General features: G+C 40.9%; 1 protein-coding gene across 1 annotated transcript; it reads right to left on the reverse strand.

Annotated features, from left to right (window-relative positions):
• Positions 1-104,716: 104,716 nt before the first annotated feature.
• Gpc3 (glypican 3) lies at positions 104,717-443,905 on the reverse strand. The gene is made up of 8 exons (XM_059250245.1): positions 443,571-443,905; positions 412,289-412,450; positions 255,911-256,605; positions 224,395-224,528; positions 216,537-216,662; positions 195,872-195,992; positions 149,259-149,418; positions 104,717-105,241 (listed from the first exon to the last, which is right to left on the reverse strand). Exons 1-8 carry the CDS (start codon positions 443,740-443,742, stop codon positions 105,072-105,074), a joined length of 1,740 nt encoding a protein of 579 aa, XP_059106228.1. The 5' UTR covers positions 443,743-443,905; the 3' UTR covers positions 104,717-105,071.
• Between the last annotated feature and the right edge of the window lie 132,811 nt (positions 443,906-576,716).

Genomic DNA, 576,716 nt, shown 5'->3' on the forward strand with positions numbered 1-576,716 from the left:
GAAGAAAGTGGATTCCTTCCCCAGTTATGCTAAATTGTTTGTGTGAGCCAATAAGAGCATGTCCTTCTCTCTCCTGTCGTGAATTCATTGCGTCCTCACTAGATTCATCCTATGAATACACTGTTGCTCTTCTCCATTCCATGGACAGTTCTTTCAGATTTATCCTTCAAGTTTCAAGTGGGATAGCAATAGCACTCTTTTAGAAAGTGTGCCAGGGAACTCCAAGCAGAAGCAAAAGCAGCTCCTGTCTCTAGACTCTGAAAGCAAATAACTGCCAACCTTGTCCCTCCACAGTGTCTGAGAGTTTTTTCCTCTCAGCACTCCAGGAGCTATTCCAAGAACTGGGCATTTTCTCAGGGAAAGAAAAGACCTCTATTTGAAATCTTCTGGTTTTCAAAGTGTGCAACTAGTTTAGAACTGTTAAAGGTTTGTTTAGACAGGACTAGGGATATATCTCAGTCAGTAGAGTGAAGCCCTGGGTTCAATATTTAGTACCCCATAAACTTGGATTGGTAGGACATGTCTGTAATCCCTGAATTTGAGAAGTAAAGTTCAGGAGGATCAGAAGTTCAAGATCACCCTTGGCTACAAAATGATTTCCAGGCCCGTCTGTGCTGCATGAGACTCTGACTAAACTTCACCCAATAGTTCTCTCTGTCCCTTAGTTCTTCAACTTTTCGAGCAACCGAGCAAGCTATACTATGTGAGTACTTCTTTTATACAAAGGTTGATTCTAGGTCTTGGGATATAACTTAGTGATAGGGAATTTACCTAGAATATGACAGACTTTGCCTTCATCCTAAACACTATGAAATTTTTTTTTGAAAAAAAAAGTGATCTAGGAACTAGGGATGCAACTCAGTTGGTTAAGTGCTTGCCTGGTGTGCACAAAGCCCTGAATTCAGTCCCTGGTAGAACACACACACACACACACACACACACACACACACACGCACGCACGCACGCACACACGCACGCACGCGCGCACACACACACACACACACACACAGATGTCATAGTGTGTGCCTATAAGCCCAGGTAAAAGCAAGAAGAGCAAGAAGTTCAAGATCATCCTTGGCTACATAGCAAGTTCAAGGTCAGTCTTGATACTTGATGCTGAGATACTCAAACATTGTTTTGTCTTGTTTTGTTTTGGTTTTTTTGTTTGTTTCTTTGTTTTTTTGAGACAGGGTTTCTCTGTGTAGCTTTGGATCCTGTCCTGGAGCTCACTCTATAGACCAGGCTGGCCTCGAACTCACAGAGATCCGCCTGGCTCTGCCTCCCCGAGTGCTGGGATTAAAGGTGTGCGCCACCATTGCACAGCTCAAACACTGTTTTTAAACAAACAAATAAATAAAATAAAAAGTTGGTTCAGTAAAGACTTTGGACACTTGGGAGATCAGTGGTCTTAAGCTAGGGGTGAGAGTAGAGCCCACATCTACATGGAGACAGCCATCTCAGTTTGCTTGTTTTGCATATTGATGGCTGTGCTTAATCTTTGTACAGGAAACTGGTAAAGAAGTAGTGGTCCATGATACTATATGGGATTGCCCTCCTACAGCAAAGCAAATCATTTACCCTGTGACAGTTTCACTCTCCAGGGGCTTCAAGGCACTGAGGGGCACCCTCCCCCAACTGGACTTTAAGACACCTGCTTCTCTGCAGTGAAGATCAAGAAACTGGCAAAAACAAAGTGCACCTTCAAAGCAACAGAATGCCTTAAGTGGCCATAAGAAAGTTCTTAATGGAGGGCCAGTGCAACCCGCCAGGTTTTTGGACTTGAACTTCAAAACTGAGATATTGCAATGAATTCCTTCACTTCTTTTTCTCCCCCCCCCCCTTTTCCGCAGCCCCATCATCCTCAGCCCTCTATGTGAAGAGACAATATGCATTTTTTAAGAAGACCCAGCGGGGAGCAGGCATTTCTATTCCAAAGAGATAGCACAGATAAAAGAGTCAGAGAGCAGGTCAGACATAGTTTGACATTTGTCATTTTTTTGAACCACTGATGGGCAATGTCTGCGGAACTGCTGCTGTTCCTGCTGCTCTAACAATAACGCATTCAAATGAGCAGGAGCCTGAAACCTGCATACACATTCCTTCCTGGCAAAGAATGGAATCCAAGACACGCAGCACAGGGGGTGGCTTTCCCATGTCTCTCCATGCTAACAGATGCTAGCTTCCTTCAGTCAGCCTGGTTTTCTATAATCATTCTAACTGGCATTTTCTTAGTAGTTCTCAAAGGACCTGGAACCTCCTGGCAGAGATGAGGACTTTGAAAATGAGGTTCTTCTCTACCCCTCCATATCGACGACCTCCAAGAAAGCCCTGGTTTGCTTCCTTTGATTTCAGGGATTTTTTTCTTTCTTTCTTTTTTCTTTTGTTCTTACCTTTTTTTGTTTTGATTTGATTGTGTTTTTCGTGACGGGGTGTCTCTGTGTAGCTCTGGCTGGCTTTTAACTCAGAGATCCACCTGCCTCTGCCTCCCGAGTGCTGGGATGAAAGGTGTTCGCCATCACTGGCTGGCAATGTTAGGGATTATTTTAAAAGATATATTAACAAAAAAATCTTGAGAGCTGGGATGTAGCTCAATTGGTAGTACTTCTACAGCATGCACAAAGCCCTGGGCTCCGTCTCCAGTATCACATAAACCAGGTGTGGTGGCATGAGCCTACGATCTTGGCACTGTGGAGGTAGAGACAGGAGGACTACAAGTTCAGCATTATCTGTGGCTACATAGGAAGTTTGAGGCCAGCCTGGACTACATGAGACTCTTTCTCAAAATAAATAAATAGCTTGTCTTTTTTTTTTCTAGTATGCTGGGGAGCAAAATGTAAAGGGTTGTGGGTGTTCTAGGTAAGCACTCTACCAAATGAGCCACATCCTTACCTTTAAATAACCTAGTCTAATTTTCTACCTTTTATTTATTTAAAATGTGAATTCCTATGAATCTACTTGCCTCTTTTGTGGGGCTACATATATGTGGCTAGGCATAGAACCTTGGGACTTTGACATGCTAAATATTCTACCACTAAGCTACATCTCCTTCCAAACACACCACAGGCTTCTGAATTTTTACTTGGATTGGATCTTGCTAAGTTACCAAGATTGGATCTTGCTAAGTTACCCAGGCTGACCAAAAACTTGAACACTCTTGCCTCAGCCTTCTGAGTGGCTGTGATGACAGGCACGTGACACCATGCCTGGTAAACTACTTGACTTCCCTAAAAATTTGCAAGTGATATGATTTTGAAAATACACTGAGTTTACTCAATATTTTAGCTACTCTGAAGAAAGAAATGTGAGGAAACCTTCTGGGGTTCTAGAAATGTTCTACATTTTGATCCAAGTGGTAGTTTCATGGGTACATATATATGTAAAAATGTATCACTTCAGATTTGTGCATGTCACCATATGCATGTCATTCCTTAATAACAAATGGGAGAAATACAACAAAACATGACTACGATGTATGTGTACATATGTATATACATTATGTAACTTATCTTTAAATTATTGATTATATTGTATAGTTTGGAGATGGTTTATATGACTGCATATGAAATTTAATCATCTAAAGCTACATGTGTATATATGTGCATACATATTGCATATAGGTAAAAATATCTATGCTTATATGCAACCTAGTCACATGCTTGTGTGTACACATATATCTGTGTACATATATGTTTAAGCGACCATAACTGTCCTAGTAAAGAGAAGATCTTGTTTTTCTTCCTTGCTTTTTTCTCACCAGTCTAATGTTCCCTGTTTTTTTATTATTTATATCTCAATTATATCTTCTTACACTTAGCTTCAAATGTTTATCAATTATCTACCCTCTAAAATTCATGGTTTTGGAACCCCTTAGGTAGGTATAAGGATGAAGGGGATGAGTAGAAATCAGAGCTAAGTTACCAGGGTCTGCCCAGCATACCCAGGAGCTGGAAAATCTGGAAAAGTAACTATAACGATATCTGGGAAAGAGTTGAAAATAGAGACAAAAGCATCATAGCATCCAACTAGGGTCATTATCAGTTACAGAGCCAAGAGTAAAAAAGCAGGTAGAAACCAGGTAAGTGGAAGACTCCTTTAGAAACTGGTAGGAAAGAGGATCAGGAGTTCTAAGTCAGTTCAGGTAAATAGTGGATTCAAGGCCAGCGGGGGCTACATGAGACCCCATGTTAAAAAAATAACAAATTCTGTTGAGGGGGCAGTGCCTCTCTTCACTACAACCGACTGTTGTGCTGCTTAAAAGTAGTAAGCTGGGCTGAGCCTGGTGATGCATGCCTGCAATTGCAACTACTCAAGAGGCTGAGGCAGGAATATCTCGTTTGAGGCTAGCCTTAGCTGTATAGTAAGTTTTAGGCCAGTGTGGCCAGTTTAGAAAGACACATCTGTTCTGTGAGCAAACTTTCCCTGGGAAACACATCACACATACTACTCACCTCAGACAGGGAGCCCATGACAGACTAAACTATAGATACCACAAAGTCCATCTTGGTGATCCAATGATTATTATAGGGGTTACTTACAGGAATATGGGTGAGGGCTTACTTACAGGAGCAGAAAAGTCTCAAAGCTGCATCACCAAAGTCCACCTCAGCACAGGTGACAGCTCACAAAGCTGGGAGCCTGGAGCACACTGCACAGTCTTCCAACAGCTCAACAGGTTGCAGAGTCTCCTTTCCAGGAGCCTCAGCTGGTCTAAACCTCTTCCAGGCAGCTCTGCTGGCTTCTGCTTCTTCCAGGCAGTTTGGCTGGTATGAGAGGTTTTTTGCAGCTTGGCTTGTTTACTCTTGTAAAGAAGGGGGCCTAGTGAACCCGGTCAGTTTCAGGAACTTCCTGGGCCTATATTAAGTTGTTTACCTTCTGGCTTAAGGAGCTCCCCTACAGGATGGAATGCTTCAACCTCAGAGAAAACCAGTAAACATCATCTGTGAAGCTCTAAAGACAGTTGATGGACATTGGGAGTAGGGGACCACTTTAAATTTCAGTGATGTAGCCCCTGTGAATAACTCCCCACCCCTTCACCAGTAAGCAACCCTAATGAAACTCAGTAGATCATTAAAAATAGACATCAAAGTACAAGAAGGGCTAGTCGGGAAGAGAAAGAGAAAGTGCACTAGCCAGAGTGGGAGGAAGATAAAAGAGGGTAATGTCAGTTGAATATGATCAATATCCATTGTATACATGTATGAAAATATCGTGAAACCTATTATAATGAATAATTAATATATGCTAATAAAATATTGCTCAATGGTAGCCTATTTACCTAGCATATATAAATCCATAACCAGTGCTGCAAAAAATAAAATAAACAGTTTTAGTAAAATGCTGCGACAGTCATCTACTCTGACCTGAACACTATAAATTGAATTCTTTGTTGTTATATTTTTCAGAAAGGGTCGTGTGTAGCCCAGGTTGGCTTTGAATTCATTATTTAGCAGAAACTGACCTTGAACTCCTGATCCTCTAGCCTCCACTTCCGTAGTGCTAAAATGGCAGGCTTGCACCACACCTGGCTTAGCTGTTGGTTTTGACAGCCCAGGGCTGGTTCAGGAGAACCTGAGTGTCCCTTTGAGGCTGGTGGAAGCAGCTGCTATCTGACTGCAGACCACCTCTTCTCATCTGTGCACTTCTCCCAAATATTTTCCTGTCATCCTTTGAGTATTCCTCGTGGGTTATGCAATGTTTTCGGCAACTCCATGAATTGCTACTAGCATCATGTCCATTTCATACATAAGGAAATTGTGTTTGCTTGTCTACATCGCATGTCCAAGGGCACGCACTGGTAGAGCCAAAAGTGCTCAGTTCTGATCCTGAAGCCTATGCTTTGAACACTGTGCTTACTATATTTTTGTCTTTAGTTTTTTTGAGACAGGGTTTCTCTTTGTAACCCTGGCTACCTGTAGACCAGGCTGGCCTCGAATGGATTAAAGAAGTGCACCACCACTGCCCAGCATCTTACTATCTAATCTTAAAGTATAGTAGTGTCCTCTGGGGACACATTCCAAGATGCCTCCATATGCATATGTGGGAGTCTTTTTAAAATTGTGTTTTGAGAGCTTTGCTTATTTGGCTTGTTTTTGTTTCATGGTGTTAGGTTGGAACCTATGGCCTTATACATATTTGACAAGAGGTCTAACAATGAACTACACTCCTACTTCTATCCTATGTTATTTTCTATAAATGTCATGATATAGTTTCATTGACAAGCAACAATAAAATTAAATGAATTATGGCAATATACTATAATGAAATTTATATAAATGTAGTTGACCTTAATTTTTTTTTTCCGTAGCTGAGGACCGAACCCAGGGCCTTGCACTTGCTAGGCAAGCACTCTACCACTGAGCTAAATCTCTAACCCCTTGACCTTAAATTTTTAAATAAAAAAATTATTTTTATTTATTTCTATTAATATGTATGAGTGAGGGCTTCGTGTGGGAGGGTGTATATGTATCACAACACTTTTGGAGATCAGAGGGCAACTTCCAAGAGTCAGTCTTTTCCTTCCACTATGGGTTCTGGGGATTGAATTTAGGATGTCAGGCTTGGACAGAAAGTACTTGTGGTGATATTGTGTTCCCCAATATATCGTGCACCCTAATAAACTTATCTGGGGTCAGAGAACAGAACAGCCACTAGATATAGAGGCCAGAAAATGGTGGCACTCACGCCTTTAATCCTAGCATTCCAGAGGCAGAGATCCACTTGGATCTCTGTGAGTTCAAGGTCACACTGGAAACAGCCAGGTGAGGTAACAAGAGCCTTTAATCCCAGGAAGTGATGGCAGGAAGCAGAAAGGTATTTAAGGCGTAAGGACGAGGAACTAGAGCCTAGTTAAGCTTTTAGGCTTTTGAGCAACAGTTCAGCTGAGATTCATTCTGGATGAGGACTCAGAGGCTTCCAGTCTGAGGAAACAGGATCAGCTGAGGAAATGGCAAGGTGAGGTGGCTGTGGCTTGTTCTGCTTCTCTGATCTCACAGCATTCACCCCAATACCCGGCTCCAGGTTTGTTTTTATTAATAAGACCTTTTAAGATTCATGCTACAAGTACTTTTACCAACTGAGCCATCTCACTGGCCCAGAAAATGCCTTATTGTACTGTATTCATCCTTCTTGTAATGATGCTTGATGATACGATGCCTGTGTGTTGAGGTGAGTGATGCAGGCATGGTCATGTAATGTGGCCTTAGGTACCGTACAACTTCTCCATCTATCTATCCCTGGGGAGCTATTCTGAGTACTATAATAAAACCTCTCACTAGCCTGCTCCATCACAGCCTGGAAATGAATCAGTCCTTTGTCCTATATCCATGCTGTATTGGCTACCTACCCATTAGACACCTGATAGACATCTTAGTGATCAGATCAACTGTCATGGTATTACAGTGCTTATGTTCTGGTATCCCTTAGATCAGTGTACACATTGTTTATTTCTAGAATTTTCTATCTAACAATTTTGACTATGATTGCTATAGGAACTTGAAAACACAGAAAAAAAACTGGACCAGGAGGGACTACTGTATTTGTATTACAGTGAGATTTTTGTTTGGCTTGGTCATTCAGTGATCAATGGATAACACTGAACACTAAAGTGTGTTATTACAAATAATGCTGCTATGAGGTCTGGGTGGTGGTGGCGCACGCCTTTAATCCCAGTACTCCGGAGGCAGAGGAAGGTGGATCTCTGTGAGTTCAAGGCCAGCCTGGTCTACAGAGTGAGTCCAGGAAAGGCGCAAAGCTACACAGAGAAAACCCTGTCTTGAAAAAAAAATAAAAATTAAAATAAAATAAAATAAAATAATGCTGCTATGAACATGTCCTTGCATGCATTTGTGTGAGTACAATTTTTCAGTTCTTTTGAGTTTTGACATACATTATTTTGGAATGGTTCTAGACCATTCCCCTCCGGGGGAAGTAGTTTGAGTAGTCTATCTACAGCATGGTGAGCAGTCACTGGCCCCTGAATCCGGAGTGTTCTGATGGAGTTCTAATTTTGCAAATTACCAATTTCTTGTCTCACATCTCCAGATCTCCTTCCAGCTTTGCACAGACATAAACATGGTCTTCGGGAAACCTAGTTTTGCCGGGCAGTGGTGGCGCAATGCTTCTAATCCCAGCCCTTGAGAGGCAGAGGCAGGAGGATCTCTATGAGTTCAAGTCCGGCCTGGTCTACAGAGTAAGTTCCAGGACAGGCTCCAAAGTTACACAGAGAAACCCTGCCTCGGGGGGGAGGGGGGGACTGGTTTTATTAGGTGGAGAAGACATGCCTCCCCCAAGACACAATGGACAATCCATAGCAGCCATTATGTATGTAATAGGTCTTTTTTTTTCCTGATATAGGGTCTCATGTAGCTCAGGCTGGCCTGTAGCTTGCTATGTAGTTGAGGATGACTTTGATTCTGATCTTTCTGCCTCTACCACCTGAGTGCTTCTGCGATTACAGGTATGTACCACCACTCCCAGTTTAGATAGAGCTGAGGATGGAGCCCAGAAAGACCCCTGCAATGCTAATGAAACACTCTACTACCTGGGCCACATCTATAACCGAGTCATCAGCCTTATACATGGTTGTTTTTTTCTGACTTCATTTTGATGATTTTTCAATTGTTTTCCTGGAATAGCTGATGTCACCACCAATAATCTCAACATCTCAACCGTCATCACACTGGTGGTATTGACCATGGAAACTAAAGACAGTAGTGAAAGCACAAATGTCTTCAAAGTGAAAATGGCTCTGGGTGGTGGTGGCGCACATCTTCAATTCCAGCACTCCAGAGGCAGAGACAGGTGGATTCTCTGTGAGTTCAAGGCCAGCCTGGTCTACAGAGCAAGTTCTAAGACAGCCAGGGCTACACAAAGAAACCCTGTCTTCAAAAAAAAAAAAGTGACAATGGCCTGGATGTTGGGGCCCTGAGTTCAATTCACAGTACTGCAGGGGAGATAAAACAAGGGCAAGATTGCTGAGCTGTCAGCAATGCTCAGTTCCAGACTCACAGACTCTTTCCTAAGAAAGGAAGAGTAGTAGGTCTCTGTCCTCACGTATCTCCACCCCTTAGCTGCTTTCCCTAAACTCCAAGTGTGCCAGTACCAAGCCTGACTTCAGTCTGCACCCAGGAAGAAACAGTCCTCTCTCACGCCTGGCTCTGTTCATCTGGTGCCCAAAGACATACTGCGCCAAGATGAACTGTGACACAGCCTCTCTGTGCATCACGATGCCCTCTTTTTGAATTCCATTGAAACATTACTTGACAATTAGGAAAACTCACTGGACAACACCCAGCAGGGACCCATTAAAACCTTGCTTTGGTGGATACAAAAATATACTCATTTTCACAGATTTAAATACATCTCGGTTCTCTGCAAAGGGCTGCGTGGCAGATGGCTTCAAAGCGAGTCACATTTACAAACAGCACACAAAACTATTATTTAGCAGATTCTCGAAGAGCTCCTCAGAGCCATCCAGAGCCTGTCTTTTTCACTAGCTCTTTCGCTTGTAATATGCAGAGGCTCAAGAAATGTCTCTGGACTTCCTGGGCTTCCAGAATAGGAAAGTTCTAGATCCATGGAGTTGGCTCAAGCGTTATTTTAGAAAATGTTACCTTGGCATGAAAATTAGCAGCAGTCCTTTACTGCAACGTATCTCTAAACCCAAATCCAGGGGGTGGGAAAGAATACAGAGATTGTTATAGGAGTTATGAGTCATGTGTACAGCTATTGGATTCATTTCAAGTCCCCAAGCTAGCCAGAAGCCTGGTGCAGGATCTCATGCTGTAATCCCAGCATTTGAGGGGCAGGGCAAGAGGGCATCGTAAGTTAGAGGTTAGCTGGAGTTCTATTCCCAGGCGAACCTGAGATATAGAGTGAGAACCTGTTTCTAAAAGCCATGGCAGGGAATTAGATGTAGTCCAGTTGATGGAGTGCCTGCCCAGCACAAGTGAAGCTCTGGGTGCTATCCCCAGTACTTTGTAACTGGGCATGGTAGTGCTGGCCTACAATCCTAACACTCTAGTAGCAGAAGCAAAAGGAATAGATGTCCAAGGCCAGCCTCTACTATGTAGCAAGTTGTCGGCCAGCCTGGGTTATACGAAACATTATTTTAAAAAGGAAAACAAAACCAGTTCCACACAACACCCACAGAGAACAATGATAAAAGTCATAAAACAAGGAATGCCTCCTGGACAGCTCCTCTAAAATTGAAATTTAGAATAAAGTCACATATTGAGCCTACATACTGAACAAAGAATAAGTCACAGTATGGGCCTTCTCCTCTGAGAGCATCCAGCCTTGGAAACGACCTAAACATTAACTCACAAGGCAGGCAGTGTGTGTTCGATCGAGATAGGCAATGTGTGGTGGGGTCACTGTGGACAGGTCCAGACCAGAGAAGGTATTTATGACACAGGGGCCTCAAAGGGGCAGATGGAGGAGTGAGAGCATCCCAGAAAAACAAAATGTATTGAACCAGGTGGAGGCCCACAAGCCAGCCACTCACGGCCAAGGATAGCTATGAATACAACCCAACATGAAATCATAAACTTACTGAAAGCATTTTAAGGTTTGTGTGTTTGTGTGACAGGGTTTCTCTGTGTAGCCTTGTCTGCCCTGGCACTCACCCTGTCAACCAGGCTGGCCTCAAACTCACAGAGATCTGCCTGCCTCTGCCTCCCCAACTGCTGGGATTCAAGGTGTGCATCAGCACCACCTGGCTGAGATATGGGTTTTGTAATGTCCAAGGGTTTGATTCCTCTGAGAAAGGATGATGGTTGGAGACGGCCGAGGGATGAGCGTGTGAGACATTACAGCTTGAAGGGAGAGGAGAAGGAAGAGGCAAATGAACTCTGAGCTGAACCCTGGGGTCAACGGCATTGCTTTGTGTAGCTCAAAGGAAGGCTGCTTGGCCCAGTGGCCAAACCATCAGCACCCACCAGGTTACAGAGACTGCCTTCTTTCTCTTCCTGTCAGCCTTCTCCTAACTCCAAGAGGATTCATGGCATGTCTCCCACATGGATTGACAAGGAGAAGAGAAGCCCTGGGCAGAGCCCCGTTTCTGATCCATAGCACAACTGGGGCTTGTCAGCACTCTATACAGAGTTGGTGCAGTTTCAACTCTTCCACTGAAATTTTTCTGTTTTTTTCCTCCCACTCATGTTCTAGAATTTTATTTATAACACTTTTTGGCCTGCTCTTTAAAGTGTGTGTGCCTCTGTGTGTGAGAGACTGAGAAACTAAAGTACTCTATTAAGCTTAGAGCTTCTGGAAAGCAGGCCCCACATACATTCCAAGTATTATAGTTATGATCCATTATGCATAAGGAGCAGCAATATAGACAGTGCTCCCCCACCCTACCCCGTTCTGGTAGCACCATCTTGCATCTGCCTCCTAAGCAGAATGTGAGTCTAGCCACAGCTTCTGGTCCTGATCCCAGGAAGGCTGCCTGATCCCAGAGGCTTTCTGGAACACTGTCACCCAGGCACTGGAAGGGGTTTCAGAGAGTCCCTAGGCTCAGTTCTTCGCTGTCAGCTAGGTCTAGCACATGACACCCCATGTGTCAAAAGAGAAAGAGGTCACTAGTATCACCAGGCTTCAGGTGAATGACAGAAGGACAATCCTTTGGCCACATTGAGGCCGGAGGGATCCCAGCCATGTTCCCTGGGGCAAGGCTGTATTTTGGGCACCAACCCAAACCTGAACAATCCCATGCCTTTTCATGGAGTAAGACTCATGGTGGGACCGGTAGTCTTTCCTGGTACAGTGCAGGACTACCCGTCCACAGGCTCTTCCTCAGGTCCACAGGGAGGTAAAGAGCAGTTTAGACTGGCTTTGGACTGCAGAGGCAGCTGAGGGTAGAGAGCCTCCTGCTCAGAGTCTACTCAGTCACTGCTCCTATGAAATTCAATAGAGTACACCCGCAAGCTTGTCCTTCAACCACCGCTCTGACCTTTAGTTCCTAAGTGACCTTGGGGACGTTAATCGCTAAGCATCATTTTACTTGGGTAGAAAACGGGAGTAAAAATAGTCCCTTTCAGGGCTAGTGAGACGGCTCTGTGGGTAAAAGTGCTTGCAGCCAAACAAAACACACAAGAAGGAGCTGGTGTCTCCTCTCCTGTAATCCAGCTCTCAGGAGGCTGAAGCAGAACGACAGAGAGTTCAAGGCCAGCCTGAACTACATAGCCAATTAAACCAAGTCTGAGCTCAAGATTCTGTCTCACAACAGACAAAAAGCCATGATGGAGCTGTCTCAATATCTAGTAATGCAAACATTGGTTTAAATTCATGTCCCAACTGGGTAAACATTCTGCTATAGGAAGATGGGGTTGATCAGCAAATCTTACAAGATCTGACATGTACACTTAGAACTTCTCATGTTCTTGTTTGTCCCGAGTCCCTTTCAGATTCATTTTCACCAATCTGCAGAAGAAGAGCTCCCAGTTGGACAGAGAACTTTGGCAGTTTTCATTACTGCCAGCTTAAATGGAAAATGCCTTTTTAGTTTGGAAGATGAATGTTGCTAAACAAATAAAAACCAGAGAGTCTTTTTTGTTTTTGTTTTTGTTTTTTTGAGACAGGGTTTCTCTGTGTTTGACAGTCTTGGCTGTCCTGGAACTCACTTTAGACCATGCTGTCCTCGAACTCAGAGATCTGCCTGCCTCTGCCTCCCACGTGCGGGCACCACCACTGCCCGGCTAAACTAGAGTCTTAATTGTCTTCATGTACTTTGAAAGGCATCCTGTCCACTGGGATAGTCTATCTCAAATGTCAAGTGAATACTCACGGTAAAACGGCAGACGTTGAGCCCTATCCCTATATAGCAGCTGCAATAATGATTATCTCTGTTGCAGTTACAGACAGATGGTAAGAGGAAGCCGTCAGGGCTGGCAATGTGGCTCAGGGGGGAGAGTGCTTGCCTAGCTTGTATGTAACCCTGGGTTCGGTCCTCAGCACCACATAAAACAGGCTTAAAGGGTGTATGTTTATAATTCCAGCTTGGAAGCAAGAGGATAAGAAATTCAAGGAGAGTACAAGGGCTTCAAAAAAGGGGGAAAAGAGAAAGAAAAAAGAGGAGTCTTTACCATTTTTTTTTCCTGGTCCACAAAGCTCAACTCTGAGTAGACACTTTGCTTCCAAAGCCTATTCAGTCAGCTCAGGAAGGTGTGGAAATTTCCCCCATGGGAAGGCACTCCAATGCTGGTATTTGCCAACCTGATCCTTGAGCCCTCTAGGGAAAGAACAGGAGGCCAGGGAACCTAAGGTCTGTTGTAATTCTTCCTAGCCAAAAGTTAATGAGGCAGTGGAGAGGCCCTTCCTCCGGACACACAAAAGCAGGATTCTCCCCTCAAGGAACTTAGACTCTCTGCTGGGCTCTCGTACCCTCCCCATCACACCCACTTGTGTGTTGTTTTTTAAGTATCCTTGAGTCTTTTCTTGAGAGAATTGCTTGGCGGTCCCTAATTAGGCCTGTAAACTCACTGGAGACAAGGGCCCCTGGCTCCTTTGATTCCTTTGTCGCCTTCCCCTCTCACTGCCACCAGAGCAGTACTCAGCCATGGCAAGGCCTCTATAGACGTTGCTGACTAGCTGACCTTGGGGACTTGGTCAACAGCTGAATTTGTGTTAAGTGCCATTCACTGATGACTGCTCCTGGCTGGCTCACACAGAGCGACAGAGCCCACAATGTCTGAGTATGCCAAGGGCAGTTGAGTAGGGAGAGGCAAGCTGTGAGCAGATGGGGGTGGGGGAGGTGCCCGGGAGGGGGGTGCTCTGTCACCTCCCTCCATAGATTGGATGTAATTACCTCTCCAGCATGTGCCCAGATTACTGTCTGTTCAAACTGACAGGAGCCGAAGGAGTGGGGTGAGGCGGATGAGGCTATATTTTGAAAAGCCTGACCTTTTCAGATACAATTGAATATGGAAAACATCTTTGGGATGCTCCACCACCAGCACAGCAAAGACACAAACTCTATGAGTGGTTTTAGCTCACACTTGCTTCTGCAGGCTTAGGAATTGCTTTCCCACATTAGCTAAAGCACAGCATCCTGGCAATTCAGGGTAGGCTTTAAAAATATATATTACATTTATTTGTGTGTGCGTGGGGAGCAGGGTTTCTTGTGTGCCACAGCACTTGCGTTGAAGTTGGAGGAAAAACGTGTGGGAGTCTGGTTCTCTCCTTCCACCTTGTGGGTCTCAGGAACCAAACTCAGATCAAGATGGCTTGCTGCCAAGCACCTTCAATGGACAAGCCATCTCACCAGCCCCAAGGACAACTTTTTGATATGCAGGGAGCAGAGGAGAGCATACTTGGAGTCAGGAGGCCTTCCTAGTGGACCACTGGGAACTGTGAGCCTTAGAGACTGTCCTACCCCTAGGCAGCATCCATTTCCTCTGCTCACAGAACCATAGGAAGGAAGAGCATCTAACCACCTAAATCCCATCATAGCAAGCTGAATCTGACTTGGAAAACAATATTCCTCAGGCCTGTTGGGCAGGAGGGAGCAGCAGATTTATTTCACTTGGTTCTTTTTTTGTTTTGTTTTGTTTTTTTTGGTTTTTTTTTTTTTTTTTTTTTTTCGAGACAGGGTTTCTCTGTGTAGTTTTGCTGACTGTCCTGGATCTCGCTCTGTAGACCAGGCTGGCCTCGAACTCACAGAGATCCACCTGGCTCTGCCTCCCAAGTACTGGGATTAAAGGCGTGCGCCACCACCGCCCGGCTTCACTTGGTTCTTTTTTTTTTAATGGCTTTATTTCTTTTGTGTGTGTGGCAGGAAGTATGTATGCACGCACGTGCCGTGAGGCACAGGTGGAGGTCAGGAAACAATTTATGGGAGTCAGTTCTCTCCATGCATGTTCATGTGTGTCTCAGGGCTAGAACTCAGATCTTCAGGCTTGGTGACAAGCGTATTTACCTGCTGAGCCATCTTGCTGCCCTCCCCACCCGCACAGTTGGTGCTTAAAACAGGAGCTGAGAGAGGTTACAAGAAGGCAGCTTTTACCTCTGGACAAGGAAGAGCTTTTTGACCCCTGAGAGTTGCTGTAAAAATGTAAATAGGCTGCCTGCTAAAGGAATCAGTTCTGTTGGCAGAAAAGTGGTTATGTTTCAGACGCAGTACTCCTAGCCACACATCCTGCTTCCTTGCTCAAATTTGCAAAATCCAAAGCCCTAAGTGCGCATGATTCAATGTGACTGACTGTGAGATGCTGCTGGAACGAGGGGGAGGAGGCGGTTAGTTTGCTTGTTTTCGCCTATGTCTCATTATATAGCCCTGGCTGGCCTGGAACTCTCTACGTAGACCAGGCTAAATGCTGGGATTATAGGTGTGAGTCACCACCTCAGGCTGGATTTCTTCCCCTAGAAAGCAAAGTGCAGGCCTCAGAGTTGGGTCTCCTAGAGACTAGAGATTCAGCACTTTTCTGCAGTGAGTTGGAATGTTCTTGCTTTGACCCTGGCAGACTCACTCCAGGTGACAGCCCTTCCTTCTCCTGGAGGGCTGTCTTGTGTCAGGCAAGGCCTTCAGCCCACCTGTTTTAGCTACTCTGCAGAACCAATCCATTCCTCTGCCCCAAGGGAGAACAGCCACCAAGCAAGCTTGGCGAGGAAATACAAGATGTATGAACTCCAAACCATTTTTCACTAGTTTAGCAGTCCCCTAAAGGTACTTGATGAGCAAAAGACATGAAATTAGCATTCTTGACCTTTGCCCCCAACAAATCACCACTCCCCTGAAAGAGTGACTCGTCACAAAGCAGATTTCAGCCATTCCAGCCTCATAGACACAACCTGGAGCTGTGTGTTTTAAGAGACAGATTTCAAGCCATCTTGAATTCCACCCCAGCTTTAAATGAATTTGGCTTTCTAGTGTGCATTTCTCACAGAAAAAGCTTACCATCCCATACCCTACTTTCAGTAATACTTCACACTGGCGGGGAGGGGTGACCTATTGACATCTGCCAAGCAAAATTCCATGGACCTGTGCTTAAAGCGGTGGCTCAGTGCACTTCTGGAACATATGTAGTAGGTAAGTGTCAAAATTGGGGTTGGAGAGGTAACTCTGTTGGTAAAGTGCTTGCCTAGCATGCACAAAGCTCTGGATTCAATGCCCAACACCACATTAACTGGCTTTGTAGCACATGCCAGCCATTCCAACCATCTTACCACTGAGGAGGTGGGAGATGGAGGCAAGAGGCCAAGGAGTTCAAATTCATCCTTGACTATAGCAAGGCCAGCCTGGGCTACCTGAGATCCTGTCTCTAAAAAGATGTCAGGACTCCAACAGAAATCTCAGTTCCTGGTCGAAGGTGTTATTCAGTGTCTAGTAAATTGTGTGCCAAGTACACATAAGGCCCTGGGTTCCATCCACAGCACTGGAAAAATACAACTGTAAACTCAGGTGTTATAGCTCCACTGGGCAGAACAGGTATTTATAGGTAAGGAAGCTGGGACTTACAGTCTCCCTTCATCCAACCATCTTGAATCAAACAGAGGGTACCAAAGTCATAAAAACAATGTCACATAGGCATACAATGTTAGATGGCCAAGGGCAGCTTCACCCCAAAACCTCCTTTGGCTCCCATGCTCCCTGGTCATTAAGCCACACATATATGGCTGTTCAGGAAGCTCAAGGCCTGAGATGTTTTCTTCTACCTCTAGATCTTTTCCCAGGGCGGTAGGAACAGGTGATTTCTGTGGTAACTCAATAATTCAGATTTTCCTGAGTGTTGCCTATGTATGATTTCTGAAAGGTTTTGTGATAGTTGGATTCATTTGTTTGTTGTTTTAATTTTTGTTGTTTTGAGACAGGATTTTGATGTGCACCCCAGGCTGGCCTTGAACTCACTATGTAGCTTATATTAACCTCATACTTGTATCAATCCTTGTGCTAAGTTTACAGGCTGGACTGGGCCTAGTTTCAAAGGTTTCTCAATTTTCCTTCTTTTAAGGTTCCCTCCTCCTCTTCTCTGTCTTCTCCTTTAAAAGTAGAATACTTGTGGCTGGCAAGATAACTCATTGAGTAAAGAGTACTGCCGAGCCTGATGACCAGAGTTCAAGGCCCAGGACCCACATGACGGAAAGAGACAATTCACTCCCACAAGTTGTCTTCTGACCTCTACACATGGACTGTGATGCTTCCATCAGAATAAATAAATGTAGTTAAAAAAATAAAGACAGATATGTGGTTGTGTTTGTGCTCTCCAGTAATCCCAGCATTCAGGAAGTTGAGGAAGGAAGAATTCATTCAAGGCTACTTTGGGCTATAGAGTGAGACTGTGTCAGAGATATAGAGATGGAGAGAGAGAGGGAGGGAGAAGCAAGACAAAGAGACATGTACAGAGAGAGATAGAGACAGACAGACTCAGGAAAGATAGAACAAAATAGAAAAAAATCACACAGGAATACTCTAACATTGGGCATATCCTACCTTTTCTCTATCTTTTTAACTAAGCTTGTCACCTGGGTCCCTTGCTTCCTCTCTTGCTGGCCCAGGACCCATGTCAATGTACTTCCACAAGTGGGTGCAGAGCAGGAGTTGCTCTGTGGATTTCTCTTGGGCAACAAGCACCATCTTCCCTATGGCTCTTGAGGGCTTCTCCAGGAACCCTTAGACAGTAGCAGGACTCAGCTGGTCACTGAATTTATGACAGCCATGTTCCAGAGCTGAGCCCTTGGAAGGAGAGCTGGGGTGGGGAGTGGCTATAGCAATACCTACTGTGCCTCCTATAATAATGGATATGCTCGCGGTGGTGGCTCATGCCTTTAATCCCAGCACTCGGGAGGCAGAGCCAGGCGGATCTCTGTGAGTTCGAGGCCAGCCTGGGCTACCAAGTGAGTCCCAGGAAAGGCGCAAAGCTACACAGAGAAACCCTGTCTCGAAAAACAAAAAGAAAAATAATAATAATAATAATGGATATGCTCAAAATGACAAATCAAAGGTGATATCGAGCCAGGCGGTGGTGGCACACGCCTTTAATCCCAGCACTCAGGAGGTGGAGCCAGGCAGATATCTGTGAGTTTGAGGCCAACCTGGGCTACAGATTGAGTTCCAGGACAGGCTCCAAAGCCTGAAACACAGAGAAACCCTTTCTCAAAAAACCAAAAAGCCGGGCGGTGGTGGCTCACACCTTTAATCCCAGCACTCGGGAGGCAGAGCCAGGCGGATCTCTGTGAGTTCGAGGCCAGCCTGGGCTACCAAGTGAGTTCCAGGAAAAGGTGCAAAGCTACACAGAGAAACCCTGTCTCGAAAAACCAAAAAAAAAAAAAAAAAAAAAGCTACTGAGAGGCAGAGGAGATACATCACAGGTGGAGTCCTACTAGTTTAGTGTGCACAAGGCCTGGGTTCTATCCCCACACTACAACAAAACAAAAAGATGAGATTCAGTGCAGAATTGATCATCTTGTGAGTGGGGATGACAGAGGGGGATATTTGAGGGTGATAGCTACCATTTGTTGAGGGGCTGGCTGACTGGTACTTATTTGTGTCTGGGTGTTCCCTTACGTTATCTTGTGTACTCCTAGGAGCCTCCTGAGATACACGGTGCCTTATGGTAGTGATGAAAGAGAAGGCCACCGAAGTGAGATGTGTAGCTATCTGTCCAACATCATATAATTGCTTGTCCATGCCTCCTATGCCCATCACTTCAGCACCTGTGCCCGATGGGCTTCACCATAGCATGCTCACTGGCCAACACTGCCCCGTAGGGAAGAAGGAGGTGCCAATAGATGCTTCAGTTTTCTGTGCTCTGGTCTGTTGCCATGGGAAGGGCTTGAGCTGCTGTGCTCATCTGATTGGTGTTTTATCTGACTCTTCCTGTGTTTTCCCCCTCCCCCAACACACACACACATTCCCAGGAACACACAAAGTCCTTAGAAGGCATAGCTGCCCCCTTTGACTTCCCCCTCCCATCCAGGCTGGAACTCTTATCCTAGGATCCAACCCTCCCCGGAAGCAGGAATCTATGTGCTAATGTGTTAATCCTCCTATTCAAAAGGTCGTTACTTCCCTACTGTGGGGACCAGCAGCAGTCTATAACCCGCCCCCTTACAGTATTTCTGTCCTGGGGTGAGCCTTGTTCCAGCCTAATTATAGCACAAAGGGGAGTTTAGACCCACTCCGGCAGTTGTTTAAATTTACTGGGAGCAAAGGGGGCTGGGGATTAGGAAGGTAGCATGAGGGTTCCAACTTCCAAATGACTGAAGACCATGTGATGGCCTGGGCTTTTAGAGAAGCCAGGAGGGTACCGAGAGTCGAGTCCTGCAATGCGCTCTAGCCAGAGGGGTCACCCAGGAAACAGTGGGAGGAAGCCTCCTAGAGAATTGGTCCCTCCTGCGGACCCAGGGGTCCTTTGTTGTAGGAGGCTTTCCTGGCAGTGTCAGACAGGCTGGCTTCAGGTTTCCCACCTGAACCTTCGGAAAACACAGAAAGAATGGAATGGGGACCCAAGTGGGGAGGACAGATATGGACCGCCTCTGATAAGTGTAGCCGGGGCACTGACTCCTCCCTAGCTGAGCAAATAGAAGAGGGAGAACATGTGGGAGACAATAAGGCTTCACATCCTGCCCCTCTCTTGCCCTGCCACCTCTCAGGAACTGTGGCATGGAAGCATCCAGGGAAGAAGTGGACCCTGGCCACCAGATTCTGTGGAGGAGCAAAAGGAACACTGGCCTGGGAACAGGAGTCAGAATCTTATGTAGCTCAGGCTGGCTTTGAACTCATTATTACCTTGAAACTCCTAATCCTGCTGCTTCTACTTCCCAGGTGCTGGAATAAACCCCCACAACCAGTTTATGCAATGCTGGAGATCAAACCCAGAGCTTTGGGGCACTCCAACAACTTATTTCAGTCTCCGCCTCACCCTGTGTTTTTTGTTTTTGTTTGTTCGTTTGTTTTTCGAGACAGGGTTTCCCTGTGTAGCTTTGCGCCTTTCCTGGAACTCACTTGGTAGCCCAGGCTGGCCTCGAACTCACAGAGATCCTCCTGCCTCTGCCTCCCGAGTGCTGGGATTAAAGGCGTGCGCCACCACTGCCTGGCTCACCCTGTGTTTTATGGGTGCTCTGAATATGTTGAACAAACTCATCTCTAGTGAACTTTCAAGTATCCCTCCCTATTCTAGAATTCACCTCATGAGGAGAGTTTCTGGAAAGTAGAAGAAAGGGTGGGGCATGAGACTGAAACACAAAGAGGACCTTTGTGTCGTCCCCCACCCCTACCCCCGCCCCCGCCCCCGCCCCCGCCCCGGCAATGAAAAACTGGGAAGCAATGGTGGTTGCCCATTGCTCAGCCCCTTCTGAAGTACTCTATGAAGCCACAGATAACCAGCTCCAAGGGTCCCTGAAGCCCACCAAAGTGCTTGTCTACTATTGTCTTATGAAGATACTCTGACTGCCAAAAAGCCCAAGAGCCTACTGAGGAAGTGGGAAAGACAGGGCAAAACACACCAGTGCTTACAGTCTTGAGAGTGGGGGTCATCCCTGGTCCTATAGTTCACCAATGAGCAAGACCTAGTCCTTGCCCTCAAGGAATTCACATCATAGTATTGGCACATCTGTTTGTATAAACAATTTCTGTATTTTTCTCATTGCTGAGAATGGAACCCAGGACCTCAAATATGCTTTTTTTTTTTTTTCACCACTGAGCTCCACTTGCAACCCTATAAGAAAGTCATTTCAAGGCAATGTGGTCAGAAGACATATCCAGAGTAGAAGAGGGATAGTGCATTCTGGCTGCAGAAACACGGGGAAGGTTCCTGGGAGAGACATAAAGAGTAAAAAGGTAAAACAGAAAGCTGAGCATCATGACTCATGCCTGTAATTCCAGAACTTGGGGGAAGGCTGAGGCAGGAGGATCACTGTGAATTTGAGGCTAGTCTGTGACACATGGCGATTTTCAAGTCAGCATGGGCTTCTTAAGAGTAAAAACCTATCTCAAGAAAAAGAAAAAGAGGCAGGAGGACCTCTGAGTTCGAGGCCAGCCTGGACCACAGAGTGAGTTCCAGGACAACCAGCACTGCACAGAAGCCCTGTCTCAAACAACAACCAAACAAAAAAGTACCACCCCCAAAAGGAAACAAAAAAGAAAAGAGACAAAGAGAAGTTGAGAGGTCACTAACCAAGAAGGACTGAGAGCAGAGCAAGATGTTCCAAGAAGAGTCACAGGGTCATGCCACAGTGATCCATGATCTTCAGTGGGAGCAGCGTGGAGTTCAGGATTCCAAATCCAGCTTCAATAAACTATACTCCAGAATCTGGATGGTGGAGGCTCAGAGAGTTAATGTCATTCTTGGCTACACAGCAAGTTTGAGGGCAGCCTGGGCTATATAAGGCCCTATCAGTGCCCATGTACCAACAGATAATCTCCATACTCACACACATACTGGAAGTGTTAATTGGACTCAGTAGCTACTTTTAAAAAGTGGATATAAAGTTTGGAAGGAGTGTGTTTTGGGGACCCAGGAGTAGAGAGAAGTAAAAGGGCAAAGTAGAGGACTGATATGATCAAAATATATTGTATAGCTGTAAAAACGAAAAATAAATGGCACAAAAACTTAGAGGTTTTAAAACTCAAAAATTAGAAATAAATAATCATTCTAGAAGAATATTAGGGAGGGTTGATGCTAAGCTAAAGAGTACCTAATATGCTACTGAAGACACAAGACAACTAACATGCATGCCTTCCTGGGAAATAATATGTTTTAGGCAGAAATTGGTTCTACCAAGATTAAAATATGGTATTTATTTATTATCTATCCCCCTGGGCATAGAACTGGGCCCTGCAACATTAGGCAAGTTACTCTGCCATTGAGTTACACTCCCCAGACCTAAGGTGATCTTTCAGTCTAGCTGATCTTAAGAGGTGAGGAGGTAACCGGAAGTCCAAGCAAGCCAGTTCTTCTACGACCTTAGGCACATACATTGTCATATAAAACGAAACGAACAAATGGGAAACAGGGACAGATCTAAAGTGCTTCTATAATGGTCAAGATGGCAAGGCCATGCCAGAAAATTACTATGAAGTTCCACTAGCTGTTTCAATGGTTTTGGAGTGTTTTTATTTATGTGTTTGTTTAATTTTGCTCTTTACATTTTTCCCTGGTCTATTTTCAGGAGAATTTGTTTCTCTTCTCCTCTATGATTTTCAGAACATTTCAAAAGTCTTCACATGAAAATATAGGAGTCACGACTTGTGGGTAGCATGTTAGCATTTGTGGGGACAGTGAAAGGGCAGGTAAACCCTAAGATCCGTCAACAATTCCTTTTCCTCTTGATTGGAAGGAAGGAAAAGAACATGTTATTTCTGCAGCATAAGGTTCCAGATTTTCAGCATATTGAGTCTGGTCTGTCTTGGAGTCGTCTACAGTAGACGGATTCCTTTGTGCTGGGAAACATTAGGAAGGTCAATATTCTTTTCTCATTTTTTTCTCTTAAGAAAAGGGTTCATTGTCACACTCTAAAGTGGGGATATTAGATATCATCCAGATAATATGCTCAATGGTCGGGCAGACTTCAGTTTCAAACATAAAGCTCCAGGGCAAACAGCTTTTATGTATTCAGTTACATGGCCTTTATTTCAAAGATAATGTTTTTCAACAAATGCTTCTCAGCCTAGGAGGGAATACAGAAGTGAACAATCAAATGAACTAAAAATCATAATGAAACTAATAACGATAAATCCCCAAGGGCAAACAATCCCAAGAGGCATCGCTTTGGGCTTCCCAGTCAACCAGAACTGCCTCAGAAAGGCAAACTCTGGAATAGGTTAGGGAAAGGCCTCTTGCCAAAGATAGGTGCTTGGTGCCCAGGAGGAAGTGGGAAAAGCAGCCAGCTGAGTAATCAGAGGACTTCCCTACAAGTCCGGCCTGCCAGCTGATGAGCTATACAACAAGGTGTAATCACTTCCTGTCCCTGGCTTTCAGCTTCCTCAAATTCAAAAGCCAGGTCTAGGCCTTGACCTAGAGGAAAGTGCACAGGAACTGGAGTCAGATGCTGAGTCAAGTAAGGATGCTGCCTTCTGCTTCTGCCCCTAGCCAGCCGGTGTTGGTGGGGAGGTGTTCTCCAAGCCTCAGTTCCCTCCTGTAAGTCAATGGCAAGACTACTTTTCTGTCGGAGGCACCCTGAAGAGGAAAAGGGAGACTGCTTTAAAGTGTCTGCCACGTACTAGGTAACACTCTTTGGTTTCCAACTTCTTTTCTAGTCCTACAGCACAAGGGACTCAATCCAATTCCTTTCTGTTGGAAATCCAGTCCATGCTTTAAAGGAAACCCCTAATTCCTAATCACTGCAAAATAGACACACACACACACACACACACACACACACACACACACACACACACACACCTGAATCGCCTCCCCTAATTCCTAATCACTGCAAAATACACACACACACACACACACACACACACACACACACACACACCCCTGAATCGCCTCTTTCAGTTTTCTAAATTGCCACTAAAACTTTCTTTCTGGGAAGTATTTGGCCAATTCACCATCTCAGAAAGAGCCTATGCACAGGGCCTTTTCCTCCCTAGCACTGCTTGAACGTCTCTTCCCCCAAAGCAGTGCTGGAGTAAAGGGGAAAGGAGGCCTTTTCTTTCCCTTGCAAATCCCAAAAGGACACTGCCCAGAGGCAGAGCTCCCATTAGCCTCGGATTTCCTTCCTCCCAGGTGTTCCATAGCAAGCCTGTGATTTCACTAGGGCTTCCAGCGGCAGAGGTCCCACAAGAGCAGACTCTGCACCTTCCAGTCTCTGGCTTGAGGGACTAGTCTATGCAATAACAGGGCCCTGAAAAACAGAGCATCAGCAAAGATGTTGGGGGATCTGGATGGCTTTGCTAACACAACAGTTGAGGGCCACTGCTTAATGGCCAAAGGGAAAGGAATTCTTTGTTCAGAATGTCTTGCTTCCAAAGATGTGTGTTTGTAAAAGGAATATACATGGAACCCCTCCCCACACACATATTTGTAACATATATATGGAATATATATAATGTTCCATCTATAACTATATAAAAGTAGAATATAGCCACATTACAGAAACTTTGAAGAAAAAAAAAGGAGAAAACCCTATTCATTCATAATTACTGCTCTCAGACTGTAGTGATCGTTGTTGTTTTTAGACATTTCCCAATGTGCAGGGGTGAGTGCATGTACACTCGAACACACCCATACCTTGCTTTCCACAATTATAAGCTTTTCCATGTTAGACTTCATAGTAATTTTTTTAGTAGCTGCAGATCATGCCCAGTGAATTCAGTGTCACTAGTTTAACTAAAAATATTCTGGTTTTAGAGGCCAGTGATTCTGTTAAAAACTAAAACCACAATGACTATGCATGAGCATAAAGTCTTCTCACTAACACCACTTACTATTCCCTTGAAGTAATTCCTAGACATTGAACTATAGGATTAAATGGCAGTATAGATGTTTATAGCCCTATAAGTCCAGCCTAAATGCTTTGCAAAGGGTTGGATCTCTTTTTCACAGTAAGTAAGAGGGTCTTTTATTTGTTTGTTTTTGTTCTTACAATTTGGGGGAACAACAGGGTCATAGACTGCCTCAGTTTGTTGAAAGTATCTTTCTACACAGGCTAATATCTCCTTATAAATAGTCATTTAAGTGTTCAGAGTTAATATGCATGTATCCTATTTTCTTACAGTGTTGGGGGTGGGACCGAGGGTCTCACATATGCCAAGCACACACTTTGCTACTGATCTATAACTACAGACCAACTTCATTTTGAGATGGGAGTCTGGCTTTGTTGTTCAGACCAGACTTGCATTCTTCGATTCTAGGGATCCTCCAGTTTCGGCTTCCCAAGTGACTAAAACTACAGGTGTGTTCCATCACAGTGCTCTTCGGTTACAGAGAAAGTAGCAGTCGTCCCACCTTACCCCACACTTATTCATGAACTGGATTACTAGGTTTTTCCTGTTGTTGTTTGTTTATTATTTTCCCAGACAAGGTTTCTCTGTGTAGCCTGGCTGTCCCAGAACTCACTCTGTAGCCCAGGCTGGCCACCATCAACTCACAGAGATCCACCTGCCTCTGCCTTCTGAGTGCTGGGATTAACCTATTTTCTCTCTCTCTCTTTCTTTCTTTCTCTCTCTTTCTTTTTTCTTTCTTTTTTTCTGTTTTTTTTTTTTTGAGACAGGGTTTCTCTGTGTATTTTTGGCTGTCCTAGAACTCACTCTGTAGACCAGACTGGCCTTGAAACTCAGAGGGATCTGCCTGCCTCTGCCTCCTCAGTGTTGAGATCAAAGGCATGCTCCACCACACCCAGCTAAACTGTTGTTTTCTTAAGCCTCTTAAACTGGTAGGATTTGAACAAAGAAATTATGCTTAGTGAATGTAGTTTTGGTCCCAGAACGATGTTGAAGGAGAATGGCAACATGCAGGAAAGAAAAGCAAAGAGAAGGGTCAGAATAGACTATGACGTGGGAGAGAGGCATAATGGTTGAAAATGTGGTCCTAGCTTCAGGGGAGAGAAACAGCTAGTAGCTATTTGGACAAATTGAAAGCAAAGAACCTGGGGTTAAGACATGGAATTAGCATCAAGGATTTGTTAAGGATATAAAAACATAGTTTTGATTTGTTAAAGAAATAAGAATCTGAGGCAGGCATGGTACAAACTCCTGTCATGCCAGCAGCAAGAGACAGCCACTGGAGAATTGTAAGTTTGGGGCCATCTTGGGCAATATAATAAGACCTTGTCATTAAAACAAAGTAAATAAAGAACAAGTTGGTTTCAGGTACTGAAGGGTGAGGAGCATGCCACTGCCTCTGTCCCATTCTCTGTGTGCTGGAGATAGCAGTAGGATTTCTTGCATACCAAACACACACCCCACTGCTCAGTTACATCTCAGACACACTTCCTTTCAGTTATTGACCACCTAACTTATTTTACTTGTGTCCTAGCAGTTGTTGGGAACCATCTCAATGAATTCCCTCAATAATCCAAGAAGGGGACATTGTTTCATTATCCCCATTTTACAGACTTGGAAACCAAGGATCAGAGATGTTTCATGTCATAGCCAAGGTCACTTATATATTATAAATGGTAGAAGTGAGGATTTGGAACTAAGCCTTCATGCTTCAAACCCAAGATCATGTAGATCAAGACCAAGAATTGGATGAAGAAAGAGAAGTAATCTTTAACCAGACCATGATATTCTGGATTCAGATCTGGGAAGAGAAAGGCCAGAGAGACCAGAGGTTCACAGCTCTACATTCTTGTAGGACTAGAGTCAGGGCTCTGCCAGGATCTCAGCTTCAGCCTGAAATGGGACATCCTTGAGGGCTGCTGAGCAAGGCAATAAAGATCATGATTTTATTTACTTATCCCTCTTCCCCCATATACAAGACATCAAATTTAAGACTTGCTAAGCAAGCCTGTTACCCCTGAGTTATAGCCCCAGCCTTCTTTTTGTTATGTTTCAAGTTACAAGATAGGGTCTTGCCAAGGCCTTCAACACACTCTATGTAGTCCAGACTGGTTTTAACCTCCAGAGTGCAGGGATTACAGGTGTGTGCCACCATGCCCACCAATATTTTGATCAAGATCCTCAACAATGTCTTAAAGCTTTGCTACTGGCTCACTCAGGAGGCCGACTTCTGTGTGTGTGTGTTGTGTGCTGGAGATGAATCCCAGGGTCCTACACGTGCTAAGCATATGTTCTACCACTGAGCTCCCCATGAGCCTCCAACTCCTCCAAGGACCAGCATATTGGATAGAGGTTGTGAGGATCTTGTTTACTTAAACAAGCTCTACTCTGCCTTAGATCGACAAAAATATATTGCTTGTGTTCAATTTCAAATGCTTCCTGTCTCCCTGTTAAAGGGGGGAATACGGAGGGATAGACAGATGGCTCATCAGTTAAGAGCATGTGTTGCTCTTGAAGAGGACTCAGGTTTAGTTCCTAGTACTTGCATGGTAGCTCACAACTGTCTGTAGCCCCAGTTCCCAGGGATCTGATACCTTTTTCTGGTCTCCTTGGGTACCAGGCATATGTGTAGTACACATACATACATTTAGGCAAACACTAATACAACACAATATAATAAATAAATCTTTTTAAAAGTTTTTTTTAAGCAGGAAATTGAAGCCATTTGTGGTGACATACGCCTGTAATCTCCATCCTTGGAAAGTGGAGACAGGAGGAGAAGGAGTTCATGGGCATCCTCTACTCGGTGGGACTTAGAGACACTTAGTTTTCATACCAATTTTTCAGTGCCTCATTGTTTTTTTTCTGTTAAAAAGGCATTGGGTTTGAAATAGAGACAGTATTCAACTGTTTACCAATTAAAATGTGTGCTGATATTACCACCCTCTATTCTGCATAGTTGTTGGGGTTCAAAATCAAAACCCAAACCCAAACAACACTCCAACGTGAGGGGCTCTGAAGCAGCCTGAGAAAACAAGTGTTGCTCTGCTTTTCTTGGGCTCCCCTTTCTACCTCCCAAGGCAGGCCATAGAAACTAGAATTCTTCTTCCCTAACAGGACATAGCAACAGGACCTCTCTCCCCTAAAGCCAGCCATAAAACTTGAAAATATGACTCTAGACTTCCCCTGTCTTTTTGTCTTGGATGGAGCTAGCCATAAAGAAATGTCCTAACCTATCTTGTCTGATAGTAGATCAGAAGACCCAACACCCCCTCCCCATTACAGAATGGCTCTATACCCAGAAGGAATGCTGCAGAGAGGCCAAAAAGAATCTGAACAGACAGGCTGTGCTGGGTCTCCCCCTTTGGTCTATTAGCATTTGCTTCTAAGCTTTTTGTTCAATCTCATTTCTGTAAGACTGTCTGTGCTTCATAAAACCTCAGTATAAAAGTGGATAGTTCACATAAAACTATGATCAAATCAATCTGCTATGCTTTTCCCTTGTTAATCTGTCTTTTGTTATTAGGGGTGTCTGCTGGGGCCCTTTATGATGGGCAGGAAGAGGGATTACTCCCTTTTCCTCTCCTACACAGTTTTTGAAAGCACCCTTCTACAACCTGTATCACTGGCATCACAGAGGCTGCTCATGGAATGGGAAATAGCTCAGTTGGGCGGGTTTGAGACCTGGTGTTCAGAACCCCCACACTCAGCACCTGGAAAGCAAGGAAGCTCAGCCGACTCATTTTCTTTAGAGATCATTTGAGTAAAACAACAGTATAGTTATACTAGCTAATTATTGTGTGTATGAATACATACTTAAGCACTTATAATAGCTAATTATGTGTACACATGTATAATGTACACACACAAATATACAAGGAAATAAATATTCCGAAACATTACCATAAATATGTTATATGCCTTGGTAGTTGCATTAGAATGAAAAGAAATTGGGGGACAAAATCTCACTATGTAGTCCAGACTGGCCTTGAACTTTCAATCATCCTGTCTCAGCCTTCAAAGCACTGCCATTATAGACATATGCCACCATGTCTGGCTTTTGTAGCTTTAGGATATTTCACTGTACCTTCCTGGGCTTTCCAAAATGTTTCCATTAACAAGAAAGATTCCTTTGATATTTAGAAAAAAAGAGCAAGTCACTTATTAAAATGCATTGCATCTAGGACCATTAATTTGATCAATCACCTAATATACAGTCAATGAATTCCCAAGAAAAATGTGCTAGGCTGGAGGTAGGCGCTGGAGGAGGGGAGAGGTTCAAAGGGAAAGGGGGGCTCGTTTATTGAGTACTTAGTATTTTCTAGACATATTTTGAATGCTGACTTGTTTATCTTCAACAATCTTAAGAGGCTTTTTGTTTGTTTGTTTGTTTGTTTGTTGCCACGGTAACACGGATGAGGAAACGGAGGCTCAGAGAACTCACGTGGCCCAGCTAAGCCCAAATATTAAGTTAGTGGAAATACTGGGCCTAGAAGGCAAGCTTACCTACTTAAGACTTGTCTGTGCTCATTAATTACATGCCATTTTTTCTCCTTATACGTGCAGTTTGAGCCCTGGCCTTTAACCTTGAGGTCTCCAAGGGAAGATAGCAGGGAATACAAACACAGACAGTCACAGGTTTATGGATGCTTATCACAGAAGGCGGGGCTGCAAGAAACTTGCGTTTAGCCACACCAGTCTGGTCTTTTCCGCTCAGAGGTAAGCCTGCAATTACCATGGCTGTTGCATGACCTCGGATTGCAAATGGAGGATCATTCCCTTCTGCCTTTCACAAATGCTTCTCAGACTTCACTGCCTATACTAATCACCTGGGGAGCTTATTAAAATGCGGATTCTGAAAGACTGCCTATGGAGGAGGGGCTCAGTCGCGGCCTTTCCAACAAGTTCCCAAGTGATGCTGAAGCTGCTGGTTGGAGAATTGAAGACCGGCCACTAAGGAGTTAATGGAGTTATCCTCCATCCAAATCAGCCCTCTCTCCAGCCCCAGACTGGTGCAGAGCTGCTCCTCACCTCCCTGAGGGCCTGAGGAAGAGCCTTGTACTGCACCACTTAGGAACGCCAGTTACCCCATGAAAGGGCATGGGGTTGTCTAGGCCCCATCCCCAGGAATCTGCTCTGGATGGCCTCAGCCTCTGCGTGGGCGAGAGGCATTTTTCCTGTGGTTATCTGTGCAGCCCTCACCGTGGGAGCTGGGAAAACTCTTCTGCTTGGAAGGCTGGGTATTTCAGGTGTGTTGTCATGATGGGGATCCTAGACTCTACTGCCCGCCCAGAACCCAGAACTGCTGGGCCAGCCTCCTTTTATGTGAGAAATGGGTGGGAAGCATGCCTAGAGAATATTTTTAATTGTCCTTTATGTGTACAATATAGTTGAGATGCACTTCACATAAAACCGGTTACAGGTTTCATTTTTTTACACCCTTTTTTCACGCTAAAGAAGAACTCAAGGCCTAAACGTGCTAGGCAAACACTCTACCACTGAGCAACACCCCCACCTCATTCCCCACTTTTTTTGTAATTATACAGACACTTAAGGATTTCGTTGTCCTACGTTATTGGGGGCAGGGTGTCAAGTAGACATGGCTGGCCTGAAACTAACTCTGCAGCTGAGGATGCCCTGGAACTGCTGATCCTCCTGCCTTCTCCTCCAGAATGCTGAGGTTAGGTGTCCACCACAGCACTCTGTTCATGGCTTATGCAGTCCTGAGGATAGAACTCCCAGCTTTCTGCATGGCAGGCAAGCACTCTACCAATTGAACTAACTACATTCCCAGGGCCCTTATGAAAGAAACATTTAACGTAAGAAATGACCAACAGAGCTGGGCAGTGGTGGTGCACGCCTTTAATCCCAGCACTCGGGAGGCAGAGGCAGGCAGATCTCTGTGAGTTCGAGGCCAGCCTGGTCTACAGAGTGAGATCCAGGAAAGGCACAAAGCTACACAGAGAAACCCTGTCTCGAACCCCCCCCCCCAAAAAAAGAAATGACCAACAGGAGGCTGGGGGGGAGGGGGCAGGAAGGGGAGGGTATGAGGAAGGGGGAGATATGCTCAAAAATACATTATATACATGCATGAAAATGGCCTTATGTGACCAAACAAAAACTCCAAAATGCAAAAAGCACAAAAATATGGGGTGGTAGTGGTGGTGGTGGTGGTGGTCGTCATCGTTGTCACGCACACCTTTTATCCCAGCACTTGGGAGGCAGAGGCAGGCAGATCTCTGTGAGTTCAAGGCCAGTCTGGTCTACAGAGTGAGTTCCAGGACAACCAGGGTGGTTACACAGAGAAAACCTGTCTCAAAAATCAAACAAACAAACCAACCTGCCCTCTCTACGCTGGTACGAATGATTCTCGTCTTCATATTCTGTTTCCTTACTACCCACATATGTTTTACCCCCTCTGTTAACTCTTCATTGACTTCTTCAGCAGGCTCAGTGTTTCTTCTGCCTTTCAAAAACACTGTGTGTTCCAACATCGTGCAGTTTGCTTGCAAGACTGTCTTCCACATAGGCTTAACCTTCCTGAGTGTGTGCGGTCATATCTTCACCTCTATAACTTCTTTAATTAGCAAATCTGCTATGTAGGACATGCTCAGTATGTTTTCTCAAATCAGTTAGTATGTGTATCTTCATAGTCATGCCATGCTAAACATGTGATTTTGTAATTTACATCTGCTACTGAGCACCAGAATGAGCATGTCTGTAGTGTTACTTTTCACATAATATATTTCACTGGCTTTCTAATGTTCTATTGCATTCATGGAAAGTGATTTTCTTAATCATTTCCCTCTTATTGTAACGGTTGTTTTCAACCTTATAGTATTTAGAGTAACGCTGAATCAAATGCCCCAGTACACAGAGCTTCTGATTATTTTTTTTAGTTAATAAAATTTACAAGAGTAATATTAACATTTTTGTTTATTTCTTCATAAAGTGATACTTTTCAAGAAGGTTAAAGCATGGCCAGTCTTGGTGGTGTGTATCTTTAATCCCAACACTCAGGAGGTAGAAGCAGGCAGATCTCTGTGAGTTTGAAGTCAGTCTGATCTACATATAGAGTACTGGGACAGTCATGAATACTTAATGAGGCCCTGTCTCAAAAGAGAGGAGGAGGAGGAGGAGGAGGAGGAGGAGGAGGAGGAGGAGGAGGAGGAGGAAGAGGAGATTAACCCAAAAGCTGTTTGTGGTGATGTATACCTATAATCTGAGGACTGGGAGGCTGAGTCAGGATGATTGCTTATAAGTTCAAGGCTGGCCTAGACTATAGAGCAAGACACTATGTCAAAGAAAATAAACCAATTTATATTGATATTTTATAAACGCGACATTTTAACCACAATTCTATCAGCAGCATTGTGGCTTAAGTTCATTTTTGTAAGAAGTTGATGGTTTGCTCGGTGGTAACATGTTGGAATGTTAGCATGTTGGAGGCTCAGGGCTTAAGCCTCAGCAACACAAAAGACATTCTTATGGCTGGTGAGCCAGCTCAGGCAGTAAAGGTAAAGGCACTTGCCACACAAGCCTGATGACCTGAGTTTACCTTCCTCTGTAATCCTAGCACTCCTGCAGAGAGGTGGGAGACAGAGGCAGAAGAATTGCCTGGAAGCTGTCAAACTAGCTAGTCTGGAGTAGACAGTGTGGCAGAAACACCAAGAGAGACTCTCCAAAACCAAGGTGGAAGGCGAAAACGCTCCTTTTCCTTTTTTTGGATAGGGTCTTCCTGTATAGCCCTAGGTGACCTGAAACTTGCTATGAAAAACCTTGCTATGAAGACCAGACTAGCCTTGAACTCACAGGGATCTGTCAACCTCTGCATTTCCTGAGTATGCCAGCATGCCTATTCTTGAACGTTTTCCTCTGATATCAATATGTGCAAATACCAACACATGCATGAACATACACAGTAATCATTTTTTCCTCAAAGATACAGCTTTATTCTTAAAAATATGTTCCTTACACATTTATATTTATATTTATTTATTTATTTATTTATTTATTTATTTATTTATTTATTTTGGTTTATCAATGCAGGGTTTTTCTTCCTTTTTCTTTTATTTTGTTTTTTTCTTTTTTTATTAAGGAATTTTTAAATTCATTTTATATACCAATCACAGATCCCCCTCTCCTCCCTCCTCCTGCCCCTCTGAGGCAGGGCTTTTCTGTATAACATCTCTGGCTGTCCTGGAATTCATTTGTAGCCCAGGCTGGCCTCAAACTCACAGAGATCTGCCTGCCTCTGCCTCCCGAGTGCTGGGATTAAAGGCGTGTGCCACCACTGCCTGGCTCTTTCACATTTTTAAAGACAGGGCTTCATTCCATAGATTCTGCGGGCCTGAAAATCATGAAATCACAGAGATCTGTCTGCTTCTGCCCCAAGAGTCCTGGGATTGAAAGTGCACACCACCACATCTAGCTTTTAAAAAATTGTTTAAGAAGGAAATTATTCTTGTATCAACTTTCAACTATTATCTTATTATCTTTCTATCTCTTCCATTCAAATGTAACAAAATGTAATGAGTACATTTAATTTGAAATTTATTTTAATCCACACTGTAAAACTTTGATATGGGGGCTGGAGAGATGGCTCAGTAATTAAGATCACTGGCTGCTCTTCCAGAGGACCCAGGTTCAATTCCCAGCACCCACATGGCAGCTCACAACTGTCTGTAACTCCAGTTCCAGACAAACATGAAGACAGAACACCAACGCACATAAAGTAAGAATGACTAAGTCATGTTAAAAATCCTTGCTGTGGTTAGAGGCTTCTTGGTGCCAAGGGATGCACGTACACTCACTCTGTGTGGACAAGTGTAAGAACAACATTTGATATGTGGTAGAAACTGGCCTCGGGAGAGATGCAGGACATCCCAACACAGACCAGAAATCATGAGGTATGGCCTCCCTCAGGTACTTATGAAAGGATCAATCTGGGCAAGCACAAAGACTGTACTGGTTAAAGCCTCCATTTATTTACAGAGAATTTACAGAGAAGAAAGGGAGACTTTAGTCTTGTCTTCTACAATAGGAATTTGTTTGTCATTTTACTGGCACTCTGTGATTTCTGAATAGTAATACATTGTTCTATTCTCTAAGTCCTTGAAGCCACTTCCAACATTTTATATCTAGGTCGTTGATTAAATAAATCCTTTCCAACTACTGATTTTATATTTGGAAGTTCTTGCTGGTATCTTTTCTTCCTGAAAAATGCAACTATCCCCTTGATATTATTTGCCCTGTCTGAAGCTCTTAGTATTTATTACAGAGACAAAGTCACTGACTACTGATAAATTTTCCCTTCTTTTAAAAATTTTGAGCCGGGCAGTGGTGGCGTACGCCTTTAATCCCAGCACTTGGGAGGCAGAGGCAGGCAGATCTCTGTGAGTTTGAGGCCAGCCTGGTCTATAAAGTGAGTTCCAGGAAAGGCGCAAAGCTACACAGAGAAACCCTGTCTCGAAAAAAAAAATTGAGACAGCATCTCATGTAGCTCAGGCTAGCCTTGAACTCTTTTTCCTACTTTTTTGTGTGTGTAGCTCAGGCTGTCCTTGAACTTGTGATCCTCATTCTTCTGCCTCCTTTAGCAAATTCTACCAGCATTTACCACCATAACTGGCATAGCCTTGAACTCTTGATCCTGATCATGGCTGGTCCTGAAAATGTCTTTAGTAGGACAGATTTTCAATGGCCTTTGCATCAACCTAGTTCCCTGCCCCTCCTCCCCATATTTCTTTCTTGGAGTTCTCAGGAAGACTGCATAAGCCAAGTATGATGGCACACACCAATAATCCCAGCATTTGGTTGTACCAGGCTTTCTTTTGGGCCATCAACCAGCTCCCAGATCATGACACGGAGACATATTATTAGTTTTGAACGTGTGGCCTTATCTTAGCTCTTATTTTTTTTAAGATTCATTTATTTATTATGTACACAGTGTTCATGTATGCCTGCATGCTAGAAAAGGGCACCAGATCTCATCGTAGATGGTTATGAGCCACCATGTGGTTGCTAGGAATTGAACTCTGGACCTCTGGAAGAGCAACCAGTGTTCTTTACCTCTGAGCCATTTCTTCAGCCCCCTTAGCTCTTATTTTAACCTGTTTCTTTTTAATCTACATTTTGCCCTAGGGCTTTTTACCTTCTTTCTGTATATCTCCTGTATATCTGCTGTCTCCATGGCTGGCTGGTGGCTGGCTGGCTTCTGGCCCCAAGTGTCTCTCTCATTCTATCCTCTCTTCTTCTTCTCTTCTCGAGCCTAGATTTCTCCTCCTATTTATTCTCTCTGATCACTAGCTCCACCTATCCTTTCTCTGCCTAGCTATTGGTCGTTCAGCTTTCTTTTAGACCAATCAGGTACCTTAGGTAGGCAAGGTAAAACAGCAACACATCTTTTCATAATTAAACAAATGCAGCACAAACAAATCTTTACATTGTTAACAAAGGCAGTATAAACAAATGTAACACACCTTCACATAGTTAAAGTAATATTCTGCAGCATAAAAATTTATAACACATTTTTGTCTAGTTAAAATAATATTCCACAACACCTGAAAAGTAGAAGTAGTAGGATCAGGAGTTCAAGGTCAGCCATAGCTACATATGGATTTTGAGGCAAGCCTGAGACCTTATCTCAAAAAACAGAACCAAACAACAATCACAATACCAATAGATCCCCTAAATAATGGTAGAACTGGCTGAGGCTGTAACAATCTGATATCAGAAGAATCTAAAGGAACTAGCCCAGGCTCTCTTTCAGGGCCCCTGGAAACCAACTGGTCATCAAAACTTTAGCTCTGTTTCTCAGAGGAAATGGTAATAAGTATGAGCCTGCAATGAAACAACCTGTTTCCATTCTCTCCCTCTTGCCCTTTCATACATATATACAACACTCTTTTTGTTTTGTTTTGCTTTTTCAAGACAGTGCTGTGGGATGGTCTATATGTCAAATTGCTCTGATTGGTCAATAAATAAAACACTGATTGGCCAGTGGCCAGGCAGGAAGTATAGGCGAGACTAAAGGAGAGGAGAATTGAGAGAATGGGAAGACGAAGGGAGACATTGCCAGCCACTGCCATGACAAGCAGCATGTGAAGATGCCGGTAAGCCACAAGCCATGTGGCAAGGTATAGATTCATAGAAATGGATTAATTTAAGATGTAAGAACTAGATAGGTAGAAGCCTGAGCCATTAGGCCAAACAGTTTAAACAATATAAGTCTCTGTGTTTACTTGGTTGGGTCTGAGCGGCTGTGGGACTGGCGGGTGACAGAGACTTGTCCTGACTGTGGGCCAGGCAGGAAAACTCTAGCTACAAGACAGGGTTTCTCTGTGTAGCCATGACTGTCCTGGAACTCACTCTGTAGACTAGGCTGGCCTCGAACTCAGAGATCCACCTGCCTCTGTCTCCCAGAACTCAGAGATCCACCTGCCTCTGTCTCCCAAATGCTGGGATTAAAAGCATGCACCACCACTGCCCAGCTGTTTTTAGCTTTTTTAAATAACCTCTATATTGATTTCTGCAATGTCTGAACTAATTCACATTTCCACTAACAGTTTGTAAGGGGTTCCATTTCTCCACATCCTGCCCAGGATTTGTTGTGAGTCATTTTCTTTTTTTTTTCTTTTTTCTTTTATTTTGCAATAAAATTCAGTTCTACATATCAGCCACGGATTCCCTTGTTCTCCCCCCTCCCGCCCCCCTCACCTTCCCCCTAGCCCACCCCCCATTCCCACCTCCTCCAGGGCAAAGCCTCCCCCGAGGACTGAGATCAACCTGGTAGACTCAGTCCAGGCAGGTCTAGTCCCCTCCTCCCAGGCCGAGCCAAGTGATCCTGCATAGGCCCCAGGTTTCAAACAGCCAACTCATGCAATGAGCACAGGACCCGGTCCCACTGCCTGGATGCCTCCCAAACAGATCAAGCCAATCAACTGTCTCACCCATTCAGAGGGCCTGATCCAGTTGGGGACCCCTCAGCCATTGGTTCATAGTTCATGTGTTTCCATTGGTTTGGCTAGTGACTCATTTTCTTAAGGACAGTCATCCGTCATTCATTCTTACTGGGCAAGATAGAATGTCAATTTAGTTTGAATTGCATTACCTGATGGCTAAAGATGTTAAAAGATTAGAAGGTTTTCATTTGTTTGTCTTCATATTTACTGATTGCCTTATTATTTATTTATTGCATTCTGCTAAGTCCATTCGGTATCCCCTTTCATGATTTTTTTTTTTTTTTTTAGTTTGAGCATTTGGTTGACCTTTCACAGTTCCAATTTCTTCTCTTGAGAGTTCCTTTTTACCACTCATCAAAAGTATATTTTCGCCAGGCGGCAGTGGTGCATACCTTTAATCCCAGCACTCGGGAGGCTGAGCCAGGCGGATCTCTGTGAGTTCGAGGCCAGCCTCATCTACAAAGTGAGATCCAGGACAGGCACCAAAAAACTACACAGAGAAACCCTGTCTCAGAAAAAAAAGTGTATTTTCCTTTATCTCATTCATCATAGCTATACTAACGCCTTTAACTATCTTGTTTGGCAATTCTTTTATCTGGATCATCTCAAGGTTGAACTGGACTTTTTTTTTCTTTAAAGTGGTAGGTCATACATCTCTGCCTTTTAAAAATGTTTAAATAATTTTGTATTATATATTTATCATATAAATTGGTGGCTTGTGGAAACTCTTGATTATGATATACTCTTCCAAAAAGTGTTGCTATTGTTAGTTTTAAAGTAAGCTTAATCTTAGACTACAAATTTTGCTTCATTTACAGTGGACATAATGTACATATCAGTTAAGATCTTCAACCTTTAAGGTAACTGGAATGTACCCCGGGCATGCATGATTCATCATTCATGATTCATGATTCATGACACAGTTTAGGTGAAGGGTAACATCACTTCCTTGTTCTGCCTTTCTCCTTTCTGGATTCCCTCAGTATTGTTCCAATGGTTGTGGGTACCTGGACTTCTAATACCTTGTTCTTTAGGACAGAAGGATGGCAGGTTTCCTCTTAGAGTTTTAGGTTTCTTCTTGCACCAGTAGGCCTTATTTATATTAAAGCTGTAAAAAAAAAAAAAAAGAAAGAAAGAAAGAAAGAAAAGGAGACTCATGCCTCACTTTCCAGTTTCAAAGTTGACTTGTTCCTTTCCTTTCATTCTCCAGAGACTCCAGGGTTCTTTACTTTTTCCCTAGAATTTTTCGTTGTTATCTTTTTTTTTTTTTCCGAGACAGGGTTTCTCTATGTAGCTTTGCACCTTTCCTGGAACTCACTTGGTAGCCCAAGCTGGCCTCGAACTCACAGAGATCCGCCTGGCTCTGCCTCCCAAGTGCTGGGATTAAAGGCGTGCGCGACCACCGCCCGGCTCGTTGTTATCTTAAGGGAAGGGAATTTGTTAACAACTTATTATTCAATACTGGAAGTGGAAACTTATTTCCCTGTAATATTAATTAATTGATTAATTACTGTGTGGTGTATGTGGGGGTGTACATGCCACATTTTGAGTGCAGAGGTCAGAGGACAACTTTGGGAAGCCTGTTCTCTCCTACCTTTGCTTGAGAGCCAAGAATTGAACTCAGACTTCACCCTCTAAAGCTCTGTGAGGGTATGTCAAGTTTTTTTTTTTTTTAATAAAAAAGGAATTCAAGGGATTTACTGCCGGTATACTCATATACAGTTTTATGTAATAAAGAACACAAATCTACCTATAATGGTATAACTCACCTTTCTTCTTTACTTTTTTGAAACAGGACCTCATATGTCCTAGAGTGACCTGGAGCTCACTATGTAGTTTCAACTTCTAGTCCCCTTGCCTCTACCTCTAACTGCTGGAACTGCTGGAACTGCCTCTCTCTCTCTCTCTCTCTCTCTCTCTCTCTCTCTCTCTCTCTCTCTCTGTCTCTCTCTGTCTCTGTGTGTGTGTGTGTGTGTGTGTGCGCGCATGCCTGGTGCCACAAAGGTACTGGATCCCTTGGAACTGTAGTTACAGGTGACTGTGAGTCACCATGTGGGTGCTGGGAAGTGAAGAGCTGCCAGTGCTCTTCACCTCTGAGCCAAATCTCCAGCCCCTGAGAAATATTTCGTATACTAAAACAGGAGCATAGTGTTAATACTACGTTGTCACTGCCTTCAATAACGATAGACTGAAAAATGAGACCCTGCATCTAAAGAAAGATGCTCCAGAGACATGGTGCTTTTGAGTGTGAGGCTCACAGAAGGGCTTTAGTTTCCTGCCCTTGCCACATAGCATAATAGAATAGAAGTAACAGTGTCCTGTTTTTCTTGCTTCAGTAACTACATGGGGAGGAGCTCAGGGTGGAGACGTTTGTTTGTTTGTTTGTTCATTTGCTTGTTGTTGTTGTTTTTCCCCCATCTCCTGTCTTTTAAAAACCATGGTGGTAGGAATTCCCAGCACTAGAGTCCAAGGTGGACCAGACAGGTCAAACAGACAGCTCTCTGCAGGATGCTTTGAGTAACTATGATTCCTGGGTACCTTCTCAAGCTGCAGGTCCTGAGCAGTGCTAAATGTACATGTAGGAGAGAAGGCACAGCACATTGTGGAGCATAGCTGATAATTAAGACTTTTCACGTCCTACCCACCATAGATGGCATAACTTCCTTCAGAACCAGACTACCTGATGAGAACTCACCGGCCATTCTTTAGAGTCCATCTCCCTTCGGGGAGGTTTGAGATATTCACTCCTCATCTTTATCTATGTGTTTATTGGAAATGATGAACATCTGATTAGATGTTTTGCCTGGATCCTCCACCCAGTTTGGTAATCACCAACTCCAGACTGTGTATATTTGAGCTCCTTATTTTCCTCCTAAGCTTGCTTACATTTTCTTGCCCTTCAGACTTTCGTTGATGATATCACCACCCAACACTATTACCCAGTTACAAGAGTCCCTACTGTCCCAATTCTCAGACTTTATTTTCCAATCCATTGTGACTGTTGCTCTTTGAAGAAATACCACCAAAGTTTTCTGGGTGGTGGAGAAAGGTGTGGTCAGGTTTGGCTTTGATATGGCAAAGGAACTGAGTATTGAGGGAAAGAGGTAGATGTATTGCTGATCCAGTTTGGAGACCAGAGAGAGACCATGCAGGAATCGACAGTAATAATTGCAATAGAACAGAAGTGATGCACACACGCAACACAGATTTTCAAAACCATAAGGATCTAGTTCGGGACCTGAGCTTGGATTCTCAGTACCTACACAAAAAGCCAAGTGTGGTAGTGCATGCCTGTCACTGCAGCACTGGGGAGCACAAAAAGCTACATCTGGAACATCTGGATGGCTGGTTGGGCATCCAGTCTAGCTGAAATGATGAATTTCAGGGTTTATAAGAGACCTTATCTCAAAAATAAGGCCTAGAAGTGATTGACAAAAGATATTCTGATGTTGGCACAGATAAGCACCTCCATGACCACCATTCCACACACAGAGCAAACCAAGCTAGCTTCTAATTCACTAAGTAGCTCAGAGTGACCTTGAATTCAACATCCTCCTGCCTCAGCCTCTGAAATGTTGGAGTTAGAGGTGTAAGCTGTCATAACCAGCACAGGAGTCTTGAATTTGGTATGTGTATGTGGGGTCAAGATAGGGTTTCTATGTGTAACCCTGGCTGTCCTGGAACTCAGAGATCCCCCTGCCTCTGTCTCCCAAGAGCTGGGATTAAAAGCATGTGCCACCACTACCCACCACATCCCCAGCCTAGCAACGGAAATTCTGCTGAAATTTTTTTGTTGTGTTTTTTGAGACAGGCAGAGATCCCTGCCCCTTCCTCCCTGGGATCCACCACCCAGCAAGAGTCATATAATTTTGTGTTGATGAGTGTTTTTGCCAGAATGTATGTCTGTGTTACAGGCATGCAGTGCTCTTGGAAACAGAAAGAGGACATCATATTCACCGGTGCTTGAGTTACAGGCTCAAGTTTGTGAGGTGCTATGTAGGTGCCGGGTATCGCACTCTGGTCCTCTGGAAGAACAGCTGGTGCTCTTAACCACCAAGCATTGCTTTAGTCCCCAACAGAAGAAGTCTTGAAAGTTGAAAGGATGATTGATATTGTTCAAAGTACAGGTTTTTAAAGTCTTTAATGAGGCATAATAAAACATTGATGGATTCTCACATCTGAACACACCAATGCAACTATTATCCAGATCAAGAAACAGAACATAATGAGCTGAGACTGTATCTCAGCTGATAGAGTGTTTGCCTAGTATGTACAACACCCTGGTTTCTACCTCCAGCACTACAAAACTGGATATGGCTGCACACAGCTATAATCCCAGCACCCAAGTAGGAAGTGGAAGCAGAAGGATCAGAAGTTCAAAGCCATCCTTGGTACATTGAGGCCTGGGAGGCCTGCATGAAAAGCACAAGACCATCTCTTAAAGCAAGCAAGCAAACAACAAGAATCATCCTAGACATCTCTTTCCCTGGTCAGTTGCTCCCCTCCAAAGATGGTCACTAACATCAAAGTTAACACTACAGCTTAATATTGTCACTCTTTTAACCACATGAGTGGGCTCCTATGCTCTATAGTTTTTTTTTGTGTCTGGTTTCTATCACTCAACATTAGAATTGTGAGATTCATCCTTTTGTTGTTCTTGTTTTGTGGTTTTTCTCTGTGTAGAGACAGGGTTTCTCTGTGTAACAGCCCTGACTGTTCTGGAACTCACTCTGTAGACCAGGCTGGCCTTGAACTCACAGAGATTTGTCTGTCTCTTCCTCCTGAATGGTGAGACTAAAGGCATGTGCAACCATGCTCAGCTTTGTGTGTGTGTTGTGTGTTTTGTTCTTTACTAGAAATAATTCTTCCCTTCTAAATGCTTTGTGGTAGTCATTCTATTGTTAATAGACATTTGGATCATTTCCACTTGGGAACTGTTGTGAATAATGCTGCATGAATATTCTCATATATGTCTTTTTGGTTTACATGTGCATAGTTTATATTGAGAATATAAGGACAATTTTTGCTGGCTTACAGGAGAAGTATGTCTACATATCTCTATATATTGATGATAATGGTTTTTCAATGTGTGTCTATTTATTCTTTGTTTAGCATTGTAAGTAAATTCCAGTTGTTCCAACAATTGCTATTGTCTGCCTTTTTGAATTCTAGTCCGTAGGCAGGGTACTGTGCTTTTGCAGCCTTTCTGCATTCACTTACTCTAAGTGAAAGGGGGGTCAACTTTAAGGTGAGCAATATGGCTCACAGGTAGAGCACTTGTCCAGCATATGGAGTCAGGCCTTGAAGGCCCTGAATCTATTCTCAAAAGCAGCGCCACCATCACCACCACAAACAAACAAACAAACAAACAAACAAAAAAGAGTGCTTCTGTCCTCTAACAGCTCAAATTCCAATGGGAGACTCAGTGATATAGGAATGATAGTTATAATGCATAATACATATTAGAAGTATTGACTGATAGTAGAGGGAAGATAGACAGTGGTAGGCCAGTTCAGAGAAAGGAATAGCCTGCTTTGGATAAAGTATGGAACACAGATTAAAGGGTGAAGAAGAAGAAACAAGTAGAACATTTAGGTGATTTTCAAATAGTACCATTGGGAGGTAAGTAAGGATCAAACTGATAAAATGTGACAATTCAGAGAGATGTCAGAGATGACTGCCAGGTTTTGGATGCAAGTGCCTGGGTGGATGCTCATGAAGCAAAGAATTAGGTTGAGAACCAGAGGTGGGCAAGAATGCTTCTATTTAGACTTCCTGAGTTTGAAAGATATCTTAGTTTCTTTTTCTTTCTTTATTTTTTTGTTTGTTTTTTCGAGGCAGGGTTTCTCTGTGTAACTTCCTTGCCTGTCCTGGAACTCACTATGTAGACCAGGCTGGTCTCGAACTCAGAGATCTGCCTGACTCTGCCTCTGAAATGCTGGAATTAAAGGCGTGCGCCACCACCTTAGTTTCTTTTTCTACTGCTTTGATAAAAATACTCTGACAAAAGCAACTTAAGGGAGAAAGGGCTTATTCTGACTCACAGTTCAAGGTACAGTCCATCATGACAGAGAAGTGAAAGCAGCAGGAGGTTGAAGTTTCTGGTCATATTGCATGAATAGTCAAAAAGTAGAGAGAGATGCTTGTTAGTGCTTAGGTTGCTTTCTCCAGTTTTGAGAGTCCAGAATCCTGTCTAGGGAATGATCCCACCCATAATTAAGTGGATCTTCCTATATTCATTAGCATAATCAATATAATCCCTCATAGACATACCTAGAGAGCCATCTCCCAAGTGATTCTAGATTCTGTCAAGTTGACAGTTTACACTATCATAGTGGTAGATTACTTCCATAGCATGTGTGAGGCCCTGAGTTCCATCCCCAACACAACTAAGGAAATAAATCCACAAATGGCAAGTGGAAGAACAGGACATCCCCAAATTGACACATTGTAGTAAAGTCTCAGAAGAGGGAAAAACTTGACACTAAGAGCATGAAAATAAGGCAAGACATATTTCGCTGATGCTGGTGTGTGTGTGTGTGTGTGTGTGTGTGTGTGTGTGTGTGTGTGTGTGTGCCTGTGTCTACGCATGTGGGAGAGGGGGTAGGTGATGATAAGATATGTTTGGAAATAATTCATACCCTTAAGTTTGAGATGGAACAGGAAGTAAAAAGTTCATATGTATTTTCTTTGTAAGGACACTTGAAAAGCAACCTTCTAGGGTGAGGGCAAGCTGCCTGGTGATTTAAGAAGTGGTACACCTTGTATTGGTCACTGTGTCCAGCGTGAAGCACAGGTGACTGGTGAGACCTAAACAATCACAAAGTAGCCTGATTGTGTAGCTGAGGTTAGCTCTAAGTCAGCACTCCCAATGGGAGGGAGAACAATGCTAAAACCCGTCCTGTAATGTTGGTTTAACCAGGCAAAGACGTGCTACATTTCCCCATGCTGCATTTGTTAGCTACGTAAAGCTGTGTTGCATTTGCCTCAGTTAAATAAAATTAACCTGGGCTCAGAGACGGGGGTTAGCAACTGGTTGACAGGAAGTAGCAGGGAGGAGATTATTGTGGGGTTTTGTTTGTTTGTTTGTTTTTTGTTATTTTGGATGGGGCGGTGTGGAAGGGAGAGGCTTCTGGGATGCCAGCAAAGAGAATGTTAGCCTGGGCTGACTTGAAATTCCATATGTAGCCATGATGACCTTGAATGATCCTGCTGGCTCCACCTCCTGAGTACTGGGATTACCTGCATGCCCAGCAATGCTTAGTTTTTATGGTGCTGCAGATGCAGCCCAAGGTATTGTGCATGCTAGGTGTGGTAGTTTGAATGTAATTTGCCCCCATAATCTCACAGGAAGCAGCACTATTAGGAGGTGTGGCTTTGTTGGAGTAGGTATGGTCCGTTGGAGAAAGTGTGTCACTGTGGGGGCAGGCTTTGGGGTCTCTTTTGCTTACATTTTGCTCAGTGTCACAGTCCACTTCCTGTTGCCTTCTGATCAAGATGTAGCCAGCACCATATCTGCCTGTACGCTGCCATGCTCTCCACCATGATGATAATGGACTGAACCTCTGAAACTGTAAGTGAGCCACCCCAATTAAATGTTTTCCTTACAGAGTTGCCATGGTCATGGTGCCTCTTCACAACAACAGAAACCCTAACTAAGACACTAGACAAGTACTCTACAAACTGAACTACATCCCCAATCCTTATTTTATTTTTGTGAGGGGCAGCATGTCATGTAGTTCAGGCTGGATTCCCACTTGCTATGTAGCCAAGGATGACCTTGTATTCCGAATCTCTTGAGGCACCTCCTGAGTGCTGGGATTACAGGCATGTGTGCCATCATGCCCAGTCAGTGGCAAAGTGAATATACTTTATAAATCCTAGCCTGTGCTTGAGAAATATGCCGACATGCATCACCTTTCCAATTAGATGGAAAGGCAGGGGAGGTTGGGAGCCAATGGGGTCTCCAGTGGAGATCTTATTACAGTGTAAAATCTTGGACGTTAACCAAAAACTGTCCATCAATGTTCAACTCCAGCAATTACAGCTTCCGCATGGGAATGTTACTCTATCTGGGCTGACATTTCATCCAGGGAGAGCTAGCTGATGGCTGTGAGTCAGGATGCAGGTGTGTTGGAGATGTTAAGTAGTTAATTTTTGATGAAACGTGTGGGGCCCTTCCAGTGAAAGCTGCTTTGGAAAGAGCACATTGCTGTCAGCATCATCTTGCTTAGACACTCCAGACGCCCATTTACTTGTTTTCACACATGTTGCAGGAAAGAAAGGTAAGGGACCTACCATGGTACTCCTCTCCTGCAAATGCCCACAGAACCAGTGAGAATTAGGAAAGTAGCTTTCAAAAGAACATTTCTGAAGGGTCCAGGACCTTCCAGCACCAATTATTCAAAGAAATTCTGAACAAATTAGCACTTTGCCTAACTAAAAATAAACAAATAAATAAATAAAAAGAGGAGAGGTAAGTCAGTGAAAATGGCCAGTCACCTTGATAAATAGTCCACATGTCTGAGGAACATCTCCAGTGTTAATTGAGGACTGGATGACTCAGTACCCCAGAAGCCAAAAAACCAGTCCTGAGAAACAGCAAAGAGAAGGTGCTCCCCAGGCCCTGGAGCCTAGGGTTTTTCACATCTGCAAGCAGCCTCCAGGCCAACCCTTCCCAACACCAGATGTTTATGCTCTACTTCCTGGCCTCCCTTCCAAATGGCAGTTCTTGGAGTCCCACTGAAGGGCTTCACAGGCTGTTTATTTGTGGGGAATACTGTGGATTTGTGTGTGTGTGTGTGTGTGTGTGTGTGTGTGTGTGTGTGTGTGTGTGTTTGTGTGTGTGTGCCTGAAATGACTTCCGGACAGAATTGTTTCCCCAAATGACAACATTCACTAAGAAACAGTTTGAAAACAAGGACCAGAATGTGAACATGGCCTTTATTGTTTTGCACAGGGCTGAGACCCCAATGCTGCCATGGGTGTGTGGACAGGGGTAAAGGTAACAGTTCTTAGGGACTATAGACGATTTTCATTTGAAGACAGGGCGTATTTTAGAGCCCCTAGGGAGAAGCAAGCCCCAGAGACTTCTTTCTTCCCCAGGGTAGAAAGCATGCCAGGGGGAATGAGAGAAGCAAACAAAGTTGAGCCTGGCAGCGTGAGGATTGAGCAAACCGTAATTCGGTCATTTGCAAAGTGGCTGGAGAAATGGCATTCCTGCTGGCAGAGCTGTCCCCTGTAGGCGATGACATGTCAGTAATAAAGTGCCTGTCACTCCCACTTGCTCCAGGATGCCACAAAGAAGAAGAAACTGCTTGACTTAAGGGGACAAGCAGAGAAAATGACTGGACTGAGAGGCATGAGGGAAGGCTTTCAGCTCTCTGAACAGCAGCTCTGTCTGCTGTGGAAATGCTGTGAACAAAGGAGTTGTTTTCATACACCTCACAGCCTGTCCCATGAGGCCTTCTCTCCACAGGGCCTGCAGGCATAGGCCTCTAGTCCTAGCTACTCAAGAAGCTGAGGCAGGAGGATTGCAAGCTCAGGCCTACAAAGTGAATTCAAGACCCATCAAGGCAGCTTAACCCGACCCTATCCTGAAAGAAATAGTTAAGAGAAGTTGGGAATATAACTTAGTGATAAAGTACATGTGTGTGTGTGTGTGTGGGGGCTCTAGGTTCAACACTGAGTACTGCAAATAAATTCAAAATCTGGAAAGTTCTCCTGCGGACTGAGGAGTTGATTCAGTGGGTAGAGTGCTTGCTATGCAAACATTAGCACTTGAGTTTGGATCCCCAGCATCCATGTAGAAGGAGAAGTACGGTGTGGCTTGGTGACAGGAGGATCCCTGCAGGTTAATGGCTTGCTTTGGCAAAACCAGCTGGCCATCAAGCTCCAGATTCAGTGAGATATCTCGTCTCAAAAACAAAAAAACAAAAAAAAAACAAAAACAAAAAAAAAACTCCCCCAAAAACAAAGAGGTAATTGGGCCAGTGAGGAAGTGAGATGGCTCAGCCTGATGAGCTGACCTCAATCCCTGGAGCCCACGGTGGAAGGAGGAAAGGGACTCCTGGAAAACTGTGCTCTGATCTCCATATTCGACTATGGCACATGTATGGCTGCATTCACACACACTCATCACACATGGATAATAACAGCAATGATATTTTTTAAAATAAGAAAGAGCCGGGTGGTGAGTGGCACACGCCTTTCATCCCAGCACTCGGGAGGCAGAGGCAGGTGGATCTCAGTGAGTTCGAGGCCAGCCTGGTCTACAAAGTGAGTTCCAGGACAGCCAGGGCTGTTACACAGAGAAACCCTGTCTCAAGAAAACAAAAATAAACAGATAAATAAATAAATAAAATAAGAAAGCAATAGAAGAAAACACCTCATGTTGCCCTCTGACTTCGACCTGTACATCTGTATGCATGCACGAACATGTACAGAAACATACATCACACATCCCGCGCGCGCGCACACACACACACACACACACACACACACACACACACAGAGTAAGTGAGAGAGAGACAGAGACAGAGAGGAAGAGCTCTTAAGTATATTTCATTAGTCAGGTGCTACGTTTTGTATGCATATTTGTATGTTTGCTTGCTCATTTGAGGCAGGGCCTCAAATTTAGTAAGCCGCTGAGGATGACCTTCAATTCCCAATCCAATCTACTACTTTCGCCTCCCTTCTGAGTGCTGGGATTAGAGGTATATGTCACCATGCCCAATTTTATGTGGTGCTAAGAATTAAACCCAGGACTCCTGCATACTAGGCAAGCACTCTATCTAACTGAACTGCATTCCCGGGCTTAGCCAAGCACTTTATAGAGTCCAATAAAAACAGTCTTGGAGCTATTGTAAACTGGGACTGGTCCTCTTGTTCTCTTCCTGGGAAAGTGGTCTTGGTAATGGTGGTAGTGATGGTGGCGGTCAATGAAAGGTAGTATGTGCAAAGCCTATAGGAACCCCCATAACACGGTTGCTTCCGCTATTTGGACTCAATCAGAGAATCTTCTAGAAACAGAACCGACAGGGCTTAACCCTGGGTACAACTAGAATTGTGGGAGATGAGGGTGTCATGGGTGATTTCCAAGGTTCATGCTGGGAAAAACAGCAGCCCAACTGCTCGAGCCTAGGGCACAAACAGGGCCTGGGTGGAGCTGGGGACAAGCCAAGTTCTGTTGCAGATGGTGTTTTCCAGGACAGAAGGAATGGTGCCTCCTAGTCATTTGTTTTGTATGGATATTCATCCTTGCTGCGCTGAGGCTCCAAGAGGGCCTTGTTTAGAGAAACGGGCAGCAGTGCAGGCGAAGGTCTGTTGTCCAGTGACATGGCTAAAAATACTGCTTTCTCTCCTTGCCCTTTCACAGCTGCAGATTCCCAGCCCCGATCCTCACTGGGAGAAGTAATCAAATACATGTGTTTATAATAAAATTCATATTTCCCTCTTCCTGTGATGTCTCCCAGTTGTAGGTTCCCATCCGCTTGCTGTTTTACCTATCATTTAACAAATGTATTTTAAGAAAAGTAATCTTTTCCACTGACATGTCCCATAAACGTCACATCCTCAGCTTTGGTTCTCATTGAGAAGCAAAGAGGCATGCTTTGAATATTTCTGAAAATGCCTTTCACTCCATTCCCAGGCAAAGCTTTTCAAATGCTTCATCTGGGACAACATATACAGACCAGGAAGGACACAGAGACATGGGTCCCTTGGGAGTGACTATAGAGGGCAAGCTGAGAGTTTGGGTTCTGGGAAAATAAGCTACAGTGGGTGGCTCAATCTCAGTCTCCCTTCTTCATCACTCAGGTGTGCTCAGTGCAAAACACTCTGGGATGTCAAAGCTTGGGCCTGGCCCGGCCAGATGGCTCAGTGGGTAAAAGTACTTGCTGCGCAAACCTGACAATCTGAGTTTGATTCCAAGAACGCACATAGAGGTAGGAGACAGCCGACTCCACTAAACTGTCTTCTGACCTCCACAGGTATGCCATGGCATGTGTACCCACACATATCATACATACACATGCATGCATACATATGCAAACATTTATTATAATAAAGTAAATATAAAGAATCTTGGATCTTCCACTGAGTGGAAAAAATTTGACTTTAAAGAGTCTTTAATGAAGGCAGTGAGTGGGATTGTGGAAGGCAGGGGCAACACAACACTTTTTGTACAAAGAGCAGAGAAAGCACCCCATCTCTTAGGGACAGTTCCACTAGAATTTAGAGTATAGAATCTTCATTTTGGTCTCCTATGGGATGAAATAAAATGTCTACAGTACACCTAATATGGCATCTGGCTAATAGTGGGCTAGTAGCAAGAAAGAAATGTCCCACTCAGAGCAAGAAAAAGTATGTCAAGGCCCCTGCTAGCTCTGCTGGATGTCCAGGAGGGACTTGACTCCATGGCTTAGAGAACAGAAATGATGTAGTATGAGTTTGAGAGAACTGAGGGGGCCAAGGTTGGGAGAAACAACAGGGTAAGAAACCAGGGGCAGGAAGGGCTGAGAATACGAGGTATGCAGATGTCCACTTCACCTCAATATATTTTCATTCATTCATTTATTCACACACTTATTATCCAGTCAATAGATTCTTATTGAGCATCTACTATGTTCTGAACACTAACATAGGTATCAGGGATACGGTGATAAGCAAAACACAGGGATATTCTCTAAATTTACAGACTTGTGGTGACAGGTAACAGGAGATTTTGCCTGCTAGCCAGTAGTGTTTGTTTATCGTTGGCCTGTGCAACCACACAGACCACTGAATAGGGGAGGGCAATTTTTTTTATCCCAGTCTTTCTCAGATTTGATTTGTCCTGAACTGGCCGTAGTAAACCCTAGCAGTTCTCACAGGTCATAGAGAAATAGAGTTGGTAATGATCAGGAAGCTTCTTGCATGCTGGCTAGCATTCATAGCACCAGAAGATGCTATGTAAGCCATTTGGCCCAGCTGTGGACCTTGTGAACTGCAGTAATGACTGGTGTGGCAAAATTTGTCCATGGGCATATTAGTGGCCTGAAAGCTATGGAAGAAACGAGACATTTTCTGATTGGCTTTAAGGCCTACTCCACAAGAGGAAACATGCCTGCTGCAGTAAGTCTAGCCAATAACCCACAGCTGGGGCACTCATAGACCCCAGAATGACCCTACTACTACTATATAGCAAATGGACATAATATCAAACTGTCTTCTGAATTGATATCTTTGTATCTATAGATTAGTGCAGCTCTCAGACCTCATCAGAGAAGTTTCTTTGAACAGTGGATGGTGGTTAATACAGAAACTCACAATTGATCAAAGTATAGAGAATAAATGAGACATTTGATGTTTCTTCCCACAAGGCTCAAAAGTCATCAAGGAAGAGGGAGAAGAAAGACTGTAAGATTCAGATGTCAGGGAGGACTGGAGGAAAACAGTTCTAGACACGGGACTACTGTACTCAAGAACTCATAGCATCTGTGATTGCCTACAGAAGATAGAGCTAGTCAATATTTCAGCATGGAGGCAGGAAGGATTCATAAGCGATACCCCAACTGAGGAATTATTGACAGTTGGTCGTTTCTAGGGGAAGGAGAGGGAATTTTCTTCAAGGGTGTGGCCCATACTAGATCAATCATGAACCAGTAGATGGTCCTACACCCAGGAATATATGGACTGCACAAATTCTACTAAGTGGATTATAAAAAACAAAAAAGGAAATGAAGTTGGGAGGGCATGTTATGGTAGGAGGTAAATCTGAGAAGAGTTAGGAGAAGGGGTGGGGGGTGACTATGACCCAAATACATTGTATGCATGTATGAAATTCTCAAAGGATTAATGCAAATATTATATATTCATCTATTTTAAAGATTCATGTATTTTAATGTGTCTGAGTGTTCTACCTGCATGTGTATCTGTGTATCACATGTGTTCAGTGCCCATGGAGGACATTGTATCTCCTGAGGTTACATAGACCATTGTGAGCAGCCAGCCGTGTGCTGAGAATCAGACCCAGGTCCTCTGGAAGAGCAGCCAATGCTCTTAACCACTGAACCATCTCTCCAGCCCTGAAAAACTCTTGTATTTTTAGAAAATTCAAGAGAATTTCAACATGGGTTACTATAAAAATCACAGACATACATTTTTTTTAAAAAACTACAATGATTCAAGTTGAGATGTTTTATTTAATATAATCAAATTTCAGTTGATATTTTGTTATCAATTATTGTAAATAGTCATTAAGATGTCTCCAGAACAAAATTTTTACTCCTCCATTTAGTTTTAGGATTTTCTTTAAAAATTGCTTAATGACAAATTTTAAAGATACGTTTTTAGTTTACTAATTTTGAGGTTCATTTCTGACATCTATGTGGACAAGCTTAGTAGACGGTGTAGTGTGAGTGCAACGTTAATTGACCAAGAGCCCAGGCTGACCAGCTATGTGGCAGCAGGGCCTGAGAGCCTGTGAGCCTGCTCTCTTCCAAGCCTGCCCCTTGGCTCACCTGTGGACTTCATTCTTAGTGGGTAGAGCTAGGCTTCCTCTTCCCTTTGCTCTCTCCCTGGCTAGACTTCCTCAGATCCCAGGTCTCTGCATAACTTTGGCCAACTTTGGGTCCCTTTCCTTTTCTTTGTAGGAAGCTCTAGGCAATTAGCAGCAGAGACAAGAAACAGGCTGGATGCCTCTGCTGGGTGGAGGATGGTCACCCCAGAGCTCTCAGGGTCACCGTCTATTGGCATCAGCTTCAGAAACAATTTACAGGAATAAAGTGCTAGGGACATGGCAATTAGAGTGTTCTTTGAACCAATATGTACAATTAACATCATCTTTGGAGGTCACATTTCTCATGTTTGCAGAAAGGATTTTTCCCCTGTGATGCTGTAGCAACATGTAGAAGTCAAGTCAAATCGTGTGTAAATACTGGAGGCTTTCTTGGATGCTTGCCTGCCTCGTCCTTTCTGATCCTGTTTTCTATCACAGTGCTTTGAGGTCCCACACGGCACTGCCTGTTCTTAGCTCTTCCTGATGCAGAGTCCTTTGGTTTTTCCATACCCACAAACGTCTGAGTGACATAGGTTCATAATTTCACAGCAGCCCAATATGGTACCTATGGGTTGAAGAATGGACTGCTGTTTCCTAGGTATATGGTACCATCACAAGCACCCTCGTACCCAGGAGCCCATCACAGACAAAGTTAAATTTGGGTATCCTAGTGCATATGGAGATGCTCTAGCTGTTGGCCAGAATGAACTCTCTTCTTTCTTTGCCAACTAACACTATTCCTGGTCTACTCTTGGAGAGCACACATTCACGCACATGGATACACTTGTAGGAAGCATTGAGTTATTTATTTTCTCATCAATTTATTCTGACATAATTGCATAGAAACTTTATGGAGCTTTGGAAATCTTTTTATGAGTCACGAAATTAACTTTCTTTCTCTTCATTATCTCTCTCTCTCTCTCTCTCTCTCTCTCTCTCTCTCTCTCTCTCTCTCTCTCTCTCTCTCTCTCTGCCTGTTCTTTGAACTTATGTTGCTTTTCTGTGACTCGCAGAAACCTGAACCTGGATGTCTTTAGTCTTAGCCCTGTTATGACTCTGAATTTACTTTGTTTAGCTTCTACACCAAAGGAAAGCACATGTCTCAACCTGGACCTCACCCATTGCAGAACCCAGCTGCTTTCCTCCCTGTCCACATTTGTTTATGTAGACCCAAAGGGGTGCTTCGGGAATCCACAGGCCCCTACAACAAAACAGCCACTCAGGGTTTTATGAAAACCTGTTGAAGCTGTGTGGTGGCTCATTTCTGTAATTTCAGAACTCAGGTAGCTAAGGATCAGCAGTTCAAGGTCAGCTTTGGCTACATAGTGAGGCCTTGTTTCAAAAACAAAACAAAACAAAGCCAAAACAGAGATCCTGGGTAGGGAGGTGACTATGATGTTTTCTAACACTCTAAAAGTAAGATTAAATCCAGAACAAGTGAAACAGTATTAAACTGAAAATAAGTGTAAGGAAGCCCAACAAAGTTCTGGTTTCCCTGTAATGGCTGCTTCTATTGTATAGTACTAATACTAATATTTTTGCAAGGCAGCAGGAGTATAGTGTAAGGGCTAGAAATAAAACATGTGAAGTATTGGTTGTAGTATTAAGGCAACTCCACATAGTTAAAAGGGAGGTTTATTTTGTGGGGTAACTTACAAGTAAAGGGATAGGTTACAGGGTCCGGGAGAGGTGGAGCGCAGTCCAGTGGTGTTCTCTGGAGAACTCTGCTTGGTCTACCTCCAGCGTCCAGGGTCCAGGAACCAAGAGAGCTGGCATATCTGGATCTCCTCAGGTCTTTTTTTTTGGTTTGCTTGTTTGCTTGTTTTTGTTTTTCGAGACAGGGTTTCTCTGTGCAGCTTTGTGCCTTTCCTGGAACTTATTTGGTAGCCCAGGCTGGCCTTGAACTCACAGAGATCCGCCCGGCTCTGCCTCCCAAATGCTGGGATTAAAGGCATGCGCCACCACCACCGGGCTGGATCTCAGGTCTTAAGCGCTCTGATCTCGGCCCTGCCTCGTAGGCATGACAGTTACTGGAAGCCTCAATGGGGGTAGTACTTCCAGGTCAAAGCTGGAACAGCTACCCACTACAGTGAAACACACTATCACTGAGCTACTCTACCAGTCTCAGTTATAGTTTTTATTTCGAGATTTAAAATTTTTAATTATATGTAGATGTGTAAGTATATGTGCATATGTGCATTGTATGTGTGCGCTCATGTAAGTGCACATGCGTGCAGAGCCAGTGGAGGTCAGAAGAGGGCTCTGGATTTCCAGGAGCTGGAGTTACTGGTGAGTGAGCGTCTGATGTGGGTATTGGAAACCATACTCAGGTCCTCTGTAAGAGCAGTGTATATAGTCATAACCACTGAGCCATCTTTCCAGTCCCTCAGTTGTATTTTTGAAAAACTAAATTGCAAATGTTTTCAGCTACTTTTTGTGGTGCCCTTTTTTAGCAGGAGTCTTCTGCATATATTGAATCTGTCAATTAGGCAACCCATCATCTAGTGAATATTTTGTGATCTGTTTAGCTTGAAAAGTAACTGGAAGGAAAGATATTCTTGAGGGTGTTGGTCATCATTTTCATAATCTTCAGTTTTTTTGGAACAATGGTCAAGAATTCTCTTTTTCATTTAAGAAGAATAAGTTTGAATTTGATTTTTTAAGTGCTGCTAAAAATAAAAAGAGATCTGTTATCATAGCCAGGCTACAGATAACTGTTGATCGTGGGACGTGTTTGAAGAGATGAAACTTTCTGCTACATTGAGCTGTGATGCTGAGGTATAGTGAGAAAGAGGAAAGACACAGGGCGATGCATGTACATAAGGTACTGACTAGGGTGAAGCCCAACAGGCCTGCATCAGAATCCCAACAAACCATGATGTGGGAGGAGGCAAGCTGAGACTGAAAACGCATGAGCATAGGAAACCATTCCCCAAATATGAAAAGGATGAGGTAAGTGGAAAGTAACCTAACCCCCAACCCTGCTTCGACCACAGTGTGGAATAAGGCTAAGGATGCAGAAGCACTCGTGCATCTCAGCAAACACAGGACTCCAGATGACCTAGAAAGCTTAGATCAAGTAGCAGGTATATTATCTCCGAGTTTGCTATACTCCCTGGCACTGTAGGAACCAGGCACAGAAGTTGAAGTGGCCAGTACATGTGGATGTGAGTAGCTCTTCATTGGGATATGAATAAGAATGAGCAAACAGGGCTGGGATAGGAACAGAGAGCAGCTGGTTTCATGAGCCAAATGTAAGGCTGCACTTCCTCCAGGGGGCAAAAACAGATTAAAATGAAAAGTTGTAAGTAATTGTATTCAACTGTAACTCTTATTTGCCCAGAGCACTGAGATGGTCCAGAACCTGAGTGATAAACAGGTTACAAAATACCTCCTAGCTGTGGGGAATGGCACTGGCTTATCTAACCCATTCTTAGGGCATATGACTCGGAGATTCACCCAATTTTTTGTTTTATTTTGAAGCCTGGGTCTCATGAAGATAAGGCTGGCCTATTCACTATGTACTTGAGGATGACCTTGAACTTCTGATCTTCTTTCCTTTATCCCCCTACTCCCAACCTGAGTGCTGTATCATTATTCCTGTTTTTTCTTTTAAAAACAGTTATTTGTGTGTGTGTGTGTGTGTGTGTGTGTGTGTGTGTGTGTGTGTGTGTGTGTCTGGTATTGAACTTAGGTCATCAAGCTTGGTGGTAACCACCTTTACCCACTGAGACATCTCACTGGCCCCACACTCAATTGTATGTGATGCTGGCGATTGAACCTAGGGCTACATGTGTGCTAGACAAGCACTCTGCTATCTGGGATACAGCTCTAGCACACCTGACATTTGTTTTGAGAGGGTTTCCATATGTTGCCCAGGTTCTCCTGTACCCAAGCCTCCCAAGTCCCTGGGACTACAGGTATTCATCACTATCCCCAGCATTTCATGTAGCCCTTTGCCTGAAGTCCAAGCTCTGAGCTTCTCCCTTTCCCATAGGAGCCAGGTGGCTCCTGTTCCTCTCTGAAGATGATGGAGTCTGTATCCCTGGCAGAGCTGTTGTTTCACTGTATTTCCTGCCCAGTTTTTCTTGTACTGTCCCTGTGGTCACTTCCCTGGGCTGTGCTTGTTCTCAAGCCCATTGCTCTGGCCTTACAAATCTCATTTCAGTTTAGTGATGCTCTATCAGTTAAACATTGATGCTGTGGGATGTCTTTCTGTATGCTGTGAATATGTGTGGCTCCCATTGGATAATAAATAAAGCTGTTTTGGTCTATGGCAAGAAAGCTTACAGCCAGGTGGGAAATCCAAGATAGGTACAGAGAGAAGAAGGGCGGAATCGGGAGAGATGCGAGCTGCTGCCCAAGGAGCAACAAGATGTCAGCAGACCGGTAACGCCACGGCCACGTGGCAACATGTAGATTAATAGGAATGGGTTAATTTAAGATGGAAGAGCTAGCTAGCAAGAAGCTGAAGCCATAGGCCATACAGTTTGTAATTAATATAAGCCTCTGTGTAATTATTTTATAAGCGGCTGCAGGACCTCAGGTGGGCAAGGCAGGACCGGAGAAATTTCCAGCTATACATTGATCTTCCTCTCTGAAGTGAGAACACCTGAGGGACCCCTCACTGTCTTTGTTGTATCTCATCCAGACTGCTCAGCAAGAGTCTCAGACAAGCCAAGCAGAAATCTTTGGTTCTCTTCTTCTGTAGATGAAATTCTTGTTTTCCTAAAATATACTCATAATAAGCATCACCTCCCTCCCTATCATTTATTGGGATAAAAATGATGCCGTCTTAAATACAATTCTATGACATTAATTGAATTTACAGTTACATGTACAACAGTCATCAATATCCATTTCCAAAATATTTTCTTATCCCAGTCAGAAACTGTGTACCTGTTAAGCAATAGGTACATGCTCTCTTCAACACCTGGTAACCTCTAACCTACTTTCATTTTCCTTGAATTGGCCTATTATAAATATTTTGCATAAATGGCTTCATGTAATAGCCTTTGGCATCAGCCTAACTTGGTTTAGTGTAATATTTTGAAGGCTCAGCCCTCCTGTGGCATAATTCAAGTATCATTCTTTTTTTCAAGGCAATAGTATTCCATTGTATGGACATACCACATTCGTTTATTCACTCATCGGTTGACAAACTTTCACAGATAATGCTGTGTTATGGCACAGATTCCTCTGAGATTGAAACATTCCATTTTGCAGGGAAGCTCCTTAAACAGGAAGGTAAACAACACAAAATAGCTTCAGAAGTCCCTGAAACTTATCAGATCCCCTAGGCCTCTCCCTGCCAGAGTAAAGAAGCCAAGTAGCTGAGTCACTCTCTGAGACCAGACCAGCTCCGCCGGAGGATTTAGCCTTCCCATTAGCACTGTGGGAGGGTTCAATTTTCTTCCTTTTCTTTTCTTTTTTTCTGCCAATAATTCTTATCTTTTGCTAGTGGATATGCTATAATATTTCCTGGTTTGGGTTTGTATTTCTCTAATGGCTCATGATGTTGAACATCTTTTCATGTACTTGCCCCAGTCCTCACAAGAGCAGCAAGCATTATTAACTGCTGAGCCATCTCTCCAGCTTCCACAGTCATATTTTTTAAAAGAAAGGGTCACATATATCTCAGGCTGGCCTCCAAATCTGTCCAGGTTGGGCAGTTTAACTTCTTGCTGAGCTTCAGAAGTTCTTTGTCTATACTCGATACTGGATTTGTATTCCATATGTAATTGTGTGGTTTTTTGCAGTCTCAGGGGATGAACCCAGAGCTTTGGTAGGTTTGGCAAGTGCTCTACCACTGAAGTATATGCCCCAGTCCTCAAATACAGGATTGAGAAATATTGTCTCTCATCTGTTGAGTTTTCTTTCATTCTTTAATATATATTAAAGAATTTATTTACTTTATGTGCATTGGTGTTTCACCTGCATCTATGTCTGTGTGAAGGTGTCAGAGGCCCTGGAACTGGAGTTACAGACGGTTGTGAGCTGCCATGTAGGTGCTGGGAATTGAACCTGGGACCTCTGGAAGAACAGCCAGTGCGCTCAACTGCTGAGCCATCTCTCCAGCCCTTAATAAATAGATTTTCCTTTCTGTGGATGGGTGTTTCACCTGCATGTATGTCTGTATACTTCGTGTGTGCCTGGTGCTTGCGGATCAGAGATCGATCTTTCGGAATGGGAGTTACAGATGGTTATGAATCCTGATGTGGTTGCTTGGAATTGAACTCTAGTCCTCTAGCAGGGTGACCAGTGTTCCTAACTACTTAGCTGTCTCTTTCGGCTCCTCCTTTTGTTCTCTTGACAGTATCCACTGATAACAGAAAGGTTTATAAATTTCAACGTATCCGTCCCCTTTATTTGCTGCTTCTGCTTTTACTTTACATTTTTAAAGAAACATTGCCAAACCCAAGGTTATGCAGTTTCCCTCCAAGAGTAAAAGTGCCCTAAGACTTTTTAAACTTTATTTTTTTTTAAATACAGGGTCTAGCCTGAGTTGATCTCAGACTTACAAAGCCACCAAAGATGACCTTGAACTCTTGATCCTCTCATCCACTTCCGAGATGCTGGCATTTCAAGTGTGTACTACGGTGCCCCGTTTATGCATTCTTCTGGGTGGAACTCAGGGCTTTGTGTGCATGCTTGTAAAGTGGTCTATCAACTGAGCTCCATCCATCCCTAGTCTGATAGTTTCACATATGACAGAGTTTTGATCCACTTGAGTTCTTTTATGTATTTGGTATGTAAGGTTGCAAAACAACAACAAATATGTGTGTATGTATGTATGTATGTATGTATGTATGTATGTATGTATGTATATAACAACATCAAATATATATGTGTATATATAAAACAACATATATTTTTATATATCAAGGAAGTGGGAGTAACTGAAGGGAAAGCTAGCCTACTGTTTTGTTTGGTTTGGTTTTCTTTTTCTTTTTCTTTTCTTGGTTTTTGAAGACAGGTTTTCTCTGTGTGGCCTTGGCTTCCTAGAACTCACTCTGTAGGCCAGGCTGGCCTTGAACTCACAGAGATCCACCTGCCTCAGCCTCCTGAGTGCTGGGATTAAAGGTGTGGGCCCCCGCCACCCGGCTGCTACTGTTTTCTTTCTCATTGGGTCTCAGAGAGAACAGAAACTAAGTGGCTCCACGGATCTTCGGTGTGGGGACCCACAGACAGGCTTATCAACTGGTTCTGCCATAGTGAGTCAGTGCTAACTGTCCCTTTCTCTTTTTGTCACTTGAAGTTTGTTAGGCATTTATTTCTTTGGAGAGAGACTGGCTCACTTTAGCTCAGTTCACTTCAGACTTAGAGAAAGACGAGAAGTCTCCATGGACAGTCCCACCAAGACAGCATTAAATGGAGCAAAAATGACCACCTCCTCTCTGGAAAAAAAAATACAGATTTTCTTACCAGAAAGAGTTCCTAGGAAGGTAGAACGAAAGCTGTTAATTCAAACCACTAATTTTGTTTTCAACCGGCACTGAGTGAACTACAGCCTGTGAGTCAAATCTATCTAGTGGCTGGGTTTCGAGCACCTGTGCACTAAGGATGCTTTTTCCCCTTTTAAAGGATTTCTTTCTCTACTTTGACATGATGTACTGATGAGCTATTCAGGCTGCTTTCAAATTCCTGAGCTCAAGGGATTCTCTGGAGTAGTTGCAGCTACAGGGAAGTGCCACTATGCCTGGCTTCCAAAGGATTTGAAAAAAAAAATACAGTGGCACACAATATCTACAAAGCAAATATTTAGTAAGGAATTTTTACTGAGTATTTGAAAAACACAACTCAACAAACAACAGCAACAACAACAACAACAAAATACCCAACTTGGATTAGAGAGAGAGAGAATCAGTTGAGCTCTTGCCTAGTATGCCTGAAGCCCTAGGTTTGATCCTTAGTGCTACATAAACCAGGCATGGTGGTGCACACCTGTAATTCCAGCATTGGGGGCTTGAGGATCAGAAGTTCAAGGTCATCCTAATTTACGTAATGAATTGACACCAATCTGGGATACATGAGACCCTGTTTCAAACAAACAAAACCAAATTAAAAACAGCAGATTTTATGATTTCATCTATAAAATGAACACAACTAGCACACATAAGGCTGAGGCTGATAGCTATTGAGTGATCGCCAATGGCTACAGGCTTATTAGGGGTGGATGTTGACAGTTCTAAGAATAGTTGTACAACACAGTAAATACACAAACCAGTGAAATAGACACTGGTGGATTGTATGATATGCAAATCATAGCTTAATGAGATTTTGGTTTTTAAATGCGTAGAAGCTTGTTTGGACCAACAAGGTGGCTCAGCGGATAAAGGTGCCTGCCACCAAGCCTGACAACCTGAGTTCAAGCCCCTGGCCCTACCTGGTAGAAGGAGAGAACTGACTGCTTCTGGTTGTTCTCTGACCTCCACACAAGGACCTAGCACTGTGGCACTCGCGCGCGCACACACACACACACACACACACACACACACACACACACTCATGCACGCTAAACAAAAAAAGTAACAAAGGAATTACTTTAAAGATAGGAAGGAAAGTAAATATGCTGGAGAGCATTTGTGCGGCAGATCGCCCCTATTATTTCCTATCTGGCAACTCGTAACTCTGTCTGAGACCAATGGGAAGGGGCAGCGAGTGGAGCCCTGCATCTGTGTCCTAGGCCTCCCAAGTCATTCTCTAACCCCAGCCCAAGCAGAAAGGGGGGGACCGTTTTGTTCCCTAGAGGGTTTGGAGATGGCCAGAGGTTTCCAATTCCAAGAAGCAAACTTTTGGGGACATTGGAAGATTTGAGCAACTTTCTCTTCCTGGAAGATGTTTCCAGTGGTTGCTAACTGCCTGCTACTTGGAATTTAACAGCACAATTTATTTTCTTCACGAAGGCCGGTTCATCTAACACCCTGCAACATTTACAAATTGCTTTGGGAGAAGAAATCCTTAGAAAGTGCACTAAGTAAGACCCTGTATCCCTCATCATAAAACATTTAAAGTAAATTTAAAGCACGGATTTGGACAGACACCGAAGGCTGTTTCATCTTGCTTCTTCAGGATTAAAGGTGCAGCATGACCCTCTCAGAAAAACGCCATCCGCTGGCTCTAGGGAATGTTACGAGGGCTTCTTTGTCTGCGGCTCTATTCTTTATCTTGTGTTAGATGCTTCTGGCGTCCTGCCTTTCCCCAGGCCAAACTAATCTATGATCTCTTTCCGACATTTTTCATGGGGGTGAGGTGTTTATTGGAGATGTAACTCAGAGTTCACACATGTTAGGGAAGGGCTCTACTACTGACCTACACCCCAAGCCTTTCTAAATTTGTATTTTCAGAGAATTGCCTGTTTGTCCAGGCTGGCCTTGGACTTACAGTTCCCTTGTCTCAGCCTCTAAAGTAGCTGGAAATAATGAATGGGGCCACCTAGTATAACACTGTGGACAAGTGGAACCCTGAAGGCAGAGTTCAGAGGGTTTCTTCAGCTCGACTTCTCTCATGTAATCTGGCCTCTACTGGGACTTACAGTGGGAGCTTGGATCTACCCTCCATATTTGGCTAATTTTTTTTTGGTTCCCCTCTTTGTACCAGCTCCCACCTATTCCGTGTGCTCAATTTGGCTTTGCCTGAAAGGTCTAGATCCTGGGTCAATCCCCTGAGCATCTGGAGAATTTGGAGTATGGAATACTGGAGAATTTCCATACCGTTCTCACTTCTGTATCCTGGTAACTTCTTGCCTGGGAGCCCCTGTCTGCCCTGGAACTCACTCTGTAGACCAAACTGGCCTCGAACTCACAGAGATCCGCCTGCCTCTGCCTCCTGTGTGCTGGGATTAAAGGCGTGCGCCACCACCGCCTGCCATTGTGTACGTTTGAATCTCAGTCCTCCAGCACACAGAGGCAGAAGCAGATGGATCTCTGTGAGTTCCAGGATAGCCAGAGTGACCGTCTCTCAAAAGAAGAAAGGGTTGGGGGGGGGGAGGCTGGGGAGGTGCCTAAGTGGCTAATGAGCACTATTGCTCTTGCAAAGAACATGGATGGGTTCAGTCCCCAGCACCTACATGGTGGCTGGTATCCATCCATCCATAATTCCAGTTCCAGGTGGTCTGACACCTTCTGACTCTGAGGACACCAGGCATTCACGTATTGCACAGACATACAAGCAGGAAAAACACCTATACACATAAGATTAAAAACAAAGCTACTTTTAAGAAAGGAAGGACTTCTACAAGGAGAGGAGATGTGAAGGAAAGAGACAAGTGCAGCTGGGATGCCATTGGATTGAAGTTGCCCAAACTCAACAAGTGCCGGAAACTTGAGTCCTTGTTTCCCATCACTACTAAGAAACCTAGTGTCTAGGTGGAGTCCCAGGGTGAGAATTCCCCAGGGTGAAAATTTCACAGGAGATAGAATTGACAATGCTGTGGGAATTCTCTAGTAAACAGACCAGGACTGACCATGATCTAGACCTTCCAGGCCATAGTCCTGTCTGATGGCGCAATTCTTCAACTGAAGTTTCCTCTTCCCAGCTGACTCTAGTTTGTGTCAAGGCCACAAAACCTAACTAGACACTTCTCTTTAGACTGCCTCCTTCCTCTTCTTCACATAGTCTCTCTTCTACTTTCACATACATACACGTATTTTTTTTTTTTTTTTGGTTTTTCGAGGCAGGGTTTCTCTGTGTAGCTTTGCGCCTGTCCTGGAACTCACTTGGTAGCCCAGGCTGGCCTTGAACTCACAGAGATCCACCTGGCTCTGCCTCCCAAGTGCTGGAATTAAAGGTGTGTGCCACCACCGCCCGGCTTGTTTTGTTTTTTAATCCAGGTTCTACATACAAGAGAAATACGGGGCCAACTCTCTAGCCCATTTTAATTTTTATTCTTACTTTATGTGTCTGAGTATTTCGCTGCATGCATGTCTGTACTCCAGTGCATTCCATATCCACAGAGGCCAGAAGAGGGAATCAGATCCTATGGGACTGGAGTGAGCCACCATGTGGGTGCTGGGAATTGAATCTGGGTCACCTGCAAGAGCAGCCTGTGCTTTGAACTGCTGAGCCCTGTCTTTAGCCCCTAATTTGAGTTTTCAAAGCTTGCTCCACACTCATGCTGAAGTTGAACACTCCCACCAACAGAGAATGAAGTCCCTTTTAAAATCCTCCTCCCCGGCATTTGTTGTTATTTGTTTCCTTGGTGATAACCACTCTGCCGGGGATGAGATGGAATCACAATGGAGATTTCTTTTGCCTGTGCCTAGTAGATAGAGACGTTGAACTTTCTCATTTATTTATTGGCTATTTGCATTTCTCCTTGAGAGGACTATACAGTTCATTGGCCTGTTTTTTAATGGAAAGTTTGGAGTTTGGTTTTTGGATGTTATATGTTATAGGTCCCAGCCCCTTGTCTGATGTACAGTCATCGCTATGTTAATTACTAATTTCATAATGACTCATTTGTCAACTATTGCTGTTACATCCCGAGCTATTGCACTTGCGGGAACACTGGATATTCACATATAGAAGCATAATTTGTTGAAGTCCTTGCTCAGGCCTGTATCTAATAAAAATAGTTACTTTTCAATATTGTGTATGGCTAGTACCCACAGAGGGCAGAGGAGAGAATCCGATCCCTTGGAACTGGAGTTACAAACAGTTGTGAGCTGCCATGTGGGTGCTGGGAATCAAACCCAGGTCCTCTGCAAGAGCAGCCAGTGCTCTTAACCTCTGTGCCATCTCTCCAGCCCCAATTATGCCTGTATCTTGAAGTGTTTTCCATATATATATTTTTTTTCTCCAGTAGTTTGAAATATTCAGGTATTTTATTAAGGTATTTGACCCATTTTGAATTAATTTTTGAGCATGATGAGAGATATTGCTTTAGTTTCATTCTTCTATATGTGAATAGCCAGTGTTCCCAGCAATATTTGTTGAAGAGGCTACAACTTTAACCGTGTTTATTGTTGACACCTTTGTCAAAATCAGGTGACTCTAGTTGTGTGACTTTCTGGATTCTTTATTTTAGTCTATTGGTATATGCATACACATTTGTGTAAGTACCATGCCACTTTCAAAATTACATTTAGTGTATGCATGTGTGTGTGTGTGTGTGTCTGTGTGTGTGTGTGTGTGTGTGTGTGTGTGTAGGTCAGAGCACAACTTGGAAGAGTCCATTCTCTCTTCCGCCATGTTGTTCCTGGGTACAAACTTAAGATGCTCATGCTTTGCAGCAAGCATCTTCACCTGCTGAGCCATCTTACTAGCCTCCACGCTATTTTTTTTTTTTTGAGAGAGAGGGAACAGGGTCTCACTAGGTAGCCCTGGCTAGCTTCCAACTCAGGAGGACTTTCGTGCCTCAGCATTCTGAGTGTTGGCGTTAAAGGTATAGGATACCCTGCCTTGCCTGCCTTTTCGGGGTATGGTTTGGAAGTAGAGTTTGAGCTCAGGTGTTGTGACACCTTGAGCATCATTCTTTCTCCCTAGGATTGCTTTAGGTATTTAGGATCTTTTGTAATTCTGTATGAATTGTGGTAGTTTTTTTCTCATTCTGTAAGAATATTAGAATTTTAGCCGGGCAGTGGTGGCACACACCTTTGATTCCAGCACTCGGGAGGCAGAGACATGTGGATTTCTTTGAGTTTAAGGCCAGCCTGGTCTACAGAGTGAGTTCCAGGACAGGCTCCAAAGCTACAGAGAGAAACCCTGTCTCAACCTCCCACACACACACAAAAAAGAAGAATTTTGATAGATTTTGTTATCATTTACTTATTCATTTAATTTTAGCAGTAGTGAGGCTTCCATTATTTACTTTTGTTGTGTGTAGATCAGGAGAGTAGTTGCCATGGCAACTGTGAAAGTTGGACAGCTTTGTAGAGTTGGTTCTCTCTGGTCGCCTTCTGTGGCCTCTGGGGATTAAACTGAGGTTGCTAAGATTGAGTGGTAAGTGCCTTTACAGACTTAGCCATCCCATCAGCCTCTTACTTATTTTTTAAGTGTATGTGCGCATGTCTGTCGGTGGGTATGTGGCACAAGGGGCCAGAAGCATTGGATCCCTCTGGAGCTGGAGTTACAGGTAGGTGGAGGTGCTGGGAATCAAACTTGGCTTCTTTGCAATAGCCGTATGGACTCTTAAACACTTAGCAATCTCCAGCCCCCTATGTTGTTTTACTTTATTTAATTAATTAATTAATTTTGTTTTGTTTTGTGCCTTTAGACAGGGTTTCTCTTTGTAGCCCTAGCTGTCCTGGAACTCCCTCTGTAGACCAGGCTACCCTGGAACTCAGAGATCCACCTGCTGCTGCCACCTCCCAAATGGAGTGCTGGGGTGAAAGGCTTTGGCCGCCACGCCCAGCTCTTGTTTTACTTTTAAAGTGAAGATGTTCATACTCATTCTTAGACAACTGTGTAAAAATGCAGGTCCATATAGGGCTGGGGACAGCTGTCTTCCTCAGACAACAAATGCATGGTACTCCTGGAAATGTGAAGAGTAAGTGAACTATGCCTGAAACATCCCAAACCACATTAGAAAGCCACAGACATCAGACTTGAAATATTCATGTTGTAACTCGATGTCACATTTTCCAGCCCGGTTCCGAGGCTGGGAAACACGGAGACAGTTGGACTGTTTGTTTGGAGATTCTTCAGTGAAGTTGACGAGCTTCTCTCTTTCCAGGAGTGCTTGGGTGTGCCAAGAAACTTCATGGATCATTTTGCTGTTCTTGATTGGCTCTCGGGTCATTGTTGGCCTCCATCCCAGTCCTCTTCTGGTAGCCAATTCGCTCATTCCAGCAATCATTTCTTTGCAGGAGTTGCTTCTAACCTTTCAACGTGTGTCCCAAATATTTAGTGATGGACTCAATCCAGTAGAATGCTTTTTCCCCCTGAAACTCATTTAAATCATTTAAGATAAATGAAAGCTATAAGCTGAAAAAACATTGCATTTGCCTCAGCCCAGTTCTTCCTGGCTAGAGGCTCCTTGATCTAGCAGTTCCTGGGACCTCTTCCATTCTGCCTCTCACCTTCCTGAGTCACTCAAGGGCACTTGGACTTTAGCGATCCATCCGGTCCCATGGAGCATGCCAGTCAACAGAGCTCATTGATCAGTGAAACTAAGTTTTCTCTATGTTCTTGTTTCCTGCAGGTTTCATATGGGGTGTGATGTCTGCCACTGATGACCTGACCCTGTAGTCTGGCTTAGAAGTGAGGTCATAGAAAAAATCGGTTTCCTTCTAGAGGGGAGTACAGGGCAGAGCTGCAGCAGGCACCCTGGCTCTGGTTATTGCTTGCTATTTCGAGATTCTCTTTTCATGGAAATGCCGCATGGTTCCAGTGCTAGAAGAAGCATGAGATGAGTTCCACAGGAGGAAACACTTTGAGGATGTTCAGACATTACGTTGCTCTTCCAAGGTTCTCTTAGATGCTGTCTGTCCATGCCAAGTGTGGAGACTGCAGGTCTATGGGAGCTGGATGACCAGACTCACTCAGGGCCCAACAAAGAAAAGAAGAAGGAAGGAAACCATTTGGTCTCTTATTTCTTCCAGGGTCTAAGGGAACATGTATGTAATTGATGTGTTGGAATGGCCCGGGTAAACCCATATTGACTTAATGTTGAGGCTCGGAGAAAACTAAGAAAAGACAGACAGAATATATGGTTTCTAAGTGCTAGACTTACCTACTGCTTCTGAGAAGGGAAGCATAAATCTAGGATTTGCAGACGAATGAATATGCAGCAGCCTTGGAGGAAGGACAGGGAGTCATGGGTAATAAGCAAAAGTACTCAGAATGTCTCCCTTGCCCCCCTGCCTCTAGGAAAAATAGAAAGCATATTAAGAACAGGAAGAAACCATTTAGCCTAACTTTTCCATCTTTGTGGGATTTCCTTTAATCACATCTTTCAGCTCTTTCGCCATCCCTGACACTTCCTGACTTTTCCTTGAATGGATCTAGGTGTCTGTGTCCAGAGCCTGTGCTGTTCTCACGCCGGCACTGGCTCCGTGGCCCAGCCTCTGATAAGCTATTCCATATGGTTGGGGCTCTTTGTTCTCGCAGTACTAGGTTTTTACAACTTCCCATTGACTCGGAGTTACTGAGTTTTTTCATCGGGCTCTTTAGGGATTTGCACCTCCTGCTAAGACACAAATTATTTTCTCAGTTGTGTCATGTCTTTTCCTAATTTTTCAAATCTCTAATACGGAGCTTTTCCATATAAGGACCAGCTGGAAGAATACAGGAAGAAATGACCTGTGTGGAATCTCAGTTCTCCGGGCAAATTCTCAGAGACTATCTTATGCAGCGTGCTCAGAATGAACAACATCTCAAGGCTTTTGCTATAATGATTCAAAGGCACATGGGTCCGAATATTTCCAGTCCTCTTGTTATCTATTCACCCAGTGTAGAGTTCAGACCGATCCTTCTAAGGAAGCTAACCACAGGAAAGACCAGGGTTCAGGGACGTGACCTGTGGAAGCTTTCCTGGGGTGGTAATTGGAATGGAGTGGAGATGGCTGCTCTCCCTCCCCACAGAACAGGTAGCAGCATGTGGAAGCTGCTCCATCACCATTTGTTGGATGTTAGTGCTTTAAATAACTTTAGTGTTGCTTTTGAAAGCAACCAGTGCTAAAAATACAGAAAACCTAATAGCTGCACTCGCATCTGCCCAGACTAATGCACCTAGAAAATGGCATAGGATAAAACAGTGGTTTTACTGCCACAAATTAGAATCACCTGGGGAGCTTTTAAAACCTACTAGTCCCCAGGCTTTACCCCTAGGGACTCTGCTCTCACTGGCCTGGGGTGGATCCTCGCTGGTGGGAGATTTTAACAGTTCTCCAGGAGATTCTAATGTGCAGCCCAGGTTAAGAGCCACTAGTGAGAAGGGAAGAACACGGCCCTTGGGTTACTCAGAACTAGATTCAAATCTTTGCTTGGCCCCTTAATAACAGTGGAATCTCTTGAGGCTCTGTTTTGTTGTTCATAAACCATGGCTAACAATACTACCTCTATTGAAGGAATGAGCTAATGCATATAAAACTTAATGCCTGGCATACAAGCCCCTCAACATATGCATGCTATCTTAAACTGTAAAGCTCCAGCAGTTTATAGAACCAATCCTTCTTTAAATTTTTGTCCAGCTCAGAATACATAAGATGGCAGAAGAAATTTTCTTTGGGAAAGCTCACAAGGAAGAGCATTTCACTTAAGGTTCAACACATATATGTAGGCGTTTGGGGTCTGAAAGAGTTTGAAGATGTTGGATTTTGGTCATCAGAAGTTAGAAACTGAGACATACAAAGCTCAGATGAGGGAGACAGGGTTTGACTGCAGTTCCTACCAGAGACATTGGGAGCTTGAGCTGACCACAAGTTCAATGAGGGGGACATCGCCATGAGACTGCTAAAACATTCCAAGGAAGGAAAAGGAACTCTTGAAGGCCATGTGCGGCCAGGAGCAGGCCCCTGCTGAGTTCCCAGCTACCCTGAGCATATGCCAGAGGGGCTGTGATGGGTGCAAAGGCAGGAGGCAGCAAAGACAAAGTCTTTCACACAGAGATCTGAAGAGGGAACAACAGGGTTTTGGACAAGCTGTGTTCTCTGTCATTTAAGTCTTACCAAGAAGAAGGACTTGCCTGCTTTTGTGTGATACCAGGGAGAAATCAAAGCCAGAGAGCCGCAGTTACGAGCAGGTATGTTCCAGTTAATCATTGGGATCAGGTCCAGGAGCATTTGTTTGTTTGTTTGTTTATTATCTACTTACTTACTTTAGAGACAGGCTCTCACTCTTTTACTCAGGCTGACTTTGAACTCCTGAGAGCCATCCTCCTGCTTGGAGCTTGTGTTAGTTACTTCAAGGTCACTGTGACCAAATACTTGACAGGAACCAGGAAGGGAAACCTTCATTTTGGCAAGTTTCTGAGGCTTCAGGCCATGATTCTTGACCACCTCTGTGTCTGAGCACAACACCATGGGGGTGGGAGTGGGGGCCAGAGGTCACCTGTTCACATCCCATCAGAGAGGAAGCAGACAGCAACAGGAAGTAACCAAGGATGTGATGTTGCCACCTTCAAAGACCTGCCTGAAAGGTTACTTTCTACAGTTAGGCCCCACATGTCCAAGTTTCCAGAACCTCCCAAAGTAGTTCTAGCTAGAAACTAAGCATTTAAAACACAAGCCTATAGGGGTATCTCAAACTCAAAATGTACCAGCTCTTGGGTGGCTGGGAGTGCGGGTAGATACAGTGTGCCTGAAAAAGTCATTATAGCAATTCTAAGAGACTGTGATTCTGGAAAGAACTTGTTTTAAGATCATTTTTTATGTATATGAGTACTCTATCTGCATGCATGCCTTTATGCCAAAAGAGAGCATCAGATCCCACTGTAGATGGTTGTGAGCTGCCGTGTGGGTGCTGGGAACTGACCCCAGGTCCTCTGCAAGAGCGACAAGTACTGAGTCATCTCCCCATCCCCTGGAAATGTAGTTTAAAAACTACTTTTTATTTTTTGAAACTAAGATCGCAAGCAATAGAAGAAAACAGCTGATATTAACCTTTGATCTGAAAACACATACGTGCACACACCTGCGCGAACACTGCAGCACACATTAGGAAGCAGAGCAAGCGGCTGGAGAGATGGCTCAGAGGTTAAGAGCACATGGTGACTGACAGCTATCTGTAACTCCAGTTCCAGAGGAGCTGATGGCCTCTTCTAGCTTTCTGGACACTGCAACACACAGTGTACATACATACACCCATACACATAAAAGTAAAAATAAACAAATCTTTAGAAAACATTGTGTGCGTGTTTGTGCATTTGTGTAGAGGGCTTTGGCGTGTGTGGGGGGAGGGGGGCGTTGTTCCCTGGTGTACTTGTAGGGTCAGAGGAAAACTTGGTGGAGTGGATTTTCTCCTTCCATCATGGGGTCCTCGGCTTGACATGACAGAAAGCACCTTCATCCACTGAATCATTTTGCTAGCCCCTCACTGAACCCTAAGTCTCTCATTGAACCTGGAGTCCACTGATTCAGCAAGACTGGACAATGATCCACATGTACCTGTGCCCTTCACAACACTGGAGTTATAGATGTACCACACTGTGCTGTTTTTTTTTTTTTTAAACATGGATGCTGGGGATCAGAACTCAGGTCCTTGTGCTTGCATGCCAGGCACTTTACGAACTAAGCCATCTTTCTGGTCTGAACTTTTTTTTAAAAAAACTCTTTGTTTATGTATTTACTTATTTATTAGTTTTTCGACACTGGGTTTCTTTGTGCAGCCCTGACTGTCCTGGAACTTGCTCTGTAGACCAGGCTGGACTTGAACTCACAGAGATCTGCCTGCCTCTGCCTCCCAAGTGCTGAGATTATAGGCGTGAGCCACCACCGCCCGGCAAACTCCTGGTTTATATGAACAGCCCCTCCCCTAGTGGAGTCTCAGTCACTGGCCAGCTGAATGATCATAGACAAGTGACTTGTTCTTTCTGGGCTTCAAGCAGAATGCCATCAGGCTAATCCGTATCTAGGAGGTCTGACAGCTCACTGAACCAATACTGCACATTTCCTATGCATTGGTCTCTAGAGGAGACTTACAATGGGCTAGTTCTGATAGGATATTTCAGTCCTTTCTAAGGGCACTTTCTTCTTTGTCATGTGACCTTTCCGCACCTTTGCCACTGTCTACCTGGATCATTGGCCTTGAAGTCCAGGTGTAGGAACTGAACTAAAGGAAGCCCCAACAGGTTCTTACAATAGGACAATAGAGACGGAGAAAACTTGCATATATAGTTTGATGAGGCTGAGTGAGAATTAAATCCAGATTTATCATTGAAGAAGATAAATTTTCCTTAGAAGAGGGCTTTTAAAGAACCCCCTCCCCCCCCAAAGAAATTCCCCTTTAAGTAGCTTTTTTTTTGTATCAGCTTGGTGGATCAAAAGTATTTTCACCATGTGTGTTTGGCTATATGTGGAGGCATACGGCAGGCTCCTGGAACCTCAGGATGGTGCCTAATTATATCCAGCCTTGGCCAAGTTAAATCAGAAGGATTTTCAGTCAGCAGGAGGGGACAGGTTAGGCTGGAACTTTTAGTGAGCTGTCAAGTATTCTGAGCACAGAATAGTTTTACAGCCATCAGGTTGGGCAGCCCTGACAGAACGGCAAATCTCAGGTTGGCCTATCAGTGCTTCTCAGCCTTCCTAGTGCTGCGACCCTTTAATACGGTTCCTCATGTTGTCGTGACCCCAACCATAAAATTCTTTCTGTTGCTACTGTATAACTGTAACTTTGCTACTGTTATGAATCGTAACATAAATATATGATATACAAGGTATCTGATACGCACCACCCAAAGGGATTGTGACTCATGGGTTGAGAAGCACTGGCCTTTATCCCTGCTCAACCTGGAGTTGGCAGAGTGAGCTGCTGCACAACTTTCGACGAAGGAAACATATCCCACATTGCCTCTGGTTTCCCAGGACCCTTGCGGTATTCGGGGATGGACTTTGGTGATGCAGCTGTCTTTGACTCATTTCTGATCCTGTAAGTAACCTCAATAAAATGTGTTGGTTCACCGAGTTGGACCTTGGTGGTATCCCCTGTGGTCTGTCTTGGGCTCCCTCTCTGGGGTGAATAGACCTGTGTGTTTGTCTTCCCAGGAAAAGTTTTCTCACACAACAAATGGACATACTCCTGCCCTGGAGTCTGAAGACCCGAGTTAGAGCTTAGGTTTTCAGTGACGGCAAAAGTGTCAAATAACTACCCTCTCTGAGCCTCAGTTTCCCCTTCAACAAAATTAGGGTTTTAGTTCAGCTGACTCTTTTCCTTTCTTTCCTTCCTTCCTTGCTTTCTTGCTTTCATTCAGTATTTGAGACAGTTTCTCACGTATTTAGGCAGGCTTCCAACCTGCTCTGTAGTCAAGAACGACCTTAGACTTTTGATCTTCTTGCCTCCACCTCAGAGTACTGAGGTTAGAGGCACATGTCGCTATGATTAGCTTGTGGGGTGCTGGGGTTGGAAGCCAGAGCTTCACAAATGCTAGGTAAGTACTCTACTCAGTGAGCTACATCCCTAGCCCCGGCCTTACTCTCTCTCAATTGTATATATGTCTGTCTCCAGTTGCTCTGCAATCCCCATTCACCTTTTGGTGTTCCAGTTTTGTCTTCTTGCTTTTTCTTAGTTCCCCTTTGCTGACTACTTATTGTCTCTTTCCCCTTCGATTTCTCAGTCATCTTCCTTTTTTTTTTTTTTTTACGTTTTTTCCAAGCCGTGTTGCAGTCTCGACCCTTATTCCTGTGTTCTTCCTCTCTTACATAACCGTCTGAAGGAATGAAGCACGTCGATTGCTTCAAGGGTTAAGGTTCACCTTTCACACGACGGAGTGTGGGTTTCGGTGCGGGTCCAAGCAGGTTTCTGTCACCTTTCCTTTCTTAAGAAGCAGTGACTGCTAGTAGAAGTCACTTCTTATCACTGTGTGTGACCTACACAGGGCATTTGTTTTGTGGGTCAGTGGCCACACATAGGAGAGGTTCCCTGTCCTTGACTGTGGCATCTGACCCACTCGGTGAGCACAGTCTGCAAGCAAGGCTTTGCTAAAAATAGAGAGCCTGTGTTAGGGCATCTTAGTCTTGCTTAGGGCTTGGTTGGTGAGTCTGTGAGGAGAGCAGAGAGTGCCTCACTTGCTATATAAAGCACCGACCTTACATTTCTGCTTGAAGTTTTTTGTTTGTTTGTTTGTTTGTTTTTTTCTAAGAGAGTAACCCCGTGTAACATTCTAGCCAGCAGATCCTCCTTGAATCCATTTGACCTGTTGGGAAGAATATTTGGACTTGGTGAAAAAGTCATATGAGTCTCACTAGGAGCTTCTCAGAATCTAGCTAGACTCGGAGCAGTGAAGGTATCCTGGGGTGAGCAGCAGCAGAAAGCTGGGTAGCAAAGATTTACTACACAGTCTGGAGACCTGCATCCTCCAGGACCTACCCCATACTGACCCAGCCCTGTTTTACCCCTGGAGATGTCAAAGCTCAGCTGCTTTCCAGTGGGTATTTCAATCCTAGATTTAATGACAAAACTTGAGTCTCAGTCCGAATGCCCCCACCCTACCTCCCTTCCTGGTCCGCAGTTAAGATTTGCTCTAATCATTCAGCGTTCTCTCCCTCTGCTGCAAAGGAAATTATCATCGCTTTTCCATTTCAGATTCTTTTCTGTTCAGCGAGAGTCCTACTGCTTTCCTCCTCTTACAGTGTTCCTTTAGCACCCACTGGACATCCATTAGCTCCCCAGTCACGTGACCGAAGACTACAGTAAAGCAGATGAAGACCAGTGGTCTTTTTTTTTTTTTTTTTGGTGTTTTTTGAGACAGGGTTTCTCTGTGTAGCTTTGCGCCTTTCCTGGAACTCACTGTGTAGACCAGGCTGGCCTCAAACTCACAGAGATCTGCCTGACTCTGCCTCCCAAGTGCTGGGATTAAAGGTGTGTGCCACCACCGCCCGGCTAAACCAGTAGTCTTTAACCTTCCTGATGGTGCAGCCCTTTACTACAGTTCCTCACGCAGTGGTGACCCTCAACCATGAAATTATTTTTGTTGCTACTTCATAACTATAATTTTGCTACTGTTATGCATTGTAAATAACTGTGGTTTCCAATAATTTTAAGGACCCCCTGTGAAAGGGTCCTTCAAAACTCAAAGGGGTCATGACTCACAGGATGAGAACCACTGGTCTAAAGGAAGGAGAAGAAATGTACACAAACTACCATAACAAGAGTTTGTGTTATACAGGTTTGTATGCCCATCAAATGACCAGATCCTCAAATGATACAGTTAAGATTTGTGCATATCGGACTGGAGAGATGGCTCAGTGGTTAAGAGCACTAGCTGCTGTTGTAGAGGGCCCGGGTTCAGTCCCCCATATCCTCAAGGTGGCTCCCAACCATCCATTCCTCCAGTTCCATGGGTCTGACACCCTCTTACGGCCTCTGTAGGCTACAGGCATGCACATGGTGCACATATGTACACACAGGCAAAATACTTACGTCTAAAAACAATAAGAATAACATCTTTAAAAAATTGTGCATGTGAGCCAGGTGGTGGTGGCGGCACATGCCTTTAATCCCAGCACTTGAGGGGGGGAGCAGAGGTAGGCAAATCTCTGAGTTTGAGGCCAGTCTGGTCTACAGAGCAAGTTCCAGGATAGCCAGGGCTTCACAGAGAAACCCTATGTTGAAAAACCAAAAAATAATAAAAATAAAACGACATACAGGGGGCAGGGGAGAGAGAGAGGGCGAGAGAACACCAAGTTGGGAATGGTGTGGTGTGGATGGATCTGAGAGGAGTCAAGGGAAGAAATGAGCATGAACATGATCCAAATACATTGTGCAAAATTCTCAAAGATGAATAAAAACATATTAACATTTAAGGCTGACTCCATGAGATGGAATTCATGCTTGACATTGTTTGGGTGGCCAAGAACCTGAGCCTGGATAGGTCATGGGCCAAGGGGAAAAGCAAATACTATGATTTCACTATAGGGATGTAGTAAGATAATGACTCCTAGTGATATTCTGCTCTACTCACATCAGTGCCTTGCTCACCCATCCTCAGAGAAGCTTCCTCTTTCAGTAGATGGGAAATAACACAGAGACTCACAACTTGACAATGTGCAAAGAGTGAGAGGTTTTGGAACACTCAGTCCTAAGTTGGATGTCTTCATCAAATACCCATGTAGAAGAGGAGGCAGGAGGATTGTAAGAGCCAGAGGGCATGGAGAACACCAAGGCAAAAGGGCTCTCCAGATAAAGCAGAGCTGATGCACATAAGAACTCACAGAAACCGTGGCAGCATGAACAGGGCCTGCGCAGGTTCAAGCCAGCTGGGGTCCCCTCTACAGAGATGGGGAAGTGGACATTCACTCACATCCGTAACCAAGAAGTCATCTCCAACTGACAACTGCTCACAAAGGAAAAATCAGTTCTCTCCAATGGCGTCTCATGGGGTATACTAACCATGCTTTAGAGCAGGACCAATGCCTGGCAGTAGATGGCCAACACAAAAGGAACTCAATGCTATTTTTGTAGACATTCAGTCTCATATTGCTTTGTTTGGGCATTTTTGTCTTACTGCCCTTATGCTTGTTTATTATGGTTTCTGATATTTTGTTTTTATGGGTTTGGGTTTCTTGCATGTGTCTCTCCATGTGTGTTTATTATGATTTTTCTTTCCCTTTTTATTATGGTTTGTTTGCCTGTTTATTCATTTTCTAAAAATAGAGAGAAAGAACATGGAGGTGGGGAGGATCTAGGAGGAACTGAGGGAGGGGAAATTGTTCTCAGAACATACTGTATGAAATTTTTTTTTCAATAAAAATTGTACATGTCAGGCTGGGGGTGTTACTTAGCATGCACAAAACTCTGGGTTCTGTCCCCAACACTGCACATCTGTAATTCCAGCACTGGGGACCTGGAAGGAGGAGGATCAGAAGTTCAAGGTCATCCTTGGCTGCACAGGGAGTTTAAGGTACACACAACACTGAATCTCAAAATAAAAAGGATTTATGTGTGTCCACCATGCAAATCTTACCACAAAGAACGATCAGTTTCAAATACTGTGTTAATGATATGAATTTTAAAGTGTTTGGGAAGTAAAGTGTACCTGTGTTTGTAGTTTATGATGGGATGACTTTTAAAAAATGAAGTGGACTGATGGCTAGACTGAGGGATGGGTTAATAGATAAGGTTTGAAAGTAAGCAAACACTAACTGGAAAAACTCAGCTGCTCCTGGATGTGCCATACCACACAGGAAGATCCCAGTGCTGGGAGCAAGACAGACACTCTTTGCCCCAAGCCCTACTCTGTCACTCCTTCCCAGGTCCATCCTGGTCTACTCCTGATGTGTTTGCTGCCAGCACCGGTTCAGGGGGGAGCTGGGACAAAGTGCCAACCTCAGCTGCTAGCAAACCTATTGGATGGGCACTGTTGCTTCTCTCCTTCCAGCAGTTTCCTTAAAACCCATTCTGTGACTTCTTGAAGCACCAGAGAACCCAGACAGCACCTTTGGAAACAACCAGTACTGTGCCTGGCTTGTTTGTCTCAGGCCTCCTCTCCTACGGCTGAAGTCCCTGGATACGAACCCACACAGCTCAGTTCACCTCAGTGACAGTTACGCTATCACTTAAATAGATATTGAGCAGCTACTCTATGCAGCGATTTGCTCTAGGCAGCAAAGAGGGGGCTGAGGAGGATGGAGAAAGGAGAATGTGGGCAATATCAACCTTTGTCCTCAGTGTGTGTCCAACCTGGTAGCTGAGCTCTAGGAAGAGAGGCTGCAAGGTGAGGTTGTCTGGGTTGAGAAGACTGTGATGTTAGCATCCTCCCTCAGGGTGCTTTGCCAGGCCATCTCCCAGCCCTTTCCTGAGCTCCGGCTCCCAGTAGTGCCTCCTCAGCATCAGGTGGACTTCCCATAGGCCACTGGAGTGCTGAAAGCTGGACTTAGGATTTAGATTTGCTTTCCAAAGTTTGTCTTCTTTCACAACTGCCATGTTGTATCACCCATTTTCTTTTGACACACAGATTACATTTCATCCCTTCATTGAACATTACTTTTCCGATGCTTCTTGGTATAATTTTCATTTTCCTTCCCCCTTCCTCCTCTTCCTCCTCCTTTTCTTCTTCAATCTCATCCTTTTCTCCCCCTTCAATAGAATGTCATGTATCTGGTGGTAGCATGGAACTCATTATATAGCTGAAAACAAGCTGAACTTTTAGCCCTCTGCCTCTTCACCTATGTGCTGGCTTTCCAGCTATGCTAAGGACAGAAACCGGACTTTCTATAGACCAGGCAAGCGCTCTACCAACTTAGCTACATGCCCAGCCCCTCCAGACAAATTTGTTGATTGCCTTTTAAGCATGTCCATTGCATTTTGCACAAATCCTCAACACAGCCCTTCCTATACTATCTTGTCATCTGTTTACCTTAGGCTGTCCTTCCCGTGTGTCTTGTGAGCTCCTTCAGGGCGGGACTTGCACAGTCGATCATGGCCATAACAGTCTACATAATACTGCATGTCATTTCACAGGAGAAAAGTACATGCTGGCTGAACGAAATGCCTCCAAATGGCCACTCGACCCCATCAAGTTTCCCAGAGGCTATTATATTTATACAGGTGACTGGGGAAAGAAAAGCTTATTGGTTTGGGGGGTACAACAGGAAGAGAAGGGAAGGCTGCCTGGTCCCAGAGAGCATGGATGAAGGGCCAGAGCGTGATAAATTACAGTATGCTTTCAGCATGGCGTGGTGCAGCTGGAGGGGTGAGGGAGGAGCTAGGGGCTAAGGATGTGGCTCAGAGTGCTAAGTAGCATGTGTGAAGCCCTAGGTTCCATCCCTAACGCCTGCTGCCCCCCCCAAAAAAAAGAACAAAAGAGAGAAAGGACAAATAAAGAAGAATCACAGAAAAAGAAGAAAGGAGTTGGGAAGAATAGACATGGCCCAAATCATGAGGTGTCCTCAATATTCATCCAAGATTTTAGCACTTAACCTGTTGATATAGTCAGGAAGGAATCACTGTGTGTGTGTGTGGGGGGGGTGTTCATATGTCTATGAACACAGGTATCTTTATCACTCTCCACCTTTTCCCCTTGAGCTAGGGTATCTAGCTGAGCCAGGAGTTCACCGTTTTTTGGCTAGGCTGGCACTTGGCAAGTCTCAGCAACCCTCCTATCTACTGCTCCATCCACCCTATCCAGCACAGGGGTTACAGGCACGTGTGGATATGTCCAGCTTTTTACACGGGTGCTTGTTATCCCAACGCAGGTCCGTCTGCTTGGACAACAAGTACTCTTACCCATGGAGTCATCTCCTCGGTGCTGAAGGGTTTTTAAAGATGAGTAAACATAATGAGCTGTGCTTCTGGAAGGCGTCCCTATTGTCAAGAGAAAGATTTCAGAAGTAGGGGAAAGTGGAGATGGGGACCAATGAGGAGACTCTTGCTATAGTTTAGATGAAAGACAGTGAAGGCATGAAAGAGAGAAGATACATCAGGCATGAACAACAGTGAAACTGAACCCAGAAACTGAGTCCCCACCTTCCAAATTTAGGTACTAGATTTCAGGCAGGCTAAGTAGTTACGGAAATTGAAAATATTTTATAAGCGTGATGCACTTGCGGATTCTATTACCTGGGGTGCTAGGCCAGGGAACAATTCAGTGCTTTAAACCGTTGTTAGGTTTGTGGTCTCTTGGTCAACATCCAAAACAGAATCCACAGGCTGTTGTGACGGATTAGAAATTTGGAATGAAGAATCAAAGGAGACTTCAAGGTTTGGGGCCTTTGTGACTGAGTAGGTCTGGACATGTGGAAGTAGTGTTTGGGCATGTTGAGTATGTGAGGTGCTGGGAGACACCCAAGTGGAGCCATCTGCAAGGCAAGTGGGTATATGGGCCTGGAGCCCAGGACAGATGTGGGCTGAAGATGGTGATCTGGGAGTTGCCAGCTTGGAGACCGAGATGGAACCATCAGGCAGATGAGATCACCAGTGACAGTGTGTGAAGGAAGAATAAAAAAAACCACTGAGGACAGAATCCTAAGGAAGATCACATCAGAACAGTAGCACAGTGCAAAGAGCCCACATAAAGACGAAGGAGGAGAGGAGCCATAGGAGAACAAGGAAGAGAGACTATTCCAAAGAAGTTGTACAAACAGCCAACAAGTACCCCAAAAGATGTTCAACATCATTAGTCATTAAAGAAATGCAAATCAAACCCACAATGAGGCATTACTTCACACCCACTAGGATGGCTCTAATTAAAAAGATGGGAAACAACAAGTGTTGGCTGAGCGCTGGAGAAACTGGAACCTTCATACAATTGCTGGCGGGAATATCAAAACTGTGTTGTCACCTTAGCAAACAGCGTGGTGGTTCCTCAGTAAGTTAAACTCAATTACCAAATGACCCTGCAAGTTCTTTCTGGCATATACCCTAGAGAATTTAGACATGTCCAAACAAAAACATCTATACAAATATTCATAGCATCACTATTCACAACTGCCAGAAGGTGGAAACAATCCAATGCCCATCCATGGATGAACAGGTAAACAACATTTGTGTTTACACAATAAAATATTATTCAGTCATAAAAAGGAATGCATTATTTATGCATGTTATGACATGAGTGAATTTTGGAGACTTTAAGCTAAGTCACAGGAGCCAGACACAAAAGGCTGTGTTTATAAGGAATATTCAGAACACTCAAATTAATAGAGACAGAAATCAGATTAGTGCTCGTCAAGCATTCATGAAGCTCTAGATTCTATGCCCAGCACCACATAAGCTAGGTGTGGGGCCAAATGTCTGTAATTCTAGTACTTGGGAGGCTGAGACAGGAGGATCAGAAATTCAAGGTCAGCTTTAGCTACATAGCAAGTTTGGAACCAGCCTATCTCAAAATAACAAAAATAAAGAGAAAGGAGGGGAGAGAGGTAGAGAAAGGACACGTGGGTGGGGGGTTGTAATAGAAAAGAGGAGAGAGGAGAGAGAAGCAACAGAGAGAGAAAGAGAGGGGGCAGAAAATAGAGAGACAAGACAGAAAACAGAGAAAATTGAAAGAAGAGAAGAGTGAGGGGAAAAGAGAGAGGGGAGGAGAGGGGAAGGAAGAGAGAGACGGAGGGAGGTTGAGATTGATTTAGAAGTCTGGGCTGCAGAATGAGACTCTGTCTCAAAACACTCAAAAACTAAATCAAAGCAAATGCTCACATGAAACCAAAATATGGCCCAGAGACTTTTTATAGTAGCAGACCGTTGTAGCAAGCATCCAAGGACATGAACTCAAAATTTCCACCTATTCAAGAAGTCTTTCCACCTGCCCCATGCAATTATAATTCTTCCATTCCCCCAAATATGCCCCCTGGAGTTATATATAGAGATGGGGAATTCCCATTTATGGAGTAATTACTTCCTGCCCATACATAGCAGACTTCTCGTACTTTATCTTGTTGAACCCTCACAACAACACTATGAATTATATATCAGGATTGGTTTCATCAAAGAAGTGAAAAACTGAACTTTGGAAAGATGTGGAAATTTGCCCATGGTAACACGGAGCAGAAGCCAGGGCTGTAACTGTGGTGTATCTGGTTTCCAGGACCCTACTTGCTCCTTCCACCTTGTTCCATGTTGTTCCTCCCAGTTGAGTTCTGTGAATAACCTGAAAGTGAGAGGCTGTCCAGAGCCTGTGTGCAGCTTGCCTACTGTTCCCGGCCTCACCAGCACAGAGGCTGCCTTCAAACTAAAAGCAGTGGTCTCAGCCGAGAAATGATAAAGCTGGAGTCACCGATCATACCTGGCAAAGAAACTATAGCATGCTGACTCTTGCTCTGTGGTCTGATCCAATCCTTTCTTGGACTCCTTAAAGAGAGGGAAAAACAACACCAGGGAGAAAGTGAGAGTGAGAGTGAGAGAGAGAGAGAGAGATCCCCAACACATTTGCAACTGTCCATAGTCTACATTCATTCTCTCCCCGTCATCTGATGCTAACATCTCCCCATTACCCAATGGGAAAATAAACAGTGTATGGCCACACCAGTTAAACTGTTTAGTTACGTACATTGGGAAGAATGACATTTGTGTACATTCCCAGAAGACATGGATTAAAGAACTGACCTTTCCCTTGGTGTGAAACTAATTTGTTTTGTATTGGAATTCTGATGGCTTCAGTTGAGCCAGGCATTTTGTTGCCTTGGTGTTTATGTCTGAGACTAGAGATCAGGCTGAATGAAGCTCCATCTTCGCTTACATCGATTGTATATTAGTATTTTCTAAAATATTATCAAATGAAAACCATTTCTAAAAGGGTCTCCTCCTGGTTTTTTGTGTGTAAATTTATTTAAATGTGTATGTGAAAATATCTAAAGAATAAGAAAAGTGACTTTAAGCTAGGGGATGTTTCATCAGGTAAAGCAAAGGGAACCTGAGTTTGATCCCTGGAATCTGCTGTAAAAAGCTATAGTCTCAGAATCCCTATAGTGAAATGAAAGGCAGACCCAGAAACTCAAAAGCTGGAGTACCAGCTGGCCTGCTGTACACAGCACAGAAACAGAAACAAAAGAGATTCTGCCTCAAAAACAAGGTGGACGAAGAGCTGACTCCCCAAGCTCTTCTCTGATCTCCACCCATGCACGCACGAGCACACACACACACACACACACACACACACACACACACACATACACACACATTTAGGAAAAAGGTGATCTTCATTCTAATAGAGCAGGAAAAAGTCAGACATAGTAGCACATGCCTTTAGGCACTTAGGAGGCAGAGGGAGGTAGATTTCTTTGAGTTTGAGGCTATCCTGGTCTACATAGCAAGTTTCAGGGCAGCCAGGGCTACATAGAGAGACCCTGCCTCCAAAAAAAAAAAAAAAGCAAGCAAAAGAAGAATGAAGAAAAATACCCAGTGATCAATGATGACAATTTCAAAGACATAGGTGATCTCATTGATGGGTCTCGTGTTCTTTTTATAATTAAAATAGAGTCTGGAACCAGACAAAAAGCCATGAAAGTAAATGCCAGGTGGCTCATAGTGAAAGCTTTATTAATTACTAATCAGTACACTTCATTGATTCTTAATTAACTTCACTCTAATGTTCTTCTGGAGAAGCATCACACCATTCCTTTTCACGGTTATTTTGAAATGTATCACAAGTATTCCCATTGTAAAAGTGCATGTAATACTGTCCAGTCCGTGCCTAGCATGCACAAGGCTCCAGGTTCAATCCCAGGACTAAAATATGAAACTGGTCTTTATTTAGGTTCTGAGAATCTTCGTCTCTCTCTCTAATGCTTGAATTTATTTATTATTATTATTGTACACGTGTGGGTATGGAGTGTATGTGTGTGTGCAGGTGTGTACATGCCATGGTGGTGTGTATGTAGAGGTCAGAGCACAGCTTTAGGGAGTCAGTTCTGTCCTTCCACCTTGTCTTTGAGGCAGGGTCTCTCTTGTATCTGCATCTGCTGTGTTTTGTACTGAAAACTCGTAGGTGATTCTCCTGTGTGTCTCCCATCTACTACTGCTCCTGTTATGCCTTCAACTGTATCCAGTTTTTCACATGGGTTCAAGGGCTTGAACATTTTCCTGCTAAGCCATCATAGATCTTGATGCCTTGATCTCTTGTTCTCTCTTTGTCTCTGTCTCTCTCTCTATGTATGTGCCTTCCTCCCTCTGTCCTTCCTTTCATTATTTTTGACAGAGTCTGGAGTATCCTAGGCCAGCCTTGAACTTCTGATCTTCCTTCCTCTATCTTCCCAGCACTGGAATTCTAGGCATTTACCACTATACCTGATTTTATGTGGCCCTGGGGTTTGAACCCAGGGCTTCATATATGCTAGGCAAGTACTCTACCAACTGAGCTACCTGCTGCTACCGTGCACACTGTTGAGTTACAAGTTCCCCAGTTGCATTACAAGAAATGGTGACAGTCAAACATGAAGTGTCTTTGAAGTCCCAGTGAGCTCTCCTGGCCACCAAAGACAGTAATTGGCTTGGGGTTGTGGTTTTAATTCCTTTTTTTCTACATTGCTTTTTCAGAGATAAAATATTACCTTAAAAATCTATAAGAAGTATCATTTAATACATTCCCCATAGGCCATGACATTATATCAGATGTTTATTTTCAAAAGGCTCGAACTCCCAATAAAATACACTGATTCAACAAACAGAAACGTTCCTAGACGACAACATAGCTAGCTGAATAAACACGCCCAGAGCTACTCATCTGCTTCTAACAGGAAGGAGGCATCTTATCTCAGCAGAGGGGAATGCTGTGAAGCTGTAACTAAACCCCAGACACTTCCTGGGCTCTCTTCCTTGCCTCGCTTGCTTTCCCCAGCCCCTTCCACCTTTGCTACCTCCCAAGACACAGTGCTGGCCTAAGGTGACTCCACATGCCCAATGCCTAAGCAGTTGCTTTCTTCATCCTCAGAGTCCTGATGTCACCTCTCTGACAATGGGTCAGAGCCAACTTAAGGCCCTGTGGCCTGACTTCAGCTCCCTAGGAGAGTCTAGAAGCCACACTAAACCCTCTTCACTGCTTTGGCCCAGCTGTTCTTGGCTGGCTAAAGCAGACTCAAATCCACCTTCTCAGTATACTGGCTCCCACAGCTCTCTTGCAGTTACATTTTCTACTACCGGCCAGTACCACTGGTCTTGTGAATTAGGGAGCTTTGCAAGCACACAAGGAAGGTGCAAATTTTGTTGTGTCTTATTCAAATAAGTCTGCTTGAAATCTTGGGGTCCTCCCCTCTGGAGCTTCACTGATAGTTTTCAAAGTCATACATTTCTCGGTAGCTGAATTCTGCTTTAAGTGTCTTAGGTTGCTCAACAAACAACAGTTGTCATTCAAGGGAGCCAAGAACTAGGAAGTACTTTCCTGACAGTGTTCCGACTCGAGGCCTATGATGATACTTGGACGAAGCAGCCAGGAATTACTAAACAGTTTAGTGCTGGAATCAATCTTCACAACATAGTTCATCCGATTTCTTTGCACAGACTGGTTCCACCTAGCATGATAACCAAGCATATATAACGGATAGTTCATGTGAATGGTGGATATTAATTAGAATGCAAATGGCTACTGGTCAGTGCAGTTATTTTAGAGAAACTTCTGGAAGCAAGGGATGAAGGAAAGTTTGTTATCTTACATTGTTTACTTCTGAAGGTCAGTTATTCCTCTGATGACACGATGTACTTATTTTCTATCAGGATAAATTATGACAGAGCTGCCTCTGTCTGATCTATAGGACATATAGCTTAAATATCAAGTCATTCTGGGACTCTCAGGTCCTTTTAGCCTATGGGAGCCATTGATCCTAGCTGTAGATTTTTCTGTAATGTCTGCCTTTACTTAGGGTCTTCAGAGTGGGTCTCATAAGACTGTGTTTCATTTGTCTTTGTCCCATTTTTCCTCCTTCCAGGCAAGGGTGTCCAACCTCTTGACACTGTGATACGATGCATACAAATATGTCGGACTACATTCATAGCTATTCCAGGATGCACATGGCCCATGGATTGAAGGTTAGACATGCCTGAGAAGAAAGGACTGAGAGATGGAAGTGTGATTTCAGAAGATACTTCTGTGTCTTCATGCAGACTTCCTAGGGTCCTGAATTAGGCCAAGTACAGAGACTGAAGCAGCCATTTCTCCAACTTGGCTGCATATCAGAATAATTTGAGTGGGAGTCTTTAAAAAATACTATTATCTGGGTCTCATCTCCAGAGATTGGTCTAACTAATTCAGCTTGCAACTTGTATATCAGGAATTTGAAAAACTCCCCCAAGTAATAACAGTCAAGGCCGAGAGAGAGAGAGAGAGAGAGAGAGAGAGAGAGAGAGAGAGAGAGAGAGAGAGAGAGGGAGGGAGCAAGTTTGTAGGTAAGAATTTTGAGCTGAGGCTATGGTTCAGGAGCAGAATGCTTTCCTGTCTTGTGTGAGGTTCTGGGTTCCATCCCCAGCACTGCAGGGAGAATTGAAAGTTTCTGCAAAGCACTTTTTGTTTAGAACTCTCTGGAGCACCTGCCAAGAAGGTTTCAAAGGCCCCAGTGCCCAGGCCCATGTGGTTGTCCCTTGCCAGGGAGTCTTCTGGGAGGTCCCCGTCCTGTCACAGTTTTTCACTGCTCTGGTGTCTATGATTTGACATCAAGTAACCAACTCTCCTCTCTGGGCTCCCCGGGCTTCTTGGGCTCCAAAGCCTGGCCCTAAGGAAAGTGAGCTATGTGTTGGCCCTGTCATTCTTCCTTTTTGGGTATGTCATAATGGGACCAGACCTCACTGCAGGAGCCGGCTGATGTCCACCACCAGCGCAGGCCCTTGCCTGAACATGAGAAACAGCTCCCATGTATTTGATGCCTAAGGCTGCCGGAAACAAACAAACAAACAAACAAACAAACCCACCATTCTGGTGGATTACAAACCACAGAAATTCAAACTCAAGTTTGGTGACACATGCCTGCAATTCTGACACTTGGGAGGTAGAGACAGGTAGATCAGGAGTTCAAGGATAGCCTTGGCCACCTAGTGAGTTAGAGACCAGTTTATGCTACAAGAAACCTTGTCTTGAAGACAAACACTCTGAAAAAGCAAACTAACTACAAAACAAAGAATTTTCTTTTCTCGCTAGTCTGGAGGCAAGAAGTCCAGAATCTGCTACTGACCCAAAATCAAATGGTTGACCGCGCTGTGTTTCTGCAGGCAGTTGCTACCCTTCCTTGACCTGGGACCACATCAGTCTTCTCCTTCTATAGCCACAATGCCATCTATCTGTGCAACACTTCTCTTTATCTCCCCCTTATAAGAACATTTAGGATCCACCCAGATAATCCAAGATCATCTCTGCATCTCAAGACCCTGAGTCTGATCACATTTTCAAAGATACTATTTCCGTATATGGTAACAGGCATCCCCGGGCTCTTGAGATTATAATATGACTATTTTGAGTCTGATTTCAGCCTGCTGGGTCACAGTGATCTTTTGAGTTTGTGGCTGCTGGGAATCCCTATTCAAGCCCTTCCCTGATACATGTACAAGGGAGCTGAGTCCCACAGCCCAGGGATAGCATCTCCACAGATGCTGAGATCTGGCCTCAGCACAGAAGAGAGAGAGAGAGAGCAAGGACTTGGAGGTAGTGTTTAAACTGGGCTCTACCACTGAGCTTCTGGTATGAATTGCCTTCCTGGGTAAAACAGGACCAGAATCCAGGCTGAATGAAGGTGAGCCATGTGACTGCATCTGGCATGGGTGCTCACTATCTTCAATGGCCCTGCTATCCTTTCTCCATTTCGGCCTTTGCAGACAGCCCTGGAAAAGAATGGTTGCAATAAGATGCCAGAGAGATTGTCTCACCAGCTACCAGAGCTTCTCTTTAAAAAAATTTGAAATTTGTGTGTGTGTGTGTGTGTGTGTGTGTGTGCGCACGCATACATGGGCATGTGTGCTTGCAGGTGCCTGCAGAGCTCAGAGAGGACATTGGATCCCCTGGAGCTGGAATTATAGGAGCTTGTAAGCCCAATATAGATCTTGGGAATTGAACTAAGGTCCTCTGGAAAAGCAGAAAGCTGCTCCTCACTGTTGAGCTATATCTCCAGTCCCCAGGTTTTTCTTTTTACAGTTTTATAGAGATATCTTCCCTGTTTTATCTTACTTTTGAGGTTCTGGTGATAGAAATGCAGGCCATTTATTCACTAGGCAAGTGCATAGAGCAACACCCACATCTCCACATTAGTTACTAAAAGTGCTTAACTCAGACTGAGGAGGTGGCTCAGTGGGTAAGAAAGTTTGCTATGCAAGCATGAGGACCTGAGTGCGAAACCCCAGCACTCATATCAAAAAGAAAACAAAACTGTGGTGATATATTGTGCACCCCAGTATAGCTTACCTCAGGATCAGAGGACAGAGCCAGCCACTAGATTAGACATAGAGGTCAGGTAGTGGTGGCACACACCTTTAAATCATATCACTCGGGAGGCAGAGATTCATCTGGATCTCTCTGTGTGAGTTCAAGGCCACACTGGGCTACATGAGAGAAACAGAGCCAGGCAGTGGTGACACATGCCTCTAATCCCAGGAAGTAATATGGCAGGACACAGAAAGGTATATAAGGTGTGAGGAAACAGGAATTCACACTCTTGAGGCTGAGGATTTTGTAGAGGTAAGCTAGTGGTTGGCTGTTCTGCTTCTCTGATCTTTCAGCTTTCACCCCAATATCTGGCTCTGGTCTTTTTATTATAAGACCTCTTAAGATTCGGGTTACACAAAACAACAACAACAAAAGGCATGGGTGCACGCCTGTAAACCTGGCAGAGACAGACAGATCTAGAAAGTTCACTGGCCTGCTGACCTAGCCAAAATGAGGAGCTTCTCATCCAACGAGAGGCCCTGTCTCAGTGCAATAAGGTACAGAGGGACAGAAGAAGATGCTGATGTCTTGCTCCTGCCTCTACATCATGCACCACACAGTTCACATGCATGCACCACACACAACACACACACACACACACACACACACACACACACACACACACACAAAAGTATCTAACTCAATGGTATAATGCATTGCTATCTTTTAAAAATTTAAATTATAGCACAATATATAGAATATAAAACTTGCTATCTTAACCGGTTTTACATAGAAAATTCAGTGTCATTAATTAGAAAATGTTATATAACCATTGCTACTACCTATTTCTAAAATTGTTTCATCACTGTGTAAGGATTAAGCAATAATTCTCCATTTTCCCTTCCCCCAGCCTCTGGTAACCTCTAATCCACTTTCTGTCTTTGTTAATTTGCTTGTTGATATTTCATAAAAGTGGAGCATACAGTATTTGTGCCTGGCTTCTTTCAGTTAGTATCATGTTACACGTCTTATCCACATGGAAGAATAAAGCTGTGCTTTCTTTCTTAATGCCTAAATGATATGCCATGGTATGTATATTTTGTTTATTCATTCATCTATTTGGGTAACTTGAGTTGTTTCCACCTTTTGGGGTGTGTGTTTGTGTGTGTGTGTGTGTGTGTGTGTCTGTGTGTGTGCGCGCACGCGTGTGTGCCCTGTGTATGCTCATGTGTATGTGCATGCATATAGAGGCCAAGGTTGATGTTAGGTGTCTTCCTCAATTATTCCCCAGCTTTTTTGTGAGACGGGATTTCCCTGTGTAGCCCTGGCTGCCCTGTAACTCATTCAGCAGACCAGGCTAGTCTCAAACTCAGAAATGCTCCTGCCTTTGCCTCCTGAGTGCTGAGATTAAAGGAGTGCTACCACACCTGGCTCCCCACCTTAGTTTTTGAGACAAGGTTTCTCACTGAACCCAGGGCTCAGCAAGTACCAGAGGTCTGCCTCTCTCTGTCTTTCCAGCTCTGAGATTATAGACATGTGCCACCATATTTGGTTTTTTAACATGGGAGCTAGGTATCCAAACTCAGGTAGGTCCTCATGCTTGTATAGACAGCATTTTTTTCCACCGAGCTATCTCTTCAGCTCATGGGTATTGTGACTAGCCTTACAATGTACATTGGCGTGTAAGTATATACGCAGCTGAGCCCCTGTGTTCAGTTCTTTGGGGGCATGTAGCTAGGAGTTGAATTGCCATGTCATACGATACCTCTGTATTTACCATTCTGAAAAACTGCTAGGCTATTTTCCAAGCAGCTGTGCAGTTTTCCATGCTCACCAGCAATTGGGGAGAATTATGATTTCTCCATTCTCTTATAATCACGTAGTATTTTCTGGTATTTTTGTTACAGCTGTCTGAGTGGGTGTGAAATAGTACCTCATTGTGGCTTTGATTTATATTTCGCAAATGATGATACAGAGCATCTTTGCACATGCTTATTGGTAATTTGCATTTTAATTTTCTTTTTTGAGACAAGTTCTTACTCTGTAAGCTCAAGTAGTTCTGGAGTCTCTGACCCTCCTGCCTCAGTTTAATGACTAACTGGGATTATACATGCTGCCATATCTGCTTCCATTCTCTCTGTTTTTTTTAAGTGGGGCTTGAACCCAGAGTCTCTTGCATCAAGCAAATCTCTACCTCAAAGACACATCCATAGCTCCTCTTTTCCCCATTCTTAATTGGTTGACTATTTTATTATTGAATTACAAGGATTTTAAAAATCTTTTTTAATGATTTATTTATTTTAATTTTATATGTATTGGTGTTTTATCTGCATGTATGTCTGTGTGAGGGTGTCAAATCTTCTGGAGTTGGAGTTACAGACAGTTGTGAGCTGCCATGTGGATCCTGGGTCCTTTGGAAGAGCAGCCAGTGCTCTTAACTGCTGAGCCATCTCTCCAGCCCCAGGATTCTTTATGATAGATCCAAGTCTCTTATCATATGATTTTAAATGTATTTTGCCACTCTGTGGGTCATCTTTCCCACAATACTACATTAAACCATTATTTAAAGAAATTTAAATGTATGCATATGTGTATATCTATGGGAGTATATGCCATGTGTGTGTAGGTGTTCAAAGATGCCAGAAGAGGGTGTTGGATTCCCTGGAGTTAGAGTTCCAGGTAGTTGTGAACGGCCTGACATGGGTTTGGAGAACCAAATTCAGGTCCTCTGGTAGAGCAGTAAGTTCTCTTAACCACTGAGCCATCTCTCAGCCCTAATGCTACCTTTTGAAACATAAACTTCTATTCGTATCGTGTGACTTGTCAGTTTGATGTTATGTCTAAGTAAATAAGATAAAAAAAAACAATATTATAAAAATTTACCCATAAGGATATTATAGTTATAGTTCTCACATTCTAGTGTTTGACCCATTTGAGTTCATTTTTGTGTATTATGGGAGATAGAGGGGTTCAACATAGAATCTGCTTGTCTCTGCACCCTTTGAGAGAGATTACTTTCCTCTCCTTGAATGATGTTGGGTCTTTTGTCAGAAACCAATTGACCATAAATACGCAGGCTTGACTTTAGACTCTCGATTTTGTTTCATTGATCTGTTTTTCAATTTGATACCACTATGCTACTATCTTGAATCTCTTCGCTGCTGCTTTGGTGTATGTTTTGGAACAAATAAAGATGATTTCTTTCTCTTTGCTCTTCTTTTTCAGTATTGTTTGAGCTATTGTGTGTTCCTTGTGTTAGGCAATTGCTAGGTCCTGTAAATTGTAGAGTCATGATGTCAATTTCTGCAAAAGCCAAAACAAACAACAACAAAAGCTGAGATTTTGATAGAGATTTGAGGAGTATGATATCTGTACCCCCTTGAGATTGTTCAGTCACCGTAGGCCAGGCTAGCTTCTGCATGACTACTAGGAATCTAGGGTGGCCAAAGAATTCAGTCACTTGAGTTTTGTATTAGTCCTGGACTATACCGTCTATTTCAGATGATACTGTTCATGTACGGTAAATGAATACTTCAAATACGGCTAGTCCAAATTGAGATGAGCTATTCATTAACTTACAGGCCTGATTTCAAATGTTTGGTACAAAGTCCTAACTGGAAAGTGTCCAATTAATGTTTATATCCATTACATGTTAAAATAATATTTTAGATATGTTTATACAAAGTATATTTATTAAATGTATTTTCATTTCTTTTTTAAAATATAATTTATTTATTTTTATTTCATGCACATTGCATATATGTCTGTATGAGGGTGTCAGGTCACCTGAAACTGGAGTTACAGGCAGTTATGAGCTGCCATGTGGGTGCTGGGAATTGAACCCCAGGTCCTCTAGGAAGAGAAGCAAGTGCTCTTAACCTCTGAGCTATCTTTCCAGCCTCCATACTTTCACTTTCTTCCCTCTCCTCCTCCTCCTCCTCCTCCTCCTCCTCCTCCTCCTCCTCCTCCTCCTCTTCCTCTTCCTCCTCCACCTCCTCCTCCTCCTCTTCTCCCTCCTCCTCTTTCTCCTTTTCCTCTTTCCTTTCTATTTTGGGGACAGGGTCTCACTACATAGTCCAGGCTGGCCTTGGATTTACAACAGTCTTCCTGCCAGTCTCCCAAATGCTGGTATTAAAGGCACAGGCTACCATGCCTGGCACTGTTTCCTGTTAATGTTTCTTCTTAAAATGTGGTTACTAGAACATTTCAAATGGCCTCTGACATGCACCGTGTTTCTGTTGGCCAGCATGAGCCTAGGGATTTTTAACATAGAATTAACTTAGAAACACTGTGGCATGAGATTGAAGATGTTCACAGAGTTCCCTGAACATCTAGCAAAATCTTGTGTGTATGTTATCCCTTGTAGTATAACAAATTACTGCAACATATAGCAACCTTAAAAACCATTTAGTACCACTTGGTTCCTTTGGGGAGGAATCTGAGTATGGCTTAACTAGTGCCTCAGGCTTAGGGTCATTCCATGACTGTAATCAAATATTGGCCAAGTCTGTATTTATCTCAGGGTTTGACTGAAGATGGATCTGTTCCAATATTCACTCACGTGGCTGTTGACAAGCCTCATTCCCTGAGAGCTAATGGACAGAGGCAATACTATTTTGCCACGTATGGCAGTGAGGAGATGTGAAAGCAAAAGAGAGCAACGAAGATAGAAGGCAGTCTTTCTAAAAATTATGTGCAAATATTTGTGTGGAAGCCACATGTATAAATTTAAGCTAATCTCATCCCATTTGCTGCAACCTACTTATAAAAACAAGCCATCAGATCCACATTATATTCAAGGGGAAGAGATTATACAAAGGGATAAATACCAAAATACCATTATGAGTGGTCAAAGATGCTTCCTGTTACAGAGTATTTGTGATTGTTTTGTTTGATACAGAGCCTTGACATGTAGCCCAGGAAGGCTTGGGACTCGTTATGTAGCTAAGGCTGACTGATAAACCCACAATGATCATTTGTCTTATGTAGCAGACTTTCTTAGACTGCCAGCTCCTAAATCATGACACAGAGACTTATTATTATGAATGCTCAGTCTTAGCTTAGGCTTGTTTCTATCTAGCTTATTTTTTTTAACTTAAACTAACCCTTTTCTATTGATCTATGTGCTGCCCTGAGGCTCATTCATTTACCTCATGTATGTACTCTCTATCCTACTTTCCAGCTTCCTCCGTGTCTGGCTGGCTGGCCCCAGCTGGATGACCTCCTGATGGCTGGCTGGCTCCCCTCTTCTCTCTGCCTGCCAGCCCTCCTTATCTCTCCTCTACCTAGCTATTGGCTGTTCAGCATTTTATTAGACTGACCAGGAGCCTTAGGTAGGCAAGGTAAAACAGCAATATATCTTTACATAGTTAAATAAATGCAGCATAAACAAATGAAACACATCTTTACATAATTATTCTGTAACACAAATGCAACACATCTTTACATAATAGTTAGACAAATATTCTATTCCACAACCGTCTTAGCCTCACTAGTGCTGGTTATAAGTGGCTACACTGTTTCTATAGAGCACAAAGGTCCCATCTGATTTTCAAAGATATCTTTGTACAACTCTTGAGAGAGAGAGAGAGAGAGAGAGAGAGAGAGAGAGAGAGAGAGAGAGAGAGAGAGAGCCAAAAGCAAACCCTGAACATTTAAGAATTAACTTGATGGGGCTGAACAGATGGCTCAGTGGTTAAGAACACTGGCTGCTCTTGCGTCAGATTCCTGGGTTCAATTCTTAGCACCTAAAGGGCAGCTCCAAACCATCTGTAACTCCAATTCCAAGGGATCCGAAACTTCTTCTGACCTCCAAGATCACCAGGCACACAAGTGACACACATACATATATACAGGCAAAACACCCATACACATAAAATAACTAAATCTTTAAAAAAAAAAAAACTGACTTGGAAAGAATTAAAATAGAAGTTTTGATTAGGGAAGACATTTTCATTCAAAATCTCAATGCTAAACACAGTATATAACCATTTTCAGTGAGCTTTAAAATGTAAGGAATATATTTTATAAAGTATAAGACATGAAATGTATACATAAGTGAAATAGATAATGTTTTGTCACAGTTTGTATGGTTTTTCCACCAGGTCCATTGGCTTTTCTGAGCTGCTAATGTTCTGTGTTATCATCACGAATAACCTGTCAGAGAGGATTTTTGGTGACTAAATTTGAGATGCAGATAAGATTGCTCTAATCCAGATGGTTTTTTACAGGTTCTGGGGCCTCCTCTGTAGGATCTCAGAGCCATCCTATGAAGCAGAGACACAGAACCATCTCAGAGGAAATTACACAAATGCCTCAGGTTAGGTCAAGATTTTTAAAAATAATTAATTTTTTTCCATACAATATATTTTGATCATGTTTCCCCTCATCCCTCAATTCCTCCCAGATTCTCCCTACCTACCTGCCCACCCAACTATATGTTCTTTTTCTATCTTTCTCTTTAAAAAATCAAGAAATAAAAACAAGAAACAAGAAACACACACACACACACACACAGCCCCCCCACAAAACCACAAAAGCTAAAATTAAAACAAACAAGCAAAATAGGTACAGTTTTTGTGTCTCTACCATACAACATTACTGGAGCTACAGTTCAAAACTAATTCCTACTGTAGGGAGTGTATTAGTTTCTCCTCACTTGTACTTCTTACTTGTGTCAGCCTTTCTTTCTGGCTCTAAGAACCAAGTGTGTGAACCTTCCCTAGAGGTAAGAATTTTAGAAAAGGGCTTTGTCCAGAACTCAGTTGATGGGCGTGGATAAAACTTCCTTATTCTGCCAAGAAACAGAAGTGGAAAGCATAATACATTGGGCCAAATATGCTGTTGTTCTTGGAAAATGGTTTGTGAATTTAACAGCTCAATTCTGCTTCCTTATAATTAACGGCTAAGCATACATGTCAGAGGCAGGTCTCCAGATAAGTACATGGCTAAGTTAATTTCCAGGGTAAGGGGCAATAATCTGTGCATGAGTTAACTTCAGAAGAAAGGGACAATGTCAACCGAGTAAATGTATTTTTTTTCTTGGCGCTTTAAGTGAATCTCATTTCTCTCAGGAAAATCCAGTATTTTAGGACTTATTGGAAATGCCTGTCCAGTGGGCTCTCCATTAAGTGCACTAACATCTATCTTCCAGGCAATTTAAAGATCCCACAAAGGAATTTATTGGCCTAATACCGTCAGAAGGACTGGTGGCAAGAGGAGTTAGTGATAAGAATGCAGTGATACTGAAATCGATATAGATCTAAATTCTGGCCTGTCAGATGTCTATCTTGTTTCTGATAAGCTGGAAGGAAGCCAAGAGGGTTCTTCCTGGATCTAAAACCATCCCAACATTCCTCACTTGCCCTGAGGTCTTTCTTATCATGTCAACGGAGGAGTCAGGGCTAGTTGACCTCCAGGGCCTACCTGCTCTGCCCTTGCATAATTTCTGGCTTTTCTTGCACGCAGTTTGCAGAGCAGGACAGGCCAAGGAGGGAAGCCAACATCTGGGCCTTGGACCGACTGCAGCAGGAAGCTCTGCCCTCCCTCTTGTCAGTTTCCTGCTAGATCTCAGCACTGATTTGGGCATCCCCCTCGCCACTCCTGCCTCTGCTAACCCTAAATCTCAAAACTGTCCCACTCAAGGCAGCCACCTTGATTAATAATAGAGAAACTATGTGAGGCTCAGGCTGGAATCGGCACTGTCCATAAGAGGCTACATGGGCCCATTAATCTCATTTCCCCTGGAAATTCTGTCCCTGAGAGCCAATGTGCTCTTCATCATTGAGCTGATCCTTTTTTTTTTTTTCACTTTCTCTCCCAAATCTCAGTTGTTGTAAGAATGTTGAGTGGTTTTGGAATGCTTACAAATAAAAACTGCCAGAAGATTTGTTGAGAAGAAGCACTACGCTCGGCAGCTTCAGCAGAACTCTCAGGGCGGAAGAATGTGGAAGGCACTTGAAACTGCTCGTGGCTGCGTGCCTGTTCAGAAGCCCACAGTTTCATGTGGACTCACAGGAACCTTCTGGCTAGATGCATGGCCCTGACTTCTAGAGCTCCAGAACTCGGGAAGGTGGGACCAGCTGCTCTCATTAGCCTTTTGCCGCCGAAGGCCCATGGGCTCAGGACAGAGCTCAGTTGGTAGAGTGCTTGCCTAGCCTCCACCAAGTACTGGGTTCAGTCCTCAGCACTGCATAAAACTGGCCATGGTGATGCTCCCCTGCAATGCTAGTAGTACTTGGGAGGTGGAAGAAGGAGAGTCCCGAGATCATGGTCATCGTACTAGGTAAGATCAAGTGCAGAAACTCAAGGTCATCCTCAGCTACATAGTGAGCTTGAGGGCACACCACAGCTTCTCCGACAAAAACAACACATACAACACAAACTGAAGGCCTTGAACACAATGGGAGACTCAGAAGGCTTGAGCCAAATCGTGTGAACAGTCACTGTGCATGCTACTCACACCATGAGCATAAAGCAGACCTAAAGGTGTTTTCACAAGCAACAAGAGCAAGACCTACAGGCTGGCACACTAGATGGATGACCCACAGAGCAACACAGGGAAGCCCCAAGGCACAGAGCAAGCAAGGCCTGCAAAGCAAGTCTATGGGAGTCTTAGGCTCCTGCTGAGTCAAGGAAGGGGGTGACTGGCTGTGGGCATATGAGCAGGCAGACTTCTTGCTCATTGCTTAAAGAAAGTCTCTGCACACTGAAGCTTTCATCGGGATCAGTTGAGCGGAGGGGCCCGGCCATCTCTTGGAGGGCATGAGTCCCTCCTTCCTTAGGCCTGTGGCTGGCTCCGCTCAGGCTTTGGCTGTTCTGGTCAGCTCTTGGGCTACATATAACATGACCTCTTATTAGACACTGCTCCTTCTGCTCCCGGTGCACTGCTAGGCTATAACTGATACTCATCTCTAAACTGTTGATGACCTTGTGATGAGCATAAGCCCTCTGGAAAGCCCAGGTTATGACCATCAGTTGATGGCTGACTTAGTTGGTTTTGAATCTCTCCATGGAATGACTGGAACGGATGGCCATCCTACTGGCCTTACCTCCTGCCCTAGACAAGGGATGGAGCAAAAGTGACTAATAAAGGAGATGTTGGAAGGAATCCAAGGCAGCTACTCGAGCCCCAAATACAGAAGATGGGGCACTAAACCTTTTTTCTTCTTAGAATCAGACCACTGGTGAGGCTTTCAAAAGGCCATTTCAGGAAAGATCAATCAAGAGCTGAAGGAAGATAGCCTCCTAGCAGGTTTCTGCAAGGGTCAGGTAGGCTTTTGGCCTTGGCCACTTAGGAGGTTCCTGCAATGTTCCCTTCAAAAGGAACACTGATGATTCTCAGCACCAAATGTAACTGGAGTGCTCACTTCTAGCATCTGCCTGAGTATCATCTTTTTGAAGATGACGTCCTGTCCTTAAGAGTGAAATGCTTGGAAAGGGCAAGGCAGCAGACAGCACTGAAACTCTGATGCTTTTTCCTGTGAAGTGGAAGGACTGGAATTGCATTTTGCATCTGGGCTGCACAGACTGGCCTTCTTGGTGAACACACGTAAGAGTCTATGCTGCTGCTCGCTGGAGACAAATGGAGCGCTTTCAACCCTATCTGACATAGTTCTTTCTGGACACGCCTATTGATGCTTCCTCCATAAATATCTTATTTGTGATGCTGGTTGTAAGAGTGCCACATACTGTGAATGATCCCAGGTCAAATGTCCTCATTAACTATTAGCTTAAAAGATATCTTCTTATTTGGAATTTCCAATAGTCTAGAAGCATCTCTGATCATAGATGTGGTCTTGTGAAGGCTCTAGAGCATAACCTACCTATTCAGGCCTCCCAGAAGGCCAAAACTTAGTTTCTGTCCATCATAGGTCTTTAGAATAAAAGCAAATAGCATCAATCATGTCAATTATGAAACCCAAGTCACGATTCTTATATGATGATAGCACAAACCTGTGGGGTTTGAGCAAATGGGGCTGACAAGATTGCTCAGTGGGTGAAAGCACTTGCTTTGCCAGCCTAGCCATCTAAGTTTGTCCCTGAGACCCACAGGGAAAGGAGAGTACCGGCTCTTTATAGTTGTCCCCTGACTTACGCACGCACGCACGCACGCATGCACGCACGCTCACATGCCCCACAAAACCCCAAACCAAGTTGCATCAAGAGATCAGATGAGCCGGGAGGTGGTTGCGCACGCCTTTAATCCCAGCACTCGGGAGGCAGAGGCAGGCGGATTTCTGTGAGTTTGAGGCCAGCCTGGGCTACCAAGTGAGTCCCAGGAAAGGCGCAAAGCTACACAGAGAAACCCTATCTCGAAAAACCAAAAAAAAAAAAAAAAAAAAGAGATCAGATGACACTCACTGTAACTAAATTCAAATAGCCTGCGCCCTGTTGCATGCCCCATCCCCACCCCATTTCTTTTTGTCTTGCTCTACCCTTGCTTGTGCAGGCTGAAGAAAAATCGACAGCCCCTTGGTTGTGGAAAGAAGTATGAAAGCAGTTTCAATGGTACATGTGAAAAGATACTTTTCCTTTACTACCCTGGCTAAGACAAAAAGCATGGCCAACAATTTCATCTCAAGTGCCAAGCCCAGATGATGAGATGATGATGGGCCTGGAAGAAATTTCAGAGCCAGAACATGCCCTGCCTCCTGCAGGAAGTGATCCATCTCCTGATCTTCACCAAGGACAGTTTGGCGTGGGGACCAGGTGCAGGTTAGTGGTCTCTAAGCCTTTGCTGATAGGCAGCCCAGAATGGGTTACCTCATTCCACAGTGGGAGTTTGCTCTGCCTCCTGGAAGGTTCCGGGTAGGTCCATGTCTAGACTGATTACAAAAGCACCAACAAAACAAAACAAATACCTAACATCTTAGCGAAGAGGCAGGAAAGCAAACAGTGCAGGGGAGGAGAACAATGCTTCTGTTGTGACAAGGAGTCTTTGGGAGGAGGATGGAATTCCCGCACCCCAGGTTCTAATTTGGAAGGGCAACATTAAATGTCTTTAAGCAGGTCCTGGCTTGAATGCATTCATTTGGAAAGGCAATGTGTTTTGTTAGATAAGGGATTCAAAAAAAAAAAAAAAACCCTGCCACTAGGATCAAAATGAAGATCATTATTACCAAGGCTGTCTGCCTGGGTGCAGGTTTCAGGGAGCAGGCCTTTACCCCAGCTCACCAGTGGAGCCATTTGTTATTTCTGCTAGTACAAAGTGATGAGCTGTGGAATGCGGTTGCCAAGGCCCAAAGTCAGCCCCCACTTTGCATTCACCTTGCTGTGCCCCCTTAAGCAAGTCTCTTAATCTCTCTTGGCCTCACTTTCTACATCAGGGAAAGAGCATGGGCATTGGAAACCTGAGTTGAGACTTCCAACCAAGTAGGACACATATGACAATCTGACTGCCTTATGGTATTGAAAACTGGGGATTCTCACCCCAAAGGAAAGCAGCAATCATCATGCCTGAAGTAGCTCTTAAAAATGGTTTTATAAGCCGGGCAGTGGTGATCCATGCCTTTAATCCCTCAGGCAGAGGCAGGCTGATCTCTATGAGTTCGAGGCCAACCTGGGCTACAGAGTGAGCTCCAGGAAAGGCTCCAAAGCTAGACAGAGAAACCCTGTCCCAAAAAACCAAAAGAAAAGTTTTTATAGGGGTTAGACAGATTGCTCAGTGGCTACGAGCACTTGGTATTCTTGCAGAAGACCCAGGTTCGATCCCCAGCACCCACAGGATGACACAACCATCTGTAACTCCAGTTCCAGGGTATCTGACACCATTTTCTGGCCTCTGAGGACACCACACATGCACATGGTGAACAGATGTACATATAGGTAAAGCATCCATACAAATAAAATAAAAAATTAACAATTAACATGCTGTTATAGGGGCTGGCAAAGTAGTCCAGTTGATAGAGCACATGCCTAGCATGCACAGAGCTCTGAGTTTGGTCCCCAGCACCACATTAGTTTGCCTGCAATCTCATCACTTGGGAGGTGGAGGCAGGAGGATCTAGAACTCAAGGTCACCCTCACCTATATATAGAATTCAAGGCTAGTCTGAGTTATTCGAGACCTGTCTCAAAAAGAAAAGGAAACAAACCACCAAAAAAAAAAAAAAAAAAAAAAAAAAAAAAAAAAAAAAAAAAAAAAAAACTAAAGAATTTCCTCAACCAAACATTTGTTACAACACGGAGCTGCCATTTTGAGCAGTGGGACACATTTCATATTCTGAAGTCAGTGTAGAACCAGGTAGTAAGAAGGTCAGGCAGCTTAAAGGTACATTGATTTATTTAGTCTCACGTGAACTGCTCATTTATTCATTCTCTCAACATGCCTATTGAGCACTTACTATGTCTCAATCCCCAGAGATGAGATGCTTTTCCTGAACCCCATGCCTTCTTGTCTACCTCATCCTCTCTCTTTCTCCCTTTTCATTTTGGTTTTGTAAATTATGTTTTCAAACTTACTTATTTGTGTGAGAAGGGGCATGTGTCAGAGCATGCATTTGGAAATCAGAGGACAAGTTGCAGGAGCCCATTCTCTCCTTCCATCATCTGTGTTCTAGGGATTGGACTCGAGTCATTGGTCTGGACGGCAAGCGCCCTCCCCCACTGAGCCGTCTCACTGCCTCTGATTCTGCTTGGGTTCATGATCTGGGCTACAGAGGACTGAGTTGAAGTCACTTCTTAGTTCATGCTGTGTCATCATAGTTGATCTAGACAAAGTCCCTCCTTTGCTATCTGGAACCAGTTGTGATCTGTGTGAACACAACTGACTCTTTGGATGCTATGGTAATTTGAATGCAATTGGCCCCCATCATCTCATAGGGAGTGGCACCATTAGGAGCTGTGGCTTTGTTGGAATGGGTATGGCCTTGTTGGAGGAGGTGTGTTACTGTAGGGGTGGGCTTTGAGGTTTCCTATGTTCAGGATACTGCCAAATGTGTCAGTTGACCTCCTGTTGCCTGAAAGATGTAGGACTGTCAGCTCCAGCACCACATCTGCCTGCACACTGCCATGCTCCCCGCCATGATGATAATGGACTGAACCTCTGAAACTGTAAGTGAGCTACCCCAATTAAATGTTTTCTTTTATTAGAGTTTCCATGGTCATGGTGTCTCTTCACAGCAATAAAAACCCTAACCAAGACAGATGCCATGCCTTCCAGCAATGCTGTATCCTCAAGATTGATGCTGGACTTTGGTAGCAAGCTCTCTGTTGCTGGAACCCAGCTTGGAGATCCTTTCCAATCACCATCCTTGGGCTCACCAACATTGTCTTTTGGGATGAGGAAGGCCTCCAGCTGCTTCTGCTGCTGCTAGGTGACTCCTAGATTCTTGAGCTTCTGAAGGGCCATCCAGTCCAATTTTCTTTCCAGCTTCTCCTGCTGGCAGAAGTATCTCCTGAGCAGTAGCAAAGTCAGCTCGGAGTATAAAAACACTGGTTTATCTCTGGATCAGCAAGGTGGGCTGCACCAGCAGGTGGCAATGATGTTTCCAGCCGGGTACCACAGGAGAGAGCTGGTAGTGGGTTGTACCTTCTCAAGCCAGAGCTGTGCCTGTGGCCTAGGCCAGCACACCAGGGCATTGCTGCAGACCTAGAACTAAGACTGAAGAGCCTGTGCCACTGATGCCTGAGCAGAGCTGTTGCTATAACCAAAGCCTGGAAGTCACAGGAATTTTTGTATTGTTTTGGAGTGCCAGGGTTTGAACCCAGGACCTTAATTCATGATAGCTAAGTACCTCTGAGTTATATCTCCCACGGTATCGATTGTTTTATGGTGTTTTGAGGCAGGGTCTTACTATGCTATGCAGGCAGACCACCAATGATCCTTCAGCCTCAGTACTTAGAATACTGAGATTGTAGGCATGTGCCATCCCTTCTGGTCATATTATGGTTTTACATTTTTTCTTACATTTATTTTGTGTGCACACACACAGGCTCGCATATACACGTGCATGTACACGTGCGAACACTCAGAGATTAGAGGGTATGTGTTTCCTCTTTCCACCATGTGGGTCCTGTGGATCAAACTCCAATTGTCAGGCTTGACAACAAGCACTTTTCAGCATCCCATATTGTTTTTAACATCTCTTTATGCTTTGGGGTCTACACATGGTTCATTCCTCCTAATTGCTGCATAATACTTCATGTGTGCTCCACTGCACGTTGTAACTGCCTTGTCCTCGGAAGACACCTGGGTTCTGGCTTTGCCTCACCATGCCCAGGAATGCAGCCATGAACTACCTTGAGTATAGTTCCCTACCAACCTGTGACATACTGTTTTGTCTAACTTGTTCATCTCCCTCTGCAAAGGACATTTTCTCCACTTCCTTTGTATTTTATAATCTGTACAACTTCTGTCTTTTCTTTTATACTTTCTTTGAGGGTTGAACATTACATGTACTACATTCTGCTTTCCTTTGCATATCACAGACGTACTACATATAGTGTTTAGATTTTGTTGCAATTCCCTATTTGAATCAGACAGTAGATGTGAAATCTGAAGAAGGCAGGGATTAGGTCTGCCATAGTGTCTTTAGTATGTGATACAGCATATGCACAAAGCATTACTCAAAGTACTTGTAGCATGAATACTGGGGTCGTCAAATACTTATTAGGTAGCAACTTCATGCTAGTCCTTTGCTCTTTTAAAAAATTAAAATTACATTTATTTATTTATTGTATGCAGGGCATGCATGCCACAGTGTACAAGCAGAGATCACAGATTGACTGTCAGGAGTGGGTTTTCTCCTTCCACCGTGTGGGTCCTGGGACTTGAATTCAGGCTGTCAGGCTTGGTGGTAGGTCCCTTTACCCACTGAGCCACTGGCTGACCTCTTCTCTATTTTCAATGTGTATCTTTCAAAGTTGCTCTACATGTGCGAATAAAAAGCAGTAGGACTATTTTGTCGGCCCTTTGGCAAACCAAGCAGATTAATTATATCTTAAATAGTACCATTTTTTTAAGCAGCCCCCTTGGGAGGGAATGATTGTGTCAGGGAAAGTATCCTCCAATTTTTTGGAACTTTTCTTTGGGGGAAAAAACAGCCAAACTTCCTAATTCACAGCACATTCTTTGAATCTTCTGGGGGAGGGGTTGTTTCTTGAAGGCAGATTTGATTTTTGGAAATAACTAAAAGCCACTTGGCAGCAAAGCTAGTGAATGAGGTGTGTGATCAAGCTGAAGAATATCACTATTGGCTCCAAGCCAGGTGTGAGCTTCAAGACCCAAGACTGATTGCTTGTATGGCACACAAAGCAGCTCAGCAGTGCTTCCAGAAGAATTCCAAACATGCTGAGGCCTTGGCAAGAAAAAAGTTTCTCTACTACTACTTCTAACTACCATCACCAGCACTAACTCCAACACACACACACACACACACACACACACACACACACACACACACACACACGAGGGGTGAAGAAGGAAGGAGAATACTGTCTGGTATATCATGTAGACAAAATAAAATATTTAGATTTTGGTTTTTGGAAACCAGTGGTGGGTCTAGTATGGTGGTGCACACCACATTTCAGCACTAGGGAGGCGGAGGCAGGTGGATCTCTGTGAGTTCTATGTTGGGATAATCTTTTTGTACACTGTATGAAGATGTGTCTCTGTTTTACCTCGTCTGCCTAAAGTACCTTATGATTGGTTTAATAAAGAGCTGAATGGCCAATAGCTAGGCAGGAGAGGATAGGTAGGACTTCTGGGTAGAGATAGAAACTCTAAGAAAGAATCTGAGGTGGGAGATTCACCAGCCAGACACAGAGGAGTCAGATATACAGTACTGAGGAGAGGTAATGAGCCACGTGGCAGAATGTAGATTAGTACAAATGGGTTAATTTAAGTTATAAAAGCTTGTTGGGAGCAAGCCTGAGCCAAAGCCAAACTTTCATAATTAATAAAAAGTCTCTGTGTTGTTATTCAGGAAATGGCAGTTCAAAGACAGTCCTGATACAGTTCTAGTCTAGCCTGGTCTACATAGGCTCACCAAAGTTGCATAGGGAGACAAATTTTCTCTCCAAAACAAGCAAGCAAGGAAGCAAAGGAATGTGGTGATATTTTATTTGTACTTTAATAAATAAAGTGTGCCTGGAGATCAGAGGGAATAGCAAGCCATTTTAAGGAAACAAAGAAGTCAGGGAGCGTAGCACACACCCTTAATTCTATCACTTAGCAGGCAGGATCTCTGTGTGTTCAAGGCCACAGTAGGGAACAGAGCCAAGTGTGGTGACACACGCCTTTAATCCCAACCATAGAGTTCTGGAGAACTGTACAGACAGGAAGTGATATAGCTGGCCAGGAAGAGGAAGTGATGTAGCTCTAGACACAGAACAGCGAGGTATATAAGCCTGGGTAGATGGGAAGTTACTCTCTTCAGAACCTGCAGAGTTGGTGAGGTGAGGGTAGCTCATGGTTTGTCCTATTCCTCTGATCTTTCTCTCAGGCTTCAACCCCAATTTCTGGCTCTGTGTTTTTTTTATTTATTAAGACCATTTAGAAATTCATCTACAAGGGAACAAACAAACAAACTAAATACACACCACTCATACAAGTATGAGACAGAAGAGACTTAGTTGGTGGCTATTTCTACAAAGCTATCTTGGTAGTTCAGTTGGCCACAGGTCATCTGTCCAGGGTGGTGTGAAGGACTAGGGATATCACTGAGTGGATAGAGTACCTGGTATATATACACAAAGTAGGCATATGTCTGTAATCCCAGAACTCTGGAAGTGGGGGTAGTAGGAGAATTAGAAGTTTAAGGCTCTTGTCCTCTGAGTTTTAGGCTGACCTAAAAGAGATCTTGTCTTAAAATGAAAGTACATGGCTGCTAAGCAAGCCTCTGCATCCTGGAGCCCTGTGGAAACATAATGGCCTCTCTTCCATGCCCTTAGGCTATCCCTGCACCACTGGTACAGCCATTGGCCTAACAGTCCAATGGAACTACTGACCCATTTCCACATAGAACAGGAAGAAGTGCTTATGGGTTTTACAAGACATGCTTAGAAAAGCAAAGAACTAAGAAGAGGAACAATTTAGAATTCTTGTTGAAGGACAATTGTGAAAAGTCATCGTATTATCCCTACTCTTGTGTTGCTCTTTATGGAAGAGCCAGATCAGTGGGCTGACATAGTAGGAAGGGATATGTAGACTCTGCCTAATCAGGACTGGGTCACATTCTAGAGCTGTGTGTTAATACTATCTCAAGTGTATGGATATACATCTATTTCTAGAAAGGGGAGAGTGATTGACTGAAAAATCAAATGTTTAACACTAGGAGCTGAGGTTTACACTCAGTGGTACAACATTTGCCCCGGCATGTGCAAGGTGCTGCATTAATCTCCAGCATATGCCCCACCCCCAATAACAGTGAACATCAATAGGTGTTTCACTCAGCTTTCCATTATTGTAGCAAAATACCTGAGATAAAAATTATGAATAAAAAGACTCATTGCGTTCATAGTTCAAGCCTGAGCTCCTTTGGCCTTGTTGCTGAAATGGGCAACTTCCTTTGCCTGGCTCTCGGGGTGGAGACATGGAACTTAAAACCACATTTTTCTGTTTGTGGGAGCAAAATGTGGTTTCTCAGCCACCAATTATTATTATTATTTATTATTATTAGCCACATTAAGTAAAGCCTTTTCTGTGGAATGACAGGAAATTTTTAGAGGGTAACTGGGTTTAAGGCCTTCTTCTGGTCTGGTATTACTAGCAAATCAGGCTTTAAGTCTAAGGAATGAATCTTTCCAGTATTTGGTTTTCGTAAATCCAAGACCAAAGGGTCTTACAAACCTCATTCAAATTTAGAAACAAGAATGGCTTTATCTTCAAACTATCTTCAAAACAAAGACAGTTTCTTGCTTTTTGCATCTCACCAACCACTATGAATCATGTAAGTTATGTTAGGAAATAAAACTCAAAACAACAACAACAGAACAAAAAATAAAACTTGTTTAGAAAAAGCTAAGTCACAAATTTCCACTTTGTGTTTGTAGGCATTTCTGTAAGGGATCAAAAAAAGGGGGGGATATTGGAAAGTTATGCTCTTCAGGAGGCCGACAAAAGAGTGTTAGTGACGGCAGGGTTGAGGAGGTGGATGGGATGCTAAGGTGTGATAAGTTGTACCTTCTACTTCCCCTGTGGTGACCTCCTACTATTGGACTGAAGCGGGAGCTACTGCAGGGGACCATTTCCTAGACTCAAAGAGGATTGACCATCTCCTCCCTGCACCTCACCCTGGCTTCTCTGTAGGAAGGCCCGGTATACAGAACATTACACACATGATAAAAATGGCAAATTGGTTATTCCTGGAGTTCCTTGGCCGCAGGAAGACAATCTAAATAAATAGTAAGTGCCATAAATGCTTGAGATGCTGTATGTGCACAAAATGGACTCAAAATACTGGGTCTATGATTCACGGAAGGTCAGTGTTAGAATTAGCATGAGGGCAGGGATCAAGGGCTGTTTTACTTGCCATTCTCTCTAGAATCTGGTCACTCAATAGGTTCACAAAAATCAAGGTTTAAGTAAGTGCCTGTTCAAGGTTTAAGTAAGTGCCTGTTAGAGAAGCCAACTGAGGCAGAGGGTTAGAGAAGCTTCTAGTAAATCATAGGCTTGCTGATGACAACTTCAACAACAGGACTCAGGACATTTGTTCACCCTGCTATGCTGCAGTCCTTGAGGAGAGACATGACAGAGAACAAGCCTAAGATGACAGGAGAGAGCTGGGAGAATTCTTTGTTTGCACTACTTGGGTCCACCTCTCGAGCTTAGAGAAAAGGGGAATATCAATTTTATGACTTGTATATAACCTACACAGAAGCTTTTCTAGTTGAAATTTGTGTGTAGGTGTAGGTGTATATGCATGCTGATGTACATGTGTGTGCCAGTGCATGTGAAGGCCAGAGGTTAGCTTTAGACTCCTCAGATGCTTTCTGCCTTGCTTTTTGAGACAGAATCTCTCACTGGCCTGGAGCTCGTTGAGTAGGTTAGGCTGGCTGGCTTAGCAAGCTCAGGGTTCTGCCTCTGCTTCCACAGAGCTGGGCTTGCAAGCACAAGCCACCATGCCTTGCTCTCTGCATGAGGTTTCTGGGGATTGAACTCAAGTCCTCATACTTGTAAGGCCAGCACGTTATCAACGGAGGTATCTCTTCAGTTCAGAAGGGAAGTCTGGAGAGAGGTCACAGCAGAACTTTTGAGCCACCTTTGGTCTCCTAGACAGCAGAGTCCATGCTAAGGTTTCTCAGTGGAGACTGGGCATGGATGCACACTGAGCGGGGTGGTTTAATCAAGAGTGGTTGATGCTTGAGGTTAGCATTGCTCCTCGCCTCGAAGGCAGAGGTAAAGAAGTGCTGGCAAGGACCTTTTGGATCCTAGTTGGATTACACTGACTAGAAAGCCAGATGAGGGAGAAAATGGGGATGAAGGGAGAGGAAGCATATGACCGCTTTATAAAAAAGGACCCAGCATCATTTTATTTGAACTTTTATTTATTTTTTTTTTCAAAGAAATCCATGCAGAGAAAGAGAAAAGAGGGAAACTTGACAACCATGTTCTAGCAGTCAAATGTAAGAAAATAATTTGGCACAACTTGAAGGGTTTTTTTTTTGTTTTTTTTTTTCAAAAAGACAATCTACCTTACTACTAAAATTGACCTTCCTCATAAAAATGCCATTTGATTTTCAGAAAGACAGTTAGCCTTCTAATTAATGGCGGGAGGAGGCATAGAAGATAAAAAAAATAGAAAAAAAAAAAGAAGGTGGCCCCCTTTCTGTAGGAGGACCACAGGGTGCTGCAGGGCAGCACAGGCACTGGTCCACGAGCGAGTCAGTGCACCAGGAAAAAAAAGCACGCCACATAGATGGCCACAATGGTCAGGATCTTCAGTGGGGACGGCATGTTCCCCACGCTGTGAGAGGTGGTGATCTCGTTGTCCTTCTGGTTCACATGTTGCTTGTTCCCTGGAGCATCATCCACATCCAGATCATACGCCAGTTCTGTTAAAAGAGAAGGAGGATTTGAGTTGCAGGAGTATATACCCCATCAGGTCTACACCGTTCCCAGGCTCCAGCCCCTGGCTGGACGGGTGAGAAGCTCCCACTTGGATTTTTCTTTGGTTTGGGAAGGGAGGGATTCCAGAGGCAGGAAGGAGAGGGTGTGGTGTGCAAGGAGATGGCCAGAGGTGCTCTTGGGCAGAGAGCACAGCAGTGGGGAGTGAGTCAGTCAGTGCTTCCCTCTCTGCTCTGGCTCCACCAACACAGCAGGGTGTTTGTTGGTCCTTTGCAACATCTCCCAGGCAGATCTCTACCCTTGAAGGGAAGGTCATTTTCATCAGAACTTACATTAAAATGTGCTATGCGGGTGAACATATCTGTCCTTGTGTGTTGGCGAGGGAGGGAGGGAGAGTGGGAAATATGTAATGGACTTTCTCTTAGCCCCATACAGCATACTGACATTCTTATTCCAGGAAATTTGAGTTGATGTTGAAGGACAGGGTAATTTGCTGTTGAAAGTTTTATTTTTCCCCCCAATATTCCTCTTTTATATAATTTCCACTCCCATAAAAGCAATAAAACCTCACCAAATAGTCCCATCTTTTGAGCAAGCATGTCCACCTTTTGACATAGTGATACAGCATGGTCACCTACAAAGTTCACATTTGAGAACTACTCAATCAAGTTACCCCCTTCCAAAAAAGTCACCCCAAACTCTCCTAATGTTTTCAATAAGTTTATGATTTTGTGTTGGGCTACATTCCTAGCTATCTTCAGGTGTATGAGGCTTCTGGTTGGACGTGCCTGAAAACACAGGATATAATTTGATGCCAAGTGACTTAAGGTTAAGGAGAAGCCAATGGGTAAAAAAAAAGTCTTGCATTCTTTGCTTGTTATGTATGAGACATGTACATGATTCTGAAAATAAACAGGATGTCTTTGATTTGGCCTGATACAAAAGGCAAATCTAAGCAGACAGAGGTTCTATGTGAAATTCTAGATAACCAGCCCAGGGGTCAATTTCTTGCAAATTTGTGTCTCCAGATCCAATCCACTGCCTTGTTTTTTCCTTGACTCTATGTCAGTATTTTGTGAAGGTGATGCGTGAGTGACTCACCACCCAGCCAACTCTCTCACAGCCAGGGGCCAGAGAGATCCCTTTGGGGCACTGAGAGGCATACCAACAGGCTCAGAGGAAATGACTGGGATTCTACCGAAGGAAGGCAAGGAGAGGAAGGAAGAGCTCCTATTACAGGCCATGCAAATATTCAGGAAGTCCCAGGAAGCAAGTGTGTGGATTCAACTGGTCCCAAATACACGCAGAACTGGGTCCAAGACCAGGACAGCTCTGAGGCTGGCATGGGTTAGTACAGGAAGCAAAATCAAGGAGATCAAAGCCAGGGGCTCTGATTTCACAGGCTGTGACTCCACCTTCCAAAAAGGCTATTGCAATCTATAAAGCTACCAAGGATGATGGGAGAACCAATTTTAATGTGTCTCATCTGAAGAAACAAGACATTTTACCTCAAGGTTTCTTTAATTTGCATATATTTAATCACCAGTGTAGATCAAGTTTTTCTGTGCTTTGGCTTATTAATTATATTTCTCAATGGGTAATAGTTCACATTCTCTGCCTTTTAGTGTGATAGGTATTGATAGTTTTCCTATTAATTTGAATTCTACGTATTCTATTGGATTATCTGCTTATATTAACCAAAACAAGTATTATTTGATCTTGTAATTTTTTAAAATTCTGTCATTGCATCCCAATGAGATAATGACCTAGCTTTTAATATCTATAAATCAGATTCTATTTTACGCCTGTGAAATTGAAGCACATTTATTTTGCCTGAGTGCTGATAGTAATTCAAATTTGTTTTCTGGAGAACTCTGTTGCTCAGAAAAAGTAATTCAGCAGGCTGTAATCCAGATCCTCCTCAGTACATACATACATACATACATACAGACAGACATACAGACAGACATACAGACAGACAGACAAAATAAAAGGGGGAAAGAACAAAGAGCAACACTACTTGGAGACCAGACCTCTTTCTCTGAAAGGTGAACTATGTGGGGTGCACAAGAGGGCTGGGGTCAGCTGTCAGTTGGCAAGGCTAGCACAGGCTTAGGTCCTGATCGGCTTTCAGTAAGGCAGAGAACACATATGACTGATCTCTTGAAAGCCAAGCCTTGAGTCCCACGGCAGCTTCGCCACTTAAGCGAAGAGGGGTATTTTTAGGGTTGACCTGAATGAGAGGGCTCTGAGCATTGCTTTCGCATTTTTTCTGGGTGATACTCTTGCCCAACATCAAGATGAAACACTATCTATTAATGTTCCCACTTTGTTCCTCCTCTATTAGTTTGACTCTTCAAATAATCCGCTAACACCAAACAGTCCCGATGACTGTAGCAGCCAGAGCAGGTGCACACTTCTGCTCAATCCAGTCGTTTTCATCCTTGGAATGCAAGTTTTACTTTACATGTCTTTATTATGTACTTAGGCTGTGTGGCATGTGCGAGCTTAGATGCATAGGAGGAAGTCAGAAAGCAAGTCTCAGGAGTAGGTTCTTTTCTTTCTTCGGGTTCTCAGGATTCAACTCAATCTCGTGCAGCAAGCATGTCCTTGGCCCTCTAATCGTGTCCCTTGGACCTTATACTTGGAAATGATAACAATGATCTTGAATTAAATTACTGAATGTCCATGTTTCCTAGACAGTGTGCTACAGTATTCAGCTGTACCATCTCATTGACTTTAACCTTCCCCACCACCTTATGAAGTAGGTATTCCCGTTTTACAAGTGAGGAAGCTCAAGTTCAGGGTAGTGGGTTTGGTCTATATTTCCATGGTAACCAGTAGCTGTATTATCCGAATCCAGGCTCTGACTATAAACCTCTTATGAAGTCATGCTGCTTTTTTTTTAAAGGTTTTTTGTTCGTGTTCGTGTGTGTGTGTGTGTGTGTGTGTGTGTGTGCGCGCGCGTGTGTGTGTGTGTGTGTGTGTGTGTGGTTTTTGAGACAGGGTTTCCCCGTATAACAGCCTTGGCTGAACTCAGAGATCAACCTGCCTCTGCCTCTTGTTCCTTAAAAATAATTTATTTATTTATGTTTATTTTATAGGCATTGGTGTTTTGCCTCCATGTATGTCTGTGTGAGGATGTCAGATCTTGGAGTGGCAGACAGATGTCATGTGGGTTCTGGGAATTTAACTTGGGTCCTTCAGAAGAGCAGCCAGTGCTCTTAACTACTGAGTCATCTCTCCAGCCCCACCACACTGCTTCTTGAAGAATTCTGTATACCAAATATGCTGCAGGACTAAGTAGTAATAGATTCCCATTAAAACAAACAAACCTCAATTACTGAATGTTTTTCATAAAAGGAAACTTCCAAAGCATGAGAAAAAGGCATTGTTTCCACCTCAAGTTTATCACATACTCAGTTAAGAAACCTTGTTAAACTTTGTAGAATAGTGCAGAGTTCTTGATTTGGGAATCTGACATGGAAATTATCAGTTGTGTTTCCTAAGAAATGAGTGATGATGGCTAAGGCCATTATCCCAGGCATAAATCTAGGCCACCACATGGCCTCTCAGAATATTCCTCTCTAAGTTATGGCTAGAGATTGCCCGAGGCTCTCCATTCAGTAGAGAAGTCTTATCACTCAATCCCTGCCTGCGGTATACACTGACGGGAAGCCCAGCAAAGCCACGTTCTGGGCCAGGGCCACCACCATGAGGATTAGAGCTGAGAGAGGGAGCTGAGGACAATAAGAGAGTATTGCGGGAGAGAGGGAAAACAGGATTTTGGTCAAAGATAAATAGGGACATTCCTGGACAGAGGAAATAGAATCTAACTTCATTTAGCAAACAATGCTAGCCTATGGAAGATGTCCCAAGAGTAAGCAGAAGGCTGAGGAAAGATTTAACCACTACTTCAAGGGATTGCACACTGTGGTAAGGGTACCACATCAACAGACAAACCAAGCTGACATCCTTCTGAAAGCAGAGAGGACTCATATAAAGAAAGGCAAATTACCAAGAGGAGAGATAAAGCCCCAAAGAGAGCTATCTGGGAGGGTTACTTAGGCCAGTTGGGCTTTCTCCATCAGGAATCATGATGATGACTACAGCAGGGCTCACTGAAGTGGCTTTTAAGGAAATAGTTCAAGACCTGAACATTGAAATAAAAGCAATAAAGAAAACACAAACTGAGGGAATTCAGGAATAGGAAAATCTGAGTAAAAGAAAGATCACTAAGAACTGAGATTGTAGGTAGTGGATTTCCAATAGGAGCAAGGGATCTCTGTGTTGTAAGGGGACGGAGTACACACTCTCCAGGTGTGTGTGTGTGTGTGTGTGTGTGTGTGTGTGTGTGTGTGTGTATGTGTGATGGGAGGTAGTAGTGGTGAAAGGTAAGGCAAGAAGGACAAATTGGAGCCAAAATATGTGGGTTAGGAATGTTAAAATTATTGTAAAGACAGCAGGGGCGGGGCCGTCTGAAGGTTTCTGAGACATGCACAATCTGATCTCTGTATTATCTCTGTGAAGCACAACCCTAAGCCGAAGCCAGAGAGACTCAAGCATCTTGTCCTGAAGAAGCAAGAAGCCCGTGGGAACAGAAGCTGGGGACCAATGTGTAGCACATATGAAAAAAAAATTAAATAACTCGGTTTTGCTATAAACTAGACATATGAGAAACACCACACATGATTTGATTTGAAATCACTCATATTTTTTTAATGATTTCCATACTATATTTTCATCATGTTAGGTGGATATTTTGACAGGGACATACATTGCTTCTATCTTAGAGTGACTCTTCTGTGAGAACCTTTAGGGCCAGCGAGGAGATTTTTTTTTTCCAACCTACATCTAAAAGTCTGTTTCGATTTGTACTCAGTTTAACTATGCCCAGGGGGTAGACCCAACTATCTGTACTAATTACATACTCAGCCCTGACTCTCACTTCGCCTTCGTGCCCTTTGTGCTGTAGATCAGATGATCCATTTAAAGTAACAGTCAGTCATTAGGGGCTGCCTGTTGTTTGTGTTGGAAAGCTTTTCTGCACTGGGCAAAGCTCTGAGAGGAGAGCCCTCCATTCCTGGTTATTAAAAATCTTCTCCTGGAATCCCCAAGGAGTCTTTAGCATCCCCAGGGGCCTCGAACTCTAGATTCAAGGCCTGGCTTGGTCACAGCCTTCCTACTTCACCTCTGACAAGGCATTTCCTTCTGGGCTTCAGCTGCCCCATCTGGCAAGTCAGGGTGCTGAACTGATGACCCCTACACTTCCTTTGAGTTTTATTTCTCTCTGGTTTCAAGGCTCTTGGGACCTGGAAAAGGAGCACAGTCTGCTGCAAGCTGTAATCATTCCTCTACTCACAACAGCCAAGGTGGCCTTTTCCAACAGAGCCTCCCCATACATGCAGGGTCAATCAGTTGTTTCCCTCGGGATATTTCCCTAGTAATCGTCAGCTACTGAATTCTCTTGCTTCTTGACTTCCTAATCTTGGGTGAGAGATCCTGGCAATAATCAAATCCATGATACACTGCTCTGGTTTTGTTTCTAACCCATGGTTATTACCCCCACCGAAGCCACTGGCCACAAAACTTTGGGAGAGAAGTTGCTGTATCTGAGGGATGGTCCCTCGAGCAGGCCTGCACAGCAGGGGAGGAGAAAGATTTGGCAGCCAGTGAGATCAGTCTCGGGGCCCTTTCAAAGCCTCTGAGGGCCTGACTGTATGTATACTCATTTGACTGAAATGGGCATCGAGAAGTTGCTATAGGACCTTCACTTACACTGATGGCCTAGGGCATCTCTGGCTGCCCTCAAATGGCAAGGGAGGGAGGCTACTGATGAGGCTTAGTTGTAACAATGTTCACCTCAAATGTACAAGGCCTTGGGTTCAATTTCCAGCTCTGTGTAAACTGGGGGTGGTGGCAGATGCCTGCAATATCGGCACAGGAAGATCAGAAGTTCAAGGTCATCCTCGGCAGAAGACCGTGTCTTAAAATTAAAAATGGCAGGGAAGAGGATGCTACTGCTAAGCCAAGCACGGGGGTTTCTTCCTTGCCAAGCCTGTTCCAGCAGATGGCTTCAATCTGGCCCTAATATAGCAACAGAACAACACTGCCATCCATCCCTGTGTTTTCCATTTGCTGCGTACAGTTAAGACTTGGGTATGTGAAACCTCAGGCCATTGCCTGGCATACCCTAGAGGATAAAACTGGGGGCAATCTCCAAGGAAACGGCACTCATTGCAACACTGCTCATTTTGCTGCCCATTCACACGGACATCCTGGGGCTTTGCTATTGGTTTCTGATTCCCAAACAGATCTTGGTTTCCTTGTCTTCTGAACCACAACAAAAGCCCCCTTCCTGCCGCAGTAACCCCACCTCCTTTATGAACTTTCAGGAATGAAATGAGGACTTGGACTTGAAAGCAGAAGCCAGTGGCTCTGCAAACGAAGCTTTCGTCTTCACAGTTCACAGTTCCCCACAGATGTGGGTAAACAGGCATACTTCAGGCCTTTGGGTTTTAATTCTTTTAATGGGATCCCTTTGAGAATAGGCCCATTTCATAGTATGTCTTATTGACAAATCAGTGAGCTCTCGATTTTGCTGACTTGATAACTGACTGTAAAACCCGGGAGCGATCTCATGGCTCCTCCTGGAACAGGGCTAGGCAGTGAAATCGCCACATCATTTTTTTAATTGCTAATTCCAGCCTGCAAACATCCTCAGTTACAACTGAGGATTATTTCTATTAGAAGAATAGAGTGCTGAGAGAATACAGTAGATTGTCCCCATTCAGGAGGAATGATCTTTCTCATAATAGGCCTGTTTTTCAAGCTGGGATACAATATCTTTAGGTTATACTGCACTGGGCTATGGGTATAGAAACCATGGCATACTTCCCACAGATGTAGTAGAGGAAAAGTACAATGCTTTATAGAAAAATATTCAAGGCTGGGGCTGGAGAGATGGCTCAGTGGTTAAGAAACTTGCTGCTCTTGCAGAGGACCTGGGTTTGATTCCCAGCACCCACAGGGCAACTCAACAACATTCTCTAACTCTAGTTCCAGGGTGACACTGATGCCCTCTTGAGGCCTCTTTGGGTTTCCATATGCACACTGTGCACCTATATACATTACACACACACACACACACACACACACACACACACACACACACACACACACTAAAATACATTAATACATCTGAAAATGTCTTTAAAAACCATGTAAGGATGTATGGTGGAGTAAGAGTACACTGCAAACTCAATGAAAACTTCAGAAAACATTTCTGATTGAGCTAGTCCTTCAAATTAAGTTCCATATCCTTGGGGGAAAATTTTGATGGCACTCTTTTCTGTACATAGGGTGGAAAGGTCTTAAAAGTACTGTTGGGCAACTTGGATCACCTGCTACCATATGTGACATTCCAACTCTCAAATTCCAATTTGTGACTCAACATATTCTCTTCTATGATAACTTGCTTGTCAGGAGATAATACCATCAGCCCTCAGCTATGGCTCTGGCTGCTTAGCCTTCTAATATAAAATTGAAGAACTTGAAACACTAACTACGCTATATTGTTGTTTGGCAGTTAAGAATCAATCAAGAGCCAGGCGGTGGTGGCGCACGCCTTTAATCCCAGCACTCAGGAGGCAGAGGCAGGCGGATCTCTGTGAGTTCGAGGCCAGCCTGGGCTACCAAGTGAGTCCCAGGAAAGGCACAAAGCTACACAGAGAAACCCTGTCTTGAAAAACCAAAAAAAAAAGAATCAATCAAGAGATGACTTAATCTTTTAGAAAATAGCAAATGGTTTATTATATAATCCTATCATAACATGGGCCACTATTGTACTTATTTGGATGTGTCATGAGTCCGGTTATATGCCCAAAAAGAGAATGGCTCTGTCCTGGAAGCCTGGGGAGTAAGAGTGGATGCTGGCCCCCCCTCAGCTGTCTCAGAAGCACCACCACCTCCTTCCTCTGAGCCATCTTTCCAGCCCCCAATCAAGCATTCTTATATTAGAAAACAAGAGATAATGGCATTTGGGATACAGACTCCCTAATCCCCAATGCAAGGACATTGCTAGTCTGGTACCTTACTTAGCTGTAAATAAACCCAACACCAAGGCACACACATCAAATGGTTCTTTCCCAGTGTTTTGAAACTCAAGTCTAGTTGTGCACAGCAATAAAAATGAATGGCTCTTCAGTATTACCATGGAATGCATGTAAAACTCCTCAATAGTGAATGGGCAAGAGGGCTTTTTACAGGGGGCGGGGGGAGGCCTTAGGGATTTTAAATGGAGACTAATTATTAAAGAGCAAGTATATACACTCTCAGGGAACATACATTTTAATCCACCCAAATGATGCTAAGCTTGAATTACATTTTGAAAACAATAAATACAAGGAGACTCTCTCTTCATAAATTTAAATATTAATGGTTTAGATTCACGAAGTTCTTATTGTAACATCAATTGTGTGCATGACACAGTCACAAAGGTATGCATCACTGGGCTTTAAGAATGTAGAAAACACAAAATATCACTTATTGTAGCCAAATCCAATGACTGCTGAGGGCTCATGGGAATAAGGAAGTGGTCATGTACTTCCTCAGAGCCAACTATATTAGGATTTTATCAAATACACGAGGGCTTTACTTTGATGGGAAAACTCTGGTAAGCTTCCATTTTTTTTTATGAGCAGTAGAGGATGTGTGGGGGTAGGGGTGGGGGGATTACCCTAAGATCAAAATGCTTACAGAGTCCTGGGAATGTCCAATAGCATGAAAGATGGCTTGCATCCTAGCTGGGGGTGGGGGTGGTGGGGGGTGGTGAAAGCAAGCTTCTAAAAGCACTCAGCTGGTTGTGGGAGCGTCAGACTGGAAGTCAAGAGTAGGCAGGTGTCCTTATAAATGAAAGCTGAACACCTTCCCTAAGTTGTTCTGTCTCAGGTTTGTTCATTAAATGCTCACCAGCTGTACAGTTCTCTCCTCCTCATCAACAAGATTGGGGGAAACTGAGGCCATTTTTCTCCCAGCTCACTTGAATGCACACAGTGTCTTGGCTCCATCCCCTTCCCATCACACCTGTGGATCTGCATGGTCAGAGAGTGCTCACTGGCATCCTCACCCAGGCATCTCTTCCCTCTCTGTCTGGATGCTGGCCCTTCCCCTCTGCTTCAGCCCAGGCCCTTGACCTAGTCTTCACCGCCCCAGTTATAGAAGATACCTGTTTCTCTCCAATGCTCCACTTTGTGTGTGTGTGCAGGGGGGTTTCAGGACGGAATGTTCTATTTTGTGACAGCTAGAGACAAGACAGGATTCTGTTCCTAAAAACACACGTGGGAGCACGTTTCTCCCTGCCTCACAATTCTTTGATGGCTCACTACTGCCTATGGGAGAGAATCCTAAGTCCTTAGCAGCTTCTCTGCTTCTTGTTTCTCAGCTTCCTAACTGGAAAACTGCCCATATATTTTTTCCAGACATCATATACTGTAGTCCTAGCAATGTTGAAAATGCCAAGGACTTGAAGTTTTTCAAGCTGTTTCCCTAGATTAGGATGATGTCTGTATGTTCTTTCTCTCTGCTCTTTCCCTAGCTCTCCATCTTTTATTTTTCCCCCCAATCCATCTCTTCTACCCACAAATATATCTTCCAAGTTTCAACTTAAACACAACACATCTTTCAGGAAGCCTACTCCCCTTGCCTTGGCCAAAACCAATAGCTTTTCTGTAGTAACTGGATTGGATTTCTACTGTAGCACAAACTTTAATCTGCATCATAGCACAGTTAGTCATTTCCAGGGTCTCCTCCTCAACTAGACTGACTTTGGTGAAGTAAGAAATGATTTTTATTGTGCTCCATAGCTCTCACACAGGATTTGGTCAATATAGAACTTAAACATATGCTTGTTGCCTGAATGAACCAATGCCCAAACAAATACCTATTCCCAGCCTAGTGAGAGTATGTAGATGAGGAGAAATCTCCTTGCAAGAATGACCATCCTTAAGGGGCTGATGCTTCTGATTTCATCAAGGGATTCACCACTGACCCATGCTGAAGACAACGTAAATGTAGGGCCAATGACAGGAAGCTCAGGAAGCAAATGGCCAGGTTCAAAGCCTGGCCTTTAGATTCCCAGGCAGCAGTTTATGGTACTCAGTATGGATGGAATCCACGAAGATTATTTTCGTACTTGCTTTTGTTGCCTGGAACCTGATGCCTTGCTATGCAAGCAGCTGACACATGCCAGCATTGTGTGTGACATGCAGAGCAGGAAACAGGTTTTCTAGTGAGTAGCTTCCATTCATTTCTTACTTGCAACCTTGATGACTGTGTCCCGATACCTTTGGCCTCTGTCCCTGCCTCACAATCTACTGCTCCCCCACCCCCCACCCCACCCCTGCCACAGCCCATCCTTTCCCGCATCATTGATTCCCAAGTGTAGGGGCTGCTGTGATTGAAGTCTCAATGCCTGTCTCTGGAACATCAAAGTACAGCCTTGTTAATGAAGTCCACTGCTTAGCTGTGATCATACAAAGCAACAGGACTTCAATCCTCTCAGTAGCACCTGCCAGCCTCCTTTCTCATTGCAGAGGTCCATGGGATGAGTGCCAGTAAAATACATTTGCATGCTGGCACAAGAATGAGTGCAATACCTTAATCTGGAAGTTCTGTGTTTTCATCTCCACCTCACTTTTCCATTTCCCAATTCACTTCTTTTTCTTTTTCCATTGCTCTCTAAGCAACTTTCCTGTATCCAATTATTTTTTTTTCTTTCTGGTCTAATCATAGCTTTCTCTAACAAACATTTCTCTCCTGTTTCCACAGCGCTCTTTTCCATATCCTTAGGCAAAGGCAAGGTTGGAATCACTGGATAGATTTTGACTTTTAAAATGTTTTGGTAGTGAGACAGTGAGACTCTGTAGCTCAGGGCCAGCTCTGAATTTGTTTTGATTCACCTGCCTTATTCTTCTGACTTCTGGGGCTATATGTGTGAACTATCACACCCAGGTCTGGCTTTTAGAGAAACTGCAATCATCTTTTGTTTGTTTCCCCTTATTCCCTTTGAGTACTGAGGATTGAACCCGAGACCTCAAGAATGCTGTGTTAGAGTTCTACCAGTGAGCTACATCCCCAGTCCTTGGTTCTGAATAATAAACATGAATTTTTTTGGTTCTTCCTCACTTGATGTAAATGTCTAAGCCAGGTTCTGTTTCTTGTGGCAGAGGTTCCAGTATTTCTTGTTTTCCTCCTAAGAGGAAAATAACTTGGACTTAAGAGATCACTATTGTAATCTGAAAACTAGGATGAAGGAGCAAAGGCCTTTCTGACAGAACACTCTGAGAGGTGTGTAGAGCTCCTCTAGCTGATCGGATCTAGGGAGGTGCTCCACAGGAGTTTGGACAGCCATGAAGTAGGGTGTTGGTGAAGGAACTCAAACATGGATGGAATCGGGGAGGGGAAGGTAAAGTAACTTCTTCCAGCACTGAGATTCTAGAATCTCATTCAGATCTTGAAAGGTCTCATGATAGGGATAAAGGATGAAGGTATAAGGGTCAAAGTGACCTTCACACATTTCCCACTGACACAGACACTGTTTGGAGAACAGTCTCTCTCAAAATGACGAGTGGTTCACACGGAGAGGAAGATGTTCAGTCGGCTCCAGAGTCATTGACCAAGACATGATTTTAGGGGAACAAATGGTGATTGCTTAAGGTGGGGAGAAAGAAGTCTATGAGCTGTCAGTTTGCTGACTTAAATATCAAAAATAATGAAAACATGTATCAGGCAATATGAAATGTTGAGTGTGTGTAACTATATGGAGGCACTTGTGTGTAAGACTTGTTCACAGTGAATCCCCCAGAAGAACAGTTTGTAATTCCCAGGTGGTAGACTCTGCTCAGTGCAACTGCACACGGGTAGCTAGCTACCCCTCAGGACATGGAAGCAAAGAAGAGGCATTAGCTGGAGAAAAGTCCTTTGAGGACCACGCTTAGGACCGAAGTGGGAAGGACCCAATGGAAAAGCAGGCAAACTGAGCAGAAGAAGCCAGATGATCTGTCCACAGATAGCTCTGTGGGCTTTTGAACAAAGTAGGTGAGTGCAAAGTGAGGCTGGGAAAGGTAAAGAGGGTACCAAGTGGCCTGGACCCACAGCTCTAAACATGTGAGTGGGAGAAAGAAAAATTCTACCATCAAGAGTAACAGCTTACTGAGGAGTATTAAAAAAAAAAACAGCAGGAAGATAGCACACCAAAATTAAAAGAAGATGCAGTTGGCATGAACACTGATTAAATATGACCACTGGCAGTCTTGGTTCTTTATAAGTGAAAAGGGAGACATGTTTTCCACTATGTTTTTACCTAACTACAGAACACATCAAAGTGTCTGTCAGCTAGACAAATACACGTTGTGACTGGTTAATTAGAATTAAGAAAGACAACAGCTGAGACAAAGCACCATGCTGTAAGCACCACAGAGTGAGTGATGGTCATTTGGGGACAGTTTCAGTTACTGAAGGACCGACCACTAAGGAATCCATATTAAAGCACATTAAAACATGGAAAAAACAGAGGCCATGAATTTGAAAAAGAAGAAGGGATGTATGGGAGAGCCTGGAGAGAGGACAGGAAAGGGGCAAAATGATGTAATTATAAATCTCAAAAAAGATTCAGTCACCAGTAACTAAACCAGATAAAAATTGGGGCTTTGTAGTGGGCCACTCTAAAAAAAAAAATTCCCCTTGGAAACATGACTTTTCTCAAACTAAAGTTCAGTGTATTCTTTTTTTCTGGTTTATATTATTACTAATTTTAAAGTAAAAATTTCATATCATAAAATTCACCCATTTCAAGTCAATTTCAAATGTTCAGTGAGTTTTCATGAATTTACTGAGGTGTGCGACCGTCATCAGAGTGCAATTGTCGAACACCTTCATCTGCCCAGTAAATCCCTCAGACCAGTTACAGTTAATCCTTCAATGGATTCTCTTGAATTTTTCATCTTGAGCCTTTTGCAGCATTCAACACTGTTGGCTACTGCCTGTTTTCAACTTGGCACGGCCCCTGCTTCCTGACACTGCTTCCACCCTGTTCCTCTCCTATCTCTCTGATCATTCTAAGCTTCCTCCTTGGACTCTGTTCTTTCTTCCGCACTGTTCTTAAAGACGGGTATTCTCTTCCTCCACTCTTCGCCGTTTCTACTTCACACATCTTCCTCAATCTGTTCACTGGTCCCCCCCCCCCCCCGCCCCCCGTTATCTCTAACAGAGGATTTCCACATCTGGGTCGATCTCAGACATCTTTCTGGAGATGTTTAAGTTCACTGGCTGTTCCCAGCTGGATGTCTGTCAGGCAGTTCAGACTTAGCATATCTCCAGTGGAATGAGGCATTTCCCTTCCCTTAACTGCTCTCCTCCTCTTCCCCTGTCTCCCCTTTCAGTGAAGGTTTTTAGTCATCACCAGGTAGCCCAAGCCAGAAACCTACCAGTCTCCCTTTTTATCTTCCACACTGACTTAATCACCACTCTAAGTACTGTTTGTTCTCTTGATATTTGGAGAATCCATTTCCTTTCCATTGCCGTTGTTTGCTACTGGGCTATTGTAACAGCCCATTTTATCTGTCTATCTCTAAACCACTAGAGTCTTTTCATTTGATTGTTACCCACCCAACTACGAAACATGTAAATACATTCTTCCTCTCTTTCTCCCCCCACCCCCAACTTTTGAGACCGGGTTTTATGTAGACCACGGTAGTCTTGAATTATCTGTGTAGCCTTGAGGATGAAGTTGACCTCTAACATTTTTATTTTACTTTATGTATGTTGGTGTTTTGTCTGCCTGTATGTCCATGGACCACATGCATGTTCCTGGTACCCTCAGAGGCTAGAAGAGATCATTAGGTTCCCTGGGACTGGAAATAGAGATAGTTATGATTTGCCTTGTGGTTCCTCTGCAAGAGCAGCAAATGCTGTTAACCACTGAGTCTTTCTCTAGTCCCAGCCTTGAGCTCTTGATTCTCCTGCTTCCACCTCCCAAGCACAGGGATTACATTTGTACAATTCCTGTTTGCTGTAGATGGAACCCAGAGCTTTGCTACTGTTAGGAAAGTACTCTACCAACTAAGCTACACCATTAGCCCATAAATACATATTGTTTTATGATGTTATTATGATGGTTGGCATAAGGCATTTCTCATGGAAGTATATAATGTACTTTATGTCTCCTATATCCTGCTACCTTCCCGTCTTGACCTTCCTCACTCCATTAGTCTCCTCTGTTCCCCTAGATAGTCTCTCTACCTCTATGAAGACGCACTTTTCAAAAACATTAGGCTACCAATGAACAGGTTTCTTTGTACCATTTCCATCGGTATTTTGTGTTGATTGGTTGCTCCTTGACAACCCCCCGCCCATCTTCTGTACTCCCTTCTTGCTTGTACCTTTCCATCTCCAGTTTTTTTTCCTTTCGTGTCACATGTATTCTATTACCCTCCCCAGTTCCCTTCCTTAAAATGCCCTCTCCCCCTCTCCTGGTCCTCTTTTCTAGTTTTATGACCTACATCCACATTCACTCTCACATAACTCACACATACTAAAGTTATAAGCTAGAGTCCATGTGTAAGAGTGAAAATGAGATATTTGTCTTTCTGGGCCTGAGTTTCCTCACTTAATATAGTGTTTTTCAGTTTCAACCATTTTCCTGAAATTTTCATAATTTCATTTTTCTCCACAGCTAAATAATTGCCATTATATATGTATCACATTTCTATCCATTCATCTATTTTTGAACATCTAGGCTGGTTCTTTCTTTGCTGTTTTGAGCACAGCAACAATAAACATGGATATGCAAATATCTGTGGTAGGATATAGTTCCTTTAGGGTATATGTCTAGAAAGATTATAGCTGGGTCCTGGAGTTCTATTTTTAGCTCTTCAGTTTTTTAAAAATATTTCTATGTGTGTGACTGATGTGTATATGTGTGTACATATGTATATATGTTCACAGGTCGGAGTGCATGATTCACACTTGCTATGGTGCATATATGTTAGTCAAATGACAACCTTGGAGTCAGTTTACACTTCCTATTATTTTACTACTGTACACGCCAGGTTAGTTGGCCTGCCAGACTCCAGAGACTCTCCTGTCTCCACCTCCTACCTCTTCAGAGGAACACTGAGATCACACACTACTTAGTCTGGCTTCATGTGGGTTCTGGGGACACAAGTCTTCTTGCTTGTGCAACATGCGCTTTACCCAGTGAGCCATCTTCTCAGCCTCTCTTATTTTTTCAAAAAACCTCCACATGGGATTTCCATGAGTACATTCTTGAAATTAAAGATTCAAACAATACCAACATATATACGGTCTAGACACAGACACTCAGATACCGAGACACACACCCAGACACACACACACACACACACACACACACACACACACACACACACTTTCCATCTCACCATTTCCTCTGACAACTTCACAGTGATGATTACTGTGAATGTGTTTTATATGCATACATGGACTCAGATTCTACCATCTTGTAAATCTCTGTGTGTTAATGTTTGTAGAATGACCTCATTCTTTTGAACCATTGCAAGGAATTCCACAGAGTGAACATAAAAATGGGCTATTTCCCATGGCTAGGCATTTAGGTTGTTTCTGATTTCTCCTACATAAAAACAGCTTCAGGGAATATGCTTTGATATATGCCTTTGGCATGTGATGCATGCCTATGGGGTCCATTTCACCATAGCATGCAGGAATGACAGCCAAATATGGTCAAGCCGCAAGACAACAGGGCAGAAGGCAGGATGGACTGGTTGGAAAAAGGAATTTTGAGAAAAGGGGGGTTAATGTCTTTCTAAAAAAGATAATGTAACTAAACAGAGAAACTCTGTCTTGAAAGACAAACAAACAAAAAGATAATGTAGAATATGCTATCAAGCAAACATTACAATGTGAAGGAATTGGGATGAAAATCATCTTATAATAAGTACCATAATTCAACAAATATTTTTAAAAACCAGAGTCAGACATAGTGGTGTACTGCTGTACTCTCAGCTCCTTGGCAGGCTCAGACATGAAGGAGGGTTGTGAAACTAGCCTGGGTAATAGAGTTAGACTTGCCCCTCTCTCAAAGAACTGAACCACCCAACCAACCAAACTTCAATCATTTATTTAAAAACTGCAATTTCAAGATATGAAAACTCTATCCGTACAGAATTGTATGGAAGATAAACGGGGATTCACAGCCACACATTATTGAATACGGCTAGACAAAAGAACGCTTGCATTAAGCAAAACAGCATGACTCTAGGCTATATAAATTGGACAGTGGCTCAAATCTTAGCATGTAAACTACCTTCATGGCTGTTGGTTGGACCCACGTCCAGTATCTCTTCTATCTTCACAATTTTAAGATGTTGAAAATACTTCATAGAAAAGATAATTCAAATCATTAACAAGGTAGAAAATGGGTCTTCTGAGGAAGTGCTAAAGAAAATATATTTGCTGGACAGTGATGGAGCACGCCTTTAATCCCAGCACTCGGGAGGCAGAGGCAGGTGGATCTCTAGGAGTTCATGGCCAGCCTGGTCTACAGAATGAGTTCCAAGACAGCCAGGGCTACACAGAGAAACCCTGTCTCACCAACCCCCCCCCCCAAAAAAAAAGAAGCAAAAAAAAGAAAGAAAACCTATTTGTCTAGTGACCTTTGGTTTACTTCCAAAAATGGTGGCATTGCGGTCCTGAGACCTTCAGAGTTTTTGGTGATGAGGGTTTAATACTGGTACTTAGTTGTTGCTCAGCCTGAAGACCCACAGCTGCACAAACAGCAAGCAACATGGAAGGGGAAAATTAAAATGAGCATGCTGTAATTAGGTATGCAATGTCACCAGAAAAAGCAATTTACCAAAGGGATTACCGTGATTAAAGATGCAAGCCCCTTAAGTAAAGATTGTTCTCTTCAATTGATTTGTCCCAATTGGTTCTCCCTATGCCATGTAGAATTCCGGTTGGATAACAATTTCTGGTTGTCCTTTTAATTTCTCCACTAAGAGATTAGAGGAAGTAAATTGAGCCTCTTTTAGTCACTATAATTTCCTCACAAATGCAAGAAGTATTAACAGAGGGCTATAGAGACAGATTGTAGTTTAGGTCACCCAGGGGAGAAAGCTGTAGTCTCCCTTTGACTACCAACAAGGTAAGTAATCCTCAAGTCTTTTTTCCTTACAATTAAGGCTAAGACCAAGTTTAAGAGGCCCCTTTTCTATTTAGCTTTTTTTTTTGGGGGGGGGGTATTCATCTTTCTCATGCCCCAGCCAGGCAGACAACATAGGGGGTTCAGAGCCCTCAAAACAGACAGGTGGAGTCCTTCACCTACCAATCTTTCTCAGCCTGCCTTCGCTACCTTACTGCGTTTTCTCTTTCCTCTCATAGCTTTGTTCCCTAAAATCATTTCCAACCTTGGCCACATTTTTGCAGGGAGAATAGTGGTGAATATACATGGAGTATAGATGTGAAGATGTGATTTCTGTTACAGTTACCTGAGCCCATATAAACACCTGTTTACATGTGTGAACATTCGCCATCGCTTGAAGTGGATGAGTGGGGGTGTGTATAGCAGCCATAGGTGAACAGAAGGGTATATGATAAACATATTTAATTGTTAAACATTTCCTGAGTGGTAGGAACATTGATCGATGTACTAGGAACCAGACAGCCAGGCCCTGAGGACACTGGGTAGGCTATGGGATCTACTCTCAAGGAGCTCTCTATCCAGCAGGAGGTGAAGATGCATATGATTCGTTTTTTGGCATTAGTGCCTTGAGACAGGGTCTCCGGATACATAGGCCAGGCTGTCTTTGAGCAGGTGTGAGATGAGGCAGCAGTGAGCAGGAATCAGGCCCTTGTCATTTGCTGGGCACTCTGCCAGGTGCTATGGCAGAAGAAAACTCAGTCTGGGCCTCCTGGAATTCTCTATCTTATGAGGCAGATGATTTGAGTCCCAAAATAACTTGTCCTCCAAGCTAGAATGTGCTAAGTGCCACAAGAGAGGCATGAACAAAGAACCCTGGGAATCTGAGCAAGAGCAGAGAGTGCAGAGGGTCTAAGGAAAAAAAACCTGGCAAAAACTGATCAGTGGTCCCTACTGCTCTGCCTGTACGTAAGTGACAATGGCACAAGATATGGGAATGTTTGTCACCTTACCAGCCTATGATTCATTTTCTTGGCACTAGGGCTTTGAGACAGGTTCTCTGGATATGTAGTCTAGGCTGTACTCATCCTCCTGCTTCATCTTCCCCAAGGTTGGGATTAACAAGTGTTCCCCACCGTACCCAGCAAGATGTTACTTATCCGGGCTAACTATGGATATTTCTTGAGGAACATTCTGGAACCTAAGATCTAATGTTTTCCCATGCTCCTCTCCTCTCTTTTACATCCATCCTCTTTTGCTATTTCCCTCTGTTTTTAATCCTTATTGCTTAATGACCTGAAGCATTCAGACAAAGCCCTTGTGCTTTGGTTAGTCACTGACTGAGTAAGGAGAAAGCAAAGTTAATAACCTTGGGCCGGATGTGCAGAGGGCCTGGGTTGCTGACGTGCCTTGTCATCCAAGGCTCTTGCTATCACTGCACTTGGGGCCACTTCCAAGGTCTGCTTGGCTTGTTGGTGTTTGGTATATCTGACTACAAGCACAGTACAGTGCAGCTGTTCTTCAGATGAAACCCTAAACCCTTTCAAACACTCGGCCATCTTCCTACTTTTTTAGCTTGAGAGGCTCTGAATATTTCCCTTTGTACATTTTGCCAGCATGATGTGAGATGCCGGTTACCTGAAAGATTTAAGAGACTGTGTTTTAAATGTGGACTCCTTTAAAAAGAAGCTTCCTTTCCCCTGAGTTGTTGTTTTTCCCCATTAGCTGTCTGTAAAGGTTTTTTTGTACATCTTATAAAATGAAGAGCAAATATGCATCCATCATTAAAAAAAGATCCAGTCACTCCCCATTATAAACATACAGGAAAACATCACATTGTATCCTATAAACATATGCATTATCTGTTAATTCAAGATAAAATGAAAAGGAAACCTTGGAAGGGTTTCTTTGCTTTTCCCAATTATTGAAGGGAACCCAACTAAGAAGCCAGACAGAAATCCTCAAAGGGGTCAGAAGATGGAGCTGAGGGGGTGACAAATCTTGCCTGTCTCATACGCTCCTTCCTGGTTAGAGAAAGAAGAGTGAAGACAGACTGCCTGGCTGAGGACAGCAAGGCATGGATTCCGAAGAGCTGCCTAAGATGTCCTTGCGCTGGGTACAGTCCCCCTCGATCACATGCTTTAAAATGCCAGCTCACCTTAGCAGAGGAGCGCACTGCAACGGTACTGCAGTGATGGGCTGCTTTCAACCAAAAGCCCGGTAAAGAGAGACAGACTATCAGCTTGAATTACTGAAATTAGCAAGGCTAATGCCATGTCACTATTCAAAACCATGCCAATTTGGAATTTCTTAATGGCCTCAGGAGAGGGAGGCTTTATACATCCTACAATCTCTCTTCATTCTTACCTAAATTCCTTCTCCTGGATGTTGTGAATGGCCTGTTTTGTAGCCAACACAAACTTTGTCCTGGTAAAATAATGTAAGGAACTCAGAATGAAAAGAGATTAGCTGTTCCTGGCTCCTGTTATTTTAAAGCAGAAATAACTTTGGCTTCTACTGATTGATAGACAAAGCTTGAAATGCAAAGCATGCTCAAGTCTAGATTCAGCTTGAAAAGGACCTTAAAATATGCCCAAGTGCAAGTAATGGACTTATTAAAGGGAAGAAAAGAGGCACTTTTCACACACTCCCGAGCTCTTTAGTCCTGTCATATCAGTAATCTTGCTTAAGAATTTCATCCTATTTACATTGAGTCTCCCTTTAAATATCTTCAGGACTCATAGGGCTTCCAATATTTAGGCTCTTAAGACGTTAATTTCTTTATGTTAATTATGAGTGATAAAACTTGGAGCACTTGCAATGATTTCAATAGGAATTAAAAACAGGCTCTGTAGTTTTCATTGAACACCTGCTAACTTATCAGGACAGATATGTTAGGAACCAAGCTTCCAGTATCTTCTTTGGGCCATTTTTGGCCCAGTGCCAGAACAATTGCATTTTCCCCCTTGAGGACATTAGTTTATATTTGATGACAAAAGCATGAACTGCATCATTTGGGCGATTATGAAAATATTTATTAAATCAAAATAACATGGAAGGTTTTCAAGGCACAGCACATGAAGCACACAGTTCTAAAACACGTGCGTGTGTACACATACAGGCCTTCTATTCTAACTCGAAGAGGACTAAAAAGATGAAAATAGTGCCTTCCAAACGGTCGAGGAGCTTGGAATATTTATGTGGAATATAAAAGGTGAAGGAGTCACGAGTATTTTTCCAAGCAACATAAAAAAAAGGAGGCAGACTGGTCCTGTTTTCCTTAGAGGTACTAAGTTCTCCTAATTTTCCTGATGATGTTTGCCAAGATTAAGAATGAAAACCTGGGTGTGGTGGTATGTGCCTATAAGCCCAGTATTTAAGAATATTAGGAGTTCAAGGCCAGCCTCAGCTACACAAGGAATTTGAAGCCAAACTGGCTTACACTAGACACTATCAAAAACAAATAAAAACAGAAAAACAGCATTATCCTTGTATACATGAAGCCCTTGGTTTCATTCAAAGGACCAAAAAAAAAAAAAATGAATGAATGAATGAATGCCCACCTCTTAGTCAGACTCTAACCTTTGACATAGTTTTATTTTGGCAAGTTTTCTTCGGGCACAGTAAGACTCAGGTAGAATTCGACATGGGCATGTCCATGGTGATAAAATGCTAATCTGTTTCTATGGGGTTACTTAGAAACAGGAACCACTACCACAGAAGTACTAATAGAATCAGAGGGAACAACGGACACAAGGAGAAAGATTGTATATCCCGTGTCACCTACTACCTATGTGACCACAGCCCTACGAATGGTTTCTGCTTGCTAATCTGAAAACTAACAGCAATACAAAATTCCATGACAGGATTACAGAGGAAATGAAATCAGATACTATCTATATCCTACTTTATGGACCAAAGAGAAGGATAGGGTCATGAACAGGGAGAAAATAAAAGGCCAACTGAAATATGCTGCTGTCTCAGAATAGGGCTTAGGAGAGACTTATGCAAAATTTAATTCAGATGTATTTAAATGTGTTTAGGAACCAATAAATGAAACTGGGTTATAAGTCCACTTTGGGGACAAAGAGGCAAGCTAACTAATGTTATGTCTACAAGACAGAAAGAAGAATGTCTTGTTGAATTCAACTCTTCTCTGTGTGTGTGTGTGTGTGTGTGTGTGTGTGTGTGTGTGTGTGTTCACGAGTGCATGAGCAGTATGTGAACTCATGTGTGCACATGTAGAGACCAGAGGTCAATGCCGAGTGTCTTCTATCACTCTGTATCTTCTTTTTTTTCCCCTTTTTTTTCAGACAGGGTCTCATGATGTAGCCCTGGCTGGCCTGGAACCAGCTCTGAAGAGCAGGCTGGCCTTGAACTCTGAGACATTTCCCTGCTTCTGCCTCCTTAATGCTGGGATTAAAGGTATGTGTCACCATGCCCAGCTTAAATTTGGAGCTCACTAAAACCAGTATTTCTAGTCTGATGGGCAGGGCAAAACCCTGACACCCTCTTACCTTTGTCTGCGGCCACACATCTGGTCTCCGTGAATATACAACTCACTGAACTCTCTCCTCGTACCCTCATCTTTTTTTTAAAAAAGAAAACCAATCCAACTGGCTTGTATCTAGATGGTTATATTGAGTTAGAATCTAATGTAGCTGTGTTAGTATTTTAAAATGTTAAAATAATCACAATCACAATTCTTTCCAAAGGAGCCAAAAAGAGATGGTTATAGGTAACAGCTAAATCTGAAGCCATGAAATATGGCATTTCGTTAAGTTACAACAACTATTTTGAAGTGCTAAATCCTAGATTTGCAAGATAGAAAGAAAATTATTGCTGCTTGTAACCTTATGACTGATGGGCATGATGAAACTTTGAAGCCAGACTGTTCAAACACTGGCTCTTTCATTTTGAGACAGTTCAGTCTACTTGGCTCTTACTTCCTGACTTGTCTTCTGGAGAGAGATTTGTTGACTTTGTGCTGTTTTCTAGCTGGCCAGGGCAATCTTACTGGTTTGGCATTCCTGATTATCTGATTCTCTCAATATGTTGCCCTCCTACATCATTGCAGTCTGAGTCTCATTTCCACAGGGCCAGGTGTTTAGTTTAAGAGGCAATGGTGCTTATGAGCAAGCCAGAGACTCTGGTTCCTTCCTGGTGAGTCAGACAGCATATACCCTAGGAGTATGAGACACACCAGAGTGGGTGGTGTTGTGGTAGAATCCTAGACTTGGAGCCAAATAAATGCAGTTGTCAGTACTACATGCTCAATATTGACGTGAATATTCATATCATTTTTATGGATCATAGTTTCTTCACCTACAAACTGAAGATTGCTGTGAAGATATGTAAAGCATTTAGTATGTTGTTTGGCACATAATACATAAATAAATGTAAGCATTCCATGAAAAGTCAACAGGGATGTGAGAGCCTCAAGGTGGTCTTCAAGATGGATAGAACATTGTATGCTCTTAACTGTGCATGCCAGGGGCTTTAATTCCCTTGTAGATTTTAATCTTTCCAAAGTAACCATTTGCAGGGTCTTTTTGGAAGGATTCTTGTGGAATCAATACAAATATGTTAGTAACACAAATCATAAGAAGAATGGAAGATGAACAATTAATATAACCACTATGAGAGTATCAGGCAGATGCTCTCCTTTCAACTGGTTCAAAGTTGCTAAGTCTTCATGCTGGTGTTTCCTTTTTAAACAAATATGTTGCTGCAGATGGTTGGTTTATATCCTTTTCATTAAACTGTGGGAGTTCACATGTACAGAAGGTGCTAGGCAGAGATGCAGACATTCTCCCAGCTTTAATACCCCTGTATAACATAGTAAGGATTTTCAGTAATCCCTGTCCATGCTCCTCCTGATATCTCTTGACCCCCTCCCCAAGTAACAACTTGAAAATAAAGGCATACCTTGGGAGAAGTTGCCACAACTGTGCTCATAGGCAATGAGTGCCTCATCATTGTAAATACAGAGTGAAGTCCAACCACTTTGACCCTCTTGAGTTTACCTTCCTTTTACAGAGTAAGTACTGTCATAGTCTAACATTGTACCTAACAGAATTAGGCATAAATGAGATGTTCAGTAAATCTACAAGTTCAGCTCAATTGACTGACTGAACTGAATCAGTTCTCTTTGATAATTTCTTCCTTCCTTGTGCCTTCCAACTCAACAGTGATCCCTGTGTCATTAGTGAGGTCATTTTCACTATGTACATGCCATTTACTAGTGTAGAACTTAGTAAATGTTGAGTGTCTCCTTTAAAAATGGTTGCAGGGTATACTCCCCAAAGGATGTTTATAACCAAGAAGCCCTTAGAAGATCTATGTTATTTTGTAAATGTGAGCCATGAAATAATTTTGAATAATAAGGAAATAAGAATGACTACAATTTTTGACTATAATTAATTTTTTTTTTGGTTTTTTGAGACAGGGTTTCTCTGTGTAGCTTTGTGCCTTTTCCTGGATCTTGCTCTGTAGACCAGGCTGGCCTCGAACTCACAAAGATCCACCTGCTTCTGCCTCCCGAGTGCTGGGATTACAAGCGTGCGCCACCACCGCCTGGCGACTATAATTAATTTTTTAAGAGACAGGAACTCATGTAGCTCAAGCCTCAAACCACCTATGTATGCAAGAATGACTTTGAACTCCTGACCTTCCTGCCTCAACCTCCTGAATGCTGGGGTTACTAGTATGTACCACAGCATCTGTGCTAAGTCTTGTGCTAAGTGCTGGTATGAAACTCATGGCCTCATGCATGTTAGGCAAGGACTCTACTAGGTACATACACCGCCCATTTTTTGTGTGTATATGTAACTGTAATTTTCTTAAAAAGCAGTCTGTTCCAGAGCTTGATTGGCTAGACAATTTTGTTTTAAGTATAGTGGAGCTTTACACACAGATATTTTCATATTCTATCATACTCTGACACCCTTTCCACCACCAATGTGCAATGCCATATCACGTGTCTCTTCCAGAGACTACCATTTGTCTGGATGATGCTGTGTCTTCTAGCAAGATAGATAAACCATTTTCTGGGAGGTAGGAGGCATGGGGAGATAGTGAAGGATTTAGAAGTGCAGATCAGGAAATACCACTGAGGTTTCTGGAGTGCATGATGAAGCAGGAATGAAGCCCTGGGTTTCATACCCAGCACTTCATAAACCAGTATGATGTCTCATACTTGTAATTCCAGAATTCAGGATGTGGAGACAGAAGGATCAGAGAGAGGATATAACAAACCTGATTAATATAGTAGTGCTCTATAATGGGCTAGGCAGTAAAGACTTGTTTTGACTTTTCATATTTCATTTTGTGTTGCATCTCTTAGGAATTTCAGGAGCTACATTGTAAAGTCTCACCAACATGATGGCCTAAACAAGAGCTAAACAAGGACAACAATAAATATGCTAAAGTGGATGCGGTGGGGGAGAGACCACAGGGCCTCAACCTCACACAGAAATATAAGCAACTAAGGAATGCTGAGAATAGGAGAAACAAGTCTTCCCCAGGGAAGATCACACTGATTGATTAGCTAATACCAAATGGATGGCTCTGAAAACATATATACTAACATTATATAGACTGAGCAGGGCGGACTTATATATCTTGGAGTGTGTGTGCGTGTGCATGTGTGTGTGTGTGCGTGTGTGTGTGTGTGTGTGTGTGTGTGTGTGTGTGCCTCCAATGAAGGCTTTCTCATTGGGCATGAACTCTAACTTAGTGGTATGTTTCCCAGGTGAACCCTACCTTGGCTCAAGGTGAGAAAGATGTATATGTAAGTATACCACATTGCCACACATCCAGTCTGTCCCATCTCTATAGGCCCTTATTATGGGGTCTACAAAACCAGAAGCAACAGAACATGCTAAATATCCCATGCAATTAACAATTATGGCTAACTTTCTGAGGATAACTAGTCTTAATGCAATTAATAGCATTTTCCAATCCATGTTCCTGCAAAGGACCACACAATCAATCACATGATCCTTGGCAGACAAGATAATGGTCCATGGTATAGCTTCTCATTTTTTTTCCATTTGTGTTCTTTGATTTTTTTAGTTTATCCTTATCTCCTGAAAATGTGGCTGAGTCCTATTGGCCAATGCCTTACTTGTGAAGTCCCTTTCCCTCTATCCCTCTGCTTTCTCCTAGGAGTCTTTTTTAAAAAAGAAATGCAGAAACATTGTTTACTTGAAAGTCAATGTGGACTTCAAAATATTCCACATTTACCAAAAAAAAAAAAAAAAAAAGGATTATAGACAGGCTCAAATCCAACAAATAAAAACTATGGCTCATTACAATACATGATTTCCTATTTCCTTTACCAGAAGAAAACTTAAGAAGTAACCAAAGAATTTCTCACTTGTTTATACATAAAATATTTAATGATCTTTTGAGAGTACCAGAAACTTAAAGGAAACTTTCAAAGAAACACTGAGGAGGGAAAACCATATTTTGCCCTAATACCAGGGAAATAAGCTACCAAACAAGTTGAAAAAAAGCTTTATAATGCATTCTCTCTTTTGGATAGATTCTGTTCTTGACAAATGGTGAGCTCTCAGGCCTACACAGGAGAGCCAAATCATCAGTGCCAATTCCCAGAACTGTGATGGGGCACTAAACTCTCAACTCACACTGGGAAATCTCATTCCCAGAGAAGGAGGATCTGAAGCAATGTGCAAAGGGATGCTCCTTTTTGTAGGTTGACAAGAAAGCCACCGGAAGCCACTTCCAACTCTCCATACAATTTCTATCACTACAAATATTTCTTTCACTCCAGTATTCAACCCACAATGCTAAGTGATTGGAACACAAAGTTGGGCCACACTGTGTCTGTCTTTAAGGTGCAGTATGTATAGTGTCATCTCAGTTATCCTTACAAGTACACCTTGGGGTCTGAGATCAAAGATTATTGCCCAGAGCATTACAGTTCAGAACTGCTGTGTGTTCTCTTATCTATTGCTGTCTTGACTTAGTATAGAAAACCAGAAGAAGTGGTTTAAAGGAGTGGGGGTTCCCTTCCAGATTGGGTAGGAGTATTCAGCATCAAGGAAGACATGTATGGAGGAAGAAATTGTGACTTTGTGCTGGACAGTATGGTTAGGACTTGGATATGTGGAGACTGAGTCAAATGAAAGATGCAACTGTTCTGGACAGAGAAAGAATGTGATGGAGGCACTGTGGCCTGAAGAAATGAAAAAATGCTCAGGCAACAGTTGGGCTGGACTATGTGAGAAGAAGCCAAAGGTTACATTGAAAAGGTAGGCTAGGATGAAACTGTAGAGGGCCATGAATAAATGAATTACAAATGAAGATGTGAATAAATATGCTTTCTAGCAGTTGCTCAATACAGATGAACTGCCAATCTCAGAACTGAAATCTTAGCACCTGGTTTTCCCTGCCCCTATCTCTGTCCCCAGACAAGGACAAAGAAGATTTCAGAATGAACTATGGCATGGTAGGGGTGCGATAGAGTGGTGTATATGTGGGAGACTGATTCAGAAACCATGGGCCTGTGCTTAGAAGCTGGGGCCAAGAGCTGCCTTTTTTCAGAGAAGAGTTCACCACTGTGAACCTGCTTTTTCTTCTTTTCATGTATGTATGTATGTGCTTGTGGTATGCATGTGTGGGTATATACATGTTTGCATATGTATGGACACGTGTGTGGGGCTGCATATGCACATGTGTTCAAATGCACAAGGAAGCCCAAGATTGATGTCAGAAATCATCTTCAATCACTTTTCCACTTTGCTCTTTGAAGCTGGTTCTCTTGGTCAAATTCAGAACTTAACAGTATACTTACTCTCTGTAATGCTCTTGCTCTGGGGATCTCCTGTCTGTCTTCTGAGGCTGGAATTACAGGTGGGTGGTTGTGCCCACATGCCATTTTATGCAGATTCGGGGGATCTGAACTCTGCTTGTCAGACTTTTATGGCAAGTGCTTTAACCACTGAGCCATGTCTTCAACCCTGAACTCACTTTATCATCATTACTGTCCATGGGAACTTGAACTGAAGTAAAGATACAGCTTCACTTAACATTGTCTTAAAGCATCACTCCATGGCTTTTTGTTTTCCTCTAACCAGAAAAGCCATCTATTTTTGGGAGCAAAACTAACATTTGGCAATTAAATGTTGCATTTTAAATCTCTCCGTGCTGAATGGATGTTGGTATCTATTTTATGGTTAAATGTGAGACACATGTGGTAATAAACACCTATCCATGTAGTGTCCCTGTAGATATAAACAGCAAGCTTTTAAGAGCAATTTCCATATTGCATAATGAGCATCAGCAGATGGAATTCATTTCTAGATTATACAAATTTTGGTTACGCTAGAAACATCAGCCTTAACACATTTGTATTGGAAAAGAACATTTTAAAACAGAGGTATTAACAAATCGGAGATGAAATGGGCACATCTGGGGATGACTCATTCTGAGTTGAACAAAAGAATTTCCTTAAAAGCATCCACTCTCTAAACTCCCAGCAGAATCAGGGGCCTTTGACTTGGGGCTTCCTCTTCTCAGCATGAGATTCACTGCCTTCACTACCTTGATTTACTAAGTAGAATTAGATACACAATCCAGGTCTGAGAGCCTAGTGTTTAGTCCCATGACCAATTGCTTAAAGTGATTCACCAGTTCTTGTTGGTCCTTGGCCATCTCTATATTGCTATAGCCAGTATACCCAATTTTATTACTTAGAGGCAGGGTACATTGTGGTTGGATTTTAAAAGTGCTTATATAAGAACTTAAAAAAAATCATAGGAGATATAGTTCTCCTGTGTCTGAATCTTAAACCTACCTACTGCAAAAGTCTGTGATTTTATTGTTGCCTAGCTTTATAAACTTACACATATGTGTATGGCATAAGTATCATGAGAATTTTGAAGCATGAAAAGGGATCAGACTTTTCTTTTTGTCTTTAAACCAACATCTTGGTTGAGCATAATATTTTTATTTCTTTGATGTGTATTTGCATTACCTTATAAATCTACAAGTGAGAATGGTTTCTCTGACAAAAGGCAATACCAAATGCCATTTAAAATAGGAAATTAGTTCCAGAACTTATTTTTGAGGCACAGCTGGTTTAAAAAAAAATGCCATGAATGATACCAACAGAGTTTAAGCATCACAGTTGACTTTAGCAAAGCCACTCCCACTCAGCTTCTTTGCTCAGGTGTTCTAAGAGATGTTTTACAGAGCTAATTAGAATAGGTCACCAAGAAGCCTAGCATCACTAGCCAGATCTGACTTCTAAATGGTAATTTTAAATTGCATGTTCTTTTCTAAGAGCCATGGAAAAGGATTATGGAAGAAAGCTTGATTTTAAATATGAAGTTGATACTGAAGGAAAAAAGTCACTTTATACTTTTACATTAATCCTAAAGAAAGATGGGCTAGTACAAAGTAATTCATACATTCTTGTTAAATGCTTGTAGGATTTTCTCTAGAACCAACTGGATAGCCATAAAAAGCTACAATAAATTTAAAAACATGAATATCACACAAAGTATATTATCTAAGCACCATGGAACTTGGTAGCAACACACAGCTGCAATTTCGTTACTTGGGGAGCTGAGGGAAAAGGATCCCAAGTTCGAGTCCAGCCCAGAAAAGTTAGCGAGATTCTATTTCAAAGTTTAGAAAGGGTTGGGGTGCAGCTTAGTGGTAGTTGTGTTTGCCTAGTGTGCTCCAGGCCCTGGGTTTAGTCCTCAAAACAACAGCAACAACAAACCCAAAGCACTCCACAAAGCACCATGGAACAAAATTAGGAATCAGTAACAGAAAGCTGTTTGGCAAATTCACCAACAAAATTACCCAGCACAATCCTGAGTCAAAGAGGAAACCAGAGAGAGGACAGTGGAAAACATTTTGAGATCAATGAAAATGAAGATACAATGCAGAAAAATTGACTGGACCCAGGGAAAGCAGTGATGAGAGAGGGCAGTTTATAGCTATAGTCAACTACATCAGTCGGAAAGCTCCCACATCCATACATGATTCTTAGACCTGGCTTAGAGGCATGAAAACCCAGGTAGCTCAGCCCTTAGCACAAGCTCCGTGCTCAGGCAATAGGGCATACATGTTTGCTCCCTCCTGACTATGGCAGCTGACTTCCGCAAGTGTTTGCCACGGCAACACTAACACAGCCCAGCCAGTAAGAGGACCAGATAGATGTGAAGCCAAGAGGAAAATCCAACACGTCAACTAGCTACTAGAACAGCCAGATCTTGACAGACTGGGGCCCTGTAACATTCAAATGACCAAGAGAAAGTGCTTTAGAAAATATGAAGTTGTTTTACAAATAGAACAAGTATAAATATTTATGTACACAGACGCACATAGCATAATTATTGAAATGAGAAAAGATTAATCATTGGAAAAACCAGCACAGCTTCATGTGGTGTATTTTTAAATTCAATATCCTTCCTAACCTTGTGCTTTTCCTTTGTTTCTCGGGATGGAAGTGACTTCGTTATAACTTTGGTAACATAGGGTGCTGGGAGGCCATCTAGACCTCAATGTCTCCTCCTTTTAGTTTTAACAATAGGACATGTATTTTATATCTGAAGATTCATTTGGAAGTCATTTAGGTCATCATTTGGATAGGCTTGTTTTAATTCTATTCCTACTGGTGTTTGCCTTTGAAAGGAGAACAGATGTGGACATCAGGATGGATTCATGCACATTGAAACGGCCTTTTTCCAAGAACTGTAAATCCTCTGGTTTTTAAAACATTAGAGATGAACCGATAAACCCTTGCATGGGTGTCTGGTGACCTAGTTGGCTCCATCCATATTCATTGAAATGATGCAGTGATGCTTTTCAGCTTTTCTTTCTCTAAAGTGCTCTCTTTAGTGCCCCTCATTGTGCTTGGTCTTCAATAGTCTACACTTCATTGTATAGTTTCAGCTGTAAGACTGAAAGAATAATAACATCTACCCTATAGCATTTTTGAGAGACTAAAATGAGCTTATTTACATAAAATGCTTAAAATTGTGCAATAAGCTCCCAAAATGTGAGCTACTGGGCTGGCAAGATAGCTCAGCGTGTAAAGATGCTTGCCACCAAGCCTGATGACTTGAGTTCAATCCCCTTGACCAGCAGTTTTCATGATCCATTTGGCAAACCTCTATCTCCAAAAATACTTACATTGCTATTCATAACAGTGGCAAGCTTGCAGTTATGAAGTAGCAACAAAAATAATTTTATGGTTGGGGGTCATACAACGTGAGGAACCATATCAAAGGGTCACAGCATTAGGAAAGTTGAGAACCACTGCCCTAGACTATATATAGGAGAAGGAGAGAGAAATGACTTCTGCAAATTGTCCTCTGACCTCCACATGTACACACACACACACACACACACACACACACACTCACTCACACTCACACAATGAATGAATGAATGTATTAAAAAATTTAAAAACCCCTGTGAACTATTATTGCTATGCCTACCCTAGCATTACCTCCTTCACACTCTGCCTTCTGACTGACTTTTGTATCTGCTTCCCTGCCCAGATAGGAATACTGATTTCTTCTGGCCTGTTATTTCTTCCCCACTTTGCCATGTCTAAATAAGTAGACCCTGTTGGTACTTCCCACATCTTCATCTCTTCCCCAGAGTGGACTTTCCAATGTGGAATCCGGGCCACATCTTAGTTCTCTCATCACTTGGACTCTCTGCCCACCTTCTTATCCTCCAGGTATACTCATACCTCAGTATTTTTACCAGCAAACCACAGAAACCCATCCAGTCTCTTGGGAATGGTCCTCTGTAGTGTTATGCTGCGAAGGATTAGAAGGTCCCATTTGCCCTCAGTGGAATGAGGTGCTAATAGGTAGATGACACATCGACTGTAAATGTATAGGCCCTGCCAAAGGATCAAGACCAAATTCACTGACAAGCTGATGTACTACTCTCTAATCAATCTTCCGGCCTTAATTCTCACTTCCTTCTATTCCAGCTACACCAGAGAAAACCCCTAAATTCTTGCTCACCTCCACACCTTTACTTATTCTTGTCTGCCAGCTTTCTCTCTCTTTCACGTGATTCCTTATGTTCTTTCAAACTCAACTCAGTTTCTGATCACTCTAGTATGGGTTTGTAGCTTTTCCTTTGTGTTTATATAACTCCGTGTGCATACTACAATTAGTGCTTGAACAGCATTACAGTCTAATTTTCCAGCTAGATGTCTATGTCCTTTCTGTTGCCTCCTTTTCTTCCCTCAATCCCAACCATAGGAATACCAGCAGGTATTGTGCCCATTCGTTTTTGTATGGTCAGGGCCATGTAACAGACCCTAATTGAACACTAATTATGTACTGGGCACTGGGAGTTACCTGACCTCAAGTTGCCAGGCGGAATCCTAACAAAGCACCCTGCCTAGGGTGAAGCTTCACAGGAGGGGGAGGTACCTCTGAAGTGAATTTAAATGACAAAGAAAGGGAAATAATTATGGGCTCAGAGATCAGCATATGCAGAATATTAACTGCTTATTGAAACCTATCAAAGAAAAGGCACTGGACTAAGTGCTTCATGTGTAATACAGAGGACTTTACAAAGTCCCAGACAGGCCTCAAAGACGAGAATAGTAGTTTGTGAGAACTGTAAAGTAGCTGGAATATAGGGTGCAGTAGGGGTCAATGGGAGCCAGGATCAGAGAAGGTTGGAGCCAGATGAGGAAAGGCTAGGTTAAAGTATTTGGCTTCGCTGCCACTCATTCCTCCCCAGAATCTAGGGGCACTAAGGAGGACATCTTTCTGACTTTTGGCTGGATACTGAGAAGACTGTAACCTCTCCTTGAAGGAAGGCATACCACACTTCACTCCTTAAATTAAACCTGATTCCAAAATCCTTTTTAGCAATCTTAAGCTAAATTATAGCTTCTTTGTTTACATTTAGAAAGCCCTAGAATACAATATGCATGATTCCATAGGCGCTGCCCAAATCATCATCATTGCCTACCTCCCTGGTCTATCTTTCTTGCTCCAGTTGTCATTCCAGATGAAGTGGTATGTGGGGGATAAGTAAAGCCAGAATAGAAAAAAAAATAATGGAGAGAGAAATTCATGGATCCACATTCTAAAAATCCCTAACTTAGAAAGATGTCTCAGATGTCGAGTAAGAGTGATCCAGAACTTAAAAATTCACAGTCCTGAAATTCCTGTGCTTCTCTCATTATGGATTTAGTGTTTCAGTGTTGTGTGTCTCAGACAGGTTCAGAAATTGGCAGGAGCAGAGTGTGGCCATTCTCAATGTACTACTGCATGCATATGTGGAAAAGAGCCAGTGGTTTGACCACATTTGAGGAGACTCTCATTTCTTAGTTTTCCAGGAGTTGGTGGGGTATGTGAGTGTGAGTAATACATTGTCTTCCTGCACAAACAAAAAAGAAATGTTGAACAGGAGAGTGGGGGTGTGTTCCAAATTTAGCTTTCTTTCCAACCTCTGCCCATATGGTTGGTGGTTTAAAAAAAAATGATCACCAAGCCAACAAAGAGTAATCTGATATTAGGAGTTCCAGTCTCTGTGAAACCAGAGCTAATAGCAGCACACGGGATTCATTTGTCCCTAATGCCCTCTGATAGAGAAGCTGAACTCTCCAAGTGGTCCTCGCCTCTATGCCCCAGTGAGTTGGCCTATCAGACTCTCGTCCACATTTGGGATGGGATTGATGAGATCTCCATTGGTTAAGTGAGACTTCAGAAGGAGCCTGTCAAACTTAATAAGGAACAAAGAGCTTTGAGAAAGAAAAAGTTAATGGATCTGGTTAGTAGTCTTAGAGTCAAGGAAATTTCCGAGCCTAGGATTTTTAGAAATCACAGTGACTAAAACTGAGCTCTTTCATTTGTTAGCATAACTTTGGAAGACAGGAACTTCTCTCCGTGGTGGAAAGAGCTACTGCTTTAAGCTGAGAGCCCTGAAGGATGAAGGAAGGATGAAGGAAAGAAAACAAATCTTCCCAATGTACCTCCTCACTGCAGTGGTATGCTAGTAAATATTTAACAATGGGCTCTCAAAACAAGAAGTATGCATGTCCTTTCATTTTAAGTTTTATTAGAATAAAGGATGTGCAGCAACTGATTTATAGATAAAATATATGATATACTTTATAATAAATTTCATATATGAATTGGTTTTTACAGAATGCTTTCACTGACCTTTTCTTTGCCAGGCTTGTATCCATGACTAAACTACACCGCAACTGGTAAACAAGTACAATTCCTCCAGGAAGAGCAGTTGATCTATTGGTTTACATTAAGGAACCTCATGAAAGTGAAGAAACAAAAGCATTAGCTGGGACTTCACTCCATCAGTGACCAGAGTGAGATATTTACTACTAGATAACAGTTTTCAGATTTTGGAAGAATATTTCCTCAAATGGTGTGCTACTTGCAATGAGATGGCTATATAGCTACAGCACAATTACAAGTGCAAGCTATACTACTAACATTTCCCCCATCACTCCCTTAAGTCTGGATTCGAGGCAATCAACACAACAATAACTCGAGCCCCGACTTACTGTGTTTGCTGACTTCTAAGGGAGTAACTACTTCCATCGCGGGCAACATCAAGCTACAGACACGCTGGCACTTGATGCAGAGGGGGAAAGTATATAGTATTTCTGCCACCCAGATACAACAGACACAGTTACACCATGTGACACAGTAATTAGGATGGGATGAGCTTGGAGAATCATCCTTCTTTGAATAGAATTTATTCAATTACAAAATTTATGAAGTTTAATCGTTATTAATAAAGGCTATGTCTAACAACTGGCTCACAGAAATTCTGAAAATGTAACAACTGGCTTTTCTGACACAATGCCACTCAACTTAAGTAGACCACTGCCCTCCTCCCATTTACACTGCTTTGGGGAGGGTCCCACCAAAGTAAGGAGAGCTGCCAAGCAGACATACACGGAACAGGCTACTCCTCCCTGCCCCAAGTGTGCTCTGTTACTTTCTGCTTATTGCTGATCTGTAAGAAGATAACGGAAACTGAAAGGCAGCACTTAAACTTTTATAGCATCTCCACAGATACTTTGCTTTGTTGAATCTTGTGATTAAAAACTGTGGTTTATTTTGGAGGGCCTTTCTGCTAGCTGCTTTTTTTTCCCTAGTAATGTCTCTTATTATACTGTACAAAAGTATTAGTTCATGATAGCTTTGATGGAGGGAGTTCTGGATCATAGATTACTTGAGATACACTAGTCTTTTCTGTGTGACCAAAAGCAGATCCAAGAGGGTAGTGTAGCTAGAGATGAGTGTGAACCCGATAACCCTGATCTTGATAATTCAGCCACTTAGGCTAATCACTTGAGGCTGGAACAGAGGCTCTATCCCTAGTCTGCCTTTCTCACACAGGCGCAGAAAGGCTACAGCCTGGAGATAATTGGGGAGAACTAAGATCTATTGTCTCACAGAAGCAAGACAACCCCAGAGGCCGTGAGTGACAGAGGATGCTGAAAAGACTCGCTCTCTGGTAAAAAAAAAAAAAAATCTCTGCTGTTCTTAAGGATCCATTTGCTTAGAAAAAGTTACAGGAGATCATAGTTGATGATATGTGCTCAAATATAAATGACCAGAGAGAGTCTGCTCTCTCTTTTTCTTTCCTTCCTCTAGACTGAAAAGCTGCCATGGTTGTTTGTTCCCACCATCCTTATTTTCTTTTGCTCTACTTCCGGACAACCATGACACCCAGAGCTTTTCAAAATCTTGGAAATCCAGAGTCCTTGCCAGAGCTATTAATCCACACTCACCTGCGTCCATTGGATTAACCTTTCAAATATAGTTTCTTTAATGAATATCCACATTCTTCTATAGTCAGGGAGCTGTCTCCTAGGACAAGCCACTCATTCCACTGAGGAATTGCTCAAAAAGTAGGCAAGTTCACTCTTCTGTCAGTCAAAGTCTGAGTCCTTAGAAATTCCATGCATTGCTTCTAGTTCTCTCTTATTCCAAGCGCAAGATGTCTAAACAATGGACAACATCCATCTCTCTCATTCTTACCTTTTGTAGGCTGACACTGGTACTTACTTTCCCTGTCTCCCCACTGTCACTGTTTCAATTCTTCTGGATGCCCTTTAGCTATAGACGCTCACTCAGTGCCTGTCCTGACTCCCCTGCTTGACTGAGTCCTACTCCTTTGTGGACTAGAACAGGGATCTCCTACGCCAGTTCTTACAAGTTCAGCTGTGGCAAGCTGAAGGGGCTTGGAAAGAATCAGTTCGTAAGACAGTGAGAGTGGGATACTTTGCTCCCCTGTTAAATATGGGGTAAAAGCAAGCCAATATGAAAATCCAACACTGCACATGGGGTTGCAGATGTAGCTCAGTGGTAGAGTGCTTAGTTAGCACTCATGACGCCCTAGGCTCCATCGTCAGTACTGTGAAAACTAAACCAGCACTGCACATGGATAATCAGAATATCTATCTACTTACTTTGTGATACTGGGGATGGAACCCAGGGCTTCTCACATGGTAGGTAAGCATTCTACCACTGAGCTTTCTGCCTCAGTCCTGAAATGGGTGTTGAAATGACAGCTACTGAACAGATCGGGGAGAGGAAAGGTTGGTGACTGATAGCTGAGTCCTTAAGGGAAAACTGGGAGCAGAGGACCCAGAACAAATAGATCCTCCTCATTTGTAGCTCATTGATGGACATGATCAGCAATATAATTACCAAGTAAATAAATGTGGAGTAGAAAGAGGCTTTCCTCCAAATTCTGGTGTCTGGGATAGTCTGAGAGCAGGAGGAAATCTCATTAGCACCTTCAGGATAAAAAGTGTAGATATAGGATGAAAAAGACATGCGGGGAAACCCTCCCAGGAGCTCATGGGTACTTGGGCAAATCACTTTACTCTGAAAGCCATCCTGAAGGTGCTAATGAGATTTCCCCCTGCTTTCACACACAGACTGCCTGCAGATACCAGCATTTGTAGGGCAACCTCCACTCTGTTGTTATGTACTTGGTAATTATATCACTGCTTAAGTCCACCCACAAGTTACAAATTGAGAGTCTATGCTAGCATTCCTGTTCTTACCTTAAAGGCTTACTTGATATCAGCCATGTACATTAGGAGTTTTTAAAATAAAAAGATAAAAATGAGAAAGTATATTTGGAAATTATCAGAAGCATGAATTAAAAAAGCTGGACATGGTGGCTCTCATGTGTAATCCTAGCACTTGAGAGCCCGAGGCAGGGAGGATTGCCATGGGTTTGAGGTAAACCTAGGCTACTTAGTAAGTTCTAGACAAGCCTGGGCTACAGTATGGGATCCTGTCCCAAACAAAACAAAACAAAATAGCAACAAACAAAGCAAAGTAAAAATTTAAGTTAAGCAAAACCCATGGATCATTTTGCCAGATCACCATTTTTCCCCTAGGGAAACTTCCAATCACAGCATTGATTTAAGTAGAAATCCCCATCTTTCTTTCTGTTCTGATACCTTATCCAGCAGGAGAGACCATCCCATTTGATGGCACACAAACTCACTCTCCCAGACCCCCTGGGGATGTTAGTCCACAGGATTACCCCATTTCTGCTTGCTAGCATGGATAGAGGCTTTGACCTTGCTACTTTCGGGCTGGTTCTTCCTCTACTTATTTCTTAGCTGAGGACTGCCCTGGGCTGTCCCCTTCCTTTCTATCTATACTTACAAGGTTTAGTTGAGGCTGTCACTGAATTGGTCAGCATTGCTTCTTTCCAGAGAAAACCAACTGCAACCCAGGTAGCCAAATTCATAATTAATATATTCTTTTTACTCTAAGTATGATTACAAAATATAGTAATAAATAATATAAAAATATAATAATGTTAAAAAAGTTCACATTACCCATAATATTAACCTCATTCTTAGTTCTATGTGTAAAAAGAGCAGAAGGAAAACACATAAAGAATTACCCTAGATACAAAGGCATCATACTCCAAGGGTCCTATGGGGCAGTATCACAAGACCTGGAGAATCAAACCTGAGAATAATCTCATCCCAGATAACAAACTCCTCAAAACACCTCAAATTGTGGCAACTTTCTAAGACGATTTCTACTTTTCTTCCTCTCATCCATCACCAGCTTACCTAGGTTAACTCCCTAGTCAACACTAAGACGTTGGGAAGGCTCCTTTCTTGGTATCCGTCTCAATTGGCAGATAATATCACTGCTAAAGCTTACATCTAAGTCCTTCTTTGTAAGCCCAGGAGCTGTACAAAGCTCTAGGGGGAGTAGAGATTGGCTGTCTTGTCAATCTATTAGCAAGAAGCACCTGCTCTCTGTGTGAAGAGTGTTATTATAGTGAGCTTTGCTTCCTTTGGCTTCCCCGCGGTATTAACTCCCTGAAAGTAAAGACCTAGACATGAAAGCAGGCTGCTTGTAGAATGGAAAGCATCGAGGGCCCTTTCTTGACCCTCCTCAACAAGTTGTCTACCCCTGCCCTCACTGCCCCACTCCCACCAAAGAAAACAAAATGTAACTAGCTGTGATTCTTTCAAGATGTAGGTGCCTACTACTGTGGATACTCTGGTTATTTGCAGAACTTGGCAGACATAGTTGTCATTGTTCAAATACTTTCTCACTTTAGACCACCCTGGGCTAAAAACAAATTAATGAGTAACTGAATGCCCCCTTTTGAGGGGGATGGAGAAGAGAACACATGCATAATGAAAATTACTGGACAGAGCATTTGGACCACATTTTTTAAATTTATTTTAGTTAAAGGCTTTGGCAAATAAAAATAATTTAGATCCCAATAGTACTAAATGATAGTCATGATATTTAAAACTTGCATGTTGTTTTATAATTTTATAAATCTGTTCTATCCACCATTCATGTGCTTCAACATCCAGTGGGCTGGGCAGGCATTTTATCAACACTTTCAGAGTTGCAGATACTGAAGCTTAGGGGAGCTCAGGGATCTAAAAGTTACAACATTGCAAAGAGGCAGAGACAGAACTGGGATCTAGTTTCCTTGACTTTGTGGACTCCATGATTTTTTTTTTTAATATCTCAAGTTACAGTGCTCTACATAGTGAGAACATCCCAGTTGCTCATTAGACAGGATCCACTTCCTAGTAGATAGACTAGGTCCTTCTGCATTGAAGCTACGTATTCAAGGAACTGATATCCTAATAAATGTTTGGAAAGAGTCAGTACAAGATCTTGCCTGAGAGTTCCAAACATGGATTACTTAGCGAGAAGCAACCTACAACATAAGTGTCAAAAAGTACAGAGGAAGTAAAACTAGGTTGCTCAAACTGCAGAATCCATTTTGGGAAACTGTCACAGTTTTGACTGTATTTGTTGCCAACTGGTCAGTAGAGATAGATATATTACTGCTTCTGATGTATTTCAAGCTCTACATTGGATTCGACATGTCTCCCATTAAAACAACCCAGGATGTTCATTCCTCCATAAGCTGCTCTCTATCTGAAGATGTCACCTGGGATAAAAGGCCTATCATAAAGTTCCTCCGCTGGTTTTATCCCTTTCACTAGACCAACCCATCAATGAATTTCTTAATACACAGTGCTTACCAGCTCACATTTATTAGGATTTGACTTGACAGTTTAGAAGAATACACCATTGAAATATCCATCCCCTTTGTTATACCACAAGCTTGCTGGGAGGCTTGTACTTGATCATTTCAAAAATGTGGGGGAAAAGAGGTCAATTGTGGTGGCACATGCATATAACCTACTATAATCTACTTAGGAAGCAGATACAGAAAAAAAACATCAGCAATTCAAGGTGATTCTGGGCTACATAGTGTGTTGGGATACCAACCTGAGGTACGTGATACCCTATTCCAAGAAAAAAAAAACAGAAATAAAAAATAAAAGTACATGGTTTAAAATAGTTCTTAATCAGTATTTATTTGAAGTTGTTATTTTACCTGTCAAGTATAAACTAACTGAAGAGAAGGAAGATCTGATACAGAACTATTGGATCTGTGGTTGAGAAATCCTATAACCACTTCCACAAGACTGCTAGGAGGAGATGAGTGAACAGGAAAAGTCCAGTGCCTACCCCCCCCCCCCAGAGAAGAATGGTAAAAGGGACCTGGCACTGGCTAAGGTTTCGTCTTCAGACTTTTCTAGTTAATGAGCAAAGGACAGGTTTTCATTTGCAGTCCCCACACGCATGTCTGAGGGACTGAAAGTATCTTCAGAGCAAGCATTTTTAGAAGAGATATTTGTGGACACAAAATACTCCATTGGTTTTAATGCTGGTTTAGGCTTTGGACTCAAGTTGACTAGGAAGAGGTCAGGATATATAGCTGCAGGCTAGCTACTTGTTTTAAAAGCCCTGTCATGTGTTTTGAATAAACCAAAAAGGACAGGTCTTTATTTTGAGAAAAGATCTCATGTGGCCCAGGCTGGTCTCAAACTCCCTATGTAGCCATATATTAGAAGATAACCTTGAATTTCTGATCCTGTCTCCATCTCCCAAGTGATAGGATGCCATGCATTTATCACAACAGTGGTTTTTTGTTTGTTTTTGTTTTTGTTTTTGTTTTTTGAGACAGGGTTTCTCTGTGTTGTTTTGGTGCCTGTCCTGGATCTCGCTCTGTAGACCAGGCTGGCCTCGAACTCACAGAGATCCGCCTGGTTCTGCCTCCCGAGTGCTGGGATTAAAGGCGTGCACCGCCACCACCGCCCAGCGACAGTGAGTTTCTAAGATAGTGCTAGTTTACATCTATAGGCTCCTTGAGAGCCTATCAGCATCATCAGAAACAAGAGAATACCGCCCTTCATAGCAGGCATCTGGTTTTGAGTGTTGGGGTACTGGGGACTGAGCTCTATGCTTTACATGGATCTTTTGTTTTAAATGTCCACAATTCTCTAAAAGAAGAAAGAGTGTTGCTCCCATTCTTCACACGTGGAAAAAGGAGGTGATGAAGTACATGACTGCTGTGATGTGAATACTCATGTGCCCTCCAAAATTCACTTGGAAACTTAATTCCCAGCATAACACTACTGTGGTGGAGACAGTGGGGTGTTAGGGGGTGATAAGGAAGTGTGAGATTAGTCCCTTACAAAAGGACTAGAGAGTACCAGACGTGCTCACTTTTGTCCTTCCATCTCCTCTGCCAGGTGAGGAAACAGCATTTGCATCTTCTACCATCTGAGAGTACAACAAGGACTTTGACAGATTCCAGATGCTGCTGCTTTGATGTTGGACTTCCTAACTGCCAGAACTGTGAGAAATTAATTGCTTGTTCTTTATAAATAACCCAGTCTAAAGTATTTGTTAATAGCAGCACAAGTGGACTAAGACACTCATGATGAGGAAAATGCATTACTCTTGGTAAGCCATGGTATAACAGCCATCTTACCAAAGTATTAAAGTCAACAACTAGAAAGGAATAGAAACCCTGAAGAATTCTATTTTCAACCTAGAAATCAGAATTGCGGTTCACTGGGCTTGGTGGTACATGTCTATAATCCCAGTTGAGACAGGAGGATATGGGGTAGTTCAAGGCCACCCTGGGCTATACTGTAAAACTTTGTCTCAAAACATCCAAAAACCAAACAAGCGCTCAAAACATCAATAACAAGCCCATTCCTGAACAAAACAAAATCTACACAACACAAGCAAAGGAAAAAGATGGAAGAAAAGAAGGAGGGGATGGAAGCAGGACCATTAAAAAGAGAAGCACCTGGCAGATTTAGGACGAGTTTTAAAAGTGACTATACCCCAGAAAGCATGGACACATATAAAATCTTCTTGGTAATACCCTGCTGTACAAGTGTGCTGAGGGCTAGGTGCAGCAGTGCTTTGTAAGAAGGCTGAGTGGAAAAGTCAGAGTGGTTAGAATAGGGCAAATCAGGTCCATTCTAAGTGGAAGCATGTCTCAGAAGAGAACAGAGAACCTGCAAGGTTAGGTGGAAATGCATAAAAAGGTATCCCCCAAAGACTCTTTTAAATGTTTTGCCAGGAACCACAGCCAAAGAACTGAGCACACAGGCTGTTGGCAGTAGACAAGTCTGTAAGAGTTGTCTAGGCATTGTCTTTATGTTACAGATGGAGAAATTGACTCCTAAATAGTGGAAGGGACTTTGATTAGGACACAAGAGAGTTAGAAACAAAGCCCAAGAATAGAACCTGGTAGACTACATTACACACGGTGTATCAAAAGAAGGGAAGAAGTGAGCCAGGAAAGACAGCCAATAGCATCGCTCACTGGTTATGATGTAAAAGGTCTGTTCAGGGACAAAAGAAAGATACAAGAGAATTGAACAGACTCTAAGCCATGCTCTTTATTCCCAAGTTGTCTTCTGGGGGAGGCAATTTGCAGTTCTAAATGAAATGGTAAATGCACATCATGTTCCAAGTCAAGTTGACTAAATAAATGGATGATGATGAATCACCAGGACCACATGGCATCTACCCAGATTTTGGATGAAATTATATAACAGCTAACCAATGTGTATAGCCTGTCGTTCCAAATAGCTATTGTGCCATGAGTGTGACAGATTGGCAATGAGTTTCTTCTCTCCAAGAAGCTTTTTAAAGGAGACTCAATGAACCACAGGCTGGTAGAATCACTGATCATGGTAGGCACATGTAATACTTCAGAGGCAAGGCATAATTTCCCCTGTAAATTAAATGAACTGCTTTCTGCATAGTGTTTTACACTTTACAAAGCCCCTAAGGCTAATCATGCCTAACAAACTGACTAGAATTCTTTGAAAGGGAAACCAAGGGTGCAATAGAAGTACATTTTGACAAAGCCTTTGACAAGGACCCATGCCAAACACTGCTTACAAAAGTTAGGTCACCTTGGAACTATAGAAGTTAAAAAAATGGATAGGGACAAGTCTTAACAGGCAGGAAATCAAGAGTTGGAATAAGCAGAGAGACTTTTCTGGAGAAGTATAAATGGTGTTATGTCCTGAGGGCCAGTGTTGGGATGAGAACATTTTGGTGAATCATCTAGGCAACCTTTATAATTCAGATGGCTACAAAAGTTGCCATATATAGGTTGGGGGCATCCCTAACCAAAAATGCTTAGGACCAAAGTGCTTCAGGGTTTGAAGTTTTTCCGATTATAGGATATTTGTGTGGTCTTTACTGGTTGAACATCTCTTATCTAAATATCTGACACTGTTTGAGCACTGTGTTGGCACTCAAAGGGTTTGAATTTCATGGTATTTTGGATTTTAGGATCGTAGACAAAGCATGTTCAATCTGTAGAATCTGACTTTCATATTTTCATGGCTACATTGAGGAGCAAATAAAACATTTGTGTAGACTTGTTCAAGAGTAGCCTCTGAAACCAGACTGCCTGGGTCTCAGTCCTAATTCTGCCCCATGGAACTAGGAATTGCTCTAGAGTAGGTCTTGAAAGTACTGGCAGAACTTACTTCAATAATTCAGAGAATTCTTTTTTAAAAGCATAACCATTGGTTGTAAAAGATTTCAGGAGGGAAACAAAAATTATGGAGCACATAGTATATGCTAGTACATGCCAAATATGGTGGTAAATGCTTTGTCATAGAGTATGCCTTGAAAGCATTAGCAGAACTTATTGCAATAATTCAGAGACTTCCTTTTTTTTTATATATAAAATAACCATTGGTTTTAAAAGATTTGAGGAGGGAAACTAACAACCATGTAGCACCTAGTATATGCTAGTACATGCCAAATATGGTGGTATATGCTTTGTGAACCTTTCCCTTGACATATTCCTGCAATAGACCCACGAAGTTAGGTTATGATCCCCATTTGATGAAGAGTTGGAGAATTAGAAAGGAGGTAATAAAACTTGAGTAAATTTGTTTTAAGTCATACTAATATGTAGGAAGAAGAAGCCAAATATATGCTTGCTCTGTACCAAAACTGACTTTCTTAACCCTGAATCCTATGTGAAATGTATTGTGAGGGACAAGTATGATTTAAGAATGAAGAAAAGAGGCTTATCTTTCTAGACATAAACATGGACAATGGTCTAAAGATGGAAACCAGTAGAGCTATGGGAGAAACAGGAAATGAAGCATCTTAGAGACCTTGGACAACAGAGTTTCAGGTAGAAGCAATGCACGGAGGAGGAAAGACATGGTAGTAAAAGTCCGTCTCTCCCGTTTAGAGGCATTCCTTCTCTGAGCCCAGCTTTATTAGGAAAAACTTGATAATAGAAGAATACCTGTTGATATGAAAGGACTCAGAAACTCTGAGGCACACCAAATGTTTTTGCATTTCCCCATTGTCTCCAGCATCCCTGGTATTGCCTTTTCTACTGCTGTTGTTTTTACATAGCTGTACAGTGATGCCCTGTAGCCTATCTATATCAGACTGCTGGGAGAAAAGAAAATGACAGACATGCCATTTGAAGACAGAAAAGTCAACATATAACTCTGCCTTTAAAGTTATTCCATTGTTGATCTACTTCCTTGTTTGTGACGTTGGGGATTAAATCTAGTACCTCATACATGAGATACAAGTGCTCTACCCAACTACAGCCCCAGGCCTCACTGTAGGTTTGCACAAGACTCCCAAGGTAGAATTTCTTTATATAACCAAGAAGAACCAAGGACAACTCCAATGGGAAAACAGAGCCAATGGCTCAGCTCAATTTACTTTTCGACAATGAAAACAGGAGGACACCTTTCTGATCTACCCAGGGCCAGAGATGGGAAGCAACAACCACCTGAGAGCTTCACTCTTTGAGAGCAGCATTTTTCCTAAGAGTTTGTAGCACTGTGTGCTGCAGGAATCTTAGTGGAGGTCTAGAAAGCAATTGATTTTTGAATTCTGGGAGCATCACCATTTTCAGCCAGTTACCTGCAAGGAAGCGGAGTTGATTCTTCACTTTCATCATCCCGTCGCCAGAGCTTCCAATGCACTCATCTTCATCATCACCGCAGTCTCCACTTTCAAGTCCTTCCTCATCCAGGGTTTTATCCAGAACTTTACCCTTGGGCACAGACATGGTTCTCAGGAGCTGAAAGAAAAATAACAGGACTATAGAAGCTCTCCTTATTTTTTTTTCTTATAGGTTTAGAAGAATGTGTTACTAATAAGAGGTATTACAAAGTACACAGCTTTTAACAACTGTTTTCAACTGGGCATAGTAGCATACACTACTAGTTCCAGCTAAGAGGGAGGTTGAAGCCGGAAAATTGCCTGAGTCCAGTGTTCAACACTAGTTTGTGTAACATAGCAAGCCTGCATTTAAAAAAATCACTTTTCAAATTTAACTATGTGTAAATTGCTTATACATTCTAGAGCTTCATACAGCTTATAGACAATTCCACAGCATTTGACATGATTCTCCACCCTTCTACTCCACTTAAACCACATTGAAGCCAGAGGATACGTTGTATTTTACATTTCTATAATATTGTATCTAAGTTTCTGAGAGTCTCTATGGTAGGAGAATACATATAGAGAACTTAAGACTTGACAGATGAAGCACATGTTATCGTCTAAGAGGACACCAAGATTAGAAAAAAAAATTCCTACAAAAGTGTCCTAGAATAGCATTTACTTCCATTATATGAAAACAATAACTGTTCCTAATGGAGTGAAGACAGGATGGTCTCGTAAGTGAATAGCACTCAATTTTAATGATTACTTACAATTGTCACTTCCCATATTTTGATCAGTGGAAAAGACAAAACAAAGCTTATGAACAGTTCTCTCCTGCAGCTTCAGTGAGATGCTTTCAAATCAGTTTGCTTTATCATAGCTAATATGCTTAGCAAGAGACACATGTTGGTTTTGATGACTGGTGCAGAGTTTTTAGGCATGTAGCCTAGGTTTATGGGACTCCTAGCATTCCAAAGTCTCTCCACTGACAGACCCTCTCAGTCCCACTCTGTGTTTTTCAATGAGAGTTGGTGGTGGTTGATCTTGATTGTCAACCTGACAAGATTTGGAATGAGCATGGAGGAAAGCCTCTGGGCATGCCTGTGAAGGATTTTCTAGATTAGGTTACCAGAGATGAGAAGATCCACCTTAACTGTGGATACTACCATGCCATAGTTGGAGTCCCAGACTGTATGAAAAGGAGAGAGCAAGCTGAGAACTTCCATTGTACTTCAGGACTGTGGACACTGTGTGAGCAGCTGCCCCATGCTCTTGACAACTCTTAGTCTTCTCTTGAAAGCTAGAATCTTATCATTAGCAACAAATAGCAATTTTCCTCATGTTGACAGCCTTTCTTTGTTCCTTTTCAAGACAATAATGTGTAAATATTGAGTTCTTAAAATGTATATTGACGTATAGTTGAGGCATATATATGTTGTGTATTTCCTACTTCATAACCCAAAACATTAAGAAATTCAAAACACAAATGATGAAAAGGGACTAAGTTTGGTTCACAACACAAATAATCACACAAGAATCTTTCCTTGAGCTATATATTGATATATAGTTGAGGCATAAATACGTTGTGTACTTCTCACTTCATAGCCCAAAAATTAAGAAATTTTACTTAAGAGTTGAGGCTTAATAAAATCAGTAATTTTCGCAGCTTTAGCAACAGTATTCTTAGGTGACTGCCACTTACTTTCCTGCAAACATATGCAGTGACAATTATGATGACTACTATTGCATTGTAGTATCACTGCCTTGATTTATATAGTGGTGCTAACATTTGCCCTAGTCAGAGATTTGGCAAATACCAACACAGTAAAAACAACAAATAAATTTTTAGTATTGTGAAAGTAGTTTCGATCTTGTGGCTCTCTGGAGTTCATGGACTTCCAGAGTCCATAAACCATTCTTTGAGAACTGTGAGTCCATGCTATAATAAATATCACTATAGTTAAACTAAAACCTCCAATCCATCCTTAAAACCATATTCCTTTGGGAAAATTGCTTTTGACATAAGCATTTCATGTTAATTTCCAAGAATGCATCCTTTGTGTATAGAATGGACTGCTTGAATTAGAATTTTTTACATGACGAGATTTTGTGGTTAGGTATACATTAGTAAACTTGCTGTTTTTCAAGCACATCTCACATTTGAGCTTTTTTATTAATACCTTCAGTAAACATTAACTGAGAACATACTATGAGCTGTTGCTCATTTCTGTCTATTGAAAGGTTTCCAGATTTTCAAGCCAAGTTCAAGTGCCATGTCCTTTATAGAGTCTTCTTGGCAGATGATCATTACAATTCTCTCCCTCCATCTCCCACGAGTGTTTCTTTTATCTCTACCCCCTAAATGGCACTTTCTATATGTGATCTGTTATTACTTATGTGTATTTATGATTTCCCCCCACTACTAGCCTGTAAGCTGCTAGGGATTTCATCTTATGTGTTTTTGAACCCCATAGCATTTAACCAAGTATCTGGTATATAATAGACACTCAATAAATATGCTATTGAATTGAAGCAAAATGAAGTGACATGGTAGATCTTTAAAGTTACTTCCATAACTGGATAGAAAAGGAAAAAAAAACCCTCAAAACCAGGATTAATTGTAGAAGAACTTAGAAATGGACATCAAAACCCCCCTTTATTTTATTACATATATGCATGTGCATATGTGTGTCATGTGCATGCTTGGTGCCTGAAGAGGCCAGTAGATGGTTTCTGATACCCTAGAATTGGAGTTACGGTGGTTATAAGCCATTTTGTGCACACTGAGAACTGAATCTGTATCCTCTGGAAGAGTAGCCCAGCTGAAACCCTTTTGGATGACCCTGGCTAAGACCAGTAGCATATTTGAGAGGCTATTTTCTAACCCTTTGTACAATGTCCCCAATATTGTTGGGGATCTCTGTTTAAATAAGGTGAAATTAAAAAAAAAAAGGCTTTAAAATTTTGCCAAGGAGGATACTACTTCGGGTGTTCAGTTAAGTTAATTTTGGAGACAACTCCAACATGGAAGGGAGATTATGACATATTTTCTAATGATTTCACACAGATAGCTGCTGAAGAGTCTAGCCCTCACAAAGTAACAAAACAAATTCAAACCAAGAAAACTATTGTTGATACAAAATTCTTAAACAAGAGATGGAAGAAGAGTGTCGGAAGAAGGACAATGGGCCTGAGGACAATTGCCAATAAATGACTATGGATTTAGCTCAGAAATCCAATCAGCTAATTCCTTTTCACAATACTGACCTTTTTGTTCTCCTGCTATTTACAATGTCTTTCAGACTTAACATTCACTTTATAAAAAGATCGGGAGAGACCAGTGCATAAGCACAGGTAACACAAAGGGCTTAGTATTGTTGATGAACTGTTTGTCATTTGCAAAGGACAGTATCCTGTCAGCTTTTGAAAATAAGCCCTTGGCTCAACAGTGATTAGCAATGTCAAATATTATTAAAATACAAATCTGACTGTTGCATCCACTGTCAACACAGCCAGGCTCTAAATGTGAAGCATCTGCCACACATTGCTTCACATATAGCAAAATGAACAAGGCAATTTACAACCCAGCATTTTCTCTAGCTGCTACCCTCTGTTATAGTTGGCTAAGAATAATAAGTATATATTTATGCATTGTTTTTAAGATAAAGTTTTGCTATGTATCCCAGGTTTGGCCTCAAACTTTGGATTCTCTTATCTTAATTTTCAGAGTGCTGAGACAGTAAGCATATGCCACCATATCTAGGTCTTGATTTTATTTTAGAATCTATTTTTTAAACATGTAAGTATCATGTAATGGTTTTCGTCTCTTTTTTTCTTTGTGTTCTAAGGCAGAATCTTACTACACAGTCCAGGTTGGCCTTGATCTCATAATCTTCTTGCTTCAGTCTTGCAAGTGTTGGGACTACTGCCATTTTTCACACTACTGGCAGAGTTTGAGTCGGAAATGTGCCACACATGCTCATCTAGTAAAAATTTAACTCCCAAGAGATGGCCTTATTGGGAGGGGATAGAACCTTAAGGAAGTGAGTGGGGCCTAATTAAAAGAGTTAGGTCACTGGGCTTGTGCCTTTGAAGAGGATATGGGGTTCTTAGCTTGTCCATAACATCCTTCCTGGCTTCCAAGAAGCAGGTGAGGCAGTTCCTCTATAATGTACTCACTGCCATTGTGTTCTGCTTCTCCACAGACCCAAAAGCAATAGAGCCAATAGACCATGGACTGGAACCTGTGAAACCATGAGTGAAAAGAAACCCTTCATCCTTAAGTTGATTATCTCGGGTATTTTTGTCATAGTAACAGAAAGCTGATGAATACAACATATGTATGGAAAAGTAAAGGGAAAGAGAAACAAGGGGGAAAGCTCTTTGTGTGTAAAACTCTAATATATAATGTTCGTGGGTTTTTTAAAAAAGGTTTTAGATTGATGACTTTTATATAGTAAATCTTGAATTTTCTAATCGCACATACTTGGGTTGTAATCCTGGTTTTTCTAGTAATTAAAATTTTATTTTCAGACAAGCTGCCTAATATTCCTGAAACAAAATGTGAGAAGTAATGTTTGCCTCACAGAAGTTTTATAATAAATAAATGAAATAACTATAGCATTTTAACTATGGTAAAACATCTACCAATTAAGGAATTTATCAAAATTTCCTTAACCATTTTCTCAGCACTGACTGTTTGCATTATGGCTACTTCTGATTTTTCAACAAAGTCGTTCTCATCAGGTTGCTTCAAAAGTTGGAACATTTCTCTAGCAGGATTACTAGGTTAAAGAGTGTGTACACAGAGCCCTTCAACACCATGGCCGTGAGTGTCCAATTTCTATAAAAGTTATCAATTTCTATAAAAGATGCTAGCTGGAAGTGAAGTTCACTGGGCTGGGGATGGAGCTCAGTGGTAAGCGTGCATGCTTGGCAGATCTGATGTCCTGAGTTGGATTCCTAACATCTCAAAGAGAAACAGACAAATCAGGACAAAACCAAAACACCATAACCAAAAGTAACACCAGGCTCATTATCTCCCAAGTTCTGATCCCAGTGGAATGTACACATCTGCCAGACTCTTAATGTGGGTACAGCATAGAAAAGAGATTCTTGCTGTTTGTTGAGATGAAGTTTTATTTATGTTCCCAGGCTGCTCTAATACTTAGGGTTCAAAGATATTCTCCTGTCTCAGCTTCCTAAGTAACTGGGATTCCAGGTTTATGTCACGCTTTAAGAAAGGTTTCTGCACTGCTACTCTGCTTCGTAGAGACTCTCTGGAACTGGCTTTGAACATAAATTGTGTTAGCGTGATGGTACATGATTATGTATGTTGGAATCTTTGTTATTACTCTTCAAATCAATTTATGAAAAGAGGAAAACACAATGGCATTTTTCTTTTCCCTGAGGTACGGCCATCATGACCTTTCGCCCTCATAGTTAATAAAAACCCCCTTCTAAGGAGAGTGAAAACCCTCGTCTACAAAGGTGATTGACTTCATTTTATTATGAAGGGAAACACTGAAAAGTTAGCCTAGACACAGGTACTGAGGCTTATGCAATAGAGGGAAACAAAACCCTGACATAATTACCTAAGAAAATTAGAAATGCGGTGTAGGAGAGAATAGGCTTTCTAGAACATAACAATCTCACAGTCTTATATACATAACCAAGCTCACAAAAGGGCACTGCATCATGGGACAACCGAACGTGGTCAATGTTCTTTTCATGCTTGGTTGACAAGAGAACAAAGATCAGAATAATATACTTCTTGTTCTTATTGGGATCAAATATGCTGAAATGAGACCCATGGGAGCAACAAGTCTTCATCTGTCTATATGGTACAGACAATGTGCCTCTTGTTACTGTCCTTATTGTCAGGGCAAGGGTCTTATCAGCCTCACACTGTGCTGGGACTGAGCACATGTTCTCTCACATGGTCTTTGAATGCTGTGTGACGGGGAAGACTGCCCTTCCCATTTTCTGCATCAAGGGAACACTCTGAACCTCAGATAGTAGACTAAGTCACTGGATAGTTGATAAGGATCTTAGTAAAAAAACAATCCTTAAGTCCTCAAATCCAGACCTCTTCAAGAAAAATACTATTACGTAAAGACATGTATAACTTAGACTTTCAGTTTCCCTTTGTCAACTCGATTGCCTTAATTTCAGGTAACTTCCTATCCTATGGCATTTTTTCAGAGGCTATATGTTAACTATAACTTGATGGGAAAGACTTTTACTATTGGGTGGGAAAATGAAGAAAAGGCAATAAAATCATGTATGATGGTGCACGCCTTTAATTCCAGCAACTTAGGGCAGAGGTAGTCAGATCTCTATGAGTTCAAGGCTTGCCTGGTCTACATAGGAAGTTCCAGGGTACCCAAAGCTTCACAGTGAGACCTTTGCTTCAAAAACAAAAGAACAAAAAAGAAGGGGCAATTAGGTTGTATTCTTAACGACACTAGAGGCTTCAGCTTGCTTTCCATCCACTGTGTCTTAAATAACCTAGCGGTCCCATCATGAATGGGTTTGTTTTGAAAAGCTTTGGATAGCTTTTGGACAGCTGGATGGAATGAAAAATGCCATTCCTGCTGCTGCACAGCTAAGAGTTTTCTTGATTTGAAGCTTTTTAGCATTCACAAAATAATAAAGGATAAGTAACAAAATAGATACATAGTTTGGGGATTTAGCTGCTGTCTCTTTGAGTTACTCACAGTCCCTCTTCTAGGCATTTTTTATTGTGGGGAATCCAGGTTACATTTTAAAGCTATAAAGCTGGGCTTTCAAAACTGATTTGGAACTGTTTGGGTGCTTCGCTTTATACAACCTGCAAGGAATGTTTTGGGGGTCTGGCTTTCCATGTCCACAGTAATGTAAACACATGCTTTACTGTTTGTATTTGAGTAACATAAGCTAATGGGAAACAAATGTGGTGACTCCAATGAATCTTGGACTTTTTGGAATGCCAGTATGATTTACACATTGTGCACATCCACAAGGCCTAGCATGTGACCCCTGCTTTGCATGCACACTTTCTTTGAACAAATGCTCCAAACCACAGCCACAAGTAATTGGAAACAATTGCAATTCCACACTTTTGAGCTGAAGCCAGAACCCCAAATGCACAAGGTTAGAATTAATGGTTAGAATATATATGTGTGTGTGTGTGTGTGTGTGTGTGTGTGTGTGTGTGTGTGTGTGTGTATATACTTCCCACACTGAGAAGGCCATGCCACATAGCCGTTAAGAGTGCAAGCTTTGGAATACAACCAGCATGGATTTAAATCTCTACCCAGCCAATTTACTAGCTGTGAAACTCTAGAGAAGTCACTTAGCCTCACCGAGCTTTCTTCCCTGTAAAATGGGGCCCAATTGATTCTTCAATAAATAAAAAAATATCAGTATTTACATTTTAGAGTTCTGTGGATGCTTCTTCTCACGGAATTTTTTTTACAATTTGTTTTTCTATGTCCATTCATCCATTCAATGAACATTTATTGAATATTACCTTACTTCGTGACAAATGCCATGCTAGACACAGGTAATCGACAGACTATCAAGGCAGACTGTATTACTTCTTTAATTTATCAGAGATACAACAGGAAAATGTATAATTACAAACACATATATCATGCCTAGTAAATTTCCTGGCAAGGTATTAAGTTTTCTGACATCTGTACACTGCGGTTCAGGATGACAACGCTCTCAAGGAAGAAGAAAGTGAGGAGGGACAGCAGGCCCCACCACACCAGCAGATGTAAAAGGGCTTGTTGGATATGCCTTGTAAAGTAATGCCACATGAAGTGTTGTGGCCACACACCAAGGTACCAGAAAATCTTCTGGGTGGGATCTTTCCAAGTATGAGGAAACCCATCTGAATGTTCCCAGTAAGATAAGACAGGCCTGTGAACCAAGGAAGCACTCAAGGATGTTTAGAAAAGGGAGTAGCAGTGCGACTGCTGGGAGACGTGCTTCCACAGGGGCTCCTGGCTGAACGCTGCCGCATCCACCTCTCGGCCTTTGCACCTACTCTCTCCGCCCGCCACTCCGGGCTTCCGTGAGTCTCACTTTATCTTGGTAAGGAAACACTGAAATGTATGAGGATAAGTCTCTCCACTGAACAAATGTCTGCATTCTAAGACAAACTGGGATGTGACAAAAGCACCGTGGATGGAATTCATGGAATTCAAACCATTTGAGATGATGGTTCTCTATAGTTTTAGGAAGCAATTTACTACCTCTAGAATTTTTCCAATAATGGCCAATAATACAAGTTGAGTCTGCCTTAACTGAAATGTTTGGAACCAGGGGCTTTAGAATATTTCTAAATACACAAGGAGGTATGTTAGGGATACGACCCAAGTCTAAATACAAAATCCATTTATATGCAATAGTTACCTTATGCACACTGCCCAAATGGAGTTTTCACCACTTCCATGCACGAAACAAAGTATCATGCTGTAGAGTTTTGTACTTATGCTGTCATGTTGGGATTCAAAATGGTTTTGGGTTTTGGAGCATTTCAAGTTTCAAAAGACCAGATCAAGGGTGTTCAGTTGCTATCTTAGAACCGTACAGCCTTTTAGTCTTTTTTAGAGAGGAAGCATACCACAGGGGCTAAAGGCTTATACTCTGGAGTCAGAAAACTTGCCTTGAAATCTGGACACTATCACCCACCACCCCTAGTACTGTAAACAAATTATTTAACGTCTTTAAGCCTTATGTTTCTTGTCTATGAGACAGACACGGTAATACCTCCACTTGTCTTTCACACTGTGTAACTGTGGGGATTGAATAAAGCCCTAAGCTTAGTGTGTGGCACATAGATCACACAATAAATCTATTACTGTTACATATTAAAAACTACATATTTAAAACGCACAGAATCAATTCTGAGAATTTTAGGTACAGGTTGCTATTCAGGTAGAGCTAATTATGGGGATCATGACTCTCTTCATGTTAATTATTTTGTTATTGCTACTAGCATTATTTTAATAATTAAAACCACTTTCTTATCTGTCTTCTCAGTTGATCCTCTCCAGAATCCTATGAGGCAACAGCAGAGACATCATTAGCTTTGTTTTACAAAAGTAGTAAGCTGGACTAGGGAGAGAAATTAGGCAACATGTGTTTTTAGCCTAAATGCCTGTAAAAAGGCTGGACATGGTGGCACATACCCAGAATCCCAGTAATCAGGAGACTGAATCAGAAGAATGACAAGTTTGAGGCCAGGCTGGTATACATAGTGAGATTCTGTCTCTGAAAACAAAATAAAAACTTTATGAAGGGATATCTACAGTAAGGTTTAGCTAGGGTTTGGAATAGTGCTGAAAAAGAGGGACTTTACATTCCAGCACTGATTTGGGACAGGCACAGGATCTGGACGATAATGGAAAGGAAAGGATGAACTAATGGGCTCCCAAAATAACTGTATGCAGTGAATTTTATGTATTCCAGCCGCTATCTCTTCTACCGCTATTGCCCTGGTATATTAATAGCTCATTCTCACCGAGGAGCCTTGGATGGAGAGGCCAGACAGCTAGGCCAGATACATACATAGGCTGAGTGACTGAGGGCCTGCCACCATTCACTTTATTGAGTTATCCTCTGAGGCAGATACCATATTTCTCTCCAGATGCTGGATCCTCTCCCTCTGACAAAGTGAGGTAAAGTCGAAGAGGAGGGGAGACAATTGATATTCTTAAGTGAATGAGCCAAATAGCCCAAAAGGATATAATAGTTACCTTAAGACCTAAATGGCTTAATGAGGCTCCCATAGCCAACTAGTGAGCTTTTCCCAATCCATAGCCAAATACTTTCTTTGTTAGGTCAGTCTGCCAGTATGTTAATTATGGGCTCTGTGACTCCCTCCTCAAGGGTCTCCAGCTTTACTTGAGTAAGCCTCTGCTTTAGGAACCAAAAGCCCCACAGACTTGCAGTTATAAGAAAACTTGCACCAAGACGCTTATCACAGTTAGGCTGACTGGCTAGGTTTAGCAGCAAAATGCAAGCCTAGGAAGGTAATGGAAAGGCAGGCCAGCAAGTCCAGCTTTGCTTTGGAGGCCTTTGACCCTGAGCATCCCCTTTACTGAAGATTACAGGCATGCTTGTCCCTGTATCAGTTTGAAACCACCGTGAAAAGCTATAAGGATGAAATATCACTTTATTTTTGTGGAAGGAAAACCTGCTTCAAAGGCATCTTTGAAACGCCATGCCACTGCTTGCTTTCCAGAGGAATCACCTCAGTGAGATGAGTATCACTGACAGAAGGCAAAGGGTCCCATGGTGAGAGTGTACCGAGATATTCTGTATTTCCTTGGGGAGCTGAGGTTACACTAGCATGATCTGAACATTTACTACTGTCTGAGTGCATAAATGTGATCCATTCCAAATAGACATCTTGTGGTTATACTTTTGGGAAATGAGAACTCTTGCCTCTAAAAATAGCTTCTATGCATGAACCATGTCATCAGGCATTGGGCTTGAAGAGTCAACCTCAACGGCTGAGGGGATGAAGCTTCACTATTCTTCCTGAAGGCCTCTGGCCACTGACAGTTTCCCCACCAAAGACCCTTCCTTCCTTGCAAGACCAAATCTAGAATCAGGCTTTACAGATAGTTTTATTTTCCAGTAAAAACTAGTTTTTCTCCTTGGCATACCATCTGAAAAATAGAAATTTTACAATATTTCCAATAATTAAGGTAGCACTGTAGTATTCTGAAGGAAAATAAATGGCACAAGGCATCTGGTACAAGTAAATGAGCCGGGACCTGATGGGAAACCATACAGAGTTTTCAGTTTCCCTGGAGGTCAGAGAATTTCAGACATTTCTCTTTCTAACTTTGAGGCTATGGAATCCAGAGGGGAAGTGGGCTGTCACAGGAAGTGGGGAACAGGAGCAGAGTCATTACAATATTCACATCTCATCATACATTTTTAAAGGCTAAAAGAGGAGAAACCAAAGAGTAGTGCTCATACGTCTTTCACGCTTCCTTAAGTAAAAGCTAACTTAAGAGACACTTGAATAATCATTTTAAATAGAAAAAAAGTGCTTTGTCTGGTAAATGCAGCAATAAAGATACTGAATTCGCCACCACGGTTCCATAGACTGTGATCACAGAAAGACACTTAAGCACTGGACTCCTCAGTGTACCACTGGCAAGCTTAGCTGTGTACGGCATCTAGCAATGATTGACTACTGCCTTCTGGTGTAGTTTTTCTTCTGTACCTTAACTGATTTGAATGGCAAGGTCAACCAGTGGATGAAGGAATGTGAAATGGAACTTCTGGTATTTTCCAATAGAGAAGGAATTTGAACTCTGCATTTGGTGACTACTTAGGACAACCCTCCCCCCTTTTTTTCAGAGTTAGAGGTCGAATTTAGAGTCCTATGCATGTACTCCACCACTGAGCTGTACCACCAGTCCTTGCTTATAAAAGTACATTGTAAGCAAAACACTTCAAATAAAGCCCACCCAATAAGATATTGAATGTATTCATTGGCTTGCTGGAATCCCTTACTGAACAGTCTTTTAATAAAGTCTAGTCACTTTGCATCTATTATTTATTGACATTGGCAGTCATTGTCACTCTACTAAATTCCATATATACTTACAAAGGATTTTAAAGCAGTAATACTTTCTGCTTGGTTGATTGTAAGCCTATGAAATATTTTTGACTTAACATTTGCACAAACTAACTTTTACAAAAATATGCTATTTAGCACTTGCCTAAACCAACCTTCACATTCACCTTTGAGTCCCTAAGCTAAAAACTGGTTCATTTGGAGGATGTTGGCCTTGGGGTTAATTTTGCTCCTCTAAAGTATCTGGGTCTCTTTTATCATTTCTTCTTATTCTTTCATTCTAAACCACATCTACCATTTCTCCTACTGGCTGTGCCTAGGAGTCCATTCCTGAGATAGGCCTCTTGGTTTTCCTAAGAAGCTTATTAGAATTTAACCACAAGGTCTGGGAAAAGCATTATGTAGCCAAGGCCAGCCAATATATCCTCAGTGTTGGGGAGAGCTAGATCTTATGCTATTTGGCTATGTGTATGATAGTGGAGATGAGGGTAAATTCTTTGTTCCATTGGCTCTCTAGTGAATATGGCATGTACATTTTGCTTGTTTCTGAGACTTAAGTAATTGGCTGGCTATCTTAGCTGGGCTCTTTCCCCACCCCTCAAAATGATTTGGTGATGATGATGGTGGTGATAGAATGGCAGGAATAAGCGAATGTAAGTGTGGGAGAGAAAAAGGAAAACTCATAATGAATTACAGCCAACACACATCAATAGCTCCACCTTTCTTTGTTTCTCTTCACTGAGCTCAACATGGAGGAATGTGTTGACCAGTTCTGACATGGGTTTCTCCACCATACTCTGAGGTTCCTGGCAGCTATACTCAATTAACGTCTCTCCTTTCCCTCTCCTATAACATTTAACCTTATAATGGGTAGCATTCACACATTCCAAGCATTGTGTTCATTTAACGATTCTGGATACTGTGATAATTTTGATCTTTGAAGACATAAATTGAGTGCCCTAGCTAGATGCGACAGGAAAGGAGGTGGGTAAAAAACAGAAACCTTACCTCTCAGAGGATGATATTCAGTGTGGACAAAAAGGATTTCTTAGCTGTTTTGAACACACAGAAGTACTCAGTATTATATTCAGTACCTTACTAAGGGAATAAACAAGGAGCACTGACTTAGAAAGGATTTGAGTGATTACATAGTCCAAGTCCAATGCCCTGATTTTACAGATGAGGACAGCAAGTCCATACAGGCAACAGATAGAGCGTCTTCCAACCACACAACCAGATTTTTAGACTTAGATTCTGAGGGATGCTAGATGTCTGCCTAATCCTTGGAGATTGCACAGGAGATTCAGTTCAGGTTGGCGAAAAAGAGGCAAAGGGACTTGAGAGCTACAAAATGAGCTTCAATCTGCTTGCTAAGAGGGAAAAGAAGTTCTCCTTCCATTAAAAAACATATGGTTCCCAAGAAGGTTCTGCCTAGTATGTGTGGAAATGTAGTGGACTAAAACTAGCTAAAAAAATTCTTGTTGTGAATATAACCACTGAGTTCAAATTAGAAAGAGATCTGGGAGCTGAAGAAGGGAAATCAAGTGTGTATATGACCATATTTGATTATACACAGGTATAAAAGTCTCAAGAATAAAGACAAATCAATATAAAAATGAAATTCTTTTGTGTGTGTGCGCCTTTTCAAAAACACAACACATGCCAGTCTGGTCTACAGAGTGTATTCCAGGACTGTTAGGGCTGTTACACAGAGAAACCCTGTCTTGAAAAACCAAAACCAAACTAACAAAACAAAATAATAATTAAAAAAAACCCACAACACACAGTGTACTAAGAGGACTTGCGATTTTCATATATGAGTCATTAACTCCTATAACCTTCCAAAGTCTTCATATTTATCCATTCTTGATGAGCTGTCTAAACCAATCTGCCAACATATCTAGCCATTTCCTTTCCCCCTCCTATTCATCACTTCAAACACTTTAGCAAGTCTTAATCATAACGAATCCTTGCATGTGAATTTAACTGAACACAATTATATTTTGTTTCCTACTTTCCTTACTTTATTTAAGGACTATTCTAACATTTCAGATGGCTGCTATTTAGCATTTTTGTTTCTGAAAAGAGGCAGGAACATAGACAGTGCAACCAATGGCAAAACTGTCCATAGTGACTCCACGAGTTCAAACTACATTCTGACATCATCATCTGAAACAACAGTACAGAGACCTTATCCCACAAGCATACTCCCCATAACACCAGGGAGAGAATGGCCAGAAATTCATAAACAGAAATATTCATGCCTATACAGATAGCTTGATTAGTGGAAAGAAAGTACTAAATGCTGTAACAAGTAATGCCAACCCTGGAGGGCCACAAGGGTTTAGAGAAGGCAAATGTCACTAACGAAGTCCTTCATCATCCTAAACCATGTCCCTGCTTCCCCCTACCCCAGCTTGACATCGATTTCTTTTTCCTAGGCATTCAAGCCAGGAGTCAAATCTCGTTTTCATTAGTTCAACTGGGAAAACAGTTCCTTCACTTTAAGCATTTAGGCATTAGCACCTTTATATGGGTCAAACCTGTGTATTTAGAAACACTACCATACTTTTGGAGAGCCGCACCTAAACACTGTATGGTTCTGTGAATTTCCCTTCTGAACTCTATGGAAAAGAGTTATACATGTCCCTTATTCCTCATGTCCCTGCTTTACTACACCCCTGTAATTCACAGCACATTTGTACTACTTTGGTTAGCTGACTGGGAAATAATAAGGAAACAATGCTTACAACTGGACATGGTTAGTCTTCTCTCTAGAGGACCCAGGCTTTTCCAGTGGTTCCTTGAATATACACAGTCTGTCAATGCACTCATCTAACTGTGGTGCCACATCCATATATCAGGTCTTCCACTCTGCCAAAGCCTATCTTTAAATTCACTCAAGATCTTGTTCATGATTTAAAATTTTTAAGTACTAGCTGCTACATTTACCAAATGGAGAGCATATCAACTGCCTTACTTAGAAGTAATTCACAAAGAAATAATTTGGTATGGTACCTGGGAATACAGACAACAGTAAATGCTAGATTTCTTTGTTAACAGTGATTAATAACGACTTTACAGATGGCTCCTCTCTGGTAAACTATGCCCTTAACACATGGATTTGTGAGAATGGCTCACTGAAGACATGAAAGGAAACACAAGACGAAGAGATATTTTGGTGTGGGTGAAATATCTTTGGATGTCCCTGTATTTACTTCACATTGGCAGCTGTCTACTTCTGCTTTTAAATATTAATTTAAATTCTCCATGTGATAAGCAAAAAGCTTTGGCATTTTAAAAATAAAAACATAAAGAAATCAGCTACAGTTAAGGAAGATATAAAATAAACCTGACTACAAATGAAGATCATTTTAAGGGTTAGAAGTATATCTTAACATGTATAGCTTTTGGTGAATGTGGCTGCTGTCCTACTTAGTTTGCTTCACCAAAGAATTTAGTAAAAATGTGGCAAGAGATTTTACAAACACACACACACACACACACACACACACACACACACACACAATCACACAATCATGATGTGGAACAAGGTCAAGTACAAAGTATGAAAGAAAATGAAACTGAATTTGTACATAAAACAATAAAGGGGAATTTTGAATGGTATCAAGCTATGTGGAAGACAGGGAAACACATAAAACATGGTATCATGGAAAGAGCCACTGCAATAGGAACTGCAGTTTTCTCATCCATAAAATAGCAATAAAAATAGATTAGTTTGTCCTGGCAAAAGTATCAGGCTGTACATACGATTCAATGTAATAAACTTAGTAAGAGCTTTGGAAACTATAAGAGAGTGGGGTTTGTAAGTACAATAGTTCTACAAATATCAATTAATTAAAAAAATCTCTCATGTTTCTTCCTTATGGACAGAGAATTTAACTAAGGGGGCTGGAGAGATGACTAAGCAGTTAAGAGCACTTGATGCTCTTTCGGAAGACCAGAGTTCAGTTCCCCAGCACCTATGTATGATGGCTCACAATCACATGAGCTGGAGCTCAGGAAATCTGACACCCTCTTTGACGTCCTTGGGTACCTGTGTTTTTACACACAAACACAAATAAGATAAAATTAACTAAAAGTGATAAGTTGAAATTTGAATGTCTCATATTAAATATTAGAATACTTAGAAGATTGATGGGGAGGAAATGACTTGAATAACATTAGTCACCAACTCTACCTAATAGACATCTACGGAAGGCTTCCATCAACAATAGCAGAATACATATGTTCTCAAATGCACATGGACCATTCTTCAGGACAGAACATCTTCCAGGCCATAAAATTAGTCTCAACAATTAAGTATTTAGAACCATATTGGTTTGCTCTCAGATCATAATGAAACAACACACACACAAAGAGTAATAGAAGACAATTTGAGAAATTCACAATGACTTGAAAATTGTCATTACTGTCTAAAATGAACAAAAGGAGAAAAACAAGGGTGATTAGAAAATATTTGGATAGAATGAGATTATAAATACAATATACTACTTGTAGGATACAGCAAAAGCAATGTTGAAAAAAATTAGCTATTACAATAAAAGGAGAAAGATCTGAAAGAAATAACCTACCCTTCTACCTTAAGTAACTAAAAAAGAACCAAATAACCTAAAACAAGATGAAAGAAAGTAAATAAGGATTTGAAGGGGTTGGTGATGTAACTTAGTGGTATACAGTGTATGCTTAGAACATATGAAGCCCTGGGCTCAACCTCTAGCACAAGAAAGATTAAAGCTAACAAAATGAAAGACAACAAAACAAACAAAAAACCCAGAGGAAATTCTCAAGACCAAAGGTTGGTTCTTACACAGTATAGCACATTGTTACTGACTTTACAGAATTATGGAATGTATTGAGATTGGAATATGAACATCGTATGTCAACAGACTGAAAAGTTTATATGAATTGACAACTCTCTACTAGTAAAACTATTGACTCAAGGTGGGAACAAAGGAAATATCTGAATACTAATACAAAATAAAAGATTGATTTTGTAACTGAAAAAAGTCTTCCTGCAAAGGGAAACCTAGGAACATTTATTTCACTAGTCAATTATACCATTTGTTAAACAATAATTTATATTTAGTTCCATATCGATAGAAGAGTAATTCCCATCCTATTCTACAGAGTCAGTATTGCCCATACCAAAACCAGGTAACTTATTACAGAAACACAAAAGATCAATCTCTTATGAATAGAGGTACAAACATCTTCAAATATTTTTTAGATTTATTAATTTTATGTGTATATGTGTTTTGCCTGTATGTATACTTATGTGTACCATGTGTGTGCCAGCTGCCCAGGTAGGTCAGAAGAGAGTATCAGATCCCCTGGAACTGGAGTTATGGAGTTGTTAACCTCCATGGGGGTGCTAGGACTCAAACCTGGGTCTCTGGAAGAGCAATAAGTCCATTTTTTTGTTTTGTTTTGTTTTTCGAGACAGGGGGTTTCTCTGTATACTCTTGGCTGTCCTGGAACTCGCTCTATAGACCAGGCTGGCCTCGAACTCAGAGATCTGCCTGGTGGGATTAAAGGCATGCGCTACCACCTCCTGGCCAAGCAGCAAATCCTCTTAACCCCTGAGCCAGGGCTTCAGCCCCACAGTTGAAGTGTTGTCATGATAATTAAATTTGCTCTTTTTCTGCAGTGATTAATTTTTGTAACCTCTCCATATAGATACCATTGCTTAACTATCCTAAAAGTTATCTACTTACATCAGTGTTTGCACTTGCAAACCAGTAGTGTTGTTTACTTGGTTAGTGGCTTCTTCCAAGTGACTATCAAAACTAGTACACTGCAATTTAAGTATGTCCATATCGTGAGAACCTCTGAAGAGAACTATAAAATGAGACACTAGTTGGGTTCAGGTCTTTCACTCTAACTGATTGATTGCTAAAGGATTTGAAGCTGGTAAATGGCATGCACACCAAATATTAATCAGCCAGTAGACAGCATGACTGCAGAGCCTTCTTTCTTCTTAGGCACCATGAATTTTATTTCCATTATACTCTAGACAACCTTTCCTATCAAACCAGCTATTTTGTGATTTTCATTTAGCTTCATGGTGTTTATAACACTCACAAATAGGATGTATCATACATAGTAAAGCCAGATAATTCCTAATCAAAATTCCCTTCAGAATCTGCTGTACCACCAATGCAAATCAAAACTACCAAGTAATTTCAGTGGATACATGTGATCTAACTGTTATATGTTTGCACATAAAACAAAATGTTAGACTACAGTTTACTGTATATGCTTACATGCTGTGAGCACTGATTTATTTCAGGTTTTAAATTTCACGCTCAGCTTACAAATTGTATTACCTATGAGAAATCATATTCTGACATTCAAATAAAACCCCTGTTATTTGCTGGTCCAATAAACTATAAACGAATCTGACCTGGAGTCACAAATGTATCCAGCTCCTACTGATCATATTCTAATGAGGTAGCACAGTGTAGTAGCAGAGTGAGCGCTAGACAAGGGGTCATGTATTCTCATTCTCAACACTGTCAGCCTATGTGTTGGTCAGAGTCTTTTTTTTAAAAAACCTCTCTGGGCCTTTGCTTCCCCTAATGTCCAGAGAGGAAGTTGGGCCACATGAACCCTAAGTCTTTTTTCAGCTCTGATAGTGTATTGAGAGTCCTAAGGAAAGGAAAGGGGGAATAATTTTGGATTTTTTTTTCTTTTGAGACAGGGTTTGTCCATGTAGCCCTGGCTGTCCTAGAACTTGCTTTGTAGACCAGGCTGGTCCTGAACTCAGAGATCTGCCTGCCTCTGCCTTCATTCCCAAGTGATGGGATTAAAGGTGTGAGCTGCTGAATGATTTTTCCCCCATTGGAAGAAATAGAGTTATTGGAGGATTTATTTTGGGGAGGGACAATATCAGGAAATCAGATTCTAATTTTAGGGTCAACACAGTAAGAAGTAACTGCTAATCGAATGTTAATAAAACGCTTCCAAGCTGAGGTCTGGAAAAGCCATTTGAAGCCCTTAGAAAAACAATCGAGAATGTCAGCTGTTTTGTTCACCTGCTTACAGGGGACATTCTTGGCTTTTAACCATGCCATTGTCCTTTAAGTCAACTACAGCACATGTAAGGCTACAAGCAATCTTCCGTTTTGAATTACACATGAAGACATTCAACCCAAGTTTCTCCCCTTTTCTTGATCTGAATTCTGTCCATCCACATGTTTCTGCATAGCATTAAAGTTCATTCTTGGCAATGCAGGTTCTCTGTACTTAGAAGGGCTGAAAGGCTTAAGGAAGCCATGCAATTCTAGAATCACATACATAGTGAAGATGGGGTTCACTTAAAAGTAGCTACTAAATCTTATGGCCTACTCTCACCATTGCCAAAATGCCAGGCTGACTTTGCAAATAGGCAGAAGAGTTTGGCTGTTGGCAAGCATAGATCTAAAAGATGCTAGGTGGCTGGGTGTCCTAAACCTTAGGCATTTCCAAGGATTAACATTCTATCTTTAGACACACATTCCTCTTGCATAAGCATTAATTAGTGCAGATATCTCTTGAAATAAAATGTCTGGTAGATGGGTAAGACCTTAAATTACCACCAGTATATAGTAACATTTCATAAAGTGCTCTTATTGATTCATTGTGCTAGTTGCATAGAGCATTGGAAACAGATCCATGGCCATAGGTTGAGAAAATGTCCTATGCTATGTGTCTTCTTACAGAGTCATAGTGCACATTATGGTAAGGTTCTGAGAAGTCCCTCTATAAATGAATTAAGTTTGGCTTAGAGTACTGTTTTCTTATTTCAGAATATGGAACACATATAGAAGTTATCTGGGCTACATTGCACATAACATACAATTCATTATTCTTTAAAAACATGTTACAGCCGGGTGGTGGTGGCGCACACCTTTAATCCCAGCACTTGGGAGGCAGAGCCAGGCGGATCTCTGTGAGTTCAAGGCCAGCCTGGGCTACCAAGTGAGTTCCAGGAAAAGGCGCAAAGCTACACAGAGAAACCCTGTCTCGGAAAAAAAAAAATGTTACACTTAAATTGACTTGTGTTGGGGTGGGGCATGTGCCATGGAACATGAGAAGGGTTCAGAGGACAACTTTCAACAGTCAGTTCTCTACTTCCGTCATATGTATCCCAGGCATTAAACTTACTATCTTAATTGAATACTTCATTAGTGTTCATTATCTTCACATTTTTGTACAACCAAACTCAGGAACATTTTCATCTTGTAATCTCACTTCTATAGATTAAATGACAACTCAATATTTTCTTCTTCCTAAAGATCCTGCAAGTCACCATTTTCTTTTGTGTTTCTATTGCTTTGACCATATAGCTCATGTAAGTAGAGTAACAAAGTAGTTGACATTTTGTGATGGACTTAGTGTGATGTCTTCAAGGTTCATCCATGTTCTAGCAATGTGAAAGAACCGCCTTCTTTTTAAGTTGAGTGTGTAAAGTACATTGTTGTCATCCATTTGCTGTGGGGAATGATGCTCCTATGAACACAGGTGTGCAAATATCCCTAGCTTTTGATTCTTTTGGATGTAATAACCAGAAGCAAGATTCCTAGATCATATCAGAACTTCATTTTTCACATTATGAGGAACAACTGTCAGACTGGTTTCCATAATGGCTGTATCATTTTACCTTCCTACCAACAGTGCCCAAAGTTTATAGCCCCCACCCATTAACACTAAGACTTGCTATTTTGTGTATGTTGTTTTGATTTTTGTTTGTTTAGTTTTTTAAGTAGACATCCTAAGGGGTATGAGGACCTATTTCACGTGGTTTTCTGATTAGTGATATATTTTTAGTATTTCTTCCTTATGCTTTTTGGAGGAATAATTTTACAAGTCAAAGGAATAAAAAGTCTGTGGATCATATTTAATACATGGCTCCAGGGCAAATGAATGATTATAAATCCCTTTTCAGGATAGAGGAGTTTCTGTTTAGTTTATGAATAGTTAAGATTGACTATTTTAGGGCCAGCAAGATGGCTCTGCAAGTGAAGGGACAGTTGATCAGTTTCCAGTGGTGTCTTCTTTCTCACAATTTTGATTGTTTCTGTGTTTGATTTAGTTGGTGCTTAGGATCTCATTTTTTTCCTTTGGGTAATTCTGTACTGCTCCATAATATACAGAGTTTTAGGAGAAGGCAACGATGCCTCATATTTCTCTTGTATCTTCTAGTAATGATGGCCATACTTGCCAACCCTAAGCAAAGCATGCAGTATAATAGAGTGTGTGAGTGTGTGTGTGTGTGTGTGTGTGTGTGTGTGTGTGTGTGTGTGTGTGTGTTTATGCTGGGTTGAGTATGTAAGGTAATATGGAAGTTTCACATGGACATTAAATATTGAAACACATATGTTCTAATGATTTATGAAGTTAAACAGACAAAATGTTTTGAAATGTACCCTTGAATGACACAAAACTCCTCACCTATTCCCTCAGATGAAATTTACTTAAGACCTTAGGGGCAACTGAATACAATACATTTTAAATATATTAATATTCTCATTTATCCATTTAATTTTTAACAATATTTTGAACTATAACTTAGCACATTGTCAATTGAACATTGTTTTGTTGGTTTAAGTAAACTGTTTTGTTCCTAAAATAATCTCCAATCAGAATATGCCACCTCATCTATTAGATTTCCTTTTCTCAACAGATGTTCTGAGTCTGTATTGTTTCCAGATTACAATCAGGTTGTCTATATTACAGAGACCCAGACATCTGGGCCAAGGGAAAATGGGCCAATCCATTTAAATCAGGTTAGGGAGGAAATACTTCCTGAAAGCTTTCCTTAAAAATTCCCACTTTATATCCTAAAGTTGCTGGTCTGGGCTTGGTTGGAATTCTGAAGCATGACACCTTCAAATGGACCTTCAACTGTGACCACTTGCCACAGTATTGGAAGGAATGGGGGATTTGAAGACTAAGTTACAGGGGGCTGGATGTGTAGTTCAGCGGGAAAGCACTTAGATTTCACTCCTAGCACCCACATAAACAAAAACACTCGGGTGTACTATTTTGTCACCCAATTCCCTTTGAGCACATTATCTGATCAGACCTTCATGTGTAAAAAGCAGACAATGGGGTATGTACGTCATGGGACACCACTGACTGTAATATCTCACCTAAAGCAGTGTAGTCCTACCCCACCTAAATGATTATCATTGTTCCTGAAGACACTGGACAGTGTTACAATTCTCTAGTTCAAGACAAAGCAAAGTCAAATAAGTAAATAAATAAATAAACAAATAAATAAGCAAGCAAAAACAAATACAAAAAAAGAGCCATAAGCTGATGAGTGCTTCACAAGGGAGGGTAAAATATTTCCTGGCATACTCACATTCTTTCATTTCTCTCCCCTATTGAAGATCCAAGATAGCCATAAAAATGATTTGAATGGGCATCTCATCCAAGATATACATACAAATGGCCAGTTATGTATGAAGAGATGCTCAACATCATCACTCACCAGGATACAGGAATTAAAACCACAGTGAAATATCAATAAAAGCAGCTAGAAAGTCTAATCAATGAATGACAACACTAAATACAGAAAAGCATAGGGACAAATTAGACCTTGATAAATTGTTGGTGGGAAAGCGAGATGGTACAGCCATTTGGAAAACACTTGAGCAATACTTGAGTGTCTCAAGAAATTGAGTGTATATTTATCATATGGCCCTGTCATTACACTCCTAAGCAATCTACCCAAAAGAATTGAAAACATCTGTCTACACAAAGGTTTATATGTGAATGTTCTTAGCAGCATTATTCACACAAGTCCGAACTGGGAAATAATCCAAATGTCCATCAATTGGTGACTGAATAAACAAAATGTAGTAGAGCTATACAAAGAGTACCATTTAGTAATAAAAAAAGGAACAAAGGATGAATACATGTTACAGTACAGGTCAACACTCAAAACATTATGCTAAGTGAACGAAGCCAAATATATATATATATATATATACACACACACACACACACACAAACTCCCACATCTTTTCTAAGATCATTTATGTGAAATGCCCAGAAGAAGCAAATGTACAGGGACAGAAAGTAGATTAGTGGCTGCCCAAGACTGAGGTGGGAAAAGAGAATGTCTGAAAATAGGTATGGTGAACTTGTTAAGTTGATAGAAATATTTCAAAATATAGTGGGCTAATGATTGCCCAACTGTGCAGAATTTAGTCAAACTCTTTGGACTATACATTTATAATGGGTGAATTTATAACAAGTAAGTTATACTTCAACCAAGTAATTAAAATATCTTTGCTAAAAGGGAGAGCTTATGCTAGTCAACGTGACAAGTGAAGAGCTCAAGCTTGGATTAAAATACCTGCCCTTGGAATCCAACTCAATAGGAAGCTAGCTTTCTTTTAGCCAGTGATGTCTTCTTTCCTGCTCCAACATTCAACCACCTGTAATTATCCCATTAGCCTGGAGACACATTAGCTACATGGAGCTCAAGTTGACACTTTTAAATAAAACTCAATTACTACCCTTGTGAAATCTCTTTTCCATCTCTCTTCCATTTCCTAATATTTTTGTTATTTTCCCTTGTCCCTAAGAAAACATGCTTATATGGTTTTTTTTCCCCTCTAATAGCATGTTCCAGCTTTTTTCTCTCTTGCCTAATTCCACCCCATGGATCCCACAGACAATATTTAATAACAGTGTATCTGAGCCAGAGAGATGGTTCAGCAGGTAAAGCTTATCATCATCAACTTGACAACCTGAGTTTTATCCCTGGAACCCACATGGTGGAAGGAGAAAATCGACTCTCAAAAGTTATCCTCTGACCTCCAAAGGTGTGTCATGAAAGTGTGCACACATACATACACACCACACACACACACACACACATATGAAAAAGAAATAAAAATTTTTAAAAAGAACAAAGTATCTGTAGTGAAATAGACCTTATTTGATAAGTAAATTACTTGCTTTTGGGAATTAGTAATTTCCAGTATTTTAGTGGAACAAAATATTACTATTTGTCTAAGAGCACAGAATTGAAAATAGAGCACTTATCTGAGTTATGGCATGGTGCCTAGAGGTATCTGGGAAAAAGCCAGACAGCCGAAAATATCTAGAGAACAGTGCAGTTGTATGACAAGGTAAGAAGATGTGTATTTAAAAGCTTCCTAAATTTTAGAAATAGTAACCATTTTATAATTTTGGTCAACCTTTGGTGTTAAAACTAAAGACCTCTGGACTTTCCAGGATCCCCAAGAATTTTAGCTACTCAGTGTTTAGTATACACATCCACACTTCATTCATCAAAGCACAACCAACACACCACTCATCAGTTACAGTGTGCTCTAGAGTAAAGCAACTGGAGGCAACTGACCTGCTTCCAAATCTCCTTGTTTCTCACACTTGCTAGAAGTGAGACCTTAGGCAGATCCAGGAACCGAACTTGTTCTTATAGCATTAAGCTAACAGCTATGCCTACACCTCACAGAGTTGGGGAAATGAATTCGTATGTTTGGAAGCTGCAAAGCCATATAAAGAGTAGCTATCTCCCTTGTAGCAGACTCTAGAGTTCCTTGCATGCTATCCTGAAATTACAGGCTACCTTTCAGAATTACTACCAAAGAACCACTCTGTTTTCACTTCCCTATCTCTAATGGGTCTTGTTGATCCTTGGCATACCTGGCCTTGCATATGACTACTGTTTATACTCTGCTGCACACATTGATATTCAAACAGTGTTTGAATCTGTTTCATACATTTCTACTTCCTGGCTTACAAAAGAAAAAAATGCTGTCAACTCAACATTTCCATAGCTTGTTACTCCCAAAGGCTTTCCACATTCATTCCTGCGGGGTGCAACATGATTGCTGTTTCATAGCACATAGTAACACTATCCAACAGTCAAGACAGGATGCAAGACAGGCAATATTGTATGCAGCTGAAAGGACAGGGGAAGTCAGTGTCAACAGATGCAATTACCAGATGTGAACTTTGGCCAAGAAGGTCAGAGGAAACACTCTCTTAAGAAGTGTTACAGGATCTTTAATGCCCCCAAAGTCATTGCAATCTTGGCATTACCTCTTACTAGAAATGGAACCCTCTAGGGCCCTGATCATGTGTTGTGGTATGGATTCAGTTTTACTATGGGGGAGAGTGCTGTATATGGCCTCAATAGTAGATCTCCCTGCTATTCAAAATGCAGGCTTTCTCGCAAATTTATTTCTGTATAAGAGCTTGCCATTATTTGAGGGTGATTTAAATGAATGATAGCTGGAGTGGATATGTACACAAGGCACAGTTTAACACTTGTTTCCAGGGAGGCTGTCTTGCCCTTCCCTTTCACACAGTGGGAAGAGTGATTATTTTCCAGTCCCACAGAGACATGGAATGAGCCAATTGTTCTTATTCTGTTCTCACTTTGACACTTATTTCCTTTCCAATACAGGGCAGGTGCACTGGTCCTTGTGTTACAGCGTGATGGAAATGCAGTTGGGGGAAGGATGCTTTAAAAGGCAGCGGATGCCTCAGTCAACCAAATGCAAAGGGAGAACTGGAAGTTCACTTCTAATCCCCACCACCATTCCACCACCCCAATTCCCTTCCAAGACCACCTCTGGGATCTGCATAATGTTATCCAGAAGGGAACTTAATTTGGGGAAACACTGAGTCACTCAAGGATTATCATTTACATCTATGAAATTCTTAGAGGCAAAAATAATGGCATGTAACCACCTGGCATTGAAAATGAGCCACCACTAAACTTTGAATTGAATGTCTTTTTCCAAGCAGCGTAAAGTGTCAACTACCTTTGGGTGTTTTGTACGTGATGAGAAAGCTAGTCCCCTAGATTCCATGTGAGGGTAAGAAAAGCTTCCCTCTCTCACACCTTACAAAAGCAAAGAAAGAGAGAGGCGGTGGTGGCACACACCTTTAATCCCAGTACTTGGGAGGCAGAGGCAAGCAGATCTCTGTGAGTTCGAGGCCAGCCTGATTTACAGAGTTCCAGGACAGCCAGGACTACACAGAGAAACCCTGTCTCAAACAAACAAACAAACAAATGAAACGAAACAAAACAAATACAAAAAAGTAAAGAAGGAATGTGGCCTGTCTGCTTATTCCATTCTATATCACTAGATGTTGCTTGCAAAATATGAAGAGGTCCTATATTCACAATAAAAGAGGAAAAAGCCAATTACCTAGAATTTATGATCAGTTAATTTTCTTATATTCCAAACTGAAAATGAATTGTCCATCAATCCTTTCTGCTCTATCACCTACCTCCGCAGCCACTTGGTATTGACACGTGAAGTATGGTTGTGGTTTGGTAGCAGATTTTGTTTAGGAAGGCTGTGACATTTGAAGGGGAGGGGTGCCAGGGTTCCAAGTTGGCCTGAAAAGTGATAATTCACCAATATGTGCAACTCCTTGGTTGGTACCCATGTGCACTGCCATTCTGTATTCTAAAGTAGAGGAGTGCCTTGCCTCTAACTGAGTTGTGCAACTCCAAAGAACAGATACTAATTCCAATACCATCCCCCAAGTACTCTAGCTGAATTACTCTGCAGACATTTAAATAATGTTTCTACGTTGGAACTTTATACTTAGGCTCTTAACGAAAATGTTTGATGGCGCCTGGTGTGCTTGCCCTTGACCATCCCAACTTCACTTCCCACAACACTCCCCATGCACCTTCTCACATCAGTGCTCTCCACGTAAGTCATGCCATTTCACACCTGTACGCATGCTCCTGGCTGCTCTCTCGGCCTTGTGTGACTTTCCCTGTTGACATGCTATTTATTCTCAAGGAATCATCTCAAATAGCATTTCCTCCACAAATTCTTTGTTGATTCCAGCAGCTGAATCTAATTGTTTCATCTGCACTCTCACAGCACTTTGTTTGGACTTGTCTTCGACTCTCAGTCACCTTCTGCCTACTATCGTAATTATTTCTGTTGTCTGTCGCCCCTATGAAGTCAAAGGGGTTTTGAGGGTGGAACTGTGTCTGACTCGTCTTTGTTCTTCTCCAGATTTCCAGGGCCCAAAGAGTGCCTGGCACTCACTGGCCAAACAAACACTAAACAATGGAGACAGAGCTCAAGTATTATGTGTTGATTTACTGAACTGTTTGTATGCGCTCTAGCTGTTAGTCAAGGAGCCTGGCATAGACCACAAACTCAATACAGAATGTACCACATCTGTGTCGGAATAACTTCCATCATTTCTGAATGTCAAATTTTTTGGAGATTGGTTTGAATTCTTTTGCTTGCATGGAACCTTTGTAGGTCTAGCAGCTAGCAGGAAAATGCAATCCCAATCACTGACTTTCCTCCAAGAACTTCAGCCACAGAACATTTTGCAGACCATTAAGAATGAGGGCTTCTGTTGATTTCTAACATTGAAAGCCATTTCTGCTCATAGTTTCAGTAGACAGACTTGTGGCCCCTCCCTCTTTCTCAACATCATCGGAGAGTCTGCCTTTCTGGGAGTTCCGGCAATAGGAATTTCTACCACAGTGCAATCAGACAACCACCTCCTGCCATTCCAGCCAGTCTACCAACAAGCCAAATTTGGTGTTTCCCTGCCAGATGCCCTTGTGTCTGCCATCAGAAACTCTAAAAGAATTACCTGGAATCCTTTTTCCAGAAAAAATCCGAGAAAGTATCTTGGAACACTAAGACAATGTTTCTCCTGTCAGACACAGTAAGTCCACAGAATGCAAGGTGTTGATTTGTGGTGTGTGTGTGGGGGGGGCATTTTTCTGAGTCCTACGCATCTTGGAATCCATGCCATTGATATTACAACAGGCAAGTTATTATCATGACCAACATAGACACAGGTATCTGCTGCTACATTCCAGGTATGTTTATGTATTTCCCTGTCTAATCTGCTTCCCTCCAGCTGTCTTATGTGAGGGAAATGGGGATTTCTCTCCCCCCTCTCTGCATTTTCTCTAACAACTGTGATGTCAAATGCAATTATTTGTGGAGGAATCTGCTATATGCACGGATGAAAGGGACACATGCAAATCCTCAACAAGAAAGGGAAATACCAGCTATCTGGAACTATGTCCCCAAAGCATGCAGCTCTGGCAGCCTCTGCTTGAAGGCCCCCTGTGCAGATATTAACAAGCTGAACACAATATGACTTTAGGAATGCAAACGAAAAAAAAACTGTTTAACATTTGAAAAATCTCCTCCTCAATCTGAGGTCAAGTCAGCTAATAAAAAAGCTTCAAAAACTTCTTAAAAAAAAAAAACCATGAATAAGCCCCAGATGTTCCCGTTCTCAGCTGAACTTTCCACCAAGTTATTTCATACCCTCTATTTTTCACAAGTACAGCTATTTCAACCTCTTGTGCTGGCCTATCTCTTTCCAAAGAAAATTGCCTCCAGCCAAATTCCTTCTCCTACACACAGTAACTAATTGTCCATACTGTTATTCATCTCCTTTTTTGAAGAAGAATTAAATTGGCAAGGCCCCTTAGTATAAGGGTGGGGACCTTTTTTTCTTTCTAGGGCCACTGACCCACAGGGGAAAAAAATCAATTGGGGCCACACACAAGTAAAAAGCTGCTGGACTTAGTTTATTTTGTTTGTTTTGTGGAAGAAAAAAAAAGTGTCGTTTATTTTAGGGTTAAAAAAATGAAAAGAACAGAGAATGGGGAACTCTATTCACAAGACAGAAGAAATAATACCAAAAAAAAGACTCCTAGTGCTATACCGCATTTAGGAATGATATGTTTCAAAGAAAAGGCATGTGTGTGACACAGAGAGATTGAAAAAGCTAAAACAAAGAGGGAACAGAGAGAAAGAGGCCCAGAAGTAGTGAAAAGCAGTGAAAGGCAACAAGTGGGATATATACGTAGAAAGACTTGGTAAGCCTCCACATTCACGTGCTAGCTGCTGCAAACTGCTTGTCTCTAACCTGGGGTTCCCTGCTCTGTGCCCATTAGAATGTAAGTTAGTGCTGCCCTTGGAAATCCTTATTAACTCTCTCACAGTTTAGGAACAGTCCTTTCTACACTGAGAAACAGCTGCCTTGCTTTCATTTGCTTTGATTTTCAAACTTCAAAGCCATCTCTTTTTCTAAAAAAAAAATAATAATAAAGGTTATTTTCTCAAGACTGTCTGAAGGTTTTACACGTATGTAAACGAATGACTAAAGTCCCTGACGTTGTAGAGCTGTCAGCTGGTCTTCTCTTTAGCCTTGGAGAGATTAGCACTGTCTTATCCCTTAGAGCTTGCACATTATATTATGAAAGCATTTATTTCATTGATTTGAAGCTTTCCCCCGCCAAACCAAACTTACTTTGCATTCTTAGTTTGGATACTAGAATAGTAGATAATGTAAGTGGAGAGCACATACACACATATTTAAGAAAAGCAAGGTCCAACAAGCATAGCTCTTTGATTACTACTTTGTGGTTAGACACTGAATGTCTGGATGCCTGCACCTAGTAGCCCATTGACAGAGATGTTGCTTTCAGGCTGATGTACTGATCTGAGAGCTGAGCATATGTGCAACTGTACTTGGGTCCCAGAATATTCAGGGTTATATACTGCTGGGTGTACAATCATAGGACAATAATGGAATAGGACAATGTCAGGAGAAGGGGAAATAAAAGGAAGGATATAAAACAAGGTAACTCATGGAAGGATAGACCATTAGCCTGCTGAGTCTGAAAAGTTGACTGCTGAAGGGGAAAATGTGAATGAGAACCACAATCTGAGAATGGTGGTGCATGCTTGTGTTGGAAAACAAAGACTAGTCTTGGTATGGCACAAAGGAACACAGGAACAAAGTAAGTGTAGCTTGGCAAGGCATTTTTCTCTCCTTCTGTGAAAAAGATGCACCAGAACCCAAACCAGGCTAGCAAGTACACTTGGCCAAAATGGATTCCGCCTTATTCCTGCCATAGGTGGTTATTGTATCTCCTCCCTTTGGTGGGAGCTGAACTTCACAGTCTGAAGTGATTTGGTAAGCAGTGTAGAGAAGAAAGGGAAATTCAGGAAATAGAAACCTTTGCTGGGCTACCTTTGAGAGAAAAACAAAACCATTTCTCAAACCTGTAATTCTAGCTACTTGGGAGACTGTGACAGGAAGGTGGAAAGTTCAAGACTTGCCTGGGCTACACAGTGAATCAGAGGCCAGCCTGGGCAACTTAGAGATGCTTTGCCATAAAATGAAAAATTGGAAAGAATCAGGGCTATAGCTCCATAGAACAGTGCTGTCTATAGTTTTTGTCTAGCATGTGTAAGACATTGTCTTCAGTCTCCAATACCACCCCCCCAGAAGACCACACAATAATGACAAGTAGAATAATCACAAACATTAGTTCTAGAACACTAGAATTAAGAGGTTACTCCCTTTAATGTGAAAGAGATCATTTTAAGTTAAAAGAAAGGAAGTCCTACTTTTCATACCAAATACTAAACTTAAGGAATTCATTTCCTTATTGAGTGGTCCAGGCTAAAAAATAGAAATAGATTCCAAAATGTGTGGACTGATTTGGGAATGACAGGTAATTCTGGGAAACTCAGACACCTAGAGTCACCTCTAGTTGTGAACATGTCTGTAAGCACTGAGTCCTGTGTAGTGGGCATGAAGGGGCAGGCCCTTCGGATCATTTAAAGAATTGTGGTATTGAAATACAATTAAGTTCTACATACAGGCACAGATTCCCTTGTTCTCCCCCCTCCCGCCCCCCTCACCTTCCCCCCAGCCCGCCCCCCATTCCAATCTCCTCCAGGGCAAAGCCTTCCCCACAGACTGAGATCAACCTGGTGGACTCAGTCCAGGTAGGTCCAGTCCCCTCCTCCCAGGCCGAGCCAAGTGACCCTGCCTAGGCCCCAGGTTTCAAACAGCCGACTCATGCAATGAGCACAGGACCCAGTGCCACTGCCTGGATGCCTCCCAAACAGATCAGGCCAATCAACTGTCTCACCCACTCAGAGGGCCTGATCCAGTTGGTGACCCCTCAGCCATTGGTTCATATTAATTTAAAAAAAATAAATAAATAAATAAACCAAAAAAAATTTAATTGGGAAAAAAAATAAAATAAAATATCAAAGCTAGAATAATAAATAATACAATAAAGTTGTATAAATATAATAGTACCAGTGAATTAAAATCTATTCTACATAAAAAAAGAAAAAAAAAAGAATTGTGGTATTGAATTCCTGATTCCCCTGCCTCAGCCTCTCAAATTCTGAGACTACAAATGTGTACCACCAAACTTGATTATCATCTCCTTTTATACTTAGCAATATGTGTAATAGATATCTTTCTAAGGATGATAATGCTTTGAAAAAAATTTTGATGGCTGCATATTAGTCTATTGTATAGGACCAATATAGCTTACATAATGAGTCTCCATTTGATTTTGTTGAGTGACTTTTACTTTTGTTGTTTTGTTTGTTTGTTTGTTTGTTTGTTTGTTTTTTGCTATTCACCAACAATGCCAGTGACAGATCCTTATATAGCTTTGTGGGTAGTCATAGACTTTCTTCGGGAGGAGTTGCTAGAAATGGAGCTGCTAGCTGTAGGCTATTTCAATTGGCTTCTTAGGCAACAGCATTATCTTAAATGGTTCTTATTACTTCTTATCACCTTGGAAGGGTAAAAGAAAGATCATGGAATTCAGAGTAAAAAGACAGGGACTCAAGTCCAAATTTAATTTTTGAATCATTTACAATCTGAATATTAATTTTCTCATCTGTAAAAGAGAACAGTAATACATTAATGATAGCTAAATCATGGGATAGAAGTAAATATGGTATTGGAAGTAAACATTTAACCACAGCAGTACATATATTTATTAACATCTATACATTAAGATTTCACAAGCAGCTAAGGATGGTGGTGCATGCCTGGAATTCCAGCACTTGAGAGGCAAAGACAGGGGAACTGCTATGAGTTTAAGCTCAGCCTGAGCTATGTAGCACTCTCCATTACAATTTCCATAACAATAGGAACTACAAAGCAGCTTTAATGTGACTATAATCACCTAGATGTCCACCTTTCCAGAGAAGGCTCTCTAATAGCATCCATTGATTCAATAGTGCTGTTGCTACAAGTTGGGTTGGGTGGCTTTCAACCCAGTACATGTCTCTCTGTCACATACTTGGATGGTATTTGCCCCCCCCCCAAAGTTCTGTGCTACATAACATTCACCTGGTGATTATTTGTCATTGTTGCTGTGCTGCCGAGCAAAGCTGATCATGTTCTCTTCTTCCTCATTGGGCACTCTATAAATACACCCAGAGTGTGTGGGTCTGAATTGAACACTCTGGCGAGACACCAACTTTCTCAGGAAGAAAGAGATCAGTTGCATTATAACACAACTTGCAATTCCTTTCCAAACTTCTGGTGCTTTTGCTTTGAAAAAAAAAAAAAAAAAAACCTGCTGCTGCTCATCATTGCTAGCCAAAAGCATTTATAGATTATGGATTTTTAAAATAAAAAATGAAGCATTCAACAAGCATGGCATGCTTTATTAGAGGTTGTGAGGCATAAGCCAAATATACAGCATGTTTATAATACATACTATTAGGTTTTGACATCTGCCTTTCTCTAGGTTACTCGTTTACTTATTTTTTTATTTTTTACTATTTTCTATTAAATCTAGAGTCATTAAACACACACACACACACACACACACACACACACACACACACACACCCCTTAACCTTGGCCGGGCATGGTGATACATGCCTTTAATGCCAGCATTCAGGAAGCTGAGGCAGGTGGATCTCTGAGTTTGAGGCCAGGCCTACAAAAACAGTTCCAGGCTAGCCAGGATACTCTGTCTCAAAACAACAATGTTTTAACCTACATGAATAATTCCTTTATAGAAGATGAGAGTGGGTGGATATGAGGGGAAGAAAAAACAACTAAGGAGTTATGGGAAAGCACTGCCTCGCAGCTAGAAAATGTAGGGATCAAGGAAATGTAAGGCTTCTAAGTCTTTTTGTACCAAAAACCAAGTTACACACACACACACACACACACACACATGCGCGCGCGCGCGCGCGCACACACAAGCTGTTTTGGCATCCACAAAAGAAAATATATAAAGGAAACTAGGAATAGAAATCAGGTTGGCATTTATCACGCTATAAGTAAACAAAGGAAAAAGACTAAAGGTTCCTAGAAGCCAAAGTTAGGTACTGCCATGAATTTTTTTTTTCTAGTCTTTGTGCCCAACATGGGACTTTTGGTTAAAAAAAAAAAAAAAGGCAGGCCTGAATGAGCACAAATGGCACAGGACATAAAAGTATCTCAGAGAGACAATGTTGCAGAGAATAACCTTAAAGCATTTGGTGACTGGCTACAGAAAGCAGAGTATAGAAAAGTGATAATTGAATGTGGTTGGGACATGGTTGGTTCCAGGTTGCAGGACTCATTAGAGGAGAAGCTGTCCTTCTTCATGGATACTATAGCCTGCAGGCAAGTGTGAGAAATCTGTGCAATAAGGGCAGCTGTGGCCAAGATACAAGATACATGTGCAAATAAGGATGTGCTTCTCATCTTCTAGGTACCTACACATGAGGCATGAGTCACCATAGGACTTCAGGACCCAGGAAGACCAGAGTCCTAGAAATCAAATGGGTGCATGAATTGCTGTTTCATCTGAGCTGTTCAAGCCTCAACAAGCTAAGCTTGGAGTGAAAAGGAACCAAGAAAATGAAAGTGTCTATTACTCAGGCTTTGACAGTGATAGAATAGACGGGAGAAGAAGGTGTAGGACATGGCTTGCTGTCTCTGTCAAAAATAACCAACACCCATTCTCCAAGTGAGAGTCAGAAAAGGGAGAGAAGACGGAAAACTGTGGGTTTCCCAGTTCCTATCAAGCTAAGGAGATTCTGAACAACTAGAACAAGGAACTGACACAGAGAACATGGTACTATATTACAGTATTTCTCAAAAAGTGAACAAAGAACTACTCTAGACGACTTTATTATTGTTGCTGTTGATAGAGACAGGGTCTGTGTAGTCCAGGCTGGCCTTGATCTCCCTGTATAACCAAGAATGAACTTGAACTTCTGACCCCCCTGCTTTTATCTCCAAAGCGCTGGGATCTCAAGTGTGTGTTACCATACTTGTCTTTCTAGATGGCCTTTTGAAAAACCTAAAATATTCTATACATAAACTTTAAAGGCAAACCCCCAGTGTAACAGTTCCTCATTTTTAATGGTGAAAAGGATTCTCTATGTGCTTACTTCCTCTATGAACTTTTCTCTACATATTCTTCCTCAAATTTATTATTTTCCCCATGCACAAAGTATATTCACCTCAATCTCAATAGCCCTATTTTTTTTACTGCATCAACTCTAATCCCCCCCAACAAAATCTCAAGTATCATTAGCTCCCATCAGTCCCAAAGTATATCATCTAACTCAAATGAGATTAAATATATGACTTCTCATAGGGCTAAGTTCCCTTCTGTCTGTGCACTTATGAAAGTAGACAACATGGTCGGCTTTCAGAATGTGATGGCAGGGCAGGCATTTGACAGAAATAGTCTGTCCAAACAGGGAAATAGGTGGGTCAAAAACTGGAACAGAATCATTCGCTTATTCATACAAATATTGGTCACCCTACCATGTGCCAGGCTGTTTTAAGAGCACAAGGCACAGAGCTGAGTAGGATGGACAAAATTCAACATTTCTGGAAAGCTGCAAACTAGCTCCTGTGTTACCCATCCTAAACGGTCTATTGGCCTTTTAGCATCAGATCTGATCAGCAATGGCACAAGCGTGTGCTGAGGTGGAGAGAAGAAACGGCCAGAATGTCGGTGAAAGGTCAGGTCAGCTCACTGTCAGCATATGCTTGAATTAAACATATGGTGCTGTACATTAAGTGTATAATGTTCTTGTAGATTGTTCTTGGGAAACAGCAAACTACAAGTAGCTGCTATAATTAGAAAAGGCACAGGAGTTTTTCTCAAATAAGGAAATTTGTTCTAAAAAGGTATAGAGAAGGCAAACAGTCACTGCTTCCCTCTGGTCCCCCCACTCCTCTTTGTGAGGCTGTCACGAAACACAGTAGTCTCTCCAACACATCTAAGCTCCCACAGTGGCAGCTGAAGAAAAACACGATAATCTCTCTCGATCGTTCTCACAGTTTCAGTAATTTTTGAGACTTCAGTGAATGGATGGCACTCAACATTCAACATCCAAGGAGCCACTTTTAATTGGGATATTGACTAAAAAAAAGTGTGTAACAAATTGATTAAAGAGTAATAGTTAACACATTCATCAGGGAATCTAAATACCTCACTGTGAGAACTTCTTAAGGTTCAATGAGGGATAAATCTTTGCAGGTACTAGATTTTTCTTTGAACTTTGTATGGTGGGACCTGCAGCAGCTAGTGATCTGTTTTGAGTGGGTTATGACATATGACATTCTTCTGAGACTCAAAGCACTGCCTATTACTGTCCTTCTTATGTCCTGGCTAACAGGTAAAAGGTGACCGGGCCAACATGAGGGACAAAGCAGTTCCCATCCCCTATGCTGTTCCATCAGGCAGTAGAAAGGAAGCAGTTCCCGTCCCCTATGCTGTTCCATCAGGCAGTAGAAAGGAAGGTTTAATGAATTTTAATAGCAGGCTTCACTGCTTTTTGGAAACTCTTGCAAGATTAGCTGGATTGCTTGCCTCCAATTTCTGACCTCTAACCCCTGTCTCCTCAAGCTACCCTTGGAGTAAACATTATAAGACACTGATCTCTGACCATATCCCTCTCATGTTCTTATCCCTTCAGTGACTCTCACTGCCAAAGGAGTAAACCTTAGATTCCCAATTATGCTATCTACAGCCCTTGGCATTTTAACCACCGTGCAGTGTCATGTTTCACTCCCCAGCTCCTCTTCTTTTCCAGCCGTGGCCTCAGCTCTCCAGCCACATGTCTATTGATAGACTTTCATGGCTTTGAGCCCCTGCACACACCACATTCCTCTGCCGGGAAGATCCTTTTTTGAAGTCATTAGCTGCCAAAATTCTCCTCATCTTTCAAAGCCTGGCTTAAAGGCTGCCTATTTTTGAAGTCCTGTCTAATTCTCTCCGTAAGAATTAATCCTTCTTTCTCTGGGCTAGCAGGACTTCATTTATGCTTCATTATAACACTAATATAAGGCTAGAATAGTAGTAATGTAGGTATGTCTCATTAGGAATCATGTTCAAGTGTTATCCATGTGTACTTGTCCATAATGCTGGGTATATAGCTGCTCAGCATTGGATAAATGGATCCAAATGCTGATAATATAAACACATGTGACAACAGATGTGTAAGTAGAGTGGATTCTCTATCTCCTTATCAACATACATACTTAGCCAATCAAACTTAGCCACATATAAAACACAGATGCCTAATAAATTAAACAAGTCCTAATGTGAGGCCATATATGTATATATGACTATATTTTACTTGATGTTCTGCCTTGGGAGGTTGATTTTTAAAAGGTGTCACAGAAATGATTATTGCTTAAGTGACTTCCAAGAATGACAGACAAGAACAGAGGCCATGCACCCAAGGAGAAGCTCATTTCTGTGTTGAATCTCAACTTCTTAGAGTGAAAACCTGTAGGTTCAACAATCATTTGCACTAGAAGTTATCAGATCACAAGTATTGATGGATTTGCAACACAATAGTCCAGAAACCAACATAAATAAAAAAGAAATCAGCAATAAGAGAATTGCATCCCATACACTTATCCTCTCTCTACTTGTGTTTGGAGAACAAAAGCATTAACACCACTGAGTTCTGGGCTGGACATCTTTCAGCTCTCCACTGCCTTGAAGAATCCATATGCAGCTATAACAAACTGCCTCTAGCTTGGCTTAATCTTTTGTATTAGCTCATTAATGAGTCTGGATTCCTTCCCCATTTTCCATGGTATCCCAGGCAGGGACAAAGACTCAGGCAGCAGGGGGGCAGCTTTCCTTTTGCCTGACAACATGTGGTCACTAGTCTCTGTCTGTAGTTAACAAATTCCATAGTTCTTTGAAGGTAGAGCCCATGGAATGGGTCTGGCCTGCTCTAAGCTCTGCAATGCAAAACAGAGCATCTCTGCAATTCAAAATAGAGCTCTGGGAATTTAGGCCTCAAGCAGTGTTCCCAGGATCTGTGACATCGCCCCAACAGCTGAGAGTGATGGTGTCTTAAGAAAGCTCAGTAGCCCCAAGCCTTGTGAATTCTTTCTGCTCTGCTGGCATGTGAACTGCGCACATACTCATAGACACATTATATGCTTTTCCAAATCATTCTAAATACCTCCTGGAAGACATCTGCCAATAAGGATCCCATGGCAGCCTCATTTTAAATATAGGACCTTCTCAACATCTCCCACCAGAGAACAAAATGCAAAAGGAATGCAGATTAACTTGCCATGAACTTTCTAGCTCTGAAGTCTTTCTACTTGATACCACCATTCCATGAAAGGTCCTAATGGGCTGCAGGTCAAAATGAGACTTCTGGATTATGTGCTAAGATCCCTAAGTTGCACTTCAAGGGCAGTTTGCCTATTAATAGAGCATCTAATTTAGGGCAGAGTTCAAACTTGGGGAAAATCTAAAGAACTTGACCTGAACATACACACACACACACACACACACACACACACACACACACACACACAGCACCACACTATACCACACCACATATATTTAATTTATCATCCTCATTTTCTATTCAAGCACTTTGAGCCAAACTAAATTTTCAACAGTTAAAAAATCTGTTGAAGTTTGGTTAGATACATTTTCCCAAGAATCTTTAGAATTCAAATTATTGTGTTTAGAATTTTAAGATCACAGAAATATTCCAAATTAAAAAAGACGTAGGCCTCCAATCGTGCACAGAGATTCAAACACTTAGTGGTGATCCTTCACTTTCCCTTCTGCTAACACTTCATACTATAATAAGAGGAAAGGAAAGAATAGCTATAACTCATGATGCCTATGACATGTGTACATTTATCTCATGTTTATACATTGAGCATTCAGGACAGATGATAGTATACCCATTTCTCAGGTACTAGGAAACTCGAACAATGAGAAGTTAAATAATTTATCCAAGGACCTATCTGGTAATTGAGCACAGATCTATTTGGCTCCAAAGCCTGTATCTTTATTCCAAAGAACACTAGTGCTATATTCTCAATTTTCTCACAGCAATTCTAATCCTGTACTGATTAGGTTACAACGATGACAGGTACTGCTTTAATAAAAACTCAGGTAGAGCGGTGAACCTCATAGGCACCCAACAGTTCTTTTAAACCTTTAAACAGAGTGAAAAGAATTTCCTAGTCACCTCCATGTCTTTCCTTCTCCCATTCCAATATACCTGTGCACATAGAGACTTCTTCACTGCCACTATTGAGCACACGATCTAAAGTACTGGTAAGTGATTGTTCCTCGTTGCTGTTTCCATCATTGCCCAAAACAATTATGTGTGCACAGTCAGCTTCTCCTATCACTATTACACACTTGTGTTTGTGAATCTACATGTAATACTATACAGTTACCCATGTAACATTTCAGCTCTCCAGTTTTCCTATCATTTAGCCTGTTAATATATATTTGGATCCAATGACAATATCTATATACTAGTTAATCCCACCTTCCTACATGCTATAACTGAATATTGGCAACATGGCTTCTCGGTCTTCACTTAGGTCATTTCTAAAAAAAAAATACCCATCAGTCAAAGTTAAGTTCAAAGCAAAGCAGCAAAGACCTCTCTCCAGGCTGACATCAGTTTGCTAAGAAAATATTCTTTAGGTCTAATAATTAATTAGCTACACATCAACTAAAGTAGGTTATCTCTTTACCAACATTTCTTGTCATTTGTTTAAAAAGAAATCAGTTATCGCTGTTAAAAACCATGTTGACTTATGGTATCTATGTCTGACCTGCAGACCAGCAACACATGTTCAGTCACATAGCTGTAAGAGGAACTGTCTTGATGTACTGTGTGAGAGAGTGTGGCTCCTCGTCCACAAATATTACAGAGAACACATGCTATCCAAGATCCCAACCTAGAACTTTCTAAGATGTGACATTAGGATCTCTAGCTTGTGATTTCCACAATCTAATTTCTGCTTCTTAAAGTTGAGGTAAAACTTTGTACTGGATTCCAGATTTGTGGCCTTCACTCCCCTTGTGCTAGCTCTAAGTTTACTGACAGTGCTAGAATGCCCAAACCTCCTAGAGTCCTCAGTGCCCTGGGATGTAACTGACCTGAACTTAGGCCTCATTTTTATGATACGACACAAAAGTAAGTATTTTAGCTTTTGAATTTTTTTCATCTTGTCACAGACTCACCCATATTACACAATGTTTGGGGGGAAATAACAATTGAAAAATATAGGTTATGAGAAAGTATCTAGATCAATTTATTAAAAAGAAAAAGAGATTACACTTTAAAACTTAAGAAATTACCAACTGAAATCTAATGAATTAAACAATGCTATAATTTTCACTTTGGATATTAGGTGGGAGTCTGGTTGAGAAACTCCACTTCTCAGTTGCTATGCAAAATCACTGTGCTTGCTGCCTAAGAAGATCCTATAATTAGAGATACAGAGTTGACTTTATCATCACTTTACCTACGCTAAATACCAACAATGAGCCCATATAGAATGTAGCTCCATTTCTGGTCATGTGTCAAATGCATCTAAAACTGAAGGTTCAGACTCAAATAACCATGGGAAAGACCCTGACTCAAAAACTGAAAACAAAACAAATAACTGTGGGCATGCTGATTACCTGACCATCTGACTATCACCAGATATCCGGTTGGGACAATTAATATGGGACTGTCTCCAGGTTGAGATTGTGTGCTCTCTGTGGAAAAGACAGTCCAAGACAAGAGGGCTCAGCACTCTTTTTCCATTTGATTTTGTCAGAATTCTAATGGCATGGGCAAGGAAATGTTAGAAGTGTTGGTCATCAGGTTCAAAGAAGACTCTTTAGCTCATTAGCACTAGAACATGGACATTCAGTTGGCATTGCCACTCACATTCTCTTATGTGCTCTCCATTTTTACCAGCAGTTAAGTTTAGGTGGTTGCTGAAAAGGATTGGTACACATTCAGTGACTTCCTTGTGCACTGCACATATTCGGTATATTCAGGTAGTGTTCACATTGGATTAAACGTTCAAGAATTTCAAGAGCAGCCTGAGACTTTTTATTGTTCTATTCAGAAGACCAGTATCTAAGAAGAACTTTATAACTAGCATTTCTGTGGTTGAAATAACACCAAGAGGCTCCCACATTGACTAAGGACCAGAATCTGAATGCACTAGCCTAAAATAACTGAGTTATTTGATATTTAAACACACTGACTAATAGGATGTTAAGTTTGTCATTCTAGAAGGAGGAAAACCTTGAATTGTTAAAGTGTCCAGGAAGATAGAGGAGTTGAGAGCCAAGGCATGAGAGTGTCAGGAGGACTGATTCTGGATGTGGCCTTGCGTCAGCCTCTGGGAGAGAGCACAAGGCCTGAGCTATAGGTCCTGCTGGCTTTGCCTGGTTTTGGTTCAGTGATCTCCATAGAGACTGCCTCCACTCAGTGTGATAACTTTTCCATGGGTTTAATGAGTGAGGGTAATGGGTAATGAGGTGTACTTGCTATGAAGAAACCTAGTTAATGTCCATAAGAGATAATTAGCAAGTTCATACCTTGTGCCACATTGCTTTTTGTTTCAAAGATGAACTGCTTAAGTAGGACCTCCTGCCATGACATACTGCACAAAAAATCACGCTTGTTTATGTGCATCCATATTTATATTGAATAAGACTTTGGAGCAAACTACAGTATACATACACAACAACAATAAATAAAATAAATTATAACCTATAGAAAATGGAATACAGTAAAATATAGTTGATAGGAATTCTAACCACACTCCCATGACCATGCATGCCCTGGCCAGACACCTAGTCACTTCTGGGGCTGTAAGTCCTAAGTAATCCGTATGCTACCTGGTCACGTAATTTGCGCACAGTGTGATCACATAATCTATGTGCATGTGTGGCATAGCCATGTGGGCCCATATGCACATGCGCGGGGGTAGTCCATAAAAGGCAGATCGTATGTACCCTCCCCCCTCTCTGCACATGTCTTTCAAACAGGCCTGATCACATTCTTTTCTGTCCCTCCCTTCTCCTAATAAAACTCTCATAGTGGGTTTTGTTGTGCCTCATGACTTTTCCTCACAGGATAAAAGTGCTGCATAAAACCAACAATAGTAATGAAAAAAATGTATATCCCTCCATTGCTCAATCAGGATTATCATGATAGTGATACCAAAACTATGATGCACACCATTCATGCAAAGACTGAAATACATGACCCAATTTATGGTGTATATTCTAAATATAGAAAATAGTTCCTTTTCAAGAAATTCAATCGAAAATATTTGAGAATTATTCTTGGTGCAATGTTATTAAACTGTAAATAGTAATTAAGTTATTAAAAACACATGCTCCCCAAAAGCCACCAGACATTGTAATTATATTTCAAGCTATTAAGAAGAACGACAAAAGATTTTGTTAATGATAAATGTGCTTTGGAATGTATCAGCTAATTCCTCTTCCTTTGTGAAATAATGTTTAGCTCCACGGAGTCTAGGGGTTGATATTTAAAGACTAATTTACACTGTCCTTTTGTGGCTGAGAAGTCATTTCATTGGCTTTTGCAGATCTCTGTCTCTCCCCCTTCCCCCACCCACTCTGGCTCTGTGTGGAAATGGAAGCTACTATGGTTCTGAAACACTGTTTACAAGTAAAAAAGTATCCTAGACATTGGGATATAGCTCCATTTGGGGAAGGTCTTTTATTTAAATTTGATTTTCAAAAAACTTTTTCTTAAAAACCTAGAAACAATTAGTTTCAGAAAGGCTGGACCAGGTCAGTGTTTTATAGCATTCACTGGTTCTCATGAGAAGACTAAGAAAAAGTTACTTAGTGTGTGTGTTTCTACCATGACTAAGATCCAACTCAAAGATCTGAAAAAACTGCACGCTAATGAATGTACCATGTATCCTCTTTGTTACTCAACAACTTTACAGATTCACTTATTAAAATTTTAACATTCTATCTAGAAAACAAGTGTCTTCATTGTTCCATTGTCTGTTAAGCATCTTAAAAATAGTTTGCCACTGTTTTGAGAAAGAGATAGCAAGAGAGATATTTCATTGTCTGCTGTACATCTTTACATTTTTATTTGGACATTTAACATTGTCTATGAATTTGAGATAGCTCACAAAAACCTAACTCAAATCCATGGTACAAAGCACCTTTATTTGTACACCATGAATTTGGTAGGTAGTTTTCTAATGATTGTGACAATTAGGATTCTGAAAAAGATTCTTAGTCTGTCTTTGTTGAAGACTTTAAAGCCTTAGACTATAGAAATGACTATATTTGGTCCTTGAAAATTATTAAATCACAAATTAAGGGGCTTCAGATATCTGTATTCCTATACATCTTTTATATATGGATCCTAATAATACCTTGTTCTTCTTCTCTTCATAGGAGAAATAGAAGGAAAGAGCAGAGAATGAACCCTTGGAATTTGGGTCTCAGAACATTACAATTTCTTCTTCTGGTAAACATGAGTAACACTACCCATCTTGCTTTCCTCTCAGAGCCAATGTCATCCGTTTATCTAATGTTCATGAGAGAGTACCTACAAACTGATTTGTGCCATGCAAATGTATGGCTGAATTATCATTTAGATAGAGTTACATGGTTAGCTTGATTCAAAGACAGGTCAAATATCTAGCCCTGGGGAATGGATACATAGTAGGAGCGATAAATGCCAAAATGGTTTTTACCATTGAATGTTTTATAGCCGGATGAAAAGAAGGCAGAAGAACAGACAACTGGATAGGGGAGGGCAAGTTGAAGTTCCATCTGCCTGGGCTGGAAGGCTGGTGGGAAGGGGACAAGCGCTGAAAAGCTGAGAGGTTACAAAGTGGAAAGGGGTGACCTGGGAACAGGGTGTTATAAAAAGAGTGCAGAGCAGAGAATAAAGTCACAAGACTTGTTCACAAGAGGGTGCTGGGTTAAAGCCTGACCTTGAGTCACAAATCACAGAATCACACGGCTGGAAGGAATCTTAAGAGGCTATCTCGTCCACTCCCCCACCATTCAGCAGGACATTTCAGCCCTCCTAAACAGATGAGACTTTATCCTACTTTGAATGAGAAACTCTTGACACCAAATGGGCAGGTATTGACTGCTCTGGCCTCGACTCTTTACAACAGGCAGGAAAACAATTTCTGGAATTTCATTTGAACCTTTACTGAAATGGGGAACACGATAAATGGCTAGTTTCTCCTTGGGGACAATAACTTCTATGGTAGTTTACGAACAGCAAAATTAGCTGTAACTAATAAATACACTTAAACAGAGAAAATGCTACCAAGAAAACTAAGTTAGAGGATAAATGGCCCACAGCCTCATATAAGTAGGTAGGTATTATGATCATTCTTGGTATTTCTGGAGTCTTCTCTGCACACAAGAGCCTGGAGCAGATGAACACAAACAGAAACAAAAGTTGTTTTTTATTTTCTTTTTTAAAAAGCAATATGGTCTAGTAAATTCCAGAACTAACACTGAGAACCAAGAAGGGTTTAATTTCTCTCCTAACACAAGACAATAAATCCTCACACGAATTAGAAACTGAAGAGGAAATAAAAAGGACCTCATTTTCCATCGTGGGAATGTTACACATGAACTGTGGCTTAGAAGGAGGGAACATATTACACACCTGCACAGCTTCCCCGGAAACAGGCCCGGGACTGACCCTGGACCCATCCCAGGACTGTCAATGTAGAAATAATGTTACTTTATTCCCCTAGTGGGTATATTATTTCCAGTGCTATCAACAGAAACCTGAAAGGAGGCAGCTGAGAATTTCTGGGGAAGAAAGTTGAGTTATTTGGGGATATGCTCATAAATGGTGTAGTTCAAAGGACAGACACACAAGCACAGATAGGAAGATATGTCTGTATTTATAGACACATATTATGGAAAGTAACATTACCTGGATTCGCCGCTCACACGTGAACACAGGCAAGTTAACTTGATTCTACCTCCCCACTGCCAAAAGTTTAGGCCAATTTAGTCAGGCATTCAGTGAATCCAGATGTTTGGCAGTATATAAGAAACAACATCTGGATAATTGATTGAATTTTCAACTATACTCAATAGATGTTTTGGCAGCATGCCTTCACAGCCTCTAATGGCTCCCTGCCTCAGTTTCTCTAGCTATAAAAAAGGGATAAACATTTATCACTTGGTGAGGATGATAAAATGTTTAAGGGTAATAAATTCTTGAAAAGAATGGTTCTGTGAGAATATATCTCCTACAATTCCAGGTTGGATTTCCGCGCTAACCAACTAGTCTGGAGAATATGCAATGATTGAAATAAGGTTATGTGCTATAGAAATCTAACACATAATCAGTATTATCATCCTTATCATCATAATCAAAACTTTCTCCTTTGTCATTTCCCCAAAGAACCTCACTTTCACATGGAACAATGGCCACAAGGTGAGGCTTAGCTGTTGGAAAAGATGTGCTTTGTGCATGTAAAGCAACACGGGTGAGAGTAAAAGAAAGTTAGTGTGGGTGTCTGGAGCCATCCCAATGCTGCCAGGTAACCCTGGCCTACCAAGGACAGTGGATTGCTCAACGGCATTTGTCCAGAAACGGAAATGTTCACACACTAATTTATGCACAGAGGAAGAGGAAAGGAATGCTGATGGTGAATTTGCTCTTTCTGACTGGGTTTACCTCTACCTCCCTATGGATTAGTTTGTGTTTTTGTGGCTGAAAGTTAGATGAAAGGAAAAAAATATGAGAGAGACAAGAAGGGAAGTAATAAAGGAATCTGCCCTCACATAAAACTCAGTGGCAGAAGTACTGAAGCTCCCTTTCAAAGTTAAGTCCTGCCTACAGGGAAAAGCCTGAACAGCATCTCCATAAGTACCATTTAATAAGGGCCTGGTATACACACACAATTCTATATATGCATATGTGTATGCATATGTATGTGTGTTCTCTTATGTACACACATATGTGCTTTAGATAGCCATGTAGTACTACTGATGGGAGAATGAAAGCACTGATTTGCCTAAGGTTATATATTACAAAATTATATATATATATATATATATATAAAATGTATTAATACACACACACACACACACACACACACACACACACACACACACGGTAGAGATCCACAACTAAATTCAGACCCGTGTGGATGCAAGACCATATTCTTTAACTGTACCTGAAGCCTTTACAAAAAGGCTTGCTGTATCTTTTCAACTTTTCCTTTTTTTCAGGTGGATTCTATCCACAGGTCTTTGTCTGATCTTCCTTATAACTATCCCTCTTTACTTCTCTTTACTTATTCCAACTTTACACATGGTTTCTGGCAGCTCTTAACATTTGTCCCTCCCAGGACTCTTCTCCCCAGCCCAGTTCACCCTACGTTTCTCCCATGTCACTCCAAAATAATGAGCAGTATCTCTCTAGGCTCTTCATCACACTTTATCTTTCTTGAGATATTTCTGCTTGGGCTCCCTTCCCAGGGAGGCTGTAAAAACAGAATATTAACATTTCTTTTCCATCTCAGAAGTCCTTAGGACCTGGGCTAACACATACGATGTAGTCCTTAAAGTCTGTTGACTCGGCATTAGAGGCACAGTGATGGTCCCTGAAATTTTGCTCTTACCAATGCAGGAATCCAAACGGTTGAGTGTTCTCACCCAGACACAGTTAGCTGGGATCAGTATAGACAGTCCAAAAATCAATACTACCACCGCTCCTAGGTGAAGTATCACATTGTCTTTGCCATGGTACTCTCCGAGACACATTTGTAAATAATCACACTGCTTCGGCCACGGGCTCCGCAGCAGTAACAAGCATTCATTAAGTGCTCACTGAGCTCAGAACCCTTTTGGAGGCTCTGGAGGAGTTCCATCCAAGTGTGCCATCGGTGCCTCACGGTGCAATCCGAGTGAAACACGTCGCCAGTAGAAAGCCTTTGCAACACAGTTTTCAGAACGCCCCGAATTCACCAACTTTCACACCAAAAATAAAACCAGGCCAGCGTCTTCCTGCAGAAACTTCTGCCCTTGCATAAACATTTTAGTCACATTCAATTCTTCCCAATCTACAAATAGTAGCCAAGTGCCTGGGCCCTCCCATTCATGAAGCATGGCATGGCATAGGAACACTGTCACTGTGGCATATGGTAGCCTTTCTGGTGGCTTTTTGAAAAAAACATGGCCACAGAGCAATCACAAGCAGATGGTATAACTAACTTCTATTTGTGTCTTGTTGCTAAACTCCTCACAAGAGGGGAAAAAACACTATGTGTACAGGTGAAGAAAACGAGAAGAGAGAGAGTCAGAATTTGGCAAAGGTGCAGTGAAACCGGACCTCTGATATCTCGCTGGTGGAAATGAAGACTGATATATTCTTATTGGAAAGCAGTTTGGAGACAGCCTTTGAAATACACTCATCTCTTACCCCAACAGCACAGTATTTTAAGAAAATAATCTATGATCAAGAGATAGCACGATGGATAAAGAGACAGCTCAATGATGGAATGAAACTGTAATCAATTAGAATGTCTATCAATCCCGATGATTAGACAACAGACTATTGCACAGCCACAGCAGATGATTAATAGGAACATGAGAATTTGTTGTCAGTATGGTATCATTTAAAAAATTATTTTACGAATCCAGGCATGGAGGCCATACCATTACAATTTTTCTCATACTGCAATAGCATAATAATTTAAAAATGGAGTGAAAGATGAGGACCAAAGAAAATCATTGAAGAAAATGAATAATTGCTGCTTATCCAAATGCCTAAATATTTGTTTCAGCAGTGAAAATCATCTACCTCTTATTGATTTCTTGTGCATTTCCACTTTTGCTGGCTACACCACATACCTGGTTAATGTGCTTCAGCTTGTCAATGATCTGGCTAACCACTGGTTCAGGGCCCTTCATTTTCAGCTCATGGAGGTTAAACTGATTCTTCATCCCATTCCTTGCCGCCTTCTGGCTGTATCTGTAGAGAGGAAGGGAAAGAGAAAGTTTGTCAAAGAAAGTCCCAATCAAAGAGAACACCGACTCCATTGGGGACCAGCAGTATGGCTGACTGTAGATTCTCTCTAGCCTTTCAGAACATAGTTTAAATCATCTCAACATTATTTGTAATACGTACTGTAATACAGTTTTAATGTTATTTAGGAAGTCATGACAAGAAAAATACCTGTATATATTCAATATATTCAGCACAATGCAGCCCCCCATATTTATTTCTCCTCTCCATGGTCTCACTATATACCCTTGGATGGCCTGGAACACACTGTGTGGGCCAGGCTAGCCTTGAACTCACTGAGATGCACCCGCCTTTGCCTGCAGGGTGTTGTACTGGGATTAAAGGCATGTGCCACCATGGCCATCCGTCTCCTTTTCTTTCCAGTGCTGGGCCTCATGCATACTAGGTAAGTGTTCTACCCCTGACCAGCACGTCTGTTCTTTCCCCTGTCCCGTCAAAGATCAAACTCGACACTTGTGTTCTACCACAGACCTACATCCCCAGCCTTGCTCTACTTGTGTTTCCCAATTGTGTTTGGTTGACTCCCTGGAGCTACAGGGGTGACTACTTATGCAGGGTTCAGTGCTATCATTTGTTTAGGTAACAACTGGGGGTCTTCGATTACATCACCCCCAAAGGAGAACTCCTGTACTCTATACATTCTATACCTGTTCAAATATGTAAAAAAAAAAAACGGCGAGAATAAGGAGATGTTAGGCATGACCTGCTTCTGTATTTTATAACTTTACTTCTCACGTGTATTTTATACCATAGACAACTTTTTCTCTGTGTGGTACCGACAACTAACCCTAAAGCCTTGCCCACAGGAGGGGGTTTTGTGCTACGGTGTTATATCCTCAGTCCCCTACTGTGAGCTTTCTGAATCTTTGTAACTATTTGATTTTTTTTAAAAAATAAACCAAGTTGTAATTAGTTAATTTCAAAATTTTCAGCATTTATAAGGCATAATTGACAAAATTTGAATGTATTTACCGTGTACAATGTGATGTTTAGACACACATACATATTGTGAAATGATTGCCACAAGCCAGTTGTTTAATCTATCCATTATTTCACATCATCATCCCTTTTATAATAATAACTTTAAAAAAGATTTACTATGTTTACTTAAGTGTATGTGTCTCGCTGCCTCTGTCAGCTTTGCTACAAAGGGGCGCAGATGATGTATTCGCGGGGTATTTTATGTGACATGTGTGCTCTGAGTGTCAAGCCCAAAGGGACTCAGTTAGGGGCGTCTCTGGAGTTTCCAGTTAATGAATTCATTCAGCATTTCACTTCCGTGAGTTCCCTCGGTGCCACTGATGCATGCAGTTCATGACAGTCTTTGAATGAGGCTGAGCCATCATAGCCCCAGTTCATCTGCTCCACACACTGCCCAGAGCACGGCCGGGACAGGAACACTTCCATTAGCCTCGGGAGATTTTAACGGTGGGTTATCCGGTTAGCAATACTCATCTGTGACTTGATTAACTGTCCTCCTCTTTGCACAACTGCCTCTTCCCAGAAGTTTTAACATGCCTCTGGCAATAAAGGAACAGAAATGCCTACCTCCACAGTTGAATGCCTTTTTGGACTGGTATATTTAGCGTGGTGTTAGTGGTGTTACCTTTAAGCACTGCCTTGCAGTATCTTCTTCCCCCATCCTGTTTGGATCTATTCAGCACAAAAATGACTGCCGTGATACTAAGAAAACCCTATTTGTGCTGTGAAAAGGAGAACATGTTTCTCCCTTTCAGGCAGATTGGTTAAGGCCTGGAGGGGGAGGAGGAGGAAACCTGTGTAAAAGCCTTAAAGAGAAAAGGAACCTAATTAAAGCAGGCCATCTGGGCATGCTTGTCCTGGGACAGTTGAAGCAAAGAGAGCACTTGTAAAAGAGGAATAGAGTCAAACAAGCGTAAAATGGGTGAGCCTTTCTTCCTAAATCTGCACTGGCTTAGGCAGCAACCGAGTAGTGGAAAGCAATCAGTGGATGCAAATGGAGAATGCTGGAGATGGAAGCGCCTTCGCAGATCAGCGGGTCCAGCCCCCTTGCCATGTACACCAAGAAACAGACTCAGCAAGGGACTTTTCTAACAGCGAATACGACAAGTTTTATACTCAGAAGAAAACTCTTTTCTTTAAAGGTTCCTCCAACGGGTCCTGTGCATTCCTAACACTGCTGGTTCTGATTTAAGGCAGGGGAGTGGCTAGAGACTTCACTTTCTTTCTTGCCCTAGGCACTAGAACGGTGGTAAGGGTTTGCAAGGAAGTCGCAGAAGGACTAACTCCCAGCTAAAAGGATTTGATTTCACAAAAGTTTACATTCAGTTGCTGCTCGGTTATGGCTGAGCGAAAAACAAGCTATAGATCATATGTGCTCAGAGCGCCACCTTATGGACAGACTGTGGCATTACAACCAATGGTTTGCCATCCTTTCCTTGGAAAATATTCTGGCCACAATAGGCACTGAGGGAAAATGGGATAATTTAAAGAGAATAAATAGCTTCAAAAACAAACTAGAACACAGAGTAGAAAAAAAAACATCTTAAGAGGCTCTCAGAAAAACTGTTTTCTGTTGGAGATTCAGTCTTAATTTGCATAAATACACAGCAAATTAAAAGTAAAGATGGAATTCACGGATTTTAAATATGTTTAATAAAGGGGCAATTTTCTTACTTATTTGTGCAAATTTCTTTGTTTACTTTGAGTCATAGTATGTACCCCTGGCTAGCCTGGAACTTGCAATACGTACATCAGGCTGGTCCTAAACTTACGGTGTTAAAACCTCCTGCCTCTGCCTTCTGATACTAGGGACTGCAAGCGTGGACCATTAAACCTAGATTTTTGTGGATATATTCCAAGAAAAAAATGTTTCATTTGTTTTATTTTTTATAACTTTAGCACAACAGTTACAACTTTAGAGCACATTACAAGAAAACAGACTTATCCACGCCACTCCAAGAAATACCTGTGTTTTCACACAATTGTGCTGCCTTTTGGAAATTACAAAGAGGTTTTAGTAGCAAGAAATAAGTGCTAGGGAAAGAACCAGAAGGGCGCAAAGCTATTTATCTCTCATTTTAGTGGACATTAATATGGTAAGAGAATAAGTGAGTCCCAATCCATTTCTCTCCTGCTTCAAACCTCACTTGAGAAAGGACTATAAATCACTTAAGTCCAGCAAAGCAGTGAATATTTTCCAGATGATGAAGAAAATGTGAGAAGTTGATATCAGTCACCAGAATCTGGGGCTGTGAGAAGCAGTTGCCCAGGAGAGAGGGGAAGGTAGAAAAGGTCTGGGCCAGCAACACCTGCATGTCAGTCTAAACAAGCAAAGTATACAGAGGACTCAGGAGGGGAGGAAAGAGAAAAGGAAACCTACTGCCCAAGTGCAGGGATTAAGGGTGCGCATTGCCCAAGATCCATTCACACAGTGCTGGGGAATGAAGCAAAGACTGTGCACAGGAAGCAAGCACTACACTAGTTGAGCTACATCCCTCATCCTCTAACACATCTACAAAAGGGCCAAGTCATGTGGTAAGGAAGGAACTGGGCTAACAGGCAAAGCTACAAATTCAAAGGTTAATTTGAGCTGGGCTTCGTCATGTAGGTCTGAAATCCTGGATACTCTGAAGGCTGAGGCAGGAGGACTGTAGGTTCAAAGCCTGTCTGGAATTCAGAGTGAATTAAAGACCAGCCTGGGCACTTGCTTAGCATGCGTGGTCCAGTCCCCAAATAAAAAATAAACCTGGCTCCCCTTCAAACAGGTAAGGCATAATGCCAGTAGCATGTTTTGGGGAATTAGTTCATACAATGAATGCCAGTAAGTTGAGGTAACATAGGCTATGTGCTTAAAACAGTGCCTAGAACACAGAACATTCTGTACGAGAGCTCTTGTTATGTGAAAGGACTAACCACAGTGTCTGACACATAGTAGGCCTTCAACAAATGTTGTTTGCAAAGAACTTCCTGAGAGAGGCCAAAGGAACCATGAGAACAATAGTTAAGAGAAGCTTCAAGTCCCTCACAGCCACACTTGGCTGTCTCTAGTCTGGCTCTTGGTAAAGTGTAAGTTAAGGCTGGAGTGGGGAATAGCAGGGGCAAGACCATATTTTCAAGGTAAAGGAACACCCAAGTTTTCTTTGCTTGTCCTTGCACTAGAACTCTGAAGTCTAAGTGGCAGGCCCTGAGGAGGCCCAGCTGAGGAGGACTCTCAGACAGAAAGACCTTCACAGAGCTTCCAGGGGACAGGGCCTGTCAAGGAAGAGCTTAGAGGCCAGGACTTCAAGTGGTTCAAAGGTCATTCATTGTGTCGTTTTGAATGTCACCACGAATTGCCAGAGATCCGGAGCAAAGGGCAGACTGACTCCACAGCAAAGGACGCTGGGGAAATTCTTGAAAAGATAACCCTTCCTGCTATCATTATGCCGGAGGCATCTCTCCCCTTAGCTGTAGTCACTAGCAGGCCTCAAACCTTCCACCTGAAGGGCTAGGCACTCGGTAGGCCAGAGGAAACGGAGCTACCACAGGGTTGCTTCGGTGACTCAGCTGGCAGGCCCAGGCTTTGGAATTAGCCTTGCTCTTCAAAGCCATTCTTTCTCACTCTTGGAGTGAGCCAGCCCCAGGCGTCCAGGCATGACTTCCTCTGACCTTACAATGCTTCCTAGTTCCCTGGCTATATGACCTGAACTCTGACCCATTTCCCTCATTTGTATTCCTCTTTGGGTCTGCTGCTTTACTTGGTTTCTGGCCCACACTAGGGCCTCACTAGATGTTTATGGGGCTGATGTGAGGTGGAAGGCCTCGCCTACAAAGCTCAGTTTATAGGGTAGAAACTCGAATGGACTTTTGCCTAGTTCTTGTCATTCAGTCTTGCTGGGTCTGTGCTCACTGACGGAGGACCTGCCTTACACTAGACTCCTAGTCTCCCTGTCAATCTATTCCACTCACCAGGTCACCTTCCTGTAGACATCAGCTGCTGTCTAGATGGCAGAGGTTCTTCTCTATGCCCCACTAAATGTTACCATTCAAGTGGGGTGGCACATACCACTTGGTCCAGCTAGCCAGAGAGATGGCTTCTCACAGCTCACATCCCACTCCCAGCCTCAGGCCCATCCCTTCAGACTAGTCTCTAGGCTTGCAAACTGAGCCCACTTGAGATGCATGCCTGCTAGCAGCATTCAGTGGTTGTATCACAGCCTCTTTTTGAATGGCACAGACTTCCCATCGCTGTCTGAACTCAGGACGTTTATGATTGTGAACCAACTCTGACACCCATTCTAGGCCTTCCACTGTCAACATGTGAAGGAGAGCACACCTCTACTTATCACAAGTGGAGGATCTCTTGTCTAAAATGCTCAGGACCAGAAGGGTTTGGATTTTCTCTCTGATCTGGGGATACTGATTTGTATATAATGAGATATCCCGCAGATGAGACTCACATGCCAACATGGAATTCCTTCCTGTTTCCTATATTCCTTATCCACATAATGAAAACCACCTAGAGATATGAAATATCTGCAATGTACCTGCACTTTCACTGTGACCCATCATACGAGATGAGCCATGGGATTTTCCCAGCTGTGACATCATATCAACCTGCAGGAAGTTCTTGATCCTGAAGCCTTGGGACTGTGGAATTTCAGTATTTACATTGTGAACTACTGAAAGTCAAATCCTTCTATATTGCAGTATCTAGTGGACTGGAATAGTGTGTGTGGCAGTTTAAATATAATTGGCCCCCATAGTCTCATAGGGAGTGGCACTATTAGGAGGTGTGGCTTTGTTGGAATGGGTGTGGCCTTGTTGGAGGAAGTGGTATAAATGTGAAGGCGGGCTTTGAGGTCTCTTTTGCTCAGGCTTCCCACAGTATGACTTGTCAGTCGACTTCCTGTTGCCTACAAGATGTAGCACTCTCAGCTCCAGCACCATGTCTGTCACATGCCACCATGCTCTCTGTCACAGTAATAACAGGCTGAACCTCTGAGACTGTAAGCCAGCCACCCCAATTAAACGTTTTACTTTGTAAGAGTTGCTGTGGTCACGGTGTCTCTTCAGAGCAATAGAAGAAGAAACCCTAACTGAGACAGCATGTCCCAAGAGGTCAGGAAGGGGCTAGCAAGGACAAGGTAAGGAAGTGTACACCTGGGTCCAGAACACTGAAGGAACTACTCAATCCTTGAAGCAAGGCTGCCATCCGGGTCTGGAGGCAGCAGGAAGGAAGAACATTGAGTGCGTCTTCGTCTGCTGAAGAGTGGCAGTGTGGAACACAGAGAGAGGGGATAACCAGTCCGGACAAAGAGCTTGTCACCACCGCAGGCTCCAGAGCAGACTAGCAGCACCGTTAGCGGGCCTGGGCCCGGTGCTGGTGCTTTCTAGTCACCAGCCATCAATTACAAACGAAAGAATAACAGAGGGAAGGGACGAGAACGCCAGTGTGAGCCATGCCCACTCCGCCGACTACCCGAGTGCTCCGGTGGGAGTCCTCGGCAGTTTGCAGCTGCTGTACCTCTCGAACAAGTCACCCCTGGTGGGAGGCTGTACGCATGGAGGTGCTAAGCAAACAACAGCCAAGTGACTCTCCTGAGCATAAACAGATGCGAGTCCAGGAAAACTTTACTAAGCCAAATAAAAGTGATTGTAAAGCACTTGGTAAAATATAAACTGCCACATAAATACTTAATAAAAGCTCGCAGCAATTCACACAAGGACAACTGGGTCAAAAACTACACAAGCTCTCTAGCCTAGAGGTTCTTGGAAAGAGTGAAAATTGCCTTCCTCCCTCTGGTCGCTAGGCCACTTTGTATTCCTCAGCTCTTACCTGGCCTTCAGGCCTTGGCACCTCTCTAGATGCATCTCTGCTGTCACTGATCTATCTCTGTGGCTAGAGGGCGTCTAATTTCCATCCTGGGCAGTTGTGTCGAGTATTATTCGGAGCAACAGTCATTGAATTCCATTTCTTTTGCTCGGAAGCCCCGCCAGGGCTGTGTGATGCTCCGAGAGAGACGTTTTCTTTCAGATTTAATTACGCGAATCTCACCCCAAACTCTCCAGGATCAGAACCCGAGAATGACTCTGACTTCTCAGCCAGCCAGCCTGCCCGCTCCCCTGTCAGCTGCAGGAAGACTGAAATGAAGAACTCACGGCTATCCTAATGAGAGTGATTCTACCTTGAGGCTCTATTTGAATCACGTTCACTGTGGACTATTTGGGAAGCCATCAAGGACAGAAGTAGAAATTCAAAGTCACTCAGGTGGCTGCATGGCTTTCTTCCTTTCAAATTTCTACTTTCCTCCCAAATCTTAGAATCTCAGAATGGAAAGAGTGTTAGGAGTAGTTTTGTCATATTTCTTTATTTTATAAATAAAAGGGCAATGACTTTTCAAAGATGATACACGTTCACCATAGAGCTAGGATGCAAACTGGATTCTTAGCCCAGGGCTGAAAGGTCTCTTTTGCACAGGCTCCAAACCTCTACAGGGGATTCAGTGCTTTCATTTGAAGAGCCATGTGAGTTGTGTATGGTGCCACATGCCTGCAATCCCAGTACTTGGGTGGCAGAGGCAGGAGAATCAGAAGTTTGAGATCATCCTGAGCTATGTAGAGAGTTCAAAACCCACCTAGGCCCCATCTCACAAAACAAAGGAACAAAGAAAGGAAGCAAACGAAGTCACTTGTCTAGAAGAGATTGAATAGAGGGCTAGCCTCAGAGGCAAGCAAAGGGCGCCCTCTAGCTAGGCACTGGGGTAGCTCTAGGGCAAAGAGCTCTCAGAGGAAAGGAAAAAAGAAACATGACTGGAGAGATTGCAAAGGCCTGACGCCCTTGTTTGGATCTGAGGGTGGGGTGAGGGGCAAAGAAAGGACTAGATTTAGCAGCATTGAGCACTTATTCTAGGTAGCATGGATTAGCAACAAAAGCAAACGCAGGCTAGAGACTTGATCAAGATTAGGAAGGCAAATTCTGAACCCTAGAGAAGAGGAGCCAAGCATCTGTGGGCGAGAGCAGAATAAAGGCACGGACCGGCTGGCTCTGAATTCTACCTGCCTTATTAGTGCCGTGGCCTCTGGTAATACGTCCTCAGTGTTATCAGTACAAGAGGGAAGATGATAAATGGGGGTAAATGATGCAGTCCAGCACCAAGGCTGTTTCGAGAGTGAATGCCCACGAAGTGCCGAGCACAGAACCTGGCAAGCTCACTAGAAGAGTTAGCTATTATTTGCCTGCACAGTGTTCACTGGCTGAGTCCTGCTTTGTGAAGTGCCAAACCTGGCTAGGATGTAGGCGCAAAGATAGCAGTACTCGGGATACTTGAGGCAGAAGGTCAGGAATTCAAAGGGGAACGAGGAAGCTGTAAGTCCCCTGACTCCCTCATAGTTCCAAGGCAAACCCCATCGGAACGGCACCTTTCTCTCCATATTTAGTAGCTGCCAGAGACACAGGGGCCCAGAGGTGACCAGCTATTGGTAATTTGCACAAAACTGAGGGGATTTCTGGGACTTGGGAACTTCTAGTCCAGGTGAGCTAGACTAGCAAACTTACCATTGTCGGGACCAGAGACATTTGTTGTTCAGGGTGAAATTTTTTTGGTTCTGAGACAGGGTCTCACACAGCCCAGGGTAGCCTCAAACGTGTTATGTAGCCAAGGATGACCCTGATGTTTAACCTTCCTGGTTCTACCCCTACCCCCAGTGCCTAAAATCTAGGTGTGTGTTACCAAACTCAATTTATACAGGGCTGAGGATCAAAATCAGTCTCCAAATTATTTTATTATTTTTATATTTTAATAACGAAAGCACAGAGCATTGCTGCCAGGTGTGATCCATTGGCATTCGCTATCAGTATCCACGCACAAGGATTTTCAAATGGGAAATTTTTTGTATTTATGAAGGAAAGAAGATGATTTTGTTAAATAAATAGGCTTCCCAGGGGAATGATAATCAGTCTGGATATGATGGTCTTTAGAAACAATAACTTCATTATCAATGATTCTCATCTGTTTATTCCATTATCTCATACAGACTTCAAGTTCAATCCCCAGCACTATTATTACATAAGTGCTTTTCCTTCAAAATGGTCTGTCACTCAGACTTTCTGTTCATTTAAAATGATGCTTCCTGTCTCTCAAAGTAGCTCCTAATTCAGGGCCAACTGGTTTATTCAACACCATGGACTGGACTTGGTTAAAAATAGAATCTGTGGGGCCAAGTGGATTTTCTTAAAGAAAGAAATTTCTAGAGACATGCAGAGAGAGAGAGAGAGAGAGAGAGAGAGAGAGAGAGAGAGAGAGAGAGCGAGCTGCTCAGGAGGCTGCTAAGGGAGTCCGTGCTTGCACAGAGAATCTGGGAATGCTGTGTCCCTCATCTAGTATGCAGCTCCATTTATTCAGGGGAGCACTGGCCCTGTGTCTGACCTACTCTTCCACATGAAAACCTAATACATGAAAGGTGCTTTCACCTGCCAAAGCTACTTCATGTGCACGATCTTAGTGGGCAGGCAGAGGACGGGCTACTTCTACCATTTCTCTGAGGAAGGAAATAAGGAAAGTGAAAGTTCAAGTGACTTGCCCAAGGTACACAGTGTTCCCCAGGGGACACTAGGTGGAGTCCTCAAGGCTGCTACTCACAAGTCTGTGTGTCGCTTCTGAAGTCGGCAAACCTGCATCAAAAGTCTACACTGGGTACAACGGGACACTGATACACATGGAGGAACACATGGCACTTCTCTTGAAGAAGACGGTGAGAAATTAGACACAAACATGTAAAAGATCTCTGTACAAGACAACTGGGGACATGCTAGAAGGAACCTGAGATGCTGGGACACTAAGGCACGGGGCAGGAGGATTCAGAGTTCTCAGAAGAGGTGACATTGAGTTCAAGATAAGTAGGGGCAGGCCAGCCCAACAGCTTTCTAATTCTAACCCCTTTTGGGACACTCCTTGTCTTAGTCTTCTGTAATAGGTTTTGGAAGTTAGCTTCTTAGTATGTATATTTACAGAGCATAACCTGATATATGCCACTCTAACCTCAAGCTGCTACTTCTCTATCTCAAATGGGAGCACATTAGTCTGGCTTCTGTGAACAGAGACCAGTCCAAGCTCTGTTCCCAGAACCAACCACACCTAGAAGCAAAGGGAGCGACAAGGAAGTACTCAAAACTAGAAGAGGGCTAAGGTTATAGCCTGCATAGTAGAGTGGTTGCTTAGTATGGAGGAAGCCCTGTGTTCATTCCCTGGTACCACATAAACCGAGTACAGTGGCATACACACTCCAATCCTAGCACACTGGTGGTAGAGGCAGGAGGATCATACTTTTAATGTCATCCCTCAGCTACATAGTAAGTTTTAGGCCAGCCTGGGCTATGCAAGACCCTGCCTCAAAACAAAACTAACAATAAACAAGAAGAGTTCATTGCTATTTTTTTAAAGTTCTGCATGGCTTACTAAGATTAGAGGGCAAACAGTTGAAAATTCCTCTGACACTTGAGCCACAAATGGAAATAAAATTCCCTCCACACAGAAATGAAACTACAGTATAAAGGAGACAAACCCAAGGATCGAAGCTGGCCTCATGTAAAAGAATAAAATTCACTGGTTTGAGAAATTGAGAAATCATGACTGATTTTAATCATCAGTTTCCTTTTCCACAAAGGTTAAGTGCAGGGTGACAAGAAGTTTAGTGTTAAGCAACTCCGTTGGACTGGCAACTAGCCTCATTCTCGTTTCTATCCTGGCTGAGGACTACCACCCAGGCCAAGGACAAGGGTTTTCATGTTTTGCAGAAGAGATAAGATAAAAGGAGTGGGGGCAGGCCATGCTGTTCCTGAGAAATAGGTCATCAAGGGGAGCTGCTACATTCAGGCCCAGTAAATGTCTTTAAGGGTTGTTTTTATAGATGTGTTTCCTTTTTTGCTGTACTGAGGCCAGAATCCAGAGTCTTCCACATGCTAGACAATGCTGGCTCTATCCCTGAGCTACGCCCCTGGAATCAAAAGATGCCTTGACTAATTGCATTAATAGCAACAATAGCTACCATTTTTGAGGGCCTACTGTGTTCCAGACATTGTACTTTGCATTTAACAGTATTGCAAAAGCTAATTAGGAATCTCTTAAGTAAAGAATTGACTCCATTTTCACATGGGGAAAATGGGGGCTTGGAAAAGAAAAAGAGCTAAGATGTAGACTAGAAATTCAACCCCCAGACATGCTGACTCCAAAATTGTATGCCTAAATAGTGTTGCTTCATGGTACCATGTATCTTTAAAAATCTGTCTCTGGGTTTTTAGTTTGTTTGTTTGTTTTGTTTTTGTTGTTAATTGTTAACAGCTGTGCCTACATGCCAGAAGACATCTTTGGACTGGAGAGTAGGCATCAACATCTTATCTGCCAAGTAAGCTAGCAGAATTTGGTGTTAAGTGCCCTGCCCCAGCATACAGTTCACACCTGCATGACCATTGAGAGCTCTATCTGGATCATTCTCAAGACAGTACTCTTCTCAATATGCCTCCAGTACCCAGGTCATGTTTCCTAACCACTCAGGTTCTCATTACTGGAACCCTCTGCCTGTGCCACTGACAATCAGCTGGCTGAGATGCAACCATGTGCACACTGCAGGGACCACGCGAAGCCCTGCAGTGCTCTTTTCAAAGTTGATGGAAAAAATTATTTGCAGGATGGGGGAGCAGCAATGAAATAAGTCTATAACCCACCAAGTTCCTGTTTTGCCCTTTGAAGGAGGCAAAGACACTCTAAAGATATAGAAGCTTGTACATGTTACTTTAATAATTTCTTTAAAAGTAGTTATTTCCCCTCATGGCTCCATTGCTTCACCTTTTCAGGTGCAGTGATGGTAAGAGAAGATTCTTTTCTTCCAATCTTGATAAAGAAGAAGTGATATTTATTTGTGGAGGACAGATATAATGATGGAGACCCTACCTAGAAGGCCCTCAAATGCTCTCTGTATAACAAAATTATCTGAGCCCAGGAAGTGCTGGCATTGTGTATTATGAGGACATACATAATCTGCTTAAAATAATAAGCCATCCAGCCTTCAACAGGTGGTCTACAAGCATAGCCACACACTGCATGAAGATGTCTCCTCCCAATATTTAAGACATGACAGCTGACCAAATGCAGCCCATTCTGAATGAGGCACATTGTATTAAGCCATTACTCAGACGGATGAGCCATTTTTTTCCTCATTCAATTTTGAAGGAAAAGCTACAATCTTTAAGGGATAAATGTCACTATATCATCATGGAGTGGGTCCTGATAAATAGCTGTTGCTAAGGACAATTTTTAAGATAAATCTATGATGAAAAATATAGCAATCTAATCCCCTAGATGGATCATTACACATGGGTACACCCCAAACAGATCTGTCTTTCTCTACCAGGATTTTTTTAAAAATCCTTAGCAGTCATCAATAATATTTCATGCCATAGTGGATTAAGTAATTTTCGGTGTAATGCATCTGTCTTTCACAGCTTTTTCATAAACAGTGTTGACTTAGCTATCTAGGATGAAGTCAAACATGTAACTGCTACACTAGCAAACAGCTGGGTATGACAACGCTTTCATTCTAGGATAGACATAGTAGTTCATCAAATTGGAATGAGTGGAGTGTACTGATTCTGCTTCCTGAAGAATTCATGCAAATGAAATCCAAGGATGTTTGAGGGAGACTAAGACTTGTGGCAAGAGCTAGCAATAAACCAAATAAAAAGGCCGTGTTTGCTCCCCTCCCTCCATCCAACCCTAAACAGCATCCTGAAGAACAGATAGAAAAGGATGAAGTAGCAATGAGAAGACAGTACTGGCGAGGTAAAGGAAGGGTGTACCTGCATTCTAAGCCTCAGAGTATGACGGGCTACTGGGTGAGCCTCAGCTACAGTGTGCTCTTGGGATGCCTTGCTACTGAAGAAGCTCGGAACCAAACACCTTGAAAGCACAACTCAAGCCACTGAACGCCATTTCCGTCTTCCAGCATTTACTTTTTCTCCCGTCCTCCCTTCCTCTTGGCTCTATATTCTGTCATCTATATTTTCTTCCCTGTTGCTCCTTTTTTGGGGGTACAGAGGATGGAAGTCAGGTTCTCATACATGCTAGACAAATGCTTGCTTTCCCAGTGATTTGCATCCCAGGGTTCCCACACTGCTGCTTTCATCAGCAGTCCTATAGTTCAAACAGCTTGCATTCTACCTTGGGTTCTTTGGACAAAAGCCACACTATAAACCTAAAAATAAGCCCAAACATCAAAAAATAAACAGTCTATTTTAAAACAAGAGCGTGGGAGCTATGTATAGTATCTGCTCCCTTCCATTGGTCTGTTCTCATGAAGTTGGAATGAGATGAACGTGTGTGTGTGTGTGTGTGTGTGTGTGTGTGTGTGTGTGTGTGTGAGAGAGAGAGAGAGAGAGAGAGAGAGAGAGAGAGAGAGAGAGAGAGGAGAGGGAGAGGGAGAGGGAGAGGGAGAGGGAGAGAGAGAGAGAATATACACATACTATGGAATGGAAGTCTTTCGTTAATTCTTTTGATGACTGAAGGTCATCTCCTCTTGCTATGTAAAAAAACGAGAGATTTGATAGTTGACAGTTCTAGAACTCTATCCCACCCCAAAGTCCTCAAAAGAGAGTGGTTTTAAAATACCAGCAATATAAAAGCAGGGTAAAATGTCCTCTCCAGCTTTTCCTCAATCACGGAAGAATATAAGCTATCTTATTAACCTATTTTTGAGAAGTACTTTCAGTATATGTCAGGAACTGGGTGTTAAAGTCTCATTCTCCTACCTGTTGATATGCCATAGTTTATCTCTTTTTTTTTTTTTTAAAAAAAAGCTTTTTTTTTAAGATTTATTTATTTATTATGTATACAGGAGAGGGTGCCAGATCTCATTACAGATGGTTGTGAGCCACCATGTGGGTGCTGGGAATTGAACTCAGGACCTCTGGAAGAGCAGTCAGTGCTCTTAACCTCTGAGCCATCTCTCCAGCCCCAGTTTACCTCTTTAATCTAGCAGAGAAGAAAATAAAAGGCCAGGGCTTGGGAGATGGCTCAGTAGGTAAGTATGCTTGCTCTGCAAGCATAAGGATCTGAATTTAAATCCAGCACCCATGTAAAAAGACAAGGATGGCTACACATGCCTATAACTCTCAGCATTGGAGAACAGAGACAGGTAGGTCATGAGAGCTCACGGGCCAGCCAGCCTACGTGAAGGGTGAGCTTCTGATTCAGTGAGACATTCTGTCTTAAGGCAATAAAGTGGAAAGCAATAGAGGAAGATATCCAACATTTGCTGGCCTTCTCATGCATATGCATGGGTGTTCAACTACACACTCACGTGCATACACCACACATGAAGATACACACATGAACTAAAATAAACTTTAAAATTGAAATTTTCTCCACTTTTTGAAGAACCCAGAAGGTTTCAAGACAAGAACACAAGTCTTTGAGAACTAAAGGTGTTGTTTTGCATATCCCCACTTCTGCCTTTCCAATTCTCAGAGAAATCTTGGCAAGACATTATAAACATATGAAGGTTTGGCTGATCCCTGGAAATCAGAAAGAGAATTCATAGTGCATGTGTGTGTATATAATTTCTCAGTTGAAATGCAAGGTAAGATTGCAAAGCATGGAGAAGAGGCACCCTCACTGTAATTCGCCCTCTGCAGATCTTAAGGATTTTGTTCTGTAATGAGGGATGCCCCTGGTGAGAGTCCAAGCCATTCCAGGCACAAGATGAATACAGATTTGACACCGACAGAGGTAACTATGTTACACTGTCAGCCTGTAAAGATAACAGCTCCTTCTTGGAACTGACATCTGGGGTGAGGACCATCCGGATCCCACCCAGGTATGTCACAAAAGGAGCAACAGGAGAAGCTAGGGAGGAATCAAAGTGAACTAAGGCATCAATTACAAATTAAAGTGCAAGTGTCTGTTTCCTCACTACTAGTCATCCTCCGTGTTTCTAGGAAGCATGCTAAGTGTCAGAGAGGTAAACTTATTTTACACTGAGAGCTGAGAAGAAAAGACTCAGGAGAGACTGACTCCAGTGAAATCTAGAGATGGAGTTGAGCAATGAAAAGGTTACTACGTCTGTAGTATGAGTGTAGGCATACATGTTGAGGTCAGAGAACTATTTTTAGGAGTTGGTTCTCTGCTTCCACTGTGGACTCTCCAGTTGTAAGGCTTTACCAAGTGTTTTGACCCACTGAGCCATCTTGCTGCCCCACCCCGTTACAGTACATTAAAGATCAGTGCAATTAAACAGTAAAACTGGGCTTCCCTAGTACAAACTATCCAGAAAACGAAGGAAGGTATCAGTCAATTATTCAGACACTGGACTTAACAATCTGCATGGGTATCTGAGAGCATAGTCACTACGGTGTTTGTTCTTCATCTAGGAATTATCAGGGCAGTGCAGTCAAACCCCATGGGTAACTAGTGCGAATTCCAGGGTAAATTTGGTCGGGCTGTTTGTTTTTCTCTTGGGCTTCAAGACTCCCTAACTGAAACTTCTGTCTCACAAAGGCAAAAGCTGGAAGAATTTCTGCCTTCTGCAACTGTAGGTAGGTGGCCCAAGTGGGCCAAGGCTGTTAATTTGAAGACTTCTCGGTTAAATCCTGAAATCTCATGCTATCTAAAGCTAAGATGGGGTGGTAGTGGGGAAGCGAGGAGAAGAAATGATAGGTGTAAGAGGCACTCACAGAGATGAGATCTGTGAAAACATTCCTTCAGTTGATTGCATTCAGAAGATAAAAATAGAAAGGAATTGAAATTGCCCTTATTTGCAGAGAAAATGGCTCCCTGAACTCTTTACAAGTGGAGAGGTGTGTATGCCTGGATAGTAGGAGCACTGCTTACCGAGCAGATGGGAATGTTGCTCAGTATTTCCATCATCTATATTTTCATTTTGATAAGTATCTCCAATGATTAAGTCTCATTCTCTGTCGGGAGTTTTGAGTTTCAGAAGTAAAATATTTTCCAAGGAATCTAAACCTAATCTATAAAGATAACAGTGATATAGCCCGTATGATACTACAAAGTGGAGACTGCTATTGAAGGCTAAATTAAATAAGAAACTCCGTGAAAGGTATTTTCACTGCAGATGAGAAATGAGTGTAAAGCTAATCTTTATAAATGACATGAATAGAGGGCACACATGTCTTCGGGCTAAAGAACTTTAGATCATTAAGTGTACATTGCTGAGGAATTTTTTGAAAATAGAGTTTGGCACTATTCCCTAGCCTCATCATTGCATTAGGTCACTAATACAAGCACAGGTTAATTATAACCTGAGGTTACTAAGCAAGGAGGAGTCGATTCCTGGTTTATATTAGCCTTATTCTGTCTGTAAATGTTATTTCTCTCCCCCCTTCTTTTTTTTTTATCTTTTGTTCTTGGATAGTATGTAACAACAACAAAAGCTGTCTCAAAATAAATACTTCAGATGTAAAAATAAGAATTTAGAGTAACTTTTCCCCATATTACAGTGTTTATTTTATTCTGCTGTCTAATAAATTATGGTATTAAAAGAAAGAAAACTCAATAAAAATTCAACTAACAAAAGTTTGGCATGGGCTGGAGAGGTGGCTCAGAGGTTAAGAGCACTGGCTGCTCTTCCAGAGGTCCTGAGTTCAATTCCCAGCAACCACATGGTGGCTCACAACCGTCTATAATGAGATCTGGTGCCCTCTTCTGGCCTACATGCAGGCAGAACACTGTATACATAATAAATAAATAAATCTTTTAAAAAAAAGTTTGGCATTTAAACTCAGTGGTAAAATGCTTGCCTAATATACATGAAGATCTGGTTCCTATCCCATGGACTACAATTTTTTTCAGTTAACAGATTTCTTAAAGTGGGCAGGTAGGGTGGCCTATGCCTTTAATCCTATCACACAGAGGAAGGGGCAGGCTGATCTCTGTGAATTCAAGCCCAGCTTGATCTACATAGTGAGTGCCACAAACGTGTTTTTGAACTGTCTACTGTAACCCTTATTATTTTCTACTTTCTAAAATATTTATTGACTAATTGTCTTCAGAGGTACTTCCCACATTTGATCATTTCATATGAAGCTATAGCCCTAATTCCTACACTATATCTATCATCCTTCCAGTTACAGCTCTGGAAATTCATCATCATTTAACATTAATTTACCATTGTGATAGTTAAATCTGATTGTTATCCTGACTGGATTAAGAAACACCTAGAGAATTGACTGAAGTATAACTTTGGGTGTATCGGAAGAGGATTAACTGATTAGTTAAGATCTGGCCTGAATGTGGGTGGTACCGCTGTTTAGGCAGGGGTCCCTAACTGAAACAAAAAGGGAAAAAAGAGAAAAAAGTGTGTTTGACTAATTTTCACACTCATTGAAATACATCAGGATCTGGATCATACTATTTTCATTGTATCACTCAAAATAAACATACAATAAAAGCAACAGAAGGCTAATGAAACATGTACATGTTCAGAAACCCAACCTAAAGCCAGAAATAAAAACTATGGAATTGTTTATTTTCTTGGTTCCAAGGCAGTATCCTTCAAAAATGTCTACCAGCTATGAAGTAGTTAATACGAGCAGAACACAATAGAATATTCTGCTGATTCAACACTTTCACTTGGGAAAGTAGTTTTTTTTCTTAAAGCATTAGAGGACATACCTGGTGTGGTTACATGTACTTTAACAATTATAATGAAGAGAGCAATACAAGGGCTTGACACATAGGAGGTGTTCAAGCATTAAAGTAAAATGAATGAATGAGCACATCACTAAATATATTATAAATTAAAATGTCTGTTTTAATATGGGAGCATTGCTAGCTTATATTTAAGAATTGTTTTTCTTTCTTTTTACCATATTATCATAGCAGTGGGATAAGTCACTAGGGTGTTTGCTCATCAAGTTTATATAAGAGCTGTATTTGACTTGTGGGAGTTTTCTAAGTACTATATTGTGTGTGTGTGTGTGTGTGTGTGTGTGTGTGTGTTTTAAAATAAGCTTTTTATAAAGCTAGTACCAACTGTCTTCTTCTGACCATTAAAAATTATGCCTTAACAGTTAAGTATATTTTCATGATTTTACTTAGTACTCTTTACCATTCAGGATGACAAATATACATTATTTCTCCAGAGTGAGGATGCTGCATGGAGCCATTAATCCCTATAGCCTCATTCACATTTTCTCCAAGGGAGTCTATCTCTATACAAGTTCAGTCCATCATCCAGGGTGGCATGCAATCTCATTCTTGCGTCTCCTGTCAGTAAAATCACTTAGATGAGAAACAAGCTGTTTGGGGGCACGTATTTTATCTTGTATTGTGAAGAAAAGAGTTAGAGGGGAAAGGAAGACAAAAAGAGATGTGACATGAATTGAGCTTCCCGTATGTACCAGTCTTCAAGAAATTTTACATATCTGACCTTACTTAAGAGTCAAAGCAACCTTGTAAAATGTCCTTCCCTTACAGAAAAAGACCTGGAGACTTTCTGTGTTAAGTGACTCTCCCAAGGCAAGACACAGAACTAAGATAAAAACACAAGTTCACTTGACTCCAGAATATTCCTCTGTCTATTATACTATAGTGCAAATTCTATTCACCATCTTATGTCTCAGGGTCAGAGCCCACTGGAATATAAGCTCTTCAAAGAAAGTAATACGAATTTTCTTTTACCTTGCACCCATAGCATCTAACTTTGTACCTAACATCATGTAGTATTTCTGAAACTCAGGGAGGTCTTGAACTTTCTGTCTCAACTTCCAGAGTATGTACGATCATAGGCCTGTTGCACCAAATCAGCTTAACATATAGTTCTAGTAAGTAACCAACTCCTCTCTCCCTCTCCTTCTCTCTCTCTCCCTCTCTCCCTCTCTCCCTCTCTCCCTCTCTCCCTCTCCCTCTCCCTCTCCCTCCCCCCCCCCTCTCTCTCTCTCTCTCTCTCTCTCTCTGATTCTGTCTCTACCTATCTATAAATGTAACAATAATAACTAAAAAAGAAGGGCCTGGAGAGATGGCTCAGTGGTTAAGAGAGCTTGTTGCTCTTGCAGAGGACCTAGCTTCAGTTCCCAGCACCCACATGGTGGCTCACAGCCATCTGTAGCTCCAGTTCCAGGAGATCTGACTCCCTCTTCTGGCTTCTGCAGGTACCAGGCATACATATGGTACACAGACATACATGCAGACAAAATATCTATACACATAAAATAAAAATTAAGAAATCTAAACCAATAAATAAACTAATCAAAGAAGAAGTAAAAAATTTAGGAGTAAAAGGGGGACACAGGAGGAGATGGCAGAGGAAGAGGGAGATAGGAATGGTATACAAAGTTCTCAAAAACGTTATAAACAAAAACAAAGAAAAATATAAATGTTGAGGGCATAAAGGACTGAACAAAGAAAGAAAGACACACAGAGCCAATGGTTCTCAACCTTCCTGATGCTGTGACCCTTTAATACAGTTCCTCATGTTGTGCTGACCTCCAATCATAAATTCCGTTGCTACTTCATAACTGTAATTTTGCTACTGTTACGAATCACGATGTAAATATCTGATGTGTGACCCTCGTGGGGATTGTGACCCACAGGTTGAGAACCACTGCTCTAGGGAGATTAGGCCACCTTCCATAAGCTAAGCAACGAGTCTGTGGAAAGGCTCAGGAGGCCATGTCTACTCTCTTCTATACTTTCTTCTTTACTATGCTTACAAAGCTCATACGTCTTGAAAAGCATGTTGCAGGCTTCTAAGCATTCCACACTGTTGACTTCACCCTATAATTCCAAGCTGGTCCTCATTGTGCGGTGCGGTGGAGATTAAGAACGATTAGCCTGCTAGAACAAAACTCTGTGAGGACAGGGCCACTTGTCTATTTTGTTCAACTCAACATGCCTGGCACTTAAGATGTTCAATAAATATTTGTGCAATAAATGAATATATTCTTTTTGGAGTCAGTAATGAGTACATTCTTCATAAATATTGACATGACAGTTAGTATAGACTACACTAAAAATCCTCAAATGAGCAAACATTTCAGCAAACTTGTTCAGGGAAATGGTACTCCTCTTTGCCTCCTCTTTCTTCTTTTCTTCATCTTTAGCATTCATTTCATAGGATTGTTGCAAAGAAAGAGAGTTAATATAGACAAATTACTTAGCATCGTGTTTAATGCACAGTTAACTCTCAATAAATGAGAGCAGTTAGCATGAATATGATTGTTTCAAATAGAACGAATAATGGTCTGCATAGTGACAAGCTGAAAGACAAACAAATTCACCACATGCTTTATACTTTGTGAAATATGCCTGAATATGTAATTCTGCATGGGCTTCAAAGCTAGAAAATTCTCGGAGAGCTACAAGTTATACATAACATTGGATCATCATAAATGTGTACAGTTGTGTTTTGTGGATAATTTTTTCTTATGAAGTTAATAAAGGAAGGGAATTTACTCAATCTTCAGGTATGATGATTAGTCCTCAAATGTTGCTATAACTAACTTTCACAAAAGATTACCTCTCCACAAGTTCTTGTCCGTTCCAGCACAGGGTATCATTTTCGGCCACGGGGCTATGGCTGCAGACGTAACCAGGCAAGGCACTATAGAAGTTGATGAAAGACTTCAGCTTCTGAATCAGTTCCCTGAAAGGAAAACAAAACATCTGTGCATCAGAGGCAAGTAAGCACAGTATGAGAAAAGTTTAATTTCCTTATCAGCATGACAGAAAAGCTCTGCCAGGCTGATTAGAGCAATAAATGATTTTTAAAAACATTCTTAGCTATGAGGCTACAATTTAGCATTAAAAAAATCAATAAAATAATAGTGGGTAGGAGAAGGTTGCCTTCCATAGAAGGTGCTGTTCCTATCAGGAGGATGATTTAATTCCAACATCCATTTTCTCACACGTTCAAGCAGCTTCCCTTTTTTTCAGAATGCTGTTACCTACATTCTCAAAGGTGCTGATTACGAGGCACACTGGAATACTACATATCTTTTGGTTTCTGAGTGTAATTGAGTGCATTGATTGTAATTTACAATGCTATTACCCTAGAGATGGCCCCTTTCCACATAGGCTTCGGATAATGGCTGCAGATTCAAATGGTGGGGTGCTCAGAATACTATAAGCTCTATGAAATTCTCCTGATTATGCAGTCAGGGAAACTCACTCACATCTTCTAAGAGGAGGAAGGTGGCTTGGTTCTTTGTCTGTATATTGTTTTTCTTGTGAGGCGGAGCAAAGGGGAGAGTGCTGGAGTAGTATATATTATTATTAACTTGCTTTCATTTCTATGCTGTTTATGAATAGAAAAGAGAGCACATATACTATGCAAATGTGTATAAGCACACAGATATAAATTATAGCAAGATTTTTTTTGCCTATTTCTTATTTTAGTTGTACATGCATTTACAGTATAAGTCAGACTGGATAAATGAATGTTTATGAAACATTTAAATATTTCTATAATAGATGTCCAATAATAAACAAAAATAAAATATACTTTATTTTTAAATTAGTGCCCTGATAGAAAGCAACACTGCTCTTCACATCTTATACTGGTCAGGGAATCTTCTGAAAGAAAAGCAATCACTTGAGTGTCTGCAGGCTAAGAATAGAGTGTCCTGGAGCACAGGCCTTTGGTGGAGTCACAGGTGTGACTGCCATTTGAAGGGCAGAGAAGTCATGAGTCTGCCAATGCCTTCTAGGAGGGGTTCCCAGATCCAGCTGAAATTGGAAGGCTGGTGGAAATGATCTTGCAGTTCATGCCATTTTCTGTTTACCATAAAACTATTCTTTCATTTACTGTGTGTGTGTGTGTGTGTGTGTGTGTGTGTGTGTGTGTTCAGAGGAAATAGTTTTCAGCACATGTTTACAAAAGCTTAGGTCACAAGAAAGCCAGGGTGATGGACTGAACAAGCAGAAAAGGTTATTGCGACATATATAATGCCTGCTACTCCAATACTTGCTTCCTGCTGTGTCCGTGCTCACCTCCCAGCCTATGCCTGGCATGTGAGCACCGTCAATCTCCAAAGAGAAGAGGCTCAATACAGAGCTCTGAAAAGAAAAGTCAACATTACAGTTTCTCAAGAGGAGAAAGATGGGTTCAATTAACGGCTAATAGGAGAGATGTTCTGTTTTACAAGGTAATAATCCAGTTCCCAAGAGGAGAAGCTGAAAGACTAAGGGCTGAGGCTGAGTAATTCCCCCGGCTCCACCAGGGAATGGAATGTGGGCATTAGTTTGGGGGAAATGATGGCCTTCTTTATAATGAAAGAGTTTCCCTTAGGCTTCCTCCTACCTCTATACACACTCTCAGGAACATGCAACAGGGAAAGAAAAATGGGACCCATACTGAGGCCTTCCACTTTGATATCCCTAGAAGTTGGAAACAAAGGGAACCTAAATTTCCCCCTGCCTTTCAACCCCTGAAGCTTTCTTAGCTCATCATAAAGATAACTCACGAGTTGAGAAAGAACCAAATGAGGTTCTACCTAACATCAAAGGAACGAGGTACTGCAGTAAACCTAAGACCTGCTGCTTCAGTGTAGTAGAATACTGCCCAGAAAGGTCAAGATAAAAATCTAGGGAACCCGCAAAGAATGTGGATAATATAACATAGTCTGGGGCATCACATTCTAGAACTAAGGGAAATGTTTTGAAACTTAAAGTTTCATTAAAGCTTTCACTACCTCCTTCAACTAGGATGGGCATATGAGACAGGTTTTTAAAACTTACCTTGAAATTAGTCATTGTCAACTTAGAAAACAATTTCATTCAGCAACCATGTTATCACTGTGGTTGCGTTCTCAGAACAATCCCTTCAAATCTGCTATGAGTAGTAGCTGAGAACTCTGGGTTTGGAGTCTGACTCAGCTGAGTTTTAAATGCCAGCTCATTCTCACTTACGCAGCACAGCAACCTTAGGCAGACTCTAAACTTAGCTGAGTTTTGATTTCCTTTGTCAGAAAATGAAAAGTAATGAGCATCTACGGCACACGGTTGCTATGATTCACTGAGACAACACATATGAGGTGTTTACCATGTTACTCCCACCACCACAGTACCCACACAAGTAATTGGTCATGTCTTCATGACGGAAGTGATGGCCCATCCTCCCATCCTCATGATCTGAAGGATAAAATGTGGTACATATGAAATATAGTCTACATAAATTTGTGTGTAGGATAATTTTTAAAATTCAACTTCTAGAAGAAAACACATTTGTACAACATGATTAAGTTCTAACCATTTTTTGAGGTGGGTATTCATAAGTGCAAACAAGTTCACTCCAGAATTAGAAGAATTTTGGGGGTGGGCACTGGAGATTACATCTAGGGCCCTGCAAGTGTTTTACCTCTGAACTGCATGCTCAACTCTTTTTTGACTTTTTGAGACAGAGTCTCACTAAGTTCTTGAGACAGGTCTTAAACTTGTGATCCAGCTGCCTTAGTTTCCTTAGCAGCTAAGATTACAGGCAAGAGCTTCAGCTGGAGCTCTGTCCATTTCTTCCTTCATCTTTTAAAATAAAGTCGTTTGACTTTCTTTATCATTGTAAAAGAAACACATTTACCACAAGTAATTTAGACTATAGAAGAGGAGGGGGAGCAAGGGGGGGAGGGGGAGGAGGAGGAGGAGGAGACGACCCATTCATGGACCCAGTAGGCAGAGATAATGTGTTAATATTTGTGTATACTACCTTCTGTTCTTGGTAGGTTTTATCACTAGGTTCTTTCTGGTTCTCAGGGTACATTATCTTGATTCTGAGTAGAATCAAGACATAGCTGTTCTGAGAGGAATCTCAGAATAATGGAGTAGAAGCTGGGGATGTGGTTCAGTGGCAGAGTACCTACCTAGAACACGCAAGGCCCATAGTTCTTGATTTAGTATCACAAAACAGCTGACTGTGTGATAATCCCCTAGACTTGTGTGACAAAATGCTATTTGTCCTTCCCAGAACTGAGACCAGGTCTCTAGCACAAGTAGGACACTGACCAATCTCTCAGAGCCCCAAAAACCTGTCAGAGTACAGGATCATTACTTTATGCAAAATCTTCTGCATTACCACGGGAAAGTCATTCTTGGTTCCCAAGAAAAACTTTGAATCTTGAAAATAAATGCAGCCATACTTCTTTTGAAGGCAGAAAAAGGACTGTAAACTGTGGGAGAGTCAATGAGGTTTCAAAGGGCAGTGACAACAGGTGATAATGTCCTCTGACACCACAGCAGCAGAGTGTGACCGAAGTAGTTTACCTCCCATGGAGTTTGCTGGGCCTCTCTTTTTTCTCCTTTTCTTTGTCTTTGCCTATCATCTCTCCTCAAGCTTGCTCTAGCACGGGAGCTAGGCAGATTGTTTTCTTAAAGAAAGCTTTTCAGCACCTTCATGCATTTCCATCATTTTAAAAGACAGTAACTTGAATATTTCTATTTTTCCTTTTAAAGAAAGACACTTGAACCTAGGTGGTATGTTAATTTCTCAGATTTCTGTCTTTATGTTGGTACTCTATGACAGACAACAAAAGAATTTCTACCTGTGAACACTAAAGCAACCTGTAACTGGAGAAATCATTTGACTTGGAAGGAATGTTCTTTGATTCTAATCACACCTTATTCATATACATATATATATATATATATATATATATATATATATATATATATCATTGACATAGAAACTAGTGCAGCTTATGGCTCTTACTTGTGACAAACCCAACATTTGCTTATGGCAGTCTGCTTAGGAAAGGATCTTTTCACAGAGGTTTCATTTAGTGTATAAAATGGGGAACTAAAGGGTGGAGTTCCTTTGTGTGCATGAGCCATTTGGAAGTACTGGAGTTGGGCGCATGTCATTTTCCCAAGCGGGCATCTACCATTCCAGAGAGCGCATCCCAATTTTCAGATGTGGAGGAGGGGGCTGCCTTCGCTTTCACACATTGATCTCCTTGGGCAGGCATCAAAGCAGTGCTAATTGGAAACCAGTGCAAGTAAAACACAGCCTTTCATCCCTGACTGCAGATCCTGAACTTTTCGATTATGATTAAGGTTCTTTTTCCCTTAATGTAAACTAATAGGAGCTCATTGTTTTGTTTTGTTTTAATTTGAAAAGACAGAAAAATAGAAAAAGCAAACTGACTTTTTCAGTGAGATCATGCCTAATTCTGATGGAAGGAGACTTCCCCCACTTTAACCTCAAACGACAACTTCCTGCCACTCCAGACACAAGCATCCTTCCTCTCTTCCCATCCCCTTTGTTTGGAACACTTTCCCATCCTTTCTCTCCTTTATCCGTTGAATTCTTGCTCTTCTCTTAGTCTGAGTTCAAAAGCTCCCTGATCCTCGTAGTAGCCTTTCTTGGTACTCCTAGGAAGGCTGCTAACTTTTCCATCTGTGATCCTGCCACTCTTTTGTCAATAGCTCTGTCAGGGAAATGATGTCTATATAAGACACTATATATTTCTATGTCTGTCTCCTTGACTGGACTGGGTAGGGGTACTCTTCTCATCAGAACCTAAGTCTGAGCAGATAGATAGGTTTCACAACTCTTGATTGTTAAGTTCTACGTAGGGGCAAGATAATAGCTACCTGACCTGAAACTCATTTTTGACATACTCAAGATATATTTTGTTGCTTTCATCAGTGGCTAGAAGATACGCCTGAACTTACAAGGCTGCCTAGCAAAACTTAGAGTAGTGGTCTGAGAGGGGGCAAGAATTAGCCTTGATTTTGGATCAGGGAGAGATCAGCTTGTACTTTTTTTTTTCTTTATGTAACTTCTTAGTGTTACCTAATCCATTGCCACTTCAGACTAAGTCAGAGGGGGAATTCCAGGAAGCAGGAGGTTACAATACTTAGAGGTAGTTCCACTAGGTAGAGGGACAGTAACTTTATTATCATTGGTTAGAGGTTGGGCCAGAAGCTTGGTGGATAGGTGTTGGGTGGACTATTCAACTACCAATTTTTAATTTGAAAAGGGAAAGATATTACTCATGTGCTCTACCAAACAGTATGTGGGATGTGAAAAGGACCAGGTATACAGTATCACAAGTGAAGTGATGGACAACCCCAATGTTCTAAAAATACCAGAGGTAGAAAAGACTCTGATGACTGTATTGTTTCTGCTTTGACGTAATCTAAGTGCATGGTATTCTGCCATCAGTGTTCTAAATTTCAACATGTGTTCCTTAAAGAAAACATGAATCCCATACACAGACCGCCGGTCAAGTATAAAATTGCCTTTAAACTGAGCTAAGCTATTTCTAAAACTAGTTGTGTGTTGCAAAGTACCCAGTTGGGGGCAGACAAAACAAACAGATGATTTCTGAATGCTTCCAAAGGAATCCTGTGTTTCTTTGTGTGCTGTTACTTTAATAAAGCAAAGGGCTTTTCAATTTATAATCAGACCCAGACAGCTTGCTTGCAAGCTGAGTACTACATTGAGTACTACACCAGCGTTCCTTTCCAAATTATGTTTTTAGCCATTGATAGATCTTCGGCACAGATGTTGAAGCTGATAGATGCACACATCCATTTTTCTTAAGAGTGTGAAATGCCGTACTGTGAGAAATGTATAAAGGTACTAACATTCTTTCAAAAGAAACCTTTCCAATAACATTCACCCAAAAGAATCCTGACATTAATTCCAATCTACAGCTTTTGTCATTTTCTCTTACTATCATTTCATTTATTTGGAAGTTGCATACAAGTTCAAAAAATGACTCTAAACAAAATATCCTATCTGAGTGCCCAGAGGGAAACACCTCCTTTAAAAATGTCTTCTTTCCCTGGAAGATCAGTATCTAGATTAACAGTTATCCTCAGGAAAGTGAATGGGAATACGTCACATAGAGCTCAAAATAGACAGAAGCCATACAGCAGAGGCTTCCAAAAACGTCCCATTTATAAATGCATCTGGATTGACAAGTTAATTTCATTTAATTTTTTTATTTTTAACCTTTAACTGATACATAAAAATTATACATAGCAACAGGGCAATTTCAAGATTGGGCTGGTTTACTGTGTTTATTTTAAGAAAGCTCTATATGTGACTGCTGCCAATTACTAAACCATTTCTTCTGTGAAGCGTTCCCTGAAGATCACTCAGTGGAGGGTCTGTCTTTCTGAAAACTATCTCTGTACTTTGACAATTCTTCAGCTTTTGCTTATAGTTGAGTCTATTTCCACTAGATTGCCCTAGAGATTGAGTCTTTGTGTTTTCACTGTCCAGCACACATTGTAGCACTACAGGGTGTTTGATAAGTTACTGTTGAGCTGAATAGTGATAGACACATGCATATATAATTCACTTCAGTCAAATGTGGGAAAGTTTCCACCGTTAAAAACCAATGCCCTGCACAGACTGAAGTGAATTCCTCAAGTGGTTCAGAAGACCAAAAATGAAAACAAAGAACAGTGGACTGTGAAAACAGAAAGACACAATCGCTAGGTGCCTGTGCACAATGACTCAGGCTTTTAATCCCAGCCCTCAAAGGGCAGAAGCAGGTAAAGTTCTTGAGTTTGAGGCCAGCCTGGTTTATACAATGAGGTCTAGGACAGCCAGGAATATATAGAAAGACTCTATGTCAAAAACCAAAACTAAAACCAAACTAAACAAAAACAAACAAACTAGCCCACATCTGACATGTTACTCATATTAATTTTCTACCTGTAGGCCAATCTCTCAAAACTCCCTAAAATTCAACAAGAACAACAAAAGAAAACAACGAAGACTAATACCTAACTATCCTTGAGTTGGGTTGGCTACATGTGTGATTCTTTGGGTAACACAGTTCTCGTAAGATTCTCGTAAGAGTTGTGCTGGGCTTCTCATATGATTTCTACCTCTTAATTATAACCCAGAAGCTGTTGGAGGGAACCTGAGTAGGGGTGAAGGTTGGATGGGAGTAAAGGGAATTAGAACCTGCATTTTGGATCCTCACTGCTGTTTTAAGAACTATGAAACATACACTTAGTTTTGTGTAAAATGAGTCATGTGAGCACATTGAGAATGTCTTGCTACTCCTTTCTCTGGTGAACTCACTGTTATAATAATGAAAATAACTGCAAGCCAGTTCATTGAATTATAAGATCTCCTTGTAAGCAGAAAATATTTTATTTACTCAATAAGGGGTCCTGAATGGGGAAGTTCATTCTACCCTGTGTTGCTGAACTAAATATTTATACCTGGAAAGCTTACACTTAAATATGGCATAGTTACAGTATCATTTTTTCTTTAACACAGACAAATTATAGATATTAATTAAGCATTCTACTCAGAAGAACTAAATATCATGTATGTAAAAAACTTTGCTCCAGTGATTTTTGACCTGAAAACACAATGGCTAATTGTATGCTGAAACGGAGGGGAAATTTTCTCTCACCTTCTTCGGCTGGATAAGGTTTCTTCACGTTCAACATGAGCAACTTTTAATACCTTCTTGTCAATAAACAGATCTTCAGGATAATAAGCAGATCTATACTGGCGTTGCTGGGAGTGGGCACACAACTTGCCAATCTGAAAAAAAAGAAATGTAATATAATAACAGTACAATGCTTTCACAGATATGATGGCAGAAACAGATTTGAGATGCACTGCAATTTCCTCCCTCAATTTCCCTTCAAAGAGCAGAACAGATTCATTAATAGAGTCAAAAGAAGCAAGAAGAAAGGAAGGCAGAAGACTGATGAGGAATTCTGTACCCATTCTAAGTGCAGTCTACTCAGATCCTTAAGATGAAAGGAAAAACATTGGAGAGGGCTCTCTACACAAGCCTCACTGTGCTGATACCCTTCAATAGCACTTGCTGTTTAGATGTAGGTAGAAGTTCACAAAAGGCAATTTAGAAATTTGAGACAATCTGATATAGGAGATGAAGTGGTTTGAGGGGTGGCACTGAGTAGCCTCTTGATAGAAGAGCAGCCTTCCATACACAAAGTGCACCCCATTCCTAAGTGTGTCCTTACTAGACTCAAGTTAAAGTATTTTGAAAAAATGTCAGTATAGTTGCTCATCTGGATTTCCTAAAAAGGCCTGAGGGAAGCAAGCATATCAACCAACCTATAGTCAGTGTCATCAGAGGAACCAACTAAATAATTACAGGATTTTATAAAAAGAGTACAGGCACTTAAGACAGCTGGATTTCCTCCATCCTTTCTACTACTTCTCACACATCCACTCAAAAACACTTATCGGATACTTCCTTCACACCCATATGGCAAAGATTTTTTAAAAATGATGCCAGCTTGCTTGCTTAGCTCCATTCTAACTTATTTCTGTGGTTAAATTATTTGCTGACTATAATGTCTAAAACAACTTCCATATATATATATATATATATATGTGTGTGTGTGTGTGTGTGTGTGTGTGTGTGTGTGTGTGTGTGTGACTATTAACTTTGTTACATGGCTCCCTGTGCCAGACTCTATGTTAAATGTTATCACCTCTACTTTATAAAGAAACTGAGGCTCAAGGAGGTTAAGAGACTTGCCTAAAGCAAACAGGTCCAGATCCACTGGATTATCTTTGAACCCATTAGTCTGACTACAAATCTTAACACAATTCCACCTCCCTTGAACATGATGCCCGCCTTTCATTTGCTTCCATATTGTTTATAAAGAAAAAGAACCAAGCTTCAATAACAGATCGCCACCTAACATAGCTCAGGTGACTATACAGAGAGGGGTTCTACGAGTGCCACTTCTGTATCTTCACACAGTTTAGAGCAGGCGTTATGCACTGCCAGGCAAATAAGTGAGTTGAAGGAATTTTCTATTACAATACCAGGCCCCAAATGCCAGTCTATCAATAAGCCATTGAGTCTGTGGGGTCATCTGGCTTCTGGATGGTTTGAGATGGCCCAATAGCCCTTACTGGGTTATCTATGTATACATAGAGGCATACATGCCCAGTTTGCTTAACTTTGGCAGGCTTCCCATGTAAATTCTTGAGTTAGAAAACATCTTAAATGAGCAGCAGAATTACCCCCATTTATGAAAGACAGAACCCATCATTTTATGTTCAAACTAGCCATCCTCAATCATTTATTCTAACATGGAAAAAGAATAAAGACCCTGGAAAATATTCCATCTAACTTTGGAATGCAAGATACTGAAATTTTCACATGTGACTATGCCACACCATATGACTTGGGCTAACTCTAACTTCACGTAAAGAATCGTATTCTCTGAATCCATCCTACCTGGGCAGTTTGCTAGGGTATTTTAGGCTAGGTAGGGGCTAGAAATAACTGGCAGACTACATTGTAACTTTATGTCAATAGGATAATACAACACATAGTTGTTATTATTATTTAAACTTCAGGTAAATTTCATTTATTATTGTTATTTAAATTGCAGATAAATTTAAGATATAAACATTATTTTTGTTCTTTAGGTGTCTATATATTATGACATGAGCATAGATCTATGTGAGGGTCTGTTTTACCAGGTTCAAAATATTATCATATTCAGGTGCACAGGCCACATTCTCTTTACATACCTGTTCCACATACAATATGTTATCTAGGTTAAAAAAAAAATAACATAGCTGTAAGATGACCCTCCCCATGGAAAATCGACCCTTTGTATCAGTGAATTCTTATTGGACCATAACATGACTTTAAATATTTGCTCCCAACCCCTATTCCAGCCTACTAGAAAGTGGAGCAGCTGAAGCAAAATAGGAAAGTTAAGGACAAAGGACAACGTAGCCAGGCAGTAGTCTGATCTTCCTTCCCAAGTTCCAAATGTGGCATTATCAAGAAGACTTTCCAAGGCACTGCGTGGGGTAAGAGACAATGACAGCGTCTTGCCAACACCTCAAACTCCTATCTGAGATAAGCCGTGCCTTATCAGACAGGCTCTATTTTCTTCTACTAATCTACCAGGAATCCAGTTTTCTCTCACACAAAGTGTTCGTCAAAGGTAGCCTGCCCCCACTTAGGATCCTCTTAACACATCTTTCACCTCCACACGCAAATCTGGAAGCAAATATCATGAGCTTATTTTGAGACTAGACACTAACAGAAAGCATAATTGACAGAGATGCGGTATTCCCACTGACGGTGCCTTTCAGCTTCTCACTTGATAAACCGCAAACTATGGTGTAGTACCTTAGTCACGTTCCCCAGCTGCACTCACTAAAGAAGCCGGACTCTCAGGTGCTGTTTTCGAAATCAATAGCCTGCCTAGGAGTATTAAACTCTTAAATAAGAAATGCAATCCAATTTCCTTTCACTGAGTAATGTACCTGGTCAAGAATGCTGCTACCTTGAAATCTGGTTAGTTGGGGTAAATTTATTAGATATGTGGGTGTTTCTATCAAAAGACTAGGAATTTAAAACCTCCCCCCTCCCCGGAACCATGATTCCTAATGGCGCCTTTATTTGTGTGCCAGAACCTAGGACAGGAGAAGCACTAGCTCTCTCAAGTGTTACAAGGCCTGACAACTAAGAAGGCATTGCCTGTGAGTGTACTCTCAGCACCAAGTCTTTCTGGCCATCCTAGCACCATTTCTCTCCAACAGAGTCTTCAAGTATTGTCTTCATGTATACAGGAAACAAATGCATTATCTGAGCATCAGGAGACTCGGCCTACAAGCTGCTTCTTCTTTCTGTTTAAATGATCACAACTGTACACACTGATGTTTCAACATATGTTGTCCAGGCATCAAATCAAGGCACTTAGCATATCCGTCATTTCAAATGTCTGTCTTTTTTATGTTGGAAACATTCAAGACCCTCTTTTTTTTTTTACATTTATTTATCTGTATGTATGAATGTATGAGCCCATGCACATGTGTGTTACATTGTTTGTGTGGAAGATCAAATTCAGACCAGGCTCTGTGATGTGTCTTTGCTTGTTGTATGATCTCACTGGACCAAGACTCTCTTTTCTGTTTTTGTATTGAAATGTACAATAAGTTGTTAATTACAGGCACTCTTCTGTAACTAAGTTTTCCTTCTGTGGTTTTACACCAGTTAAGCAGCCTCTCTGTATCTCCCCCCCTTCCTCTAACCCCTCTCAGCCTTCAAGATAACTACCACTCTACTCTTTACTTCTCAAAGAACAACTTTTAAAAATTTCTACATTTGAGAGGGATTGCATGATATTTGTGTTTCTTCTGCACATGGCTTATTTTACTTAGCATACTGTCACTCATAATCCTTCATGTATAGCCCCATTTCTACCTCTTACCCATAATAGTACTTTTTTTCTCTCAGTGCTATGGTTTCACTTTACCTGCCACTATAGCCTTATATGAAGGAAGAATATAGAATATTTGAAGTACCATATTTTATTTCAGGTTCTCTTGAAAATAAAAGGTAAAAATTACTTTCTTAGAAGACTATATTACCACGGGAAGAATTTTCTTACTCATTACTAGATTCATGATGGTGCACATATAATAAAAAACAGATTGATGAGAAAAGCATGCTGTGTGAATATACTGGGTGAACATAACAAGTCCTTTTGTGAAGAGTCTTTGCAGTATCTCTGTTTCTTTGGAGGTGAAGCCAGATATACATGAATATTTATTTGTGTAGTGAAGTTGTGTGCATGTGACACAGGGAGGTAAGAGAATCACTTGTGGGAGTTATTTCTCTCCTTCTGTCTAGTGGCTTCTGGAGATGAAACTCAGGATGTTGGGTTTGGTGAGGCAAGCACCTTTATTCACTTATGGGTTACATAAGGCTATTGGTTTTGCAAGTATATTCTTTCATTCTTCACTAACCCTAAGGAATCCTTACATTTTCTTTCTTAAGAAATATATAATGTAGGAGCTAGAGAGATGGCTCAGTCATTAAAAATGCCTGTGGTGTCAAGAACAGGGACCTGAGTATGATATCTAGCATCCATATAAAAGCTGTGTGTACTTCCATATCCCCAGGGCTACAGCACATGTACTCAAGCATATCCCTGAAGCCTATTGGCCAGTCCACCTAACTGAATTGATGGAGCAGTATGCTCACCAAGAGATCCTGTCTTTAAAACGAAACTGGCAAGCTTTGGAGGAGACATTTGATATTGACTTCTGCCCCCCAAAATATGCAATGCAACACATATGTGTGTGGGTTACTTAAATGTATGTGTTTTAACTTAGATAGCCTGTAATAGAAAGAAAGAAGGGATGTGGAAGAGGAAGGAACAAAAGCAGAACTCAAGAAGTTCTCATGGGTGGTTGTATCGCACTACAAGAGCCATGGACACATTATACTGCCCTTGGAAACCTAACTGTTTGCCCAGGGATGAACTCAGAGATCAGCACAACTCTCCTCTCAGGAGCCGCCCCTGAGGCCACCAAGACTCTTGAGCCTCTGGAGGGTATTTGCAGTTTTAGTGACTTATGGATTAGCTTTTCTGCTGGCTCCTATCTAATGACTGTGCTCTCAAAGAACGTTTTCTGAGAAATGTTCCTAAATATTTGTTATAACTTTAGTCTCTGTTTATTAGCAGATTCATTAGAAGCTCGAAGAGCTCAAAATAAATTTTCCTGTAGGATTATGCAAATTAAATATAAACTGGGCTCTTGGGAACTACTTTGAACAAATAATGCCCCTGAAATTCATTTGGGCCAAAGTGTGACAATTCTAAGTTTCCAGTTAAATTAAAACATTGAGCTTGGTTCTCTTAAACCATATACCATGTTGTTGTACAATTTTGTTTAATTAAATCTGAAAAGTTTTCAAACAAAATATACATTGAAATTATCAACTTTTTAATAGTAGTAACCGTACCCATTTAACAATTCTACAGGTATAATAAAAATGCTAATGTATGTTAATGTTTAGTCTGTGGTTAATGTTTTGTCTTGTTAATTTCCCCAGGGCTTTTATTACTGATTTAAATCTGCCACACTACTCAACTGATTGCGCTGCTTCCACAAACTGCATGGAAGTAGCTCAAATGAATACTGATGAAGAGAAAGGAACAAACATTTAGCTAAGCAAACCATTCTTATTATATGTGTATAATTGTTACATACAATTTCATGCAATGAGATGGGAATGACAGGCACTTTCCACTCATTTTCTGTACAGAAAATATGCATATGAGCATTAAATTAATTTATAACCTTGCACTTGAAGAAGCACATCATTATTAATTAACTATTGATTGATCTGGATATAGAGCAGAGAGGATAATGAACAGACCTGGTGACAACATGGTTTTTTTTCCTACCCCACAGACATTTTACTGTGACTCATTATTAATTGCCAGGCCATTAAAGTAAAAGCTCTCTAATAATTTGCAGTGTATTAGGAATCAAGCTATTTTCAGAAATCAGGTGGCATTACCCGATCATTTTATACAAGTCATCTCTTGAAATTGGAACCTAGGGGGAAAAAAAGCCGTACAGATCAGTTTGCCTTTAATTTGAAGTACATCACTGTATTAAAGTGAAAAGAATAATTTGGAATCAGGACACCTGGGTTTTGAGTAACAGCTCATCGTCTGACCATTTCAAAACATTAGACAAGATATTTAATTTCCTTGAAGCTCTTAGTTTTAGCACCTTTAAAACTGAGACAAAAGCAATGCCTTCCAAGCCTGGCTAGAAGATGAGGATGAACTAAAGCAATGGCCCAAAGGCTAATGCCTCGCCTATCTGTACTAACTCATGTGTAGTTGAGCCTACATACTTTTGGCAGCCTGCCTCAGTGTGTCAGTCCCGGCTTGGCTGGTCTGACACATACAAAGCTATTGCTAATGCTGTGCAGACGTGCTCTTACGTTTACAAACTACGTTTTGGTGGGCTGTTGTTGTCCCTTTTAAATAGCTTCCAGGATAAATAGAAATCACTTAGCGATCTTAGTCACACTGATGCACATTTAATAGGCTTAGGGCAAGGTCTAATATGACTAATAAGACCCACATCTAGAGACTCAAAAAGTTGTGGTCCTAAAACAAGTAGCATCAGCAGTCTATGTGAGCACTTGTGTGAAATGCAAATTTGGAGGCCCAAACTCAGACACATTTTCTCAGAAGCTCTGGGAGTGGGGTCCCATCATCTGTGTGTTCTAGGCTGGTCTTCAACTCATCATTTTCCTGCTTGAGCCTTACAAGTACTGGCATTATAGATATGTACATGCCTGGCTATCATTATTTGAAAATTATTTTTAAGTATATAACTTTCAGTCTATCTGTGTGGAAGTATATACATTTGCAGTTTATTTTGCAAAAATACTTTTATTTTAGAAATTTCTCTATAACTCATTGTTATAGAGGTTCATGCCTTTATCAGCACTCAGGAGACAGAACCAGGTGGATCTCTCTGAGTTCGAAGCCTGCTTGGTCTACATAGCAAATTCTAGGCCATCCATGAAACATTCTGAGTTTCTTTATAAAAAAAAAATTGTCATGGACCATATGAATCTATAGATTACAACTGTAATTAAGAAACAAATTTATGGTGGTGAGTGATATATCTCAGCAGTAGACCACAGTTCTAGCATGAATAACTAGGTTTGATTATCAGAATATGGGAGGGGGAGGCAAAAGCTGTCTTCCCCTTGACCTTAGAAGTACAAATAATTTATTGGTTTTGCTTAAGAGACAGAAAAAATATGAACTTGGGTGGGTAGGGAGGAGGGGGAAGACCTGGGAAGAGTTGTAGGAGGAGAAAGAATATGATCAAAATATATTATATGAAATTCTCAAAGAACAAATAAACACATTAAAAATACAAATAATTTGTTATTATGTTTGCTCTAGGAGAACATTTCAGAATAGCATTACCATTCAAGCTAGGTTATAGTGGTTTCACTTTAAAGAAAATGAAATTCAATATTCAAAATAAATGTTATGAGTTCTTTAAAAGTCAAAACTGTTCATTGCAGCTTTTCAAAGTGGAAATGTAAAAGCCTCTGAAATATCCTAGGTGATAACTTACTGTGTTATATTTGCCAGAACAGTGTACACAACAGTGGAAAAACTAATAAAACACTGGAGAGTTCACACTGCTGCATGCCAGCTCGGGGAAAGTCAGTTAATGAAATCCTGCCACTTTTGAAGGAGAGAGAGAGACGAAAGTCTGAGCTGCAAACATAAAAATGAAGTGAATGTATCCTCTACAGAATGTACTTCCTCCTTCCATACACATGGGCTGGAGTTACTACTTTGCTTATATTCAGTTGCTAGCAGCAGTAATTAATCTTCCAGGCTCTATTATGTGAAAGCTTAGTGTGCACATTGAGGGTAGGGGTGAGGGAGCAGGGCATTAGTCGTATTGAAGTATCTAAACCATTGAAAAACATTGTTTAAATACACAATGTTTCCTCAAATGAATCTGACATTTGCAATCATGGTGTAACAGCTATGGAGTGGGGGTGGGGCGGGGGGGGGGCAGGTAAAACTGCTGGCACTGAATCATGTGTAGAAGTAGTGACACCAGACTGCAAGAGTCAGTGTGGTTTTACTGCCAAGAACTCACACTTAAAAAATAGCCATTTTCACTTAAGAATATACTTGAAGAAACAGTAAAAAGCAATTGATCCTTTATTGTATATCTTTTTGGATATTACATGTGTGGTGAAATGGGATGTACACTCAAAATACTCCCATTACATTACTGAAGTATGATACTCAACAAGAGTATGTATGTACCGTAAGTTATGCTATAAACTAAACATTCATGAAATGCTGTTTTGACCTGGAAGATTGGCACACAAACTGTCTTCCAACTTGAAGACTGGTAGGTATTTCCTCAGAACTAAATGTGCAAGCCCCTCTTTCAAGGAAAACAATTGCTAATGTTTCAAGCCAATGATCAAATTTTCACATGCAGGCAAAATTAATACTTTTGGGAGCAAAGCCTTGTACCTGCCATTAGGACATCCCCTTGACATTTTTTAAATATAAAGCCCTTTCAATTCAAACAGTGGTAACACTTGTGATCACGATTCTGTGATACGTGCTTTTATCTGGCATATGGGCACAGTTCAGACAAATAATTTTCAAATAACCAATGTATCCTAATATAAAAATCTCCATGGCAGGTAGAAAATCATGTAAAGAACAAAAAGGGAGTAAGTCATTGCAAGGAGCTCCTCAGCAAGCTTAATGGCTGAGGTACAGTTAAAGCCCTCAGAGCAGAAAGCTCCCAAACAACATAGTACACGTCTATGCTTTTACAAAAAGACATAGTCTGAAAGTGAAAAGACAGGAAGACACAAGCCTTATCAACTGGGACCAAATGACAGCTGCAATAGGTGTGGTAATATAGGACAAGGTAGACTTCTAGACAGACAAACCTGTTGAGAGAGACAATGAAAGATTTTATAATGATAAAAGTGTCAACTCGTCCAAAAGAGAACAATGTATATATTTACTGAAACCAAGTTGCGGGAAGGGGAACTGTTACATTTTAAGGAAGAACCAGACAACAACAATATTTGGTTTTCACTTCTCTCCTTGAATCATGGATAATGTCATCAGGCAGAATAGCAACAAGGACATGGAAGAGTGGACCAACCAAATTCTAAGGAAACCACACAGACATCTATAGCACACATACAACACAACAATAAAATCTACTAGCAAGTGCATTCTTTAAATATTTATCTATTGAATTTGCACGGTGTTTACCTACATACATGTCTCTGGCGCCCAAGAAGACCAGAAGAGGACTTGGATCCCTTGGGACTGGGGTTACAGATGGTCGTGAGCCTCCATGTAGGTGCTGGGAGTTGAACCCACTAGCTACTACAGGTAACTACTCTCTTCCTAGCACCATGATGCAAGCTTCTCTACTCCATCAAACAATTTGGATGAGTAAAAACAAACAATTACTCCCTCTAAGTTGTTTTTTCCAAGTATTTGGTCACAGTGACAAAAAGCTAACTAACACATACTATATATAACAACTGACTCAAAGTCAATTATCAACCTACATTTAATTGCTAAAAATATCTACAAAACTGTAGAAGGAAACATAGATCTAAATTTTTGTGGTCTTAAATCTGGCAATATTTCCTTAGCCATGGCAACCAAGAAGGGGGTGGGGAGGAGATCAACTGGACTGTATAAAATTAAAGGCTTTTATGCTTCAAATAGTTCAATTAAGAAAATGAAAAGACAAGCTGCAAGCACAATCTAAAACCATTTATCTGGTAAGTGTTCTGACTATCTAGAGAACAACTATAAATAAGGACAACAATAATGCATACATGGACAGAGTTCAATGGATCCCTTTATTTTTTGTCACTCACCTGGTACTGATCTATGCCTGTGCCTCACTTTTATACCTTTTTGCTTTTTCATACACTTATTCTTATTTAAATTACACATATGAAATATCACATAGAACCTTATCACCAAACCCCCAGTTACATTTCTGCCTTTCCAGACTATAGGAAGCACCACATAGTCCAGGATGTCAGGACTTTGAATCTTATTGTGTTCACTATAATTAAATGCTTACTGGCTGAAGGGGTACTAGATGACGAGTTAAAAGGGAAAATGTTAAAATATACCTTAGATAATTTTGATAATCCATTTGTATGCAAATAATAAAAAACTCACTGTATTCAACCACACACCATTCCTAAAATTGTATGAGAAGCAGTGCACCTGGTAAGCAGTGGTGCTGTGGCAAGATTGTTCTGACTGTAACTTCATCCAAACTGATTAGCCACCGTCCATCTGAATGAAGACATCATCGCTGACCAATACCTTGGGTCTTTGCTGATTGCCCTCCACTGTAGACAGACCTTCGCTGATTGGTTTTAGCCAAAGTTATAATCAGAACCACTTCTGAGATACATTTTGAAAAGAACATGATTGAAAGGAGTGAGAAAATCAGGTGAATTGAGAAACGTTGTGACCTCTGAACAGAAATGGCACAAAGAGACTCATCTCATGCATATCCTTCTGTGTCATCTTGTGCATACCCTCTGTGACAGCAATGCTGGACACTGCTATCACTTCAGCTCTTCTTCCCTACAGGCACTATTTTCCCTCTCCAATTTCTTCTTCTGCTCAGCCCCTTAAACATCAGTCTTGATTCCTTACACCCAAGACTGAGTTCTCTCTTTGCCCAGTCTATCAATGAGGGGATACCATCTTGAAATCTCATGATTTTTCCCCCAAATATTTGCACAACTTCAAGTACACTGCATAAACTTCCAGATGGGGATGGAAGAGCCATTTTCTTCAGTGGTATAACTACTGGTAAGGTACACATGTTCCTGTAAACTAACACCCACCTATGCTCCTAAAAACAATCTTAATGAAACTCATTGGCGTTTTATAAACACACACAAAAACACATGGAAGTAGAAGGGGGACTAGTTGAGGAGAAGGAAGGAATTAATGGAAGTAGGAAGGGAAGAAGAGATGGTAACACGGACAGTGAACATGATCAAAATACATTATGCATATGTATAAAAACACCATAGTGGAACCTGTCATTATATATAATTGATATAAGTTAACAGAACATTAATATAAAAAGTAGGGTCCAATTTTTATTTCTAGTGATGAATGATGAGTCCTTTGTCTGAAATATATCTTAAGAGCCCCAAACTTGAACAAGTCAATTATTATTCTTTTTGTACTACAGAATTAAGACCAGAGCTACAGTGTGAGAGTACATACTTTTGGGAAACTCCTATCTCCCTAGACCTCAGTAATGTCAGCCATAGTAAAGGGGATTAGATCAGATAATCATTTCCAGTTGCAGGATCTTAAAATTCTATGGACCTCAGAGCAAAACTACAAAAACTGGGAAGTAATTTCAAGTTGCCTTTCCTCATCTCCTGCCATTTTTGTCTGGAGATAATTCAGCAGCCATAATAAAGTGTGTGATGTCCACATAACAACTTAGTTCTCTGTGTCATAGTCTTTAAAAAGGCTTCATACTTGAACATTTTGTCAAGAAAAATAATGCTATAAAATAAGCAACTTGGAGGCCATGCCTGGCGGGGGTGAGGGCAGGGGGAGGCAACATTGGATCAGATGGGCTGCAATGTATTAGGGGAGCACGTTACCTCAGGAAGCTGGATCTCAGAGCAAATATGACTATCAGTTTTCTACTGCTTTCAAATGATGGCCAGAATATTACAACTAGAATTAATGTCAGTGTAGCTACTCACACAAATCATCTAGCTTCTCCATAACTTGGGAGGACTTCTAACCAAACCTTTCTTCCAGAGGAAAGGTACTTTCAGTTAAAAGGAAAAAATCCTTCCTAGAACATCATGTAGGGGTTGCTTGTACCAAACACGTGTCTTGGATTAGAAAAGGTTGGTAGGCACAGTTAGGATGGTTTCATGGGTTATATTGATGACACAGTCCCATGAGTTAGGGACACCTGAAACCCATTGTTCTACTTGAAGAAAAATCAAATTATTTCATTTTGGAGTCAATTTATAGGGAGTGAGAGTGGAGCTTCAATGACATAGGCCCAGAGGAGGACAAGTGTGAGAAAGAAATGAATTACCGTGAATATGACTAAAGAAGAGAGGGAGGAAAAGTGATGCTTGGCTGCACATAGCTAGTGTTAATATTCTTCCAGCTTTTCCAAGGAGTCAGTCTCCAGTCTTTTATAACAAGGAAGAGAAAGAAAATGAGTTTCTCACCCTTTGCACAAAGGGTACTGGTTGCTAATACTGCCATAGAGAACAGGCAACCCACACACCAGGAGTCCAACAGTCAGGAAAAAGACAAGATGATGATTAGCTTCCTTTGTATTGACTTTTCTTTAGCAACTTTTGATTAACTGACAAACCAGCACACCTCTCTTGCTAGAATCATGAAATCACATACATCTGGCACCAAAGAAGGGGGAACAAGGCCAGACACATGAGTGTTCTATCCACTCAGTTTTATTAAAAACTCATTGCATGGTGCTAAGAAATATCATAAAAGATTGCTTTTCTAATAAAGGCAGTCTTCATTCTCTGTTTGCTTATCTAGGTTTCACTAATATATAAAACAGTATCTGCCTCATGTCTTGCCACCCAGCTGGAGCTAATAACATACATGAATCAGAAAATGGATGGTTTTGATTTGAACATTGCCAGTATGGTAACAAAAGAACACAGTAGCATTCAGGTTATTATTGCTCTGCAAAGGATGCTGGGTAAGGCCCCTCAGGACACTGCTTCAAATATCAACTCCAGGCTAGGGAATCCAAATTAATGAGTCATCATAAACATTCAAAAAGCAAATAATTCAATAATGATAATAAAGACATCCAAAGAAGCATTGCCTGCAAGGAGTTAGTATTCAGCCAGCTAGATCATGCCGTAAAAATACCCCTCATACAAATGTCGAGAGAGCAGAGCAGGCTGGGAAGAATTCTCTGGAGTGTTTTTGCTGTATCACCTCCTCATTCACTTCCCTAAGTCACTTGTCTACCTGATATCCAGTTCTCCCATCCTCTTTTCCATAGGTCTCTCTCAGCAGGCTGTCACATGCCTGTCATCTCTCTACCTTCCTCCCTTTGATTACGTGTGTTCGAACGCGGCTTCTCCCCCTCTCCACCTCCACGCTCATAGATTGTTCAGCTGGCTCCCATCTATCATCTACCCCAAGCACACCCTTTCACCTCGATGGGCTTCCACACTACCACTGTGTAAGTTAGCCTGTGTTCTTCCTGTCAGGAACTCCCTCCAGACCTAGCATACTCATCTCCCGAAATTCTCTCCTAGGTTACAAACTTGGAAATATTGACAGGCAACAAGGTGACTAACTTGAAAGATTGCTGTATGATCTTAGTCCTCTTGCTTTTTCTCAAAGGTAAAGAATTACTTTACTCCTCCAGGTCTTTGCATCTCATCCATAAAATGGGGAAAAATGAGTTCTGCTTTATGAGGCTGAGGTGAGGGTTCCATGAAAGGACAGACAAATGAAGCCCAGAATGAAGCTTCCTGGAAGTGACACTCAATAAACAGCTGTTGCTTTTCATCTCCTCTGTTTACTCCATCCTACTCTGTAACTTACTGCCAGCGTTAAAAGATGGCACAGGGTTCATCTTAACATACTCTCTCTTTCAACTACTTTATGTCATGGCTATCTCAAGATGCCTGTGCTCAACATTCACCTTCTCTCCCTTGACCTGCTTCTCAGTTTCCTTGTTGGTGAAAGAATGGAATTACTCACATTAATGATTTGGAAGGATCTTGAAATCAATGTTATAACCAACAATCCGGGTTCCAGTGGTTCCCAGGCAACCAAGTGTTGAAACTGTTACCTTCTCTCAGAAATAGTACATCATACAGAAATTTCTTCAGGCCATTTTACTTTGTACTTATTTGTTTTCTAATCAGGGGGAAGTGCATGAGAAATAGTTAAAGGAAAGACATTTGCCATTTCAATGAAAATCTCTAGAAAGCAAATACTTATTACCACAGCCTAGATGAAGCCTTGGCCTTTTGATTAAAAAATGAAAGTGACATATGGTGCCTCCCCAGCCCCAGAGAAACACGCCTTCTAGGTTCTATTTATTTGCTTCTGAAGGTTTTCTTGAGTTTCTACTTTGATTCCTGCAACCTATCCTAAAGGCAAGGGAAAAGTGTGGAGTCGCCTCCAGTTCTCCCTACACACAAACAGGGGCCCATGGGGCAATGTAGACCCCTTTGGCTTCACTGGACAAACAAACATCTGTTGCTGGAGACAAAACACCGTAGTGGCCTTTCCCTTCCAATGAAATAGCCATCATCTGTTTTCAATGGTGCATTTTTCTTGGGGAACAGACAGAGGTGGGGGAGGAAGAGAGAAGAAGAAAACAAGGAATGAAAGGAAGGGGAGAAAAAGGAGGACTAGAAAGGGGAGATTTACATTGAAATATAACTAATTACTTTCTAGGATATACCACCCTCAATGTAAACCAGAAGTCATTCCATGAATCTCTGAGATTGACAATGCGCTTATTCAGGGGATGTGGCCCAGTGTTAGGGTGTTTGTCTAGTAAGTACAAGGTCCTGAGTTTGCCTCTTAGCACCCCATACATATCTCTATCCCCCACTCAGTGAGTGTGTCCAAACCTATTCCAAATACCTTAAAGCCTGTGAAACTGTCCAGTGGCCTCTCTGGATTAACATCCTTCTGAGCAGTGTTTATCAAAAACAAGAATTGGCTATAGCTTGACACTTAAAGCTATGAATGCAACCTGAGACAATAAGCAGATTTTACTGTGGAAGCTAGCAATTAGCTATTTGTAGGCAATTTATGCTTAACTAGAACCTGAGCCTTGAAGGGCAATATGTTGGAAAGCTGCACATTAGCTTTTCTGCCGGGGTTTCATGGAAGCTTTTAAAGAAAACACTACTCATAAAACTCAAGTAGGAAAATTATTAATGATGTTAAGGTCTCTTAATTAGTTCTAAACTCCTCTAATAGCAGTCTAAAAGCAAGGATACATTTTTATAGAAGTGATTTCTTCAGAAAAAGGACCAGTTTTTCCTTTTTGTTTTGATTTTCTATAACTAGTCTAGGCCCTACTAAATTCAAGTTCCTGCTCCCCAAACTCCCTCTCTAAGTAGGAGGCAGGTCCAGTATGGGTAGCTGGATCTTTCCAGCCATAGTGGTGCCTGTTTTTTGCCAAAGACAGGTATAATAGAAGCTAAAGAAAAGACAGTATAATAAAAGCCTTTCTTTTCAGGGACCATGTAAGGTCTGAAAACCTGGGTGACTTGGCACTGCTCAAGATAGATGTCTGGGCTACTGAATGAGTCCTGAGCCAGAGAAAGAAAAGCCTTCTTCCCTCTATTAGCCCTATGCTTCTGTTGTCTCTCAGCCCTAGCAATCGATTTCTTGAGATCTTTCCTTGTCATCTCAGTGGTTACAAGATTGTCCATTCATGGACAATTCCCTAGCATATCTTCTCTGACCTTCTCAAGTAAGGCTGGGTAATGCCCATTATTCTGTGTTGCTGTAATGTTATGCATAGGCTGACCTCACTCTCAGTCACTGTATCCCTTACTAGATTATGAACTTTGTTCAGAGCAGGTGTTGACTTTCTTCCACTTCTCTATCCATATCATATACTTGGTACAGAATATATCAAAATACTCATTAAATATATACATGCAGCTGTGACCTTGGTAACACTGGCTAGTTCCATTTAGCCAAGTATTTGCTACTGGTGAAAAAAACCTTATCAAATGAAATCAGTTCTCTGAAATTAAGTAGGGAACAAAAGAATCTTCATACACATTGTCAAACACTTAAGAAAACCACTTAAATGTTCATTTCTATCTGTATTTTAAGCATTCATTTAATTAATACTGACACTTTGAAAGTCTTAGAAATAATCAGGATCATTAGTGTCAGCCTGACAAAGGTATGAAAAAAGTTTCTGTAATATCACCCAAACTGCTTTCACAAGGTTGTCTAGAAATAAATAGCTCACTGTGAAATTTATGCCATTCTTTATATATTAATCAATGGTACACTAGTACTCTAACAAGGTTAAAAGTATTCTCTGATTTCCATTATAAAGATAATTTCAATCAAGCAGCCTACCAGCCTACCAGTGTGGGTCATTCAATAATTCAATTGTACTAATGACTGTGGCATGCATGCAAACAAGAGAATGAAACAGGCTGAGACACCAACCCTGGAAAAAGGCTTTGTAAAAAACAACAACAGTGATTTGCATCACACATTTTCAAAAGCCCTGCAGCATTCATCTGCAAATGAAATAGAATCTATTCCTCGTGACCCAACCCATACCTTTTGTTCTGGCGTATCCTTTTTGTGTAAATTACATGTGCTGACCTTTAATTGACTGTAACTGGAACACATTTTAAGCAACACATTTCCATTGATATGCTCAGATCTGTGAAAGGGTCCGAAGAGTAAAAGACCAGACCGAAAGTTTCTATTCTCTGCTTCTATCGTGAGACACATCTCCGAGTTGTCTTTGTCTAAATTGCATATTTATATATGATTCCTTCCTCATCAAAGCAACTTGTAAATACAGAAGTGCAAAACTATTTTGGCATGGAATTTTATCCTCTGTCTATTTTGTTTCTGTTCTGAAAAAAAAAACTGCTTATCATGGCCCCACGCACTGAAATCTATAGTAACGATGTGTCTATTGGGATCTCTAGGAATTCTACAATCAGAACACAAAGCAAATCATGAAATAACTTCAGATTTTGAAGTTATCTTGACTATGTTTAGAAAGAAGGAAGGAGACAGGGTCATTGTAAAGGCACATTTTAGAAGCAGACTTACTATATTATATGAAAGAAATGGTTAACACAGCACAAAGAATACTGGCCTGATGGGCAGAAGGCAGGTTTTTGCCTTGGTTTGCCATTAACTGGTACATCTTTGGCAAACACCCTGCTTCTTATCATATGCTCCAGTTTCCTCATCTTAAAAGTGAGGAGACAAGGGTAGATCTTTAAAGATCTTTCCAAAATCATTCTCCAATTTAAATATAAGACAAAGAGGACATGACTTGAAAAAATAAGCCCCTTAACTCTTACAACATTTACAAACACAGGCTAGCAAACAGAAAGACCAAAAGAACATAACAGTGTGCGGGACCAGAGATGGGAAATGGAGTATATAGCATAAAGAAAATCAGAAACAAAGGTCCTAGCCCAAGATCAGCATTCCCCTCCAGAGCTCAGAAGAATATATCACTAAGGTGTCCTTGTGAATTAGGAGGATGCTTCCTGTAGCATCTTTGACAAAAAAGAACTTCAGTTTACAAAAGTGCATGAGGTCAACTGGAAGAACAAAGTTCTGGGTTCTGTGATCAGTGTCTCATTTTATAGACACCTGTATGTATTTCAAGTTGGATTATTGTCTATATTTATATACTGAAGTGTTTCACAATCCCCTGTATGTTGATTTCTCATTTGGCCAATTAGCCAAGCAGTACAAAGCAAACATCTTGAAGTATTTATGGATCTGTCCTTTGATCCCAGAACTCACAGATGCTATGAAAGTACCTAGTTTGTATTTGTTTTTCGAGTCTTTACAACAGGAACATAAGGTTTTGGACTCATTTTGCTTAGTTTTCCAGGTTTTAGCTCTCCCTTTCCTCGTTTGTTGGCCTGTTTCCCACTGTTAACCAATTAAATCTCCTTATTCTGGCTTGAAAAGATAAAAAAGGAAATGTCTTTCCTGCCTGAGTTAAGCCTCCCTGGCTGCTGGACTGATAGACTTGTTCTCTTTTTATCCACTAGCTGCTTTTATTTGGCAGAGTAAAGCTCCCAAATAGATGTCTTCACTTGCAGCCTCTTGAAATTCGCATTTTCTTGTGAATATTACATTCAATGACTGTTTCTTTTTCCCGCTTGCGTTATTCCTTCAAAATCCAACACGAAGAACCAGGAGAGTTGGCTAGGGAGGGTGTGGTGGGTGGTGATTCTGGCTGCTACTCTGCACTGGGAAAGTCTAAGTGCTGTATCAAGAGAAGTTTGTGAAGGAAAGAAAGGAAAAATAGAGTCATAATTTAGATTGAGGGAAGTCTGCAAGGCCCAGGGACCCAGACAAGGATTTATGAAACAAACCTAGACCAAGAATCTAACCACATAATCTGGGCAAGAAGGTGTTTCTGCAGTCCCCATGAGAAGCTGATGGAGGTATCAAATGGGAAGTTGAATCCTTAGTCACTGTGAAAGTCAGACAATAATAGGTGGGAATGGAATTTAGGGATGGAGAACAAAGCCAAGAACAAGACAACCTGACAAAAAGTCAAGAGATCTAGACTGGTACATGTGGGCTGTTCCAAACAGGGAAGACATGGAAGTGAGTGAATAAGAAAATGCAAAAAATTAGATGAAAGAGCAAGTGACAATCCTTTAAATAGTGAAGACAGGCTATATTCAGGAATATATATATGTATATATATACATACACATATATATTCAGGAATATATGTGCATATATGCATATATACATGTATACAATAATGATTAGTGAAAAAAGAAGCCATGCATTTGAGAGCAAGGAGGAAGTGTATAGGAGGACTTGGAGAGAGGAAAGGGAAGGAGGAAATGATGTAATTGTATTATAATCTCAAAAATAAAAGAAATATTAAATAATAAGGGAAAGGCTAATGAATTTTTCAAGTGATAAGAAATATTTAATCATCCTCATGATGAGTCCAATAAGGAAAATTAATAAAGGGAGATCTCAGGAAACATATACAAATGACTGGTCTCACCATCTTCTAACATCTAGTGTGCCCCCAAAAAGAATGAAAAAAACTAGACCATTTAGGAGAAGATGGTCTGTCCAGAGCCAGCATCACCCACAGTGGCTCAGCTCAGCTTGTCTCTGCATCTTTCTCTTTGTCTCATCCTTTCTTTCATTTTTTCTTCGAAGGGGACCCATCTGAGATTTATGGTATCAAAACTTCACATTTCAATTGTAAGAGGCAGTTTTTCTTTCTATCCTATATTTCTCTGTATCCACAAAAAGATCTTTCTTCTCTCTTCCTTTTCACCAGAGAATAGAACGGTAACCCAAATCCCAAGAATCAGGCAATAGAAGCGGAAAAGAGTGAGTAGACAGAGTAGAGACAAACAGGAAAGAAACTTTAGAGATAGAATAAAAGCTTAATATTAAAACCAAGAGGATATACATAAATTATTCCAGAGATATATAACAGACATCTATTCATTTTTATACCAACCTAAATGTAATCATCATTTAACAGTGGTACCCAGTGAAAGCAATTTCGCATTATAATGCACAAGTCACACTCCCCAAACAAAGGAGCCATAAACACAGTTTGAGTCCTCACTCTACTCCTAGAGATTTCAGCACTAAAACAGAGCAAAAGAAGATGGATGTTAAACAACAAACAATCCCTACTGGGGATCAGAGACATCACACTGCCCTTTTCCCATGAGTCTTCTGGGAAGACCCCTGGGAGCAGCCAGCAAATTTGTAGATGGTTGCTCTTCTTGGTTGGGAATTGACTTTAACATCTGGGGAAACACGGTTGGCCTTCCTGGTAGGGGCTGGGCAGGTAGAGGAAGAGTCCTTATCACTACACAGACTACAGAAGTTTGTTTTAAAGATACACCAAACTCTGAATGCAGTAACTAGTGAGAATTCGGGGCCTTAGGAAACATGTGGAGAACCTGGCCAAGCAGCCTTACTTGAAAGAGCAGTTCTAACATTAGAAAAAGAATCCAGAAATTCTTCTGCAGGCCAATTGGTTTACCTTCCTCAAAAAGATTCTTGGTATTTATATTGCTACCTCCCAGGATAGGACATTTTTCTTTGTAACTTAGTAAATATGGTCCTTCTGCTACTGTGGGGACCCCAAAGATGAGCACCCACCATGTGAAGGAAGACCTAGGGAGAAAAGACTAGCCTCACAGTAGGTAAAGTGAATCATATTACATTTAAGAGTTTTTTCCATTGCCTTTAAGAGCTAGGCATTGTTGTCAATTTTTTGTATTAGTTCTAGGAGGTTGACAATTTATTTTATATATATATATATAGTTCATGGAGATTAGACAACATGTTCAGGGATGTGAAGTCAATTCACACTGTAACTCCTGAAGCTCGAGTTATTTCTCCCAAGCTACAGACCCTTTTCTTACACTGTTCCTTGCAAGGACAAGCTAAGTGCATTCCTACATTAGGTATAGCTTCATGTTGCTGTGCAGAAAGCTTTGCTTTTCAAAACCTGTATCCTACATGCAATTACTGACTGCTGAAAGAAGGAATATTAGCCTCTCCTGTGGCTGAGCCCCCATATTGGTTGTCCAATGCTGAGTGTTCAGCCTTGAAACCATATACACACAAACAACAAGAATATATTTGTGTGTGCATGTGTGCACATACATATGTGCACATAAAAAATATAATCAAAGCAAAAGAGGCTATCAACTCGAGAATAGGGGGCAAGGGAGGAGTCCAAGAGGGGGTAACTGGGAGAGGCTGGAGGGAAGAAAGAGAGAGGAAGTGATGTAATTCTACTTCAGTTAAAAACATTAAAAATAAGAAATCAATTTTTAAAAAGTGAAGCTTTGTTGTAATTTCTCATTTCCGGTATCTCACATAGTGTTTGGTCAATAACAACCAGAGCTGAGATAGTTCTGAATGGGGCCTTTCAGCAAAGAGCAGTTTGAGTCATGCATTATTTTTTTTAATCAGGGTATTACAAATTCAGGAGAAATGGTGAGGGAGGAAATAGCCTTTCCTGTTTGATAAACACAGATGCACGAGGGAAAGATTTCCTCCAGTGCATGTTCTTCTATCCTCTGAGATCCTTTTCAGATGCACAGGCTATCTAACATGAATTCTCTGGCTCCTGTCAGGTTTGATTATAACAATTTGTAACAATTATTGCTTTATTTTTAATCAGGGTGAAGACACCAGTTTAGTCTCCTAATTTTTGTCTAAAGTACTTGGATGTCTAGAAAACTTGTAAAGACTGCTCAAAGATGATTTAAAAATGCTCACAACTAAAAAAAAATCTCCTAGGAGGTCATTACAGTCAAGAAACCCATTCATTTTGCATTGAGGATTTGTGTTCAGGGGAATGAGTAGTTGAGTCACTCAGAAATTCACTTAATAGGGAACTCCCTCCATGTTTGGCAAAAGATCATTTCAAGGTTTAGTGCAAAATAAGAAAGCCACAGAGCTTGGTATTTCACCATGGATATTTGAGCTGGAGGGAGAAAATATAGCTGCTATATAGTTTTAAAGCATCTTTTAAAACGAAGCTCATCAAGAACAGATTCTTTTTTTAAAGGTAAATTAAATAGGCAACAATCCTGGGGGAAGTCTCAGCTCCAAGCAGACTTTGGAAATCTAATTAGGATTAATTAATACAAGCATGAGGAAGAGAAGTGAGGCCCACTGGATGTTCCCATGCAATTCTCAAGGCCTTATGTAGAAAACAGGATGAATAATAACTGAGAGAGTTGGCAAGAAGGAAAGAGCCTGAACAATTTCTGGCTTTCCTTCCTACCTTCTTCCCACTGAGTCAGCGTGGAACCAAGGCCTGGCCCTTACCACATACTCACAGACTGGGTCTTGCCAGAGGCAAGGGAAGCACCTCAGGGACTCGTGCTCTACATAGTGGCTGAAACAGCAATAGAGCAAGCATCTAATTCTAAATCTCTCTGCCTCCGTTCCTTTACCAGGAAAAAGGCAATCACCATAATCTTATTCTCTTTAGGATTATTGTAAGCCAAATGAGCTCATCCATGGATACAGCCTAGAACTGCATAAGACACACAGCAAGTTCTAATAATTGCTGTCTCTTCCCCCTTCATTGAAAAGTTGCTTTTTTTTAAAGATCATTAGCCTGTGGCAGTAGAAAGCTGAGATCCTATATAAAAACTCTGATATCTGAATTGTTCTCTCTCATAGCAGGTGATTTCACAAGGTTCACCTATACTCAGGTATTTCTCCCTACAACTGGATGACATTGGCTGAGAAGCACTGGACTTCCCTGTAGAAGACTTTCCTGATAATAAAGAATTTCTCAAAGTGAAGTAGATTGTTTCTCAATAGAACAAATGAGGTGGTATACTGTACTAGCAAAAGCAGAAATAGGTTCTCTGATGCTTGAACTATGATCAAACATCATCATGTTAAATACAGAACAGGGCCTGAATGAAAGAGATACTGAGTACTATATAATTCTGAAGGAGAGTGAGAAGGGATGGGCTTAGAACAGGGGACAGCTAGAGGGATGGGACAAGGAGTGTGAATAAAAGGGCACGACCTTCCCAAAGAACACACAGGAACCTCTTCTGAAAGACTATGTTCGTGGGATGGAACCGCTTAGATCCGATCACTCACAATCTTCTGTGAGAATAATAGGAGAAATTTACCTCTAGAACTGAGAAATGTGTATATGTTGACAAGTTGATTTCTGCACCAAATCAAAGTCTCCTTCAGATCTGCTACATGGAATTTGATTATAAATATAATTCATAGTGCAGGCTTGGATTGAAAAAAGAGGGATCCATCTATTAACTATGAAAGAATAGCAAGAAGGACTTTCAAAATCATACACACACACATATGTATATTTCCCTTTGAGAAAAAAGATAGCACATTAACTTCAAGCAGTGCTGGGGCTGCATATTTTATGGGGTTTATTTGTACTACACATCTTTGATGGGCTCTATTTGTGGCTGAAAATACAAACATACTGATTACAATCATTCTTTCCTACATTTAGGAACAAAATTAATTATCTGCAAAAAGCAGAAAGGCTTAGATAGACTCTGAGTCAGTAAATGATAATAGACAGCACCCAAATATAATGACTCTGTTTCCTACTTTATCTGTTTCAGGCATTCTGAGTGGAATGAATAGGCAAACTTAATTCGTTTTCTGAATACTCTTCAGAAAGGATTTGAATTGGGTAATAAGGGGCAGCATCGGCTCTTCCCTTCCCCCACTCCAGACCCCATAGGAAGCAAGAAAACAGCATTACCGAGCTATACAGGTCCCAAAGGGACATTTTTGAAAGGATATGATGAAATCTGTATTTTCGCAAAAACAAAAGTCACTTGTTTTACCCCATTAACAGCTCCCCCCCCCAACACACACACATACACACAACAAGGAAAGACATTGCAAACTGGGAGGCCCAGCACAGTGCACAGAGCTCAGCACTCAGCCAGGTTTGGCTGCTAAGGATGATAAGGCTTGTACTTGATCTCGTAAAGGCTGCAGCACACTGGCCGTTTGTGACTTTTTACTTAAGCAACTATTGCACTAGCTGACTCCCTTAAGGAAATTACTATTCTATGTGCCACCTGTTTAAAAGCTGCTTCTGTGACATTCAAAATTGTTCTTTTCAGTTTTGAGGGTGGGAGTACGAGGCTTGTTTTTTTTGAAAAACAAGCCAAGTTGGAAAGAACTTTGGCCTGAATACCTGAGCACGAACATGAAATGCATAGGCCTAAGAGGTTAATGAGCCAAGGCACCTTGCAGGGGGTGGGGTATCATTAGTGAATGACTGGTACTGGTTTGCCAAGAGAGACTTTACTCCAGGCAGAGGAAAAGGCACAACAGAGAAACCACACTGTGGATGCCGAGGCCTTTCGGCTTTTGCAATGAATAAATATCCAGAGGCTATTCTGCCTTCATAAAGTAAAGGCTGCTTTCACTATGTTCTGGCTCCCTGAGCAGCCAACATTTGAGATAGGCATTTTGTACTCACTAACTGTCACCCTGGGAGCACATGGATCCTTAAAATATCAGGTCATGAGGATATCTTTCTGAACTTCTGCCCTCTTGGGCAAATTGCCCTGAATTATCTAACCTTTCTGAATATCCTTTGGGAAGAAATCACTTCTCCCTGTCACTACCAGCAGACATGGATAAGTGTCTGCTTACTACCCTGTGGTTATCACATCTGCCACCTTTTAAGTGCAATAAAAGAGATAACTTCCCCAGCCAGCTTGTGTAGCAATAGAAAATGTGTAACTCCGTAGCCTCAAAAAGCAGGAAAGGAAAAGATTGCTGTTCAGAGATCAAAAGAGAGGGGCATGGAAGAATAGCTGGAAGACCAAAGCGATCGAGCTTTACTGCTAATGGGAGGCAACAATATCAAGAGCTCCTTTGATAGGGTTTTTGTATTCCCTGAATGGCTGACACTACTGTCATTGCCACTGATTTTGGACTTGGTGTGTACCTTCTGCTATGCTCCAACAGGTGGGCTGCCTTATGGTTAACCAGCCAAAGCTGAACTAATTGTTCTCCAGCTTGTAAGTCCTTGGTTTGACCCTCCAAAGGCACTGAGAGCTTGAGAGGGTCTTGCCACCATCCAAAGGGAGCAACTTGTAAGACAATTCTTTATAAGCTCTCTTGTGCTTCTGCGTGTCTTACAAACAGAAGCCCTGACTACTGCTTGTTGCAAACCATCTCTTTCAAGTATCTTTATATAGTATAGGCACAGTGCTGGAAGCTACAGTGCCTCCATTCAGAGAAAAGAGCAGTGCCAGTGGTGAGGACTACATCAGCCAGTTGCAATAGTAGGAATCTAGCCATTAGACCGACAGATCTTTGCTTTGCTTGGTTTTTCTCCTTGTAGTGCTAAAGCTGGATTTGAGTTCCCTAAGCTGAAAATGCGCTCTTGTAACACACCACACTGTGTGTGCAGGAGTCCTTCAGCCCTTTTTGCCTTCGCCCATGGGAACTGAGGCTAGGGAATGTGTCTGACCCAAATGCTGACACTCTGGCTATTGCCATTGCTGTGAGAAATTAAAGGTTCTTCATCTCAAATTCATGTCTTTAACTAGCATCCACAAATGACAATAGACTGAATTGTTAGCTTGCAACTGAGGCAAACTCCCAGACTTTCACAGTTCTTGAGGGCATATTCTCATCGTATCAGTTCACTGCCCATAGAAAAGAGGTTTAGAAACTATTGCTAGAACCAGAACACACAAGCATCTAGGCATCATTATGCCCCATGCCTAGGTAAAGGAAAACAATGCTAGATTTGTACAGAGCCCACTTGATTTCCTAAAATGACCTACACTACACATGTAACATTGGGATGAAACATTCAAAAGCTTTTTTCATACAGTTAGCTTTGTAAACTTGCTGTGAATTTAATACTCAACGGTGTCAATTCTTCCTTTATAACTTTTCAGTAATTAGGTCATCTATTTTTAAAAACTGCCTTTTGCAGGCTAAGGCAGTAGGACCACAAGTTCAATGCCAGTCTGTGCTGTGAGTGAAACCCAGTCTCAAAACAGAACAAAAGACAAAACCACCACCTTCTTCCAATGGAAATCACTAAAGAGATTTTATTGTGAATGGTAAAAAGGGAAGAAAAACGTGAATTTTGTGTCATTTCAGAAATGGCCTTCATTTGAATAATACTGCTTACTGCAGTTTCAGATGCTGGCCTGCACACACCGTACTGAGATATTTGCTGGATTTATCACCTCGGAATCCCTTTGGAACAGAAAACAGCTTCTATGAATTCAGAGAAGGGATCTCTATCTGAGACTAAAAAATGAAAGTGCAGTGATAGCACGAGGAGAACACCACTGACAATTTGACATCTGAGAAATGACCTCGGCCTTCAAAAGTAGAAAAGAAAGGGAAGGCTAATCGTGGAAATTCTGATGAGTTACAGTCACTCACACGGACAGGAAAGTGCATGAATTTGATAGAGTGAATTATTACAGATCAACAGGAGAGCCTGCCTCAAAGCTTCCTACCATATCTGAATAAATATTGGCCGCATTGCCTCCTCAAACATTCTAGCCAAAGAAATGGCTGTACCTGGATACTGGCATACGTTAGGTTCTCAGTAGGCAATGTTACTACCTAAGGAAATTCCAAAAATCTGAATGGATTTTTGTTCTTTAGAATAAATACCAGATACACTGGTTGTGACTGGCTGGACATATTGCTCTGTATTAGAGCATGTGCTTAGCATGCACAAGGGCCCAGGTTCCATCTCTGCAAAAACCAAGTCAAACAACTATCTGTTGTCCCAATGAGGTGTAAACTCAACACTGCAAGTGAAACTTAATAGATTTTTCACTATTTTCAACACTCATATAGACTTTAGGTAGTGCTTATACATATATTCTCTTAGAAACTACTCTGTTCCTTTAAGTGTTAGAAATATGAAAAAAAAACCACCCTCATGTCTTTTATTTCTTCATTGGGAAATAGCAGAGCAAGAGTCTCCAAGGAGAGAGAATGAATTCAAAAACCGATTGTGCAGCTGGAAAAACAGTAGGGAGTAATACAGGATATTAAATAATATAATAAAAAACCTATTTAGGTTGCGTTTGGGGAGTGAAGATTCTAGTGAATAGAGAATGGAAGTGTTTGAGAGAGCAATATAAAGTCATGGTAACGAGCAAAAGCTTTGGAGTCAGACAGACACAGTTCTGAATCTGAGTTCTGCGACCTGCCAGCTGAGTGACCTCTGAATGGAGCAAAAAAAATGGTTCATGGTCATCTTCCCTACCCTCCTTCCCATGTGCTGCGCCCACCACAGTGCTTCCATAATGAAATGTTCAATAGATATTTCCAGGATCTCTTTCAGGGAGTGCTAAAGTGAGTCACAATGGGGGAAGAAAGGGAGAAATCGTGGTGAGAGAAAGGACTGTGATTTTGCACAACTTTCAATGACACGTCATATGCCAAGGTAGTGAAACTGTGGAGCAGAAATACTAACACTGGACGTGCTGAGGAGAATCAATCAAAGCACATGAGCACAACTGGAAAAAGGAAAGTACCAACAGTCAAGCAGGCAGGAGGGAGTGTAAGAGCATGAATTTGAAGGGAGCAGGGAGAAGTATGTGGGAGGATTTGGAGAGAGGAAAGGGAAGGGAGAAATGTTGTAATTCAATTACAATCTCAAAAATAAACAAAAAAGAGGATATAAACACTTAATTTGTGGAGTAAAGACAGTCAATGAGATCGGCTACAGAAAGTTTTTGGAAAATTTTCTGGGAGAGGGATAAACGCCCAACATTTAACAAATGAATGAATTATACGTGAAATAAATGTAGGTATATGGTAATGACAATCAAAGTGATTTCGAGATTAAAAACAATAGAATTCTAAAAGATGTTCTATAGGGGCTGGAGATACAGCTCACTGGTAGAGTGGTTGCTTAACATGTGCACAAACCTGGGCTCTATCCTCTATATTGAAAGAAAAAGGCCATGATAATCAGCAATGCTGAAAGTATATGCATTATAAACTGTACTTATCTACACTTTGCTTCAAGATATAAAATATGGAATTCAATAATGTGCTGATCAATTTTTACAGCAAGATTTTCACCCAACTACTATCAAAGGCTCAATACTCTCTTGAAGGCAAGATATGTATCCTTGATTCCAAATCCATTTGCAGATCAGAATGGCTCTATTATTATTAATACCTTTTCTTTGAACTTTTCAGTACAAATATTTCTCTCCCACACTTTCTCCTCCTTTATCCTCTTACATATGCATACATATATCTTTTATACACTTATTAGCATTTGTATTCAATTTCTTTATACTAAAATAGCTTGATCAATCATACTTAAAAATAAGTGTAAGGAGCTGAGGTTATAGCTCAGTGATGGGACACTTTCTTGGTGCATGTGATTCTTTGGGTTTGTTCCTCAATACTAAAAAAAGTGTAAATGGGTTGGAGAAATGGCTCAGAGGTTAAGAGCCCATGCTGATTTTCCAGAGGACCTTCGTTCTGTTCCCAGCACCCACATCAGGCAACTGTTCATAACAACCTAGCTCCAGCTCCAGGAGATCCCATACCTCTGACTTCCAAGGGTACCTACACATACTCACATGCACTCAAACACACTATACATAATTTAAAATAATAATAACTAATCTTTAAAAGGTGTTAAGAAAAAGCCATTATCCACTAGGCACCCAGCAGTTTGGACTGGGACTTGCACTTTCTAAACCTAACAGTTCATTTAACATGCACTTAGCAACCCCATTTTAGAGATGTAATATCATTTTAGCTCTGTCAAAAACAGGCTACAGTGTCTGAGCTATTCACTTTCAAATTCTCAATCTTTTATCTTTCAAGCAAGGTAGCCAGATGTTCCTAAGGGAACATCAGGATCAACTAGGACACTATTTAAATGACAAGTTCTCTAGCCTCTCCATAGAGTTGTGTTATTAGAATCCCTGGGTTTGTACTCCAGGATTATGTTAAACAAGTTCTCCCATTGACTGGGATGATGAGCCAAATTTGGGAACTGAACGTCTACTACATTCAGGGGTGCTGCCAGGAATAAGACCTCAATATTTGTCCACATGCACTTACCTGGTAGTCTACAGGATTGAGAACCACCCTTGAAGAAACTAAAGCAGTAACAATCCATACTTATGAGAGTCCAAGAGTATCACATCCATGTAAAAAACCAAAACCATTTTCAGGATGTGAGATGGATTATAGCCACCAACCCCAACAACTGGACAACATCCTGTGTAGATGCCTCATCCCATGACATACATAGCTAGTCAAGAAAGCCGTTCTGCCTCTGCAACTCAGGAATAGCATGATTTGAGAGAGCTCTTGACATAACTGAACCTAAGAAAGGTTTGACTCTAGGGTGGTCCCATTTTATTAACACGAAGAAGTAAGGGTGCTTCGGCAGAATCTTATTAACACTTAATTTTAAACCAGCTTTTGTTCTGAGGGATTCTGTGGGTTTGTCGACATGAACAGAATGCTTCAGTCTGTCAAGCCCATAGTTCTCTTCACCCTAAGAAATAGCCCTGCCTGCTTGGAGCCTATACAGAGTATGGGCTGGAACACACCCAACCAGTGATTCCCTAAGCTCCACCAGGGGATACAGATGACTTAGTCTTGGTGATCATATAACAGCAATAAGGCAGTATACATATGCTTTCTGGTTTAGTTCAGGCATTCCCAGGGGATGACTGACTTCATGCTCTCATAATTAGATGGGAGCTGGGAGCAATCAGGCCTTTAATGACCAAAACAGAAAGGGACTGCATCACTGAGCACCTCTTGACAGCTACGGCCTTTCCTCCTGAATGATAATGACACAAAATGTACTCCCCCTACTCTATGTTAGTTATGTGCATGAGCACACGCTTACATGTACATGTACCTAAAATGCAGCAGGTTTGAAAGCCTGAAATAGCTATGCAATTTAAGTTCAGTATGTCTTTGTAAAATCCTAATGGTGCTTTTAGAGTGAAAGTCTGGAAGGGTCTGCTGGGGGACAAAGTGAAATGGCAGAAAGAATATTAGATTGCAGCAGAAGAATACCTTGGATTCTGCTTCTGTCTCTTTTATTAGCTAAATAACTCTGGGTATGCCTCCTGAGACTTTATTTCTTCATTTTCAAATGAATGGGATTAGACTAGCTCAGTTCTCACAGTCTTTCCAACATTCACATCATAGAAAAATGTTCACTATGGTGGAATTTATTCAGTTGCAGGTCCAGCTACCAGTGAAACTGTGACATGTCAAGGCTTCATAACTATTGTCTTAGGAAGTTACAAATGCCTAACACCTGACAAAGTTCTATGCATAAAACAGATGTTCATGCAACAAACCTGCATGTTCAGACCTCATCAAAACAGTGCACTTTTTTGTTTTGTTTTGTTTTTCTCCTTTTTTGTTTGTTTTTGGAGACAGGATCTTATATTAACCCTGGAAGTACTCTCAAACTCCAGATCTTGTGACTCAGTCTCCTGAGTATTAGGGCTATGGGCATGGGGCACTTGTGCATGCCTATTTCTTCTTTTTTTGTGTTTAATAGCACTGGGGGAGGGAAACATGCTTTCCAGATCCATTATGCTATAGTCAAAAAATTCACCTAGATTACCTTGAAATACGCACACATCTTGCTCTTAGTCTTCTTACTTCCCTCTTACTGCAGACATCTCACACCCCAATGCCCTTGGTTGGTGTTGGACACAGAGTGGGCCCTCAATTAATGTTAGTGAAGGAGCATATGAATGCACTTACATTTCATTTTTCTAGTTCTGTGCAATTGACTTTTGCATAAGGCCCCAGAATCTGGCCTCAAATTATAAAGCAGTCAAGGGAATAATTAGCCATCGAAGAACACCATCGTTAGATAGGGCATTTCTGTTCATTTTACTATAAAATATTTTCTTAGTAAATGGGTTTTAAATGGCCAACACTGTGAATGGGGCAATTAGAGCAGCTCCATAAGTAGCCATGCCGAGGGTTGTATCATTTCTGTCCTCCTTCCTAGTTTAATTCACCAAAGAAACCAATTAGCCCTATCACTTTGCACTTCCAGAGTTTAAAGACAAGGCTAACTAGCCCATGCTGCTCTCGACATTCTGGATAAGCAATGGCTCAGAGTACACAGCAATGCACTGGAGAGAAGCTAAGAGCAGGAGTCAGGAGGCCAGCCAACCTGGGTTGGAATCCCAGCTCCTCCCATACAACAAGCTTAGAGACCTTGGAAAGTACTTATGGTCTCTAAGCTTCACCCCTCCTATGTGCAACGGGTACAATATTGAGACCCATCATATGGATGACTGTAATATATTATGATGCACCCTGGCCAACAGAGCACCTGATATGTAGCAAGAGCTCAACAATAGTAGTGTATTTTACTGCCCTGCCACATCCTCCTAGGAAGCCGGCAGCATTTAAGAATCAGTCATTGTCTTAAAATGACATGGCTGGAAGCTCTGGGCTGTGTGTTCTGCTCTACATCAGAAGTGGCTTTCTCTTATGGTTCTATGACAAACTCTCCTAGGAGTCAAGCAAGCTGCTACCTCACTTGCAGAACTCTCCCATCACAAATCCCGTAAGTCTTAGACTGGTATAATTAAGGCTGCAAATAGGAATGTTGGGTAGAGCGGATGTTTTGCTTTCTTATGGCCCTGTTTGGGTTTGGTTAGTAGGCACTAGTTTTCTTTAAAGTCACTCTTCAGAATGGTAATGTGGTATATGCAATGAAGACCACGGAGATAAATCAGAATGAAAGGTGATGACAATTGAATGAAAATTCTAGTTTCCGAATCATGCCTCGTCCACTAACTATGTAGCTGGGTGTGCAACATGCAATTTCACTAAGCTTCAGTTGCCTTGTTTATAAGAGAGAGGAACTATCAGAGTATTATCATAAGGATCATGATAACAACAATAACAGCTAACATTTAATAAAGGTTTACCATCTATCACACAGATGCTAAGTGTCTGAATATATGCTATTCCTTTTACATGATTTACATAATTCATAAAATTAGTTCCCAATATTCTATAGCAAGGAAGTATGTGAATTCAAAGCCTGGTATTATGACTCTGTAGCCTGCAGTTTTAACACGTGGCTTACCTCTGTGAGTTCATTCAGCCCATCTGTCATCCTTGCTTACTCGGTTTTCTTTCTCTATTCTTCTATCAGTATCTGCTGCTAGAGAGGTCACCCCACCCAACACCACAATGAAGGACAGCCCCCTTAGAAAACCGAAGAGAGATACTTACAGTGGTGGTCAGCTTGCCTCCGTTCTTCTGCACATACTGGATGGAATCATGGATCGTGGAAAAGAGACCGAGCAGCACATTCTCCATGTCGTAGATTCTGTACATGCCGTTCACGAGTTCTTCAAGAGACAGAATGTATTCTCTCCAGTACTTGTCGATCTCCACCACACCTGCCATACAGCCTTGCATGACCACATTGCAATAGCCACCGCAAGGCTTAACCATCATCAGTCCCTGGCAGTAAGAGCAGTACCACATTCTGGTGAGCATACGGCCACAGTCCTTACTGAACTTGAGGTGATCGGTAGTGTTGATTACTTCAATTCCGAGGTTCAGGGCTTGCAGGAAGATTCGAGTGACTTGCAGTGACTTGGAAACCTGGGTCATGATGAGCTTGGGGAAACTGCCAAATACTTTCAGGTCACGTCTTGCTCCTCGGAGGCACTCGTTGATGTCTAATACTGACTCAGGAAGGCCGGGGTTCATCATCTGGGTATAGATGACTGGAAAGAGGCTGTCAAACAACTCATTGACCATATCATCTACATTGATATCAGAACCCAAGATGTAGAGAGACACATCGGTGAAAAATTCACTGACAAATTCGAAAGCTTGCGGAGTCAGGCTGGGGTAGTTGTTCTTGAACATGGCATTGGTGTAGTTCTTGGCATGGCGAACAACAATTTCAAAGGCCTCTGTAAAACAGGAGAAAAAAAGACATACCCACAAATTAAAGCATGAAATCCAGGGTATAAAGGAATTTGCTATGTCTCTGTTGCTTTGGTCATTAAGGTCCATTTGCTTTAAATAATTGACTCACATTCATTACTGGCATTACCTATATTTCTGCAGTTGTTTGCTCCCATAAATCAATTTTCCTTTCTGAATGAGAAGTCCAAACTTTGATGTGCACATAAATTCTTAAACACACAAATTGTATTTCAAATGACAACAGCCAGGATTCAGTTAACATTTCAGCCTTTCATGACAATATTGATTAAAACTTGACTAAATGAGAAGTTATTTCTCATTCTCTCATTGATTCATTCAGTTAAAAAGAAATTGCATTTAAGAACATTTCATTTTTAGACAGAGACAAATATTTGACAACAGACCATATACTGTATAAACTCATATAACAATTTGAGCCTGTTCAAACCCAGAGGAGAGGCAAGTTATTAGTTAAGAACAAAAAGATAACCCAAATTCAATCATTTTGTGTAGATTTTTCTCCAGATAACTTTAAAGGGAGTTATCTGACAGATTGCTAGACATGGATCCAGTGAATGGGTATCTGGGTGGGGAAAGCAATCCAGGTACTTCTCTATACATTTGGTAGTGACAAAGACTGCAAGCCAAACATCTGGGAGGGGAACCGCTAAGCTTCCGTGGTAAGCTCAGCTTCCACATGACTTGGAAGCCTCATCCAGTCTACAGAGACCACAAATTCAAGATTACATCTGCAGCTTCAGCCCCTTGGCATAAAGCCCAATTAGTGTCACTGCTTGGAGAGAGAAAGTAGTCATGTTGTGCTATCCCATTTTCCCAAAACCAAAATGTTCTAGACACAAATTATTCCAAATAACCAGAGTGTCACTTTTATACGTAAAAAGAAAAAAAAAAACTACAACAAAAGATTTTTTAAAAAGAAATAGAAGAGTTTAAAAAGAAAAAAATAGCCAAGTTTCCTCATATTTTACGTTGGTACTTTCAGTTCCTTCTAAAATGCAAAGGTCCATGACAGATGCACTCTAAATGATGCCAATTCATGAGCCTTGAAAAATCAAATTATTACTACCTTCAGACTACTAAAGAGACTGTATTCCTTGGGATCACTTAGCCCATCATTTCAGTCATCTGTGGCAGAAGTAAGCTCTAGGCTGAACAACTGCCATCTGCCCTAGACCCCTCATAAGGCAGAACTCACTGCCTAGATTCTTCCCTGGAGCTCCTCACATCCCCAGCAATGTTGGAGAGGTGCCAGTGTGATTCTAAAGAGTTTCCAAGCCCACTAGAGACCAAAAATGAATTTAAGTTAGAACTTCCTAATGGACAAAAGTTTTTGAGAATGTGTGGACTGGCTATTGGTCTGAGGGCAGCTTCAGCACCACTGGGAGGCCCAAGTGTTTGCTCTTTCCTTCCATTTTTCATTTTAACTTCAGGTAGAAATTTATTATATATTAGGCTGTGTTAGGTACTATGGATATATAAGCTAGATGGAGATTAGTGATATACCATCTTTGTCTCAGAAATGTGGCCAAGCACAGTGGCTCACTCTTAGAATCCCAACATCTGGAAAGCAGAGGTAGGAGAAGTTCAAGGCCAGTGTGATCTACACAGGGAATTCCAGGCCAGCCAGAGTTATACAGGAGACCCTATCTCAGAAAGAAATATTTACAGGCTATATAGTTTGGAGACTACAAACCATGTAGAAGAACATTATGACACCTAGTTTTTACAAAAACCTTCTGAATTTGGTATTATCAACCCCGATTTAACAGATGATGAAATTGAGTCTCAGTGGAATGGACATATTTCTCCAAGGTCACACAGTTGCACAGTAGAAGCAATCAATTCCAACCAGTGTCTCTAAGTGACAGTTACACCCTAGCTGCCCTCAAACTTGCAGTCTACACACATTCTCAAAAATCTTTGTAGAAAGTTAAGTTCTATTTTAAACTCATCATTTTCCCATCGGCTTTCTCATCTCCGAATGAAAATGTACCAGAAGAAATTGAAACCCAAAGACCAATAAAGCAGAACAGCACTTTCACCTTTGCCTTGGGGCAGCAGGAAGTAGGAGAAGGGAGAAGACCGCTTCGCAGATGGGTTTACCTCTATAGGTCTCAATCATCCAGGCCACTCTAAAATGAATTCTCTGGGAAGCGAATTTTACCTGAATTGTGCTGTACTCATTCTCTAATATACAAGATACACGGCAGGAAAAGCCCACAGATCCTCCCGCCAATAACATTTCTTTTTCAAAGCTCTGTTGCTAGCACTGCTGGATCAATAGAAAAAGAAAATTACAAAAGATCATGAACTCTACAGAAACAACGACAACAACACATATTGCAGGGGAAAGGGCTGGGGCCCATACTGAACATCAAGCTCGGATGTGCTTTCTACAGCAGAGTCTACATATCAGAATGAACTTGGCACCTCTCTGGATTTGACCCAATTCCCTTGCTTCTGTATCACATGACAGCAGACCAAAGCACAAGGCTCAAGGGTTTCACAGGGTCTCATAGGAAGCAACACTAGGTGAAAAGAGATGCTTGGCTTTCTTCAGTCACTTGAGGGGTCATGAAATAAAGTCTAGGGCAGGAGTAAATGCAAGGAAGGGTAAATCCACTGATAACACGGTCAGATAACCATGTATACTTTAACTAGACGTAATTTTCTTCTTTCTCTTCCCTTCAATGAAGTGAAGAGTTATGTTCAGTCAACACTGGAGTAAATTTAGTGGAATCAGAGCTATCATGAAGAATTTGTCATCGAAAATATCCACTGATTTTTATAATCTACAGATTAAAATAAATGGATTTAATAAGCCGAGACATGTCCAGATACAGAACCATTTTATCTTTATTGTTATTATATTTTTTATTTATTGTTTTATTGATTGATTGATTTTGTGTGTGTGTGTGTGTGTGTGTGTGTGTGTGTGTGTGTGCCCACACATATGCCAAGCATGCTTGTGGCGGTCAGAGAACAACTTATGGGAATCAGTTCTCACATTCCGGGGATCAGGATGGAACTTTAGTTGTCAAGCTTAGCAATAGGCTAAGGCATGTCACCAGCCCATTCCCTAGATTTCTGAATATTCCTATCACCATCCCAATCACCACGGATGCTAGTGTTGCCGATGTTCTCCTTAAAGTTTGATGCTCCATGACAGACACAGTTCTCCAGACATGATTTCATGGGAGAAGTGTACAGATTCTCTTTAAATGGTTCAATAACTTCTACCCACCCCCACTCAGGATGTATGGTCTACCACTGTGGCAGAATGGCTAGCCTTAGTATATGGTGCTGTGTGTCTGCGTTCAGACTCACACTGAATGAAATGGGCTTTTATGTGCCTGCTTGGTAGTCAGCTGAGTATATTTTTTAAAAAGGAGAATATACTTGGGGTCGAAAGACAAGAAAAATAAATGAACCATGGAATCCTTTTCAAGGTCTGTAGAGTAAGCAGTTGTTATAGAAACCAGTTATTTTTTCGAGGCAGTTTTTCCAGCACTGCAAGGATGGCAACTACTTTATGAGAACTTTTTTTTAATGCTCCTAGGATGAATACTTCGTAATGGCGTAGACGGAAAACAGGCTTTATTTTCAAGTGCAGGTACTTGGATGGAAAAGGAAAACTAATCTTTCCTGGGCCCCTGCAAGATGCATGCCAGAATCCATGGCACACATGCTTCTATCTATCCTCTTCTGCACCTATGACATAACCACGGGTTTGGAATCGTTTTTTAACAAGGAAACTGAGGCTCAGAGGTTACATGAGCCACACAGGTAATACTTCTAGTTGGATTCCAGGGTCTCGATTTAAAAGTAGAGACATTTAACCTTGATTAATTGCTGCAGGCTGAATGTGGATTAGCTTCATAGCTAAAACTCTTAGGGGATAGGGAGACAGCTCAGTTGGTAAAGGGCTTGCTGTGAAAGCATTAAAGATCTGAGTTCCATCCCCAGAACCTATGTAAGAAATCTAGGCATAGTGGCCTGAGTTACACTCCCAGCATGGGAGAGGTGCAGTCAAGAGGATCCTTGAGCTTGCTGGCTAGCCTGTCTATCCTACTTAGAGAGCTCTAGACCAGGAAGATCTAGTTTTCAGAAAAGCAACAAACAAAAACACAAGCAAGAAAGCAAGCACACAAAAATCCTCTAAAAGTAATATGGATGATACCTGAGAGATGACTCCCAAGGTTGAGCTCTGTTTCTACATGCGCGTGCGCAGACAGACAGACAGACACACACACACACACACACACACACACACACACACACACGAGTTAAAAACTCCTGAGGTCCCAGGCTTACAGATCTATTATCCTTCTCTGGATTTCACTCCAAGAAATGACACAAAGTTTTCACAATGGAGATCCAAGAAAAATAAAACTCACCTTTTGAGTAGAGGAGGGAAAATTAATTCATGTATTCTCCATAACAATTATCTGCCTTTCAAGGGCTATATAATTTTACCGAAGTATCATGTAACTGAAGGAAATTGATTAATAACTTGGCCTCCTGTAGCTTTCCTATTATACCTTAGGAGGAAAGGGGGGCAAGGAAAAACCTTCTGAAGGTCATAGCCCAAAGACTTAGGATGCAACAACATAATGCACTTGATCGTTAAATTTGCATACCCCTTATACCTTAGCACAGCATCAGTTTGCCTAAAGTGGGGTAACAGTACACTACAATAAAGGAGGCTATAAGATACAAACAGTATTTGAGAAAGAATTCTTAGGGCCTGTGAGATGGCTTAATGGGTAAATGCATGTGCCATGTAAGCCCCATGACCTGAATTCAGTCCTTTGAACCCACAGTGGAAGAAGAATCCTCAAAGTTGTCCTCTGACCTAACCACGCACCCTATGACACACACCCAGGTGTGAGTATGTCCATGCACACATCACACATGCTGTAACAATACTTAATAAAATACTTAGAATAGCAAAGAAAACGTTCTTGGAGAACCCTGAAACTAATGTGATTTTTAAAAAAAATTTTAAAAGACAGTAGGAAAAAAAAAATGAAGCCTCTAGCACCTACAGCTCTAGTGACAGTTACAACACACTTTGAATACCTTAGCCCCTAGATTAACAAAAAGGTGAGTGAAGAACAAAATGTCAATGCAGAGGCACATATTCAAACTCCAGAAAACCAGAGACAAACTGAAAGCCTCCAAGGAGGCTGTGGACTCGGTAAGGATAAGAGTGCATCACTCTCATGAGAAATCATGCAAGCAAAAGAGTACGGTGGAACAGTTAAAAGGGTAGCACGAAAGAGAAGCCCGCTGATGTAGAGCTCTGAATCAGCAACATGCTCCTTCAAGAGTGAAACAGAAATAAGAACCTTCTCAGACAATACACACGGAGTTTGTCACTGGTAAGATGGGCAAGAAATATTAAAACAAATTATAACTACGAATTCTGCAGGAAGAATGGAAAGGAAGATGGGAGAGAGGGAAGTGTCATTGGTGAATAAAGAAGATAAAAGTTTTTTTTCTGTTCCTTTTCCTTAATTGATCAATATCTCTCAGTGGTGGAACACTTTCCCTAGCATTAGTGAGACACTGGATTAAATCCAAAGTACCATTAAATGAATGAATGAATGCATAAATAAAATATAACAGTAACAAAAACAACAACCCTTTTAGAAAATGGGCAAACTGTCTGAGGAGCCACTTCACCAAAGAAGATTCATTGATCTCAAACAAATAGAGAAAAGATGCTCAATACCATACATCTTCAGGGAATTAAAAATTACAGTAATGAGATGCCATTGTGCAGGCATGAGAATGTTTAAAAGTCACACAACTGACAATATCAAATGCTGTAAGGGTGTAGAGCAGTGGTTCTTAACCCTCCTAATGTTGTGACTCTTTAATACTGTTACGGTGACCCTAACTATATGTTGTGATAAGCCCAGCCATAAAATTATCTTCATTGCTACTCCATAACTGTGATTTTGATACTGTCATGAATCATAATGTACAAATCTGTGTTTTCTGATGGTTTTGGGCAACCCCTAGAGGGTTGTGACCCACAGGTTCAGAAGTTCTGGTGTAGAGCAACAGCAGCAGACACTGGTATATCTGGAGGGAATACAAGATAATACAACTACTTTAAATACCAGACAGGCAGTTTCTTATGAAACAAAAGATGTTGATTATGTTATGTTGGGGGATATTATTTTAAGGTGTGTTACTTTTGTTTAACTCTGTGAAGCTGTGTTACTTTGTCTGTCTAAAACACCTGATGGTCTAATAAAGATCTGAATGGCCAATAGCAAGGCAGGAGAAAGGATAGGTAGGGCTGGCAGGCAGAGAGGATAAATAAAAGAAGAAAAGAGATGGAAGACGAGAAAGAAGTAGCCAGAGAAGGAGGAAGGCTCCAGGGGCCAGCCACACAGCTACACAGCAAGTCACAGAGTAAGAGTAAGATTTACAGAAGTAAGAGAATGGGAAAAGCCCAGAGGTAATAGGTAGATGGGATAATTGAAGTTAAGAAAAGCTGGCTAGAAACAAGTGAAGCTAAAGCCGGGCATTCAGAATTAAGAATAAGCCTCTATGTGTGATTTATTTGTGAGCCGGATGATGGGTCCCCCCCCCAAAAAAAAGCAAAAATAAACAACAATTTTATCCAGAGATTGTGCTTCCCTTATCACCTACTTAATTTTTCTTTCAAATTTAAAAGTTTTAAGTAAAATCTATTAATTTTTGACAGTGCCAGAACTTTAGAACTCAGTCTTTGATGGAACTAGTGATGAGAACCACTGAACACAGATAAGTCACTCCCTCTTTTTTCCTTCAATCTTCTTGACATTTTGTTCATGAAAAAGGGAGTTTTAGTATACAATAGATGCCATGATATCAATGTAATTTTAGTTAGAAAAACCACTGCAAAAATTTAATGGACCAAAACACCCAAACAGGTAACACATTCCAATGTTATTTTTTGAATACTGAATGGTTTTTTGAAAACTAGCCACAGAGAAACAAAAAGTTTAGGTTGAAAGTAATAGTTTTAGTTTTTGAAAAATAGTTCATAGAGAAGACACTAAAAATATTAGTTCAATTTCTGTTGTACTTTCATATGCTTTACAATTCACATTAATTTAACAAGAACTTAATAAGCTTAGGAATAAATTGTTATTAAATATAAGTCATTTATTTATGCAGGACTACGAGCAGCCTATAAACATAAATACTCTCAGTTTATTCCTTTTACATACTAGGCTTCTAAACACAAGGTACGTCAAGAATATAAGAAATGCATTTTCATGAGCTATTACATGTATCATTAGAGATAGGCGAGATAGATAGATAGATAGATAGATAGATAGATAGATAGATAGATAGATATCGATGAATGGACAAATGGATGAATGGATAGACAGATAAATAGAAGAATGATAGAGGATAGATGGATGGATGAATAGATAGATAGGTAGGTAGGTAGGTAGATAGATAGACAGACAGACAGACAGACAGGTAAATAAATTTTCCTCCAAAGGCTATTACAGACTATAGAAGACAATTAAAATGATTTATTGTAAGGGTCCTCAGAAGCAAGAAGTGAAAATCTGTACTAGAAAATTTATGAGCCTGCAACAGTTGACCACACGTTTGCCCCACTAGCCCAATTAGTTCTTATCATTTACTGTCCATTAGTTTTCCTGAACAACTACTTTGCTTTCACCTTCTGGACTCTGTGAGTCATGTAACTCATAATTTTTCCCTCCTCACATTTATGACTAGAAAGCTTACAGCTAAATTTATAGCCTCCCTCTATCAAGCATAATAAACTTCATGCCATGTGTTTTCTGTCATAACCTTCCTCCATCTTTCCTCTCTGTATATTTCCACTGGCTTGAGGGCTCCTGGGTATTTTAGTTATAGTGCACCTCATTGTTATTATGTACAGTCATAAAGAGAATTTAAAATTCTTTGAAGAATAAAGTAGAATGCAAATAAACAAGTAGGTAAATAAGGACATAGAGGAAGACAGACAAAATACTGTTGCAATAATGTAGTCTCATGGCTGGAGTAACAATTACAGAAGTCTTTCAATTTAGAAATGGGTGGGGCCCTTTCAGGAACTCACTAGCAGAAGCTGTCCTCCCCAGCAGCTGCCAGAGTGCTCTCTTTATACTTCTTTCCACCACATATGAAAAACAGGAGTTAAAGCCAGGCAGTGATGGGCATACTTCTTTAATCCCTCGGGAGGCAGAGGCAGGCAGATCTCAGTGAGTTTGAGGCCAGCCTTGTCTACAAAGAGTTCCAGGATAGCCAAGACTGTACAGAGAAATCCTGTCTCGAAAAAAAAAAACAAACAAAAACAAAAACCTGGAGTTAAATGTACCTAATGATTTTAAAATGAGGTAGGCTTTAGTATGACTGGCTTCAACAGGGCTAAAATGCTTGTGTTCATATGGATATCAGATTAGGACATCCCTGGGAAACCAGAGAGGTAGCTTGACAAAACAATGCAGGAGTTCTTCAGAGGAAAATCTTTTTTACATTGATATGCTTGATTTAAATAACAATTTGTCCTGGAAAAGTCACAGTTAAGACACTCATTTGATTGTGGGTACACCAAGAATAGTCTTAGTTATTGTAAAAGAATATTGTAGCCAAGCATTTTTCACATTATCAACCTGATGAGCTTTTTCTAAGACATGATCCTTAGTCTTTTTGCATTCTCCTCTGTCTTCCAGGATTTCATTTGGACTGGCCAGATCTCAACCCAATCATGATTATTCAAGGTCTCTATTGCTAAGAAGTGACATCCACTAAAAGAGGCACCAGGGTAATAATCTCAGAACTCCAGTTCGTTCTTTACAAAAGAAAGTCTAATGCTATCCAAAGAAGTAAAGTTTTGCAATTTCTTCAAGAATTCACACACTAAATGGTTATGGCCTGCTCACTGAACCATTACCTTAAAGACTCTAAAGAAACTAAGGAAAAGATTCTTCTCCAGAGACTATGGCAGGACACATGGATTACTAGACACAACTGAGAAAATAATGGCTTGTTTGAGCTGAACCAAAACACAACAACAAACACCCTATCATGTCATATTCTAGGTCTGGTTCTTGTTTCATCAACTTCTGAAAATTTTGCTTTATAATCTATTACCATGATTCATGAACCACGTGTAAGAGTTTTCTTCCTTTCAGTACTTGCTAACCTAAGCTTAGAAAAATAAAAATTAAAAATATGCCTTTTGGGGAAAGAAGATGCTGAATGAAAGGTTCTGTTCCATTAAGAGGGTGTAGTGTCATTTAAAGGTTGGCACGTAAACCTTCCTGTAGTGACTTTAGCTAATGAGAATCTCTGTTTCTGCTCAATGTAACCTAAAATATTGACATAAAGAGCAAACTACCTGGAGGAGCTTCTGTGTTGTTAGGCCAATTAACACGTGTGTTTTACACTGCCTTCCTTCTTTAATTGCTTAGACATTGAATTACTATCCTAAGGAAGGTCAATTGTCAATGTTTTATGCGACTCTTGTTCTGTTAAACCATTTTTTTACTTTTAAAAAAATTGTATGTGTATAGGCTCTTTGCCTGCATGTATGTCTGTGCACTGCATGTGTGCCTGATGCTCACAGAAGCCAGGAAAGGGCATCAGACCTACTGGGACTGCAGTTGTAGACAGTTGTAAGCTGCCATGTGGGTGCTGGGAATCAAACCCAGGACCTCTGCAAAAGCAACAAGTGCTCTTAACCACTGAGCCATCTCTCAATCCCCCCAACCCTTGTTCGTAAAAGAGGCTTTTGTCTGTAACTTGCTAGTAAGGATTTCTATAGAAGTTTACATTTCCAACAGTGCTTCACAGCCAAAGCTGTGGTGACAACAAAGCACCAGATAGCATGCTTTTCCCAACAGTTACTCGAAAGACAAGTCCCCTCTTTACTCCCATCCGTAACAAGAAGTACCAGATCTGAGCTGCCTTAAAAGCTACACATGCATATTCTTTTGAAGGCATAATTCCTTCATTAACTCAACAGGTACCTCACTGAGCTTTCCATATAATATTCTATTTAGCTTTTATAGAGAGCCATGAGACTTCCATTCTGTTCTCCTAAGCAAGAAAAGACTGGTTTGTGGTATGTGACCCAAGGCCTAAAATTTGTTGAGACCCTTGTTTCTCCTTCTGCCCCTTAAGACATATGACCAATCTAAATATCAACCGGTTAGGCATCTAAATAAATACAGGCCTCTGTCATTTTGTGATGTCAGCAATATTAAACACTTGCTCAAAAACTAAAGTCAATTTATAAGCTATTGTAGTTGTCCCATTAGATTGATTACATTATTTGTATAAATATCTGTTTCATTTAATATTTACTTAATGCATACTATCTGCTAGACTGTGGATAGAACACAAAACTGCACAGTCCCTAAAGGCTTCTAATAGTCAGCTATGATAAAATAATACATGGCTTCTCTCTGTTGAAAAGCACAAAATACCATGTATATATGAAAAGTGCACTTTGTTCTAAGAATCATTCATAGCTTAAATATAAATAGTATATAGGTCACTAAGTCACCATATCTGCAAAGTAACTCATATCACTCTAGATGTTGGAAATTGGTATTCTGTTTTAATTCTATCCCTCCTTCTCCATTGCTGAATGTCAGTGTGTGTATGTGCACTGGTGCATACATGTAGCTAAGGTAAACATTATTATCCCAATTTCACACATGAGCTAGCTAAAATTAAGACTGGATCTAAGTCATAGAGCTATATGGTTCATGGTAGCAGCAATGGAACACAGGACTCTTGGCTATGTGTACAAAGCTGGTACCATTATGTCCATCTCCTTCCAGGGTAAAAACTAAATGGCACTTGAAGATAAGCTTCAGGAATAATAAGGGACTAGCAACCTTGGATCACTTACTGTGTCAGATCATGTTTTAAGTGTTTTATGTGAATTAATTCACATAATTATGTAAACCAACCTATAACAAATGTCTACTGCTTTCTCCACTTTCTAGGTAAGAAAAGTGAGCCACAGAGAAGCTGAACAAGTAGAAGAGCCAAGATGTGAATTCATGTAATCTCAAACCACAAAACCACTATACACTACTGCCGGAGAAAATATATATACCCATCTAAGCTAGAGAGATGGCTCATGGATAAAGTGCTTGCCACTCAGACATAAGGACCTGAGTTCCTATTCCCTAGGACCCACATAAAGCTAGATGCAGCACACATCTGTAATTCCAGTGTTCTTACAGAAAGAGGGGAGGCAGGGATAGGAGAATCCCAGGAAGTGCATGAGCCAACTAGTCTGGAGTATGCAACCTCAGCAAAGAGAGCCAATCTCAAACAAGGTAGAAAGAGACAACCAACATGCGCAATTGTTTTCTGACCTCCGCACATATGCCATATCACACTTGTCTGCTCTCCTCCTACGCACAGATAAAAAGATGCATCTGTTTATCACAGTCTGTGTCCATTTCTTTTTTCTGTTGAGTTGGTTGAGCTCTACATAAGCTTAATGCTTCCATTGCTTGGCTACATTGAATCTACTGAATAGATAAGAAATAATTCCATGACATGGATAAAATGTGAGGAGTATGGCCAAGCTGACTCATTGCAACTACTTACAAGAACAGTAATTTCTTCAGAAATATACTGCCTGTGGTGCCTTACAGTCACAATGAAATGGTAATTAGAAAAAAATCAGCAAAAGGGGTTTATTGATAGGAGCATGGGACCTCAGAGCTCTTGTGTAGCCATAAAATTATGGTATTTAATTGAAAAGCTAGTCTTTGTTTTGTTTTTAAAATGTCAGGCCTTCCATTGAATTATAGGTCCTTAAAGGGGCTACTGGCAGAGGAAGGACAGAATGGCTAGAATCTCAACAGTTTTTTAAAGACTCAGTCTCCAGGAGGATATAGCATGAGACTTAAGGAAAATGAAGACGGGAGTATTTGTGAAGCCTGGAAGAGTTTGAAAGCCTGTTCTGATTAACTCGGAGCAGAGAGAGCTACTTAGATGCATTCACTGAGCTCTGGCAGCAGGCAGTCTCAGCAGGAAGAGAAGCGCCACCCATAGGTGCTCCAGCCAAGTTCAAGGGCAGGTAGGAAGTGCTGCCATCCAAAGGTCAATTGTATAACTTTCCTGGGAGCTTGTCAAAGGGATGGAATTTGACCTTTAGCAAACTGCCCTTACATTCTGTAAACATTACTGTTCTTGCGGAGGATCCGGATTTGGTTCCCAGTATGCATATGATGGCTCACTGAAGCCGGTAACTCTAGTTTAAGGGGATCTGATGCCCTCTTCTGGCCTCCTGGACCATAAGGCACACACAATGTACTCTTACAAATAAATGCACAGGCAAGACACTCAGAGACATTAAAATAAAATAAATAAAATCTTTTTAAAAAGTTGTGTTTGTAGAAGCTGAGAGTAGAATGGTGGATGTTATATTCCAGGTGAGAGCAAAAGAGAGGTATTAATTAAAGGGTATAAAGTTTTAATCATATAAGATGAAAAAACCCTACAAATATAACATATATTGCCTGTAGTAAATTTCACAAAGAGAGTAGATCTTATGTTTTAATCATAAAATGACAATAAATCAAGAATGTCAAAGAAAAGTTTTGAAGGAATGAATATACTTATGGCATACATTTTGGTCATGGTTTTATGGCTGTGTACTTATAACCAAATTAAATTAACCTGCAAATGTATGCTTTCTGTATGTCAACTATGCACCAGTAAAGTGAAAAAATATATAGTACCATTGTGATCCAGAAGTTAGGATATCAAATCTTTGTAGGCCTGAATAACATAGTAATTGGTGCTTGTTCACACCTAATCTGTGGAGGCTATGCTACCACCTGAATTATTGACGGCAGCAATTATTAGAGGCTTTACCACTACCAAAGTAGCCTAAGATGCAAGTGAAAATGGCAAATAAATTAGTTAACGCCAGACATAGTAGTTCATGCCTATAATCCCAACATTTGGGCGGTGAAGACAGGAGAAGCGGGAGTTTGAGACCAGTCTCAAGTACACAGTAAGGCCAGCCTGGGATACAAGAAAGTCTGTCTAAAAAATGACCACCACCCCCCCAAGAAGAAATGAGTTAGAAAAATGTCTTTTATTAAATATTCAATTGTATTTGTTTTTAACAGGACCAACATTTCTTAAGATTCCAATATGTAACCCAAAGGCCAGCAGTGTGCTCTGAAGTAAATGGAATGTGCCTCAGACCCAGAAGCACACCGTCTTCCTCAGCAAGCAATGTCTTAGCGGTCTTACTGGACTGTGAAAACTGTAATAACATGTGAGGTTAGGAATTACGCACCAGGTGATCAGATGGGAGTTGATGCTATGAACCATCTTGAACAGCTGATGACAGGAACAAGAAGGTGGAAATGGGTTTAATAGAAGGTTAGAAAACAAGGAGGTGAAGGAACAGGGAAAGCTCAAACTATAACCCAGAAGTAGAGAAGTATGGTCAGTGATGCAGGCGGCCACTCTTACAAATACAAACACTTGATTCAGCTTCCCTGCTTTCTATTTTCTAAATATGCCCTAGCAACCATTATATGCGATACCATAGTCTTGGAGAAAGTCCCAGGTTCTGAGTTAAAAACAGGACAGCGGATACCTAGTACTGCCTCTCATTTGTAGGGTTATAGACAAGGACACATTTTGCTTCCATTTGTCTCCAAATTTCTAATAAACTCCAAGTTGTTATTTGCATAAGACCACAGACCATGATTTCAGAACTGTCTGTGACAAGGGTCAAAATTGAGCTCAGCAGATCTTCATGACAAGATGTTTTCTTTTTCCCAAAATTCTACCCCCAGTAGATCCATCAGCTCGTCTGGTTTTAACTCATTAACGTTACAGTTCATGGTCTTTACAGTTCCATCCAGACAGCAGAATCTCTGCTTAGTAGGGGGAGGCTGTGTGCTCTGATCTGCAGGGCAGAGGACATTTGTTCACGGAAGTATTTCATGACTTTTATATATTTGCAATCCTAAGAAGCTTTTGGAAGCAAATGAAACTGAGTGAGTAAACAAACCTGCTTTTTTTTTTTTGGATAACTCATTTCTTAGAATTTTCTCTTGTTTTTAGGCTATTTTTGGTGGTGGCTGAAGCCTTCACAATTGCTGCAGACAAAAATTCAGCTGGTACTAAGCCTCAGTTGGTTTGGTGCTAAAATATGTACCAATGATTATATTATTCAGGCCTAATGAGATTAGGTGATACACCTCCCAGATCATAATGGTACCTGTACTTTTCACTTTATTGAGCTATACTTGATATACAAAAAGCGTATGCTTGTAACTTAATTTCCTCCCTCTTTACTACCTACCCCTCACCCCTATAAGCACAATTTAATATTTAAATCTGAAGGGAATAGGGAAAAGGATTAAATAAGGGAAAAATAGTTCAAACCAGACGGATGGACAAGGGAAATTTTATACTCATCATTGAGAAAGGAAATCTAGCAATTGTCCATGCCAGCACCATTTCTGTGTGTTCTCGGTGCACTGACATTTTCTGGGTTCAAAGGCAATAGCTCCTGAATTACTGAATGGCCTGGACACTACTTTTAAAATAATGCTTGGAGTGATCTGATGTGTAAAGTGGCTTTCTGCCAAAATGACCTTTGCCATAGTGCGACATTCAAGAGGGCTTATTTTAAATGGGCATTCAAAATGGCCCACTGCTGTAATTTGGCAACATGCCTGGAAAGGGGTGATTTTGAGAGTAGGTGTTTTAAACAAAATCACTACACTACAGCTCCAGTTGCCTTGCCTAATGAAGTCTTTTGCTCCTGTTGCTTAGCACTTTTCTTAACTGTGCCTGGGGGGGGGGCCCACTTATGCAGGCTTGGGGGTGGGGTGCCCTCGATTCCAGCATAAAGGAAGACACAATTGACTGCTTCCTCTTCAGTGACAGCACTCTGCCAGACCTAAGCTATACCTTCCAAATCCTGGGGAACTGGGGCATCACTGATAATTCTGTCTAGATTGAAAAAAGAAAGCAGTCCCTTCAATATGTTATTGTGTGGTGATATATTGTATACCCTAATAAAATTTGCCTGAAGATCAGAGGACAGAGCCAGCCACTAGATTAAACATAGAGACCAGGCAGTGGTGGCACACACTTTTAATCCTAGCACTTGGGAGGCAGAGATCTGTCTGGATCTCTGTGAGTTCAAAGCCACCCTCAACTACATGAGATTGACTCAGTCTAGGAGAGAAAACAGCCAGGCAGTGGTGGCACACACCTTTAATCCCAGTACTGGGAAGCACACATGTCTTTAATCCCAGGAAGTGATGGCTGGGCAGAGAAAGGTATGTAAGGTGTGAGAAGACAGGAACTACAGGCTTTTCAGCAGAAGTGTCCTTTCAGCCAGAGGCTTTTTTGGCTGGAGCCTTTTCGGCTGAGGAAGTTCATTCAGCTAGGGGCCTATCGGCTGGGGCTTTTTGAGGCTGAGGAGTTGGTGAGGTAAGAGGTGGTGGCTGTGGCTTGCTCTGCTTTTCTGATCTTTTGGCTTTTACCCCAATATCTGGTTCCAAGTTTTTGATTTTAAGACCATTTTCGAATTTGGGCAACATTATTGTTCAAGTCAGAGACTAATTGATGAACTGAAATTCAAATTTTTCATTTCCTAAAATCTCCATCTGGGAGTCAATAAAGCCAGCATCTCCAGCTCAGAATGGCTAAAACCAGAGGGAAATAAGAAATAGTGGTGTTATACAATTCCAGTTAACCCTGACACCAATGCTTCATGGGAATTTTGGTGTAAATGAAAAATGTTCAAAGCATCCATATAATGGGCCAATAATTAGCTTACCCTTTGCACTGTATCTTTGAACTTTTCCAGACTGTTCAGATCTGAGATTTTTCTACAAATTCTAACATGCTTCTTTTCCATGTGCCCCTTTGCTCTCTGTATTGAACTTGTTCTCCTTCCCCTGTGTCTCAAAAGAATGCCAAATAGAAGGCACCGAATACTTCCATATATAAAAAAAGAAATAAAGTTTACCTGTCAATTCTCAATGTAACTCACAAATGTAAAAGGGGGAAAGTCTCAACAAGTCCTCTACCTAAGCTCATCTCCCGCGGCGGAGGACATGTTAGTAAAATTAGAGAAGCACTCTAAAGACAAAAGAAGTCTTCCTTCTAAAGAAAAGACTGCAGAGCAGAGCAGCTGTTTCCAGGAGATGGACAAAATGTTTTGGGAATGAGCAGAGCTATATATATATATATATTTTTTTTGGTTTTTCGAGACAGGGTTTCTCTGTGTAGCTTTGCGCCTTTCCTGGGACTCACTTGGTAGCCCAAGCTGGCCTCGAACTCACAGAGATCCGCCTGGCTCTGCCTCCCGAGTGCTGGGATTAAAGGCGTGCGCCACAGCCGTTAAAAAGGCTAGGCTCACAACCAAAAATATAAGAGCTATATTTTAATTAGACCCAGTACATAGTGTGGCAGCCCTCACATGCTAGCTCTAGTTATTTCTGTATTTAAAAAAAAAAAAAAGCTAAACAAAGGAAAACTCAATAACTCAAAAAAAAACCCTAAATAAATAAATAAATAAAAACTCAAAAGCCCCAAAACAGCATTATGAAGGATAGACAGTATTTTACATGTGACAGTAGAAAAGTCATGTGGATCCTCATCTCCAAGTTTCACTCATTTTCCAAGATATTCTTTTGGTCCATTATCTCTGTTTTGATGAGTAACACAAGGAAATTCATCTTGTTTTCATATGACACAGTGCCAGCTCAATAAGCCACCTGTGACCATGGATAGGTCACTTTCTTTCTCTAGCCCTTAGGAAAATATGGCTAACTAAGTGAGAAAATTCCTTCAAGCTCTACAATTTCATAATTACGTGCTATTTCTTATCAGTTTTATGGTAGATGATATAGTGTAATAGCCACATAACAGTACACCTTAGTATTTTACTAAGATATGTAAACTCATAAACACACACACACACACACACACACACACACACACACACACAAAATCACAGATAAGCAGACACACACACAAAGCAATAAGGTGATTTTGGTTTTACTCTGTAGGATCTTAAAAATAGAATCAAAGAAAATTAATTGGCTGTCACACTGGCTCTAGAAAATGCCATTAGGTACAGAGTTCGGCTCTCAGTAGAAGAGTACAGATTTCTCTGACAAGGAGATTCATATCAAGCATGCTCACAGAGGGCAATGTTTAGAATTTTCAAATGTCCTGCGTCTGGAGACTCAAAACTCAATTTCACTGTACCCCATAAATATGTGCAATTACTCTATTTCAATCTAACAGGAAACGTATTATAAAATCCTCAATTTTGACCATCTCCCAGTTGATTGAACCCACAGTATTAAGTTCTCCAAAAGCTGTTAGAAGTGTCATACCATGATAATACCTGCAATTCCTGTGGGACAGACACTCACGGAGTCTCCCTTCTGACAAGCAACATGGAAGGGTGCTCCATAAACATGGAATCAATGCTAATTCAGGTTATTGGATTTCAGTGTCTAATTATGGCATTATATTAAAGCAGATGTTTAAAATATGATATTCAAAATAAAACATTATATCAATAGGTAGCATTATTGAGAGGTTATTTATGTTTCAAGCACTACGGTAAATGAATAGATTGTGTTTTTACTCTTACAACCTTTTATGTAGGCCCATTATTAAAATTCTCGTGTTAGACATATCCTGAGGCTTTGAAAAATATTGTCATTTCCCCAAAGTCCTGCAGCCAAAAGTGAACCCAAATCAGTCTGGATTTAAAGTGGTTATTTCTGTTTTAATGATCACCTTGTCTGAGCCTTGCCTAGAAACTCAAGAAGGCCACCTCTCTCTCCCTGTCAGAGTGGGCTGTTCAGTGTAACCATCTTTCTCTGTGACTTTCTCCTTCTCATCTATATCATGACTAACAGCTAATGTCAACAAGTGAGTACAAGGAACAATGGTAAAAGACCATTCTGTCACATCTAAGAGGCTTTTTTCTAACCATGGTACATTGTCTAGGGTCTAGGGTCACAGTTGTGGAGTTATTATTAGCTTATCTACTCTAAATATGCATTTAACTCACACATATACTGTGTATGCCGTGTGTGTGTGTGTGTGTGTGTGTGTGTGTGTGTGTAAATTGGGGTGATATTGTAAACATAATTCATTGATATTTCTGATGAAAACTTCTTCAAAAAATCTTTACACTCCAGTATCAACCAAATGATTGGCACCCCCTCCTGGCCTTCTGAGTAACGACACAAAACATTCCTCTAATCGCACTCCCTCATATAACCCTTCTTGGGCATGTGTGGTCCATCTCTGCTATGAGCAATCTCATGAGTCCTGATGCTAGCATTAGTGACCATCAACTGTATTTTGGGCTTTCAACTGCTGTAGCATCATATATACATATAATATATACACATACACACACATATGAAAATATATATATATATATATATATATATATATATATATATATATATATATATATATGAGATGTGGAAAATCATTAAGCAAAAAGCTTCTCCATAATATGTAGCCAATAATACCCCCAAACCCTTCAATTTTATTCATTATTATCAGTTCACCTTTGGGGCTAAACATCTCAGGATCTTCCAGGTCTACCTCCATCTTCCTGTCTCCATGTCCACATTATCTGGCCATTGTGACTCTCCACCAGAGTCGTTTCCCTAAGCCTTCCTAATTTCCCTTGACCTCCATGCACTAGATTTATTTCCTTTTCCTCTTCTTGTGAATTTAAGCTTCTTCAGAGAAGTAGGAATCTAATTATTAAAACCCAATCATCTGCATGGCAGTAAATTGTCTTTTACAATGTATTTATATGTATTTAGCTAAGTTCACACACTTTTTTTTTCATGCATAGAGACAGTTGTATAGCAAAGAGCAACTCTGGAACAAAATATATCCTTTTAAACTGTGATTCTACTATGTGCTAGATATGTAACTTTAGCTCTTAACCTTTCTGCTCTTTGGTTTGTCTACCTGTAACTCTGGTTCAAATACTGTACCTAACCATTAGAGAGTTGATGAGATGGTTACATCTATATACATATACAAATATGCACATATATACACATATGCATACACAAATACGTAATAATGCTTGGCACCTAATAAGTATTTAATAAATGTTAACTGTTACTACTGACATTATTTCACACACACCTTTCCATGTAATTATGTGATGTTCCATTGTGCTAATATATCACATATTGGTTAGCCAATTTCATTTTGAATGATTCTAGCTGAGTTTGTAGGAGATGGAAACTTACTGAAAAAACAAAACAAAACAAAACAAAAAAGTCAAAGTAGTTTGTACCTATCATTTTTGCTGTTCAATGTCTTTCTTCCATCTCCCACCATATCCGGGTCCTATTCCTGCCCCCCAGGCCATTTCTACAATCATTGCCAGACACTCAGCACCTCATAATTTATTTTAATGGGGCCCAAGTAGGACCATGGGGAACTAATAAAGCCCCTACCAAAAGGGAGTAATGTGGCGTTAGATCACAATACACCTAGCAATGTCTTGCACATGGTGTCTCTCTATAAATGCCATATGGATGGATGAAATAAAATGGTTATGGAGACCATATGGAAGAGGAAGCTGGGGCCAGGTTGGGCAGGAACCTAGATATGATGCTAGGGAGTTCAGCCTTGATTTCATAAGCTGTGACGAGCCACTATGTTTTTCTAATCTTAAAAAGGTGGGATTGGAGAGAAAGTTATTTGGAGGTTAGGAAAGTCATTTATAGCTTTCTAACTATTCAACAGCACAGTTCATTTCTCTTTAACTTTAAGAAATAGTTTTAGTAATATTAGATTTTTAAACTATCCCTGCCCAACTATTTCTTGGCAACTCTTTCATTATTTGTCCCTCTCATGAGGAAGCTTGTTTAAAAATAGTATTTGTTTTTGTACTTTATTTTAATAACACATCCAAGATTTTTTTAGAGGACCCAGGTAAATCTCATTCTAAACGCCTTTCTGTCTTATTATACATTTAAGAGAGACAATTGATACCCTGAATATTTACCTCGTAGTAGGCCTTGGAAGCTGGTCTTGAACTAATTGTGAGTTTCAGGTAGACAGTCTCCCAATATTTGCCCAATCTACCAACTTGCTTTCACAAGTCTGGGCCTGCAGACTCAGGACAGTTACGATCAGAAGTTTCGGGTCCCTTGCTTAAGAATGAAGCAGATTCTACTGTTTTCCTTCTAGAAGATGGATGGGCAACATTACCACCTGGATCAACCCCTACCTATGCTATTGTTACCTCAAAGGCAAAGAGAGCAACAGACCTGAGTACTTCAATTAAAAAATTCCAAAAGGAAGGCTCCAAAGGAGTTCTGGTTTAGTATGATTATAGTATAGTCATAGTGAATAGCAACTCTTCAGAGACCTTTTCCCATTATGTCTTATCCCAAATATTAACTTTCTTTTTCTCATTATCTCAAGCTCTGCGGAATTGCACAGCACTCACTGACTTGCTGAAAAATATTTCAAAAACAATGTTCTTGATCTGCAAGATACTGTATTTCTTATCCCACTACAACCCATGTTTTGTTTCTTTTTAATTTTGAATTAAAAAAGTATTTTTCTCTTTGAATCAATCCTCGGCTTCTATAGAAGACATATTGTCTCGGCCACAGTCTCACTCATTAAGAATTCTCTGGTCATTCAGGCAAGAAGGAAATTTCTCTTGATCTTATTCCTTTTCTCTCCAAAATAAACCTACTTTCCTGCCTCATCCATAATAATGTAATGGGAATGCTTTCTTGTCATAGTAGTCAATCCTGAAGCAAGGAAGAGTGAAAGGCTAAGCCAGATGATGACGGTCACAGCGGGCTGGCAATACATCCAGGAGTACAGAGGCTAGGTCTGAGCCAGGTGTCAGAGCTTAAAATGAGGCAACTAGAGATTCCCTGAAACGACTTGAAGGCCAGGCCAACAGGAGACTGATAAAGCACTTTTCCTACAAACAGAGAGATAGCTTGCAACGTTGTATTTACTAATGGTATTTTCTATCTGCAAAGGTATACTTTAGAATAGTTGGCAGAAATCATTCATTGGAACAGACTTCTTTTGCCACAGTTGGACTAGGCTGAAGAAGTGGAAACCTGATGAAAGTATGGCTGCTGGGTAAGTTGGTAGTGAGTGCACTGGACAAGACCAGGGAAAGAGCCAATGCTATTATTACCACATTAGTTTTCACTCTTGTGCCCAGTGAATGCTGCTCTGGGCCATATACTATACTAAAGGTGCCAGGAGCTGAAAAATAATTTAGACACAATTCTTGTCCTGAAAGAACTCCTTGTCTTTATTTTGAGATGGGATCTCACTAAGTTGCTGAGGCTGCCTTAAATTGACTTGCAAATCTTCATTGTGCCCTCAACAGCTTTTATTTTCAGGATTCCTACGAGCTTTAATCTTGCCAGCATTTCAGAGAAGACACATTCATAACTCCTTTAGGGTCAGAAGTAACACCATTTGCAAAGATCTTCATTAATCATGCAAACCTTAATAACTCATTGGAGAATCCATTCACAAACTAACAAACAATTGCTCAATGAAGAGATAGCCCTAAAATGCTAACAAGAGAGAGCCTGCATACTGAACATTCCAGCCATTCTGCTCTATCTCCTTTGTGGGAGACAAAACACAAGCCCTACTCCCCTGATCTAGCACCAAACCCATTCCATAGCTAATGACATATCCTGCAATCTCACATTCTCTTCTTGGGGCAGGGACCTTCACCATGACTATTGCTACTACTCTTACTACTGCTAAATTCCATGTCTACAGAGAGTATAATAAAGGGGATCCTTTATGAGGAGCACTTCTTAGAATAATGGAAATAGAAATAGATTTTATCATTTATTATGGAGAACAAAAAAGAGAATGAAGACCCAGCTAAGTTTTAGAGCCAGTAACCTGGTGTGAATGAAGCTGTGTGTGTGTGTGTGTGTGTGTGTGTGTGTGTGTGTGTGTGTGTGTATAACATTGCTAGGGATTAAGCCTAGAGTTTTAAGCATGCTAGACAAGCAGGCTATCATTGAGTTACACCTTCAGTCTTCTTAATATATTATTTTTAGACAGGTCTTGCTATGTTTTCAAGTTGTCTGGAATCCACTTGCAATCTGCCTGCTTCAGTGCCCCAGTAGCTGGCATTCCAGGCTTCCCCCCGACACCTGGTCCCTGTTTTAATTCACAGACACATTTGTCCTCTCAGTACGTCTCTTCAAATTTCCTAATCCACACTTCTGCCCGTCCCTCCCCCTTTCCTTCTCTTATGCTTTTCATTTCCTGCATTTCCTCTTCCTTATCCCCTCCTAGCACCTCACCATAAAACAAGTCAGGACCAGAGTCTGTGAAGGTTCTGGTTATATATGACTGCCTGATGGATTGCACATGTCCGCTCAAACTCTACCACAAATGAAGTCTGGGTCATCCCCCTCCCCCTCAGATTACTTGTACCCCTGCTCCCTTTGTTACTGCCAGGGACAGTGAAGAAATAAATGACTGTGGAATTTAGATTGGAGAGCTATCACACAAACTTCTGATTAGCTCTCACAGTTGCAGCCCGAGATCTGCCACGAGGTTAGGTATTGTGCATATGCACACAGATTGCCAAAACTTTTCATTTAGGCAGCAAGGAGACAGATGAGTAGAGGCAAGTTTGGAGGAGTTCACTAAGCCAGAAAAGCTAAACATGTATCAAAGGGTCATAGGTAGAAGGTGACCAAAAAGGCCTGTGTGACTCCAACAGATATTAGCTTCATACTCTCACCCCTGCCCAAAAAGGTGCCCGTTTTTGGTAGTCTAGGATTCAACATAGTTGAGAAAGCCCAAGCAGAAATCCAAACAACCCTAGGCCTAGGGGCACTGGAAGCACAGTGGCCTTAGTGGTCACAGTTTTAGGTGTAACCTCCAGTTCCTGATGTGAGCTCTCAGGTAGCATCTGTAAAAGTTATTTAACAGCTACTGCTGTTCTCAACACCGTGAGCTGCTCTTTAGGAAGCATCAAGCAGTTCTATGTCCAGGAATAATTTGCAGAGCTCTTTGGGGAGGGTTCTTTAAGATGATGTGGAAAATACATTTTACAGCTCGAAAGACAGGCCAGCATGTATCAATGCTTCTTGAGGGAATGATCTTGCTTTCCAGATCTGATCAGCAAAGTGAAGTAAATGACAGGACCCAGTGTCCAAGCACTCCGTTGCCTTGCTTTTCCTTTGTACTTCTCTATGCTGGCTGCAGCTCAGCAGAAGGCCCATTAGACATGAAAGCATTTGGTTTTTTATCTCACACAAGCCCTCTCTGAGTGGAGGGGGTGAAGCTATCTTTGCCCAACATGCCCAAGAGTGAAGGGGATTTCTGAAGGGGCCTTCAAGGAAAAGATGCTAGATTTCTTTGTCTTCCTCTATCTTTCACTCTGATGCATCCCCAGAGCCAAATGTAGACCAGCACATTTCTCAAAGGCAAAGACTTTAACCTAAGAGGAGTCACACCATGAGCTGATTGCAAGCTGTCCCACTCTATCCTTGGAAAACAAAAGCAAGTCTTATAAACACCTTCTTGGCCACTGTTTTAAGGGGAGAAAACCTGGTGTTGGTTTGCATGACACTGAGCCATGTTAGAGCTTTAGAACACATTAAACAGCGTCTCAAGCCAGAGCAGACTGGATTCATTAATGGAACTGGAGCACCCTTCTCAACATCAGAGCAAGTCTTTTAGTAACGAGAAACCTTACTTCCTCCACTTAGTTGAGCTGGAAAATTAATGTAGTGTGCTTCTGAAGAAACACATAATGAACATGATGAATTTTCATCATCCTGCTGGAAAGTGATTCTTTATGTTCTTATTCCAAATTTACAGCAAGTAAATTTAACGTTCCAAAGCTGCTGAGCCTTTTTAAGACCTCACTATCAATTTGTGGGGCGCTTTAACTGATTCTGACCTGGAATTGATTAGTGCTTTCTGAAAAACGCACGTGTAGCAAATTGCTGCACTTCAAGATAAATCAACTTGTTCAGGGGAAGTTACACTTCTAACTAGTCACATTTCTCATAAGGTAAAGAACAGCCATTCTCTTAGTATCCTGCAGAGAAGGAGAAACCCGAACTGGCCCTCACACTTTTTATAGGAAACTTGTAATCAGGGAGTAGAAAATCTGCACTGGAAGTTAGGAGCCCATACTAACCAGCTCCTGGGCAGAGCTGATTTCAAAGCTCTGTTCTTTAGTCAAGGGTCATAGGCCATGAATGGCATCCCAGAGCACTGTGAACCCCCAAGGATATGGATGCTTTAAGCAGACATTCCATTTGCAGGAGCTTTCTCCCTTAACAGCACTCTTCATAAGGCACGGACTTTAAGGAAATTGCTAGAAAGGGAGGTGGAGGGGGAAGGGTACACAATCATTGCTGTTCTTTAAAAGCTGACATAAAATACACATACCACAAATGTTACTTGTTTAAAGTGTACAATTCACTATATATATTTTTTGCACAGATGTGCAGTACTGCCACTATTAGATTTTAGAACATATTCATCACCTCTAAAAGACATCCTGTACACAGCAGTGGTCACTCTGCATTTCCTGCACTCCCTTTTCCAGCCCTAGACAACTACTGCCCAATTTCTCTATTGATTTGTCTGTATGGACAACTATGTCCTTTTTTCCATAAGAGCCTTGCTTCTGATTTTGTTTTGGAGCAAGCACGGCTTCTTCCCTGTAGGAAATCAGTCAATAGGAACTGTTGAGGAGGTCTCATTTCAACTGCAGTTCTCTCAAGTATGGGGACTTACTTGAGGCGGAACCTTCCTTTAGGGGGCTTCACTTGTGGATATAGACAGGTACTGGCATCAGTGCCTGAGCACAGACTTTATACCAGGCCTGGCTCTCTCTTCCACTCTTGGTTGGTTCCTCTAGGTCCCTCAGAGACAGAGGAGATCTGAGTAGATGAAAAGCAGTTCTAGTCCTCTTGTGAGAAGCACTACAGCCGAGTATGCCCTTGTGCTAGGTAAAAACAGGGTTCCAAGTCCCAGCTCCACAGCTTTTTGCAGGTCACTGGGTATGGGCCTACTAAGGTAAAAAGACCTCCCTGAGCCTCAGTTTATCTTCTGTGAATGGGAAATCACAGTATTTTCTTTCATGGGAATTAAAAAAAATTCTTTCATTTTTTGAGATGATAATAAAATTATATTCATTTCTCCTCTCCCTTTCATTTCTCCAAACCCTCCCACATGCCCCTCCTTGCTCTCTTTCAACTTCATGGCCTTTTCATTAATTTCATAGTTTTTTGAGAGAAACAAATGAGATCAGACAGACAGACATATGGTTACTATATTAGGCACAAGTAAGCTCTCAGGAAATGATATAACTAAATGCATCTTTTGTGTCAGATACCAGTTTTGACAGTACTCACTTCTTACTGACACTTAGACTTACCTCCTCAAAAGGCAAGATGAGGTTCTGAATACAAGGTTTGGCAAGGCCTCTGAAGGATAACCATATCACAAGATGACACGATGTCTGATCAAGTATGGAAGACTAATACTCCCTGAGTAAACACTAGCCCCAGATGAATGTCTTGACAGGCAAAGTAAATTGACATTCTCAGGAAATTAAAATTCCAACATTTTTTTTTTCTGCAAAGGCTACAGTTCATAAGAATCAATGTTTTACTCTGACTATATGTCAGTCAGTGTCTCCAGCAATATAGTAATACTTATGCCTACACAGTATAATATGAGTGCATGAATATCTTCCAGAGACCTCTCTCTGCTTTGACTTATTATATCTTGTTTGGTTATCAGAGAACAAACTGCTTCCAGGGTCATCAGAAAATACCTGTCATGTCTATGGGCTTTGAGCTGAAAGCAAGTTTTCTGATTCTATGTCTGCTAGGATTTTAAATGACTCTATCTCACTGGTTAGTCATCCAACAGGGACGATCTCATATCTCCCCTCGGGGTGTTGGAGGGAGAGATGGGGGAGCAGTAAGTGACCGGATGCTGCAGCTTCTCTGGAACCTCTAAGGCACAGAGCCACCAAATCCCCACTCCCCAACACACATAACCAGCCAGACCTAGAGAGAAAAGTCTCCAATAAAGTCCCTCATGAGGGCGACTGCTGACTTCTATGCACAAAGAACTTTTCAGACACATCACTTACTATTAAGTCCACCATCAGAGGGAACCCACTCTGTTTCGTGTGTTTGTGTGTCTCCCTGCAGACCCATGATTGAGCTGTTTGCCTGATAATATACAGAAGCAACTGAGTAGTCATTTGGGCTGTTTCTTTACCTGGATCCATATCAGAGGTAAGAAGATTGGATTTGGAATCAAGAGATACAAATTCTAACAGAATTTTTTTTTTAACCACAAAAATGCTGGGAGACTTTAGGCCTTTCCATTTTCCCAGCCTCTTTCCTCTAGACACTTGGAAAATCATTTTTCTCACCATTTCATCGTTACCATTCACATCTCTCTTTAGCGCCACTCTTCTTTATTTTTTTTTCCTTTGGGGCCTTATCATAAGTTTAAGATTGCCATTATTATTTTCTGACTAGGGGTCTTCTTGCAAAGGCCTCCTGATTGCCCCTATCCCTCACCCCATATAATTTGGGGGAGTTTTTTCATTCTTTTCCATTGCCATATACTTCACTGTGTATTTCACATAAGACTAATAAAAAATCTTGAATTGAAATTTACCTAGTAGATGCTCAATAAATGTGTGTGACATGAGACAATGAAGGTGGTATGGTGTTAGGATCCAAGGTCATACCGAGTATTGAGAGTGTACAGACTATCATTCACATCTCAGGAGCTTCTTCCTTGGCAAGGCTCTGCCATTCAAAGAGGCTGTTCCCAAGGACCAAGAAGCCAATGCCAGCATTTTTCTCCCCGTTCCTAGAATGCACAACTCCAGCTTCGGCAACTCCCTGAGCTGGACACTGGAGGGCAGTATACCCACACTTACTGCTTCCATCCAGTAGAGGGCCAGAGATAGGGGAATCCAAGTTCTGGCTACAGGGCAGCACTTGGTGTCAAATTGGCATGTCAGGACCGGCGCCTAACTGCCCCCTGATGTGAAGAGCTGCAGACTGCAGGACAAAGGGTTCAGTAAAGACTTCATTCAAAATTTGTAACATGGAAATCAAATGTGAACAACAGACCCCAAAACCATCTGTTCTTGCCAAAGCCAGGACGGACACCATGGCCAGCTGCCAGAATGGTCCTGGATTGTTCTATACACACTAGGGGAGGGAGGGAGCTATGTTTGCTTCCAACAAAAGACCATTATGCAAAGGACTTCCAAATGCATTTTCCTTTTGATGTATTCTCTTTAACTAGAGCAATGTAATAAAACGATAATGATAATCTTTCAGTTTGTGATTAGCTTGAGTTAAAACATACACACCAGGAGTGGCGCACACACACACACACACACACACACACACACACACACACACACACACACACACACACACCCTCCTGGCATCAAAGTAAGCTGACATTACATGGTGACTGTTTGCCTCTCCAAGAAATTTTTCATTATGACTTAGTTAAAATGCATTTTAATGAGAATATTGTACATATTATAAGTTGGGAAGGTTTTTAAAGAGTATAATTAGATCCAAAAATTTAACACCTTGTTATATATTAAAGGTACACATGAAAATATATCAAGGAAAAGCTATTACAGTTAACATATATGAGCATATGTACATAATTTCTATTAAGAAATTTAAGGGCTTGATTAGTATCCAAAACTATTCAGTATGTGACCTTTTATTATGATGGCATATTCCATTACTTTCAAATTTTTAGCTAAGATGATGAATACATATAAATTTAACAATACTTTCCTATGGAATAAAAAGGTTCAATGCTTTTAGTAAATCTATTCCAACCCTTATAACCAAACAGATTTTTTTCTAAGTCACCACATTCAGAAATATCCCAACTCTGAACCCTGGATGATATCCTTTTATGAACTCCAATCTTGCAAACAAGCCCTCAGGCCACCACTGCCAGGCTGCTCACAACACAAATAGCTTATATGTTTGTGTATAAAACCAACAATGTCTAGCACCAGCACCAGATCACTGCCTTGGACCTCTGAGAGTTTTTTTGTATGGTATTCTTTCTAGAAACCTTCCTAGCTTCACTGTAAGCTTGTGATGAATTAAAGTGTTCACTTGGAACGAGATAAGCTTAGCAGGCTTGTCCTAGCAAGTTCCTGTTAATAAAGTTGAGAGTGTTTAAACCCTCAGGAGGTGAAAAGAAAGAGCTGGTCCATCTTGTGCTGTCTGAGCTGATCATTTTCAGTTGGCCCTGATAGTGCTGGTGGATGTAACCCTTTTAGCATTACTTAAATGAAGCTAATGCGGGAGGTTTCTGCTCTATCTGCCCATGAGACATCAGAATGAAAGGAAAAGAATAAACAGCTCTAAACTTAACAGAAAAAAAACCCTCCACAGAGCACTGGAAAAAGCAAAGCCTCCAAAGCACTGCTTTCTTTCTTTGAACAAGACATTGCAGAAAGCTGGTCCCATTTAGGGGCTTCATCCCCAATTGCCCTGGATTCCCTTCACCTGGGCAGAGTGGTCACCAGGAAGCAATGTTGGGTGTCTGCTCCATTTTTAACTTGTCATTTCTACAGAGCTTTTTAGTTTTTAATCAAGAGAACAGGAAATAAGCTGAAAGCAATAAAACACACACCAGAGCAGGGTCTGTGAATTCCAGGGTAAAAACGTAAGTGCTTGAGAATGTCCCTAAGCACAAAGGAGGCCTCCTTTGTGTGTAAGTTGCTATGTAGAAATTCGAGGAGTTGACAGCTAAATGTAGCTTAGTGAAAATACACAAAATCTACCTCAGGGTCAGCCACCTTCTTAGCCTTGAAGGCACATGGCGGGGGATGGGACCGTGAGCTCTGCACTTTTTATCTTTGCCTTCTTCAAATGAAAGGGCGTCTGTAGGTCTCTCTCATTCTTTTTCCTCCTCCAGTTTTCACTCTCTGACAGACAAGAAGTAACTACTGTGAACTGGTGTTGTAAACCTGCCTCCCACGATGGCCTCAGGCATCCCAGAACCTAAATGTGTCCAGATCTCAACAGAAACCCCACTGTAAATGTTCTCCCCCGCAATAGGTTGACTACTGAGTGGCTGAATATGCTAATGGCGCGAGAAGAATAGATTAGATGAGGTAGGCACAATGTTTTGTGTTGGCTCCCCACAGCACGTTTTACAAACTTGAATCTGAGTTAATCACAATATATTGAAAACACCTTTTCAATATATGTATCTTGAAATACATCATCTGCCTTCCTCACTAGCCTGGAGACTCCCATCTTCATGTCTTGGTAGTTACCTCACACCCTGACACTTAAGAGGACATTTAATAAGCATTTGGTGGACTCAGCCAATCTCTGTATCAATATCCAATAAAATTGTGGCTTCAGCTGGAGCAGCTGAAAAGCTGAAAAGCATCTGCTATGTGAATCATGGAGAGTTTAAAATAAAATTTAAAAAACTTAGTAGCTCCAACACACGTGGCAAACACAACCAGAAAACAACTGATATAATCAAAAGAAGCAAGAAACATAAAAGCCATTATATTCTTGAGGAACAATGTCCTTTGGAAAAACTAATCTTTATCTGTTTGTCAGGGAGCATGTCCTCCCCTTGTGGTAATTCACATAAAGTGGTCACAGCCATGAAAAACTACAAAGGCGGAGAGTCTGCTTATGGTTTGCTAGGATTAGATATTAAATAAATGGAGAAGGGTCACACATGGTCCCAATTCCAAATTCATGTTGCAATGCCTGGTCAAGGTGGGGTGAGACAAGCGAACATTTCCAACTTCTACTCTGAATAGCATGGCTTGGGGCCAATAAGATAGATGGTTACAAAAACCATCCAGCAATGTGCCATTTTTCATTCAGAGCTTCAAAAGGAAAGAAAGAAAAAAAAAACAGTTAAACAAGTTTACTATCTTGCGGGTGTATCTAAATACTTATGGACTTAAAATATGTTTTCAAAAGGTTATATTGCAAGTACTATAAATTACATTGAGGCTTTTGCAAAGCACGTTATGTACTGAAAGACTACTCTATCTCCCTGGACGGCTACAATATGAAAGACAGCGGGCCAGCCCTTTCCTAAGTGGCTCCAAGTAAACAACCGTTATCAATATAATCCATGGACTCCAGCACATTCCACAGAGCAAAAGTCCTCCTGGACAGTGACTAGAGCCATTTTTCACGATTTACTATTTCCATAATTCAGATTTTCTTTTTAAACTTTAAACAATGCACAAACCATTTTCAACACACCCCAATGAAGTTTCATTCCTGTATGTTGCAGTGTAAGTTTGAGTTAAGTTCCTACAATTAGAAAGGCCAGGATTTTTTTGTTTTTTAAGGTCTGTCTGCCACATGATAAGCCCCCCAAAAAATGTGCACAGAGAAATGGGCTAACAAGTTAGACCTGGGATTATAAAACTGCCAGGAGTGGGGTGAACCGAGAGGGGACAGTCTATTTTAAACTAATATAAAATAACTAGAAACTGTGTTCATTTTACTTGGGGTGCACGCCCGTGCGTGTGCGTGTGCGTGTGCGTGTGCGTGTGCGTGTGCGTGTGCGTGTGTGTGTGTGTGTGTGTGTGTGTGTGTGTGTGTGTGAAGGCCGGAGGACAGCTTTGTGGAGACAGCTGTCTCCCTTGCACATTTCCATGCATTCTGGGCACTGAACTCCGGTTGTCAGTGCTTTTTCACAGTCACTGAGCCATCTTAATCAAAGCAGCTTTCTCTAAGTCTGAAACATTATCTATTTCTATGCATCATTTTAATTTAACTGAGATGAAATTTAGCAATCACTGTCTTGATAATTTGGGAGAGTTGCCACTCAGGAATTCTAGAGGACCAATTGTTTCAAAATAACCAATAACTTACATACAAAAGCAGTGTATACACTATCAGACATAACCTTTTTCTCTTTATTTCTTCATTTAAGTTTTTATACAAGTGTATATTTATGATGAACACCCAATATTCTCCCTCCCCTTCTTTTGTTCCTCTAGACAGTTTTGCTTCTGTTTACACACACACACACACACACACACACACACACACACACACAGAACCACAAGTGACAGAAAATATATTTCTCTTTTTCATGCTCACTTAATAAACTTGATATGATTGTCTATTTTCCTGAGAATGACATAACTTTATTCTTAATAGCTACAAAAAGCTGTTGTGTATATACACATTTTTCTTATTATCTGTTGTTGGAAATATATGGAACATTTTTCTTTAGTGTTCTGTCAATTGTAACACCTTTCATTTTTGTCTTCAGAGTTAAGCTAGCAAAACTTCATCACCTAATATTTCCTTGAGTGACTAAAAATTGAGATGCCTTTATATCTCCCCTTTGGAAACTCAGTCAGACCTCATGGTAGCCTTGGAAACGGAAGTCTGGTACTCAGGATCAACTTTCTGGGCTTCTAGTTTTGCTCTGATACTTTACCCAGCTGCAACATTAAGGCTGGTGGCAGTTAGCTTGTCTCCTTGTGATTTCTATACCACAGTCAGTTATGACAATCCTACCAATCTTGACACTCCATCTTGTCTCACTGTGTCCCTGTCTCAGTTGCCTGGAGAGAACTCTGGATTGTGTGGACTCCTTTGCTAAAGGTTAGTAGGGGCCTTCCTCTGAGCCTTGGATTAGGAATTCAATTTTTCAGCTCTAGTTAGATGTCTTCAGCCACAAATAGATATCCTTACTGGATAGTTGTCTACATCTGCACTCAGACTTTGAGTTCATGAGTGAAGATCTCATTACAGTTGTCCCTCAGTGTTGGTGGAAGAGTCAAGTCTTTCATATAAAATGTAATGACACTTTTATAGAACCAATAATATATAACATAAAATCTCTGTCCCATATATGTCATTATTTACTTTAAAATTTTGTTGCATATGTGTGTTTATCTATGTAAATGGAGGCCATGGGACAACTTGTGAGAGTGGGTTTTCTCCTTCTACCATGTGGGTCCTGGGGATTGAATTTAGGTTGTCAGGCATGGAGGCACATACCTATACCTACTCATATGCTTCTGTGTTCCAAATGGCTATCTTAATTTATGTTGGCTGGAAAGAAAGGAACTATATTCTTCCCATAGACTACTAGGCATTTCACACAAGCATTTGAACTCTGGGGATCACAGGTTTAACATGCTGATTTCAGAAAGTCTGGCCCATTCATCTAGCTCATTTATTTACTTTTATAAAGGAATGCAGAAAATACCAGACTACTTTTGATTTGTGAATGGGATGGTACATAAGAATGGACTTGGTAACCAGCACAGTTCAAAAGTCAACACTGTTTCTGTAACATCACAAACGCCTTATTTTTTTTTATTTTACCTTAAAATGCATTCCTCTAAATATTACTTGCCACACTAGTTTTGCTTGCTATCCTCTTTTAGAAGGTAATTGGTACTTGAAAGGAAAATCCATTAAGTACTCTAAACTTGGACCAGGATGAATTTTATCTGAAGCTTCCTTCTCTGCAACACAGCTGGAGTGGCATGTAAAGAATGAAAAGGTATAAGAAAGATGTGCTGGCTAGTTTTATGTCAACTTGACACAAACAAGAGTCATTTAAGAGGAGGAAACTTCATTTGAAAAAAAAATGCTCCCACAATATTGGCCTGTGGGCAAGCCTGTGACGTATTTTCTTAATTAGTGATTGCTGTGGGAGGGCTCAGCCCATTGTGAGTGGTGCCATCCTTGGGCTGGTGGTTCAGGGTGCTATAAGAAAGTAGGCTGAGCAAGCCATGACGAGCAAGCCAGTAAGCAGCACTCCTCTGTGGCCTCTGCATCAGCTCCTACCTCCAGGTTCCTGCCATGAGTTCCTGCCTCACTTCCCTCAGCAATGGTCTCTGATGTGGCATTGTAAGTTGAAATAACCCTTTCCTCCCCAAGCTTCTTTTGGTAATGGTGTTTTATCACATCATCACAGAAGTCATAACTAAGACAAAAGGGCAGTGGACATTTTGTTTTATCTTAGGGTGATACTTGTTAAAATAGAATGAGACAAAAACATATCATCCCATCTCAGACCTGGTATAAAAGAAAACGTAGTTCCTTCTTCCAAAATATGAAGAATTTTGAGGTGACAAGTACAGAATATTTGAAAGCAAGTTTTAGATCCTCTGAGTTGCAAGACCCTGTGGGACAGCACTATACATTCTGACATTAGTCCTGGGCAGAAGTCTTGGAAGTTGAATGCAAGACAAAGTCATCTTCATTGCTGAGAAAATGAATCAGAAGAAGTATCCTACTGGCTGGCCCCTCTACAAGGCCAGGGCCTGGATCACGTTCATCTTTCCAAGTTTGATAGCTAGCGCCAAAACGCATTTGTAATGCTATTTATTTTTATGCTTGAATTGTTTTGTTTTCATTTCCATATCTTTTTTTACATGCTAAATCATACTATTGGTTGTCTCTTCAGTTTAGCCATTTCCTTTCCTGGCAATTTCCTTGTCCCCTTCCCCTTTCCTCCCATGGAATGCTATTATGACCCATTTTTATAGGATTGAGACAACCATCTCTCCTGTATGGAGATGTATATTTTCTGCAGAAAGGGATTTCACATAGGTGGAACTTTTCTGGAGCCCCAAAGACCAAAAGTCTGAAACTACAGAAAGGCAGAGTTTTCTATTGTCTCTTACCTAACCAACCATCCATAAGAAGTGGTTCTCTCATGTTCCTTGTGTCTCATGAATTAGTATGTCAACATGAAGAAGCACAAGACAATTATGTAGAGAACTCCTTGCTTTCTTGTTGGTGTAGTAGGAACCGCCTAGCATGGTAGCAATCTTGTAAACAAAGACAGCCAAGTAACCTACTCTTTCTTTGGAGTGTGGTACTACTAATTTCTTTAGATGTCTCAAAGATTAAGTACCTCAGAGAGAGGGAGGGAGGGAGGGAGGGGAGAAGGGAGGGAGGGAGGAAAGAAGGAGAGAAGGAGAAAAGGAAAGAATTAAGGAAGAAGGAAGGCAAGCAGGAAGGCAGCCGAGCCCAAATAGACTACATTTAGATCAAGTAAGAATAATTATGCTGTTGTGTGTTCAGAAGACTATGTTGGCTTCATCTAACCTCACTCACCATCTGTGCATTCTCCAGAGATAAGGAGCTTTACATTCTACAGATATCTGTTTCTTCAACACAGGGAACAGGCAATAGTTTGTTAATTCTAGACCAGCCTTTTAGATTCTAGAGATTACAAACCAGGCATTAGGGTTTCTGTGGATTTAAGGAAAGAAGTCCAGGCCTCCCTCTGAGTCTGATTTCTTTGAGTGTTTTGTAAAAATTAAACATGCACAACTTAGAAGCATGGTTATTTTGATGTCAGGAGACAGACAGTAAGTTGATGAATACTGTCAATCTAGCATATTTTGGCTCATTTTGTTCTGAAATCACTTTTGTTGATTATTTGAAGAAAAAACAAAATGGAAAAGATTGTGTAAATGGCTTTGCAGATTATAAAGTAGGCTACAGATTCAAAAACTAAAGTAGAAAATTTCCCAAGAGCATTCTGGAAACATTGCATAGAAAGGACTATTAGAATTTAGTGCAGGAAGTGGGTCCTGTTTGATAGGAAACTGGCCAGCACACTGCTTGGAATTCCACTAAGTCAGAGAGCATCTGGTGGTGGTGGTGGTGGTGACCCACCATCATCTGAAAAGGACTCCCAAATCAAATTGTTCTCTTGCTTAGGGAAATATAAAATGAACATTTAATGATGGAGGTAGGCACTTTGCTTGAACAAATCAAATCCATTACAAATAGGCCAAGCTGTGACGATGTCATGCCTGCTTTCATTTGAAATCTACTCATGGATGACATGCTTCCTCACAAGCCAACTAATTGAATAAACAAGAATCCTTTCAGCAACTGAACTAGGAAAACCAAACACCAGTAATCAAGGTTAGTAGGAAAAGCAGAATTGATCATTGAATTTTGAAACTTTCTTATAAGCAAGGTTTCACACACACACACACACACACACACACACACACACACACACACACACACACACACAAATGTGGCAGCAAAGTTAAAAAAAATAGGTGGCTTTATTCAAAGAGAAATGTTAGGAGGGGCTGGGGAGCTACCTTGGTAGGTAAACGTGCTAGCTGGAAGACCCTGATGAGACCAATTCAATCCCCAGAACCCACATAAAAAGCCAGATGCCGTAGCCTGCATATGTAATCCCAGCACTCCTAGGGCAAGATGGGAGGCAGGGACAAGAGAACCACAGGAAAGCTTGTGGACCAGCTATCCTGGAATACACAGTGCAGAAGCAGAAACAACAGGAGAGATTCCCTGCCTCAGCAAGGTGGAAAGCCAGAAGAAATTTGCTCAAGTAGACCTTTCCTCCACACATGCACTATATATAGCACATGTGCACCTACACTCATACATGGGGGAGGAGGGCTGGGAGAAGAGAAACATGTTTGCCACCAAGAACTTTACCACTAAACCAGCCACAGAAATTGGGTAGGTATATCTAATGTAATCAGCCCATCTGGTTGCATTTTCTGGTTGTTTTTTCTCAGGTTCAGTTGAGAGGATGCTAAGCAATATAACTGTTGCTTTCTTCCTTCCTACTCCTATAAATGGAAGTTCCCAGATCTTTTATCAGTGTGATTGTATGTACATCTTTTTGCTTCAGAACCTAATAAGGCCATTTAAAGCCTAATGTAATTTAATACAATTGTATAGGAAACCTAATGGAACAACAACAAAACCCATTTCTTCTTCCCACTTTAGGGAAAGAAATGGCAAGCGGAGTTTTGGGGTTTTGTTTAAATAAACTGCCAACAAAATTGGCATTACCCTTAACAAATATCAATTGTTGGAAACCAACAAAATCTGTCATCTCTTGAAACCTTCCTTTCAAGAGATTTTAATTAAAAGGTCAAGAACACTAATATACAACATAACATGTATTAGCACATTGCGGTTAAACAAAGAACACTTAAAGATACATTTTGTCAAGGCTGTGAAGATTCTTTATACCTCAGGCATTCAAATGAACTTCACTAATAGGTCTCTTAAGCTTTTTTTTTTATGTGTTGTCTCCATGAAGTCTGCATTCTAAGTTTAATTGCACATGAATGAATTAATTATCTAGAGGTGTGTGTGTGTGTGTGTGTGTGTGTGTGTGTGTGTGTGTGTGTTTAAAGATACTGAGAAAAATGTGACCACGAAACAGAAAATGGGTCTGGAAGGGGGAAAGAAATTCTTACTAAGAATCCCAATGCATTTTTGGCTATTCCCAAGAGAATTTATTATAAATTCTAACAATCATAAATCTCCAGCTTATAGCTCTTCAATGTGAGTATTAATACCAATAGAACATGTGGATGAATAATTAATGTATTGAAGGTCTAGGCATGAACAGCATTTCATGCGACAGTGTACTCTTCATTTCTAAGGGTCAAAGCTCTCTATGATTTAGAGAAACATCAAGGTCCTCTCATTTACATACACTCTTACGCTGGTACAACATAACACACTGATCCAACTCTAACTCCATCCAGCCTACCAACGGTCTTAAATGAACTGTGTGGATCTCAAGACTGTGCTCTGTAATTCCCCCTATGAGAAAACTCATAATGATGGTGATCATCTGCCTGCAGACTTGCAAAAGTGCTGGAAAGCCTGCACATATACATTCTCTGCTCTGTCCCTCTTCCTATGCCTCATTTAAAAAAAAAAAAAACCTGAATGTAAAGGACTTTGTACCAATATCAATTCAAGTCTGTTTCTTGCCTACAAAATGGTGGTATTAACCTCTCATCCTACTCTCACCAATCTCATAGGGATAATATAAAAAGTAGACGACGTGCAACATTTCTGAAAACTCCCCCCAAATATATGTGAATAACATTTTATCCATATAAACAAATTATAACAAATAAGTTAGAAATTAATGATCAATAACTTGGAAATCATTCCCAGTTTCCCATCCAATAATAATTCCTACACAAAGAAGAGGCAACATACCCACCTCTACTGAACACACTGGTCTTGACAGGCGGGAGGAGGGTACAAGACTTGAAAATGTGTAAGATGCACTGGCACAGTAGAAGAGACTTAAAAAGTAAAATATGACTCCACTAGGGGCAAGCCAAAGCAAAATGATGCACTGAAGTGATAACCAACACAGATATAATTTATTTTAATTACACAGCCAGGAATTTAAACCCAACTTACGTTTTGAAATTCCCTATCCCAATCCAACACTGTCCTTCCTATACTAATCATATGGGTCAACTGAAAAAGCAAATACAGTTCACGGGCATTGTAAAAGGTCCTGACCAATTCTCTTACTATCATTCAACTGGACTGTCTGGATTAGCCTAAAACGTACCCGAAAAGAATGGCTCCCTCTCCTCCCAAAAGGTAGTTAAGTGAAGAAAATGCATCATGGCTTTATCTGTCTCAAATGAGTAATAGATCTGATTCAGGAAGCCTGGAGTGTTGTGGGTTTATCCTCAGATCTGTAGACAACTCTTACAGAAAAATATTCAAAAGTTGATCTCAAATAAGGCTTAGCACTGGTACCTCATTTAGGCTACCCAAACAAGAACTATCATTTACTAATATTACTATCCAAAGGCAAGATTTTTTCAAAGCTCAGATACAATTTTTCTTGTCTATAAGCTCATATTATTGAAATCAAACAACATTTTTCAGTGTGGAAGATACAAAAATTGCTAAGTATATTCTATTTGTGTAAAACTAAAATGAAACAATCAAAAAATTCCGTATATGATGTTGGAAAATGGGCAACAATTATCCATTCCTGTGTGCGAGCTAAATTCTCCCCCCTCTCTCATACACACACACACACACACACACACACACACACACACGCACGCACGCACGCACACAATGTTCCCTTTTCTATAAACGGATAAGCCAAAGCAAAGACTACAATGGAAATGGCTCCATTACTTCTCGAGTCTTCATAAATATTTCCTTAAAATATATCTTTAAAACTTGCTTTGTTTTGGAAACTACTCTCTTTTGAAAGGACAGGAGAAGAATCTTTCACATTTTATGATCCCCTTTGGAGGCAACAAAGCAACAGCCAAGTGCTGAGTTGATGGATGAGCCAATGAACTAACCTGGCTGCAAATCGGAGCAGCCTGGGGAGCTTGTTAAATAGAGGGGGCTGGCCCCATCCCAGATGTGCTGCATCAGAACGTCCAAAGGCAAGACCAAGGAATCTGTATTGGGAAATAGCCTCAAAACATCTGCACTAAGTCATCTCATCCTCAGGTATTATCTCTTCTCTCTTTTGAGGATTCTCAAATCTCTTTCTAGCCCTGACCTTGCCCTTGCATTCCAGACCATTTAACGGTCATCTCAGGGATGCCTCAACTGTACCAAAGCCAAAAGAATGAACTCATCCCTTTTCTTCTCCAATCTGTTTCTTCTTTAAGTCTGATTTCAGATTGTTTTTCTAAACAGAATATTTAAAAAAAAATTAGACCCTGTGTCAAGCTGTCTTGCGTTTCTATGAACTAGAATGCCAAGTGCTCCCAATTTCCTATGTCCCAGTCCTCCTTTAAAATATTTTTTTTTTTGGTTTTTCGAGACAGGGTTTCTCTGTGTAGCTTTGCGCCTTTCCTGGGACTCACTTGGTAGTCCAGGCTGGCCTCGAACTCACAGAGATCCGCCTGGCTCTGCCTCCCGAGTGCTGGGATTAAAGGCGTGCGCCACCACTGCCCGGCTTTAAAATATTTTTAAACTTACTAAAAAGTTTATAAATCTTACCACTCTGCAGTCTAACTTTTTCAGCCTGTACATTTTTTAAAGCAATGTGCCCTACCAAGCACCTTTTCTGTTTACAAAAAAAACTATAGGTACATTATATCCTCTCATATATATATATGGAGAGAGAGATGGATAGAGAAAGAGGGACTATTACCATTAGATACTATACAGTGTCCATGAGACTAGGTCCTGCCTAACGTATCAGTGGAGTCACCAAGAGAGACCGCTCATTCACCAGATTACATACAAACAGGTATATCTGGGTCAAAAGCGGCCCTGGAGTTGTGGTGAGCATAAAAGCAAAGAATTTAAGCTGCAGCCTTTAATTATGTTGATGTTTTATTTGGTATTGCAAATCAAAGGAAAATAGAAAGAGGATAAAATTTTTAAAGCACAGGTTATGGGAGTGTCACAAAATGGGCCATTTATGGGGATTCAAACTGGCCTGCTCTCATCTCCCTCACATACAGTGCAGAAATGAAAGGTCAGTGGCCTGTCCTACAGTGTAGTCTCCCAAAATATCTCAGGAAGATCATGGAACTGGTAGAAGAGAACAGAAGCAGTCTACGACTTAGTAACCATAGAGTATGAGCCAATTTATAGGGCAAAGACGCAAGACTGCTTCTATCTTTGAATGTGGCCATTAGTGAATTCTGCCTTCTCTGCCTCACAATACACAATTAGAATGTTAGAATAATGACAGAGTTGAAGAAGGCCCCCAAGTTTGGAAATAACCAGATCTAAGATGAAATCAAGCTTCGTTAATTAATGTATATGACTTTATGCGAGCTGCCTAACTTCTTTGACACTCAGCTTCTCCTTTACAGAGGATGCTGGGAGAAAGCCACAGCAACAGAACCAAGATGGTGATCCACAAGAAACTAATGGTAGAGCTTGGAGAGCTCCACAGACATGGAATAAAAAGCTATCAGTCTAACAAAGTTAGAAAAGTTATTGTTCTTGACGAGTCCTCAATATATAAGTGGGTCTTCTGATTGGAAACTGACTGTGCAACAGAGTACCTATTCAAACCACTGAAAGCCATATTTAAAGAAAAGGAAGGGGGCACCTTTATCTGTTGGTAGTTAGTACTGAAAATAGAAAAATAGCTAACGCCTGCCCCATCATCCAGTCCTTCACAGCACTGATGGCTGACCCCAGCCTCAGCCCCTATTCTGGACTGACCTAGCTGAAAAATATCATCAATGAAAAGTAGCCACGAATTTGAAAAAAGAGCAATGAGGGTAAGTGGGTAGATTCGGAAGGAAGAAAGGAATAAAAGAATCTAAAAAATGTTTTTAAAAAACCTGCACAAATGCAGGAGAATTTACAAAGAGACATGGTAAACAGTGACCTGTGGACTAAGACACACTGAGAAGGAGCCAAGAGAATGTGAGCAGAGACTCTGAGTAATACATTCAGATATCCCTCCAAATAAGACCGTAGAAAACTGACATGTGCCAGAGCCTGGCATTGGCTTGTGGCAGCTGGGCAACCTGTACAAGCAAAGTGCATGGAAAACATTAAAAATATCAGATGATGTAGAAAAGAGAGAGAGAGAGAGAAAGACACACAGAAAACAACTTGAATTGTATTAATGAATAGTTCATGAAGTGGTAGAGAGGAAATAGTGAAACACCTCATGTTAAATAAAGGGCACATAGCAGGATCTACAAAAAATGGTTGCTATTATCCTTATTATCATTTTCATTATGATCACTATTGTAAAACTTCCAGAAGAATCATGTTATATTTCAATTTTAAACTGTATTGCCCAAAAGTATCAGGTTGAATTGTATCAAATGGCCATTTCTGCCCACTTAAAAAGTCCAATAGCGGCAATATTATGTAGAGTAGTATAAGATTTTAAGAAGTATGTCCCGTGAAAAGAGTGTACTGTGCTTAATACCCGGTTAGATGTAGCAATGACACAATTCTACCCACTTGAGTATAAGGAGAGTAAAAGGGCTCCAGGCGGTATAAGACTGGATGTTCTAGCACTTAACGCACATGAATAAAGTACCTATGGTGCTCTGAGTTGGAGGGAATGACAGAGCATGCAGAGTTTCCTCCCTCGCTTCCACGTTTTACTGCAGTGGTCCCACAGAGAGCTATAACAATGTGAATTCTTCTCTGTTTTTGCAACTAGACAAACATGGGACAGTCACTACACTTGCTGGTAGAACTAAGCAGGAGGTATAAGATCACCAGAAAAATTACAATTGTATCTCTAAGTTAGAGTTTTGGGGTCCAGACTTAGAGAAAAGATAAAGCTGTGGTAATAGAATAATCGCAAAAGCACTGCTCATTTAAGGTGCTTCTCAGTCAGTCATCAAGGTCAACTAAAAATGGTGGTATCCAGCAATGCTATAAGGTCAATAAATGATTATTGACCTATACATAAAAGGGAAGTGAGATATTGATCCTAATGTTAAGGGCCTTGTATCATTCGCATCCATATTTCCATTAGGATTTGATAATGTTTTTTTCCATAACTCATTGTTTCCATGTCCTCAAAGTCAGTATGTTTTCTATCATTTCTACTATGTAATGAAGTATCTCATGACAAAGTTTGCTGTCGCAGCCCATTTTCTTCATTAGTGGGGGTGTCACTGTGCTGCTGTCTATCACTAGGACATATGAGCATTAGCAGGGATGAAGGAAAATGTGCATGGTAACAGCAATGGGAGACAGTGAGCATTACATTTACAAACCAATTCCTAGTCTCTGGCCCATTTTCTTTTGGCTATATTCTCTTCCATTTCAAAAACATAAAGCAGGTAACAACTGAGAGTGTCACTCATTTTCACCTCTTACCTGCTCATTATCTCAGGAGATAACCTTACCTTGTTGGTTACCAGGTAAATTACTCAAGTATAGCTCGTCAGAAAAGTGTGTCTCAAAAATCAATGAAAGAGTCCCTTTCTTCCAATTTCAAAAAAAGAAAATTACACTTGAATTTCAATGATCTGAATGTTTCTATGGTTGCCTTTGGGCTTCACATTTTGTGAGTGTACCATCCTTCCTGAACTATAGAGTGGCAGGAGAAGAAAATGATTTTGCAGTCTGGCTTCAACCAGTACCACTGTACTTGCGTAATTATAAAGCACTGATTGACAAGACAGAGGGAATGGCTAATCTAATTACTGAAAAGTTCCATATCTAAAAACTATTCATCAGGTGGGGGGTCAAAACTAAAAAATTAGGTGACTTTATGCTTGATGTAATTCTGTGCTGCTCAGTGGTGAGGCCAAGTATGTAGTTAAAAGATAAGTGGGCTCCAAGTTAGAAGGCCTGGGTCAGCACCAGGGAGTGCTGGTGTGTTCTCACCTTCTTCTACTAGAGTCAGACTGATAACTCATAAGCCTTTTATACTAGACATCCTAGCATCTTTGTGGATAGGGTACCATGCATGCAGATTAGTATCCTAAAGGCCCAGTTTATACCTTTTAGAATAAGAAATCTACTCATTATTTTTAGTACTTCTTTCCCTCTCAAAATTGCCCTGGTTTGGACACTAAGTTATACTGTCAATCTCTTGGTAAGTCATCAAAAAATGGGAGCTTTGTATTTTGATATGCAGCTCTGTCCAATTAGAGCTCTCCGGGTGGCATACATTAAGTAACAGAGCTTCATTTCTAAGGGAAGAGAGGGAAAGAGGGAGCAAGTAAAGGAAGGAAATGGGAAAAAACAAGATAAAAAGAAACAGGACCGAGTTAAAAAAAAAGTTGAGATTCATATATAAAAACTGAAAATACTGAGTTACTTTTCCTTGTTTTCTGTTTAGTGCAGCATAATTATACAGGAAACACTCCTGTGCAATTTATCTCCTATGATATGATTTGCATATCTAGAGATTGTTATTTATATTCTGCTTAATGGACAGACTCACCCCTGTTCTAGCATCAAACATCATTTATATGTAGTGTAGATCAAACTGCCTAACTTAAGCTGAGAGAAGAAGTTCAAATGGGGAAAACTAGTCATTTTAAAGGAACATAATCAACACAGCTGCTCGTGGAGGCTGAGATCTGCCCTCAGGTAGCCACAAACAATTCCCGACAGACTAATCGCAGATTGTAGGTAGCTAGTTTAAACTGGTCTTGAGCATTTTTCTGGCTTAAGTGACTGCTCTTATTTTGAGGCTACTTAAAAGAAATTCTTAGACAAGTGAACAGATTTCTTTATAGTTGATAACCCTTACAGAAGGGCATTAGTTAAAAATGAGTAAGAAGAGAGTTTGGTAAAAAATAGTGATGAACGATTTCAATCTTCTTCTTCTAAGATTTCAAATGGTTATAACAAGCTATTATGATGACCCCAAACCATATTTAAATTAATGACACAGTCCAGGATCTGAAGAAACATTCATATTACTCGGATAAAATCATGCTAAAATTTTATTGAACTTTACATATAGTATTTCCATTTTTTTCAAGCCAAAGAAAGATATGACATGTAAAAAGTGTTTAGATACTCTGGCAACAGATCTAGCCCCCAAATCATTTACCATTCTAGCTAGAAGGACCTACTTCATTCATTTCAAAGCCATCTGGGAAACAATATGCTGTTAATATTTAAATTCAAATGAGTTTGGATCTCACTGTAGTTGACTCAGGCTATGTATACAGATATGTGTGGAAATCAGTGGGCATGATTTGCATAAGCCTTATGGAAAACGTGGGCAATGGGCACAGGGAAGGGGTGAAAGGACAAGTGAGGAGATGAAGAGACCTCAGTTCACATCTCCTTGGCTTGATATTACATTGATCTTGCTGTCTGGGACTAGCCCCAGGTTTCTTCAGCAGATAATCTTGCCCCATCCCACCCCCATCCCCTTCTCTCAGGGCCTTCTATAGCCCAGGCTGGCCATGAACTTGCTTATATACCTGAGGATGACCTTGAGTTCTTGATCCTCCTGCCTGTACCTTTGGAGTTCATGTGGCTCAATGCCTGACTGTATTAGATCCTCAGGACAGAATCCAGGGCTTCACGCACACTAGGTAGCCAACTGAAATCCATGCCCAGCCCAATAGACCATGCCTCTTACAGCTGGACTCCTGCTTTTGGCTTTGTAACTTCCTGGCAATGTAGTCTCTATCCTCTAACCTCTCTGTTCCCATTAGCTAAATAACTAAATCTACTGCCTTTGAATAGTTGAGACTCAGTGGTCTTAAGTATGAAATTCTCAAAAAAAATTTTTTAAATAAACCTTCTGTGGGAAACCAAAGGGGGAAAGACTTCCAACAAAATCAACACAGAGTGACCTGGATCCACCTGAGCTTTGCTGTCTTAGCAAGCCCACGTTGTTAGAGTCTAGGAATTTTACATTGACAACTGAGGAAATGATCTTTCCTAGTGCCAGATTCTCTAGGACTTTAGGGATTTACCTCCCTCTTCAAGTTTCCATATGATCATCAAAGGCATCTGCTTAAAGATCTCTCCAGCCATGAGCCATTACCTGCCCTACTCCGAGGCTTAGCAAAGGAAGTCTCCTGAGGATGGATCTATGTTAAACATCTGACCTCAGAAACACTCCTTCAGTTATACACTTGTCAACTTCAATGGCAAGCTAGCCCTGATGGAGGGGTTGACTTTGAGAAACTTGTCCCATGGCCTAAATCTATTTAAGTTTAAGACTTTCCCATTCTTGGTACAACCAGTGCCTCCTCATTTTGGCCTCTTATACCAAGTCTATAAAAAGATGCTTTGAACTCCTTCTGATCTCCTGGTAGCTGCTTAGCAATGCCTCTGTTAGGGCAAAGAATGTTCATGAAACAAGAGCTGTCCCAGTTCCTTAGCTAAAATGAATATCCACCTCTTACTTTTAAAGTTGATCACCATTATGATAACACTGGCTGTAGCAAAGATCAATGGACCTAATTACCCTGTCCTATATACTCTGAGGACAGATCTCTGGGGAACACATTACTGGTGGAAAGACTATATGCAGCATTAAATATTAATGGCACACTTGGGTTTTCTGAAAGGATAGGTAAAGTCAGGAAATTAAAAAACAAACAAACAAACAAACAAACTTTGATTCTCTGGCTAGCATTACAAAGCCAGCCCGCCTGTGAATGTCAATATCTCATCAATAATTCTGATGCAGAATAGAAGAAGCATGGTGCAGAACCCTCCAATACATAGAATACCATGCGGTGTTCCCAATGAGTTTGGGTTATGAACGAGGGTTTAAGGATAGCAGCCACCAGCAGACAGCTCTCTGATTAAAATTTTTGAAGGACACAAGAGTGTTTTTTCATCCCACTCCACTTATCTGACTATCCTGCCAGAGCTAATTGCAGTTTGATATCCACCCTAACTGAGAACCTGGTGCAGTGGTGGGTGACCAGCATCAAGAGGCTGCTTCTCAGAGCATGAATGGTCCGTGCTGTATAAAAAGTGGCTCCTGAGCTCCAGGAGGTGAGTCAGTCATTAAAGTGTCAGAAATGGAAAGGAACCTAATATACCCTCATGGAAAGGAATGGCAAAGAAACATCTGCAGAATGGTATCACGCAGGGGGTTGGAGCAAATAGTGAGGGGCGAAGTATGGAGAACAGACAGCTGTGCTTTTAGGGGACATTTTCAGATGTAGAGGTCACTGGAGAAATATGTCAGTTGGCGTGGTGAGTTACCTCATGCTAAGAGAAAGCAGATTAAATTTTTGGCTGGTTACCCAAGACACTCCAGGATACCTCTTCTATAATATGACTTCCAAGTCTCATCCTCTTTCAGCAAAGGGAGTATTTGTTTACTCACTTTTCCCTTTTCTCTGAAGCATGCATACTTTGCAGGGCTTCTTGTCAGAAACAGTTCCCCACCCTGGAATTAAATCTGCTGATGTGCCTTCCTAACACTCTAGCCTTGTCTGCTCACTATGAGAGACAAATAGTTTCGATTAAGGCTTGCACATAAGCCTTGCTTGAGAAACTACATTCTGTCAAAACCTAAGCAAGCCAGGGCAAAGGCAGATAGTAAAGTCGAGTGTTACTTTCATCAGAGCTTTAGAGTCTGAAGAGGTCAGCGTTGAAAAAGGCTCTGAGAGTTCATCTAGCCTGACTCGCCTGTTTAGCAAAATATTTCTGAGAAGGAGCTACACAAGGGACTAAGAAGAAGTGAATTCTCTTTCCCAAGTCTCTCAGCTTGACAAGAGAGTCCAGGTCTCTACAGAAACCATGTTATAGCAGCAGGTTGTTAATAACACATCTTCTGCTCCAAACTTTCATACTTCAATAAATTGGCCAAATAAATAAACAAATCTATCATGCACTTACATAGTTACCACAAAGTCTTATAAGTAAAAGAATAATTTTTGTTTTGTTTGCAATGGTGCTTTGATTGAATAGAAAAATACAACATAATATGCCAAGAACAGTAGATAGGAGAGCTTCACATTTTGCAACACTAAAAAATTGTAAGTAAAGTACAAACTATGCAGGATACTATGTAAGGCACTAATTGAGAATTAGACAGTAAGAAAAAACCCTACCTGGGGAATGGTAAGATCCATTGTGACTACAACCACTAAGGAAAACACAGGAGCCGGGGCTTGAAGGAAAGCAGAAGGGACTGAGTGAGACAATCCAAGATGAGATAACATAAGAAAAAATGCAGACATGGGCCTGAGGCATGTGCTGTGAGATATCATCCAAGAGATAAGGACTGGAGACATATTCCTTGCTAGGAGCAAGGTAAAAATGGTGATGTTAACAGCAGGGTCCTGTTTCGGGAAAGCCTGAAAGTTCAGAAAGAAGATTTTATGATCTGTAAGGTAAGCATTGGGAAGACATTTTACGTTCTTGAGAAGATCACCCTGGCCTGAAAGCTAACAATGTGCCAGGACTGTGCTAAGCTCCTTATCTGTGGTATCACACTCAATCTTCCCAATAAGCCTTTGAGGCAGAACTATGATTACCCATATGCCCAAATGGGGAAAAGAAGGATCAGAAACATCAATCAACTTCACTAGGCTGAAGCACATATGGAAAAGTACAACAAAATTATAATCCAGGTATGTGTGATTTCCATTGCCCACAGATACTATGTTCTTAAACACCCTGCTGTGTGTACCGAAGGTAATGGTTAAAACCTACTTTGGGCAGTATTAAAAACCAAAGATGGATAGTAATCTCAAAAATATCAAGCATTAGGAGAAAAAGGTCCTAAGGGAAGGGAGTGAAAGCAGGAATAGAGGAGGGGAGATCTTAGAGCCACTAGTGAAGTCCTGGAGGTACGATGGAAAGGACTAGACAGCCTGAAGAGGAATACCCGGCTGTTGGGTGGTGAACAGAATCAGCAATTTACACAGAGATGATATGAAGGAAGGGAGAGAATTAAGTTTTTGACATGTTGCCATCAAGAGGATAATGGAAAATGTACAGTGGAAAGTTTAAGCTATGAGCCTAAAGATAAAGTACACTTATGCTTTTGCCTCTAGTTAAACCTAAGAACCTAGTGCCTAGAAAATGAACATGTGTGACTATATGATATTTTGCATCAAACTTCAAAGAGCCAGTGGCATATAATAATATAATAATATAATAATATAATAATCTGAACAGTAAATAAAGAATGGAGGAATGCAGGTTAGAGACTCATGTTCATAGTGGTTATCACAAGGACTTGGCTTGATGTTCAGAGTCATACAGCTTCCCTTTCTTTATAACTGTTCGCATTTCTTTTACTTTTTGTCTCTGAGACAGGGTCTTACCTACATCACCCTAGGCTAACCTTGAACTTGCAGTCCTCCTGCCTCAGATTCTTAGTAGCTGTGAGTGCAGGCATTCACAATCTACCTATCACCTTTCCATTTCATCTGATGGCTCTAACTCTTGTCACTTCATGGGGGGGGGGATAAAAAAGGACATTGGCCCAGAACCTACAATATTCCTGACTTTACTTACCTTCCATAGACTCAGTTGATTAACTTTTATAAATATTCATAAGGATCACCCAGTTCCGTCCCATCCAGGACATGAATGTGCCAGGTGTATCCACGTTGTATATGCCACTTGCCAATTACTTGCTTAACGCCATCATCACTTACCAGACCAACTATTGCTTGTGCTCCACTGACCCTTGTTTTATTTGAAAATGGCCTTAGAGCATGAGAACAGTGATGCTGACAATTTGGATAGACTAAAGAGAAGCTGTAAAGTGAATAGTTACGTGAAAAGGTGAAGGTTCTCAATCTAATAAGGAATGAGGAAAAATCATCTAAGATATTTTTGAGAGCAATCATATCCACATACCTTTCATTATAATACATTGCTGCATTTGTAACAGTTAATTAGTATTGTGCCCAGTTAATACACGACATTTTATTTTATGTATGTATACGCACTGGCTATTTTTCTTGTTTCTGTTACAAAACAGTTTAAGGAGCTGGGTAGCTTAGGAGGCAGAGGCAGGTGGGTCTCTGTGAGTTGGAGGCCAGCCGGACAGGCTCTAAAGCTACACAGAGAAACCTCGTCTCAAAACAAAACAAAACAAAAACAAACAAAAAAGGCTTAAGGAAGAATATTTTGACCCAAGACTTGGGAAGAGATGAATTTCAGGGAAGGCATGGCAAGAGTGTAAGGCCACAGTCAGAAAGCAGAGAGAGATCAATTCTGGTACTCAGCTCACCACCACCCCTTTTGATTCACTTTGGGACCCTGGCTCATTGAATGGTATCACTCACAAATATTCCAACAGGTTCAGAATGTAGTTTTCAAGTGGAAAACGCTGAAGCTTAGCATTTCTCAGAAGCTAATTCTCTCCTAATCGGGTTCCATGCATTTAGAACAACTACTGAGGCAAGAACTTCATGCAAAGGAGGCTTTAAATGAAAGCGCATTCTCTTATCAGCTCCCAGCCTGGCCTCTCCCTCTGGGACTTCAAATGCATCTCAACATACAAGTAAGTATTTGCAAATGAACAAATGAGGTCTCCTGAAAAACTGGCAGGATTTTTTCACGATCCCAGGAGCACTGTCTTTTCCGTTTTCCTCAACTGCTTGGGCCAGATACCAAGAGAGATGTATCTCTCTGAGAAACTTCTACAGCTTCCTATTTATCATTTTTCTCTTTTCCAAAACACGTCTGACTACTTTTAGAGATGGATTAAGTGAAACTAAAGCTCTCCTGATTGACTTGAAGAATGCAGGGTCAGTACTATCAGATCTGTTCCTGAGCCATCTAGTAGATGTCAGCAGGACGCCTAGGCAGGGACATGTTTATTTTTCCTCCAGTAACTGGGTATTATCACTAAAAAACATGTACATGGAAGAGGGAAGAGGTAGAGTATTTGAACCATTTCTGTAAGTAAACAACTCCGTGAGTATGATGCATAATTCCTAAAATTTACATCTGCAAATTTGCATTTCAGATTTCACGAAAATTATAACGCAAGATAGGTGGCTTTCATTGCTGCGCCCTCTCCTTCTGTGATCATCCCCAATTCTAGCCATTATTCACTAAATATTTTCCCATTGGAAATTATAAAATGATATCCTAGCTCATTGTTTCATTTTCTATTGAGCTTCATTGGGTTTTCAGACATTTACACTGTCAGCTCTCCTTCCCTTACTGTAAAATCTTTTTTATTGACAATTCAATCATGTCAAGTTTGGAACAGGAGAGGCACTGATTTGATCAGCTATCATTGGATTTGCAATATATAAATGACAGCACCATATCTGGCCCTCGTCTAAAGCAGCTGCCTTTTATCGATTTATATTCCACTAGCAAGGAAGAAAAATTGCAGCACAATGTAGTGGTATGGTCAAAGATCAATACCAATTTTTTTCTTAATGACACAAAGGCCAAGATAAGGACAGCATAAGTCAAAGCCAGACAGATCAAATTTGCCCGATATCCCTTTCAATTGCGGAACAACATGCACAGGGATGTATAACATTAAAGCAAAGGAGAATATTATTCCAAGTGGTTTAAAATTACAACCCCCAACAAGATGGCATAACAGCCTCCCTGAGATATGGAGTTGAAATGAGCTGAGAATGGAGGCCCACCCACCCCAACCCCTCAGTCTAAAACCAGCTGGCTGTTTCCAGAGTTAGTCTAACTACTACAAGTGTGAGAGTGCCACCTCAGCTGTCCACCAAACATCGAGAATGTAAACCAGTACTCCAACATCATACATCCTGGTTTCCTTAAGTACTGGCCTTAAATAACAAGTTAACAAGACTGAAGTATACCTGTTGTTCCAATGAAGGAATAGGAATTAGAGGAAACTAAAACATAGAGTAATTAACTTACACATCCTGACAATCCAATAGAGGGAAGGTTCCTACACTCTGGGCAAGTTGTAAAGTTATAGCTATCTCCGTATGACAATGAAAATCTTTGCAATCTCCAAAGGAATCTGGAAAGCTTACCTATTTCAGAAAAATGAGGCAGGAAGCTTGGGTCAAAACAGGGCATTCTGAAGTTAATATGCTTTTAACCTAAATAGTCTGAAATGTTTGTCAAAATGTGGCAGGTTATGATAAAATAAGGTAAAAGGAACCCTCCTCCTACACAGGGGACATTTCTGGTGAAAAAGGCTCTCTCTCTCTCCCCCTCTCTCTTACTCACTCACTCTGGCTTTCATGCATTCTCTCTCTCTCTCTCTCTCTCTCTCTCTCTCTCTCTCTCTCTCTCTCTCTCTCTCATGTGCGCGCGCACGCGTGTGTGTGTATGTGTGTGTGTGTGTGTGTGTGTGTGTGTGTGTGTGTGTGTGTATCCTGTGACCATGACCACAGCTTAGGGAGTCAGGGCTTCTCTTTACAGAACTCCCCTAGGCTGCTTGCATATCTGTCTTGATAGTCCCTTCTCTTACATTGTTATCATCTCCAACATAACACAAACATATCAGGCACTTTAAATGACAGCAGTGGTACTTCACCTTAGAGTCCAATCTCAATACAGATTAGGTCAATTATAGATAAACTAAGGTGTTCAAGAGAAGTATTGTGAAATCTTGGCACAGCTCTTATTGAGATAAGTTGTGAATGGAATTCAAATAGCTCATCAGTGGCATAATAGATAGCATTGAAGTTCCTTCCAGCTCGGAACATCTGTATTTCCATGTAGTAATAGATCAAATGTTCTATTTAAAAAGAAAAAAAAAACAGAACAGAAAGATCTTTGGAGTCAAGCCAACTTGAGTTCTAGATTGCACTTTGCCACATGCTAGCAGTGTGATTGATTTCTACCAAGATCTTAATTTCCGTACGTGTAACTTACATAGTGATGAGTACTCCAATATCTGACATTTCATTTGATTCTCACAATAACCTTTTAGGTTAATATTTCTGCTTTGAAGATTTTAAAACTGAGATTTAATGGGTTAAAGTAAGTTTGCTCCTAGTTGAGATTCAAACCATAATCTATACCATTTCCAAACTTACTCTTATCATTATTAGCACAATGCTACCCTAACCCTAGCGCTGAACTACCTTCTCAAATGTCTCTCTTGTCAGCTTTATGCCACTGTAAGGATGTCTTGCTCATCTCCACCTCCAAAAAGTTCTACCACTTCCCAATATTATCATCCTGTGGAGATCTTGAGCAGAAATTATATATATTTAAACTATAGCACATAAATCAAGTTAGGGACATAAATATACCCACAAAAGAACTGTAGGATTCCATCAATGATGTGAGCAGCCAATGCACAACTTTGAAGACTAGTGAGGAAATGCTTTGAAATTAAAAATGGATTATAACAAAACTCATTATTTTGTATAAGTAATATATGCTAATACAATGTTAAGAAATTAAAAGAGGAAAGAAATCAAGTATAGAAACCTCACTTCTTCATGTTATGTTTATTACCAATATCACCATGATAACGTATTTAACTGAAGAAAAGTGTCACAACCCCAAGGACAAAATGGAAGTGGTAACAATAATGCTGAGGGCAACATAAGACATACATCTTACACAGTCAATTCTGCCTTGATTTTCTAGTAGTGCTGCTAATGCATTCTTCTCTTGCAAATTAGTGCAACATTTAGCAATCACCACATCAGATGATGTGTTTTAACTATGGGCAACAGAAACAGTCAGTTCAATGTCACATGAAGGGATCTGAAATGCATGCTGAGATTTTGAGGGGCCTTGAAACTTGGGTTGCTGAATGGGTTGTAAGACTGGAGAAATTGGTAAGACCATACAAGTGCATCAGTCTGCCTCTGTTAGGATATCAGGATGCCAAAGGGGAAAAGAGAAACAAAGCAATGTACAGACAACAGAAGTCATAGCAGTAAAGTTGGGTCATGTGTTGGGGTATATCAAGAGCAAGTCCATAAATAAATATTCATTGGGGTACTAGGTTGAATCTTCTACTCTCATTTACTTTCTTTCCCAGAAATAATATACTATCTCTGCTCAGTGAGCAGCAAAGAAGGCAATGATGTATGGTTGACACATGCTCTTGAAACTACAGGGAAGCCTGGAAACTGTGGAGTAAAAAAGATACACAAGCAAGGAGCTGGTGATTGGGAGACAGCACAGGAATGTGATTAGGTTCTCTGGGACTAGTCTGAAGCTGACTGTATCCAAAGGTGTGACTGAGAAAATACATGCTTAGATCAGTCCAATGGGCAGCACATAGTAACAACTCAACAGTTTCATTTCATACGTATGGGTGTTTTGCCTGCAAATGTGTCTCTGCACAAGTGTTCTTGGTGTTGGTGGAGGCTAGAAGAGGGCGTCAGATCCCATAGGGCTGCAGTTACAGAGGGTTGCAGGCTAGCATGTAGGTGCTAGGAATGGAAGCCAGGTCCTCTGGAAAGGCAGCCAGTGCACTTAACTGATGAGCCATTTCTATAGTCTCACTGATACATTTCTTAGAATATCACAAGAAAGGCTGGGATTAAACACCAAAGGATATTAATTTTCAAGTGTACACAAAATTATGTCTGTAGACTTATACCTATATGTGAACAGTTTGGACATAATATTTTTCCTACACACAATAATTGAAAAAGTGACAGTAAGTTAATGGTTGAAGGAAACTTCTAAACAGTTGATTTGGAAAACATAAATAAACTATAATTGGATTACAAAGGTCACCAGCTAGCAGTATGTGTATTCCATTAACAAGCTTTTAAAGTGTTAGAATGAACAGATAATTTTGGTTAATACTATAGCCAATTATTAACATTTCAAATTTCTGTACAATCCTGACACATCCTTAACCGGACTTTAAGTAAAGAGCAACAGTGTCACAATATTTACATAGTCAATTATGACTATCACTTGGGAATATTAGCACATTGAAACTTCAGTCCAAAGTGTAGTGGAATGGACAAGGGTCTTATCTCTCTGTTTAAACATTTATTTCCATTTGTCTCAAATTAGATACTTGATAGAGATGTCTGGAGGCTAACAGTCTACCACTTACTGCACAGCAAGCTCTTTGAACCTCAATTCCCTCATCTATATAAGAAAAGTACGAAGACTTACCCTTTCCAGTATGGATATTATTGACATTTTATCTATTAGGAGCTACAAAATTGTGATAGACAAATAGCAAACGAATGACCAAGGAATCTTTGTTGGTCGTGATAAAATATTTCAAGAAAACATATTACCTTTGACACCAGAGTTTTGTGTTTATCAAGAAGGTATTCATAAAATATCAATTTTTTAAATTTTTTGTGCATGAGTGTTTCGCTTGCATGCATGTAAGTGCACGATGTGCATGCTTGATGCTTGAGGAAGCCAGAAAAGGGCACTGGATCCCCTGGAAACAGAGTTACAATTGTTGGTGAGCCACCATGTGGGTGCTGGGAACAAAACATGGCTCCTCTTTTTTCTTTTTTGGTTTTTTGAGACAGGGTTTCAATGTATAGCTCTGGCTGTCCTAGAATTCATTCTGTAGACCAGGCTGGACTCGAACTTAGAGATTAGCCAGCCTCTGCATAACCACCACTCAGCCTGAACGTGGGTCCTCTTAAAGAGCAGCAAATGCCCTTAATCTCTGAGCCATCTCTCTAGCCTCCACATCAAATATTTTAGTAAATGCTACAATTGTCACTCCTGTTCAAAATCACTTGTTTGAAGCAGCTTGCTTTGGCATGATTTAAGGTTCACCTTTGAATTCACTTCAGCTGACTCAGTAAGGAGGTAATTACATACTGCAGAGTCTATGCACTTTTACCTTTGGAAAGGACATGCATGTGCCTAACATTCCCACATTTTAAGTATTAGAGACTATAAATAAATATGCCTATAAACAACATAATATCAAAATATTTAGGATATGATCCAAAATGACTTGAATGTATGAACAAGTCAAATAAGAAACCTGAACTCACATGGACAAATAGAATCAGGAGTTTCCAACACTGAGAGGGTCCCCATGATGGAGAAAGCAGATACAGTTTTTATTGAAGTGGTTACTATAATTCTCCAAGTAAAAGCAAACAATCTTAAAAGGAACAGAAAGATAGGCTGTCTAAACAAAGAAATCAAAGCTATAAGTAAGGACAAAATGGAGGCTCTACTATTGATTGACAGGGGCATCATAACAGAGGTTGTGCAATCTCACTAGATTGGTGCAGTAGCAGAATTAAGAAGACAGGGAAAGAATCCAAAAGCTTGAAGATAAAGCAATGGAAATTCTCCGATCTGAATAACAGTCAGATAAAAAAAAAATATTGAATATAGAGCAAAAGCCGAGTCTTAGTGATCTGAGCTACAATAACAACAACAAAAAGTGTTGTACTTGTGTCATTAGAAAAGAAAAAGGGCAATGATACAGAAAAACGTATTTGAAGATGTAGATGCTAAAAATTCCCCAAATGTGGCAAAATCTTTAAAAATCTTCAAGCTTTGCAAACTTGAAGTAGGATAAACTCAAAAGACATCCATACTCAGATACAACTCATAAGAAAAAAAAAAAAACAGCTAAAAAATGAAGGGAAAGGAGAAAAATGTCCCTGAAAGTGGCTGAACAAAATGATATACTGCTTACAGAAGAATAACAATGTGAGTGACTGTGGAGTTTTCATCAGAAATCATGGGGGCTAGGCTATCCCATCAATAATGGTCAGCCCTAAACACACACACACACACACACACACACACACACACACACACACAAGCAACATTGAATAGACTCAGGTATGTGTGTGTGAGTGTGTGTGTGTGTGTGAGAGTGTGTGTGTGTGTGTGTGTGTGTGTGTGTGTGTGTGTGTGTGTGACTCTATTCTTGGAAAGGCTGTAGTTGGCTCAGGAAAGACACTTAGAGCTTACAGTTTAACTGGAGGTTCTAGATAAGCGAAAGTGGTGTCGATGTCAACTCCCGGGGTAAGTGCTAGAGAGATGCCTGAACATCCAGCACGGGAAGACGTCTTAGTTTCAGACATTTATGGAAGTCTCTGTCTGGTCACTAACTCCTAACCAGAGACTTTAGTGGTCACACACAGACATTACAAAATAGTTCCAAAACTCACTAAGCAAACACATTAAAAAAAAATCAGCAACAACAAATGTAGGGAAGGGGATTCTGGTTTTCAGAGTGGCTCCATTATATTGTTTGAAAAGTATAGTTTTGAACAAAAAAAGATAAATGTAAAGTATGACACTCATTCTAGGGGGAAAAAAGCAATCACCAGAAACTGTTCCTATAGAAGCACAGATACTAGTTTGTTCAAGGCAAAGACTTCAAATTATTATTTTAAATATGGTCACAAAGCTAAATCAAATTGTGTCTAAAAACTAAAGGTAAGAATGGAAAGGTATTACACTATGTTGAGAATATAAATAGAGCATGAATTATATTTCAGAAAGAACTAAGCAAATGATTGGGCTGCACAGTTTAAAAAAAAAACTTGGAAGGACTCAAGAGAAAATTTGAGTGGGCAAAAGAGGGAATCAACAAACATGAAGATGCACCAATTAAGACAAGGTTGGGAAGCAACTAGTGAAGAAGAATGGGCAGAGTCGCCGAGACCTGGAGGGTATCAGCAAGCATATTGACATACATGTAATAGTGCTCCAAACAGCAAGCATACTGACATACAGGTGCCCTAGAATAGGACAAAAAAGAGATATGGGCAAAAAGGATATGTGAAGAAAGAATGAAGTTCTCCCTAACACCAGAACTTGTTCATAAATTAACTAAAACATAAAATCATTGGAAACTACATAGTTTTTTAAATCTAGATTTAAACAAGAACAATTTTATATGACATCAGAAGGACAATTCATACGCAAAACTTATCACTTTGAGGATCATGTAAACCTTTTGCTTTGAGAAAGACACTTTTAAGAGAATTAGAAAACAAGCTACAGACGGTAAGAATGTATTTGCAGATCACATATTCCACAAAGGACTTATATCTATAATATATTAAACAACTCTCATATAATGGATCTCCAAGGGTATTAGGCTGAGTGCAAAAAGGCAATCTTGAAAGGCTACTGTATAATTCCATTTACATAATATCTTCATAGTAAAAACCATTAAGCTGATAGAAAAGAAACCAGCAGTTTACTAGGGATTATGGCCGAGTGAAAAGTGTGGCCATTAAGGGATCACATGAGGAAGTTTATTTGTGGGGTTGGGACAGTACTATATCCTTACTTTGATGATGTAGACTCAGATCTAGACATGTAATAGAATCATACATGAAAAATGACACGTAAAGTCAAGGTTATTGCACCAATGTCAATCTCCTGTTTTTGACAAAGTATTGTGGTTGAGGAAGACATTATCATTGGGGGAAGCTAGGGGAAGGGCACATAGGAAATCTGTGTATTTTCAAAATTTCTAGTCTTAAAGTACCTACAATTTTTAAAATGTTCCATTAAAAGAACCTCAACAGTAAAAAAAAAATTTAGTTTCAAAAGAGTCTTAAACAGACACTTCCTAAAAGAAAACACATAGATGGCTGATAAACGTAGAAAAAAAATGTTCAATGTCATTAGCCATTAGGGGAATCCAAGGTAAAATCTGTGCGTTATCCATCTGTCTGTGACAGGATCTCACTTTGGGTCTCCAGCTGGCCTTGAACTCTCAATTCTCTGCTGCAGCCTCCCAAATTCTGGGCTTACGAGTGTGTGCTACCATGCTTAAGTTAATAAACCTACTTGGAGTATTTCTTAACTGCTATTTGCTAGAGACGTTTCTTAGAAATTGGTAAGATGAATTCCTACACGCAAGTAGTCAGAAGAAGACAGAGAAAGTGAAATAGCTGTTGTTATCTGCACCTTGCTTTTCTACTGAACACCCTCAGAGGCTGGCTTCTCTCCACTTCTTTGTTTGATCACTGCCACCTAATTCCTTATTCTTACCACCATACACACAAGTAAAAGTCAGCTTTTACCATTCACAAACTGCCAAAGGAAATTTGATGTTCTCATGATAGCTAGAGAAGGAGGAGTTTCTGAATTTGTTTAAAATTAATTTCTAAAAGAAAGCATACAGCATGCATACAATGTATGCAGACACTATTAATGGCACAAGGATTATTAATTTACGTGGCCTGGATTTCTGTTTGTTCCTACCATGTCACTTTTGCCTACATCCAGAAATGTTAATGAAAACTCACACACACCAATGTGCTGAGCAAAGACAAAAAAGAAGTAATACAAATATCTCCTTGGGGAAAAGAAAGACTAGATGTTATAGAGAACCAGGCTTAATTATTGTTTTTGAAGTAAAATTGACCATAAAAAAATAATTAGGTGGTACTGTCTAAATCTTGTGATCTCTGCAAGGTCTGGATTCATTTTAGGAGGAAAAAAGAGCCAGATATGTTTTCTTAGAAGGGAAATGGATCTTGTGGATTTTTGTTTATTTAGGATATATTTGGATTATGTCTTTTGATGTGCTCAAAGTAGTCCTAAAATGAAGGGGTGCTTTCATGAAGTAGGTGGGGAACGATAGTGATTAGAGGTTAAGAGACGTATAAGGGTAAGAACATATATAAATGTCGTGTTAAACAATCCTGGACACGCTCAATGACTAGGTCCAGTCCATGTTAACATACCACAGCCAGCTGTATGCTGTAAGGTCCATCATTTGAGAATTAAACTACCTCTTTTTATTTCAAATACATGATTTTGGCAGTGATTTGAAAGCGAGAGGGCAGAAGTGCAGTAGTGAGTGGGAAAGAGCTGCGAGGTTCTGATGAAAATGAACAGAGTATTATACACTGGCCATTCCTTCAAGAAACAGGTACTGAGAACTTGCCAAGTGCCAGACACTGCACTAAGTACAAAAGATGCATATATGGCTACAACCCTGCCACAAGGAGCTCACACTGGGGAAACTCCAGTGGCCTTGTGTGGCTAGAGTTCACAATGTGTGTAAGAAGGGATGGGGAGCTATCCGAACAGAAACCAAGGGAGAATGAAGTGGTCACATACTGAAGGACTTTGTTTCCCATGCCCAGGTGTTTTATATTTTACATCTCATGTTTAAACATGAACAATCCATGTTTAGTATAAAAAAATTTAAATGTAAAATAACAGAAGATATACTAACATTGCCTCCCACCAAAGCTGTATGCTTATTTTACATGTCCGTCTACCTAGGTCTTTGTCTCTTGGTAAGCAGATAGAGATGAATTAGATGAATGGAGATAGAAAAAAGACAGACAGATACATACATACATACATACATACATACATACATACATACATACATACATACATACACACACAGATGAAGAATAGACAAATGAACATCTATCAGTCAATCATAATACACCTGTGCACACATGCACATGTTTTTCTCCCACTTACAATTTATCATGGATATTTACGCATGCAATTAAATCTTCAACAATATCTTTAGCAGATGCATTGGATTCTCTTATTGCTGTTTCATAATTTAATCATTCCTTATTAATGGCTGTTTCCTAGTTTTGTAAATACAGGAGTTAATTCTTGACATGCAATTGTATTTGCATTCCTCTAATAGCTGTTTTCCAGAAACATGGTAAATGCAGACTATACAAGGGAAGGCAGAGAAATAAAAGAAATTGTGCAGTACATTAAAAAAAACAACAACGAAGATTTGGGGCTGGCAAGATAGACTTCAGGTAAAGGTGCTTGCCACCAAGCTCGACAATCTGAACTCCATCTCCAGGACTTACATGGTGGAAGGAGAAAATCGACTCCTGCAATTTTTTGTCTGCAAGTGCCATGACACATGCACACCCACATACAAACACACAAAATCAAGAAAAGTACATTCATGGATGATGTGTCCTAGTACAAAGAGTATCATTCAGAAGGTGGAAAGAATCAACAAATTGTTTGCTCAGTCCAAGTTTACTGAATGCTTAATCACAACATACAGAAGGCTGGGTTTGTAGCTTGGTGATAGAGAATTTGCCTCAGAGGTTCAGTACTTTGGGCTCCATCTCTGGTACTCCATATATACAGATAAACCTAGACTCTTGGTCCTAGAGTTACTAAACCAAGATTTCCACAATACAATTCCCATGCAAGCAATAATCCTTCACTATTACCTTTCAGCCATCGGACATTCAAGAAAGAATAAAGTGGACAAGGTAGTTAGATTATTATCCACATTTTCAAGCACTAGTCTGTGTCAAGCTATCATCAGAAACGTAAATACTATGACCATATAATCACAGACTCTAAGAAACATCAACCATGAATTACGGTTTAATATCACACTCTAACCCTTAATGTGTAAGGTCAAGACAGGAATTCTCTACTTCAGTATGTCTGGTGTTCCTTTACAAAGCTGTAGTTGAAGATGTCTGCTATAACCTATTATTCCTCACATAAGGAACATATAATAAATTTCAAGATAAAATTTGTTTTGGGGGAAGCAAACATATTTTCTTCAGCAACAATAAAAGCAATGTAAGCCAATGTAATTTCCTGTTTACTTTTGCTACTAGGAAACAGACATGGATGGGCTTGTCCAGATACTTCATGGCAGTCATGCTGTCTACTCCCTTTAGTTGGTCTCCTTGGTTCTTAAATTTTAAAGTCCCTATATTTTGCAGTGTTGAATTATACATTACTTTGAGTTTATATGGAATGAAATAATCTTAAATAAAGTTGACAATATAAGTTATTTTGTTACAATTACCTACCTGCTACTAAAAATTGGCTCATAGGCTGCCAATATCTGAGTTGGGTGTTCTGAGATTTGACATGTATAGTTGATCATTTTGATTAGGAAGCCATTAAACACTTTCCATATGACTAATTCTTTTCCAATTTGTTTTCATGGCAGATAAAGGTACACACACAAGTGCTATTAATACAGCAGTTCACAATATCTATACTTCTAAAATCATCATTAATTCATACCTTTAGTGAGGCTCCATAAACATCTAGTGGGAGATGGGCAATAACAATTGAACCCAAGACCTCATGAATGGTAGATAATGCTGCTCTACCACTGAGCCATATAACTAATCCCTTTTAGCTTTATTTTAATATAGGATCTCCTATGTCAACACTTTTTACATCAGGTCAAGCTTGCCTCAAATTTGAAATCCCTCTGTCCCAGCCTCCAGAATCATTGGTGATGCAGGTATGAAACACCATTCCAAGCTCTGGACTGTTTTGTGTGTGTGTGTGCCGAAACAGTAAAGAGTGAGATGAGTTCAACTCAAACTCTTTTGGGAGCTCTTCTCTTTTCTCTATCTCTGATGTGATGAGAGATAACTGCTTGAAACTCTCCAATGGCTCTCCATTGGATTCAGGATAAACTCCAACTGCTACCATAAGATGTAAATTCTCCCTTGTTAAGTAAAAGGCATCTTATGGAATAATGCAATCCAAATTTTACTTAATGCACATATGAAATTAAATATGCATGAAAAGTAATAACAGTATTGGAAATCACTCTTTTAAAAAATCTTTATTTCTTTATTTTCTCCAAAATAAATATGCTATTTCTTTTGTCAAGAAAACAAAATGAAACACTCTTTCAAAAAGTGCAAATACTGGGCTGGAGAGATGGCTCAGTGGTTGGGAGCACTGGCTGTTCTTCCAGAGGTCCTCAGTTCAATTCCCAGCAACCACATGCTGGCTCACAACCATCCGTAATGAGATCTAATGCCCTCTTCTGGCTTGCAGAACACTGTATCCGTAATACATAAATAAATCTTTTTTTAAAAAGTTCAAATACTTATATTCCAGAATTTAGAGATCAATAGAGTCATGTCAGGGCTAAAAGAATACTAAATATCATCAGATGGAGAAGACATGTGACTGCTACAAAGTCTCATAACCATTCCACGATTGCACCTAGGGCATCACCTGGGCCAAATTTCTAATGCTCCTGCTACCTCTGTGAGTAGAATAACAATGTCCTTCTAGCTAGCACCCCAGAAGCTCTGAAGTCTTAAGTTCTTTGTAACTTGAAAAATCTACGAAATGTAATCTGGCAATAAAGACTTGTTTCAAGTTGGATTTCTAAATCATACAAGACATGAAGAAAATGAAAGCGTTTCTAGCACAAAAGCATTTTTAGGAAATATTTTTTGGATGTTTCTGACCAACACAACACTACAACTTTAATCCTTTTGGGTTAATTTCAGATTGCATGCTTTTGTTACTTTAAAATACCGTTTGTTCCTATATGAGGAAAATGTGGCATATAGACAGAGATCTTTTGGCTGGCCTCCGGCCCCTTAGTCCAGAATCTTATTAAAGGCTGTGTCAGAAGACTGATTTTTGCACAGGAACTAAGAGTTGGCCTGAACTTCCAAATTCCACACCTCTCCTTCCAAAAGAATGGTCTTTCTTTTCCTTCAAAGATTTGAGCTTTCTAGTTTGGAACTACACAAAGCTTAAGTCAAGATGAGTGTCTTTTGTTTTGTTTTGTTTCATTAAGGGGGAATGGTCATAAATCAAAATAGCATGATAACTTTTGGACACCTGGGACCCCAACCTCAGGTCACAGGTAAATGATGCCAACTAAACAATATCCTAATTCCCCTACACCAGGAGTAGGTATGGAGTACAGACTTTTGCTTTTGGGGAGATGAAGTAGCTTCAGGACTAAACTCTTACAGGAAAGAGTGATAGCAAAGATGATAAGGCTATGGTGGGTGCTTTGTTCTGTTAGCAAGGCCTAGTTGTGTTGGAAAACCATTCTCCATGGAACTTACTTCTGTCATTATCTTGTAAACAAAAGGCACTGAATGACTTAGTTCTGGGATACTTCTTCAAGAAAATTTGTACTGTGTATCACCACCAGCCTTGGATGACAGACATAGAACCTCACTCTGTAGCAAAGAGCAGGTCTGCTCACACAGCCTTGGAAAACAGTGCTGACTACTACTACTCAGCATACTGTCACTTCCCCGGAGTTGAAGGCTGATGCACTTACTCTTGGTGATAAAAGAGTTCACGTCCTGAAACAGACTTCCCCTATGACATAATCCATGAGTGTAACAGCATAGTCGGACCCTCTTCACGCCATTGTGATCAGTTTGTGGGTAAGCAGGCTCAGAGAACCAGGACAGAAATGCTACCGCTACTATCCTAATAAAGGTTTCTTCAACTCTTCTCCAAGAGTCTTGTGCCTCTTCCTAGCACTCAAGAAACTGTCTCGAGCTAAGTTTATGGCTTACAAAAAAGGCAAAAATCTCAAACCCTTCATATTTCTTAACAATCTGCACTTCCTGACTTGACTACTACAAAATACATGGAAAGAATCAGAAAGGAAGGAGCCTTTGGCACAAAGGTTAAAGGGTTGCCATGGCAATAATAATCACTATTATCTAACAACTGCATCTGTTTTTGACAATTACTATTCAATGTGCTAGTGACAACTAGGGCCTCCAGGTCACATACCCTCATCCTTGACTGATTTGGGGTGACAGTGATCAAAGGACAGATTTATACTTAACCCAACATGTCTTTGAGGGCAGGTTGAGACAGAACCTCAATTGTCTTCAAGGGCAGGTTTAAACATAAGCCAAACTACTCTGTAAAGAACGCCTTGGATAAATCCAAAAGTCTGTGTTACTTATCTGGTCTGGACCTGGGAAAGCTTTGCTTTAACTGTCAAGGTAAAAAACAACAACTTTTTGTTGTTTAACTTTCATTCAATTTTCATGGTATCACTGTCAGATCAATAAAATATTCAAAATAACTAATTCATTGTTGAAGGTTTCTGGCATGTTTACATTCCCCCCCAGCTCATTATAAAGCACACACTATGCCAACGTATTCTTTTAGTGCAATTATACAGAAGAAATATGATGCACCACTGGAACCCTTCATTCAGCAATGGCCATGTTCCAAAAACTAACTGCAAAAGATGTTACTTCCACTCCGAAAAACAAACAGTAATTCTCAAATGCCTACAGAAAGCTGAGTGGATTTTTCGAACTACTAGATTATGGCTTTTCTGTTTTTAAAAATTCAGTAATTACATCTTAGCTAGGGGAGGCAACATTATTCAAAAATATGTCAGTTTAACTACCTCTCCTCTCCATCCTAAAAAGTAATTCAGCTTTTCACTTATAAATATTGTTATTTCTGCAACTAATATGACTTCTAATTTATTTTCTGATGAAGCAACAGCTTGTTCTGAGATATCCTCATTTCCAGTTTTAAAGCTGAAGAGAGGGGGAGGGGTGTTCCCATCTTCACCTCCATGTCTTGCAAATAACTTAAGGTCCCCCACCGTCTTTGCTTCAAAGGCTCCCTAAAGCATTTGTGGAAACAGATGTGATGGGAGTCTCATACTGAGTACTTGAATCTTCTTGCTCCCTGAACACATTAACTTGACATTTGGAAATATTGTGTTTGAAAGTTATTATCACGTACACATTTCTTAAATATTTCTGTTAAAGAAAAGATCTGCAGGGTGTCAATTAAAATAATGGTTTAATTAATTTTTACATAGAGAGAGAGCTTGAATCTCTCCACCCATTATATACACTCCTGGTGGTTAGCCAAATTTATTTGTCCAACATGGATTTTGAAATTTATCTGTCAAAGCCACACCAGTCTTCTTCATCCTGGCCTAACTGAAATACAGGTTTGATTAAAGTTAAAACAGTGCTAATGCACCTAATCCTGTGCGAACTTTCCCCCAGCATCTACCTGTGCTTTGCAAGTAACGAAGTAGAAACCTTTATACTTGGTTCTCTTTAACTCCCTAAGTAGAAGGTGGTAGAAACAGCTTCAGCAGGCCGATGAGGCAAAATTGCTGGCCCAATGCTAAGGGAACAGATATCAACCTACAGCTGATCCAGTTCCCACACACAGTGGTGAAAGAGCAGCTTTACTGGAGAAAATTGTAGCAGAAAAAGAAACAGATGATGAGACTACAAGGCCCGATTGCTGGGAAGGGCTTTATCTCCCAAAGTCAAGTTTCTTTAGAACCATCCCTAACCCATATCCACATACAAAGACACTACCATCAGCATCAACACCTTCTGCTTCTCCCTTCTTGAGACTGTGCTGGGAGAACCTTGATATACCAACAGACCAGAAAGGAAATCAGTTTAAAACCCTGTATTCTACTGTTCTCCTTTTCTGACTGACCCCTGAAACATTTTTGGCGCCCCCTTGTGGATACAAGTGTATTGTTTGCAAGAGACCCCAGACCATTCTCAGAAGTTATACTAGATTTATTTTTTCCACGCTTAATTTCTATTTTTTTTAATTTATTTATTTTTACTTTATGCTCATTGGTGTTTTGCCTGCATGTATATCTGTGGGAGGGTGTTAGATAGCCTGGAACAGGAGCTGCCATGTGGGTGCTAGGAATTGAACCTTGGTCCTCTGGAAGAGCAGCCAGTACTCTTAACTGCTGAGCTATCTCTCCAGGCCTAATGTCTATTTTTGTATCCGTCCTCCCTTCAAACCCTCCCATATACTATTCCTTTGTCTCTTTCAAAACCATGGCCTCTTATTAATTGTTGTTACATACCTATATATGTATATGTATATGTATGTGCACATATATTCCTAAATATATAAACCTGCCCATTCTGTATTACATTACTTGTATGTATGTTGTCAGGGATGACCACTTGCTACTGGATGACCAATTAGTGTGCTCTTCCCTGAGGAAAACTATTTCTCCCATTCTCAACTTGATTCTGATTATCGCTTCACAGTAAATATATACATACATCAAATCAACATGCTCTATACCTTAAACACATATCATTTCCCAAGTGTACCTTAATAAAGCTAAATTTGAAAAAAAACTAGCTAAAAGACTCAAAAGGGGTATTTAGGTGAAGGTAAAAAAGTCATCAACACTTGGCGGTAATTCTCAAGCACAGGACCATCCCTGTCCTTTGTTCTCTCAATCTAAAAGCTCATACAATTTGTGATGGCTCCCAACAGCCATGTGTTTCTACTAGCTAATGATGATTAGAAATGTGGCTCTGCACTCATAACTCTCTGCATTAAAAGAGAAGAGAAACAATGAATTGGGTATTAAGAGACCTCCATTCTAATCCCAGCCCTGTCACAAACTTGCTGGATGATCTTCCGAGAGCCTCTTAGCTGCTCGAGTTCTTATTTCCTTATCATTGGTGATAATAACTGTCGTAGACACTTCACCGAACTGTTGAGAGTTTCAAATTAGAAAACCACCAGAAACTATAGAAACCTATATCTAGCATACATACATTTGTAGGCTACTTGTATGAGCTTTACAGAGTTCCTTCTGAACTCATGGTTCAAGGCAGTGTCATTTGCAGTGGCCATTAAGATAAATGAGAGGAGAAGTGAAAGGTGGGGATGCAGCTACAAAGAGGTCTTGAGTCAGATGTCAGTCTCAACCTATATACAACTCTTATTCACTGTGTAATCCTGCAAGCCTCAGTTTCTCATCTCTAAAACTGAGGTTAAAATTAGAATCACACACCCTAAGGGGTTACTGTGAACGTTAAAGAAGATAATGCATACAGATCACTTAGCATGTTACCTTACACACAGAAAACTTTGCGTAGATGCTAACTACCATCACCACAAACACTACCACCTCTGGTCATCACAACCTTGAGCAGCAGCAGCAGCAGCAGCAGCAGCGGCGGCAGCAGCAGCAGCAGCATTCTCTCTTTTCCTGTCTTTGACACTGAAGGGTTTAGTGTAAGCATCTCAGAACCAGGGTACTACATGCACAGGAAAAAGCTACGGTTCTACTGGGACTGCAGCAGGGGTTCTTTCCAAAAGGCCACATTTGAGGGGTACCAGACAAAAGTCTTTCTGAAAAGACACTGCCTTTGTTTTCATCCTGGTAACACCCAGGATTATGAACCTCTTTGGATAGCATTACACATTGAGACATCAAAAAATACTGGGCAATGACTTTCAGACATGAGTTGCAAATTATATAGATACTGGTGATTATTTTATCCCATCTAATCCTAATACACTAACTACACTTTTAAAATTCTTCTATCAAAATTTTCATATAATTTATTTTTGCTAGCTTGATATTCTACTTCCCTGAAAAGTAAAGGTGCTTAGAAATGGAGATTTCACTCAAACACTCCAATATCAACTCTGTGTCAGACATCAGGCTACTCACAGAGATTAAAAAGATGAGAAACTGGTCCTACTCTCAGTGGAAGCACAGGCATATCACTCATCTATAAATTGTATACATGAAGAGTGGGCTTCAAGAGAATGATCAGGTAGGTTTATGTCATAAAAACATGATGAGTTACAGTATCTGCCAACTACATATTACATCTATCTTAAGATATAGCATCTTATATCTATCTATTTGCAATGCCTTTGGAGACAGGTGCCTGTAATGGAGGCTGGTGATGCATACTTGAAAGCTCAGTACTAAGGACCGTTAGTGTACATAGTGAGAACGGAGAGAAACCAAAGATGAGTCCTTGAGAAAAAGGCACACTGAAGAAAGTGATCAATGGAAGTGATGGACAAAATAGAGGCAATGAGAACCGGGAGAGAATGCCAGATCCAAATTTACATAAGGAGTCTCTACACAGAAATCAATAAGACATAAAAGTAGTGGTTACTGCTATTGTCATTCTTCCTACATTTAGTACTTGAAAGAGTTTTCCTCATTTACATAGATGATGTGGTAGCCAGTCTCCAAAGATGGCCTCCAATGATGCATACCTCCTGGTATTCACACCCTTGGGTGGTCCCCTTCTACAATGATTCTACAATGAATCAGGCTTGGCCAGTATGACCGATAAAAGACAACAGAGTGATTATGTGTGATTTCTCAGCTTAATTCAAAAAAGGCAATTTCATCTTGTTCTCTCAGATTGTTTGTTTTTTTAAAAGCCAACTTCCATTGTGTAAGACTATTCTATCTGAACTAGAGAGAAGCACACATAGACAGAAACTGAGACTCCCACATATAGTTAGCACCAAGTTGCTAGCCACGTGTATGAGCCAAATGGAAGCAGATCTACCAGCCCCAACCTACATCTGACTACAATTCCATTAGAGACCCCTAGCCAGAATCACTCAACCTAGGCATTTCCAAATTCATGATCCAGAGACACCACTAGACAATAAATTATTAGTACTGTTTTGTTTGGAGATCATTTACTAGGCAACAGTAGATGACAATACAAGTGGTTCCCTCATATAAATTAGACAATAATTTAAAAACTACTTTGCTGGCAACTCTGCACTTCATAGTGTGAAAGGTGTCTCCTACAAAGACACTACACTTTTCCCTGTGTCCTTCCCATCAGCTAACATCTCCATTCTGTATGAGCTGCATTGCCAGGAATCCTTCCTGGGTTTGTATGCCCTTTTACCAGGGGAAGCTTGAGATACTAGATCTCACAGAATACAAGTGAAGTGACAAAGCTAAAGAATAATCCACAGTCTTCCCAAAGAGAGGTGAGATGGCTGACAAACTAGACGTGGAAAGAAGACAATGGACTGTGACGCTGGAGGACTCTGGTCGAGCCTTACAAATATGACTGGTGATGGGTAGAAGGGAAGCTCGGGAGAATAGGGGATGTTGCTGGAAGGGGGTACCAACTTTCACTTAAGACATGAGTTGTGGGGGCTTAATATACATCACAGAGACTACAATCACTAATACAGCATCATATAATAAAAATGTGCTAAGAAAATAGATCTTCAGAACTCCATTCATGAGGCAAGAGGAAGTAGTATGTGAGGTAATGGCTTAGGAACTTCACTATGGGAAGCATCTCACAACATATGTGTATAACACATTGTCATACTGTGTCTTTGAAATATGTATACTTTTATTTCAATTATACTTCAATAAAGCAGGAAAGAGAACCCATGACCGGATATTCTCTGGTGAAGATGGTTGTATCTATTCGTTCTAAGAAAAAGCATGAAGAGGTTACTAGCCACCCAAACTGGGGATGTTTGTAAATAGTATCTGGACAAATGTATGGCTGGACTTAAGGCTTTTTGAAACTTAGTCTGACAAATATATTTTGCTCAGAGAGAGAGAGAGAGAGAGAGAGAGAGAGAGAGAGAGAGAGAGAGAGAGAGAGAGAGAGAGGTAATTTATTCTTACCAAAGAGAAGAAAACACATTTCACAAACCCTCTGGTTCTAACCAGTTTCTTTGAACCTCATGTTTATGGAAAGTGGGGAAAAGATATGGATGGCTGAGTTACAAGAGCAACAGCACATAGGGAATAGCCCCGATTTTTTCAATATGTGCTCCATTTGGACATCGCACTCCCCCACCATGTTAGTTCACCAATCTGTAGATAAGGGAAAGTCAGTCTGTGGCCTGCAGCTGGAAGAACTGTTTTAATTGACTAATCTAGAGCCAAGGCCTGAGGGTTTCACTTCAGAAAGCAGGAGGCTGTAGGTAACCATAGAAGAAGCAGAAACACAAATTTCCCTCTTTATACTCCTCTCACATCCCTCCTGGGGTGGGGCAGGATACTGCCTTCCAGGTTTGGATAAATGATTTTGCTTACATATGCTAATTTGGAATAGATAAGGTACCGGTCCAGAGGAACACAAGCTAAGACTTAATAATCTATCAGATGAAGTGAAGCAGGAACTCAGGCTTGGAAGGAGCTCAAAACCAGGAGGAAAGGAATGAAATGAGCAAAATGAAGTTTGAGGACTATGTAGGTGCAAACTACTTGAGCCCTAACGATTCAGTATAATGAGAATTAGTCATGAAGCAACACTAGGCAGAAAGTGAGGTTCTGATGAAATATTTCTCTTTTATCAAATAAAAGAAAAACTTAAGGAGACGTCAGCCCTGCACAAGAACAATAGACCTAGAAGGAGAAAGATCACTTCTGAGACACCCAGGAAAAGAAGATGTCAGGCAAAGGGCAGTGGCTCTCAGCAGCCAACCATAAATGCCTAGGACCTTGCGCATCATCAGTATTTTCTCTTCAGCTGAACAGTATCATCCTCTCTAGAGCTCAGGAGACCAGATAGAAGTAACAATAAAAGAACTCATACATATTTGCTAATGTTCATTAAAATAAAATTGAAACAGTGCATTAAGCAAGAAGAAAAATATCAACTATGTTTGGTAAATAAGCTCTAAAGAATGCTGTACAATTAACTTTCATTCCCCATTATCTGCTGACTACAAACTTTCTAGGTTCTTCCCCCCTCGTTGTTTTAATGAGATCCTTGTAAATTCACTTTTCCATTGTACAAATAAAACATTAAGAGTCACTTTTCCCTTTAACCCTCCAAGAAAGCATTTGATTTGAGGTGACTTCACAACACTCCCTACTTGAAAATGTGAACGGGTAGAGATTTGTATAATCTTGATCCAAAATTTTTGACATGGTGGGAAAAGTATATATGTGCAAGTCTGCGTGGGCTATAATTTTGATGAAGGGATTTTGGATTTGGAGATTACTGTACATGCCATAGGAAGAATTAACTGAACAAAACGTTGCCCAGCAAGAATTTTTGTTTCACATGCAAATAGCTGTTTGAAATTAGTACACCAGGAGCTAGGTCTAAGTGTTTCAAAAGTTTATTCTCTTAAGTGGTTTAAAAGCTCCCCCAGGCGATCTTGTTTACAAATTAACAGAATTTCGAATTAATGAGGTCCAACCGCGTTCTTTTTAAAGAACTTCAAATACCAGCTAATGCTGACACATATGGAAATAATCCCCCTCTCCCCCCAGTGATATGCTGGACCCCCAAACCATAACTTTTCTTTGAGAGGTTCATTTTCCAATGAAGTCAATGATGAATACTCTAATATTCCCCTCTTTTATACATGACAGGGCTAAGGAAAGTACATATTTGTTTTCTCCACTCCTCTCCCACATTTCTCTCCAAAGGGATGGTTTGGTTTCACAGTCATCATAAATTTATTATACTGAACTTCTGACCCAGTCAAGATGAGAACCAGAGCGATATCCAACATAAAAAGACAGAATTCACTCAGTTGTGCAAAGCTGCCTTCTTTCTGACATCCTGAAAAAATAGCTCCTTCTCAGTGTTTTTCAATCTCCAACTACCAGCAGACTACTTGGTTTTTATAGTTTAACCATCACTAATAAATGTGCATTGTTATTGTGCCTATGAGTTGCAGATCAAGCATTCAAGCATTCAATAATACCAGCTTTCAATTAATTTTGTCAAACAAAACTTTGTTGCCATACCAGTTTTGCCCATAAAGCTCACTCAGAATCTTTTGATGGCCCAAATTGCTCCTTTGGAAAATGAATAGATTGAATACTCTTTATTTGGAAACCTCTGGTATGCGATCCCTTCTAGTCACACAGAAAAGACAAGGCCAACATACTTTAAGTGGTAATAGAAAATAAAATAATATGTACTCATATGTTTATACTGGGTACATGCATGTGATAAAAAAAAATAAGAGATGATAGAAATAAAGCATGGCAACCTCCTAAAATGGTTTAAAATTCTATGATTACATATGATACCACATACAGGCTAATTATCTACAATTTGCAAGCTGTACTAAGATGTATTTGTAATGAGTCTATGTTATCCTCTTACTTTAGCGTGGATATAGATGTGAATATTTCTTCCTCTACCATTCATAATTTTAATTATTCAGGAAGAACATCTTATCACATGGATTATGACTTAATGTACTATTAATTTCAGGTGCCACTGTGTATGCACATATGAATGCAGAAACCAAATCATCTCTGTGGTAGTTTTATAGATGGAAAGATTTCACATTGTTTATTTTCCACAACAGCTCTCCAATTGAGAGCCTGCAAATCTGAAAGAAAGATATTATACAACAATACCGATCATGGTACATATCTACAAACAGAAAAATAACTTTCATAAATTATGTTCAAAATAAGAAACAATCATTTTCCCAATTAGAATAAGCTAATCCTCTGGATTATGCCCATTCACAGAGAAAAGCACAATGCAGAATCAGACATTTTGAATGGGAAGCAGAATCAAGACTAATATTGGGAGCTTCTTCCTTTGGTGCCTGCTTCTATGAATGTATTAATGAAGTTGCCCATAAGAAAGGGCATTTGTATTAAAAAATATTCTTCTGAAAAGACAGAAGTGACAGCTACTTGCAGAGTCATGAATCTGCTTGCTTTTCTGGAACTGGAAGGGAACCAAGGCTGCCAACTTCACTAAAGGAAGCGAGGAGTGCCATTTCACGTGAGGTGCTGGAAAGAGCAAAGGAAAGCACTTTGATATTTCTTACAGAAGTTCAGTCAGTGTTAATAAAAACAAAGGTGGGAAGAGATGATGCCAAGAATTATTACGAAAACATTCAGGACAGCCAAGAATTCAGAATGAGTTCATATTCAAATCTAAAGCAAAGTCGAATGGTGCTTCACCATCACTGACTCTATGCTTACATACAGGGATAAAAAATATGGCACAGGCATTAGAGAAGAGTCTGGAGTCAGCAGGATGCTAGACTAGAAGGAAACACAGAAAGACTTCATTATCTTTTAAGAAGGACATTAGGAGGTACAGAGAGATATCTCAAAGGTTAGGAATACTAGCTGCTCTTCCGGAGGACCCGAGTTCAAATCTGTCTGTAACTCCAGTCACAGGAGCTCTAACAACCCTCTTCTGGCCTCTTTAGGTCCCAGACACTCACATGGTACACAGACATACATGCAGGCAAAACACCCATACACATCAAATAAAGCGAAATAAAAAGTAAAACTCCATTATATTCCTCCTTCCTAAAAGATTCTATTTCTATCCATGGAGCACACAGAAAAAAATGATGGACTGGAAGATGAACTAGAAGATACATAATTTTCATATCATCTAATTGAAATGGTCATACTGAAGAAAGGCAGTATTAAGACATCCATGCTGATAATCTGTAGAACTATCAATGTGGATCACCTCCCCACAGAAAGCAGAAGTCTAATATTTCCAATGACACTGGTGATTTTTTTTTCATGAAAGTAATTAAACTTGTAAAGTTCAGATTATCTTCCTCTGTGGTATATAGTCCCTGAAAGGGTCGTGTGATGCTAGAAATAGGCCAGCAAATTACATGTTACTATTGTGAAGGGAAGGAAGGTTGATACATTGCAGAATTTTGTGTAGTGGCTGACACACTGAATATATGCAAGAGGGTAAGAGAAAGGGAGAGAAAATGTATAAAACAAACAGGCTCAGTAAAGGTAACATAAATGGAACTATTAAAGGCAAGATAAGAGAGGAAAAATTTCACAGCTTCCAGGATATTATACACATATCTGACCTCCATCTTTACCAAACCAAGAACAAAATGAAAGGCTACTTATAACAACTAGGGTAAATTTAAATTCTTTTTCTATAAACTTCTTGCAAAATATTTGAATGGATTACTAAGGATAACTAATGATGTTTTTAAAAATAAAACTCATCCTTGCCCTACCACAATAAACTAGGCTGCACAATAGATTCCGTGACTTCACTGATGTTTCAGAAGGCTAAGATAACTTTTTGATCCATTATAATAAGAACTCCAAAATTCAAATGCAAATTTCAGAGAGCCCATAGAAATACACTCATCTTGATCTATCAAAATCCAACAATAATATGTTTATAATTCACCATAATATCAGTATTCAGCTGAAAGAGGTAACCATTTTTATTTCATCAGACTTTTTTTTTGTAAGCCCCCCTTCAACCACTTTCAAATCTTTTCCATCTGGCAAGAAAAAGTAACAGAAAAATCTCATTTCCTGTGCCTGGCCTGCCTGATCCCTGCTGGAGACAAGGCCCACTTAACTGTCACCTGATCCTCTGGCCCAGTCCTCCCTCACCTGATCTCTCTACCCCCACTCAATTGTAATCACACCCACTACTAACTGCACAGAGTGCTGTGTTTACTTCTCTCACACTATTTGACACATTCCACCAGGCATTATTATCAGGCTAGGTCTTCGACCCTCCAGACAAGAAGTCCCTTGAGGGTAGAAATCATGGCTGACTCATTCTGGATCACTATGAGAGAAAACTGCCTGGGTACCACTGTTAAATGGAGTGAACCACAGTCATCTCCTACTTTTAAAGATGCTACTGTCTAACCAGCATTTTGGTGCTCAAAATTTTCATGCTACTTTTTTATTTCAAGTCTGGATTAGTGTACAAACTACTTTTAGTTTTATTTTTAAAGTTTTAAATTTTATTTACATGCATAGATGTTTTGCCTGTATGTGCCTGGGTCCCCACAGAAGCCAAAAGAGACTATTGGATCCCCATTGGAACTGGAGTTACAGGCGGTTGTGAGCTGCCATGTGGGTGATGGGAATCTTAACTCAGCTCCTCTGGAAGAGTAGCCAGTGCTCTTACTGCCGAACCATATCTCCAGCCTGTGCAAAATATTACGGGGGGTGAAATAATAACCCTAGATTAAAGCCCTGAAATAATAACTTTAAACCCCAACACTAAAATTCTGTTCACAAGATATGCTCATCATTACTGTGTTTTTATATAAAAATAAATCTAGCAGAGCTCTTCCTTACAAGCTAAGATGAAAAAGAACAGTTCAAACCTACTGTTCAAATCCAGTAAATTCACAGGATTCTCATTAGCTTCTCCCCAGTACCTTGTAAAATGATTTGAAGAGCAAAGGTTTAAAACTTCACACAATTATCAGAACCTCCAAAGCCTGAGAAGAATGGGAGGAGATCACTGCTGTCAGATGGCCCAGGGGGGTAGGGATCAATAATTAATATCACTCTACTGAACAGGGCAGCAGTATTTGCTTGGTAATCCTTCCTAAAACAGCTGTCAGCCTCAGCCACAAACTTCCGAAATTAGTACAAAAAATGTTGACTAAAGCAGTCGGCTCAGAATCGTGTGAGTTCTATTAAATGATTACCGCAATGATCATGCAATTTCAAGTCTACACAAGACATGTCTATTTAGTAAGTTTACCACTCCTCATTAGAGACGACCCCTCACCTTGGAGTCCCAAAGTTATAGTTTGGGTACAGATAGTCTTCACCTACCCCTAATTTTCCCTTTATTTAGGCAGAATATTCAAGATTGAACATGTACTTTCATTTATCTACGTGAGCTATTCCAAAGTTAGTCCTCAAAGATTCTACTTCCTGTTTATAGTCAGCCATTCTCTAGGAAGCCCTTTGTTGTCTATGTGGATATTCATTGAAAATAAACCCTTCTCATTCCCCAAAGCCTTGAAAAAGAACATCAGTCCAATAAGGATATCCCTTGAATTGTCCTTCAGTTGTGCTTTCAAACTAGTGCATTACTTATCTCTCAAGATACCAGAGCACCATTACACTCTCCTGGCAAACCAGTTAGTATTTCCCTGTATCTGCTTCTCTAGCTCATCTCCCTAGGACACTCGTCATAGTGGGTATCCCATAAGTATTGTACAATCAATCTTGTTCTCTAGATTTTAAGCCTATTCCTTCAAATCTTAACTGGGCTCCTATCTCTTCCATTTATTTCACATTATTACTCTGAAATCTTTCTCCCCTATTGACTTATTTCCAAAGACGTAAGTTCTACCTTCCCTTGCTGCTGCCTCACTCTCCCCATACACTGCTTACTCCTTATTTGCATGCAAATCCATGATGAAATCGGCTATACATTTTCCTATTCTGCTTACATCCTTACAGGCTGGCACGATTCCTCATTGTTTCTACTGTAATCTAAGTCAGAGTACTTTTCAGCAAATTTCAATGTCATGCATCTCCCTAAGACTTCTAAATTGCTCATATCAATTGGGCTTAAAAGCATAGCTAGAAAGGAATTCAAGCATTAAGAACTTTGTGACCACCAAAGACACATATTTAAACACTGGTACAGACTACTGACAAAAAACCCACAAAATATCTATCTTTTGAATTCTTTTAAAATGGAATGCAAAAGTCATTGCTTATTTGAGATTTAGGTGTTGAGGGTCCTAAGTAGAAGGATGAACCAAACAGCTCATTCATATCCCTTTCAGGTCTTCTATTATACAATATACTTAACCTAATTACATTTCTCAAATTTTGCTAAGAAAGCTTTTGAATCTTATAGGATGATGATACAATGCATTAAGACAAAACCAAGTCATGATATTCGACTAAATGACCCAATATTTCATTCAATTGGAGCTCTCTTGGGAGCAGATGGAATTCGTAACTTAATAAAGCCTTTGAAGGGTAGAAGGTTGAGAGAGACCCATCTTCCTGTGTTCCCTTAAAGCTGGTGCCAGACTGCCTCAAGAAAGGAGGACAGAAATAATTATGTAATCTTCATTGGGTCTGGAATATTGTTTTGTCAACTAGGTGCAATCAATTGCTATGGATATTAACCTTAATTTAATATCCACAGGAGAACACATTAGCTAAAAATGGGATTTTTGAAGATCTAAGCTAGATTTCCTCATTCTTTGGGAACTAAGTATATCCTGAAGTTTTAAAATCTTGGAAAGCAACAACTCACTTCTAATGAGCTGCAATTTGCTTGTAAAAGAATACAAAATGGTGACTTTGTCAGCAGAGATGAACAGTGATCACAGGCTCATGGGAAGTTCAAGAGAACCAAGAAAGGGTCCCTCTCATCTTCTCCATGCTGTCTAGGACTTCTACTTTGGCCTACAGAGTGCTTCACAGGCAGTCCTGAAGAAAAGTACTAATCCAATAGGCCAGTGATGCTCAGGGAACTTAGGGGAAACTAAAAGAACAGTCACAATAGAATTTACCATGTGTCACATATTTTTATTTATTTTAAAGAAAAAAACGTACATAAATGAAAAGCTTTCTTCTGTTTTATTCCCTTCAATACTGGTGACATCTTCCTGTGTGCTGAGAAGCTATGTGGAGCTATTAACCTTATGTCCTAGATGTAGGGTTAATAAATATGGGGTTTGGTGTCGGACAGATTTGAATCTGGATTCCAGTTCTGCTGATTCTTAACTGTACGAGCCTGGATATGGCAGCTAACATTTCTCAGTTGTCTTTGTAGAATGAATGGAACTACACAAGTAATTGCTGTGACATACATTTTCTTGTAAAATGGCACAGCCCAGCAGCACAAATTAACGATAACAGTTAATACCCTTCAAGATTACCTAAGACCTCCCTCCTCCAGTCTCCTCAGTTCTCCCCAATCGTCTGTTTCCTTCATATTCTCTTTCCTCAGCCTGCTATCATTTCTCTACAATAGTTATTCTTCCTCCTTACAGATGCAGCCTCACTTAGGAGCTCACCTTAACAATTACTGTGATAACTAAATGACTGACAAACTGATATGACTGGAAAAAGGATACTTAACATCACAAGTTTGATAATCAATATGATCTCTTTTAAGAATTAATGTTAAGCCATGTGCATACAAAAAACATTATCCTGGATATTGGAGCTATGGAGATGAGTATCCAGGTCATGAATTCAGTGTACTGGGTGGGTGGGACGACCACAGGCAAAAGAACGAAATGTTCCAGAGGATAAGAAACAAAGACAACAGGGCTGGAGAGATGGCTCAGCAGTTGACAGCACCTATTGCTCTTCCAGAGGACCTGAGATTGGTTCCCAGCACCCTATAACTTCCTATTACTCCGGCTCCAGTGAATCTGATGCCCTCTTTGGATAGCCTCAGGCACCCTCACACAAGAAGCACATACACAGATACAGATATACACACACACACACACACACACACACACACACACACACACACACACACACTTCAAAAACAGAGAGATGTGTAAAGTACAAAGCCAGCAAGGAGAATAAAGAAACCCGAGGTGCTTTATTACATTGCTGTGAGGGGTGGGGTATGGTAGTCAAAAATATTCCAGAGAAAAAGATACTCATCTCAGTCCTAGCTATGTTCTTCTGTGATTTATATTGCCTTGGCCAAGTCAGTTTACCTCCCAGTACCACAGTTTCCCTATCAGAAAAAAAAGAACAAACAATTCAATAATCTGTGCTAGTGTTTATAGCCTCAATGCTTCGTTTCCTAAGTAAGAATGGGAAAAGAAAATAACCAATTCTTGTCTTTTTCCTGCATTTCTTCTTGAACAAATCACTTTCCCATTATGCTACTTGGTCATTTGTAGTAGTTTTACTTCTGATTCTTGTCTATCATGATAGTCCTGTTTGTGGGTTTAGTATAATGGTTACAGACAGAGTTCTTTGGCCAATTCAAACTTCCTGGCATGGAAGGATCTGTTTCCTCATTACTCCTTGTAAAATGACATAAGAAGTCAAGTCCCAAGCAATGGTTTTAAGTTTAACTCTAGGGATTATTTTTTCACATGACAAGGCTTCAAAATCTATTTTAGTAACTTACCATTGACCCTCACAAAAGCTCCACCTCCTTATCCATTTAACCAACATATATTAAAGCTTTCAACATGTCAAACATTAGGCTAAGGGCTTTGGGGGATGCAGAAATGATTAAGATATGGGCCCAGTTGTCAAGGAACTAATGATTTATTTAGCAGCTGTGGCACGGAGCCCAGTCCTATATTAAAACATATTAGCAAGGCAATCTTTGTACTGTCACAACTGGAGCCATGAGTCCTGATCGTGTATATGCACTTTTGACTAGAAGTTGTGCATTCAGTAGGTGTTGAAAGCCACATGTCAAAAAACAAGTGTTTTATTTTATTATTTTAAGGTTCAACCCCATTAGCAAAGAAATGAAAGTTCAAACAATGAAGTTGCATCATTCTTCTAGCAAATTGGCACCAATAGAAACAGATAAAATGAAATGGCAAGGAACATGTGGTGACATGTGCCCACTGATACACTGCTAGTGGAAATACTAAATAAATTAGAGAGCATCCACAATAAATTGTAGTGAGTCCACAAAAGGAACTGCTATAAAGACATTTAAAATAATGATTTTAGATATACATAATGATATGGTAAGGGACTTTTGATATTATGAAATGAAATTAGCAAGCATCAAACTATGTGTGCATCATGGTAACATAATCATAAAACAATATATTTCCTTTTGGAAATCTATAAGAAAACGAAGACTGAAGGACAATATATCAAATTGCTAACAGTAAATACGATGTCTTGGCCTGATGACAGGTAATTTTAGTGCTCCCTTTCATATATTTTTAACATAGATTTATTTGTGTGTATGCATATATATGCATATGCCATGCCCATGTGTAGCGGTCAAAGGACAATTTGCATGAGTCCGCTGTCTCCTCCTACCACCTGGGCTTCAGAGATTGAACTCAGAGTCACAGGCTTAACAGCAAGCCTTTTTACACACTGAGCCATCTACATCAGCCCTGAATAGATTTTTCTTATATCATGTGTGTGGTGTCTGTCCATGTCTGTTTATCTGGAACAGGGTGTCTGATGCTCTAGAGTTGGAGTCATAGGTTCTTGATCTCTTGTGAGCTGCCTGACCTGGGAGTTGTGAGCCTTGCTCAGGTCTTTTGTCTCTAGCCCCTTTAATACATTTTTTAATATGCCAAATTCTCTGCAATAAATGCTCTATATCTTCCAACAACTCAAAAAACATTAAAATGCATAGAAAAAAGGAAAAATACACCCTAACTTGTTAATAACAGTTTTCCTCAGAGTAAGAAGATGGTAGGAGTTTTATTTTCTCTATATTTTTCATATTTAATTTTTTTCTCCAGTGAATATGCGGCAACTTAACACAAATGAAAACTAGAACTCAATTTGAGAAACTGGGCTTCCAGGTGAACTAGCAAAGACTAACATGAACAGGCATACATTATTTCAATTAGTCAGTGCTACTGCCACTGAGCCTTGAAATACTTTTAGGCAGTCTCTCCACGGCTCCTGGTTTGGAGCTGGTCATTTGTGTGTGCTTTAGAGAATCAATAATGACTATGTGCTTCTAAGGAGTAGTATGGTAGCAACTGCTAGCACTGGTGGCATGCTTTGAACCTGGGAAAGAGCGGCAGACAACAAGCAGTAATGGATATTTTAATTACATTCTGTGTAATAACTCTGTTTGGATTGCCCTCAGCAACTTCATCCACTCTCCTTTCTTCAACCATCACCTCTTAAACAGTGACTCAGAAAACTTTATCCACTCCTCTTACTACATACAATACTTCTTTCCTCTAAATTCCTTCCCTCTGTCCCATTCTTCTTGCCCCCAGCTCCTTTTTTCTTTAGTATCTTGCTTGTACCACAGATAGTTTCAGATCAAGTTAAATTGATTATGAATGAATCATGAACTTCATTAACCACTTTCTCTTAAATCAATACAAATTTTCTTAATTAACTTGTATGCTCAGTTTATAGAACTATTTTAAATTCATTATTCTTTGGTTCCTGCTACATATAGCTATCTATATAAATTTCACGTGTTCATAAACATCAAATATAAATGTAATCTTCATTTTTATCCTATAAGGTCAGCTTGTAAATTTATTGGCTCAAAAGTCCTGGCCTCAGAGCCGGGAGATCTGGATTCTTCCTATCTTGACCTGATCAATCCACCCATAGTGTGATCATGGGTCAGTCACATGTCCTTTCTGGGACTGTTTCATCACCTTTAAGACAAAGGGAGTAGACTGGATTATTTCAAAGGCTCAAATGATGGATACAAAGGTATCTCAGTAAGTGGGGAGTTGGGAAGCACCACTGTACGAATGAGCTATCTGCACTGCTCACATTACCACTCCCTACATAAGCGTCAGGCACAAACCTTCGTGTATGACACCATAATTGGAATGACACACTGCAGCAGAAGAATCCACATCCCAAGACAGCAAATAACCTTTTACTGGCATGTACAGTCCACTAAGCCTTTTGGCAATTATTCCTGAACAATAAAGCTGTCAAGCCTTGTTTTTAAAAGTACTTATAGATAAAGGGATGTAAGAGAGGAGGGGGAGCTAGTCTTGTTCTAAAAGGAGGTTCACAGAGCTGGAGAGATATGTTAATCTGCCAGACAATGTTCTGAGATGGCCTGGTAAATGGAAGATCAGATTGTTATCAGAATGAATAGATATCTAGGTACATGAGAGCCAGTCATATGCACAAGGTAACAGCAGGTAATTCAGGAAAGGGGGGTTGTTGAGGGGAAGCCTTATCAAGACCTGAAATAACTTCCTATCACTCATCTTCACTTGGCCCATGCTATCTACTATCCGATTTGTGTTGCTTCGACCCCCACTCTCACGACTAGGTTGTGGACTGTCGACTTTCCTGTCTCCTACTCTTCCTTTCCCTCCTTCTCCTTCCTTCTCACTACCTCTTCTAGTCCCAGAGTCCAGAGCCAAAAGCACTGCTAAGTGCAGTCCACACCTGTGCGCCTGTCTTACCTGTACCATTACACCTATCATACTGAACATAATGTATCTTCTCCTAGATGAGGAAAAACTAAACGTTTCCATCAGTTATCTTAATGAAAAAGATATCGTAATGAAAGCTAGGAAAAAGAACAGTTCTCATAATGTTAGGGGTGGAGGTGCTATTTCCAAGGCAGATTCAGTGTTACCAGTTTTTCTCATGAGATACTCCATAGGAAATAAGGGTCCTTGGATCTAGAAAGTTTAACGACATCTCTCTTGGATATCAGAAGTACACATCAGAGAACTAAGGCTATATTTGACCCACTATTTAACAAACCAGGGGACCGTGCTTAGAGGCCCTCGTTTTCCATTCCTGGGAACCTTCCTCACAGTACAGGGCCTCAGAGGGGTCGAGATAAAAAAAAATTTTGGTTGTTTCAGATGTTGGTGAAGTACTCAGCAAACAGAGTCTGGGGCTTCAGAGAGAAAAGCTAGCACACATCTGTGCAAGCCTCGGGCTCCTGACAAAGAGAAATTTGAGAAAGAGATTTATAGATATCTTCCCACTATCACCCACACTCATGGCAAGATTGGTATGTTGACTAAGAGTACAGGAACATGCCTGTAATCTTCAGTACTATTGAGGCTGAGACAAGAAGACAATGACAAAGTCCAGCTAAGGCTATATAAACAAGATTATGTCTCAAAAGCAAAGAAAATGAATTTGAGTTTGCAAAATGCTCCTAGAATTGTCTCATTAAGTCCTTGGCAATTCTGTGAATTATGAGAGAGGAAGGTAAAGTACATACGGAATACTAAGTATGTGTGAATCAGGGAGACTTTCATCCATGTTATTCCAGCAAATAGTTTAAATACTCTGAATATCCCAGAGAGGGTGGTGTGATTATTCCCTTTCTCTGGATTGGGGGAGGTGCTGGGACTACAATAGGGAATGAGAAAGCCCAATCCCTTTCGACAAAGTATTCACAACCTATTGAGAAAGGCCAGCAACTAAGAGGCTCTTAAAAAACACTGAAAAACTGAGACAATTTCAAATAATGAATAGGAATCAGAACTTAAAGAGTTCTTCCTCTCTGCTAAATACGTTGAACATTTTATATTATTTAATCCAAACAGTGCTGCTATGAGGAAAGTTCAATCGTTAGAGGAAATTTCTATCATTAGTCCCATTCTGGAGATGTACAAAGTTAAGTCTGATAGAGAGGACCTAACTATTACAAAATGAACTAAAATTCCTTATTAAAGATTTCATTTTTGTGTGTATGCATGTCTGTACATAAAGTGGACTAAAAATCTTTTTTTAAAAAAAATTTATTCACTCATTCTAGATATATTTTGCAGGCATATCTTTAGAAGATATACTTGCTCTGTATTGTTTTTAGGATTATGGCACTCAAGAGACAATGACATAAACCTTAACTAACAATACCTATTTTTATTTTTATGTTTAACTATGTGTGTGTGCGTGTGTGTATGTGTGTGACCTGACTATGACAAAGTGAACTAAAAATCTTTTTTAAAGATTTAGTGTGTGTGTGTGTGTGTGTGTGTGTGTGTGTGTGCGCGTGCGCGCGCGCGCACAAAGTGGACCAGACAAAGGAGCTATGATTGGGAGCACCGAATTTAACTGATAGGGATAAAACCAACTTAGATATAGCTATAATTTGTATTATGGTCCCCAGAAGATGAACAGCTTTAAAGCTTGTCGGGCTGGAGTTTGGGGGAATGGATCACAGATGATACTAAACATATTTAGAGATGCTTAAACAAGAAGCTGCTGTGTTTGAGAAGCTCAAGTTCATAACAAACTTTTCAGCTCTTTAAAGAAAACTCACGGGAATCTGAGGTTTTATTTCCTTCTTATTAAGTGCAGTCTTGGTATTTGAGGAAGACATTTGTGCTGCCCCTCATTAATTGAAGAGTTTTTGCTTACTTTTCTATCTTTGAAGACTAGAGCACCTATTTAATAGTTCATCTCTGACTTTCTATCTCATTAATACATGCCAAAAATCATTTACAAAGCTCTTCTCACTGCAGAAATAGGGGCTAGAAAGAAGGTTCAGTGAATAAAGGCCTTGCTGCATAAGTATTAGGATCTAAGTTCCTATGTCCAGAATGCATGTAAAAAGCAGGTGTGAATGGCATGTGCCTATAATCCCAGTGCTGGGACCTACAGACATGAAGATCCCTGGTGCTTGTTCGCCAGACAGTCTAGCTGAATGATTCAACTAAGGCTTCCATATGCACACACACACACACACACACACACACACACACACACACACACACACACACAGAATCATTTCTAGGTGTTAATCTACAGATATATCAACATGTGGTTAATGCTTACAACTAATGGACCATACAACAAAGATAAAACAGGACACCTTTATGATAAAGTACCATATTATAAATTATGGCTATCCCATGGCCATACATTTTTAAAAAGTTCTTGACTATATTCATCTTGACAGAGAAGTTTTCTGACTGTCTGATAGGTTCCAAATACGGTTGTATCTTGCACAGATCTTTAATGCCTTTCCCATGGACCGAACTGTGAATGTGACAAGCAAGACCTGCATGATTGCACATTGCAGCCTACTACCTCTACACACCTTTTGATCCCCTAAACGTCACCTGGATGGTTTTGTTTTCATTGTAGACATGCTTTTGTCCATACACCCTCTTGGATTGAACTTTGGCTCTGCTAAGCAACACTAGGAAAGTACATGAATGCTTCCTCATTTCTTAGTGATTCAAAGAACACTCAACATTTTCATTGTTTACAAGACATTAATGAAAATAATAAGCAAAGCTGAGTCAATAGTAATTGGTCTCATGTAGAAAATGACAGCTAGTCAATTATTTTTGATAAGCCCCCAGAAACAGCAAATGAAACATCTGTACAATAACTTCTTGTCAATACTAGTCATAAATCTTGGCCTCACTACTCTGATTAATGCTCCCAGGGAAAAAAACATTTTCTTTAAGCATAGTAACAGAAGAATTTTTTACAAATGATGTCATTTCTCTCTAAATAAGAACAAACATTTTGATAATCTTCAAAGTTTCTCCTTTGCTCCAACTGGGCAACAGGAACATTGTTAAACTGTGTTTCTGGCAGACAAGAAATAAATGGATGTAAATATCTTCTATTCAGGGCTGGCCTTTGCAGACAGAGAAGAGGGGCACAAGTGGTGAGATTTCAAGAGTTCTGAGAAGGCCACTGAAGTAACAAAGGCCATAATTTATGTTGCATTCCTTTGTAGTAAAGGCACTATGCAACCACACTACCATCAACACACTTAGACACATTTCCACATACCCATAGTTAACACCAAAGCATTCCATTCCTAGGACAGATAACACATTAACCCTGTGTTGAATATTATCACACTGCTCTTCCCATGGATAGTGACTATATGACTAGGAATACCCAACCAACTTTAAGTCGAGGAAGAGGAGGGTAGAGCACCAGATCCCAAACCTTGACTACACGGTATTATCTAGAAAGAGTACAGCAGGATGGTGTCATGGAAAAGAGGAAGACAGACTACAAAAAAGGGCAGTCAGGGCAGTATTTTAAAGACTAGGCTAATGGGCCCCTGAGGAGGAGAGAGGAGAAAGGAAGACAGATGCAGGGGAAGGTTAAAGGCCATGAAACCCAAATTGTACTCACTTCACGGTTTAGACTCAAACCATTCCTGATCTCATTTCACAGGGATTGACTTCGAAAAATTTTCCCATAACAGAATTAGGAAAGCAGGCTATTATTTGGTATATGTTCCTGGAAGGCTCACATTAACCACCAGTAGCTCCCGGGAATTTAGACCAAATTTGTTTCCCAGCTGTTGGCATACCATGATGGTGGGTACACACAGGCAGCTGTACTTCCTTTCCATCTGACCCCATCACTGCTCAGCCCTAGCCTTAATCTCAGTGAATATGTAATGCTCACATCAGCAGCAGCCTTGTACCCAGAACTCAAGCGTAACTGAAAAATTGGCTGTTTCCTGATTTTCCCCCCCTCCTAGGAAGTACAATTCTGAAATTTCATTGAAATTTTATGGGAAAATGTAACATTTACTCACACTCAATCTGATGATCTTGTTACTAAAAGCATGTATTTACGAAGCTAGGAGTCTCTTATTAAAATTCAAGTGTGAAACACAGCTCTTTTGTGTTGCTGTGTGTTTTCTGTTTTGTTTTCCCTTTTCTCTTGTTTTGAGACAGGGTTTCACTCTGCAGCCCAGGCTGGCCTCAAACTCAAAGAAATCCTCTAGCGCTGGCCTCCCAAATGCTGGAAATATAGGTGTGAGGCACCATGCCTGGCAAAGCACACTCTCAAACTACAAATGAAATGGAACTAAATGGCAAGTGTTATTTTGGTTCTTCTTTTGTTCTGAATATTTCTTATATTGAAATAGAGTCTGGAAACTGACTTGGCACTTTAAACACATGAAAATTTCCCAATTGAGAAAATGATATCTCTCTTCTCCCTGAACTGAATTAATGTGATGTATGCAATCTGAAGTTCCTCCGAGACACTCGTGCTTGAAATGTGGTATTGTTTTGTGGGTTTCTTACGTTTAACATGTCCAGCTGTTGGTCTATTCATAAGTTCTCTTCCTTCAATAAAATTCAATTACAGTTATCTGTGGGATGTCTTTTTATTTATGTTCCCCACAAAATTAAAAGAAAATAATATTAATGTCTTCTCTCTCCATATGTTTCAAACTCGATCCTATCATGGCAACCATAGCTTCTCAAGGAGATAACATCACACTATGTGACTTTTGGATTTGAATGCAGTACCATCTTACTTTTTTATGTATAAGCCACAAACAATTTAATTAAAAAACATCACTGAAATCTTATTTTGCAAAATTTACTTTTACAATTTTTCATAACTGGATGCATATAGACATATGGGAAAGTCACAAGCAAGCCTCTCCATAGGGAAGCTACTCCATAATTCTTTACAATTGAGCAGGAAAAGAAATGCAGTAACAGAAAAGGAAACCAGCTCAAATTCCAGTTGGTGCAACAAAAACATCTGTATGAAGTTTGCTTACATAACAATGTATAGGCTGCTGCAAATCAGTCGATTCTGTGGGCTCAGTAAAATGGAGTTCCTTTTCATCTCTTCTTACATGGAGTAATTGGTAAGCAACGAAGCTGATAGTTACAAAACCCTGCAGCCCACAGCTAATTAAGCCCCAGCCCCAGTTTGGCATTGCATCTTAAGCACAATTATGGAGGGCCAGGCAATTCATAGAATTGTATACCAACAAGGTCAACCAGGCCACTTCACATGGGTAAGGCCACTGGGCCTCACTGGTTTTTAGTAGACAATGCTGTAGGGATAGCTTGGGCATTTCAGATCCACTTAAGCAGCTTTGCAAGTAACTATTAATTGCCTTGAACCTTTTTTACTTTTAAGCAGTGGCAAACTACTGAAATCACTAAGGTATAAAGACAATGTAAGTATGAGAGACTGAAATAAAAAAGACCACTACATGTAGTATTTTTCAGAAACAACCATCTAAAGCTATTTTTCTGCCCTCCTTATGTGGCCAATAAGAAGAGAAGGAAAACAATACTTAAATTAAGAGAAACAAAAGAAAAATGACCTCATCTTTCATTAACCAAAATAAATACCTTATATATGTAAATATGAGTTTCAACAGTGAAACCATATGCAAATTATAAATATGAAGCAGCATCCCTTTAGTCCCTAGTTGAACATTAAGTGGCAATTTATTTAGGGGATTTTCAGTAAATGCATGTCTTAATCTCTGTGTTATGGGAAGTGGTCCCCTTCACCTACTTCAGCAGTTACCTATAGCAGCTATTGATGCCCAGAAGCAATGCTGTGACCCTGGAAGTGCATAATTCCACACTGAATATTTAATTTTGAAAGTGAAAAATGAGGCCCACTCCCCTTATAACACTTTCTTTTATGATTGCCTTAGCGCTTTGAAATTTATTATTTTTACTAAAAGCACCCTGAAGGTAATTGAAATAGATTTTCCAGATATATTTCTTGGTTATCTTAACCTACAGCAACATATCAACTCATTCATAACATTCTTAGCAAAAGAAAGAAATAGAACTTCACTGGAAAAAAAAAAAACAACCAACCTACTATTCCATTAGTACTAGAAAGGAATCATTTTCAAAGAACATGTATGCTTCTGTTAAGATCAAACTATGGCATCCAAACCTCTGGAGTCAATCTTCAATACTAGAAAAGAAAATACATAAAGAAGATTTGGAAGTTGGCCTCCGAGGGTGACTCTACTAAGGAAAAAAAATTCTACTTCTTAGTGCAGGAATAAGAGCAGTTACTTGAGGATTCCCTTGTGGCTTGCAATGGCTGAGGAGTGCTGAGAAAAGAATTTTGTTACTGTCAGGGTTAGGTTCAGCAATGAGTCTTCACTGAACCAGATATCGAATTATTGGGTTACTGGGCCTAGGAAATAAATGACTGAAGAAGAACTGATAACGGTTTTGAGAACAAAGTAGTTAAAACTACAACTTGGAGAAATGAGAAAACACAGGAAGAAGTTACCTTCTAGCACAGAACTGAAGTCTTTGGTATCTCCTTAGAAAAACAATGGCTGGAGGATCTGCTCCCATTTCAAATATCCCCAGTTTCCCCCAAATAATAGCGTTCCAAATATACTTGTGTCAACAGTGGGGGAATGATGTGTGCTGCCTGCATTTGCTGTTTATGCAGTCAGATCCGCACTGGGATAGACAGCACAGCACAAAGCATCCTCCCCTTAAGGAGTTCACAATCTACCTGGGAAGACTAGGTATGTTTACAGAAGCTTAGCGGTGGGCTAGGGTCCAAGAATTATCCCATTTGGCAATTTTATTGTAAGAACATCATGGAATATACTTGCCCAAACAATGACAGCTATGATGACATTAGGCAATGTAATCATGTATGTGGTCCACTATTAACCAAAACACTGTATGTAGAACATGACTGTAACCGCTAAAATACAAGATAACAACAAGAGATACAAAGATACTGAAGACAAGAACCCTTTAAAGGGATACAGACAGAATGCGGTGAAATAAAGGGAGTACTAGCAGGAGGGAAGGAAGACCGCATGAAGGCGCCCTCTGAAAACGCTATTCTGTCCTGAGACTTTTCCACAGTCCCTTGAGTTGACCTCTTGAATAGGCCCTAGATGCGGGCTTCCTTCCTCCCCCCCCTCCTGCTGACAACACTTGCTCTTTGACTCGGGCTTTCTCTTGGGCCACTTGCCAAGCAGAACACAGCTATCGAGTTTCCATCCTCCCCATCTGTGTCTACTTAAGCCCAGAAACCTTTTTGAGGTTTTGTAAAGGGTTTTACAGCTAATAACTAAGGGGGAACAGACAAGGTTTAATAACACAGAGAGAGAGAGAGGTGGGAAGAAATCTAAAAAGCCTCTGGAATTAGGTATCCCAGAACCTCAGTGTATGGAGGTGAAGTTTGGGCTAATTTTCCTAGTGACTTTCACTGAGCTTAAATTTTCTTCTAGTATCCACTACCACCTAGCTCTTTGTCCCTGTTCCCATTGCTTCCCCACGCCTACCCCACCCCACTAACATCCTGAAAACCTAAAGAGGAAATGCAATGGTAGGAAGCTGTGTGCCCCTAGCAGTAAATATGATAGCCCTATGTATCTCAGAAAGTATAGGCTATGTGTAATAGTTTCTTGTATTACTCATGAAACTAGATCTTATGTATGAAGCTGCATGGTGCCCAGGAAGAGCTAAGACAGAGTTCTGGAAAGATCATTTTGTAAAATCAACCTGAGTAAAAAAAAAAACTAACAAACATCTCAAGTCTAAATTTACTCAAAGTGCACACAGAATCTAGTGCTAACAAATGTTTTCATGCATTTTTCCCCTTAGGGTACACACTAAGTCATACCTGTTGGAGTTCAGTGAACACCAACAACTGTTAGCACAGTGGGACAGAATATTGACACAAACCATGACAGTACAAACACATTTCAAGCCTGAATGGCACAGCTTACTTTCGTAACAAGCACAGAATAAGAACTCGCACTTTCGAAGGGGTGGCAAGGGGGTGTTACATAGTCTTTCTTCTTTGTTCTGAGTCCTGGACAACGAATCAGCACTTTCTGTTCCATATGTCTCCAATGACTCTCACACATGGAGATCCAACTCCTGACTTTTCAATGATGATGGATCAATCATCACTCTAACAATAAGTTAGGGGGTGGAGGCAACATTTTTCAAAGCCACATGTAGAAGGATAATTCATTCCTTGCAAAGAGAATGAATGGTGAGAAAATGTATCAGTTAAGCAATCAATTCTTTTATCCCAATATTGATGGTCTCCCCTTTTTATAATTCCTCACTGTGATTTTTCTTTAAAATAGTGAGTTCCCTAATCATTTATGTTCTCTGCTCCACGTTTTCATGACTGTTGTCGCCAAGTGATACTGGAAGAATTTTTGCCATTTGGGGTAGGGTAAACAAGTAACACAGCTTAACTTTTCCTGAGTCCAAGCTGATATCTAACAAGGTCTTTATTCATACTTTGCCATTCCATTCATTTACTTATACTTTGCCTCACTTTAAATTCTTCCTAAATATCTCAAGTTCCAAACCCAATCCTGGCCTCCCCAATCTTAGCAAATGGGAATTCTCTGAAAAACCCGAAGATTTTAAGCAAGTGTTTCCTGGGATTCTCGGCCTCTTTCTTTCCCCATCTCTCCTACCCAACTGTGTCAAAAATACCAGGCAAGGGGGATGGAGAGTCGGCTCAGTAGATAAGAGCACTTGCTACAGTGCAAAGAACGTGAGTTCCGTTCCCAGGACCCAAATCAGGTGGCTCACAACTACCTGTAGCTCTTGCTCCAGAGGTCTAATGCCCCCTGCTGACCTCCAAGAACACTTGCATACACACACACACACACACACACACACACACACACACACACACACACACAAAATCTTTTTAAAATGCCAGACAAGAAATCATACACTTTTAAACAGAAATAAAATACAGTTGAAGGAATGAACAGATGGTATATGATGACAGTCCCTCGTCCTAGAGTCTAGTGACTGTTATCAGTACATAATATCTCATATGAGAATAGAAAGAGAAATACATCACATGACGTCCAAAAGGGATTGACAACAGTGGCAAATAAGACAAATGTATTAAGCGAACTTCAAATCTGTTTAAGACCTAAGGAATCGGAAGATGATAGGAAATTACTTTGTACATTAGTGTCTCTGAGCATATCATACTTTTTCCTCATTTTACAAAACATGACAGTAAGATAAAGCACAGTTTCCTATTTCCAGTACCTATAAATCTCACATATTTTTGCCTGTGAGATTTAGATGTTTCTGTTGCTATATAAATGCCAAGGGACTGTTAAAGGACGCTAATGTCACTTTTTTCAGAACAAAGCTAGCTGTATGTTTGCCTGCCTAACTTCCTTTTGGGGCATTTTGATATCCCTACATAATTGAAGATTATTTAAAGACATGCTTATTTTTGTAAATATAATTTATGGTCCTTTTGACTACAAACTATTAGTGCAACAATAATAAGGTAGAGATGTGGAAGAAAGTAAGTAAAATATTAGAATGATTGCCTCTTCCACTCGATCAACCATCTTTTCCTCATTCCTGTATCGCTTTGATTTTGGCAGGGTGGGAATGTAGAATGGATGGAGATTAAGAGAAATACAGGAGACAAGAAAGGAAGGATACAAGTGTTGTTTCCAAGTCTTAACTTAAGTGAGCCTGCCTAATCCAACTGAACATTTATCAACTGACTTCTTTTTTATCCATCTCATTTATTTTCACTGTACAGGTTTAAGAGCTCTTGGTACCTCTGATTCCTACAGCATCATGCAGGAATAGCATTAATGCTAGAATAAACATGCCTGGCATAACTGCCCAGGGGCTAGGGCATTTATTACGGCATTGCCTAACTTAATGTCCTCAATCACAAAAGTTTAATGATAGCTGCCTCCCCCACTTAGTGCAAACTGCCAAGATGGCTAACATATTTAAAAGCACCTACACAGAGAACTGAGACGTCTTCCCTTTCCTATATACTTCTTGGTACAAACTATTTTCCTGAAATAAGGTCTACACCATACCTAATAAAAGGTGAATTTGCTAAGAAGTTTTTATACCCTCATAAAATATCCCTAGCGAAGTCATCTAACTGGCAGGAACTGTACAGGTAACAGACAGCTGAAACCCTTACCACATATTTTTCTAAACTTTACGTAATGGCTCTTGGAAGGCTGCCATCTCAGAGGTTTACTACAAAAGTAAAATGCAAGTCTAATGAACTAAAAATGGTGCCAGGCATAAACACCAGTCTTTAACATGATTCTGCCACTGAACAAACGCCACAGACAATGCTGTAGGCTCCCAGACAGGTCAGCCAACAAAAGTGCAGGCAGTACTGTGTGAGTCTCAATGGGTTTATCCTCCCCCTCCAGTCCTAAAGAATGCTGCAAAGCTGTAAACCACCCATAAAGCACCAAAACAAAGAAAACGGGGCCAGGCTTCTAAGTGAAGTGCTTTAGCGTCCTGAATTAAAACCTACTATTCTGCGACCCCAAGTGACAAGACAGAATGCAGCTTGGGAAAGTTTTTAATCTTCTGGGGCTTAGAGAAGCCTGCTATATAAGGGCAGGTTATAAAACTAGGCACTCTAGTCCCAACAGAGAAAGACTGGGAAGGATGTTATCAGTTTGTCAAACAATAATGAATACTGACTAGGAAAACAGAGCTCACCAAATCCTAATATAGTTGAGATAAGGAAGATTTTTGAAACTAAACAAAGATAAGCTTACAGATAAGCTAAGAACAGATGAAAGTGGGTAGTGGTATGGGAAGCTGATTAAAATACATGGAAATCACATGGCACCATGGCACAAATCTTAATACTCAGGAGGCTGAGGCAGGAGGACTAAAAGTTCCAGATTAACCCACATCGTAAATCTGAGGCCATCCTGGGCTACATAATTAAAGCTAGTTTCAATAAATAAAAAAGCCGATATTACTCAAAATAAGAAATGATAGTGATTTAAAATAGTTTTCCCCCCCAAGCAAAGTAAATCACATTCATGAGATTTAAATTCACAGTGGATGGGAGCTGGAGAGATGGCTTAGTGGTTAATGGTACTTGTTGCTCTTAAAGAAGACTGGGGTTTGGTTCCCAGTGTATACAGTGCAGCTCACAACTGTCTATAACTCCAGTTTTTCTTTTTAAACTTTATCAACTTTTTCCCCTCAAGTCCTCTGAATAGGATCCTTTCCATATTTATGGAGGACAAACTAAGAGGAATAGTTGCAAGCCACAGAATAAAATACTTGTGTGAGGCACACCAGGAGCATTTAGAACAACGCTGTGTAAGTAATAGGTTGGACAAGAGGCAATGTTTCTACTCTCTACTCAGCATGGAACAGATTGTAGGAAATTAGGCCAACATCTCACAAGCTTAAGTCAGACCTTTACATTATGACTTCATTTGAAAATTATTTTCAAAAGCAGACTCACCCATAGTCAAATGTAAGTATAAATGACCTTCCAAGTCACATATAAATAATTTATTCTCCATCTGCATTTGCAATCACCCAGACTTCTGGTTGCCTGCCATTAGTCATAACATCCCAAAATACACCTAAGAGTATAGATTTAAAGAGTAAAATTCCAGAGCATTGCTTTAAAAAAACATGACAGATGAAGGCAGGAGTCAAGATGGAATAAGAGAAAGATACATAATGGGCCATGTCTGGATAGAGGAGTGTCTTGGGTAAAGGGCTTGAACATGAGATCATTTGATCAATGACTTTTACTTCCAAACACCCCAAAATACATACTCTTTTCACTTCACTAAAATGCAGTGCGCTTGAAATCACACAGCTGCTCAGCCTGATCCAATGAGATCTTAACTACTCTGGCAAAATTTTCTAATCCCAGCCTCTCATTTCCAGCTGAGCTCATTGGGTGGCCCAAATGATATATGCAGAGACGAAAGGGAGGATGTTGAAGGCAGGACAGTCTGAAGGATTGTTTTACAGTGCCACATGTTGTACAGATTAACTTGAGATTTTGCTCCTTGGGTGTTGCTCTCAATTAGAGAAGTTCTTAAAATTTATTCATATTCAGTAAGGTTTTTTTTTCATATAGCCCCAGAAAACAGCTGGAAAATGGAAAGAAGTGTATTCTGTCATTTTCTGTCCTTTTCAACTCTTAACCATCATACTATTTCCTTTATACAAACCTTGATTCCAGCCCAGACGGATTTTGACATCTATCAACCTCATTTTCCTTGCCTCAAGGAATTTGCTCAGCCTATTATTTCTGCTCACCATGGGTGTCCCTGTCGTGTGTGTGTGTGTGTGTGTGTGTGTGTGTGTGTGTGTGTGCTAGAAATTGAACACAGGGTCTTATATATGTCAATGGTATATTCTATCCCCGAGCTTCACATCTTTTTATCAGTAACATGCATACAGCCTCCATCACCCAAACTATAAAGTCCTTCAAAGCAAAAATTGGATTTTCTGTATCACCCACACACAATAACAGGCTAGTGCTTGACACTTTGTAGATGCTCAAAAATACTTGTCGGTTGAATGAACCCATCATTCAGTTTCTATCTCAAGGTACTTAGTGTAACAGGAGCATCCTCAAAAATCTAATTTCAGGAGATACACTTATTCAAAATATAGTTCTTGCTATCTGAAAACACTGAAAAAATAAAGATCTGCACTATTATCCTCTTTGAATTCAATATAAGCACCTTGATTAAAAAAATGTCATTTTGTGGAACACTGAAGAACTACTACATTCAGTAACATTATTAGGCGATTTAGATCTTTATTACTAATGACATTGAGATTTACCAGCTACTCCAAAGGTTGTTCAATCAACACAAAACAATTGAAGTGAGAAACATTAACACCACATTTTAGGCAATTACTGTAACATGATCATAATTCCTAGACATCCTTAATCTTTTGTCAAACACAACAGATTTCATATTCCATAGACTCCTATTTCATTAAGATAATGTGATTTGAAATAGCAATGGCAAGAAGCAAAAACAGAATCGAGATCCTGCTATCACTTAAAGGCCTTTCTTTTCCCCCAAAGGCGGATCAGGATACAATAAGAAGGCTTCAGGCAATGCACTTCTAACCCCAGAAGCAATGGTACCTATTAAACACTTATGGGATGGGGGTTAGGGGGGCTCCCTGAGGAAAGTGATACTAAAGAAAACACAGCCTCAAATAAGATTCAATGTTATCTTAGTTTTCAGAATCTGGATGTTTTAGTTCCAATTTGCTTGCTATCTACTTAGGAATCCAGGGCAAAACAGTGTTATCCCATTGATTCTCCAAGTCAAAGAGCAAAAGGCCAGAGTCCAGATATGGCTCCTTGTTGACCCGAAAATTATGAAAAGACTACCCCCAAACAAAGACCACGGTTCCTAGCGTCTTTAAAAATGGAGTATGTGGAATGAGAAAAAAATTGAAGGCTACTGATGAGATTTGTCTGTTGGCAATACTGTCTTCCTTTTGTTTGGGGACATGAGATTAGTTTTTTGTTTTTGTTTTTGAACTTTCTATACTGACTTTGGTTGGTTGGGCTTCATTTAACAAAACCACCTTTAATAACTATGTTATATCTTATTTTGGAGCTTTGACATATACATGCCTTTTTCTTCCTTCTTCCACATCCAAGAGTCCACAAAAGTTTCAGTGCTTTTTGTAGGTGCACATTCAATCCTGACAGGGTAATCTTCTCGATGTCTTAATGCTTAGCTGGAAGGACTATTATTTAACAAAGAATAATACTATAACCCATCTTTTAGTGACTAAAAAGGAACAACAAAATCACTTTAGGCTATCATTTCTCAGTTAAACATAACCTTTATAGTGGATATTTTAGGTGCAAGTCAGAAAATATATTGACAATATAAAAGAATGCCTTCTGGAAATGAATCCTCGCTGTCTATCAAACTGTATCTATTAGAGTTTATGATACTAATGATAATGATAATAATAAACAGAAGTGAGTTTATTTTAAAGACAAAGCTGAATCACTACATATCCATCACCGTGGCTTCCTGTAACATGTGGTAGAGTGGAAAGACTGCAGAACATATTCAAAGAATCCAGAGTCAAGGAGCATCATCTATCATGTGACCTTGGTGAGTCTTGGATCTCTCTACCTGAGCTTCTGCATCTCCAAACCATAAATAACAACAACTGCAAAAAGTGGAGACAATGTAATAGAGAACTAAAGCAATTCTATGTACACACATTGGAGACATACAGAGGAAGATTTTGAAAAATATTTAATGAACTACTACCATGTTCATAGTAGGCAGTGGGAAAGCAGTGTATATACAATAATGCAAAATGTGTGTGTGTGTGTGTGTGTGAGAGAGAGAGAGAGAGAGAGAGAGAGAGAGAGAGAGAGAGAGAGAGAGAGAGAGAGAGAGAGGCAAAAGACTGAAGGTAAATAAACTAATGACTATAAAAGCATTGTTATCTTTGGGTAGGATTGTAATTTTTTGTCTTCTTACATCCAAATTTTATTAAAAGCTGTTGTGTAGAGATTATACTCAGAAAAAAACGAAAATGATATTTCTCCACTAATTCCAGTTTGAAAATTACATGAGATATTTGGGAAAGTAAAGTCTAAGATTAAAATTACCGAGTAATTTCTCATTATTATTGTTAGAGTTGCCCAAGTTTTCACTGCCAAGAGACTTAAATGATTCAGCTGTGGAGGACAGTCCAAAACTGAGAGATTTCTAATAAGAATTATGTTGAGAAAATTAAATTCTTGTGATCTCAACTGACAATTTGAACTAGAAAATGTGTTAATGATGTTTTATTTTCTTACAAGTATTTCTGCACCTGATAGCATGGATGGGAGTCTGCTATAAAACCTCTTCATTCATGTTAGTTGAGGAAAATCTTGAATGCAAAAGGTGAGAAAGAATATACACCTTTCTCCAGCTAGAGACACAGCTGCTCCACCCACATGACCATTACACTCAAAGGATAGCCAAATCAAAGCCACAAAGTTGTAGGCAGGTCAAAAACGGTCGTAAAAATAAATACGAAGAGAGATGTACTGAATTTATCTCTTATCACTGAGACGGCTCCCATGCCATAAAACAGATTTCAAATCTATAAAATCCTGGAGAAGTGGACTGTTCTAGTCAAATCTGGAATTCGGCGTAAGTCGAATACTGGGGAAAATACAGAGATATTGGGATATATAAGTAAATGTAGAAAACAGAGACACAAAAGTCAGACTTGCAAGGCTAAACATGGCAGTACGTACCTACGATCCAAGCACTTAGGAGAATTGGGAGCTAAGGCCAGCCTCAGCTACAGAGCAAGTGCAAGGCCAGCTCAGGCTACAGGAGACCATATATTATGTGTATGCATATGTATGTGTATATGTATATGTGTATGTATAGATTATGTTTTACAGAAGACCTTATATATTATTTTAACAATATAAAGTTTTACCCATTAAAAAAGAGAATCTCCAACTGTGTTTGATGAACCACTATGCTTTCGTAGCACTAAATTCGCCTCAGAGAGAAAGAGTCAGAGTGCACCCAAAGAGAGGTTTTTAAAACAGAGGCAGCCAAGGAATATCAACAAATCAAATATTTACATAGGATTAAGACCTTTGCCTCCCAATTAGATCCCCCATTCGAAGAGATAAGGAAATTCATTCCATCCACAGCTTTTAATGTTTCATTCTGTGTATAGAATCAAAGCTTCTATAGTACAATTGGATGATGCCTAACATTTCCTTTTATGAGGATCTTTCTATACTATTTCCTAAGTCTGAATGTAATGGGAAAGATTTTTTTAAAAGTCTCCTAAGAAGAGAAAAGTCCAATGATGTTTCTGTCTCAATGTTTATGATCACATATCTGAGAGAGAGAATAAATACAACTCTTACCAGCACAGTAGCTTACTTGGAGGGAAATGGTAACCTGTCCCTCATGTGCTAGAAAAGGTCTGGTCCTCCCAGAGAAATTAGATAACCTGAGAAAGCAACAGGGAATGACTTCCTCATACTTACCAGACACTCTTAAATCATTTTCACTTGCTCAACCTCAACAACATCACTTGAACTTTCAACCGCCTACGACTATAAATTCAAAGGAAAACACTATGCTTGCTAAAGGACTACCACCACTTTCTCAGAGATGTAAAGCCTGTCCTGACAAGTCAGCGAACACAATGGGCCCCACATCCCCTCCCACCATTGCAGGGTAAAGATGGAGGACTTGCAGGCAGTACCGTTTTGCTTTCACTTACACACATCAAACAGCTTAGAAAGTCCTTGCGTGGTTGAGGAAAAGCCCATTCCACAATACTGTCTGCCTTGCCTACCTGCTCAGCTTGGCTAGTTCAGTTTTCTATTTGATAAAGGGTGGAAGGAAATTACATAATGTCCCATTGTGATTGTTTCTCTAAAATAATGTGAATAAGGTCTATCCAAAGATCTGAAACAAAGCTAAAATGACATTGCAAATAACCGCAAAGTGCAATGGGAACATGTTGCAACTTTCCTAGTCACTGAAGGAAATGCTAAAATGGTGTTATTTAAAATAAAGGGAGATAGTAGTCTTTCAAGTATCATCTGAACTAAAAATCTTATTTTGAGATTCTTTAATAGTCACATTAGCTTTCCAGCTCAATGTATCTCGATGTGGTGTATAATTCTATCCTCTAAACATACACAGCTATTTAGGAAAATCCTGCAAAGTTACTTGTTTACAGAAGTAACATGTATTTTCTTAAGGCATTAACCAATTTGCAATCATGTGAGAACCTCTGTGCCCTGAGATATTTCAAGAAAGGCACGTTTGTTAATCATTTGGTCATGCCGCAATTCAATATCAACAGCGGAATCAGCCCTAAGCCCCTCCAAATTCTAAAATACCTTCCTGAATCCCTCACAGTATTGCAGAGGACTTTCCCTGCTCTCGTGGGGTGCACACATTATGTGCACAGGCGCCATTTGTTGCTGACACTCATCTGGTGACACAGACAGACATGCCCCACTGAAGGACTGACTTCCAGAGAGAAGAGCTACTTTAAAGGAGAAAAGCCGTCTACCCTGCACACTCTAATTGCCTGTCTACTGTATACAATTTGGAAGAAAAGAGGTGGAAGCGGGTAGGAGAGGAGAACAAATGGATTTTATTCCATAAAGTTAAAATTAATACGGACAGTATTGTATTTTCAAACTTAAATCATTCCCATTACATTTAATTTCCCTAATTGTTAATGAATTAGCAAATGCATTTAGCAATCAAATCACATACTAATTGGATACTAATGAAAACTACTTAGCTGTTGTTTTCATGTTGATCATCATGTATGTTTACCAGAGTGAACTAACTGCACACCACAGGCTGCTGGCTAGCAGGTCGCTACTTTTTCTATCTCCCTCTGTTTGGTGGATCTTAACAGGATAAAGAGGAGAACCAATTTCTTTCTTTTCCCCCTTCAGAGTCATAGATAGTATTTGCTGCAAACTATAAAGTACCACAGAATAGTTCTGTCAAAGAACAAGATTACCCAGTTCCAAAACAACAAATGCACACACACAAAACCAGGACCGGAGAAACTGCATATGCCACTGCATGCTGATGTGCAAAAGCAACTTTCCCTCAAGTTGTTTGCTGAGGCTTCTAAAGATCTGTTTGTTTTCAACGCAGAGTTGTGAAATTGAGGCTGGAAAATCTGGAGAAGCTTTAGAAAGGTCTTCACAGAATGCCAAATGCTCCCCTCTGTCCCTCCTCCCCCTCCCATTACTTCAAGGCAGAGTGTTGTAGCCAGAGGCAGGGCTTCTTCCTGTGGAATGTATGGCCAATTATGTGTGAGTCCTTAAAGCACTCTGGGCTCCTTTAGTCTGGGGGCCAGGGCTTCAAATGAGGGTCTCCCCCTCCTCCACAATGATTCCAGTGATAACAATCTGGCAATCCATTCTCTTTCCTCTGTAAACACAACCCAGTGACCTGCTTCCTTTTGTAACTGGTGCCAGACCCTAAGTTGATTTCATCTGCCACCTTTCTCTAATCTCTAGCTTGACCTGGGTAAAAATGGCTTAAACTGGGACCTTGACTAAAATTGTTTCTAGGTGCTGGGATTGAAAACATCCTTTACTTTTTCATTGTGTCTGTCTTATTTGTTTGTGTGTGTGTGTGCACACATGCACACATGCATGGCAGCAAGTGTGCCATGCTTACAGAAGTTACAGGACAACTTAAAGGAGTTAGTTCTCTCCTTCTACATTGTGGCTGCTAAGTATTGAATTCAGTTTTTCAGGCTTGGTAGACAGTGCCTTTGCCCACTAAGCCATCTTCACCTGCTACAGAACAGCCTTTAGACAGTGTTTGCATAAGCCTTAAGGCACTGGACTAGAGATGTGGTCTTCAGAAAGAACAAAAGATAAATGATTTGGCTTGAATTCCATGGAAATAGCCACAAGATATTTTCTAAAGCTCTATGGCTCAGGTGCCAACTGAATAATAAGGAGTTTCCCCTATGGTCTCAATCACTGCTTACTGGGAACTTGAAAAGTACCCTAGCAACTGTGTCCCTAATCACAGGAAGACTCACAAAGTCTTAGCTTGCAAAAAATAGCACGGATCTGGATCTGCCATTAACTCCTAATGTGATCTTCAGGAAGTTCTGCAAAGAGGAAGGGACCAATTGAAGAGGCCTGATCAAAATGAGAAAATGTCTTTCTGAGAGGCAGGAGGTGTGATGGAGGAAGACTTATTCTTATCGCTTGAGAAACTTATTAATAATCTAATAGTAAGTCAGCAAATCCCAAATAGTTTAGCCACATTCCCATCCACAGATGGTTTATGACCTCAACCATCCTCTTCTCAAATAAGTGCCCCAGACCCCTAAAAGATGGCTCAAACAAAGACACTATTTACTTATTAGTATGTTCTGTGGACACAAAGTCAAAGCTCTCACCTCAAAAGGAAGTAGAGACAGTATTGTGGAACCAAGTATATGTAACTACAGCCCGGGAACACAGACTCAAGTTACTCCAAACACTGTGTTCCAGTGTGGTAACGGTTTCATGAAGTTTTTTTTATAGATATAGAACAAAAGAAAGTCACTAAGGCCCTTCTTAAATCCATTGGTGGGAACATATAAGTAGGTAGTTAGAGCAAAGTGGGGAAATCTCTGCTGTAGATCTCAGATGCTATCTGATGACATCTTTAGCTTTTCTATTAGTGATCTGCTAATGCATTCGAAAAGGTTTCACCGGATGGTCACAGGGTGGTAATCAGACACAAAAGGGAAAGAGTGAATGAAGCAGCTAAACAGAGTCCAGAGTAATGTGCCTCTAAACCTGAAACATTCCAACTCTCCATAACCAGTCAATTAGCATGGGAGACGCTTTAACATGTGCAGGATTGTTTTATTTTCTTTCTGAGAACATCAGTTCATAGTTCTGGGCTTTACCCCCTTCAAAGACTATAGTCTAAATTCAGTGTATGTGTGGATATTTATATGTATCTAAACCTATCTCTAACATTTTTCAACAAACTTAAATCCTGCAAAAGACTAACAATATCTTTGTTTTGACTGTGCCATTGTCCTGGACCTCTCAACATTTACAGATTCTACTTGTATTGCTTTCCGATACAATTACTGCACACAGTTATGGAAGCATTTACTGAGAAACACCACTACTCAAGAATCAGCACAATAGCCCCTCTGTACAGTTTTCCTTCCACTCTTTGTGAGTGTATACAGTATGCAACTTACCACGGCCAGATCAAAACTCTATATGCTGTGGGGCAAGCACCTATTTAAATAAAGCTCTAACACAATGGCCAGTTTGGCCATCCTACTACAAAATAGAATTTTATTTGCAATATGTAGCAAATGTGTTTATGCCAAAGCTAGAAAGTTGCATTTACTTGAAAACCCAGTCAGGGAGCAACATAAACCACAGAACATTAAAACTGGCCCAAAAGCCTAACAGAAATAAACTATTTATTGGTTGTTTCTAAAAGAAAAAAAAAGTATAAATTACAAGCTCAAAATTTTGCTCACACTTAAATTAGATATTCTCTGACATTTAATTTACTTTGAGCACATGAACCTATATTTATGAGTACTGTACATAAGTCTGCTACCAAATAGCCAGACATTTTGGATAGCATCATGTCTCCATTCTCTATCAACATAGCATTCTTACCTTGGCATTAAATATTTCATTGTTCAAAAAACTGTCATTTGACCTAATTTCAAAGTCCCCAACTTGCCAAAGCATTTCATTTCACATCAACCTATGCCTCTTTTAGTAAACTAGTTTCTGATGAGTGTTGTAATATTTACGCCAATGCAACAATTTACTATATAGCCCAAAGTTATTTGTCAACCATGACATGTAGACAGACTCCTTTCTTTCAGTCAGTAGAAGACCATCCCTTCATATTTAATCGTGTCACTGATTCTGCCAAAATCATTGTTTGGATTTCCCGTAGTGGGTTCTTCATATATTCAGAATATAGAACAATCAGAATATAGTCAACTCCTCTTTAGAAACTAAACACTTTTGCTTTGACCCAGAATCCAAGGAAACTCTGAAAACAAGTTTTCAAGCTGTCAACAGATTAAAAGCAGCAAGGCAGAAGGAGGGTGGTAGTATTCAGGTGAGAATTATAGAAAAAGTAGCAAAGACTTTATATTTTACAGTCTAAATCTTCTGAGTTCTAGGTGTGTTTGTCATTATAAAAGGCCAATGGTCAGGAAGCAAAAAAGCACAAATCTGAAATAAGAAGGTTTCCATGGTTGCTGAGCACAGGCTCTATGTATCTTCACATTTTGTTTAGTTATTTAAATTGGCTATTCTCTGACATTTAGATTACTTTCAATACATCCTATGCCAGTACTTCATTACATTACTGTATTTTCAAAGCTTACATTCAAAGTTTGAGTTTTCTCAATTTAAACAATTCATTGCAGACAAGGCATAAAGAAAAGGCAATTCCAAATGTAGAAGGAAAACAAAAATACAAAAATAATAGTAACTATGCCCTACACCTTGTGAAATAATTATGTCCATATCCATTTTGATGATAAGAAAATTGTGGCTCAGGGAGTCTCAATCTAATCAGAGATTAGAATTCACCTTTGTCCAATGCCAGATAGCTTTCCTTTAAAATTTTACTAGCCATTGACCACTTGTAATTGGAAGTATTTATGAGGTACACATGTGATGCTATATGTATATATAATACAAAATGGTATTTGAGCTAATTAGTATGTCCACTCTTTAAAATAGTTGTCATTCATTCATCCTATCTAACTAAAACAATACCCTTTCACCCAATCCCAAACCCCTCCTAAGCCTCTTTCTTATACCCACCATTTTCCACTTTCTTTCTTTGAGTTCAATTGTTTTAGATTCCATACATATGTAAGAACACATGATACTAGTCTGCCTGTACCTGGTTTAATTCACTTAGCTTAATGATCACCAGATTCATGCATTTTATCACAAATGTCATAGTCATCCCATTTTAAATGCTGGACCACATTCCATCATGGATATATGATATATTATTATTATCCATTTGTCCATTGATGGAAATCAAGATTGAATCTATATCTTGAACTTGTCTATGATACCAAAATAAAGTTTTAAAAAAAACTCTTTTATAAAACTACTTCCTTAGACTATCTAATCTCAAAGTTGGAACACTGGACCAGCTAATAGTCCTAATTTTAGTTTCCTTTGCTCTACAGAACCTTTTTAGTTTGCCATCCAGAAATGCCCCCCTCATACTCAGTTTCTCTTATATAATTTCAGTTACCAGCCATCAAACACATCCCGAAAATACTGAAGTTGGCTGGGGATATAACTCAGCAATAGAGTGCTTGCCTAACATGATTGATGCCCTAGTTTCAATACTAAGTACCAAAAATAAGTAAACAATTTTTTTTAATTTAAATGAAAAATTTTAGCCATGAAAACTATACTTAGTTTTTAATTGCAGTATATTGTAGTAGTTGCTTTCATTTTATTGATTATTGTCATTAATCTCTTACTGTGCCTAATTTAAAGTTAAACTTTATCATATATATATATATATATATATATATATATATATATATATATATATACAACCTCTGATTTCAGGCACCCATGAGAAATCTTAGATTTACATCTTGTGGCTAATGGAGTTCAACTGTAATTATTTTCTTCTGTTTTTAGTTTATGTGTTTGTTTAGTTTTGCTTGAGCTTTTGGAATATAATACAAAGAATCATTGTCCAAATTCTTAACCTTAACCCCACATTGTCTCTGGTCGACAAAAGAAACTCATAGTGTTCCTAAACGAACTATTTATATTCTTGCTAGTCCAAGCTGACTTCATCTCCAGATTTGCAATCAGAAAATAGTTGCCCATCAACACACACACTAGCTTAACTCTGTGACTGACTCCTGGTGACAGGCTTGATATGGTGGGCTTGTCCCATCAAATCAATTTAAACAACAGAACTGAGTTTGTAGTTCTGATGTAGCCAAAGGCAAAACTAGGCTGTTATTATAATACACAAATCTCATTTTTGATGTAAATGGACTACACATTTAAATTTCCTTCACACAACAATGCCATAGATTGTAGTAACACTTTTTGAAAAGCTTTATAGCATGCTGATAATCAATGCTTAATGAGGTCCTTTTCTTGAGACTGAAGACCTTTATGTTACTGTCATCCTGTTAACCATCTCATTTTTCCCAGATTGAATAGCTCTGTCCTCTTACAAAGCCCCATCACTATGTGAAAGTGACAATATAATTAATTTTTTCAGTAAAAGCCAAGTTGTTTGCTTTAACGCATCCTGCAGCTCGGGAAATGTCAAAATGTCAGACCATGTAAGCAGAAATAAACTCTCCATTCTACTTCCAATCACTTCCTGTAGAAAAAGACTAGCTAGAGAGTTCATTGTCAAGCCAGTGGTACACACAGACAGGCTGACAAACATGGCCTTCGTGGATCTTAACGTGTTCGAGGTTAAAATATAACACCCTATTGCTCTATATAAGAACCTGTCACAGCTCCAAAAGTTGGAAGATGAGTCTGTATGTCCACAATACATAAGCTCACAGAGTCCATAATCCTACAGTGTAAAGAAAGAAGCTTCTTTTTGCAGCAGATGGGGATCACTATAGCAATCCACAACTGGTCAAACCATGGAGAAGAGATGAGAGCAAGGTGCATAACCCCAATGAATCCATCTCCAGTGCAATCCCTACACTTACGGCTCAGGGAACATTGCAGAAGAGGGCATGGAAAGATTCTGAGAGCCAGAGGACCAGAAAATCTGCTCAGAGATAGTCTCTTAAAAGAAAAAAAAAGAAGAGGATACAAAGTGGAGGAGGGGTGAATCTGGGAAGAGTTGGGGGGAGGAATAAGTGGAGATGAATATAATCAAAATACATTGTGTGAAACTCTCAAAAATAAAATTTTATATTTTTTTTTAAAGATGGGTCAGTAGTTAGTAACACTTGTTTCTCTTGCAGAGAACCTAGGTTCTATTTCCAGCACCTACATGGTGACTAACAACTGTCTGTAACTCTAGTTGCAGAGGACCTGATGCCCTCTTCTGACTGCTAAGACCACCAGGCATGAATGTAGTGCACAAACAAATTCAGGCAACCATTTGTACACATATTGTTTAAAATCCTCACTCTGTCAGGAATATACTATACAATATTGGTACTATTAAATATGTTAGCTAACTTCAAAAAAAGAAAAACGACAGCTTCCTGCTACCTGTGATTGTAGCCTGCCATGTATATACATTATTTTTATAATAATGGAATCACATCCTATATATTATTTCATCACAACAATTTATTAGCATTTTTCTGTGTCCTGATGAATTTTCTTACTGCACCATTTTAAGAGCTGTACAGTACTCCATCATATAGATGCCCTATAACTGAACCAATCACTTATTGTTGGAGACTTATGTTATTTTCAAGGTATTTTTAACCTTTATAATATGATAAAATTATAATACACTCTTAATGTGTTATTTTGGTTATTTCCTTAGAAAAAATGCTGGGTATGCAAAAAATGTAAAACAGCCCAAATGTCCTTGAGTGGATGAATGGATGAATGAAGTGTATATATGTACATGTGTATGTATGCACGTGTGCATATATGTGTATAAAAAAAATCAAGTTCTACAACATGGAAGAAACTTAAAGATGTTACACTAGATTAAAGAATCCAAATACTATGATTTTGTTTTATATGAAATGTTCCAACCAGGAAATCTATGGATGGTAGTTGGGTAAATAAGACAATAATATTTTGAAGTGCACATGGTTTCTTCTTGAAATAATAAAAAGATTTTGCAGTTGGTTAAATTGATGCCTGAAAAACTCTGAACATCCTAAAAAGTAATGAATTATATATGTTAAAAGGGTAGATTTCAAGGATGTGAATTAGATCTCAATAAAGTTGAGAAAAATTTAAAGTTTAAATATTCCCAAAGCATATTACTATTTGTTCAAAGGTTATGCCAAATGTTAACCCTTGGTATGAATTACTTGGATTCATTTTCAGACTATTCTGGAAGAAATGCAACACCCAGTGAGATCACCTGAACTAAAAATTTTATCTTGGCCTCAGAAGCTTATTACCACTGGGTGTGGGCTTATGCCTGTGAGCACATCCATCACTCAGGAGGCTGAGAGAAGAGGAGTGTATGTTCAAGACCCAACTGGAATACACAGTAAGTTCATAGTCAGACTCTGTTTCAAAAACTGTTAATATCACGAACACCTGTTGGTTTACTGTGAATTGCAAAAGTTCAAAAAGGAATGAATGCTTTCTTGGAGAGAAAAATATATTACTTATATGCATACATACATATACAGTAATATATTGCCTAATGAGAGGATATGTTCTGAGAAATGCATTAATTTCATGGCTGCACAAACATTGTAGAGTATATTTACAGTTAGATGACTATGATTTCACTAGGCAATAAAATCTTAGGGAACCATGGACATATATGTGGTCTGTTATTAATCAAAAATGCTATCATGTAGCACATACACGTACACAGAAACATATTTTAGATATGAAAGAACCTGCCGTGCCGTCCCACTGATGTCAGATAGTGAAGCGAGACAGAAAGAACATCTAGGGTGAGAAGATGGCATCCAAGTGCCCCAAGAATTTTTAGGTGCCAAGTATGTGTCAGTCACTGGACTAACAACACCTCGGGCACTACAAGTGAGTTCCAGAGTCTTGGTGCTCCTCTACTTTCCTGTGGGAAAATGGTGAGCCTCCTTCCTCTCACACCAGCCTTGGGAACTGCACAGACACTTGCCCACCAGTTCCTCATAAAGCATCACTGTGTTTGTTAGTTGTGGCAGCACAGCAGACCAAGTAGGTTTGAAGTCAAGTGTGATGGTGTGGGCATACAATCCTAGCACTCTGGAAGCTGAGGCAGGAGGATTACAAGGACTACAAAGCAAGACCCTGTGTCAAACAAAGAAAAAAAGAAAGACCTTCATTCAAATCCAAGGTTTTTCCTTTAGGTGGCTGGTCTACATAAACCCTTTTAAACATTAGAAGCTTTAATATTTGATCTAGAAAATGGGCCTGACCTCTCCAGGTTGCTGAGAGAATCACATGAGCTCATGGGATCTGATGTGCCTTACATACAGACACTCCATATTCTTGGATGAATAAATGCATGTAGATTATTTGTGCAGTGCCTCTGTGCACAAAGCCCTTCTGTGTGAGCAGCATGAAGCTGAGTCCCAGCTCCAGAGGATCTTAGCAAAAGCAAATTACACTACCTTTTAACTTCTCTTTACTGTCTCCAAAGAACACAGCACCATTTTGCTTCCTGAGCAGAGCTTGCAAAACACAAAACTACCAACAAAGACTTCTGGTGTACATTCTACTCTCCTGTGGGTGACCTCTTCATTTCAAACATGTAACAAACTGTCCCCTCACCCCTCCCCCTCCCCCTTTCTAGCCCTCTCTGGTATGCTGCTCCCAAGGGCGCCTCCTAAGTGGTTCAAGAAAAAGACCCATCCATTGCTCAGCAGTCAGGGCAAGTCAGAGCCACAAGTCAAATACCTTCCTGAGACCTTTAACCTTGCTGAACGGGCTGGGAGAGTGATGAAAGCCATTCTACATACCAGAAAGGTCTAATGTCACAGCTTACAACCTGTCCAAACAGGATGCTTGGACTTTTTTTCTAAATAGTGATCAGGGTGACTCAAAAATAGTACTCCTATAGTGACACCCTTCCAGCTACTCCATACCAACAAGGAAGAAAGGTCACGCTGGCAGAAGGGAGACGCACTTAGGCTAACAGAACAAGCTACAGAGCTGCCTGTATGAATCCCTGGGGCCAAAAGTTCCGGAAGTCCTTCTGAAGAACCTTGTCTACCTCAGAGAGGACTAAAAAGGTTGAAGAGGGAAAATGTTTGTTAATAGGGTGCGAGTTAACATAAGTAAAAGCCATGCTTGTACGACACTGGGCAGAAGAAATAAGCAATTTATATGTATCTTCATTTACTTTCCTCAGTAAGAGCAAACACAATTCTCAGGTCTGAAATCTGTCCAAAAGCCATGTGCATGCTCTTAAGTTCACAATAAACATGCACTTTTTAAGCGTCTGTCCTTTCTCAATGGTTTATAAAGCCAATATAACACCTAATTGGGAAGAAAAGATTTGCATATTTGGAAAAAGAGACTGCCATTTCCCACCACATTTACCCTACTTAAGTCCTCAATATCTTCACTTTATGTTATAAAGAAGGCCTCACTCAAAGAGCTCACTCTAAAAATATACTTTATTCTAAAAGAGGCAGGTTTCCAACACCTATGTGGTGGCATCCTCGTAGGGAAAATGTTTTACTTTACAAATGTCCAATCCCCAAGTTGTTTAAGGACCTCATGAATACCCACCATCCCATTGTGCCAGAAGATGTAAGAGTACAATGATAAAATTTTTTTCCAGGAAGTAATTCCCTCTTTAGCCAACTTCCCTTTCTATTTTGAAAAAACACAAAGTTCTTTATTGTTTAATTAATTCTTTAGTTAGTAGACAAAATAATGTCCATTACAGTATTTTCACGAATACGTAGTACATCTTGCTTATATACTGTCTTTCCCCATCCCTTCTGTCTGTTGATCATCTTCCTCTAAATAGTGCTCATTCTACTGTCAAGTCACATATGTATATGTATTTAAACCTAGATTCTACATATAAAAGAAATATAATAGTGTCTTTCTTTACTCCATTATCCCTCCCTTGTTCCTGTTCCCTTTAGATCTCTTGCTCCTACTTCATAATTTTATGTCAGATAGATAGATAGATAGATAGATAGATAGATAGACAGAGAAGGAGGGAGGGAAGGAGAGAGAGAGAGAGAGAGAGAGAGAGAGAGAGAGAGAGAGAGAGAGAGAGAGAGAGAGAGGACATATACTAGATTGCTCATATTAGAGAAAGCATCAATTTGTCCTCTTGAGTCTTGTTTATATTATTAATATAGTGATCTCCAGTTCCACTGGTTTTCTTGCAAAATTTTTTGTGACTGAATGAAACTCCAGTTTACCACATTTTCTTTATTCATTCATCTGCTGATGACTATCTAGGCTGATTGTTTGACTTGGCTCTAATGAATGTTGCAGCAATAAACATTGTGTGCAGATATCTCTGTGGTGTGTTGATTAAATTCCTTCAGGTATATACCCAAGAGTGTTATAGCTAGGCCCTGTCTTTAGATGTCATGAGAATGTAATAGACCCATCAAATGCCTTGACCTTTTGGTCTTACAACACAAGTTCTTGGGCCTCTGACCTTTGGAACTGTAGATACTTAACTCTGGAATTCACTCAGGGGTCTCTAACAAGGTATATTTTAATAGTCACAATGTGCCTTTCCTTGTCTCTTAGGAACATGGAAAAAAGTTGTAAATTGTTCTATTCTTCTCTAAAAATGTATGTAAAATTATTTCCAGATTCTATAGTCAGTTTATGCTACTTTGTGTGCAAGTAACTCTCATTCTCTATACTGGTGTGAAAGGTCTTTTTGGAAAGAACTGTTAGAATGCTCTCTCAATGACAAACTATTAATGGGTGGGCTGTTGCAATGGAACACGCAGCCAAAGTCCTGAAGAAACAAGACACCACAGAGTTATGCTGACGCTTATTTATCTATTTTATTTCTGTAGGGCTTAGAAAGGAAACATGACTTCTAAATAAATAAGTGGCATTCTCTCACACACATACTCTTCCCTTCTCTGTTTCCCTCACTCACTCTCTCTTTCCTCTCTCCCTTATATCATGCCAAATATGAACTCCAAGGCCTTGTGCATGTTAGACAAATGCTCTACCATCTACTTTTCCCCTCTTTCCCTTCCATCAAAGTACCACTAAGGGTTTTTTTTTAAGTTGCCAGGCTAGGGACTGTGTATACACCTCTAACCTCAGCACTTTGGAGGCCAAGGTAAGAGGTAATTACTACAAGCTCAAGGCAAGACCGGGCTACATTGTGAGTTCTGGAACAACCTGATCTAATGTACCAAAAAAAGGCAAAGCAAAACAATAAAGTTGTTAAAAAGTCAAGTGGCACCTTATGAATAATGGTAGTTCACAACCATCCATAACTCTACTTTCAAGGGATTTGACACCCTCTTCTGGCCTCCATGGGCACCAGGCACAGACATATATACAAAGCAAAACACTAATGCACATGAAAGAAAGTAAGTTACCAAGTTGAAATTCCTTCATTCAAATCAATCAATAAATAAATATTAGAAGGTCCAAATTCTGGCAGCCCACTAATCTATCAGGTAACCATAGTACCCTGTTCGTACCAGTAGTTAAGAAAGCACAATTTTTCTACCAGATTTTGACAGACTGAAGGAAACTCCTATTATGAAAGATGAAGTGGTTTCTCTAAACATGCTCTTCTTGATGGTGCCAGGAAGCCCATAGGCAAGTGCAGGAAGTGGATGCTTCTTTGGAAGACTCAGATCATTTTAGCCTCAAATAAACCATGACACCCAAGGAGTGGTTATCAGGCAAGCACATGTACAATTTAAACCTCCAGGTTGCTGTGAAAGGGAAGAAGTGAGTTTCCTAACCCGGAAACTGAAACACTAAGTAGTAGCCTCCTGCTTGTAACCAATGAGTATTCACAAGGACAGGTGGGGTATAGAGGATGAACATTCCCTCGAAGCCTTTTTAATTAACTGCTTGTTGGATTTATTGGTCAGCTCAGTGGGAAATCAGAACCTACTACCTAGGGGCTATTTTTATAGCCTACTGGAGTTGGGTTGCCTTAGTACAGACACCTGGCACCATTCCTAGACGTGGTCAGATCTGCCCCCCCCTTTTAAACAGAGACATCTGGCAGTAATCTGATCTAATAAAGGTGCCCCTCTCCCTTCTCACTTTGGTAGCATAGCATATGCACCACCAGTTTGTGCCATCGGATCCAGCAGCAGGTCAGAGGTGAGAGGAGTAGAGTTGAAACGCAAAATAAAGCCCTGTAAATCCTTAGATGTAAGGGGCGGTAGCTATCATCAATACTTTTATAAGCTATAAACTCTGAATAATTGGTCTCTGAATGAATGAGCAAAATAAGATCTTACCAATTCTAAATTCCTCGAATCCAAGTTTCAGCTCATTTTCCCTTTCTTTCCTCCTTCAGATGAAGTAGTGTTTAGGAAAAATGAGAGCCCTTTGACATCAGAGATCTTTTTACAACATACATGAACAATTTCTGTACAGATACTTGGGTGGCAAATTGCAACCCAACACCCTTTTCTTTGCAATAAAATTACCACAGCATTAAATTGACATAATAGAGATAAGAATATTCCATACAGCTGAGTTTTGGTAATGTAGGTACACTTTAATATGAGAGATGAATTAGTTCATCCTTGGGAAATCCAAGGGTGATTGATCCAAGGGTGATTGAGCTAATTACTGACCAGGTGTACTTTGAGGAAGCAATGGTTGAATGTATTACTGTTAAATGCACAAGTTTGGGAGAGGAATTTAGGAGAGCAGGCCAGACACTATAATTTCCCAGAGGACAAAGGACATTTCTGCTGATCTGGAAACATGTTGGGCCCACCTAAATCCTGCTCAACCTCCTAAGCCCACTCAAGAATCTGGAAACTTTTCTAACTGACTGAAGACCCCAGGGAGCTCCTCACCCCTTGAAGTCCATAACAGTGTATAAGCAACTGGCTCAGACTGCCGGGTACTGACTCAATGTTTCATTTGTATATGTCTAGTCTTCTCAGCTAAATAAACTTTCCAGAGGCACACACATGGTTTTTTGTATCCATGTCAATGTCTGACCTTGTTAAGTATTTGCAGATTAAGGTCTTCTGCATAAAAATGTAACTGTTAAAATACTTACACATTGCTGTAGGGATATTTCTTCCATTTGTTTGTCTCTGTAGATGAAGTACTGTATATGAAACATAAACTGTTTAATAACTCTGGTTCATTATAATGAGCACCAGTCTCACATGGTATGGGACACAGAGCTGGTTGTATATTGATCTCATGATATCCCTAACCAGTCTTGGCACAAATGGTTGAACAGATCCCTGCTTCTCTGTGACCACATTTCCCCATTCTACAAAAAAGAATGGTTACTAATTACTACTTCCTCCATGCACTACTCATCTCCTTTTTATCCCATTGTGCCAGCACCTCAGAAGCCCTGCATGCACAGCCACTACCAAAAAACTCGGCACTCATTTCTCCTGTTTGTTAAAGTATGTCCCCCCAAAGTATCATGATCAGTAAACCCCCATCTGCTAGACAGTTAGGATGCAGTGAACAAATCTGAACTATTATTATATGTATGTAAACTCAACCTCCATCCTTCTAAGTCTATTTCGAGAAAAGATTAATAAACAATCAGCTTAAGCTCATTCCAAGATTTTGGGTTGCCTTCTTGCTTTTGGAAGATCCTGGTGCTCTAGGTGATTTCTGAGTAAGATGACTAATGGCCTAGTGGTTATTAAATTCCACATAAACTCAAATACAGAAGCAGAAAACGCACATGCCAATTGTCTCATAGGAATGTGTACGAAATGTATTCAAGCATGCGTTCTCCTAACAGAGACCTTTTCGGGGTGGGGCACTGGAGCCTTCCATATTTGAATGTTAAACGCTGAATTTGCACTTAGAAGATAACAATCAATCAAGTATTCATTGATTGCTTGGCACACAGAGAGCCCTTTGCAAGAACAGTGAGAAACTAGATGTTGTTCAATAAAGAAACAAGTGGCAATAACAAGAACATAGTGTCAACTGTAGGTAGATTTTTCTTAAAAGTCAGAAGCCATTCAGACAGAATAGCTGTGCTGCCTCAGAAAATACCATATAGTTCTTACTACACATGGAAGGTCTAAAGATTAGACAAAAGATATGTGGCTTTGTCATCTTTAAACACTTTATTGGCTTACATCTTCCTGATCAACTAAAAATCAATATCCTTCTCAGATGCTTTTCCAACACAATGATGAGAGGGAAAAGTAATCCCAGAACATGAGTTCTCACTGGAACCTTTTCAAAATTTCTCCAAGGGCTCCTATTTCCTTTGCCAAAACATTCTCTCAGGGTGATCCCTCCATTCTGCTAAAGGCTGTAGCCTCTTGGTGGTAAGTCACTATACTGAGGAAAAACAGGTTTCTACAAGCTCTAGGGCCAGCAGAGCTGGTGAATAGTAAGGAACTAATACCAAAAAACTTTACCAATTGCCTCCCAGAAGGAACTTCTGCCCAAGGGAGTATTCATTTTCAAAAGTAAGGACTAAGGACATAGCTCAGTTAATAGAGTGTTCATCTAGCATGCACAGTGCCCTGGTACTACATAAAATAGGTGTAGCAGTACATGCCTAAAATCCCAGCACTCCTAGAGGTAGGGACAGGAGGATTACAAGTTCAAGACCATCCATGGCTACATAGTGAGTCTGAGAGGCTATCCAGGTAAAAAAACAAAACAAAACAAAAAAAAAAGGTATATAAATTGTGACTTGTGTGGTCTCTGTCTTTCCTCGTAAAATGTGTCCTTCAATTGCTCAAAAAAAAAAAAACCTAATTACATGGGTTATCCAGGAATTGTTTTAAATCAAACCTATTTCTGTTTCTGAAGCAAATCAAACAAAAAAATCCATTTTTTATTAATCCAGTAACATACTATCAAAAGCGACTTAAAGCACCATTTCTATAATAGATAGTCAATGGCATATAAAATTCAACCATTTGATTTAGAAATTAGCTTTAAGTCAAATAATTATAATTTTCTACAAAACATATAACAGATTAACAGGCATTAACCTAAGTGAAATTTTACTGTATATATTAAACTTATTCTTCAATAGAAAAAAATGCCTTTCCTCACTAGAAGTAGAATTCACAGAGCAACTGGGTACTTCCAGGTTTCTAAGAATAGCCATGTGACCCAACTCTTCTGACTCCCATACATGTTAGAACTTTTGTCTATTACAGAACTCTGTCAGCCTCTACTGTTGAACCTTGCCCTTTCTTCCCCTGCCAATTGCTTGCTACAAATGAGACCCAAGTCTCTGTCTAGTAAAAGGGCTGCAGAAAAATCTTTATTTATAAGGGGATTCATTGTGGTACTATTTAGAGCAACAAGAAACTGGAAAATAAATGTCAAAACGTAGGTTAATGGCTGGGTGGTGCACACTGTGGTAAGACCATTAAAATAGGTTTTCTGGGCTAGTGATGTAGTTCAATAGCAGAGTGGATGCTAAATAGACAAAAAGTCCTGAGTTCCATCCCCAGCACCAGAAAAAATAACAAGCACTGTGGCCACATGAGCAAAAACACCCAACAACCTGAGCCACAGGACTGCCTGTTCCCATCCTAGCTTTGAGGACAAGATCTCTGCCTAGGTAGCTCCTGAGCCCTGAACAACTGTATGAACACTGAAGTGCAGACTCCCAGTGCAATCTACAAGACTTCCTTCCTCACATTTCCCTCGAGATCCATGCAGGATGTTGAAGACCGGGATTAGAAAGCCAATGCCCACCCCAGTTGTGGTGCCACATGCCTGTAATCCCGGCATTTAGGAGGCTGAAGCAGAAGGATCCTGAATTAGAGCCCAGCCTAAACTACAGAGTGAGTTCAAGATCATGCTGAGCTACGGTGCCATGTCTGAAAAAGAAAGGAAGGAAGAAGGGAGAGTGGGAGAAAAGAAAACAAATCCAAACCTTAACAACTCCATGTGTATATTTGATAAGGCATACTTTGAAACTGATCATTTTCAGGAAGAATTTTTAGAAAATGCAAAGAGTTGATGATCTCACTACTGAAAAGCAGCCCCTGGTGACATTGTGGTATAAGAATTTGCAGAACTTTTTCTAATGTCTGTGTGTAGATACCTTTGTATTCACACAGTCGTATTACACCATACACAGAGCTTTACATTCTGTGGAAAATACAAGGTTTATAGCATTCTATCAGATGGGCATCTGACAGTTTATAAAACTACACACTCCTCTATTATTAACCGTTTTATTGTTTCCATTTTTGTTATCATAAAACACCTCTGTTTAATAAGACTTTTCTTTCTGTATTCAGAATGATATTTCTTAGGAGAAAGTCCCTAATGTAGAATTATTGGATCAAACAATGAATATTTTTAAAACCCTTGATAATACAGATTGCCAAATGACTGTTCCAAAAAGGCTGTACGAGTGTGTCCATTTGACTAAATCCTCATTGGCAATGAAGACTATTTTTTCATATATTCTTTTCCTAATTTGGGAGTAAAAAATGGTATCTCATTTCCTTTGCATCTCTTCACACTGGTGCCAAAATTTCCTCTCATTTTGAAAAATGCTCCTTTTGGAGACAAGCCTTTCTGAGGAGTCTGGCTAGCAGAAATGTATGTCTACTATCAAATCCTATTAGACACAAAATAAAATCCAATGAAGAGGTCAACAAAAATTTTAAACTTTTTAAGAACTCTTTTTAAAGGGGTCCTTGTGTTTGTTTCTTTTTTTTTTTAATGACAATAGAAGCAAGTAAGATAATTACTCATCAGTTTCCCCGGCTATATTCAAGGCTGCTACCATGGGAAATTTCAGTAACATGTTTGCTTAGCACTGCTGAGAACCCACTCATGTTCGTGTGTGGAACTGGGTCCCATGGATGGAGCATAAGCACAGAGGCTCTATTGTGCTAGTCTACTGGAGAAAGTGAGATTGCCGTGCAGAAAAATGTGAGATACACAGCAAGGGGACCTGACTGGGACTTGAAGCATCTAAACCAAATAAACAGAAAGGCTTAAAAAAATAAGAAGCTGGGTATCCCAAGTTCTTTCTTTCAACCATTTCTCACTTGACATGATTGACATGATTTTCAGACTCATCCTGGTCACTGTTTTCTGGATACACTCAACTTTGTCAAAGTTCGTAAAATGTGGTGACTATACTTGAACATAATACTCCAGATGTGGTCTGAGCAGCACACATGCTTCTAATACAGCCTAAAATTGTTTTTGCTTGAAAAAATAAGCTACACCACATTGTTGGCTCATATTAAACTTGTGATCAACTAAATCCCCAAGAACTTTTGACATAAACTGCTGCCAAGTCACATCTCTCATATCCTGTGCATATGCAATTTTTTTCAGCCTAAATTCAAGACTCCACATCTATCATTGTTAAATTTCATCTTGTAGGTTTTGACCTAGAGTTCCTACAGGTTGAGATCATTTTCAATCTGGATTCTGTCATCCTGGATATTAAACTACACCACCCGGCTTTGTGTTATCTGCATCGTGGAAAGCCTGGTTTTGTGATCAGTTACAACCCATTGCAGCAGGAGCCAAATCTGGACCCCCTTTTGTTCCTCACAGTGGTTAACAGGGTGCCTTGGACATGGTAGGTGCCCAGCATTTGCTAAATGAATGAATGCCTGACCAGAGCTAAATTAACAATCCTGTGACCCTTCCTGAAAAACATCTTCCCCCAGGTTGACATTGAATCAGTTGTTCAACCAGCTGTGAATTTGCCTAATTGCTACTTATGCAGTCAGATTTCACAATCTTATGCACAAGGATATTAAAGAGGCCTACCAAATGTTTTGCTGAAATCAAGACATCCTATATTTATATTTGACATTCTGGCCTGGATGATCTAATGTAGCCATCTTGATGCATTCATGACAAAAACAAAGTACGAGAGTTGCTTTTCCTCTGCTTTCTTGACACTTTGCCCTCAATTCTTACCCAAATGATGGGGAGGGGCTTTTCTTTTCTACTTTCTTCAATATTAGTATTCTTAGCTAACATTTCTGTTTGCCTTTAGAATCTTTATATTTTAGGAGTAATTTTTTTATTTGATTGATTTTGTTTTTTTGAGACAGGGTCTTAACTATGTAATCTAGGCTGACCTTGAGTTCAATAACCTACTTACCTAGCCTTCTGGCTTTGGAAATAAATTTAAAGAATAACTTTGCATTTAAAACTACAGTGTAAGAGGAAAAAATCATGTTTGTAATACAAAAATATGTATTTTTATTTTGTTTTTTTTTTGAAAACTTATAAACATCTAAAGAGCCGACCAGTAAGAGTCCATCAAACTAGTATATCACTGTTTTTACAATCTTAAAAACAGTAGATATGTACTAATTATTCAAACTTTTTATGGGATATAGTAATAAGAACCAACAGACATTGACTAAAGCATTCCCAGTGAAGCCTGGATATGGGATTATGGGACCATGTTGTTACCCGGATACGAATACTCTCCCCGACACCACTCCTGCCCCTTGAAGTCTTGGAATCAGAAACGTCAAGAAACAGAACATTCGAGAAACAGGAAAATCCTAAGAGAATGAGCAGATACTATACCCAAAATGATTAATAGCCTTTCAAAGATGAGCATGTATGGAGAACACGTGACTCCTGATGATAATGTACTTCACCTGCCAGATGGTGCTTGACCCCCAACACTATTCCTCACCTTTACTGGAGATTCATCCCCCTCACAATGCCCATCTCATCTTTGACCCCTGCTTCCACCTTACTCTTGCTCTCTACCCTCTAGGCTAAGGTATGAGGTGAAGCTGACAGGTAGGGTAAGGCTGCCTCCCTTGCACATTGTATGCTAGTTTCAAAAAAGCAAATGTTCTGTTAGTTTGTTTTGTCGTCTTTTGCAGAAATGCCCCCATTCAAAATCGAGTCATTAAAAATTTTCCAGCATCAAATTAGCTGATCAAGGCATGCATGTTAAAATGGTGCATAACCAGCTGTATGTTCCAATGAAAACAGTAATGAGGGAGAGAAGCGTGAGGGCTAGCTCCAACTTCTACTAACAACTGGGTTACAAACCCTGCGAAGTTCTTAATTTACCCCTATCTTCTTTTAAATGGAAAGCTTGTTCTTAATGATCCTTATTAGCCCATCTTTGTTATTTAACTATTTTATTTGTGACTAACTTGCCTTGAAGTACGTCTGAGACAAGAATGACATCTTACATTTCCACAGCAGAGATCACACAATCTGAAGACCAAGTAAGCACTGCAATCATTTTCAATTGAGTTGATTAGCAAAGTATGAACTAAACTAGCTGTAATTAGCCTTCTATTCAATTGCTTCCCTCTGAGGAGCACTAGCCATTACAGGAAGCCTTCGCTACTGGTCAGACTCTAACCAACGTCAGGCCAAATCCTTTCTAGAACACAAGGACTGAGTCCCCAAATGAGGCAGAGGCAGAGGCCTCCATGACCCATTGTTGCCAGAGTGAAAGTGAAGTAGTTAGTCACATCCATAGTCAGGAGTCGAGAGAGAATGAATGTATAAATGCTGTTAGAACCAAGGCTTGAGCATGATCATTGTGATGACTGGTTTTAGTCATCAACTTGTCAAATCTAGAATACCTGCATGTCACAGGCAAGTTAATGACTAAAACTTGTCATCACAACCAACATGCACAAGCCCTCGGTTCTAGCCACAGCACTATAAACAGACAAAAAGGAAAATTCATGAAAGGCTAATCTGAGTACCTTTCTCTTTTGACTCAATGCAGCCATTCTGGCAAAAGCAATTCAGGACACATATACTTCATTAATAGAAAAAAGTAATACGCCAAGCAAATTTCTCAATGAATCTATACATTCTTTTTTCCCAACTTCACAAGAATAGTATATAACTTAACTTTTAACCTTCTGTACTGCTCCCACTGAACATGATGGCATCTATAGAAGATTTCTGTTCCATCAAAATAAAATGGTCACAGGTGTTAGCAGCATTAAAAACAGCAACAAGTAAAGCATTTGGTTTGGCGCTTGGAGAATTCTTAATGAGCAATGTGGCCTGGTGATTCTGTCACAGGCATCAGAAAAGCATGGAGCTTCTCAGATCTTTTATAGCATCAAGTTTTAAATGTTGTAGCATTAGGCAAATAAGTCACACAGATGAAATACTATCTTCACCAATGGGCATTTGGGCTTTCCCTAATAATCTGTTAAAGTGGTTTGCAAAGTCATTGTCTTAACATATTGGTATGTGTAGATCAGCTGTGAATATACTTTATGTCAGCTGTTGCTAATTCTAAATTAACAACATTCGTAAGTAATTTTCTTTTAAAAGTATGACTGAATTGAAAGTTCTGTCTATTATAGAAATACTATGGCTAAATCACTCACATTCTAATAGACTTTCTAGTCCAATGGAAGAGACAGAGGCAGGGATACAACTGGTACAGTGAGAACAAAGAGAACCCTAGGGAGGTCCCCTATGGGATGAGTCTGCTAGGGGACAGAATCTGGAGAATGAAGCACAGCTAAATCCTGAGAATCATGCTTAGTCCTAGGAAGCCCATAACATGTAGCATGCAAATGTTACCAGAGTTAGCAATCATAATAGTCAAGAATTGTTCATCCATATGAAAAGCTTGGATTTCAATTTTCAAGATTTGGTGTTGCAGTGAATTATGCTTAGCAGATTTTGAAGCAGTTGTTTGCTCTCTTTTTTTTATTTTGTTTTAGGAAAGAAGTGTTATTTTGGGGCTGGAGAGACAGCTAAGCAGTTAAAAGCATTGGTTGCTCTTCCAGAGGACCTGGGTTCAGTCCCCAGCACCGACATGGTGGTTCAGAGTCATACATAATTCCAGTTTCAGGGAATATAGTGTGCCCTATTCTGGCCTCCATGAGCACCAGGCATGCATGTGGTGCACAAACATACATGCAGGTGAAACATTCATACATGTAAAATAAAAATAAATATTTAAAAATAATCGACTGTCAGCCTGATTTTTCAACTCTCCCATCCTGCAAGCAACAAAACACTAGCTATGGCACTGCCTTACAGTGAAGAGTAGCAGTGTGTTCACCCATCTTTCTGACTGCCTGGGTTTCAGCTGACAGCATACACCTAACTGGACAAAATGTAAACATACACAGCATGTCCCCTTTTCTCTAGAAGAAATTTCTATCCGTGTCTTGAGTGTTGGATCGGAAACGATGTAGAAAGTACATAATCCAAAGTGTGACACATAAAAGGTGATTCCCGTTGTTTCTATGCAATGAGAAATGCAGCATGGGGCGTGGGGAAGAGGTCAGAACTGAAGAACTAGTTGCATCAAGGGAACAGCTAGAATCCTGAGACTGAATGAAATGGCCATCGGAGTACCGAAGACACTCCTTTAGAGAATAACAGTCACACTTGGACAGACAAGGCAGAAGAAAAAAGATCTGCAGTCCCAAAGAAAAGAGGTAAAGTCAGAGGGAGAAGGAAAGTGAAATTCATGCAGTGTCAGAAAGCAGGGGAAGAGGACCATTCAAGGGTGAGAAAGAAGTGAAGAAAAATAAACCGCACGGAATTCAGCCAAAGAGGCAGTTATTGGAAACCTTCAAGGGTGCGATTTTAGTACCGAGGCAGTAGAAGTCAGCTTCCAAGGTGTTTCAGAGTTAGTGGTAAAGAAACGGAGCCAGCAGATGTAAACCACTCACTTGAGAAGAAAAAGTCAATAATATCTGGGTCTGACAGCTGGACCTGATCCAGACACACAAGAACAGACTTCAGCCATAAAGACTTAAATGTGGGATTTTACTATGGAATTTCTGATGGCTGCAGGTATAGAGGGGCCTCCCAAGGGAAAAACACATTCCTCAGAAGACTAAATATGGCTTTCATAAGCTCAACAAAGAGAGGCCAAACTTGCTTGTTTCTTAAATCTCCATGGCTTCAAGATAATGGCACTCTATTCGAGGGACTGAAGAGAAGACAAAACTAGAGTGAAAAATTGAAGAGCACACAAAGGTTGGTGGAGAGCCCTGCTCTCTTCGTGGCCGCCCTGCAGAGCTTTTGTTCTCTCAATTCCCAGACTCTCCAAGAGTTTTAAAGGAGTGTACCTCAATCAAGTCTTCTCGGTTTTTTTTTTAAAGACGTGCCTATTAGCTCCAAACCAATCATGTCTTGCTTCCCTTGTAGCACACAAAGTCCCCATTTTCAATGAGTAAATAAATACCACCACCACCACCACCCCAAAAAAAAAAAGCACAGAGGTTTTCTGAACAAGCTGGTAGGTTCACAAAGCTGATTAGGGCTTGTTTATTTGAAAGGTTCAAATAAAAGGCATCTGAATGGTCAGGAATGTTTGAGGACTATTAAGATGTGACAGGATTCACTAGGGTAAACATGGCCTGCCTCAGGCTTCTTGAAGCCTCTAATCCCTATAACAAGCAAAGTCCTAAATATAATACTAGCTACCATTTATTGAGCAAGTCTGTACCATGTGCCCTTTACATGAATTGTCTCATTTAATCCTCACAATAGCACTATGAGGTTAGATATTATTAACCCCGGGGGTCTAGAGCCCCTAGGCTAACCCCTGGCGCCAAAGGACCTCCCAGGTTTCACCAGCACAAATGCCCTCTACCCTGCCCCTCCCTTGTATTTTCTTGTCCCAGCGCTGCTTTGACTGCTTAGTTTTCTAACCACTTAGGACAAAATGTAAAAACAAACCTCCCTGTATGTTGAGCCAAGTGTATCTTATCTCACACAGGCTTTAGAAATATAACACCCAAGTTCAAATCTCCCCTATGAACAGTCCAATCTGTGTGGTCTTGGACAATAATGATACCTTCATCACAGTGTTGTCAAGTATAAACGTTTACTTTGAAAAACTGTGACCGTCACACACTGAATCGGTGTCTCCCTCACTCAAGTATGATTATTTTAATAGCACAGATATATGTGCATATGTTGCTATAAATTTTGGAGAAATTCAGAAAAGAATAAAGAGAAAAGACAATTGTTACTCCATCATCCTAAAGGCACCAAAAACAAAAAATAGGCTCAGGAACCAACATAAATGTGTATGTCTGTTTATTTATAGGAAGTACATATATGTGTGTATACCAATATATAATTTTCCATGTTATTTCTAAAACTTTAGCATTTGTGCCATTTTTAATATCATAAAATCTCCTTTGAAAACCTAACTACTAACAGCTTCATGAAATTATATTGAGTAGAGGGATTCATTTCATAGACAAAACAGTGATACAACAGAAACAATTACCTTTCTACTTAGTCTCCAAAGCCTCAGCATAGAAGGCATTGCCAATGAAAGTTCAAGGGAAAAGATGGATGCTCTTCCCCTTAACTTTAAAAGTTAGGGTTTTGGGTCATGTCTCTCGAAACTACTACTTTGTAAAAATAAAAAAAAAAAAATTAAAAAGGGCACTACATTATGTACATTTCACCATAGCTACCTAATAAAGAAACGCTTATTCTAAGCATATTGACCAGATATTTTGTGACATCAGAGGGACACTCTCAAATCGACAGTCTGGTTCTGATTAAGATGGAATGGTAAAATATATTACTTGTACGCCCAGACAACAGAATAGTGAATAGCCATTAAACGAATGTTGACATCTGTATAATACAATTGGGAAATGTTCACAATGTATGGCTGGGTTGTATAAAAAGCAGGGTATTAGCTGGGGCTCTATCCCAGTGGTACAGCATATGTTTAACATGCTCAAGACTTTAGACTCAATCTGTAGTGCCTCAAAAGACAAAGGGTAGTTGTCTCTAGTCTAACCACTGGCAAATTATTTTCTTAGTCATTCTTTCTTCAGTTTTTTAAACTTACTGAATATCACACCACTACATTATTTTTAATTTAAAAAGACCTCCATTTGTTTCATTTCATGTGCTTCATTTGCCCACTTTTCTAAATCCCGACTATGGCATATGCAAGCATTCCTTAAGCAACCTGGACTTGACTAAAGCAATGACGAAGAATCTGATGTAGAATACCAGAATTAAGTAAAAATCTTTAAATTGAACACTAAACTCTATCATTTCCTAACATTCCACCTTTGGCAAATTCCTTAATCTCTGTGAACCCTGATCCTCATCTGTGAAGCACAGAACATCCTCACCTATCTTATACGGTTGTTTTGAGTTTAAATGTAGATTAGATGTAGGCGCAAGTGCCTGCATCTATACCTAGTGCTAAGAAAGTCCACTAAATCCAGGTGTGATGGCCCCCATTTGTAATCCCAGCACACTGGAGGCAGAGACAGGAGGACCACCATAAGTTCAAGGCCAACCTGGTCTACACAGTGAGATTTTGTCTCCAATAAAGCCCGTTAAATCTGGTTCTGATACTTTTTCTCAGAAAAATTACAAGTACAAAGTTCTTTTTAATTCTTCAATTCCCAGTCTGTGTTTCTCTTTTCCTTCAGTGTGTTTCAGTTGCTCAGACTAAAATCTAAAAAAGAATATACAAATAGGAAAGATTCCAACATAAATGGGACAGTGGAGATCGAAAAATGTCTGAGTAGCATACGGCCCTTGCATGATGTGCAAATTAGAAATACAAAATTATAAAATGAGTGTAAATTAATAGAGTAGATAAGCCATATGACCTCTGTCAACCATGACTTAAAAACAAAAATAGAAAAGAACTTGGAGTTTACATCTCAAGTTTAAATGGTCTAGTGTTAATGCAGCCACAGTTGCCAGAGGCACACAACTGATTTAAGCTTTTGGGGGCAAATGCATTTACAAGTATGATTAATAGCCATGAGGGAGGGTTAAAGGAAACCCCATTGAGTTCATAACAGAAGAAAAAGGCTATACGGCCAATGTTAATTATGCTCTTGTTTGCTGTATGAGTTTATGAGAACAGATCTACCCTCTACTGTGCTAATGAGCACCTAAAACAAAGGATCTGTCATGTGCGTTTTATTACTGCCATTGGTTTTTCCAAAAGCAGTGTCATGTTTGTCCTAGAGAAAGGGAGAAAGGATTTCCAAAGGAAACTCATAATAAGAACAGTACAAAGCCCCCAAGCCTTCCTTTACCTCCTTCCCTGGCCCTCTTTCAAATACTGCTGATTTAGCATTCTACAACTCACAGCTTCCCCAAACCAAACTGAAAACTGTGATGGCATTAAATATGAATAACCATCTGCTCGCCCCCTCGCTCGCTCGCTCTTTTTCTGAGAAGAGCTGGAATGCCAAACCCCAAACACAGGACACTAAAAATGTTCACCCTTGCTGTTTGGTATGGTGGCACACACCTTTAATCCCAGCAGAGTTTGAGGTCAGCCTAGACTACATAGTGAGTGCCAGGCCAGCCAATGCTACATAGTGAGGCCCTGTCTCTAAAGCCCATCTTGTATGTAGTACATTTACAAAGGTAAATGTGAGTGTGAGTGTGCGTGTGTGCGTGCGTGAGTGCGTGCGTGCGTGCGTGTGCGTGTGCGTGTGCGTGTGCGTGTGTGTGTGTGTGTGTGTGTGTGTGTGTGTGAAAAGAGAGAAAGAGAGAGTAAACTTGTCAGGCAAAATTCTCGCTTTTTAATGTCCACAATTTCATTCAATGCTCAGATTTGCAACCAGAGTTAGAGATTGTTACATCTTTGTACATCTTTTCTTTAATCATATAAATGAAAAACCATCTAGAAGTCTCAAAATATCAGCTAACACGATTTTGGTTTTATTCCTTTCTGACTACTTGAGCAGAAGATGAGTGAACGGGCTTCAGAAATCTCTTATTTTCCCAGAAGCCTTCTTGCAGAATAATATACTTTCATAATGAAATGTAAGATTATAAATTGCCAAATTGATTTTGCATCAGTGGTAAAAAAAAAATCATAAGGACTAAGTATCCTGAGGTGACCTAGTATGTTATAGAAAATATGAAACCATAGTATACTGACACTTTAATTGGTTTAGCAAGAGTTCATATCACTTGGCTGAAATGCATCATTGGCCTTTTTATCGTTACATCTTATTGCAGCTTTAAAAATAAAGTAGATGACAATCTAGTGAAATGTTTCCTTTACAGAATCAGGTTCCTGTCCTTGACTTTATTGCTATGCCTAGCTTTCCAAAGCAATGTTTACAAACTGCCTCTGCCTTTTAGCATGTTTTGAATAGTAGATTTATTTTCCAAGTTGATCCTTTCATGCCAGGAGATAGAGAAACAGTAGTGTATGGTCTGTGTGAAGAACCCCAAAACAGATGGCATCAAGGAGTTAAATACCAGAGTGGATGGCACCTTGACATTTATTGCTGTCTAGTGCAAAGCAGAATATATAATTTGACTCTTTTACAGCATTAGGAGGGCAATTTAAATGCGTTAGGACTTGAACTATCAAAAGATGCTGTCTCCTGTCTCCAGATTTAATTACAAGACAAGACTATTAAAGCAGCCTTACAAATCCAAGAGGAACTAAGGCTGTGAAGGGCAACAAAAGCAGAGAGAACTACCTCCAGAGCAGCAGAGGCTTGGTTTCTGACAGATCTGTCCCTGGGGCATAACAGGAACCGAGCACACTACTGTGATACTATCCTCTAGAACCACTGGTGTCAATGAGGTCCCTGTGTTCAAAATAGACCCAGAAGAGTGAGCCAGGAGCAGAAATGTCATTCCTATGACGAAATGCCTTCTACAGCCTTTTACCTCCATTACTCTAACGCAGGTTGAGTGGGTAGGTTTCATTCATTACTGCTGTTTATTGAGAAGCTACTTACTTACTCTGTGGAGTACCCAATGCTAAGGAGATGGTGAATTTTGTTAAATCCAGACTACATCAAGTTGGTACTCTCCCATCTCCTGTGGGTGGTGATTCCAAACGCTCCAACTTTCACAGGCCCCTCTCTTTGGTGGTATGAAAGTATCTGTGTGTATATATATATATATATGCATAAAAATCTGTCTAGAAATTTCACACAATCTTCTGAAGTAAAGTTAAAGAGAAAGAATCTCAAAGATGAGTGTGATGGCACAGCAGTAATCCCAGCACTTCAGGAGAGTCTCAAGTTAGATGCCAAGTGGAAATGGATGGATGGATGGATGGATGGAAGGGAGGGAGGGAGGGAGGGAGGAAGGAAGGATGAAAAGTCAAATGTGTGTGTTGTGTGTGTGTGTGTGTGTGTGTGTGTGTGTGTGTGTGTGTGAGAGAGAGAGAGAGAGAGAGAGAGAGAGAGAGAGAGAGAGAGAGAGAGAGAGGAGAATTGTGAAAGAGATCTAGAAAGGTATTTTTAAAATCAGTCAGTAAAGTATTCCATTTAAAAGAAATAATGTGCCAGGCACTACTATCTTCCATCTTGAAAATTTGCATTGAAGAGATAGGAAATGTGTAGAAGACAGAGAAGAGGGAACTAAGCCTAGCTGGAAACAAAAGAGGTGGAGATACTGGGAAAGCTAAGGGGCTAACCATGAGGAGGAAGGCAGAGCAGGGAAAGAATGGTAAAAAGGAGGGTGACTAAGAACCAAAGTACCATGACATGTTTGAAAACACTCATGAAACCCATTACTAATTACAAAAATACAAATTGACAAAACTATTTTATATTATTATAAATTTATATGATTATATTTTAATTCAAAGTTTTAAGTCAGGTATAGTAGCTTTTAATCGCAGTACTCAAGAGGCAGAGGCCAGCCTGGTCTACAAAGCTACAAAGCACATTCCAGGACAGCCAGGGCTGCTACACTGAGAAACCCTGTCTTGAAAAACAAAACAAAACAAAGAAATGTATTAAAAAAAAAAAAAAAAAAACCTCTAATTCAGGAAACCACTGTAGAACTAAAACTGAGAATCTTAGTAGGGAGCTGAGTGCTCCCTAAGCAAGTGCCTTCTGTTAGTCAGGCTGTGTGGATTAGGAGCACTGAGATAGGCTGAGGCACCCTGCTCGTGGCTTCCAAGATCCAACTAACCCTTCTGGAGAGTGATGTCATGACAGGCACTGGGATCTTTTGAGAGTTTCTATGCTTGACACAGTTATTTCACTTCTAGATCTCAATCCTCAAAGAAACAAAGTTCTGTGTATACAGGTGGACTGCAGCTTTATACTAGCATAAAATTAGAAACCATCTAAAATGCCAAGCACTGAGGGGCTGGTTAAACATGCTGTACATATTAATAATCACATGTAGGTGAACTTTGGAGAACATGTAAAAATATACAAGTATATTGCTAAGAGGGGAAAAGGGCAGAGTTCAAATTGTGTATGCAGTGGGAAAGCCCCTTATGTATTTTCAATACTGTCTCTAGATACACGGCAATGAAATGAACAGCTGTTAAAATGGAAAGAGTTTGGTCTCTTATTTTTTAAAAAAATAGCTTATTTTGAAATAATTTCAGATTTACAGAAGACTTACAAAATTTGTTTCATCCAAGTTCCCCTAATATGAACATTTTAGATATTCAAACTATTTGCCCAAGTTTCAAAAATAACATTGCTACACTACTACAAACTGAATTAACACTTGCGTTTGGGTTTCTGCAGATTTGCCACTAATGTCCTGATTCTGTCCCACGCTTGGGATTCTGCACTGAGTTTTCTTGGTCACTGACGTTTAACAGTACCATTCACACTTTAGCCTCTCCAAACTCAAACAATGCCTTTTCATTCCAGCAGCTTTTCGTTTAGCTTCGCTGTTCCTAGTGTCAAGAGTCATGAAAACGGAAGGAAAGATGCCACTTTCAATAAGTAAAAGTGTTCAGTTTTTCCTACTTTTTCACAAGTTCGTTTATCTCAGAGTTCTCCCCCAGTGCATGTGTACTGTTCTTTTCCCCTGGTCCCTAGCCTCCAGCCCCTTTCAGTGGTCCACACACTGGACCAAGTCAGTACCAGGTCACCTCTCTAATCATTTTAGACGAAAGACAAAAACAAGTACTGAAGCAAATGGATTAGAATTTTAAGGCAGGAAGCTACTATCAGCAACCCAAATCCTGTTAGAAACAACCACTAGACAGAGACAATTTGCTCAGCACACACCCTTTGAGCCTCTGCACATGTGATTTCAGAGGAACACAGAAAGGCTAAGAGAACTTAATAGAAAGTTATTAGCCAAGAGAGGCCAGAGCAGGGATTCCAACCCCAGGTCCTGCCTAATTCCATTGTCCGTAATCTTTATTACTCTATCCTTAGGAGTTTCTTGAAAGATAATGAATGAGTAACTGAGCTGAGTTGTTTTAATCTTAGCTCTCGAAACTTGAGTGGACCAACCTTGATTTAAATTCTGATTCTAGGCCTGGTTCTGACTTCATCTTCATGTCAAATGACCTTTCATCTCCTCTTACTAAGCCTATGTACCCAGATACACTGCATTGTGTTCCCACCCAGCAGACCCATCTTTGATGTGCCTTAGCCATGTTCTGTTAGCAATTCCTGGCTGTGCATGCTTCATCTACGTAGGGACCACACTACCTCTCCTCCAGAATCTGTTACCTTTTGTTTTGTCTACAAGTCTGGATGTTAGTCAGCCATTAAGCAGTATCAGATCCACTCTTGGTCTTCTCCAGCCCCCTGGTAGTTACCATCTTCTCTGTCCCACATTGAACACAAAACTAACTTTAGTTTTGAGCCCTCCTATCCAGATTAAGGACCTTACTGGTAGGAAAAGGGAAATGTGGCTGGAAAAATAAAACCTAGATGCCTTGGGAGAATGATATTTGGAAGCAAGTAGGTCAAAGGAAATGACTTCCTCTTCTTCCTTCTTAAGAGAAGGAAGGAAGAACATCTAGTCCTGCTCCTTTTCCTCCCACTGAGAATTTCTCAAGGGATATAGTTCCCAAAATAACCACAGATCTAGTGTGTCCCACTTAGAAAGTGTGTTTGTACTAGCTGTAGCCCAGCTCACCAAGGCAATCTCATGCTCTAAGGATGGAGGGTGGAGGCAAAAAGAAGTCCTTGGGCTTTTGTGCAATGTATGGATCAGTGACTTGGCCCAGTGAATACTCCCTAAACTGCTCTAGTCACTATAAGGTGACCTGAGGAATCCCCAACTGTGCACAGGGAGCTGAGGCCTAGGATAACCGGTTTCCTCTTCCCTAGAGTCATTTAACAGCACGAGAGGCTGTGGGGTGGAAGGGACAGCTGTTTATTCTCAGGACACTTCACACTGCTGAAGAAAGCTCTTTGATTGATACCCTCCCCACCCCCTTCAGAAGATGTAACTTGTTCTCTAGGGACAGCAACAGTTTGAGGTTGGGTAAGTTGTGCGATTTCCTCTAGGTCAAACACTGGATCCTTACAAGGACAAAACCTTTACTTTCCCTAGTTTGGTCTGCTCCTGGGAGCCAAATGGGATGCTTAAAAAGTCCTACTGCCACTATTCTCTCCCTACCTTTTCTGGGCTTATTCACTTGATCCTAAATTTGGGGTGGACCTAGTTTAAAAGGGAAGCCTTGCACTCAGCTGGTAAAGAAGGATACCAAGTTCAAGACTAGCCTGAACTATGTAAAACCTTGTCTGAAATTAATTTTTCAGATAAAAATAAAAAAACAACTTCTAAGGGGATCATTTTCATGCTCAAGACCACCAATATAGAGCCAGGATTTGATTCCAGCCTTACCATTGAGAGGACCACAAGAATTAACAACATTTTCAGGAAGGAACTTTACATTCCCCACCTAAGATCCTCCAACACACACACACACACACACACACACACACACACACACACACACACACACACACACACCTACCTGTGACAGTAACTATTTGCCTTTCCAGCAAGGAGTAATTTAATCTACTTTTAGAAAACACAATCATTCCAGCTAAGTCGTGGATAATCAAGAGACAAGAATAGACAAACAAGTGCAACTAAAACTTGAAACTTGCTGAAAACAAGAAGTTGAGAAGACAAGTTAGAAGCTCTGGAGGGTGATAGACACTGCTCTCCTTTTTATAAGATGCCCTAAAGTTAGAATTCAAGAGATAAGCACCTAAAACTTTTCCTGTCCATAAGCCCATCCACTACCACCTACAAAACAGAGGACAGAATACCTCTCAACACTGTGAAGACAAGAGTCTTTGCCTGGATTCTGCCATTAGTCAAGCCTATTAACCTAAGATACAAAGAAGCCATGCTAGACAATCCCTAAGATGAAGTCTGTACACTCGAGTCAGCGGGTCAAAGAAGACCACCCTGAATAGCATGGGAACAACTGGAATGCAACAGCTGGTTGAGCCAAGACTTCCCAGCCCTGTGCTCGGCAGTGGCCCAAGCCTACTGTTTATTTCCAATGCAAAAGCGTATCATCCTCAAGCCGGTTCATCCAAATATGATAACATCAGCTCCCATTTCATCATGACCGAGGAACAGTCAAAATAAGCAGATGCTCTGAGAGGCCTTCCTTTTCTGGCACAGGTAGAATTTGAGTGCTGACTGACACTAACTAATGCCAGGTTTATGAGAGAAATGGAAGAATCCCAAGATGCTCTGCTCAGCCATTTTCTGTCCTGCAAATCTCTAATATTTTTTTAAGATTCATATTTCATCGTGTGTGTGTGTGTGTGTGTGTGTGTGTGTGTGTGTGTGTGTGTATCTGCGGGGGGGGGGGGGATATGTTTGTGCATGTGAAGAGAGCATCAGATCACCCTGGAGCTGAAGTCATACGTAGTTCTAAGCTGCCCAGTATGGGTGCTAGGAACTACACTCAGGTCTTCTATAAAAGCAATTCTTGCTCTAAACTATTGAGCCATTCTCTCCAGTCCCTGTAAACATGAATTTTTAATGGGGAAATCACCTTGGTGATCTGATGATTCTACATTTAGGAGTCACTGCTAGAGACATCAGTGTTATGGGATTTTTTTTTTAAGAAAAATGAATTCTATACTTTTTAGTATCACACTTAGCTGCAAATTATCCCACTATGTGTTCGTACAGGGCTACAGTCGAAATTTCAGTCACTTTTTAGGACATGTTCAACACTTTTGAAGCTCTTTCCTACTAGTGAATTTATTACACAATATGTAGACACTAACTGGCCATTTTAAATGACTCTAGAAGCCAACTGCATATCAAACTCCTCCATAATGGATTTTTTTAATTGTTAAAGAAACTCATCAATCCTCAGTAATCATTTAAAAACAAGTGATTCACTCATAACTAGAAGCTCCCACTGCAAAAGCCATGACTGTGAATAACTCCAATTCATGAACCCCCCCTACCCAATTCTGGAAGTGCTAATTACCTCCAGGGGTGTTACACAGGCAGCTGAAAAACCAGATGACCACAAGCAATTAGCCAATCAATTTGGCTTGAAATCGCCCCCAACACAATTGGCAGAAAGCCATGCATGGAGTGTAAATGGGCAGCCACCTATTTGAAAGGAAACAAAAGGTTTTAGCCACCCACACTACATTAATAACCTGCCATGGTGCCCGAAATTACCACCGTTCTAATCACATGTTGGGATTTCAGCAGTGCTCAAAAAGGAAATAGATGACTCACTGTCAAAAGCATGGCAGCCTATTAGCACCCATTACTACACTAAGTAGCCCTCACCTAAGAAAAGGAGAGGGGCATTGGAAGTCAATGGAAAGAAAAAGAAATAGCAGGAAGAAAGCTGAAAAAAAAATCCAGAAGTATGTGTGGAAAGAGAGGGGTGGGGAATGTGAAGATGAGTTAAAAAACAACAACAACAAAAAAAAAAACCCAAAAACTCATCTAGTTGCCATATTCCTTAAAGGGAAAAAGAAGACGAATGTCATATATAATAATCTCAGTGATCTAACATCAGTCTCAAGCAAGATTTCCAAACACATCATTGAGCAGAGGATTTGGAGATTTGTGCAAATTTGCGGGGGGTGGGGGTAGAGGTGATTGCAGGAGAGAGCATAGTTTTATTTAAAAAACAAGTCATGCCAGGCTAACTGCATTTCCTCTTATGATAAGAATAGCGGACTGAAAAGCTGAGGGATACATGGACAAATTTCTAAGTTTCAAGAAGACTTATCAGGGAGATCTAATCATTTGACATTGCTATATGGCACTGTCATCCTACATCATGTCGGGCTGAATTCATAGATATCCTGGAACACACACAGCCTATAGACCTCTGGTTGGATATACTTGGATATACCTGATCCTAGGGCAACGTGAACCATCACGTTCAAGCAAGGCTTCTGTGGGCTACTGAGAACACCACTGCTTTGTTCTTCCACTGATTTTTTAATGGTTCTATTCATGGGTACTAACTAGTTAATAGGTTAATGAAAACTTCTAGAAGGAAGTTTTTAAGTCGTGATGCTCTATTCAACATTTTTACTACAACAGCTTAAAAGCTATGCTGGTCAGATTTACAAATTACATGAAGTGAAAGAAACACTTAACCCATTTCTAAACTCTAGTGTTTAAGGTCCAATTTCATAAGATCTCATTTTAATAGATTATCAAAACCCAAAAGATGAGTTGAAGGCAAACTTTGCTTGAATGTAAATTAAGCACTAAAAGCCATCAGCCATGAGTGGCCTTCAGACTGCCTGCCTGAATAAGTACAGTATGTAGTCCCCAAGAGGTGCTGGTCATCCTGTGCTGCACTCTGGGTGAGCACAGGCACCACCATTCAGGAGTAACCTGTATGGTGAAGAAAGAGTTTCAGCTACCTAAGGGATTAGCAGGGTTTTCACTCTCAATCCAAGCAATCCCATCCTCAGAATATGGTTCACAGAGGTCCTTGTCAAACTTGAGATGTCGTGACATTATGGAGCTATCTCCCTAACTTCCAGAACTGAAAATGGGCACCAAAATAGAGCCAAACCTCTGGTGGGTGAATTACCACATGAAAACCAGCACTGTGAACCTAGAGAGTGGGGAAGTAGCAGACAATCCCGGTCTTTTCTTCCTCTGAGATCCTTAGCCATGGGGGTCTTATTTGCATGGCTGGCTGGGGAGTTTAAATAAACTTCACTTGGGTGGCTAGGATGTTTGTAGAGTGAGGAGGGAGTTGCAGACAGTCAAATGGTGATGTGTCAACTACTCATTTCCCAGCACTCTGCAAAACCAGAATTTGGTGTTTTTCTATAGAGAGTGATTTATATGGATAGAAACAACAAATGAACCTACTTTAAGAGGATTATTTGGGAGATAGAATCAGAACAAAATCTAAATCAAAGGAAAGCATTTCTTCTAAAATTAAAAGAAATCTTCACCTTAATTAGGACATAAAAACAACAGAGAGAGAGATCACATCCAGAGAGAGACTAGCCTAAGTTCTAAGGAATACAGCTTAATACTACCATATGTTTGCCTAAATGTACCCAACAGTGCTTGGAATACACTAAGCACTTACTAACTAGTTATTGACTGCCTGAGAGCATTTTTGAGGCATCTAACCAAAAGCATCTCCCAATATAAGCATATTAGTATGACAACAGAATTCAGGCAAGGTCTCTTCCTTTTAAAGGCTAAATTATATTTTTTTAGCCGTTCAACCATCACTGGGCACTACAGTAGCTGGATACAGCTAGTCCTCAAGGATTTTTATGTTGGAAGCTTGATACCAAATGATTGGGATATTACCCCCAGAAGGTACTTTTCATAGAACCCTAGGTAGTTCTTCCAAGAGTGTTGTTACAAAGCAAGTTTGGCTCCATGTCAGCCTCACTGTGGCTTCCATGTGATACTTTCTTCTCATGTCTGCATGTGACATGATGCTATCCACATGCTGTGATGGAGAAAAGTGACCCTTCAGGGCTGCAATCATGTTATTTGGGCTTTCAAATCTGGAAGTTAAATAAGGATATTTGCTTTATAAAGTATCTGGCTTAAACTATTTCATTATAGTAACAGAAAAAGGCGAATGCACTTAGATTGTTTCTGCATCTCAGCCTCTTGGAATGGTGCCATGATAATAGTACAATGCACGTGTCTTTATAAGGTGGTGGTTTTACTTCCTTCAGCTATATGCCCAGAAGGGTGATTACTGGAGCTTATGGCATGAGATGGTTATCAAGTCAATAAATTGAGAAACATCTAGGAAATTGGTAGAGCACACTACTCTTTAGATCTATGAGAGTCTTTCAAGATGACTAGAGTGTGAGGACTCTACTCACTGGTTAATTCATAGATAGATTCAGAGTGTCTGTCACTTTTTCTCCATCCCCTCCCAAGTTTGCATGCATGCGTGTGTGTGTGTGTGTGTGTGTGTGTGTGTGTGTGTGTGTGTGCCGTCCAGATACACACTTTCATCCAGCCCCCTGGTAATTAGTACAGGACCATGGTGAAGGAGACAAAGCAGCTCTAACCAAGGACTCTCCAACATGAGGGACTTTTGAGAAAATCTCTTACTCATAATTTTTTGTCTACTTAGGAAAATGTATTATCTGAAGGACTGAATTATCTCTCAGCTCTCAGCCCTCAAATCAAAGAGAGACTAGAGATTCCTTGGGCACAGTTTCAGTAAAAATGCAATTTCAAAAATATTTTTTTTTTGTTTTTTTTTTCGAGACAGGGTTTCTCTGTGTAGCTTTGCGCCTTTCCTGGGACTCACTTGGTAGCCCAGGCTGGCCAAAAATATTTTTGAGCCACAGTTGGTAGAATATGTGGGTGTGAACCCATGGATAAAAAGAGTTAATTATACTTGACATTGTCAAGGGACTACATTCAATGCAGACAATCTGACACTTGAAACGAACAGAAACTCAGTTAAATGAAAGCACTGAGTCACATGAGCCTAAAGGCCACGTAAACCTTGATAGACATTCTTTTTTATCAAATCCACCCATATAATGTGTACACCCAAAACTGTTTAGAACTAAAAAAATCAGACAACATCAAATAAATAGATTGAATCAACAAAGTCTCCCAGTAAACCACTTGTAAGCTGCAAAAAGAAAGGTTAGGTTAGCTCGTATTAGTATCTATCACATGGGCCACAGTTTTCCTCATGAGAATAAGAACTAGACTAAAGCTAGAATCAGCGTTAAAAGGCCAGATTTCAGGCCAGAGGTTTTCAATGGAAGGTGAAGTTGCCCTCTCCCACACAGGACATTTAACACTGTCTAGTGACATTTTTAGTATTCCCGGAATCTAAAGTGTAGAAGCCAGGGATTCTGTTGAACATCTTCTGAACTACATACAGGCTGGCCTCACAACAAACAAGTATCCAAGCCCATGTATCAGCAATGCATGTTTTAAGGCAAGTCACTACACTTCATTTTCTTCTTAATTTTCCTACCTGTGTGTTTCACCGAAGCATGTATGTTGTTGGAAAGTACTTAATTTCACATAAATGTAATCACTTTGTGATTGTAAACAACTTTATGAGCATGTATAGAATAGAGTACAAATACTAGTTACTTCATAGTGCTGTTGAGAGAACTTAGTGAGTTCATATACAGCACCAGCTTAGAAACAGAACTTGCTCTACAGTAGGCACATATCAAATACTGTCTATTATTACTCTGGATGAAGCAAACCAGAGATGTTCAAAGCTCTGTGGACCAGCAAGGAGTGAAAGCTGCCCAGTGGAGCAGGTGGTTAAGGAAGGTGTCCTGGGGAAAGTGGTATGTCAGCTACATATTAGAACTTATGGGTAGTACAAGAAAGATTCAAAATAAGCGGCAAGGACGTCAATTGGGAAGTGACTGAAGTCCAGATACAACTGAGGGCAGAAGCATGATAGAAGCTGTGATTATGAGGAAGGAAGACTATCAGTAAGACGTAACAACCACTGGCTATAGGAGACAAAGAAGTCAGGAAGGAGTTGGTAGTAGTGCCACTTTAAAAGTGTGCTGAGCCGGGCGGTGGTGGCGCACGCCTTTAATCCCAGCACTCGGGAGGCAGAGCCAGGCGGATCTCTGTGAGTTCGAGGCCAGCCTGGGCTACCAAGTGAGTTCCAGGAAAGGTGCAAAGCTACACAGAGAAACCCTGTCTCGAAAAACAAAACAAAAAAACAAAAATAAAATAAAATAAAAGTGTGCTGAACGTGGCTGAACTTCCACTCTCTCTAGCCATGAAATGAAGAACTTATCACCTATCTCAAGGATTAAAGAACATCTAGTGGACAATACATAGAAATTCTCACCACTGTTGGAATATTATTAACAATGATTACAGCAGTCCTGGAAGAGGTCCCGAGATGACAATTAGCAAGAGGCTCAGTATCAAGAGAAGTCTTAATGTTGCTCCTTCATAGAATATAAATGCTAGCTTCTGCCTCCTATTCAGTGATATGCTTTTCCCAAACACTGTACTGTTCTAAGTGAATGGCTGGAAGATGTTCCCCTTCCAAAGATCAAGATGAGCCCACCCACAGTGTCAACAGTCTGTTCCTAATGTCAGCAATGGATAGGATCTTAAACAGACTTGAAAGACAGTTCCCTCTTTATTCTACTCACTGTAAACAGAGCCCATACTTTTAGTCTAATGGTTCTATTCCACCTCTCATTATTAAAATACAAAGCTCAGTGTGCACTGCTGAATGAATGAGCTTGCTGCTAAGGATGTTAAGATTTTAGCTGTATCACCTCCCAAGAGAAATAAATGGTGTACAGTATTCTGGTTCTGTAAGGAACACACACAGTGAGTTTCTAAATGGTGTAACTCCCCTGACTCATCTGTGCTAGGCTAGAGCTTCAACGGTGCAGTTTGATTTCCTTAAGGGGTATTTATTATACTGAGTTGACAAACATTTGTACAAAGCTAATTCTGCAGGCCCCAAACCATTCACTCCTAAAAGCCACACAGGTGAGGACAGAATAACTACATTTGAGAAAAGGAGACGGGAGGAAGCACCCAAAATAACAGTTGTTCCCTCAAGCCAAGTAGCAGTCTAGGAGTAGTGGCAGAGCATGCCAGCAATCAGTACTGAAATGGATATTATTAAATCTGAGTATCCTGCATTTAGTGCTGTTAAAATAACTGAGACTACTTATTTGAGTCCATTAAATAATCATAAATTTAAATCCATTTCTTTAGACTAAGATTTTCATAGAATCAAATTAGACTTGAAGGGAATTTTAGAGATCAGCTAGCCCGGTGATCATTAACCATTTGGGGGACATACATTCTTTTATAAGCCAGGTTTCAACTATGTACATTCATTCTGTCTCTGTCTCTCTGTCTGTCTCTATCTCTTCCCTCACCCCCTCCAGGAAAAAAAATAACATATATAAAACTTTACATACAATTTTAGGGGCTTCAAGGACTATTGCCCATTTATGGACTCCAGCTAATCCATTTATTCTTTTAAACAAAGAAAACTGAACCTTTGAAATGTTGTTTTGCCCAATCTCCCAGTCAGAAGATCTCCTTATATTTTCAAATATAAGGACAGGGATGTAGATCAGTTGGTAGAGTATTTACCTAGCATTTGTACACACCTTGAAGTTCAGCATTTGGAGTGTAGAGGAAGGAAATTCAGCAAGTCCCAAGTCATCCTCTGCTACATGATCTAGACCAGGTTGAGCTATATAAGACCCTGTCTCCAAAACTGAAAATCTTATGTGGGTTCTCATAGAGTGCCATTTGCTTTCATGTATGATTTCATACACAGTTCATATTCTCAGAATTAATATATACTGGGCATATAATAGTTCCATTGTATAGATGTATACTCCAAGATTTAGAGAACTAAAGTTCCATAGACTTCTATAGAAAGCTAACCATGTTCCTCCTTTGAGCAAGACAGATTGAAGGGGCAGAGAAATAGAGAGAGGAACTCAGAACAGACCCTCAAATTGCTTTCACTATCCCCTAGCCTATTTGCATTATTGCTAGTTTGCTAAATACTAACAAAAAGGAAGGAAGGATGGAGCTGGAGGCAAGAAGGTTGGGGCAAGTACCAAGCTGATCTAGCTTAACTCACACATTAGGAAAAGGACCCCACACTCCCCAAGTTCTTCAGGCACCTGTGTTGGTTCCCAGAGCCAGGACATGACCACATGGGACCTGGAATTTATTATGTATTGAGGTCTAGTTTCAAGGCTTGTCTGTAGGCCGAGCTCCTCTTAACTCACAGCCATGGGGGGGGGGGGGCGCTGAAAAAAAATCACCCTAGGGGCACAGCTTTAGCCACATCAGGGACAGAAAATGCTCAGCTCTTCAGTTTCCAATAAATATCAGTTTCAGTTGGTACATTCTCCGTATATGCAAATTGGCTTAAGCACATGCAAGGGAATTAGCCATGCTTGACTCAGCTTAAACATGAGCTGATTCAATAGGTAAACCTGAAGGGCTTCCTTCCCACTAGCAGCCATGTTACCAGGCTGCAATGCTCTCCCTCCATAGCAGTCATGTTACTGTGCTCAAATGCTCTCCCTCCACACTTCTCAATTTTCTAATCTGCCTTCCTTTGTGTTTTGCTGTGGTGCTAGGTATTTATCTCTTTTCATTCCTGTTGTACTAGTAATCAGAGCCTCTGAATGGCTCAGTGGAAAAAAAAAGAAAACAAAAGTGATGCTTAGAAAGGCCACCCAACTTTCTTGTGAGTACAAAGGCACATTTCTACTACAATTTCACCATCTATATTAAAGATGTCTGGGCAAAGAATAACAAGTGTGTGGTGGGGGTTGGAAGTAGCGACGTGGGGGTGGCACAGAAAGAGCTGTGTAGAATAGCTATATTTAAAATGTCTTTTTCTTATCTTCTCATCCTGACCACCCACTGCCAGCAACCCACTCCCCTTCTCTATCCTACCTCCAAAACTGCCACCGCCCCTTTGAAGCAAGATAAATTACTTCCCTTTTCTGAGTTTCTGGAGCTCTATATATGTTTAGCCTTTACCTAATGATTTGCAGCACCCGCGTTTTATTTGAAAATTGTTTATTTTTCAGTAGAATATGATTGCTTTGTTCTTTAGTATTTTCATACCTGAATACAATGTATTCGGATCATCACCACCCCCTACAGGCCCTGGTAGGCTGCTCATGCTCCAGGGGCTGGTCCTACACCCACTCACATACAGAGAGCAGTAATTGGATTCAGTGGGTGATGATGAGGAGGAGCAGGATGAGGAGGAGCAAGAGGAGGAAGAAGATGGAATATGACTTCTTTATTATGTCACTGAATCCCTTTACAGTTTTTTTATGCCCTTGGAGGACAAATTTTTCTGTGGTAATATATGGAAGAATCATGGGAAGCAAAGGTACATGCTGATCTACAAAACTGAATTGTACTTAACCTTTCAAGAACATCTATTTTTCAGGAAAGTCTAACATTCCAAGTCAGATCTACCAAACCCACAAAAGGCCTAAGGACTGGGCTGAATGACAATATTAAAGCCTCACATTTGTCCCAACTAAATGACATCATTGTTATCTAATGCTAAGACACCTTAGCATTATCTTACCTGAGCCTCAAAACTTGACATTTCAACAAGACTGGAATTCATTCCATTTTATAGATGAAGAAAATGAGGCTTGTGCAACTGAGGTTGTTTGCTCAAGGTCACACAGTTTCCCCAGGACAAAACCAGGACAAGAAATCAAAGGTAAAAATTTTCCCCACATGTTTAAACCCCTAGGATAAAAAATATCGCAGCTCTCTCACCTTGACTTAAAAGAGCTAACAACTTGGCTTGTGAAAAATGAAAAGCCTTAAAGGAAGGTGGAATAAAAATCTGAAAGACAATCACTGATCTTTTATCTTCTAGACTTCAAGCTGAATCAAGTTCTTCAAAGAAAACCCAATAAAGCCCAGACATTTTCATCATAACAAAATAAATAATTCAGTCAGGCTTTAGAGGACTCCTGCATTATGATTGGCTAGTCGATATATTTGTGACTTAGCCGTCACTAAACTGATTACAGCTAGCCTGATTGACACAGTGATGTCGACAAAGCCTTTGACACTGGCAGTTATGAATGGAAAGAATAAATACTGATAAATAACGTGCAGCTCCTGCATTTACTCCTAATGGAGAATTTAGCACTTTCAAAAGTCAAACACCTGATAGGCTAAAAATTATAGCCTATGGTCTATCTGGCAACGAAGACATTGTTGAGATTCATCACCTCTCCTCATGCTAGGAAGATATCAACAGAGCCTCAGGTTCTTCCACCCAGACAGGCATCTTTGATTTTTCAAAATGCAGACTCTTTGAGCTATAAGGTGCTTTAGAAATTATCCACTCTAACATTACACTTTATATATGGGAAAAAGAAAGCACAGAAAAATGACATTAATTACCCAAGGTCATCCAGTGACTCATGATGGAGTCAGAGCATAAGCCCTATCTTCTTAGTCCCAGTCCAATGCTCTTGTCACTAGACCACACAACAGGGAAAAATCTCCACCCAGCACATACAAGGGCATGCACGCGCGTGTGCGCGCACACACACACAGCCCCACACACAGCCTTTCTGAATTATAATGGCTCTACAAAGATAATTGAGGCCATATTCTCTGTGCTGCATTTCTATTGGCCTCAGTAGAAATAGATCTGAAGAGGACACACAGATATAAAATTATACACAATTTTCAAGTTAAAGTCCATTTCGTGGCTACAAGTTAATGTTATCTCAATACACCTGAAAATAACTGAAGGAAACATGCACACTCTGAGTTATCATCAGGATTCTAATGTCTACAGTATATATTCTCTCTGTCTCTCTGTCTCTGTCTCTCTGTGTCTCTCTGTCTCTGTCTCTGTCTCTCTCTCATGTTTTATGCACAGAGAAAATGGTTTAACAACATCAACAACAAAACCTATAACCATGGTCCCCTCTGAATATTAGGACTCTGGATGATTGTGTTTTGTACTTTTCTTCTCAGTGCTGGGACTCTAACACAGGGACTTGAGAATGGCAGGAGTTCCAACACAGAGCCTCATGCCCAGACTTCTGGGTGATTTGCCAGTTGTTTTGTATTTCTCAGAATTTTATAGCTTCTAAAATAAAGTCTGTTATTTATATAATATTTTTGTAATAAAGTATCCTTATTGACAGGTTAACAGACCAATAACATAACCGCCAAATATATATATATATCCTCAGGTATTTTCAGGTTCCATAATAACTTCAATCACCTCATAGTCAACTCAGATTATATAATCTGCTCAATTAGAAGTTCTCTTTTGAGAAACTGAAAAGTCTTTAGAACCAATGATCATCTCTTGTGTGTCAGGTAGGATAATTTAGTTATTGTCTACAGGTGGCATCCCATTCACATTAAAGAACAGTCAATTCAACAAATAGGATGTTAAGACTGGCATGGTACAGCTCAGTGGTACATATACTTGCCTAGCATGGACAATGTCCTGAATGCCATCTGCTGCAGGAAGGGAGGAAGGAAAGAAAAAGATTGCCAGTAGGATATTTTCTGTAACTCTTCAGTAATCTGTCAGTCAATGAAAGAAAGCCTAGCCAGTGGATTGTAATTTCCAATTATTTTCTAAGAATAAGCAACAGCTAACACTGATTGAGCCCTAACTTTACACTAGACACCCTTCTAAGTTAAGTTTTCAAAGAATCCTCTCATTTACTTCTCACAATGGCCACAGAGTCGTATTATTGTCCCCATTTTAGAGATAAGGGAATTGAGGATTGGCAAGATTAAATAGATAACATGATTTGAGACTAAATCAATTTATTCCAGAATCCATTATCTACTTTTTATTATTTTTCCATACCTAAAGTAACTCAAATACACGGCTAATAAAAGTGTTTCCAAGTTGAAATTCTATAAGGTTCGCTTTGGTAAGCAAAATTTTGCAATTAGCAGCCCCAATTAATGGGTTTGCTCAAGTCCTTCAAGCAAGTTAAACATGCCCTCCTGCAATCTTATATATACTATTAATGTGTTTAGCAGATGCTTTCTTCATAAATGCGATGAAAGTTAACTTCAGTCCAAGTCAAATTACCACAGTATTCAAATGAACAAAGCCGGAGTTAATGAGAGTTCACTCTACATCATTAATTTTTACAAAATATTTACCTTCTGTTTGGAGTTGACTTGTGCTACCTCAGCATTTATTAACTATATATTTAATGTACAAACATATGTTTGCACTCCTCTAGTTTTCATATAAAAGACTCTGACCACCTTTAAAAATAAGAAATAGAGGCCTAAATATGGCAGGCTTAATTGGGAGGCATTTCTTTTTTTTCTTTTTTTTTTTTTTTTTTTTTGGTTTTTCGAGACAGGGTTTCTCTGTGTAGCTTTGCGCCTTTCCTGGAACTCACTTGGTAGTCCAGGCTGGCCTCGAACTCACAGAGATCCGCCTGGCTCTGCCTCCCGAGTGCTGGGACTAAAGGCGTGCGCCACCACCGCCCGGCTGGGAGGCATTTCTAACATCGTCTCAGGAGTACTGAACTTTAACAATGTGCCCAAACCTAGTCAGACACCAAGTAAACAGACAATGAAAGAAAAGGCTCAGTTTGGCACAGGGAATAAACCCTGCCATCCCACTTCTCAAAATAGCCCTCTCTCCTCTCTCCAAAGTTTCCTGTTCCAGAATTTGGGGGACAAAATGAGCAGCTCCCCCATCCCTACCCAAACAAGGGCAAGTGCACCTATTTTCTTCTGGTTTCACTCTCCTACGTGCATTCTATTAGCTAACTCAATTTCCAATTCAGTCACTGGCTCTGAATATGAACTAGGTCAGGCCACCATCTCAACCCTCCCATGTCTACACTCAGCCAGTGAAGAAAACAGCAATAGCATCGCCAACTTTCTATTGGCAGTGCTTGCAAATGTGATTGCATGCAAAGCACATTGAAATCCCTGGAGGAAAGCTGCGGTGTCTATAAATCATAATTGATAATACCCTAGACTCACTGAACCTTTCTATTACTGCCTTCTTTATATGTCTAGTTTAATGTATACAGGCAAAAAAAAGCAGCATTTAAAGAAGCTAGTGAAGTGTTGAGTCAAAGTAGACTTCATGAGCAAGGGAATGAGAGAGCCATGCACTCTTCTGTCAATGAAGTGCCAAGGTTTTAACTAGGCCATGAAATGGAGGCCCTGTGTGATAGGACTAACTACTTATGGGAGTCATTTCTCCGTAGGACTTTAGCAAATTCCTTTCAGTTCCACCTATCACTTTCCCCATTAAGGCCCCGGCCCAAAGCAACATAACCACTCTCCTTTCATCCCTGTCAAACTCAGCAAGTTTCTCAGGAAGCAAATGCTAGTTAAATCATTTTCATAATTCTAAAATGCCTGTAAGACAAGTTCAGGGTCTAATTATCCCACTTAAATTTGTTGAAGATGTTTGGGTTTTCTTTCTTTCTTTCTTTTTATTTCAATAACGAAAGAGCCCAAGGGTTTAAAGTCCTAATAATCTAATAAACTTTGCTAAGTGAACATTGTAACAGATACGCCTGGATGGGATTTTGTAAATACCAGACAATTTCCCCTGATCTTTATCAGGGGGAAAAAGAAGTCTAAATCTTTGGCAGGAAGAAATTAAATGTAGTGCAAAATAATAACATCTGGCCAGATTGTGTTTGTCAGGGTAGCAGCCCCCTTAGATGTCAGGCTGAAAAGTACTAAAATGAACTCTGAAGGGTGTGTGCACGATGCTTTATGAGGCAATAGGAAAGGCTGCCATGCTGCCATAGAATACTCAGGGTACAATTAACTCACCCTAGTAGGTCCCTACAGAGAACTGTTTCACGTCAATGGAATTTGAAGCCTTCTGCCAAATAAGTCTGGGGCTATTCTTGGGGTATTTTGTTTATTTCACTCTTACTGTACAATTTCCTAACAGCATTTTCTATTTCTCAAAAGCCTACAAGATCATCTGAAACACTTGGAATCTTGTTTGTATCTTGTAAGTCCAAGGGAGACACTGTAGCTCAATGAAAAGGTCAATGACTTGGAAGTTCCACACCTGATGCTGCCACTTACTGATAATGTAGCCTTGGCCCAGTTTCCACATCCATAGAATGGGAAAAACCAATACCTAGTGTAGTGGTAATATTGCTGTTATGAAGATTACTCAAGTGCAGTATATGGCAGATTGTTAGCAAGCTTACTTCACTTTCTTTCTCTTTCAATTAAGAGACCAGTTAGGTTCAAATGCCTAATCTCATCCCAGAAGCCTACAACCTTCAGAGGCTTAATTTCTTCAGACACACACACTATCTATCTTCTCTTCGAATCAAAACCCAAACCCTCACAGCTACATTTGAAATGCTATATGCATAATTTAAGTTCTTTATCTTAACCATCTAGTAGACATGGCAAGAAAGAATATACTTGGTTTCTCCACTAACAATTAGTTTGATGCACAAGATACTTAATTATTGCCTCTCTGATATTTTTTAGATCTGCCATTTAGACAGGGAGACCTGTGGTCATCTCACAATAAAAAGAAAAAGATGTTTTCCCTAATAAACAACTCTTCCCAGATAGAGTTTGGACCGCAAAATGACGTAAAGTCACGGATTTATCTGACAGGCCATCTATCTTTTTCAAATGTTAGTTGCTAGAAAGTGTACTGTTTTCCCAGTTCCCAAAGAACAGGAGTCTAGACAGAAGGCTTTGGGATTTTTTTCCTCACCTAGTGCTGTTAAACAAGAACAGGCACTTTGGCCTTACCCAGGGTTTCCTAAGCTGCCTATGAGGGGCAGAGACATGTAGGAGTAAACACATGGAGACATCAAAGAGTGGCTTCAGGGTCTGTGTTATCAGTTAGGGATGTAGGAAGGGTGCTTAGAGTCTACACTAGACCAGGAGACTGATAGCAAGGGATATTTGACCAGCCACCAAGCACCAATCCAACTCCCAGGACACAGGCTGCAGTGTATTTATTGACATACTAAAAGTACTTCCTATTTCAGTGGCCAGAAAGATTTGAGATCCAGGGAAAGACAGGTAAATGCTGTTGTCAATAGAGCGGGTATGGGCTCATTCAGACTGACAACCAGCATCAGGAAACAATCAAGTAACTACAATAATATTTTCAATTGTTTTTATTGAGATAGGTTCTTATATAGCTCAGACTTTCCTGCAACTTACTGTGTAACCCAAGCTGGCCTCCAAATTGTGATCCTCCTTCCTTGGTTTCCCAAGTGCTGGGATTTCAGGCAGGTACCACCACACCAGGCTAAATTCAAGTTTTCAAGACATTTTCATATACATTACCTCTTTTGATCTTCAAAAGCTCAGGCAGGTTGGCAGGTCAGATGCTATGGTCTTCATATTTAAAAAAATGTTAAATTACTTACCCATAGCTGGTAGGAAAAAGAGTATTTATTTGATTCATGCAGAGGCTAATATTGTTAAGGAAAGAACACATTGGAAAACAAAGGAAGACGTTGTATTTAACTGAAAGAATTTGACACATTCACAAAGAATAAAAAAATTGAAGTATCAAATCAGCAAAAAAAAATTATAATATGTAAAATGGGTTGACATCCTGCATATATAAATAGCTTTTGAAAATCAATAGGAAAATAAAATGGCATGTAACAATAAATACCTAATTTTAAATGTTGAAACAACAAAAAGTACACAGTAAGAGGACAAATGACCCACAAGTTTCCCTAATGACCAAAGGGTACTATTTTTTTCACCCTAACTGAGGTTACTATAAAGTGACAAGAGATATATAGTTGGGAAAATGGACACTTATACAATGCTATTGTAAGTGAAAATATTAATCAACTTTATATAATAGATGTAATAAACTTTAAAAACTATATAGTCTCTGTTCTAAAATTTCTAGTTCCAGGAATTTATCCTGAATTTAGTTAGATGGTAGATGGGCATTATTTATCTTATTCATGTTAACTGAATGCAAACTCAATTTCCATTATGTATTATAAAATATATTGTTGATATGAAAAAATGCTATTAATATATTACATAGAAAGCAACATAATCCATTTGGAAATATATCTCATATATTAATATTATCTATATGTTAATTATTGTATTAATTACTGCTATTATATGTAATTTTTGTATTAATATGTTATCTATGTAAACATGTCCATATATATATGAATATATATATATTCATATATATATATAGCCCTGTAACACAGACTAAAGCTATGTAAGATATCAAAACATTACTAGTGGTTAACCTCCAACTGATAGAATCTGGGTCCTTTTATTTTTCAGTTTTTTGTTTCTTTGTGGGTTTTTATTTACATAATAAAACATATAGTACCTGTTTTTATAATAAAAAGAATGTTTTCACTTTGGTTTTTTGAAACAGGGTTTCTCTGTATAGCTCTGGCTGTCCTGGAGCTTACTTTGTAGACCAGGCTGGCCTCAAACTCTCAGAGATCTGCCTGGCTCTGCCTCCCAAGTGCTGGGATTAAAGGCGTGTGCCACCACCGCCTGGCAGAAAGTTTGTTTGTTTTTTTTTAAAAAAAAGGCTTTCTGGTGATATGTTGACTTGGCATCTTCTGGGTAAATACCCCAAGATGATAAAAATCATATTAAACAAATTGAGTTGGTCTCAGAAAAACAAGTATCTTGTTTTTTCTCTCATGTGTGGGCCATAGATTTTATATAGACATATAAAATCATATGTGTGTGTGTGTGTGTGTGTGTGTGTGTGTGTGTGTGTAGCCATGAAAATAGAAGCACAACTGTGTAAGGGAGCAAAGGGAACTGACTGGTAATAGGAGGGGCATAAAAGTGGAGGGTAGAATGGTCTGCAGGAAATATGCTCAAATGCATGATATTTGTGCATGGAAACAGCCTTATATAGGACAGTGCAATAATCTTTTTTAAAAATCAAGTACCTTGAATAAACTTTACTCTAATATTTTCAAGGCATCACTGTCATAAGCAACAGTAAATAACCCACCAGCTTCTGGAAATCTGTCTTCAAAAGCAGATACAAATACTTTCAACTGAAATTATTGTTGATTTCTTTATGAACAGTGACATTTCATTTAAAGATAATTTATTGAATTAATTAATGACTCAGTACAATTTTGTTCACTATTCATTTATTACTGCATCCTTTCTTCTACTTGAATCAACCATTATCTCCTCTATATTTGGTCCATTCTTATACCTAAGTAAGACTCCCTTTTATTAGACTGATCAAGGAAGTACTATGCAAACAGCTGTGATACAGAATGCGACCACTTTTCTTCATCAGTGGTTTCCATTGATTAAGGAAGGACATAGCAAGCAAAAAGTGGCTGCCCTTGACATCATTTGTGCTTCATTTTCACATTTCTATGGGGCTACAGTCATTATACTTGTTTTGTGAAACTCAGTTGTGTAACGAGCAAACAGCGTAGGAATGTACGAATTTATGAGTGCTTTAACTGTAAAGCCTGCACATTCTGCCATCTTGCTTTCTACCCTAATATGAAACCTAAAATTCAATCTAAGCAAAGGGAAGGTCATGTTCATGGCCTCACCTTGTTGAGAGAGAGAACATTGTAATGTAGAAAAGTAACCGGAAATCGAAAATTCAGCATGAAATTACCTTGCCTAAGTGACCACACTCTCTTGGGTTTCTTTTCTTCATAGGGCTAATCATGTCTTTGTGAAGGGATGCTGAGAAGGTTCAGCTACATACAAATATGTCGACTTGATACACAAGAAGACATTTAAAAAAGGTGAGTTTCTTTTCCCTTATGTGTTTGGACACAAAAGAGCACATTGGGGTAAGCTGGCACATGTCACCATTCTTAGATTTTCAGTCTTAAGGCACAAACCTGTGGCGGAGTTTGTTCACAGTGATCTGTAAAGTGAGAGTAGGTCACGCTACAAGAACATCTAACAAGCAAGCCTGGGAGTGGGGAGGTCAGAAGTAGAGCCAGGAGCTCGGAGGAGCCTAAGATGTTCCACGGTGTTGGGAAACATCAACCCACTATTTAGACTTTTAGGATGTTAGGTGTGAGTGTCTTGAAAACCTAGAAGTAAAAGTTTTTGACAACAGTTTCTAACTTTTCTGTTTGGCGATAGTGATATTTGTTTCCAGGGAAGAGGAAGCATCAGAAATCTGTTGCTGTTAATACTGTGTAATTTTGCACGTGTCCATGTACTTAGATTCATTCACACAATCCGTACCTCACCTAAAGGTACAGTGTTTCAGAGAGTAGATGCATGGCCTCCTCACAGAGTACTCATTTTCTACTAAAGAAAATGTGAACTCATCCAATAACCATACATGCACCTTGAACTTGAAAAATACTGTACTATGAAGGAAATCTACTAATTCCTAGAAGGGAAATGGTTTGAGTGGACCTTGGTCTCATCCAATGATTACACTCCACTCACTTAGGACCAGAGCTTCCACTAAAGAGGAATATGATAATCATACTATTTTTCTTCTCCTAATGCAATCTAATAGAAGTCAGAATATCTATTCCCCTTGCTGGTTAGATCCAGAGGCTATGTGATACTCGTTCAGACCACTAGGGGACCATCTGAAAATTGTAACTGTACAGTCTTAAATACGTGAACACACACGCACACACACACACACACACACACACACACACACACACACAGGGCGGGGAGACAGAAAGAGAGAGATAGATTGACAAAATTTTACAAGAAGCCATCTTTAAATGAACATAAAATACTCTGAAATACCAACCTACAATTCTCTGTTCATTATAATTGTATCAAAGCTTTAAAAGCATTAAAAATGTGTATTGCCAGATATAGGTCATTCAACGTAATGAAAGTAGGGTGTTCCACATAGAATTGTGTTTATAAATGTCAACTTACAAGCTAGAGTAAGAAAACAGCAGCTATCATCAGGCTCACTGAGAGCCAGCTAAAGCCAGTGACTTGGTAATCACTAGGATCTGCAGCAGCGGCTAGCACAGGGCTGAGCCCCTAACAGCTTGCACCTCACAGCCCTTTTTCTTTAATGGCTCAGAGGGCAGAGACCTTCCCTTGGTCACGTAGCAGAGCTGGACTTAGACGACATAAAGCAAGAGCACATCCTTGGCACACTAGCCCTATCCCCGCTCCCAAGACAGAAGGACCAGTGACAGATGACAAGTGAGCCAGCAAGGCCAGGAAGAACAATATCTAAGAGATGGTTGACAACGTGGATTTAATTAAGAAAAAGATGCTATTGATTTACCTGACTCCCTCATTTGCCTCGTCTTGAATTAAAAGCCACATCTATGGAGAGAATTCACACTGACAATCTTCCCCTCCACCCCAATCAAGAATATCCAGCCACTAGTTGAAATCACGTTTTTTTTCTAATCCCTATGGTGGCAGATTTCCTATGAAGCTAATGAGCTATAAGAACCCACCTTGGAACACCCACTTCCAGAAGAGCCACAAGTTTTTGTTTTTTTTCTGAGGGTTTGTTTCTCTGTGTACCCCTGGCTGTCCTGGAACTTGCTCTGTAGAGCAGGGAGGCCTCGAACTCACAGAGATCCACTTGCCTCTGCCTCCCAAGTGCTGGGATTAAAGGTACGTGTCACTGCCTTAATGTCCTTTTCTTATGACAAGAGTCCCTAAAATTGTAGAAACTTTGAGCCTCAGCAAATGTGGATCCGCTCCAACTTGTTGTAAAAATTGTAAATGTATTTCATGCAGCATTTCTCTAAGAGTCCTGTATAGCCACATTAGCCATGTACAAATGTCTTGCTTTGGAAGTTTTGAACTATCTGAAAGAAGGTATGTGGTCATTTTAATCTCTGACTCCCTCTTGATACTTGCCTTTGGACATGCTGGGTACTACTAGTTTTCTAACAAAATGGAATAGATTTCCCTTGAAAGAAAGAAAATTAGACTCAAAGTGACCGCCCATAACCATGAAGCAAAATACAGGGAGGCTGGCTAAAACACAGTACTTAAGGGTGTGGTCTCTGGAGCTGTCCTTCCTGGGTCTGATTCCTCTTTACCATGTACTGGCTATGGTACTTTGGACTCGTAATTTCTCTAAGCCTCCATTTTCTTACAAGGAAAATGAAACTAACAAGCTACCAATTTCAAGGGCTTGATAGAAGGTTTCAATGAGATAAATACAAATGAATCCATTTAGAGCAGGGAAGTTTTCCTTCTTCTCTCACAGACCCACTCAGTGCATATTTATAAAGGAAGTTCCTGGAGACCCTCAAACTCGCTGCTGGTTTTTCCCCACATCAGCTTGTTTATCCACACCTAGAATAATCTGGGCCCAGCTGCCCTGGCCCCAAGGCTGCAGAAGCAGGGAGCAGAGGAGATGAAGAAGAGAAGACTCAGCCTCTGCTGCCACGCCACCTGTGAACGCACAGAGCCTGGAACTGAAACACAAGGCTGCCAGATGACGATGAGCCAACTGAACCTGGGTGAGGAATGCATGGGTATGGCAAGAGATGGCAGAAGATAAGGTGGGCTGAGGGGGAAAGGCGGAGGACCTGAGCCCTGGATGCACCTCACAGTCCACAGGCAAAGGGTTTTTAATTTTGACGTTACCACTTCCAGCTTAGAAGGAAATTGTTTCTACCTCCATTCCACTGTCAGGAGGATTGAAATCTCTCAAACATATGCTTCATTACTCCCATATCAGGTGCCGCAACGCAGTGAGACAGCAAAAGGAGGGGGGAACATATGTTTTAAGAAAGTAAGCAAAGCCCAATGCGGGGAAGGGTGGGGAGCAATCACTCGAGGCGAAGTCAGAGCCTTCCTGGAAGCTTCCAGAGGGCAGGAACAGTGTCCTTGATTTGCTTTGTGGGGCATGCTAGTGATGAAGGTAGGCATGGGTGACAGTGGGAGAGGTGCTGCTAAACGGAGGGCCCTGACGGGGTAAAAGTTCATCTGCATAATCCCCTCACCTCAGGGTGGCCCTAGAACAGTCTCGGCGTGCACACTGAGTCATTTTCCTAAGCTCTTTTTATTAAACAGTTTTCAGCCTAATGACTGACTTTCCTCAATCAATACGAGGCCATAGGAAAGGTTTGCAACTCCCCAGCTTCGGCTCAGCTTAAGCCACAGCAATTTAAAAACCAAATGGAATCCAAAAGTCCTTAGACCAAAACTGAAAGACTTCAAACCCTCAGTTTCCAGTTGTTTGTCCAATAGGCCTAATAATTAAAAGAACGGCATTAAAAAAAAAACTTTGTAACCAAAATACCTCTTGGAGCCAGTGCTGTAAAAGTCCTGTAATTAAAGGCAGCACCGTCAGTGCACTGACGAGAAATTTCCCTTTTATAATGGGATTAGCAGAGCTTTGCTGCACAGATGAGTGGGCTGATTAATAATTGACATTTTTGAGGATATATAACCTCACTCATGGTCATGGTTTGTGTTCCTAAAATTCTTCTATTCAATCGAATGTTATTCTATTTAGCGCCAACAAATGAATTAAGTTCCGATTAGACATCAATGTAATTATTCTCTCAGGCACACTGTTTTCAACAAAGAAAGGGCTATGACAGGGTGGCCCACAGTTAAGAGCTTCAGACTCAGTGGGGCTCAGCCTAAGCAGGGCAAGTCGTGGGGGAGGAATTGTGAAATGAAGAAAAATTGCTCAGTCCTCACTTAAAATCCCCACCACATTACCAAAAGCTAAATTAACAAATGCTTGAATCACAAAAACATGTTTATCAACATTTGAGTAATTATTTAGCCACATATTAACTGTGAAGTAGAAAATACATAAATCAAATATCTGCTTAACTAACATCCCCCAAACAGTTATCTCCAGCAGAAAAGACTGGAGAAATTGCTCATAGTTGATGGGAAAGGGTGTTCTAAGGAAGGTCAGTCTTATTTAGGAGGTGTAGGAGAGACGGACTCTGACAGGAAGAGTACAGGAAGTGCCAACAGCAGATGGAAACAGAAAGCCTGGCAGAAAGCAACAGAAACAGCAAAGCAGCCCTGTCCTCCCTTTCAGAGGCATCTTTTTCTAGCTAGTTGCTCCATGGTAAACAGGTAGAAAAAAGCAAACCTTCCAATCCTGGTGACAATTAACTACTAGCCTTGAGACTTACACCTTCCTTTGCTTCCTCCAGCATAATAAAGAATGCAATCCAAGTGTGGCCTGGGGGTGGGGAGATGGCTCCCTGGTGCAGTGCTTACATGAGCATCTGAGTTCAGATCTCCAGCACCCCATAAAAGCCTGGAGTGGCAGAGTGTGTTTGTAACCTCAGCACTAGTATGTATGGAGGCGGGTGGATCCCACAGCCTAGATGGACATTTATGTGTGTGCATGTGTGTGTGCACATGCATGTGTGTAGGTCAGAGAACAACTTTCAGGAATTGCTTCTCGCCTTCTACCAAGCGTGTTCCATGGATCGAACTCAGGACGTAAGGCTTGGAGAGAAGCACCCACAGCTGCTGAGTCACCTCACTGGTCTGAGCTCAGCATTCTTTCAGTACTCTTAAGTAAAAATATTAATTTCAATCTTTCAAGATGTAAATATTAAGAAAAGGAAAATGAGAGCTGGGCGGTGGTGGCGCATGCCTTTAATCCCAGCACTCTGGAGGCAGAGGCAGGAGGATCTCTGTGAGTTCGAGGCCAGCCTGGACTACAGAGTGAGTTCCAGGACAGCCAGGGATACACAGAGAAACTCTGACTCAAAAAAAAAAAAAAAGAAAGAAAGAAAGAAAGAAAGAAAGAAAGAAAGAAAGAGAAAAAGGAAAAAGCAGAATGAACATATCTAATCTTCCCATATTGCTTCCCAATCATCAATGTGAACACTAACTATATATAGGACCTACTATATGATTGGGGCTACTGAAGCAACTAGGTACACACCCCTCTATAAATGCCCTTCCCTTAACTGCCATTTAGTGAGTTACTGAGTACACTTCTATGCCCTCCTTCTTCCCATTACCTGTTGCTTCATATTGAGCATATGCACCTCCCCATAGCACTCTTCCACATGCCCATCCAGTTGCTTCTCCACTTCTACCTAGAAAGTCAGGCAATCAAGCTAGCAAAGACTGGACGTTAATTAGAACAGTCCACTCCAAGCCAGGACCGTGGGAGCTCTCAGGTGAGCTAGCTGCATAAGGAGAAGCTCCAAGGCATTTTACGCAGGGATGTTTGCAGCTTCACCACAGTTTTCTCTCTGATCAAGAGTACTAGTTGTGGGGGAGCCAACTTCTAGTAAAAGCAAAATACTGCTGCATTTTGAAGAGCCTGTTCTCTCTGTGTCAGAAAGACCAGAGTTAGTCAATGTTGAGAAAAGCCCTGAACATATGCCCAAATGTTTCCTGATAGGGTAAAGCTGGACATCACAGTGAAGTTCCACCAATGAAATGGAACTCTAAACTTGAAGATGAGGAGGTGTTAAGGGTGAAATTTCAGACTTCAATCTCATTTTCCTTCAAGAGGACTATAAATCCCACCACTTCTTAATTTTGTTTTGCCTCAAGAGAACTAAAAACAAGGAGAACCATGTCACGGGACAGACAGCTTGGGAGACACTATGGTACCATAGAGTTTCCTTATCTATAAACTAGTAATGATTACAGTACAGGCCCCATAGGGTTGCTAGGAATATTAAATGAGGTAATTATGTAAAAGTAAGCATCATACAGTAGGCACTTACTAAATTTTCACTATTATTTTTATCCTCATTATTATAAAGTAGGGGAGAGGAAAGAGAAAAAGAAAAGGGAAAATGTACTTTCAGTGGAGTTTCTCCAAAAGAATTAATTAAGCAGAAACAAAAAACGATTGTGCTGCCCCATTTTCCTAAGCACATCTAAGTAAATTAAATTTAGGAAACGAGGCAATGCAAAGATTGAGGATCAAGAACAACTTTTTTTAATGCTTCAATCATTATCAAAACAGCATTAGCATTAGAGCACTCCAATCACTGTAGCAAAGGGCCCCAGGCTCATTTATGAGGGCAAAGGCTTCCTGCAATCGAAGACATAAAATCCAAATTGAGGCAGTAAGGACTGCTCATGGAACTGTGCACATATTTGCAGAGAGCTCTCACTGCTGACATATCCCCAATGAGGGCTACTGAAGGAATCCTAAAGAGATTGTGAATCTCGGCCAAGATTAAGACAAGCTCTCTCCAACTTCACGTGGTGAAGAAAATAGCTCACAAAAGCTACCACATCAAATTTCACACAAACAAAGTAGTAAGGCAATTTTCTCAATAATTTGGTCTACTGGGATCTTGGGGGAAGGATGTTGAGTTTAGAGCAAAAACAATTGTGCCCTTCAATTCCGATTCATGGGAATAATAAGTAGTTATAAGAAAAAGGAAATAGATGTCCAGCTTTCATAGCAATTGTCTTCTACTGATCCCTTGTTTGAAGCCCTTTCTCTTCAAAATGTTTGTTACGGAAAGGATTTGTGGTCAATGCTTCTCCAAGCATAACATAAATGCCTTGAGCTCTATGATTGTGGTTGATTTTCTCTTGTGGGTATTTTTTAAGTGAGGAATGCTAAAAACAAAAATAAAACCAGAATGAAAAGAGATAAAGAAGGAACAGATAGGATGACAAGGTTGAAAGCACAATGGAGTTGGCATCAGTTAACTGTCTCCATGCTCTCTTGCTACAGTTCTCCTTCTGCCTGTCCCTGCAATTCTAGAAATAAATGTGTGTGTGTGCACACACATGAACATCTATGTAGGTGTGTGTGCATATGAGAGACAGAGAGGACATCAGTAGCTGGTGTTGCCTCCACTTCCTACTCCCTGCTCATTTGACTAATGTTCAGCTTCCATACTATAGCAGCCATATCTACTCTAGTCCAATCAAAACACTGTCAGAACTTCTTTTTGTCCTTAGTCTCTTGCTGTTCCAGCCCCATAAAACACAATATGCAAAGTGCAAGGCTGGACAGGTCCACGGACTCCAACAACAAAGACACTCAGATGGAAAGCAGTAAGTCCTGCTCCGAGACTGGGATTCCAGTGTTATCATTCTACCATCCCTTCTCAGCAGGCAATGCTTGAAAGGCGACATACAGGGCCTTGGCTACTCTAGGAATTCAGTAAGTCACTGATGTTCCATTCTAACCAAGTGCCTTCATGCCTCAAAGACTAAGCTTCACCTGTCCACTTCACCCCAATCCTCTTGTTACATCACTTCTCACCCCACTGACAGCCAGTACAGCAACTCCAAAACCAATCAAAGAGGTACCTGAACAGTGCATGTATTTTTTAAACTGGCCTGAATTATTCATTCTGTCACTAAATTGTTAGTCTCAACAAATGCTTCACAAGAGTCTCACTGCATAAATAGGTTAACAAAGATTTCCTGCTTTCATATTGTACTTCATATAATGAACCTAACATCAATATCCCCTGAGGCTTAGACCCAAGAAACTGTTGTGAGTGTATGCTTTATTAGCTAATTTGAACAACATTTTAGCTAATACTGATGATTTCATTTTAATACCTAAACTAAGGTATAATTGCCCCACCTTATAATTCAAAGAGGTAATTTCTGTAAAGGTGCCATCAATATGAAGCTTTAGAATGCCAAGTAGTCAGAAGTATTAGATCTGACCCAAAGGCTACCTTTACAGGAAGGTGGCAGCTGATTCAGTATGCTTAATTAAGATGGGATAGAAGGGAGTCAAGGAGATAGCTCAGATGGTAAAATAAGGAGTGCGGATACCCAGCGGCCACATAAAAAGTCAGGTGTAGCAGTGTGGGCCTGAAACTCCATCACTGGAGATGGAGAATAGCCAAGGAGCTCACTGGCTGGCTAGCCTAGCCAAATTGGTGAGTTACCATTAAGTGAGAGATCCTCCTTCAAAAACTGAAAGTAGAGAGTAATAGAAGAAGATGCACAGCATTGACCTCTGCGCTCCACACATGCATATCCATGTGTGTACACCCACACTACAGTGTCTACCCACATGCAGCATTCCCCACACACACTCTTTAAAGAAGAGATAGAAAAAAGTCTCCACATCCACAAGTAATTTTCCTCGTCACAAGAGGTAGCCTAAGTCAGGGGATAAAATCATGGAATTTAAAAAAGCAGGCAATCTGCATTCAAATCTTGCCTTCACCATTTATTTTAGTTGCGTGGTCTTGGCAAATTAACTAACCATTCTGGTCTTGGGTCTTCATCTATAAAATGGAGGTAACTCATAGGCATACCGTGAGGTTTAAAATGAAATGACACATGTCAATTACTTCAAGCCACACGGTACCATGTAAAGGCTTCTTGTTGCACTACCACTGCCATCGTCTACGGTTGCTCTTCAATCTGAAGAGTCGACCCTGTGTGTGCTGCTGGAGTTTTCCTGTAAATTACTATCGTTTGCTGCCTGTCCTTTCACAGTCCACAGAGGAGCACAGTAAGAACCGACACTCACAAGGACAGGAGACGTAACCACTCACTCACACAAACTGCAAAATGGCTGGCCAACAAGCCAGAGGCTCCCTCTTAAATGGAGATGGTCTTAGTGGTCAGAAGGAGTTCATGAATGTTCCTCAGGGATCTGACTCACCCCTGAAGAAAGCTGGCCTTGGAATTTATGAGGAGGGTGCTGGTGGTGGTGGTGGTGGTGGTGGTGGTGGTGGTGGTGGTGGTGGTGGTGGTAGTGGTGGTGGTCGTGACAGTTGAAAACAAGTCTTACGGACTAACAGAGAAAATTATCACTGACTTTTTCAGCAGTGATTTATGCCTTTTACATGCAGGGAAACATAATGTCCTTGGACAATGATTTTTAATATTATCTACTTTTTCAAAGATTAAAATGAAGTTTGTTTTAAAACTGTGTGTTTCCTTATCCAGGATCTCTCACTGGGAGGTTTTTATATCAAGCATACATACTGGAATGGTAATTTATAAATTATATTTAGCATTTGAAAGCCCTGAGCCCAAATAATGATGCCATTGAGCAGTACACTGAAAATGATCCCCCAAACTCACCTTGGAAAACCGCAGCATTCTGAATAATTAAGAACTTGAGCTCCATACTCGCAGACTGGAGTAGCTGTTCCATGTTCAGCCGTGCTGTTAGCTGGTATTTTTCTTCCATCTTTCTTGAGCAGCATGTTGGGCCCTTGGGGAGACATACTTGCAAATCTGATCCTGAAACAAACAAGGTATTCATGTTTCAGTAAGCAGAAAATCTCTCTCTCTCTCTCTCTCTCTCTCTCTCTCTCTCTCTCTCTCTCTCTCTCTCTCACACACACACACACACACACACACACACACACACACACACACATACCCACACACATGCATGTGTGTGAGTAAGCACAAAAATAAACAGGACAAAACAACACATTTCCACATTTCTCTTTAAATACAGTAGGACTTGAGTATATTGTTTATCTCAATTCATCCAATTGCCCTCATAGCTAATTTCTTTTGAATAACTCAGTTAATTGCTGGGGTCTGACTCATAAATTCTACACAAAATAATTTATAGCAGCACCAAATACACACCACTGAACACCAACATTTAATTTTTTTTAAATATCAATCTTCATTCTTCTAATTTATTTTTCCTGATTGTTATTTATGAATATAAACACAACCAAAGACAATTTTTTAAATCCCAGTTATGATTCCAAATGAAATACGTGTCTGGCCAGCCTAATAGTGCTGTTCAGAAAAAAATAATCAAAACATCAATACCATATCAAAGCTTTGTTGTAGTTTTAACTTAAAGTCTACCAAGAGTCTACAAATATTTATTTGGTTGCTACTTAATGCCAATCACAATGAGTGTAGAGAACACAAAACGATGGGCCTGCCCTCATGGTGTTCATAGTCTTGAGGACAATAGCCCAATGAAAATAGAAACAAACGTCATGTTGGGTGAAGATAAGTGCTATATAAAAAATACAAATATGAGCCGAGCGGTGGTGGCACACGCCTTTAATCCCAGCACTCGGGAGGCAGAGCCAGGTGGATCTCTGTGAGTTCGAGGCCAGCCTGGTCTACAGAGTGAGATCCAGGACAGGCACCAGAACTACACAGAGAAACCCTGTCTTGAAAAACAAAACAAAAAAACATATGAAAGGAAAAACAAACCATGGCATACCTATACAATGAAATTACAGTTAGCTAGGAACAGGAATGAAGTTAACACATGATCAAACCCAGAAACAATATGCTAAGTAAAAAAAAAAAAATCAGATCCAAAAAGTACAGACTCTATGATTCCATTTATAAGGCACTACCAAATGGAAACTAATCTATAGGCAGAGCAGTTTAGTGATGTATAAGGACGGAAGGCAGGAAGAGGGGAGAAAGAGGAATCACAAAGATCAGTGAGGGCATTTCTCAGAGTGATGGACATCTTCACCACTTTGACATGTACACCACAATCAAAACTGTTAGTGTGTACTCTTTAAGAACGTGGTGTTTACTACATAGCAGTTAATACCTCACCAAAGCCATGGATTTTTCTAATTTTTTACAAAGTCAAGCAAATAAGATACGGAATATGGTGGCAGCAAGGACCATTCTCATTTATAACCAATATTCATGAAGCCTTGTTTCCCGAAGGCAACATTTGAAGGAGGAAGGAAGAGAGGGAGGGAAAAGGGGAGGGAGGGAGGGAGGGAGGGAGGGAGGGAGAACCGCATGACTTTGGGTCCTTCACAACACTGGCAAATATCAAGGCTTAATGAGCATTGAGTCCACTCCTCCTCCTCTATGCAACTCCTGCCTTCGTTTCTGGTTTTGCCTTTTTTGTGGGAAGGACGTTACTGGGGACTAAACCCCTAATCTCACACAGGCTTAAGCACGTGTTCTACTGTGTGCAATTCCTCAATTCCTCAAACTCTCTCTTCCGTAAGCATTTAGTGAGCACCTTCCACGTGGCCATGAAAATGCTCATCTGAGCACTCCTCCTATGGGGAGCACTTAACTAGTAGCCTAGCTGCTGCTTTCTGACTCACCACCCTGTGTGCGGAGGCCACAGTCCTTCGGGGTGGCTCCCAACTAGCGACTGCACATGGCAAAGACATAAGATGCTGCAAATCATGGAACCTGGCTCACAGGGGACCTTGGGTTAAAGACTCCCCATTGATTTTGAAAACTGTCTTAATGTTGCACTACAGGCTCTAATTTTTTTTCCTATACAACTTTTCCTTTTACCCCTCCTCCACAGGGCTCGGACCTGCACTCTGCTCTGATGACTCTTCATCCTCCTTCAGCATCCTCCCTCCTTTCCTTCACAAGTGTTTATCTTAATAAACCTATTGAGTATCCAATTCTACACTGCCTTAGGTGCTTGTCCACTTAATTGGCATCTGCTTTTCCAATGACCCAATCTAATATACTGTTTATGTGCCAGACATTATACCACATGTGGGAGGTACAACGTTGTCCCTGCCCACAAGGACCTCATCCTCTAAATGGATTAAGAGAGAGAAATCCCTAGTCGTAGCAAATAAGTGTAATAAAACAACATTATTAGGATGATAAAATATATGTACAGATCGTAACTTCTGCCCAAGTCCAATAAGGTCCTAGGGAAAGTAAGGTTCAATAAATCTTAGTGACATTATAAAGCATTATCAGATATTTTAGGCATCTTTTTAAACTTAATAAAGGGAGGGAGACTAGTTAGTCCTAAGTTAGGAGAAAGGTGATTTTTTAGTACACCAGGTTACTTCACAGTAATTATAGTTGATTGTAGCCTTAGTGCATGTGTCTACGTTTTCTTAATTTAAGAATGAAACTCATTCTTCTGTGTCTCTCATGCCATCAGTGTTGAATCCAAGGTATTGACTCCAAGCTCTTCACTTCCCTTTACCCAAGGGAACAGCTGACAAACGTATTAAAGGAGAGAGCAGATACTATGTACCAGCAAACCTAATCCAGCACCACAATTTATAGTACTAGAAGGAAAGGGGTCTGGAGACATGGCGTTCAGATTTATCTCCTATAAACGTCAATCTCATATACAAGCCTTAAACCAATTTTAAATAAGGTCTAAGCTTAAAGGCTTTATGACTCTAGCCAGAAAAAAGGAAAGAAACCAGGGCTAGTTGTAGCTATGTTCTTTCCACATGAAATTACAAAATATTATGCTATTCTAGGAGTGGAAACCGATGCAGTCTACTGGACCAAGGAGGGAAAGAGCCCCCTTGGGGAAGAGTAGCTAATCTAAATTTAAACAAGGCTGTTGGGACACACACATAGATATGAGGGAAAAAGAACTCTATATAGTAAATCTTTCCATATACCGAGTCCCTGATCATTTCACAAGGTTTAATTTATGTTCTTGGTAAAGCAATGTCTATGTCATGTGTGCTTAAACTCTCTGTACTTAAATAAGTTCATAAAATTAATTGGTATATACACAGCTCTGCATTTTTCTACATTTGCCTTGGGGATCACTTCGGGTTTGGCAGGACGGCTGAGATTTTTCCACAGGGTGGCTGGCTGTTGGTACTGTATCCATTTCCACCAGCACTTGATTTGTTGCTAATATCTTATAAGGTAAAAAAAAAAAAATGTTGTTCAATGTTCCTGTAGAAGTTCAAGAATGATTCTAAGCTATGGTAACAGCAGCTTGTTTAGGCGTTACTATGCTCATCCTTACAGGTATTTAGGACTGCTACACTGTACCATTGGTCAAGTCCCACCATTTGGAAACGCTCATCATCTCATCAGGTTAGCTAAAACTCTGTAAAGGAATAAAATCTCAAATGAAAACCTTTCAGGAAAGATGCCAACTGTCATGAAGATGTTAAGTATATATTATATCCAAATATATATATATATATATATATATATATATATATATATATATAAATTTACCTTCTTTCTCAATTATTACTGCCTGGTTAATCAATAAACCAGAACAACTGATCTTAGGGGCTAAGAGTTGGATATAGACTTAAAAAAGTAAAAACACTCATAAATGATAAGAATTCAGGATTTCCTAACAAAGGAAATGGATTTCCTAACAAAGGAAATGCATTCCAGATGGAAAAATAATTTGTTGTAAATAAATTCCTTATAACTCATAGACAAGCTTCAAAACCTCCTCATGACAAATTCACCATAGGAGCACTCCGCATGCCTAAATGAACTAACAGTACTGAACGCCGTGAGCATTTGCTGGGAAGTAACAAAACAGAACGGAATAGAGAAGAAATGTAGAGGGAATCCTCACCAACTAAGAAAGAAAGTTACTCTAGGAACTGAATCCTAAATGGAGTGAATACAAAGTAAATCCTAGGGCAAATGGCCAAGGAGATATGCGGAGAAATCTATATACTTGTAAGGGCAAAAGTCAAAAGATCAGCTGAAGAAATAAGATGCAACCAACAAAACATAGTAAAGGTGCTGGAGAGATGGCTCAGCAGTTCAGAGCACTGACTGCCCTGCCAGAAGCCCAGCTTCGATTGCCAGCACCTACATGGTGCCTCACAACTGTCTGATAACTCCAATTTCAGAGGCTCCAATGTCCCCTTCTGGCCATCACGGGTACTACATGCATGTGGTACACAGACGTGCAGGCTAAAATACCCATGCACATAAAATAAATAATTTTTTTGTCGTTTTTTCAAGACAGGGTTTCTCCGTGTGGCTCTGGCTGTCCTTGAACTTGCTCTATAGACCAAGTTGGCCTCGAACTCAGAGATCCTCCTGCCTCTGTCTCCCAAGTGCTGAGATTAAAGGTGTGCGCCACTGCCGCCTGGCTGAATAAACTTTTTAAAACAAAGAACAAAACGACTTAGTAAATAGGGAAGCATTCTTTAAGCATATGAGGAACGAAAGGTGGAAGGGAAAGAATCCCTTTTAATAAACAAAAAACTAACTTGGGATTACACTTTCAAAGTGATCCTCACCTGCCTTTCATGTAAAGAGTGAAATTCAGCTGGGAAGGGAAAGAATGGTAAAGACACATCCTGGCAAGGCAATAAACAGAAGACTCAGCACTTCACTATTCAAATAAGCCAGGGTGCTCCATTTGGGGAGATTTCATAACCTTCATTCTCAAATGTGAAAAATAAATAAATAAATAAATAAATAAATAAATAAATAAATAATAACTAAAGTCATTACAGGGTTACTAATTTCCATTTGTTTTGAAGGATTAAAAAACACCTTCATACTATAACTCTACTCTCCTACATTATAAATTCTTAAAGAGCTGAGAACAACTTCCATTTCCTTTGGAATGTCTCAGTGACATCATTCAACTGATGTACGTACTATTGAATTAATGAGCGTTGTAGACTGAGAGAACTACCACGAACTATTTAAAACTCAGGGTAGTGGAGATGACCCTGACAGCTTTATATCTGTATAATTAACTTTGATCTTGGAAAAATACCATAAAATCAATTTCTAAGCATTTTGACTATAAACAAATACACGTTTCATTTGAAGGAATGATATAGCATATATTTCAAATTATATTTACATTAAGTATTTCTTGCACATGGGATCCAGTTTGGGATTCTACAACTTAAAAGGGCTATTTGAAGCATAGTAGCTTTATCTTTGGGGGGGGTCATACTCGTGTGTGCTCAGTTTCTGCATCGTTACATGGCACTCCTTTCCCAGAAGCTAAGCACAGATAGTAAGCACAGATAGTGCCCCTGGAAGCTCTTTTTTTATTTTGGTTTTTGGAGACAGGGTTTCCCTGTGTAGTTTTGGTGCCTGTCCTGGATCTCATTTGGTAGCCCAGGCTGGCCTCGAACTCACAGAGATCTGCCTGGCTCTGCCTCCCAAGTGCTGGGATTAAAGGTGTGCGCCACCACTGGCCAGCTCCTGGAAGCTCTCTTTAGATGCAGCAGCACCCTTTACACACTTACAGCTGCTGATGTCTCCAGGCATGGATGCCTGTGGCTCAACCTTCTCGACTCTCATCACATGCTCTTCCCATTGGGCTCACCTCTTGCTCGCTGTTGCCTCCATGTAAAAACCTGACATTTTAGACTGGCCCCACTTTCCCTTCTCCAACTCCACCAGGGCTGTGATGCAGTCCTGTGCTTACCACAGCCAGAAACTCTACTCCAGACTGGGGCTCTTTCCACAATGAAAAGCAGAGAGTTGACAGTGTGTATGAGGTTGTTTCAATGTGTCCGTTCTATCGGGTTTTATTCCAAGACAGGAAGCCAGCAGTATGGAAAGCAGTAAGAGCAGGTAAAGCAAAAGTACTTACTGCTCCGCAGGTCAAGCTGCGTCAAGTCTAGTCACTGCCATCTGCAGCTCACACAACCTTGACACGCGCTTTTGCCCTTACCGGTAAAATGGGATTACCAATACTCTCTGCTTTACAGAATAAATATCTCAGCCTTCTTGGTACAGAGTAAACCTTCAATAAGTGTGAATTCAAATTCAACAAATAAAAAAGAAACTAAATTCATGTGTTCATGTGGAGACCAGACTTTCACACCCCAAAATAACCAGAGAACAGTTAAATTGGTCCATGGTTATGTGAGAAAATATGCAGTACACTTTCTGAAGTGATGAAAATAATCTATATTTTAATTGAAGCAGTGGTTAGAAGTGTTTATACATATTTGTCAAAACTCGTTACTTAAAATGGGCACACTTTATTGTTTATAAATTATACATCAATAATGGTGGTTTTTAAAATATGTAATATGATAATATTTTCTAGATAAGGTAATATTCATCAGACACTCTGTGGGGAGAAGTCAAAGGAAATGCCCAAGAGGACACGGGGCTTGAGTTAGAGCATAAAGGACAGAAAGGATTTGGAGAGGCCGACGGGTGATATGTGTTTGGTACTAGGAGAGTACACGCCAACTTGTTCAGAGACAGACTGCAATCCAGGGTATAGTTAGCTTATCAGGAAAGACAAGCCCAGATTTGAAGGGCCTTGAATGCAGGCCAAGACCTATGGGCTTAACCCTAGAGGCAATAATGGACAACTGGAAGTTTTCGAGCAGGGACATAATATGATGAAGAGTGCTGTTTAGGAAGATTAGTCATACAGCCTGAAATTGAGAAATGGATGGAGTAACCCCTCAAGGTCACTTCCATTCCCCCGATTCTCTAATTACCTTTATTATGTTCTATATGTTGGTTATTTGACTAGACTACAATTTTAACTAATGACAAAAAATTGTCAAAATCCTATTAGAAAACACATAAAGAACAGAAGAAATATTTATGGAGACCTTGATCCTTATACTTCTCTGAGAGCAGAAGCAGCATATTCAAACAGCAACAGGAAAAAAATGAAGTGTCAGGGCTCAGTAACAATGAAAATTGAAATCTTTTCCATATAGCTGTGAGTATGTATGATGATTTGACACATTTCATTGTCAAGGTCTGCTTTATGAACAGTGGTTTTTTTCCTAACAAAAGTACACTGTGCTGAAAATAAAAAAAAGCAGTATTATCATTGAGGTAATATTAGACAAAAGAATTTAATGATATAAAATCCCAGTTACTTCATGACTTGTAGGGAAAATAACACATATTTATTAAGATTACAAAAAATATATCAGGCATTTTAAAAGGTTGTTTTTTAACAAAGGACAAGTCAATTTGCCATCCAAAAATATTAACTCATTTCCTTAGCATATAATAGTGACTTGCTATTAGAATGGCACCTTTTCCCCTAATTAATCATTATCTAAATCAAATCTTACATGCTCATTAATTTCTCACTAATCAAGCCAGGAATACAGATGAAAGAAATGGCTGCATTTGAAACCAGTGGGGAAAGTGATCATTGCTGATAAAGAAATGATCTTAGGGAATCCAGCAGAAGGTTATTTAGCCTGAAAGAACACGACCTTGTAGAGGGTGCACCTGGATATCAGGAGCTCAGACTTGAAATCAAAGACTCTGCCTGGGGCTGCCATAGACTCGGCTTCTATAAAAGGCAGGCCAAAATGTCACTACTACACTGGAGTACTGGGGGTTTAAAGCAACCCTAGAGATAAGCCATTCTCTAGGCTTCAGAATTAAAGGATGAATTACCTTTATCTGTACTGCCAACTGCCAACTAACTGCCTGTCATTTCATGCCCAGTAAAAGTTAAATCCCCAGATCTCTGCACATACACACACCCTCTGCACAAAATGGTTCTTTCTGGAACACATCTCCAAGCAGCAGTAGACATGCACTCTGAAAATACAAATTCATTGATTATATTCAGCCCACTAACCTGTTGAGCAATTCATTTACCCAATATTCATAGAGTGCCAACTCTGTGCCAAGGACCTTGCCTAACACAAGGAATACTATGATGTGCAAAACATGGTCTCTACCCTAGAGTTCATAGATTGTTCTAAGGATTCCTAATTAGACCTCTGATCACTCTAAGATATCTTAGTTCATCTTCATCTGCAATAGCCAAATATGATATTCTACAGATTGTGCTTTGTAGAATTTCATTACATATATATGTGGCGGGGGGAGGTTGTATGAGTGAGTGCAGTGCCCACGAAGGCCAGAAGAGGGCGTCAGATACCCCTGGAGCTGGAGTTAACAGTTGGCTGTCAGCCATCTTAACATATTCTGGGAACTGAACTCCAGTCCTCTTGGAGAGCAGTTTGTGCTCTCAACCACTGAGCCATTTCTCCAGATCCTACTTCTGCTTTTTCAATATTTCTGATTCTCCCCTTCCCATTGCTGCCTCATCACTTTTCATCTTTTAACTTCGAAGATGACACCTCCAAAGTGGACTTTCTGAGTCTAGATCCTTCTTGACCTAATTGTCAAAAAAATTTCTACAGTCCGTTTCTGGTCAAGTCATTCTATTTCTTACAAATTTTCCAAGAAAATGGAGCATGGGTATGGGGACTTATAAGTAGGTGGAATGTTCTGCACTCCAAGGAACCTGGCAAGACTAGAAAGGCAAGGCAAGGTAAAGAGTTACATGAGCCCTGCTGCGCTATCACCCCAGCTGCCTTTCCATTGGTTCCCACAGTAGAGAATGTTCTTGTGAACAGAAAGAGACAGACTCCAAAAGTTTTCAGACCTTTGAACTTTCATGACATGCTCCATCTTTTATTGATACTTCTCACATTCTAACTTGACTCACAGTTATATTTGTCTGCCTTCTCTGGACCTAAGTTCCTTGAGGGAAAGACCTTTGACTGACTCATCTTTTTATTTCAAGGGACCGATTGTGGTTTGGGCTTGAAGTCCCTCGCTTTCACTTGTAGGCAATGCTATAACTTCAAGAGACTTCGTTGTACAGAAATAGGTCAGATTCATTGATAACACTAGGATGAATTTAACAATAATGGAAGGACGGGGACACACACACACACACACACACACACACACACACACACACACATCCTTGGTAGGAAACCCCCTAATAAAATGAAAACTGAATTGGAGAGCAAAGCCAGGGTTGAACTGGAACAGAGCGGCAGCCACCTGGAGTTGGGATGCAGAATATTCTTTCAGTTTAGATTTCTTCCAGAGGGACTAAGCTAAGGTAATTTCACTATCTCCCCTAGTGATTCCCTAATTATTATTCTACACAGATAAGTAGCTGAGATCCTGTCTTTCAGAAGATGGATAATTTTTCTTTTAATTTTTGAGATGCAATCTTCAAATACGAAAACCAGAGTGACAGTGAGGAATTTCAATATCCTAGTCTCAACCTAAGGACCCAGCCCTTCCTTGTGTATGAAATCTCACCGTGGGGAGGGGATTCATTCACAACAAGGATCAGGTGCTATCATCTGCTCTGTTATGAAATCACCTGTGACTTAGGCAAGCTGCCCTTCCACGGCAAGGGATAGTGGGATCATGACCCAAATGTTGAGAACCCCTTGCATGGAGCCTGGTATATGGTACACTGAAGTGCTGAATATTGGATTTATGAACAGTCAGTGATGAAACTCCTGTCTCTTGACACATTCAAACATAATTTGATTGGCAATATGAGAAACTGCAGAAGCAACTCTGCAGTAGAAAGCAATCAAGTGATCTTTCAAGGTTCTTCCTTCTCTTTATACTTCCATGAAAGCCATACTCTTCCTCACTAGTCCCTTGACACACCCAAGTTTTCCCATCAGAAGAGAGATGTTCCATAGCCAGGAATGGTAGAACTGGTCATTTCATTGCGAGCAAGGATGAAAGCATTTCTACAGAGAAGATCTCATCTGCACAAACTATATTAACCACTTTGTATGCAAGCCACAGCTAGAATTTTGATCGTCAACCTAAAAAGGCAGTCTTTTGTTTCACAGATGTTTCTGGCTCCCAAGTCTCCCTGTTGCTAGCATTTCAGCAAATAACAAAGAAGAAGGGGAAAGCTGCAGCACACTGAAAGTCTACCATCACCTTGGTCCCACAGATCCCATGAAAAGGCCTTTCAGGTGGGTAATAAGCAATAATTGCTTTCCTGTGGCTAAAATGTTTAGGAAAGAAAATAGACTTTTCAAGGGGAAAAAAATCCAGTCATAAGACAAAATCTATGCTGAATAAACATGGTAGCCTATTGTATTTCAAAACTCTCTTCTTCTGATCCAGAAACTTTTTTTTACTCCCCATGTCCTCAGTTTAATTGTGTGGAAAATGGGTTAACAGCAGGTACTGTGCACATCCCTCTTGGGAAACCCGTGACATTTGACAACCCACTTTAAGCATTCCTTGAACGAATTCCCTTTGAGTAGAGGAGTCCCATAAGATGGTGTCATTCAGGAAGCCCCAGAGAGTTCACATCTACAGACGGTTGAATGCTATCTCTTAAAAAGGTATGTCTATGCCTAACTCCCAGAATGTGTCACTGTGACCTTATCTGAAAAAGAGGTCTTTGAAGGCATAATTAAGAATCTGGAGATGAGGTCATTCTAAATTATCTGAGTGGAGTCTAAATCCAAATGACAGGTATCTATGCAAAGACACATAAAAGAAAGACATAGCAAGAGAAGGACATGGGAAGATGGAGGCAGAGATGGAAGGGATATAGTCACAGAAAAGGAGCCACCAAAAGCTCAAGGAGGCAAGGAAGGACTCCTTCCCCAGTATCTTTAGAAAGGCAACTCTGTGGTAGCCTTCTTTTGGATTTCTAACCTCTAGAACTGTCAGGGGGAAAAAGCCCAAGGTTTTAAACCACCAAATTTTAGGCAACATGTGGCAGCCTTAGGACACATTTGCCATCTCCCCTTCTACCTCATGCAAGAACATCACCCTAATGTTGTCTAGATGTTTCATCCTGAGTATATTCTGCTTTGGGTGAGCCACTTAGTTTATCGAGTGCTGTTTCTACATGCAATACTCCTGAAATATGACCTTCATGCTTGAAGACAAAGGAGGTTCTTTGGACCTTCCTCCAGCAATGAAAAGGAGGTAGGGAGAGGGGGTATATGAAGAACAGGGAAGAGGGTATATCAAAAAAAAAAAAAAGAAGAAGTAAAGATCAAGTAAAAGATGAACATGAACATAGACCAAAACAAAATTTTATTTAAGATCACCCCTAAGATAAACAATACTAATGTAATCCATATTGTCTTTAGCTGCAATACTTACATACTATAAGGATTTAAAAGCCTTGCAGAATTGAAACAACAACAACAACGTCTCAGTTGTTGGCCCATATTCCAGAAAATCTGATAGGAGGCTGTTGAGACCAATTCAAATGCCTCCTTCTCACTGCTCAAAGGCATTTGTTATCTTACGCGTACCAAATTAGGCTTGTTTTGGATACATGAAAAAAAGAATCTTTCAAAAGATTAGCAATTAAATAATCAGAAAGGAAGCCGGGCAGTAACGAAAGCTGCCTGTGAGTCTGGACCTGAGCCCAACACTGAGTTTGTGTTTTTCTTCACATTACCCCTGCCCTACTCCTTAGCTTTTCTGGAGATGCTATTTCACGAGCTCCCAGGCAAATCTTTCCGATGCCCAATTGTCCTTACTGTGATGATGCTTCTCCCAGCTCTAACGGCTAACCTACATTTCAGTTTCAAGCCATTGCACCTTGTAATTACATTCTCAGCCACTGTAAATAATCTGCACCCTCTATTATATCTTTCCTCTTTCCCTAGGATAGAAATTGGCGGGGACGGGAGTCAGTTGCCTTGTTAGTACAGCACGCACACTGCACCTAAGCAAAATGCAACCGAAAGAAAACCAAGCACTCAGTCTCTACCCCTGATGGAGAAGTGCTGCTATCAATCATTTCCTTTTTCTGTCTTTCAGCTTATCTGAATAGCTACACGGACGTGTTCCAGTGCTGTGGCATTTATACCACCTTGGGGACCATCTTGGGGACTAGCTGTGTAAATGGGCCAGTGAGGTTAGCCATCTTCAATATAGTGTTACAGTGTTAGAAGTCAAAAGTGCTGAAAGGGACAGATTTTCTACCTCCTCACACCACCCACATAGTATGAATCAAAATCCTCATCCATTGACCATCCTCCTGCATGTTATTGAAGTCTAGACCTGGTAACATCTTTCTGTGGAAGAGATTTAATGGAGGAGAAAGCGCTTGAGAAGTGTGTTGACAAGCAAAACACTGTAGACCAACTACAAGAAGATTCGAGACACAGCAAGTTTTGGTGGGTTTGTAGCCAAAGGATACTGTTTCTCTCTCTCTCTCTCTCTCTCTCTCTCTCTCTCTCTCTCTCTCTCTCTCTCACGCACGCATGCATGCGCGCGCGCGCGCGCGCGCGCACACACACACACACACACACACACACACACACACACACACACACGGTGCTGAATTCATTTTTCCCTGAACCAAATGTTTTCTAAAACTGAGGAAAATGTAAGAGTCTTTTCATGCTGAGTAGTAACTTTTTTCTTCATTGCTTTATTTAGAAGCTATGAAAACAAAATAAATTACCCAAACAGATGATTTGGGGATTTCCCTTCCATTGCCACTGGAAAGAAAAAAAAAAAAAGGAAGCTCATTCTCTTATCAAACTGTGGGAGAGCTTTCTAGAGCTCACAGCCGGTTCTGAGAGACAATGCCAGGAGGGTCCAGATCTGTCTGAATGCGCTGTCTGGATCCACAGTCTCCCTGTGGATTGCTACTCTTAGGACTTGCCTCCGGCTCTTGAGACACAGTGATCTGGCTCAGGGATATCTGCCTCATTTAATTTGAGACTTTCTTGCAAAGAAATTGAAATAAAGGAGAAATAGTGGCATGGGAAATATGGGATCAATTATCCCAAACCCTCCTGACCATGCATATCTAAGGAGTGGCGGTTTCAAGGTAGCTAACGCTCCAATGAGGCCAAGGCACTGATGGAAAGTTGGCACAAGTAGCCAGAGAGTTCCATTTGAAGAACGACCTTCAGTAAGCAAGAAAGAGATGCCCATGACCACAGGCTTCTAGACTGTATTCAGGAGACAGCATTCCAACTAGTTCAAGCCACTGGTTTTTCTATACATTCCTCCTTCCCTACAACAGGTATAAGGAGCTTTGTCTTTCTACACATCTCCCCCTGACGCCAAGACCAGAGATAACAGAGTATTCGATGTTGGGTCCTTAGCATCTCATCCACACTCAACTTTCAAAACTAGTTTCCTAGAAATGCTCAGCCTATCATGAAAATAAAGGAAGGGATGGATTCTGGAATGAAAGAAACTGGGTTGAATTCACTGTGTGCCTACTTGACCATAGACAAGTCACTAGACTTCTGAGAGCCTCAGTTGCCTTGTCTGTGAAATGAAGGGGAAGATTCCCACCTGGTGGTGCTGTGGTGAGGACTAAGTGAGATTATGCTCATAAAAGGCTTAGCACAGTGCCTGGCTGGCTGGATGCTAACGATTATTAGCAGCACCCCACCACAGGTGCTCAATAAAAACCTGCTGAATTGATGTCCCACCAGTCGGAAGGACCAGCAGACAAAGGTGAGTGACCTGACCCTTTGCTTTCTCTCTCTCTCTCTCTCTCTCTCTCTCTCTCTCTCTCTCTCTCTCTCTCTCTCTCTCTCTCTTTCTTTTCTTCAGTTTTTCCCACCTAGCTATGCACCAGATGACTTCTGAGGGTTTTTGGTTGGATGGCTGGTTAGGCAATTTGGGGTTTTGTTTTTACTTATTTATTTTTAGTGCGTGCGTGTGTGTGTGTGTGTGTGTGTGTGTGTGTGTGTGTGTGTTTAAAGGATAGAATAAGGATCCAAGGATACTTAGGCTTCACTTTAGTTAACATTCATTTTTTTTCTCATTCAAAGCAGATACCCCAGTCTGGCAAAATCAGGCATATGATTTTCTAAGAAATATGGCAAGGCTATTAAAGATTTTAAATGAAAGTTGTATAATGAGCACGAATCTGTATACGTTTAAATTTCCTCTAGATCTAGTATTTCCAGCAGGATTCTTAGATGGTTTCTAAAGTATGCTTTTGCACTGTGAGGAAACTGGGCCCTAAAAGATAGCAGAATTTCCTCAAGAGTGGGGGTAGGGAGCCGACATGCAATTGTAATGAAAATTAACCCCTGAAAATGCACAGGATTTTATTACCAAATGGATGCCTGAGGAGATTACTAGATTTTTAGGGTCTTTACTATAAAGGGAGCAACCTGCATGCCTGAAATAATTAAGAAGAGACTCAATTATCTAGTAAACTGAGATTTCAAACTACCCTGCTTACCTAAATGAGAAAAGCTGCTTAGACGAAAGTGTCATTACTTCTATTTAGACAACCCTTAGCAAAGATATACAAGGAGCTGAAGAATGGGACCCCACATTCTTCCCTAAGCCACAACAATGCATGTTTATGTAAATAGGATTTCCAATAACACAACGGAATCTTTAAAAAAATGTTTTCATTATTGTCTCTGAAAAAACTGCAGACACAGAAGATGAAAGTCAGGGGGCTTTCTCTATGATGGGTAGGGGATACCCTAAAATATTTATTCTGTGGGAGTCTGAGCCAGGATTCCAAGCAGAGCTCAGAAACAGACACTTTCTCTCCTTTTCTCAAAAGTCAGTACAACATGAAGACGCACAAAGACTTCTCTGATTTCATGGCAAGTTGACTTAACAGCCATTCAAAATTCCAGTTCAGAAAGAAACAAAGGCAGAAAGTGGTCGATGTCTACTTGCCTTCATCTGGCAGCTCCTTCCAAATCTGAGCCAAAAATATAAATATCCCTACCTTCATCATCATCACCATCTGACAATCAAACACTCCCATGTGACTGTAACAACCTCTAGGCACACACTGAAAGCTCATTTAAAAATATATGAAGGCTATTTATAGAAGAACTAAACAAAGAAGGAAAGAAGTATTAGCAAAATTAATTCGACTGTTCATGGTTTAGGCAACGATGACTACCGGTGTGAACTCAAGTGTCTACCTCCTTTACTTGACAGGTACTTATGACTCTAGAATACCGCATTTCTAGAGTTTTTTAACTGACCTTGTATTTTTTCAGTTCAAGAACTCAAGTTTTGACCTAAACTGTGTATATCAGCCTTGCTGTTGCTGTTTAGGCAGCTGATAAGAGGCAGAAATCTTTCTTGCTCATTAGGCCATTAGCTGCTGTTAAGCAAAGGGCTGGGGAGGGGCGTGCTCAGTGGCCCAGAGGAATGTGCTGGAGTCCACATATAAAGCCAGCCCTGATTTGGGGTTAAGAATTTAACCTTAAAAGGCTGACAAGTCATAAATTTGCCTGAGGTTCATATATATGTGTGACTTTCACAGTTTATATTTCCTAGCCAGAACCCAGAGTCAAAACATGCTCCCTGATTAATGAATGGTACTAATTGTTCTTCCTGACTTGAGAACATTAGTCTTTATCCATAATATTTTCTTAAAAAACACACAATCTCATACCTCAAACCTTCTGGCTTAGGGGAATTTAGGGAACCAGTTTAAAAAAAATAGGACAAGGGACTAATGTTATCTGTGACATGGAGCTACCATTTTGGTAGTCTTGACTGACTCAAAAAGCTTCCATTCCATTGTGTCCATCAAGCAAAGTGCAAAGGAATATCCTCCAAACCTACACACACACACACACACACACACAGAGAGAGAGAGAGAGAGAGAGAGAGAGAGAGAGAGAGAGAGAGAGAGAGAGAGAGAGAGAGCAAGCTTTGGGGAGAGAGTAGGAGAAAGACTGAAATGTCTTCAAGCTCATTTTGTCGAACTTATCTTATTAAATATTTATACATAAGGGCATAACCTCATAACCTTGGCCAAGTTTGAAAGAGATAACAGATACAAAACACACAAAAGATCCCCATAAGTATAAAGACAAAGAAACAGTATCACATAGCAGTAGGATTGGAACACAATCTCAAACCTGAAGTCAAGATTGAGACTGGAACAATAAAACCCCACAAGTGAAACAAGGTCCCTGAAATGTGATAATGTCATCAGGGAGAATCAGACTGTAATTTGGTTAACCTACAAGGTAGGTGTCAGTTCTAACACATGTTAGCAGGATTTCAAATGGACTCCCTTATCTCTAGATAAAAAGAAAAAGCATTCAGTGGAGGGGGGAGAGAGAGAGGCAAACAGAGACAGAGACAGGAAGAGAGAGGAGGGGGTGGATTTCTTAACCAGTGAGCCACCTCTCCAGCCCTGAAAGAGATTTCTAGGAACAAAGATGTAAACTGCCTTCATTGAGAATTAAGATAAAGAGTGAATGTCAACTGTGCAAAAAGTCATTTGAGATAGTCAAATAGTCTTAACCATGTTCTGTCTATACAAAAAGCATTTTAAATTCTCACGATTCTTAGAAAGAGGACACTTTGGAGCTCTTCATTTCCAAACTAAATAAGGAAGAGTATTTCATAATATCCCAAGAGAAGTAACCAGGTACCCAAACCAAACATGTGGCAGAAAAGGAAACCTGTTTTCTCTCCCAGAATCACTGGGCAAGAGGAGAGGGAACAAGGAGGGAGGAAAACAGGAGCTATAGGAAAAGGAAATACAGTTTAAAACCAAACCAAAATGCAGAGGAAAGTATAAAACATTACACTCATCTATGTCTTTTTAGGAGAAGAAGAAACACAAAACCATTCAATAAATATAACGAACCATAAAACACCTTCTGTTTTCAATTACAACCAGTTGAGGGAGTTTGTGAGGGTGGAGGGGAAGTAGAGGGAAGGAGACATGAAGGAGGGCCCTTGTGATCTAGAGGTGTGTAAAGCCATGAGGGTGCAAAAAATGCCCCTTGTTTCCCTTAGCTCTGGGGTGTTAGCTAAGTAACCCGGGCTGCTCATTAGCACTGATCTATGAAGTGTTGGTGAGCTTTGCAGGGATTTTACCCCTGAGTGACAGCTGGTAGTCACTGCTATTAGGACTAAATTTGAAAACAGAACTGGATGATGGTGAGGGAAGTCTCTGAATGTTTGGGTTCCAACATCACCTTCAAGTTTTGTTAATGAGGCAAACTTACTTCCTCAAAGAACAAAGAAACACCCATCTGAAGGCTTTTGAAGCCACTCCCCCCCAAAAAACCCCTTTAGGCAACGTTATTAAATTGACCCACAGCACTGAAATTTCAAAGCCAAGAAATGACTTAGGTTTGAGAAATTAACATTTGTAGGAAACCTTCAGAATGCAGTGGGAAAACTAAACTTTTATTTCAGAAATAAACTTTGAAGTTTGAAAACAAAGCATAAAACCTGGTTCTGAAAATAGAAGGCTCTGTTGGAAACACTAAGTACAGTTCTTCCAGGGCTCTTTGAAACCTTTCAAGGTGTACAGTGACTGCTGGGAATGACCAGAGAAGACAGACCTCAGAATGCCAGCAAAAGAAAAAGCGGGAAACCGTTCAACCATTCACCCCTAGAGAAGCAGCAAAGTGATGAGTGGAGATATTTGCCCCTGGCTACACTCAATTAAGAGGCCTAGACTGTAGCTTTTACCTATGCACAGACACAAAGCAGATGTTTCCCAAACTAGTCACAAAGTTATTAACTACTTAACAGAGATCTTAAGTGCTCCTGCAAGCACGTGAGTGCTCACTCACACTCCCCCCCTCTTTCTCTCTCACTCCCTCCCTCCCTCCCCCCCTCTGGTTGGTTCATTATCCCATTCTCACTTATCCCCCAGCCTTTCCCCCTCCTTCTCCTCTCCTTCCTTCATTCCCTCTCCTCCAATCTGTCATTCCCCTCCCTCTCTCCTTCCTCCTCTCTCTTCTTTCCCTACTTCTCATACATACATTTCTTGTATATAGGTCCCTAAGGCCACTTCAGTGGATGAATGGGCAAAGCACAGATGTGAAAACTGACAAGGATGTTAATTTATTTTTAAGATGTTCTAGCAAGTACTGAACAGTTCTTACCCTCATCTAACTTTCACTTGGGAAGCTTTTTTCAAACTTTAACACACATACAATCCACTGGAAGACCTTGCTGGAAATACAGATTCAGATCCAGTGGGTCTGGATGGGACAACATGGTTCAAACAAGGAACAATCCCATCTAATCGTGAGGAATGGCAGGAGGGGTTCATGAAAAAGATGGCACTGCACTGAGACTCTGGAGGGTAGGTAATGATGGCAGATGATCCATAAGATTTAGCCGACAGACAACTGAAGCATCCTTTCAGTAATAGTCCAGAATCCTGTCATCTACGAATAGAAGGCACTTACGGCAAAAAAATGAGAGTAAGAGACATTTTGTAGATTTGCAGGACTTGGATAATTAATATAAACACGAGAAATCAAAGATGATGTCAAGGTTTCAAATCTCTGTATCAGGAAGGGAAGCCATCACCAGAAAGGTAGAAGGTTGGAAAAAAGGCTAGTGAAGACGGGGAAAGAAAATGGAGTGCTTAATTCTTGGTTCTGTTTAAGGTGATGTACTAAGGACTTTCTGATGAAGATATTCAGCAGGCAATTGTGAGATTCTAATTTGGACAGCAAGGGGGAGGTCAGATTGAAAGGAGATGTGGAAACCATTCAAAAATGATAAGGAAGTCATGGGAATGAGTATGTGAGTAAGCAAAGACATGGGGGAAGGCAAAGGACACATAATAGCCAACACCTACATCTAACAAAGGTTAGAAGGAACAGATTAGACAAGCAAAATGCAATAGAAGACCCCAGAATGTAGAATATCTCATAAGGCAAAGGAATATGACAATCCAGGTCAAAACTTTATATGTGCACTGTATTATTTCCTCTTGCACTCCAAAGAGTACAGTGGAAATAGCATTAGAGATGGAGTAAGACAAATCTAGATTTAAATCCTAACTCCACCATTTACAAAAAACAGAAAAGTAAACCTTTCCGGGTCTCAGTTTTTCCAACTATAAAACGGACACGCACTACCTCTCTTTCGGGTTTGTTTTCTATATTGTGATAAATCGCATAGATAGCAAGTGGCATACAGTAAGTACTGGGTAAATGTTATTTTATATGATCTTCTAATGTAGGGAAACTATCCAGCCAACCTAAAAATGATCACAAAAAATCTACTAGAAACAAAGGAGTTTGGGGTGCATGTTAAGAAAGTAGAAACCGGGGCTGGAGAGATGGCTCAGAGGTTAAGAGCACTGGCTGTTCTACCAGAGGTCTTGAGTTCAATTCCCAGCAACCACGTGGTGGCTCACAACCATCTATAATGAGATCTAGTGCCCTCTTCTGGCCTGCAGTCATACATGCAGACAGAGAACTGTATATGTAATAACTAAATAAATCGTAAAAATAAATAAATAAATAAAATAAAACTGTTAAAAAAAGAAAGTAGAAACCCTGTAGCTCAGCATAGTCAAGAGAACTTGGTGTTTTTGCCAGGAACTGGAGTTCAATTCCCAGCACCCATATCAGGTGGCTCATGACTGTCTGTAACTTCAGCTCCAGGGGCTCTTGATGCCCTCTTGTGGCCTCTGAGGGCAGGTGTACATATAACACAAATGCAGACATACACTTGTACAAATTAATAAAATATAAATCTTTAAAAGTAAAAGTAGAAACCCTGATAAGGACAACTTCTTAAACAATGGAGAATTTAAAGACACCAGATTTATTTTACAACTTTCTCCTAACCCAGAAACAAAAGAACTACACAGCTGAACACATGTAAGAAAGATCATTCCAGTTTTACAAGTATTCCTAGCCTTTGCTTGGAACCAAGTGTCAGAGTCCGGTCAGCATGGAATATAGTCTAAATCTCCCAAAACTAGTGTTAGAGCTTTCATTCTCCAGAGTGGGAGAGTTCCCCCATGAGGGAGGAGCAGAATGTCACCTTACTGGAACAAGGTACCAAGTGCAGGCCCTTCATGAGTGTGCACATGAGACACATGACAGCAAGACTTGAAAACTCAAAATGGCAAGGTGTGCCTGTGAAAGACCACCCACTGCTAAAAGTAACAACTAACAACCTCCACTGTAAATATCATCATAGTTATTGCCATGAAAAATTAATAGAAATCTTTATAACACTTTTACTCAACTGCATTTTCCAGGGTTTGTTCCCTCCTTCTCTCCCCACCTCCTCTTCTTTCCACCCCTGAGCGTGTGCTTGCTTGAGTGCATGTGTACATGCATGCGTGTGTGTGTGTGTGTGTGTGTGTGTGTGTGTGTGTGTGTGTGCGCGCACGCGCGCGCGCGCGCGCACGTACAATTGGGTGTTTGGTACTTTGCAGTCCAAGCTGCAAAGTCTTAGACTATGACAACATAGACTCATACTTTTTCTTAATCAAGAAAGTTCTTGAAAGATTTGGCTTATTTTTTTAAAATCACCAGATTTTGGCAAAATACTTTTTAAGACATGTCCCATGCAAAAGACTGGAAAATATCATCCACACCCATGACTTCTCCTTGAGCCTATATACTGATGAGTCCCAACTGTGCTTCATCTGAACTCCACACTTTCCCTGTGATCTCATCTAGTCCCAGGACTTTAATTACCATCTATATACTGATAATTCCTAAATATGTTTCCCCGACCCCAATTTCTCTCTATTCTGTGATTCAAATCACAACTTCAACTGCCTAGCAGACATTTTCTACCTCCATGATAAAAGTGCTCCACAAACTCAATCTGTTCAACAAACTCCTTGTTTCTTCTTTAAAAATATACTCTTCTAAACCAGGCATGGTGCCACATCTGCAGTCCCAGCTCCTCGGAGAGGATAATAATAATAACTAATAATTAATAATTTAGATGATTTACAGGCCACTAGGAACAATAGCTGTAGCCTAGCCCACCTCATTACTATGTGTACAGACATGTGGCACGGCCCATGTCTAGAGGACACGCTTTGTGCAGTTGCTTCTCTCCTACCTTTTTGGGGGTTTCAGGGATTGAACTCAGGCTATCAGGCATGCCTGGCAAGTGTGAGTGAAGGCCTGTGGGTAGCAGTCAGAGGACAACCTCATTCTTTTTCCTCTACCTCAGTTTGTGACAGGGTATCTGTTGATCACAGCTGCATATGCCGGGCTAGCTGGCCCTCAAGCTACCAGGGAATCACGTGACTCCATCTCCCATAGTGCCACAGGAGCACTGGTATTGCATATGTGCATACTATCATGCTGGCTGTACATGGGTCCTAAGGATCTGAACTCAGGTCCTCATCCATGCAGGGCAAGCACTTTGCCCACTGAGCCATCTCTCCAGACCTTCACTTGAACTCTCTATTTCTCACATGCCTTGCACAACAGAACTATTATTTTTAAGATTTTTTTTCAAAAGATTTGTTTATTTTCATTTGTATGTATATGCACTAAATGCATACTTTGTGCCTTTGGAGGCCAGAAGAGGGTGTCAAATCATCTAGAACTTGGGTTACAGATGGTTATGAGCTGCCATGGGGGTGCAAGGAAGCAAACCCAGGTCTTCTGCCAACAGCAGCCAGTGCTTCTAACCACTGAATCATCTTTCTAGTCCCTAACAACAGCACTCTTGTTTGGTTGGTTGGTTTTTCAAGACAGGGTTTCTCTGTGTAACATTCCTAGCTATCCTGAAACTCCCTTTGTAGACCAGGCTGGCCTCGAACTCACTGAGATTGGCCTGCCTCTGCCTCCCAAGTGCTAGGGTTAAAGGCATGTGCTACCACACCACCTGGCTTGACAACAGCACTCTTAAGGCAACTAAGCATGCCTCCCCATTTCCCAGAGCCCTACCTCATTACAGTAGCCTGCATTGGGCTGCCTTGATATTCAGAGTTCTCCTTACCTGACTCCCTCACTAGGTAGGGAACTCCTTGTTAGCAATAATTTTATTTTATTCATCAACTCCTATGTCCTGGCCCAGAATCTGTGCTCAATAACTGTGGGTTGAAACAATGCCTGAATGAACAACAAGTAAATATTAATATAAAGTTCACTATTAGTAAGTTTCTTTTTGGTGAGTTCCCATCTGTTTTGGATTTTTGTTTGTTTGTTTTTGGTTTTTGGTTTTTTGGAGACAGGTTTTTTTCTGAGTATCTTTGGCTGTTCTCTAACTCACAGAGATCGGCCTGGCTCTGCCTCCCGGGTGCTGGGATTAAAGGCACTCGGCCCCTTCTGTTTCCTAAAACAGATATGTACCTTCCCCAGTGCAAACATTCTCAGAAATCTAGCTTGGGAAATGCCTCTGGGGCCACATTCACATACAATACTACCAATGCTAGAAGTAGTCCTCCAGAATTGGCCCAATTCATAGTACAGGTTGACTGTAGCTACTTAATAAGGACCACATCTCCACACTTGGGGAAATGATGAAACTTGATAAAGAAGCAGTTGGTCTATGATATCAGTGGGAACCAGTGCAGCAACAACTTGGGACCAATCCAAGTAAAAAATCATTTGACTTGATCTATGGAAAGCTATATTCCTTAGTTCTCCCCACTGAGGCTTCAGCTTATCTTCCATCAGACATATCCAACCTTTTGACATTGTGACAAGATGTCATCATCCATGAAGTTCATGCTCAAGACTCACGATCAAGTTACAAAAAAAAAAATCTCATAATGTTTTGAGTCATTTTGCAGTTTTTTGTTTAGCTGCATTCATAGCCAAAGTAGGCCACAGGTGCGTGTGACCCACAAGCTCCAGGTTGGACACACCCTGCTTGAGTTACAGCTATATCATCTGTATGTATGCAGAATACAAATGGAACACGTGCACATACATGCACGTTGGAGCCAGGCCAATCCTTGGAACTGAGAAGTTGCAGATACTTTACAAGTAGTTGTGTTGTGCAGACACGAGTTATAGTAAAGCACAGCTTTCAAAACATAAATGTAAGCTATAGCTGTGAAAGTCTACCCACTGCTGAGAGTAATAAGACATTTCACCTGAAACAATATGCATAATTAAATATGCCTATCAAAATAATAATGTATAGGGCTGGAGAGACGGCTCAATGGTTAAGAGCACGGACTGCTCTTCCAAAGGTTCTGAGTTCAATTCCCAGCAACTACATGGTGGCTCACAACCAACTATAGTGAGATCTGGTGCCCTCTTCTGGTCTGCAGGGACACATGCAGGCAGAATACTGTATACGTAATAAATAAATCTTTTAAAAAAAGTATAGATATATATGTATAATCTATGAATATATATGTACATATGCAAATACCACATTTAGGTAACACCATAGCTAGAAAATCTTTGTCACATCCTCTTCAATCTTCTTGGGCCAACAGGACTCCCAGGGTCAGAGAGAATAGGTGTGTTGCAACTCCATCATCCTGTCTTCATTCTCTGCTGCAAAGCAGTTTAAACAACCATGCACTCAGGGACTCATTCTACAGTCACATGAAATCCTAAGTTTGCAATGGACAATAGTCAAGTGCTCAAAACTCTGTCTTCAAATGTGTATTTTTATATTCATTCCTGTTGGTTAACTACGTAATTAATTACAATAATAATTCTGTACAAGGCACTCTACTCACCAGTGTAGAGGATATCTTGATTCAAATATGGCCCCTGCAGTCAGTGAACATTAGATTTCAATGAAGTCATGAATTAGTTATATACTTCAAAATCACGGATGCAAAGTAAGAAGTACTGGTAAAATACTCTGGACAACAAATGCACTTGTGGTGTCTCTCTGTATTATCCCTGAATACATGCAAAATTCCATGTTCAAATGTTTTCCAGTCCTTTCTGTCTGGTACATGCTAGTTAATATTCTGCTATGTACCAGAATGTCAGCTTTTAATCTCCTCACTGTGTCTGTCACTCTAACTCTTCCTCTCTTCACCATTTTCCCCTCAGCTTCAATTATGCAAAGTCTGATAAAGAGCAATGGAGAGTCTCAGGGTGTCATGTTACACAGCATCAATACTAAACATGCAGTGCTTGGAGAGAGGGGACAGAACTGGAAATAAGGAAGGGACTATGCAAATTATTTTATTCTACCAAATAAAATTTTTCATCCTGAAAACACATTTTAGAATACGTCCCTTTAAACACAATTTCATCAATCTTTACGCCATAGGTAAGAAATAGTAAACACTGAGGACAAACTTGGTTACAATCAGTTTGTCTTGGGAAGCACAACTTATTGAGTATGCTGCAAAAAAAGGCAACAGGTTGAACAGTAACTGGAGTACTGCCTACCGATATGTACGTTTTTAACTGATAACCTTGTAGTAATATTTTCACAAATCAAAATTCAACAGATCTATATAGTAAAGAGAAATACATGAATTTATATATGTGTATAACTCGATCTTTAAATTACTTAGAATTGCCTTGGAAACAAGAAGAAAATACTCACCTCTTGTATGATCTGGCTAGTCTACTTCTTCCAGGGAATTACAGTGCAAGCAACTGAATTAAACCAACAGCCTTTTTACTTACCTATAGGCAACAGATGGATTTTTTTAACCTGAAAAAGTCGTTCCTTTTTAGAAAACCCAGTTAAGTTATATCAATACTTAAATGTTGACTTTATTCAAATTTTGTATTTCTAATATATTCTAACTGTATTCAGTAAAATATGTACTAGTACCTACTGTTCACACTCAGTGCAGATACAAAGATGAATACCGTATAATCCTTAACCTAAAGGAGATCACAGGCTCACGATAAGAATACTTGTAACCAGGATTTCTAGTTATTTTCAAAAGGAAGACTCCAAAGGATCAATGAAAGTTTTACCCGAAAACTGTCCATCTTCTCAATTCATAACAGACACATGCTTCATAGTAGAAAATTTGAAAGATAATATTTTAAACACTATAACTTTTTTGAGAAATGAATAACTTTCATCTGGCAGTACATGAATAGATTCGATGGGTAGATGTTTCTTTTATAATGGGTTTGACTTTCCTGTCCCTTCTTATCACTGCTTTCACTTATATTTTATCTTCCTTTCTATCAATTATTTATCAATATAAGCCTATTAAGTACACTTCAAAGAGCTTAGTAGATTTCCTAATCTGGCATATAAATACAATTCCAGCTACCAGAAGTAATTAACTGTTTAGAACACTAGCAATTCATTAACTCCCTTTTTATTCATGAGGAAAAATACAAATTCTCAAATGCAGCTTTGTCCATCTCTACACAAAGAGAATCCAAAGTGAAAAATGTCTTTCTTGATAATCACTTTGGATTTATTTTTGTTGTCATTTTTAAAAATGACAAGAATTTCTGATAATTGGCACTTGTATATGTGATATTTAGTTGGCCTAATTTGCAGTAGAGGAGTAAAGCTTCTTTACTTTGTATATTCAAAAGGATTTTCATGTGGGCCCATGGTGTTCCAGCGGGCGCCTCGCTACTCACACACAGAATTTCAAAATGCACTTTCTCTGCTGATATGCTCGCTATCACCCTGCTTTCTGAACCATGTTCTCTCTACCGTTATAGTTCAGGAGGTAAATTCCCATTACTTGATGCTGTCTAAAGCTAGTCTGGGGAACCATGGCTTGGATTCTATTTTCTGATGTTCATTTCTTAATGGACTGCTGGAGATACTGTTTCAAGGCAGACACACTGCTAAATATGGGCAAATGACTAGGGGATTTTTCTGCCCATATTTCCCCTTGGCCCCTAGATTACCAGAAACATCAAACTCATTTACGAGGTCGGCTAGGGCTCAACAGATGTTGGCTCTTGGAATAGTCTCTTGAGTTGAGCCTGTACACGAATTCTGATCCCAGGTTACAGAAACCCGTGAGGTGCTTCAACAGGTCTGTGCATGTCTCCTAGCTCAACTTCCAAATATGGTAATACCAACATTAGCAAGAAGGTCTAGCTGACATTAAATCAAAGAGGACTTGATTAAGAGAGGTCCTATGATTTATGTGCTATAATAATTGTTGATCTTTAACTATACTAATCCAGGCATAACAATGCTGCTGACTTCAATTTGTTCTTTGGGTATTCAACATTAATAAGCTCTACCAATTATTAAGAGTCAGCAGATAGCTGAAATAAGCCTGCATCTGTCTACAGCCAAAATACATAAAGACTAAAAAGTTTATCTACACACCCTAATAATGTACCACAACACTGGGTTTAAGCTTTTAAAATAAGCCTGAGAAAGCATGTGGGAATTCATATAAAATACTTAATGATCTAGAGACTCTATTTTTGTTAATTATCAATCAAAAGTTGTATGGTGCTTAGCATTGTGCAAAACACCATTCAATTCAAGAGCTTTCCCTTTAAGAAGCTTATAATCTAAAACATACAAATAACCATATGCAGAAAAAAGCTAGAGATCAGAGTAAAAGGAAGCATTCACAAAAATGTACAAATTCAGCACGCCAGAACTTTTCAGTTGAGCAACATGATCCCCAGTGAAATTCTTTCCAAATGATGTATCGTGTGCACAAGTTATAAGTGATTATCTTCAATTTTCTTAGAAATGAGTAATAAGATCCCTCTTAAGACCCATGCTTTTGTATATGCATCAAACACTAAAGTTGGCATGGCCATTGATAGCTGCCATTTAAAGAGAAAACATATTTTCTGTCTTGTCTCATAGGAGACAAATCCAGGACTCTTTTCTCCCAGGTTGCTAATAAGCAGTCTTTTCCTAGGCTACAGTGAACAGCAAACATTGCAACTCTAAAGATGGAAGCAACAGAATGCTCAAAAACATTGCATCAAAATATTGGATACAATCTACCAGCCCATAAGAAAAAAACACATTGCAAAACTGACACCATCTGGGTCGTCGAGCATCCATCAAAACCCGTCCTCTGTCTCTTTCTAAGATGGAGGCTCTATTAAGAGACTTCTCCCTATCTCCCACTTCATCTCTTCGGTTCTTTTCCCTTGCCCAGGCTGCCTATTGTGACCATTTCAGCCAATTTCCTGGAGGTATTTTCTAGCCCCTTTCACCCTATTTAATCCTACAAGTTTCCTGGGAAGCCTGTTTACTTGCTCCCCCACTACAGCGCAAACCCTTTGACAAAAGGGCCTGCATCTTACTCCTCTCCGCACCCCCACCCCAGCACCTAACACAGAGCCTGCCAAGGTGCCTCACCAATTAGCAGCCATCTCCATCAGATCGATGGCTCTTTCTAAGCATTTCTCAGTCAGGATTTATGCAATAAATATATTCAGAGCACATCTGAAAGAATTCTCTAAACTCCGCTAAGTTAGCACACAGCAGTACAACTTTGTAAAAGTTTTGACGAATCACCTACTCACCCAAATGTCTGGTGCAATCTCAGCAGAGAGAAAACCCTCCCCCGCCCAGATTCTCATTCTCGCTCCCAACATTAGGACTGTTAATTGTTTCAAAATAATTGGGGAACCACAGCTGGCAACACAGATATGGTTGCTAGTTCTCATAGTAAACACACACACAAGCACGCATGCACGCACACGCACATTTAAAAACAAACTCTTTTGTTTCAAGAATTTTACTTTGGATTTTTCTGTTTCCTCAATTTCAAGAAACTCTAAGTGGATCTTGGCTCTTGGAAGCTGCCTTTTACCCATAGGTGCATTTGGCCTTCTGGATCAGTTCTAGCACTTTCCAAGGCCCTCTCCAAGGCAAGATCTCTCAATCTTAGGGGAGTTGCAACACTACCGTGGTTTGTTTGACTTTCTCATTGCCATCTGCCCCCTGCGACTCCCACCCCCCACAAAAGTGGTATATGGCATTCATAAAGTGAATTACACTTGATTTTTGTTTAGAGGAATTTTTTTTCAGACTTCTGTAACATTCCCTTGAGACAATTGGAAACATCATTGTCTGATTACTAGCTCACTTCCCTTGCCTAAAATTGTATCCATTCTTGATTGCGCCTGTGGGTAGGTTAAGCAAAACAAAATAAACATCTAGACTTATGAGCTCATTGGCTTTTTTTCTGAATTTTTCTAAATTAAATAAGGGCAAAAGAGCTGCACTGAAAGTCAGTTATATGGATTTCCCTGCCAAATGCTAACTCTGTGTGCCTGGTTTCCATCTGTAGTGCTTTCCAAGTTACAAATCCTTAAAAAAAAATGGGGTCTGAAGAGATTCCTGGATTTGGGGAACATGCTATTTAGAATGGCTATCCAGTGCCTTTGAACACTCTAAAAGAAATGGGAACATGAGATTGGAAGGGTTTAGGCCAGCTTTGTAGAAGTCTGGGGTAGTTCTTCAGCACCAGTGATTTATTTTTTAGGCTGGCTGATTTCAAATGCCATTTAGTCTCATCCATATTAGCATAAGAAATGTACCTTATCCACTCTAACCCAATTCTACTAATGGCCAAAGTTAGCAGTCAATCCCAAATGTGCCCCTTACGTGAAACAGGACATTCTTGAGGGTTTCTCTTTAGTGGGACCGAATCTCATTTTATCTGGGACAAAGAAAGCTTTAATGCAGTTAAGACAGTGCAGCAGATAAACTGAACATGGCTTAAACCATAGATGGGGGGGGGGTGAGTCAAGCGGTCATCGTGATGGTTCATAACTATCAAATAATTTGCAGCTCTCTTTCAATTTCTAACCAGTGAACGACAGCAGCAAATTACACATTTATTCGCTTTGAAATTACGTACTTGCCATTGTATTCAGTCTGCCATTATCATCTCTTCTCTGAAATACTGATGAGCTCTTTCCACACATGAACATTAGGATTTTCACCATATTTTCTATATCTGCACACCATCCATATTTGCCTAACTATAATTTGGGACAAATGGTTTTGTACCAGGCCTGAGAATCTGAAAGTTGTACTGCCATAGCAAAAAAAAAAAAAAAAAGGGGGGGGACAGGATAGCTGTATGAATATCGCCATATTTGAAATTTGGACTTGTTTCTATGCCTGCCATGTAGAAGGTGCTGGCTACCATTTAATTTTGTTAAGTAACTGAAGTGAGTTGTGGTGGTTTCATACGGGGGGGGGGGGGACTGGAAAAGTGCTTTCTCCCAGAGTTTTGGGAAATAATACAGGAAAAAAATCTCTATTACAATTAAGTCTCTATAAGTATGATCATCCTTAGGCTGGAAGCACGAAAGGCAGGAAGCAAGCCCTGGCCAACTCTCATTGACACAGTGTGTGGGCCCTCCCAATACTTTTATACAGATGTAGCAAAGAGGCAGGCAGCCAGAGAGCTGGGGGAAGAGGGAGAAAGGCAGGCACGCGCTCCTCTGTGTGCGTGTGTGCGTGTGTGCGTGCATGCGTGTGTGCGTGCATGCGTGTGTGTGTGTGTGTGTGTGTGTGTGTGTGTGTGTGTGTGTGTTAATGAGTATCTGGATGGACTTTTCTGTTTTCCCCCTTCTTAAGCACCATTTTTTTTTAACCTCACCACTTCGCATCGGCCAAATGCTGCCCAACCCCAACCCCAGACCAATTCATCTTGTGGGGGGCTCAGCCTGTAAGGACCAATTTTTACATTATCAACAAAAGCGTGTTCTCTAGCCTTAGCAATCTAATTACCATGGCACTTCCAGGGGAGAGAGATTCGCCTGTTGTTTCAGCTCTGTAGAACTGATTCATAGGTTGCCCCTTACAGCTCTTGCACACGCCCACGTGGTACGTTATTAAGACTTAACAGTGGAAGAGGTAGTTTTACCCTCCCTTAGAGCGATATCCTGCAAGGCAATATTTAACATATGCGCAAGTGCATTTCAGTCACCAAAAAAGGGTGACCAATTACCTTTGCAACTAAACAGCAGGCTCGCTAGGCTCTTTTCATCAACCTAAAGAAAGGGCTGAGGGCGCGCTGGCTGCCTAGGTAACCTCCTGCCAGTGAACGCTCCCTGGCAGCGCCCACAAGGCGCGCATCCGCATTCACAACTTGGTCCAACGATCCGGCCCGCCTCCCTGACTTGTTGAGAGCCACCAGCCAAGTTGTGGCTAGGCTTGCTCCCAATCTCTCCCAAGCGCGGGACGCGCGCTTGGCTGGATGCACGAATCCTCGGAAAGAGACCCTGAAGGCCACAAACGACTCATAGTGTTCGAATATGGTTGGCCGGTTTCTTCTGAGCGCACCTCTGAAAAATTAATCTTTTTGAAACCTATTCTTCCTGCCCATATTGTTAGTGTAGCAACTTGTGCTGATTGGATTCTAAGGCAGGCGTTAAGACCCTAACCTCTGGATAGTCAATCACACAAGGCCATTAATATTCATCTGTTGACAGCGGCAGCCCTCAGCTAAGGTTAAAATATGCCCTTACAGAACGATCTGATTGTGCAGAACAAAAGGCAGGCGCCCAGAAACTTTCCTCTGCCTAAAATCTTCTCCTCTTCAGGGTCCAGCCTGTCAAGGCAGATGAATTTGGGAGAGGGAGGAGTTAAATCGTCTTGGACTCGTGCTCCGCAGGCCAGCACCGCCGATTTTTAAAGTGATTTTGCCAACCTAGATAAGGGAAGCTGTTTTGAAGGAAAAGGCTCAGTCTTCACATTTTGGGGGACCCTCTTACTCAAAAGTTTCCTTCGGTGTGTCTTTACTAGCCCCTGCGGATTCAAAGATTTGTGCTTAACTTTGCCTGCACTTGGGCCCGACCAGCCTCGGGAACCCAGACTAGGGGAAAGAAGGCATGGGGGACACATGGTGGAGAAAGTATGGCCAGAGCTGTGGGTCCAGCTAAGGCAGAACGTGTGAGTAAGGGTGATAAATTCCCGAATCACCATCTCCACGTTGTGAAGCCGGTTTGCTAGAACCGTAGGGGAGCCAGCTCCCACCTTCCCGCCCTCCCCAAAAATGGGCGCTAGAAAGGCGATCCCCGCCGTTCCTTGGTCTGGCTTGCACATTCCCTGACAGCAGCGTGAGCCTGGGGCATGTGGACTGAGTCCATACGTACTCTACTTCTCTCCCTCAGTAGACTGGGCCAGGCCCCAGGCACAGCGACCATTCCCAGGTACCCGGCAGCAGAGAGCACGGCCGCGGCCCCTCTCGGCTAGCGCAGCGCGCTCTGGGAAGAGCCACCATGCGCGCCTTGGCTTCCCAGTATGCGCGGGGAACGCTCAAGGGACCCCTACTCACCTGGCACAGGGGTTTCCGGAACCCATTTGAGTCCGGGCTGCAGTCTCTGGAAGAAAGAGCGGACCTGGTGACAGGTGGCGTCTGGAGGCGGCGGGGGCTGCGCCTGTCCCAGGCAGCCCAAGCCGAGCAGCATCGCCACCAGCAAGCACGCGGAACGCACGGTCCCGGCCATCCTGCTTCTCGGGGGAGCAAGGAGAGCACGAGAGAGTGGCAATAAGAGCTGGAGCGGTCCCGGGACTCAGCAAGTCTGGCAGTGGCCCTGCGGAGCAAGAGACAAGCCGCTACACAGCCGCTGCAAAAGTTTCCTCGCAGCTACCTGGGCGCTGGGCGAGGGCGGGAACCGCTTGGCGGCGCAGGGCGGCCCGGGGCGGAGCCTTGTGGGCGTGGCGAGGAGGGACGGGGCGGGGCGAGGAGAGCCGCGCCGCCTGGGGGACGGCGGCAGGGTCCTGTGGCTGCTGGCCTGCGGGATGCGGGGTGTGGCGGGAAGCGTAGCTGGGAGACTGGGTTTACCACAGCGGGCAAACCTGGCGGGAGAGGCGCGGGAGGAGGGTGCGGAGCGTGTGCGGTGGCTCCTGGCAGCCCTGCCCTGCCACTCGCTCGCCGCTGCTCTACACTGGGCGCTCTGGCATAACTACTGCAGAGGGGCTGCAGGCTCGGGCACGCTGATTGGCTTCCCAGCAGCCGTCCCCTCTGACTGGCTCTGGGAGAAGTTCCCCAGCCTCACTCCTCCTTCCTGCCTCCCATCGGCCTGCAGCCGGGAGGGCTTTTCCTTTTCGGCTTTTTGCAAGCTTTCCATCCTTCCTTGGAGTGGGGTGGAGGTCCGCGGTTTAGGTACACATACACACACCCGCTTCGACCCTAGGCCTTCCCCCACCCTGATCCGGCTTCTTCTGGCCACCAGAGCCCACACAAGGCTTTCTAAGCACAAAATGCATCTCCTTGTTCTGCTTTCTGAGGAGGCTTCCTGGTAACCCTTTTCCCAAACAGCTCTGGCCGAGCTCTCAATGCAAACCCACAAATAGTCACGTTCAGGAGCAGCTGGAGACCTCTGGATCTCACAGCCTGGCTCATCTTTGTACCTAAAAGATCTAGAAGCCCTTGTAGCTTGCTGGGTTTGATTCAATAGAACCACACAAAGTAAAATATATTTATATAGATTTTAAGGCACTTGATCCCAATCCCCAGGTGGATCCTATCGCCTGCAGGATAGTCATGGGCGACCCTCATAAAGCAAAGTACAGCTGCTGAGAGTAACTCATTAGGAAATTATTTTACATATTAAATTCAGTAAGCCATAGATGGTCTGCTTCATACCTGGAGTAGAACCCTATTTGGAAGGTTTCCTGGACGCCAATCCCCATTTCTCTTACTTAATTCTCATCAGTAGAAATATATTTCTTTGAGAATCAGATACCTTTTTGAGAAGGAAAAGCATATAGTCGTTACCTACGTGCAACGAAGAAGGGATCATTCCATTGGATTCATTGATTCTCTTTGTGACTCCAGTCATGTGCGCACACAGAGAACAACCTTAGCCCAGTGTCTTGTACATAGTGGGAACTCAATATTTCCATGATGAAAAGCCTTTAACATCTCAGTGTGAACTAGCTTGTTGTCTGATTGTGTTCTTTTTTTACTAGCCAGAAGTATGCTTGCAGAAATAGAAAGATAAACTAGACAGGAGAGAAAAAAGTCTGTGGCTTGAATATGTGGGCTGAGAAGACAAAGCAATACGAAGGTCACTGAGGAATTCATTCATTCAGGTCTTTATTTGTTAAAGTAAAAAACATTGGCATTCCTACTATGTGCCAGACTTTGTGGGATGCAAACAGAAAACAGAGACACAAAAATTATCCTGTAGTACCTGACCTCAGAGAGTTACAAACCTAATGGGGAGCCAAAGGAGCAAAATGTTAACACATTATGTGTTAAGTGGTAAGATGGAGTTCTAAGGGTTGAGCGGATGGATCAGAGAAAGTGTCCCAGAAGAGCTGAGAGCCTAAACTCGGACTTGAAAGCCCAGTAGGAGCTAAGGTGAGAAAAGATTGGGGGAAGGGTGCCCAGGCAAGGAAGCAGGCTGAACAAAGAAGAGAGGCCCTGGCATGGCCCATTTGGAGAGTGGGAGGTGCGGAGGTGTGAGTAATGACTTCAGGCTGAGGAGTTAAAAGAGCAAAGGCAGGAGGGAGAGGCAAGCAAGGGCCAGATTATGCAGTCTGGAAGGCTGCACAGGAGTCTGGGGAACCACTTAAGGAAATTGTAAGCATAGGGGTGACATGATCGTATTTGTCTTATTAAAAGATCTCTGCAACAGTGTTTCAAAGAATGGTTTGAAAAGGGGGAAAGATTGGAGGCAAGACCAGTTAAGAGACTGTGAAGCCAATACCAGCAAGAAATGATAAAGGCCTGTGACACAGAAGTTTTGGAAGGGGAAAAATGTTCTAGAGATATTTAGGAGATAGAATTAAAAGTGCATGTTGATCTAGTGCCTGTGGGGGTGGGGGAGAAGGAGTCAAGGACGGAGGGCTTATTGACTCCCCTTTTTTTTCAACAAACATTGAGTGGTGCCTATGTATCTGGCATTCTTCTCCTACTTCATAATTTCGCCTGGGGCTAGGCCTGCGCCTGCATTGAACATTTGACAAATGACATATCCACTTTAAAAGAAACACCAATTAAGAGTCCTAATTTGGCTGGTGAGTTTGATATGTTCCACCTGTGGAGCCCTGTGACCAAAGGGCAGATTGGAAGGCAAGCATTGATTGAATTTCATGACCTCGCAGAGGAAGACATGACCTCCCATAAATTCATGATCTTCCAGAGCTCACGCTAGGAACTACAAAGGCAACAGTTGTTTTCAACTACTGGGTATTGAGTACCTGGAAAAAAAGTGACTGTGCCTCCTTTTTAATATGTGCTTTTTACACATAGCACGCTTTGTATGAACTAAAGCAGTGCTTCCCGAGCAAAGTGTGGCTCCCTGGAGTCAAGGCAGTGGACCCATGAACTTGGGTTTTTGTCAAACACTTTATTTCAGTGGGTTACAAACTAGACATACAATCAGTGCATTCGTCTCATGCATTTTGTCAAGATAAAGCTAGGTGCCCAGTTCAGCAAAATATGAGCTAGTTTGAAGAAAACATTAAATAGTGCTGGAAATATAAAAACTGAGTAGGGTTGTATGTGGATGCCTAGGATTTGAGCTAAGGCAGGGGACAGACTGCCCCTGAGGCTGGAGAACTATTTCTTTAGCCTAGAAGTTTCTGATCCCACTCCAAGCACCTACTTCAGAGCTTTTAGGCAAGCGAAGGGAAGAGTTTTGTTTAAAAAAAAAAAAAATTCCTCGATAAAAGAGCGCTTCCATTTTTATAAGTGCCTCTTGAAGGCTTGTAACCTTCCAGTCCCCCAAGTGATGACTCTCACAGTGGAATTTCAGGCACTGAAATGGACGTTGTGGGATAGGCTTCTTTGTCAGAAACACTTCCAGAAATGTCACAGGCAGCCGTCCCCACTGCTTAGTCAGTGTGAAAAAAGTTTACTCCAGATAATCTTTAGCCAGGGGCTGGGGAATGTGAATGGCGGTAAAACCCTGGCCGAGCTTGCACAAGGTCTTGCTTTACAAAACAAGAAAACAAAGAAGGAAATTAATATACTAATGTTTAAAATCCCTTACATTATTATATTTATAATACTGCATGCTACAGAGACAGGCAATTATTAAGGTAGAGTTTTCTAGTAAGGAAAGGCAGAGCATGTGTGTTTATAGTCCCAGCCTCTCCACAGGCTGAGGTGGAAGTATGGATTGAGCCCAGGTGTTCAGGACCAGCCAGGGAAACACAGTAAGACCTTGTCTCAAAAACAATAAACAGAAAACTTGTGCATGTGGTGGTGGGGGGGCACAAAAACACTGTTTTCTCTTTTACATAAGCAACTGTCTTACCTCGTGCAAGACAAGCTCCCTTCTCCACGTTTGTCTTTGTCAGCGATTCCTCTGAACTCTTGAGCCAGAGAAGCAGAGAGATAATCAGTGTGGAGATACAAAAGAACATGCCGATTGAAACAGTGTTCACTTTTGACAATAATGGCTCTGTGCTCGCAGGCCCAGTTGAAAGTGTTTAGATAGGGTGGCTGGACCTCCTTCCCCCTCCTTTGGACCCTGGGGGAAGGCTATCTAGCATAGCAAGCCCAGAAGAACTTTTCTTCACCTTTTGCTCCTGGACTCCAGTTTGAAAGAATTCGAGAATTGCCAGCTGTAGCCAGCAGCTATTATCTTGCAGGGAGGAGAGTCTGGTTCCATGGCTCCAAAAGCAGCATAAATCAAGTTTTCTGGGAGAGGGTTAGGAAAGGGTGTTCAACAGCTGCCGCCATGGAAGGAGTACATGCACAGCCATGCACATGGCCACACGCACACATTATTTGTCTTGGGCCCAGTTCCTTTGCACCCCCCAGGTGAAGTTCCCTTCCAGTCCCTCTCAGGTACACATTTACTCTCAAACGTGCTATCAGAGAAGAAACTTTAAAGCTCTTCAGATCTCAGTGTATCTGGTTGATAGGATATAATGGGGCTGCCCACCCAGGGGTACAAGAATTTCAACAGGGATCAAAGCTTTAAACCAAAGGAACAGAGCTCTAAAAACTCTGGAATTCCAGGCATCCGCCAGTAGGAAGGGAGTGTTTAAACTGAGGGGCAATGAGGCCTTTTTTGGTGCACCTGAAATCACATCATGTAGACAGTTGCTTATATGTCAGGCTGGTTGCTGCTCACAGTCAACACCTCCTGAGCCACACCTCTGAGCGAGATGGCACACAGCCACTTTGTCTCCTCTTCTCCTGCAGTGTATGAGTCCTTTGTGGGGCAGAGGGAAGGGGAGGCGCCAGGCACACTGATCCCAATTCTCCCAAATGTATAAGCTATGATCAGAGGATGAATTATAGTCCTTTGGGAAAGAGTGTTCATTCATCCATCCCAGCCAGCAGGCCAGTGCAATGTAAATGGTAACTTTGTAAGTTGAAAGACTTAAAGTCATTCTGAAAATTGCATAATAATCCCAGGCAGAATTGGACTCCATGTGTATGGAAAATTAATACATGTGACTGAGATCCTTGCATTGTGAGTTGTGGATGGATAGCCTCTCCTCAGACTGGGGACTATGCTCTGCCCTCACTAAATCCACAAAATATACTGAGCTTCTTATAAGTTAGCATCTAAGTCTTGAAAATAAAACTGAAATTTCTATTTGCGGTATCATGTTGATTACTACAACTAAAATGATTCTATTCTGTCTTTGCATAAAGGAATACTGATCTTGATTCTTAACATATCTCTTCATGCCTTTAGGCTATTGATTTTTTTAATTAGACAGATATAATGTATGAATTTCTAGAATTTTGTGGCTTCTACACAGGAGTGGTATGTGTGTGTGTGAAAACTTGAGTGGTTTGTAGTTCGGCAATTGAAAGCATGGTAGCTTTAAGTTCAAATACTAGCATTGCCCAAGGCATAGCTTTATATGCCGCCGCATGGCAATTCCTACATGCTTTATTTTGCTTTAAATTACTGTGGGCCAAAATTTACAATGGTTCAGGCATGTAATATATGTATCTTAATGCTTGTTTCATAGAATTTTCAAGTAATTTCAGTGTATTTTTTTCCCTGGGTCTTTAGTCTCTAAAATCTGGTTCTCCAAAAAGCCACCTGGCATTTAAAAGTTTAATTTCTTACCAAGTTTGCTCCCTCCCATGTCCTTTTCTTAGTCCCTGCCACATATAGGAAGACATCAAGAGCTACCACCATAGACAGCAACAAATACTTTTAATAACGTTTCCCATCCCACATCCCAAGTCACATTCACAATATTAAGTCTGGGGGGAGATTTCCAAAGAAGCATATCATGGGTCCAGTAAAATGGTTCAGCAGGTAAAGGCAGTTGCCTCCAAGGCTGGTAATCTAAGTTTGTTCCCTGAGACCAACATGATGGAAAGAGTGAACCAATTCTCACAAGTTGTCCTCTGACCTTTCCTATATGTGCTGAGATGCAAGGATGCCCCCACACATAAAAGTATACATGCACAAAAATAAATAAATGTTCTTTTAAAGCAGCATATTATAGGACATGGCATTTTCAGCACCACACCTAACTCCAGTTTTCATGAAGGTTATCCATTAGAAACTGTGTTATTTGGAGCCAAAGGAGGTCCCACACTCTCCTAACCAGGCCCAGGCTCCACTTGCTGCGAATACTTGAAGGAAACTCTCTGCTTGCCACATAGTGAAGCAAACACATGCTTACTTTGTATCTTCAATATAACTTGAGCCCTTTAGATGAACTGAAGTTCATCCAATTCTTCTCTGTCTTTCCTCTAATCCAGTGCTACCCAAAGTAAACTCTAAGTACTTGTACTGGTTTTGTACACTGTTACTGCTAGTCTGTGATGCATTTAGGTACAAAAGTTTAGAGTCCACGGTGAAAAACTTTATTTTATTTCATTTTACTTTTGAGTCTAGGCTGACCTCAAACTCAGTGTGTAGTTGAGGCTGACTTCACACTCCTGATCCTCCTGCCTCAACATCCCAAGTTCTGGTACTACAGTTGTGCACCACCACACCCAGATCAACGTCAAGAAATGTTGATAGTATGTTGATATTGCTGCCACTTATAAGCACATGACAAGTCAGCTCCACTGACGAGTCTAATAATTGTTTGAAATGCCCGTATGCTTTGTATTACTTTTTATTTTACTTTCCCAAACTACTTGTTCACCTCAGGTAGAAAAGCAATAAGGATAAAGTGATTCTTCAGTATAGGGAGTACAAAGTACTGTGTATTACCCCAGTATGCACAATGCTTGGGCCCATGGTCATCATTTCATAAATATTTTTCAATGAAGCCCTGTGGTGTTTTCCTTTACAAAAGAAGACCACATCCCCTTCTTATGGAGGATTCCTGTTGATATCCCAACACAGGAAACTTTCCCTATAATAGGTAGTTCTACTTGAAGATATATTTCTAAAAGATCTTTCTTCTAAATTATCAAATAAGAATAATGCCCTTTGGCTCACTTTAAGAAATTCTAGGAAGAAGGGAAATATGGGTTGTGTCTTGCTTTTCAGAAGATCTTGCTATAAATTATGAACTCCTTTGCCTTCACATTTTATTTTTATCAATTATTTCTCCCATAATTTATATCACAAATTCTGTTATAAATGAAAGAGACGCTAGCCTGTGTACCAAAAAGCAACTCCTTAAAGAAGATGATAAGATCCAGAGGGAAGGGCTGCTTCCCTGGAATGCCTTCATCTCATTCATCCTCACGACTTGTCAGAAGCGTAGCAAGTCCCCTTCCATAAATAAATTGCATGTCATTCCTCACAAGATTTACACTCCTTTGAATGTCTCTAGTCCTTCTCTAACTCCTGGTAAACTGGCGGTGAACACCAGATGGTTGTTTGTCAGCAGCTTCTTGTCTGGTATTGTTTGAAGTAGGTTAATCAGAACATAGCCTGTTTTCCCAAACCGACTGGAGGAATTCAAAGAGCAGAAGCGAAAAGACTTCGTTTCTAGTCCATGTTCTGTCTCCCAAAACATGGTAACCTGGGAGTCAGGAACTGTATCTTCCTTAACTGGAAATTGAAGTTTGTAGGCTGCATGCTCTCTGGGGTTCTTTCTACCTCTAACCATCTGTGTTCCCATGCCTGGGAACTCCTTCAGGGAGAGAATATTACACATCTGTATCCAGCATCTGAAACAGTATCTAGAGTATAGTAGGACCTCAGTACATATTGTTGAATGTGTGACTAAATGTATCCCTCATAACACAAGCTCAGCAATAACTCCACAGGGAATCCTCAGGAAATATTTGTCAGTGGATCAGTGTTTTCCTTAATTGAAGGACTACATAACAACATTAAAATCTCAATAATTTCCTAATGAGCAGGAGAGGAGTTTTGTTGTAAACAGTGTTGAAAGAATAGGGTTATGAACAGACATACTTCCATTGCATTTTTTCGTACCAGAAATCTAAATCGGAGATTTTTATTTTTAGACATAGCCTCACTATGTAGCTCCATCTGGTTTCAAACTCATTACAAAGCCCAGGGTAGCCTGGAGCTAGGTATCCTCCTGCCTCTACCTACCAAGTGCTAGGCTTATAGGCATGCACTATCATGCCTCCTGGCCCAAATCAGAGATTTTTAAATTAACTTATTAAAGTGTTTAAACAACTGAGGCTTTGATATTTGCTCTTTAAGATTGTAAAGCACTAAAGGTAATAGATCATGTTTATCTACAACTCACTGTGTGGAGGTCTGATTATTAAAGTGTTTGGAAATGAAGATAGTAAACTCTTCAGAAGGTTCATTATTAGTTTTGCTTATTGAGAAACCTATGTCAATCCCTTATATGGGAACATTTCATGAATTAATTGCATGTTTTGGTGCTTCTGTAAACACAATACATGAAATCTAATCTAACCTGTCCTTGATGCTCTGTTATATCATGTTCAGTCTTTGAATGATGTTGTAAATGTATAGCATTGAGGAGACATTGAGCTGGAGCTATACTGAGCATGCTACACATCATAAAATTGGATTTCTTTTTAAAAAACTAAATCCTACATACTGATATTTCTCTTCCTCTTTAATGTGTGATGTGTAATGTACAGATTCACTTCCTGCTGTCTGTGTTTACTTTTACAGACTGCAATTCTGGAATCAAAGACTACCATAGTTCTTCCTCTGTTGTCCCTTTCCTTTCAACTTCAACCTCCTAGTTAATTTCAACTCCCCCTCCAGTTGACTTGCTTTAACTTACGGTGCAACACATTGATCAAAAAAGGCATGACAATGTTATGGAATGGGACTAAGTCTCAGAAGCAGGGAGTCCTGGGTCCAAATTCCAGCTCTGTTACTCTAGCTGGGTGACCTTGGCCAGCTAGACCTTATCTGGCGAAGCCTTAACTTTACAAAATAAGGATTAAAACAACTTAAATTTCTAAGGATAGTAGGAGTTCGAAGTTGGAAACATACACCCTGCTGTTGGTGCACAGCTATGAGAAACAGTATGGAAGTTCTTGGAGCAACTAAAAATAGAGCTAGAGCTATCACCCGTATGTGGTTGTTTATCCAAAGGAATTCTCCAGGCCTCGTGGCATGCGTTTATAATCCCAATACCTGGAAGACTGAAGTCAGAGGCTTCCATCTGAGCTGCAGTTACACACACACACACACACACACACACACACACACACACACACACACTGATAGGCACATATCCACACATAAAAATGTGCATTTTATTTTTCAAACAAGCTGGATTCTAAAGAGATATATGCACTCCCATGTTTATTAGAGCATTGTTCTTAGTGGAAAAGTTATGGAAACGACATAGAGTAACATCTGCTGATGAATGTATAAAGAATAATATATATGTGATAAAGAAAAAAGAAATAGATGAACCTTAAGGACATTGTGCTATTTAAAATAAAGAAGACTACAGGAGAAATAGCACATGATTCCACTTGCATGACACATCTAAAATAGTCAAATATGCACAGACTCATAGAGTAGAACTAGAGTTGCCAAGGGCTAAGAAGAAAGGACAACAAGGTAGTTTCAGTCAAACAAGATAAACAAGCTCTGGAGATCTGTTATACAACATTGTACATATATTTAGCACTAGTGTATTGTATACTTACAGTTCTGTTAAGAGAACAGTGCTTGTATCAAGTGTTGTTACCACAATAAAGAAAAATGTAACCTTGATCAATGAATGGAAGACACACAAATTCATGTGATAGCTCAAACACAGTGCAGCACAAATGATACACTCACTATAGGTGGCAGGTATACTTGTGTCCACTAGAAAGTTCTTTCCGTTTCTTTATAAGCTACACAAATATAACCTTTCAAGAGCTTTAAAGTAGGAGTAGTGAAGGGCAGTGGGAAGGGGGAATGAATAAGAACAAAGCATAATAACATGTATTACGAATATGCCACAGTGAAATCCATTACTTATTGCTAACCCTAAAAGTTGATTTTTAACAATTTTATATGTATATTTTTGAAATTGCAACATAATTACATCATTTTCCCCCTTCCCTTTCTGCCTTCCAAACTTTCCTATGTTATCACCCTTTTTCTCTTTCAAATTCATGGCCTCTTTTTCTTTAATTGTTGTTACACACACGTGCGCACGCACGCGTGCACACACACACACACACATACACACACTGCTGAATACACAAATATAACCTCCTCAGTTTTTGTTTGTATAATATTACATGTATGTGTACATTTCTAGGGCTGACCATTTGGCACTGGACAACCAATTGGTGCGCTCTTCCCTGGGGAAGACTATTTTTTCCTACTCTTAGCATTCCTTAGTTGCTATAGTTCTTTGTATAGGCTTAAGAGGAAAATTGATTTTAAGGAGCTCGAGAGATAGCTCAGCAGTTAAGAGCAACACATAGTGCTCTAGCGAGGACCAGAGTTCAGTTCCCAGCACTCACATTGCGTGCTTCACAACCTCTTGTAGTTCCAATTCCAGAGGATCCAATGTCCTCTTGTTAATCCCAGAGGTTTAATCAAAAACAGGAATGAAGCTTGTTTGTCTTTACTATAAGATGACTTTTGAGCCTAAGATAGAGGCAGGCTGGTTCTTTACTTTGTGGGCACTGCTCTCACATGCACAAACCCGCACTCAGACACACATGTATATATATAATTAAAAATAAAATAAAGTTCTTTATCTTTAAGAAGACTGAAAATAAGTAGGTAATGTGTGTAGTGCAGTTTAGCTCTTCACATTAAGGTTTAAAGCTAGAACTTTGAAAAGCCATCCAAGCTAGGTTTGTTTTCACAAACATCACTACTCTTATTATTTCTTTATTATTCATTTGTTACCCACAGTTATTGAGCAGTCTTCATGTAGTAAGCCTTGGTGGTACAGAGATGAGGGCCAAAATCATGTTCTCGTGTTCCTCAGCCATATGTGCTGTTAGCCGCCAGGGTGATAACGCATAACTAGGATCTTGCATTTTTACTTGGGGGTTCATTGCCAGATTTGCCTCAGTGGCAGTTTTAGGGAGTATCAAATCGGTAAGAGTTTTCAGATTTATAAGGCTGAAGCAGTATATTCTCAGAGGGTCTCCTCTAACTGTTCAGTCTGGCTAGTAACTTCATCTTCCCTTCAGCTTCCCTTTCAAAATAGATCTGTGGAGGCCATGAGCGCGGGCTAAGCTGTGTTCAGCAAGAGACCTGCCACAGATGCAGGGATTCTCAGACACGGATTTGCCTTTCCATTTCCCAGGGTTGAACTTCTGCTGTTTGGCCTCCCCAATTACAATTACATTTCCAGCCCGTATTTTGGCCTTATTCTCAATTCCCAGCCTTAGTAATGGCTCGTGTTTCCTGGATGTAACTACAGGAGCTCAAATTCACTTCTGGGGGGAAAAGGCTTCAATCGTGAGCTTGCAGCCAGATTTAGCTCAGTTTTAAACTTCACAGTCGTATTCACATGTTCTCAGAGCATTTCTAATTTACTGCTTTATGGAAATATCATGTCATGTTTACTTTCCTTTTCTTCTGCTTAAGGCTAGGCAGTGCGGTGACTCTTCTTCAGAGGAAAAAGGCCAGTGATTTTTTTTGACAACTGGAAACAATGCCAGGCTTTCAGTTAATATTCTATGTGTGGAGGGATAACATTTATTCCACATATGGACGGAAAAGTTCACCTTCCTCGGCATAACTGCTCCTATGGCAAAAAAAAAAAAAGAGGTCATTTAATCACATGCAAGCAGCCAGACAAGATGATAATGCAAAGCAGGATTTGGTGTGCTTGTAAACCATATGGGGCTTATCAAATGCCCTATATCACTCAAGGAGGGAGAACGCTGAGCCCGCTGAAGAGAAAGATCAAAGAAGGAAGGATGGAATTGCCTATTGTCCTTTGGTGGATTTTCACAAAAATGTGCAGTTCTTGACCCCAAGGTGAAAAGATCAGTAGAGTATCTTTCTGTGAACACAACAGTTCTTATACCTGAAGCCTAGTCACAATTCAGAAGCTTAGAGAAAGGATCTCTATTTCTCACCTCAGAATGTAAAATGTGATGGTTACACTTTAACACATTCACGATATTACAGGTATTAAAAAAAAAAATCAACCCTGACAGGATTTCTTTGCTTTATACTAATAATATAGTATCACTTTTTGATTCTCAAAACTAATGCAAGGGCTGGGAATGTAACTCAGTGATAGAGAACTCACCTACTGGGCATGGAGCCCTGGATTCAATTCCCACTACAGCAAAGAAAAAAACATATTCATTCATAGTGTGTGATTTGAGCACCTAACATGAAACTTAGATCCGACAATGAAGGACAAAGTTTTCAGGACTACCTCACTATACCAGTTAAACTGTCTCCTATTTAAGATTCCAAACTCCTCACAAAGAGCTCCCTTAGAATTATTCACATTGCCTTTTCCAACAGCCCAATGAGACAGACCATATAGGCATGGATTATTGCCCAATAATATTGATGAAAAAGCATGTGCAATTCAGAGAAATAAAGCAATGATCCCAAGGTGACTTAGCAGGTCAGTGGTGAAGACCAAACTATACCTTCAGTCTAAAATAAAAGCGAGGGAAAGAAAGAATCCCAACCAGCCCATGTGGCAGTGCTTTAAAACTTAAATGTCATAGGCAAAAACATTTGAATGTTATCCAGATGTGGAAAGCTTGAGGGAATCAATACTCACCTTACAGAGGCAGGCAGGAAAAATGACATGTTATGAAAAACATGCCAATTTGAGATTTACTAGATGAGAGGAAAAAGTTGAGGCAGTATAAGAATATTTCTTGTGCTGTTTGCTTCACCCCAAATAATGACCTTTGCACAGACAGAAAGGGTACAACATGGCCAATAGAGTCTGGGTCAGACACTTCAGTCAGAATTTGTTGAGGGTAAAAAAGTGGCAGACATTTTGGAAATTGCCCTCCTCACAGTTTACATTATAATATTTACAGAATTCTTTCTTCTTTGTTAGTGAAAAACCTAAGTGTAAGTGGTTCAGGGAGGAGGCAGACTCTGTTCTCCCTCTACCAGAGTCTGTTCTGCCTCCTCCTTATTTTCATCCTGGAAGGTAAAATGAAGAAATTGAATGATAAGTCCACAAGAAGCAGCCTTTGAAAGCATCTGGCCAGCAGAATTTGACAGCTAATTATGAGGACTCCTGATGCTACAAAACTTGAAATGTCTTAAAACCGAGCAGTCATGTCTGGGTAGGGAGAGCTGGTCATGTCCGTTACAGGAAATCCCCGGCTGGGCTCTAGGTGGTTCTAGGGGTCAGAGTCCAGCCTCATGCTTGAAATTAAGGGGTACAGGTCTGACTGCAACCCTCTTCTTCCCGCCTGAGTCCCTCAAAGGAGCACTCCCCACAGGAAGGAAAAGTCAGCCTGAGAGGGAGCTAAAGCAATGTGGCCCAGTTGCCAGATTCCCTCTGTAGGCCACCCAAGCAGTGAAGAAATTCGTGAAGAGAAAGAAAGAAAAGACCCACAGCCGTGAGCAGAGCCAGCTGGGAGGGGCGTTATTACTTTATTTCTGTTTTCTTAACTATGTGTATGTGCATGCATGTGTGCGTGTGTGCTTTGTGTGTGTGTGCTTTGTGTGGTGTGTGTGTGTGTGTGTGTGTGTGTGTGTGTGTGTGTGTGTGTGCAAGCATGCATGTGTTTTGAGGGGGAGAGAGGATTGATTGCAGAAAATGTCTGCAATCCACAGCACTCAAGATGGAAACTTTTGTTGATATAATTTCTCCTAACTTTCCTACACCTTCCTTCCCTTCTACCCCATTTCCCCAGTGGCTATCAAGAGCTGTATATATCTGACCACAAAACATCCAGTCAGTTCAAGTCAAAAATGCAGCCAGCCATCTGGATTGACTCAAACTCTGTCTACACACACCAATTGGCTTGGGGGTAAAAAAATGTAATTCAGTGGAACAACTGGTTATTTTTAAAACAACGAGTTGAATTCAGACAACCATCCAATTAGTTGATTTCAAAATGCCTGTTTGGCGACATGAAAAGGGTTCTTTTCAAAGGGCCTTGTGTGTGCATAAACAACCTGAATGCTATTAAATTGATGAGCTATTTTCGAATCAAGTAGATAAGGCCAAAGCGGCTGGACTCTGTTTATAAAGAGGGAAAACCTGTTAGAGCAGCACCCCAGAGAGTGACACCTTCTGCCATAAGGATGGAGGGAGTCTCGGAGTTGACAGGACATCATCATTCCTCTCTTTGTACAGACAAGCAACCCAGTCCCTCCTTAAAGAAACCTCTAATGTGTCTTTTTCCTGGATGTGCCACACCAACCCAAAAAAACAAAAAAACAGAAAACAAAAAAAACAAAGATTTAGAATGTAACAGGTTAAAAAAAAAATGTGCTAGCTATCCCCACCTAACATTTCCTAAAGGCATACAGTGGTGCTAACCTGATGCTCACCTTTTATGGGTTTTACTTGCAATGCATACACCAAAGAAGTCTCCTTGGATGGGTTGGAGTAGTGTAAACTGCACAGTGTTGTCTCCTTCAGTTTACTCTCCTCATCCCTACTTCCAAAATGGAAGTGTTCTTTTCTTGGATTATATTACTAAGGGATGATTTACGGGAACAAATGGCTAAGGGGTCCTCCTCCTAAAGAGATTTGTATTTGTACTCTCAATGCTTTGTCATAAAGGGTATTAGACCATGTTAATCACCGAAGTTTTTCACATTAGGCTTTGGTGCTGAAGGCTCCCCAGAAAAGATTTCTCTGGGGTTGAGGATTTAGCGCAATGGTAGAGCACTTGTCTAGCAAGTCGGGGCTCTGAGTTCAGTCCTCAGCTCTGAAAAGAAAAAGAAAAAAAAAACAGAAAGAAAGAAAAGATTTCTCTGACATCCGAGGCACAAAGGACTTTAGCAAAGGCTCCTAGTCAAAATGAGTGGTGCCTAAGTGATGACTCTCCATCCCCAAGTGACAGGCATTTACTAAGAGCAACTTTTGTTTCCGGGAATGTCTTTCTTGGGTGTGTCTTAATCTCAAATGTTGTGGACCTTTAATTTTATTGTGCATTTGTGTGTTTTTCAAACATTTATTTTATCAGAAAGAATTCCTACAATGAAAGTATTCATGGCCAAGCTGTGGCTAAATCTTTAGGTTTAAGACTGGTTAAGCTGCCCCAGGTAGAAGTGTTTGCACAGCTCAGAAGTATAGAATCACAGCCCCAGAGCTGGAAGGGGCCCCCTTAAGCCAGATCTTGCCTACAGGCATCCAAGCCAGAGGGATAGCCATTCTTTTCTTTAAGAGCTCAAAAAGACAGAAACTCTAAAATCTAGGGCTTTTTAAAAAAAATGATTGTTTTAAAAGTGCAAACTTCAAAACATATGTACAAGAGAATAATATTATAATCCATGTTTAAGTGATTTTCTTTTTAAAACATTTGCTTTCTCATTTTTAAAACAAAATAGTAAACAGTGAAGCCTTTTGGAAAAAAAAAAACTTTCGATTTTAATGATCCACAAGAGACATCTGTCTAAACAAATTCTACCAGAAATTATTGCTTTGCCTAAAAAGAGGTTTTGCTTTTATCATATGGTTCCCTGAATCCAACAGATTATCTTTTTTGCTTTTGCTGTGGAAAGCTGAAACAAATTTGTGACTCCTTTCTTAAATTGTGTGTGTGTGTGTGTGTGTGTGTGTGTGTATGTGTGTGTGTGTGTGTGTAATGCTGGGAATAGAATGCAGAGCCTCGGCCTCATGCTTGTTATAGTCCCCAGCCTGCACTCCACATATATTTTCTCACAGATTTGTTTGAACAGAAAAAAATTACAGATGGCTTCCCGAATTTGCATGTCCTTCTCCAACAGGGGCTAATCTCCTCCTCATTCCACTTTAAGTGTGTGCGCTGCAGAAGCGAGCACTGGGGCCCACTTGAAAACAAGGAACGGGACTTCATTCCAGCTCAGCATTTGCTTTCTTTGCTTCCCCGTTCTCAAAATGTCTTCCTTGAGTTGCATGTTTTTGTCATTTCTCCGTTTATTGTTTTACTTTGTAGTGTTTGTGAGCAGTACAGTGAAACAACAGTCTTGGATATACTTGGATTTCAGATATATCTTTTCCTAGCTTAACTAATGTGACCATCAGTTCCATCATCTGTAAAGTGGAGGCAACAACAATAGTTTCTACCCCATGTGATCATTGTGTTAAATGAGTAAACATGCATATGTATGCATGGGTGTGTATACATTTCTAAGCAGACATTAAGCACTCAATGTATTTTGTATTTTAACTACGGTATCTTAAATGATTTGAGATATAATTCACTCTTAAATTCAAATTTTCAGTGTTTTTACTTATTCCTTTTTTCTTCTGTAGGAATTGTCTTGCAAGCAAAATTATTTTGTGCTGTTTCTGTACCAAAAGCAAAGTCATCCTACTTCACAGGAAAGCACTTTCTAAGACAGCTTGATTGTAAGAATCCCGAGAGGTACTTGTTGAAAATACAGTCCTCCTAGCACATATATACAACTCTTTTGAAAATAGTTTTTAATTGAACTTTTTTTTTTAAGAAACAGAGATTCAGTGTGCAGCCCAGGCTAGCCTGAAATTCCTAAATTTAAGCATTCCCCTATCTCTCAAATTCCTGAGTAGCCAGGACTTCACGTATATACTACCACCAAGCCTAGCGCCTAAAATTCTTTTATAAATGAGCAATCTGATATTAAGTGGTTCTGGAACTGAAGGGTTTTTTTTTTTGGTTTTTTTATTGGGTGGGGGTGGTTGAGATAAGGTTTTTCTGTGTAACAGTCCTGGCTGTCCTGGAACTCACAGAGATCTGCCTGCCTCTTCCTCTGGAGTGCTGAAATTAAAGTTGTACACCACCACCATCCAACTTGGTCCTGAAGTATTTTATGCCATCATTTCTACGGCTTTCTCTAGGAAAAATGAGAGGTCACCCATTTCTATACTTGCTTCCTGCATAGTTGCTTTGTCCTCAACGCTAGTTTTCCCTTCAGCGACTTTTACTACTTCTTGTTGTTCTTTTACTCCCGTCCTTCCACGTGTGAGCTACTGGGCCCCTCCCCACCCCTCACCCCTGCATTCCTTTGGGTGAAGCACATCTGAGCTAAGCTGTCAGCCTGTTTGTGTCTTCTTGCAGCTGAAGATACATTCACATTAACAGAAAAACAGTCACTCAGTAACTACTCCAATCCTTTCTTCACAAGGAAAAACATCTGCAGCCTTTTTAAAATCTGTGACTGGCCTCCTTGATGGCTCTACAACACACTGAAAGAGCCCCACCCACCACAAGGCTGGTGGTTGTCCTGGTAGGGGAGAGTTAAGAAACCAAAAAGTGCAAAGAAAGAGCACGAGAGAGAGAAAGAGAGAGAATGTATTTATCCACTTTCCTCTGTTTTATATGGATCAATGCCAAATCGCTCATACTTAAACTTTCCCTCCCCCTTTCTCAGTTTGCCTTTGAATGAATGAATAAATTGTCTACCTCTCCAAATTTTCTCAATAATCTCCCCCTGTAGCAGATTCCGGTGTTTAATCACCTTGACAGAAGAAGGAAGGGGGAGGGGTGGGCAACAGAGAGGAGGGAGAGGGGAGAGAGGGAGAGGGAAAGAGACAGAGAAAAAGAGGGACAGAGAGAGGGAGGGAAAGAAAGAAAGAAAGAAAGAGAGAGAGAGAGAGAGAGAATGAGAGAATGAGAGAATGAGAGAATGAGAGGAGAGAGAGACCTGCTTAAGATCCTAAAAAATCTTTCCTTCTTTCATCTTAAGCCCGTTTTGGCTCCTTCCCCTTGTTACACGTGTGTTGCTAGGATAGTGCAAGTATTTTCGAGATGCTAAGAGATCTTGCCATTGAGTCATCTCATCCTCATCTTTTTAAAAAACATGAGCAAGTCTCAGCAACACTTCATTCACATTAGTAAATATTACCTAGAGAAAGAAATAACAGGCTTCAAGAACATGACATCATTAAAAATAAATGTTTGCTGAATACCTACTGAGTGCATGGCACTATGTAAAGCTAAGAGATGTAAAGAATTGTCTGACTTTAGGCACACATGCACACACATGTACCTTTATGTTTTAAATCCAGAGAAGTGGCTGCAGACTAGAAGGATTATTGAAATTCCGAGGAAGGGAGCAATTCTGCTCCAAGGGCCTGGGGTGGTCACAAAAGGTAAGACTCCAAGCTCCAAAGAAAAGGTAGAGAGCCTGAGGGAATTAATGTGAACAAAGACCAGGAAACAAGAACGAAAATAGTTTTTTGGGGGAGGAACAATTAGCAGACAATTTGACGGGAGCAGACAGTTTGTGTAGACTGGAAAACGAGTGGGAGATAATAATGGAGCGGTAGACCTTAGTCTGCTTATAGAGGGCCTTGAATGCTAGGCTAATTAGTGTAGCCTTATCCTATAAGCAAGGAGTGCCACCCTCACAGATAAAAGAAAACAGGAAACCTCTGGAGCTTCTGGGTACCTTCAAGGAAAAGCGAGGACATTGATTACAAGAACTTTGTGAAGTGTATGGCTGTTCTCCACAGTTGTGACTTTATCCCTTTGTGGTCTCAATGTTGTTTGGGGTGAGAGCAAGAGAATAGCTGCATAGGCGACACTCAAGGTGAAAGGCACCCTGAGAAGCAGAAGAAGTAGTGACAGTTTTAAAGTAGAAAGACAAGCAGATCTCTGGGCTTGCAAAAGGCAGAAGAAACATGGCATACTGGGAACCAGCAAGGGACTGCAAATTGCCTTTGAGGGTTTAACTAGAAGGCACCCTAGAGAGTTCCCTGCCAGACCCCTAGCCTGCCAAATTTCTTCAATAGCATATCTCATGGTAGTTTAAAAGAGGTGGCTTATGTGAGTGTTGTTAAAGGAATGTGCAAGTCTGAGAAGCCCAGAGAGCTCTGAGACTCTTCTGTAAATATAATGCTGCTTTGCTGAATTGAGATCAACTGGGTTCTGGGAAATACTTAAATTAGTTTCTTGCATCCCCTCATCTTCAGGCACTACTTGGGAATAGCATCCTGTCCTCCCTTCTCACGGAGATTTCAAGCAAATAAAAAATAAAGTGAAAAAGCAAAATAAAAAAAAAAGTTTTCAGGCAAGCTTTGATTGCAGCCTGTTAAGATAAGCAGTTGATTTCGATAATCAGGCACTGCTTTCTGCCCTCCTAATTAAAAATGACTGCAGTCTTACTGAGCAGTTTTTTATCCAAGATCCCTCTGAGAAAACGTCCGCCTCTACTGATCTCTCCCAGGCCGAAATTTGCCCCTGTGCCCTTTCCAAGCAAAGGGGCCACCAATGTTTAGCTGATAAGACACACAATGATTGAGAAAGACCTGATTGCTTCCTTTTGTCAACTCAGTCTGCGAACCAAACAGACAGAAAACAGGGCTTTCTTAACTGACTTCCTGGATCGTTTGCATGGTCAGTTTATACCTGCTTCTCAGTAGGTACCCGATAATGATTTGCTAAACAAGGGAATGAATGAATGCCAGACGCTATCCTAGGAGCTTCTGGGAATCCCAAAGCAAAGACAAGTAACAGACAAAGTCTCCATCTCAGCAGATGCCACATTGTAGTGAGAAGAAAACAGGACATGCAGGGTCTGAAGTCCTATCAGATACAAGCACTAAGGTATTTGTGAGATAGTTGCGGAAATGGGGGTTTCTTCCACAATCAGTAACACATCTGGTCGGTTTCTCATTCTCAGGCTCATTTGTGAAAACATTCAATCATTAAAAACAGAATTAACATGCCAGCAACTCCACTCTGTACATATAGAGAACTAAAAGCAGAAAGCAGAACAGGTATTTGAAGGCCAATGTTTTAACACCACTATTCACAAAAGCCACAACGTATAAGAAACCCAACAGTCCATTGGCAGAGAAATAGAAAAGCAAACTGAAATACATGCAATGTAATATTTACTCGGTTTTTAAAATGAAGAAAATTTGGGGGCTAGCAAAGTGGCTGAATAGGGAAAGGTGCTTGCCACCAAGCCTGATGATCTGAGGTGGAGCCCCAGAACCCATGGTAGAAGGAGAAAACTGACTCCTACAAGTCATTCTCGCATCTTCTTCACACAGCTGTCATGGTACATGCAGGTATGAGGGACACACACACACACACACACACACACACACACACACACACACACAAATAGATTTTGAGGACTATTCTAAGATCTGCTCTAGCATCAATGGACCTGGAGGACATAATGCTGGATGAAACAAGCTAGTCACACAAAATGCAAACATTGCAGGGTTCCATTTCCCTGATGGACCTAGAGTAGTCAAATTCACAGAGAGAGAGAGAGTAAAATGGAGGTTACTGGTGACTGGAAAGAAGAAAGAATGAGAGTTAAAATATAATAGAGTGCTTCATTTTTGCAAGATTCACCACTATACCACCAAGGCAGAACTTAATACAAATGTGTTGTGTTGTACCCTCACAAATGGTTAGGATGAATTTGTAAATCTGACATTGTATTTTGCTACTGTTAAAATTTTAAGTGCTTATTAAATACTTTCTTGTGAGAATTACACAAAGATGAGAGAACACAAAGCATTTGCCAGAGTTTACATTGTAATGCAGCCCCTTCGTGATGTGGCCAGGCATGTCAAGGCCATAAAGACAAGAGAACACAAACATTCCACCTAGATCTGGAGAGTCGGCTGGCTATTGACATTCCCTAACAGAACAAAGGTCAATGTGTTTGGGGGTGGAGGGAGAGGACAGTAGAGAGGACTGGAAGCCACATATCCCAACATTTTAATTTTGTTTTGTGTCTTGAAGGACTGGGAACTTTTTGCTTTTGGATATATGACTGTTTTTAATTGATTTATTTATGCATGAGTGTATCTTTGCCTACATGTATGTCTGTGCAGTGCATGCATGTCTGGTGCCCAGGAAGTTCAAAAAAAAAGGGAGTCAGATTCCCTAGAATTGGAGTTACAGATGGTTTTGAGCCACCATGTAGGTGCTGGGAACCAAAGCCAGGTCTTTTGCAGGAGCAACAAAGTACTCTTAACCAGTGATCCAACTCTCCTGCCCCAAGGACTAGGATCCTTCACATTTCTGTAGAAACAGGCAATTGGTCCTGAAAGGGGCAAGATCCTTCTCTACCCAACTTTCTTTTTCTCATTATGGGCTCCAAGATGAGAGAAAAAGCAATGAAGGAGGAGAGAAGACAGGCAAAACAACAAAGATAAACTTCCTGCATCCATACCCGAGTGAAAGAAGTTGGAGAGGTGGACACATACACACACCAAACACACGAGTATATATCTTTTGAGACAGAGTCTCATCATGTGTCCTAGTTGGCATGGAGCTATGTAGACCAAATGGGTCTTAGACTTACCTCATGGTGATTCCCTGTATCTGTCTCTGCAGTGCTGGGATTGCAGACATGAGCCACAAAGCCCAGCTTTTGAGTCAAAGGATATTGATGCTAGAGGAGTGGTCTACCCATCAAGTAGTGCAGAGTCAAGGAAAACCATTCTCTACATTATCGATAACTGGCCTCTGTAGGTGATGTCCTCCATATTTGTAGCTAAAAGGCTGAGTGAGACCAGAGGTATTTCTCCTATTCCCACATGTATGCATTTCTTTTCTTTTTCTTTCTTTTTTTTGTTTTGTTTTTGTTTTCTTTTTTGAAACAGGGTTTGTCTGTACAGGCTTGTCTGTCCCAGAACTCCCTCTGTAAACCAGGCTGGCCTCGAACTCAGAGATCTGCCTGCCTCTGCCTCCCGAGTGCTGGGATTAAAGGCATGAGCCACCACCACCCGGCCCCATTTATGCACTTCTTAACAGACAGCTGGATGAACTCCTTTTGCTTTGCCTTACCTATGTAGTCATACTTCAACCCCTGGGGTGCCACCTACTGTGTGAAATTCTGGAGAAAGATCTCTTTGTACTCTCCATAAAGAGTTTTCCTGGATGGAATTCTTTAAACCACATCACAAATGCATTTCTGTCTTAACAGAGCAAACTGTTTCTAAGGATTTTAGCACATTGTTTATGAGTCAATGGATACTGCTAATAACAAATGGGTCTTATCTATTCATGAAAGCAAGTTTCTAAGGATCTCTCTTGGGAACCACTGTGAGCAGTTAGTGTGAATTATGGTACACATAGACTTCAACTAATAAAAGGGCATGTTTTAAAACATTCCAGAATTCCAACCTGTCACTAATTCAGAGTGGGCTGCCTGCCCCCATCCTCCATTAATCCAAGTTGATGGGAGTTTGCTGGTGTCGATTTTTAAGTAGCAAATGGTAAAGACAAAAGGGGATCCCTTCTTCCTTCACTCTCCTTTCTCTGACATCTTTTACTGTTAGGATAAATAGGTGACAATTTCTCTGGACTTATAATTTACCTTGGCCCTCACTAGGAAGTTGCATTGAAAGAACATACAATGTCTTCTGGTTTAGTGCCAACAGCTTTACTATTTTTTTCTTAGACTAACTCTTCTAGTTTCATGAAAGTCATTATTAAGCTACTGTTAAATTTAATTTGCTTGCATTGATTTGTTGAACCTGCAGCATAAATACTCATGAATGGGATAATTCGAAAGTATCTTGTAAATGAAATCAGTATCTCAAAAAGATGTCTGCTCCCCTGTGTTCATTGCAGCATTATTCATAACAGCCAAGATACAAAAATGACTAAGTAGCCATCAGTGGGTGAATAGATAAGAAAATACGAAGTCTCTAGAGATAATGGAATATTATTCAGCTATAAAAAAGAAAAGCCCTTCCATTTGCAACAGCATAAGTAAGCCTGGAAAAGATTGTGCTAAGTGAAATAAAAAGATAAATATTGTATAATCTTGCTTATGCATGTGATCTAAAAGGGTCTAACTTTAAGAAGCAGATAGAATAATAATTACTAGGAGCTGAAAGGGAGAAAAATAGAAGGACAATGATCAAAGAATAAAAATATTCAGATATGACATGAATAATTTGTGGGGATGTAACATACAGAACGGTGATTATAGTTAATACTTCATTCTTTAGTTGATATGAAACTTTACAATATTACTTTCCAAGATCATGAAACTATATTCCACATGTTCACATGCTGTTTGAGGTACATATGGAAGGAGAACATTTAAATGACAGTATAATTTTTCCAATTAGGTAAAGAGCACATCAGCTGTAAAGCTCCATGGAAGCCCATCATCCAGGGATTCTATCATATATGCAGCAGTTAGAGTGTTTCTGGAAGGCAAGTCTAGAGGCTATGAGTAAGTCTCTAGCTTCATGTACATATGTTGATCTATCTATGTACAAATGCATACTCAACACATCAAGTGATAGTTGTTCTTGCTGTCCTCATTACAGGAATCATCTCTTGCTGTCAAGAGGGATCTTGAGAGACTCGGGAATAAAAGACAGAACAGACGTGCTGCTCGGCTTCTGATTCTCATCAATAGAAGCGTGTCAAGGCAATCATTATATGGGCTTGCTCGGATCACAACAGAGGAGAAATAGAAAAGGAGTCTCAAACAGTTTGATGCTGAGAGGAAACTGTTCTGAACTGAGTTTTGGAGACAAATGTTTTCTTACCCCCTAGCATGGGCCTCATGAAGTAAGCTTTACAAGCTTGTGAGAGGGCTGAAGACGTAACTGAGCTACAGAACACTTGTATAGCATGTACAAATGGCTGGGATCTGTTCCCAGCATTGCAAAAGGAAACAAAAAAAGGAAAGCCTAGTTAGAAGTTTCCATTCTGAGATGATACACATATCATAAGTAACAGATATGTTTCATTGTTCAAGCAACCAAATATAAATATTAACTGAGGGAGAGACAAGCAGAAACCGTTCAGCTACCAAGGCAAACTCAGTAAATTTGATATGAGTGCTCCTTTTTTTTAAACTAGTATATATTAATTGTAAAAAGTGATGGGCTTCATGATGACATTTTCTACTTTTCATGTCTTTTAAGAAACATTTAGATTTCACATATGAAAGAAAATACGATATTTGTCTGAGTCTTCCTTATTTCCTTATCTAACAAGAGGATGTCCAGTTCTGTCCCTTTTCCTGTAAAGGACATAATTTCATTGCCTTCACCCATTCACCCCACAGTGGATGCCTAGGCTATTTCTGGAACTTGCCTATTGTGACTAGTGCTACAATAAACCATTTGATCCTATACTTCAACGACCTTAAATAACCCACCAGAAAACTCTTAGATCTGACCCATCCGTGAAGACCACAAAGCAGAAATTCAAAGTACAAGTACATATAAGTAGGAGAAGAAGTCTATAGGAAATGCAGATGCCATGATGCTGTGCCAACGGAAGTGTGAACAAATCTGAGAAGAATACTTTCCCTGCTCAAGCAAATTCTTTTGTTTATAGAAATGAAACATGTCGTCTTAATTGTGAAAACTTTTCTCCTGACTACTGCAGGTAACTCCTTCGTCCAAAGTTTCTCTGTGCCCTGTGCATATTATCTGGGTCAGCCTAACTACTTATGGCATTTCTCCATCCTCAGGTCAGCACCCTCCACTGGGCTGTAAGGGCCTTGAGGGCAGTCTTACTCATGGTTGTGTCTTAGTCCCCCTTGCTCAGAACCTGCACACAGTTAAGTACTCAATAACGCTTTTCCCCCCTTTGAATAGATGATATCCCATAATTCTCTGTGGCCAAAAGAGCAACAGCTAAACAAATGTCAAGCCAATTTAGAGCCCTGCAGAAGAAAGAGAACTGTAAATTCCCAGCTCCTAAATCACAGGTTGAAAGCTCGCTCCTCCCTAGCCATAGCTCCTTGATATGGCTCCTGATTAATAATCTGTTACATCCTCAAAGGGGGTCATTTCAAGGTAACCCAGTGGAACTCCCATGACCTATTGACCTTGTTATATCACTACAACGGAACTAACTTTGGGTCAAAGGATGGCAGAATACTTTGCTACAATTCACATATTGTCCAGAAAACTTGGCTTCCTGGAATTCATAATAAAGATTCCAAATCCCTAGCAATAACTTTCAGACCTCACAATTCTTGCTAACACAGCAGTCACACTTGGATTCTATGCCAGGCCTCCTGACCTTTTGTTAATTGCAAAATAAACAGATCTCCAATTTAGAAGGACCTTCTCCTTTTATGGGCTCCCTGCAGCGTAGACGCTGTTTGAATGGTATTTATTTCTGCCATATTTGCTTTTGAACACTTGTTCAGAGCAGGAGGCAGGTGTCCAGGAATGGAAGGAATAAGGACGGGGACCAGAGGAGAAACACAGGTGCTCCAACATCCTGAATGAAGTGACTAATTTATTCTTCAGAAGACACTGAGGTCCTGGGTGGGTATGTGCAAATTGAAAGAAAAAATGTCAACAAGCATTTCTGAGCACTCCGTTCTTGTGCTCTGGTCTATGTGCTGCATCATCCAGTAGGAGAAATAGACACATGCTGATGCAAAAGAATGGGCCAAAGGCTAACACAGCCCAGAGGAGAGAGAACTGTTCTCCCTTGACAACACTAATGATCGGCTCAGAAATGAGGGAGGTAATGCCTGTGGTAGAGGCACGCAGATGTTGCCACTGCTGTATATCCTTAATTTTGCAGATTTAGAGACTTCTTTTACATGTTTCTCTAGGGCTAATAACACTCCAGGAGGATTAATCTGTGATGAATCTGAAATATAAGTACTATATATGCAGTAAACTAAAATACGTTTACTGTGCATTTACTACATGGCAAGACATGGTCTAAGTACTTTATGTAAATCATCTCATTTTAACACTCATAGCAACAAGGTAAGAAAGGTATCATAACCACTTTCTTTTATAAAAAGCAAGGTTATGATTTGACCAAACTAGTCAAATCTAGATTTCTTTCTCTCTTTCTTCTGCCATTCCTTCCTTCCTTCCTTTCTAGGAATGGTTCCATTTTTGGTTGGTTGTTTGGCTTTTTTTTTTGTTTTTTTGTTTTGTTTTGTTGGCTGTTTTTGTTTGTTTTTTGAGACAAGGTCTCATGTTGGCAAGACTGGCCTTGAACACACTTTGTAGTCAAGAGTGGCTTTGAACTTCTGATCCTTGTGCCTCCACCTCCCAGGTTCTGGGATTATAGGTGTATACCACCCCAACTAGTTTATGTGGTGCTGGGGATAAAACACAGTACTCTATGAATGCTAGGGATGCACTTTACCACACAAGTTTGCTGCATCCCAGGTACTCTTATTGGTTTGTTTTCTTTGAAATAGGGGCTCATGTAATCCAGACTGGCCTCAAACTCACTATGTAGTCAAGGCTGGCCTTGAACTCCCTGATCTTCCTGCTTCTTCCTTCCAAGTGCTAGGATTACAGGTGTACAATACCACACCCAACTCAAGTCAGGATTTTCATAATAGTCCATTTGATTCTAATGGCCCTGTTCTTAATGCCTCATTCTGTGAACACTTAGTCTTTGTTTTATGTTGAAAATAGTAGCTCTTGCCAGGCGGTGTGGTATACACCTTTAATCCCAGCACTCAGGAGGCAGAGGCAGGCAGATACTCTGAGTGTGAGGTTAGCCTGGTCTCTAGAGCAAGTTCCAGGACAGCCAAGGCTACACAGAAAAACCCTGTCTCGAAAAACAACGACAACAACAAACAACCAAAAAATAAAAACAAAAAACTAACTAACAAATAAAAAACAAAGACAAAATAGAAAATTACAGCTTCTAATCACTTTATTTATTCTCCAGATAAAGATGGAAAATGGTAGAAACTGAGTTAGGTCCTAAAGATTGTTTGGTAAGTGTCAAAATCAGAATCAATGGCTAAATAGCAATATTACACAAATGAATCCTTAAGAATCCTGAAACTGCTGGGTGGTAGTGACACACGCCTTCAATCCCAGCACTGGGAGGCAGAGCCAGGCGGATCTTTGTGAGTTCGAGGCCAGCCTGGTTACAGAGTGAGTTCCAGGAAAGGTGCAAAGCTACACAGAGAAACCCTGTCTCGAAAAACCAAAAAAAAAAAGAATCCTGAAACTATGCTAGCCAATTTATAGAGTCCTTCATCCCTGTTCAATAGATCCCAGACCTCAGGTTAACAGATACTCTTTCCCACTCAGAATTCCATTGATCAAGGTGAACTCTCCATTCGAGCTTTCGTCCAGCCTTAAATACTTCTACCCAGGCCCTCCCTTGAACCTAGTCCCTGACTAGCCAAGGGTTTAGTTACCATCTTCATTCCCTTTTGTCAGCCTTTTTCTGAAGATCAGAGCCTGTTGTCCCCAAATCCGACCCTGCTCCTCTAGCACTGTCCCATCTACCAGAACTTCCTGATGGCCCAACTTCCACCACTTCACCTATGTAATTTGGATCATCAGCTCTCTTAATCTAAACTGAACAATGTATTCACTACAATAATGTTTACTTGGTACCTACCGTGTGCCGGACATTGTGCTACATTCAAGCTGAGTAACCTGCAAAGCATTGCATACAGGAGCCATTTATCTAAATGTGGGTAAAGTGTAGGAACACCACAAGAGGTAAGGTAACACTCTGGCCATGTTTAAGCAGCGAGTTACTATGCTCTAAGGCTTGAAGGGCAAGGGAGTGGAACAGCATGAAGAGTGGGCTTTGTAAGACCTGTGGGCTTCAGTCAAGGGGCACAGCTGCTACCAATCCTCAGCCTATCATTAGACAGCCTGGGGAATAAGTAAATACTCAAGCTTGACTCCCCTCCCGCCCTCCCATCTACAGTTGGTGCCAAACACAAGCAGAAGTCAGGAGGCAAGGGAGCTCATTAATACAATCCATAAAGGTCAGCCGCCAGTGTCACAGCTCAGTGAAGAGTGGATCTGAATATCCAGTAACACTATGCAGCAGAATTAGTCCCATCTTAGCTCTAATTTGCTTTACTCATGATTCCTTCCTCCCCTCCTCCAGAGGCCATAGCACTAAAACCTAAGTTTGCTATCATTCTGTGAGTCATCTAAGTCTTAACAATAAATGAGTGTCCCCCAAAGCCTATAGCTAATTAGTGACACAACCAGAGGTTACATACCTAACCCCTGAACTCTTGCTTATAATACCTCACACCCCAAAACAAAGTTACTAACATCACGATGATGATGATGATGATGATGATGATGATGATGATGATGGTATCTGTCCTGTATGAACTCTCGGGTTACACCAGGAACTGTGGTAAATGTTTCCATGTAATGCCTCTCTCTGAGAGTATCTCGGTTACCATAGGTATCTAATGCCCAGGAAGAAAATATTCTGATTTCCAGTGGGCAAAAGAGAAGCAAGACCAACTTCTCACCTTTACAGACAGAAGACCATTTTTTATGGATCCCATTTCCATTCCTCCTCTGCCACCCTTGAGTTGCTGTGTACCAGATGCAGAGAGGATGTAGTTAACACATTCTAATTATGAGCTCGAGGAATAGAGCTGCTTTTATGGAATGCACTCCTGCTGCCACTTTGGCTTCTGTTCCAGAGGCTGCTGAGTGGGCTAAATGCTCTCCAAATGCCCAAGGGGCACCCTCAAGATCTGAACATGCAAACAGAGGAGCTTAATTATGGACCCCAGGAGCCAGAATGACTCTATTTATAGCCTTAAAATCCCGAAAGGCAAAAATAGATATTTAGGGGGAAACTCAAACAGCACCTAAGGGTCAGAATGGTTTCTTCAATGATTTGCTATATCCATCTACTACACACCCCCATCAAAGTTACAGAATGTGTAAAGGAACCTCACATCTCTACTCATCAGACCTCCTCAGAGAGCAGAGCACGAGCACAGTAGATACTCTTGCACCTGTGAGTGTTCACCCAAGAGTGTTTGATCTCCATTGGGTGTTTCCATTAGATTGGAACCATGCCTCAGCAAAGCCACTCTACTGCTGTATCTCTAAAACCTACATAACTGGTGCACGGTAGATGCTCAATGAAATGAATAGACAGGTGAAGTGAATGGAATCCTCTGCTACTGGAAAAGTCTACATCCATTCCTAAGGTTTTCTTAGCTGCACATTTCTCTGGGCATCTGAAGAACACTCTCCCTCTCCCATTATCTCCCTGTATTAGAGTTTAATAATTTATCTGTCCTGGAGCATTATTACAATTATGGTCAAAATAAGCCTTTTCCTGGTATTAGTTCAATCTAAAGCTACTTGGATAATTTGTATAAATAATATTGGATCACCTTTAGAAAATGCAGAGATTTACCCATTTGCATTTGGAATTCCAGGAAGTCTTGGGCAGGGGAAGATAACAGGTTCAAGCTTTGCTTGACATATAGTTAATGTTAACTGTATCTGCAAATGTTGACTCTGCAGTAGTGCTTTTCAGTCTTCAACTGCTGCCCCAGCTCTGGCGACGTGAGGCAACTGTTGAAATAGGGAATCCGATTTTTTTGTTTTTCTTTTCTGAGACAGGGTTTCTCTGTGTTAACAGCCCTGGCTGCCCTGGAACTCACTCTGTAGCCCAGGCTGGCCTCAAACTCACAGAGATCTGCCTGCCTCTGCCTCCCGAGTGCTGGGATTAATGGCATGCACCACCACCGCCCGGCTCCTGTTTTTATTTATCCAAAGTCAATTAAGGAACGCAGTGGTCACTTGGTTTGTTCCTTATTAGGTCAGTAGCCTTCTTTCTAACTTGCAGTTAGAGTCTTAGGGCTGGAGAGTAAAGGCCAGAAATAGAGCCACTTAAGCCACCTTGTATTGTTGTAAGGGGAGGCCGTGCCTGTTACTCCAAGGATTTGCAAGCTGGTCAATTTACTGCAAGCAAGTCAAATCAGACAAGGGAGCCATCTAACTTGCTAAGAGGTTTTCCTTCCAGACTCTTAACTGAGATCCCAAGATGAGCTCCTTACACTAACTGGATTTCATGCGGAGAGTACAACTTGCTGCTCTTCTAACTTCTTTGAGGCAGGAACTATGCCTGCTTACTCAGTGCTGATTTCTTGGCGTTCAGCTTAATGCCTGGAACATAGTAGATAACCAATAAAATATTGTAGATCAACTTCAGATTCCCTGAGTGGCCCAACATTACAAAGAGTTGAGGGACCTCCCTAAAGAAAGGTCCAAGGTAAGAATAATGGTAAGCAACTTCTACTCCCCTTTGGGTTTAAGGAGTGGGACATGTAATGAATATTTATGAAGCAGGTACCATGTGTCAAGTACAAGGAATACAATGCGGAATTCAATGTCTCTGATGTCGATGAGACCAGCCAGGCTCTACAAGAAACAGACAACAAAATAATTGCAGTGCCATTGGATAAGTGCTATGAAAGCAGAAGTCCTGAAAGCCATGTAGGGACAGCTCATTTAGACAGAGTGTCATGGAAGGCTTCACAGAAGAGGTAAGAATTCAACCGAGTTTTAAAGGGCAACTGGGAGTCAGCCAGATGAAGAAAAAAAAGGAGGAGAAAGACATTCCAAACATAGTTTAGGCACAGACAGGTAAAACTAACATAAGGCTTTTAAGAACTATTAGACAGTTGATATAGATACTGCTGGCATTTTAGTCTGGATAATAATTTGTTGTTGGAGGCTGTATTGTAGTATATTTTGCAGCAGTATCCCTGAATTCTACTCAGCAAATGCCAGCAGACTTTCCTCTCCAGAGGTGTAGCAATCAGAAATGTCTACAGACATTGCCAGACATTTTCCAGAGGCGGGGGGTGGGGCATCAATTCCAGTTGAGAAATACCTAAGAGTCAAAGGTATGTGTAAGTGAAGGGAAATGAGATTGGAAAGGCAAGCAAGGTCCAGGTTATGAAAGTCATGTGTGCATTGATAAGAAGTTTGGACTTTATCAAGAGGATCACCAGAAATCCTTGAAGGATTTGAAGTCAAAGGCTAATGTCCTTGAATGTATGCTAGGAATTTCACAACGGCAGCAGTCAGAGTGTAAACCTGAAAGGTCTGTGGGGCAAGGTTAGAAACAGGGTGTTCCTGTAGGAGACTCGCACCAGAAGTGATGGGAGCTAAGTGTCAGGACAACTGCCATGTGGCGGGGAGGAGAGCTGGGAAGGTATTAGGGAAAGTTTAATCTTTGGGTGTCAGTGGTTCAAAGATGTTGGAGGCAAAAAGCACATAATGCCTGGTTTTCTAGTTTCAACAACTGGATAAATTACAAGACCATTCACGGACACAGGACCACAAAACGAAAATCGGATTCGGGGAAGACATGCATTTTAACACGGACATGTTGAATCGGAGCCACTAAGGAGCTTTCAAGTATAAATATCTGGGAAGGAATTTACTCTGCAGGTAGATGTTAAGCATAGGGGTATGGAAAAACCCTAGGGCAGATAATTCTGAAGGAGGCAGGCAATAGCCTGTCATCCACTCACACTGGTTACTAAATTTCCTCACGAGCCTCCTCCACCTTCATTTATTTAATCAACATTAAGTGCCAGTTTCTAAAATAGGTCCAAGTGTTACAAAAAAAAGTCAGACATAACTGCCATCTTCAAGTTTCTAAACATCAATACAGGGACACAGGCAAGTTCCCATACACTACTAATACAGTAGGGTAAGTGCTATAATGGACTGACGTGCAAGAATAGGAAAGCAGGAGAGGAGGGGCCTCTAATGGAAGACATACAGGGAGGGGAGAGAAGCTGGGAAGCAGGGGAGGCTTACTGGCAGAAGGCACTAAGAAAAAGGGAGAACCTGAAGCAGCTGTAGGAAGGCACCTTGTAGGCCTCCAACTCCAGCAGGGGGCCTGTACCTCAGCAGTTTAGATTTTTGGGGCCCCGTCTTTCTGTGATGCGGAGACTGGCCTGTGCATAGCAGGATGTCTGGCAGCATCCTTTGGCCTCTCCATGCTGATTTCAGGAGCACATTTCCTGTGTTTGCACATGCTGCACTGCCTGAATACAGCTTCTAGCCAAGGACTGAGCACAGCAGGGAACTAAGGCAGGCCTGCTGTGATGCGATTCGGACTCTGGCCCCAGGACTTGGCCTTCCAAAACTTTTCTGAGACTACATGACAGTCTAACATGGTCTCACCCAAACTCTTTCTCTTTCTGCTTCCCTGAGTGTCAGATTTCCATCCCAGAGCCCTCTCTGGCTTCCTCTCCATTTTCGTTCACACTGTTGATCCTGTATCGAATCCCATTTTGAGTTCTTATTCTCAGAGCACCCAAACAAACATTAGTGGCTGCACTCTAGAATCAGAAATATTTGATTTAAATACGAAGTCCTCTTCCCTGTATTCCAGATCACGAATGTGTAAAATGAAGGTAACAGTAGCTACCCCAGAACATCAAATCAAGGATTAAAAGAGGTACCACATTTAAAATATTTAACTTAGTTTCAGATACCAAGTAAGAGCTCCATAGATTCTGAAGGATATGTGCAAATTAGGTGTTCTGAGTGGAGTGGGCAGCATGCTACATTGTCGTGGTAGTGAGAAATGTCACAGAAAGGTGGGAGGGACATGAAATGTCATAAGCATTTCAGGATTGCTTGAAAGGAAGCACTGAACAAAGAGTGACCAGGACCAAGGAGGAGGAGGAGGAGGAGGAGGAAGCAGGCTGCAAAGAGAACCATTCCTCTGCCTGCCACCTTTGGGATGCATGGCGTTTTTTGTCACTGTTTTCCACCGCCTCCTTGGAGCCTGCTTAAGCCGAAGAAGCAACCCTTCTCCCCAGTGCCTTCCACATTCTCTAATTCAAAGAGTCTGACTAGTTTGGAGAGAGACAGGGTTTGTTGCTTCACAGTTCCTCCCCCTCCGGATTCCAATTTATGCGGCCTTGAATGGGGATTACTTGGAAGGAAAAAGATCTAATCACTACTTGGCCCTTGCCCTGAAAACTCTTTCATTCAATCCAAAAACATTAACAGAGCCCATTTTCCCCCTAAGGAGAGTTAATCATTACCCCAACCTCCTCTTGTCTGCTCTTCTCTCCCCCATATCCCCATACAAGAATAATCCAGACATGTTCATGAGCATAAGAATCAAAAACACAACAATTATGTGGCAATGTGTAGATGTTCTGCTGGCTAAAGACTCGAATTCAAGTCCCAGACCAACCATTAAGCAGAGATGCAATCTTCAGCAAGTCAGCCTCTGAGCCTCAATTTCCTTTTCCATGTAATGGGGGCAATAAATCAAGCCATGGATGAGACTGTATTTTGAAAACTGCAAAACTAGACAAGATATTCTTATTCAACCTGTGTCATTTTAAGGATCTAAAACTGCCTCTCTTATGCACGTTAGAATATTCTTCCCTTTTCCTGATATCCTCACCCAGAGAATACAGAAGAAATCTGATTGGTCTTATAAACACACAGAGAAACATCTGTCCAAAACTTCTGTGCAAACAAAAAGATCTGGTGATGGGTTGAGGAGTTGGGTTGGCAAGTAAAGTGCTTACCACTAAGTCTGATGACCTGAGTTCATCCCTGGGTTCCACATGATAGAAGGGAGATCCAACTCTCAAAAGTGGTCCTCTGACCTTTCCATAAGCTCTATGTCACATGAACAATCCATATGAACATGAACCTATGTCTGCACATGAATACATACACACACACACACACACACACACACACACACACACACTACATAAATACATGTAATACTGCAGAGATGCTCTTGTAAGAGGACCAGTGTTTGGTTCCCAACACCCATGTCAGATGGCTCCCAACAGCTTGAAACTCTAGTTTCAGAGGATCTTGATGTCCTCTACTGGTCTATGAGAACAACTGTACACACATGGCATACGCACACTGACACACATACACATAAACAAAAATATATTAAAAAACAGAGGCAGTGATGGAAAGTTCTGGACTGGGCTTCTCCATCAGCTTGGTAAAACGTGAGTTTCCTTTCCTATTCTTAAGCCTGTTTCTGGGGGTTAGCTATTCAATTGCTTCCTCCACCTTATTTAGTTTAAGAGGGTTTTTTTTAAAGATAGGGTCTCATATAGCTCCAGCTGGCCTCAAACTTGTTATGTAGCTGAGGATGACCTCGATCTACTGCTCCTCCTGCCTCCACCTCCCAAGTTCTGAGATTACAGGCATATACCACCATAACTGAGATTTGAACCCAAGGCTTCATGCATGTTTGGCTAGTGGTCCACCATCCCTAGCCAAAATCACTTTTCACTATATTATTGTCTATTTGTTTATTGTCTGGCATTCATTAGTGACCATGTGTATGTGTTGCTGTTAAACTCACTGATGTCCTACCAGTACTTTGCACAGTATCTAGCACATAGTGAAAGGATGAGTGGCTGGATAAATGACTAAGTCTGGATTGATGTAATGGCTTCCTAGCTGGGTTTTCATCCTCCAATTCATTCCTGTGTGCACCTCCACATCAGAAAGTTGGGAAGAGGAAGGTGGTGTAGGATTTGAAGAGGTGCTGAAGGCACATGAACTTCATCCACAGAAATGAATTAATAGTGAGGAGGCTTGACTATGTTAGAACCCTCTGAAAAGCGTGCTGGACACTATGAATATGGGTAGATGGGTCTGGTGTTTTCTGTGGAAAACTGTTCCCATACATGCTTCTCAATAAAAGAGCTCCATGGTCAAGTAAGTCTGATTTACCCTATACTCAGTGCACCCAAAGATGCATTAGCAGTGTACATTAGCATATTAAAGGCTACAGGACATCAGATGGTAATGAGACCTGTTTAATTATTGAATCCTCCTGTCATATAATACTTGCAGAAAATAGTTAATGAAGTACAAGCTATGAAATAGTCACAATGAGAAAATGTATTATCAGATTTCTAGAAGTGTTAAATCACTTATCTGTTCTGATTGTGTGTGTGTGTGTGTGTGTGTGTGTGTGTGTGTGTGTGGTTTTTCGAGTCAGGGTTTCTCTGTGTAACAGTCATGGCTCTCCTGGCATCTGCTTTTGTAGACCAGGCTGGCCTCAAACTCACAGAGATCCTCCTGCCTCTGCTTCCTGAGTACTGGGATTAAAGGTGTGCACCACCACTGCCTGGCCATCTGCTCTGATTTTTAAAATTGTCTTTTTTCCCACTTAGTCATCATAGGCAAAAAATAAAGACCCTTAAAACAAATACAGCTTTATCGAGAAAGGATGTAAGTGTGCAATACTGAAATTGGAGCTGAGTAAAAGGCTTGAGAAAGTGACCGGCTTAGGCAGAGAGGAACTCAAGTAGAAATTTCAGGTAGTGATAGAGATGCAAAAAGAAAAGAGCAAGCTTCTTATGACTCATTTCTCTCCGTGACTATATTCCACCTTTCTCTCCCTGGGCCCAGTTGTAATCACACCCACAGGATGACCCCTTACCTCATGATTCCAGTGCACACTTACTCCCACATATATCCCACAACTGACCTTTTTCAATACAAATCTGGTCTCATCACGTCTGTTTAAAACACTTCAAAAGTGTTAAAGGGGGAAAACATTCTAACAAGATCTCCAAAGGCCTTCGGATCAAATCTTGCTTTCCCACTCGACTGTAATAGTAAGAGTCAAAGGAGACTGGCTGGCCTCTAAATCCCAGCTCTATCAGTTAGTTGGCTGTGTAACTTTGAGCACATGAACTTCCTTGAGCCTGGCTTTTTACGGATCTTACAATACTTATTTTGTAGGGTCATTTTGAAAATGGAGTTAGTATTCCTATTAGTGAGAACAGTGCTCTATAAACATTGGCTTGTAGTAGTGGTAGCATCTCTAACCTTAATCCTTCCTCCCCTGGCCCTTCTATCTTACAGTTCGTATGCTGTACCATATGTTCTTTTAACTGCACAGTCCAATAGTGTTCAGTATACTGGATAAAGCTTCGTACCCTCTAGCCCCAGGTAGCCACTGATCTATTTTCCATTTTTGTGGAATTTTCAGATGAATGGAGTCATATTCTGTGGTCTTTTGTGTCTTTCATCCTGTATTTAAAGTTCTTCCACGCTGTGTTATGTATTTTTCCTTTTTATGGCCGTATCACGTTCTCTTTCACTGACTGGCCTTTGTACGTGGCATCTCTTCTGTCTGTCCTAAGTCTCCTCCACCCCCACATGCAGGCCGGCCTTCTACTCCTGATTCAACTCTCTAGTTTTGATGGATGAATAAGGTTTCCTCCCACAAGCCTTTGAAGACTACCCTCTCCCAGGTTTCATCCCACCCACTCGAGGGTCAGCAACTTCCTAGGTGCTCCCTCAATAGCCTGAACTTCTCTCCGTGCTTTAAAAAAATGTCGGTTTTTCTCCTAGACTTCCAGCGGACAAACGTGGGGGAGCATGTGTGCGCACTGAGCAAATCCAGGATCTAGCAGAGCGGGTGTATGAGCAGGGACTCGATTACTTTGTTGAATTAAGGAAATGGGAACACGAGGAGCCTAGGAAAGTGCAGGCTTGATTGGGAGCAGACCAGGCAGCTTGACTGTTAGACTCAAGCTTCGTAAATACTGCTTCCTTCAAGCCATATGTCCTCCAGCAAAATGAGAGGTCTGTTTCTTCTCTGCAAAATGAAGGGTTCACCGGAGTAATCCCTACGATCCCTTTCAGCTCTGACACTGATTGCTTACAAGTATATGTTTAATTAGTACCGTAATTATGAAGGCAAGCCGAGACCATGACAAATGCATTAAAAATACACTTCTCTCAAATTAACACAAAATGGCACCATATGAACTAGGACTTTTTTCCCTTAAAACATTAGCAACATGGTATTAGCTGGGGTCAAATAAACAAAAAATTAAAATGATGTCTTACATTAGAAGGAATGAGGAACATAGCTTCCATCAGCTAGAAGTTTCTGAATTTTCTGTTAATCAGTTCTGTCTTGACACTTGATTGAAATATTAGCAGTAAGTGCCTCTGCATTTATCAGCATTTAAAGGCCTGAATTAATTTGCCTCAACTGCCCTGGTTTAGTAAGTTGGAACAGAAAAGTAAAAGGCAGCATCCTATTTAGAAAAACACTTTCCGGCTCCATCAGCCAGGCCTGAGCTATCTGAGTTGGCTTCTTTTTAACAAATCTTGCTGCACATGCTTCTAGGCATGAGCTACTCTCCATCAGAGCAGCCTCAGCAGAAGAGGCAGGAACAAACCAGTTTAGAATTGCAGCATACTCCACAGCAACAAGGACTCAGGAAGAGGAAGCATTTCCCGAACATGATACCCACCTTTATACATGCTATCTCACATGTTTACTATGCTCCCATGAATTGATTAACATTCTTCTTCTTTTACAAGGAGGAAACTGAGCCACCACCAAGAGGCAAAGCAAGCACCTAAACACATGCAACTCATGAATGGCGGAGCTAGGGTTTAAAACAAGTCCTGTGGGAATATCACGACAGCATCTATAGTGAGACAGTCATCTGTCCTTCACTCTCACAGAACTATGAGCTTCCGGTGAGTTTGTACCACAAGCACCCACCACAATGATTGTCCTATTTATTTATTCATTGTTTCAAAAACAGTTTTATTGAGTGTATGCTCTGTGTTAAGCACTGTTTTAGGTACCTAAGCATAAAGCAGTGAACAAGGCAATAAAAAAAACCCTAGACTAGCATAGTTTACATCTGGGTAAAGGAGACATATAAGTAAAACACACATTTTTCTATGGGGGGGAAAAAGTTAAAAAAAAAAGAGATCAGATCACAAGGGGCCGGTGAGATGGCTCAATGGGTAAAGCACTTGCCACCAAGCCTGATGACGTGTTTAATCTCGGGATCCACATGGTGGAAGGAGAGAGCCTATTACCTCATTGTCCCCTGACCCCTACAAATGCACTGTAGGGCATCCACCATTACTAGTCATGCACAATTATTTTGTCTTTGTGTGTGTGTGTGTGTGTGTGTGTGTGTGTGTGTTTTGTTTTGAGACTAGATCTCTCAATGTCGCCTTGGCCATCCTGGAACTGGCTATATAAACCAGGCTGGCCTCACATTCACAGAGATCCACTTGCCTCTGCCTCCTCAGTGCTGGGATTAAAGGCGAGTTCAACTATGCTCAGTTTACATGCACAAAATTTTAAAAATAGAAAAAAAAACTAATTTAAAAGTAATGTAAAAAAGAAAATGAAATCAAAACTGGTTCATGAGGTCGGGGCTACAGGTCGGTAGTAGAGTGTGTACAGCTGCATGAGACCCTGGATTCCATTCCCACAGCACACACACTCTTAAAAAGAACAGCAAAGTACCTTGGAGTCCCGAGGAGCAGTGCTTTGTCAGGCAGACGTGATCAGGCAAGATTTCAGAGACCAAAGTCGTGGAAAAGATGGTAAGAACAACATGATGAGAAGGCCAACCATGAGAAAACTCACAAGAAGTTATGTTCCAGGCAGGGGGCTAGGGAGTACAAAGGTGGGGGAGGGTCTGTCAGGAAGTGAAGGATAGTCTGAGATGCCTGTCAGAACACAAAGGGCCTCACCAAATGTACCTACACTGAGGACCGGGACTTCTGCCCCCTATTGATTTATGAGAAAGAGCCAGTGTGGAGGGAAATACATTTTCCAGAGGGAATGCTCAGAAGCAGGGCTTTGTGGGGAGAGAAGCATGGGTCTTCCAAGCATCTGCTTCCTCTCCTCCTGGGAGTCCTTTCCTTTGCAGCCGCCCCTCATATTTTACCATTCCCCCCTCCTTTCCTCCCTCGCCTTCCTCCCCACACAGCTCAGAAACAGTTTCAGCATGCAAGCCCCCTCCATCAACTCCTGCTGGGCCCATGAGACAATCTGTGCCTCACATCCCCAAACTTGTGAGTCTGATGAGACAATGGCAACACTGCCTTCCCGGCCTGGGGTGAAAATTCGGTTTCAGCCCTGCAAGGACTCGGGCAAATTTAGCTTAGCTAAAATCGTACTCTGGGTAGTTGGATTTGCTAAACTATGGCGAACAGGACGGAAAGCAAGCCTCAGAAAAACCAAACACAGGAGAGTAAGAATTCCAGGCCGCAAAGCAGCAGCTTCCAAGAGGAGGCCCAGCTTAAAAGGCGCGCACGTTTCCGAGCACTTCTGACTCCCTACTGCCCCTCTGTGGAGAAACACTCTGGAAAAATGCTGTCTCCAGGGGCTTATTGTGGAGGAACATTCTAGGCCATACTCTGCCTGCCTTTGGACTACCTTCCACTTTCTCCAATATCTAAGTAGCTCAGAAAAAAAGGGGAGCTTTTCATAATGGTATGGTCTTTACTCTCCTTATTAAAATTTAAGGCCCGGCCGGCAAACCAAGCTCCACATTGAGCTTAGCAGTTCTTCGAAAAGAGCAAAAAAAATTGCACAGGAAAGTAGGAGAAAGGAAATAATAAAGATAAAAGCAAAAGTAAATAAACTGGAGGATGTAAAAACAGTAGAATCAATAAATAAATTCAAGAGCTGGTTGTTTGAAAGGGCTAATAAAATAGATTAAACTCCAGAAAACCTATGTAAGAAAAACACACATAAAAATAGAAATGAGAAAGAAGATGTAGCAGCCAGTATAAACAAAAATTTTAATAGGAAGGAAATGCTATTCACAATTGTATGCTAATAAATTTTTAAAATACACTGCAGTGGATGCTTTATTTTACAAAATAGAAAATTCATGCTGCAAGTAGAAAATCTGAATAAATTAATATCTGAGGAATAAATTTGAGGAACTTGTCTCACAAGGTCCCTAAAACTAAGGATAAGTAATTTCAAACCTTCAAAGAAGAAATCAGAGAAAAACAGGATGCACCTGGTTCATTCCATGAAATAAATATGGTCATGGCTTCACAACCTGATGAAGGGAAAACAAACCAAAAGAAAAAAGAAAAAATGGAAACCAAAGGACAAAATCAAGTAATGATAGTTTATACATCAAAATTGTAGCTCAAGTGGCCTAGCAGGTAAAGACACGTCCTCCCTGAGAACTTAATTTCAGTCTCCAGATCCCATTTGGTAGAAGGAAAGAATTGATTCCTGAAAGCTGTCCTTTGACCTCCACATGTTCCTGTACACACACACACACACACACACACACACACACACACACACACACGAATAAATATGTGTAATTTTTTTTTTTGGTTTTTTGAGACAGGGTTTCTCTGTGTAGTTTTTTGGTGCCTGTTCTGGAACTCACTCTGTAGACCAGGCTGGCCTTGAACTCACAGAGATCTGCTTAGCTCTGCCTCCCGAGGGCTGGGATTAAAGGCATGTGCCACCACTGCCTGGAGTAAATATGGTAATTTTTTTAAATTAGCACAAAGTTTGAAGCCAAGGAACAAACATCACAATAAAATAAAATAAAGCAGCTAGATCTCTAACACAGCAATGCTTTGGCCTAAAGACAATCTATTAGCATAATACTAAGAAGAGGTTCAATAGGTGGTTTGGCCCATCTACAACCAGGGATGTGATTCCAAAGAAAGGCACAGGAACTATTAGAAAAGGACAGGGCTCTGGAATATAATTCAGTTGGCAGAATGCCAGCTTAGCATGCATTAAGGCCTGGGTTTGATCCCTAGTACCACATAAACTGGATATAATAACACATAATTGTAATCCCAGTGTTCAGACTGTAGAGGTGGAAGGGTAAGAAGCCCACGGTCATCCCTGGCTACCTAGTGAATTGAGGCTAGCCTAGGACTCGAGAGGCCTTATCTCAAAGAAAAAGAAAAGAAAATGGAAAATGAAAAAAAAAAAAAGAAAACTAAAAACTACTGGAAGGTGTTACCAAAAACCTCTTCCTCACCATATGTGTGTTTTACACGATTGTGGTGTTGTGTTGTTTTCTAATATTATTCTCAAATTATGGCTACAGATAAATCATGGGGTAAAGCATGGCTAGAGACTCCTTGGAAACCAGTAGTTAGTCCAGATTATCAGCCACTTGGTCACAAAGTCAGGTAAATAAAACAAAGAAGGCAGGTGTTAGATGAGCAAGACAACAAACGATTGTATTCTTGAAGTCTGGCTGTCTAACGATGCAGAACTCCTTGTCTTAAGCAGTGGTGGGTTGTTGATGAGAATAGTATTCTGTGGAAATAGGTGAGAACCTACAATGAGTTGAGCCTTGAAAAGCAAGCAAGCATTAGGCAAACCTTTTAGTTTCATTTTGTACTGTGTTTACTTATTTGCCTTTGTGCTCCAGGTTTTAAAACACTCTTATTCACTGTTTGCATCTTACCTCATCTATTCTAGAAGATACCATGGAATGGTTGATGGATTTAAACCAAAGAAGCCCTTTCTTCACAGGCAGACGCTCATTAAATCATCCTACGTTATCTCCCCCTGCACTCCCTGGGCTTCTGCAAGGTTAATAGGTGCTGACAAGGAAAACACAGAGAGCACCAAAAGTATGCGCTTGCCTAGTAATCAGGGTTGAATTGGAAAATTAGCTTGGGGACATAGAGATAACAATGGTTCTCTACTGAACAGTCTTAAAAAAAAAAAAGAGCAAAATTAGCATCTGGTCAAGGAAGAATTCCAAGTACATCAGAAAATACATTTTTGTATATGAAACACAGAATAACAGAATAATGGTAACTACAACAAAAAAGAATGTGGTCTCTGTACTCATGGCCAAATGCTGCTTGAACGCTGTGCGGTGGTGGCGCACGCCTTTAATCCTAGCACTCCAGAGGCAGAGGCAGGCCGATCTTTGTGAGCTGGAGACCAGCCTGGTCTTCAGAGTGAGTTCCAGGACAGCTGCAACACAGAGAAACTCTGTCTCGAAAAACTAAAAAATAAAACTGAATAAATAAGTGAAAACAAGGGGAAGGGAAGCTCTCCCAAATGCTGCTTGAAAAGATGGCGCAGTATAGTGGTTGAGAGTGTGAATACAACCTCAAACCTTCTAGACTTGCGTTTTGGCTCACAAACTGGGAAACTTAATCCTTTAGTTCTGTGCCTTACTTTACTTATCTGTAAAATGAGTTACCTCACACACCTGCTGTGGCAATTAAATGAGGCAGCTGATCTACTGCCAGCCATTCTTTTAGGTGATTAAGTCTAGCTTCCTCTACCAGAATACTGAGGTGGCTTTTTCTTTTCTGCATGAATCTGTTTGCTTATCCTGTTGTCACAGGCAGTGACAGGCTGCTGATAGCCTCTCCCCTTCCCTCCTTCTTGGACTCTTCCTACAGCCTCTTCAAACGCCCCCTCCCTACAGAATGCCCTTTCGCAAGCTGCTTGAAAGCATCTCCCCGTCAAGGCTCAACACCCTTCTCCATCCCAGCGCCGGTGACTGCTTGCTCTTCCAGGAAGTCCAGCTTTGCTGAGGAAAGCTAGCCAGGGCTGGGGCGCAGGGTTAGTTCTGTAGAGATTCTCAGATGGAAAGTAACAGCTGTTCTGCCACAACTGTTGTTTGTGAGAAATCCAAACTGCTCAGCTTAGAGCCACGCCAAAAGGAATTCTTTCAGATCACTGACTATGCCCTAATTAATTTTTTGGCTGAGTCCAACTTCATCAGTGACCTCTAGGTTTGTTAAAAAAAAAATCTTCATTTACCTTCTGTTGACATCCTTGACCAGACTTCCTAATAACCATCACTACATACCAGTGGCCTTCAAGTCTCATCCGTGAAGTCTTTTAATAGTTGTATTTTGCTTCTGGATTGTGTTTTGTTTTGAGATAAGGTTTTAATCTGTAGCCCTGGCTGGCCTGCAGCTGGCTATATAGGCCAGGGTGGACTTGAACTCACAAAGATCTGTCTCTATTTCCCTAGTACTGGGATTTAGAAGTGTGCCACCAAAACCAGCCTTCTAAATAGTGATATTTTTCCCTTTGTTTTCAGCTCCCTTCCCTACTCTCCATCAAGTTCCTAAGCAGACAAATGTACCCAGTCAAAAATATCAGCGTAAGGGCTGGAGATGTAGATCAATGGTAGAGCCAGTGCCTCACATGCACAAGAACTTGCATTCAGTCTCCACCACTGTAAAAAATTAAGGAAAGTCTGCAGGTTACTCTGTGTATGCTTGTAATCCCAGTACTCAGTAGGCAGAGACAGGAGAATCACTGCAAGTTCACGGTTAGTCTGGTCTAATGGTAAGCTCTAGACCATCCAGGGCTACATATAAAGAACTTTTCTCAAAACAACAATAACAGCAAAGAGTATCAGACAAAAGAACCAAATCATATATCAAAGTCCATGAGGGAAAACATACCAAGAAGATGACATTAAAAATTTCCATAAGCTAGGGGCTGGAGAGATGGCTCAACAGTTAAGAGAACTGACTGCTCTTACAAAGGACCCAGGTTCAATTCCCAGCACTCACATGGCAGCTCACAACCATCTGCAATTCCAGTCACAGGGGATCTGATGCCTTCTTTTGACCTCTGTGGGCACTAGGTAGGCATATGGTGCACACACATACATGCAGGCCAAACCTTCATACACATAAAAAAATTAATAAATCTTAAAAAATAACAAAATTTCCATAAGCCAAATATAACTTTCACAAAATTGTCTGGCAAATTCCATAAGCCAAATACAACTTTCACAAAATTGTCTGGCAAATTCCATAAGCCAAATACAACTTTCATAAAATTGTCTGGCGAACTCCATAAGCCAAATACAACTTTCAAAACTTGCCTGGCTCAGTGAGCATATCATCACGGAACTGGTCTTCTAAGGCTACAGAAACAGCCCATTCAGGGTCGCTGAGCTGGCTCAGTGGGGAAAGGTACTACTGGCCAGCCTGAGTATCTGAGTTGAATCTCTGGAGCCCACATGGTGGAAGGAAAGAACCAACTCCCACAAATTGTCTTCTGATTCCCACACATGTGCTGTGGCATGCACTCCTTCCCACCCCACAATTAACAAAAACAAATGGAATTCTTAAAAAACTACATGGATTTTTAAAAAGAGGCCCATTCCACTCATAATAAAGAACATGGGGACAGCCGGAAGTGTAGGGACAGCTCCAGGTGTAGACAGCAAATTTCCATGACAGTTGTGTGTTCACACTACATCCTGAATATTAGCTACCAGATACCATTACAAGTCGTGGTATCCCAGCTACCCTTGGCATAACTTCAGAAGCAGACTGGAATAAAACAAGCAGAAAATACAGGGAATTATGGACAAGCAATCTTCAGGCATTTCTCAGGAGAATTCACTGAAGCCTAGGCACCAGTACTTCAGGACTCAGTACCCCATGAGGAGACTGTGAGCTTCAGGAGTGTGAAGATTTGCATCTATCTTCTTCTCTTTTGTATGCCCAGTATCTAGCAACAGAGCAGGGACATTCATTATATATTTGCTGAGTGAACAAATGACTGAATCTGAAATTTTATTTATTTATTTGAGATAGGGTCTCGTCTATCCCAGACTGCCTTTGAACTTGCTATGAAGCCTAGGATAACTTCTGATTTTTCTGTCTCTATCACCGGAGTGATGGGATTACATGTGTGTACTATAGCATCCAATTTATGTGGTGATGAAGATAGAACCCAGGGTTTCATGCATGCTAGGCAAGCACTCTACCAACTAAGGCACGTACTCAGCCCTTACATCCTTAATTTTACACTCCAGAATATTATGTTCTTCCATGCCAATAACTCCCACAGAAAATCTGATAAAATACTTAGTATGTGTTTTAAAACTTAAATCTGGAGCTGAAGAGATGGCTCTATGTTTAAGGGCACGTGTTACTCTTGCAGAGGACCTGGGTCTGATTTCCAGCACCCACATGTCAACTTACAACTATCTGCAAGTTCAGTTCCAGGGAGTTATGATGGCCTCTGTGGGTACCAGGCATGCACATGGTGCAAAGACATACATTCAGAGAAAACACTCAGACACATAAAATAAAATATGTTTTGGTTTTTCGAGATAGGATTTCTCTGTGGAGTCTTAGCTGTCCTGGAACTCAGAGATCCACCTGCCTCTGCCTCCTGAGTGCCAAGATTAAAGATGTGCACCACCACCTGGCAAAATAAATATATTTTTAAAAGTTTGAATCCTTAAATTTCAATGAAGTTAACTGATAGTGACTTACTCCCACAAAAATCAAAACCACTGTTTGAACAAATCCTTACACTAAAGCAGCCATGCATACATTAACATATATAAAACTATAGTTCCCACTGTAACAAACCATTCCTCAATCATAACATCAAATCTGGTGAATTTCTAATCTATTCTAATCCCAAAGCATGGTATGGCGTTTGTTGTGGTTTGAATGTAGGGGCAGATCTGAGCTTCCTGTTCACTCTCTGCTTCGTGGCGGCATATACAATGTAACTACCAGCCTCATGCTCCTGCACCCACACCTTCCTCCTTTAATAGACTATATCCCGTTAACTATGAGCCAAAATAAACTACTTCTCCCTTGAGGTGCGCTTTTTCTGTACAGAGCCTAACCAACTTGGCTTCAAACTGTCTATGTAAAACTTTACCAAGTTGCTTCTGAACTGCCATTTTTTTTGCTCTTGTCTTCCCTTTCTTATAATGCCAACCTTTTGACTATTGGTATTTTATAATTTAATCTAATTATTGGTAAAGTTAGTAGCTTCTCCTTTCTCCTCCTTTGAAATATTCTTTCTGGCTCTCTTCCACACATGCAGGCAATTTTGTTCTGCAAATCCCTCCATGACCACCTCCCCCCAGTGATAATCTGCATCACCAGGTACTGCAGGCCGCAGGAATATGTCATAAGAACTCAGCTGGTTATGGCAAAGTCACTACCTGGAGGAATCAGGGAATTCCTCCAGAGGAAGCCAAATCCCAAGGAGTTTTTGGTGTTACTTGGCTTGTTATATATCAGCTGTATTCTGTTATGAAAATCATGTGTGCCTTCATAGTTTTCCCAATTGACTTTAGCCTAACAAGGGCTAACAGTGTGGACTGATCACTCTCTGGACATACACATTCCAGGTATTTGGAGAACTGCCTCAGGAAAGGCTTTCTCTGGAATCAGATATCTCCCTTGGCCACTTTCAAGGACTAGCAGTAATAACAGTCCACATGCAAGTCTCCTGATTTAAGACAAATTCCACAAGGAGACACTGCCTAGGTCAGGTGGATGTTCAGTAATAGCTTTACACAATTTAGCTCAGACCCTCCTTTCTTACAGCCTTACTAACTTTATAGACCTCTAACTCCTTATCTAACCACTTCTAGGAATATTTGGATAACCTTCTGCGCTGACAGCTATGCTCAGCCAGAACCCCAGTTCAAGCCACCCTGTAATTATCATCATTAGCAGCATCCGGCCAGGTCCATCCCCAGATGGAGGAAAGTACCTTATCAGAGATACCTCTGTAATCTCTAAGAACAGACTTAATCATCCAGACTACCTGTTTGAGAAGGCCTGGCGGATGTGCTAATTAAGCCTTACTTCCTCCTTTCCCAAACCTTACCTCCAGTTCCAGATCTCCCTTTAACTATCACCAGAGGCATCTAGTGGTACACAGGTTGCCTAGCGACTGAGCACACTTTCCCCCACCCTGGGGTTGCAAATGATAATTAACGGTTATTGCCTCCCTATGTGATTCTTATCACCCCTCCGTTTGACCCTGGAAGCCTGGCTTTGCACGGCTAGGGACTACTGCTTGTAAGTGTATATATACCAGGACTTCCAGGGCACATGGAGGTCGGAGAAGAGAAAAGAGAATGGAAGAACTAGATGTGTAATAACCTGAGAGGAACAAACTGAGATGGGGAAGAACTAGATTGAAGGGCTAAAAGAGAGGAATAGAGGAACGAGATGGAAGATGAGGAAGAGCCAGATGGGGAAGAGCAAGATGAGGAAGAGCCAGATGAGAGAGAAGGAGATGGGAGAGGAGCTGAGATGGGAAAGAACTAGATAGATGAGAACCTAGAAAAGACAGAACTAGATGAAGGAATTAAGATAGAACCTAGAGGGGACAGTAGATAAATATAGAGAAATCAGGCAAATAAAGAGCTAGACATGCGAGCAGAATAGAAGCTGTGCAGAGAGAGAACTATCACAGAATAATAAAGTGTATGAACTAAGGAGTTTCGTGTACATAGATTCATTTCTTCTCATCAAAGATTAATTATCAGCTGGTTGTAGATTCTTCCCGGACCCTGGGAGGGACTATCGAGGGGCTGGACCCCCATAGTCCCCGATAACCAGGGTCCCAGAAACAATGATGCTAAGTGACTATAGCCTGAAATTCCTGAAACTGTGAAGCAAAAGTTCTTTCAAGTTGTTTTCTTGGATATTTTTCACAGTGATGAAAAGTCTAATATAGCACGCTTCTGTTTGCAACAGAATGCCTAATTCAAACTGAATTAAGCAAAAGGGATTTCTTTTCTTTTTCAAGACAGGGTTTCCTGTGTAGCCCTGGCTGTCCTAGAACTCACTCTGTAGACCAGGCTGGCCTCAAACTCACAGAGATCCACCTAACTCTGCCTCTTGAGTGCTGGGATTAAAGGTGTGTGCCACCATGCCTGGCTTAAACAAAGGGGATTTTCAAACGATGTAAATAAGGGTTAGTGGATAAGGAAGGTTCAGAGCACCATCTAAGCAAGGCTGCAGCTCTGTTTCTATGTAATATGTTCAGCTCTGTCTGCCATTCATACTGGATTCATCTTCAAGCTGCCATCCCTCATTATTGTAAAATGGTTGCCAAAGCAACAAGGCTATCTATTTCCTCTTGTACATCCTAGGAAAAAAGATCATGCTGCTTTCTATCACCATGGAAAAGAAGTCCCAGGCTCCAACTAACTGAGATATCACCGATTCAGTTTTTGTTATGAACACATGCTGAATAGCTTAAGTCTGACAAAGGGGTAGGTTGTCTAGATTGGTAAACGTTAATTATAGTGGACATGGAATTGGTGATGGAAACTATTTCAAATGTCAAATGACAACTTCGAGAGATGTTCACTTCATGAAACAATAGTATAGGGTTAGGGCTGAAGGCCAATGGAAGAGTGTTTGCTTAGTGTGTGCAAGGCCCTAGATTCTATTCTATTTAGTACCACAAAATTGGGAGGAAAGGTAGAATTAAAAGGAGGCTGGAGATATGTTTCCATCAGTAAACTGTTTGCTGTACAGGCATTCAAGTACAACTTTGGATCCACAGCATCCATGTCAAAAAACTAGGTATAGCAGCATATTTCTGTGGTCCCAGTGCTGGGGGAAGAGGAAAGGCAGATCCCTGGAGCTTACTGGCCAGTCAGCCTAGCTAAATTGGTGCCCTCTATTTTCAGTAAGAGATACTCTCAAAAACTGAGTAACAGAGGTTAAGGAAGGCACTTAACATTAATCTCTGTCATCCACATGTGCATTTACATATACATAGGAACATGTATAATCACATAAATCACATAAAATAAAACTAACCAACAGTATATACAGTAAATATAGTCTCTAGCTATTAACCAAATGTTCTTGATAATTTATCCTAAAGAATAAGTTTTTCAAAAGTTATATGCATTAATGTTTATTTTTATCTCTGCAGTGTATGAAAAACTATTACATGTAATAGCAAATACTATAGGACTGGAGAGATGGCTCAGCACTTAAGAGCACTTGCTGCTCTTCCAGAGGACTGAGGTTTGGTTCCCAGCACCCACATGGCAGCTCACAACCGGTTTCAGGGAATCCAATGTCTTCTCCTGGACTTATGGATCCTGAACACACATGGTACACTTACATACATGCAGACAAAAATACCCATACATATAAGATATAATAAAATACATTTTTAAAAATAGCAAACACTATAAAACTTAAATGTACAACTATTGCCAGGCAGTGATGACACACACCTTTTAATTCTAGCACTCGGGAGGCAGAGGCAGGCGGATCTCTGAGTTTGAGGCCAGCCTGGTCTACAGAGTGAGTTCCGGAACAGCCAGGGCTACACAGAGAAACCCTGTCTTCAAAAACCAAAAAAAAAAATATACAACTATTTTAAAAAAATGTTATCTATGTAACTCAATACTCTATGGATTATCATATAACTAATAAGAAAGGTCCATAATGGCATGAGGATACATACATTAACTTTACATTTTAATGTAAAATGTAATAAAAACTAAATACAAAATTCTGTGAGTACTCATCCTATACTGGAACATGGAAAGATTAAGAGAGTTCTACTGAGCAAGGAAACTAAGGGTATTTTTCCCCTCCAGCATTGCACTAGATGCTTCATAGGGAGGTCTTGCGGAGGGGAGAGGAGGGGGTGGCAACACTTCACTTCAAGAGTAAGTAGATGACAGCAGGCCTTTTCAGTCTGCTTCAGTCTTGAAGGTAGAAAAGGTACAGCCAGCACCACTTTGGAATCAGAAGAGAAGAACACTTCTGGTACCTGCCGTGGATTTAATATTACCTCAATCTTATTTTCGGAAAGAAACTAAGTTTATTTACTGCACTGCAAAAAAAAAAAGAAGTGGGCATGGCAGAAACAGAAGCACCCTCTGCCCCCAATATTTAATTACTAAAGGCAATTCATTGTGACAGATATGAGTGAATAAAAAAATTACAGACTAGAAAATGGAATAAGGCATATATACAAAGGAATTTATAAAAATAACAAGCAGCATCCATGGAATTAAATCATATGGAAATTCAAAGTGAGATTATTAGGACAGATTCCACAGAGAGGTGATAGAGAGAGCCAGGGGTGGTGGTACCTAAAGAGACCCTGTCTCAAATGGGACCTTGCCCCCTCCAGCTGAACTACTGGGTATATGGATTGGGCAGGGGTGGGGGTGAAGCAGAGACAGCCATTGTCTTCAGTTATGTACTCAACATCAAGCCCACCAGGCTCCAATGGCTAGTTCTAAACCCATGGTCACACAAATGACTCTGGTTAAACCCAGAGAATCGTAAAACAAAAATACATGAATGCGGGAAGTGGACTTGTTGAGAGGAGATGGGAATGAGGGAGGGGGAGAAGAAGGGAAGAGAGAGGGGTGTGAGAATAATTTGATTGCATTTTATATATATACATATGTTATGTATGTATATGAAATTTTCAAATGGCAAATTTAATCAATAAAAATAAAACAAAACAAAAAGAAAGATAGGAAATGTTTTAGTATTCATAAAAATGGGAATAGCAGGGACTGAATGGCAAAATGCACTGTGATCTTCCATGAAAATACCAAATACAAAGTTTCAGGGACTCTGAGACCGTTTTACTTATTGCACAAATCTTTGTTCTTGATCTTCCCAAGAGATCCAAGAAAATATCTTCCTCAGTTCACCCATAGATACATAGTGACAACCACATCATGAAAGCATCAAGGCTCATCCCAAGACATTAAACATGAGGAAACAGATATGAATCAACGAAATGCACAAGTTTAAGGAGTTGAGGATTCTTTGTGATCTATGACAACAGGAAGTTACATTTCTCTATCTCATAGTACCCAGAGCGAATGTTCTAAAGAACACAACTTTGATTACATCAATCTACTGATCAACTGCCATAGCTTCTACCTGCCTCTACCGGCAACCTCTTGAAACTTGTCTTAAAGGTCCTTGTGTTAGTTACTTTTCTATTGCTATGACAAAATACCATGGCCAAGGTAACTTATGAAAGACAAGATTTAATTGGGCTTACAGTTTCAGAGGGTCAGAGTCCATGAGGGTGGAGCAAAGGCATGGCAGCGGGAACAGCTGAGAACTCATCCAAAGTAGGAGGCAGAAATCCATTTGGGGGATACGGTGTGAGTCTCCCCAAACCTCAAAGCTCATGCCCAGTGACACACCACAGTTCTAACAAGGTCATACCACCCAGTTCTTCCCAAACAGTTCCATCAACTAAGGACCAAATATTCAAACCTAGGAGCCTATGGGGGGCCTTCTGAGTTAGTCCTCTGCAGCCTACTTATAATCACCTCACTCTCCTTATATTCCATAAATCATAACCTGAATATAGCAATAGGTAAATAACTATTGTAGTAGATTTTGATGACATATGGAAAGGAAGAGAAGAAAACATACTTGAAAATATTTTTATAAATTAAAAAAAAATGGAAGTTTGGAAGGACAAAACAGATTTGAAAAAGAATCATACAGAACATACAGACAAGAAAAAATAAAAAGCCAGGCATGGTGGCACAGATCTGTCCTGCCAGCTACTTAGGAAGCAAAGGCATCATAATTTCAAGGCATGTCTGGATTACAGAGTAAATTCAAGATCAGCCTAGGCAATTCAGTGAGGCCCTGTCTCAAAATAGAGGACCATGTAGTTCAGTGGTAGAGCACTTGTGTAGCATGTATCAGTCTATGACTCCCTATGTTCAATCTGCAGTGTTTCAGGAAAAAAAAAAAGAACAGTCAAAACTAAGACCCCAAATGTTGGTTAGCTGGAAGATTATAGAAAAGAATTGGTACTTTGTGCCTGGGCCTTGAAACCTGACAAGAACATTCCCTTTACAGGAGATTAACTGAAGCAGTATTCCTTTGGGTGCTTGAAGTCTTGGGCCAATACAAGGGGTAACAGTTGAACGTGGAACTCTTCAATTTAGCTGCCATCTGATGGGATGAGTTTTTTTCTGAGAAACCAATGTCCCATGGCTATGTGCAGATGTAGAGGCACAGCCTCTTAAGAGACAAGCTTTTCAAATTTAGGCTCTGGGGGCTCCCACAGTCAGAGATCAGTCAAGAAGTGACCATGAAAGTTATGTAGAAACACACAAACCTTGTTAATGAAGGGTACCTAGAGTACACTACAAATCACCCACATCCTCTTTCTGCCACAGTGACTTGGGAAGGAAATGAGCACAGGTTCTGGCCCACTTGGCAATTATTAATGGCCAGATGCTCACACTTGAGAGAGTCTGCAATTGCACTGCAAAATAAAATCCCTGGCAATAGGGAAAACTCAAGAAGCCATTTTATCATCCAAATGGGTGTCTAAAAGATGTGATATTGCTTTGAGAAGGCAAGGAGAGAATTATCTGGATTTTGCAAAATGCATATATTAGTGATAGCTCCAAATGTCCTCCAAATAAATAAATGTAACAGACTTATCAAATATTGCTCAAATTAATGTACCTAGCCATTTTATTTTATGAAACTGGTCAGTATTTTTATCTTAATGTTTACATAAATGAATGAGCAATCCCATAAAAGCAATTTTATGCAATTTAACAAGGTCACAACAATGCTTTAAAAGCATACACCTTTTTTGTTGTTGTTTTTCGAGACAAGGTTTCTCTGTGTAACAGCTTTGGCTGTCCTGGAACTTGCTTTGCAGACCAGGTTGGCCTTGAACCCACAGGGATCTGCCTACCTCTGCCTCCTGAGGGCTAGGATTAAAGGCACCACTGCCCAGCTGAAAGCATACAGCTTTTAAGTGAGCAGTGTAACTTCCCTATTTGGCACACTAAACAAGTGATACATTAAATAAGTTTCTTTACAACTGAGTTCAACTTAAAAATTCAAGATTAGCTTTGTTCTCACACTTTTAAAATTCCAGGCAGAGTGCATCTTCTATAAATGAAAAAAAAACTTTGTTCACAATAACAACAAACTTTCACTACAATATTATCACTGAAAAGAATGTGCTACAGGATTTTGCAAAAGGCTATGGAAAGTAATTGATTAAAACAAGAGCAGGAATTATATTAAAATAGGCTCACTTTCACTTTTAAAGACTCAGATTATGTCTACAATGACTCTATATAGAGAATATTCAGCATAATACAATATTAAATATGCTGCCACCACCTTACCTACAAACTGATTAAAGGGCAAATTAAAGTGTCATGAAGTCATCTTGCTAACCTTCAGGCTAGTGCTTCTCACGCTGTAATGTGCATGCCAAACACCTGCGAATCTTGTTAAAATGTAGATTGTGATTCCGTGCTTCGTGGTGGAACTCGTGATTCTGCATTTCCAACAAGTTCCCAGGAGGTGCTCATGCTACAGTTTGAATAGTAAAGTTTTAGGCTACAAGAAACTCTATATTCTGGAGGAAATTTTATCCAAACACATCTTTTATCCCTCCTTCTTTCATCCATACTCATAAAATATCAACAAAAATGCAAGGCATTTCCTCTGGATGGGAATTGTCTCCCTCTATTCACATTGCTACATATTAGATAATGACTTTAGGGACACTTGCCTTATATCAAACACAGAGGAGTTAATAATTATGTCTTGGTTGATTGATATTTTAAAATAACAGGCCTATTGAAATATAATCCACATATCATAAAATTCACCCTTTTAAATTATATAATTCAGTGGTTTTAGTATATTCACCAAGCTGTGAGACCATCATTACTTTCTAATTTTACTATATCACCAGTACTCATGACTGGTCACCTTCCATCCCCTATGACCTCTCCCATTCTAGATAACCACCAGCCTTTATTTCCCACCTCTAGGGATTAGCATATTTGCCATCTGATCTTTTGAGGTTAGCTGCTTTCACATCACATCATGCGTTTAAGGTTCATGTATGTTGAAGTATCAATGCTTCATGCCTTCCTATGATTAAATATGTTCCACTGTGTGGCTATTTGATTTAGTCATTCGTCAATTAGTGGACACTGAGTTGCTTCAATTTGGGGGTCATTGTGAGTCATTCCACAAAGCCTTGTTAAAATGTTTTGAAAGGACAAAGTGGTCTAGAGTTCCTGTCTGGCTACCTGGAGTGAGGAGCTTCTGCAGGAAGGCTGTGTAGATGGAGCTTCTATGTACTCAGAAGGGAGGCAGACATAGGCCTGATCTGACCCCCAGTCCAGCTGCACATCACAACTGGAGAAATGAGCATTGTCAGTAGTTTGCATTCTTCCTGCTCTCCCAGCTGTATCCCTGGGCTTTCTTTTCCTTTCTTCCCCACTTTCCCTCCTTTCTTTCTTTTCTATGGTCTTTCTTTTTTTGAGAGTCTTTACGATGTAGCCCAGGCTGGCCTCTGCCTAAGTGCTAAGGCAAGTGCCACCACCCCTAGCTATTTTCTTTTTCTCAATGTCTATTATCATCTTTTAGTGCTTCTCTTGTCTATGAGGCAGATAGAGCTGAGAAAATACTGTAAATATTCTTCTTAGTCACACAAATGTACATATAGATGTCCTTCTAGAAAGAAAGTTGGATGATATTGTGAGCCTCCTAATTGGTCAAGGTATCAACTTGCCATGAAATATGGTGCCCATGTGGCTCTCTGTTTAGCAGGCACACATACATAAGGACTTGTTTATACTCCTGAAGTCTTTATTGTGGAAGGGAAACATATAAGTCAAAGAGATGGGCATACATGCCCCTAATATGCCCATCATGTCACAGAAAAGCATCAAAGCCTAGCTTCTAAGGTCACCTCAAGATTACCACTTCTTTGTCTCACTCCTCATACAATTCTCTAAGTTTCCCTCTGTCTCTGGGCCTGTGCTGACAATGCAATGTGTCCAATGGTTAGCTTGTAAAGACATGGTGATGTAATTAAGGTCCCCAAAGGAGTTGACGTGGAGTTAAAGGAGTTTGGGAGTATTTCTGAATTATGTGAGTCTCTTAAAGAGGGCATGGGCTGTTCCTGAGGTGAAGAGCATATTTGCTACTGGCCTTAAAGAAGCAAATGGTGCTGGGCATTTGTGGTGCACGCCTTTAATCCCAGCACTCAGGAGGCAGAGGCAGGCGGATCTCTATGAGTCTGAGGCCAGCCTGGTCTACAGAGTGAGCTCCAGGACAGCCAGGACTACAGGGAGAAACTCATTCTCGAAAAAATCAAATGAACAAAAAAAGAAGCAATGGTATGTTGGGACTGGAGTATGGAGAGAGTAGTCATTAAGAAATGGAGCACAAAGAAAAGAATTCTATTAACAATGAGAAGCTTAGAAGCAGATCTTCCCTTAATCAAATATCTAATGAAAATGAAGTCTAGATAACATCATGGTGCCAGGCTTGTAAGAAGCTGAGTGGGAAATACAACAAACCTGGGCCTGCTCTTTTGAGTAATGGAAACCGTAAGGCAATGAATGGGTATTATTCTAATCCAATAAATTTGTCAATCTGTAAACTATGGAAAATTAGCATGAGGGTAGTGGGTTCAGGCTTTTGATGAGCCAGTATAGGCTTGAATTCCTGTTGTGGGGCTCTGGTATGGTTTGGGTACCTGTTTGTCCAACAGCTAACTTTGAGATTTAATTTCCATTGTAAAAGTATTAAGAGATGATTAGGTCTCTTCCCTCATGGTGGGTTTAATGCCTTGCTATGGTTCTCCAGAGCAGGTTATGTCTCTTGGCACTTTGGCTCTTCTGACACACAGGGAACAGTATTCTCTCTTCCTCTGGAGGATTCAGCACTCAAAGCACCATCTTGATGTCCCAGCACTACCCTTCATGAGACACTAGAGCTCTAGAACCTTACTTTTGGACTTCCCAATCTCCACACCTGTGAGAAACATGTGTCTGTTCTTTATATACTATGCACACATCTCAGGTAATCTGTCATAGCAGCACAAAGCAGACTGGCAGGCCACTTCCTCTCTCTGACTCCTATAAGTCTTGTCTGTGGAGAAGGCAAAGATTGCTTGGCATTAGGCCATCTAACCCTGACATGTCAGATGATTAGGGTACTGGCCCAGGAAAGCTAGCTGCCACAAGAACTGGGAAAAGGTGCAGTTTTGCCTGACAGAGGAAGAAGAACATTATTCTGGTGTGCCATTGAGATTAGGTGAAAGCCTCCATCTGGGCCTTGTTCAATAGGCGAGTGCTCAAGCAAACTGGGGTGAGTGCTTGAGTGATTTTCACATAACCCTATTTCCTTCATACCTTTGCCCTCACTGATTTTCTTGAGATAGTTCTCATTTATCCCAGGATGGATTCAAACTTGGTATATAGCAAAGAATGACTGATATTCCTGCCTCTACCTCCCCCGTTCTAGAATTACAGTTGTGCACCATCATACCCAGTTCATCCAGTGCTGAGGACTGAATACAGGGCTTTGTGCCTGTTTATGCGAGCACGCCACCCACTGAGTCACTGCTCTACCCTACCTCCTCACTGATGACTGCTTCTTTTAAGTCACAATTTATTGAGCACTTACCATGTACCAGCTCATTTTCATTCAGTGTCTCATTTCAACCTCTTATCTGCCGTATGAAAACTTACTATTTTTTAAATGAGCATTTTTAGATATAATTGACATATAATAAACTGCACATATTTAAAGTGTAAATTTGATGAGCTTTGACATATGTATGCACCAATGAAACTATTACCACAATCAAGATAATTAACATGCCTATCATCTCTAAGAGTTTCCTTGCCTTTCTTTGCAATCTCTCCTTCCTGACCATTCCCAGCCTCCCTTCCCTCCCGCCCCCCTCAAACAACTGCTGACCTGCTTTCCATCACCATAGATTAGCGTGCATTTTCTAGAGTTTTGTATAAATGGAATCATATGGCACATACTCGTTCTTGCCTGGCTTCTTTCACTCAATCTAATTAGTTTGGGATTCATCCAAGCAGTTATATATACCAACATCCCAGTTCTTACAACAGCTTCTTTGAGAGATAATTCACATAACTTTCAGTTCTCTCATTTAAAATGTTTAATTCAATGATGTTGATTTATTCCATATTTTTAAGTTATGGCAAAACATATATAACATAAAAGTTGCTGTTCCAGTCTACTTCTTTTATTGATGAGTAGTATTCCACTGTATGGATCTACCACAGTTTGTTTATTCAGTCAGATAGGTAATGTTATAGCCATACTCGTTTTAGAAATGAGGAAAAGTGAAGTATGGAGAAAAGTTAATTTATTTCTCTGAAATCACGGAAAAATAAACAATACTAGTGTACAAACTCAGGTTTGTCCAATACTGGTAACAATGCCCTTAATCATTATTCTTAGCTGTTCTTCCAAACTGAAAATACCTAGCTGTACTCCTAACTAAATATACAATATCTCCCACATACATAAAAAGCCAACACACCAACACATGGCTAATCAGTTTTTGCATAGGCTAGTCCTGGAGGTGTATCTAATTCCTTCTCATCTAACAATCTAAAAGATGCCTTTGCCAAAAAAAAAAAAAAAAAAAGGAATGAAAAATCCATTATCAATGTAAGCCACAGACCTGAGATGGTCCTATTATAAATAGGCAGCAGCGTTTCAGAATTAAGGATCACACATTGTCCAGAGAACTGGACATTAGGCAGGACCAGCCTGGTTAGTATCTGAATAATGTGCTTTGCCCAGTCATCAAGGAAAAATATTAGGTGCTTCCCTCTGTCTTGTGAAAAAAGTGTTAATTGAATACAAACCAGGGAAAGATAAAATGTCTGCATGGTAACAGTCCAGCTGGGACAAGTACCCCAGAGCCATTTCAGCTGTCAAGGGGTTTGATTCATTCACCCTTAGTGGTGTCCCAGGAAGGAAGCATACCACAATATATTCTCTAATCTTTCTAAAAAGAAGTTTGAGAGATAACAAACTAAACTACTTCCATAGGACATAAGGGCTACCATGGGAAAAGGCAGTGGCCGCCTCCTCTCTAGTTTCACTAATTCAGAAAAGGAGGAAATGAGGTGTAGTGGAAAGAGAAAGGCACTTCTTGACAATATCATAAAGCACTATAATATAAGCTGTCAAAGGAGACTGTGGAATGAAGCTCCTTCTCTGGAACTCATTAAGAACAGGAGATACCTGCTTGGAATAAAGCCAGGAGCAAAGTCAGAGGAATGCTATCCAGAGACATGGGGATGAAGTAAACATGGTCTGAAGCAAGCTCTAGCCACGGCCAATTAGCTGGAGCCCAGCCAGCTGCATAAGCTAGCCATGCAAATGGTCTGCAGGGATTACTGAGTCGACTCCAGCATGGCTAGATAAGACTGAGAAGTGGTTCTGAGAGAACCAAACTCTCCAATGGTGCTTAATTTAAACTGTTTCTTTCTTCTATAAGGATGTGGCCACGATTGGATCACTAATATATGGAACTTGGAAACCAGAACGTGATGTATCTTAAGCTTCCAGGACCTTGGGATTTAAAAAAATGTATATGAGATGTAGAAAAGGTAACTGGTGTTTCGTTCATTTGCCTTGAAATTCATGGGTCACAGTGCCCATAAAAATGAAAAGAAGGGTGACAGACTAAACACAGCTCAAGGCGAGGTCATGATTCCAGCCTCTGAAGATCTCTTTTCTCCCATGCTTGGGACAGTACCAGATCGTAGCTCAGGGCTAGCTCCAGACACAGCTTTGTGAACAGAATTTTTAACACACACCATCTTAGCACTCTAAAGCTCAACATCAGCCTGCTAGAGGCTCTAGACTTGTAGTACAATTCTATAAACAGATACCCTCCCTCCCTTCTGCTCTACTTCTTAGGTTTTACACATGCTGTCTTATTTAGGGTTAGCATTGCTGTGATGAAACACCATGACTGGAGCAACTTGAGGAGGGAGGAAAGGGTTTATTTCACTTAACACTTCCATATCACAGTTCATCATGAAAAGTGATGAGGGAAACAGGGCAGGATCCTGGAGGCAGGAGCTGATGCAGAGGCCATGGAGAGGTGCTGCTTACTGGCTTGCTTCCCTTGGCTTGCTCAGCCAGCTTTCTTGTAGAACCCAGGACCACCAGTCCAGGGATGGAAGCACACACAAAGGACCAGGCCATCAATCACTAATTAAGAAAATGCCTTACAGTTTTGCCTACAGCCTGAGCTTTTAGAAGCATTTCCTCAACTGAGGATCCCTCCTCTCAGATGACTCTAGCTTGTGTCAAGTTGACATAAAAACTAGCCAGTACACATGCCCACAAGTCTTGTATATTAATGTTCATAAAAGCTTTATTTCTAATAAAGATGGAAATGGCTAAGTGTCAAGCAACAGAAAACTGTATTAATAAAAACCTGTGGCATCATTCAGTAAAATACAACTCAGAAATAAAAAGGGAACAGAACATATATGCAATAATGTGGATGATTTAGAAACCGTGCTGAGTGAACAGGAAAAAACTGTTAAGATTCATACCATAAAGAGCCAAAGTGTCCCTAAACAAATGTGTCCTAGTGAGCTTTCTGTTGCTGTGATAAAACACTGATTAATTTGGAGAGGGGAGGGTTTATTTGTCTTACAGGTTTTAGTCCATCATCAATGAAAGTTAGGACAGGAACTCAAGCAGGAACCTGGAGTCAGGAACTCGAGCAGAGACCATGCTGGAGTGCTGCTTACTGGCTTGCTTCCCATGGCTTGATACATTTGTTTTCTTACACTAACCAGGACCACGTGCCCAAGGGTAGTACTGAACACACTCAGCTGGGTCCTCCCACATCAATCAACAATTAAGACAATGTTCCATAAACATGCCCACACACCAACTCGATGAGGGCAAGTCTTCAGTTGAGGTTCCCTCTGCCTGGGTAGGTCAAGTTACAACCAAGATTAGCCATCATAAGAAGCAATACTGGAGGTATCAAGGTCTCTACATTGAAACTACACTGTAGAAACATAGGAGCAAAACAACAGTGTTCGGACGTGTGCACACGCGCGTGCGCGCGCGCGCACACACACACACACACACAGATAGAACAGAGGACCCAAAAGCAAACTCATGCATCTACAGCCACGTGATTTTTGAAAAGGTGCCAAAATTTATATTGATAAAAGCCTATTTAACAAATGGTGCTTAGAAAACTGGATATTCACACATAGAATAAAACTATCTCTGGTACAAAAATAAATGCAAGGGCCAGTGAGATGGCTCAGTAGGTAGAGGCGATGCCACCAAGCCCAAAGACCTGAGTTTGATCCCTAGGACCCACATGATAAAAGGAAAGAACCAGTTCCCAAAAGTTGTCCTCCACATGTGTGCCTCCCCACAGAAAATAAATAAATGTAATAATAAATCAATTCAAAATGGATCAAAGACCTTAAAATGTAAAACTTGAAACTTTGAAACTGCTAGAGGGAAACATAAGAAAGGCCCTTCTCTGTATAGGCCTGGGCAAAAACTTTCAACAAAGGACTCCAACAGCCTAGGAAAAAAATAGCAAGAATTGGTAAATGGGATTGCATTAAATTCAAAGGCTTCTGCACAGCAAAGGAAGCAGTTAACAAAGCAAAGACAGCCTACAGAACTGGAAGAAAGTCTTTATCAGCTACTCTGCTGGCAGAGTATTAACGTCCAGAATAAGCACAGTGTATGCATGCACCTGTGTACACACACACACACACACACACACACACACACACACACACGCACACACTCTAAAAGATGTGTCACCAGAAGAACCAGTGATCCAGTCAATAAATGAACAAGTGAACCAAACAGACACTTCACACACACAATGGAGTTTTAGTCAGCCTTGAGGCTGACTAAATGATGTCACTACAGGAAAATGGATAAAACTGGAGAAGGTTACATTAAACAAAATAACCTATTTGTAGAAAGACAGTTGTTTAATTCAGTTTCAATAATTATTAACATTTTCCAATCTAATTTTTTATTGATTTTTTAAGTTAATGTGATGGATTAATCTCAGTTGTCAACCTGAGGAGATCCAGAATCATCAGGGAACAGCTGGACATGCCTGTGGGATAGTATCAAGATTAAGTTAGTTGAGGTGGGAACCCTGCCCAACTGTGGGTGGCACCATTCCCTGCGATAGGATCCTAGACCGCATGAAAAGGAGAATAGGAACTAAGCAGCTTCTTAACTGTAGATGCAATGTGACCAGTTGCCTCTAGCTCCTGGTACTATAACTTTTCTGCCATAACTTTGAACTATAAGAGAAAAAAAATAAACCCTCTCTCTTACATTGTTTTTGTCAGGATATTTTATCAAGACAGCATACAAAGTAATGAAATTCTTTGTGGTATTTTCATATATACGTTGTTTTGGTTGCACCTCCTTCCCAGCTCCTCCCCACATCCCCTGCCCCATCCCACTTGATTCCTTCTGCCCCCAGCACTCTCCTTTCTATCTGAATGTTTCATGTGTTGAATTACTCTCCATACCCTCCCTCCTTCCTTAAAACCTCTCCCCACTCTCACAGTCTCCTAACTGGTTTCATGGCCTACATGCACACTCTCTCACACATAATGAATGCAAATAAAAATCAGAAGCTAGAATCCACAGTTGAGAAAGAACAACACAATACTTGGAGAGACAAACAGTGCACATTTTCTCTCCTGCGTGAAATTTTTAAAAGTAAATAAAATAGCACTTTGGGCATAGAAAAAGAATTGTGAGGTTAAAAAGGGACCCATCGAGGAATGAAGGGGAAGTCAACACAGTAGTGAGGGGTTCACATGATCAATACATGATATGTGCATATATGAAATTGTCATGATGTAGCTCATAATTCTGTACAACTAATATGCCCTACTAATAAAAAAGGCAATATACCTAGACATTTTAACTAGATCTCTGAAGAAATGCTCAATTATCACTAATCACTAGGGAAATGTAAATGAAAATGCTACAGTGAGGTACCACCTCGGGATGGCTGTCATCAAAAACACAAACGATAACTAATGCAAGTGAGGATGTAGAGGAAAGTGAGAACACATTATTGGTGGGACTGTAAATTAGTTCAACCATGATGGAAATGAAATGGAGTTTCATCAAACAGTAATAATAGTAGGATCGGTGAGATAAGGTAACGGCACTTGCTGCCAAGCCTGACAATTTGAGTTTGATCCCCAGAACATACATGGTAGAAGGAGAGAACCAATTCCTTTCTGAAGGTTGTCCTTCTCTGACATCCATGCTCAAGCCATGGCTCATGCATGTGCAAACACAGACACAGATACACACACACACACACACACACACGCACACACGCACACACGCACACACACAAACTTAGCCAAACAGAATTTTCTTTGTTTAGATTTGCTTGCAATTTCTTTCTTCTTTCTAATTTCTCACTTTTGAATCACAAGGCCTATCCTATACTCATCCGACCACTGTAAGTTTTTAGTACACAACCTCCCTGCTTTCACAGGTGCACAGCTAGAGAAGAAATTTTGCTTCAGAATTAACTCAAGTGTCTGATTTCTATAATATTTAGATGAAAATTTGGACTTAAAATTATTGCTAAAATGAGTTTCTTTTGAACATTTATTGTAATGGGATGAATAAGTTTTGCATGGGAGAAAGACACAGAATTATATTCCCCTGCAAATCTATAGTTTGAAACCCTAGTCCCCAATGTAATCTTAGTGTAAAGATAATTAAAAGAAGTTATTGAGTTTAAATGAGATTATTGTGTATGACTCTAACAGGACTATTGTCCTTACTATAAGGAGACCCCATCACAGCACTCAGGAGGCAGAAGCAGGCAGATCTCTGAGTCTGAGGCCAGCCTGGTCTATAGAGCGAGTTCCAAGACAGCCAGAGCTATACAGAGAAACCCCGTCTTGAAACACACACACACACACACACACACACACACACACACACACACACACACACACACACAAAGGGGGGCTGGGTGAAAATGCACACCGGAAAAAAAAAAAACCCTATGAGGACAGAGAAGACACACATCCACAAGTCTTGGATGCTTCAGAAGAAATGAAATGTATCCATACCTTGATCTTGGATTTCTACATACCAGAAATGTAGAAAAATAGAGTTGTGTTGTTCAAGCCATCCACTCTATGACATTTGTTGTGGCAACTAGCAGATGACACAGGGGGGATCCTAGATGGGATCCTTGAACAGAAAGAAGACCTAAGGGGGAAAATCAATGGAAACTCAATAAAGAATACACAAGAATGTTCTGTGTCATCTCCACAAACTTTGTATCTAAAATTATCCTTAAGTTGTTCATTATAAAAATGTATTAATTTGGGTGGGTTTTGTTTGGTACTTTGTTTTATTCCACTGCTGGGCTTGAATCCAGCCAGGGCTTTGCACATGCTAGACAAGTATTTTACCAGTGACTACATCCTCATCCCCGTTTTGTTTTGATTATATTGAGTTTCAGAAGGCCATTGTAGTACAGGCAGAGAATGTGCTCCGAGCATACCTTCTCATACCCCACTACCATCCCCTTATCTCTATTCCTACTCTCCTTAGTCCCCTTTGTTCCTCAGACAGTCTGGCTTCTACTTTCATGTCATTGGTAAAGATATGATTTTGTGCATGTACAAGGTCTAGGATCCACAAAGGAGAGACAACATGTACCATTTGTCCTGGTGAGACTGACTTCACATGCTTCATATAATTAGTTCCAGCTGCATCCGTTGTCCTGCAAACAACAGAACTGCATACTTTTTTTTTATGTCCAGCCTTCTTTTGACATTTTTTCTTTTGTGACAGGGTCTTATTCGGCAATCCAGTTTGTCCGTGAACTTTCAGTCCTCCTGTCTCAGACTCTGGAGTAGCAAGGATTACAGAACCGCAGCATCAGCTCCTCTAACATTTTTTTCTAATCCAGAGAGGAAAATATTCTCAAAGTCCACAGGTGCAGGGCATCTGAGTCTTCAAAAAGAAGTTCTGAACTTCACAGGGCAGCAACATTCCTTTACCACTACCTCTGTTTAGTTTTCCTCGGGGGCTACCTTCCATCATGGGAAGCAAGGTATGTATCATTCCTGGTCCACCTCCCTTGCAGTTGCTGTAAGAATGTTTCTTTTGGCAATAGATCATGCTGTAAGAAAAATGGAAAATCTGACAGGATTTCCAGTCCCCAACTCTGTAAAAACACTAATACAGCTGTGCTTTTTCTACCCCTCAAAAGGGGAGACAAGGAGACCAGAACTCACAGCCATGGATGGGTGACTCCTGCGAATAGGGTATTGTTACTGACAGGGAAAACTTTCCAGCATATCTCCTATGTGGTGTACACCAACCGAGGTAGCTGTGCCCGATGATTGTCTCCAAATGTCTTCGTCTGTGGACAGGCATGGCAGCTCATGCCTGTAATCAAAGCATCTGGGAAGCAGAGGCAGAAAGATCAGTTAGTTGTTCAAGGCCATGCCTTGAACATAAGGAATTCGAGGACAGCCAGGGCTACATACTAAAAAACAAAGTAGAGCGACAAAAACACAGAGGGGAAAATGTCTCCCTCTGTGAAGTCTTCATCCTATTGATTAAGGCAAGTTTCAGGCTTTCTCCATTCCCTTTCTATCAATTTTCTTTGCATATAAGAGAAGATAATGGGAAGAAAGGTGTCAGGAGTTCTATAAAATGGCCACCAGAACAATGTTCTCAAAACAGGGTAGCCAACTATCAAGAGATACAATGGGGCTCAGAGGGGCAGAATCCTGGGAAGAAAGAGTTAATGTGAAGAAGGGCAGCTGGGTTTTCACTTCTCATCTGCCACACCATGGACCAACACCAGAGGTCCCCAGCAGGGCACTCTACTCTTTTGCCCTTTAGACCAACCTCCTTCTCAACAAGCAAGTCTGGGTTCTTTGATCTTTTTCTTTTATGAACCACGACATACTTCGCCCTGGAAAGCAAAACAGACAAGAGACATTGGGCACCCTGAGCCCCCTGCGTCAATAGAGGCACTAACACTGCCCTGCTGATGAAACGAGAAAGGAATTCCACCGCACCAGAGGCCCAGAGCAGCTTTGACCTGTGAAACCGGAGCTCCTGTGAGCACAACAGTAAAACTGCCTATTCATTTGTCTCTGCTGCTTCTCCAGGGCAGAAGGCTATTCACTGTGTCCCAACAAGGCTGCTACCACAGAGCCTCCCTCTAGTCACCCTCTACTCTCCTAAGGGAGGCAAAACACACAGACATATTTTCTCTCTCGGGTATATGTGTTCTTGTATGTGCATTATGTGTGCAGAAATGTACAGATATGTGGAGACAAGAGATTGAAGCATTCCTCTATTCCTGTCCTCCTTATTTTTGTGGCAGGGTCTTTTACTGAACCTGGAGGTTGCTGATTTAGGATTCTCTGGTCTCTTCCTCCCCAGTGCTAGGATAATAGCACATCCACCATACCCATCTGTATTAGTATTAGTCAGGGTTCTCTAGAGGAACAGAACTGATAGAATGAATATATATTAAATTATACTATTTATATATTAGAATATAAATTGAATTATATAAAAATGTGTATTCAATTAATATATATTAAAAGGAGAATTATTAGAAGCCTATTCATTAATACACTTCCAGGCTGTGGTCTAAATAGTTCAACAATGGCTATCTCCTGACTGAAAGGCCAAGGGTCTGGTAGTTGTTCAGATCAGGAGTCTAGATGTCTCAGCAGTCCCCAATGTGGTGCCAGAGTCACAGGGAAGACCTAGAGAGCTGCCAGTCTTCTTCAATCTACACTAGAATCCTGAAGAAGTCAGTTCTAATACCAACAAAGGAATGCCTCAGCAGCAGCAGGACAGATGAACTGGCCAGCAAGAGGAAGGGCAAGAGGGCAAAAAGCAAAATCTTCCTTTGTCCATGACTTTTTTGTAGGATGCCACCAGAAGGTATCACCCAGATTTAGGGTGGTCTTCTGCCTCAAATGATACAATCGAGAATATCCCTCCAAAGCGTGCCTCACTGCTTGAGTTTTAGTTGATTCCAGATACAGTCAAATTGACAACCAAGATTAGTTAGCCATCATGCCAGCTTTTTATGTGGTTGCCTGGCATTCACACTCAAGTCCTGATTCTTGCAGAGCAAGCACTTTATCCACTGAGCCACCCAGCCTAGCTCCTGTAAAGGCCATTCATGACCTCTTCCCCACACATTCCTTTCTCCAGTTCTAAAGGAAGCCAAAGGAGGAAGACTTTCAGATTTATACAACTTGGCCAGCCCGATGATAGAGGGGAAAGAAGATTCCGAGCACAGGAGAAAGCCCTACAAAACAGGTCTTCAACTACTCTCTGGGCACTGCTACTTATTTTCAGGGTCTCTGGTCTGACGACTCTGGCAAGGACTTCTCAGTTAACCATTTCAGCTTTGCTTACTTCAGCAAGTGACCATATGCACATAACAACACCATGTATGCATGTTTCTGTGAGTAAAGATAGAGGCTGATGTTCCTGATCAGTGTTAGTGTGTGTCTGTGTGACATAAAAACAGGTAAAAGAGTTTGCCACATGTAGAAATGGTAATCCTGTAATTAAGAGAAAGGAGAATGCAAATCAAAACCACAGTGAATTATTACCTCATGCCCACTGAGATGGCTGCCTTATTCCATATATATATATATATATATGATGGCTCAGTCAGTCCAACAAAGATCTGAGTTCCTCCCCAGAACCCATATAAAAATGCCAAGTCCAGTGACACACATATGTAATCCCCCTGCAGAAACAAGAGGCTCTCTGGAGCTTACTGGCCAGCCAACTTAGCCTAGTTGGTAAGCTTTGGGCCAATCAGAGATTTCCCTCCTGAGGATGACATCCAAGGTTGTTCTCTGGCTTCCACACATGTGCACGAGCACATATGCACACACACACACACACACACACACACACACACACACACACACACACATGATCATATGCACACAAGAATAAAACCCCAAATTAAAAATACTTATTGACAAGAATATGGAGAAATTGGAACACTGACAAGGTTAATGGAAATTCAAAATGCTGCAGCTTCAATGGAGAGTCTGAAAAAATTAAACACTGAATTACCATGTGATCCAGTAATCCCACTCTGAGTGTAAATCCAAAAGAATTGAAAGCAGAAGCTCACAGAATAGTTTCATGGCTATTTAATAGCAGCATTATTTATAACAGCCGAGAGGTGGAAGCAGTGAAAACACCCATCCACAGATGAAGGCAAAGCAAATGGGAAACACGCATGGAACAGGATATTCTCCAGGCTACAGCAGGTAGGAAACTGGAAGCCATTAGGCTAAGTGACATAATCCAGTCACAAAAAAGCAGATACTGGCCTTAATGTGTAGCTCAGTTGATAGTGCTTGTGTAGGATACACAAAACCTGGGGTTCAACCCCCACCCCAGAACTGCATGTAACCAAGCCTAGTAGAACATGTTTATAATCTCAGCATTTGGAAGATAATGGTAGGGAGATCTAAAATTCACACTCATCCTGAGATATAGTGAGCTTAAGGTCAGCCTAAGTTACAAAGGACCCATCTCAAACAACCAAAAAGGAAAGTCCATGTAATGATTAATACTGTCAATTTGACAGGCTTTAGAATCACATGGGAGACAAGCCTCCACATATCTGTGAGGGAATATCTAGATTAGGTTAGCCTTTGGCCATGGATATGAGTAATTACCTAAATTATGTTAATTGAGGTGGGAAGACCCACCTTTACTGTGGGAGGCCTCATTCCATAGGCTGGGGTCCTGGACTGAATAAAAAAAAGAGCAGTGAGCTAAGCATCCGCGTTCATTGCTCCAGTTCCTAACAGAGGGTAATGTGACCAGCTTCCTCCAGCTCCTGTGTGTGTGTGGTGTTATTTGTGTTTGCACATGGCAGGCAGGGCACATTGTATGTGTGTGCATGGAGGTCAGAAGTCAATCTTGAATATCCTCTATCACTATTTATTGGTTTATTTGTTTAAGACAGCATCTCTTACTGAACCCAGTACTGGTCAGCAAGCTTTGGAGATCTGCCTTTCTCTACCACAGTAGCACTGGGATTATGGTGGACAATACTGCACCCAGCTCTTTCACCTAGATGTTGGGGATTCTAACTCAAGTGATCATGTTTGCAAGGCAAGCTCTTTAACCACTCCACTGCCTTCTTAGCCCATATCCTGTTTAAAATGTTTCTATTGTGATGGAATACATATAGCATTTTCTGGATCAGTGCACAGTTCAATGGCATTAATTTTATTTGCAATTGCAACCATCATCATGGTCGTAGGCAGGGTTTCTATTGCTGTGAAGAGATACCATGACCACAACAACTCTTATAAAGGAAAAGGAAAATATTTAATTGTGGTGGCTCGCTTACAGTTCAGAGGTTTAGTCCATTATCATCATGTCAGGGAACATGGCAGCATGCAGGCAGACATGGTGCTGGAGAAAGAGCTGAGAGTTCTTACATCTTGACTCATAGGCAACAGGAAGTGGTCTGTCTCACTGGGCATGACTTGAGCATATATGAGACCTCAGAGCCCGCCTCCACAGTGACACACTTCTTCCAACAAGACCACACCTACTCCAACAAGGCCACACCTCCTAACAGTATCACTCCCTTTGGGGGCCATTTTCTTTCAAACCACCACGATCACTATTTGAACAATTTCAGCTCCCCAGCAGAAACCATAACCATCAAGCAACTACTCATTTCTCCCTCTCACCAACTCTAGCACCTTCTAGTCTACTTTGTGCCTCTGCAAATTTGTGCCTGGATTATTTCACTTAGCATTATGTTTCCAAGGATCATCCATGCTGTAGCATATAACAAACCTCATTCCTTTTGTGGCTAAATAGAATTCCATTGTATCGACAGTATACATTTTGCTACCCATTTGCCTGTTGGTAGGCACTTGGGTTGTTTCCTTCTCGTTGCTATTATGAATAACACTTCAGTGAAGGCTGAATCGATGTTTTCAATTATTTAGGATAGACATTATGACACTATCTTATATTTCTATTTCTGTGACAAAACACCATGACTAAAAGCAACTGGGGAGGAAAGGGTTTATTTGGCTAGCAAGTTATTGTCTATTATCAGAAGAAGCCAAATCAGGACCTAAGGCAGAAACCTTGAGGGAGGAGCTGGAACAGACCACAGAGGAGTGCAGCTTACTAGCTACCCCCTCCCCTGTGGTTTGCTCAGCTTACTTTCTTATACAACTGCCCATCTGCCTAGGGATGGCATTAGTCACATTGGGCTGGGCTCTCCCATATCAATATTCAATTAATAAAATGCCCCCCAAAGACTTGCCTACAGACAATCTGATGGAGGCATTTTCTCAATTTATGTTCCTCTTCCCAGATAACTCCAGCTTGTGTCAAGTTGACAAAAAACTAACCAGGACAGATACCTAGACATGGAATTGCTGAGTCATATGCTAATTTATATTTAGTTTTATAAGAAAATGTCAGATTGTTCTCCACTGCGATAAAATAATTTTTGCATTCCTCCCTGCAAAACAAGGGAATTACAATTTCCCCAGTCTTGCGAACATTTGTGAATCTCTGCCCTTTTTATCATATGCATCCTAATGGACATGAAGTGGTATTTCATAGGATGTCTGATATGTATCTGTGACTAATGATGCTGAGCATCCTTCCATACACTCATTGGCCATTTGTATCTCTTTGGAGAAATGGTGTTTCAAAACCTTTGTCCATTTGTAATCAAACTATTTCCTTTCAGTTTTTGAGTTACAGGAGTTCTTTGTATATTCTATATATTAAACCATAGTTATATATAATTTGCAGTTACTTTCTTCTGTAAGTTTGTTGTTGTTGTTGTTGTTTTGAGACAGGGTCCCTGTGTAGCCCTGACTGTCCTGAAACTCACTCTGTGGACCAGGCTGGCCTCCAACTCAGAGATCTCTCTGCTTCTGCCTTCTGAGTGCTGGAATTAAAGGCATGTGCCACCATGCCTGGCTTCTGCGGGTTTTCTTCTTTTTTTAACTTATTTATATTTTGTGTATGAGTGCTCTGCAGGTATATCTGCAGGCCAGAAGAGGGCATCATCTCCTATTATAGACAGTTGTAAGCCACCATATGGTGGCTGGGAATTGAACTCAGGACTTCTGGAAGAGCAGCCTGTGCTCTTTAACCTCTGCGCCATCTCTCCAGCCCCCATTCTGTGGGTTTTCTTTTTGCTTTCTCCATGATATTATTTTTGATATAAAAACATTTTCTTTTAATAAAGTACAATCATCTACTTTTTTTCTTTGCTACTTAGATTAGGTCCTTTCAATGCCTTCCTAGGAGATCTCCCTAGTAGCATAATTTCAAGGATCATCTCAAGCTTTTATGACTTTTTAGAAACCAACAGATGGTACCCTGTTGTCTATAGTAGATACTCTGCCTCCTTTCTGTGTCCTGTCTGTAGAAAAAGTAAAACATTGTCTGAGCCCATTTCCCTAGTCTTCTAAAGAGCCCAACACAGCTGTTTAAAGGGACACTAAAAGGGGTCTATTTGAATGTTGAATAGTGACTAGGAGCAGCTGGGAAGGGGGTAGGGCAGTGTGAAGTTTGGGTAACAAGTAGCAAAATACAATTCGAAAGAATGAGTTATGTTGACTATAGGTCACCAAAACTATTACGTATTTTATGAGGATATAAAAGAGAGGAGATTAAAGTCTCCCGACATAAAGGAAGGGTGAGAGGAGAAAGATACTTTAATTCCTCTGACCTGATCAGTGCATGCTACACATGTGTTACATATAGTGAATCCCACTAATATATACAATTAATGCATGTTAATAAAAATGTTAACTACACAATAGAAAAGACTAAAGGAGATGGCTCTAAATACAAAGGACTATGAGAAGAATAATTTAGAGGATATATCCACAATTTCTCAGTAAAGGCTCATACTGTAAATGTGGGCCAAGACACAACATTAAGAATATCTTGTAGGTATTATATAAGTATGTGGGTATGTATATAAGAGAGAAAACACAGCTCCACAAATTTTTGTTCAAAAGTCAGAATATAATAAATAATTGAGTGCAGGTTTTTTTTTCCATTCCTTTTTTTTTCCAGGCTGGGTTTCTCTGTGTAACAGCTCTAGCTGTCCTGGAATTCAAATTGTAGACCAGGCTGGCCTTGAATTCACAGAGATCCTTCTGCCTCTCCCTCTCGAGTGCAGGGATTGAAGGTGTGTGCCACCACTGCCCTGTATTCATTCTTTTTTAATACATGTTTTTAATATAGTCAGGTTAATTTTACAAAGTAATATGGGAGCAACATTCCACTTAATTGCAGCTCAAAATAAGTGGTCCATATCATAAAATTTGGTCACAGATAATTATATCATTGCTGACCTAAGGGTAAATCGTATTTGATTAATATTCAAACATGCCCATTTACACAGATAAACATTAACAAATATTGATATCATTCCATGATCATATGATTTTTTTTGTATAGGTCAATAGTTTTGGGTACACTCATGGAATTGTGCAACCATGACCAATTTTAGAACATTTTTAATACCCTGAGAAATAACCCATACTTATTGCCAATCTCTTTTCCCCAAGTTCCCATCCCCATCCCTAAGTAATCAACAGTCTATTTCCTCTCTCATTGATTTACCTGTTGTGGACATTTCATATAGATGGAACTGCACAGTCCTTTGTGACAGGTATGAGAATATGATTTTAATGGAACCTATCCTTCACTTGGAAAGCTACTATAGAATTATACTCTTCTTGTGATATTTACCTTGTATCATGCCATTACACTGCAGATTAATCACTTCCAATTGAAGTATGGGTAGAAGCTTTGGGACTACACAGCTAAATAGATTTTGAATCTAAACTCAAAGAATTGCAATAAAATGTAACCACTGCTAAGCCACTGAAGTGTACCGTGGTAAGTCAAGTCAGGATGTCCAGCTTTGATTTCTGACAACAGATTTATGAATGGTGATGATTAAGCCCATGAGAGTGAATGAAGATCACTGGTGACACCAGTGGATCAGTAACATGAGAGATTCAGAGATTTTCCTCAAGACACCTGCTGAATAAGGCAGTAATAACCATGAGCTCTAAACAGCTCAGATTTTCACAAGTTATTGGAATGTGACCAACTTATTCATTCTTTTCTCCACAATTATTAATATTAATTTTTTTTTGGTTTTTCATGACAGGGTTTCTCTGTGTAGCCCTGGCTGTCCTGAAACTTGCTCTTAGACCAGGCTAGCCTCGAACTCATAGAGATCCGCCTGCCTCTGCTTCCCAAATTCTGGGATTAAAGGCATGAGCCATCACTGCATGGTTCTCCACAGTTATTTAACTGCTATCAGCTGTAGCATATCTTCATTGATTCCACTTCACATTATTTATATTAGGGTCGGCAAAGCTTCTTTTAAAATATTTTCCTCTGTGACTTTCCACACACACTACTCATACAAGCTAATTTCCAGTCACTTAAAAGTTGGCATTGACTTTCCAAACAATAACTCAACAGTATCAGTAACATCTGTCAATTCATCAAGAGCCAAGGAAAACCACTCCATATTGTTTGCCTTGGTTTTCAATCCACTATGCATTTGTTCCTAATAGTCTCAATTCTTCAGGCGACTGTTCTTGCCAACAGGCTAATAGTCTTAACCACATTCATTTTCTCTGGACACATTTCTTCAGCTACTGCAATCAAATACAATTTAATAAACTTGCTGTTGCTAAATAGCTTCCTTTCTGTAGCGAACAGATGAGGCACTTGGAAACTTACTTTTCTTGCAGTCTCCATTTCTTGGTTATGAGTGTGTGTGTGTGTGTGTGTGTGTGTGTGTGTGTGTGTGTGTGTGTGTGTGAAGATGAGACATTCTGTGTTCAAAACACATGTTTTTCTGACCATTGCTTTCATGTGAGTTGAGAATATTGTTATCAGTGATTAGTCAGATGGTAGTGATGAGTATTATAGTCTTTTAGCAGAGTTCTATTTTTGCAGAGCAAATGGGTTTGCCATCTGATTTGTGACAAGATAATCTATCCTTCATTGTCCCTTAAAAGTGTAACATGAAAAGGTCTCTTTTGTTTTCTTTTTCTGTGTTGAAACAATGAATATATTTTAGTAGTAGAATGTCACACTCTAGTGAATGCATGCTGCCCTCAAAAGACTGTCAAGTTACAGATGTGCCACTGAGATTTACAATGTACCACTCACTCAATGATACAAAGCTGTGAGTACCATGGACAGGCATTTGCTGCAACTACAAAGCTCTGTGAAAACAATCAGAGGCAATATGTAAATTAATGTCATATGGTATGTGTAAGTACTGACATATGAATTTACATAATTTTCACTTATCAGTGATATTCTTTAATTTTTGTTCAACTGTCTAAAAATGTGAAGAGAAGCCAATGAGGTGGCTCACTGGGAAAAGTCTCTTGGTTTCAAGGTTGATGACCTGGATTCGAACTCTAGATCCCACATGATCGAGGGAGAAAAACAGATCCCATAATGTTGTCCTCTGAGCTCCACTCACACATGACATGCAATAAACAAAGATAAAATAAAATATGAAAACATAAAAGGCATTCTTAGCTCACAGGCCAGAGGAAAGCCGGCCATGAACTCATTTGACCTACAGTCTGTGAAACTGTAGTCTAAAGTCTTTAGAAGGGTGACATGGACAAATTGATAGTCTGCCGTCACCAACTTACCTTTGATATTCACAGTTGTTGAAATTATACAAACCTAGGCTGTGTGTGGTGGCTCACCCCTTAATCCCAGCACTCAGGAGGCAGAGGTTGATCAATGTGAGTTCAAGGCCAGCCTTGTCTACATAGTGAGTGCCAGGACAGAGCTACATAGTGAGACATTGTCTTAAAAAATCAATAACAAAAGAAGACAAAAAGAAGACAAATAAATTACATAAACTTTAAAAAAATCACTATTATAAGTGTGGGAGAGAGCCCAGGTGTGTGGGGGCCAGAGGTCAACTTTTGGGTGTCAGTTCCTTCCTTCTACTACAGCTACAGGGGTTACACGCATGTTGTCAGGCTTGGACACAAGTGCCATTACCCAAAGAGCTCTGTTATCATCCAGACATAACCTTTTCAAGCTCTTCCAGGGGGTCTGATTTGAGATTATGTCTTTAATTTATTTCAAATACCAACGAGCACTCAAACATGTGTTGTGTGTAAGGGATCTGGAAAGCAGTTCATTTCATTGTCCTTTTACAAATGGTGTCACACACTCTAAGAGACAAGGCAAACTGGTGTTGGAGGGATCTGGGCAGCTTTTTTTCCATCCTGCCTGTTCACCAACCTCGTCTTATTGTGAGGACGTCCATTCTACAACCTGCTGTCCACCATGGACCCCTACTTGCCCAAGGATGAGAAGTCTGCACATCCCTCCCTTTTAGGGTCTGTCCTGTTGGACCCAGTACAGTTTCCCCAGCCTTTCACTGCTTCAGGAAGCACAGCTTCCAGTATCTCAGAGAGAACAGGCATCTTTGAATTCAGACGGGACAGAGAACAGAAAGCCTTAGTGTTTTTGGCAGTGCAGCACTGGGAAGTGACTCCTGGCTGAGGGCAGTTCTGCCTAAGAGAGGCATTGTGCGCAGTGAACACCCAGCATAGCCCTGTTTTCTCTGCCTCCCTCCTGCTGGTGCCAGGGCAACATGCTACCTGCTGGAGATACATCAGGAGTCTCCCCGCTCCTTGCTTTTCAATGTGCTGGATGGTGTACAGACCTATTCATCACATTACTCTCTGGAAGAAAATTGGGCTGCGTGAAACCAAAGCATCCTAGAACTAACAAAAGAAAGTAAATGTGAACTGAAGCACAGGAGCATTCACAATGCCATAGCAGGGACTATCTACTATATTTAGCAAAAGCACAGTCTCCTCTTTGGAGCTATCTGTATGCACCATCCAGACCTTCAAACTATCTGTATTATACACAGTCATTATCTCACCTCATCTACATGCTCATTTTCTCAGGAGGAGAAAACCTCTCCTGATGCTTCATTTATGGATTGTGGGTAATCTGACCAAGGGAGAAGGGGGAAGGCAAACAATTGGTAAGGCATATAATTATCACTTTCAAAGACAACATTCACCTCCATCTGGCCTATTTATGTAAGTTCTAATGCCTGAAAAGAGACTTAATTAACCCAGGCAGGTCTCCAGTGCTCACATGCACTCCTTCAAACCTATTTACAAACCTGCTTTAAAATGCTGAGTCTTTGCAAGCAGAGAGTTCGCTATAAATACAGCTGCAGATGGACTTCTTCGAAAATGGAAATGGAAAATTCCAAGCAGGAATAACTTGACATTTGATTCTGGAACAATAGTAAAATGTCAACATCTGCCATGAAAATATAGAACTATAAAATAATGATTAAGGGCCCTTTTAGTTTAAAATATAGAGATTGGTTGTTTTACACAGCTCTGCACAGAATCATTTTTTCTCAAAAAAACAAACCAAAACAAAACAAAACTTCCATTCTTGTAACGCTGCTCCACCACTGAGTACTGAGATGAGTGCACCACGGACTTGCAGTTTTACTGCAACACAGGAATAGTCCTCCAGGCCAGTCTCTGTCCTGTGTGCCCTAGCTACACTACTCGACAGTCCGATGAGTCTCTATGTGGTAAACATTAGAGTATACTTCACATGCCTCACCTATTTGAAGAGTACAGTCCAATGTTTTCTTTTTCAGTTTTAGCAGCTTAATTGAAATACAATTAATATGCTATACATTTTACCCATTTAAAGAGTAAGTATTATTTTTAATATATTGACAGGGCTATAAAACCATTACCAACATCCACTTTTAGGGCAGTTTCAAACACCTTAAAAGAAATAACCATGATCCATTGGCAGTCAGTTCCCAGTTCCTTCTTCCTAATGTTTAGCCATTAGCAACCACCAATGTGTTTTATATTCCTATCAATTAGCTTATTCTGGATACTTAATATATGTGGGTACATAAAAGATGGGGTCTTTGTGACTGCTTTCTTTCCCCTGTAATGTTTTCAAGGTTCATCTATATTATAGTTTGTAGCTGACTTCATTTTTTACTGGTGAATAGTACTCCACTATATAGCCCAATGGTTCTTGACATGTGGGTCACGACCTTTTCACAGGAGTTGCCTAAGACCATTGGAAAACACAGCTATTTACATTACAATTCATAACAGCAGCAAAATTATAGTTACAAAGTAGCAACAAAAATAATTTTATGGTTGGGGGTCACCACAACATAAGGAACTGTACTACAGAGTCACAGCATTAGGAAGGTTGAGAACTACATGATTGATTCATCTGTTCATAAAGTAATAGATATGTGGGATATTTACATATTTTGGCTATTGTAAGTAACTAGTATGGAAATTCATGTACAAGTGTTTATTCTGATGTATATTTCCAATTTAGTGTGTTTTCATTATGTCTGCAAGGTTATGTTACCATTACAAATTTCTAATTAGAAAACAAAACACTTTTCATGATCTTCAAAAGAAACTTTATGCATACTGTCTTAGTAAAAATGCTATGACAAAGGGAACTTAAGGGAGAAAGGGCTTATTTTGGCTTACGGTTTCAGACAGACATAGTCCATCACGGCAGGAAGACATGACAACAAGCGGGGGAGGCTGTTCACATTGCATCCACACTCAGGAAGCAGTGACCAGGAAGTGAAGGCGGGCTGTAAAAACTCACCTATTGCATGTAGACTTTCTGTCTCTGTCCTTTTATTTAACAGATTTTTTTTAAAGTTTATTTCTTTTTATGGCCAAATAATATTTCATTGTATAAATGTATAATGCTTTGTTAATAAGCCCATAGACAATTGTGTCAGTTTTTCTGCTTTTTAGCTTTATGAACACCCTGTTACAAATGTTCATGTACACATTTTTCCTTTGAACTTCTGCTTTTTTACACAAGTGGGGGGTGTGTATGTGTGTGTACATGCTTGTGGAAGTGCTTGTGTGTAGAAGTCAGAGATCAACCTTAGGAACTGTCTACATTATTTTTTCACATAGGGTCTCTCACTGACCTGGAGCTCGTTGAGTAGGTCAGGCTGCTTGGCCAGTGAAGATAAGAGACCTACCTGTCTGCTTCCTCAGCACTGGGATTCTAAGCACATGGCAGCAAGCCCAGCCCCTTTTTTTTTCAGATTTATTTATTATTATGTATACAGTACTCATGTGTGCCTGCAGGCCAGAAGAGGGCACCAGATCTCACTACAGATGGTTGTGAGCCACAATGTGGGAATTGAACCCATGACCTCTGGAAGAGCAGCCAATGCTCTCAATCGCTGAGCCATTGAGAGCACTGGCCCCAAGCCCAGCTTTTTATTTTAAAGATTTGTTTATTTTATTTTATGTGTATGAGTGTTTTGCCTGGTACCCATGGAGGTTAGAAGAGAGTATTGGACCCCCTGGAACTGGAGTTATGGATGGCTGGGAGCCATGACATGACTGCTGGGAACCTAACCCCAGTTCCTCTGTGAGAGCAATACATGTTCTTGACTACTGCACCATCTCTCATTCCCCCCTCCAAGCCCAGATGTTTGTATGTGGACAATGGGAATTGAACTCGTGCCTGTGTGACATGCACTTTACCAAGTGAGCTCCAGCTCTGGACCTATACTTTCAATTTTATAGAGTACTTTCACTATCTCCAGGAATGGGATCACTAGGTCATATGGCAACTTTATGTTTAACTTCTCAAGAGCTGCTGAAGAAACCACACAATTTTATATTCTGAGAAGCCGTGTATGAGAGCTTCCACTTCTATTTTTTCTCATTATAACCATGCTTGTGGCTGTGAAGCGGTATCTCACTGTAGTCTGAATTTGCATGTCCCCAGTGACTCATGATGTTGAACACTTTCGCTCATGTGTTTAATGGTCATTGTAGCATATCTTTAGAAAAGTACCTATTGAAATCATTTGCCCATTTGTCTTTTGTTATGGAGCTATAGAAACTCTTTATATATTCAGAATACTGGACCCTTATTAGATTAGTGAATTATAGATATTTTTCCCATTCTGTGTCTTCTCACTTTCTTGATAATACTGTTTGCACTGATTTTTTTTTTTTTTTTGGCACAAGATTTTTCTATAGAACCAAGCTGGCTTTGAATTCACTATGTAACCCAGACTGGCCTTGAACCTGCAGCAATCTTCCTGCTTCAGCTTTTTGCATGCTGAGATTACAGGTATGCACCCTCATGCCTATAGTGCCAATTTACCTCCTTGCAGATAGTGGAGTCCCAGTTAAAGGAACCCAGGAAGCTGTGTATTCCCTGTGAAAGTGGCTTAATAGTCTAAATCATCAGCACAAGTGTCAAGACAGTTTTGAGTCTTGATGGATGCTGACATCAGCTCTGTTTATCAAATGGATCAGTCTGGACAGTGAGAGGTAAAAAGTAACTTAAGGATAGATAGGTTTATTTTAGCTTACAGTTCATTGTAGCAGGCTTCGTTGGGCCGCCAGCTCACAAAAAAAAAAACCCTTATTTTTGGAGACTTATTAATTATAAAAGCTCAGCCTATAGCTTAGGCTTGTCCCACTAGCTGTTATAACTTAAATTAACCCATTTCCATTAATCTATGTTTTGCCTCATAGCTTTTTACTCCTCTTTCATCTTGTACCTCCTGTTTCCTCTGCACATCCTCTGGTGTCTCTCCCACACCTAGATTCATTTCCTCCTCTTCTCTCTCTGCCCAGAAGTCCTGCCTAACCTCTTCCTGCCTAGCTATTGGCCATTCGGCTTTTTATTAAACCAATCAGAAGGTGCTTTGGCAAAGACACATCTTCACAGTGTACAAAAAGATCATCCACAACACATCATGATAAGGAAGTCAAAGTCTCAGAAGCTTGAAGCTTGAAGCAGCTCCTCACATTGTGTCCGCAGCCACAAAGAAAAGAGCACTGAATGTATGCTGCTGCTGACTCCCCCCTCCTCCATTAACTCCCCACCCAGGGATTGGGCTGTCCACAGTGAGTGGCCCTTCTCACCTTAATTAATGTAATTCAAATAATCCCCCATAGTCATGTCCAGAGGGTCATCTGCCAGGTAATGTAAGAGTCCGTCAAGTTGTCAATTAACCCTGACCACCACAAGTCCCAATTATTAATTCATAGTATCTTGAGAAGCAGGAGGGCCAACCCAGGAAAGCAAGGCAAAATTCTAGATGTGGAGAATAGGGAAAAAATAATACAGAAAAGAGAATGCTCAAGGAATTGAAGTAATGAAACATTTAGGGCTCATTTACTTTGCCCTTGGCTTGGGTAAGATAGACTGCTTTGGCAGCTCCTACATAGACTGTGTGCTTACAAAATGGTTGCCACATTTGGGTAAGGCTTAGCTTTCAAGTTCAGAAGCATCGGTACATGCCGCAACATATCTACAGAAAGTCAGGAGTGAAATGTTCTAATACTAGATGATGACGAGCAAGTCTGTGGTCCCTGCCTATAATAACACTTCTTGGCCTTCATTTGTTTTCTATCCGGGAAAGTATATGGCATTATTCATGAAGTATAGCCTCATAAGAAATATCTGTCGCCTTGATTTTTGAAAACGTTCTTCTCAGGATGTTCATTATCACACCCTGTCCTTCCTAAGATGAAGAAATAAAAGTCTGCATGCAGAAGTGTCTCAGCTTTGTATAAAAAGAGGAAAACATTTGCAGCTTCTGACAGACATCCCTGTATTTCTCAGCACTTTTTGACCTTCCCTCACAGCAGTAGTCTCAGATGGGGCTGCACTCTGAGTTTTCCTGTTGAGCCTCTGTAGTGGATAATTCAAACAGTAGGGTACAGCAAAAATAAATAGTCTGATTAAGGTGTTGGGTATGTATTTCTGTTTTCTCTTTAGTGAGTCCTCTAAGTGTTTCCAGAGGCACAGTAAAGGAACTTGTAGCCAAAGCCTAATCACACACACACACACACACACACACACACACACACACACACACACACACACATCAATGAATAAATATAAACAAACCCAAAGGAAAAAAGATGGCAGCTGGGCAGTAGTGATGCACACCTTTGATCCCAGCACTCAGGAAGCAGAGGCAGGTGGATCTCTGAGTTTGAGGCCAGCCTGGGCTACAGAGCGAGTTGCAGGACAGCCAGGGAAGTTACACAGAGAAACCCTTTCTAGAAAAACCAAAGGGGAAAAAGATAACTAAGGTTTCTTAGCCACATTTCTCTCCTTTCGCTCTAACACCCAAGGGTTGTGCAATGGTTTTAATAGACTCAGAAAACTGTTGCCTGGGAAACAATGATTCTACGGAGGAAGCACCTACTCTCTCCTCTCTATACTCTTCACTTTCGTGCTTCCAGTTTCCCCCAAATAATGAACCTTTAACATGCAATGACAGTACTGAAAGAGGCAGGAGACTGGTCATTTTTAAGCAATTGCAGCTGTTTAAAGTAGCTTTTTCATTTTAAAAATGTGATATTTTTAAACACTTCTGAAGCACACAAAATTGTTTTGAAGAGAGTTGAACATCTTCCTCACTTGAGAAGAATGACAAATCTGTAAACAGTATTTAAGCATCTGCTAAAAGAAAATTCCATCGGCTGTCTGCATTGAATTTTGTTTGTGGGGAGGATAACGTTAAGAGACGACCTCTTTCTGCCTCCTACTGGTAAGCCAAAGAAGTGACACATGTGTTCACATCTCAGCCCTAACTTCAGCTCAGAAACTGGATGCTCTTCATGAGAACATCTGTTTGTATTTGCTTAAAAGGAAATAGCAAGCAACATTTTAGATCTGAGATTTTTATTGATATGTAATTCACAGACCAAAACATTCATCACTTTAAAGTTTATTTACAAAACTGTGCAACTAGAATCACTACCTGATGCCAAAATATTTCACCCCAAAAGAAATTCTGTGTCTTGGAAGTTGCTCCTTGTCCTCCTTCCCACCCATCAGTGAAAACCATTAACTCACTGTCTGGCTCTACAGATTTTCTTACGCTAGACATTACATGTAAAGGGAATCATGTGATCTGTATTCTTTCTGACTGCCTTGTGTGTATGTGTGTGTGTGTGTGTGTGTGTGTGTGTGTGTGTGTGTGTGTGTGTGTTTGTGTCTGTGTCTGTGTGGTATGTATGTGTATTCATGTGAGGGGAACATGTGTATAGAGATGTATTTGCTTGTCAGGAGTATAAAGGCCAGAGGAGGCATTGGGTGTCTTACTTTATCACTCTCCACTTTTCTCACCAAGGCAGGGTCTTTTGCTGAAGCAGGAGCTCAAGTTTCGCTAATCTAGCCAGTCAGCTTGCCCCAGAGATCCACTGTCTCTGCCTCTTGAGTGCTGAGATTGCAGGCGGACCAACCCAGCTCTGTAGCACTTACAGAGGTGCTGGGGCCCGAACCTGAGTCCTCACACTTGCACAGAAAGCACTTCCCACACTCAGCCATCTCATCAGGCCCTGATAGGCTTTCTCTATGAATCCTGAGTTAAAAGTTCACTAATGCTATACTGGAATATTCCATTACATGTATGCATCACATTTTGTTTATCTATTCATCAGTTGAAAGACTAGTTGAGTTATTTTCACTTTGGGAATAATATGAATAATGCTGCTGTGAACATTAGTGCACACGGATTTTGTGGGTACTTTCATTTCTTATGGATATATGCCTAGGATTGGAGTTTCTGTATCATGTGATGACTCAATGTTTATCCATTTCAGAAGCTTCTGGACTGTATTTCAAAGTGATGTGACCATTCTACACTGCCCATAACATGAATAAAATACCTCATTATGGTACTATTTATTATTATCCCATGTGTGCACACATATCATATATCATAATACTTATAGTCATTCTAGGTCATATGAAAAGGGATTACATTATAGTGTTTTTTAGTTCTTCCCTAATAACTAAGGGTGTTCAGCAATTCTTAGTATGCTTATTGGACACTTATGGAAATTTATAGAGAAATGAATATCCCAAATTTTTGCTCATTTTCCCCTAATTAAATGGTTTGTCTTGCTGTGTTGTAGGACTAACTTACATATTTCATATATGAAATCCTCATTACATATGTGATTTGTAAATATTTTTTCTGATTCCATGGGTTAGCCTATCACGTTCTTGATGAAATCCAATTATCTATTTTTGACTTTTGCTACTTTGTGTCATATTTCAGAATCTAGGCCTTAAGGATGTATACCTGTCCTTCCTTTTTTTTTTAAAGATTTATTTATTTATTATGTATACAGTATTCTGCCTGCACATATGTCTGCAGGCCAGAAGAGGGCACCAGATCTCATTACAGATGGTTGTGAGCCACCATGTGGTTGCTGGGAATTGAACTCAGGACCTCTGGAAGAGCAGTCGGTGATCATAACCTCTGAGCCATCTCTCCAGCCCCCTGTCCTTCCTTTTAAGAGTTGGACGAATATTTCGAATTCTTAGGCTTACTTCATTGTTCTAATTTTAGTGACTTTTAAAAGGAAAACAAGCATATATAATATCACATTTGGGGCCTTTTTTGGTTACCGTTCTTATAAGAACACCTAAACTAATATATGTATTTTTAAATCTCTGAAAAGACCTATCAAGAAAAAGTGAATGTGGGGCTGGAGAGATGGCTCAGTGGTTAAGAGGATTTGACTGCTCTTCCAGAGGTCCTGAGTTCAATTCCCAGCAACCACATGGTGGCTCACAGCCATTTGTAATGGGATAAAATTCCTTCTTCTGGTGTATAGCTAAAATACATGATTAAATAAATGTTTTTTTTTTTAAAAAAAAGTGAAGGTACCTATTACCAAGCATGAGGAGTGAAAAGCAATATATCATTATGTGTGTTACAGATACCAGGAATACTAACCCAAAGTTTATGAAGTAATAGGCCAACTAATTTGAACAGTTAGAGCAGAGGGACAAAGTCTCACAAAACTATAATAAAAAAACTAGACTCAATAATGTTAAAATATCAGTTTCTCCCCAAATGGATCATAGATTCAGTATAATTCATGTCAGAATTCTAGCAAGCTTTGAAAACAGAAATTATAATGGAATTCAGAATTTATATAGAAATGCAAATATCTTAGAATAGTTGAAGCAATTTTGAAAACTAGAAAAAGATTAGGGACTGTGTTAACTGGTTTCAATCTGTTCAAGATTAGGAAGTTATAATAATCAAGATAGTGTGATATTTGTATAAAGATACTAAATAGATCAATGAAACCACATAAAGACCAGAAATTAAACCATCTGGATCTATAGATAGACCAATTTATAGATGCCAATGTAACTGATTAAAAGAAGGATAGTTCTTTTTCCATATTTTAATTAAACTCAGAGCTACAGAAACATAAACTGATGGTCGGGGATCATAACTTTACAAATATAATTAAACATGAATAGAAAATGGGTACAATAGCTCACAGTTTTCCAAATCAATGCAAATAAATGGAGAAAAATGGCACTCAAGGAGGAAGAACGTAACTGCAAGGTCAACCTGAGCTACATAATGAGATTCTGTCCACCCCTGAAGAAAATCGATTTCAGAATATTTTTTCAAATGGTGTTGTCTCCGAATTAGTGGAGTGTGCTAGTTAGATTTTTGTCTCTGTCACAAAACATGTGACAAACAACTTATGGGAAGAAAGACTTGGTTTGGCTCATATATTCAGAGGTACCAGTCTGTGGTCAGCTGGTTTCCATTACTATGGGCCTGCAGCAAGATTAGCACCATAGCTGGAAATGTGTGTTGATGGAAATCAACTTACCTAGTCATGCCAGACATTCATGGCCAGAGAAAGTAGCTCCTTACCCTTCACTTGATCTGATGAAACTATTCCTCCTTTCCTGAGGATGTGCCTGTTCTAGAGTGAGACAATTCACTTCATGTCCCACATCTCATTCGCCATAGACCTGTAATCAAAATAAAGCCTCAGTACATAGGGGATGGAGAGTACCAAGTCAGCATCAAAGATACCAAGAAACTTGGGGGAAGTTAGGAATTAATATGTACCAGACAACTGGGTATTGAAGATGTTCTACCAAGAACAGTAGAATTTGTCCTTATTTTGTTGGTTGGAATATTGGAGTGTGTTTGTACTTTTACTAATCTGAAATATTCCAGTCTATAGTAGATAACATTCTGGTTTGAACCTGGAATATTCCCCATAGGCTCAGCTTGAGCATTTAGAGATGGGGCCTTGTTGGTAGAAGTAGTCCCCTAGGGGTGGTGTTGCAGGGTAGAGACCCAAACCCCACTCAGTAGGACGAGAGTCTAAATTGAGAGTCTGTATTAAGCCTGTGGAGAAACACTTCTCGCAGAGCAGTTTTGAATGCATTTTAAAGGGAGATTTTAAAGGCAAAGGACAGGAAAAACTACATCCTGGTTGGCAGATGCTAGGTAAAGTAAAGCAAGCCATCAGTTTAACAGAAGCCAAAAACACGCAGTTAGCTGGGGCATTTCAACCGTGAGTTTCTAGAACAGAATTGGGTACTTTCCCATGGGACTTTTCACAGTGGAGGTAGAAATGGCGGGGGGGGGGGGGGGGGGCGGGGGGGGGCAGTTTCAGATTAAACCAAGATGGCTCCAACTGAGACAAGATGGAGGAACATTTGCCCCATCACAGGGACAAATCTCTCAATGCTTTACCTGCCTCATTCCCAATTTCTTGTTTTGCCACCACAGGCTTCTATTGCCATGGATGAAGCCATTCTGCCAGGCCTTCCATGCTACAATGGACTGAAATTCCCTAAGCCATGAGCCCAGATAAACATTCTAGCCTTTAAGGGGTGTCTATACAGTATTTTTGTCATGCCAAAAAAGCACCATAGATATTAAAACTCTAGAAATTCCTCAGCATGAACCAGAGGAAGGAATTCAAGGACTTTGTGAAGGAAATATGTTTGCGTCAATTTATCACCTGTGATTCACCTGCTCATTTCCTGAAGTACATGTTTAAAAAGCCAGATGAGGGCCAGGCGATGGTGGCGCACGCCTTTAATCCCAGCACTCGGGAGGCAGAGGCAAGCGGATCTCTGTGAGTTCGAGGCCAGCCTGGTCTCCAAAGCGAGTTCCAGGAAAGGCACAAAGCTACACCGAGAAACCCTGTCTCGAAAAACCAAAAAAAAAAAAACAACAACAAACCAGATGACTGTCTTTAGATGACTAATAATTTGATGAGGTAATCCCAAACAGCTTTCCCTTTCCTTTGAAAATAATAACCTTTAGAAGAATCGCCAATCTAACACACACACACACACACACACACACACACACACACACACACACACAAAACCCAAACGCATAGAGCCTGTTTTACAGCACTTTTCTCCAAAGAAAAGAACCACCATTTTAATAAGACCACCTGTTTCTGTTTGCAAAAGATCATCACCCAAGCCGGGCGGTGGTGGCGCACGCCTTTAATCCCAGCACTCGGGAGGCAGAGCCAGGCGGATCTCTGTGAGTTCGAGGCCAGCCTGGTCTCCAAAGCGAGTTCCAGGAAAGGCGCAAAACTACACAGAGAAACCCTGTCTCGAAAAACCAAAAAAAAAAAAAGATCATCACCACCAGGCTTGTTGCCTATTGACAATCCTCCAAGGAAGGAAGGGCTGAAGAGGAGTCATTGGACTCTCACCTGGGAATCCAACCTCTCCTCTCAACCATTTGTAAGTGATTTTCTCTGATTTCACATGGCTTAAGGAGTATCTAGGCTAGGAAAGACTAGAAGGGGGTTCCATCTATGTAGCTATGGAGAAGCCATCATCCATGCTCCTTGAATACTTCCCAGTTCACCCTCCTTGAGTTCACCCATGCTGCTGTCAGTAACCCTTCACTCATGCTCAATAAACTCATCAGTTCCTCCCGGTGAACTGTGGTGGACCCTAACTTTGGTTTGTTATTGGGACCTTACGAAGAGGGGGTAAATGTTTACATTTCCTCACATGAAAAGAGTTTTAGCAACAGAGCTTTTATCCAAATTCATAAATTATTAACATTTTGTCTTGTGGTGATATATTGTGTACCCTAATAAATTTGCCTGAAGATCAGAGAACAGAACAAGCCACTAGATTAAACATAGATGCCAGCCAGTGGTGGCACACACCTTTAATCCTAGCACTCAGGAGGCAGAGAGCCATCTGGATCTCTGTGAGTTCAAAGCCACCCTGGACTACATGAGATTGACTCAGTCTAGGAGAGAAAACAGAGCCAAGCAGTGGTGGCACACACCTTTAATCCCAGTACTGGGAAGCACACATGCCTTTAGTCCCAGGAAGTGATGGTTGGGTGGAGAAAGATTATATAAAGTGTGAGGAGACAGGAACTAAAGGCTTTTCAGCAGAAGTGTCCCTTTCAGCTAGAGGCTTTTTTGGCTGGAGCCTTTTGGGTGAGGACTCAGAGGATTTCAGAGGATTTGTGGAACTGGTGAGGTGAGACGTGGCAGTGGCTTGTTCCTTTGTTTCTCTGATCTTTCAGCATTTACCTCAATATCTGGTTCCAGGTTTTTTATTAAAAGACCTATTAGCACTCATGTTATATCTGGCATCCAACTTTTGAGGCATGAATTCATGAAAAAGCCACCTGTCTGTGGCTTTGCAGACCCTGGCTCAGGCCCGAGCTGCATGTGTCTGGAATCTCCACCCAGCCTGGGACAGACTCTAACCTACTGGCTAAGTTTTTGTTGCAGCCTCTCTGCAGCAAACTCCATAGGCTTTTGGGCTCCAAAAACCACAGGAGTTAGCTGCTTTCACATGTTACACCATGCAGATGGCTGGATCTTTCACTTCTTTCCTCTCCTGGTGGGTTTTGGCTTTCCTTGGGCCCCCTCCTCAGGCTGCTGCCACACCATCATCTGAATCATTGTCAGCAGATATGGTGAGTCAATTGGGATTTCTTAAAGGGAGGAATTAGTTAAGAGAACGTTTTTTCCACACATTAAAAAATGGGAAACATTTTTAGAATGGAGGGCATTTGGTCTCTGTTTGGCTATACATTAAGCAGTCTGAAAATGGAACAATTAAATGAAAGGATTAAAATAAATTATACATTAATTATATTATTATACATTAATAAATTAATGTAGATGGGATTTATATAATGTCTATTATAAATATTTGTTTGGTCATTTTTGTTTTATCATTAAAAAAAGCTGGCTAATATGAGTGCCTAGATAAAAATTAAAAAAAAAAACCCTGTTAAAACAGATCATAGAGATATTCAGACCCAGACAGAAGAATTTAAAGGAGAACCAATCTCAGCATTGCATTATAAGGTTACAGAGAAACAGCCTAAGGCTTTCAAAACAGCCAACCTTTATGAATCCATTAACCTTACAGGAACTGCCAGATGATAGACATCCTCAAGGTTGTGTAAGAGCTGATTGGACTCCTGTACAAATTTTAGATTTGAGAAGATTCAAAGAAGCAATAGTGCTGAACCCATATAGGCTTGTCTGTTAACCATTTTAAAGGTAGAGCTGTTGGTGTCTTTGGAAGATCTTGTACAATCTGGATGGCTGGTGACCACTCTTTAGAATAATACCTCCTAATATTTCTCTCAGAAACATGTGTTAGTTTATGATTTGTTTCTGAGGTTGGAGGAATGTTAATCTGAGTATTCCATTGTTGTTCATAGCTATATTATCACATATGGTTTTAATTTTCCTCTCTGTCCTTCTGGACCTATACATTTGAGCCATCTTGCACTCTGTTTCACTTGAGATAATGTTCCAATCCCTAACAGCTGAACATTTACCTCCCAAAGAGGCCAATTTGGATGCCAAAATTCTGGTGCAATAATTGTCACATCTGCATCTGTGTCTACTAAAACGTCCAAGAAAATGTCATTTATTCATATTTTTAATTTTGGTCTTTGCTCATTTATAGAAGTTTGCTGAAAAATTCACTTTATGGTTTCTCCTGAATTTCCTGTTCTCTATGCTACAGCTGTTCTATCACCCAGAGCAGCCTGGTTTATTCCAATAGGCATTTGGTTATTTAATTGCTCTGAGTAGGATGTTCTTCTATGATGGCAGGAAAGATCTGAACTTAATTTGCTGTGGAGGCCTACATGAGGCCCCTCTGGGAGTTTCCCAAGGACAGAGGCAAAGGATTATCTTGTCTGTCCCTTGTTGATCTACATTTGTTGGTTCAATGTTTACCCTTACCACACCTTCTGCATAATCCAGAAAGGAGGGGCATTCTGTTGCCCTGTTCCTTGAATAAACATTCTTTCTAGGAACACCCTGTTTACACTCCCTTCTCAAATGACTTTGCTTTCTAGACCCAAAACATCTGACATTTTTTCCTCAAACCTTTTGAAATTGCCTCTCCAATCCACATATCATCATGGTCATGAGACTCAATATTAATTGTGTCCCTGATCCAACCCTCCAAGGGTGCAGATCTTGCCTTTAATGGCCTGATTATTCTTTTTCATTCTGCATTCGAATTCTCAAAAGCCAAAGATTCAGTTATTATCTGTCTAGCTTCTGAATTTGGTAACATTCTATTTACTGCTGAATACAGCCTTTGTAAGGAATCTGTGAAGGATTCTTTGGGGCCCTGTATAGCTTTTGTGAATGATTCAATTTTCTTTCTACAATTGGCACCCATGTGGCAAGAATTCATTAAAAAACCTTTGGTGGCCTTACAGGCCAGGGGTTACAGGCCCTGGCTCACCCAGAGTTTACAGGCCCCCAGCCTGGCCAGAGCTACAAGCTTTCCAGCTACAGGCAGCTGGAGCTGCTTGCGGCCAGATCTCCAACTCACGTGGCCAGAACTACAAGGGGCTGGAGCTGCCAGTGTCTAGACTGCTTGTGGGTGTGCAGACCCCCGGCTCAGGCCTGAAATGGCTCAGGCCAGAGCACGTGGCTGGACTTTAGCTTTTAGCTTTTTTTCTTGGTAGGTATTAAGTTCTCTCTCTCTCTCTCTCTCGCTCTCTCTCTCTCTCTCTCTCTCTCTCTGGATTACCATCTCAGACTGCACCACATTAGGTAGCTGCTTTGAAATTCCCTTGGACTTCTACTGTTCTGCACATTAAAAAATGGGAAATATCTTTACAATGGAAGAAAATTGGTCTTTGATAACACATTAGGCAGTCTGAAAATGGAACAATTACATGAGAGGATAATTAATGTTGATGGGATATATGTAACATCAATTATGCATATTTGTTTAATTATCCTTATTTTAGTATTAAAAAAGTTGGTCAATTTAAGTGCCAAGTTAAAAGCTTTAGAAAAACCTGTTAAAATAAATTTTAGAGAAATTCAGACCCAGAAAGAGGAATTTAAAAGTGAAATTATTTCAGGATTGAATTATACCATTACAGAGAGACAGCTTGTTTTCAAACAATCAAACTTAATTTATCCGGTAGCCATACAGGAACTACCTGCTCAAGGGCATGTACAAGCTAACTGAACTCCAGTGGAAATGTTAGATTTAAGGGGATTTAAGAAAGCCATAGTATCATATGGCATGCATTCTCCATTCATAAAGCAAATGTTAAACTCATGGTCAACTTGTAATAGGATTATTTCTCAGGACTGGAAAGAATTGGTAACAGCTGTCCTCGAGCCTGGAGCACAATTACAGTGGCGGACCTGATTTAAGGATGAGGCTGAAACAATAGAAAATCAATGTAGTGCTTGAGGTGTAGAAATTTCTCAGGATCAGCTTCTTGGAGAAGGCCAATACGCTGATATACAAAGACAATGTTTATACGATAATCAAACCTTACTTCTATACCGCATGGCAGCCATGAATGCATGGGACAGTTTTGAGGAAACAGGATAGGCTGAGGAACTGACGAGGTGAGGTTGGATGTGGCTTGTTCTGTTTCTCTGATCTTTCAGTGTTCACCCCAATACCTGGCTCTGGTTATTTCATTTATAAGACCATTTAGCAATTTGTGCTACATCTGTTGCCCAACGTTCATAGTACAAATTCATGAAAAAGCCACTTGCCTGTGGCCTTGCAGTCCCCAGCTCAGGCCTGAGCTGCACTCGGCCAGTAGGATTTGCTGAAGGAGGTAAGATTTGCTGAAGGAGGCAGAATTTGCTGAAGGAGGCAGAGGCAGGAGGAGCCCGAGTTTGAGGCCAGCCTAGGAGGCTTGTTGAGGAGAAGCTGCAGCCAGGGCCAATCTACAAACAGTGGAGGCAGGACCATGAAGGTGGTGACTGCTGCTCCGAGTTGCCTGCTGCTTCTCATTGTGTTGATGGTGGCAGCGATGCTGTTACCAGGGATGAAAGGCTTACCACTGCTTGTTCAGAGAACAATTGCCAGGATCATCGTGTTACCAGGAAGCATCAGCAATGGTCAGTTTAGAAAAGTTTGGTGAGGCAAATGGTGGGGAGAAATTGTGGGGAAGATATTCTCTTCTAGGGAAGAACGTTTGTGGTTCCCAGAGACAGACATTTATTTATCAGACTGTGATTGCTCTAAACCACAGAGGAGGCACACACACACACACACACACACACACACACACACACACACACAAATTCTGCTGGGAATCATGACCACACCTAACAGCCACTTTGAAATCTTCAAAAGGATGACAGGATCCCACAATGATAATTCCACATGGACTATGATAAAGCCATTAAACTGATTAATACCACCCAAAGATCAGCTTTGGACTACAAACTGCTCAGGACAATTTTGAGATGGCTAGTTGAGATCATCCAGACAGACAGACTACTCAAGCAAGGACTTGAGACAAGCCCTGAACTTTCCCATTATGCAGAGACTGGGCAAATGATATAGGACTTGACAATTAACCCAAAAATTTCTTTTCAGGATCTCCTAAAGATGTCTTTGCCCTCAGAAAGCAGGAGGTAATTTTAAGAAAACGAGGCACACATTCCCAAGAGGTGGGGTGGGTGGTTTTTGGTCATTTAATGGCTTATGGATAATTGTCATTGTTTAGGACAAGTTGTTATTGTTAATGGTCAAAAAAAAGATTAAAAAAGGAGATTAGATTCAGGGTTCTTGTTTTAAAAAAAGAAAGAAAAAGAAAAATGAGGATATAGATAAGAGGTAGATTATTGAATCCACTCTAAAAAAAAGAGAGATATAGAAATAATAGGATAAATGGGTAGATCATTGAATCTACCCTAAAAAAAGGGGAAGATATAAAAATGACAAAAGGTAGACTATTGAATCTACTATGAAAAGAAAAAAGAGAGAATATGGATATGATAAGATAAAAAGGTAGATTATTCAATCTATTTTATAAAGGTACTACTTGTTTTAAATATTTTACATTGGATTGGATTTTTCTATATTGTATACAAATTTTATATTAGACTCACCAAAATAGGATAAATGATGAAATTTTTTGTCTGAATTTGTCAAATGTTAATGGACTGGACATTGTTAATTTATATAATGGAGTTTTTTCCTGAATCTGTCAAATGTTAATGGACTAGACATTGTTAATGTAACGCTTGACTGTATATATTGTATATACTTTATCTTATATTAGTTATAAGCTTTCTTTATTATTTAGACAAAAAAGGGAAAATGTGATATAAAGGGTCCAAAAAAAAAAAACCTTCACTGATTTCTTACAAAGATTGATTTCAGCAGTAAATAGAATGATACCAAATTCAGAAGCTAGAAAGGTAATAATTGAATATATGGCTTTTGAAAATGCTAATGCACAATGCAAAAGGGCAATTAGACCATTAAAGGCAAGATCAGTACCCTCAGAGGAATGGATCTGAGATACAATAAATATTGAATCTCATGATCATGATGATGCTTGGATAGGAACCAAACTCAGGTCCTCCACAAGAGCATCAAGTGCTCCTAACAATTGGGCCATCTCTCCAGCACCACAGACCCTACTTCTGATTTAATACTAATATCTGCACATGTGACATGGTATGGCCACCCATTATAGACTTTTAGAATACAGACAGACAGAATGCAAGTTAGGGTCCTGGTCTTTGTATCCAGTGAAACCTTCAACTCCAACCTGGTGAAATTATCTTTGGTTCCTGCAGCACGAATCCTAGTTGGTCTTAATAAAAACACTGAGCCAGATATCGGGGTAAATGCAGAAAGATGAGAGAGACAAAGGAAGAAGCCACAGCCACCTCTCACCTCACCAACTCCTCAGCCAAAAGGACTGAGCTCCTATCTCCTCCCACCTTATATTCCTCTCTCCATCCAGCCATATCATTTCCTGTCTCAACCTCCCTAGCACTGGGATTAAAGATGCATGCCACCACCGCCTGGCCTCTATCGCTAACTAGTGGCTGGCTTTGCCTCTGATCTTCAGCAAGTTTTATTTGTTAAATCATATACAAAGTATCACCACATGTTCCTAAAGTTATAAGGACATTCTCAGGGAAATGATCAATCCTCATACCTGCCATATATGAACCAAGAATGTATGATGTTTAAGATGATTAAGAGGAAAAATGGAGGTCCACTTCTTAACCAAAAAGCAATAACTGTACTGACTTTCTGGTAGAGCTACAGAGGTAAATGTCACATCAATCACTAGAAACCATTTTATATAACATTCTTAAATCCAAAACTAATGCAAAAATCTATGATATACAAAGTAGCAAAATGTTAGAGTGCCAACAAGAGAATTAATGCTTGAGTCAGCATACCTCCATTGTCTTGTCATGTACATGAACTCTTCAGTTAAATGCCACTAATTTACAGAAAATCTTAATCTCTGTATTACCCCACAGGACATTATTATGTCATCTGCCATTTTTAACATCATGTTGACCAAATCTGGATACTAAAAAATAGTGGTAACCCAGATGCTAGAAAATGAGGGACAAGGACTGACTAGATGGATCTGTGAGTAGGAAGAGGAACTTGCTACCAAGCCTGAAGACCTAGTTCCTAGAAGGAAAGAACCAATTCCTACACACACACACACACACACACACACACACACACACAGAGAGAGAGAGAGAGAGAGAGAGAGAGAGAGAGAGCAAAACTAATAAATAATAATGTTATAAAATGTTTTTTTTTAAAGAAAATGAGTGCTAATTCTCTAAGACCTATAAGAAAGTTCTGCATAGGGGCTGGAGATAGCCCAGTAAGTTAAGAGCACTTATTGCTCCTTCAGAGAACCCAGGTTCAGTTGCTAGCACCCATATTGTAGTTTAGAATTGTCAGCAACTTCAGGCCCATGGTTTCTGACTCCCTTTTCTGGTCTCCTTGGTCACCAGACCACATGCAGGAAAACACTCATATACAATTTTTAAAAATGTTAATAGAAGCTGGGTGGTGGTTGCACATGCCTTTAATCCCAGCACTCGGGAGGCAAAGGCAGGCAGATCTCTGTGAGTTCAAGGCCAGCCTGGTCTATAGAATGAGTTCCAGGACAGGCTCCAAAGCTACATAGAGAAACCCTGTCTTGAAAAACAAACGAAAACTGTTAAAAGAAAAAGAAATTGCTGACAACAGTAAAGTTTTGGTGGGGCAACCAGAAAGGAGACAGACCTAGTAGACAAAGGCAAGTATGCCTGGAGATCTTCTAAAGTGAATAGAGTTGTATCTCATACTCCTACCATAGCAGGCTTCAACGGGAGTAATATGTGTGCCATTTGACTGATGTCCAATGGCACAGCTAAATGGTTGACTTCACACTTCTTATGGACAAGGTTCTGGGTTTGATCCCTGGCACCACACAAAATAAAAGCTCCATAGATTTCCCATTTCCCTGGTTGCTTATATGATTTTACTAGATGACTCAAAATTCTTCCATTTTTGAGAGGGCCCCAAGGAAGAGAAAGGGGTTTGAGCTTCTCAAGTTCACAGTAAGAGTGAGTCTACCTCCTGCCCCCTGTCATCCAATTAAGCTCAATGGTGATGATGATGATGATGATGATGATTATTATTATTATTATTATTATTATTATTATTATTTGGTTTTTCGAGACAGGGTTTCCCTGTGTAGCTTTGTGCCTTTCCTGGATCTTGCTCTGTAGACTAGGCTGGCCTCAAATTCACAAAGATCTGCCTGCCTCTGCCTCCTGAGTGCTGGGATTAAAGGCACGCACTATCACCGCCCAGCTTCAATGGTGATTATTAAACTCAACAGTGCTCAAGACATTTATGAATGATTGGGATGCCACAGAATGTCATCCATGCAGCTCTGAAAAAAAACCATATATTCCCTTAAGAAAGTAACTTTTCTTCCTTAAAAATCTATTCCAGAGTTGCTTCTAATTTTGGATTAAAATTTCTAATCGAGATCAAGAATGTCAATTGACCATGTAATCTGAACTGTCCCTCATAAATTGGGTGCTCAGAGCTACACTTAATTACCTTCATTATGCCCCAAAGCATCTCCTCTGTCACAGAAGCAGTAGAACTAGTGGCCTAAGTACATTTGGAAGGCTAAAGACCAAGAACACCTACTCTTGCTGAGTCCCACTGCAACCTGAGGGGAACTTCACGTTTAGTTAATCGTTTGCTGTGCACAATATGCCTGTGACAGCCAGAAATGAACTGCTCTAGCCTGAGGGGCATCCCTGAAAGACAGGAGGGAAGAAGTAAAATCTTCCCATTGAGAGAAGGTCAAAGTTGAGAATGGAATATTGCAAGTTCAAGGCTGCTGTAGGCTATGCAGCAAGACCCTGTGTCAAGAACTTGTAAAAGCCAGGCCTTGTGGAACAGGCCTGTAATTACAGCTATGTGGGAGATTGAGGCAGGAGGATCACAAATACAGAGCCTGCTTGAGGTATAGACTGAGTTTCAGGCCAGCCTGGGCAATTTAGTGAGACTCTCTGTCTAAATGAAAAGTTTTCAAAAGGGGGAATAGGGATAGGGTCAGTGGTAAAAACACTTGCCTAGCATCGACAAGACCTTGGGTTCAGTCCACAGGAATACAAGAAAGTTCTCTGAAAACGGTTTTGATAAAGGGAACTCAGGTCAAATAAATAACAAGACAGAAAGTGCAGGACTCATTGAATTCCCTGGATTATCTGAACAGATGCACATCTGGCCTCTGCCCAAGTACTTCCAATGATAGGCAGGTCACTGCTTCTCGAACTGGGCCAGGCAGCAGTTGCATAGCAAACATAATTAAAAGTCTGCAGCATATTGAACAGCATTCTCCTTCTCCTTGCTGTACCCACAGTTCCCTTTGGAACAACACAAATTGAATTCTGTACCTGATACGTAGGGCTGCCTTTAAAATTTATGAAATGTTTTCTCTTCAGATCAAATGCCTAATGCCGTAAGTATTCTGTACATGATATTGTTCTGAAGATCCTCTTTTTGTGTTTGCTTGGTCATTCTCTTTTCTATTGATTCCCTGCAGAATGGGATAGGAAAATAAAATGCCTCCAAAGTAGATCATTGTGGACAATTAATACTCTCAGTTAAATGATAAGCACCAACAACGGTTGCTGTTGCCGTTAACTGGTGTGTATTATCCTATTTTTGTATGTGTATCTGCTTATGTGTATATGGACATGTATTATCCTATTTTTGTATGTGTATCTGCTTATGTGTATATGGACATGTATGTGCAGGTGCAAATGCAAGTGTGTGTATGGGTATGTGAAGGCCAGAAGTTGATGTCATGTGTCTTCTTGTTGCTTTCTTTGACTGTTTTGAGACAGGATCTCTCAATGAAACTGGAGCTCACCTATCCAGCCAGATTGGCTGGCCAGTGAGCCCCAGTGAGCCTGTGTCCTCCTCTCCATTGCTGTAATTACAGGTTGTACCTGGCTTGTCATGTGAGTACAAGGGATGGACTCAGATCCCCATGTTTGTGTGGCAAGCACTCTACTGACTAAGCTATCTCCCTATCTCTCTATTATCCTATTTCGGTCCTCTCAACTACCATGTGCTACTATTAGTAGTCATATTTCACCAATAAAAAATAGCAGGACAGAGAAAACAACTTGTCTGAGGACACAAAAGTCAATGTGAGGTCAACCGAAATCCAGTTGCCAGTATGTGTTTACTCCAGAAGATTGTAACAAACTCTTTTAAATTAGAAGTTGAAGAGATAGCACCATATAGAATAACAGGTTTCCTTAGGACATTTTCAGACATGTATAGCATTGTACTTTGCTCATATCCACCTCCCACTACCCTCTCTTGTATCCACACCCGCTTCCTGTGTTCTTGTTGAATGACTGAAGAACTTGGATCTGTTTACTTACAGTGGTAGCTTGGAATTCCGCCCTCCTCTGGGCATTTAGGAAATTAGCAGCTCACTGAAGTCTGCAGATACCTTTCAAGCTGCCTTCTGCACAGCCTTAGCCCTCATCTCTTGAACCTTGTGCAATCGTATCCATCTCGCTTCCATTTTGTCTTATTGTGACTCTTCAATCTGAATTGCCATCTTAGCTCTCTCTTGCTTGGGTGACATCTAAAAGTTTAAAGAGTATACCTGTCCCAATAAGCCTTAAGTTTGAAACACAGAGTAGACATATTCTGTGGTATTTTACAGATTCATTTATTTATCTATTGCGTGTATATGTATGCACGCACATGCATGGTTACCCTTGGGAGCCAGAATAGGGTGCCAGATCCCCTGGAGCTGGAATGACAGCTGGTTGTAAGCTGCTAGACGTGCTAGGAACCAAACTTGGGTCTTCTGCAAGAGCAGCAAGTATTCTTGATCTCTGAGCCATCTGTCCCGCCACAATTTTTTTGAGATAAGGTTTCATGTATTCTACAATAGCCTTACCACTCTATGTAGGCAAAGATGCCCCTACTCTCTGAGTGTTGGGATTACAGGCAGGTGTCATTATGTCCAATATCTGTCCAGATATTAGGGATCTAAACCAGGGCCTCAAGGATGCTACAAAAGCACTCTACTAAGTAAGTTACATTCTGAACCCTTGTCTTCATTTTTATGACATCACTATTGATCTCAGAATTAAACACCTTTGTTAGTACAATAAAAATGCTGACTGAACATTTCAGTTTAGTGGACTTTGGGAAACGTCAGTTGTTAATCTAGAACTCCGTGTAAATTGTTACACAGTGATGCTTAGACTTAACAGAGCTTAATCTCAAGATTTGGGGCATGATTTCCGAAAGCTGAAGACTAGAACCACCTACTATAATGTAGGAAGCATGAGCTTTAGGTAGCACTTTGGTGAGTATGCCTAGATACAAGTAATAGAAAGCCCAATCCAAACGAGCCTTCAGCAATGAACACAGGTTACTAAACATACAATGAGGCAAAGTGAGACAGTACAGCCTTGGCAGCTCACTGGCACAACAATGTTAGAAAGGAGTCTGGCTCTCTGTTTCTACCCTTTACATAGCAACAGCATAGCTGCACCAGCTCCAGAGTTCACGTCCCCCACAACACCATTCTAAGCCAGAAGACAAGGTGTCTTTTTTCTAGGGACACTTTCATATAAAAAGTTTTCTGGACTGGGCAGTGGTGGCACACACCTTTAATCCCAGCACTCAGGAGGCAGAGGCAGGTGGATCTCTGTGAGTTCAAGGCCAGCCTGGTCTACAGAGAGAGTTCCAGGACAGCCAGGGCAGTTACATAGAGAAATCCTGTCTCAGAGAAAGAAAGAAAGAAAGAAAGAAAGAAAGAAAGAAAGAAAGAAAGAAAGAAAGAAAGAAAGAAGAAAGAAAGAAAAGAAAAAGCTTTCTGAGAGAGCCTTAGACTTTTCTACAAGTGTTGTGAACCAGAACTGTATTTCATGTCTGTGGCTAGGCCAACCATTAGCAAGAATAATGAAATTACCATGACTGGGGGAGGGTTGGCACTGGGGAAGGGTCTAAGCTTTCTTAAGCTCCAGGATGGCTCATATCAGTAGAAATTAGAATTCTAGGATTTGGAGAGATGGCTTAGTGGATAACAGCACTAGCAGCTCTTACAGAGAACCCGGGTTCAGTTCCCAGCACCCACATGGTGGTTCCAGTTCCAAGGGATCTGCCACCCTCTTCTGGCCTCCAGAGGCCCATGGTGCACATGCATATATGCAGGCAAGCATTCATAAACATTAAATAAGTCAGTTTTTCTGTTTTCAGTTCAGGGTTTCTCTGTGTAACAGCCCTGGCTGTCCTGAAACTCATTCTGTAGACCAGGCTGGCCTCAAACTCACAGAGATCCACCTACCTCTATCTCCTGAGTGCTGGGATTAAAGGCATGTGCCACCATTACCCAGCTTCAATAAGTAAATTTCATTAAAAATATTTTTAAGTTCACATTAGAGACTGGATGATAGTGGTGCACACCTTGAATCCCAGCACTCAGGAGGCAGAGGCAGGCAAATCTCTGTGAGTTCAAGGCCAACCTGGTCTACAGAGCGAGTTCCAGGATAGCCAGGGATACACAGAAAAACCCTGTCTTAAAAAAATAAAAATAAAAATAAAAATGTTAAAAAGTTCACATTAGAATTCTATTATCATGGAAAAGAGGTAGGAGTCAGCAATCAATAATATCTGTAACATATAACCAGATGTGTCCAGACATTTAAGCATGTGGAATGAAAAGATGATATATAGGTACATTCACACAATTATTCAGTGGCACAGAACTGTTCAAATCCAAGCCCATTGAAAAAGCAAAATAGTACACTACTTTACTTGATGGCCATTATCATAGATGAAAAGTGTAGCCGATCTCAAAATTACCACATTCATTTAACAAACACTGAATTTAAAAGGAAATGGAAATATTTCTTCCAGAAAAATCCAAATAGATTTCAGAAAATGAACAATGAAATATCGTGATTTTGCATTTATGCCATAGAAAAGCAAGCAATGTACTTTGGGCTTCCTTGTGTTTATAGAGGTACACACCATAATGTCTTTGATGTCTTCAGAATAAAGGCACAGTAATGCCAGTTTTTAATAAGGAGTAAGAGTGATATAGTGAATATTTCATTTTGAGGAGCTGGCAAAAGATTATTTTTAAGTTTACTTCAAAGGAAAAGGATGAAATAATAAAAGATGAAAGAGCGATTCATGATCTCCATGCTAGTTAATTCAGAAGACGCCACGGTCCCATTTTTATCTCCTGACTGAAATCTTTCGAAGATAATTGATCTAGGTTTCTGTTCTATTGCATTTGCTGTCACTCACTGCATTGTTTGCCAGATTAGAAGTGTTTGATATAAGTTTATGTACTACATATAATTTCAATGTGACATCCCGTCTTTGTTCATCTTTCTTGGCCAGTTGATGGCTTCAAATTGGCTCTCCAGGAAATCTTAATTCACTATTATCTAACTGCCACATTAAAAAATAATGAGGGAAGGACTTCATCACCTGCCATTTCAAACACAATTCTCTAAACCCTGCACACTCAGAGCAAAAGCAAGATTAGTTTGGTTGAATATTAAATCACTGAGCCCAGTTCATAACAATTTGATGAAAATAATATTTCAGATCCCATGAGTTGGTTTCATTTCCTGAAATTAGAAAACCAGGAAGTATTTCTAAAACAATTCTAAGGACACTGTTGCAGTTTGTGGGTTCAAATGGGTAAGGAATATCATAGCAAATCCAGTAGCATATAGGAAACTTCTTATTTGGCCATCCTGGGAATTCTTGTGTTTGCAACGAATTGGAACACAGGTTGCTACAGAGCTAAGAGAAAGGATGTTCAGCCATGTGCACTAAAGACAGGAGAGAGTCAGTGCACAGAAAGGGACTGGTTCTGGCTTCTTCAGAGACACTGATTTTCATACAGTGAAGGGATAATCTACAAGAAGAGATAATATGGGGCGGAGAGGTAGCTCAACAGTTAAGAGCACTCACTGTTCTTGTAGAGGACCCTGGTTCAGTTCTCAGCATTCATATGGTGGCTTACAACCATCCGTAACTCAAGTTCCAGTGGATCAGACACCCTCTTGTGACCTTCACAGGCATGGCATGCACTGCATATAATACACATACATACATGCAGGCAAAACACTCGTACATACAAAGTAAAAATAGACAAATAAAAGGAAGGGATGGCAGATGGAATTCAAAGAATGGTGCAAAGAGGTCTCAGTTAAGTCCTGCTTGACTTCCAAAGAAGTCTCCAGGAAGCTGTAGGGAGTAAATCAAAGTTTCTGAAGCCCCATATCGGGTTACAAAGTGGGGGCTTTTATTTTGAAATTCAAACAAACTTATCAAGACTGCAGTGGTCCAGAAAACAAGCAACAAAGGAAAAAAAATAAATCCAACCTTCTCCACAATGAAATCTGTTTAAAATAAAAACACCCTTTAAGAAAAGTAACTATGGAAAGAATTTAGCAGGATCTCTTTACTCCAGAATATTGAAATCAAAGTTTCTGAAATTCTTAAGTTTTCTACGAGGTGGAAAAGAAGGTATAGCCCATAAGCAATACAGGAGAGCACCATCATTAATTCATCAACACTCATGCAATATCTACTTTGTTTAAAGCTCTGCGTCCAGTGAAGGTAGATCCAAAATCAAGGCAAGGTCTTGGTCTCCCAGAAGTAAGCCATTCAACTGTGATTCCAGTGGATTAGAGAGATCTGCAGAGTTTGCCATCATTCTCTAGTCTGTACTCTACAGGCATCCTTTTCCATCAACCATCCACCACACAAGCAAAGACAGAGATTTTTGAAATAAGTAGGAGACAGCTAAAGCAGCCAGAAACTCAATGCAGAGTAAGTAGATTTGCGATGGTTTCTTCAAGAAATGAACTGCAAGGGAGGGGGGCAACACCTAAGGCTGTAGAGAGACCCAAAAAGAAAATAACCAAACGTGCCAAATGTCTTTGGACCCTCATAGAAACAAATCAAAAGTTAGAAGACACTTGGAGAAAATCAAATGCTCCATGTAGATTTGATCCTCTTTTTCCTTATTTTATGTATATTTGAATGTTTGCTTGCATGTATGTACACCACATACATGCCAGGTGTCCAGAGAGGCCAGAAGAGGGTGTCTGTAACTGGAGTTACAGGTGGTTGTGAGTCCCAGCTGCCATGTGCTGCTGGGAATCAAACCTGGATCCTTTGCAAGACCAGCCAGTGAACTTTGCCACTGAACCATCTTTCCAGTCTCTGGATAGTTGATCTTGAGGATTATTTTTTAGGCTTTGCAAGTGGATAAGGATATTGGACATTTGTTTCAGCAATTTTGTTTTGGAGGCTTTCATTAAAATACTTTAATAAGTAAATTAAATTTAAAATAATAATAAACACTAATTACATTCTAAAGTTTTGGCAGTGTACGACATGATAGGATGACAGGAGATGTGTTTTCTGATGATCCCATGGAGGGCAGAGGATGCGTTAGCATAAAGAAGAAACATGATTAGCCCTATGTTGATCATTGGCAAAGCTTAGTGCCAATTACAGGGTGCTTCATTATGATCTTCTATTTCTCTGTGTATTTGAAATTATCTGTATTAATTAAATAAATCATCCTCAGAAGACAGAGAAGGCTTCCCAAAGGAAATTCAAAGTGAGTTTGAAAGAAGGCCAGAGCCATCTTCTCATCACAAAGAACACTGAAGACTTTATTTTATTTTATTTTATTTTGAGATACAATCTTTCTATACAGACCAGGCTGTCCTGGAATTCACTCTGAAGACCAGGGTGGCCTCGAACTCACAGAGATTCACCTGCCTCTACCACTTAAGTGCTAGGATTAAAGATGTGCACCTCCACACCTGGCTAAAACTACCTCTTAAAAACATAGCTATTACTAGCTTGTAGAATACCAACAATAAATAAACATAAATAAAACATAAAATGACGAGTGTCAGTGATTACAGCTGGTAAAGTCAGACAATATTAAAAATAAATACATCTTAAAATCTGTCTAAAAAATTAAGTAAAATATAAATAAAAAATTACAAAGTGTGTGTACTTTAAAGGCTAATAATGAAATGTAAATATGTGTACCTCACCCCCAGTGTAAGAGATACAATGCTTTCAGAAGCTCTCTATGTTGCAACCACTGCTTATTCAAACAGGCATGAAAAAGAACATGTGTTGAAGACTTCTTTGGATTTTTAAAGATTGTTTTACAAATTTACCCCTCAGTACTTTTAAAGCCACTGATACAAAACCAAGTCCATTTTTATGAAGTGTTTTTCTGGTTACTTTTTAACTTGAGTACAAGTGCACAACACCTTTTCTTTTTTTAAAAGATTTATTTATTTATTATGCATGCAGTGTTCTGCCTGTATGTATGCCTGCACACCAGAAGAGGGCACCAGATCTCATTATAGATGGTTGTGAGCTACCACATGGTTGCAGGAAATTGAACTCTGGACCTGTGGAAGAGCAGCCAGTGCTCTTCACCTCTGAGCCCTCTCTCCAGCCCCGCCTCCCTCTTTTTTAAGATAGGGTCTCACTATGTAGCTCTGACTGACTTGGAACTCACTATATAGATCAGGCTGACCTTAAAGTCACAGAGTTCCATCTGTCTCTTTTTTCCCAAGTGCTGGGATTAAAGGTGTGTGCCACCAGGCCCAGCTGTGAAGCACTTTCTACTGAGTGCTCCCAAACCTACTTCAAGAGACTGAAATCCCAGTCTTGGTCATCTTGGACTACCATACTAAAATACTATTGTGAAATATTCCTTTACACTGTGTGAATATATGTCACTGTGATTGGGTTAATAAAAAGCTGATTGGCCAATGGCTAGACAGGATTTTTGGAGCAGAGAGAATGCTGGGGAGAAGGGCAGCTATACTATAATCTGGAGAGCTGACAAACGCAAAACTTTATTTCTTCCAGATCTGGAAGCCAGAAACTCTAAGTAAGACCCAGGTGTCCCCAAATTCAGTGTCTGATGAGGACCTTTTTCCTAGTTCATGTAAGAGATCTTTTTTTAATTTATATATTTTTTCATTTATTTTACATATAGACCAAAGTTTCCCTCTCTCCTCTCCTCCCACCTCTCCCCCACCCCCAGATCATCTTATGGTAGAAGGGACCAGGCCTCTCTCTGTGGTCTCCCTTTTATTTTTATTTCTGATTTGAAAACTTATTTTAAATAATACGTAAAACCATAAAAACTAGTTGGGCAGTTGTGGTGCAGGCCTTTAATCCTAACACTTGAGAAGCAAAGGCTGGCAGATTTCTGAATTCAGGTGCAGCCTGGTCTACAAATTGAGTTCCAGGACAGCCAGGGCTACACAGAGAAACCCTGTCTCAAGAAACAAAACAAAACCTAAAAACTGTTCATATTAATGAGATGCTATATTATATTTTTGATACATATATTACATAATGTTTAAATCAACAAGCATATCTATCTATTCAACTGGTTATCATTTCTATGTGGTTGAAACTTTCAAACATCTAGGCTGGGCGGTGGTGGTGCACGTCTTTGATCCCAGCACTCATGAGACAGAGGCAGGAGGATCTCTGTGAGTTTGAGGCCAGCCTGGTCTACAGAGTGAGTTCCAGGACAGTCAGGGCTGTTATACAGAGAAACCCTGTATTGAAAAACAAAACAAAACAAAACAAAACAAAAAACACCCAAACTTTTGAACTTCTGAGGTCTCTATTTTTCTGAGACAAGGCATCGCTATATAATCTTGCAGTCCTCCTGCCTCAGCCTCCTCTTTGGTGGACTTAAAGGCTTAAGGTACCACACCATGATCCTGACTTCTCCTTTCTAAGACTACTAGTCACAAACATGAGAAACACAGCACACAAAAGCCTCAGCCTAATACCATCACCTTGGTGGTTAGGATTGGAAATCCCGAATTTGAAATCACAAACATTTACAACAGAGCAAGCCCTGCAGAAGGGTCAATGGTTGCTAGCTTTACAACTGGGGTTACTTTGCCAGTATCCAACCAAACCCAGATTCATGAGGTTCTTTCCAGATCTAGAAAAGACATTAGAGATGATTGGACCAGACCCTTCTTGTATATATCAGCCAAACTGAGGCCAAGAAAAATTCAGTGACTTTTTCCAAATTTTTGAGTTAACATTTGTTCTTTTTAAAATTAACAGATTGGAGCTGGAGACATGGCTCAGCAGTTAAGAGCACTGGCTGTTTCTCCAGAGGACCCAGGTTCTATCCCCAGCATCCGAATAGCAGCTCACAACTGTCTGTAACACCAGTTTCAAGAGATCCAAAGCCATCTTCTGGCCTCTGTGATAGGCATCAGGCAAGCATGTGGGATGTGTGTGTGTGTACATATACATACATGCATACAGGCATAACCCCATACACATAAAAAATCACTGATTTGAGGGTGTTCATTATGTGCCAAACACTGTGTTAAACAAAGAGGGAATGAAGAAGAGCAAGACACAGCTTCACACTTTGGGTGCGTCACAGGGATGAGACATACATCTAGGCCAGTGTGTGTATGAGTTACTTTCTTGTTGTTGCCCAAATACCTGCTGAGAAGCAACACGAGGGAGGAAGGGTTTATTCTGCTCATGACTTGAGAGTACATTGTCCACTGTTGTGTCAAAGAACTGGCATTGAGGTCAGATCACAGCTGTGACAGCAGGAATGTGAAACTGCTTGTTCACATTTGAGTGGATCAAGTAGCAGAGAAGACAGAAAGTAGGGCCAGACTCTAAACCCTATAGCCACCTCCCACTGACACACATCCTCTGTCTAGTCCTGACATCCTGAAGGTTCCACAGTCTCCCAAAGCACCAGCACCACCTGTGGACCAAGTGTTCACACAGATGAGCCTGTGGTACTTTATATCCAAATCAAGAAGTAGAGTGCAAGTCAGGCATAGTGGTGCACGCCTTTATTCCGATCATTTGGGATGCACAAACAGCCAGGGCTACATAGTGAGACTCTTTTTAAAAAAAATTAGTGTGGAGGCTGGAGAGATGGCTCAGAGGTTAAGAACACTGGCTGTTCTTCCAGAGGTCCTGAGTTCAATTCCCAACAACCACACGATGGCTCACAGCCATCTATAATGAGATCTGGTGCCCTCTCCTGGCCTGCAAGCATACATGGAGGCAGGATGTTGTGTACATAATAAATAAATAAGTTTCCTTTAAAAACAAGAGTGTCATAAGTATCACTAACAGACAAAGATACAAAGTGTGGAAGTGGTAGTTCTCCCAAGGGAGATAAGGCTTCCCAGAGGAGGAAACACTTGAGCTAGGCATCCCAGGCTGCAAGAATTCGATGTCAAATGTGGAGGCAAGGAGCAGGGGGTAGCAGTGAAGACACTATGGCCGGCTTCCTAGACCACACATGCTGAGCCTGCTGCCCTGCACGTCTGCCTGCGCTCTAAAACCACACTGCACACTCAGTTAGTCATTTTTCTTCAAGGAGAGGAGGGGCGCTGGGTCCAGGGTGGGTCCAGTCCCACCCTGCCAGTTTCCAGGCTAGATCTTGGCTCAGGTTTTTACTAGCCACATTTAGCAAATAAAAACAGGACAGCCATTAAGTGGAATTCCAGATAAATTGTCACGGTTTTCATATAAACATGTCCTAAATATCTGCATGGGACATAGCTATACTAAAATTGTGTCGTCTGCGTGGTGTTCAGTATAACCAGGCATCCTGACAATCCTACCTGGAGGAAATGTTCAGTAAGTATTTGTGCGAGTACAAGAGGCGGGAAGGGAGGGAGTTCAAAAGGGGTGGGTGAAAGAAAAGCCACCTCACTCATCAGGGGAGACTTCACAGAAAGTGATATGGGCTGGAGGAGAGTGGTAGACTTGTCAAAGCCTGGAAACCATGGAAAATCTAGCCATACATTAGCCACTTTGGGTTATATAGCTTACAAAGTAAATAGCTGTTTCCGCCTTTTTGTTAGAGTCTGCCCTCCTGTGGTAGGAAGAAGTATTAAGCCTTCAATCATATCCTGCAGTTCATTAGGGCAAAGGGCTCCCTGAAGGCAGCCATCTGGAAAGGAGGATGTGATGCTAGGAGTTTGTTTGTTTTGGTGGGAGACAAGGAAGGAATGAACAAAAAGATGAATAGTTTCTTCGTGTGAGGTACCAAGGGAGTAATGTTAAAATAGTTTTGCAAATTGTTCAAAACACATTTGTAACTTTGTGCAAGCCAGCAAAATCTGTTTCCAAGAAATTTGGATGGGAAAATATGATAATATACTGTACCTAAGTGCAGGCAGTAGATTACTCAAATGAATAAAGTATAAAATACTATTTAAATGGTAACTAAAAAGCAACCTAGTGACTTTGGAAATAAAGCAAGCCTGTTTCAGATGGCTCCTCTCTTCATTAGCTTTAACAGGTACTGGATCCGCAGGCTGATTCTACCATTTATTTCATAGGTTCTGTTCCCTACCGTGAACAGAAGAGATGAGCCCGCCATCATGCTTTACTCCAAACCTCACATGCTGCCATATTCTAAAGCCATCTCAACCTTCCAATGGGTCCCTCCTCCTAAGACAAGACCTCACAGCTCCTTTGTCTCCTCATTACCAAACCTTGTCCGCAACCTCAGAGATCATGCTCATGGACAGCAATTATGCTTTAGCACTCTGGGACCACCTACTCCAAACTCTTTCTCTCAAACTGAACCAGGACTTTCTGTTCTAGTTTCTCACTTCCCCCATTTTAAAAAAAAAAAACAATTTATTTAATTTTATGTGCATTGGTGTGAAGGTGTCAGATCTCCTGGAAAGGGAGTTATAGACAGTTGTAAGCTGCCATGTGGGTGCTGGGAATTGAACCTGGGTCCTCTGGAAGAGCAGCCAGTGCTCCTAACCCCTGAGCCATCTCTACAACCCCTGTTTTCTCACTTCCCAACCGAACCTATTCATTCAACCTACAGCAGAGTTCCTGAAGCACGTGACCAGCCTCCCCAGCCAATTGTCACGTCGTCGCGTCCTTCTCCTGGCCTGGACTGGCTGCAGAGTCATATGAATTACTTTTGCTCTAATACCTGAGCTCCCATCTGTCCTTGAGCTATGTGTGGCTCTCAGCTCTGCCTCACACTAACCATCTGTGTGCTTCCTTCGGGGGAGAGCAAGGATGAGCACGGTAGGGCAGACTCCTGCCAGTGGACAGGGAAAGTAGCCCCGATCAGTTTGGCTTTGGCAACTTTGCTCGGGTTCTTTTATCAGCCCTCAATCAGTTACCTCTCTTTTCCGTTCTTCTGCTGTTGTAAACGCTTTGTTTCTGAGTAACTCAGCTTTCTCATTGCTAAAGTAGATTGATGTGCCAATCAGACTGTCACTACGACAAAATACCTTACATGGCATTTCAAAGGAGGAAGGATTTACTTTAGCTTACGGTTTTAGATTCTAAAATTTAGAGGTTTCAGACCTTAGTTGGTTGGCTCCACGTTTCTGGTGATGAGACAGTACATTGTGGCAATGCAAACTTTGTGACGGGGGCTATTTGCCTAGTGTTGGACAGGAAGCAGAAGAGGAGAGAAGCAGCATGTGACAAGATGCACTAATTCAAGTGCACACACCAGTGGCCTACTTCCTCCAACCAGATTCCACCTCCTACTTTTCAATACATCCCAACAAATCCATCATCTCATACATTTCTCAACGAGTTAATCCCTTGATTAGGCCATTGCTCTCAGGGTCCAATTCCTTCCCCAAAGCCCATCAGTTGGCCTCTACCACTTCTTTTCTTTTTTTTTTGTTTTTTTTTTTGTTTTTTTTTTTTCTTTTTTTTTTTTTTGGTTTTTTTGAGACAGGGTTTCTCTGTGTAGTTTTGGTGCCTTTCCTGGAACTCACTTAGTAGCCCAGGCTGGCCTTGAACTCACAGAGATCCGCCTGGCTCTGCCTCCCGAGTGCTGGGATTAAAGGCGTGCGCCACCACCGCCCGGCCTCTACCACTTCTTAACTTCGTGTTCTGTGTCAAATTAACCTCATTAGTAACACGGGATTGAGAACGGCTTCAACCCCAATGTCTTGTCATGACGGAAAAACGGTATGGTCCATGCAAAGTTCTTGTTGCCTTGTTGCCTGGCACATATAGGGTCAAAGAGTCGCCATGTCAACCTATGTGACCTGTTGATCAGTCTCCACGGATCTGAAATAAGGTTCTACTGCTTTGTATCAGTGTGCCCCATAAGCATTTTACCTCATTTATCTGAGTCTTAGTTTCCTCCTTCTGTAAAGTGAGCCTTGTGCTGAACACTTAGTAAATGGACATACATAATAAAATGGGGCTTATAAAGTATCCAATATTATTGTTACTATTATCCTTTGAAAGACAAAGAGTACGTTAGTGTCCCACCCATCTGGGTCTCATTCCACATTTCCTTTGTAACATATTAGACACATGTATACTGCTCCTTGAGGCCAGCCAGGAAATAGGAAGCCACATCAGAACAACCAATGTCACCTGGTTCAGTCTGTGTCCGACTGCTTCAGGGGTAGCTCTTTGTGCAGGGATGACAGCTTGGTCAGCATTCTTTGGTTATGTGATCTCTTGCAGCTGGACATTGCTACGTGACACTCCCCTGAGATCCGAGTGGCCTCTCCTGGACTGTCAGCATCCTGCTCTTTCTTATCTTGAAACTGCCTTTGAAGCTTTAAACAAAGATCTGCTGTTATTATTTTAATATTTAAAGACTTTAACCCTTGAAAGTCTTGTCTGCTACAGCTGTGAATCCAGCTGCCCTTTGTCCATCTGAAATAGGCCTTCTGCGCTCCCCAGAAATGTGATACCCTTTTTCTTGTCAACTTGTGCTTCCTCTCTTCTCTCTCTCTCTCTCTCTCTCTCTCTCTCTCTCTCTCTCTCTCTCTCTCTCTCTCTCTCTCGGCATCTCATACCCTGCTGTTCCCTCATGTCTCCCCACTCTACCAGAAATGATCACACTCTCTACTCCACAGAGAAAATTGAAGCCATCACACGAAAAACAGTCATTTAATGTTGTAAAATCGAGTAACCAATAAGCCCTGTCCTCCGCTTTCCAGGACTATCAGCATTTGGCATAGACACTCCTTCTCACTACACTTCCTTCCTTTGGCTTCTATGCTACAGCTTTTCTTGGTAGATGCTGGCCTTGGTTCTCTGTTGTTCTCAAACATTGCCTCGAGGATGGAGTGGGGAAGCTCATGAGATTTAAGAAGTAAACAACTCATAAGTCTCAGCAAGTTCTTAGAACTAACAAGATTCACAAAGCACCTCTCAAGGTTATGAGAACAGTAAACAACAGCTGGGGGTGGAGATGCTCCCACCAGCCCAACTGTCTGGAGGAGACTCTCAGCCCTGGGCACAGCTGCTGGGAACTCTTACCACACTGCTGTGGTCTTTTGTTGTTGTTGTTGTTGTTTTGTTGTTGTTTTGCTGATGTAGCTGTCTTTGAGTCATGCCTGTTCCTGTAAATAACCTCTCATCCATATTTCTGTAAGTGGCCCCAATAAATGCACAGGTTCTCCAAGGTGGACTTGAGGACTTGACAGAATTGTTACTTTGATCTGTTGTTGATTCACTACCTGGGGCAAAGAGACATTTGTTCACTTCTTCCAAGGAAAAGTCTCACCTAACATCCAATTGCTGGCTCCTCACTATGTATCCAAATTCAATGTTCAAGAGACCAGAGCTCTGCCACGGTTCTCTTCCCTAGCTAACTTGACTCTTCCTTAGCTTTATCTACCATGTATGGGCAAATCTAGATCTTTAGTCCAATATCTCTCTCTCTCTCTCTCTCTCTCTCTCTCTCTCTCTGTCTCTCTCTCTCTCTGTCTCTCTCTCTGTCTCTCTCTCTCTCTCTCTCTCTCTCTCTCTCTCTCTCTCTCTCTCTCTGTGTGTGTGTGTGTGTGTGTGTGTGTACATGCATGTTTTGAGACAAGGTTTCTGTGTAGCTCCTAGAACTCACCATGTGGTCCCAAACTCAGAAATCTATAGGACTCTGCCTCCCAGGTGCTGGGATTAAAGGTGTGTGCCACTATACCCAGCCAGACTCTCTCTTGAACTTTAAATTCACATTCAGTTACTCACTAGATAGTTCCACAGCCTGGGTGACTTAGACAACAAATATTTATTTCTCAATGTTCAAAATCCAGATGCCATTAGGGTCTTATGTGATGAGGCTCCTTAACCTGTTTTATAGATTGCCACCTTCTGGCCACATTCTCAGAAGACCATTCCTTTGTATCCATGAAAACAGAGGAAGGTCTCTCACTGTCTCCTCCTCTTCTTTTTCTCCTCCCACTCTTCTTCCTCCTCCTCTTCTCCCCTCCTTTGCTTTGAAGTTTAGGCTAGCCCAGAACATACTGTTGCGCAAGCTAGCTACACCTGTAGGGTAAAAGGTCCAAGCCCACTTCCACTTCCGGGTGAAAAGCCTTACCAAAACTACCAATCTCTGGGCTTGACTTGAAATCTCAGCAATGCCCACTCTGGAAATCTCCACCCTGGAAAACTTCTCCCCCAAGAAACTCTATGTAAGCTTGCCTCCCGCTCAGTTCCCTGCTGCTCCTCCCCCAGCAGAGGAAGTCACCCTCTCCCAATAAGTCTCTTGCGTGGGGTTTGTTGTGTGGTGTTGTGGTATTCCTTGGCTCCCAGCTGCCAGGGTACTTTTTCCCTTGGAAGTGTAATACTTCCATTGGAGAAACCTTCCTTTCAGAACTACAATGCCTCCATTGGGGAAGCTATTCCCCTCAGAGCTGTCTCCTAAGTCACGTTTTCTTCTTAGAAAGAACACACCATTTTAGTGGATCAAGACTAGTCTTAATATCCTCTCTAACCGTAATGAGCTCCCTAAAGACCCCATCTTTAAATACAGTCACAGAGTGGATAGGGCTCAAATATAGGAAATTTAGGACAACATAATTCAGTCCATAACAGGTATCTGATCAATACCTCTAATTTAGCATGTCCAGGAGCTGGAGAGCTCGCTCAGTGGTTAAGAGCATGTGTTGCTCTTCTAGAGGACCCGAGTTCACTTCCCCACACCCACATAATTACTTACAACCCCCTCTTCTGACCTCCATCAGTACCAGACATGCATGTGGTGCACATATATACATACACAAAGGCAAAACACTCATACATATAAAATCATACACATAATAATAAATTATTAAAAAATTTAAATTAGCCGGGCGGTGGTGGCGCACGCCTTTAATCCCAGAACTCGGGAAGCAGGTCCAGGCAGATCTCTGTGAGTTCGAGGCCAGCCTGGTCTACAGAGCGAGATCCAGGACAGGCACCAAAACTATACAGAGAAACCCTGTCTCAAAAAAAAAACCCAAAAATTAAATTAGCATGTCCAAACTTAACCTTCAGATTGAAGGATAATCCTAATGCTTGGGCTCCCAAACATGTAATTTGTGGATGACTTATCAGAAAAAAAAATTTTAAAATACATTTCTAAAACCCAAATAATTGGGGAGCCCTAAAACCTAAGCCTCTGTTCCGCTCCTTCAGTCCCCACATTTAATTCCCCGTCAGTAATTTGTCCAATCAAATGCATCAGGAGCTACTCAGGCTTTACAGTTCTCTTAACTCTGTCCCTTCCCTCCTACCACATAGCTAGTATATGAGCAAATCCTTCTGGGTTCACTTTCAAAATCTTGTCTTGATCTAATCATCTCTCAGGACCTCCACCACTACAACTCTGTGTCAAACCATGATGAACTCTTCCTTCAAGTAGTACAGTAGCCTCAGTGATGACTAATTTTGATTGTCAGCTTGGCTTGATTAAGAAACACCAAGATGAGGATGTGCTGGAGAGGTAACTCAGTGGTTAAGAGCTAGTATTGCTCTCACTAAGGACCAAAGTTCAATTTCCTGCACCTACACTAAGTGGCTCACAGCCCTGTGTAACTCCAGTTCTATGGGGTTCTAATGTCTCTGGCATTTGAGAACACCTGCATGCATGCGGTACATATAAAATCATGTGGGCACACAAACATACACATAAATAAATAAATCTTTAAAACAAAACACCAAGGTTTTGGTGAAGCACATTTCTAGGTGTGCCTATGATGGTGTTTGCAGAGACAATTACATCTTGAGGGCTCTCACCTAACTAAGGGATTATTTACTTGATACATTCATAATATGACAACATTCATTATTGAGAAATGATAACAAGTAGATGCTGAGGCATAGCTGGAGGAAGCAGGTTCCTTGCAGCATATACTTGGGACCACACCTTATCCAGACCTTTTCTTTGGTGCCTGTTTCTCTCTGTTTCCTATTAGCCAAGATGTGAAAAAAAAAAAAAACAGCTGTAGTCAGAAAGTTTCTCTGGTCCTACCAGGCCCCTGCAGTCCCGTGGCCTGCTTATAAAATAATCACTCAGAAGCTTATATTAATTATAACTGCTTGGCCATTATCTCAGGCTTATTACTCACTAGCTCTTACACTTAAATTAACCCATAATTCTTATCTATGTTTAGCCATGAGGCTTGGTACCTTTTCTCAGTTCTGCCTTGTTATCTTGCTTCCTGTGTCTGGCTGGTGACTCCCAACTCAGCCTTCCTCTTACCAGAATTCTCCTTGTCTGCTTATCCCACCTATACTTTTTGCCTGGCTACTGGCCAATCAGCATTTTATTTATCAACTAATCAGAGCAACACACATATTCACAGCATATAGAATGACATCCCCAGCAAATGACCTCCAGCACACATTTTTTCTACCATGATGTTCTGCCCAATGCATGGGGCCAACTGACCTTGGACTGAACTATTTGAAATTGCAGAAATTATCCACAAAAACAAATCCTTCCTCCCTTGCAAGAAAAGAAGTAGTTTTGACAAGTTTTTTTTTCCACTGTGATGATAAACAAACAAAACAAAACATACAGACAATGGTTATCAGAAAATGAGGTTGGTGCTGTGAGAAAACCTGAGAATATGATTGTTAGGCCTTTAGAATTGGTTTACAGGCACAGTTTGTCAAAGTTTTGGGAGGCATGCTAGAGAAATTCAAGAATGCTGTAAGTAGAGGTTAACGGGTGATTCTAATGGAAGCTCAGAAGACCAGAATGGTGATAAAAATGGAGACAGTAGAGACAAAGCTCTTGTGGTTTCCAAGGGGAACAAAGACTCTATTTAGAGAGCTGGAATAGAGCCCATGCATATTATGTTCTGATAAATAATTTATTTACATGTTTTCTGTGTCCTGAAACTTTGCAGGAGACTGAGTTTAAAGGTGATAGATTAATTTGGAGGAGAAAAACATCTAGACAGCATATATTTAGGTTGTGGCATGGTTACTGGTGGCTGCTTTAAGTTAGATTTATAGTGAGAACTAGAAGCAGAAAAAAAATAGGTGAAAGATTTGAAAACAAACTGTCTAGCCAGAAATAAAGGAGTGAAAAGTTGTGGGCAAGAAGAGTGTGATTATTAAAGAGATTGGTGCTGTTGAAAATAAGGCAAAGGCTGTGGAAATGGCTGAGTGGGCAGTTTGCTGTGAAACGATGAGAACTTGAGTTTGAATCCCCAGAAGCCACATGTCTGTAACCTAGGTTCTCCTGTGGTGAGATTAGGTGGAAACATGAGACTCCATAGAAGCTTGAAGGCCAGCTAGCCTGCATATGCAATGGCAAACAGAAGAGACCTTGTCTGAAACAAGGACCCAAACTCAAAGTTGTCTCCTAACTTGCACATACATGCCATGCCATGTGTGCATCCATACACAGGGGGTGGCGGAATACGATAAGCACTTTGCACTGGGGCAGTAGGGAAGATGCCTTAGGAGAGCTCATGAACTGGCCAGAACCTGCCCATCACAGGTTCCAAGGTATAAAACTAACAACCTATTCTAAAGACTTGGCCGTTTCTCTGTTTTCTGTCCACCATGAAGAATCTCTCCTGACACCTATTCCCATGATTACGGTGTTGTCTCTCAACTGTCCCAGAAACAACAGAGCTAAAGGATCATAAACTGAACCCTCTCAAACTGAGGGTCAAAATAAAGAATTTCTTCCTTAACTTCCTTAGGTCCAGTATTTGATCACAGTTTTAGCAAAAGTCACTAACATATCCTCTACCTGGGGTACTTGTTGCCACTGATCACCACAAATGTGTATTCCCAGAATAATGACCCTCTTAAAAACATCAAGTCATATCATTCTTGAGCTAGAAAATACTCAGTTTTGGGGTCTGGAGAGATGGCTCAGAGGTTAAGATCACTGGCTGTTCTTCCAGAGAACCCTGGTTCAATTCCCAGCATCCAAATGGCAGTTCACATCTGTCTGTAACTCCAGTTTCAGGGGATCCAACACCTTCACACAGACATACATGCAGGCAAAACACCAATGCATGTGAAAGAAAAATAAGTTCTCTTTAAAAAAAGAAAATACTCAGTTTCATCATTCAATAAATATAATCTAGTTGCCATGCAAAAGCCTGAGAACATAGCACTAAGACAATGTTTTTTTAAATATCTGCTTCCATGGAGCTTATATTACCTCCCTGCTCATTCAGAGTAAAAGCCCAAGTCCTTATTATAGTAGATTTACCCTCTTTGCTTGCTCACTCAATCTCCTACCAGTAGACTGTAAATTCCATAAGGTCAAGAATTTATTATTCTGTAGTCCTGGCTGCCAAAACATATCGGGTATTTAATATTTGTTGAATAAAAGAACAAACTTCTCCATAACAAATACCAGGCCTTTGCATAGCTTTACTTTCCCAAGCCTCTCTCTCTTCTTATGGCAAAGGAGATAAGAAGTCACTTTCTGGGGCTGGAGAGATGGCTCAGTGGTTAAGAGCACTTGTTGTTCTTCCAGAGGATGCTAGTTCAAATCTCCACACCCATCAGTCTGTAACTCCAACTTCAGGGAAACCGATGCCCTCTTCTGGCCCTACTGACATCAGCAGACACAGACATACACACACATCAATAAAAGAAATACTTTTTTAAAAGAAGATGCCCTTTCTTTCATCTATGATACAGTGTCTCTCAAACTTGAGAGTGCTTGTGGGCCCCACCCACCACCTCCTGCTTCAGCCTCCTGAGTGCTAGGATTACCATCATGCCTGATTCATATTTTTTAAGTTGGTATACAAAGTAATGATTTATTTGCATTATGGAATTTTCAGACACTTATGTCACAGTTTTTTCTTATTTGTCCCTCTCCACTGCCCTCCTTTCTTCACTCCCCACACCCAGTAGTCCGTCCTTTTGTTTTCATGTCCTACGAATTGTTACTCTCTTTTTCTTCTTTCTTCCCATTTCCTTAAGATAACTTCCTCCCTAGCCATAGCTCCTTTTCTATTTTCACAATGCACGTACACACACACACACACACACACACACACACACACACTTCAGTTACAGTTGACATATGAAAGAAATCTTCTGGTATCTGTCTTTCTGACTTTGGCTTATTTCGCTAGGGCTCCTATTGTAGGAGCTGGGAATATGGTTGAGTATAGTGTTTGCCCAGCATGTATACGGCCCTGGGTTCCCTCCCAGCACTACAAATAAGTCAGGTTCTTCTTCGGGCTAGAGATGGAGCTCATTTTTTAATTGGATTGTTCAGTATTTCGATGTCTAGTTTCTTGAGTTCTTGATATACTTTGGAGATCAGTCCTCTGTCAGATGTGGGGTTGGTGAAGATCTTTTCCCATTCTGTAGGCTGTCTTTTTGTCTTACTGACTGAGTCTTTTGCCCTACAAAAGTTTCTCAGTTTCAAGAGGTCCCATTTATTAATTGTTGCTCTCAGTGTCTGTGCTACTGGTGTTATATTTAGGAAGTGATCTCCTGTGCCAATTCGTTCAAGAGTACTTCCTATGTAACAGGAATCTTAAATGGTCTTATTAATAAAAAACAAACCCAGTGCCAGTTATTGGGGTGAACGCTGGAAGAACAGAGAAGCAGAACAGGCCACAGCTACCTCACCTCGCCAATTCCTCAGTTGATCCTGTTTCCTCAGACTGGAAGCCTCTGTGTCCTCATCTGAATGGGTCTCAGCTGAACTGCTGCTCAAAAGCCCAAGAGCTTAACAGGCTCTAGTTTCTGGTTTTCATGCCTTATATACCTTTCTGCTTCCTGCCATCACTTCCTGGGATTAAAGGCGTGTGTCACCATGCCTGGCTGTTTCCAGTGTGGCTTTGAACTCACAGAGATCCAGACAGATCTCTGCCTTTGGAATGCTAGGATTAAAGGTGTGTGTGCCACCATTTTCTGGCCTCTCTGTCTGTCTAGTGGCTGTTCTGTCCTCTGACCCCAGATAAGTTTATTAGGATGCACAATATATTGGGGAACACAATACCACCACATTCCTACTTTCTCTTCTATCAAGTTCAGTGTAACTGAATTTATGTTGAGGTCTTTGATCCACCTGGACTTGAGTTTTGTGCATGGTGACAGATATGGATCTATTTGTAATCTTTTACATGTTGACATCCAGTTACGCCAGCACCATTTCTTGAAGATACTTTCTTTTTTTCCATTGTATAGTTTTGGCTTCTTTGTCACAACTCAGGTGTTCATATGTGTGTGGATTAATGTCAGGGTCTTCAATTTGATTCCATTGGTCCGTGTGTCGGTTTTTATGCCAGTACCAAGCTGTTTTTATTACTATAGCTCTATAGTAGAGCTTGAGGTCAGGGATGGTGATGCCTCCAGAGGTTGAGGCTAAAATCTTTTTAGATTATGGATTAGCCTATAGAAAAATGTCTGCCGTAAATTAAACAGTGAAGTGGAAGGTGAATAGGAATCTCACTTACACAACTTAAGTAAAACAAAAAACATAGCTCTCTGAACAAATGAAGATAGTTTTTTTTCTGTATCCCAGAATGTAATCAATATTATGTATAATTCAGCTATCATTTGGCCTAAAAGGGCTTATTGGGAAATGTTATCATTTTCACTATTTTTTTTTTTTTTTTTTTTTTGGTTTTTCAAGACAGGGTTTCTCGGTGTAGTTTTGCGCCTTTCCTAGAACTCACTTGGTAGTCCAGGCTGGCCTGAACTCACAGAGATCCACCTGGCTCTGCCTCCCGAGTGCTGGGATTAAAGGCGTGCGCCACCACCGCCCGGCTATTTTCACTATTTTCTACAGAGAAAATACTTTACTATTTAAAATAACCCTGGACTTTTGAATTATAATCTGTTTTTAAGTTCAAGCTATCTGTGTATTATTTCTCCTACAGTTGTACATAAAATGTTTCAAAAAAAGGACAAATACTATAGAATTGTATTACATGAAATATATAGAATATACAAATTCATAGAAACAGAAAGATTAGACCTTATCTCAAGATGGAGTAGAAAGGAATATAGGGCAATGATTTCCTAAGTACAGAATCTCTGTTTTGTGTGACGGAAAAGCCCCACAATGGACAGTAGTATCAGGACATAATATCATGAATGTAATAAATCAATACAATTAATGTAATTAATGAATATCATAAATATAATTGTTGAATGAATACTGCAAATGTAATCAATGAATACCACAAATGTAATTAATACCATGAGTGTAATTAATACATGTCATGAGTGTAATTTAAAAATAAATAAATAAATAAATAAATAAATAAATAAAAATTTAAAAAAAGGATAGAGCTCAGTGGGTAGACTGCTTTCCTAGCATGCATGGAGCCCTGGGTTTGATCCTCAGTGACATATAAACCACACAAGGTCTACATAGTGAGTTTGAAATCGCAAAGGATGTATTCGACCTTGTCTCAAAATAAAACAAAAACCAGAATGATACCCAAATCCATTTATCTTCCTTTAAATGTTATGATTTAATTTTTCTTTATGACTGAATAAAATTAAATTGTGTATATGTGTTACACTTGCTTTATTCATTTTATCTGTTGATGGGCATCTAGGCTAGTTTTACTTTTTTAAAAAAAGATTTATTTATTCATTATATATACAGTGTTCTGCCTGCATGTATGCCTCCATGCCAGAAGAAGGCACCAGATCTCATTATAGATGGTTGTTAGCCACCATGTGGTTGCTGGGAATTGAACTCAGGACCTCTGGAAGAATAGCCAGTGCTCTTAACCACTGAGCCATCTCTCCAGGCCTGGTTTTACTTCTTAGCTCTAATGTTTCATGTCTTTTGCTGCACTAAAATGTCTAATCATTTGTCTCCATCTCTACTACCATCACTTTGACTCATACAATCATTATTTAGCCTTTCGGAGCCTCTTAACTAATCCCCATAAAGTTATCACTGATCTCACCACTCATTCACCACAAGCAGCCAGAAATTATATGAGTGTGCTGATAAATTGTGTACCCCAATAAAGCTTGCCTGTGGATCAGAAGACAAAGCTTGCCACTATGTTAAACATAGAGGTCAAGCAATGGTAGCACAGTGCAGCCCCAGACATCTAAGGGCATCACAGACCTGTTATTGCTCAGTAATAGGGTGGCTGAACACCATTGTCCCTCTAAGAAGTTCAGGGACGCTGACTGCTCAGGGGTCGCGTAACTAGTTAGCATGCCCGAGTCTCCAGCCAAATGTAACACGAATTGCTAAACGGTCTTATTAATAAAAAACTCAGAGCCAGATATTGGGGTGAAAGCTGAAAGATCAGAGAAACAGAACCAGCCAGTCATTTTCTTACCTCTATGAAATCCTCAGCCTCAAGAGAGAGACTTCTTGTATACTCACACCTTATATACCTTTCTGTGCCCTGCCATCTTCCTTCCTTCCTAGAAAGGGATTAAAGGCATGTGCCACCACACCTGGCTCTGTTCTCAGTGTGGCCTTGAACTCACAGAGATCCAGATGTATCTCTGCCTCCCAAATGCTAGGATTAAAGGTGTGTGCTACCACTGCCTGACTTCTATGTTTAATATAGCAGCTGGCTTTGTCCTCTGATTCCCAGATAAACTTTATTGGGGTACACTATATATCACCACAATATGAGCAAAGCAGAAATCTGATCAGAGCACTCCACTCCCCTTACTGTCTGTAGAATGAAGGCCTTTTATACATACATATATAATCATACAAAAGGATTTTCCATTAACCTCAGCAACCTGGTCCTCTGCCTTACTGTTGTACTCCTTGAAACTTAGGACAGGCTGTATGTGGACTGTTTTAAAAAGCCAAGAATGAGCCAGGCAGTGGTGGCACACTTTTAATCTCAGCACTCGGAAAGCAGAGGCAGGCAGATCTCTGTGAGTTCGAAGCTAGCCTGGTCTACAGAGCTAGTTTCAGGACAGCCGGGGCTACACAGAGAAACTTTGTCTTGGGAAAAAATCTCTTTAAAATAATACCAAATTACAAATACAAAATAAGGTAAAAAGCTCTCTGTACAATGAGGCCCTGTGAATGAGAAGCCTCAAGGCTGAAAATGCATTAGCACCATGGTACATCTTTTTGAGAATATTCACTGAACTGTATAGTATGGTCTCCTAAGTGCAGTGTTCTATTTCTATACTGCATGACTTTGATAAAGTGCTCCTCTTCTGGGAAGGGCCTTTTTCACTTACCTGAAGACTCACTGCTAGGAGAGGACTAGCTAGAATTAGCTCAGAGCATCTTGAGAGCCAATTGTTTGGTTTTGCTGTTGTTGTTTTGGCTTGGTTTTAGTTTTTTGGTTTTTCTGTTTGTTTGTTTGTTTGTTTGTTTTTGAGACAGGGTTTCTCTGTGTAGCCCTGGCTGTCCAGGAACTCACTCTGTAGACCAGGCTGGCCTCGAACTCACAGAGATCCACCTGCCTCTGCCTCCCGAGTGCTGGGATTAAAGGGATGCACCACCACTGCTTGGTGTCAGAGCCAATTGTTAAACATGGATTTCGTGAACTCGTTGTTCAGCACAGTCATTACTGAAATTAAATTATGGAGACTCCATAGTAAGTGGGCTGGAGAGATGACTCACTGGTTACAAGTGCTTGCTGGTGGGGCAGCTGACAACTGCCTGTAACTCTAGCTCCAGGGGATCCAAGCCCTATTCTCACCTCCAAGGGCACCTGCACGCATTAAACACTCACTTATACAGATATACACCCAGACACAGACAGACACATAAACAAAAATCATTTTAAAACTTTAGTAATAAAAACAAAGTGCATATTTAAAAAGGTATATTAAAGCACAGATATCAAACACTCAAGACTCATTACTTCTTTGTTTACTCTGCTTTACTATAGCTGTGCTGCCCATTCCCTTCGTGTCTTTGGGGAGAAATTCCACTGTGCATTTCTTGTCAACATTCTGTTCAATGACATCACATTAGTAGCTTGAAATTAGCTATGGGAATAGTTATACCACAAAAACTGGCAATTCGACATGTCAGGACTATGTTTTCCCTGGAAAGCTGATTGCTCAGTATTTATCAGCAGCCCACTGTTTAGACTTCAAAACAGGGAGCACCTATGTACAGGCTTCTATGGTCTACATGGTCTTGCATTGGCTATTTCAGTAACTATTTTAGTTATAGTTATATACTATGTTTTTCTCTTCTGGGGTGTGTGTGTATGTGTGTGTGTGTGTGTGTGTGTGTGTGTGTGTGTGTGTGTGTCTGTCTGTCTGTCTGTCTGTCTGTGTTGCTGGTCAAACCTAGTGTTTTGTGCATGCTTAGCAAGGGCTCAAGTGCCAAGCCCTATCCCCAGCACATGTTTTATCCATCCTTATGCCATAAATTCCTCTCACACTGTAAAGGCTCAATAAATGTTAAATAAATTCAACCTCTGTGGATTTGGCTCCTTCCTACATCAAATGAGAATACCTGCTCTCCCTACCACACATGGGTCTCATGAGAACAAATGAAATACTAGACAGGAAAGTTCTTTGGGGGAAATGTGAAAGTGTCCTGCAAGTACAGGATATTATTTTCACACATTCATGTGCTTTAATGAGCTCCCAACATGAAACACCTGTTGGAACATATAATTCTAGCTTGCTTCTCTTCTCTCTCAAGATGTTCCACTATTAACCCCTTGGCTTTATGTCTCTCTGAACTTTTCTGGTTGCAAGTTAGGAGAAGTTAACTGTTTTCACAAAGGTAGCAATAAAGAATGTTTATGTAAAGATGATTTCGAAAACTGGAGAGGAACATCATAAAAACAGCAACGCATTTCTTTCATGGGAAAAATCCTGCTGGATAATTAAGGGCCGAAAATGATGATGGATTTTGATGGTTCAAGGTGTCTTAACTTTTATTTTCACTTATATAATTGTCCCCATCGTGTATCCAACCCATTTCTAAACGTCTGCACAGATAGATTCATCTCACTCTCATTTTATAGAGAAATTAAATTGTCCAAAGTCACATGTTTCACCCCACTGTAAACCATCTCTGGACCATACATCATGATGTTCTCAATTCTTGAAATCCCACAACTGGATCCTCCCCTTCTCCTACATGAATCTTTCCCATATAACTAACACATCCTGCCTTATGTTGGCTAATAATAATAGCACACTATATTAGTGTACACATTGTGAAATGAACTTGGCTTCCAGATGAAATTGTTCCATGACTAACCAGTATTTGGAGAAAATAAAAGCCTTGTTTAAAAACAAAACAAAACAAAAATAGAAGGCCTCCTCGTGATATCACAATGCAACAGTTTTAGGGGGTGGATCCCCTGAGACTGGTGTTACAGCCAGCTGTGTGCTAACGTATGGGTGCTGGGAATTGAACCCAGGTCCCATGGAAGGGCAGCCAGTGCTCTTTACCACTGTTCCTTCTCTCCAGCTCAAGGTATAAATTTTAGGTGATTATTATGTTATACCTTGCTTAGTTTAGACAAAATTCAAGTCAGATATTTATAACATTTAATACTAAAAATTACAACTAGTATGTTAATAGTTTTTGTGTTTTTGTGTGTCTTGCTAAGAGTGGAACACGTGAGACAAATTCACTACCATGGAGCCACACTCCCAGTGCTGATTCTTTCTTCCAGAAAAATATCTTAAATCAAGGCGGGAATTATAGCTTAGTGGGAGAGCAGGTACCACCATGCATGTGGTGTATAGACATACATGCAGGCAAAATACTTAGACACAAAAAATAATTTTTACACTGGATGGTGGTGGTGGCACATGCCTTTAATCCCAGCACTCGGGAGGCAGAGGCAGGTGGATCTCAGTGAGTTCGAGGCCAGCCTGGTCTACAAAGCATGTTCCGGGACTGCCAGGACTGTTACACATAGAAACCCTATCTCAAAAAACCAAAATAATAATAATAATTTTTTAAAACTTGTAGTATTAAACTTTTTGTGGTTTTTTTGAGACAGGGTTTCTCTATGCAGCTTTGGAGCCTATTCTGGACCTCGCTCTGTACACCAGGCTGGCGTCGAAATCACAGAGATCTGCCTGCCTCTGCCTCCCGAGTGCTGGGATTAAAGGCATGCACCACCACTGCCCAGGCTTAAACTTTTTTTTAATATGGTTTTACCCACAACCATGTTGTCCAGGCTAGTTTTATGTCAACTTGGTACAAGCTGGTGTCATCTGAAAGAAGAGGACTTCAACTGAGAAAATGCCTCCATAAGGTCCAGCTGTAAGCCAGCCTTGCTGCGTGACAAAACTTGTCCTGGGGAGATGCAACACACCTGCCTACTCACCCCAGTTAGGAAACCCAGGACAGACCAAAGTATGGATACCAACAAAGTCCAATTTGGTAAACCGATTACTTACGGAATATGGGGGGGGTCACTTACAGGAGCAGAAATGACTCCAAGACAGCTGCATCACCAAAGTCCACCCCAGCCCGGGTGACAGCTCACACACCTGGAGCCCACTGTACACTGCACACGTCAGGCAGCTCAACAGGCTGGAGAGTGTCCTTTCCAGGTGCCTCGGTTGGTTGAACTCTCAGTTGGCAGCTCAGCTGATTTCTGCCTCTTCTAGGCAGCTGAGCCTCTTCTTTGCAGCTGGGCTCTGCTCTTCTGAGAGGGAAGCTCAGCACTTACTGCCTACTCTAGCAGGGAGGGGCCTAGTGAATCTTGTCAATTCCAGGGACTATCTGAAGCCCTTTTGAGTTGTTTACCTTCCTGCTCAAGGAGCTTCCTTGAAGGATGGAATATTTCAATCTTGGAGGAAACGGTTACACGACAAGCCTGTAGGGCACTTTCTTAACTAGTGATTGATGAGGGAGGGTCCAGCCCGTTGTGAGTGGTGCCATCCCTGGGGTGGTGGTCTTGGGTAATTTAGGAACCTACCCTGTTGGAGGAGGAGATGAGGGGTGGGGGAGGAAGTGGGGGGGAGCAGGAGGAGGGATGATAGGAGGATCTGTGGTTGGTATGTAAAATGAATAAAAAATAATAATAATTAAAAAAAGGAAAGCCCACTGAGTAAGCCATGTGAGCAAGCCAGTAAGCAGCACCCCTCCATGGTCTCTGCATCAGCTCCTGCCTCCAGGTTCCTGCCCTGTTTGTTTCTGCCTTTGATGATGAACTGTAATGTGGAAGAGTATGCAAAATACAAAAGCCAGGTGGCGACCAAAGCCAGGTGGCATGAGCATCAGCACACGCCTTTAATCCCAGCATTTGGGAGGCAGAGGCAGGTGAATCTCTTGAGTTCAAGGGCAACCTGGTCTACAGAGTGAGTTCAGGACAGCCAGCACTACATAGTGAGACCCTGTCTCAAATAAACAAAAGAAAAGGAAAGGAAAGAAAAGAAAAGAAAAGAAAAGAAAAGAAAAGAAAAGAAAAGAAAAGAAAAGAAAAGAAAAAACCTCTTCCTCAAATTGCTTTTGGTCTTGATGCTTCACCACAAGAATAAAAACTTCACCTAAGACACAGGTATAGTCATGCTCATTTATATTTACAATAGCACCAACCTTATGTTTTAAGAGCTCTGGGGGCTTATGAGATGGCTGAGCAGGTAAAGCCACTTGCTGTCAATCCTGACAATCTGAATTTATCTCCAGGAACCATGTGGTGTAAGGAGAGACCTGACTTCTCTATGTATTGTACTCTGAGCTCCACAAGCAGGCTGTAGCATGCACACAGGTGTACATATGTACACACAAACAAATCACACAAGTGTTCATATGTAAACACACGAAAATCAATGGATGTAATTTCAATTTATTTAAGAGCTCTGTTAAAATTCAAATGACCCACTTAAGTACTAAACTACAGCATAGTCGCTTTCAAGTTTTTCTGCACAGAAAACTAGGATATACTTGAAATAAATGAGAAGCAATGGCTGGAACAACCATTTCCATTTCCCAAGTCAGTGCTTTTGAGCAACCCCTAGAAATAGATCCCTTATTTTGTGGCCAAAGCAATTTTAAGGGAGTCACAGATACTTAATCCTTTGTCAAATGACTCTTCCAAAACCAAACTTTTATGTTTTAAAGGCCAGTATTATAGATAGTAATTATAATTGCTCTGGACAAATCCATTGAGAAAACATAGAAGACTTCCCACACATGCAGTGATGTTTAAATAGGACTGTCCCTTTAAGAACAAGTCTACAGGGGCTGGAGAGATGGCTCAGAGGTTAAGAGCACTGACTGCTCTTCCAGAGGTCCAGAGGTCCTGAGTTCAATTCCCAGCACCCACATGGTGGCTCACAACCATCTGTAATGAGATCTGATACCCTCTTCTGTATACATAATAAATAAATTGTTTAAAAAAAAAAAAAAAAAAAAAAAAAAGAACAAGTCTACATAAATTACTCTAAACAGTAAAAGAACGGGAGTCACTGCAAAACAGGTGCAGTTTGGTAACTTGGTTCTCTAAAACATATTGCCCAGGTAATCTAGAGCTGGAGGAAATACCTGGTTGGTGAACATGAAGAATTGCTGGGGATAATATGGGAGGGCTCCTGCTTCACCATGAACAGGAGCAATTAATTTTATGATTCCCACAACTAACTTGCTTTTGTTTTATCTTGTTAAAAAATGTAATTTAAGGGCTGAAGAGACAGCCCAGTGGTTAAGAGTGTATGTTGCTCTTACTAAGGACCCAGGATTAGGACCCAGCACCCTCATGGTGGCTCATAATTATCCATAACTTACATGATACAAAAACTTAGACAATCATTTAAGGTTTCTGAAATTGTATTTCTTAGCTTATAAAATGAAAATTATAATAAATTCATCTTACAGATTTCTGGAAACAATGAGAGAATGCATGTAAAATATTATAGTCTCACTGGGTGGTGGTGGAGCACACCTTTAATCCCCAGCACTCAGGAGGCAGTTGCAGGTGGATCTCTGAGTTCAAGGCCAGCCTGGTCTACAGAGCGAGTTCCAGGACAGCCAAGGTTACCCTGTCTCGTGTGTGTGAAGATATAAACACATATGTATGTACTATATATATTATTATAGTCTCTATAACACGTAGAGAATGTCCTTTATTGATATGATCATTAAAATTGCTTATTATTACCTGTGTTTTTCCATCTATCTCATTCCTTCCTGAACTTCTCAACTCTGTTCAGACATTACCTCATCAGTGAAAATTTCCCAGCCTTCACATTTGAACAGAGCCACCAATCCCAGAAATATTTCCCTCCCTTACTTTACCAGATTGAATCGTGTTCCCAAAAAATGTGTCCAAGGAGCTGGCAAGATGGCTCAACAACAGTTAGGAATGTTTACTAATCTTGCAGAGGAGCTTAATTTGGTTCCCAACACCCACATCTGGTGGCTTATAAGCACCTATAACTTTAGTTCCAGGGCATCCAATACCCTCTGTCCTCCTCAGGCACCTGCACCTGTGTGGTGCACATACACTTATGTAGGCACAAGCACACATACACATAAAAATGAAAGTAAGAGGGTTGGAGAGATGGTTCAGCGGTTAAGACCACTGGCTGCTCTTCCAAAAGACCTGGGTTCCACTCCCAGCACCCACATGGCAACTCTGTAACTCCAATTCCGTGGGATCTGGCATCCTTATCCAGACATACGTGCAGGCAACACACCAATGCACATAAAAAATAAATCTTCAAAAAACTCAAAATTAAAAAATAAATGTTTTTAAAGATATGATCAGAGTTGGAGGGATGGCTCAATGGTTAAAAGCACTTGTTCTTGCAGAGGACCCATGCTTGATTCCCAGCACCCACAGAATGGCTTACAAATGTCGTTAACTCCAGGTCTGGGAAATCCAATTGCCCTGTTCTGAGCTCTGCAGCCACCAAGCACACATGTGGTTCCCATAGATATACATGCAGACAAAACACTCATAGACATAAAATAAAACTTAAAAAATCTTTTTTAGTTTAAAGACATGTTCAAGTATTCATTTTAGGATCTTTGTAGATGTGATCTGGTTAAGATAACCCTGTTCTAACACACACACACACACACACACACACACACACACACACACACACGCAGATATACAGAGAGAGTACAATATGAAGCAGTGTGCAATGACGCCAAGGATTATCCATGTCCAGCAGAAGTTCAGACGAAGGAGGAAAATTCTCTAAGGATTGAGATGAAGCATGGCTCTTCAGGCCCTGGATTTCAGACTTTCGGCTTCCAGAACTGTGAGAAACTAGTTTTCTCTTCTTGTAAGTTAGCCATTTTGTGGTATTTTGTTATGGCAACTCTAGAAAACAGACACACTTATCACCTAACGTGCTAAGTATCTGCATGTCTTCCCTCACTAGAATATAAGGTGTTTGTGAAGGGACACTGTACTAAGTGACAGTGGAAGTTAGAGGATGCCTGGGGGATATAGGTGCTCAATAAACATACTCTAAATTAATGAATTAATTAATGAGGAGATGTTTTCCACTCCCAAGCCTACATTTAACACCATGATTTTTCATGTCTTTTTTTATTTAATTTTTTTATTTTTATTTTGCAATATAATTCAGTTCCACATATCAGCCACGGATTCCCCTGTTCTCCCCCCTCCCGCCCCCCTCACCTTCCCCCCAGCCCACCCCTCATTCCCACCTCCTCCAGGGCAAAGCCTTTCCCTCGGACTGAGATCAACCTGGTAGATTCAGTCCAGGCAGGTCCAGTCCCCTATTGGTGTGACACATGCGCATGCATTGTGGATTCGTTTCTCTCCCACCTCTATGTGGACTCTAGAGACTGACCTCAGGTCATAGGGCTTGCATCATGGATCAGCAAGCTCCTTTGCTCACTGAGCATCTGTGTTTTGTTTTTTAAGATGATTTTTGTGTTCCCATGTCTCCCTTTTGTTAAATTTAAAATGTCTTTTCCCAGTCTCATGAACCTTATTTCTTCTTAATCTTTCCCGTTTAATCTTTAAAGAAAAGGCCTGAAGTTGGGAGGGGAATGTAAGGGATAAGCTAGGAGGAATTGGAGTAGAGGAGCAGGGAGTGGATATAATCTAAATACATTGTATTTATGTATAAAACTACCAACAATTTTTAACCACTAGGAAAATTAGAGAAAGTTGAGAGAATAATAAAATGTGCAGATTCACTTGTACAGTCAACCCTTCATCCACCCTGAATTGTTTTGTTGAATGGGATGAAGAACTACGGTTGTTTGTTTTGCTTTGTTTTTCAAAATAGCTAACCAATTATCCCAGGTAACTTTATTGACAATTTCATCTTTTCTTTACCAATCTGGAACAGAATCTTAGTCATAATCCAAATACTTACTTCAACCAGGACATGAGAACAGAAATCTCAAGAGCACACACACATCTCTCACTAACATCACTTTTAATTTTTTTATTTACCTTTTGAGCATGACTGTCATGCCTACATGTATATCTGGGCACCACGTGCATGCCTGCTCTCCATAGAGGCTGTAAGAGGATGCCAGATCCCCTGGAACTAATGTTGAACCCAGCATGTGGGTGCCTGGAATTGAACCCAGGTCCTCTGCAAGAGTAGTCAGTGCCTTTAACCACTAAGCCATCTCTCTAGCCCCAATATCACTTTCTAAATAGTACTGTATAATGGGTTTTGTGTACTAATACAAGTTCCACTTTATAATTAATTTCTCACCACCACTTTATTTAGTGTATTTATATATTTGTATGTGTGTGGGCATGCTGTGTCATGATACATTTAGAGGTCAGAGGACTTGCAAGCATCTGATATCTTTGTCCACCATGTCAGTCCCAGGAATAGAACTCAGGTTGTCAGGCTTGGTGGTTGAGCTGTCTCAACAGCCTGCATGCCCCACCCCATGTTTTTTTTTTTAATTTTTATTTACCATTTATTGTTATGTGTATGTGTGTTTTGTCTGCATGTATGTGCATGTCTAGTACCCACAGAAGATCGACTAGGGCATTGGATTCCCTGGGGCTCCAGTTACAGATGGCTGTGAACCACCATGTAGGTGTTGGGAATCAAACCTGTGTCTTCTGGAACAGCAGCCAGTGATCTTAACTACTGAGCCATCTCTCTAGCCCCCATTGTTTTTGGGTTTTTTTTGTTTTGTTTTTTGTTTGTTTGTTTTTGAGACAGGGCTTCTCTGTGAAGTTTTGGTGCCTGTCCTGGAACTCACTCTGTAGACCAGGCTGGCCTCGAACTCACAGAGATCCGCCTGGCTCTGCTTCCTGAGTGCTGGGATTAAAGGTGTGCATCACCACCACCGCCAGGCTTTGTTGTTGCTGTTTTTGTTTGTTTGTTTGATGGTTAACTTAACACAAGCTAGAGTCATCTGGGAAAAGGAACCTCAATTGAGAAAATGCCTCTATGAGACTGCCAAGTCTGTAGGGAATTTTCTTGATTAATGATTGATGTGGGAGATTCAGCACACTGTAGGTGGTGTGACTCCTGGACTGGTGGTCCTGAATTTTGTAAGAAAGAAGGCTGAGCAAGCCATGAGGAGCAAGCCCATAAGTAATACCCGTCCGTGGCCTCTGCATCAGATTCTGCCTCCAGCTCCCTGCACTGACTTCGTTCACGAAGGACTGTAAACTGTAAGGTTAAATAAACCGCTTCTTCCCTGGGTTGCTTTTGATCATGGTGTTTTATCACAGTAGTAACAAACAAACTAAGACACCTCCTCCAGTATCCCCTGTGTATTCTTAGAAATGAATTTTTGAAATTATAGAGAAGTTAAGCTGGGCGGTGGTGGCGCACGCCTTTAATCCCAGCACTCGGGAGGCAGAGCCAGGCGGATCTCTGTGAGTTCGAGGCTAGCCTGGACTACAGAGTGAGTTCCAAGAAAGGCTCTAAGCTACACAGAGAAACCCTGTCTCGAAAAAACAAAACAAAAAAAAAGAAAGAAAAGAAAAAGAAATTATAGAGAAGTTTAGAAGCTATCTCATTGAGATGTTGCCTAGAATCTTATTAAATATGCTCATGAATTTTTTGTTTTTTTTACCTTCTCCTCTGTCATGAATCAAACCCTTACCTCCTGCCTGGAAAAGAGCCTCCTGACGGGCCAAGTCTTCACTGCTGCCAGGGTGAACTTACTGAACTGAAATCTAAGTGATCTCTCGTTCCATTAAAGCCAGAATTCTGTGATCTGGCTCTAGTGTACTTGTCCCCTCACACATACCAAATAGTCTGAACTCAACACAGTTCCGGGAGTTGAACCCAGGGCTTTTAACAACCCCTGCTGTTCAGTACAGTTCTTCCGGAGGATACCCATTGCTTTCTGCCTTCCCTTGCTTCTTACCAAAACAGCTGCCTAAAGAGCCCCTCTTGGCTCTTCTCTGCCTGTGTTCAAACTACTTGACTCTGCCTTTGGGAAGTACTTTCTGTCCAAGCTACACTCCTGCATTCCCTGCCCAAGTCCATCCCCTCTGCCAAACTTAAATTGAGCAGATCAGCCCCTAAATGGTTACTCGGTCAAACCATCAGCGAATCACTGCTTAGGTCTGCTTTCTTGCTAGAGTAAACCTGGACTATGACCTGGGAGTAAGGAATCTTTCAGCTAAAAGTTCTTTACCTATTCTACTGTGCTTTGTTTAAAGCTAACGACTGACAGTTTCCAAAGCCCCCTCCCACAACTTCCAAATCACTGTTGGTCCCATAACAAGACAATTATTTTATAGGCTAACCTTTTCTTTATGGTGCTGGGGATGGGACCCAGTGCCTTTCATATGCTGGGCAAGTGGTCTATCAGTGAGTCATATGACCCATACTCCTATGTATAACTTTAATAAGAACATGACCATAATTTTCACCAGGTGGTGGTGACACATGTCTTTAATCCCTGCACTAGGGAGGCAGAGGCAGGCAGACCTTCAAGTCCAAGGCCAGCCTAGTGTACAGAGTGAGTTCCAGAACAGCTAAGGCTACACGAGAAACCCTGTCTCAATCCTGTAGCTGGAGTTTTCTCTCGGGGTTCCGCCAATCCCCGGCAGTCCCTTAGCCCACTTATAAACCCCCTCCGAAAAAAGAACCCATAATTTTCAAGACTTGAAAAGGCCCTAGGATCAAGATCAGCCATTGGACAAAAGCCTTGGTTGATGTACCCTGAGGAACATAGCCCTTTGAGACATGCCTATTAAAACTGGAAACTGCAGTTACTGTCTGCATATTAGCTACCTTAAGTAAAGCACCAGTGAACCACTAGAGACAATACTTGTATTATTATTGTTGCTGTTATCTTGTTTTTTTCGAGACAGGGTTTCTCTGTGTAGCCCTGGTTCTCCTAGAACCAGCACTGTAGACCAGACTGGCCTCGAACTCAGTGAACTGCCTCTGAATGCTGGAATTAAATGTGTGCACCACTACCACTGGGCTAAATTTATATGATGCAAGTGTACATTGGTGGTATTAAGGGCTATAACAAAAAAGCTTTAATCTGCACTTTTACTGATCTGCTTTATTAGAAGGGAGGGAGACCTTGCTTTGCTGACACATCAAACTTTAGGCACCAACAAAGTAGACAGCACAGGAAATATCTAATGTTTTTTATGTTTATGTAATTGCCTCAAACATTAGTCACTTAAAAAATTCATACATACTTAATACAGAATTTACTACCCTGCATCTCTTTTAAGATTTCCTAACATCAACAGCAGTTAAAATCCATGCCCTTGGCCACTCTTCCCCTCCCACCACTGGGGAGTAGGACCAATGTCATCACTGTTTTCCTAATGATGAAATGGAAGCTTAGGTAACTAGCTCAAAGCTGAAGTATAATTCAGTAAAAATTCTTACTAAATTGAACCTATGTTATGAGAGAGAAAAAATAAAGGGGTTTCAAAATTGGGAAGTTCCAAGGCACAAAGAATGACACATAGTGATACCGCCCTTTCTAATGAGAACTCAGTGTTCATGTTGGCAGAGGGTAAAACCAACACATGCGTACTTTTTCCATTACCCAAAGACAGGGTAGTCTTAACACTAACATATGAAACAGAATGAGAAAGTAGGGTAAGATGTACCTAGTCCTTTCAATTTTGTAAATTTGAAACTTGAAATAGATAACCAGTTTTTTTTTAACCATAATTCTTTGGGACAGCACCATCTGCACCTGAGGCTGGGTTATGAAAAGCAAACCCTTGGGCCCCACCTGATAGTCAAGTCTCTGGAGATGGGGATGGCATTGTTTTAACAAGTGATAAAACTAAAGGCCCTGCAAAATAAAATTCTCCAAATCATATGACCTACTTCCTTATGCAGAAAAAAGTCCAGCTATGTTCCAGTTTTCCTTCAGGACATCCCTAAAAAGATTATTTTAGGCTCAATAGGAAAGGACACTTGCCACCAAGCTTGAAAATCGATCTATCCCATAATCCACAAAGTGGAAAGAATTAACTCTCTCAAATTGTTCTCAAATCTCTACACACCTGCAGCACTTTGTGTGCTCGAATGCATGAACATGCAAAAACTGAATAAATATAACTTCTTAAAGCGTTGGAAGTCCAGGAGTGGTGGCGCACGCCTTTAATCTAAGCACTCTGGAGGCAGAGGCAGACAGATCTCTGAGAGACAGCCTGGTCTACAAAGCAAGTTCCAGGACAGCCAAGGCAATATACTGAAACTCTTGTCTTAGAAAAATAAACAAACAAAATGTTTTAAATCCCCTAGCATTGCTAATTATGAAGAAAAAGAAAGAGCCATTTTTCCAGATCTATACATCTGCTTTATTTTGCAAATTTACAATAAGTTCACCCAACAGCCAAAATGGCATTATTTCAAATATATCTTAAAATATGTATCATTTAAAAATTACACTCCAAATGTGTTCATAGCAATGACTAGCTAAAGGACTTTACAATCTTACTTTAGCCCTGATAAAGACTGTCGCCAATGAAGGTCCTGCGGTTTACAGATGGATACCGTGCAATTTTTTTCCTACTACACTAATCAAAATTGCATCGTGATCCATCCGATAACAGCAAAACAGGTCATTTCATGATTACATTCTAGCAAACTTAAAACTTTCAGAAACTAAAAGATGATTTAAAAATCCTCTTTTCTTCCACAGGCCGGGACAAGTGCAATACTTTTTATCGAACACAAGTAATGGCACTAATCCCCACCCATGGATGAATGGGTATGGATGCTGAAGATGTGCATAAAGGTGTCCACAAAGATGCTGAAAGGTACACATTATCACAATCAGTTTTGCATGGGTTTGCACAGCCATGTATCACATATACGCTGAAATGCAAATCTGCAAAACTAACTGTGAGCAGCAATGTCCTTGTATAGTATTTTCAGCAACAAGAGCTTTGTTGATCCAAGAGTACTAAAAGTGCTCACACTGCAGTAGAGTGATGCAAAACTACCTGCACTATGAGCACTTTGGTACTACTGGGACCTCATCTTGTCCTTCTGCACAACTGCACACTGCACACAGTCCCCACCATCTCTTTCTTGCTGAAACACTGAAAGAGCAGGAGATAAGCTTTTGAAATTTGTCCCGTTCCAATCATTTCTCAAGGTGTGCTTTTCGAATGCTGGATAATAAGTAGCCTGTGCGAGAAGGGGCACTTAGGGCAGTAGATTCTAAGCTACTTGACCAACTGCACTAGATGCACCTTTAACACAAGAGACACATTACAAAGGAGCAACTCAGAACCATCAACCACGGCATGATGCAGAAACCCCGCAGCTGCTCTGGAGCCACTGATGAAATCACCATGGTAATGTAAAAAGTGCTTACATTGCAGTAGAACTCAAAAAGCTACCTGCACTGTAAGCACTTTGACATGGCCAAGGCCTACTTCAGCAGCATAACTCTATAGTCTTCCTCGAGCTCTTCTTTTCCATCTTCTTTTCCAGAGCTCTGCAGACTCACCTGGGCAAATGCACACATACTCACATTAGAAACAAGGAAATGAACTATGAGTTACTATTTCTAAAACAAGTTTGCCTTTGGCTCAGAGGGCAAGCTAGGCTGTGTTGTTTCAACACAATCCTGACAAACATTAATAATCTCAATTATTTACACAGACTTGAACCTCAATAACACTGGCAATTTCAGAATGTCTGACTCCTAAGGGTAAAAGGAATATGGACTCCCTCTCCATTGAAGAGACCTTGATATCTGCATCCCAGAAAATTTGTAGACCTGTAACATCCACCCTGATCTTTTTTAAAAAATAATTTATTTATTTTTATTTTCTGTGCATTGGTGTTTTCCTGCATCTATGTCTGTGTGAGGGTGTCAGATCCCCTGGAACTGGAGTTACAGACAGTTGTGAGCTGCCATGTGGGTGATGGGAATTGAACCTGGGACCTCTGGAAGAACAGCCAGTGCTCTTAACTGCTGAGTCATCTCTCCAGCCACCCTCTTTCTGAGTTTCTAAGAGACAGAGCCCAGAAAAGTTACAAGTAAAAAACAGGACTGATAGCTTTGGAGTGCCACACAGAAAATCACTGGGTTCGATTAGAAGAGTCCCTGCCCCCAGCCCATTAACAGAAAATGAGAGAAATTTCAGAGCTGCTTTAAGAAACAGCCTTACACTCTTCACATAATGCACAGATGGCCTAGAGATGTCACATTTTGATCTATTTCAAAGGGCTCTACTTCTGTTTAAACATTTATGGACCCGTTTTCTCCATTAAACCCAAAGAAGGCAGATTAGCTCTTTTGATTCATGTCATTATCTTCCACAGGAAGACCTCTCTCATTTCCAAGTGCTTATCTTACCTAAGACAATACAGCAAAGGAGTGAGCTAGCCACTATTTGAAGGCTCACAAAGCGTGCCTCCCCCCCCTCCTTCCTCCGTGATAGGCTAAGGTTTG

This window comes from Peromyscus eremicus, chromosome X (genome assembly GCF_949786415.1).
Source record: "Peromyscus eremicus chromosome X, PerEre_H2_v1, whole genome shotgun sequence".
Lineage (NCBI taxonomy): Eukaryota > Metazoa > Chordata > Mammalia > Rodentia > Cricetidae > Peromyscus > Peromyscus eremicus.

Coding starts and splice junctions, on each gene's coding strand:
- Gpc3 (XM_059250245.1), bottom strand. CDS start 443,742: ATGGCCGGGACCGTGCGTTCCGCGTGCTTGCTGGTGGCGATGCTGCTC. Junction 216,663..224,394: donor ACCTTATCCAGCCGAAGAAG/GTGAGAGAAAAT, acceptor TTTTCCTTTCAG/GGAACTGATTCAGAAGCTGA. Junction 105,242..149,258: donor TCAACTCCGCTTCCTTGCAG/GTAACTGGCTGA, acceptor CTCTTTTAACAG/AACTGGCGTATGATCTGGAT.